We start from the raw sequence: 576,716 nt of genomic DNA on the forward strand, positions 1-576,716 counted from the left end.
GTCAGAGAGAAAACTGAAACACCCCCTAGATATACTGGGGCGCCACCTGCCATCCGTCAGTATTTCCTCTGACTCCAGCAGATTGAGAGACATAACCTGCAGTCCTGTCTAGATCCTGACAAAATTTCTCAGGTGTCATTTATTAATTTTCTTAAGTTTTACTGTCTAGATCAATTTGTTATTCTACCTCGTTTAAAAAAAAAAAAAAAAGTTAGAAAGGCTTTAGTGAGAAGGCGTCTATTTTTGATTTATTTTCATTCCCTGTTTCTGCGCAGCGTGTTCTTTGGTGCATGAAGGCAGGCTGTGAGAGCCTTGGCTCTCTTTTCTTTTCCCGGGTTTGTGTCCCTTTGGTCGGGGGGAAAGTTACCGGTGGTCCGGTCACCCTCCCCCATTGCTATCTGATGGTTCCCAGGTCTTGTGCCTGACGAGGGCTACTTTCTTTTCTTCAAAAAAAAAAAAAAAAAAAAAGATAAGTAAGAATTTTAATTTTAAATCTTATACAAGACCCGTAAGTCCTGTTGGGGACAGGCTGGGATCTAGTCTAGCCCTAGCCTGCCGCGCGGACCAGGGACTCCGAAGGGGGTGAAGTTTCTTCACCCGGCGTTTTTTTTTCTACTCACAGTATTTTGGCGCGCACCGGCTGTTTTTCTGTCAGCTACTTACCTTCCTGTCACCGGATGCCTCGATCTTCGGCCTGCGCGGCCTGCGGCAAGGCGGGGGCGCGACTCTCCAGGGAGGGTCTCTGCTCCCATTGCAGCCCAGGGGGCGAGGGACCCTCCCGGGGGCCGAGCGCAACCCGCAGTCCCGTTTCGCGATCCTCTTCGGAGCGTGTGGGGAGCCTGGCTGCCGCGCGTTCTTCAGCCCCGCCCCCCACTGTTAGGGAGCCGGCGGCCATTTTGAACACGCGGCAGCCTGTTGATTCAGCTTCAGAGGAAGAGGATTTCTCTGCTATCTCTCTTCCTGCTGTCAGCCCGCGCAGCGGATCGGAGGGGGAGGCCCCTCGGCCCCCTCCCCCTCGGGGTCAGCCCCCGGGGGGTTCAAAAAGGAAAGTGCCTTTTTCATCGAAGTTTGTTTTGCTGATGCACCAAGCTTTTTTAGACGCAGAGGCAGGTTGGGAGCCGGATGAACCCCCTCCCCCTAAGGTCCCCAGGGTCTCGCCGGAGCGGGGCCGTTCGGGACCTCGGGGCAAGACGGGGGATTCGGGGGCACCCAGACTTTATTCCCTGGCGGAAAAAGGGGATTCCGGAGATCAGGACCCCCCCCTAGGATCTCCGGATGGCGCAGGATCTCCGGACGACACAGGGACAGAGGTCACTGATGGTCTGGGAACGCTTGAAGGCGATGACCCCGAGATCCTGCGTCTGTTTGGAAAGGATGAACTTAATTTTTTGATCCTTCATGTTTTGAAGGAGTTGGAGATCCCTGCCCCGCAGCAGGACACTGACACTTCTACAGGGGACATAGCTATGGCAGGTCTGCGGGCTCCCCCGCAGACTTTTCCCTTACATGCCAAGGTTTTACAACTCATATCCAAAGAATGGGAGGTGCCAGAAGCCTCTTTGAGAGTCAGCAGGGCAATGAATAAGTTGTATCCCCTGCCGGCAGCTTCTTTGGATATCCTTAAGGTCCCTTCCGTGGATTCTGCGGTGACTGCCGTAGTCAAGCATACTACCATACCCGTTACAGGGGGGATAGCTTTGAAAGATCTCCAAGATCGTAAGTTGGAGGTGCTACTGAAGCGCATGTTTGAGATAGCGGCCTTGGGAGTCTGGCGGCGGCCTGTAGCAGTATGGTTCAGCGGGCTACCCTCCGCTGGGTACAACAGTTGCTTACCACGCAGGAGCTCCCGCCAGCTGAGGCTGAGCAGGCTAACTGTGTGGAGGCGGCAGTTGCTTACACAGCTGATGCCTTGTATGATTTGTTGAGAACCTCGGCCCGCACGATGTCATCGGCGGTTGCGGCGAGGCGGTTGCTCTGGCTTAGACGGTGGTCGGCGGATGCCTCGTCTAAGTCACACCTTGCCTCTTTTCCCTTCAAGGGAAAGTTGCTGTTTGGAGATGAATTAGATCAGCTCATTAAGGACTTGGGGGACAACAAGGTATATAAGTTGCCGGAGGATAAGCCCCGCTCCTTTCGTTCCTTTGGGAATGTACGGTCCCGTTTCCAAGGTCAGCGCCGGTTTCGTATGGGACGGGGAGCTTCTTTCCCACAGAAACAGCAGGGCCCTAGGTCCCAGCCATGGTCTCCGTCCTTTCGAGGTAGGCGTCCGCAGCGTCCGGGATTCTCGCAGAACTCTTCCACCAACAAGCCTTCGCAATGAAGGTACGCAGGCCCGTTCCTCCCTCCCTCGCATCGGAGGCCGGTTGTCCCGGTTTTGGGAGGAATGGGTCAAGATCACGTCGGATCAGTGGGTCCTAGACGTCGTTCGTTACGGTTACGAGTTGGAGTTTGCTCGGCCCCTCCGGGATCTTTTTATGGTATCTCCCTGCAAGCCTCAGGAGAAGAGGCAGGTCATCGCTCACACCGTGCAAAGGTTGCGGTCGTTGGGAGCGATTCTGCTGGTTCCTCCAGAGGAGACCCGAACAGGGCGGTATTCCATTTACTTTGTGGTCCCAAAGAAGGAGGGTACGTTTCGCCCAATTTTGGATTTAAAAAGGGTGAACAAGGTCTTGCGGGTTCCCCGGTTTCGGATGGAGACGCTGAGGTCTGTCATTGCGGCCGTCCACAAGGGAGAATTTTTGGCTTCTTTGGATCTGGCCGAGGCGTATCTCCATATCGGGATCAGGGAACGTCACCACAGGTACCTCCGTTTCGAGGTTTTGGGGGAACACTACCAGTTTTGCGCCCTTCCGTTCGGGCTCGCCACGGCCCCGAAAGTGTTTACCAAGGTTCTGGTGGTGGTTGCAGCTCATCTGCGGCGCCAAGGAGTTCTGGTGCATCCCTATTTGGACGATTGGCTCATCCGGGCGAAGTCGGAGGCGGAGTGCCAACGAGCGGTCCAGTCGGTGGTTCAACAACTTCAGTCTTTAGGTTGGGTAGTCAACTTCGCGAAGAGCCAGTTGAACCCGAGTCAGCAACTGGAGTTTTTGGGGGCGCGTTTCGATACCTTGGAGGGCAAGGTATTCCTCACTCAGCAGCGACTAGAAAACCTTAAAGGTCCAGGACCGGACCTTGCTAGCTCTCCCGTTGCCTACGGCCTGGGATTATTTACAAGTCATTGGTCATATGGTGTCTACTCTGGAAATGGTGCCGTGGGCTTTTGCGCATATGCGTCCTTTACAGCGTGCTCTGCTATCACGATGGGACCAGAAATCGGAGGATTACGGCGTCCAATTGCCGCTGTTGGAGCCGGCTCGTTCCAGTCTAGATTGGTGGTTAGTACCAGACAATTTGTTGCAGGGGGTCGACCTAGAGCCGCCCCTATGGATCGTGGTGACGACGGATGCCAGTCTGACGGGCTGGGGAGCAGTCTGTCAGTCTCGAGCGCTACAAGGTCTGTGGACTCCGCTTCAGACCTCTTGGTCCATCAACCGTCTGGAGACCAGAGCAGTACGTCTGGCCTTGCGCCGCCTGCTTCCGTTGGTGCAGGGACGGGAGGTGCGAGTTCTATCAGACAACGCAACCACAGTCGCGTACATCAACCGTCAAGGCGGCACGAGAAGTCGGCCGGTCGCGATCGAAGCGGCGCTGTTAATGTCCTGGGCGGAACGTCATCTGTCCCGCATAGCGGCCACCCACATAGCGGGCGTCGCCAACGTACAAGCGGACTATCTAAGTCGTCAATACCTGGATCCCGGAGAGTGGGAGCTCTCGGCCGAGGCCATGGCTCTCATCATTCGGCGATGGGGAATACCGCATCTGGATCTGATGGCGACTCGACAGAATGCACAGGCAGCGCGATTCTTCAGTCGGAGGCGCGACCACGGCTCGGAGGGAGTGGATGCTCTAGTGTTTCCTTGGCCTCGGCGCATCCTCCTCTATGTGTTTCCTCCGTGGCCTCTCATCGGGAAGGTGCTAAGACGCATAGAATCTCATCGCGGTCCGGTGATTCTGGTGGCACCGGAGTGGCCAAGAAGACCGTGGTTCGCGGACCTCGTCAATCTCGCGCAGGACTGTCCCCTGCGGTTCGGTCACCTTCAGAACCTGCTTCGGCAGGGACCCGTCTTTTTCGATCAAGCGGACCACTTCTGTCTAGCGGCTTGACTTATGAGAGGCGGCGGTTAAGGAGAAAAGGATACTCAGAATCTGTCATTTCCACCCTCTTGCGGGCGCGCAGGCCCTCCACGACGCTCGCCTACGCCAGAGTTTGGAAGGTGTTTGACGTCTGGTGCGCTGCTTCTCAGATTCAGCCACGCCGAGCCTCAGTGGGAGATATTCTTCAATTTTTGCAAGCGGGCTTGACGAAGGGGTTGGCGTATAGCTCTCTGAGGGTTCAAGTGTCGGCTCTGGGGTGTTTGAGGGGTTCCGTGGACGGGTCCTCTCTTGCACTTCACCCGGACATAGCTCGTTTTTTGCGGGGCGTTCGGAACTTGCGTCCCCCGTTCAGGGCTCCTTGTCCTTCCTGGAATTTGAATTTGGTGCTCAAGGGGCTTGTCAAGGCCCCCTTTGAACCTGTCAAGCAGGCCTCGCTGAAGGATCTCACGCTCAAAACCGTGTTCCTCGTGGCTATTGCGTCTGCGCGGCGAGTATCGGAGTTACAGGCTCTGTCTTGCAGGGAGCCGTTCTTCCGTATCTCGGAGGCTGGTGTGTCTCTGCGTACGGTTCCTTCCTTTTTGCCGAAGGTGGTGTCTGACTTTCATGTCAACCAGACGGTGGAGTTGCCATCTTTTTCTCCGGCGGACCTGAAGTCTTCGCATGGGCACGATCTCAAGCGTTTGGATGTTCGGCGCGTTCTCCTACGGTATTTGGAGGTCACTAATGCGTTTCGAAGGTCGGATAACTTGTTTGTTCTATGGCAGGGGCTCAGAAAGGGCCTACAGGCCTCTAAGACAACTATTGCTCGTTGGCTTAAGAGTGCCATCGCTTCCACGTACATTGGCTGTGGTAAGCCTGTCCCTGATGGGCTCAAGGCGCATTCTCTACGGGCTCAAGCGGCTTCCTGGGCAGAAAGTCGCTTCGTTTCTAGCCAGGAGATTTGCCGTGCAGCCACTTGGAAGTCTTTGCATACCTTCGCTCGTCATTATCGGCTTGATGTTTGGGGACCATCTGCCGATGTTTTTGGCGGCTGTGTCATCCGAGCGGGACTCTCTGGGTCCCACCCTACTTGAGGCGGCTTGGGTACATCCCAGCAGTCTGGACTGATCCTGGTACGTACAGGGAAAGGAAAATTATGTTCTTACCTGATAATTTTCGTTCCTGTAGTACCTAGGATCAGTCCAGACACCCGCCCGTTCTTATCTGTTCAGAGAGTCCGCTTCCTTGGCCAGTTCTGTTTCCATATTTCAGTATGGTAGGTGTCTACTCCTTTTTCTCTTCGGGGTTTGGGGGTGCTTCTGTTGTTGCCAGTTATGTTCATGTTTGCCAGTTTTTTGGCAGCGGTGTGTTTAACTTTTTGATCTAGACAGTTGCCATGGTTTATTAGTGGCTAAGTTGGCGGAGGATTGTTTTCTTCTGCTTTGTTATACTTTATACTGACGGATGGCAGGTGGCGCCCCAGTATATCTAGGGGGTGTTTCAGTTTTCTCTCTGACTCCATCTGCTGGATGGGAGGCATAACCCAGCAGTCTGGACTGATCCTAGGTACTACAGGAACGAAAATTATCAGGTAAGAACATAATTTTCCTTTATTTTACAGCAAAGAGAAACCGGAGGAGCAGGTTGTAAACTCAGTCCTGGAATTAGAAGACCTGGGATGGATTCTCCGGTTGTAGTCCGCAGAGCGGGGTAACCCGGGGAATCCTTGCTTCTTAATAATCTTGTGTGTGGTAGCTCCGGTAGTGATCCGTCATGCAGGGTAGGCCGGAGACAGATGTGAGTAACTGATACAAGACAGCATAAATCCGGTAGTGGTCCGCAAGGCGGGGTAACCCGGAAAGTACTTGCTTCAGATATAGCTTGTGAGTTGTAGCTCTGGTAGTGGTCCGCAGCGTGGGGTAAGCCAGAGGTAGGTGTTGGCAATTGGCACAAGACAGCGTGGATCTGGTAGTGGTCCGCAGAGTGGGGTAACCCGAGGATCCCACACAGCAGGATAGATGAGGTAACAAAGAGTAGGTCTTGTACTCACAATGCAGTAGAGAATATATAGCAGCAGAGATCCGATACAGGAGAACTCAGCTGAAGAAGGTGAGCCAGGCAGAAGAGGCTCTCTGAGGAGTGGATAGCCTTGAGTGCAGCAAGGCCCCCAAGGAACGGGTACCTGAGTCACTCAGCCAGGAACACCGGTACAGCGATGCGAAGCGTCCCAGAGAAAGGAAAAGCAAGATGGAATCCTTGCTAACTTGTAGGTAGGAAAGTCTGGTTGGCTTAAATACACGTAGGCAGTGACGTCATGCGGAGGGGACAGCCCCGAGGTTCCCGCCATGACGTGCACAAGAAAGAGGCAGGCGCGCGTGTGCCCTAGGTTACTCTGGGTTCAAGATGGCAACTGGGATCGCCGTCGGCGTGCAGAGGCAGAGACGGCCATCTTAGCCAGAATCGAGGCTACTGGGCAAAATGAGGTGAGCAGCAAAGGTCGCAGCCATCTGCGACCGGGCGCAACAGAACACAATCTCCTTAATTTAAAAAATTGCCCTACCAGCAGGTTTTCCTTGAATCGTGTGGGATGGAAGCTATTAAACACAAATTATTTCTCTCTTTCGGTTTTCTGAAAATAGAAGTGACATTTATCTTCATGCTTCCTAATAAGTATATCCAAAAATGATTTATGTTATTTATTAAAGTTTTTAAATACCACACTCTTCCAGAAATGTTGATCGGGGCAATTTACATTACATTCACAGGGTCGGATTTTAAAAAGGTTACGCGCGTAACCGGCCTAACGCACACCAGGCCTATTTTCAAAAGGCCCGGCGACGCACATAAAGCTGCGGGGCGTGGGTGGGATCAGGCTCCCAGCACATATTTGCTGCTGTGCCGGGGATCGCACGCCGGCAGTTGACCGGCGCGAGTCTGCCCAGAGGCATGCGCAAAAGGTAAAATAAAGGTCAGGGGGAGTTAGAGTAGGGCTGGAGGGGAAGGGTTGGGAAGGTGAGGCTAGGGGGAGGGAACGGGAAGGCAGCGTGGCTCGGCGCACGCAAGGTGCACAATTGTGCACCCCCTTGCGCACACTGACCCAGGATTTTATAACATGCACACGCACTGGGTAGCGCGCGCACATATACGCCCACACACAACCTTTTAAAATCTACCCCACCGTATTACATAAAATCAGCTTAAAACAATAAGGGGCGGATTTTAAAAGGCGCGCGAATAGCCTACTTTTGTTTGCGCTCCAGGCGCAAACAAAAGTACGCTGGATTTTAGTAGATACGCGCGGAGCCGCGCGTATCTGCTAAAAACCTGGATCGGCGCGCGCAAGGCTATCGATTTTGTATAGCCGGCGCGCGCCGAGCCGCGCAGCCTACCCCCGTTCCCTCCAAGGCCGCTCCGAAATCGGAGCGGCCTTGGAGGGAATCCTCTAACGCCCTCCCCTCACCTTCCCCTCCCTTCCTCTACCTAACCCACCCCCCCCCCCGGCCCTGTCTTCCCCCCCCCCTTACCTTTCTCCGGGGATTTACGCCTCCCGGAGGGAGAAGTAAATCCCCGCGCGCGAGCGGGCCTCCTGCGCGCCGGGCCGCGACCTGGGGGCGGGTACGGAGGGCGTGGCCACGCCCCCGGACCGCCCCGGGCCGTAGCCACGCCCCCGTACCCGCCCCCAAAACGCTGCCGACACGCCCCCGAAACGCCACGACGACCGGGCCCGCCCCCCGACATGCCCCCGACACGCCCCCCACGGAGAACCCCGGGACTTACGCGAGTCCCGGGGCTCTGCGCGCGCCGGGAGGCCTATGTAAAATAGGCTTCCCGGCACGCAGGGCCCTGCTCGCGTAAATCCGCCCGGTTTTGGGCGGATTTACACGAGCAGGGCTCTGAAAATCCGCCCCTTAATGTCTAAAATGTATTTTATTTTAGAGAATTTAATAAAAACCCTTTTCTCTACAGTTAGTGGCTTTAAGCATTCTTATTTCAATGAACCACACTACTATGCAGCAAAAGATGGATTCTAAATTCACAAAATGGACGCTTGACCTGTATTTCAGTAGAAATGCAGATATTATTAACTTTGGCCAGAATTGCAATACGTGACTGAGTTATCTGATCTGGTCCCTCTAAAGGAATAAAAGCTTTTCTTCATAAACAGAACTGATCTAAGACAATACAGGGCAGGTGCGTGGGTGTAAGAACAGACGTAGACCTGCAATAGAGCTCAGTTATGCCTGGAGATGAGACCCTCAAATACTGAAAAGACGGTCTTATCAGACAGGTCAGCTCACCGGTCAAATCTCTCATGCGGCCGGACAGATGACCCTCTAAGAAGGGGGGGACCCAGCTGGCGGTCCAGCATTTCAAAGTGAAAAAGAGGCTGTATTTCATGTTCCTGTTTTACTATGCGTGAGCTCCTGACTATGCATGTGAGAGGGACTCAGGGAGTCGGTGATGAGGAAGATAAATTAAAACCATCAGAAGATGACACTTGAGCCATTGCTCCCTACCCTTCCTTGCGACCAAGCAGATGAAATTCAGTATCCTGGAAGGCACTGTATGTAAGAATCTCCTGCCTGCTACCTAGCAGCCTGAGTCAAACTTGTCTTTTTCCTCTCCAGGGAGTAGACCTGTCCTCTCCAAAAGCCAGACAGTGAACGAGATACCAACGAGGTCTTCCTGTGCCAGAATCTGCTTTCAGGAAAGCCAGTTCCTCTCACAGCTCTGTGACAGAGACCAGCTTTAGTGGTGAGACCAAGGGTACTCTTAAGTATTATGGGTATTTAGTTAAATTTCTTATTAATAGTTTAAGACCAGGCTGTCCTGATGTGTACTTCTCTGACTTCACCTATAACATCATATAAACAACTTATGCCTCTTAGGTGAGAAACGTATTATAACACTAACACAGCATCTACTTATAATGATTAAAGCTTTAATCATTATAAGTAGATGCATAAGTTGTTTATATGATTCGAAGTAATAAATCTGAAATGTCTGAGAATAAAAGGTCTGAACCTGAGCTTCTCGGATTGTATATAATGGTAAGTAAGTGGTAATCTATAGTAGCATTGTCACTCCCCACAGAAAGAGAGGGGGGGGGAAACTAAGTGGGCAGTACCCCACAGACGACAGTATGCCCTTATAATTCCTTACAGGAGGCCTCGGCTGACATCTCCAGCACTTTCACTTCCACACATCCCAGGATCGCAGCTCCATCCGTCCTCACAGAAACAGAGGAGTCGATGGGGGTCAGATGGGTATCAGTCACTCCAGGGTAGGCTTTAACTTGGCCCTTTTTGTTTTCCCATCTAGGAAAACCAAGAGAAGGTAAGAAAACTGCTCCTTGTGGTCATGTGCGATTCATTCATGGTTCCATCTTGGCTTCTGCCCGGATGTTGATGTTTCATTGAGTGAAAGAGGTAGTTGAGCTTTGAATGAAACATGCAGCCTCCTAGCAATATTACAGCAATTCCTGTAAATGCCACAGACAAAGCATCTTCTTGACCATGGGCCAAGTGCACCATAAAGCTACAGTTTTTATTGCTTTCTCACATTTGTTCTAAATTTATTTTAAAATTATTTATTTTTTGGAGACGTTATAGCTTATGACTTTTAGGTAGACATCTTATGGTCAGTGGTAGGCATTGCTGCAAATTCTAATATAGATTTGTATTTTTTTGTTTGTTTTGTTTTTTTAACTGAAATCATTCCATTGAAGTTTGGTTGCTCATTCTGTTGTGTGAATACTGAAGGGAATATTAAGTATCCCTAAATTCTGAATTATCCACAGAGGGTCTTTTCTTGTTGTTGCCTCACTCTGGGTTATCACACAGAGGGCTTGATTTAAAAACCTGTAGTAAATCAGGTCAAGAGAGAGCAGGCAGATGCTTAGAAGAAGGTTATATTCAGTACATCTATGGTCTTTTTTCAATGTCATATGGTAGCTGACTAGTTCGGTGCTTGTGAGTGATATGGAATTATTGTAGAGGTCTGGTTTCATGTCGTTCTTTGCCGATAATTACTTTCTCACCCTCACCATTAATACTGTACAATGAAAACAGATTCAACTCATTCTCTATTCTCCCTGCTTATGCTGTCATCTAGCAGTAAGTGGGGACCAGGCACGTTCCCTTTTCACTGAGCAGGAGGATATTTGGCAACTCCTAAAGTCAAGTGTCAGTGACACCAAAGGTTATGTGATGGGCACTGCTGACCTTATTTGCTGTCATTTTCTATGTTATATGCTAAATTTCTAAAAACTACATTTACAAATGTAGTGGAGCAGGAACGCGATTTAGTTTCCCTGCCGCAATTGCAGTCACAGACAAAGCTAGTAAATTCCTACTTCACTAATTATACATGTTTTTCTCACTCTGAAATTACATGCTAAGTCAAAAGATCAGCTGATTTGATGTTGGGGTTTTGTTTTTTTTTTCATTACTAGTACAGCAGAATTGTCCACAAAGTTATACGACCTAATGAAAAAAATGTTAAAATATTCCCCTTTTTATGCCACTAGATGGCTCCCTATACATTCCAATGCAAGATGTTTTAGCAGTCTTAAAAACAGGTAAAGTATCCTCCCACTGGCAATCCACAGGTAGGCAATTTTAGCAGTGCAGCTATTGTACTGTTAATAGAGAAGTGGCCCACTAGCTCCAAGAATAGAAAGAGATTCACCGCAGCCAGCATAGCACAGGGGTGCACCCAGTATATGGTATTGGTAGCCAGTTGCCAGTAGGCAAATCCACCACTAATGTGGCAGCCGCTGGTCAGACAAACATGGTCCCTGTCAAATGGGGTCTCACTGATCTGTAAGGGCCACCCAGCCAATTCCGAATCCATCTGATTGCTTTTTTATGCACAGAGCGCATCATGTCCAGAGAGCTGGATGAACACAACCCATACCTAAGGTGTTCTTTCCTATACTTTGTCAACAGCACCCAGTGACTGCACTAAAAACATACAAACACAATTAGAAAGTCCTCCCTAATGCTGCCTTTAAATCTGCTTTGCAATTTAATCCCATTACCTCTTCTCCTGACCCTAGTTGAGAGGGAGTACAATAATCTCATTTTTGCCATTGTAATACCCTTTTAGATACTAAAAACTATTTAATTTTTCCAGGCTAAAATAACTCAGCTCCATATCCTCACTGGTCATATTATCTAGGCTTCTAATCATTTTTATTCCAACTATTATATTGCAGACTCCGATGCAGTTTATAGTCTGTTTACTTCTGTTCTTTTTACGCAGCACAACAGCCTCATCCCTCATTCCCCATTTTGGTGCTGATGCAATACTGTACACAGTGGCTAGCACACAGCTTAATATGAAATTGGACGCACATTTTGGACACGCGTCCATAACCCCCAATCCATTATGGGATTAGCACGTCCAAAACGCCAGGTACTTTATAGCCAGTCTGGCAGGGATAGGGAAACTCCCTTCCGTAGATGATATGCCTGCAGCCACCACTGCAGTTGAGAGGAGACCTCCATCAGCTGATGGAGCCCAACCGAATAGTTCGGAGACTGCGGATTCCACCGAGACAGCAGGGGGCGCTGAAGAGGATGCATATTTACCCCCGCCCACGATACCACTAACAATCCTGTGTACTTTTCCCATTCTTTCTTGAATTCCAGTAACCATTTATAGCATGATTACCAACTCCCAACTTGGCATTGTCTGTGAAATTTATAAGTGTTCTTTCTAAGGCATAGTGCAAATATTGACTAGCACTGACCCAGGAACAACTTCTGCACCATCCCAGTGGATGTGTCCTGCCAAGCTGACATTGAGCATTAACTGTTTTTTCAGAAATAAGAGTCAACAAAGAAGTTGTAGGTGCTAACCTTCTTACTGGATAATACATCTTTGAGGACAGCTCTCAAAAGCTAGGTAGATCAATAAAAAGGTATCACCTACAACTTCTTTGTTGACCCTTATTTCCACATATGCATGTGGACAAACAAAGCAACCTGGCTACTTTGCTACTTTTTCAGATAATTTTTCTAACCCAGCTTGGTCAGTATTTAATTGAAAGTGCATGGAAATGAAGTCTAGCAGTGCCTTTTTTTTGACAAAGAATATTCCAGTATTGAGAAATCTGACAGTGAAAGCATCCTTCCAGAAACAATAAAATAAAGAAACATGAAGTTTTTATATTGAAGAGGAGAAATCATAAGAAGTATTCCTGAGTGCATTCATCTCTGCAGAGATCAAATATTCCTCTACATTGTCTTGGAATAAATGGATGTAAACTCTTCACTAGATTTGGAAGGTCAAACCACTTTATCCTGGTGATCATCTGAACAGTTTTCATCCATAAAACTGAGCGCTGGCTTAGTAAGCCTGGGCCAAGAATTGCTTTAACATATTAGCTCACACTTGGTTGATGCCTTGTTGAAACCCATGCAAACTTTTAGCCAAGTAAGTGCTGGACAATTTTCAGACAGCCATTATACACGGGCAAATTGATATTTACCTGGGTAATGGTAACATAATAAACGAGGACAGATAAGGACAAAAACGGCCCATCTATCACGATCCTAGCTGCTAGGCAGGCTCCCTGCCAGCAGAAGTCCTCATGGAGTCACCCTCTTTCCTGCTCTAGCCACCTTCTTAATGATCCCATGATGCAGCACAGCCAACCCTATTTAGCCCTGCCTCTACCACAACTCGGGGCCTCTTCGAGTCACCTTGGCTTTTTGCATTGGTCTTCCTTGCCTTGCTTTCCTTCTGCATGGCCCCTGTGGCCTTCTTGTTGCCATTGCCTTGTGGCCCCTTTTGGCCTTCTGCCTTGTTCTGTTGCTTTTGGCCTTCTGCCTTGCTTTGTGGCCTCCTTGGCCTTCTGTGTTGCTTTTGTGGCCTTTCTGGCCTCCTTGCCCTGCCCTGTGGCTTTTAAGCCTTCTTGTCCTGCTCAGCTTTGCCCTTGGCCTCCTGGCCTTCTAGTATTTCCTTGTCCTGCGTTGGCCTTCTGTATGTGAAGACACCTTGGTCTCCACTAGATGGCCCTAGCTCCCTACCTTTGCATTTAGTCAGCTAGAGGGGATATACCATTCCCTACAGCACCTCCCTTTGAGGTTGGTTGGGTGGAATAATCCTAATCTGGTAAGAGGGGGTGAATCTAGAGACAGTTGCAGCAGAGTAGATTTGATTTTGATGAAAGAAGAAGTGTTTTGTGTGCTCTCCAAGTTAGGCCCTCAGACTAGCACAGCAAGGGAGAGACACAGCCCTGCCAGCTCTTGGTACTGAAGACTGGAGGGAGAAGGAAAAGAGGCTTTTGTCCACTTTTGAATACTTTTAAGATTTTTGACTATCCAGACTTATACCTTCTGGGAAGCAGAAATCCCCTCTCCAGGAGTGCAGGAAGAATCTGTATACCTTTTTGTCCAGCCAAGAGGAAGTTACAGAGATCACAGAAAGATTCCAGTATTGTTTACCAGAGACTGAGTTTTACCCTCTTTTCGTTCGGAAGTACTTTTCTGCCCCCTTCCTTGCCCAGGTCTGGAAGTTAAGATCTGCTTCCAGAACAGACCTTTTCCCCGGAACAGTCCCCTGAAACAGAATTGGAGAGAAGAAAGACACCTGGAGAACCTAATCAGAGTTTCCACCCCGGGATGCAGGGCCACAGGCAGGCTGGAGATCGGGACATGCACCGTGGATCTCATGTACTGTGGGAGCAAGGGACTGTACACATTCATAGGACACCCGAGCCACGTTGGGACATCCTAATGGAAGATACAAAGATCTCAGCTCCCCATACTGAGGGACATTTACATGGGAAAAGAACTAAAATCTTGTGCTCTAAAGCCATTACTAAACCTGGATGTAATTGGAACTTAGGGCAATCAAGATGTAAATGTAACTTATTATAAATCATAGTAAAATATTATTTGAATATCCATCCAGTTAGTCTTGCCTGGTCTGTTCAGGTACCTGCCCCTGCTGTAGTAACACACATACACAAGGTTTCTAGTGCCTGGGCCCAGAAGGTTAGCCTTCCCCACTACAGACAAGAATCCACCCCTTGGAGACAGAATAGTTGGGGAAAGGACAGAGGAGTTAGCCCTGTTAAACAAATTATTTTATGGCCCTTTGGAACCAACCAGATTCTCCAAAAGAGGGTTACATGTATTTTCTTACCCTGCTTTGGCCTTTGGTATCCTCGTCTTGTGCAGTCCTGACCTTGTGTAGTCTTGTCCTGTCCAGTCCTCCCTGTGGCCCCATTTCCTAGTGAGCATTCTGTGTCTCCCTATCCTGCCCTTACCTCTAGTTCCAACCATGGCTCGTCTCCAGCTCGTGCCTGTCTTCAGTGCCCGCCTGTGTATCTGGTTCCCAGGGCCGGTGCAAGGGTATTGGGCGCCCTAGGCGACCCTTGCGCTGCCACCACCCCCCTCCCCGGTCACGCGCCCCCACCCCACCTGTTTCGGTGCCGACTGTGTGCGAGCAGCGGCCCTGAGAAGCACACAGTTTCTATTTCCCTTTGCTGCGAGCAGGATAGGCCCCGCTTGCGGCACCACATGGGCTGCTCTTTGGCTCCCCCTACGGCTCAGCGCCCTAGGCGACCGCTGAAGTTCGTCTAATGGACTTGCCAGCCCTCTGGTTCCAGCCCCTGCCTCCAGTTCCAGCTTTGTCTCTGGTTTCTGAGTCATCACCTGTTTCTACCTTGTCTCCAGCGCCTGTACTGCCTCTACATCCAGCTTGTCTCCAAGTCCAGCCAAAGTCCTGTCGGCCACCAGAACCCGCAGGCTCAACCCAAGGGGGAGGTGGCTGGTCAGGTAGAAGACCCTGTCCGTCTTTGCTGTGGAGTCTGGCCCTGCTCCTGCTGGGGAAATCTCCCGTCCATCTTATTCCCCACTCCATGACACCATCCAGTCTATCCAGCAAGATGTCTAGGGTTGTAACTTCTATTCCATACAGGTTACCCCCTGGTCTTTTGTTCCAGGGTTGTAAAGATCACTTTGTGCAGGTTATACCCTCATCTGCTTGTCCAGGGTTGTAATTGTCACTTTGTGCAGGTTACTCCTCTGGCCTCTTGCCTTCCCCCTGCACACACATCACAGCAAAGTGCATTTTAAAAATAATTAAATGAAAATCTCTCTGGGGGCAGCACAAGTAATTTATTGAACAATCATAGTAGTTTGAGGTATTCTAGGTAGACCAAAAGTGTATAGGCCAGAGAGGAGAAGGGGGAAGAAATGCCCTAGATCCACAGAGGTGGCAAGAATTTGTGTTAATGCACAATCAGGGCAATGCAATACGATGCACTAACTGCACAGCTTAACACACAATTGGCTGTGCGTGCATAACTCCCGATCCAATACAGGAATTAGTGCGTCCAAATCACTGGGTAGCTAATAGCGCTCATCACATGGAAATTCATGTAGATGAGGCTATTAGCTAATCCCTGCGATCCAATAAATTTTCCATGCAGCCAATGCGCCTTTGCAATGCAGCAAATTTGACACCAGCCAAGGCTGGCGCAAAGGTAGGCCACGCTCAAGGGCACCTTGAAAAAAAGAAAAATCCTGCTTTCTGAGATTCCTCCTAATAGTATTGTAGCGATACTAAGTAGGAGGAACCAAATAAAGTACCGGTAGTATTTATTAAAAAAAAAAAAAAAGAATTCTGGACATCCAATAAACACACAAGATATCGGAAGCAGGAGAAAACGACTGTGCGTAGACTGAGCATCCCAACCCGCTTGACAGCTACCTCTTCTGTGCGCCCAATGCTGAGGAGGCATGAGGGACGCACATTTGTCCCTAGCGCCTCCTTTTTAGCACGACCCCTCATTTAAATATCGGATTGCGTGCACAGGAGAGGTGGCTGGGCCCGACTCTCAGGGAGGGACCCAGGGGGCATTGCTGCAAAGACCTGTGGAGCCACTGGGAACGGAGGGCTCTGTTGTGCCCCGCCTCCTCTCCCCATGCTATCCAATCACGACACAGGAAAGGAGGCAAGCGGGCGGGGACACTGCATCTCTAGACTCTGTGACCAGGAAGCTGTGGGGAAGAGAAGGAGCCTCTTGCAAAAAGTGGATTTTCAGTGTTCAGTGCGTACTTCTGACCAGACACTGCACAGCACAGCTGAAAACCTGGCTGTCCGGTCCAAAACCAGGCAGTTGGCAACCCTAGGCAGCAGAAATCTGGAGGGCAGAATGCTAGCTGAAGATTTGCTGCCTTCCAGTTGTGCTGAATGAATCTCTCTCAGCAGAGAACAGTTCTCTGTTTCCTGATCCAGCCCCTCCCTTCCAGGCAGCTTTCAGGGAGTATGAGAGGCTGCAGCAACTACAGCAAAGGGGGGGTCATTTTAGGGAGACTAGAAGGAGCTGAACCAAGATCATTGGAGGGAGGGAAGATAGGCTGGGGGATGAGATTGGGATCGGCTGGGGAAGCCTATGTATACGAGATAAGAGGGGGAACAAGGGTAGGGGATAGTTTTTGTGTGTGAGAGAAGGGATTGGTCCGTGTGTCATATTAGGTATGATGTTAGAGGGGGGATGCAAGGAGGAACAGGACTGGAGAACGGTAGGACACCTCCCTCCTCTCCTCCCCACCCAATGCAATTCATATCCTCCCTCCCCTTAATCTTGGATTCTGTTCCCCAGATCCTGGAATCTTCATGACTTCACACCTTTCCCTTCTCCCCATATTCTGGAACCCACTCTCCAACCTTTACGTCTCCCTCCTCTCCTTCCTCAATCTAAGAACTTCCCTCTCTCTCCCCCCCCCCCCTTCCCCATATTAGATCCTAATCTTCTCCATCTCCCACCCTTCATCCTCTTTCCTTCTCACATTCCTCTCCCTTTCTCCCCACCCCATTCATGATCATCCTTCCTTCCTTTCCCCATCCCAGGGGTCTCCTCCCTATACCTGAGATCACTTTTGTTCGCCCAATAAAATTAAATTATGCTAATAATTTTATTGTAAAACTATTTTTAAAATACAATATAAAAGATGGAAATGTTTGCCAATTTGCTTTAGAATATTTTATATTTTTGCCAGAGAATCTATCCCTGAGCTGCCACAGGAAACTAAGGGACTGTGCCATACACCTCCCTGATGTCCAAACTCGGGATGAGGGTGGGAGGTGATAGGGGGCAACAGCACCAATTGTGCATAGGGCCACAAAAATCCTAAATACATCACTGACAGCACTTGTGAGAACAGGCATGTATGTGTGTGAGAGAGAGAGAGCATGTAAGAGTAAGAGCTTGTGTATGTGTGTGACAGAGCCAGTCAGAGAAATCATGTGAGTGAGAGCCTGTGTGAGTGAAGGAGGAAAGGAAGAAGACAGGGAGAGGAGAAAAGAGACTCTGTAAAAGGAATTAGGGAAAGATGGGGGAAAGTGGAAAAAAAAATACCGGGGCCAACCAAACCCTTTTTTCATGGTTTTTATCATTTCCAAGGGCACACCAACATTTTATAACTGAGGCTTCTTCCAAATGTATTCTGTCCCCTCCTAATCAAGGTATGTTTTTTTTCTGTAGGAGTGAAAGTAGTCCTTAGCCCAGAAGATGGTGTGGATTTCATTTAAAAGTATGAGTATCTCAGTGACTCTACAAATGTGATTCAGTGCTGTTGGCACAAACAGATGGACACTGCACTGGGTGTTCAAATAAAATTTACTGATTTTTGTAAAATTCAATCAGTGTCCAATAATAAATCCAAAGGTGCAAGTTTACAGCTGTCCTTATTAACATGGCTTTCTCTTGCTCTGGGTAATTGTCCTGCCTCTCGGGTTCCTGGGAAAGGAGCTTATCACTTCTTCCTTCCGTCTGTAATCTGTCCCAGTGGGCTAGGGAAATCCTGCTCAAGAGGAATCTCCTAAATCTAAAAAAAAAATCCTACCTGAGTCCAATTGCCAAATCTTGGTCACCCAGCCTGTGTCCGGGTCACTTGGGGTGGAGATCTGAATGGGGTCTCTCAGATTTTGCTCCTTCTTCCTGACCTGATGGTAGTGACTTCTCTGAAGGAAACGTCTGATGTACTCAGGAAACCAGCTATACCAGCCCAGCTTCCTTATGAGGAGGGATGGATCAAAAGCCTCCTAGCAACAAAAAGGGGGAAACCTTCACGTCCAAAGTCTCTCTCTGCTAGGATGATGCTGTCACTAGTCTTGCTCCTTCTAGGGAGTAGAAGGATATCTTCAGCCCTTGTCCTCTGGATCTGGGGGGATATCCATCACTACAATGGTTCAAGGTTTCACATCAGTCACCAAAAGGCCAAAATCTAAATACATTTGCTCTTCCAAAACTGAGGCAGACTCTCTCAGGCACTGATAAGAAATCTCTGAATGGAAAAACACTCACGGGCCGATTCCGTAAAGTCTGTGGGAGAGCGGGCAAACGCGCGCACCGGGAGAGCGGGCAAACGCCCGCTCTCCCGGTGCGCGCGATTCAGTATTTAAATTAGGTCCAGCGGTAGATCTGGGTAAAAGGAGGTGCTAGGACACTAGCGCGTCCCTAGCGCCTCCTTTTTGACAGGCGTGGCGGCTGTCAGCGGGTTTGACAGCCGACGCTCAATTTTGCCGGCGTCAGTTCTCGAGCCCGCTGACAGCCATGGGCTCGGAAACCGGACGCCGGCAAAATTGAGCGTCCGGTTTTCGGCCCGACAGCCGCGGGCCGAATTCAATTTTTTTTTTTTTTTTTTTTACTTTTTTTACTCTTTCGGACCTCCAACTTAATATCGCTATGATATTAAGTCGGAGGGTGCACAGAAAAGCAGTTTTTACTGCTTTTCTGTGCACTTTCCCGGTGCCAGAAGAAATTAGCACCGACCTTAGCGCTAATTTCTGAAAGTAAAATGTGCGGCTTGGCTGCACATTTTACTTTCTGTATCCCGTGCGCATACCTAATAAGGCCCTCAACATGCCTTTGCATGTTGAGGGCGCTATTAGGTGCCGCGGGTTGGACGCACACTTTCCTCCCCTTACTGAATAAAGGGTAAGGGGAAACGCGCGTCCAATAGCAGGCCTGTCAGGATAGTAGGCCCAACTCAGCAGAGAAAACTCACAACGGCTTCTCAGTTTCCGAGAGCCAACTCAAATTAATCACACTGCTGCTAGTCCTAGCCCCCTCCCAAATAGACTGTGACCACCAATCACAGCCAGCCTCAAGGGAAGGTGCTGCACAGGAATGATGTCTCCCTCTATAATATTAATTCCTATGGGCAGGGACCTAGGCCACCTAGTGGCCAACCAGGGGATTGCCACGCTTAAAATGATTTTGAATTTTTAGCATTTGAATTATGCCATCTTTGGGAATGTGCATTTCTTATTTTTTTTTATTATGCTCTTTCTTCAGAGTTCCACTGTTTAGAGTCTTGTTTTTCAGGATTTCCATTTAAGTTTTTTCTACGTGTTTGTTTCTGATTTGCAGTCCCTTATTTTGTATTAGGTAAGGGTTGGTCTGTATTCTGCATGTGTGACTGCAGCATTTCTGCTAGCATGTAGTTTCTGTGTGTAGGGATTTGTAGCATTCCAACTTGTTCTGTTTCCCCAGTAGATGGTGTATTAGTGTTCTAGGGTGTGACGGAATATTTGTATCGCTGCCTTTTCATAGATAAGGTTGCTGCTGTTTGAGTCCTGAGAGTTAGTGCTGTTATAGTATGGTATTGAAAAGTTCTAGGTGTCTCTTTTTTTGCAGGAGTTTGTATTACTTCACAAAAGGCCTGATTGGGTTTTAGAAGTGTAAATGCACTTTGCCCATATAAGTGGATTTTTGAAAATTACTACAAAATATGCCATTGAATTGTCCATAGTATATCTACATGTAAGTGCACTTTATGTGCATAAATGGCTTTTAAAAATTGCTACGACAGTGTTATATTTACACATGCGACTCCTTTTAAAATTACCTCCAAAATGTTTAGCAATGGAGGGATTTTGTTTTGCTGAAGTGACATATGATTTTACTATATTTTTTTCATATTGGGTTGTAATGTGAACTGTCCTAGTTCTGCTCTACACCTGTTCTTATGATTACTATGATTATTGCTATTTTATTGTAGTTATGTTCTCTGCCATTTGAGAAAGATGTTTCATAAATTTATACAATTATTTATTTTATTACATAATTGGATCTGATGATTCTGTTCTGTGTTGTGTACTTTTTACATGATATTGTTCTTTTTATTTATACTTCTTTTTATTTATAAACTACTATAAATATTAAATAAATTAATACAGCTTAATAAGACATGTTTAATGTGGGTAAGTGTTTGAAACAACTGAGTTAAACTATTTTAAGGGTCACTCAACGCTGCATGACGGTTGTTGCAGACGGCTTAGAAATCCATTTTCAGGTGCACTCTTCGGCATTATTTATCAATAAGAATACAAGTAGTAGGGCTCAGACCTGTATGCCTACTACCCACCCATGTTAACCTTGGGTCACTCCTCCCCCCCCCCCCACCCAAAAAAATAAAAAATAAAATCAGTGCTGGCTACGCCACTAATTTGAAGAGCAAGCAGAGAGCAGAACAAACAAAGAAAATGAAAAAATGTTAAAGGTAATCCTTTAGGGCAGGGGAAGAGGGGTGGAAAAGGTTTAGCAGGATATACAAAACTATAAAAATTAGGGGAGTGTGAAAGCAGAGGCCATGCAGCCTACCTCAGGCAGAGGTAAATTTATTTGGCTTGGTGGTAGTCATGAGGCAAACAAAGGCCAGCGAAGAGTTCGGCAGAGTCACTTGAAAATCCCCAGCCAAGGTATAGAGATGAGGGAGCCTCTGCAGAGATTAGGCCTTGTATTTGCAGAATTTAGCTTCATGTATGTTTGCTTTCCCATAGATATTAACCAAACTTTGAATACTGTGGGATATTTTGCCCCCTTTAGGCCCTATAGAAATTAGTAGAATTTGAGCAGTTTGTGAAAAGATGAATCATAAATATTGTTGTACATTGACTTTTGGCACCTGTAGCTGTCCCTGCAGCACTTGCAGAGAAGGAAGATTTTATACTCATAGGCACACATTTTGCCTATAAATCAGCCTGCTAGAATGTGTATGCGGTTAACAATTAAAGGGGCCGATGCAATAAAAAGGCACGCCCAGGCACCCTCCTGGGGGCGTCATACAATATTTACATTAGGGGTTGCCCTGCCAAGGAGGCACTAGAGTCGACTGCCCAGCCCTAGCGCCTCCTTGGCAGTGGGCACTCAGGAGAGGTCGGCTGTCCAAGGGTTAAGAAAACGGACTCTGAATTTAATCGGCAGCCGTTTTCCTAACTGGCGCACAGCCGTGGGTTCGGGAAAAACGGACGCTGGTTAACTGAGTGTCCGTTTCCTAACCTGACCGCCGGCACTCTTTGTTTTTTTTTGTTAAAATTTTTTTTTTTTTTTTTTTAAATCTTTTAAACTTTTCGTTCCTCCGACTAAATATCACCATGATATTAAGTCTGTGAAACTGCAAAGGTTAAAGTTTGCAAAGTAAAAAAAAAAAAAAAGTATAGCTGCAATACATATGGAGTTAAGCTCTGCTTTTCTGTACAACTTTTTGGGGTGCTCAGGAATTAATACTTGCTCTGGACAGGTGTTGATATCTGAGCGTAAAAATGTGCAGATTGGGCACTGTTTATTTTTGCATGTGGGGTGAATAACTAATAACCTCATTGACATGCATTTGCATGTGATGAGTGCTATTAGTTTTGCGGAGCGTTAGACGCGCATTATGCAGGCGCAAATCCCCTTACAGCATAAGGGGCTATGGATGCACGTCCAACCGCAGGTTAAACAGTGCGCTCGGCCCCAAAGTAAGTGTAGAAAGGGAGTACAAGAAGTAAGTGGGATATCGGACTAGACAAGACCCTTTCACCCCATGAGAAATTAGCATAGGAAAGAAAACACGCTGTCTTTGATCAGAACATAAATGCATAGCACAGGTAGCAAAAGGAAGCGAACTGAATGTGAAGAATAACCAGTGAAAGGATACAGAAAGAGGAAAGGGTTTACTAGGTTAAAATATTTTCTCTCATGCAATCAGCCAAAAGTTCTCAAGAACTGTACTACAGGGCTTTTCCCATGTATGTATGGGAAAAGTGCAGGGTGCATTTAGCCCTGCAATATGAATCCCGTGTCTCTGAATGTGATTTGTTTAGAATCCATTAGACTTATGCATGTCTGTTCCCATCCTCTGTGTGTTTTTGTAACAGCAAACACTTTAATATATTAAAGCAAGGAAATAAACCTTAACTAATGTAATGGCCAAGGAGGCAGGCAGCTCCAGATCATGTCCACCTCTTCTCTAAACCCTTCATTAAAGGTATGTGTAATTTTCAGAATACATGCTGTGGGATGCTGTAATCACTAACAGTTTGCTGGCACAGCCAAACAACATGAATCCTGATGAAGTGGGCATAAAAGATATCACCTGCAGCTTCTTTGCTGACCTTTTGTTTCTGCGTGATTAAGTGGATTAAGGCAACCAGGTTACTCCACTCAGTCTGTGAAACTGCAAAGGTTAAAGTATGAAAAGTAAAAAAAAAAAAAAAGTATAGCTGCAATACATATGGAATTAAGCTCTACATGCAGGGAGCTTAAACTGTGGCTGAAAAGAAAGCTTTACCCTATGCATGACAAGCAATACTGTTAATTTAAAATGTTTGTTTTTATTGTTTAAACAACTTCCCCAGCAATTTTACTGAAGCCCCGGGAACCACCGCCTTCCGAACAGTGCCATGAATTATCTGAAAAGCTTGGTGCCTCAGGAGTTCATGCAGTGCATTGGATGTCGTGTATGACAGAGCCAATATGGACAAAGCAGAACCATTAAGCACAGGGCATTTTGGGATTGTTACATGGCTGCTCCCAAACACCAGGGAGATGCTTAAAAATACAAAAAATAATGGCTTGGCAGCAAACAATTCAAACACTAAAGAGCTGAATTAGCCCCATCATTAAGGCTTCAGCTTAGCTACTTAAAAAGAAGAGCCCCCTGCCCCCCCCCCCCCCGCCTCTAATTCCTGAACAAGTGGCCGAGCCTTGAAGATTGGCACTCCTGCTCACAAGATTCAAACCTGTGCTAATTCAACCCCTTGGCGTGTTTGCTAGCATGGGTTCGATATCAAGTACATTTTCAAAGGCCCGCGCGTGCAAATACCGGCGGTTACGCACGCGGCCGGGCCTTGCGTGCACCGCGCTCATTTTCCAAAGGGCCCGGCCGTGCCGCGTTACCACTGATACGCACACGCGTGCCGGGCCTCTCAGAAGGGGCAGGGTGGTGGGCGGGCTGGGACAGTGCCATTCAATGCTGTCCCGGGGAAAAGCGCGCCAGCAGCCGGCGGAATCTACTGCTCCAGAGGAGCAGCAAGGTAAAAATAAAAATAAATTTAAGAGTTAGGTAGGGGGTAGGGGTCGGGGAGGAGAGAGGGAGAGGTAGGGCGGGTAGGGTTAGGCATAGGAAAGTTCCCTCCCAGTCCGCTCCTTAATTCGAGCGTGGACTGGGAGGGAACTGGGGGAAGGCTGATTACCTCACCATGCATGGGCTTTTAAAATCCCCCCCCCCTCCCTGCACAGATGTTAAAATCAGCTGCCCATGTACACGCGGATAGTGTATTTTATAACACGCCTGTGATGATGCGCGTGTGTTAGAAAATAGCCGTGCCCATAAGCGTGCGCTGACAGCCAAGCGTGGGTCTTAAAATCAACCCCAAAATGCGCACATATTCTTCAGTAAAAACCTGTTAAGTGATAAAAGGTATATTACAGCTTGCTGAGCATTCTTTGAAAATATTGAGCAGGTTACATAGCATACAGTTTTCTTAAAAACTACCCCCTAATGCAGCTGCTTCAAATCACTTTGGTTTGACTGTAGCTGTTTAGGTCATGGTGTGATGTCCAGCAACTGCTTTGCAAACTGCAGAGGCTGTGATGCATGATTTCTCAAAGAGGATCTGTTATACATTGTACTCTAATTACTAAGCCATTTTTAAAGGTCTGAAAACAAACAAACTTTGTATAAACCTTCCTGAAAACATTCTTAATGGTTTTGTAAATATTTTTATAGGATGGCTAGCAAATCCATATATTATGGTATGAATTATTTAAAACATACAATATCCCTTTTACAGCATGTACTGGTTTTATTGGCATTTATGTACAAGAGAAGCCACATAATTAGCATCTCATCACAGAATAAAACATACTACTGCAAAATACACATACAACTTGGCTTCCAGTCACAGAATTAATTAAACTGCGAGCATTGCACTAAAAATAAACCCTCCCTCTCCCTTGGGGCAGAAATACTGTGCTGCAGGCTGATTGTTTTTCTCTCATTCAATCAATTTCTCGCCAGTGGGAAAGAAAGCCAATCCAATACCTAGGGGACGAAATTCAAAATAAGGGAGCAGCCACTCGGACAGAAAGGGCTCTCTGACTCTGGGTACACTTGCTGGTACTATCAGGGCCGATGTAATAAGTTGCGGTTAACCTTCCACGTTTTTTGCGCACAGTATCACGCATGTTTTTCCGTGCTAATCTTACACGTGATTGTAATGCATTTAGGGGTCGTTTTTAAGAACCGTGTGCGCACATCCATGTGCACGTGGTTCCTGGCACACGCACATGGATGCGCCGATTTTATGACATGCACGTGTCGCCACGCAAATGTTATAAAATACAATGTCCACACGCACATGCACACCGGATTTTAACACTCACGCGCGTATGTGCGGGCAGCCCATGACTCGCGCATGGGGGGGAGGGGAATCTTCCAATTACATGCAGTGACGTGATCGACCTTTTTTCCCAAATTCCTTACCCCCCCCTCCCTAACCTTCCTCCCTTTCCCCTCTCCACCCGACCTCTAACCCCTACCTAGGTGCCCTTAATTTTTTTATTTCTATACTTACTGCTCCTCGAGAGCAGAAGTAAACTCCGTGGGCCAGTCGGCTGCCGGCGTACGCTTCCCCGGGACAGCAGCTAATGGCGCAGGCCCGCCCCTTTTGCAGGGCCTGGCGCTTTTGCGCGTAACGTTCTAAAATGTGCACGGCGTGCGCAAGGCCCGGCCACGTGCGTAACCCCCGGTTTTTATACGCGCGGCCCTTTAAAATCGGGCCTTTGGCGCGGAAAAAAAAAACGATTGGACAAAAGCGCACAAAAAACGCAGCTGGTTTAGCGCCAGTCCATGCAAATGGCATGCAAAGGAGGCAATTAACTATTCAATGGCAATGCAGAGAGCCGTGCTGGTAGGGAGAACATTTAGTGTGGGCTTTTATTATGCCATTTTTCTTAGCGCCTAGGTCAAGGCAGGAGTTAAGTTTAAGTGCGTTTCTGAGATACATAAGTTTTGCCAAGTGTGCAAGTGTGCATGTACCTCAGAATGTACTTCAGAGCAGTAAGCCATGCCAGCTGTATAGTTCTGATTGCATGTTTGCCTTTACCCACTCCAACGACATATGAGGGATGAACAGGCACTTTACCATGTGGAAGATGTACTCAAAAGAACCCCAAAAAGTGAAGTTACCTCGGGTGGAGTTGTATTTCTAAAACAACTTACCACATATACTTCATCTTTTGTTGCCTTTGATCACTTGCCCATATTCTAGGTTTGAAATGAACTCCGCAACAGTTCTATTAGCGCCTATAATGTAGGGCGAGTTTTTCAAGAGGCTGTTTGTATCAGGGCTCACGTGGGTATTGGCGCGTGTATTAAGTATTCCTTGGGTTTTTTGTGCGCATCTCGTTTTCATTCCATCCCCTTATTACATCCCGCGGAGGTGCCTGCTTTTGCCGCGCACTTCCGCTAAAAAAAAAAAAAGCACGAGCTGAAAAATAGCGCCGCTTTCACTGCGGGCCTTATTATATCGGCCCCATCTGGTGGCCAGAAAAGAAAGCTGCAGTCTGTCATTGCTGCTACAACTGCTGCCGAGGATTCACGCAATGCAGAGAAATATGTACCCTATCTTTGTTGCATATTCATTTTGCTATTGTTTCATATTTTTAATGATTTTTATTTATATACAGAAATGTATTTTTATATATTTTTTTTTTGTATTTTCTCTTCTCAGCAGTCTTTACCGCCCATTAACCTCTCTAGATGGCATTCAGAGAACCTTCAGTGGTCAGAGGCCTGCAGGGGGTGCCTTCTTCGAGATGCATCCTCAACACCTCTGATTGGCTGGCACTACTGTGAAGACAAAGAGGCAATCAACCACAAAATGCAGCATGCTAAAAATTAAAATAAATGCGTACCACCTGAAAACATATGAAAAGTAGGCTCTTATAGAAATTTTAGAAATCGATATTGAGCGGGGCAGTGAGCAGCAAATTACCCTGGTAACTTTAGCCAAGATATTCAGTGGGAAACTTAACTAGGTAAGTGCTACTGAATACTCCCGGCTGCTCTCCAGCATGACCAGATTTACCTGGCTAAACAGGCCCCGCCTCTGCAATACCTCCTCATTCCCTCTTTTTTTTTTTATCTGGCTAAGATTTTAGCAGGTAATGACATATACAGCTAAAGCTTATCTGCTGACAGAGGTGGGAAATTCAAAATCCTAGGTGTGTCCGGTTAACGGGGCCGGTGCTTGATTTGTTGCTGCCCTGTGCAAACAATTACTGTGCTGCCCCCACCGATTCATATACACGGGATCTCACACAGACACACACATCCAGGCACTCACAGACACACACACAAGCACATAGGCTCTCATACAGCCAAACACATGTATACAGACTGTCACACAGCCACATACACGCAAGCTTTCACATATACATAAGCTCTCATATAGACTCAGACACACACATACATGGCCTCCTGTTCTCTTTAGGCCTGGTGCGATGAGCTCCATCACGGCCCAGCAGGCTCTTCATTTCTTCGGGCCTGGTGGGATGAGCTCCACAATGGCCCAGCGGGCTCCTCTTCTCATCGGCGCCGGGGAGGGGAGTTGGTGCTGAAACAGAAAAAGTTCAGCCGCCGGCAGGTTGAACTTTGCGGCAGCTGGTGGTCTCTCTTCCTCTTCAGCCGCTGGCAGGTTTGGCTCTGCTGGCGGCCTTGCCTCTTCTGTTGCTGCCACTGCCCCCTCCCCCCACCAAGTGTGCCGCCCTGGGTGAATGCATGGTATGCACACCTGGTCACACCGGGCCTGCTGGTTAAGTCCCAAAGTTAGCCGGACAAACCCACTAAATATTGATCTGTTAGTGGAATAAATGGATATCCACCCATATTTTAATCATAGGCCCCAAAAAATTAAATTTGATTTAAAAAATTCCAGAAACAAGATGACAATCACAATAAAATACATAATAAATCCACAATAACAAAATGAAAAGTACTTACGACAACAACCCAGGGGGGCAAGATGGCAGCATGATCGGCTGACTGCTCGTACTGCCTGCAAAGAGAAAGGGAAAAATCAGAGTCTTCCCCTCAGACCCGGATATCCCTACAGCACAACGCATTACCTCGTTTGTACCTGGGAAGGATACAGTGAAGGGGGTAGAAGCCCCCACTGCGAAGATCGATGAGGGAGCATCGGTTTTGCTGGGGGAGATTACTCTCAGCCCCCTGGATCCTCGTGCTCCTCTTGTTGTTGCTTCTCCTGACTTCCTGCTGGCTGCTGAGTCACGGAGCAATGACACAGTCCTGCGACCTCGACGGGAGGGGGCCAGCAAAGAGGAGAATCTGCGACGCTGACACAGCCTCGTGAAGCCCTGGAGACAACAGGAGCTGTAGGACTGACCTCAGTGCCTTCCATGTCGACTCTGACCGGGCAGAGGGTGCTGGAGGCTTTGAACAGAGCCACGGATGGAGAAGGGGAAGATTTGCTAGCTGGAGTATCACCGGTGGGGAAAATGGGTGAGTTATAGCTTCGGCCCCATTTTCAAATGCCCCCAAAGTCAGCTATAGTTACATTGGAGGCAATTTTGGACCTAGTATCTGCACTGGGCAATTCTATGGGGGAATATAACAATAAACTGGACTATCTTGGAAAAAAAATGGAAACCCATGAAGTGCAGCTAAGTGAAATGAAACCATGGCTTGACACAGTGGAAACAGAATTACAGAGGTCCCAGGACTGTAATGTAAAGCTGATAAAAGATTTAAACAGTGTCTCACGCAGGTTGGAACATTTGGAAAATTATACGAGACATTTAAATCTACGGTTTCTAAATTTTCCAAAAATTGTGGGAGAATCTCCTAATATTACATTAAAGAAGTATTTCTTGGAGATTCTAAAATTTGAGGAAGGAAAAACTCCTTGTATAAACAAGCTTATTTCCTTCCTGTTTCTGTTAAAGATAGAGCTGCTACTCAAGATCGAGCAGAGATTTTGGACAACTTGACTCAATTCTTGGAGGATTCCACGGTTGAGTATTATGAACGTACAACTCTAATGGTATCTTTTGTAACTGAACAAGAAGTTAGTGAAGTCATGAATACTGAACAGGATCGGTGTTGGGACCGGTCCTGTTCAATATCTTTGTGAGCGACATTGCGGATGGGATAGAAGGTAAGGTTTGTCTTTTTGCGGATGACACTAAGATCTGCAACAGAGTGGACACACCGGAAGGAGTGGAGAGAATGAGACAGGATTTAAGGAAACTGGAAGAGTGGTCGAAGATATGGCAGCTGAGATTCAATGCCAAGAAGTGCAGAGTCATGCATATGAGGAGTGGAAATCCGAATGAACTGTATTCGATGGGGGGAGAAGGGCTGATGTGCACGGAGCAGGAGAGAGACCTTGGGGTGATAGTGTCTAATGATCTGAAGTCGGCGAAACAATGTGACAAGGCGATAGCTAAAGCCAGAAGAATGCTGGGCTGCATAGAGAGAGGAATATCGAATAAGAAAAGGGAAGTGATTATCCCCTTGTACAGGTCCTGGGTGAGGCCTCACCTGGAATACTGTGTTCAGTTCTGGAGACCATATTTCCAAAGAGACAGAGACAAGATGGAGGCGGTCCAGAGAAGGGCGACCAAAAAGGTGGAAGGTCTTCATTGAATGACTTATGAGGAGAGATTGAAGAATCTAAATATGTACACCCTGGAGGAAAGGAGGAGCAGAGGTGATATGATACAGACTTTCAGATACTTGAAAGGTTTTAATGATCCAGAGACAATGACAAACCTTTTCCATCGGAAAAAAATCAGCAGAACCAGGGGTCACGATTTGAAGCTCCAGGGAGGAAGACTCAGAACCAATGTCAGGAAGTATTTCTTCATGGAGAGGGTGGTGGATGCCTGGAATGCCCTTCCGGAGGAAGTGGTGAAAACCAGAAGTGTGAAAGACTTCAAAGGGGCGTGGGATAAACACTGTGGATCCATAAAGTCTACAGGACATAAATGAACGTGGGAAAAAAAAGATTTGCATTCACAAAAAGGCAGGGAGTAGCTTACTTTTTATGGCAGTTACTACCCCAAACCAAATAAGCCTGATACTTCACTTTCAATGCATATCCAGTAGGGATGTGCAGACCAAAAGTTTAAGTTCATAAGTCCATAAGTCGAAAGGGGGTCCCATTTGCGATCAATATGGACATATGGAGAATTCCATAAGTTGAGTCTATGTCCATATGTGCAAATAAAAATTTAAACCCCTCACCCGCCTTAATCCCCCCCCCCCCAAGACTTACCAAAACTCCCTGGTGGTCCAGCGGGGTCAGGACGCCATTCCTGAACTCCTTTGCAAGGAGCACGTGACGTCGGCGTCACGTCGGAGTGACGCGGCGTCACGTGATTCCCCTCGGGTTCGCTCCGGGACCCCTCGTTGGGCCCAAAAGGAACTTTTGGCCAGCTTGGGGGGGGCCTCCTGACCCCCTCAAGCTGGGTTAGGGTTAGGTTAGGGTCAGGAGGCCCCCCCAAGTTGGCCAAAAGTGCCGTTTGGGTCCAACGAGGGGTCCGGAAGCGGAACCGCGATGGACCACGTGACATCGGCGTCACGTCGGAGTGACGCGGACGTCACGTGATTCCCCACGCGTCCGCTCCCGGACCCTCACGGAACTTTTGGCCAGCTTGGGGAGTTTTGGTAAGTCTTGGGGGGGGGATTAAGGAGGGTGAGGGGTTTAAATTTTTATTTAGATCAACAATCGCGATTTCCAACGTATTCAACATAGCTATGTTGAATAAGTTGGAAATCCGATCGTTTACGCCTCATCATTTTTTTAAGTTAAAAAAAAAAAAAAAGTTGCGTTTTCCATTTAAGTTCAAAACGAATGCACACCCCTAATATCCAGCATAGCTCTCTGCTTCAACGGCAGGGGAGAAAGTCTGATACTTCATGCATATCCAGCATAACTCTCTGCTTCAACGGCAGGGGAGAAAGTCTGATACTTCACACATATCCAGCATAGCTCTCTGCTTCAATGGCAGGGGAGAAAGTCTGATACTTCACGCATATCCAGCATAGCTCTCTGCTTCAACGGCAGAGGAGAAAGTCTGATACTTCACGCATATCCAGCATAGCTCTCTGCTTCAATGGCAGGGGAGAAAGACTGATACTTCACTTTCAATGCATATCCAGCATAACTCTCTGCTTCAACAACAGGGGAGAAAGACTGATACTTCACTTTCAATGCATATCCAGCATAACTCTCTGCTTCCACGACAGGGGGAATGAAGAAAAGTGGATCTATATACAGACAACCAACAAGGATTGAATTACATAGTCTGGGTAAACAAATAAGCATGGGTGTAGCTTGCTTATTGCGGCGGTTACTACGCCTAACTAATTAAGCTAGATATTTCACTTAGATGCAGCTCCAACACTGCTCTCTACATTAATGGTGGGGGTGGAAGGGAAATAGAACCAAAAGGTTACTAAGAGCCAAGAGAAACAGATAAGCATGGAAAAAAAAAGTGTGAAACTTGCTGGGCAGACTGAATGGGCCGTTTGGTCTTCTTCTGCCGTCATTTCTATGTTTCTATGATATTTTAAGTCTATAGATGTTTCTTTTCTTGGTTCACAAATTCCTATATATCCTGACTTTGCACGAGTTACGCAAGACAGAAGGAGAAAATTCCTTGTTATGAGAGCTCAGATAGTTTCCATGGGATATTCCTTTACCTTGAGATACCCTTGTAAGTGCATTGTTAAATCCCCTAAAGAATGTTATGTATTTTTCTTCCCTGAGCAGTTGAAATCATTTATTAATGCAAGGAGGATTGTCATCAGCTCCCTTGATAATGCTAGGCCTGAGGATTCTTAATTGTAAGGATATCTTTCCTTCTTTCACGTTAAGCCTATTACAATTATATGCTATTGGTTATATTCTCCCTGAATTCACCCCCTTTTTTCTTGTTTCTTAATGGGAAAATGCTAGATTTTTGGTAATATATGTCAATTACTTTGTTTCTGCTTGGTAATTATTGCATTTTCATTTTCAAATAGTGAGGACTGTCTTGCTGTGTATTTGTTAAAATGATAAAAATAAAATAAAAAAACAACCCAATATGGCAAGTTAAATGGCTTTATCAAGATGATTAACCTAACACCAAATAAAAACAAAAAGCTACTTTAAAAACAAATATTCTAGCAAGAGGACAAAAGAATAGGAAAAAAATGATTAGCTGATAAGAACCACTTCTCATCAAAACAAACAATATTTGTGGCTCCTGATTGTTCAGGGGTACAAGTCTGATGCAAGCCATCCATGCTTGCTGCCACTCCCAATCCCGACTTGCAATCCTCCAGAACTTCTGATCTAATTCATTCAAACTTGCACCTTCATAGAACTGGCTGGCTCTTTGGTCACACACCAAAAACCCCCAAAACACTGATTAAAACATTTATAGCGTGAGGTTTTTGTCACTGGGTGGGGGGGTGGGAAGCAGAGATATTCTCTGCAAAGCACTCCAATGAACATGAACATGATCTTGGTGTCCATTTTTGAGCAAGATTACAAAGGAAACAGTGATCATGTGACCAAAGAGCCAGCCAGTTCTATGAAGTTTAATCTTGCCTTTCAAAATCTGACAGCAAAAGGTGCAAGTTTGGCCGGCCCCTGTCACATGGTAGGAGCACTGGATGGCCGGTACCCTGTCACATGGTAAGGGCAAAGGGCCATCAGCGCCATTTTGATTAGTGGCAGCCGACGGCCCGAGAGCGGGAGATCGCTCCCGGGACCCTCGCTGGACCACCAGGTACTTTAGGAAAGTTTTGGAGGGGTCAGGAGGGTGGGGGATTGTAAATAATTAAATCTAAAGGGTCAGGGTGGGTTTGGGGTTTTTTTTTTCCTGTGTGCCCTTTCTTCGCCCCCCACCAAACGATAAGAAAACCACACGAAATTTTCGTGGGTTTTCCTGTCATTTTCGAGGACCCCCGATACATGACGGATTTGAAAATATTGTACGATATTTTCATCTGTCAAAAAAACTACGCACATCCCTACTTCTTATAATTTACAGAGAGAAAGATTTGTAAGCCTGACACCCTTTAGGGGCAAACAGGCTCTTTCCAGAGGACCAAATACCTGTGAGCCTACTCTAAACCCCAAGTAGACAAGCACCAGTGATGGATCCTGCTGTGAGAGACAGTGAAGGCAGTGAAGATATCCAGTTTAAGATTTAAAGTATTTTTTGAACTTTGAGTTAAGTGGGGAGTTTTCTGGATCCCCCTTCCCCACTGGGATTTCAGAGCGGAGTGTGTGCCTGATCCCACTGACTTTTCCCTAAGAGAAGTCTCCAGGAAAAATAATAATCAAGGATGAAAGGAACAACTAAACTAAAAGAATGAAGAACCAGAATCAGGAGATCCCATCTGGATTTCCTCCCAAGGGTCCAGGACAGGCTGGGTGTCCAAGGAGATGAAGATGTCTAAAGGTAGGATTTTTGCAGTAAATCAGGGGATACCACCACTAGGATTCCTGCAGCACAGCCATGGGGAGAGTAATGTGCAGTTAAAATCACCATGGGCTCTACCCAGAGGTCTGAATTAAGGACACCCACCTACATAGGAAAAAAACTCCAATGTATCATCAGTCAGATGTAAAACTCACACTTCTGGATAATGGACTTTAATTTATTATTACTAATCAGTAAACTTTTAATTTAACACCCAGACCTGGTCCTGTCAGCTTATTATAGCCTCCCATCTCATGAGAAGCACCATTACAATCTATACACACTGGCGACCTTTTTTTTCATTGTCTGGGCCATAAGCGAGACCTTCCCCCCATAAAAAGAATCCCCCCCCCCAGGGATTGAGAGTCAGCATGGGATGTAACATGCTAGCTGGAGCAGCCCTAAAAGACACATATTATTTGTGTGCCCTGAGGAGCTACAATCCTCCAAAATCGGGGTTACATATATTACCATGGGGCTGTAAATAAGGAAGATGTAATGGACCATGGTCTTCTACAAGAGCCCACTAACCTTGTCGGCCAGTCATGGTTGAGGCTTGCTTTGCCATGGGGCTGCTTGGGGGTTTACCTGCAGCCACCATGGCTGCATAAGATAGCCTCAGATTTTCAACCAAGGTCAACGGAACTGAATCTGAGCAAGCCTCCGCTCTCCCTTAACAAGGGTCTTCCTTGGCTATATGTGTTTTTTCTTACTTGAGAATTTTTTTAAAATCTGCTGCAAGTAGGTGGGGGCTCTGGCTGCATCAGGGGCAACAACAGTGGTCCCAACCCTATCCAAGGTGCAAGCAATGCCAGCAGCAGAGGGGTTCTTCTCACATGGGACATAAGTGACGATAACAGGGGTGTCCTCTCACATGGGAGCAATGACAGCAGTGAAGGGCTTCCCAATCGTGACAGGAGAGGTCTTCATACCCAGGGCTCCAGCGCCAGGGGCTTTGCCAAGTTACCAGTGGTGATGACAACAGGAGGTGTCTTGCACCTTGGGCACCAACGGCGATGACAACAGTGGGTGTTTCCTCACCCAGCACACCAGCAGCAGTAGTCTTCTCACCTAGGACACTAGAGGCGATGACAGCAATATTGGTTTTCCCACATGGGGCATCAGCAGCAGGGATGGGTTTTCCCACCCAGGGCATTACTTGTGGCAGTCTTCCCAGCCACAGCATCCTCAGCAATGACAGAGGCCAGAGGTCTCTCCATTTGGGGCACCAACAGCAAGGGTCCCATCCAGGGCCCCAGTGACCATGCCAGCATCAGTGTTCCCACTCAGGATATCAGTTGCCATCATTGGTGCCATGGCAGGAGCAGGAGTCTCAGCTTTGGCACCAATGTTGACAACAGGTGTTGCACCCAGGGCTCCACTGGTCATGGAGGGGCTTGCCTGGGTTGGCTGTGACCTCCATAGCTTCTCCTGCGCAAAGCATGAGGAAAATATCTGAGGTGTCATGGAGGAAGCAGTCTCGCCTGGGGTAACAAGGGCAAGGCTGCCTTTTGTGTTTTTCTTGTGTGTGTTTGAACTTTTTCTGTGAATAGTGTAAGTGAGGGATTGTGAGAGAAGGGGGGTAAATGTAACTCGGAAGAACCTCCCAATAAAAACTCTTGACTCAGAATTAAGAATTCCCTATTCTAATTCAAAATAAAGAGGAAAAAAAATAACCTGACAATGTAATTGCAAAAGAAAATGGAACTTAGGGTGGAAAGTGGGGAATTAACTCCAGTTCACTCAATTAAGACTTTTAAGACCAATACGGAACTGAAGAAAAAAGGAACGAAAAAGGCTTTCCCTAATCCTAAATGAACTAAATCTAAATAAAAGGAACAATGTATCCTTTAATTTTTATTTTTTGATTGCATGCAGGTACTTTCGGAATTATCTTACATTTTCTGGCCGATGCAATAAAGTGCACTCAGCCTAGCTCAAGCTTTACCTGCAATTGGACATGCATTTTGGACCTGCTGGACTAGCACCCGAAGCAATAAGGAGATTAGCGCATCCAAACGTGCGTCCCAACAAACACATAGCCAATAGCGCTCATCACATGTAAATCCCATGTAGATGAGGCTATCAGTTTTTACCCCTGAAGCAGAAAATCGCTGGGCACTCAATGTTCACTTTTTAACGCAGCAAATTTAACTCAAACCCTGGAGCTAGTGTTAAATCAAACAAGAAGCCAAGGGCTCAGGAGAAATTTAAAAAAATAGTGTCCTGTGTGGTTCCTACCTTTATTCTTAAAACCTACTGCTTGTGGCTTTTAAGAATAAAGGTATAATGTAATGGCTTGATGAAAAAAAATTTTCTGAACACATAATATACATGCACAATGCACATGCTCCAGGCCAATTTTGCCACTTGCTATTGTGCATGCATATCGGTGTCCAAAAATCGATCTGAAACGATTAAACGGATGCTTATGTTGAGTGCCCATTACAATTGTGGGCACACAGCCACGTCTCCTGGGCGCCCGATGCATTTAAGTGCTAGGGATGCATAATTCTTCCCTAGTGCGTCCTTTTTAACACAGCCGCTCATTAAAATATAGCATCGGGCGCCCAGAAGTCGTGACTGTGCGCACGTTAGGTAAAAGGGTGCTCAATACAAGCACCTGTTTTAATGCGTGTCTTATTGCATCGGTCCCTAAGCGAGCAGAGTACAGTAGAGGTTAGGTAAGAAAGCGAAAATGAATGTCCTGGAGGGGAAAAGAGACAAAAGGTAATCGATACAATGTGGGAGGGGGTGCAGCATCATTCATCAAAATCCCTAACGCCCGTGATAACGCATGAGTTATTTTTCACATCGCATGATGTGTATGCAAATCTGGTCAAAGGGGAGGAGTTTGGGTGGGGTTTATGAAGATGAGGGATGTTTAACTTTGCGTGTGATAGCATAATGCATGTTTTAACACCAGAAATAACTACACCTTTCTTCCAGGACAGACAGAAAGAAAGAGAGAGAGAGAGAGGACACCTCTGGGGTGGCGCACATATTAGTCATCTATTTATACCACTATAGGAGAATCATCTAGTAACTCGAGGTGAGGTTTTGGTGGTGGTCTAGGGTTTGGGGGGCAGTTTTACATACACAGACAGATGTACGAACAGCACAGTACAATATCAGTGAAGATTTGATGTGATCTGGAATGAGGAAAGGTATACAAAGATGAGATTTCTACAATGTGCCCTAGTGCCCTAGCTGGATGCACTCTCGGTACCTTGTTCCATGTCTGACACGGTATTACTGTGCACCCTCCTTTCTTTCTGTTTTTCGTTCATCACAGCCACACCTCTGCCTAGTCTTCCCCCTGACTGCACATCTCCCTGCTGGTGCTGGACCATGGGTTGCAAACCTAGTTTATAGCACCAGCACTGTTCCCTCTTCAGCAGTGCATATGTGCACACGCACAGGGATCGTGAGCCGTCTGCATAGGGCAAAACGTAGCGCGCCCAAGAAATCCCAAAACTATTCGCTTTATACTGACTCATAGGGCACAAATTTGAACTTGGCTTGTAAAATGTTGCACAAGAAAATTTTTTTGCGCACGCAGTCTTTCAAAATTTGAGAGGACACAGGGTAAAACCTAATTAACTCTAAATGCCCCAAATAGTGTAGCCCAGCCTCAGCTATTCCATGCTACCTCATGCAGGACCTCCAACCTTTTCCCCAAGATGCCTGTCGTTATGGGTGCTTCTTCCAGCCTTCCATTATTATGTGCTTTATCATGAATGCCCCAGTGATTGCCCTAATGGGGCATTACTTTTTCCCTCCCATGCCATGAATAGCAACACTATGCTCCCCTGATCTTTTATGCATCTTTCAAAAAAAAAGCAATTAAGACTTGGTTTATAAAACCAGCCTTGCTTAATTTACCTGATGCATTGAATATGATTCCACTCAGCTTTTTTGTATTTATTTATTTTTTTGCTGTTACTGAAATTATTTAGGCTTGCACTTTTATAAATTGTTTTGCTTCCTGCTTATGCATGGATTTTATCATTGTCCTGCCTATGTATGGATTTTATCATTGTTCTTGTGTTATCTTGAAGTTATGTACTTTATTGTATTTTAATTACATATTTTATTTTAAATCACTTTGATTCCAAGTTATTGAAACTTCTCCCAGTTTTTCTGGGAGTGGCAACATAACCCAGTGGCTAAAACCATGATCAGGACAGACTGATCCCCCTTTTGGATGGTTATGAAAGCCACTATAGTCAAACAACTGAATTTTCTCCTAGACCTTTCAATAGCCCTACCATAAACTTTCTGCTTTACTGAGTGTTACTAGCACCAAGGAAAAAAACCCCCCAGACCTCATCACCGTGCTGGGATCCTCATAGCTCACCCCTCTGCCTCAGATACCAGTCACCTGCAATAAGACAACTGCACATGTGTCAGTGAATGACATTTTGCTATATGATGCAATTCCCCATGCCCCTAATGTAGACAACTAGTAGCCCCAGCTCTGAATATGATTGCCTGTACCCTTGTAGGTTGATCATGGTAGGTAAGCAGGAATAGTGCCTTAGATACATATGTATGCATATGCACATGATGTCCCCACCACACTCTTTGAACCTGCAATCGTACATTTACTTAGTACCAGTAGACAAGCTGAAATATATTGTGTCTACTATCGGTTCTTTCAACAATCTTGAAAGTCTTCCTTAAACAAGGAAGAAAGAATCCACATAATAAAGTTCACCAAACAGGAGAAGGGAGGGACCCCCATTGCAAAGCTACCTGAACTCCAGATTTCCATAATCTTTTCCTTCTTAACTCCACGCTCGGAATGTGTCCCCATTATTTGCCTGAATAATAATTAACCATCGGCCCCACTCCATTCTTCTGCCTACCCTAGGTAGAAGCTGAATATAATTGTGCCCTCAACAACACAGCCTAATCAAAAATGGATTGATCTCCCCCCCCCCAAAGCTCTACCATATCAACTGTTGCTTGGCATTAAACTTCACAAACAGACTGAGTTTTGCTACTGCATGAAAATTTGTTCTCAATCTTATCCTCTCCTCCCGTGTCTCCAACAGACATTAGCATACTGACAATGGACTGTTTGCCAGAATGTGGTCCTCTTGGCTCCAGCCTTCTTACCTCCCAAGTATCTGTTGATTGGTTTTTGTTTGAACCCTTTCCTTCATCACTACTCTGCAGACATCACTTGTCTGAACCCCACTCATTATTAACTCACAGGCCCATGCAATAAAGCCAAGGTGGAAAACGGGCCCTCAGTGTTGAGCGCCTGCTTCCCTAACGTGTGCCCAGCCACCCCTCCCGGGCGTGCAATAGAATATTTAAATGAGGGGTCACGCTGCCAAGGAGGCGCTAGGGACAAATCTGTGCCCCCTAGTGCCTCCTTGGCAGCGGGCGCCCAGAAGAGGTGGCTGTCAGGTAGCTGTCAGTGGGTTAGGAAAACAGACGCTCAATTTTACGAGTGTCCCTTTTTCTAACCTGTGCACAGCCAGAGGTTAGGAAAATGGACGCTTGTTAATTGAATATCCCTTTTCCTAATTTGACTATGGGCACACTTTAAAAAAATTTTTTTAACTTTTTTCCTCCAACTTAATATCGCCACAATATTAAGTCAGAGGATGTACAGAAAAGCAGTATTTTCTGCTTTTCTGTACAGTTTTTCGGGCTGCTCAGAAATTAGCACCTGCTAATGCCAGCTCTGGGCTGGCATTCATTTCTGAGCGTAAAAATGTGTGGGTTGCACACACTTTTTTTTTTGGATCTGGGGGGAATAGCTAATAGCCTCATCAACATGCATTTGCATGTGATAAGCGCTATTATTTTTGCGGGGGTTTGGACGTGCGTTTTGGATGCGCTAATCCCCTTATGGTATAAGGGGTCGTGGACATGCATCCAAAGCCCGCGTCCAACCACGGGTTAAACATTGCGCTTAGCTGAGCGCGCTGTATTGTATCGGCCTGTTGGCTTCCTCTTGTTCACAGATCCCTCATATGTCTGGCTCAAATTAGCTTAAATCTCATCTATACCTTTTTACCCTGCAGTTGGTTTGCAGAAACTAGTAAAGATGAGAATATAGTGCCCCACTGCGTTACTCTGGTCCCACTACTGCATGACAAAGAGCCATTTCCAGTCCTCTGTGCTAGCTCTTAATGTATTATGAGCCTCCCCAGCTTTTAACATTTGTACACATAACAAACCGGAGAATTGCTTATTCTCAAACCTTTTGTTTTCGTAAGTGCTGGCTTCCTGCCTGTCCAGCTTTTCTGAAAAGTAACTAGCACTATAAATGAAGGCATCCTTGAATGAATCTGTTAACTCACTGAAAGAATGTTTGCTATTATAAATTAAATCAATCTCCTCCAGAAAGTTTTAAAACTACACAAGTTTTCTTACGTTGCCCCTTAAGTTGTAATTTAACATCAAAACAACCTTCCCCACAAGGTTAGCAAAATGTAATTGGAAGTATTATTTTCTTGTACTGTATGCTCTAGTCATTTGTTCACCTTTTGAAAGATGTGACTTGTAGGCAAGCTTAGTGTAAAGTTCATTAAATATGTCTCATCCTAACCATACAGTTCTGCATGCAGCATATAATATTAGCTAGTTATATATCTGCCTATACACATATACATACAACCTCTCTCTCACCCCCTCCCTCCCCCTAACTAGAGACCCTGTAGTGCTTGGTGTTATCAGATTCTTCCAGCAACCCCTAACTGACCAATTTGCAGCTAGATGGGCCCTTTTATAGAAAAGTGCAGTTTGTCTGCCTTTGTATATCTACAACAGCTTCTTATACAATACACCATCATCATTACTAGCAACTTCAGATTATCTGCCTTACTGCTCGCTCCTGGCTTGTTGCCAAACCCCATTCCACATGCTGCCACCAGTCCAGTACTAATCCCTGTACACCTCTGTGCCTAAATCAAACAATTGATATAATTATCTTGTTTATAAAACTTAGCTGTTAATTTGAATATCACAGCGTTTTTCTTTTCAAAAGAGGACAGTCATTTTAGAGGTACCCCACTCTCAGACACCCACACCGTACTGTTTGCTGTTCTCTGTTCTTGCAGTCCTGCAAGGGGCATGAATTTTCGGTGTGTGTGTGTGCGCGTGTGCATGTGCAATCACACCCAAAAACATACTCGCTTCTCTGTTCCTGCAGTCCATGATCGCTGGGCCTGCAAGAATCTATGCCTTCTGTTAAGGGTAGTAACTGCCGTTCTGTTAAGGGTAGTTCTGTTAAGGGTAGTAACCCTTAAGGGTTCTGTTAAGGGTAGTAACCTCTGTTGCATGCAGGTCACCCTTTCATGTTCTCAGTTCCTAGTCCAGTAGTTCACTTGATCTCTGGGCCAATTGGGTGGGGGGGGGGGGGTGGGGGGTGGCTTTGCCCTACCTTATTTATATCCACGCCACTTGTTTGCCTGTATCTCTCTCAGGTCCCTCGCCATTCCTCCTCTGTCTGCATCTCTCTGGTCCCTCGCCGCTTCGCATCTAGATCTCGCTCCTGTCCCTGCTGCTCCTCCCTTGCCTGCTTCTCTGTCTGATCCCTCTCCGGCTCTGTGTCTGCCTGGTCTCTCTCTCTCAGGTCCCTCCACCTTCCTCTTCTATCTGCATCTCATTCTGTTCCCCCGCCATCCTGTGACACTCATTCTGAGCTCTCTCTCTCTCCCCCCTCTCCTTCCAGTCCCTCGCTGTCCTATCTGCTTCCTCTGTATTCCCATCCCAGACTTTACTGTTCCACAGGTGTCCAATGCCACGTGGTGAAAACCTTAACATCGGGTGGCAACAGAAAAAACACACTGCCCAGTCAGAACCATGCATCTCAACCTTCAAAAAAAGACTAAAGACCTGGATATTCATTCAAGCTTTCCCGGACGCCAACATGGTCAACTAATCTCCAACTACACCTTGTTTAACCATATCCTCTATCGTTTACCTGTGTGAATTAATAACCTGTCCTTTCTCTTCCTTCTCAGCCAAGTTCTTATTACCCTGTTATATGTAACTGCCTTTTCAGCACCATCGTTATAGTTATGTTTACTATGTTTACTATGTTTCCATGTTCTATGTGAACCAGCATGATGTGACTGCTGTCTCGAATGCCGGTATATAAAAATCGGAAATAAATAAATAAATAAATAAAATACTGCACTGATCCAGTTCCATAAATTCATACGCTGCACACACAACCGCCTTCTTCCGAGTCATTTCAGCTTGCTTGCTAATGAGGAGGACTGCACCCCAGGCCATCCAGTGTACCTGGTATCCAGCTGCTTCTCATCCACTGATCCATGGACCAATCTCCTCTGTCTCCTTTGTTCCTGGCCAGGTTGGCACACTGACCTTGGGATCCCCATGCTGGTCCTGTATTGGGACTGCCATACTCTTCATTCCTTATAAGCAATGCCCAGGTGTATTTATATTAAATGAAACAAACAGCATTCCCAACTGTAATTCAGACGTATAAATCCTCTATTCCCTCCCTTCCTCTCTCCTGCTGCTATTTGTCTGCCCAAGTCATGGCCTGTACCTTTGATTACCTTTTCTGTTCCTTCCCCACCTTACCTGTTGTGTCCAACCGGGCTTGCCGTGAAGTTGCCCTACCCCCCGGACTGTGTTATTCCTACCATTGCCCCTTCCCACAGCACCCCTCTTTCACATAAAACTAGAGAGGCCATGACGACTGACCCTACTCTGTAGAGCTTACAATTCAAGTGAAGACAAATGTACAGGGCAAAGGAGATTGGAAAAATTCATTTATTGACATCAGGAAGGCTGCAAGCGGGATGAGCAGGGGTTAACAGCTCATCAACGAGAGAAGCAAAAGGAGAAATTACCTTTTGCCAAGGTATGCGCGGGTCGAAGGGTTACAGGAGCTGACGGGGCCGGGTTGGCTGCCGCCGCTCCTCCTCCTCTATCCCCCGCCTCCTCTGGGTGTGTTAATTCTGCAAAAGCGAGAAAAAAGGGGGCCGCCGTCGGCGCCGCACATTCCGGGCATTCCTCTGCCGTGATGTCACGAGGCGCGCGAGGCGCTTTAAAGCCGAGCCTCTCCGCCGAGCCCGGGCCGAGTCCCGCCTCCCCGGCCAACTTCTCCAAACTTCCTGCCAGGCGCCTCTGCCTTTATTTCGTGCTGCTCCGTCGGACCTGGCGCGGAGCGGCCCGGCCCCGGCGCCCTGAAACGTAAACGTTGCACTCGGATCTTCCACAAGCCGGAGGGACGCTCCCTTCATTGGACTTTCTCCCCCACCCCATCCCCCTTTTTTTTTTTTTTTTTTTACGTTCTCTCTCCCCCCCCCCCCCCCCCGACCTGCCCATTCCGAATCCCTTTCGTCCCACCTTGTCAGGAAAACTTGAAGGAAGCCGCACGTGCGCGCCCCCCCCCCCCGATTTCGGCCACAGCCTTCGCCGGAGCGGTGGATGCCAACGTTTCGGAGCCAGCGGGGGCGGGCTCCCGTGCAGGTGAGAGATCGCGCCCCCCTCCCGGCTCGCTTCCTCCTTACCTAACGCCGCGCCGGGCTCGCAGCGGCTGGCAAGCCGCCCACTTGAGCGGTGCAGCCCGGCTCCCCTCGGGTACGGCGGCACCTTCTTTTGTCTTATCGGCAGGCGAGGCTGCACTGGGCCATCTGCTGCAAGGCGGCCGCCACGGGCGAGCTGTCCCCCCGGGGCTCCGGAGCCCGGCCCATTGTCATCGGCAGGATCGGCAGCATAATGGGCCTGATTTACTACGTTTCCCTCCTCCTCCTCCTTCCCCCTTCCATAGACGCGGCAGGGAGAGAGAGAGAGCGAGAGAGCGAGCGAGCGCGCAGCCTTGATACATCTGCTCTTCTTATCCTCCCGTGTCAGCGCCGGAGGAGAGCAGAGAGCGAATGCGTCCGCGCTGCGCGTTAAGGAGAGGTAATACCCAACCTATGCGGTGCACTCCAGGCTGCCAGTCGGTCGGGTTTTGCATTTCGGGAAAGTTGTTTGTGCTCTGTACTTGACTGAGTTGTGTGTGTATATTGGGGGCGTTAACGTGTCATTGTTTGTACAGTTAGGTTATTGGCATGTAAGGGATAGCATCGATGTTTATAGGGCAGTTGGATCACAAGTGTAAAGAATAGTTTGCTTGTGGCTGCCAAAATACTGTGGTATAAGCAGCACCTGCCATACGAGTATTATAGTTGCCCAGGCCCCGGGACACTGCAAATTAACGCAGCAGACTTTGATACTCCCCAGATCAAAGCGTCAGGTAACCTGAGAGGGTTTTGACGTTGGGGGAAATCAAAAGTAACTGACAAGCTTTCAGATAATTGGGGTTTAATGTTTATTTTAATTTCTTAAAATGAATGCATAGACAGCCACATTTGCCTACATTTGAGATTTAACTGAACCCACGATAAGAGTTTTTTAAAGGAAAAATCCACCAGAGCGCTCTTCCCCCCCCCCCCCCCCCCCCCCCCCCGGCATATGAGTGAGTTATACCTGCAAAATACACAATCTGGAGTGCCTTTTGCTAGAAGTGGCACACAGGTCGGCCGTAACTGGTTTCAGCTTTTTTCGGATCGGTGCCAGCTTGTGCAGTGGAAACCCTTGGCTGCAGGACCAGACCTGCTGCCATCTTCAGGGCACCCAACTCCTCGGCTTCTGCTCTTGCAAAATTCGGAAGCCTACAAGAAACGTATGCACCGGCGCAAATCTCTGTGTAAAAAAAACTAAACAAAACAAAAAAAGCAAAAATTCACCCCCCCACCCCCACCCCAAGGTGGTCCAACTGCCTATTTTGTAGCCTGAGAGAAAGAAGGGTCACAGTATCTGCAGATGTTTGACCCTTTTTTGTGGCTTAGGGATTTTGCAGACTAGAAGCCGTGGTGCTGAAGTGGAAGGACTTGACTTAAGGATCACCCTGACTTTTGTAGAGGTTCTGTTTTTACCTGCAGTGGTCTATGACCTATAATTGTACTGCTTGATTCCTTATTTTCAGTGGTACCTCATCTGAGCTTATTGACTTTGACATCATGTTGGGTCTCCTGTCCCATTTAAATTAACTTTTTGTTATCACAAATTGTAACAAAGGTCTCATTGCTGTTTTTAAGTTTGAAGCAAAAAACAAGGAGGGTTTGTTTTTTTTTTTTTGGTGGGGAGAACAGAAAAAATAAGGTAACAAATAGTTGTTTGGTTTTTTTTTTTTAATTTTAAATAACTAACTTTGGGAGTTAGGAACCAAAATTGTCTCCTTTCAAAATCTTGACTAATGCTGATTGCCTTAATTTAGGTGCCTATTTTCACTCAGTCCCTAAAAAATGGGAGGCACCAATGGTGGGTTCAGGGTAGGGGAAGTAAATTAGGCACCTGCTGCTGATTTCAGCATTGGCTTCCTGACTTTCAGGCCGATACAGTACAGTGCGCTCGCACTGTTAACCCGCATTTGGATGCGTGTTTTCGACACACTAGCTTTACCCCTTATTCAGTAAGGGGTAATAGCGTGTCGAAAACGCGCGTCCAACCCTCCCCCCTCGAAACTAATAATGCCCGCAACATGCAAATGCATGTTGATGGCCCTATTAGGTATTCCCGCGCGATTCACTAAGTAAAATGTGCAGCCAAGCCGCACGTTTTACTTTCAGAAATTAGCGCCTACCCAAAGGTAGGCATTAATTTCTGCTGGCGCTGGGAAAGTTTTTACCGCTTTTCTGTACATTCTCTGACTTAATGTCATGGTGATATTAAATCGGAGGTCCCAAAGTAAAAAATAATTAAAAAAAAAAATTTAAAATCGACCCACAGCTCGTGGTTTGAAAACTGGACGCTCAGTTTTGCCAGTGTCCAGTTTCTGAACCCGTGGCTATCAGCGGGTTTGAGAACCGACGCCGGCAAAATTGAGCGTCGGCTGTCAAACTCGCTGACAGCCGCCGCTCCTGTCAAAAAAAGAGGCGCTAGGGACGTGCTAGTGTCCCTAGCACCTCTTTTTACCGCGGGCCCTAATTTAAATACTGAATCGTGGGCGCTCTCCCGCGACATTTACTGAATTGGTCTGTTTGGTGACTAAATATAGGTGCCTCTGTTTTAGGTTCCTAAACTTAGGGAATTTTCTGCCTGAAGCTCAGCTTTCTCTGAATATATGCCTCTGTATGTGGTGATGTTAAGCGTGCTGTGATTTTGAGTTCACAGCAATATTAAGTTGGTTCAGTAGTAACATTATAGTAAATAGCAGCAATTAAAGACCCAAATTGTCCAGCCAGTCAGTCTGCCCAGCAAGCTGTTCGGATGGTAACCGCTGCTCTGTGCAGCTGCAACCCCCCCCAATCCTAGTGCCTTCTCTTAAGGTTAATAACTGCTGCTCTGTGCAGAAATGTTACCTGCTTTTCTTCATTTCTAACCTCTAGCCGTTAGGGATCCTCTGTGTTTATCCCATGACCTTTTGAATTCCATTACCACTCTTGACTTCACCACCTCTTCCAGGAGGGCACTGCATTGCATCCATCACCCTTTCCATGTAGAAATATTTCCTAACATTGTTCCAGAGTCTCCTCCCCCTTGGAGTTTCAAATCACGATCCCTTGTTCTACAGCTTCCTTTCCATCGGAAAAGCTTAGATTCTTGTGCATTATTTATTCTTTTAAGGTATTTTTAAAGTCTGTATCATATCTCCCTCTCTGTCCTCTCATCCAGGATATACAGTTAGGTCTTCCAGTCTCATCTGATAAGTCTTTTGGTGCAGACCCCACATCATTTTGTCTCTGGACCACTTCCATCCTGTCTTTATCCTATTTGAGATACAGTCGCCCAAACTGAACACAGAACTATTCGGACCTGGGTATTATCAGGGTATTATCACCTCCTTCTTTTTATTTATCTCTCTATCCTTGTTCGTTTTTATTTATCTCTCTATCTTTTTATTTATCTTTTTATTTATCTCTCTATCCTTGTTCCTAGCTCATTGTAATATCGTTGACTCTCTCTATCCTCGTTCATTGTAATTTCCTTTCTCAGTTAATTGTGAACCGACATGATGTGTCCTACGAATGCCGGTATATAAAAATGGTTAAATAAAAAATAAATAAATAATTTTTATTTATTTTTTTTTGCGGCTGGTTATGTTTCTCTATGCTGTCCAGCATCCTTCTAACTTTAGCCACTGGCTCATCACAATGCTTTGCTACCTTTTAGATCATCAGACCCTATCACCTGAAGTCTCTTTCCCAGTCCGTGCACATCAGTCTCTCACCCACCATCACAAACAGCACCTTTGGGTCATTGCACCCCAAATGCATGACTCTGCACTTCTTGGCACTGAATCCCAGCTGCCAAACCTTCCTCCACTCTTCGTACTTTCTTAGATCACTTATTTTCTCTACTCCTTTAGGGGTGTCCACTCTGTCACCTGCAAAAAGACAAATCTTTCCTTCTATCTTCTCTGTGATATTGGTAACAAAGATGTTAAACAGAACAGGTCCCAGAACCTACCCTTGAAGCTCTCCACTCATCTGTCTTCAGAATAGATTCCATTAATCTGTCATCTGGAAGTCAATTTCCTGCTTTGGGACCCACTCCTAGGCTTCTTATTTTATTATGTGCCTCCTATGCTTTGCTGAAGTCCAAGTAAATCACATTGAGCGTTCTTCCTTGATCTAATTCTCCAGTCGCCCAATCAGAAAAATCCATCTGGTTTGTTTGATAGTTTTACCAGAGGAAGGTGCTATGTTGCCTTGCATCTTGCAAACCCACTGGATTCTAGATAGGTCACTATCCTCTCCTTCAGTAGAGTCTCCATTCATTATTTCATAACTGGCCTGTAGTTTCCAACCTCCTCCCTGCTACTGCTATTGTGAAGCGAGACCCCAACTGCTCTTCATCAGTCCTGCGGCACCACTCCCGTTGCCAAGGATGTATTGAACAGGTCCATCAGCAGACCCGCCAGCACCGCTCTTAGCTCCCTTGTACATCGCAGGATACTTTCATCCGGCCCCATGGCCTTTGCCCACTTTCTGTTTTGCCACTTCACCCACTCTCCTCTGTAAGATGGTGTTGGTGTCTACCCCACGCACATCTGAGCTCTTGCCACTCGGAGGGCCTTCTCCATGGTATCTTTTGCAAACACCAAGCTGAAGTATTTGTTTAATATTTCTGCTATTTCTTAATCTTTCTCCATCCATTGCTCCTTGTCTCCTTTTCAGTTTCACAGTGCCACCGCTGGCCTTCCTCCTTTCTCTGATATAAATGGAGCCTGCCCTGAAGAGAGAACAGAGGTAAGTGCACTGCCTCAGGGGTCGCTTCTGGGACCACTTCTCAACATCTTTGTGAGCAATAGAGCACTCGCTGGATTTTACTTGGAGAAAACCTGCCTGAAAAGAAATGTCTTGCCACCATGCTTTGCTTCTTTGGCAATCCTTTCTTCCACTTGAGCTTTTGTTCTCTTGAGTCCGTTCCTCTGGAATTCCTTTTTTACTTTTTGAATGCTGATCTTTTTGCCTTTTTTTTTTTTTTTTTCAGCCATCTCTTCAGTGAACCATATCTGTTTCCTTTTTCTCTTTTATTTACTTTTGTTACATAACGATTTGTTGCCATTATTATAGCGCCTTTTTAATTTGGACCACTGTTCCACTTCACCCATCTATTGCCAGGCTTCTAGCTCCTCCTCCTCCTCAAGCTATGTCCCCATTTTTACCAAAATTGGAGTTTTGAAATCCAGGACTGTGGTCCTCATGTGCCTGCTCTATGCCTTGGCTGCTTCATCCCACCATCACTGGTGCTCAGGTAGACACCTGCTTGGACATTAGCGATTTTTATCTCCATGTGAGTATCAGGTCCAACATCGCTCCTCCATTTATGGGATCCATTACCCCTTTAAAGGGCATCCACAATCTGTCAACTTCTCAGCATCACCCTAGGTTTTATTTCTGTTTGTTAACCTTTTATTTCCGTGCATTCAAGTGGACTAACAAAGCATCCATGCTACTTTAGCACATACAAAGGACGTCACTGATTTTAAAGCTCCCTGAGGGCACCACAGTCAGACAGGAAGCCTCTTCAACTCTACCCAGTTTTACATTTTTGCATGGCCTGCTTTCACCTGGCTTGGTCCTTCCTGTAGGAAGGGTTTTCATGAGAATGGTGTAGAACTTGGGATTGAGGTGGTAAGAGTTGATAGGAGCTGGGGGAAAAACTTGTTTTGGGGATTTTTATAGTGGATCCACACACACTATATATACAATAATATTATAAATATTGTATCCCTACCATGATATGCAAACATTAAGACTCTTCAGTTCTCTGCTGGTATTTCACCCCGTGCAGTTCACTTTCCTTCTGTCCATTTAATACCTTTTCCTGTATGTTTCAGTATATAATGTAACAGACAGTATGGCCTGGGTGAATCCTTAGAGCAGTATAGGTTAGCGCACGGGGAAGGTTACCATTGAAATGCACCCCCTTTGAGGGTGCTGGAATGACTGTCCTCCCTGAAAGTTATCTAAGCAGCCCTCTCCAGAGAGTCGGGGGCAGTCCCTATTGGTTTGCTAGGAGGTAGTGAGGAGCTTTTTCTGTGTTGGATTTTTTAGGCCCAATAAGAGCAGCCAGGCACACCCTGCCTGGGGATCCTGATAAGGGTGGTGACGTATTCCTTTTCCAGTCCACTCTCTGACTGGTTGGGATTTTTCCTCTGGGTGGTTTTGGGTTGTTTGCCGTATTTTGGTACACTTTCTTGGTAGGCTCCTTGTAAGATCCTGGGTAGCTACTGGGCTCAGGGAACGGGGAATGCTGTGTCTGGGGCTGCCCGGGTTAGGGAAGACCCTGCACCTTCAGCGTAGATGGGAGGAGGGGTTGACCTGCTGCAAGGAGGACGTCCGGTGTTAGGTTTTGTTGAAAGGGAAAGAGCTCGAGATCCAGGAGGAAACTTGTTTGGTTGGTTGCCCCTTCCTTCCTGCATTGGAGCAGGGCGCACGCTGCCTGTTTCCAGGGGATCCCTCCCATCTGGGATCCAAGAGAAACTAGCAAAATAACAGAAGATCATCTAACAGTGAATAAGAGCAAAGTAAAGATGACAGAGGACACCTGTCTGGTGTCTTCACCCCCTCGGGAGAGAGAGGAGTTGACTATCTGTGCCAAGGACTGTATTGGCTATTTTTTTACCAGCTTGGAAAACCCCTTCCCCCCAGCTAAAGGATACCCTGCCCACCTGGGAACCCCTGGAGGGTGGAAGTTTCCTGGTATTGGTCTAGAGAGCCAAGCACAGACAGAAAAGACTGTAAGAAAACAGAAAGATATTTGTGGTGCAGAGGATTCTTTTATCATTGTCTCTTCACAAAACTTACTTGCCCATCAGTAAAGTCTCTTTTTTTTTTTTATTTGAACATTAACCCAATGACTCCAGCATTGTTGTTTTGGGCTCAGTACTGCACGCACATTAGAAAAAAAAAAACCACCACTCCCCAGGGGTAAACAGAGATGTGCATCCAAGTCACCCTTAGCACTTTGGGTCCTGGAAGATACACTCGCAAAATAGAAGAAGGATCCAGACCCTGGGGGAAAGAGACCGTGAGAGAGCTAGCCTGAGGTTCCAGCTGCAAAGAGCAATAAATACTTTTATGGCTGCACCAGAGCATAGCTCGCTTCCCAAATGTGGTGTACGGGGAAAAGAATGTAATCCTCCCTTGACAAAAATGGAAGGATCTGTCACAACAAAATCATTCCCCTGAATGGAGCGCTCCCCTGAAAATGAAAGGGTTAGGAGTCTTCAGAAAGCCACACAGATGGATGCATCCAACGTGAATGCTTTTATAGTTCTAAAGCTCGGCTGAGGTGAAATACAGAGACTGGGGAACTCCTAGCGACAGGGGTGGAACGCGAACTGTGAGACTGCCCTTTTATAAATGTAACAGTTCATGTGATGTGTTCGTTAACTTCTAGTTGGGACCTGCCCATGCCCACCTATACATTTCATGCGGTAGCATTACAAACCAAAGAATGAATGGTCAGCAGGTGGACTGACCAAGTGCATCTGTGACTTGCTTTCTGGACTTGTTCTCTTTCTCCTCCCGTCTGCAAAATGAGCTCGTGTTACATTGGCCGTCTGAAGGAAGCACAGCTTTTGAAAACTGGTCACAAGTGTATCGGTTTACTCTCATAAGAGACTGTCACCTGCAACTTGATTGTTGGTCTTTCTTTTGTAACCAAGTGGATGTGTGTTCAGTAAAACGTTAAAATGAAACCGGCTAGGTCAGCTCAATGGCAGTGCTGCATGCTGCTGTGCGGAGAGTCCCTGGTTTGATGTCCGAATCAGGAATTCCACACCCTGGAACAAGGGCGTTGTGAGCATCTGTAAGGGCAATACCGGGAGGCCAGCTCCTGACCAGACTGACAATGGAGGTAGTGGGGAGGATCTATAGAAATGGGAGGGAAAATCCCTGGATAGTTGGGAATGAATGTCTTTAGTGCCAGGATACCAGCACGGGGGGGGGGTGGGGGAAGCAATTACCAGGCCAAAAAAAGTAAACATAGAAACAGAATGGGAGAAAGGCCATTCGGCCTGTCTAGTCTGCCCATCCATACCACTCCCTCAGAGAGCCCATGAATTCAGATGTTGTCACTATTTCCTCCCCCTCCCTGGGGAGGTTGTTCCCTGCATCCACTATTCTCTCTGTGAAGAAATATTTCCTTAGATTACTCTTGACTCCTACTCTGTTTTATCACCCTCATCCCCTCCTTTCCTTTGAAAGAGGCTCGCCTCCTAAGCATAGAAACCTTGGAAATGTTTAAATGTCTTTATCATATCTCCCCGTCCCGCTTTCCTCTGAGGTATACATGTTTAGATTTTGTTTGTCCCCAAATGCGTTAGAATGATGATTTTAGCAGCCACCCTCCGGATCAGCACAATCCAGTTTATTTCCTTTTGAAGGTGTGGTTTCCAGAACTGCATGCACTGTTCCAAACAAGGTCTCGCTAGGGTCTCATACAGAGGCAATATCATTTTTTTTTGTGCTGATCATTCCTAAGGGTGATTATGATTACGTCTTGATTAGAGAAATGGTTATGTTTTGCTCTTACCTGTAACCTCTGGGCTGATAGTCCCCGGATAGGATCCCAGGAACCACACTTCAAACACACATGTCAGTCTTCCTATGATATCACTATCTGAAGGTCCAAGATTCCCCTGGAGGGGGGCAGAAGATTCATCTTCTAGGGGTTGTGCACTGCTTTATGTCAAATTCCACTTTACAGTTCATTGTAAATGGCACTGACGATTTCTTAGTTGTAATCAGCAGTAATAATCAAGCTGGAGACTGTTATGGTTTCCAGCATAACTTTTATTGTTGAATTTTGTAATTGATGGAAAAGTTCTTTACAGCTTTGGTTATTCTCAGAACACGATGTACAAATTCAATTCCAGGGTTTTCTTATTACATTTGTGACTCTTCTCTCTCTCTCCAAGTTCTTCTAATGCTCTTTGAATGCCATTTGTAAAATTTAGTTATTCTCCTGCCCAGTCAGGTGCTAGGGGCCACTCCCTCAGAATTGATGGAAATATCTCATTAGTCAATGTGGTGTATTTTATGGGAAAAAAATTATAATTTTCCTACCTCTCCTGTAGTTCTCTTCTAAACAGCCTTCCTGCTGGTGATATCTATTATCTCCTTGAGATGATAGTGAACCTTAAAAGTGATACAAAAATTCTCCATTCTTCCATTCATCCCTCTTGGAAGATACTGGCGGTCCTGTGATCTGCTCTCGATGAAAGATAAACCATCCTCTTGTAGAACAAAAAAAAATGGAAAATATCTTGAGTCCCTGGATCCTGGAAGTACTCAGCAAAAATCAAACAGGATGCTGCACCCTCAGTTAGGGAGACCAAGGAACTGAGGTGAGAAGGGTGGAAAACTTCCCTCACTGGCAAAGAAAAAGGTCTCAAAAACCTGGTACTCAGATAAGGAAAGGCACTCTGTATCCTTACGTTTTACCCCAGGTCTCAACCACAAGGGCTTCAGAGTCCTTTCTCAGCAAAATAATGAGAACAGGGAACATGAAGAACCATGCTGCTCCTGGAAGGGTCACCTTGGACTTCCACACCACAAAATGGTGGCTGGAGTTTTATATGCTGGGAATCCACCAATTGATGGCTCCCACATGGGGAAGTTATCCCTCTAATAATTATAAATTTATCACCTCCCCCTCCCCTTTTTTTTGATTTTAGAAGAAATGAAATACTGCTGGTAAAGAACGTTTAGGCTCTCTCCATTCCTGAGGATCAGCAGATAATAAAATCTTTCCATTTCAGGGTACTGCACAGTATGTGCTACAGTCCATAACTACATAGGGCAGCAACCATGTACTCAAAAAGTCATAAATGGCTCCTTCTGATATCAGACTGGAATTTTCTTCAGTTGTTTGGCACTGTTTGTGATTATAACCCTGTGGTTCCCAACCCTGTTCTTAGGGACCCCCCCCCCCCAACCAATGTCTCCTGCATATTCAGTGTGGATTATCTGAAAACCCAACAAGCAGGATTGGAAACCACTTGTAACTCTCTCTTTTTCGTGGATTTTACTGTATCTTGAGGGCACACAAAAATAATTTACTCTCTGGGACTAACTCTTCTGCTATGTCCACCCTCTGAGTCCCAAGGAGTGAGTATTTTCGGGGGGAGGGCTGAAGACTAATCTTCTAGGCTCAGTCAGGGATGTGGATTTCCTGTGTGTGTGTGCGCACAATGCAATGTCTCTAACCTTATGTGACGCTGCTTCGCAGGGATCAAACAGGACATAGTTTGGGTGCTCAGCTTAAACTTCACTGTGATACTTAAGAAATAAAATAATGTCCAAACTATACATCTGTGCTCTCACTGGGATATTTATAATGTGGACTCTTCTTCCTGTGTATGTGTCCTCAGCTCATGGACCTGGGCTAGTGCCTGCTTATACCTCAAAGAGCTGATAAGGAAATCCCAGATGGGCAAGGAATGTCTTATGTGTGAGGAGGACCCTCCTTACTATGGAAATAGAACCAGACTTGTGTGGACCTCAGGTACTTTCTCCAGCTTCTGTCCTCTGTCTCAAGATCTTGGAGGCCCATCACTGGGGATCTCCATCTCTGTCTCTTCTCTCTGTTCCTTCATACTGTGGACTCCTCCTGATGTGACCTCTCTAGAGAAAAGGTCAGTAATAAAAAAAAAACCAAAAAAAAAAAAAAACCCAAGCTAATATAATCCAACTTCACGGTGAGGAGGGTGGTACTTAACCTTCTCACAACCCAAAGAGGGACAAAACAATGTCACGGTCCAAAATTCACTTGAGCTGATGAATAACTGATGTACTTCCATTTCAGGGGAAATGGCACACAGGTCTTCTTGCCCCTGGCCACTGGATTTGGGGCTTGAGCTTCTCCAAAATGGGGCCAGGATAGCCCCCCAGCAAAGTCGGAAAAAATTGCCCCAATATATTAAACCAAAGTCTCTCCTTCCATTTCTAGAGGCAGACCCTGACCTGCAAGGGGTGCATCGCAGTGGGCTCCTAAAAAAATAAACCAACTCCCGAAATGGCTCCTTACTCTCCGGAAGCCAACTTAGAATGACCACACTCTAGGCCACTAGGCCCCCCACAAGTTCACTTGTGGGGGGCCTAGTGGTAAGGAGCGCTACCATTCACAGCCAGCCTCAAGGGGAGGTGCCTCACAGAAATGGTATCTCCCACTAAGCTGGAAAACCCAGGGCAGGGATCTAGGGCCATTTACTGGAGACCAGTGGGTCTCTACATATTAATCAGTTTTACCCAGTGTGTACAAGATTATTTGTTATAAAGGGAATAACTTTTTAAAAGAATGTTATGCTACCTTCATATACCTTAGAGCTATGGGCTGGGCACTGGAATTGAATCTTTTTCGTGGATGGAATGTTTTGTAACAGGAAGCTGTGGTATAAGGTTCAAAGGGGGTATGACTCAAGAGTAAAATCAAAGACTTTCAAGGAAATGGTGTTGGATGCATGAAGCAGCCTCCCAGTGTAAGTGGTGGAGGCAAAAACAGTAGTAGTATTTTAAGAGAACCTGGGAGAGGCATAGATAATCCTTATCAGGTAAAGGAATATAACTGGTTAAGTTCACTAACCTACCAAAATACAGTGGGACAAATATAGAGAAAATGTGTGTTTTATAGAAAATATAAAATCTATCACATTACAATTTCAAAATGTATGCAAATTTTATATAATACATACATTTTAACAAAATATTCATAAATATCTCTCTCTCTCTCTCTCTCTCTCTCTCTCTCTCTCTCTCTCTCTGTGTATAGATTAAAACATACAGTATTGTATTACAAGTAACAAACACAAAAAAATCCCCAATAAAATCCTTCATATATCACCGTTTGACACAACCTACCACCCTTGCAGAAAAAAATCCTACCAATAAAGAAAATCTTCTATTGCCCAAAATATTGGCATCAAATGGTATCACTGCTTGACTACCTTCCAACAACATTCCACTTTTACTGTCTTCGTTTGGAAAATTTCTTCCAATGAAATTTCAAATGCACCTAATGAGCAACTGGTATAGAACCAATGTGCAGTGAACCATAAAATCTTCAATTGCTTGCCATCCGATGTTAGGGTTTAGGAGCATACACACATGCTACCGACATGAGCTCATGTTTTGCCTCAATCCAGAGGCTGCAAAAGAGGAAATCTACTTATCTGTGGATCACCCCAGGAATCTTTTTTTAAAAACTGGCGTTACGTTTGTCACCTTCCAATCTTCAAGTTCTATAGCTGATTTTAATGATAGTTTACAGGTTACTGATAGTAGGCCTGCAATTTTATTTTTAAGTTCTTTTGGCACTCTGGGATGTATACCATCTGGTCCAGGCGATTTGATACTCTTTAGTTTGTCAGTTTTCCCTATTACATCTTCCAGGTTTACTGAGATTTCTTTCAGTTCCTCTGAATCATCATCTTTAAATATCACTTCAGGCATGGATATCTGCTTTACATCTTCCTCCGTAAAGACCAAAGCAAATGATTCAGTTAAACTCTGTTTTGTCTTCCTTTAATACCCCTTTTACCTCTCGATCATCTAATGGTCTAAGCAGGCTTTTTGCTTTGAATGTACTTGAAAGTTTTTTATTATGAGTTTTTGCTTCCACAGCAAACTTCTTTTCAAATTTTGCATCTAACTTGCCAGTGCTTATGCTGTTTCCTGTTTTTCTTCATTCAGAGCCCTTTTCCATGTTTTGGCTAGAATAGCCTCTCACCTCACCTTTTAACCATACTGGCAGTCATTTGGCCTTCTTTCCACCTTTTTTTACTGCATGGAATACATCTGGTCTGGGCTTCTAATATGGTATTTTTAAACAATGTCCATGCCTGATATAAACTCTTAAACGTTTACAGTTGCTCCTTTCAGTTTATTCCTAATTTTCCTCATTTTATCAAAGTCTCCGTTTTGAAAGTTAAATGGTATTATAGTAGATTTCCTTAGCATCCTTTTTCCAGTTATCAAGTCAAATTTGATCGAGTTACGATCACTATTGCCAAGTGACCCCAACATTATTACCTCTTGCACTGAATCATACAGTGTGTTCCACTAATGATTAGGTCTAAAATAACTCCACATTTTATCCTCCTTTAACAGCTGATTTTCTTTCCCTTATAATATCATATCCATATTTCAGAAACAAATACTGATGTAGCGTTGGGGTGATAAATGAAATCTCAGTGATCTTGTGACTTACTGTTTGCCTCGCTGCCTTCCACTGTGACATTTTAACAACTTTGCTTTTGCTGTCACCCATTGGAATTAAAGCAAGTGTACCATTCTTCATTTTAGCAGAGCTGACATTCTTCTAGACTAGCATTCAAAGCCTTTTTGGGAGCATTCTGTTCTTGTCTGGGCTAGTTCTGACAACAGCATTTAATAGCATAGTCAGATAATTATAGCACTTCCAGGGATCCTCAGACTACAGTTGGACAGCTGTTGGTGAGGAGAAAGCCTTTAGTGCTCCAGCACTATAATTTCACTCATCTTTCTTTCCATGTTGTGGTCATTTAGAATCGGGCAGGTGGGTATGTGGACCAGGGCTGAGATGCTTTCCTGCCTTGATACCAGGGACACACATTTCTGATGCCATCATTCAGCATATAAGTTATCAGAACTGTAGAGTCAGTTTTTTAAAAATAAATGTTGTTATAAGTCACTTCATATTCTGGAGTTTGAATATTGTCCTGCAAAAGTGCCTTTCTTCTCCTTTTTGGGCTTCCAGTACTGTTGTAACCTGCCTTAACCTGGTCTGCAGAACTATGAACTTTCATCATTTTTGCATCAATAAGCAGACTGAATTAGCCATTACATGTGGGTGATGTCACTGAACAGACTCGTCTCTCCAAGCTAGTAGGGCTCTTCTGAGCTTATGTAGGAATTCCTGCACGAGCATTGCCTTGTGAGCCTCCTCAGTCATTTTTTTGTCAGAGCACAGCAAAGATGTGCACTCAAGTCTCTCCTCAGTTTCTTTGTTTCAAGTTTTTCTACTTCAGTTTATTTTCCTTTTTAACGTTTTTCAGTTGCTCGCTACTTCTGCAGTGTCACAAGAGCACTTTTCAATGCTGCTACAGAAAATAAAAGAAAACTTGCCGCGTCAAAATGTGAAACAAGAAGAATGCATGGAGTGGTTTCAAAAAAACTATATTTGCAGAAAAGTGGTTTCCTTTATGGAACTATGCTGATACTTCAGACCAGACAGTGGAAGGGAGTGGTCAGTGGAGTGCCTCAGGGATCTGTATTGGGACCTGTGCTATTCAATATATTTATAAATGATCTGGAAAGGAATTCAACGAGTGAGTTAATCAAATTTGCAGATACAAAATTATTCAGGGTAGTTAAATCACAAGTGGATTGTGATAAATTGCAGGAAGACCTTCTGAGACTGGAAAATTGGGCATCCAAATGGCAGACGCAATTTAATGTGGATAAGTGCAAGGTGATACATATAGGGAAAAAATAACCCATTCTGTAGTTACACAATGTTAGGTTCCATATTAGGTGCTACCACCCAAGAAAGAGATCTAGGCATCATAGTGGATAACACATTGAAATCGTTGGTTCAGTGTGCTGCGGCAGTCAAAAAAGCAAACAGAATGTGGGAATTATTAGAAAGGGAATGTAGAATAAAACAGAAAGTGTCATAATGCCTCTATCGCTCCATGGTGAGACCACACCTTGAATACTGTGTACAATTCTGGTTGCTGCATCTCAAAAAATATATAATTGCGATGGAGAAGGTACAGAGAAGGGTGACCAAAATGATAAACAGCTCCCCTATGAAGAAAGACTAAAGAAGTTAGGACTGTTCAGCTTGGAGAAGAGACGCCTGAGGGGGGATATGATAGAAGTATTTCACATCTACCCGTTCTAGACCTCTCATGATTTTAATCGGTTATTTGCTCTTTCGGATATAGAAAGACTAGGAGGCACTCCATGAAGTTAGCAAGTAGCACATTTTAAAACTAATCATAAATTCTTTTTCACTCAACGCACAATTAAACTCTGGAATTTGTTGCCAGGGGATATGGTTAGTGCAGTTAGTGTAGCTGGGTTTAAAAACGGATTGGATAAGTTCTTGGAGGAGAAGTCCATTACCTGCTATTAATTAAGTTGACTTAGAAAATAGCCACTGCTATTACTAGCAACAGTAACATGGGATAGACTTTGTTTTTGGGTACTTGCCAGGTTCTTTTTATGGCCTGGATTGGCCACTGTTGGAGACAGGATGCTGGGCTTGATGGACCCTTAGTCTGACCCAGTGTGGTATGTTCTTATGTCTCTTAAAAGCCACAGTAGGACTCCCTTCATATTGCAGCATTATCTGCCTCACCAGGAAAAGGGTTGAGCAGAAGATCCTCAAAACTCCCCCATCGGAGCACCAAGCCAAACCTCGGGGTTGAGTAGTACAGACTGCCCTGCATTGATGATGAGCGTCTGCATACAGCAACGCACAATGCATTGGTATCTGCTGATGCATCCACACCGTCCGTGCTTCAGTACTGTCTGCATCTGTATTTGTTGCGTCTTCTTAATCAGTACATCGGCAACATTGATGCTGTCTATGCTATGCACATAAATCCTCGATGGACTTGAAGCATATATGCATTTATACTATTGGTGCACTCTATACATCTGCAACTTTGCTGCTCTCCGTGTTCCTTCATCATTGAAACATCTGTCTCAGCGCTGAAATTGGTACATTTGATGCAGCTGCGCCATCTGTGCATTTGCACCATTGGCACACTCAATAGCACTGCTTCATCAGCAGTGGCTTCCAATTTGAAAGTACTTCTCTGCATCAGAATATGCCGGATCCTCTCTCCTAATGCAGGTAGTCCAGATGGGATCTCCTCTATATAGCCCACATAAGCATCTCAAGAGATTCTTGTCCAAGACGTTCACAGGACCATCCCAATAGAAAGGAGCCCTGCCTCTGTTGGGAATCTCATTACATTGTTGGGACTCTGTATGCCCATACATATCTGGTTGGCCCTCTACATCCTCAGGCAAAGGGCCAAAGTCACTACAAGATGACAGGTTATTTTGAGAGGAGTCTCCTTTCTTTCTTCCTCTGACATCAGCAAGGTTCTTCTTACTAGCTGGGTTTTTGGGTTTTTTTTTCGGGGCCGTGGTTCTCTAATCTTAACTTCTTAGGAGACTCCTTTCCTTCCTTGAGAGGAGCTCTCATCACTATAGTAGACCTCTTCTGCCAGATTTCTGCATCAAGATAATTAGATTTTATTAGGAGGAGATTTTTTCAAAATGGTAGTGTTCTCGTTATTACCACCATGGGCCATCATAGCATAGACATCATATCAGTAACAAAAAAAAAAAAGAAACCCTTCTTTCTTCAAAATGTGTTAGGGGGACAAAGTCCTCCAGAACTCTCTGTGGAATGTTCATACGGCAACTCGTATGATCCATGGCAATGTTAAATGGCCTTCTCAGCATTACTATTTAATATTTACCTTCTACCTTTATTTCATCTCTTCTCTGGATTTGGCATGAACTTCAAAATTTATGCCGATGATATTCAGTTTTTTTTATTCCCTACAATTCATCTTGGAGCGATACCCTAGCTCTTCTAACACTATATATTAATGTTGCGAAAACTTGGCTATCGCACAATAAATTAGAATTACAATGGAAGAAATTGACCTCCTATTTCTCTCTACAATCAGTAATCCTGCCCATCCTCCACCAACCTCATTAACTATTGATGGTATTAGTATTCCTATTTCAAAGAAATCTCACAATCTAGGTGTAACTCTTATCAATTTATCCATGCAATCTCACATTTCCGAAGAAGTCAAAACCTCATTTTATAAACTACACCTACTTAAAAGATTGAAGCCATTACTGAACATGTGTGACTTTTAGAATGGTTTTACAGGCCTAATACTTACTAAACTTGATTGCTATAAGGCCCTGTACTTGGGCTTGCATGCCTACATAACCTGACCTTTATAATTCATTCAGAATTCAGCTTCCCATCTCTTAACTAATGTTAAATACTGGAGTCATATACCACCTACCCTAGCTTCACTACACTGGCTACCTGTTCATTTTTGTATTCAGTATACAGTACTGACAACCATATTTAAATTTATCCATGATGAATTTTCTATTTGGACTTGTACTTTATTACGACCCTATAAACCTGCAAGACAACTACACTCGCTTGATTAAAAACTTATTAAATGTCCCCCACAATGAAAATTGCCAGGCTTGACGTTACTAGAAAGAGGGCTTTTTCCATTGCTAGCCCTTTACTTTGGAATGCTCTGCCTGATTCTCTACATGTTTGCACAGATGAAACTGCATTTACATGCAGAATAAAAACAGTTTTATTTAAGAAGGCTTTTGATATTGAATTAATTTAGTACATATTTGACAGCCTATTCCATTCTTGTATTTCCTGATAGCACCTTTCTCCCAAACCTTAAGATGTTATCCTAGACTGAAATATTTTTTTGATTTCCTAGATAGTAATATTCATTTTTGCTGTACTATTCTGTATTATATTTAACTTTATTTTAATTTATTTGCTTTTTATGTATGTAATGATGTAAACCACTACAATCAATTCTGGAGAAGGCGGTATTTCAAAACTTTTAAAATAAATAAATATTCCCATTTCCGATGATATATTTGTTTCAGAGACTTAACGAGCAGCACCTAGACCCAGTTTCTATAGGGTCCCGAAGCATATATGTATCTTTCCATGAAAGATAGTTTCCCACTATTCCTTGAATGGTTGTAGAATAGTCACGATGGACTGTTTGTTACAGGATGTGTTACTGTTAACATTTCCTCTTTTTTTTTATTCTAGTGCATCACCATTGTTGGGTCTCCTATTTGGACCACCTCAGATTCCCCAGTTGTCTAAAGGAAGTAATTCCTTTGCCGATGGTGGTAGCGCATGTTCCTCTTGAACAGCATGGCAAGTGGTTCTACTTCCGCTATCCTTCTCCTTTTTTAAGGAGTTTTATCCTTATTTTCCAAAGGCTGTTCAGAGCATTGTTCCAGAAGTTGTCCTCATGCTGCCATGATATGTTGTTTCAAAGCGGGGGGGGGGGGTGCATGAATATTTAGAAACTGATGGAATTCTACCCTCTGATGTTTTGGTTGCTCAAAAGTCTTTGCTGATTTGTTAATGGTGCAAGGACACATTTAGACCACTAAAAAATGTGTTATGTGCACATGTCTAGACAAAAGGCTGGGGTCGATATCAGTTAAATTCGTTCAGCCCTTAGTCCCTAAATGTTGTTGCTTTGGGGAAGAAAGATATTATCTTCCTATCAGATCCACTCAGCGATTCTTCTTTTGAGCCATCTGATGGTAGCAGGGCTTATGGTCCTCTTATGCCCCTGAACCTGAGAGATCTTCATCAGTTCTTGTTGGATTAGGTCACATCATATCTATTACACTTTTATATTTGTTCCTTGCTGATTAACATGCCCCTTCATGAGTGGCTAGACCTAATGATCTGGGGATTGTTCCCTTCATACATTATCCCCCCATATCTGGTGTTCGTTCCTTCTGTTCAGGGACCCTGTTCTGTTATGGAACAGGTTTTTTCCAGATAAACCTCTTAGAATTGCAAACCTTTCTGGTTTGCGCTATAAGTACTCTCCCATCTCATGAAAAGGAGGGGATAATTGATGCAGAGAGTCATTTGATAATTTATGAAAACAAGAAAGGGGCCACAGAGTCCATGACCATCAGCCAAATATCTTCACAGAACGGATTTTCCTAGAGTCCCCGACTCAGCAGTAGATCACCTTAACAGAGTCTTCCAACCTAATAAATGGGCTGCCCTTATGTTGAAAAGCATCAAAAAGGCTAACTAGTTTATTCCATCCTACCGAATGAATACAAATCCTCTCCATCTCTTTGTAGCTAATGTGGGAGGTATACCTACTGTCTGTGTGTTTTCCACAACCTGCAGCTAAGAGTAAGAACTCTTTAACGTTCTTGGGTTTGAAAAGGTTTTTCTTCCTTATGGCATGACCCACTCAAGGTGTTGGTTTGCATATCATCCACTAATTAATCCCCCCGACTATTCTTCCATGGGTCAAACTCGCTCCTACCATAGGGGAAAGGTCATTATGCCTTATGAACTTTCCTTCATTTTAACCTGAAAGCAAGGGCTTTCAGTGCTGAACAACTCTCTTTTCCCTGTTCATGGGGTCCAGAACATCTTCCAATTTACTGCCCCTTGAACAAGAATATGGATTTAGATAGCAGATATTTTCATCCAGGTATCAGGCGGTTATTCTGTCTCCCTTCACTGTTTTACCAAAGATCTGCATCAGTACTTCCTCTTTCACCAGCAAGTCTCAATGCTTCATCAATGAGGCTGGCGCCTTATGGCCACCGTGGCTTGCTGCTTCCAAGTATGGGAAATGCTGCTCTTACTTCATTGTAGTGCATTTTGCTGGCACTCAAGTCCTCCCATTTCAAACCCCCCTATACTACACAACCTCATAGTTGAGCTAATATTGGCCTCTTGAAATATCTTACCTGAAAGGTGGTATTCCTGGTCGTTTTCTCTTCGATTACACCAGTAAAAAACTGCAGTCCTTTCATAATAGAAGGGTACTGCACATCTGTCTTGCATTTCTTTTTGAGTGATCTCTGTTTTCAACAGAGTATTTTCAACACGTGTATAGAGAGAGGAATATCGAGTAAGAAAAGGGAAGTGATTATCCCCTTGTACAGGTCCTTGGTGAGGCCTCACCTGGAGTACTGTGTTCAGTTCTGGAGACCGTATCTACAAAGAGACAGAGACAAGATGGAAGCGGTACAGAGAAGGGTGACCAGAAAGGTGGAGGGTCTTCATCGAATGACATACGAGGAGAGATTGAAGAATCTAAATATGTACACCCTGAAAGAAAGGAGGAGCAGGAGTGATATGATTCAGACTTTCAGATACTTGAAAGGTTTTAATGATCCAAAGACAACGACAAACCTTTTCCGTCAGAAAAATATCAGCAGAACCAGAGGTCACGAGCTGAGGCTCCAGGGAGGAAGACTAAGAACCAATGTCAGGAAGTATTTCTTCATGGAGAGTGGTGGATGCCTGGAATGCCCTTCCGGAGGAAGTGGTGAAGACCAGAACTGTGAAGGACTTCAAAGGGGTATGGGATAAACACTGTGGATCCATCAAGTCTAGAGGACGTGAATGAAGAGGGGGTGGCTCGCATACACTATGCCGAACAAGCAGCAGCCCTCAAGATAGAAGGGCTCAGAATAGAAGAACAACAGTAAGCCGCTGCTGCCACAGCCGCCACCGAAGGGCGCAGAAAGGCTGAGCTAGAGATTGCCTTAGACCTGTTGTAGCAAAAGGGAGAAGCAGCAGCCCTTGAAGCCCAAATTATAGGACTTGTTGTGGGGGGGGGGGGTGGAGTTGTCACAGCCACGAAAAGTAGCGGACGCAGGGTCCTCACCGGTGCATAAGGAGATTTGTCGCTGCATAGGAGGGAAGTTTTGGTGTCGGGGGAAGGGGAGGAGCGGAGCACCAAGGACTTTGCATAGGGGGAAAGCGTGGGGATGGATATATGCTAAGCATGGGGGGTGTCCCAATGAAGGCCTGGCATAAGCAATAACCTGGCCCGCAAGGCCAGGGGTGGGAGGAGGCGGCAGAACACTGCACGGAGCGGCAGTAGCCACAGAGGCATTCACGGAGCGGGACGCCAGTGGTCGGTGTTCCACCTTCACGGAGCAGAAGGCTGGAGTGGCATTCACGGAGCGGGATGCTAATGGTATATCACCTTCACGGAGCGGAAGGATGGAGGGCTGCCGTCTCCAAAAAAAAAAACAGAGGGGTGGGTAAGAGTATGTAAATTTACCGGTTAGGACATAGGCTATAGTTATTGCCAATTATTAGGCTTGTTTAATATTTGTTGATTGTTAATGTGGCTCACGAGAATGAGGGCTACTACCTGGAGATAATGCCCTTGTTCAATGTACATGCACACGGTTGGTGAGACTCCAGCGTTGCTCTGGGCTTCAACAACAAGAGGAAATGTGGAAGAAGAAAAAGAAAAAAAGGTTTTGCCTTCACAAAAAAGTGAGATGTAGCTTGCGTGTTACAGCGGTTACTTCCCCAAAACCAAAATAAGCCAATACTTTGCTTTCAATACATATCCAGCATAGCACTCTGCTTCAACGGCAGGAGAGAAAGTCTAACACTTCTTTCAACACATAGCTCTCTGATACAACGGCAGGGGAATGTAGAAAAGAGGATCTGTATATGGACAACAACAAACAAGGTCCGAATTGCATAGTCTGGGTGGACAGAGGCATGGGTGTAGCTTGCTTATTGCGGTGGTTACTACCCCTAATTAAGCTACATATTCACTTGGATGCAGTTCCAGCAATGCTCTCTGCATTAATGGTGGGGTGGAAGGGAAAAAGAACTAAAAGGTACTACAAGCCAAGGGGTAGATTTTATAAATGTACACGCGGGCGTACTTTTGTTCGTGCACCAGGCACGAACAAAAGTACGCTGGATTTTATAAGATACGTGCGTAGCCGCGTGTATCTTATAAAATCCGGGGTCGGCGCGCGCAAGGGGGTGCACATTTGTGCAACCTGCGTGCGCCGAGCCCAGCGAGTGCTGCCTGTTCCCTTCGAGGCCGCTCCAAATCGGAGCGGCCTCGGAGGGAACTTTCCTTCCATCTCCCTTCCCCTACCTAACCCCCCCCCCCACCTTTGTTGGCAGATTTACGCCTGCAGAAAGCAGGCGTAAATCTGCGTGTTCCAGCGGGCTGCTGGCGCGCCATCACCCGACCCGGGGGCTGGTCCGGAGGCCTCGACCATGCCCCCGGGCCAGCGCCACGCCCCCGAAACGCCGACACACCCCCTCCATGCAAGCCCCGGGACTTACGCGCGTCCTGGGGCTTGCGTGCGCCGCCGAGCCTATGCAAAATAGGCTCAGCGTGCGCAGGGGGGGGTTTGGGGTAGGTTTTCGGGGGGTACGCACGTATCACACGCACGTACCCCTTTGAAAATCTACCCCCAAGAGTAACAAGTATGTGAAAAAAAAAAAAGTACATAGCTTGCTGGGTAGACTGGATGGGCCGTTTGGTCTTCTTCTGCCGTCATTTCTATGTTTCTCTGTTTCTATAAGATGTTTTTCATTCGTTTCTCTGTGAAAGGAACATCCCATATCTCTGAAGTAGAGTTTTACCATGTTACCAGGTAGATCAGTTCTCTGTGTTCTTCAGTCCAGTCTGTTTGTGGGTAGCAGTGGCCATTCATTCCTTGGCCAATTGGCTGGCCGGCTGTATCGCACACTGTCATTCATTTGCTAGCCTTCCAATTACCAATTTTTTTTCTTCTTCAGACTTATTGAGTCAGAGCTACACCTTTTTTTTTTTTTTTTTGAGAGCTGTCTCCATAAGCAATCGTCAGTAAATCTGTGACTTAGTTGTACATTCCACCACTGTCTAGACAACCTCTCAAGCTGTGACAGTAAATTCAGACAGCTGTTTTGCATAGCCTGTTCAACCAGTAGTCTACTCTCCACAGTGCGGCCCAGGTTGCTTACTAAATGCTCTGCTGCAACCCACAGCTTGGGACTCCCCACATGTATTGGGTAATTCAGCCTGCTATGTGAGGAAAACACCATTTATGGTAAATAAACTTGCTTTTCATATACATGGGGGCTTCCCCTCATCTTTTATTCTCTCATCCCCTCTACCCCTCTCCAACTGGCCTGGCCATTGAAGTGACACTGTTCTGGCTTAGAGGCATGAACTGTGGTTCTCTCAGGAGTTCAGTGCAAGTGTGCTCTTAAGCCAGTATCAGTTGTTGTCACTCTTGGTTGTAAGGTTGCCAATGGTGAAAATTTAATATAAGCAATCAGGCAAGTCTCTCTCTGCCCCTCCAACCTTATCCCAAATCCTGAGCGTATATATACTTCACATGGTGGACGTTCATGTGAGAGGTTGTGTTTTACAGAGAGCTGCATTGGAAAAGGGAAGAGGGGGAATTCCCCATGGAAACTTTCACCTCTCAGGAAAAAGTTTCAAGATATTTCAACTGGTTAAAGTAGGGTTTTTTTTTTTTTTTTTTTATCATAAGCTAATGTGGAAATGTTCAGCCACAAGTATGCCCCATTGTTTTAGATTTCTGTATGCCCATTGTACACATTGCAGAGTTCATTTCAGTGTGCTACAGTTCTTACCATCCCAGTTGATTCCTAATTCCCTTTGTAAAAGATAGTTACAAGGTATGGGGCTTTTTGATGTCTTTTCTGGCAAGAGAATTGCTGTGGCAGGGGAGGACGTCATAATTGGGCAAACTTCAGGCCAAGCACACAATGAGATCTTCCTATTATTGGCTTTCATCAGTTAAAGGTTCTTTGGTTTGGAGTCTTACATTTTTTGGTATTAGCACAAGCAGGATTTCAAATCCCCAAATTCTTGTTTCTCCTGGAAATTAAAAAAAAAAAAAAATGCTTATTGACTGAAAACCCCAAATAACTTGCAGTTACCTGACAGATGAGGAAGACTGTAGCTTATTACCTAACAAGTTTTACACCTTGGAGTTTGGTTGGCTATGTTGTAAAGCTCCTTAACGTGAAATTATGAGGAATAAAAGGGGTTATTTTCTAAACATTTATCACGTGCGATAGGATTTAAATTAGCTGGAGGGAAGGGGGAGGAGTTGGGGAGGGGGAGGAATCGGCCACGGCACCGCTGCCAGCGATTAATGTGAGGAACATTATCGCTGGCAGTAGCGCGGCGAATAGCTACACTTTTACGGGGTTGCTATTTGGTGCGAAAGGCTGCAGCCGGTTGCTCTGCGGTGCGAACGGCTGCTGCCCTTCGCAGGCCCTCCCCCCTGTCCCCTTTTTCGCGGGATTCATCATTCCACGAGGAATGATGAATCCTGGCCAAAGCTTGGTAGGTAAGTAGAGCAGTTAAAAAATAATTAGCTTATCTTGTTATAGAAACACAATTATCATCATTGCTTGAACATTATGGGGGTAGTTTCAAACTGCCCTCAGTGTTGGCATTAAGACAGAATTCATGGGCTCCTTATACCCAGACTTGATACCAAATTTCGGAGAAAAAGTATGCACTCCCTGGGCCTAGCAATCTCAAGCCAAAGACATGCCATTGTGGATTAGGAAATTTAGTAATTATACCTCAAAGTCCCCTTTAAGGAATTGTTTACAGCAAGGATCCTCTTCAGCAGAGAAGCATTTGTTGTCTTTACAGACTTCCAGGTGTGCAAATTTGAATCATTCAATCTGGTTAGCCAACTCTGGTGTTAAGCAGCCCTTATTAGGACCGATACAAAATGATGCGCTCAGCCGAGCGCACCGTATAGCCCCCATTTAGCCGCATATTTGAGACACCCTATTTATTACCCCTTATACTATAAGGGGTAATAGCGCATGGAAAATGCATAGCCAACCCCCCAAAACTAATAGTGCTTATCACATGCAAATACATGTTGATGAGCCTATTAGTTAGCCACCCGAAATATAGAAAGTAAAATGTGTGGCCAAGCTGCACATTTTACTCTCAGACATTAAGTTCTAAGCAACCCTGAAAAGTGTACAGAAAAGCAGAAAATACTGCTTTTCTGTACACCCTCCGACTTAATATCCTAGCGATATTAATTAAGTCTGAGGCACCAAAAAAAATACAAAAAAAATGTTTTTTAATTCTTCCCGCCGGTCAGCGGGTTAGAAAAATGGAAGCTCAATTTTGACTGCTTCCATTTTTCTAACCCGTGGCTGTCAGCGGGTTCGAAAACAGACGTTGGTAAAATTGTCTGTCGGACCTGCTGACAGCCACCTCTACCACTAATAAGGAGGCGCCGGTATGCGCTATTGTCCCTAGCACCTCCTTATTAGCTCTGGGCCTCGTTTATTTATTTATTTATAACTTTTCTATACCGACATTCATATGCATATCACATCGGTTTACAGATCAATGGGGATAAACAAAAGCTGTGAAATAGATTTATACAGTTACAATTAACAAGGGGATAAAGGAACAAGGAGGGAGAATTAGAGGGAGTAAAGGGTCTAGCGGACCTAGGTAGAGTTAAGAAGATAGATTAACCAAATAAATAGCCCGAAGTGGGCTTAATGGGGGGGTGAGGGGAGGGAGGGAAATCATGGCTAGTTGTAGGCCTGTTTAAAAAGCCATGTCTTTAGTTTTTTCTTGAACGTTTTGATGCAGTGTTCTTGGCGTAGTTCGGGTGGCATAGAGTTCCATATCGATGGGCCAGCTATGGAGAGTGCCCTTTCTTTGGTGGAGATATGATGAGTGAGTTTATGCGGCGGGACAGACAGGGAGCCTAAGTGGGCGGATCTGGTCGGGCTCTCAACTCGGATAGCTGGTTCTCCCGCATCATTTAATGAATCGGCCTGTTTGTGCTTAAGCAGTCAGGTATTTAGCATGAAAAAATAAGCTTTTCTCTCTCTCTTTTTAGAACAAGGGAGGTGCTAGCTTAGGACCATGGCACAACATGGGCATAGAGATAAATCCGAACAGAAAAATCAAGCCAAATGTCACAGGTTGGGCCTTTGTGATAGGATCCAATTGTCCTTTAAGCCCTTAGTCTGCAAAATTTCTCAACCACATAATATGATAAATGACCCTCGGCATCTTTTTCCCTTTTGCATCAAATAAATAAATAAAATAAATATATTCTGGCCAGCTCTGGGGATCTACAAAGCTATCCTGTGCAAGTCTATTAGAATACCTCTGATTTCCATAGAATAGAGGCCTTTTTAAAGAGATTGCTTATATGTAAAGTGTGGGTTTAATGTACTCTGTTAACAGAGCACATCCCCAAAACTAGGGAGACTTACTTATAAGTTCCCTATTGACATATGCAATTGCAAGGAAGTAAGTTACAGCATCAGTTTATTGCTATGTAGGACTGATGATTTTGGAGAGTTATTATTGTGCAAGGCAGTGGCACCAACTTTTTTCCTCTTTGAAATCGCTCTGTTGCCACATCTGGCGGCTGGTAAAAAGACTTCACTGCTGGCAACTTGGAGCCCCCAGCCATCTTCAGACTTTAAGTAACCTCCACCAATTATCCATGCTTTCTATACACACTGACAAAAGGTGTGAGTTCACGAGGTTACAGACTGAGCTGTTTAACCACACCTCAGTGTTTGAAGTGTAGAATGTGCAAAGGATCATGTCTACATTGTATTTGCTTCTGCCCTAGGACTATACATATTTTTGAGAAGACGTTATAAAATCTTTGGAAGGATGTGTTGGCCAAAATTTGGACATTTCAGTCCATGGAGGCACCCCTTAAGCAAAGACAGAAAAGCAGCTTGGTAGCTATGACATTATTAGTAAGGCAGAATGCAAACTGACTAAATGAGGCATCAATTTGGAGTGCAGGAAGACTAAACTATTTGATTATTTTAGAGTTAATCACAAGTTTGGACAACAATAAAGGTATGTAACTCTTTTATTTTTGAGTGTGGGGGTGTTTATATAAAGTGTTACCTGAAAATTCTAAAATGCTTTTCAAATCATTCAGAGGAGTGAACTATCCTGCGTAGGTGTGTTGCGAGCATTGGGATGTAGTCACTTGCTTGAGAGAGTGAGCCCTTAGACCACGGCACAACCTCAGGGCAGGGCTCCAAGGTAGGCACCATGGGAGTTGAGCATATCCAGGTACAGGCTAGACTTAGAACGAAGCTCTCAGGCCTCCGCTGAACCTGCATGAACAGAGTGAGACCCAACAATGCAATGCTGGTCTCTGGAGTAGCCCTCCGGCCACTTGATAGCCCTTTCAGACCTGCCGCTTGAGAACAGCTTGAGCATCAGGTGAAGGCTGAGGACACAAGACGTGGAACATGGATGAAGACACCGGAGAATGAGGAACATGGACGAAAGTTCAGGTTAGAGAAGGGCCAATGGGCACTGCACCACAGCCTGACATCTGGTCACAGTCCACGCTGTCCCATTGCGTGCCCTACACAACCTGCCATGGGTTGGTTATGGGGCAGACTCTGGACCAAGAGTTGGACATGGATGAGAGTCAGGGCATCCCTTGGAACGAGGAGCAAGGCTTGGAATGAGCTGGACAAGCTCCACGAGACTGGAACTAGGAACTTGGAACTCTTAAACAAGGATGGACTCAGAAGACTTGACCTAGTGAAAACAGACTTGGAGATAGACCTTTTGCCAGGAAGTGCCCTGCACAAACAGCCATGGGCTGGTCATGGACCACGACGCTGACACACCTGAAGGAAAATGTGAGGGAGGAATTGGAAGGTGAAACTTGGGAATGAGGATTGGAACATCCGGAACTTGACAGAAGACTTGGATGAGGCGAAGAATCAGAAGACTTGGACGAGGAACCAACAAGAGACCATGAACTTGGAATATAGCACATAGAGGAGCTCCCATGAAGAACAAAAAAAAGAACCTTAAAGAAGCAAAGACTTGGAACAAAGAGATGACATGAACTCCAGGAGCAAGGCAACTCCACGCCTTGCAAAGACAAAGTTGAACTGGCAGGGAAGCCCTTTTATAGGGCTGAAGTCATCAAGGAGGGCTGCAGGGCTTTTCCCACCATGGGCCCTTTAAATCGCAGGCAGAGACCCGTGCTTAGTAAGATGCCATGAAGGAGCTGGGCATCAGCGGCATTGGAGCGGGGTTGGTGGCCTGGGCCGCGAAGAACAATGAGATAGTGTCATGGTTGGTGGCTTGGGGCCACAGAGATCAGAAGAGAGCAATGGCGGCTCGAGCCGTGAAGAGCAGGAAATAACTGTGCTTCGGTCCACGCCTGCAAGAAGCCGCAATGGGGGGGTTCTCCCAGGTGCTTTGGTAGGTCAGTGGAGCTGCTCGCGGGCCTGTCCCGTGAGCGAGCACAACAAGGTGTTTGCTTCTCAGAGATTCCAGGGGTGGAGGAGTTCAGTGCCTTGTAAAAGAGAACTCATCCCATGACTGACCAGTATTATGAGACATCTGTTTTTCAGCTGCATAGCAGTTTTTTTATTTTACATGCTTCTAAGCCACCTTGGAGTCTTCCTTCAAGTTTCTTGGTATAGTGTATGTAGGAAGCAAGCCTGTTTTTATAAAAAAAAAAAAAATAAAGTATGTGTTAGGATATTATTTGTGTGAATGTTCATTGTCTGGGTAAAGCCCTCCTGTCTTCCGCAGGCTAGACAAACCTCCACACTGCCAGACTTCAGTTTTTAAAGAGATGCTCTATTTTACATGGGCCGCAGTGGCTGGCAGACTCCCAAATATATAAAGAACCAAAACCCTACTGAACACTTAACAGGAGTAACTGACTTAAGCCTGTGAGCTCCTTCCAATAAACGTCCAAGAAAGTTGAGGCCCTTCCTAACCGAGGCCTGTGTTGCCTTCTGACCCTAGCATTTCCCATTTTCCTTCTTGGTCTGGGTATGCAGTCGGGCAGCCCCCTCGGAGGGTAATGACTCCCATCTCCTCTAGGCCCCTTTTTCAGGGTCAGGTCTGGCTTCCCCCAGGCTACCTCTGAGCTCTGCTTTTCAAGGTCTGTCCAAAGGTGAGGTTGGAGTTCAGTCCCTCCCTGCCCCTAAACTCCCAGGAACTTCCTCTCTCCTGCCTCCTGGCCTCTTCCCTTTTTTCTTTCTTCTGTTTGTAGAGTTTTGTTTTTTTTCCCTCTGGCTTTACCTTGGGATTAGCAGGAGGACGAGCTGTCTTTCCATCTTCCCTGGGATTCTTAAGGGAAGTATAAAATACCCCATCATAGTTCATTAAGATGAAGATTAGAAAGGTAAAGTGGCATGGGCAGCTGCCCTGGAAGAGTCTTGTCCTGTTACTGAGTGGTATCAAAGTAAATGCTAATCCCAATTAAATGAGAGAGGCAGAAAGTCAGAATCAAGATAGACACTGACATCATCCCTTTCTGTTTGGATGAGCTCGCACATTCATTATTCTTGCTGTATTTGTGCTTTGAATGGTATTGCACACATTTGAAATGCTGTGCGCAAGGGTGCACGAGATAATGGGAGGTGGGAAATCCTGGACAATAGAACCCAACAAAAGGAACACGAGATTTTTCTGGTTAGGTTCTGGTGGCAAGAGTTATCTAATTTTAGTAATGGAGACAAGAACAGTAATAGAAATGAAGAAAGTCTGGGCTGAGCACGGAGGATCCCTAGTTCTGAAGAAGTGAGAGATCGTCTGGGGTCAGAGCACAACATTACTGTACTCCTGAGGGAATTCCGCTCAAAGCAGAATTCCCTCATTTGCCTCACACAGTTAGGCAGGGGGACCAGAAAGCAGGAGCGCAGGCCAGAAGAGATAGTGCCAGTGCCAGTGTCAGCTGTAAATGAGAACTGAGCAGTGGCGGGCTGACCTACATGGGCCAGAAGAGTTGGGAGAGTCTGCGGTGGCCCACACAGGCCAGAAGAAATGATCCTGTGGCATCTGCCTTAGCCTACGTGGCTCAAACAGAGGAGGGAGCAGTGTGTGTGTGTGTGTGTGGGTCCAGTGGAGCTTGGGTGAGAGATAGACTGAGCTTGGGGGTCTTGCTAAAGAGGGGCTGGCAGACAGAGAGAAAGCCAGGGAATCTTAGTGGGATGAGAGGAGAGAACTAGAGGAAGGGGAGCTCTCTTATCTAACCCCCTCCTGTGTCAGACACAGAAACTGGAGGTCTTGCTAAGGGGAGGAGCAGCAGACAGAGGGTCTTGCTGGGGTGAGGGGAGAGAGAAGAAAGGGGTTCAAGCCTTGGGGGCTTCCTGGGCGGCAGCGGTGAAAGAAACAGAATGAGGGGGAGAGGTTGAACCTGATGGGGCAGAGAGAGAAATCTGGTGGGGTAGGGAGAAGGGATGGGAGAGGGGGTAGTAAGTGAACTGGGGGATTAACCCGAGGGGGAGGAAGATTAAGCATGGGGAAAGGTTCAAGCCATAAGGGGGTGTCAGCTGGAGAGGGGAGAGCATTCTGGAGGGGCCAGGCCCTATGATGGAAAAATCTGCATAAAAAGATTTAAAATCCTGCATCTTGGAGCAATTCCTTTCTGTGTGGCACTATAAATTAACTGTTACACAAAGATAGCGATTTTATTGTGTTATCTGAGGAAATAAAAAAAAAAAGTTTGTAGAATTTAAAAATATACAAGTATTTTTCAAAGGGCTACGCGTGTAAATTTTGGGGTTTATGCATGTGGCCGGGCCTTGTGTGCACTGCACACACTTTACAACAGGTCCGGCCATGCGCGTAAACTCCGGTACGTGCAGAAGTGCTGGCCGAGGGGAAAAGGGACAGGTCGGGGGTGTGGTCTGGGCAGGGAGGGGCCGGGGGTGGCCGGGACAGTGCCATTAGCTGCTGTCATGGGGAAGCGCGTGCCAACAGTCGGCTGGCGTGCACTGATTACTTCTGCTCCGGAGGAGCAGTAAGTATTAAAATAAAATAAAAAAAAATAAGGGATAGTTTGGGTAGGTTTAGGGGGCGGGGAGGAGAGGGGAAGAGGGAGGAAGGATAGAGTTAGGTGTAGGAAAGTTCCCTCCCAGTCCGCTCCTTAATTGGAGCGGACTGGGAGAGGCCCGATTGCGTCGCTACACGTTCTGTAAAAATTCCCTCCCTGTGCACACGAGTCGCGGGCCACCTGCGCGCGGATTTTAAAATCAGTCCCTTTGTGCCTAGAATTTGTACATTTTTTGCACAGAACTTTAAATGTTTTCGTGCAGAATTCCCCCAGGGTGATTTACTATAGGACTGCTTTAAATACAAATATCTCCTCAGGAATAAAATACAAATCAGAATTTACTGCAGGCATCGTAATGTCTCTGTTCAGATTGTCGGCTGAATTCTGTGCATGCATTTTGCTATAACCGCTGCTTCAGAGCTAGAGCCACTCGTGGAGCTCTTAGCTGCAGATCTCATGGGACTGAGCAGCATTGTAGTTGGGGGGGGTTGCAGATTAGGACGTGCATAATGGTACATTTTATTTTATAATTTATATACTTTAGTGTGACATCTGTCAGTAGAAATGGAAAAAAATTGGAATAACTTTATCCCTCACAGTGCCTTTATTTATTTTTGACCTGATAGTTTCTACTTTCTCCCACAGCTCATTGGAACCAGTGCTGGGATACTGGTGCCATGAAATGTCATTCAGAACTGCCTGGGGATTTTTCGCTTGTTTTACCGGACCCTCCCTATTACAGGTCCTAGTCGGGTCATTGCATCGGTGGTCTTTAATGCTGGGAGCCGTGCTGCTGGGCTCTAAATGTAGCCACTAGGTGTCACCCTTGAGGATGACCATGATGCCCACTCCTCCTCCTAGTTGATGAACTGCATGCAGAAAACCCCAGTTCAGAACCCGGGGACAAGCCGGCCCTGATGAATGCCTCCTAATTGAGCCTGAAGTCGTCAACCAAGATTTTTTTTAGCCCGTGATGTAAGGCTAACTCAAAATCAGCCCCATAGAACAGGGGTCAGGAACCTTTTTGGCTGAGAGCCATAAACGCCACATATTTTAAAATGTAATTCCATGAGAGCCATACAATATGTTTAAAACTAAATACAAGTAAATGTGTGCATTTTATGTAAGATCCCACTTTTAATGTACAATAAGTCTCTGAAAATATTACACCAGGCCTTAAGACACCAATACATCTCCTATTAGGAAAACGGACCAAGTCAGGCTGCTATAGAGTCCTACACAGAAACAACACGCAAGCAGAAAACCTCACCTGAATCACGTGCTGTCCCTCACCTAACATAGAATAAAGAGACCAAAACGCATAACAAGAAGCATGCAGAAAAAACTGAATTGGAAACTGCAACAAGCCAGAGTCTCTGTATGCAGTGTAACAAAGGAAAAAAGAAACATCACCCATCCTTATAAAACAAATCAAGAAATATAAAATCATCAGCAGTAAAACTGTACTAACAAAAAGAACATATTTCGAAACAGCTGATGAGAGGAATATCCAATAATTAAAACTCATATAAAACATTTCCAGATACCAACAAAATATTTCAAAATAGCAGACACAAAGATCCAGTAATGAAAAATAATAAGGATACAAAAATTTTTTTGCTCTGCATACCTGGGAACGTTTGATATCCAGGTGTCCTGAGATTGTTCTGAATTAGCAGGAGGTGGGGTGGTTTGCTTGGAACTTTCTCCTCTCTCTGTCACATACCAGCGCTCTCTCTCACACTGGCTCTCAATGACACACCTATACACACATGCTCTCAGTACTCACATATACACATGTTTTTTCTCACTCACTTATATAGGCTCTTAATTACACATTTACACACATGCTGTCTATCTTTTCACGCTTACACACACACACACAGGCTTTCAATCACATAAATACATGCTGTCTTTTTCTCTCACACACAGACTCTCATTCACATGCTTACAAACATGTCCTCTCTTTCTCTCATTTACACACAGGCTCTCAATCACATACTCACATGCTCCCTCACCTAAATCAGCTCTCAATCACACACAGACACACATGGTCTCTCTCTCTCATTTAAACACAGGCTCTCAATCACATACTCACATGCTCCATCACCTAAACCAGCTCTCAATCACACAGACACACATGATCTCTCTCTTACTTATACACACAGGCTCTTAATCATACATACACATGATTTCTCTCACACACAAAGGATCTCAATCATACACACATACTCTTTCACACAAACAGGTTTTCAATCACAAACTTACACATACAGGTTCCCAATGGTAAACTTACATTCATGCTCTCTCTCACAGGCAGGCTCTCTCAATCACAGACATACTCTCTTTCACATATACAGGCTCTCAATCATTCACATACATGCAATCTCACTCACACACACAGGATCTCAAACACACACGCTTGCTCGCTCATTCACTCTCTCTCTCCCCCACCCCCACCCCAGGAACTCGCGGCAGCAGCAGCCTCCTCCCAACACTAACCTCCTTCATTTTCAGCCCTCGCGGAGGCGGAGTCCCATCGGCCGCGGTTGAAACTCTTCATTTTCCTCCGAGCCGCGCTGCAGTCTTCTTCCCACAAGCGTGGCCTCTTCTTCTCGCGCAGGCACCCGATGCTCACCACTTCCTCTTCCGGGCCGCGGGAAGAAGAGAGCACGCCGGTGCCGCTCAGCACCGGCGTGCTCTCTTCCCGCGGCCCGGAAGAGGAAGTGGTGAGCATCGGGTGCCTGCGCGGGAAGACTCCCGCGCAGGCACCCGATGACTCCAGCGCTGGCACCCGGCTGACTCCAGTCGTGCCGCTGCCGGCGTGCTCTCTCCTCCTCCTCCCCCCCCGCGGTCCGGAAGAGGAAGTGGAGAGCATCGGGTGCCTGCGCGGGAAGAAGAGACCACACTAGCGTGGTCTCTTCTTCCGCGCAGGCACCCGATGCTCACCACTTCCTCTTCCGGGCCGCGGGGGGGGGGGGGAGGAGGAGAAGAGAGCACGCCGGTGCCGCTGACTCCAGCTGTCCCGCCCGGGCTGACAGCATTTTAAGCCCGGGCGGCGGAGGACCGGGGAGCAGCTGGGTTAGCGGGGAACCGCGAAGTGTGGCGACACTTGTCTGCGAGCCAGATGCAGCCCTCAAAAGAGCCATATCTGGCTCGCGAGCCATGGGTTCCCAACCCCTGCCATAGAAGTTAATTGGAGCCCATATATCTTGTATAATGGAGGCTGAAACCAGATTGGAAATCGGATCCTCAAAGGTGACCGTCTAATGCTCAGCTCACTGTTCCACTGACTAACGCCTCCCCACACCCCCCAACCCTTCCTTTCTTCCTGCAAAATCACTGCGGCCTGCAAACGAAAGTTGGAGAAGTGTACAGCTGCGACGTCGATCAATACTGGATACAGCTCCTGCGCTGCCTCTGCGCAAGGGGAAGATGGCTTTTGAAGCAGGGTATCTTGCCAAAGCTTCTGTTTAGCATGAAAGTTCTCCATACAAGACTAAACAAGCTGTAATCCTTCTGGTGCTGGTGGGTTTTTGTTTTGGCTTTTTTTTTTTTTTCCTCTTGCAAAGAAAAATATTGTCTGCATTCTTTCAGGCTCCTCCAAGAAGCTGTTATCTCAGGGCAGGCTAGGCACCTTTCAGATTAACACTTTCTGGCCTGCAGATGGTTTGCTCTTCAGGCTCTGTGCCTAGAATAAGGAATGTGCAGTTTACCAGGGGCAAGGCAGCTGCAAACAGCACCCTGAGAAAAAAAAGGTATTAGTGGACTTATTATCTGCGTTTAGGAGATTACTGAGTGTTTCTTCATTTATCTTTAATCTGATAACTACATTCTTAAAATAGTTCTAGGGAATACTTTTCCTGAAGAAGTGAGGAGGAAAAAAAAGAGAGAGAGAGACATACATATTTTTGTAGTATAATTGTTTTTTAAATTATAAAATGTATTGTCTAATTTTGTGCTCAGTTTCTTCAGGAAAAAAATATCCCCTAGCATTATTTTAAGAATGCTATCAGATAAAAGATTAATGAAGAAACAGTAATCTACTAAACACAGACGATAAAACTGATTATTCCCCTTTCAATCTAAAAGATATCCAAGTGAGTTACATCAAAATACATATTCAGTTATCATAAAATCAGCAAGACAAGCCCAACCCCAAAATGCATATACAATCCAAAAAAAAAAACCTACTAAAAATAACACACACCCCTCCCAATAATATAGGGCTGTAAAAATCCCAGGCCCCAGCTCACCCAGGCACCTCGCATTGCATAACACTCGCCAGGAGGTGCTGCCACCCGGACTGAGTCTTCGTGGAGCTGCTGGGCTGCGCAGAGATGTCATGGCTGCCACAGCCTAGGGGAACATCATACCATTGGGTTGCATTTCCAAGAAGAGACTGCAGAAAGGGGTGATGAGGCTGGAGGGAGGGGAGAGAATCTGAATGAAAATGAATTAAAAAAAAAAACAAACCAAAAAACTAAATTCTGCCCCTCCTGACTCTCCAAAAATGATAGAAGAAATAAAAAGAAATCACTGAAAAAAAATAAATTAAAAGGGGACTTTATTTTTTTTTTCCCTTGGGTCCTAAACCTTTTGGTAGCATCTTAAGTTTTCAAAATATTTTCCAGCCCTGCACATAGAGGCAGAAAATCCCAGGCACCTAAAATTCACTGTCAACCCAGGTCCAAGAAACTCTCTGGGACTGCATATGTTCAGAGGACAGGCTAAAGGTAGGGAAATGGAGGGAGAAAACGGGACAGGAAGGAAGGGGAGAATTATAAGCCCCCCCAAAAAAAGAAGTTAGAGGTGTGTGCATGTGCACACACACGCATGGATACAGCCAACTGGAAACCCACAAATTATCTCGGTTGTGGAATTTTGGGGGAAAACTTTCACCAGACTCTCTGTATTCTGGGGAAAGGGGTCCATTGGCTTCATGCTCTGTGCTCCTGGGGAGGACATCGCCTGATCACACGTTCACATTCTCCGTGCACCCTGGCCCCACATGAGCTGAGTGCTCCCCGAGTCTGGGGAGGGTATCTCTGGCAGGTTCAGGGATAGGAAGAGGGAAATGCTGTACAAAATATATCTGTAAAGGATGCTCCGATCCCTTACTGAGAAGTTCACCCTTTTTGACCAGCACTAAGGGATCTGCAGTGTTTTTGTTTTTAGACCATCCCTGAAGGTTCTTTCTCTCAGGGTTCTGGGATTGGTAAGCTCTGCCTTGTAAATGGGGGGGGGGGGGGTGAGCATGTGCGGTGAGAAGTGAGTGGAACTGAGGCACAGTTTTGGTGAGAAGTCCTTTTCTAGGCCCCCCCTGGCTTATTCAGTAGGGGAAAGGGACAGTAGGCGTGAAGAGAGACTTTGTTTTTGGACCCGTGTCCTATCAGGAGGGAAGCTCCCTGCCTGAAGGGATCCAGGAATAGGGCACTGCTCTGCCTTATTACCACCTGAATTGGGGTTTGCAGTTGCCCTCAAGAGGAGAGAAGGTTTTTAGGGGAGTTGTATTTTGGGATTGTTTGGACTTTGTCATCTGGGGTGCAAGGAGTTTTGATAACCATCAGAGATACTGAGGCCTGGCCTCTTTGCCAGGAGCCCACTTTCAGTCACCATAGGGATATCTGCTCAGAGAAAAGCAAATTGAGAACAGGCACTGTAGATTTTTGTGTTTACTTTTTTTTTTTTTTTTTTTAAGATTCATGGGCATTGATTTTTGAAATGGACTTTCAAGTTTATTTTCGGTTGCAGTAAACATTTTACTTTGAACACCAATAAAATTCTCCTGCCTGTTCTTCCAAAGGAAAACCACCACAAGCTGAGTCAACGGACAGTGAGTACGGGACCAGATTAAGAGTGGGCCCCCACACCTCGTGTGCCTAGGATGGCACACCTGGAGTTGTGCCATCCTTCCTGCCAGAATGGACAACTGCACCCCCTGGTGGTCTGTGAAGAGAATCAGAGGTCCGGGGAACTGTGTGCCCGTGCATTCTGGGTGGGCCCTGAAGCTGGGGCTTACATCTTTTCAACATGTTAAGTATATTGTTGACTTACTTAGATTCTGCCCTTTGTTCTTTTTTTTATTATGTGGGTTTTTTGGTTTTTGTAATTTTTGATTTGCTACTACCTGGTCACCAAAAGTGCTTTTGGAGCTCTGTGACTCACTGCCTTCGGTTCTTTGCGTTTCTTGTTGCAAGCGTTGTTAAATGAAAATGTCATCACTGTGGCGAGTTCATACACATCTGTGCTTTCTGCTTTGGCTCCAATCGTGAAGCCTTTTGCGAGAAAACAAGATTGTAAGTTCCACAGGTCTGTCTATTTGCAGTGCTGCACTATAGAAATAAGTGATAGTAGCAGTAGCATTATGGCTTATTCTTCTTACTTGGGCAATGGTCGTTACACTGTTATGTCCCCAGTGGGGTCAAGTGGCAGGGTATTAAACCTGCCCTGCCCCCACCCAATACCCAATGTTTTTTTAATCTCAGCCAAAAGGGCAAGAAGGGACTGTTATCTCCTAGCGGAAACCCTGTATTGACTACACCAGGATCTTGGCCAAAAATTGACACCAAGATGAGTACAGATCCTTGGTAATGAATTGCCGGAAAGAGCTGAGGAGAGGAGAGGCAGGGAAGGTGCGACCCTCTTCCTTTGACATTGCAGGGAGCTTGGTAATGCATCCTTTGTCAGTTTGCAAATGCCTGGTCTTTCTTTCTCCAAGGCCTTATTTAAGATCTTAAGTACGGCAATAGTTCTTTTTACTTCTCTTGCTTTAAATTTGAGCATTTGGCAACTTTGACAGCTGCATTCCTGGCAGTTTTTGAGGATTGCATTAGAAAAACTGTTTTTTGTTTTGTTTTTAAATTGAATTCTACAACCGGTGGTTAGGACTGTGGAGTCTTTTATCAATGTAGTCGTTTTGAATTGAAATCTATGCCTGTGAGGCTTGGAGTTCAGCTAGGAGGAGATATTTAGCCTTGCCTCGGATCTGGCCTCTTCACAGATTCTTCAGGTTGTGTTATTGTTTGGGATAGTTGTGAGTGGATCCTTGGGCCAATGGCAGATGACCATGCCCCCGGGGGAAGATCCCGAGAGGGACCACCGGTCAGGCTCAGAGATAGGAAACAGACACACACTAGTTCTTTTATTAAACAGTATATTGAACCACCAGAGGTGGCAGTAGTGAGCTGGAAGCGCCCGGCTGGGCTGTAGTCCCTCAGATTCTGGAACAGCGATCCCAGGATGACAGAGCTGTAGAGAAACTGAGTATAGTGAGCAGGCAGGGTACGCAGAGTTCAGGAACAGAACCTTGATGGTAACACTGACACAATAGTCTCTTGAAGCAGCCCAGGAGCTGGAATGGATTAGGCCCTCGAGGAGCGAGTACCTGGTTCCAGGGAAAGCTCTGAGAGAAGGATGGTAACTCACTGGTTTTGTAGGCAGCGATGACTTCCTGGCAGAAGTGGTATTCAGTAGTAAGTCCGGGAACGTGGGTCCTCGAGGAGCGAGTACCGGTTCCAGACTGCAACCTGAAAGGCAAAAGAGAAACGAGGCCCCCAAGGAGCGGGTACCCCTAGTAAGTCCGAGGAGGCAGAGTAGCTAGGAGCGTACGAAACCTTTCCTTGCTAACTCGATTAGTTAGCGAATTCAGAGACCTTCAATATCCGGTGCGGATGACGTCCTCTCAGAGGGACACCCCTGAGGTTCGCGCCACTGCTGGTACTTGAGTCGGGGCCGCGCGTGTGCCCTTAGGCTTCTGGGAACATGGCAGAGTGCAGCATCTTGCCGGTCCGGGGACGCCGCAGGAGGGCGGCAAGATGACGCCGCGGCAGCCAAACATCCAACAAGCAAAGAGAGAGTCGCCACAGAGGTAAGGTGGGCGGGGAGGAGATGTTGGGCAGCGACGGTCGCAAAAGCTTGCGTTACATTGCCGCATTGTACAAAACTTCAGTAGCAGGGCGCATTGCTGTGAGACTTGGTTTTATGTGTGTGCGCACGGGGAAGAGGGATGTTTCTTCAGCTACTCCTTCTTGGTGTCATACGACTTTCCCACGTTTGTAAACAGAACAAGATCTTTCCTCAAGATCTGCTATCAGGTCTGGTGTCCAGGTTATGCACATTGAATCTTCATCAGGCATGTTTGCCTACTTTTCTGTACATATTATGTACTTTCTCCCAGTAATTTGCAGATTTTGGTTATTCTAAAGATCAGAGCTGTTTGGTAGATCTTGGCGAGGGCCTCCCGGTTTCCTGTGATCGTATGGCACAAAATGATCTTGCTGGAAGGGGGGTGAAAAGCGAAAATAGAGAGAGACCAAGGAGAGCCATTACAGGCCTGGGAAACTTTATAGGTGAGAGAGAGAGGGAAAGGAGGAGGAGTAACCAGAGGCTTGAAGTCTAGTCCTTAGAGGGCCCTCGGCTATACAAGGAAAAAATAGAGGAAATCTTTGAGGGCAATAAGAGCTGTGAAGGCGTAAAGACTCTAGAAATGACCTTTTGAACTTAGAGGTTCCACTGTAAATAGAACTTGGAAGCTTAGAAACGTTAGATGATTAAATACATGGTTGGTAGAGAGAAGAACATATGAATAAGACTATGAAAGAGAGGACCAAGCATAGATTTAATAATGCAGGAGGCTTCCAGGACTTAGCAGTACTGGAGTATTCAGTTGGGGCACTTTCATGGTTAAAGCTTTTCTGGAGGTCGGAAGCTGCAGTCAACATATTGTTTATACAGAGTTGTTGATTATTATTCATTTTCTTTTTTATCTTTGAAAAAAAATGTGTATGCAAATGAAAGGGAAAAAAAGACAGTAGAAATCTGGATATTTTGTGATACTGTTTTAGAGGTTGTCTGGTTATTTTAGCTCTGTTGTGAAGGGTGATTTTTATAAATGAACTCTTCAGCCTTCTATTTCAGAAACGTTTGGGTCGGTTGTGCTTTCTCTTCACTGCTGAAATGACAGATCTAGCTCACCTCTTAGCACACCCTCATGGAAATAGTCACATTGTTCACCTCCATAAGACTCAGTAGGTTGGAGGGTAAGGACCCATGTGGCTGATATTTATGCTCTTGGCTGGCAGCTATCTAGATGGAGCAAAGCCTGGCTTACTGGATGCCTACGATTTCCAGAAATATGATTACATGTTTTTAAGTTTGGGTTTTTTTTCAGTAACTGTCCAGAGATGACTGGAAGGCAAAACGGTTAACCAATTAGGGTCCCTTTGAATGAGTCGCCATCTGGGTTTTACCAGTGCGGGTGACAGCAATTCCTTTAAGTAAGTAAATGCATCTTACGGGACCGAGCAGAATAAATGGACGGTTTCTGAACAGAGATGCTGACATAATTCAAATCGAGCACTACCTATGCAAATGAGTAAACCTTCTCCTCCAAAGGTAGATGTCTTCCCCATTTAAAGACCTCTCTTTAATGCAAAGAAACCCCCCTAACATCCCACAGCATTTTGAATTTTCTCAGGTGGCAGCGTTCCTGTGTGCTTTACAGGAAGTCCTTGACTGAAGCCATTCCAAGCTACGAATCAGAGATACAACATTTCTAAATTGACACCCATTGTCCAACTTGCGACATTTCTTTGGATTTTAAGATGCCTGAGCTTCTCCCAGCAGGCACACACTGGAGTGCTGATGACCATAAGGACCGGTGAGGTGACATCAGTAGGAAGAGTACCACAGTATCCGGGCAGTGTCCTTGTAGGCATGCCTTGGCTTTTTCCTCTTCAGACAAAAAAAAAAGTAATGCTTTAAAATGTCTGCATTTTCTAAGTACTATGCATTACTAAATTTGGGGTTAGTTTGGTGAAAATAGGAGTTAGCACCAAGCCCCCATTTGTAACATTGTTCTTATGGGACAATCGGTTTCAACTTACAGTATTTCAGCTTAAGACATGGTTTTCAGGAGCCAAAATGTGTCTTAAATCTGAGGATGTCTTGATTTCCGCTGGGCTTTTTCCCATCCTCTGTCTATGAAGAAAACAATAAATCCCGGTTCTTAGTACAAGTTGCGAGAGCATAGTGCTTAATATGTGCCAGGTTACATGGGATCGCAAAGTGACCATCCATTACATAGTGCGGGACCAGGTCAGCGCATTGCTTTGACAGAGCGGCCTCTGTTTCTTTAGCTTGCACCTTTTTTGTTGCTAGCTTACCGCGAGCTACAGGCGGCTATAGCAGGCTTTCCTTCCCTCTCTCTACGAGTGGGATTTCAACCCTGGCTTTCTTTGTGCTTAGCCAAGTGGTTACAGAAGCAGGCTGCTCCCAGATTTGTCTGTAAAAGTTTAACTCTGCTCCTCTGGTTCTTCCTGCAGACAAGGAAATGTGATTTTTTTGTTGTGGCTTTAAAAAAAAAAATCCAATCCAGATCAAATAATGAAATGAACATCCTTTTAGAAAATACAGGAAGCTCGGAAGTACTTTTTTTTTTTTTTTTTTTTCTTTTCTGAAGAAAAACAATCGAGAGCCCTCGGGCTAATGCAGTGGAGGAAATACCTTGCTTCGGCTATCAGGTAGTTTGTCAAAACTCAATTTAAAGAACTGATGACTTCTGCCCTTTCCTGTCCTGTAACCACTCTAGTGTAAAGCTTGCTGGAGTAAATAATTCTGTGTGGGCGAGGAAGGGCATCAGACTTGCTAGATGTTGCCTGCAGAGTATTTGAAAGGAGCTCTGCTAACGAGATTCCTCAAAGTATCAGCTTGACTGCCTCCATTGTTTCCTCTTTACTTTTTACTTCTAGGTCTCCTTTTTTTTTTTTTTATGTTCATATTTCATATATTTTTTTTTTCTTTAGTGTGAAAGGTATATGTGCATTATGGCCACGACCCTAGTTTACATGGAGGGCGTGTGTGTGTGTGCTTTTTAGTATAGCTATACTCCCAGTTCGTTTGCTATCTATTTTATTTAAATAATTTCTAGGCTGCCTTTCCAGGCTGTCCAAAGCAGTGTACAGTAGTACATAAAACTACAGATTTCAAAAAATAACCATCAAATAAAGTAATATAGACAATACATAATTAAAACAATACAGAACATGGCAACACAGAAAAAATACATAAAACAAACATCAACGTGGAACTGCAGGGATCTTAATTTTGTTGTTTTTGCCATGACACCAAGTCAAGCCTTAATTTTCTTGCAAAAATGCAAATAATTTGACTCCACTCTAGCATCTCCTGAAAGCCTCTTCCACAAGGTAGGGTGTGTTTAAAAACAAAACAAGCAGGTACACTGGAGTATCAGTATTTCATAGCCGCTTTGTTATGCTATTTTTATTGATCCTCCAGTAAACTGTATGGTGGGGACTGTGGCTGAGTGGAAGGGGGTGAGCATTGTGACTTCAGCAGGGCGGGTGCAGTCTTGAGGAGCTGGGAGACTGCAAGGACCAACATATTCACTGCTCTGTACGCACAAAATATAAATGGGTAAAAACGCATATCAGATTTTTCTGAACATGAAGGGGCTCATTTTCATTTCCCATTTCACTATTAGTTTATCTATTACAGCAGAAGGTGCTCATAGACAGCCAGACTCAGAAACCCAATCAAAAACCCTAGGCGCTTTCATCTGTAATGAAGTGTCTAAAGCCATTCTCCTTCCTTAGATGCGTTCTCCAGCTATCCATTGTACGCATGCTCAAGCTGTGTCTGTGCAGCGCCTCTGCTGGGTTCTGGGAAGGGTCAACCTAGGAGTGCCCCGGATTTACTTAAGCTAAATCACCAGCAGATTGTGGTGAATTGCACGAGGACTTTGTGCGACTGGAAGACTGGGCATCCAAATGGCAGATGAAATTTTAATGTGGACAAGTGCAAAGTGATGCACATAGGGGAAAAATAACTTGCTGTAGTTACACAATGTTGGGTTCTATCTTAGGAGTTACCACCCAGGAAAGAGATCTAGGCATCATAGTGGATAATACATTGAAATCATCAGCTCAGAGTGCTGAGGCGATCAAAAAAGAAAACAGAATGTTAGGAATTATTAGGAAGGGAATGGAAAATAAAATGGAGGATGTCATAATGCCTCTGTATCGCTCCCTGGTGAGACCGCACCTTGAATACTGTGTGCAGTTCTGGTCACCGCATCTCAAAAAGGATATAGCTGCACTGGAGAAGAGGCATATAATGGCTGCCCTATGAGGAAAGGCTAAAGAAGTCAGGGCTGTTCAGTTTGGAGAAGAGACGACTGAGGAGGGATATGATAGAAGTCTACAAAAACATGAAAGGGCTTGAACAAGTTAATGTAAATCGATTATTTACTCTCTTAGATAATAGAAGGACCAGGGGGCACGCCATGAAGTTAGCAAGTAGCTCATTTAAAACAAATTGAAGAAAATTCTTTTTCACTCAGCGCATAGGAATTCATTGCCAGAGGATGTGGTTACAGCAAATAGTGTAACTGGGTTTAAAAAAAGGTTTGGATATGTTCCTAGAGGAAAAATCCATAAACTGCTGTTATGGTAATTAATAAGTAGTAGCCTCTCAGATTATGAATCTGTCTTGGATGTGATGGCAGAAACATTTTAAATACCAATATTGCCTTCACAGTGAAATAAGATTTGGAATGAAAAAGAAGGATCTGACAGTTTAATTAATCAATGTCAGCAATTTTCTGGTTATAAATACATATACCAGTGGCAGAACATGAGAATTGCCATACTGGGTCAGACCGAGAGTCCATAAAGTCCAATATCCTGTTAACAAGAGGGGCCAGTCCAGGCCATAAGTACCCGACAGGATCCCAGATTCCATGATTGCAGGACTGTGTTCGGCGCCCCCTCCCCCCCCCCCCCAATTTTCAGAATTACTGGTATTTTAGTGTTCATTTTATAGGTGTTGGTAGTAATCCAGGATATCTGGATTTGGATCTTGATTGCAGTTAGCGGATTTCTTTTTTTGGCCCATCCTCAATTAAAAAGCAAGACCTGACCAACAGCTTCTGTGGTGATCCATTTTATTTACATTGTGCACATTTTGTTGACACTGCAGCTAATTGCTGGCTTAATGTTATTGTGATCTTTGCACCTACCTGGCTGAATGTTTACAATTGTATGTTGCTGGTTTTGTTAGACAGTTGGACACCTCCGGTTTTCTTTCAGTACTTTTGACTCGCTTTGATATCACAATGTTGGAGAACTGATTTTTGTACTTGGAGGCATCTTAAAGTAGATCTAGTTAACCTTTTCCTATAGGTGAAACCGCTATGAGTTGGCAGTCAGACTCAGAGTATTGACCCAAAGAGAGGAAATAGTGACTGACAGGAAGATATTTCTTGAAACCAAATCTTCTTTCCTTGGGAGGGCTAATGTTTTTTTTCATAATGGGCCAAAGCTGTCTGTCAATAGAATGATTATTACTACTTATATAACTTTATTCTCCATTGACAAGCAGGAATGAATTATAGCCGTTATGTGTGGATGATGTCATCTGAAGATGCCAACGGATCCATCTTTCAGAGCTCAGTGAAAGAGCTCTGTTTGGGTTTAAATGAGCATGTGTGGGAGTTTCTGCATGTACTGCCTCGTAAGCCCTTCAATCTCTCTTCGTCTGTGCTACCTCATGGACGTGTCCCAGTCTCTTTCAAAGTTTTCAACTTTCGGCCTTGAGCTTTGTTGCTGCTAAACCCAAGGCTGATCAGGGCACCATCCATGTCCTCTGTATAGAACTCACTTTGGGGTAGATTTTATAAGGTTGCGGGCGCATGCGTCCGTATGCGCGCGCTATCTGGCACGCACACATGGACGCCCGATTTTATAACATGCGTGCGCAGATGTGCGCATGTTATAAAATTTAGGGGGTCGGCACACGAAAGGCGGTGCACAATTGTGCAACTTGCGCGCCAAAATCGGAGCGGCCTGGGAGGGAACTTCCCAACCCCCTAACTTACCCTCCTGCCCCCTAGCCCTCACCTAGACTCTCCGACCTTTGTTTTTACCTGTTGCGCCTGCCTGGAAGCAGGCGCAGGTTGCATGTACTGGCAGTCTGCCAGCACGTGATCCCCCAGCACAGCAGCAAATGGCCGCTGTGCCGGGAGCCTCTGCCCCCCTCCCCACCCCTTTTTTGAAGCTCCGGGACATACATGCGTCCCGGGGCTTTACGCGTGTTGCCGGGCCTTTCTAAAATAGGCTGACGTGTGTAACCCTACCTACGTGCATAGGCTTTTAAAAATATACCACTTTCTGAAGCACAGTCATCCCACTCTACGTGGTATGCCAAGGTGCCATTAGTTTTATCAGAGTAGAGTGTTTGGTTTTTTTTTTTGGGGGGGGGGGTTAAGGAGACACAGCCAGCGCTATCTATAGACCAAAGCACCATTCAAAGGGAAGTGTTGATGCAACCAACATGGAGATGGGGTTTTCAGGAGGATGTCTCTCCTCCAACTTTAGTGCAGAGGATTCCCCAGCCCTTGGGAGCCTAACTGCCGGAGCTAGTGAAGAATTACTTTGCCTCCATAAGCCCTGGGGACCAAGAGCGAAATTGGAACCTCTCCTGTCCAAGATGGAGAACTTTTTCCCACATGGTAGGGGACACCCAAGATCCCAAGGGGATCATCACTTCCTTTCTCTTACTAGATATTCCTCTATGCAGCCCAGCATTCTGGCTTTAGCTATTTCCTTGTCACATTGTTTTGCCGACTTCAGATCATTAGTCACTATCACCCCAAGGTCTCTCTCCTGCTCCATCACATCAGCTCTTCAACCCCATCAAATACAGTTCATTCGGATTTCCTCTCCCCATATGCATGACTCTGCACTTCTTGGCATTGAATCTCAGCTGCCATATCTTCGACCACTCTTCCAGCTTCCTTAAATCCCGTCTCATTCTCTCCACTCCTTCCAGCATGTCCACTCTATTGCAGATCTTAATATCATCTGCAAAAAGACAGCCCTTACCTTCTATCCCTTCCGCAATGTCGCTCACAAAGATATTGAACAGGACTGGTTCCAACACCAATCCTTGCTGCACTCCGCTTAACACCGCTCTCTCTTCAGAGTAAGTTCCATTTACCATCACACATTGTCTTCTGTCTGTCAACCAGTTTGCAATCCAGGCCACCACCTCCGCACTCACTCCTAAGCTTCTCATTTTTTACTCACAAGCCTCCTGTGTGGGACCGTATCAAAAGCTTTGCTGAAATCCAAGTAGATGACATCGAGCGCTCTTCTTCGATCTAATTCCCTAGTCACCCAAACAAAAAAAAGTCAATCAGATTTCTAACAGGACCTTCCCTGGTGAATCCATGCTGCCTCTGGTCCAGCAATTCTTCCGACTGTAGATGGTTCACTATTCTTTATTTCAGCAGCGACTCCATTACTTTTCCTACCACTGAGGTGAGGCTAACCAGCCTGTAGTTTCCAGCCTCCTCTCTGCTCCCACTCTTGTGAAGCGGGACCACCACCTCTCTTCTCCAATCACTCAGCACCATGCCCGTTTCTAGGGATCTATTGAACAAGTCACGCAGCGGACCCACCAGCACATCCCTAGGCTCCCTCAGTATCCTGGGATAAACCTCATCAGGCCCCATGGCTTTGTCACAGTTTAGTTTTCCTAGCTCTTCTCATACATTCTCTTCTGTAAATGGAGTTACATCTACTCCAGTTTCTTATTAACTAGCGACGGTCCTTCTCCAGGGTCCTCTTTAGTGAACACCGAACTGAAGTATTTGTTTAATATTTCTGCCATTTCTTCATCTCTTTCCACAAACTGATCCTTTTCATCTTTCAATTTCACTATACCACTTTGGACTTTTCTCCTTTCTCTGATCTTTCTGAAAGATGTTTTGTCACCTCGCTTTACCTCTTTGGCAATCCTTTCTTCTGCTTGACTTTTTGCCTTCTTGATTGCTTTCTTTGTCTCCCTCAGTTCCACCAGATATTCTTCCTTGTGCTCCTCCCTTTAGTATCCTTTATATTTCTTGAACACTGTTCTTTTAGCTTTTATTTTGTCAGCTTACTCCTTTGAGGACCAGATAGGTTTCATTTTTCTTTTGCTTTTCTTTTCTAACATATAGATTAGTTGCCTTGGTAATTGCTCCTTTTAGTTTGGTCCACTGTTGTTCCACATCTCTCTCGTTCGCCCAGTCTTTTAGTTCTTCCTCCAGGTACTTCCCCATTTCATCAAAGTCCGTGTTTTACCGTCAGTAAAAAATTTTAATTTGGACACTCAACCTGAGTCTCCCGTATATTATTGGCACCAAAAGCGCACCTAATAGTGAAGAGGCATTAAACCTCATCCAGGCAAAAAAAAAAAGAGCACAAAGGCACCCCGGTCGCTCCAGACCCTGAAATGTCCCAACAGGCCCTGGAGAAAGAGCCAGACCCGGAAAGAGACAAATTCTTTTATAGCCCCCTTTGGTGTTAGGACAGCACCCGGAGATGGGGGGGGGGTTACATAAAACATTTTTTTCATAGCTTTCAGGGATCCAGTGTGGATGCAGCCCTGAGACCGCATTGTTAAGTCTGACTGATTTAGTATCCAAAGGCAAGCTGATGAGGGAGGTGAGACTTAGCAGCAGCTTTCCATACATTAGACAATGGGTGGGGCAGTTCAATAGTGGACATCCTTCTTGAAGGGTAAGTCGCACCGTGTATATTCCTAGTTAATGCGTGTCAGCTTTGTTTTTAATTATGTGTGTTTGCTTTGTACCCTGCCGCAAATGCTGTCAAATGTGTGTGGGCTTTACATTTTTAAAACAATGAAAACTTTGGAATGGAAAGTTTTGAGGCTGTACAGATAAGTTGTGGGATAAGTTGTATTATTCCACCTGTTGTTTAAAATATGTATGGCTCCTTAAGCAAAGTTAATTGATCCAATGCGACTTTGAATGCCACATTTTTGCCAATCTATTATAAATAAAAATGTTAAATAGCTTGGACAAAATCGCTAATCTCAGAAACCACTGGAACGATTGCTTTCAAATTTGGACACAACCTTCATTTCGCATACAGGAAGGTTGTTCTTACTTACATTACAGATATGTCACACCTGTGACAGGTAAAATAGGTTTAAAAATTGTTTCGAGAAAACAGCGACATCTGCTGGATGTAAGCGCCATCTGTTGCACCTTACACTAACACACGCTACACTAATCATTTCGCCAGTCCAGGTCCACGTTTCACTTCCATTTTAACACATTCGCGCACTTTTTTCGCCGGAAGATAACTATTTCCTTTACAGGTAAAATACACCCACCACCCTCCTCACACCCCCACACACATGCCAAATTGATTTACTTCCCACAGCCTCCCAACACACACAAAACCACCCTCCTCACACCCCCCACACACATGCCAAATTTATTTACTTCCCAGGCCCTCACAACACACACAAAACCTAACAGAAGTCCGGGAGGCTCCAGCAGGGGGCCAGGACCAGTCCGGGACACATCTCCTGCACTATGGCCGTTGGCTACCAGCAATCAACATGGCGCCGATGGCCCTTTCCCTTACTATGCCACTCGGGGACACCAATGGTGGCAGTAGCCCATGTGACATAGTAAGGGCGAGGGCCCATCTGTGCCATTTTCAGGACTGGCAGCCAGCGGACCTTTGCCCTTACTATGTCAGAGGACCTACCGCTGCCATTGCTCCACCCCACTGACATAGTAAGGGCAAAGGGCCGTTGGAACCCGTTTCAGTGCTCGCAGCCGACGGACCAACACCAATACATCGCTCCGACTGACATTTTTATCAGGTCTCGGGGAGGGTGGGGGGTGGTAATGAATTTATTGCGAACATCTTGGGGAGGGGTCATGAAGGGGGGGCAGGTTTCATTCATTCAGCAACTCTGGGGGGGCAGGGGGGCTTCTGTTTTTTGCAGGGCTGGGGGGAGGGGCAGGAGAGTGTGGGGTTGTTAGTTTAAGAGAACTTTTCTCATAGGGTTGTTTTTTGGGGGAAGGGGGAGGTTCACACACAAATGCATACACTAAACTTGCACGATCTCGGGAACGCACCAAAATAGCCCTCCCCAGACCACAAAACAAATTTGGAAGTGCAAATTTGGTTAGGCACTCCCCTATTTGGCTACATAACGCGCACAGACGCCCAGGGACAGACCACATGTAGCACTAACAATTTTAATTTCCCAGGTCTTGGGAGGGGGCAGGAGGGTGGGGGGTTATTATTTGATTTAAAGGGTTGGGAGGGGGGTTCCCACAGAAATAGAAAAACAAAGGTTTTCTTTTTTTTTTTGTAATTTATACTTTATTAATTTCCAAATCACACTCAAGTGATAACATATTTTCAAACGAAAAAATAAAGCAATACAGGTATACTAACATAACAAATTCAGGAATCATTAATTACATAACAAAACAATTTTAGTACCTATATCCAATAAGGAGAGTGGTCAACCATAACCTTACTTCATAATATTTTAGAAGAAAAGGAGGATTATTCATTTATTCTGTACCCACTTCTGTTGTTAAAGCTTGGTTAATCTTTTCTAATTCTTTATCCCTCAAAAAATTCTCCATATGGGAAGGAGTGGTGAAGATAAACTTATTCCCTTGGTAATTCACAAAACATTGGCAGGGGAACCTTAAGTAAAAAGTTGCCCCTAATTCCAATGTTTTGTCTTTCAATTTAAGAAATTGCCTTCTACGACCCTGCGTGGTCTTAGATACATCAGGGAAAATGTAAACCTTCTGTCCACAAAATAAAATTGCACGATTTTTTAAGGCTTTCTCAAATATAGACTCTTTATCCCTCTCTTGAACAAATGACACAAACAAAGTTGTACGCTTATTGATTATATCCAGGGAGTCCTCCAGAAATGTTGATATCCCTGGGGAATGCAAATCATTCATTCCACCTGGTTCACCAATCATTCTTAAGGGGAAATAATAAATTTTTGAAATAAGAGGAATTTCATCCTCCTTGTATGCTAATATTTCTTTGAGATATTTAATAAACATCTCCTGTGGTGACATTAATCTCGTATACGGAAAGTTAACAAATCGCAAATTCTTAATTCGGAAAACATTTTCTAAATTTTCTACGTCATTATGTAAGATCACATATTTTGAATACTCTGAACATCTGATGTTAATTTATTCACTCTAGTTTCTATATCCATCATTTTCCTCCCCTGTTCTGCTATTGTTGTTTTATTAGCATTCACCATCAATGAGAGGGAGGAGTTCATCTGGGTAACATTAGTATCCAGTTTAACTAGCATCTTCCACAAATCCCCCATTGTCACTTTGGATGCATCCAAACCTGCTGATTGGATGCTCCCATGAGATGGAGTTGACATTCCCATCTCACCTTCCAGATGTAAAGAAGACAAAGATTGTAGAGGTTTGGCACCTACCCCCTCTGGTATTGCCTCCCCTCTACTGACGTCTGCAGACTCATTTCCAGTGGTATTATCCATGGTTGCTGCTCCTGGGGGCTGCGTTGGTGTGGGTCTCATGCCAGGACTTAACGAGACTTCAAAAACGTCTCTGTTACTGTCCTCTTGTGGCGTATTAAGCCTATTCAAATGGGCGTCCATTGGTCCGGTTTTAGGAGTGATCGGAGATGAAGTATAGGCCTTAGCCTTCCTTTTGCGCCCCATATATTCCAATAAAACAACAAATAGTTTCCAGGCAGACAGGCAGCAAAGGCGTTCAAAGCCGGTCTAAGCTGCGCGCGCCCCTTTGGTGCGCGCGGCTTAGGCGACGCGCCGGCGGCGACTCCGTGCCGCAGTCTCGCGGGGTTTTGAAGCCCCGGGTCAGGCAGTGATGTCACATGGCCCAGCTGGTAGATTTCACAATTACCGCACGCCTGTAGAGCTCGGCTGTCCTCCTCTCCTTCTCCTGCCGCTCCAATGTGCGCTCAATTTCGCGGGGTTTTGAAGCCCCGGGTCAGGCAGTGATGTCACACGGCCCAGCTGCTAGATTTCACAATTACCGCACGCCTGTAGAGCTCGGCTGTCCTCCTCTCCTTCTCACTCCTGCCGCTCCCGACAAAGGTTTTCTTATCTGAAGTGTAGGCAGTAGGTGGGGGGAGGTGAGTGTCAGGGGAGGGAGAATGAGGGGAGAGGTGAGTGTCAGGGGAGGGAATTGGAGTGGGGACAGGGGAGGGCTTGGATGAGTGACTAAGGTACATGAGCAAGGGGAAGGGGGAGGGAGGGTAAAGAACCTGACTCTGCCACTGCAACGCGTGGCCGGGTACCGCCAGTGATATATAAAATCTTGCATGTACTGGCATGGATCCGGCCAGGGTCCATGTGCAGAGAGGGACTTTGTCTTCAAGTAGTGGTCGATTTGGCTTGAACAAAAGTGCTTAAAAATTTATCCTAATGAAACAGAGCCCTTTGTGGGTGAGCCATAAAGCGAGGCCTCCCATAGTGAATCCTGAGATTTCAGGTGTGAAAATTTCACCTGAGGAGACTGTAGCTAGCTTAGAGGTAAAACTCTTATGATAAGCTGTCAATGAGATATCAGATTTCTTCTGTGGCACAGAAGTCTTTTTATGGACTTAGATTGGTTAGACAATTTCAATATATGTCTCCTAATATTCTGGCTTTGGTGGTTCATGCTCATGTCACTACTAGGATAGCTCCTGAAATAAAGAGCTACAATATTCTATTAGGGGTAAGCCTGAGGTGCTTAGTTATTTTGGAACATGGTAGGTGGAGCATGAAAATAATATGATCTTATTGCCCAGGTTGTGTGAGAATTACATTGGCTGTCGGGGGTGGCTAGAATTCAGTTTAAGCTGCTGATGTTAGTTTATAAATGTGTGCACCAGGGTCTCCCTGAGTGCAGAGCAAATCTGCTTTCAAAGTGTGCATCTGGGCAGGACTTAAGATCCACACAACACTGTTACTAGAAATACTAATCCTAAAGGGATTTTAAATTGCCGATCACACAACAGCAGCTTTTAGTTACTTTTTCCCAAAGTTATGAAAAGTTGCCGATGGAGATTAAAAGAGAGGATTTTTGCCTCTGGAAATATTACAGAATGTCAGAGTACATATCTTTTTCTGAGTCTCTTGCTTTATTTTGTTATTGGGAGACTTTGTTTAATTGTACAGCTGTTGCAATGTGCTTGTTCTTAGAGAATTTTCTAGTTATGGGCTTTTTCTGGTATGTCTTCTTTTAAAGTGCTGTTACTTTTTCAATTTTAACATTTTGCTTGCAATGCAAGAGAGGCTACTTTGCAATGACCGTGGTTTGGATTTATGAAGATGGAGATAGTTCCTAAGAGATGGTGAAGGTACAGAGAAGGGCAACCAAAATGATAAAGGGGATGGAACAGCTCCCCTATGAGGAAAGGCTGAAGAGGTTAGGACTTTTCAGCTTGGAGAAGAGACGACTGAGGGGGGATATGATAGAGGTGTTTAAAATCATGAGAGGTCTAGAACGGGTAGATGTGAATCGGTTATTTACTCTTTCGGATAGTAGAAAGACTAGGGGGCACTCCATGAAGTTAGCATGGGGCACATTTAAAACTAATCGGAGAAAGTTCTTTTATACTCAATGCACAATTAAGCTCTGGAATTTGTTACCAGAGGATGTGGTTAGTGCAGTTAGTGTAGCTGGGTTCAAAAAAGGTTTGGATAAGTTCTTGAAGGAGAAGTCCATTAACGGCTATTAATCAAGTTTACTTAGGGAATAGCCACTGCTATTAATTGCATCAGTAGCATGGGATCTTCTTGGTATTTGGGTAATTGCCAGGTTCTTGTGGCCTGGTTTGGCCTCTGTTGGAAACAGGATGCTGGGCTTGATGGACCCTTGGTCTGACCCAGCATGGCAATTTCTTATGTTCTTAAAATAAAAACTTTAAGCACTTGTTTCATCTCAAGAGCATCAGAAGAGGAATCTTAAAATCCAGTCCCTTCCAAGTATGTGCTGTCTTCTTCCCTTAAGAGAGTTTGAAGACATTTCCTACAGTGTATTTTTCCCATGTTGTCCTGCTAGTGCTACTTTTCATTTCTTTAGTGCTAGCAGGCATATGCAGCGCTGTACAGAAATACATAAGAGAGAGGCCCTTCTCTCTGGAGCTTACAATCTCGTCCGGTCACAGGCAAAACAAATAGGTACATTTCCTGAAACCTCTTACCACCTTGAACATGATTAAAATCAATAAAACTAGGATTTTTCCAGATGTTAGTGCCACATATTGGCGGGGATGTGGGGAAGTTGATACATACCTACATAAGTGTTGGCACTGTCAGGCCGTGAGATACTTCTGGTCAGGGGTTGCACAGGAAACAGCAGATATCTTAAGCTTTCCTATACATCTTAAGCCTCTGTTAGATCTCCTTGGAAGCTGGGAGGGATCTATGATCTCGGTGAAAACCAGGACTTTTATTGGGCAAGTGCTGATAGCTGTGTGTTTTACAATTGCTACATTTTGTTGTAAGTCTAATCCAGGTAAGCATTATTGGTGTAATCAGGTGTGTACTGTCTGACCTTGAGAAGCTGTGCCTTGACCTTAGAGGGGAGAACTTTTAAACGTAAGACTTGGGGCATCTATCATACTGAATTTGTATTGTTCCCTGTTGTAAGTCTGTAATGTTTGCCATTGTTGATTGCTGTTTGTACACTGGAAAAAGCAAAATAAAAAGTTTTAAAAAAAAACCCCAACAATGCTTTTAATCGGTGAGACCCAGGACTCAAGAGTTTAAGATGTAAAAGCAGATGCAGGAGTATGGCCAAGGAAGGGGGCAAGATGCACCAATTTAGGGAGATTCCAGGCAAATGGTGCAGCAAGGTGGAAGGCGTGGAGTTGGGGTTTGACAGTGGAAAAAGGCACAGATTAGAGCATCTTGTCTGATTTTAAATAAAGGTCATGAGGAGAGGTATGGAGGATCTGCAGAGTAAAGACACTTGTAGATGCGAAGAAGCACGCTGCATGCAAAAGTGGATGGTGAGCCAATGTAGTAACTTGAAAAGAGGGGGCTACATCGTCATAATGGCACTGGAGGAAGATACAGCATACAGATGAATTTTGGATAGATTGTAGCGGAGAGAGAGAATTCAGTGGGAGACCGAGAAGCAGGTTGCAGTCATCTAAGCAAGAAGTGATGAGAGCCAATAAGGGTTTTTGTAATGAATTCAGATAGGAAAGGATGGATTTTGATGGTAATGGAGAGAAAGAAACCACACATTTCAGTAGTGTTTTGAATTGTGCAGAGAAGGGGGAGAGAGTTGTTGAATAAGCCCTAGTGTTGCAGAGTAAGGAGACTGGGAGGAGGACTGTTTAAGCCAGGTGGATTGAAAAAAAAATGGGTTTGGGAGGAAAGATAAGTTTTCTCTTGGACATCTTAACCTTAAGGTAGTAGTGAGAAATCCAGGCAGAGATGTTGGACTGAGAGGCTGAGATTCCAGTCTGAGCTCTGGGTGAAATTTCTAGTGCAGAGATGGATCTGGCAGCCATCAGCATAAAGATGATGCTGAAAATCATGGTGGGACGTGCAAAGAACTCAGCAGAGGTATAATTCTGATTTATAAATGCACAGTAGAGATTTTGAAGCTGAGCATATTTTTCAGTGTCTAGCGGGAGAGGATGATTATTGTAGAAAATAGTTATTAGCTAAGATTCTGCAGAAGAAAAGCATCTGTCATTTTTTTTTTTTATATAAAGGACCTGATTCATAAAGGTCTTTTCTATAGACATAGAATAGGAGAGAAGCCTTAATGAAACAGATCCTGTGTGCAAGAGTGGCATATTTTAATTCTGTTATGCTAAAAGGTCTCTCTAATTATATTATTTATTAGATCCAGGGCTTCATAGATTGAGCATACAGATAAGATGCAAGAAGTAGTCGTCCCAAGCATTACAAAAAAATTGATAGCTTTCCATATTTCCTCCAAATATAATTCTATCTATCCTACTGAGAGAGCCTGAATTCACATTATTCGGGGAGCCCATAAATCAGCAGAGCTGATTGTTTGTAGGGAAAAAATCCCCCAGAACATGGGCGTCTGTAGGGACCCACTGGTTCCTTACCAGGAGCCATGTGTCTCCCAAGGAGGACACGCTGGAACTGAGGAAATGGTAGTGGGATGATAACCATTTCCTCCACATTCCTTATGGAATGAGCTCTGATGGTGAATTCCAGGATTTGTAGGTACTAGAGCAGGACTTCCCAAGCTGTAGCACTTGAAAATACTCATGAACCCAGGAGATGACCAAAACACATTAGAAGTGTGGTTTTCCTCTCACATTTACTTGACTCTGTCTCCCCTGCCTCCATCTGATCCCTTCTTTCAAGCTCCACCCTCTCCAGTTGATCCTTTTTTTTCTCAATCTCAGACCTCTCTTAACTCCTCCCCTCTAGTGAAACCCCTCTCTCAACCTCTACCCTCCTGCCCAAATCCCGTTCCCTTCCTTCAGCTGGAAGTCATGGCCCCTACTCCTGTTTCAGCAGCAACCGAAGATTCCTGTTACCATGGAATCCTACGCCAAGGGCGGGCCCACTGCAGGCTCTGTCAATGTGCGAGCCTCTCTGAAGATCCTGCCCTGATTTTGTTTTTCCCTTCATTTTCTGTTGCTGCTGCCAGAAAGAGTTCCCAGGGAGTTGAGAGGAGAGGCGCACAGGCATTGGGCAGGAGCTGCAATCCCAAGCTCAATGGGTCTGAGAGTCTCCATTTTCTGGAGGATCAGGAGTGGAGAAGTAGGTTAAGATGTCCATTTCCATATTTTTGTGTTTTGGGAGCTGGTGCATATTTGACACATGAATTATCTAGAAACTACACTGAGTGCAGCTGGAGAATTTCTTACACAGACTAACCCAGCTCTTGTACCAGGTGTCATCCTGGTGCCATAATCTTTGGGAGATTGTACCCATCCAGAACTTCCATCGAGGCATAAAAGGGAAACGGAGCAAGGAGAGAGTTTAGCTTCACCTTTAGGATTATCGTAGGGGAGCCCTCGGGCCACTTACACAGAGAAATCACCTCTGTTAGAACCGGAAAGGGCCTTTCAGGAGTTTAAGGTGACTGCTGCACTGTAACTCAAAATAGGATTAATCTTCCTTGTGTGCTGCTGGTTTTCTGACCCCAGAAGCGGGGATGGACCCAGACAAGGTAGGCCGGAGTAAGGCCGGAACAGGATATCTTTTGCCTGTACAGGCACCTTCCTCTCGTATTGAGCCCTCATGTGCTGGTAGGCGGCAGAACTTGGGCAGCAGGAGACACATGGAGACGAGGACAAACACACCTGGGAACTGGAAGGCGCCCACAAGAGCAGGGCTGAACCACTGCAGCAACCAAGGAGAAAAGGTGCCCACTGAAGAGGGGCAAGGACACTCAGAAAAACAAGGTACTCGACACAAATTAGGAACAGCTAAGACAAAACAAGAAGATAAGAACAAACTAGGACAAAAACAGGAACACTGAGTATGAAAGCCGGAGAGAGAACTAACAAAGGCCACAAATAGGGCTGAGAACCAGAGTCAGAAGGCACAAGTATCAAAACGAAATGCAAGACCAAGACTAGGACCCAGCTCTGGCAGGTAATGACTGTTATATTCCAGCCTATCTTGAGTCCAAACTGGAACAGTATGGCCACCAGAAGGCCACAGACCCAGGAGGACCAATTAGAGTATCTCAGGAACAGACCATGGTACTGGAAGAACTAGGGAGACAGTCCACAAGGTTGAGTGAGGACCTCTGCTGGTGGGAGGCAATAACTGCCCACCAGGTCTTCATTATTAGACTCTTTACTTCACGTCTTTTATTTTAAGTAAATGGATTCTTTTGTTAGAACATCAAAACACTGTATGAGAATGACTGACTGATTCAAGACTGGGATCAAGCTACGAGTGTAAGGGCCTAGGAGAGATTTCCTTCCCACCACCATCCCTACCCCTACCTCAGTTCTAAATGAACTCTGTCTGGCTGAGGTGCACTATGGTCAGACCCCAGGAGCTCTGTCGTGATCCTCTCATCAGTATTAGGAGATGGGAGGGGGGTACTGATATAGAAGAACATGTAATTATTAGTTCTGGTTATGGGCTTTAAAAGGATAGGGGTAGATTTTCAAAGGGTTGTGTGCGTAAGATATGCGCACAACCCCCGAAAACCTACCCCTGCCTCCCCCTGCGCACGCCGAAGTCCCGGGGCTTGAAAAAATGGGAGTTCTGGGGGCAGGGCCGTGGGCAGGGCGCCGGCCCAGGGGCATTCTGGGGGCGGGACCGAGGCTTCCAGAACAGCCACCAGGATGGAGAGCTGGTGTACACTAGTTACGCCTGCCCGGAGGCAGGCGTAACTTCTTCAACAAAGGTTGGGGGGAGGGGGGGTTTAGTTAGGGCTGGGGGGGGGCGGGTAAGGGAGGGGAAGGTGCGGGGGGTGGAGGGAACGGAGGAAGGCTGCTCGGCGCGCATGTTGCACAATTGTGCACCCCCTTGTGCGCGCCAACCCTGGATTTTATAACATGTGCGCTGCGGCACGTGCATGTTATAAAATTGGGCATAGATTTGTTCGCGCCGGGTTGCGCGAACAAATCTACGCCCGCGCGCATGTTATAAAATCTGGCCCTTAGAGTCTAAGACACTGAGACTTTTCTCCCATTATGTGTCTATGGGAAAAGACCTTGAGGAGTAAGACCTGTAGGGAGGAGTATAAAACCAGTACCATGGAGACTGCAGTCTAGTGAATTTCAAAGCAAAGATTATAAAGACAATTGAAAGGCTAAAATTGTATCCATTTGAAAAAATTCTTCAGACAATATCCCACAATAGGAAGCATTCAGAGTTACAATTAGAAATTACATAATTGCATATACCTCAGGGTAAAAGAAACAGAGTTTTAAAAGTTTTTAAGAAATTCCACAGGAAATTAGGAATCTAAAGGCTGGGTTGGCCAAACAAACTAATATGGAGAATGAAAAGAATCTGAGAGGCAAGAGAAAAATTAGACACGATAGATACAACATACACTGATCACTTTTTTTGACCAGGCCAATAAATTGTCTTCATGAATGGGGGGACAAAAGGGGGAAAACGATGGCCTGATGAATTAAACAAGAAGACCCCAATAGATGTATCTCATAAATTGAAAGGGTGGGGATTAGACCTCTGAACCAGGTTTTTAATGTGACTGGTTTTCCCGAGTATTATAAAGAATTGTATGGTGAGTGAGACCGAACCATTACAAGCAGATATCAAAAGGTACTTAATGAATAGTCTAAGTTTCACAAATTCTAAAGAAACATTAGAAACAGATCTTTCAGGATTGTAAATAGTTGTAGCTGCACAATTTCTTAACCCTCTAAATTTCAGTTATTATACAGTGAGGGATTTTGGATTTGGAGTAAGATGCTTCAGATGGGTTAGATTAGAATATCATCATACGGTTAAACTTTGCTATAAGAATAAAATGAATATGGAAATAGCTGCCCCATCCTGAAAGGAAAGAGGGACATGGTAGAGGCACGTACTATCCCTTAGGTTATCTGCCGTACCGTTGGAACCATTGGCTGATGAGAAACCAGTATGCTGGATATGCCATATGTGGAGGGACCTTACTTTTCAATTTTTTATGTAATGTTTCCTGGAAATGTAACAGGGTTTAGTACAAGAAGAACAAAAATGGTGGTATTTACCTGGAAAAATGGCAAGTTAGTTTCTTCCATTGATTTCTCCATTTTTCTTCTTCTTGTAATAAACATTTATATTTCTCTTGGAAAAATAAAATGAAAATTGAAAACAGAGGTCCCTACATATGCAGAAGATATACTGTGTTATAGATATCTGGATGCAATCTGCTCAGAAAAGCCTCTCTCAGCAATCATGCAATCTGGTGAAAATTAACTGGGCCAAGTTCATTCTGCTTTTCACTGGACAGGAGATAGGCCTGTGAGTAAATCTAGCAGCCTATTAGGCTTGTGCCTAAGATGGTAAAATTTTGAGGGGTAACAGTGCCTCTGCGGACCTGAAATCCTGCCGGGGTCTTGAAGCTCTCCTCTGCTGTGCTATGTCCCCAGGGCCCCTGGAGTTCTGCTCCTGCCATGTATTCTCCTACTGCAGAGAGCACAGGCAGAGGTTAAATCAGGCTAATCTCATAGGCTCTACAGTTGCCCCGGCCCATCCAGGCTTCTGGGGGGGTGTGTGTGTGTGTGGGGGGGCCACAGGGCATGTAAGCATAGGCTTACTTAAGTCTTCATGGGCACACTTAACTTTAGTTGGAGGATACATGGCTGGCGTAGAACTCCTGAGGTCTAGAGGGAGTGGCGGCAGGAGACGGACGTTTTGGAGGCCCGGATGGAGGGGACAGCACCGGCAAGGGTGCCAGCAGTGCCTAAGGATGGCGTTTGGAGAAAACCATCACTGACAGGATATTAGCAAATCTCAATAGATTTACTGTTCAGCTCAGAACCTCGAACTTCAGATACTTACTTGGAAGTTAGAATAGCAAAAAAAAAATGGAAGAAACCTTTAAGTTTTGCTCTCACAAAATGTAAGAAAGTGCTCTGAAAGCACTGGGCAAGATTTTGCCATTAACCTTAGTGGGAGAATAAGTTTACTTGAATCGAAATAGTGGTGCTGCCCTGGAAGCTCTCTATTTATCAAGGGGTGCCAGGATTTTTACATAATAAATACTTTTCACAGCCGGATTCTACATTTAGAAACATTTTTTTTCTGGAAGGCTAAATCCAATAGGATAAACTTGTGGACCCTTATAGAAAATCTTTTGATGGTTTACAGCTCCAGATATGTAGTCATATTATCCACCAAGCCATTTACAATACATATTAAAAAGGTTTAACGAAAGATCAGACTCCAGAATCTCTTTCAGAAGAAGAAGAATTGGCAGGAAGGGTAGCACTTGCTGAAGTCTTACATACAGATCTCAGTGAAACCAAGACACAAAACCTAATAATTTATAACTCTTGTGAGATCTACACCAGTGCTTGGAAAGGAAATATACTACAAGCAGATGGGAATACTCTGCCCTTTTTTAGGAGGTCTTTCAAATTCCCAGTCAATTACAAAATATATTCTGACTTAAGATGATGGGAGAATTTAAGAATGGGTTTATCAATGTGGACTATAGGACAAAGGGCCGGCCAGGTGACTCGGTGGCAAATTGTGCTTCCACAGAGTATGGCATTGATGGGAAGAGGAGGAGAGTGTGCTGGGTAATATTTAATGTCTTTTGAAGTCCTTTTATCACAGTGGGGCTCTGGTTGCCAGTGAAGGGGGTGGGCTAGAGATATCAGTTTGGGTGCCCAGAGCACATGAAAGGAGCACTCGAGGGGTCTCGCAGAATAATCGCTCAGTTCCTCGATAACACCTCCTGGGGAGGGGGAGTTTGTCAGGATCCATACGCCGCTTTAAGTTTTTTCTTTGACAAGGTGTTGCCTGCGGCCAGAGTAAACCTATCTGGAATAGAATACAATAACCTTGTTGTCTGTGCGAAACGTTTTAGGCCTGCAGGCACTGGGAACCCTGGACTGGTGGCCAAGTTTATAACTTTACTTTCTAATAATAATAATAATAATGGGAGGGGGAAGGGAAAAAAAAAAAAAAGCTTTATCGAGTCTTTTGCACACAACCATCTGCTGGACAAAGATAAGAACTAAATGGCTGCGTTTGTGCGTCAGATTTATTATCGGAGTCCATTTCCTGTGCTTTAATGAGACCTGGCGCGCCTGGCCTTCTGCCTCCCCTTCCTTTGAACGACCGAGTTGTATCGGGAGGGGCAACTCCTAACCCCTGCTTTCAAGCCTCCCCTCCCCCCTGCTACCCCCAAGTTGGGGCTGTCTGGGGGACTGCCCTGTATGGTGGGTTTTTTTTCCCTTTGCTCCTGCCTTTGTTCTGTACTGATGCCAACCAGGCCTTTTTCCAAGCACCTGCAACTTAACAGTGGGGATCCTGGAAACCGTGGGTTTGGTTTTTTTTTTCTGGCAGATGGAATTTAAGATCAGCAACCCAGTTATACTTTAACCTGACATTGCTTTTCTTGGATATGCAGTAAAATAAATATTTATGCTCTTTTGTATAAGCCTGGGCTTTGAGGATGCACACCCTGCGGCTGTGGGCTGCAGTTGAGGGACTTGTAGCCTCTGTATAAAGACTTTTTCAGAATGCACATTGGTCCTGTAACACTGGCCTGGACTAGGATAATAATACTTTTATAGGAACTGAAGTGGCAGCATCTGGCCTTTTTTCATATTAAGCTTACCAGATGAATTTCTTCAACTAATATGCATTCTCAGTTTTTATTTTAAAGTAAAATATTCTCCCAATTACTGTAGGTAGCTTTTAGGTGACATGATTATAAAAATGTTTGGATTTTTTGGCTGCTTTTATGAACAGTGCCCAAGGTGCCTTAAAGTGAATTTATGTGTATTATCTAGTTTTTAGCAAGTCACATACAGTGCTGTTGCACTCTTGTATTCTCTGTAGCAAAGAGTTTCATATATGCAGGGCCTCCAGACTCGGAGGAGGAATCGCAAATCAATGTCTAAGGTAGGGGGGGGCTCAGAGTGAGGAGGGCAAATGGGTTTTCAGGACAGTAAAGAGTGGGATCATCTGAGACGAGGACTAGGCTAATTTGCATAGTGTGGGTTCCCTGAATAAAGGGACCTGTCTGTGGCCCTTGAGAACCCACTGATCTAAGCTGCAGCCCTTGAATACCAGGGGCCCCCAAGAAAGGTTTCTTCTGCTCTGGGCCCATGGGCAAGTCTTTCGAAAATAGGCCCCCCCCAAGCGCACCGTGTGAGCCTGCCGTGCCTTATCTTCATGTTCCAAGAGGAGGGACGGAGGTTTTGCCAAATCTTGTTTGATCCTGGAGTAAGTGGTCACGTGTCGTCCCCCCCCCACACACTCATTGTGCTTGGCCGCTGCTCTCCTGCTTTTGTGTCCCTTGTGGGAAAAGGTACAGGTGAGAATGGAATAAGCCTAGGTCAGGGCTGCAAAAAAAATTCCCAGGAGCCCAGGTTACCTGGGTGCCTAGTGTATTGCACCTGTGGCCTAAAATTTAGAAAACCAAATACAAAGAGAGTAGCAAAATTAATATTAAAAAAAAAAAATAAATAAACAAAAAAAAAAAGCAAAATAAGAAATAAAAAGCTAAGCCAAATAAACAAAATAGCAAAAATAAAAAAAAGCAATGCACGAAAATGTTTCCTGCTCTTGGGTAGGTAATAAAGGGAGGGAAATCGACTGCTAGCCCTACAGATCACGCGCTCCTCGGGCTGTCCCAGAGTTTCTCTTTCAGCGCTGTGGTCACAAGTAAAATCCTGAGCCTCCTCAGCGAGCCAGGCTCCATCCTGTTTCAGCGTGGAGGCCAGTTGCTGCCCAAAAACGGTGCTCCAAGAGAGGGTTGCTTTTGGCAACTCTCTGCCCCCCCCCCCCCCCCCGGCACGGGTGCTCCCAGACTGGCATTGCACTTCCCTTCTAGCTTGCCACCCAGAACACTTTTGCTTCTTACCACCCCTTGTGACGGCCCTAGTGGCTTAGCTGGTGCATCACATCCCAATGGGTTCCCTCTGTACTCTGCACCAGCACCCGGATGGAGCAAGCTGGAGTTACTTACATTTGAACAGAGGGTGAGAGATTTGCAGCTTCCAAGACCTCCTCACAGGATCTTACCAATATCGCAAGCCTTTTGAGTTTCAAGCATATCCCAGATCCATTTTCAACTAGTTACTATTTACCAGATGATTTTGCTTTGTAGGAAGAGACTCCTGTTTTCTCTTTTAAAAAAAAATTAATAATTCTTAAACAGTTAACGCAGAATGCACTTCCAATTCCACACTGAAAAAAGCAGAATACCTTTATGCTTCTCTCCAGCTACAGGGAAAAAAAAAAGTAAGTTAAGGAAGTGGAAAAACACAGTTGGATGTTCTAAATTTAGGAAACCATGGTTACATTCCATATTTTTCTCTGTTTTTTAACTTGGCAATATAAGTATCATACATTTAATAGTATCAAACAGTCTTGTCTTTAATGGCTCTTTAACGATGAAGCATCTGCTGTGACTGTCACTTCAGAAACAGACCGAGTCCTGAAAAATTCTAAGAGCCATAGGGACTTCTGAAACTCAGGTTTACCCAAGCAGCTCCGCCGAGGAGATACAATCGATGGAGGAAACTGCTCCCATTGGCATGCCACTGGGCCCACGGTGAGCCAGGGAGCCGCATGCCCTGCAGCTCTAACCTGTCGGAGGGACGTGGTCCAGCTCCAGATGTGAAGTTTAGGAAACCGTGCTCTGAATAAGAGCAAAGCAGATAGCTGTCTTTGCACTGATAGTTATTGCAATGACACAAAGTATAAATCTGTGATTATGTATAAAAAAAAAATAAACCCCTTTTACTGACAGGAACAGTTAAATACATGAAAACTTACAGGACTGTTCTGGACTCTGGGCCATAGTTTGCCCCCCCTCTGCCCTATGGGTAATCCCTCCCTATTTTACTTATGCCATATGTGAGTGGGATCTTGTTGGAAAAGATGTTAACCCCACTCCTGATGTGGGCATTTTTTTTTTTCTTGTACGAACCTGTACGGATGATTTTATGAAGTTATTAACCACTACTAAAACAACTGTTTCTGGGACTTCATTCCAAAAATGAATGCATGCCCCCCTTTTTTTTGTTTTTGTTTGTGGTCTGCCTACCTTGAACGTTACCTTCATTGTCCGTGGCCTGCCAGATCTCTGGCCCAACATCATCAGCAATGGTCCAGCGTCGCCCACGTCATTTTGGGCCTTTGGTGACGTCGGGCTTGAGGGTTTGGCGGGCCCAGGAACACAAAGTTCGCGTTGGACAGGTTTACTTAAGAATAGGCAGCGGCTGCTTTGACTGTCTTACAGCTCCCTCAAGCCAAGGTCTTGGATCGCAGATTTAAAACTCCATTCATAATACGCCCAGGACCTGCATGCAATCCGCTCTGAAGGGCCTGGAAAGTGGAATCTAAATCAAATAAATAAATAAATAAATCTGGGCATTTCCTGCAGGATGGGATTTATTAAATCATCCAAGAAAGGCGTAAAAAAATAAAGAATTTCCTGTCTGTCAGGAAGAAGCTTGGCAGGCATTGTGATGCTGATGTTCACACTGCTGGAACACTCTTCCAAGTTACATGGACCCTCTAAGTAGCTGGATATGGCTAAAACTATTAATAAATCTGGACCTTTGTGATATAACCTGGTGCATATTGGTGATGATTGCCCCCTGACTGTGTCACTGTTGGTGCTGCTTTCTCATTATATAACTGTTTTTATGGCTAATACTCTGACACAGTGTCTGCTTTATCCCATTTTTCCAGTAAAACACTCCTCCTTTCTCCCATGCTTGAGTAGCCCCAATGGGGACCCTTCCCCTCACCCCCTAGTGCAGACAAAAAGGCAGTAATCTGGCCCCAGTTAACAAAAGCTTGCCCACTCCTGCCACAGGAGGTTGTGGAGGAAGGCCGATCTGGAGAATTGCTAAAGCTTGGCTGATGTCCTATTGCTAGGGCATGAAAGCGAGCACACTCCCTCAGCAGTACAAAGGGAGCTGCTTTCTCACCACAAGCAGCAGTGCGCATGGCCGTGACCAAAGGGGAGCGTATCCCAGCTGCTATACAGCCTGTACAGGAAGGAGCTTGCAGTGGAGGGATCACAGTACAACAGGAGAAGCAACAGAAGGAAGGCACCTTTCCCTGCAGGACACAGCTGTGTGTGAGTGGTTGAGAACATGGGGCTTGGCACCAAGCAGAAGAGGACCCCCCGACCTTGGGAGGACCATGAGGTAAGATCCCAGGCTCCTGAGAGACTGCAACGAAAGGTGTGCAAGGGCAGCACTAAGTCAGTCTGTGGTGGTAAGAAGCAGTGTGTGATATGGGCCTCAGGAACAACAAGAATATTTAGGGATCTGGGCAGCAGTAATGTGTGGTCAAAAAAAGGCAGCCCTGCATAGAGAGGGCTCCGGTTAGTCAGGAATACGAGGTGGACTACATGATACAGTGGGCCAGAAGACAGTGTAGCTGTCATGATTCAGCTGGGTGGACAAGGGAATTCCCCCAGTAGGGGCAGTTCTGGCAGGGCAGGGGCTTCCTCCTGACCAGCCACCCTCCCCCTCGAGTTGGGCCTGCAGGTTCTGGTGGCCAGCAGGACTTCTTGGGCTGGTCTTCTGGAAGAAAATCACTGAGTAAGGAAGAGGATACAAACTAGAACAAGGAATTCACCGGTTAGACAGGGAAGTCAAGTAGAAAGAAGGCAGGGCAAGACCGGAGTAGAGTGCAAGGCAAGGAACACACTAGGAAGCCAGGCTACTGCAGAGGTCTGGAGGAGACAGAAGACAAGGGCAGGAGAAGGATACCAGACTAGGCAAGCCTGGACCGGGCAAGGGCTAAGGAGGGACAAGACAGGAACAGGGTACAATACTTGGGCAGGAACAAGGTAAATAAGAACTCTGCAATGCAATATATGAGCAGACTAGAGAGGCCAAAGGAAGGCCTGCACAAACAAGGGGAAAACAGAGAACCTAGAGCCATGGGAAGCCAACAGGGAACAGGAGGGCCACTGGGAGGCTACATGGGACATGACCAGGACAGGAAAGGCACACAAGAACGGCAACAAGGAAAGGTATGCACAGATACAGGCAAGGGACCAGTGGCAAGAGAAGGGCCATGTCATCACGGAAGGACCACAGGGAAGCTCACGGGAAACAGGGGACAGCTAGAAACAAGGGAACATACAAGCAAAGACAAGACAGGACAATACAAGAAGGCCTGAACAGGCCACACTAGAACACAGACAGGGCAAGAAAGCTGCTAAGACCACAAGATAAGGCAAGATAAGAAGGCCACTAGGGCCACATGGTAACAAGGCAAGGAAAGAAGGCTGCTAAGGCCACAAAGTAGCAAGGCAGGAAGGCCACACTGAAACAAGGCAAGGAGACCATAGGAAACAAGGTAAGGAGCAAGATTGGCTAAAGCAAGGAGCCAAGGTGACTCAATGATGAGGCATTGAGGTTATTGTGAGAGATGTTCTTATAAGGTGGTCTTTGCTGAATAATACAGTTTTCAAGAAGGTGGCTAGAGTGGGTTGAGTGTGACTCAGTGAGTACCCCTGCTAGTGGGGGAAACTGTTTAGCAGCCAGAATTGTTACAGTAGCTCAGACTAGACTGGGGCAACAACACTGTTGAGTGGATATCAGTAGAAGGAAATACCTTGGGCCTTTTACAGGGAGAAGTGTTGTCCAGTGAGAGAGAACGGGAATAAGGGAGTTGTGTGAAAATCCCACAAGAAGTCTCAGTGCAGTGGTGAGAAGATGTTAGTCTAGGAGGTATTCCTTGGTCTAATGCGGAAAGACCCTAGGATTCACCAAAGCCCAGGAGTAGTGCATTCCTCCAGCCAACAGAGGACCAAGATCTGACTGAGAAGCAGGGTACTGCATCTCACCAACTGATAAGAAGTCCAGATCCTATGAAGAGTACACACTCTACTACTTAGGAGCAACACGTATAGCATGTCTGAGGCACCAGATCACAGAACATTTGGACCCCTGAGACTGGGGAACCTGAGCTCAGGGTACTTTGGGTAGGCTCTTCGGAGAGACCATCTGAGTGAGACAATCTCTGGAGTTACTGGAATAGAAGAAACAAAGACTCTTTCATTGCCATGATATTACACATTTAACTATCAGTCTTTATGCATAGCAGCTTTGGTGAGTCAACAACTATTCACATTATTAGTTCTAGGTACATTTTTTTTTAATGTTAATCCTTTATAGTTTCTTTGTATTGGCAGCAAGTGGACCTAGTTCATTAGTATCCATGATACCATGTTAAAGGCACCACCCACTCACACCTGTAACTCCATGGGGAAGTCCGGTACAGTATCCTTGCACAGTGACATGCTCCTCTGATGTAAAAAAAAATGTTTTGCATTTTGGTTGACTGACTCAACAGAGAGTGGAGTCTCCTGTTAGGTAATCAGTTCGCTCCACCTAAACTAGTTTAATACGTGGACTGTCTTCAAGAAACTTGTTTGTAAACATTCCAGAGCAGGCGAGCATGATAAGAAATCTGCCCAAACGCAGCTATTTGATTTTGAAAATAGATATAACCTATTTGGTTGGTTTTTTTTGTATTTGGTCTCCTAAAGCAGAACAGGATTGCTTGAGTCCTGAGAAGTAGGAGAGCTGCAAGCAACACATTTAGGGGTAGATTTTAGAAATCTGCGCCCGTGCGTACTTTTGTTCGCGCACCAAGCGCAAACAAGAGTACATGGGTTTTTAATAGATACGCACGTAGCCGCGCGTATCCATTAAAATCCGGGGTCAGCGCATGCAAGGCTGCCCAAAATCGGCAGCCTGCGCGTGCCGAGCCGCGCAGCCTGCCTCTGTTCCCTCCACCTCCCCCACCTTCCCCTCCCTTCCCCTACCTAACCCACCCCCCCCAGCCTTATCTAAACCCCCCCACCTCTTGTTGTACAAGTCACGCCTACCCAAAGCAGGCGTAACTTGCGTGCGCTGGGCCGGCCGCCGGCGCGCGATTCCCAGGCCCGGGAGCCATTTCGGAGGCCTCGACCACGCCCCCGGGCCGGAACCATGCCCACAGCCCCGCCCCCAAATGCTGCACCGCTGCAACACGCCCCCCAGGAAAGCCCTGGGACTCACACACGTCCCGGGGCTTGCACGCGCCGCCAAGCCTACTCAACATAGGCTCAGCGCATGCAGGGGGTACTTCGGCCAGGTTTTCGGGGGGGTACGCATGTACCCCTTTGAAAATCTGGCCCTTAGTCTTCAAGTATAATGCTGACAAGGTCCACTCGGAAATCCGAGATGGCAGATTACTTCGCCGAAGTCGGAGAACTTTAAAATACTACATTCTTTGGCTTTTTGAAAAATAAGGTTTAAAGTGAAGTAATTTTTTTCCTGGAAATCGTGAGGCCATTTCCAGATGCTTTTCTTTTGGAGAGGTAAGCGGTAGAACAGTAAAGACTTGGAACACCACTAAGAAGGGAACACAAACTTCTTGATATGTAATAGGCTCTTAATTATGTAGACAGAATTTTTAGATTGAACGTTTTCTCCTTAGATGGGTGGTCATGTACGCTGCTACTGGGCAAGCTTTACAACATAGCTAACTTTCGAGTTATCTGCCGTGAAATACTTCTTCTATGAAGCACATTGTGTTTTGTTTTTTTTTTAAGACTGGGCCATAGAGTAATGTGGTAGAATCTGTTGATTTTTGTCCCTTTTCTCCTTAACCTCCCCCGGCTTGGTAATTGATTTGAATTTAGGTTGCATACTAAATTGGGCTAAATAACATAGTACATACGTGGCTTGCAAAACCTTGATTGAGCAATGAAGGAGAAGAGAGAGAAACTGCCCGTGATGCTTGCTTCTAGGAATTTGACAGCCATTTTGTTTTCTGGCAGCCAGACTACCACATGGATATTGTGGGCCAAGAATTGCATATGTCCTTGAATGTTCTTGTCATGAAGAAATGCATGTGATGTCCATTTTCTTGTTGCCAAAGGAGTGTGCTTTTTCCTGTGTTCGCAGGCTCACCTCTCACCATCTCTCTCTCTCTTGTTGATTAGAGGCACGCTGCTGACTTTCTGCCCCTTCTCCAGACCTACCATCAGCATGGTGCCTTAGTGTGGGCAACCACTGTGCGTTCTGCTTTTGCCATGTGTGCATAGAATGTAGCAGGAATTATTTATCTAATATTCCACTTGTTCGGGCACTTCAAAGTGAGCTACATTTACGTGCTGTGGATATTTCTCTGTCCCTAGGGGGTGCACAATCTAAGTTTTTGTACCCGAGGCAGTGGAGGGTTAAGTGGCTTGCCCCAGGTCACAAGGAGCAGCAGCAGGATGTTCTGCATTCAAATGAATCTTTAAATTGAATTTGTCCAATAGATCAGGGCTTCCCAAGCCTCTCCTGGTGGCCCCACAAACGGTTGGGTTTCCAGGCTAGCCACAGTGAATATGCATATGGATAACGCTACAGCAGATCTGAATTCTAGTAATGCTGTGAGCTGCCTTTGAGCATCATTTGGAAAGGCAGGCTAAAAGTTAAAACTTTTTAAAAATTACATGAATTTCCAGTGTAAGATAAGCATACTCATTGTGGATAGCCTGAAAATCTGACTAACTGGGGTCTCCAGGACAGGTTTGGGAAGCCCCTGTAGTAGATGATTCTCTACTTTTTTTTTTTTTTTATGTCTTGAATTCAGTTGGTGTTATAGCTACAAGCACAGAAATGACAGCTTCACACATCTATTCTGCTTTTCATCCAATTAATAGATAAGTTCTGCACCCACCATATTTTTGTTAATGATGCTGTTGTGTATTTTCAGTGTTCTGTATGCTCATGCTTCATTTGTGTGTTATGCTGCCACCTGCTGAGTGTGGAGAATAACTACCTCAACACTGTAATATTTTTTTTACAGTGAAGTGTGTAAGCTTTGCTCTGATTGGGCAGGACACAGTGGGTTCTGGGAGATTTGCTTCCGTGTGGGTGAGGACCCTCCATTTTCTATTAGCAGCTTCTCGGAAAATCTTACAGCCACAGTCTGATCTGACTTTCCAGAACTGCCTTTCAAGAACCTATAGAAGATATTGCCTTTTTTACACTAATTCAGCCAAAGGTTAGAGACTCTGTGACAAGTCTGATTTTAATTTCCTCATTCTGTTGGTTCTGTGTTTCCAGTTCTTCATACGTGTTTTGGAAGTTAAGCATCGAGCCTGTCTTTGTACATCAAACTGAGTCCAAATTTAGCTATCTGTATGACCACACAGACTGATGTGCAGTGAGGACAGAATATGATGCAGTCCTTTTCTACAAAAAGCAGATTTCAGAAACCTCTATTTACTTAGCTATTGGTGAGAGGATCAACAGAGTCCCAATGGTTCTCTGCTCATGGGATTTCTCAAGGTAATTACAACACAGACTTCCTCAACCCTCATCTTCTTGAAACTTCAGTATGCCCTGGCTACAGTGGCTTTGCATGTGTTCTATAAATTCTCTCTTACACTAGTTTCTAAATCCAAAAAAGAAGTCCCTTCAGCATGTATTACTTTTATAATTCAGTTTCTCCAAAGTAAGCAGAGTAATACTAAGTGATCTTGCTTCTATTATGTTTAAAAATATTGACTGAGCTTTTCTAGGATGAATTTATATTGCGCTTAAGGGAATAATTAATGTAAAGTTAAACAGCCAGGGTAGTCTGGGAAATTTAGATTTACTCTTCAGTTTCCTTTGGAAAGAGATGCTTGAATTTCAGACTCGTTCCTAATCCACTTGGTCAAGCTGTATGTGGCTTCTAAGGTGCTTAGATATGTGCTCTATCAGACCAATGGCGCTGATTTGGGTCTTTGGAGACGTCCTTGGTTCATGCTGGGAGATGAATCGGACTATAGCGGAGAGCATATCTAGCACTGGATCACTGCTCCTGATCACTCTCACAGGCAGCACAGCACTTAAAAGCACAACAACAACAAAAAAAAAAGACTGATACTCATCAGTTTAATTTACAACTGCTTTCTTTCTACATTAACTTAGCTCTTCCCCCAGGACTGCATGAAAGGAAATGCAGTTCTCTTGGGTGACATCATTAACCTCTGGATCCTGAGAGAAGGAAGCACTCACAGGAGGAGGAATTTTCTGAGAGAGGGAATGGAATAATTAATATCGAGCTTGGTGCAATGGATTATATCTTTTTACCACTTACTGCATTTTGATTTTTGTTCCTCGGAAGGGTAAAAATACACAGTTGTCAGCTACTGATTTTGTGGGGGGGTTTTTTAATGTAATAAATAATTTTTCTTATTACTTCATCCTCATCATCAACATCATTTTTACTTATCGTCATTCTTTTCCATCATAAGAGTCTAAAGTGTGTTCCACCATCTTTCTAACGAATGCTCGAGGTTGAAGACCAAACACACAACATAAAATACATACAAATACATATAAAATGCAAATGTAGCTCTGCCTTAAAAAGAGCTCCCAATGGCAGTGGTACCCTGTGCCTTTGAGCTCCGAGTTTGGTGCCTTGTAAGTATAGGTAACCCTAGCCAGAGACCTGCAGTACACAGCATAGCAAAGGGGGACAGAGGTCTACAGGCAATGCCAGAGTACAGCTTCCTGTGCGTATTCCTGATAAGATTATAAATTTCCAGCCTAAGCGTCGAGCTCGGAGAGGTTCTGGGCCTATGGGGAAGGCTGTGTAGAAGTTCATCCCTACAAGGGAATCCGAGCACCTGTCTCAACCGAGGGAGTGAGTAAGTGTTTAACTTTTGGTTAGAGAAGGGAGATTTTTCTGGAAATTCCAGAACCAGAATTAGAGCAGGAATAAGCTCCTGGGAGTAGGAACTGCAGCCCAGCCGGTTGGTGAAGCTTTAATACTTGCTGTGAGGCTAGGTCAAGGTAGCTTCTTGGATTTTCAACCGAGATGTCTAAGAAAAGGAGTTTGCAGCAGCTTAATTTTGTACAACGTAAAGATCTAGCTGTTATCTTGGCTGACTTGCAATATTCCAATTTTGTCATTCACCTTTAATCAATAAAGAAACCACCAGTTGTGCGCCAAGTCCAAGCATCAGTGCAGATCGTGTGTGGGTGTGGGTGTGGACAAATTCAGTTTTAGCTAGAAGCAAATCAGTTGCAACGTGCTGTGTTTGAGCATAAATGGGGCAGAGTTGAACTGGCGAACACCCTGTGTGTACTTTTTTTACCCATGAGGTTTGCACCCACAATCAAAGCAAAACTAAAATGCATGGTTTGCTTTCATTATTGCCCTGGGGAAAAGGACCCACGGAGATTTTGCACTTGCTTTTTCTATGGGTACTCTGTTTCTTAGAAATAACACACGCAGATTTGAAAATGTCATCAAACCTATTCTTTCCCTCCCCAAACCTATTCACCCCCGGAAACACCTCCAGATGATGTGGATAAAATTTAAGAAAATCATGTGTAATTCTGCCCACATTCAGGATGGGCAATTCTAACATGTTTTAGCCACAGAAATGATGAAGATTATTGTTTAATTCAAATGGTTCACATACTGAGGTGAACATTGTTATACGGAGCCTTTGACAAGTCCCCATGTCCTAGGATTCATCTGGAGAAAGCACTGTGTCCTCGGGGGCAGTACGGCACGTGTCCCCTACTGGAGATGCTTTTAGCTGTAGCATCTTGGCTTCCAGGAGCCAGGCCTTGTGGAAGAGGGGCCTGCTAGGACAGATTATGAAAAGTCAATATAATATGCACACAGACAATGGACCCTAAAGTTCGTGGCTCTAGCTGCGCGATGGGTACTTCCCATGCATCAAATATGTCTCTGAGGGTGTTCGTTAGGGGGTTTTTGTTTATTAATCCAGGTTTCTCATGTGGAGTACTTTATTTGAAATGAAAGCAAAAAGGTACGATATAAATGCAGAATATAAATTAAAATCAGGAATATCTGCAAGGGCAGTCCCTCTAATTGACTTCTCTAAGGTGTATCAGCACTACACTGCTGCCGCTCTTCAGGCTAAGGTACATTGGAAGCTGATTTATTGTTGGTTTCTGGTGGTGATTTTGCTGAAAGATAGGGATTTTTTTTTCATAGAACATAAGAACATAAGAAAATGCCATGCTGGGTCAGACCAAGGGTCCATCAAGCCCAGCATCCTGTTTCCAACAGTGGCCAATCCAGGCCATAAGAACCTGGCAAGTACCCTAGGTTAATGCTATGAGGCTAATATAAAAAATACAAAAAAATAGAATGGATAACTTATCCAGCTAAATTATCCTGGATATACTGTAGGGATGTGTTTATTTTTGCTATATCTTTTCATGTTGTTTTTAATAAGAAATGACAGAAAACAAAAAACAGGAAATCTCAGGAAGGAGTTCTTATGTTTTTAGTACTCACCAATTCAAAATAGCATGCATTATTTTGAGTTAAGATGCACTAAATTGAATTAATGCACACTACAACCATACTTAAATTATAAATGAAAATTTTTAGAAATAAATAACACATGAAAATTAAACAAAATGAAAAGTTTTGTGATGCACACCCCTAAATAGTCAGCCAGTTAAGTGTTTGGGATATTTAAAACTCGCTAAAATGCTTTGAATATTGGTCTCTCTCAGATTTCAGTTTATTGAATGTTGGACGATTGTTGTATAAAGCTCACAAAGTAAAATAAATAAATAAATAAATAAATAAAATAAAATAAAATGTCCACACAACCAGCGAAAGTTAAAATGTTTAAGACTGAGGGGGTTATTTTGTAAGCCTATCGCATGCATGCGTTAGGTTGCTGGGGGCGGAGTCGGGGCTGGAAGGGGAGGAGGGGCAGCGAGGAGGCGGACGCGGTGGTAAACTTCACTGGCGGCGATAAGGTAAGACCCGTTATCGCCGCCAGTAGCACGCCCAATAGCGCCACCTTTCACGGTGGCGCTATTGGGTGTGAAAGCCGGCAGCGATAACACCGCGGTGGTGCGATCGCTGCCGGCTTTCGCAGGCCCGACCACCTCCCGTTACCGGGGGATTCACTAAGCTGTGCGTCACAGGAAAATCCAGGCCTGAGTTTGTGAACTTTCTATTTAATCAGAATATATTGAGAGCAGTCAGGACTAAATTGTAAATAGGCGTACTGTATGCTTATCCCACATCCTTTTGAATTCGCTTCTCATTCTTGTCTTTACCAGCAGGGCATTCCATGCATCCACCATCAAAAGTATTTCCTGACACGTCTGCGACTTCATATTATGACCCCCCCTAGTTCTACAGCTTCCATTCCAATGGAAAAGGTTTGATTCATGCTTGTATCCTATCTCGCCTCTCTTCCAGGGTCCTTCAGTCTTGCCTCACATGACTTTAAATGCAGGCCCAGGACCATTTTGGTGGCCCTTCTCTGTCCTATCTCTATCCTTTTTGAGATATGGCCTCCAGAACTGAACACAGTACTCCAGGTGACGCCTCATCATCACCAGTGATTAAGCAGTGGCAATCTCGCCTCCTCTGTCCCTCTGACTATGCCACCCAATCTTCTTCTTTTGGAGATCCTTTGTACTTCTTGAATGCTGCTCTTTTTACCTTTTATTTTATCAGCCATCTCTTTGGCGAAACAGTCCTCTTTCCTTTTCCTCTGACTTTTATTTACTTTTCTTGCATAAAGATTTTGTTGCCTTTATTAGAACTCCTTTCAGTTGGGTTCACCGAGGTAATGGCATTTGGGGCTGTAGTGGAACTCTTGATGTGAAAATACATGAGGAAGTTAATACTACAGTCGCAAATAATTTTTTTTTTTTAAAGTTGTTTTCTTAGCCTGTAGTTCAATATGACTCACATGTTGCATACCGGTGCTTGGTAAAAAAAAAAGTCATTTTAAAGATGCATTATGTAATGGGAGATTGCCTATTGCCTACTGTGAAATTGGCATTTAATGATCTCTTTGAATTACAGATGAAATAAAATGTCTGAACGTTTCCTGTGGGCCTATCTTAAATCAACCATGATGGCAGCTTACCTTTAAAATGTGGAAGTATGACAGATGGGTTTCTTCTGGGAGTCGAGTTAGCTAGGATTAATTAAAATGTCCTTTAAGAGGGCTTGAGCTTTCTTCATGCCATTTTTTTCCCCTCACTCTGCAGGGTCTGTCATTTTTGCTTTCTGCCATCAGAACTGTGAAGGGGGAAGTTAAGGCTCATTGATCACATACTATTTTTGGAGGACAGCCTAATGTGTGTTACAATATGAATACTAAGATTCCCTTCCGCATACTGTTTGCTCTCTTAATTGTGTGATAGACTTTCTGTGCTGAGCTGTTAGCATAAAAAAAAAGAAAAGTTGCATGCTTCCTTTATTCCATCCATGCCCTTTCAGAAGAGTGAACTGAGGTGTTAATAACAGTGCAATATAGTCTTAGGTAGCCAAGAACTTCAAAACACCTTGCTCCACCTTTTTACTCTCTAAGAGAAATGTTACATTCTTTGATTCCTGGTGCTGGCACAAACACAAATCCTGCAGCTATCATAGAGGAACTTCAGTTGCTTTTGTTGTACAGGAAAAGATTTGCTGTTGAAGTTTAGGGCACAATATTCGAAGGCCCTTTCCCCATAGGTAAACACATTTTTCTGGAGGGAGAAAAGCCCTTTCAATCTTGACCCATTCCCTCTGCGGGGAAGTGAGGTGGCCCTGGCAGAAGAATAGAAAGAGGTTTCATCTTGAAATTCCCAAGTCTGCTTCCTCCTTCCCCCCGCATAAACCCCCAAAGTATACAGTGGGAACAGCCTTCCCATGGCGCAACTCAAGCTCCACAGGGCTGGAGGTAATGCAGTCAGCTGTTTTAATGATCCAGTGTTGACTCTGTGGTTGTCTTGTCTAGAAAACCCGAACATGAGGCTATTGATGAACCAGTTCTAACAATTAGTACTGGGGATGTTGTACACTGTGATCAACCTTTGAATATCCAATACCGCATTCTGTTCAGTACTAGGCAGTAATTATATCTTTTACACTCTTTCCTAACTGTAGGAAAATTGGTTTTCAAAAGATGTTTCATATCTTAGTGGTAGTATTTAAAATAGTATTATGCTTATAATAGACGTATCCAATCCTAGCCTAGAGACTTTTTTTTTGTTTGTTTGTTTTTTACAGAGATGCTCTGGTTCTGCAGTCTCTAACCTGTCCTTTATAGGTCATTCAGGAGTAGATTAGCACAAGAAAGAGAAGTATCATATTCAGTTCTTAACGGGTCCCCTCAAAAAGCATACCCCAAAAGAATTGCGTTCCTTTTCACACTCCTGTCCAATATTGCTAGTATATTATTATTATGAATATTTATTATTTTGACATTTTTGCATTATGCTTTATTGTCTAACTCTGCCCTACCTTTAGTGAGAGTGGAGTTTGGCATGGTTTTTTTTGTCTGTATATGCTATTAATTGTCTTTTTAAAAATTATGCTCCTATATATTGTATTGATAATGCTATATTTAATTTTAGCAACTTGCTATAAACCACTTTGGTCACATTTGTGCAAATAAGGCAGTCTATCAATGTAAAATGAAATACATATTATTTTGTAGGTGTCTAGAAATATAACCGATATTTAGTGTCAGCCCCTTTGATGGATTTCCTTGCTCAGCTGAGCTGGATCTTTCCATGTATTGCAATATGTCTGGATAGATAATCCCCTTTTTTTTTTAATTACAGCTTTTCCATTAAGATTATTCGGCAAGACAAATTCAGGTGAAAACTATAATCCTTACTGCAATTCCATAAAGCACTTGTAAACTAAATCTGATCCTGTTACTGAGGAACAGACATTTGAAAAACAAAAAAAAATCCCCAAAACCCAGAGGAATGAAAAGAGGAAGAAAAGTGCTCTATGCCAATACCTCTGTGAGTGCGCAAGGAGCAATGTATAGTCAGGTGTCTGTGTGTCAGAAGAAATCAATTAACAAACAAAATTATGTAACTTGGCACAAAGTTTCATCTCCTTCCAAACCAATAGCGACTGTGCAATGGGCCTATTTCCTTCCAGGCAAAAGCCTTCTGCATGGCTCATCATTAGAACATCGCACTTTGATGGCGTTCATCCAGATGTAATAACTTCATTAGAATTCAGTGTCATAGCTATAAATTATTTTTTTTTTAAACAAAACCAACTCCATACATAGAAATTATGCTGTCAGAGTAGATGTGCTCTTTGGGTTTGGATTCATCCTCCCAAATGTTTTGCATCTGTTTTTCCAAATTCAGTAGCATTGCACTTGCTGAGAGGAAAAGCAGTGTGAGGGTTGAGATGATTTCTGAAGTTGTGTCTGGGTTATATTTTACACATCTGTGCCACAGCTGTTTTTAGAATATTTTTTTGGAAAAAAGTCAAGAAGAACATCATTAGCCTTTCTGTAACTACTTGGAGGGCATTCTTTATTCTGCATTGTTTATATTTTCATTACATTCAAAGGACTGCTTTCATTGATGAGATAGGTTGATTATCCGGCTAGGTGGGAGGGCATACCCGGCTGTACAATAAATCTTAGGCCCAGAGGGATTCCAGCAGTTCTCTTGGAAATAGGAATCTCAGACAGCTGCGGCGAGCATCCACGTTGTGCCTTTTTGTAAGCAGCTTGGGGCAATCCCTCAGGTTTGATGAGGCAGGGTATAAATGTAAAAAAAAAAAAAATCACAAAAAAAATTCAAGATGTAGGAACTTTATTAACAATAATAGTTCATTTTCAGGAAGATGACCATTGGATCACCACTCGACTCTGCACTACAGAAGCAAACCCTGAAACCACGTATGGCTGTGTAGCCCGATATTTTGTAATGAGATATATTGTATACCCTCAGGAAGCATTTATACTTAGAATTTCCACGTCATTGGCTCAACATTTATATATGTGCTTAGAGAGCAGTAGATGCTTGACAAAATTGAGACTATTCAGTAAGACTTAACAGTATTTTAACAACATTTCATGCTTTGGACCTTTATTGCAGAATTTACTTTTCATGTTCTGAGTTTTTGCAGTTATTTTTAATTTGGTTAATGCATTTTACACGCACACACGTGTACATGTGTACACACACACACACACACCTTTTTTGAAGGGGGCACTTGCCGATCCTGGGTACCCGCAGTTGTTTTTTTCCTCCAGCTGTTTGATTTGCCTTGTGGTCTCTCAAAAAAAAACCCCATGCATCCTGCATGTGAGTACCAGCGCTGTTTATTTTTCCAGAGAGAAAGCGCTGTGTGTGTATGTATGTATGTATGTATATATATGCAAAATCATATTGGTCCAATTATAAGACAATCTTTAATAGAAGATGATCACCTTTACATTCGGGCTGATACAGTAACATCTGGCTACTGATGCCTCAGCGGCAGTTTTACTGCTTTTGCCCCAGCAGGATGTGCTCCACTGGGCTGCCTCATCAGCAGCCTTTAGCCTTTGGCCCAGCAGGATGGGCTTCTGCCAGGCCATTTCAGCAGCAGTTTCTGGCTGGGCCTCAATTATAAGATGAGGTAGATTTTTTTTTTTTTTTCCCATGAACAGTGTAAATCCCCCCCCCCTCCCGAAAAACCCCCTCATCATATAGAAGGCAATTTTCAAAAGCTGTTATTTATTTATTTTATTTATCAATCTTAATATTCTGCAGCGTCCAACAGTATATCCACTGATCAGTGGGGATTGCAAACGAATTGTCCTAAATGGTAAAACAGTTTGGTCACTACAAGACAGGTACTTGGGCAAAAGCGGCTATTGAAAACTGTATGCGGGTAGGAGGTGTGAAACGGTGTGAATCCTTCTACCTGCGTTTTCAGAGAGGTATTCCTGGGGGAGGGATTTTCAAAACTTGCGTTGCTTGGAGTGGAAAAAGTAAACCTGCAGGAAAATTGTGTGTGTGGGGGGGGGAAGAACTCGCTGGGTACTTTTTTTTTTTTTGTTTTGTTTTTTCCCCTTGGGTAGCTTTGAAATGGAAAGTGTGCTTGTACCCTCTCTATGATAAAAAGTACCTGCCCGTAGATGTTTGCACCTGCTGGCACAGTTTGAAAAATTGACCCCCATGATCTCGCCAATATAATTGAAATTTTCAATAGGCTTTTAAAAATTGAGTGTCTTTTTTTTTTTTTTTGAGTGAGGTATTCACCGGTCTGTATTGATAGATCTCCCTGATTCCATCAGGCTACCGAAACATTTCCACTGCAGATGCAATCACTGCACACAAGCTGACAAGTCTTAAGATGGGGCAGTAGTAAGGGGAGACGCTGGCAGGGTGGGGAAGTTCTAGGTCAGGGGCCGGCAACCTCTGGTATGCGTGTCACTCGCTGGCATGCTAGAGGGTTTATGGTGGCAGCATTTAAGAAGCGCACATGGGCACTTTTAAGTTATTTTAATTGCAATGAAAAATTTCTAAAAATAATGGGGGATATTTTCAAACCCCAGCGCGCATAAATCCCGGGGTTTATGCGCCTGGCTGGGCCTTGCGCGCGCCGGGCCAATTTTCAAATGGCCCAGCCAGGCGCATAAACCCCGGGACACTTGTAAGTCCCGGGGCTTGAAAATGGGGCGGTCCGGGGGGGGGGGGGGGGGGCGGGGGGGGGCTAAGGCGCCCGGCACAGCAGCCATTTGATGCCGTGTCGGGGGATCGCTCGCCGGCAGGGTTCTGGCGCGTGCAACTTGGCAGGAGCAAAAGGTAAAACAGAAAAATTTGGACTAGTTAGGATAGGGATAGGGGGAGAGCAGGATAGGGGAAGGAGAAGGGAGGTTAGGCTATGGGGTTGGGACGTTCCCTCCCAGTCCGCTCCTTAATCGGAGCGGACTGGGAGGGAACTGGGGAAGGCCCTGATGTGTCGCCGTGCGTATTTGCTAAACTCTACCCCCCCCCCTTGCAGGCGCCGACCCGGCATTTTATAACATGTGCACGCCAGCGCGCTCATGTTATAAAATCGCGCGTCCATGTGTGCGCGCTGGGTAGCACGCGCCTGCGTATGGATGCGTGCACGTACGTTTTGAAAATCTACCCTAATATGCATATGGATGACCAATGATTATACAACAGATACAGTCTTCTCAAGATGTTAACTCTTATTAATGAGTACACACGACTTCTTTATATGATGGTCATATTAATTTGTATTATATTCACTGTTTATCTCAACATTGTAATAAGGAAGATTGTTTCCAGGTATTTGTACTCTACCTAGCTTGATAGCAGCTAGGTAGAGTGCATCAAGCTAGGTCGAGAGTACATTGTACAAATCTCAACTTTGTGTACCGTTCATCACTCCAAATCACATCAAACCTTTACTGATGGTAACTGTGCCATTCATACCTCTGACTGTGCATGTAAAAGTGCCCCCCAAAACCTAGTACACCACCAAAACCTCACCCCGAGTTCAGAATGCCCCCTCTTACAGTGGTATAAAAAGTTGACTAAATTGTGTGCCTCCCCAGAAGCACTCTCTCTCCCTCTCTTCCTCTCTCCTTGCCCAAAACAGGATTTGCAATATTTATCGCAAACCCCAGTTGCAATAATGCCAGGAAAAAAGGTGTAGTTATTTCCAGCCTTAAATCCCGCAAAAGCATGCATTACGCTATCACACGCAACGTTAAAGACCCCTAATTTTCATTAACTCCTCCCACTTGACTCCATGTTTCAAATTTGCATATGCATCTCCCGATCCATTATTTATCGCATGCTTTACGACGTCATCGCAGGCGTTAGGGCCCTAACACGATTTGAAAAATGACACCACCCCCCCCCCCCCTTAGTTGCCTTTACCGTACTATAGAATCATGAGCACCAGCAATTTAAAATCTACATTAGGATGGGTGGGGTGGAGGGGCATGCTGCTAAATACAGCCATAAATTGCTTTGAATTATTTTTAGCTTGCCTTACAGTTACAATGTTACTCTGCGGTATAATGGAGATAATTTAAATCAGGATTGTTACTAGAATGGTTACCATGGCAATTCCGATGATAAAAGCTCCAGGGCCAGACCTTGAATGCGGTAAGGTGCCAAACGGTGGGTGTGGGCAGCCAGCTACAAATGCAGAGTGTTACCATTTTTAGCTAAATAATACATCCTGCAATTCTGTGCCAGAGCCCAAAATGTAGGAAGAATGATGGTTCTGTCCAAGGCAGAACGTCTACCTGGAAAACAGCTTCAAAGATTTCTAGTCAAACAAAGGGCCTACTCTGGTAGCCTGCCGAAGCCGCTGGCAAGACTTTTTTGGACTTGCGCTGGCATACTAGGCAGCTTGTAACTAGCATTCGCAAGTTGCACATCGTGCTGCAGGTCAGTGCGAAATCTTGCTTGCAAACCCTTCTTCTCTTCCTAGGGATGGGGTTGTAGAGTAGAGTAACCTGCATTGTGTGAATTAATTGAGCCTGCTTGGCACCAATTAAGAGCAGCAGTGCCGAAGTTGGCTACGAAGCTCTTCAGTTGCGGGGAAGTAAAACCCACTGACGGTATGGTAGGTTATGCTTTCTTCCCTTTCACCCCCCCCCCCCCCCCCCCCAGGCACATCTTTGTTAGCCGCCAGCCACACAGCCGGCGGTTATTAGATACCTAGGATTAGCCACTTTTTAATAGCTCTTTCTAGAGCCGAACTGCACTTCGCCGCTTGTCCAACAAGTGCTTTATTTATCTCTTGCGCGCTCGCTCGTACCCACCTCTGGCATCCAGCTAGATTCTTTCAGAGTGCTGTATTTTCATGACTCATAATATTTGGCAATCGGAATTCAGGCTCGTTTATTGGTATCTGTTGAAGCTGGCAAAGGGAAAAAAAAAAAAAAAGATTTGGAACGTAGTCAACCGGTCCCGTGTTCTGGTGCATGTCGAGTCGGGCTTTTGAAATTGGAGCGACTTGGCGCCGCTTATTTCCTGTTCGCATTACTCCATTTCTCGTGTGTGTGTGTGTGGTTTCAAGCTGCAACTTCTCAATCCGTCCGAACATCCTTTGGTAACTGTGCTTCTTGTTTGCAGTTAGCAGGAGTCGCCATGAGGCTGCGCCAAGCGTGGACAGCGGTTTCCACACACCTGGAGGAGTGTAGCTGCTGCTGGGGGTGCTAACACCAGAAGACCGTTTTGAGGACGACTGAGGTGTCCCCCGCCAAGGGCAGCCCCCCCCTCCCCCAGCCTGCCAGCCATGCCTTTCAAGTTGAAACTGGGGCGGACGAGGCGCTACAACGTCCTAAGCAAGAACTGTTTTGTGACGCAGATCCACCTGCTGAACACGAACGTGACGGAGTGCACGCTGACCGTGGAAAGCACGGGACAGGAATGCCTAGAGGCTGTGGCCCAGAGACTGGAGCTGCGAGAGGTAAGGAGGATCCGCAATGTGCTGCATTCTTCACCGTTCAATTTATGTTTTGTTTTTTTTTTTGTCTAAGAAACAAATTGAATAAAATATTGTGCTTTCGGGGGTCACGATTAAGAACTTTGTGCCTAGTTTGGTTGTTCTGGTGCTCGCCATTCAAAATCATAAAGAAACAGTGAAGGGAGGACTGTGGTTAAACGTGAAACCCCTGGAAGGGCAGTGATGAAGGTGCTTCAGAAGTGAAACGTAGGTTCTACCTGCTTAAATTTCGATGGCTTTTTGAGAAAAGTGTCTGATTCCAAAATGGAATAGAGTAGGACTGGAGGTTAGAGGGCAGCGGGGTGCGTGGTGCCTGGCAGGAAGCCCTGCAATTAACTCCAAAATAACTATTAATTTACAAGTCCTTTCATGTCTTCCGACGGTGCAGAACTCCACGGCTCTGTGTGTTACCTCCCTAGCTGCTGAGTTTGAGCTTGCTGGGTGAGAGAATGAGAGAGGTTATTGTTTATTACTGTAGAGTAGCCTTCGCCTTTCCAATGTCTGCTCAAAAGCAAGTCACAGCAAATAAAAGAAAACAAAAACTAAGAAACTTGAATCTCGCACTGGAGTAAGGAAACTTCGGAGGGGGGGGGGGGGGAGAGGGAGGGAGCGGAGAAAGCGACCCGTGTGTCTTTCCTTGGAAGGATGTGGCTTTGGAAGGTGAGGGAGATGGTTAATTACCAGGTTCGTTACGGTGTATGGAGCAAAGTTGAGTTGTTTCTGCTAAAACACAAAAGTCAATGAAGCTGCTGACCAAGAGCGGAACAGTTACTGCTGAAGCAAAGCTGGGACGCTGCTTGGCCCACCTCTCTGACACCCAGCTGCCCCCCTGGCCAGCCCTTACCTGCTCCTCCTCCTCCTCCCCTCCATTTGACTTCAGTCTGGAGTTTTGGGCTGTGGTGAAAGCAGACCTTGCTAGGCTAAGTGAAGAGGAGCAAGGCGGGCATGAAATGAAAAGAATACAAAGGCTCCCCCCTTCTGCAACAAAATCGCCAGCAGGCCCCCGATTCAAATCGTGCCCCTGACTCTAAGGCTGCTCTTCTAATTTTGTTACAAACTGCTTTGAGTGAATTCCATATTCAGAAAGGTGGGAAACAAATGTAAGCCTTTGAACTAAGGATCTGTGTGATTCCTGGGATCAGTCCTCCACTCCCCTTCTTTCCTTCTCACCTCAGCGCTCCCTCTCCTCTTCTCCTCTCTTACCATCCCATCCTCTTTCCCTTTCTTCACCCTTCTCATCGCTTCCCTCTGCTCTCTGCTGTTTTCCCACTGAGAAAATGCAAAAAATATTCGATCCCTTCTGATTTGCTACAAGCCTGAGCACATTTGAATCAGCAAAGTGGCCATGTGTGGAGAGCCTGGCTTAAGGGGGGTGGTCAGATTCAATGCTCTAAGGAAGAATGACGTTTTGTTTTCCTTTACTATTTCTTTCCCTTCTTTCATGTTTCCTTCACATGTTTACTCTGACTTCTCTCAGGCCTAATGATTTCATTAATATGCCAATGGCACGAGCTGACTCCACCACTTCCTACATGTAATCATGATTTTAGAAAGAGAGCAGCCCAGCCAGGCTTTTATCTCTAAGCAAGAATGAACACTGTCTGTGACAGGAACAGGGGAAATTACTTATCTCAGTTAGCTGTGGAATGCTGAGCATGTGCCAGGCTTTGCGCCCATAGCCCTGGGAGGCGCAGGCTGTGATCTGCCACTGAGCTACAGAGGCTCCTGGTATTTTTATCCTCTGTACTAGGGAGCACTAGGCACGCCTCTGCGGCAGTCCAGTTGCACCAGCACTGGGTGTGCCCCCAAACTCAGACCAACCTGTAAGCCACTCCCAGTAGGTGCATAGTTGTTGGACCTTCTGTCCTGTGGAAGCTCTGTTCATTTGGCTTCTGAGCCTGGTCTTGTTCCCATGCTCCTGTCCAGCACCTGGTCTTCCCCCATCATGCCTTGGGCCTAGCCTCTCCGGGTTTGCACCTTTTCATCCGGGGTGGTCCCTGATAGCCGAGCCCTGATAGTCCTGTCAGTTTGGACCTGCTCAAGCCTGAAGCTAGGCTGAAGGGAAACTCCATAACTGGGATTTCCAGCGGTATGGAAGACTTCATGCTTGCAATCAACCTCACAGACTGGGCTCTCGCCTCACAGCAGCAAAAACTGCTCTGATGAAGCCCATTCCAGGCAGGGCCAAAGCCTTGTCTCCAGGCTGCACCCACAGCTTCAGCCTATGCACCGGTGATCACGGCCGTCCCGGCAGCTCCAGCTCTTACACAAGCAAACCTGGTTCTAACTTCTCCAGTGCATCCGTTCCAGGCCGAGTCATCTACTCCTAGGATGACTCCAGCTTTCCAAGAGACTCTTGCATGTGGCTCCCAGATCGCTTTGATGGTATTCAAGGGATGTTCACTAAGGTCAAAGAGCAATGCTGTTTCTTGCTCCAGAAATTTCAAGAGGACTACCCTAGCAATGAGGCTAAAGTGGTCTTGCTGGTTTTCCTGCTATCAGGGAAGACTATAAGCTTGGGCTTGCCCCTTGATAGAGAGAAACAGCCCTCTCCTTGAAGACTACACAGGATTTGAGGGGGATTTCCAACAGTATGGAAGACCCATAAAACCAGCTTTTGACTCTGCCTTGCCTGAATTTGTGCCCGTTGGAGGTGCTATTCCATTTGTCTCTAGTTCTCTAACCAGCTTCTTTCTTTCCTTTGTACCTAAAGGAGGCACTCACCTGTACCTGATAAAGGGCCAGTTCCTGTCCATGCATTGATGAAATCAGTAGAAAAAATCAATGACTAGTCTACAACAACCATTGATTATTCATATACGTCTCCTCTGTATATAAAGGTCACTTAAAATCTTTATCTCTTAATTTTTATTAATCTCAAAAACATAAACAAAATAATGTTTTTTAGAGGGGAGTCCTCAGTACTGGTAAGACATCTGATTAACCAGAATCTTAATACCCAGTCATTGCAGTCATAGGTCTTACCACCGATTCTTTTTTCTTTAAAATGCCTTCATTCCCGATTCATATTCATTTCTCTTCTTTATATCACATTTGATTTAATCTTACCACTCTCCGTATACCCTTGATTTCTTTTTTGATTAATTCTTTGGTACACATCTCAATCCGATGAAATAACATGAGATTTTAAAACAACCGGAGACTCGAGTAACTTGCCAGCGACCGTAGTTCAGCTGTAATGCCCAACATATACCAGTAATTTGCTTTGAAGCAGAGACATACATGTCTTCATCGCATACTAAATGTTGATCTTCAACCCGACATATAAATCAGTTATGCACTTATCTTTTCTTTTCATTTGCGCCTTAATGGTGTTTCTGTGCTTCTGTACACCAAGTGCTTTTTCAAGACGCTGAATTTCCTTAGCCGCCAATGTTGTCAACGTTTCGCAAACGCTGCATCAGGGCAGATTAATTATGTCGGCAACCTTCCATCTCTGTTAGTAGGTTTAAAGGTTAGTTGGTTTAAAGGTACTAACATGGCCGCCTTTTTTAAACTCCAAACCAAACTCACTTTAATTGTAGCCAATCAGTTCTTACATATTGACGTATCTGCAAGGTGACGTACCTACCTGGAGAAATACCTTACTGCTTTTGTTTTAATGAATTAAACTGTTCCATTCTATTTTACTGTTAAGTCCTTTTGGTTCTTCAGATGCGAGTTTAAAACAAAAGCAGTAAGGTATTTCTCCAGGTAGATACGTCACCATAAAGGGGCAAAACAAATTTACCGGCCATGCCTACTTTAAAAATAGCAAGACTAGATCTCGCAAGAAAGTGCGTATTTTCAATAGCGTGTTCCACAAAATAGGACCTGCTATATGATTCATTTCAGCTACTTGCAGACACCTGTTCCAAAAAGCTCTATAGCTGCTGCTGAAAGATGCACAGGTTCCTTGAAGTCTCTCGTCTTCACGAGTAAAGACCTTATACCTTGACTTGAATGCAGAACTGATTTTTGTAGGAATGAATGGTGAACTGAACTCTTTTCAGTGTTGTCTAATGAGTAATGCTTATGTTTATTGATCTTTTTATTTGAATGTGTCATTGTGATGCTTCATAATATAAATATGAAAGCAACACTGGGAACCGCCCAGATCAATCTCCTTGTAAGATGCAATATATAAAACGTCTAAATAAATAAAAAGGTCCTAGCGGTGGCAGGAGTTCTCCAAGGCACCGAGGAGGGAACAAAGCAGCAGCAAGATTGTCAAGAACACTTCAAGGCTTTAAACGAGGGTGCCAATAACAGTGGCATGAACCCCCAAAAGCACAAAAGGGGCAAAGTGGCACCAAGAGAGGCATGAACATCCTAAGGCACCACTAAGAGGGAACAAATTAGCAAATGTATAGAAAAAAGCCTCAGACACTAACTAGAGAGGCAGCACAGCACAAATGGAAGCATGAACACCCCAAGGTTGCACCATGAGAGATGCAAATCAGCCACCCAAAGTGGCAAGAACACCCCAAGGTGTAGAGTTTGTGGTACAGCAGTAAGGCAGAGTGGCAGGAAGACCCCCTAAAGTATAGTATAAGGAATATAGCAGCAAGGAAGATTGGGAGCAGGACCCCCCAAGGGGTAGATTCTGGAGTATGGCAGCAAGACTGAATGTTTGCAAGATCCCCAAGTGTAGCATAAATGATATAACAGCAAGGAATACCTATAACGCTCTGCATCATATCTCCCCAAGATTTCTTCTTACAATGTACCCAGTTATGTTCTGTTTTTTTGTAAACAGTTGTAATACCAGTTAACAGTTATGAAAATTGCTCTCCCACCTAAATTGCTTGTTATAATACAATCAATTTTTGCTCTGTTTTATGTAATAAGTTTGTTCTGTAAACCGTTGTGAAGGCTTGCTCCAAACAATGGTATATAAAAACCGACAAATAAATAAATAAATAAATAAAAGTGGCTGCAAGACCACTAAGGAGTAGCATAATGGGTATAGCAGAAGGCAGAGTGGCAGGTAGTAGCCAGGAAAGAGCTGAGGTGGGAGAAGAGGGCAAGTAGGCAGCTGCTGCTGAATGGTAGCAAGACTCTCTCAACAGGGGTGGTTCTATCATGAGGCAGGGTGAGGCAGCAGCCTCAGATGGCAGAAGTTTGGAGCAGCTTAAAGTGCCCCTCCAAAATGCCTGTCCAACAGCTGCTGCCTCACCCTGCTCCAAAGTCAAACATCGGGTTGGGCAGGGATAAACCAAACCCCTGCTCAGTCCACTCAGTGGCAACCCCGGGCAGCAGGAATCATGTTTCTCCTGACATCTCCTGCTGCTGTGAGACTGGTGACCCAAGAGACGAGGAGGACGTGGTGGCTGAAAAAAAGGTCTAAGCCCTATGGGCATGTGTGGGTGACTACGTGTGTGTAGGGGGAATGGTGAGTGGGTGACTGCCTGCCTGGGTAGATGGGTGACTGCTTGCGTGTGTGTTGGAGGGGGTGAGAGGGTGGATGTGGGAGACCTTGTATGTGTGTGTGCTGGTGGGAGGATGCGAGCTGTGTGTGGGTGTGTATGTGTAACTGCTTCGGTGTGGGTGGGTAAATAAATGGGTGCCTTCTTGGGGTCTGTCTGTGTGAGAATGGGTGCCTGCGTATGTGAGAGAATGAATGTATGCATGCCTGGAGGGTGGAGGGGGGGGGGGGGAGCAGTGTGAGAATGAATGGGAGATTGCCTGGGAGGTGTGTGTGTTTGTGTGTATAAGGGTGCCAGTGAGTGTGTGTGTGTGTGTGTGTGTGTGTGTGTGTATGTGTGAGAGAGAGAATCCGGGGGAGTAAGAGCTTGTGTGTAGTGGGGAGAGAGAGGGTCTTACAGCCTGAGAGTGTGTCAGTGAGAGAGGTTGTGGGTGTGTTTAAGAATATGTGTGAGGGGGTAGGGTGGGGATTGGAGCGCCATCTCATCCCTCACCTCAGGCAGCAGATTGCCTTGAACTGCCCCTGACTCTCAATGGGTATTATCAAGAACAGGGTAGATTCACCTTGATTGGTCCTCCATCTTATCTACTTGCCCTCTTCTCCCAACTTGGTTCTGCCTGGCTACTGCCTCACTCAGGAATTTCTTACTAGTCTCACTGTGGTCTCATTTGTTGCATTTTACCCATTCGTTTCAAATGATTGCACATCTCTAATTCTTAGTAATCCAAATTGGCCACGGTCAGAGACAGGATGCTGGGCTCGATGGACCTTTGGTCTGACCTAACATGACACATCTTATATGGTGCCTCTTTCTTGCTGATTTAGCTAAAAGGAACTCGCATTCCATAATGTGGAAGGAGAGCAGAAATGATCTAAAAGGATCCTTTAATATAATTTCTGGGGGGAAAGATATACAAGGATTAGTTGGATTACATGGCCAGATAGCTAAAAGATTACAGTCTGGTTTAGAATTGACCAAGTTGGAATCATTGTTGCTATACCTAAAATGTTGTGGTTTTTAGTGTAAATGATCAGTGCAGGGGGGCAGTCAACCATTCACCTGGCATTGCTCACTGAATGCTCCAGCAACTTTTTGCAATGCAGTTAGTGCCTCTTGCCAAAAAAATGGTAATAGACTGTTCAATTCTAGTCCGCAGTGGGGACTCGCCTTCTCTATTGTGATACTTGGTACCAGAAAAGTAAGGGATGGGTTTTTTTTTTTTTTTCCTTCTTCTATAGAATTCTTAGAGGACAATAATAATGGTGGCAGGTTCTGTTTTATAGTCCTTGATTAGGGATATCTTGTTTGTTTCCTGTGCTGTTGGGAGGTGGGAGTGTAGTTCTGACTAAGTCTTTTGTTTACTATCATGGGAGGGGGCTGCAGGATTTGTCATGGCTGAGCAAAGTCTCAAATATTTGTGGTTTCTGCTGTTTTTACATCCGTAGACCTGCTGACCACAAGAAATAATGCAGGCCTTAAGTCATCAGGTCATTTCAGGGCTAATTGTAAACTGTAGTAAAAAAAAAAAAAAAAAAGCCATTGGTTTTATGGCTTGTGGGAGGGACAACTTAGCCTTTTTATATTTATTTATTTAACATTTGTCGCCCCCTCATTCCGATGTTCAAGGCAGGGAACATACAAACTGTCATAATTAGCACTCAACTTTTGTACTTTTTGCCTGCTACTTCAGTTCTACGTGCAATGCAATATGGTAAGATCCCTAGTTAATTAGTGTTGTGCTGGAAAGGGATGGAATTAAAACCCCACGCATTCTAGTGAGGCAAAAAGACATACTTAGCACGTGCAATTTTGCTGTGCTGTTGAGAACACTGGTAGGAGTTTTACTATAATTCAGAGACTCCGGATACAGCAGGCTGGGTCTAGACCTGTGCACTCGCATTCAGTGTTACTAAGGCCAGGGAGAAACGAAACCCAGAGGATCAATTTAATAGCAAGAGCATGAGGCGGCTTTTAAAACAGGATTTGGAAGTTAGTGAGTGGGATATAAAGAGAAGACGCCAGAAAGAGACATGCACATAATAATAATAATAAAAACTTTGGACTGCCATTAAGAAGGATGCAAGTTAACAAAAACAAGCAAATTAGTCAAGAAATGTATTAAGTTAGTCCAATAAGAAGGTCTGCTAAAACTCTTTTTCATGTCAGAATTCAGATGAGCAAAAGGTGACATTGCCAGAGAATGCAAAGTAGTGTGGCTGCTATGAGTGAAACATAAAAGGCATTCCAAAGATGGAGGTTCATGAGTGATCAGAGGGTGACGGACAGTATCATTTTATGGCTCATAATCCAACGGAGCGCACTGTTAACCTGCCATTGGACGCGTGTTTTCCCTTACCCCTTATTCAGTAAGGGGCGGAAAACGCACATCTAACCCGCCGAACCTAATAGCGCCCTCAACATGCAAATGCATGTTGAGGGCGCTATTAGGTATTCCCGCGCAATTCAGTAAGTAAAATGTGCAGCCAAGCCGCACTAATTTCTTCGGGCACCTGGAAAGTGCACAGAAAAGCAGTAAAAACTGCTTTTCTGTGCACCCTCCGACTTAATATCATGGCGATATTAAGTTGGAGGTCCCGAAGGGTAAAAAAAGTAAAAAGAAAAAAAAAATTTGAAGTCGGCCGGCAGCTGTCGGGTCAAAAACCGGACGCTCAATTTTGCCGGCATCCGGTTTCCGAGCCCGTGGCTGTCAGCGGGCTCGAGAACCGACGCCGGCAAAATTGAGCGTCGGCTGTCAAACCCACTGACAGCCGCCGCTCCGGGCCAAAAGAAGGTGCTAGGGACGCGCTAGTGTCCCTAGCGCCTACTTTTGCCCATTTTTTTACAGCGCCGGGCCTCATTTAAACACTGCATCGCGCGCACAGGCGAGTGGCCTTTACTGAATCGGCCCGAATGTGATAGAAAACCTAGGTCTTTATTGAGACTTTATTTTTTAAACTTCAAAAGGACGGTAATGAGAGGGACAGATTGCTGACATGGCGGCTGGATTAAAACAACCTGCATTTATTTCAGGGGAGTGGTCCTACTCCTGCAACACAGAACCCTTGACATTGGCCCAAAATATATTCCTGTGCCCCTGAATGGAACTTTTTGTGAAGAAACATCGTAATGTAATTCTGGTGCGTTTGCTCCAACCGCAGCGTGCGTGGCTATACGCGGGTAAGGTCGATTTGTCCTAGGGCCTTTCCTCCTCTTGCAGGGAGAAGGAAAGAAGCAGAAAAGGAGGGTCTGAAGGGGCATCTCCATGTTCTCTGTTCCAGTGCTGAAATGCTTCCCAAGCGTACATCCACTGCTAAGTGTAGTGCTTCACATCGTATTAAAATCTTTGGTGTATTTACTAGCTCATGCCTTTTCTTTGTAGCTGAAGGCGAGTTACACCTAAGTTCAGAATAAAACAATGACTTCTGAGTTGTTTACATGGTTTAAGATTCCACAGCACTAAAGGTTTTAGCACCATCCAACACTCGGGTTGGTGGTGAGTGTCCCGGACTTGGTCAGCAAAGTTAAAATGCCTCTTTCAGACGTGAGGCACGGGCAGCCTTGAAAATGAGGTGGCGGTGGTGCTTGCAAGGCATTACCAGGATAAAATGGGAAACTCGTGCACCCTGAGTATTGCACCAGTGGCCTCCAGTAAACCACAAGTCTTAATGCCCCCAAGTCATGCTTGTTTTTGCAGTGCATGAGTCATTAATTTTCAACTCCTATCCCTGACATCCAGTCAGGATATCTTACCCATTACATCCTTTTCTTCTCGCCTTCTTCAAGAAAGTTATTTGTTAAATCCTGGTTCTAATTCGCAGGTCAAGTACCGGTCAGTGTTGTTGGAAAGCCACATTTTCCTTTAACCAGTGGGCCTACAACACTTTTTTTGTTAATTTTCCCAGGCATATATAGAGTGTAAACTGATTACAAAATGATCTTCATATGTGAATAATCAATAGCCGCAAAAGCATAGTCTGAACAATTGCATGCCTCGCTCGTTGCTGGGCTTGTAGTAGTCTCTTGTGCCTCTTCCTGCACATGATTGTATTGTAAGGAAAATGAAGAGCCGACCATGATAAAATGCAATATTAATATCTACATAGGGGGCTGATGTACTAAAGTACCCAGAATTTCACGGGGAAGCTACAGTTTTCCCACACAAAGTTTCTACCAGGATTTCTGCAATAAAGTCCAGCAGAAACTTACGTGCAAGAAACTTCCTATGGATAACTTTGCAAAAAAAAAAAATACCCCGCCTCACTTTAACACAGTCACGTTTTAGAGAAAACTGGCCCATATTTTAGTGCTGCGTTGCAGCAGCTCATGAACTGTTTTTTTTGTATAAAACCTCACAAGAGTAAACTTATGCGCGTAACTTTACCACATGCGGTCTGTGTTGCGCAGTAAACGAGGAAGATTGTGCGCCGAAGCCCATCTAACACACACAAGTTTGCCTTTTCTTTGGGTGACTCGGTCTTGGTGAAATTTGGCACCTTTAGTACATGGACCTGCATGTGCACGTCTGTGTCTTTTTTTTTTTTTTCTCCTCATGTCCTAATAAAACACTTCAATTTCTAGAGCAAACTGCATAGGTTGCCATAACCTAGTAATCTAGTTTAAATCCGTAACGCCATGAGCACTTTTACGTGTGGGGAATGGGCGTGCGAAAAGGTTGCCTTCCAGGCCGCGAGCAAAAGATCAGATGCGTCTGGCGACGTGCGTAAAAGGGGGCGCTGTGCTGTTTATGATCTGCGAGAGGCCCATATGGTGCAAACTACGCACTTCAAGTGAAGGTTCCTGAAATACGCTTTTCACTTCCTGTGTGCGAGGAGTGGGTGGTTTTATCTTTAGCTGGAGAACAGGCAGCCTACACATTTTTTCAAGAAACGTTATCTGAAAAACTGATGTGCAGAAATGACATTGTAATTACTGGATGCCAGCACAGAGAGTAAAAAACATGTTGCATGGCTTTATTCCAGCTAGAAATAACTTCCTCCTCGTTTCTTCCCTCCCCCACCCAACTGCTGCCACAGCTCACATTTAGTTTCCCCCCCCCCCCCACCTCCTACACCTGATTTTTCCCATCCCTCATCTCCTGCCCCCTTGATTACTGCCGCCATCGATCTTTGCTGGTTTTCCACCATCACCTCCTCCTCTCCTGCTACTCTCCCCTGACCCCCAACTAACTACCACTGATCCTGCATCTCTCTTCCACCACCTCCTCCTCCCTGTCGGCTCCTGCCAGTGATGCTCTTCTCCAGTCTCTCGGGCGCCTCTCCCTAGATGCCCTGCCAACTGCTGCTGCTCCCCCTACGCTCCTTCTTCAGACTTCCTTCTGACTATTCCCATTCCTCCCATCGCTCCTGTTTCTGTACTTCAGTCCCTTTCACCCTCCTCTGCGGCTTTTCTGTTTCTTCTCTCCCATCCCCTACTGCTGATCTCTGGACAAGCCCCCCCAGCATCCTCCTCCAGCTCTCAGCCCACCTCCACCAACAGGGCCCTGCAGGGGGAATGGCTGTGAGCAGAGGGTGGAAATGAGGTATTGGAAGAGGGAAGGAGACCAGCTAAGATGCCGCCTTCTGTCCCTGGGGCCAGCTCTGCCTCCCTCCAGCGCCCACCCATGTGAGTTGATGCCACTTCCGGTTTCTGGCCCTGCGAGTCAGTGCTGCCTCGGTTCATCTGGCCCACGTGGGCCGAAGCCACTTCTTCCTTCCAACTGCATGGGTCAACCTCTTCTCCTTACTTCTCTCATCTATGAGCAGAGAATTCTGCAAATTACATAGCAACATGGAACATGACAGCAGGAAAAGACACGCATGGCCCATCTAATCTGCCCAACAAGGTTTTTTTTTTTTTTTTTTTTAAGAGTTGTAACCGCTGCTCTGTGGAGGTTATACCCATGCCTTCTGTCTAGGGATGTAGTTGCCACCCCATGTATGTTACCTCAGTACTTTATTACCATCCTAGAATCCTTTGTTTTTATCCCATGCCTCTTTGAATTCCAGTACCACCTCCAAATTAGCAGCATTATATCCACATTATTTGCAAACTGATGCAGGTGCATAATTCTCTGGACTGTAATTTGCGCAGTTCTGCCTATTGTTGGCTTTCCCAGTTGGCTTATAAGGTTGATTGGCTAACTTGAGGTCATCTGAGGTATTGTATTCCTAGGCTCGCTCTTGCTGGACAGTTTCCAGTTCATGTCCTGGCTAATGGTGTTTTTTACAATTTAATTAAAATATTTCCAGTCTGCTTTCCTGAGTAAATCATTCAAAGCACTTTACAAATAATATAAAGTGCAAATTATTAATACCCTACTATATATACATAACATAAAATAATGCCAAAATGAAGCCAGCCGATCCTCACCAGCTGCCCACAGCCCACTTACCTCCACTGGACCTAGCCCCCATGCAAAGAACTGTCTTCACCTTCTTGGGAATGTTTCCTGGCTAATCTCCATTAGAAATTTGTTCTGTAAAGTTTTGCATCCCAAATGCATGATTTTGCTCATTTTTCAAACACTCTGGAACATTCATTAGAAGCTCTGGAAAGGAATGAAAATACTTTGTTACAAAATTTAATATCTGCAAACAAGCATATTTTTTCCCTCCTTAGCAATGTCACTCATAAGGATATTGAGAAGAATTAGTCTCGGCATTGAGTTCTGGGGCACATTTACCACCACTCTGCTTCTTGCTGCTGAATCGGTTCTTCATCCAATTTACAACTTTCTGACCTATTCGTATATTGTCCAGCTTGCTCACCAGTCTTCTAAGCAGAACAATGTCTATTGGCTGATGATACTAAGATCTGCAACAAACTGGACACACCTGAAGGAGTTAGATAATGAAAAGTGATTTCAAGAAAGCTTGAATGGTCGAAGATTTGGCAGCTGGGATTCTGTGCCAAGAAGTGCAGTCTCATGCATCTGGGATGCAGTAATCCAAAAGAGCTGTATATAATGGGGGGTGAAAGACTGTACACAGACCAAAAGAGAGAGATCTTGGTGATGGTATCTGAAGATTTGGAGGTGGCAAAGCAATGTGACAAGCTGATTGCTAAAGCCAGAAGATTGCTGGGCTGCATAGAGAGTACAGAACAAAGGGATCCTGTACAGAGTGTTGCGGTCCCAGTCGCGGCAGCCGCAACTAGGCCCTTACCTCCTTGGTCCCGGCCCGTCTCCGAGGGTCTGCGGCCTGTTTTGCGGCATCCCCGCGGCGGGGACACCGCCGAGAAGCCCTGCCTGGACGCCTTCTCCCTAGGCGCACACGCAATCCGCGCTTATGAAGGCCGTTTTCCCGCCACTGGAAGCTCCGCCCTATCCATGACGTCAGATGCCGCGGCCTATGTAAGGCCACCGCGGAGCCCAGGACTTTGCCTTGCAACGGGGTTCCTTGCGGTTCTCTGTTGCTCCGTGCCCCGGAGTGTGTTATTGCTTTAGCGACTCCGTTCCTGCCTGAGACTTGTTTCACTCCATGCCCAAGTCTTGCTTCTGTCTGGCTTGCTTGCAGTAACCTGTTCTGCTTCAGTTCCAGCTTGGTTCCAGTAGCCAGTCCTGCTTCAGCTCCTGTCTGGTTCCAGTAGCCAGTCCTGCTTCAGCTCCTGTCTGGTTCCAGTAGCCAGTCCTGCTTCAGCTCCTGTCTGGTTCCAGTAGCCAGTCCTGCTTCAGCTCCTGTCTGGTTCCAGTAGCCAGTCCTGCTTCAGCTCCTGTCTGGTTCCAGTAGCCAGTCCTGCTTCAGCTCCTGTCTGGTTCCCGTAGCCAGTCCTGCTTCAGCTCCTGTCTGGTTCCCGTAGCCAGTCCTGCTTCAGCTCCTGTCTGGTTCCAGTAGCCAGTCCTGCTTCAGCTCCTGTCTGGTTCCAGTAGCCCGTCCTGCTTCAGCTCCTGTCTGGTTCCCGTAGCCCGTCCTGCTTCAGCTCCTGTCTGGTTCCCGTAGCCCGTCCTGCTTCAGCTCCTGTCTGGTTCCCGTAGCCAGTCCTGCTTCAGCTCCTGTCTGGTTCCAGTAGCCAGTCCTGCTTCAGCTCCTGCTTCAGCTCCTGTCTGGTTCCAGTAGCCAGTCCTGCTTCAGCTCCTGTCTGGTTCCAGTAGCCAGTCCTGCTTCAGCTCCTGTCTGGTTCCAGTAGCCAGTCCTGCTTCAGCTCCTGCTTCAGCTCCTGTCTGGTTCCAGTAGCCAGTCCTGCTTCAGCTCCTGTCTGGTTCCAGTAGGCAGTCCTGCTTCAGCTCCTGTCTGGTTCCAGTAGCCAGTCCTGCTTCAGCTCCTGTCTGGTTCCAGTAGCCAGTCCTGCTTCAGCTCCTGTCTGGTTCCCGTAGCCAGTCCTGCTTCAGCTCCTGTCTGGTTCCAGTAGCCAGTCCTGCTTCAGCTCCTGCTTCAGCTCCTGTCTGGTTCCAGTAGCCAGTTCTGCTTCAGCTCCTGTCTGGCTCCAGTAGCCAGTCTTGCTTCAGTTCCTGTCTGGTTCCAGTAGCCAGTTCTGCTTCAGTTCCTGCTTGCTTCAGTCCTAGCCTGCTTCAGTTCCTGCCTGTCTCCTGATCACTGCCTGCCTGCTCCAGCTCCAGCTTCCGTGATCCCCTAAGTCCCAGCGGCCGGGCTCCTACGGGCTCCTCCCGAGGGAGTACTGGCTTCCAGGGTGAATCACCTAAGTCCCAGCGGTTGGGCTCTTACGGGCTCCTCCCGGGGGAGCACTGGCTTCCAGGGTGAAGCTCACGTCCAGCTCCTGCCTGGTATCTGCCTCCCGACCTGTCACTCACCAGAGACTATAGTACACCTCTCCCCAGTCTCTCACAGGTCGGCCCAAGGGTCCACTAAACAGTTCACTCACAACTCAGAGGGCAGAAGTGTACAGTGCATGGTGGCTTGTAAGAGGGTATGGCTCAAACTGCACTGAAGAAAAAAATGTTTCAGGTAGAGAGGAAACTGACAGTGGTCTTGGTTGCAAGAACAGCCAGAAAGTTGTAGGTTTGAACAAGCTAAAGAGGTTAATAAGGGATTTAATAATCAAGTTAATGCTGGTCATGAAGGTTGTTTTTTGGTTTTTTTTTGCCTTTGAAAAGGAAAGGGGGTAAACCACTGGTGCAGCAAGGCTGTGCTGAGCAGGGTGTGGTCCTGGAGGAGCTTTCAGAGTGGGCTGTGAGTGCTATAAATGAGAACAGGATGGGGCTCTCTTACAGCAAGCAAACTACTCTGCAGTTTGAAGTGTGCAGCCATGAGAAAACCTGGAGTGGAGCAGTCAAGTTATAGCAGCAACAGGTGAAACAAAAACAGCCATGTATTTTTGTGTAGTGGGAGTTCCCCTCTGACCCAGTTCCCAAGAGCTGGGTCAGAGGGAGGACCTGAGGCTCGAGGTTTGGTAACTGGAAAGGCCAGCCAGGGTAATGGAGCAAGGGAACCCACTCCCAAGAGTCCAGGCCAGACAGAGTGAATACCTGGTGGGCAAGGAGTGCCACCAGTTCCTGGAGGAACTGGATGAGTTTCTGGTAGATATATCCCGTGAGGTGACTGAGTTGTGGCAATAGTCTGAGATTAGCACTAGAGGATGTCCTGATGAAGACCCTATAGGGTGCCCAAACACTACCGGGAGAGTAGAAACAACTCCCGTGAGAAGCCTGGAGAGAGAGAGAGGGCATGAAAAGGCCAGTGAGAGTAGAGATGAAGTGCCAAGCGAGAGGCGCTGTGAAGAACCCAGTGAGTGAGGCTGCAGAGGAAAACCCAGTGGAAGGAACCACAGAGAGCCCAGAGGGTGGTGCTATGGAGACCCCAGTGAGTGAGTCTGCAGAGGAGCCAGCGATCGGCACAGATGAGTGGCTAGAGAGCGCTGAGGGGATACCAGAGGAATCACAGCCAGTCCAAGAAGTCCTGCTAGGGTGGACTTTGAACCAGGAGCCAGCAAGAAAGTTGGTTAAAGGACTGGGGGTGCAGGTAGTACATTGGGTAGTGGTTATAGGGCGGTCTAGGGTAACCCTGGGAGGTGAGCACAACTCTAGAGCCCTGACCCCAAGCCTAACTAGTAGGAGGCCAGATAAGAAGGGCTGGGGAGGTGAGGCACTCCCCTGGTGAAAATGGTTGGACTACCTGGACCAAGCTGAGGGGGGGTTTGTGAGGCAATGGCCCTATGTTCCCCCTTAAACTGCTGCAGAACCAGGCTAGGTGCTGGACCCCTTTAATTCCCCTTGTGAGAGAGCTCTATGAGCAGGGCCCAACAGCTGAGCTGGGACCCAGGTGGGGATTAGTCAGACCAGGCCTGGGTCTCCAGGAGGAAGACAGCTCCTGTTGAGTAATGCTGTGAGTATTGAGGGAAGCAGTACTGAATTGTGAGTAAATGAAGTACACTTGTCTGAAAGGAAAGACAGTCTACTGTTTGTGAGGCTGAATAAAGATATAGTTTTTTAAAAGAGACTGGAGTCAGACTGAATTTGTCTCCAGGCTTGGGGGATCACCACTCAGTCCCACAAATACCTTAAAATTCGGGCATGGTTATATGCCCGCAGCATTGCATTTGCCATTGGCGGAGAATTTCAGGTCAAACGTTTGTCAGCATGGCAGCTTCATATTTAATTTTCCACTGAATGGGGAACCAGTGAAGATTGGCAAGAGCAGGAGAAATGTGGTCGGTTCGATCATGGCCAGTAATTAGCCATGCTGCAGGATTTTGATTACAGAATCTGATCTATATAGACCCGACCATTTATAATGACTTTTGATGTTGTAGGATTGCTCATGGTTTCCCTTTTTGTGCTCTTATATAAGGCTTTTCTAACAGTCCTTTTGTTCACTTAGGGCTAAGTCTTTGGTTTTGCACTACTAGAAATGTTGAAGTCAGAATTAATGGCTATGGTGTATCATAAAATAAACTTTTGAACATGACTTGAAAGGAAGCTTGTTCAATGCATTTCCATAGGGGATACAAAAACTTTGGATCCTGTAACCTCATGCTTGCTGTCTAACTTTACTGTTGGACAGGTAAGGGGACTACTTGTCCACTGGCACAGTTCATGCACTTCAGACTTTCAACCCCCTAGCACCACCATAGATCTAATTTGGATTTCTGCACCTCAAATGCATGACTCTGCACTTCATGGCATTGAATTCCAGCTGCCAGACCTTCGACCACTGCTTGAGCTTTATTAGATCATTTCTCATTCTCTCTACTCCTTCAGGTGTGTTTACTCTGTTACAGGTCTTAGTGTCACCTGCAAAAAGACACATTTTTCCTTCTAACTACTCTGCTCTGTTGCTTGCAAAGATATTAAACATAATCCTTGAGGCACTCCATTTATCACTCCTCAGAGTAGGTTCCATTTACCACTTCTTCCTGTCTCTCAGTCAACCTATTCCATCAACTTGGGATCAACTCCCAGGCTTTTCATTTTATTCATGATCATCCTGTGTGGGACAGTATCAAAAGCTTTGCTGAATTCCAGATAAATGATATCAAGTGCTCGTCCTTGATCGATTGCCCTAGTACCTGATTAGAAAAAACAAACAATCTGATTTGTTTGACATGATCTTCCTCTGGTAAAAACCATGTCTTGGATCCTGCAACCCACTGAATTATAGATAGTTCACCATCCTTTCTTACAGCAGCGTCTCCATTCATTTTCTCACCATCGAGGTAAGGCTGACTGACCGGCCTATAGTTTCTTACTTTTCTGCTACCACTTTTGTAAAGCGGGACTACAATTTCCCTTCTGCAATCGTGTGGCACCACTCCCATTTCCAAGGATCTATTAAGTCTTTCATTGGACCCACCAGCACCTACCTGAGCTCCCTTATTATCCTGGGACATATCACTTCCAGTTCCATGGCCTTGTGCACGTTCAGTTTTGCTAGTCTTCTGTGTAAGTGGTTGTGTCTACTCCACTCCCATATGTACTCTTTTCCAACCAGAAACTGTCCTCCTCCAAGGACATCTGAAATATTTTAATATTTCTGCTTTTTCCTCATCTTTCTCCACACAATGGCACTTGTCTCCTTTCAGTCTTAAAGTTCTACCTCTGGCCTTCCTCCTTTATCTGATGTATCTGAAAAGTATTTTGGTACCTCATTTTACCTCTTTGGTGATCCTTTCTTCCACTTGAGCTTTTGCTGTCCTGATTTCTTTCCTCGTCTCAATCAGCTTTACCAGATATTCTTCCCTGTGTTCCTCTTTGAATTCCTCTGTACTTTTTGAATGCTGATGTTTTTTTTTTTTTTTTCTTCAATCTAAATCCAAAGGGAAGCCAAAGCAATGTTCCAAACAATAAAACTAAAAGACCAAAAGGAACAGCTTAAAAAAAAAAATCATCCAAATCACAGTGCCTGTATTTTATATATTTTAAGTGTGCTGGTATCATATAGTCGCTTGATTGCCATTAGTCGGGCATATTCATTAGGTGTAATCATCTACTAGCCCATCAGATAAGGTAGTATAACTCCTACCAGCGTGCAACTTTTATCATTTTGTGTACATTTTTCTTACGTTTAGGCAAATAAAATCTATTAGAAAATAAAAATGAAGGACGTTTTTGTTCTTCAGAGTACTAATGACAAGAACATAAAGCATAGGGATATTAAAAAAATCTCTTCCTTCAATCATTGTTTCTGTAACTTAATTCAGTCCAGAGTGCTTTGTTCTTCATTGTGAACACTTGCTGGTTTCCAAGATCGCCCAACATTGCAATGTAGGCAATACTTTGTGCCGAAACATCAGGGGCTGCTTAGTGATTGAGATCGCAAACCTTCCTCACAACATGAAAATGGTGAGCATTAACCTTTTTTTTTTTTTTTGAGCCATCTCTTTGCAGAATCATATCGGTTTCCTTCTCCTCTTACTTTTATTTACCTTTCTTACAGATCCTTTTAATTTGGCCCACTTATATTCCACTTTGCCCATTTTCACCCAGTCTTCGCTCCTCCTCAAGGTATTTCCTCATTTTAACAAAGTCTGCATTTTTGAGACTCAGGTTTTTGATCTTTGTGTGACTTCTCTCCGCCTTCGCTGCTATTTCAGATCATAACGTTTGATCACTGGCGCTCAGGTGGGCACCTACCCGGGCATTGGAGAGATTATTTCCATTTGTGAGCACCGGGTCTAGTATCGCTCCTCTCCTCATGGGTTCCATCACCATTTGTCTAAGCAGAGCACCTTGAAGTGCATCCACAATCTCTCTACTTACAGATCCTGCAGCAGGGATGCTCCGGCACGCATCCAGCAGATTAAAATCTCCAGCAAGCCACATGGCTCCCTTCTCACCTTTTGGTGCATGCGTGCATGCGACATTTTCCTCTTATATATTTAATTTATATTCTGCTTTTTTTTTTTTTCATGCACTTCAAAGTATTTCCATATCATCGGAGGGCTTACAATCTAAGGACTTCATTTACTAAGCATTTTTCCCAGAGACACAGAATGGGAGAAAAGCCTTAGTAAATCGTGCCCTAAGTTTGTACCTGAGGTAATGGAGGGTAAAGTGACTTAAATCCCACCGCTGCTCATAAAGAGCAGCGGTGGGATTTAAACCTTGGCTTCCTTGGTTTGCAGCCCGCTGCTCTAATCACGAGGCTACTCCTCCCCTCGAAGGAGTCCCAGTGGTGACTGAAAAACCAGCACAGGACGTCATTAATCCAGAAGCCCACATCACTGCAGTGCTGTATTAGTGACATGTCCGTGTAAATGTAAAAATGCTTTGGAAAGTTCTCGCTTTGGAGATTTGGTAGGTTTTCTCCCCCACTGAGTCACTATTTCATATTTCTTCTGTTTGCATCTTCCATTTTCTGAGATTCTTGGTTCGCTTGCACAAAGAATGTGGAACAGCCTAGCAGGGGAGGTGGTGGAGGTAAAACCACTTATCGGAATTCAGGAAAACACGGGAGAAGCACGGAGAATCCTCTGCTTTGAGGAAATGAGGTCAAAACTGCAGCTCAAGTTGACTTGATGCTATTTAGGTGGTTGTGGGAAATGGAAGTAGAGGGGGGCCTTCAGGTCACTGTCTGCTGTCCTATGTGTTTGTATGTAACTAACAACATGGCAACTTTATTTCTCTGTCTAGACGCATTACTTTGGCCTTTGGTTTCGCAACAAGGCCCATCAGGCACGATGGGTGGACCTGGAAAAGCCCCTGAAGAAGCAGCTGGACAAGTTTGCCATTGAGCCCCTGCTCTTCTTTGGTGTCATGTACTACGTGCCTTGTGTGTCCCTACTTGAGCAGGAGGTCACCAGGTAGGTTGCCTTCTGCAGTACGCATTGCTTTATTGTGTAAAGGAGTGAGGGGTTCATGACCAACAAGACTGGCATTTTTGCGATTTTTTTTTTTTTTTTTTTTTTTTTTTTTTTTTGCCAGGCTACTGTCATGTTTGTGGAAAGCAGTAACCTACCGATACAACTGATTTGCAGCTATATTTTTTCTTTCATTTAATATTGGACTTTGTGTCAGCTGAACTGTTTGATAGAGGGAAGAATTTTGCTTACTAACGCTATCATCTGTACATGTTCTGTGCCATTTCAATCCAGCCCTGTTGAAATAGCAGCACGTTGCCTGTTTTGCTTGTTCGTGATGCTTCTTTAAACTGTAAATAAAGCGTCCCTACCATAGAGAGAAGAGCTAGGTACTAGTCTCTTATTCCTGTGTCTTCCAGTTCCTCTCCCCCCTTCTCTGCCACGTATCTCCTATTCTCTCCACTATGCCAATCTTGCCTTCTTGTGGCCATCCTCTTACTCTTTCCCATTCCTCCTTAAATTCTCTTTTCCCACCTCTAACTATTCCCCCACCCCCCTACTATCTTTATCTTTATCTTTCTCCTCTGCAACATCCTGGGCAAATCATCTTCCCCCGGGATGATCCTCTCCTCTGGCTAGCAGGAGGAGGAGAGCGACAGTGCCTCATGTCACATTTACATCTCCCTGCTGCCCAGGACATAACTTGTGGTTTCAACCATATGGCATACCATAGTGTTGCATGGTTCAAAATACTAGCTGGATCCAGGCCTGGTGCAAGGGTATTAGGCACCCTAGGTGAACCTTGCAGCCTTGCACCCATACCACGCCCTTCCTACATACAATAAAAAAAAAATATTATGCATTTATAAAATATTTTACCTGGAAAAGGACATTCAAAGTACAGTCTTCTGAGATAAAAATATCACAGCAATATGTATATTACATTTATGTACACTACTGTGGTAAAATTAGAAAACCCAGCAAAAAGGACACTTGGAACCCATATGGTATTAGACTTATTGTAATGCATGTTGGATGTGGGCTCGGCCCTCAAAGCCTTGAGTAAACTGAATTAAAAATGACTAAACCTCCTGTACCAAAACTGCACTAACTGCCAGCACTCTAACAATAACAACCATACCTATGAAAAGGCAACACTGCAAATATTATACCAGGCTCTAAAACACTAATACACCTCCTATTAGGAAAACTGAACAAGCCAAGCTGTTATAGATCCCTGCACAGAAACCAGATGCTTGCAGAATACCTCACTGCTGTCATACATGCAGAACACACAGAGCCTCACCAAATAAACAATAAAGTGACTGTAAAGCATAAATAGAAACGTGCAGACAAAAACTGAACTGGAAACTGCAAAAAGCCAGACTCAGGATGTAATTTTATTTATTCATTTATTTAAAACAATTTCTATTCCTCCTATAACGGATCCCCATACTAAGCAGATTACAACAAAATAATATACAGTAAAAACAATAATTAACCTAAAAAATTCATAATGCAAATAAAAATAAAATTGCTACTACAATATAGTTGCTTGCAAAATAAAAATGCTTTATTGCTTGTGAAATTTTTAAAACATCATCAATATTTCTCAGTGCTTCCTGTAGAGCATTCTACAATGATGGACCAATGGCAGCAAAAGCTCATTTTCAAGTTTCCATTAGACGTGCCTGCCTAATAGAGGTTTCTTACAAATACGGTTTTCCTTGACCGCAAATTTCTGGTAGGTTTATATCTTTTAAGCAGTGATGCCAGGTAAGATGGACCTTCAACCTTTAGGACTTTAAAACAAGCATCAATGTTTTAAATTCAACTCGCCTATTAATGGGTAGCCAATGGAGATGAATAAGCAATAGAGACATGATCCCATCTATGGCTCCCCGAAATTAAATGAGTGGCTGAATTCTGTAACATCTATAGAGGACAGATAATAGAAACATCACTGTAAGCACAAAAGATCGCATAATCATCTGAAAATCATTTTTTTCTAAGACGTATTGCAGATCCTGCAGAAACTAGAAGCACCACAGCCAAAACCCACCCTCAGAATATGATGGATTTGTGGATGAAATGATAGTTGAGAATCAAATAGGACTCCCAGATTCCAAACTACAGGTTTAAAGCATGTTTACTTTCCCAAAATGGTAACAGAACTGATATGTTTTTGAAAATAATCTGAGCCCCTTGGCAAACAATGATTTCAGGTTTTTTTTCAATATTTAGCTTTAGATTTTCATACATCCAATTATTTTTTTTTTTTTTTTTTTTAATTCTTTATTTCTCAATTTTCATGTCATAATACATTACGACAGATATACAGTGAATTTTTTCAGTCCTTATTTCAACATTTGACAATACTGTTTAGATTTCCAAAGAAATAATTTTTAACTGAAAAATATACACCATAATCGTACAGCAAATGTTGCAAAACCACTCTTTTGTATAACTTATTTTAGTGATAATTTAAAGAAATTTAAACCTGGGATCAATGGAAATCATTATTTAGGAGATTAAATAGGATAAACTAATTTCTATTACATATAGTACAGTTATTGCAGTTTCATTACAAAATGCCTGATACTTCAGGGTATTATTGGGGAAGAGGCAGTTGGCTCTCTTGCCCCTACAAATTGGGTTAGATGTTCTAATTGGGAGAAGATAAAAGTTTCATTTCCCCGCTTAATTATACATCGACAAGGGTATCTGAGCATATAGGAAAACCCTAGTGCAGTTACCCTTGATCTTAATGCCAGAAATTCTTTTCTTTTAATACGTGTAGAGGGAGCCAGGTCTGGGAAAATTTTTACATCTTGACCACAATAATTAACAGGAAATTTCTGAAAGTAAACCTTCATTAAATTACTCACATCAGCTGTAGTAATTAAAGAAACAATCAATGTACTTCGTTCTATTACCTGTAAGGTAGAGTTTTCTAAAAAACTTGTTAAATTGCTAGGTATTGATACAACAGGATCTGAGGTTCTTTTCTTTACAAAAAAGCAAGAATTAATTGATGGAATACTATTTTCTGTAAATCCCAGAACCTCAGTGAATAATCTTTTCAAGGACGTAAATGGGATTTCTCCCGCTATTTTAGGAAAATTTACAATCCTTACATTTAATTGTCTCATATTATTTTCAAGGATTTCCAAACGCTTTAAACATGCAATCTGGTCCTTTACAACTAAATTATTAACAGACTGCACAGTTCTTATATTATTTTCAACTTCATCTACTCTTGTTGACATTTCAGTAACTTGTCTTTGTGTACCATATAATTGTTGTTGTAAATTAGAGGATACCGAATCTATTTTCCCCTCCAACCTATTTACAGTGGCATTCAAACCACTTACCAGGTCCCAAATAGCCCCTAATGTGACCGATTCTGGCCTAGTTGTTAAAGAAAGTCTATCCACAGGGTTCTCAGTTTGGGGGAAGTTCAGATGTAAACCTGTAGACAATATAGCTGTTTCTTCTCCTCCAATGGAGGCAGGCTCAGTGGGATTCATCACTGAGCTTTGTCCCGGAACAACTTCCTCAGATGTTACATTTTGCACCACTTTATCAGTGGGCGAAATTACTGCACCTCCTTCTGGATCGCTTTGAGGTGGAGGCGGTCTGTAATCAGGACTGAGGGAAATCTCATCCTGGGGAGTCTCCTGTTCTCCTTTCGAGGAGCTCCCAAAGGACTCACCGGAACCCTCTCTTCCTAACTGCTGCATAAAACGGTCTATCTCAAGTTGAAGTAATGAAGGTAAAGGTTCTGAGGGGAAAACCCTCACTTTGCCTTTTCGTTTAGCTGGCATAATAATACTTAAAGAAATTTATACCAGAATTCTAACTGAGAAAATACACGTTTTCTGTACCTTTATTTTCCTTGATCCCAGTCGTTGGAGTCCGTCTGCAGGGCTTCCTCTGTTAGTCCGTCCAATCCGGACTAAGCCGGACCAAGCCGTGCGCACCCCTTAGGTGCGCACGGCTTTGGTGGCGCCGGCGGCTGCGGGGCGCCGCACTCGCGCCGATTTTAAGGCGCGTCTGGCTCCTCCCCCTCGGGTCGGTCCTCACAGCTGGTAGGTGTTTCCTGGCCTGACAGAGGCCCTGCACGGCACGGCAAGCTCCCGGCAACCAGCCTCTCTCGCGCCGGTTTTAAAGCGCGTCTGGCTCCTCCCCCTCGGGTCGGTCCTCACAGCTGGTAGGTGTTTCCTGGCCTGACAGAGGCCCTGCACGGCACGGCAAGCTCCCGGCAACCAGCCTCTCTCGCGCCGGTTTTAAAGCGCGTCTGGCTCCTCCCCCTCGGGTCGGTCCTCACAGCTGGTAGGTGTTTCCTGGCCTGACAGAGGCCCTGCACGGCACGGCAAGCTCCCGGCAACCAGCCTCTCTCGCGCCGGTTTTAAAGCGCGTCTGGCTCCTCCCCCTCGGGTCGGTCCTCACAGCTGGTAGGTGTTTCCTGGCCTGACAGAGGCCCTGCACGGCACGGCAAGCTCCCGGCAACCAGCCTTTCTCGCGCCGGTTTTAAAGCGCGTCTGGCTCCTCCCCCTCGGGTCGGTCCTCACAGCTGGTAGGTGTTTCCTGGCCTGACAGAGGCCCTGCACGGCAAGCTCCCGGCAACCAGCCTCTCTCGCGCCGGTTTTAAAGCGCGTCTGGCTCCTCCCCCTCGGGTCGGTCCTCACAGCTGGTAGGTGTTTCCTGGCCTGACAGAGGCCCTGCACGGCACGGCAAGCTCCCTACATCCAATTATTAATTTCAGGTATCTCAGCAATCGACATCAAAGTTGCTTGTGAGGAGACATCAACAGAGAAATATAGTTGTATGTCATCTGCATACTTTCTGAACATAATTGAATGTTGGTCTAATATACAATGAACGCATATATGCAGGACCCCGGATGGGCCAGTGAACGAAATGGAAGAGGACTCCCCAATCATGGCTGCTTGTTCTCTTTTGCAGAGAGAGGATTCAAACCATTTATATACTATCCCCCCACCCACTCTAACACCCTTTAAACGGTCTAATAAGATGACATGGGAAACAGTATCGAAGGTCGATGATATATCAAGGAATACGCCAATAACAGCCCTACCCCGATCAAATTCACATAATACATTGTTCATGATGGAAACATAAAAGCTTTCAGTGCTGTGTTTCTGTCTGAGCCCACTTTGAAACTGAGATTTGTTTTCTTTAAAAAAAAAAAATCCACAAAATGACAAACTAATTTCTCCAATATTTTCCCTAAGGTACTTAAATTAGAAACTGGTCGAAAGCAGGAGGGAGATTCTCTATTCAAATCAGCTCGTTTTAGGGACTGGACGAATAATAGCTCTCTATAGTATGGTGGGAACATCTTCTTCCAGAAACGAATATACAAGAAAACCAAAGTATCTGGAAAATCATCCCTAAGTGAATGCAGTACAGGAGGAGGACAGGGATCCAAAGAGCAAAATGAGTTCTTAAGCTGCAACAGATAATTTTTCTACTTCTGATTTACCCACATCTTGAAATGATTCCCATAATATGAGGACCTGAGCCAATGAAACAGAACTAGCTACTAACTCGTTATTCAGGGGGAAAAAACATAAAACATCGAGCAATGAAACCAAGAAATGCCATGCGGAGTCAGACCAAGGTCCGTCAAGCCCAGCGTCCTGCTCCAACAGTGGCAAGGCAAGGTTGCAAGTACCTGGCGGATAACATGACGTAGATCTGTTTCCTGTTACCCGCTCCCAGGGTGACCACTGGCAATAGATTCTACAGCGTGATAATGCGCTGAGTGGAAAAGTGTTTTCTACAATTTGTTTCAAATCTGCTGGTTGTTAGTTTCAAGAGTGTCCCCTCGTTTTAGTATTATTTGAAATCATGCTAATAAAAAAAAAAAGAAATATTTCATAACAGCTGACAAATATAATTTATTTATTTATTTATTTGGATATACTTGTGCCTTGTTGATAGTTCAAGGCAAATTATATTCAAGGTCTCTGCAGATATTTTCCTGTTCCTAAAGGGCTTGCAGTTTTAAGGGCCAAATTTTACTAAGCATTCCTCCTCCACCCACAATGAGAGAGAAGCCTTAGTAAATCAGGTCCTAAGTTTGTATCTGAGGAAGCAGAGGGTGAAATGACTTGCCCACAGTCACAAGGAGCATCAGCAGGATTCGAACTCTGCCTTTCCTGGTTCTCAGCCTGCTGCTCTAAACATTAGGCTACTCCTCCATTCTTATAATAGCTAAAAATTCATATACAATTTTTTTTTTAATTTTGCAAATACTAATCAAATATTTAAAAACAGCAGACACATCAAATAACACCCAATAATTACAACTAATAAATTATTTTACTTAAAAAAAAAAAAATCCCTCACTCTCCATTCCTGGGAACTTTTTGATTTTCAGCTGCCATGAGATTATTATGGATTAACGGCTGGGGAGAGGGGTTGTGGGTGTAACAGATTTTCTCCTCTCTGTCATACACACTTTCTAATGCACAAAATGCTCATTTGTACATGTGCTTTCTGTCTCACTCGTACACACCTTTACTTGCATACACATGCTCACTCACATACTCCCTCACTAACATTCTCTCACTCCCTCTCCTACACATACTCCCTCACTAACATTCTCTCACTCCCACTCCCGCACATACATGCTCACTCACGTACTCCCTCACTAACATTCTCTCACTCCCACTCCTACACATACTCCCTCACTAACATTCTCTCACTCCCTCTCCTACACATACTCCCTCACTAACATTCTCTCACTCCCACTCCCGCACATACATGCTCACTCACATACTCCCTCACTAACATTCTCTCACTCCCTCTCCTACACATACTCCCTCACTAACATTCTCTCACTCCCACTCCCGCACATACATGCTCACTCACATACTCCCTCACTAACATTCTCTCACTCCCACTCCCGCACATACATGCTCACTCACATACTCCCTCACTAACATTCTCTCACTCCCACTCCCGCACATACATGCTCACTCACATACTCCCTCACTAACATTCTCTCACTCCCACTCCTACACATACTCCCTCACTAACATTCTCTCACTCCCACTCCTGCACATACATGCTCACTCACATACTCCCTCACTAACATTCTCTCACTCCCGCACATACATGCTCACTCACATACTCCCTCACTAACATTCTCTCACTCCCACTCCTACACATACTCCCTCACTAACATTCTCTCACTCCCTCTCCCGCACATACATGCTCACTCACATACTCCCTCACTAACATTCTCTCACTCCCACTCCCGCACATACATGATCACATGTGAGAATATGTGAGTGAGGGAGTATGCGAGTGAGCATGTATGTGCGGGAGTGGGAGTGAGAGAATGTTAGTGAGGGAGTTTGTGAGTGAGCATGTATGTGCGGGAGTGAGAGAATGTTAGTGAGGGAGCACATACATGCTCACTCACATACTCTCTCACTAACATTCTCTCACTCCCTCTCCTACACATACTCCCTCACTAACATTCTCTCACTCCCACTCCCGCACATACATGCTCACTTACATACTCCCTCACTAACATTCTCTCACTCCCACTCCTACACATACTCCCTCACTAACATTCTCTCACTCCCTCTCCTACACATACTCCCTCACTAACATTCTCTCACTCCCACTCCCGCACATACATGCTCACTCACATACTCCCTCACTAACATTCTCTCACTCCCACTCCCGCACATACATGCTCACTCACATACTCCCTCACTAACATTCTCTCACTCCCACTCCTACACATACTCCCTCACTAACATTCTCTCACTCCCTCTCCCGCACATACATGCTCACTCACATACTCCCTCACTAACATTCTCTCACTCCCACTCCTACACATATTCTCTCACTCCCACTCCCTCACATACATGCTCACTCACATACTCCCTCACTAACATTCTCTCACTCCCTCTCCTGCACATACATGCTCACTCACATACTCCCTCACTAACATTCTCTCACTCCCACTTCTGCACATACATGCTCACTCACATACTCCCTCACTAACATTCTCACACTCCCACTCCTACACATACATGCTCACTAACATGCTCTCTAACATAACTCTCAAAAAAGATATAATTGCGATGGAGAAGGTACAGAGAAGGGCAACCAAAATGATTAGGGAAATGGAACAACTCCCCTATGAGGAAAGACTAAAGAAGTTAGGACTTTTCAGCTTGGAGAAGAGACGACAGAGGGGGGATATGATAGAGGTGTTTAAAATCATGAGAGGTCTAGAACGGGTAGATGTGAATCGGTTATTTACTCTTTCGGATAATAGACTAGGGGGCACTCCATGAAGTTAGCATGTGGCACATTTAAAACTAATCGGAGAAAGTTCTTTTTTACTCAACGCACAATTAAACTCTGGAATTTGTTGCCAGAGGATGTGGTTAGTGCAGTTAGTATAGCTGTGTTTAAAAAAGGATTGGATAAGTTCTTGGAGAAGTCCATTACCTGCTATTAAGTTCACTTAGGGGCAGATTTTAAAAACTTGCGCGAGCGCGTACTTTTGTTCGCACAGCAGGCGCAAACAAAAGTACGCTGGATTTTATAAGATATGTGCGTAGCCGCGCGTATGTTATAAAATCCGGGGTCGGCGCGTGCAAGGGGGTGCACATTTGTGCAACCTGCGCGCGCCGAGCCCAGCGCGCGCTGCCTGTTCCCTCCGAGGCTGCTCCGATTTCAGAGTGGCCTCGGAGGGAACTTTCTTTCGCCCACCCCCCCAGCCCTATCTAACCCCCCCCTTATCTTTGCGCACGTCGGCCGGGTGCCCCGCTCCGTGGTCCGGTCCTGGGGGCTGTTCCGGAGGCCGCGGCCACGCCCCTGGGCCGAAACCACGCCCACGTCGTCGCCTCTGAAATGCCGCGCCCCGCCTCCCAAACGCCGCGTCATCCCGACACGCCCCCAACAGGAAGCCCCGGGACTTACGCGCGTCCCAGGGCTTTACGCGCGCCGGCGGCCTATGCAAAATAGGCGTGCCGGCGCTCGCGGGCCTTTGAAAATCCGCCCCTTAGAGAATAGCCACTGCCATTAGCAATGGTAACATGGAATAGACTTAGTTTTTGGGTACTTGCCAGGTTCTTATGGCCTGGATTGGCCTCTGTTGGAAACAGGATGCTGGGCTTGATGGACCCTTGGTCTGACCCAGTATGGCATGTTCTTATGTTCTTATGTTAATTAGTGGATTGAGAGAAAAAAAAAAAAAAGCAGCAGAGCCCCCTATACTAACAGCTCAGCACAGAAAGTCTATCACACAATTAAGAGAGCAAACGGTATGCGGAACGGAATCTTAGTATTCATATTGTAACACATTAGGCAGTTTAATTCATTGCCGCACATTATTTTGCTGTGATTTACCTAAATGTGTGTGCCCTTAACTCCTCCCTTCTTGCATGCTTGCGCCGAATATTAGAAATGAACCATCTTTTATAAGGCAATCCAAAAAAAAGAAAAAACAATATAATCTAATATTTATATGCCAAATTAGACAGAATCTGATGATCCTAGATATTTCTAGCTGGAGCAATATAAAGAAAACATTTTCATAGTAAAATAGATGTATATTAAATGCTATGTTCTAATTACCCAAGACCAATCAGGGCTCAATTATCTTGGCAACTTCGAATCCAGGAATTTTCTAAGTTCTGTAGGTTCCAGGAACACACACCTATTATTCAAATGTTTAACAACACATTTACAGGGAAAGTAAACTACCATGTGGGCAACCAGCTGTTTACATCTGGGCCCATCTGCCCAGATGTAAACCTTTCCTTCTTAACTGGGTATTCCTAGTGATGTCTGGATACATCCACATTCTCTCAGTAAGGTAAAGCTTTTCTCGATTTCTCAAGAAGAGCTTTAAAATATGATCTCTATCCTCAGCTTTCTGGAATCTCACACATAAGATTCCTCTAGGCTCTACTTGCTCTCCCATTGACTCTTCTAGGAAATTAGTAAGATTTCCTAGCTGTAAAGATTGATTAGAATCATTGACATTCCCCCTTTTTTTTGTTACAATATAGAAGATTTTTTCTATTAAAGGTATTTTTTGAGAAGGAATTAATACATTTTCTCCTAAATTGTTCCAAATGAGATGTAAGTCTAACAAAGGGAAAATTTAAAATTCTAATATTATTATATCTCATGCTGTTCTCTAATATTTCAATTCTTCTCATATTTGCTGTTTCTCCTTTTATTAACCCTGTTTGGACGTCTTGCATTTGATTCAAGTGCTTTTCTAGATTCTCAAATTTCTCTGAGTGTTTAACCTTACTGTCCATTGTACTATCTTGGACTTGCATTTCAGACATTTTTATCTCTAAATTTTTCATAGAAACTTTCAAATCCATCAATAAACCCCATATATTTTCTAAGGTGATTTTATGAGTCTCATTCACTTCAGAACTCTTTTTCTTAGGATTCTTCTTCCCAGATTTCGGGTAGTCTTCACTCCTGGATGCAGAGGATGCTACCCCCCTTCAGCGCCCTTAGGTGTTGATGTTGAGGGGTCCGAGGGCTGATAATTCTCTCCGTTGTTTTCCTCCTCCACTTCCAACGGGTGGGCCCCCATACTTCCTCTTCTTACTATCTCCACATCTTTCCCATTCCCCGCCCCGATGTTAGGCATCAAATCTACACTTTCAGTGGAGATTTGAACCTCTGAAAATGAGTCAAATGTGGGATTGGGCGCATCTGGAGTCAAGGGTGCACCGGGGCTCAATGAGATCTGATGCTGTTCCTGGGATAACATAACCTGCTCCTGGTTTGCATCCAATTCGGAACCTCCTCCCGGTGTATTGGCATTTAAAGTCCTGAGAAAGTTATCGATTAATAATTGAGAGGGGGCAGGACTAGGAACAGTCGGGGCCTCCGGACGTAGTCTGCCCTTTCTCTTAGTATGCGGCATTGTTTAGAGGAAGTAGTTTTTACATTTCTCAGCGCATCTAATATTCAGTTCTAGGACCATCAATGAAGAGAAGTAATACGTTAAGCACTTGGTAAAACTTACTATTTCAGCGGATAAGATATTGTTCCCATTTAACTTCTGTGGATTCCAAACAAAGCCTGCGCGCCGCAGGGAGGGTTGGTTTTAACACTGCCAGCCCCTCCCCTCAGTGACGTCAGTGGCCGGTCTCAGCTGCAGCTCCAAGGAGCAGTCCTCCTTCGGGGAAACAGCGGCAATGCAAACAGGGGAAAACCAGTCCAAATAAGCAGGGCCAGGAACTCCTTACCCCACCAAGGTCATTCTCCTCTCCTTCTCTCCTACAATATTTTTTAATCTGACAGATTCTCCTAATAGTCCTGGAGCCTTTTGCCAAGATGATTACGGACAACCCTGTCCGGTAGTATGGCCTACCCTGAAGTTACAGAATGCCCACCATTGACTTTTATACAAACCTCTGGGGCAGCATAAAGTCTGCATATCCATGTCAAGAAGTTGATCCTATATTTATTTCCTCTCGAACTTTAAACAGAAATTGCCAGTGGACCCTATTGAATGCCTGCTCTGCATCGATGGTAAGTAGAAGCAAGGGCAATTGCTCTTTTTTTGGCCCAAGAAATTACATTTTAGAATTCTGCTAAGTCATCTGCAGTCAACTCCTCAGAATAAATCCTGATTGATCTTTATGTATCAGAATATGTGATACACTACTCAACTCTCTGCAAGGATCTTAGCTAGAATTTTAAAATCTAAGTTAAGCAGTGCAGTGGGCCTATAGGACTTGCTCAATGTGGCACCCTTACCACCCTTAGCTTTAATAGTGGCCCCTATCATATTAGAGACAGGTGGAAGCTCACTGTCTGATAAGACATGTACACACTGATGGCCTACCAAGGACCAAACTAAGGCCTGGATTCACCATTCTATCGCAGAATGGTGAATCCAGCGAAAACGGGCGGGCCTGCGAAAGCCGGCAGCCATCGCACCACCGCAGTGTTATCGCTGACGGCTTTCGCACCTAATAGTGTCACCGTGAAAGATGGTGTTATTGGGCGCGCTACTGGCGACGATAACGTGGCCTACCTTATCGCCACCAGCGAAGACATCGCGGAGTCCATCCCAACTCCTCCCCTCACCACCCCAACTCTGCCCCTAGCAAGCTATCGCACACAATAAGCTTTGCAAAATGACCCCCTAAATTTCTTAATACAGTTTGGAGAAGCCATCCAACCCTTGGGGCTTTTCCTGTTTTCAGATTTCTAACAGCCTGAATAACCTCAGATTCCATCACTTCCTTATTTAATCATACCTGGAAGTCTTGAGGAACAAATGGAAGATCTACATCAGCCAAATATATTTTGGCCTCCTTGCTAATAGTTGCATCAAACTTAGTTCTTCGTAAAATTGTGTGAATCTAGAAGTCTTGGGGGCAGCCTGCACAAAGCAGCAGTTGCTACTACCCTAAAACTAAACTTAAAAAAAAAATTTGTTGGGCAGACTGGATGGAGCATTTTGGTCTTTATCTGCCTTCATTCACTATGTTACACCCTAACTTTGATTTTAACAATGTAATTCCAGGAAAGTTTATTCTTCAGCCTTATAACTAACAGTCTGCTGTCTTTATTGCCAAATTCAGAATACTCTTGCTGAGTCAGCTCCATCTGGTAGGATATACCCTCATTCAACAAACATAATGTATTTCTAGATACTTCCCATTTTTTGAGAATAGCAGTATCAAGTGTCACGCTATGTAGTTGTTCTAACTTGTTTATTAAAGCTTCTAACTCTAATCTGTTTTTCTCTTTCATATTTTTCTTCTGCTCCAAACTAGATATCAACTTGCGCAGCCTCAAGGGTATAGATAGCTGGGCCCACTTTGTGTGGCACACACCTTGCACATTCCAATTCTTCTTCTTCTTCGCCGTCCTGGGCCTCCTGTTTTGAATTCTTCCAGCCTCTGTCTTATTCACAGGCTGAACGAGACATGGAGAGCATGCATTGAGCACTGGATGTGATTTATTCTGAGTGTTAGGAGCAGACTAGTGGGGAAGTTTTGGGAGCTATGTGCAACGGTCTAGGTAACTAACAGAGCTGGCTACCCGCTCCACACAAGACTTCTTTCTTCCCCTACACTTGTATGTAGAGGGAGCTGGTCCACAGTGACAGGTTCATGTCTGTGTCTGCCCTCTTTTTCCTTTTGTTTATAAACGTGGAAGAGATGGGTGTGGCTTTCGGGCTTCCATAGCTCCTTTTAGCCATACGAGTCCTCTCCATGCTTGCTTGATTGGCCTTGCTGGCCCACTGAGGCAGTGTTTTTCTTTTATTTACATCAATAAAGCAATTTAGGTTTATTATATTTTAGACTTGGTAGATCTTTTACTACATTTACATAATTTTTCAGATTATTCAGCTGTCAGGTAAGCAAGCAAAATCATTAGAAGCCTATTTGTCATTCACAGTGACTTTTTCCAAACGTTGTGCGCGTAAAATAGCAGGTACTCTCATATATGCTATTTTCAAAACTGCGACTTACATGCGTAAATTAGGGTCCAGGTGTAAGAACGTTTATGCAGATAAGTTGCTATTTTAAAATCGGCCAGATTGATTCACGTACCTCTGCTCACTATCAGGTGTAAGTGATTATAATAAAACATTGTCAAAGTGAAAAACTGCCTGGGTGCCATGGGGGGACTTCATGAGCTGCGGATGGACTGGGCGAACGGGTAGACGAATTGGTAATTCTGGTTACTTCATTGCCGCGTGCACGTTGTAAAGTCCCCTGAGTTATGCATGTAAAAGCCCGACTTACGGGGGAGGGGTGGGGTAGTAAAAGTGCCAAATGAATGCAATTAAAATCTACACACCTATCCTTTTTAAAACTGGAAGTACAAATACGTGGGTATATGAATTGTGCACACTTATTAAGCTAATTTCCAACTTATTTGGCTTAGGCGCCTTCCTTGCTACATGGACAGATTTTAACTTATTCGGATAAGCAACGGCACTTAATCCGGCTATATTCCGATTTATCTGGCTAAGTAGCAGCAGCACACTTTCATAGCCCGATCAGTTTGAAAACTGCTACTTGCCTGTCTACAAAGTGCTTATCGGACTTCTCCGGCTGTGGTGTTGCCACTTAGCTGGATAAATCAGCATTTATCTGAAAAGTCCAAACTCGTGCTGCTCGTGACTTTCGGGCACACATCTACTCGTATTTTATAGCCTGTGTGTGGATCCTTTCCGCACAGATTATAAAGTACTGTAGCGACTTTGCATGTACCCCTATACATGTGTGTGTATACATGCAGGTGTGAGCAGTTCTGAAAGTTTATCCTCGCTGATATTATTTTTAGCCTGTAGGCACTATAGAGTGTTAATTTGTTTTTGGATTTTTTTTTTGTTTGTTTTTTAAAGCTCCTCCAGTTTAGCTACTAACCCTCCACTCCCCGCATCATCATCATCATCACCACCACCACATTCTATCTCCCTTTATCCCTCTCCTCCACCCCCAGGCATCATTACCTTCCCTCTCCCTCCATTCCTCTCCCCCCCCCCCCCCGCCAGGCATCATCTCTTTTCCGTCCCTGCCCCCACTTCCCTGACTGGCATCACCTTCCTTTCCCTTTCTCCCCACACCCCTGAGGCAAATTCTTCCTCAACCCCCATCCTGAATCCTGCAGAAATCTAAGCCGTGCTTATTTGCTGCTGCTCTTTCCTCCTCTGTCCAGCTTCCTTCTGCAGCTTAAAATTGCCCAGCGCCAGCAGGGTCTGGCAAGACTTCGGGGGGCCTGTGCAGTTTCCAGTGCAGGAGAGAGCCAGCAGTGGTGGAAGCGGGAGCAGCAGCAGATAAGCCTGCTCTCTTGACAGCCCACTCCCCACCGCTGGCGTGAGGACATCTTGCAGCCCAGGAGGAAAAGAAAAAATGAAGACTACAGCCGCGGCGGCGGCGGCACACACCTAGTGGGCTGCAGCACAGCGGTGGGGAAACGCTGCTCTAGGATATAGATATTTAGGCCCTTCAGTCTCATCTCATTATTTATCTTGATATACTGCTTGTCAGAAACCACATCCAAGCGGCTTACAATAAAAGCCACATATAACATTAAAACAATGAACAAAATCAACCCAAGATGGTTTTTGATGGATCCGTATAAGTAAGATGGCCTTTGAGGACTGGAATGCCCATCCAGGGGGAAGTGGTGGGGAGACAAAAATGGTAAAGGAAAGAGAGACCAAGGAATACGACCAGAAAAGAAAGCAAAAGTTCAGGAACGGGAAGTTGGATATTTTGAGCACTCTTGGCTAGTGCAGCGCCTCTTGAAATTGATTTTCTCCATCCTCAAGGCACACCTAATCTTAGTCTGGTTTGTTGCCTGTAAAATAATTGACCGAAGCATGCAAACATTCCTGCCTACTCGTTTCCTGCAGTGTTGTGGGAGCTTGTTGAATCCTGCACACAGCTCTGTTTTTGTCTATTACAAGGAGACCCTTCGCTGTATATGGTGCTTTCAGATTTAAAAAAAAAAAAAAGTCAACAGGGGCGATTCAGGGCAGGTTCTAGATGAAGCTTTCTGATTGCTTAATGGCTTATGTTTTAGGAGATGTTGTCAACCAGCATTTGAATGACTATAAAACAAAATCCTTTGCCAACACTGTGACAGTAACAAGCCTTTATTTTTATTATTTTTTTTAATGAGACTAAAGCATTTCGTAAACACTATATGTGGTCTGTTTGGAACGTTCCAAGCCCAACCCTAGAAATGATGAGCCAGATTCATCTTGGTGGTGCCTGTTTTCCAAGCCCGGTGTCTTGCAGACCATGACACTGCTTTGCTTTTACATGGAGCAGAAACAAAGATATTATGTACGCTGCATTTGAAAAACAAAACGAGGTTTCTGAAGAATGAGCATTTAGCTCAGCAGACCATAGGAAACTGGTTCTGCACATGTGGCCCTTTCATGTGCATGCAGTAATTTTACTATACATTTAAAAGAAGTAGATTCTGGAGATTCAGAGCCTTCCTCCTTGGTTACTTATTTAGAAGAATGCCTTACTAAGTGAGGTCAGAATGTTTCATGCTTAAAGGAAATCCTTCTCCAATTGCTTTATACTGTAGTATTTATTGGTTTGCTTAGACAATTGTTTTGCACTGTTAAAATCTTACAGTGGACTAATGAAATAGCCCTAGATAATACATTGAAAAGACGCTTTCACTCATTGTGAAAAAACATCGCCTGAACCTTGTTTATGCTGTAGGATACCTCAGGGAATGTTTGATGTAAACCGCTGCATTTCATGAGTTGAGAGAGGACCACACGGAAGTCCCAAGCCACTGGAGGTTTATTGACTGGAGGTTTGGAATGTCAATCCTTTCATGAATTTTGATACCAGTGGGTAGAGAGAGAGAGATTGGAGCCCCTTCCACCTGCTGGTGATATGCCGCAATAGCATGGAGATGAAATTTGACTGAAGAGATGCTAAGTCCTGACGATGAGAGGCAGAACTGATAATGAAGTAAGTCCCTTGGGCCACAGGAGAAGGGATCCAGCTGGATTGAGAACTCCTTCCAATAGGTTGAAGGATTCCAGACTGAAATCAGAACATTCTCCATGTCCTTCAGAAAGCATAAGATGACTGCTACATGTTCAACATCCACGCCATTAGGCCCAGCAATGGCGAGTTTGAATAGAGCCTGGTGTCCTCCTGAGTGATGAGTATTCGAGATTTTCCCAGCTGAACCAGAGACTGAATTGACAGACGGACAAGATATGGATACCACACTTGCTGTCCTCAGTCTGGTGCTATGAGGATTATTCTCATTTTGTCCTTTAGGAACTTGTAGATAGTCCGGGAGATTTGAGGAGTCGGGTACTTATAAAGTAGACCATTGCTCCAGTTTAGCAGAAAAGTATTGGGAGCTGATCTGTAGTTACTCGGATATATGGAGCAGAACTTTTCAAACTTCCTGTTGACTTCTGAGCTGAACAGCTCAATCACTGGCTTTCCCCTGTGACCGAACAAGTCATCTCTACTTCTTGATTCAAGGACCATTCGTGCAGTTTCATCACTATGTTAAGGCAGCCTGCCAATGTGTTCAGGATTCCCTTTAGGTCACCTGGAGATTGGCATTTTGATATCCTTCCCATAAACAGATTCAGATGGCCTCCTGGCAGAGAGCATAAGGACCTGTACCTACATATTTGTTTATAAAGAACATGATCACTTGGTTGTCCATCTGTATAAATATTCTCTTTCCCAACAGGAGGTGAGAGCATAGCAAATGGCTTACAGCTCCAAGTGGTTGATTGCAGATAACTTCCCACTGGGGGACCACAAAATTTGGCAAGGTATTTTATCCAGCAGCATAAAGAAAGTAGGTGAAAACTCAGGATTTTAAAAAATGTTTTGTGTAGCATCCCAAATGGCCAGTTCTCGGGTTCGTTGCTACTAACAGCTCACAAGCTTCACCAGAGCCCAGATTCAGTTTGTCATTACAGCCCAGATTTTCCTGGAAGGCCCTCAAGCTGCCTCCAGGAAGGTCACTATTTATTTATTTCAACATATTTGTATACTGCTTGCTCCGGGGAGATCCTCCTTATGAACCATTTGAGTTGGTGAACTAGAAGTTTCCCACCTGGAAAGTGTTTCTCGTGGCTTTGCTTTGATACAAAGAGTAAATGAACTATAAGCTGTATTTTCATATTCACCATACCTTCAGTTTTTCATAATAGGGTGGGGTTCTACAAACGCACCTCAAGTTCCTTCCAAAAGTGGTATCTGCGTTCCACTTTAATCAAGCTATTGTGCTACCTACATAGTTTCCAAGACCACTTGCGTAGATAGGAGAATGGGCTCTTCGCTTCTTGGACCGTAAGAGAGCCCTGCCGTATTACCTAAAGAAAACTCAGCCTCACTGTGACGCCCCTTAACTGTTTGTGTCCTTCAATCCAAAGAGACTGGGAAGAGCAATGACCAAACAAATTCTAATTGGCTAGTGGATTGTATAGCACAGCATTTCCCGATCTTCTGTATGTCAGGCACTGGCTCGCTAACTTCCTTAAATTATGTGGACCAGTTGCAGTGCTGATGAAGGAGGCAGGGCACTACGATTTATCCCCCGGAAAATTACAGTGGGAGAAGAGGCTATTCTCCCTCCCTCCCTCCCTCTCCCATCCAGTCTTTGTTCTCATGGGTCGGTCCTGCAGCTGGGCTGTCATTTTTAAGAGTGTAACAAGCCAGGTTAAGAAAGCTGCTTGCTAAAAAAAAAAAAAAAAAAAAAAAAAGAAAATAGTTGTATTAATAATAATAATAATAATAATAAAAGCCTTCTTGCTGTTTGTCCCCCACTCTGGATTAAGCTTGGAAAAGAAGAAAATACCCTGCATCTTCCTCCCAGCCGGCCACTAGTTGATCACTGAAAAAAAAAAATTCCCCACTGCTTTCTCTGTCCCATCCAGTCAGCCATCAGTTGGTCATTAAACTATGATAAAATCATCCCTCGCTCTCCCCTCCCCTTTCCAGCTAGTACCACTACTACAGTTAATACCCCCACCCTGTGGGTTTTCTTTTTTCTATTTGGGGCTGATCCCGAGACCCAGCCTCTGGGAGAGGAGCCAGTGCAGCTGAATGTTAATGAGCTGGCATGAGACTGAGTCAGTACGGTCTCTGCTCTTAGGCCTTTCCCCTTTCTGGCTTCTTTGTGGGAAGCAGGGCCTGGGAGCAGAGTAGACCCTGGCAGTCTTATGCCGGCTCATTAACAGTCAGCCGAAACTCAAGACTGGCCTCAGCTGGAAAAGAGAAGGTCTTCCGGGCAAGGGTTCAATGTTAGGAAAAAGTCTCTGCTGGCTGTGGTGCATGTTGTGCTTCCTTCTCATCCTCCTGCAGTCTCTGTCGCTTCACAGACCGGCAGAAATGCTGCCAAGGACCAGTGCCAGTCCGTGGAGCAGGGGTTGAGAAACACTGGCATAGTGCACTGTTAAGTGCTGGCTGGCTTACAGATTACTCTGTCAAGGCTTATCAAGTGAGAGTCATGGCGACTTCAGTAGCTCATCTCAGAGCCATAAGAACATAAGTCATGCATACTGGGTCAGACCAAGGGTCCATCAAGCCCAGCATCCTGTGTCCAAGAGTGGCCAATCCAAGTCACAAGTAACTGGCAAGTACCCAAACATTAGGTAAATCACAAGCTACTATTGCTTATTAATTACCATAACAGTAGTTTATGGCTTTTTCCTCTAGGATTTTACCCAAACCTTTTTTTAAACCCAGTTACCCTAACTGCTGTAATCACATCCTCTGGCAATGAATTCCAGAGCTTAACTGTGCGCTGAATGAAAAAGAATTTTCTTTGATTTGTTTTAAATGAGCTACTTGCTAACTTCATGGACTGCCCCCTATTCCTTCTATTATCTGAGAGAGTAAATAATCAATTTACATTAACTTGTTCAAGTCCTTTCATGATTTTGTAGACTTCTATCATATCCCCCCTCAGTTGTCTCTTCTCCAAGCTGAACAGCCCTAACATCTTTAGCCTTTCCTCATAGGGCAGCCGTTCCATGCCCCTTATTTTAGTCGCCCTTCTCTGCACTTTCTCCAGTGCAGCTATATCCTTTTTGAGATGTGGTGACCAGAACTGCACATGGTATTCAAGGTGTGGTCTCACCATGGGAGCGATTCAGAGGCATTATTACATCCTCTGTTTTATTTTCCATTCCTTTCCTAATAATTCCTAACATTCTGTTTGCTTTTTTGACTGCTGCAGCACACTGAGCTGACAATTTCAATGTATTATCCACTATGATGCCTAGATCTCTTTCCTGGGTGGTAACTCCTAAGATAGAACCTAACATTGTGTAACTACAGCATGGATTATTTTTCCCTACATGCATCACCTTGCACTTGTCCACATTAAATTTCATCTGTCATTTGGAAGCCCAATCTTCCAGTCTTGCAAGGTCCTCCTGCAATTCATCACAGTCCGCCTGAGGTTTAACCACTCTGCATAATTTTGTGTCATTCACACATTTGATCACCTCACTCATCGTACCCCTTTCCAGATCATTTATAAATATATTAAAAAGCATCGGTCCAAATCCAGAGCTACTTCTATTGAAGATATTTGCAAAGCTATCTGGTCGTCTGTCCACACCTTCATGTCTCACTACTCGCTGGGCAATATGTCCCGAGGAGATAGAACTGCTTGTCCAATATTACCACACACCCTGTTCACCTAATAGTCTACTCTCTACTTGGTGGGGCCAGGCTGTCTTTTAAAAAATTGCTTTGCACTATAACCCTCAGCTTGGAACTCCCTACAGGCTAATTCATGCTTATTTGTCGACAGAGAAAGCAAGTTTGCTGTAATTAGGGTTTTCTGTAGACAGCAGGATGAATTAGCCATACATAGTAACCGCCCACCCTCTGAAGAGTCAGCTAACTACCTTGCTATAGCTTAAGCTCTGGAAGAGACTGAGGGGTGCACAAGTCAGCGGGTCTGCACGGGATATCCTGTGCATGCACAGTACAGTATTTACTGAGCTCTGAGAGCTGGGTCCCTGTTGGGTCTGTTTGACATCACCGACAGTTACATTTGATTCATCCTCCTGTCTATGGAGAATCCTGTTTACAGGTAAGCAAACTTGCTTGCTTTGTTATGCAATCATTTTCCGTGCAGGAATGGTGGAAGGTCAGTTTTATCTTCACATTTTATATAACAATCAAAAACATGTTATGCCTATTATCAAGAGCTTCTGAATATAACAACTAGACCTTGGTCACCAGTTGCAACCAAAAAAAATCCCAATTTAATTGTGCAAAAGATATTCAAGGGTTTTTTTTTTTTTGTTATCATTAAACCCTTTCTCCCATGCTCCAGCCCTGCCCAGCCTGCTGTTACTGTGATTAGTCCTTAGCCAAGGGCCATAGGAAGGGGCTCCCCCTGGAGGCCTAGCACATATACGCCAGAACTGAATTTTTGGGGGGCCCAAGGTTAACATGGATGGGTAGTAGGCATACAGGTCTGAACCCTACTAGTTGTACTCTTAACGATAATTAAATAATGCTTTAAAACGCACCCTACAATGGATTTCTAAACAGTCTTCAGTAGCTGTCATGCATCATAAGTGACATTTTAAAATATTTTAATTCTGTTATTTCAAGCGCTTAACATTAAAAATGCCTTATTATTCTGGATTAAATTTGTTACATTTATTGCAGTTTATAAATACACAATATCATGTAAAAAGTAAACAAAGAACATTTAACAGAAACACATCCAATCATGTCATAAAACAAAGTATTCTTTTATGAATCCTCATTGCAAAAATGCAGATATCATAACTGTATAATAAAACAGCAATAATCATGATACTTATAAGAACTTAAGTTTTGCAATGGGTGTAGAACAGAACTAGGACATGCAAAAAATGTATATTCAAATTCTGGTATCTTCTCAGTGACAGTAAAGCAAACTCCTTCCACTGCCAAACACTTTGAAGTAAGACAAACCCCTACAAAATATGACACCTTGACATACCATGCCACAACAGTAATAATTCTCAGGAGTCAAACAGCAACAACCTTATCTATGAAAAGTCAGCAAGGCAAACATTACACCAGGCCCTAGAACACTAATACATCACCTACTGGGCAATCAGAACAAGCTGGACTGCTACAAATCCCTACAGAAAAACTACACGTTAGTCAAAATACTGCTCCTCTGTCACACATGCACATCTCGGACATACCTTACCTAATACGGAATAAGGGACTACAAAGTAGAAACGGAAACATGCAGACAAAACTGAAATGGAAAGCCAGAGAACCAGACACTGAACTCTGGAATACTGAAGAAAAAGCAAAATACAAATACGTAAGAAATTCATATTCCCAAAGATGGCATATTCCAATCTCTGAAAGGCAAAATAGTTTTTTAATTTTTTGTTTGATCTTATTTTTCTAATCATTTGGTCCCAGTCTTTTTTCCCCTTGTATTTTGTTTCTTACTCCTTTTTCATTGGCTCTTTTATTCTTTTTATTTTCTCTCTTCTTTCTTTCTCCTTCATACACACACAGGCTGTCTCTTACATGCACTCTCACACACAAGCTTTCTCTCACACAGGATCCCATTCTTGCATGCTCTCTCTCACATACACACATGCTCCTACTCTCATATGCTTTCTCTCACATGCTCCCATTCCTACAAACAGACCCACATAAGGTCTCACTCTCTTACATGCTATCTCACATGCAGGCTCCCATTCCCCCCACAGCCAAACATAGGCTCTTGCTTTTACATGCTCTCTCACACATGCAGGCTCCCACTTCCATATATTCGTGCACACAAGGCTCTCACATGCAGGCTGCCACTCTTTTGCACACACAAGCTCTCACTCTCACATGCTGACTCTCACACGCAGGTTTACAATTCTCCTTCCCAACAGACACACACAGGCTCTCACTTTTTATATACTCTCTCACACACAGCTTCATAATCCCACACAAACACACAAGCCCTCACATCCACATGCATGCTCTCTCTCACACTCACACACACACCAACCAGGTAGGCTGCTATTCACATCCCCCCACCAGCAGGTGCCAGTTTTCACACACTCACCCGGGCAGGCTTCCATTCGCACCCTCACACCCAGGCAGGCTTCCATTTGCACGCAGACGCACACACAAACACAAAACAAGGGCAGTTTCCTTGTTGGAAGCAGAAGGGAGAGCCTGTTCTGCTTCTGCACCTCGTGTGCTTGCCCCACAATATTCAAAACTCGCAGGGCTATCACTTTCTCTATGCTGATCTTGTAATGCACAAGATCAGCATAGAGCATCTACTACCCGCACGTATTTTGAATGCCACAGAGCCATCACACTTGGAGTGGGAGAACAGGCTCCTTTTTGGTGAAGTTATTTTTTTTCTGCCACTGCTGGTGGGATGGGGGTCCACTAGCAGCCTCCTGGGCCTTTTCTCAGCCGCCTTTAGGATGACTGGCAGCCTTCCAGGCCACCTCATCTTCTCAGCTACCAATGGGATGGGATCCATTGGTGGCCTCCTGGGCCTCTTCATCTACTTTCACCACTCCCCTGGTTGTGCACTCCAGGTGTATCAACGCCCTGTGACAGGGCTTCTCTTCTTGGGCCACCGGGCTGATTGAGTGGGTCTGAACACAGCCACGTCTGTGCTATAGGTACCCCCTGGGTCTAGCCATTAGGTACTGTTGTTTTGTGATGGCTGAATTTTCCCTCAGGGGCTTGTAAGCACTGGTAACATAGTATCCCAGCCTCTGGCTGGCCTGAGGAGGAAAAGTTAGGTTTAGTAATCAAAATGTAGGTCTCCCATATTATAGTGCTCAGCAGTGGCCCTGAGCCATCAGACCAGCCTGTATATCTCATTCCTAAGGCAAAACTAGTATTTTGGAATTATTTGATCTCTTCTGTTTCTAAAGATATGTAAAAGTTATTGAGGGGGGGGGGGGGTGCTTGAGAATCTTTGTTAGACATCTAATAGGAAATAAAAAAATAAAGTCCCAATTAGGTTTTAAAAGGGGAGCTTCAAAAAACTGTGTTTCTAATTCAGGAGTGTCTTATATAATCTTATGTTATGTTTTTGTTTAACTCTTTGATGTAAACTGGTTTTATGTTTTTATGATTGTTATTTTGTAAGCCAGTTAATTTTAGATAAGTGGTATATACATATTTTAAATAAAATAATTAAAGTTATCAAAGATAATTTGAATTTTTAAATTATCTGTCAAAAAGTCTTACCAAACCCCCCCCCCCCCCCCCAGATATTAGAAAAATGATTTGTTGGAATGTACAGAAACAACAAATCACAATACAGTATAGGTGGAAATGTCAAATCACCAAAATCATAAGCATCAAAAAAATGGTTTGGCAGTAATTCACAGTCCACAACACTTATAAGCTGTTCAAAATTACACTTTTAACAACTTCATGAAAGTCTCATTCCAAAGCAAACAACTGATCTTTCACGGTCGTCGTCCCCGACACGGACCATGTTTCGTAAACTGCGTCAGGACGGGCCAAATCTGAAAGTAAGGAAATGCTAATTAATATGGGCCAACAGTAGTGAGAAGAACTATGAAATGCTTAAAACAGTTGTACATAGTAAATAGAGAGTCCTCTCCTCAGTAGACCGTAGTACATCGCCTTTTGGATTAAATTCTGAATTAGATTGGTCGGTTTTCTTTTGAAACTGCCTGCAGTGTTTTATGCTCCCTCTGTATTCCCCTTCCCTGTTTACTCTGGGTTTCCGCTGATGTCACCAGGACATGTGATTTTTTTTGTTTTGGCATGCTTTTTTGTAAACTATTACTTAACTTTCGTCTGCTGGTCGCCTCGTTCTGAAGCTATTCTTGTAAGCTACGTACTAATGTCGATTGAGGTGAGGGCTCTTTAATTTACTATGGACAACTGTTTTAAGCATTTTATAATTATTGTCGCCAGTGTTGGTCCATGTTAATTACCATTTCCTGACTTGCAGGCTTGGTCCCGCCTCACGCAGACTACGAAGCACGGTCCATGTTTGGGGGGGGGGGGGCGCTGTGAAATCAGTTGTTTGCGTTGGAAAGAGACTTTCGTGAAGTTATTTAAAAGTTGTAATTTCAAACAGCTTATAACTGTTGCGGACTGTGAATTACTGCCAAACCATTTTGTTGACGCTTATAGACAGAAACAAAACGGGAAAACCCTACTGGTACTGAGTCGGTATAACACAGTATTTAAACATCGCTCAGCAGCACACCAGCCATGGCAGCCCCCTTACACCAGAAGCTGCCCACCTGCAGCTTAATGCTTGTGAAGTTAACCACCTTTTTTTTTTGTTTTGTTTTTCCAGACCAACATAGGCCTAGATTAATCTAAAAAAGGGGACCACATCTAAAGAAAGGGACCACATTACACCTACACTTATCGAACTTCATTGGCTCCCAATACCATCACGAATACTTTACAAAGCTCTCTCTCCCTCATCCATAAAAGTCTGACAAATGCAAACCTCAACTGGATCAACCCCCCTCTCCTCCCACTAGACCTACCCGCCCTGCCCTCCAAGGAACCCTCCCGTACACCATCAATCAAATCAATCAAACTCTCCTCTACTATGAGCAGATCATTTTCCCTTGCCGGCCCTACCCTATGGAATTCCCTACCCCCTGAACTACGCACTGAGACCTCTATGCCTATATTAAAAAAAAAACTAAAAACATGGTTGTTCCGTCAAGCCTACCACCTTTCGCCTCCCTCCCCACGAAAAATACTTAACAGGCAACCCAGTAGTTGACCTGTTATGCATCTGACTCTCCCCCCCTCAACTGAACTCCTTCCACCCGAAACCCTTTCTACCCCCTTTCTTTCACTAAGATTGCCTTAAGAACGCTGTCTTTTATTAACCCATTTCTCTTTGTATCTTGTACTATAGTTGCTGTATACACTGTTGCTCTTCAGCATTATATATAGTTTTTGTTACTGTAGCTCCCTAAGATATCCATATATAGTCCCGGTTCCTAACACATTTATATCACTCATATTTATTTTGTTACTTGTCTTTCGACTGTTCTTTGTAAGGGCCATGCCCAAAAGTTATTAGTTGTATGTAAACCGATACGATGTGCAAACGGCTATCGGTATAGAAGAGACTCTAAATAAATAAATAAAATAAATTAATCATTCCGCTATCAATATAGCAGAATGATGAGCCGCGAAGAAAAAAGGGGCCAAGGGGGGGGGGGGGGCGATAGTGTGCACCCGGCCACGATCTTTGCCCACCGTAGTTGAGGCGCGGTGCCCGCCATTGCCCTCCTAGCGCCACCGTAAAAGGTGGTGTACTTTCTGCTGCCTCTGCCGGTGAAAATGCCTAAAACATCGCCTGCAGCAGTACCGGAAAAAGATTTTTTTTTCCTAACCCCTCCCCTTTCCCTCATTTAAATGTTAACGCCGTGATGCGGTCGCTGTTGCGTGCGTTAGGGCCTTATCGCACGCAATAGGTCCCTAACGCACGTGATAAGGCCGCATCGCGTTTTAAAGAATGACCCCCCCCCCCCCAAAGTTAGTTACAAAACATTTTATTTCTCAGCTGCTGCGTGAATTGAAATTTCCACAGCAGAGAAACCCATTTTAAAACTCTGGCTGAAAGGCTAAGTATAAATCTAAATTAAAAAAATTATATATTTATTAGAGAAAAAGAGGGGTTCTGTGAGTCAAATATGGGAATGGAAATGCTGTTACATGCTCAGGTAATACTCACTGTGATCATTATTATTATGTATTTTTCACCATTTGATGAGTACATGTTAAATTGTCTTTGCGATGTGATATTGATTGTTAATTGTGGGTGTTAATATACTGTGCATTTTTATTGGATGAGTGGTGTGATTGTGAGTGTGTGGATGAGGTAGATAGTATTTATTGTCTAGATAGGTATTTTAATGTTTTTGGTCTCACTAAAAATGTTTGCACAATTTATTGTTTGATGTACTGTAATATATGTTCTCTAATGTGGTTGTCATGTTACATGCTCAGGGGCATCCAGCGCAGCACACATTAACTTAATACAAAGGACAATTTCACAGTCCTGGGTGCAGATTTTGCAAGCTGTTGTGTTTGCTGCAGGCCACGTTGCAACGGCCCAGATCCCATCCCACAGCATCCGACTGCAGACTGAGCAGCTCCATCAGTTCAGCAGGTTCCCTGTCAAAGGGAATCTGAAGGCATTAGTTTATCACTTGAAGTAATTAAGATGTTCATTTTTTTTTCCCCTTTGATTCATTAGTAACAATGGAGGAGTCCTGCTCTGGACTCCTCCATTGTTACTAATGGGATTCAAAAAAGTGCAAAATCCAGAAGTGTAGAATGCGGATCTGTGTCAATAATTTGATCTAAAAATATTATCTTGAGCATTTAAGGATTTGAGTAGGGGGCAGACGTACCAGGTCTTTACTGAAAGAGTGAGGCATTCCCGCTCTCCACACATCTTAGGGGGGGTCACACAAGGGGGTAAGTGTGTGCAGTCAGTAAATCTCTGTGCTTAGAATTATGGCAAAGTCTTCATATTACATTGGCTTCTGATTCATTTATTATAATTTTATTACTTCTGTTTCATTTTCTATTGATTTGTGTATTGTTTCCATTATGTTCTATAATTGTAAGGTGCCTCAGTCAGCTAGGGCGTCATATAAAAACTGAAATTATCATTCCTGTTCTTACTGTTTGTGATTTTCTTCCCTGGCTGAGCAGCAGCAAGGAGATCTTTTTTGGGGGCTAGATCAGCCTTCCCAACTAACTTAGGGCTAGATTTATCAAAATGTTATAAATTTCGCACGGACAATGTCCGCAATAAGGAAAAGGGGCATGGCCAGGGTTCTTATTTTGGGCTGCTGAGAGAGACTCTCATAGTAGTCAACTATGTCTACCACTCTAGGAGGGTCATCTAGTAACTTGAGATGAGGTTTTGGTGGGATGGTGGGGCCAGTTGGACATGCACAGTCAGACGTACGACCAGCACAGTACACATCAGCGAAGATTGGACGGGATGTGGAACGAGGGAAGATATGGCCTCAAAACCCTAGTCCACAACCGAAACCTCACCTCTAGTTACTAGATGACCCTCCTATAGTGGTATAAGTAGATGACAGTTATGCGTGCCACCCCAGAGGCGCTCTGTCTGTCTGTCACTCTCTCCTCCATTGCACCTGCCTGAAATTTGCAATCTTTATCGCGAATTCCGTTTTGGGCATAACGCACAGCTTAATGCCAGGAAAAAAGGTGTAGTTATTTCTGGTGTTAAAACCATGCGTTACGCTATCACACGCTGCATTAATGCCCCTCATTTTCATACACCCCACCCAAACTCCTCCCCTTTTGAAAATACATTTTGAAAATTTGCATTCGCATCTCGCGATGCGATCAATAACGCATGCATTATGACGTTATTGCTGGCATTAGGGCTCTAACGCCCATGATAACGCACTTTGATGAATGACCCTGTTTAATTTCTGAGGTTGAGTAGTTTCACCTAGTATTTATGTTTCTGGAAATGTAAAACAAGAAAAGTAAGGCAACCCTCAGGACTGGATTTAGACATAGACAACATAGCATGTGCCTAGAGTAGAGGTGGGCAAAGTTGCTTAAAGGAGTAAGCTCACATATACCGATGGGCACAAAAAGGCAGATACCCCATACCCAGCCCGACAGAGCAAAACAGACACCAGGACAAACACAGACAGTTACCCCATACCCAGACAGACACAGAGAGATAGAAAGGCAACAGCCAGATAGGCAGAGGCATATATACCACACCTAGTGCCTGATTCGCTAAGGGTTTTTTCCATAGACACAACATGGGAGAAAAGCCTTAATGGATCTGGCCCTTAGACAGAAAAAGAAAGTAGCACAGACACACCACTGACAGACATTCATCCCACACAGAGACCTAGACCGCACATGTTCTGCACCAAACCCAGACATTTTTCTTTGCTTTTTAACTGTTTCCACTAGTTTTTTCAATGTGTTTTTCTCTTTTTTTTTTTTGTATTTGTTTGCTCTTCTTTTTTTCTCCTGTTTTGATTTACTTGTTTTTTTTATTTTTTTTTTTACACTTTTTGCCTTTATTCTTCCTTCCCTCACCTCCTTCCTCTAACCCCCTCCCCATCCATTTCCTCAGTATCTCTAGCCCTTTTTGTCCATTCCCCACTTCCTTTTTCCTGATGGGCAACAGTTGTGATCTCTCTCTCTCTCTCCCTGGGTAGGGGCTCAGCGGCAGCAGCAGGAACTCCCCCCCCCCCCCCCCCCCCCGGGACGGTAGCCCATCCTGGTCTGGTGGAACACACAGTGGCTGCTCCCGGGTGTAGTTCTGCCACAGCAGAGTCACCAAAAAAAGGACATGTCTAAGCTGTGGCATGCTTATATTGTCACCAAGTTCTGGCAGCTTCCTCCATCCTGAGCTTGCTGTGCCTTCACAGTGTAGCCATTATTTTTCTTCCTTGATTGGGCAGCCAGTGGGCCCCTCCTCAGGATTGTTCAAGCATGCTCCCCCCCCTCCCCCCACCAGGGAAGCCTGACCCCCAGTTTGGTCACCCCTGGCCTAGAGCACCAAATGCTGAAGGTACTCAAAAATTGGGACTCCCCTTGCTGCTCTCAGAATTCCAGGGATGAACCCTCCCCTCCCCTCCCCCTCCCCCCCCCCCCTCCAGTCCTTTGCCTGTGGGTGCCATAATCTTAAGTCTGGGCCATGGAAGCCCATATCTCTCTACAGCGCTGAAATTTGCAATAAGCAGGAGAGCAATTGGCAGAAGGACCAAATGGCCCATCCAGTCTGCCCAGCAAGCTGAACGTGATGGCAACTGCCGCTCCGTGCAGATCATCCCCAAGCAAGCCCTCTGTCAAGGGTAGCAGCTGCCGCTCTGTGCAGGTTTCCCCAAGCCTTATGTTAAAGGTAGCAATGTGTACACTCAAAACCAAGCAATTGTTAAACCCATAACATAATTACTGCTAGCAACATTTTTACGGGGTGAGCAGCCTTCCTGATAATTCAGGCAATGCTGCTTGCATGTGCTTTGCTTTTGTCTTGGCTGTAGAAGCAGTCCTATGCTACATAATGCTTTTTCCAGCAAAAGTGAATAAAAAAAAAAGCTATTTGAAAAGAAATGATCTAGATTAGATAGTTTAGAATACCCTGTTGTGGAAGGGCACGGCATTTCATCTCTTTTCTTCACTTTCTTTGCTTTGGGTTAGGTTATCGATTGAGGGCTTTTGAAGCTGTCATGTGGTTGATGACATGGTCCATGACAAATCAAAGACCAGATGTAAGAAGGTGTGTGAGTTGCAGCGATCTGTTGCTGGGCATATGCTGTGATACTATTTTTTAATATTTTTTTTTTAAAAATAAGAATTTTAGCGTTTCTTGTTTTTTTTTTTTTAACATTTGTTTTCAATACTTGAGCTTCCCCTTATCTGCTGCTTAAGACTTAGCAAGTCAGAATTAAGGACAATTACTATTTTCTGCGTAAATAGTACATGGAAAATAAAGGAATATTGTTAAACACTTCCAGTCTCATGTTTGAAGTGTGAGATGCACACACTCTTAACTTTCACTCCACGCATGTAATAAAAACTTAGGCGCATACACAATGCTGGAGGAGGATTCATAGGAGTGACTGGCAGTGCTCCTTCTAGTATCCACAAAACAGCAAGAGCTTGAGTAACAGCAGGAGATATTTCTTCACAGGAAAGGGTGGTGTATGTAGGGGGACAGCATTTTCCAAGGGAGGCGGTAGAGGCCAGAACTAACATAATTTACCAAAGCCTAGTTACAAAGAAGTGAAGGGAAAGCCAGAGTTTAACAAGGAGGATTATGGGAGTAGCTGATGGGGAAGGCCCATCCTGCTTATTGACCAAATGCATAACCCCAGGGCTCCATTGCGGGTCTGCTGCTGAAGTGCGTTCATCCCCCTCCCTTCATCTTTTGAAAGAGCACAGGTTGCAGGAACACCATGAGAAGGCTTGCAGCTATTGCTCTTATATTCTTTCCTCTTCCATAATTCCGTCTCGGATAACTGCATCCAGTGCTGCCAGCTTCCACTTTCATCTCATTAATGCATGCCTTCATGGAGTCGTAGGTAACGGAAGTGACAATCATATTTCTGTTTAGACCTGAATTCAGCTATGTTCAACATAGCAAAACAAACCTCCGTAAGAGAATGCTGGCCCAAACGTGGTTGCAAAGAGCAGCGTGCAATACGTTGAGTCCAGTTAGTCATCAAATATGATGGAAGGGCCAGGGCTTCACATGAAAAGGAAGCTCTGTTAGAGTGGAGATGACAAAGGGGCACTGCAGTGAAAATATCAAGCAGAAACGGGTCTTTCAACAGTATGCCGGTGACATGGAAAACACAACAGCTTTCAATACCCAGACGCAGCCAACTGTAATGGAGAACTCATCGATAAAAGGCAGTAGACTGTGTGCTAGATGTTGCCTGGCACTTTCTATTCTTGTTTCTGAACAACCTTTGATGGCTTGTGATGAAATACTGCTCTTCAGCCCACAGCTTTAGGCAATCTCATCTCCGTCGGTCATTATTCTTTCCCTTGGGTGGGATCAATTTCTACAGAAAGGCTCAGTTTTTACTCTACATTTTGTGTAGATAATGTATACTCGTGTTTTTCTTTTCTTACTGTTTTTTTCAAGTAGAAGTGGCAGAGATATTGTAGCTTTTAGTAGGCAGCTTTCCAAACGGCATCAAATATCTACAGCATTTTTTTTTTTTTTTGTTGTGCTGCCAAAGTACAAACGTAAAAACCCCTTCATTTATATGTCAGCACAATCAGGAGTACTCTGAGGGAGTTTAAAAGAAGCATTTGTGTTGAGGCCCTTCTGCTGCTGAAAACCTCAAAAGAATTTGGCAGAAATGCCAGTGTAGGAAGATGGAAGATTCTCATGCTTGGATGTTTACTGATTGGGGGATTTTTTTATTTGTGGCAGCTGGCATAGATAGTGTTCAGCAGTTTTTGAAGATTTTACAAGGAATAATTCTTAAGCGGGAGGCGATATGCTCTTCTGATTAGGTCGTTTAAGTCAGGAGAACTCCTGGGATAGAAGGTCAAATCCATCTACTTGACTGTGTGTAACTTTAGGTACATTCTTTCACCTCTCTGTGCCTTGGTTTACCAAACTAAAGTTATGGGCGCATGGATAGTGTGGGTATATGTGTACTGTTTTACAGAAGTAGAGATGAGAACCGTAAGGCCCATCTAGCCTGCCTGCTTTACTTCTGGGTGTGTTCCATAGAAAATACTTGAACTCTGGCTTGCTCTTAATTTTTTCACATCTAGGAATCCTCTGTGGTTATCCCATGTTTTCTTGAATTCTGTTACTATTTTTGCCTCTACTACCTCCCCTGGAAGGCTTTTACAGACGTACAACTCCCTTTCTATAAAGAAATATTTTCTAGTGTTATTCCTGAGTCTACTCTCTTGGAGCTTCTTATCATGGCCTCTTGTTCTAAATCAGGGATAACCAACTCCAGGCCTCTAGGGGTGCGCAAATGGGGGATCAGCCACCCCCAGGGGGGACATGAACAATCTTGAAGGGGGGGCCCACTGGCTGACTGATCAGGGAAGGAAAAAATGGCTGTGCTGTCCAGGCTTGGCGCCGCAGAGGCACTGCAAGTCAGGAGGGAGAAAGTATAGTCTTGTAATTGTAAGAATGGTAAAGCTTAGCTGTGTGGAAGTGATGGGGGTAACTTCAGTGGATACAAGGCCCATGGTGGATGGGGCATGTGATGGCATAGGAGGGTTTGTGCATAGGTGCCCAAGTGTGATGTCATAGGGCTTTTGGTGCTGAACCTGCACAATTTTGTTAGCTCTTTTCTGAACTGCCTGTCCTCTGCTCTTTCAGGGGTAGGGTCTCCAGAACTGAACACAGACTCTAGGTGAGGTCTCGCCAATGACCTGTAGAGTGGCATTATCCTTTCCCTATGCATGCTAGTGTTGCCCAGGTTCTACATTCTGGTCTGTATGCCTCTAATAGCAGTATCTGTTAATACTTTTCAGAAAATTTCTTTCTTAACCTTCTACTATTAGTTTTATTGGAAGGATAGTTGTGCAGAACAGAATGGCACAGTTTGTCTGAGTAAGTATATGGAGATATGACTTCTAAGTAGAGTATGTCTTGTATAGATAGAAGTTTGAGTTTTAAGTCTGTGTGCGATTCCAGGAAGGTGAAGACCAGAGGGATAGGATCCATCTTGGATTCTTGATATATCTATAGAAACCTGCTAGTTATTCCAGCTCAACAGGGCCCTCCTTTACAGTGGATGTTGGTGTGCAAAATGGCAGTTGCCTAATGGTACATGGGAGGAGGCACGGATGCTAACCCTATTTGGGAGATCCTTTATCCTTCTCCGGAATTTTCTTCCTCTGAAGAATGTGGTGTACCAGTGTCAGTACTGATGAGATTAGTCTAAGGAATGGCTAATGCACATGGTTTATTCAGAAAAGAGATACTGATACTAATTCACTGCTAACGGAAAAACAGTGAGGGAGAACGCAGGTTGTTACTGCTGTTATCTCTGCTATGGAATCCTGTGTTTCATCCTTTTTATATATATTTTTTTATTGACTGCTTGAACCCAAAAGAATAAAAGTTCTGATGAGTTTAAACAAAAGGCTATTATGTGAGACTTTGATTACTGAATCCAGGGTTGTGGGTTCGATGATGCTGGTCAGCCAATGAATGGCAAAAGAAGACTTATGAATGGGGCAGTCTGGTTACAGATGGAAGAAGTTGATTTTTAAGTTTCCCTATCCAATAAGATATTTTAATTCCCTTAAACCTCTGAGCCAGGGCAAATCCACCATCATACCTGACCATTGCTTTTTGAACCCACAGAGCTGATGCTAGGACCACAACCCCAGCATCATGACCCTTTTATCATATTTGCCCATGGCAGGGTTTACACTACCATTCTCTGGCTCTGGTTGCTGCCCTGTCAAATTGTTTCACTATCTTGAGGTAGATCCCATTATTTCACCCTCCTTGGATTTGTGCACCTCAAATGCCTTACCCTGCACTTTTCTTGCATTGAAACTTAGCTTTCAAGCATTCCTCAAGTGAAAAAAAAGTGCAAAAAGCAAATAGAATGTTCGGAATGATGATCCAAAAAGAAATGGAGAATAACATGGGAAATATATTTCCTCTGTACTGAGCCATGGTGCAACTGCAGCTTGAGTAATCTTTGCCTTTCTGGTCTCCTCCCATCTCAGAAAAGACATAACAGGACTAGAAAAGGTGCAAAGGAGGGAAATAAAAGGGATGGAATGACTTCCCTATGATGAGAGGCTACACATGTTATGGCTGTTCAGCTTGGAAAAGAAACGACTAGGAAGGGACACAGTAGCAGTTTATGCAATTATGAGTGGGGTGGAACGGGTGAGTAAAGCACGGTTGTTTACCCTTTCAAATAATACTAAAACAAGGGGGCACCATGAATAACCAGGGGCTTTTAAAATACATCCTAGAGAGTATTCTTTCATTCAGCCGGAGGATGTGATCAAGGCGACCAGGGTAGTGGGATTTAAAAGAAGTTTGAACAAATTCCTGGAAGAAAAATCCATAAAGCATTATTAGCCAGACAGACTAAGGAAATCCATTGCTCTCCCTGGGAGTGAGGAAATAGATCTACGATGAGGGATCCTCCAGGGACTTGGAGACAGGATGGTCATTTTTTATGTTCTTCTTATTCTCTCAGGTTTCCAGTCTGTTGCACCTTTATTGAGTAAACCAGCAAGCAGGAAGGTTTCTCCAGGTAAAGGAGAGCAGTGGCAGTAACAGGACGGGTTGGATTAGAGAGCAGAATAGCTTTTCCCTGCTCTGCTTTGCCTCTTCAGGACTCGCCCCTCCACTTCTCTTCTCTGCACCCTGCCTAGGACGAGAGGAAGTGGAGCAGGATGCAGAGGGTTGTTCTGCCCAGCGTAGCCGAGTGGCCCCTCTCTCTCTCTCTCCCAAAACGATTTTTGCCGCCCTAGGCACAGACCTAGTGTGCCTATTGGCAAATCCAGGGCCGAGTGCACTGGTGCATTGCTGAGCATCGCATTCAGAATTTAGAAAGTCAAAAGAGGGAGATTTGGTAACAGTAGGAGGTTGTCTTAATCCCACGAGAATACTTTGGGGGAAGAAACTTTTTAAAGAGGGGGGAAAAAGGAGGAAAAGCAGCAAAATGGCTTTCAAGACCACACATGACTCCGATGACTGCAAGAGCTCTTTCTCAGGCAGGGGAAGTGAACTGCTCTGCAGGTGCTCCACAAGACCATACAGCTCTGCTCAGCAGGACACATGACTCTAGCTATACATATTGATGACTGTCTTGAGTTTACTTGTCTAGGGATCTGCTCAATGAATTTTCTCTCGGGGGGGGGGGGGAAACAAGGTGCTGGCTGATCCTGCAGGAAAATATCTGTGGTTTGATTCACCGCACGTAAAAAAAATTAAAAAAAATAGAAACTGATTATGTTTTTAGGTTTGTTTTCTCTAGAATTCTTGAGCTTCTGAATTAAAATGATTTATTTGCAATATTTCTCTGCTAAAGCGGGTCTGTTGGCATTTTGATAGGAGACAGCAAAGCCCATGAAAAAGTATACATATTTCTAACTTTTCTGCTGTACTAGAAGCTGATTCTAAGTGAGATTTATATTTTGCCTTCTCCCATTTATTTTAGGGCCATTTGCTACTGCCACTTCAAAGAGACCCCACTGTGGCAACTCTGGCCAAACAGCCCTCCCTTGCTTTGCAGTCTCTGATGGTGAAATCCCCGCTGTCCAAGCTCCTGGGGGGGGGGGGTACACTGCCCTTGCCCTATGATGCTGCCCGTGGGCGCCAAAATCTTAAATCCAGCCCTGAGTTTTTTGGTAATATATTCCTAGACTTCACGCAGCAATGCCACCCCTAGCAGGACCAGCTTTAATGCCAGTGGTGCATTGTGTAAACACTACAGCACCCTCCATGACCTTGAGGGGGAAGGATTGTCCTCCAGAGTGCTGTAGTTGGCAGCGTCACTTTAGAATGGCAGCGCACACTGAGTTGTAGTGGCAGTGCCCCTTTAAAGCAGCCGCAGTTCCTCTGAAACAGGTTGCGTGCCCCTAAAATCTGGACTTGAAAGTCAAAAACATAGTAACATGGTAATGACGGAAGAAGAGGACCAAATGGTTCATCCAGGCTGTCCAGCAAGCTTCTTATGGTAGTACTAGCTGCACCAAGTAAGTTACCCCCATGTTTCTCTTAAAAGTAGCAACTGCTGCTCCGTGCAGTTATTCCAAGCTATTTTTATTGGGTGATGAGCCTTCTCGGAAATTCATACAGTGCTCACGTGTTTTGCCTATGGACTTGGCCTTAGAAGCAGTCCTGTGCTTTTTAACCTATGTCTGCATATCAGTACCCCACATGCTAAACGTCAGGGCCCATGTTGGTAGTCGTCTGATTCCGATTCCCCTTCCACATACACAGCCCCAACCCCACCCCACCACCGTCAAAGTGGAGAGTGATGTTACAGTTGCATCAAAAGCATCAAGGATTATTGGTTAAGGGTAGTAATCTCTTGTCTTCTGTTAAGGGTAGTAATTTGCTGCTCCATGCAGGTTAGCCCCATGCTTATCAGTTTCCCAGATCGTAAAAGTCGGGGCCCTCTTCAATTGTCTGACTCCAACTCTTTTTTTCCCCTGCCGTTAAAGTGGAGAGTAATGTTGTAGTTGCATCAAAAGTATCAAGGCTTATTGGTTAAGGGTAGCTACTGCTGATCCAGCAAGTTACCCCCATGCACCCATTCCTTCATTTCCATCCTCTACCCTTTAGCGTTCCAGTGTTTATCCCATGTCACTTTGAATTCTTTGACTGTTTTCGTTTTCACCACCTCCTCCGGAAGGGCATTCCAGGCATCTACCATGCTTTCTATGAATAAATATTTTCTGGTGTTGGTTCTGAGTCATCCCCCTAGAATTTTTCATTCCATGACCCCTAGTTCTGATTTCTTCCCAATGGAAAAGGTTCAAAGTTTGTGCATTATTTGAAGATCTGTATCATATCTCCCCTGTACCTCCTCTCTTCAAGGGTGTACATATTTAGATCCTTCAGCTTCTCCTCATAAATCTTTTGATACTGACCCCACACCATTTTGATCCCCCTTCTCTGGACTTTTTGAGATACAGGTTCCAGAACTGAACACAGTACTCCAGATGCAGCCTCACCAAGGACCTGTACAAGGGCATTATCATCTCCTTTTTCATATTGGTTATCCTCTCTGTGCAGCCCAGCATTCTTCTGTCTTTAGCTATCATCTTGTCACCTTGCTTTGCTGCCTTCAGATCCCCAGATGCTATCACCCCAAGATCCCTCTCTTGTTCCGTGCACATCAGTCTTTCACCCCCAATCAATTACATTTCTTTTGGAATTCTGCATCCCAGATGCATGACTCTGCACTTTATGGCATTGAATCCCAGCTGCCAAATCTTCAACCACTCTTCCAGCTTTCTTAAATCACTTTTCATTCTCTCTACTCCTTCAGACATCACCACTCTGTTGCAGAGCTTAATATCATCCACAAATAGACAAACTTTATCTTCTATCCCTTCCACCATGTCACACACAAAGATACTAACAGAGCCTGTCCCAATACCGATCCTTGTGGCACTCCACTTAACACAGTTTTCTCTTCAGAGTAGGTTCCATTTACCATTACCTACTGTCTCCTGTCAGTCAACCAGTTTTTAATCCACTCCACCACCTTGGCACCAATGCCCAAGCTTCTCATTTTATTCACAAGCCTCCTATGGGGGACTGTATCAAATACTTTGCTGAAATCCAAGTATATCACATCAAGTGCTCTTGCTCGATCCAATTTTCTAGTCACCCAATCAAAAAGGTCAATCAGATTTGTGTGTCAGGACTTCCCCTTGGTGAATCCATACTACCTTGGATCCAGCAACTTACTGGATTGTAGATAATTCACTATTCATTCTTTCAGCAGAGTCTCCATTAATTTTCTCACCACTGAGGTGAGACTAACTGGCCTGTAGTTTCCAGCCTCCTCTCTGCTCCCACTCTTGTGAAGCGAGACCGCAATTGTTCTTCTCCAATCTCGTGGCACCACTCCCGTTTCCAGGGATCTATTGAACGGGTCTTTCAGTGGACCCGCCAGCACATCTCTGAGCCACTGAAGAATCCTGGAATCTACCTCATCCGGCCCCATGGTCTTGTCCATTTTCAGTTTTCCTAGCTCTTCCTATACCTTCTCTTCTGAAAAAGGAGTTGTGTCTACTGCATTCGCATCTACAATCTTGTCAACAAGCAACAATCCTTCTCCAGTGTTTTCTTTAATGAACACAGAACTGAAGTATTTGTTTAATATTTCTGCCATTTTTTCATCTGTCTCTACACCTTGCTCCTTATCACCTTTCAATTTCACTATATCAATCCGAGCCTTCCTTCTTTCTCTGATGTAACTAAAAATGTTTTGGCGCCTCCCTTTACCTCTTTGGCATTCCTTTCTTCCACTTGACCTTTTGCTTTCCTGATTTCTTTCTTGGTTTCCCTCTGTTTCACCAGGTATTCTTCCCTGTGTTCCTCTTTTTGAGATCCTTTATACTTCCTGTATGCTGTTCTGCCTTTATTTTTTTAGCCACCTTCTTGAGAACTAAATTGGTTTCTTTTTCCTTGTACACTTGTTTACTTTTCTAACATATAGATTGGTTGCCTATGTAATAGCTCCTTTTAATTTGGCCCACTGTTCCACCTCGCCCATTTTCTCCCAGTCTTCTAGTTCTTCCTCCAGGTACATTCTCATTTTGTCAAAGTCCATATTTTTGAAATTCAAAAACTCCGGTCTTCGTGTGACTTCTCTATACCTTATTTGCGATATCAAATCATACCGTCTGATGCTCCAGTGGGCACCTGTCTGGACCTTATCCCCATTAGTGAGCACTAGGTCGAGTACAACACCCTCCCTCAGGGGTTCCATTACTATTTGTTTGAAGGGCAACCACTATCTCTCTACTTATTGCGGATTCTCAGCAGGGATACTCCAATCCACAACCGGCAGATTAAAATATCCAACAATCAACACTTCTTCTTTCTTTCCCACTTATTATCCATAGATAGAAGCTCTTACTATCTTCCTTTTGAAAAAGGAAATGTGATATAAAGACTAGCCAAAAAAAATTCTCTCTACAGCTATGTAAAAGAAACAATGTAGCACAGAGCGCTATTAATAAATATCAGCTGGAGAGTTTTTTGGTTTACAAGCAAGTTCACTGTGAAAGGATAGAGATGGGATAGCCCAGGTTAATAAACTCAGATGCAAGAGAAAAGGGTTAAACAGCAACAGAAAAAAAAACCCCCCACTTTCTAAAAGTTGACTCGAAGAGAGAAAAATATATTAAAACCTATGCAAGAGAAAAGGTTTGGAGAAAAGGATTTGCCAGCAAAACATAAAAACTTCTAAAGTGTACACTAAGGAGCCAATGCAATAAAGTGCGCTCAGCCTAGAACACAGTTTAGTGAGTGATTGGATGTGTGTTTTGGACATGCTAGGCTAACCCCCGATGCAATAAGGGGATTAGCGCGTCCAAACTCACGCAAAGTTAATAGCGCTCAGCACATGTAAATGCCATGTAGATCAGCACATATAAATGCCATGTAGATAAATAAGCCTATTAGCTATTACCTCCACCCCCCATGCAGAAAATCACCGCTTGGCTAATGCATCTTTGATAACGTGGCAAATTTAACTCCAGTCCCAGAGCTACTGTTGTCATATTGTGAGGCAAGGGCCCATTAGCAGAGCGGTGATTTTCTGCTTCCGCCTATTGGTTGCCTACCTCATTGGTAAAACCCAAAACCAGATTGGCCCAGTACTGTGTGAAGTACATTGGCTTCCTGCTGTAAAAATGTTCAATGTTTACATTTTGCAAGGCTGCACGGCTGCTCTTTGTCATTGTAGGGGATTTCACATGCCAGCTTTTCTTTGGCGTCATAGTGGATAATACATTGAAATTGATGGCTCAGTGTGCTGCAGCAATTAAAAAAACAAACAAACAATGTTAGGAATTATTAAGAAGGGAATGGTTAATAAAACGGAAAATGTCATAATGCCTCTATATCGCTCCATGGTGAGACCACACCTTGAATACTGTGTATAATTCTGGTCGCCACATCTCAAAAAAGATATAGTTGCACTGGAGAAGGTACAGAGAAGGATTACCAAAATGATAAGGGGAATGGAACAGCTCCCCTATGAGGAAAGGCTGAAGAAGTTAGGGCTGTTCAGCTTGGAGAAGAGATGGCTGAGGGGGGATATGAAAGAGGTCTTTAAAATCATGAGAGGTCTAGAATGGGTAAATGTGAATTGGTTATTTACTCTTTAGGAAAACAGAAGAACTAGGGGGCACTCCATGAACTTAGTGTTGAGAATCTGTTAAGAATCTGCTAGTGAGTAGCAGTTTGATGTAAATCTGTTAAGAAAGCTGGGAGTTAGATGGGAGGAGCAATCTGAATGAATGGCTCCGAAGAAGGAGGAGTCAGCTATCTTGTAGTGTCTCAGATTCTGGTATATTCTGCTATGCTGGGAATTAGCAATCTGTTAGGGTTCTCCGTGAGGAGTCAGCAATCTGTAATGAATCTGAGATAGTAGTGGTGAATCCCTGGGCTGGTGGCAGATGACCACGTCCTCGGGAGGATATCCCGAGAGGGACCACCGGCTAGGCTTGAGTATGGAGACAGACACATATTAGTTCTTTTATTAGACAGGTTTTTGGAAACCACCAGAGGTGGCAGTAGTGAGCTGATATGCCCGGCAGGGCTGTAGTCCCTCAGGCACTGGAACCGCGATCCAGGATGGCTGAGCTGTTGAGAAACTGTAGAAAGTGAGTAGGTAGAGTAGACAAGGTTCATGAACAGGACTAGATGACAAAACTCACGTAAGGTCTCAAGTAAGCTCAGGAGCTGGAAAGGATTAGGCCCTTGAGGAGCGAGTACCTGGTTCCAGGGAAAGCTCTGAGAGAGCGATGGTAAATCACAATTGTTGGTAGCAGTGATAGCTTCCAGGCAGTAGAGAATCTTCAGAGTGTCCAGGAACATGGGCCCTCGAGGAGCGAGTACCGGTTCCTATCTGTAATCTGAAAGTAAAGAAAAGAGCGAGGCCCCCGAGGAGCGGGTACCTCTGGTAAGTCCGAGGAGGCAGAGTAGTTTGAGAGAAAAGCCGAAGCAATTCCCTTGCTAACTCAGTTAGATAGTGAATTAGAGACCTTTAAATATTGGAAGCGGATGACGTCATCTCAGAGGGACGGCCCCAAGGTTCGCGCCCTTGCTGGTACTTCAATCAGAGTGCGCGCGCCCTAGGTCATCAGGCAACATGGCGGATCTGTAACGTCGAGCCGGTCCGGGGACGCCGGAGGGAGACAGCATGGAGACGCCGCGGCAGCCAACCGTCCATCAGACCCAGAGGGAGTCACCACAGAGGTAAAGAGGGCGGAGTGAGGGTGTCGAGCAGCGATGGATGCAACACTTAGCAAATAGCACATTTAAAACAAACCTGAGATCTTTTTTCACTCAATACAGAATTAAGCTCTGGAATTTGTTGCCAGAGGATGTGGTTAGTGCAGTTATTGTAGCTGGGTTTAAAAAAGGTTTGGATAAGTTCCTGGAAGAGAAGTCCATTAACTGCTATTAATCAAGTTGACTTAAGGAATGGCCACTGCTATTACTGGCATTAGTAGCATAGAATCTACTTAATGTTTGGGTACTTGCCTGGTATTTGTAATCTGGATTGGCCACTTTTGGAAACAGGATGCTGGACAATATGGCTACGAGAAGTTGTTTTCCTAACCCGCACACCGCCGTCTCCTGGGCACCCGATGTAGAGTGCTAGAGATGCACAATTGATCCTCAGCGCATCCTTTTTAGCACAGCAGCTCGTTATAATACTGCATCAGGCACCCAGGAGAAGTGTTTGTGCGTGCATTAGGAAAACGGACGCTCAATATGACATCTGTTTTACTGCGCATCATATTTTATCGGTCTCTAAGATAGAGAGGAAGTAACATAAATATATTGAAACAAATCACTTAGCTGATTGCAGTGTTTTATGCTTTTGAATCAAGCTGTATGCTGAAAGTGTGCTTCAATCAGGTTAGGATCAGTTTTACTTTTTTTTTCTCTCTTCTGTTATTTTTGGTACACTGGCTCCTCCCCTTTAGAAAGGAGGACATGTAAATCTAATCTTTGAGCCCCACAGCAGATTCACTAAGCTAAGTTCCTCTTAGAATAAAGAGCAGCCCTTATGTATTTCTTATTGGGAAATAACAAGTTCTACATCCAAGCAAAGGAAAAAGTAAAATAATTCCAATAGGTCAAGGAATCAGCAATACAGACAGATTTAACAATCAGGCTACAAGCAACAGCTTTTAAAAAGTAAAAAAAAAACAAAACCCCAACCAAGGCAATAACTTATTCCAAACAGTGTAGCACAGAAAGCTATTAACTAGCAGCTGGAGAGTTTTGGTCTACAAGCAAAAAATCTCGTGCATCAACAATTATTACGCATGAGCTATATCTTCATTTTGTATACATTGCAAATATATCTTGTGTGTTCACTGCTGGCATTCTGAAAAGCAAATCTTTTGGGTGAACAGGGATCAGAAATCTGTTGGGTGAACAGGGATCAGAAAGTTTCCAATGTGTTTCTCAATTCAGAATGTTAATTAGCTCCAGCACATCAGGGCTAGCAATGACTGTTTTTTTGACCTATCGTAGCTTTGTCACTTAAACCAGGTGTGTTGGGCTCCCTACCTCAAGGGGCACAAATTGGTCTTCTTTTCAGGATATTCTCTATTAATATTTGTGTTTGTAGTTTAAGGTAAATTGATATATTTTGATGACTCTTTTGCTCATTGAGTACCTAGGATTTAAACGCCCCCCCCCCCCCCCCTGTGTCAAATTGATTGCTAAAAGTGGCTTTCTGGGAGAAACTGACGCACTTTCAGTGTCCTGTGATCTTTTCCCACACCTAAAACCATATAAAAAGTCATTCTCCTTTTCTTACCATATTGGAATCGCCAGTTGATCTTTTGGCATGCCGTGTCCTAAAACCTTAAGCTCTTTGAACAAACTGCTTATCACAGCCAGAAATGCACACTCAATAGATTGGCGTTATGAACAGTTGATGCCTATGCTATGGTGGTGTTTGACAAACTGGTGGGTCCTCTATGTTCAGTATGGTTCAATATTTGTTAGAGATCGTCCTGTAGTTGATGAACTTTTGAAAACCTGTCACGAAGAGGTTTTGGTGAGTTAGATTTTCAGGGTTCAGATTTGTCTTGCATTTGCTGGAATTCGCCTGCCAGTGTGTCGTATCATGGTGCTCAAACCTGATTGTCCAGGATCTTGTCTGGCTACCAGAAGAACAGGCCACATGTGGTTGATTCACTCATGCTCTGTTCATAAGCCAAGAGTTAATTCCCATCTGGGAGTCATCTGCCGTGCTGTGCACATGTGCTTTTCTCTGGCAGGCATCACTGGAATATAATCTTTCTTTGGAAATTACATAAAATTAGGTGGCACATGTAGTAATCACATTATGTTTCTTATTTACATAGCACCATCCGTGTACAGTATTGAGCACAGTGGTGAGATTCTTGGTAATCGTCATATTATTTTATAGGGAACTTTTTAAAAACTTTTCCATGGTAGTTAATTCCCTCCTTTTTCTTCCAGCTGAGTGGGAACTGGTGCTGGGATCCTGGCAGGATGAGCCTTGTTTGCGACTCCACCAAGATATTTTTTCCCTATTTTAATAGACACTCCTTCCCACAGGTCCTAGTCTGGTCACTGCTGCAATGGTCCTGAGGTCGGGCGACATGCACCACAGGACTCCTGGCTAATGGTCTTTAAATCCAGCCACTAGATGTTGCCCTTTACCGATGACTACAGCTTCCTTTGGGGGCTGTGAGCGATGCCTCAGTTGTATTCCCAGCCTTCACTCCAGGGAACCTGGGTTGCTGAAGACTTGATGCAGGAATCATACTTTCCACTGAGCTACTGGACCACCCCAGGAAGCCTTTAACTGCCGAACATAATTTGATTCTTAGGAAGGAATTGTTCCTATGTCGTGCTAGTTTTTTGACTAGCAGTATAATTGTTTCAGCCACAGCTGCTGCTCTTCCTTGGTGTTTATCTTTACAAAAGTAACATGGTCGGTTAGATTCTCAAAGGGTTACTGTCAGTTAGGGGTGTGCATTCGTTTTGAACTTATATGTAAAACGCTACTTTTTTTTTTTTTTTAACTTAAAAAAGTGATGAGGCGAAAACGATCGGATTTCCAACTTATTCAACATAGCTATGTTGAATACGTTGGAAATCGCGATCGTTGATCCTAAATAAAAATTTAAACCCCTCACCCTCCTTAATCCCCCCCAAGACTTACCAAAACTCCCTGGTGGTCCAGCGGGGAGTCAGGAAGCCATTCCTCTATTCCTTTGCGAGGAGCACGTGACGTCCGTGTCACGTCGGAGTGACGCGGCCGTCACGTGGTCCACCGCGGTTCTGCTCCCGGACCCCTCGTTGGACACAAACGGAACTTTTGGCCAGCTTAGGGGGGTCAGGTAAGTCTTGGGGGGGGATTAAGGAGGGTGAGGGGTTTAAATTTTTATTTAGGGAACCGGTGCACGTATGGACATACTCAACTTATGGAATTCTCCATATGTCCATATTGACCGAAATTGACCCCCCTTTTCGACTTATGGACTTATGAACATAAACTTTTTGTCTGCACATCCCTACTGTCAGTGAACAGCGGAAATAATTCAACTTTTTTTTTCGCCTAGATACATCCAGAATCAGACAAAGAAATGTGATTGTCTCTCATACAGAGAGGGTGGGGGAAGGAGGGTTTCCTCCCATCAAATAGGTAGCTTTAGGCTTTCACGTAAAACAGTGCAACATTTTAATGGGTTTTGATTGATATATATATTATATATACATACATCGGGGGGAAAAAAAAGAATGGATGAAAGGTTAAAATCTCATGAGACAGTAATTGAAAAAGGTGGGAAAAAAATCGAAGAATCCCTTCTTTAAAATCAAGAGAGACCTTGACCTTCCTTGTTGGGCTCCTGCCCTCTTACCCTTCCAGACACTGCTTCTGTTGTCATCATCCAGGCAAAGGCATAGGGTAGTTAAGCTGCCAGTTGCAGACCATCCTATCTGTTCTTGCCAAATCCAATTGGAGATTTCACCTCGTGGCAGCAGCGTTTAACCATAAGGTTTGCAGGCAAATGGTCGCCGGCAACCTCTGCCAGGAATTTTTGGTTTTGAGGTCAATTTTAAAAGCATTGCTCACGCAAAATCACCCATATATATGTGTGCTGTGCGCGAGCAATGCAGATTTTGTGGGGAGCGTTGTCTCTGACGTCATCAGACGGCGTCTGCAGTATAAATTCAAGCAGCACACCCGGGAGAGTTAGGGAGCGTTGTGGAGCAGAGAGACTCCCCTGGCTCGTGAGAACGGCTGGAAAGAACTGTGCCTGAATGCTGAGAACCAGAGAGAGAGAGAACTGGGCGAGACCCTGAGACCCGGAAAGGAGGGTGTCTCTGACATCATCAGACGGCATCTGCAGAATCCATTGTCTCTGATGTCATCAGACGGCGTCTCTGACATCATCAGACGGCGTCTGCAGTATCCATTGTCTCTGTCGTCATCAGACGGTGTCTGCAGTATAAATTCAAGCAGCACACCCGGGAGAGTTAGGGAGTGTTGTGGAGCAGAGAGACGCCCCTGGCTCATGAGAACGGCTGGAAAGAACTGTGCCTGAATGCTGAGAACCAGAGAGAGAGAGAACTGGGCGAGACCCTGAGACCCGGAAAGGAGGGTGTCTCTGACATTATCAGACGGCGTCTGCTGCATAAATTCAAGCAGCAGATGGCGCCCCGCCATCATCGGCCACGCAGCTTTGTCCGGAGAAGGCCGGAGAAGTTGACCCTCCTTTTTGTCTCAGTCTTTTTGTGACAACAATTGGTGAATCTTCCGTTTAGCTCCCCCAGGAATATGGGGAGAAAAAGGAAAGTAAAAAACTTCCCAATTTCATCGATAACACCTAGGGGACCAATGGATGATCATGTCGTTAGACAGATCAAGTCACCAAGTGAGGACATTTTTGGGGAGCAGTTTTCTGGCTCTCTTAGTCCTGGTGAAGGACCTTCACTTCCTCCACAACCATCGACATCAATTCCCGAAGGTTTTTTTGCAACTAGAGCCTGGCAGTCCACCTGAGAGGAGAGACTGCTTGGACTCTGAAGAAAATCAGATAAGTAAACATTTGGAAATTTCAGATGTAGGACTTACTGTAGGAGAATTAAGTAGGCCATAACAATGGCCAACTGAACCTCCGGATAGTAAACCTTGAAAGACATTTGGAAATTGATGATTACTGTTAATAATAATGTCTCACAAATGAATGTCTTTGTCTGGTAGAGTAAACTTAAATAAGTTACAAATAGAAATGCAAAAAAAGTAAATATTTAGTTTGAGAGAAGATATGGGAAAACTGACATCTAAAATTAAATTGTTTGAAATACTGGGGCAGCCCAGATTAAGGATAGCTTTTTTATCCATAAAGAATTAGAGAATCTCGAGAACATGATGAGATGTAAAAACTTACAGTTGATCAATTTCCCACAAACTAGACTTTTGTCCCCTAGTGAAATGCTTAAAAAATACTTTAAGGAAATAGTGCAGTACGAAGAGAAAGAAATACCCATTTTTTTCCAAAATCTTCTACTTTTCTAAGAAGGTTGAAGAAGTGGAAGAGGAAAATCCGGATATATCAAGTATTGGAGTTTCTACATTCCTCGAAGAGTCAATTGATATCATAAATAAAAGGGCAACCTTATTTGTATCTATGTTATTGGAGTCCGATAAAGACAGAGGGCCGGATTTTAAAAGGGTTACGTGCAAAAGGTACGCACAGAGTTACACCTGCCTCCGGCCGGCGTAACTTTAGCAACAAAGGTAGGGGGAAGGGTTAGATAGGGCTGGGGGGGGGGTTAGGGAGGGGAAGGTGCGGGGGAGTAGAAGAAAAGTTTCCTCCGAGGCCGCTCCGATTTCGGAGCGGTCTCGGAGGGAACGGGCAGCGCGCGCAGGGCTCGGCGCGCGCAAGTTGCACAAATGTGCACCCCCTTGCGTGCGCCGACCCCGGATTTTATAAGATACGCGCGAACAAAAGTACGCGCGCGTAGATTTATAAAATCTACCCCATTGTGTTTAGGGATTTCCTTAATCACAGAGATATAAATTTCTGAGGTCAAAGGATTCTAATGTTTCCAGATGTGTCTCGAGCCACTCAGGCTAAAAGGAGACACTTCCTCTCTCTAAAAGTTAAAGTACTTGCCTTAGGGGCAACCTTTTATTTAAAAAACCCTCAGTTTGTTTGGTTACATTTAGTGGGAAGAAATATAGTTTCTTGGACCCGTTACAATTAGAGACTTTTATGTTGGATAAAGAAATAATTGGAGGAAGTAATATAGAAGGTTAAGAGAATCCTAATTGTCTCTCTCCACCCTTAGTTTAATATTATGGGTTAATAAATGTATAATCAGCTCCCCCATTATGGGTTTTATAATAGAGATGTGCTTGATTATAGATAAGGATTTGTTGTTTAAAAAATTATTTGTTCACATCTGTATAACATCTTGATAATTTTAAGTTTCTAAATGAAAATTTAATACATTGTAAAAAAAAAAAAAAGCCATGATTTACGTGCATATATACACCTTTGCGTGTGCCAGAAATAAGGGGGTGGGGCTAACACTTAACTAGCGTAATTCCACATTTTAAAACCGGAGGCCGCAGCAACTTTACTACTGCTCCTGATGAGGCGCAAAGTCTTCAGATCTCGCATTTTAAGGTTCACAGGATAGGGAGAGGGGTCCAGATCAACTGGGGGGGGGGGGGGGGGTTATGCAGGATGAACAACCAGAGAGGTCTGGAAGACCTCGATACTGACTGGGCAAACTAGTGGACTACATGGAAAAACTGGGAATATCCCTCATGCGAGCATGTTTTAAAACTGCAGAAAAAAATCCCCAACAAACCTAAGTTTTGGCAAAGCTTAAAAAAAAAAAAAAGAGAGAAAACAAAAAAAAGTACACTTTTTCAAAACATTTTAATTGCATAAATAGACTTTTCTGAAAATTGAGTTAGTCAGATAAATGCCGACCTTTGAATATGGGTGCCACTTATGCAGTTAAATTTTAGCCAGACAAGTTATTATCCGGCACTAAACACATGGGCTTTCTGGAGCAGAGTTGAGATAGCTGAATAAATTAACTCTGTTTGAAGTAATCTGAATAAGTTGTTCGGCTGTGGCTAGACGTGGGCTCCATGAGGTACAAAGTTGGCCAGTTTTCTTATCCCTTTAATCGAGTTTCAATCGACGGTACAAAATGTCGCAATATTACTTGGGTATTCGCAATAAGTTTTAGAGGAATATTAAAAACATTTCTGTCCTGTGGATTTCTGTATGCCTTCCATTTCTTATTTGTGGAATTGTGGTTTTCCCATTTTGTGGCTGATAGCTGAAGAAAATGCTGCTGCCATTTCTCTTTTCCCATTTCTAGATTTGCTGAAATGTACAAAATGTTCTTCCCAGGTATGTGAACTCAAGCCCATCTATCTGTTCAGTGGGTCTAAAGGAAAGAGGATAATATTTCCACCAGCCGTTTGTTTTTGTTTTTTTTTATAATATACATTGGTGTGCTGCATAGAATACTTCTGCTATTTTGGATTAACCCTGATTAAATTATAGGTTATTCTGAAGGAACACATTGTGCTTGTAAACTGGTCTTGAGCTCCCTATAATTTGGGATAATAAATGCAAGAGCCCAAGGCCAGAAAATAAGATTCAGGCTCCGGCATGTCATCCTCTTTCGTAAAAGCATGCTACTACTCGCCTTTTCTACTACATAGTTGAGATGTTTCATATCATCCATTTACAAACATTATCCTTTTTTTTTTTTTTTTTATGTGGGGGAGTGAGTTTTCTGTTGGCGCCGTGTATGAACAAACTTTGAGATTCCAAAGTTGGAGGCCATTACAGGCTTGTTGTGTTTACTCTGAATAGTTTACAGACAGACGGATATTGAAAGGTTGAATCTTGCGAAAAATATGTGTTTAGGAGGGCTTGTCTTCTGTGCAGGCCTCGGCAAGGCCCAAGCACACGTGAAAGCTTGTGGTTTAAGGTGACTGAAGGAAAACAAAACACTTACAGAAAGAGAGGTTTTCATCAGATAGCTTTGTTTGAGGATCCTCGTAGTTTTTTCATTAGTTTTCTTTCTGTGCTGTGGTGTTCCTTTGTATCTCTAAATTTAGATTTCTCGGGATGATCTTCTGCTTTGATAAATTACAAGAGATAAACGAGCAAGATGTAACATTTTCATTTACTTTTATAAACGTGGACTAATCAGAATTTGTCAGAGTAAGTTAAGCAAATGGGACATTAATCTTCTCATATCTATAGGGCGGGAATTGCACTTTTTATTGGCTGGGGTCTTTCAGAGCTAGGCTTCTTTATATTGTTTTGAGGTGGGCTGGAAAATAGTAACATAGCTTCAAACAAGGTGACCCATCTTGCGGCTTTCGTGTAAACTCTCCCCATGTACTATCTGCCTGCTTTGGTGGGGGAAGGCAATGGGGCATCAAGGGTTATGACTTAAATAGAGTATTAAGCATTATTTTAGTGTGCATGCTTCAACACTCTACCAGAGCAGGATAGACATTTCCAGGTACTGCCGTACCTCGCACCCGAGACATGAATTCAAGAAAGCATGGGATAAGCACAGGGGATTATAAAGCTGAGTAGCTGGTATGGCTGACAGAATAGATAGACTCTCTGGTCTTTTGCTTTCACGTTTCTGAGTTGAATCACATGGCTGGATGAATTTCCTCCTGTAATCCACTCCTTGTTGCAAAGGATGGGTACCAGGAAGTGCATGTCCTAGGCTAGTAGAGGTATTCTAAGGGTAGGGCTCACTGTCTGAAGTCTCTGAAGAGCATTAAACTAAACTGTCTGCTAGCCAGCCAAAACATATGCTTTTTTTTTTTTCTCCTATATAAAAATGGAGGTATAGCCTGTAGTGTGGGAGAGAGATGTTTTTGAATCCCTGTCCATTGGGTCCAGTTGGGCATGGGAACGCCCCGGGGCGGATTGCAGTAAAATATCAGCCCGGGGTACTTTTTCAAAACCAGCCCCTTGTGCATTTTCCTTGCAGCGTGCATGTCAACAGTTCCCAAAAACATGCCAAACTGACCCTTCATAGGTACTTGTGACTTGGAGCCTGGCAGAAATGAGCCAAAAAAATCTACAACATTAATTTCATATTTTTCCTAAATACCTAAGAGTACAACAAATCCTAGGCCAGGGGTGAGTAAACAGAGCTGTGGGTCCTCTTCTATCCATACAATCGGTTGCCATCCACCCTCAAGTCTGGTTATATGTTTTATAATTATATCTTGGATTCCTGGTGTGGTATTAAAGTCTCTTGCCAACCAATCAGCTCTTGAACCAGTTGCTAAATAATATGACAACCACACTGCCGGCCAGAATCAGACACACAGTCTCTCAGATGCTCACTTTGTGACTGAGAGAGGGGGTGTGTGTGCTTGTCTCTCTGATACAAAGATGCTCACACATACATACTTGCTCTCAGTGTATAGGTGTGTCATAGAGAAAGTGTGCGTATGGGCATCTTTCTCTGTCAGGGAGAAAGTCTCTCACACTCTCTCTCTCACACTCTCACACTCTCTCTCGGCTTTAGAGAGAACTGAAGTAGAAAAGAAAGAAAATGTGTGTTCTCAGTCTAACTCTGGGGGAGTGACAGTGGATACCGTTTCTGATTTTTGTCAGTTGAGCGATAATTTTATAGAAGGAGTAAATTTTAGTTCCTTTGTTACTATCTCTTTAGTAGAAACCAAATTTGTAGTTTGCCGTGTGAAGAAATCAGTGTTTTGATCTTTGTCCATCTTATCTTATCAAATTTCTGCCAGATCAGATTTTGGAGGGGCTAAAAATATTGGTTAATGCCTCTATGGTAGAGGGGCTAGTCCCCAATTTATTTAAAAAAAAAAAAAGGCAGGTTTAGAACCTAGACTGTGTTCTAATTATAAACCAGTCGCTAATTTTCCATTTGTAGCTAAAGTTTTAGAAAGGATAGTGACTAGTCAGTTATCTGATTTTATGAAAAGTACAGGGAAATTGGATTCAGCTCAAGTTGGTTTCCGCAGAAGTGGCAGCACAGAGACCATCATGGTTGACTTGGTTGACTCTGTTCTCCCACACTTAAAGGAACAGATGTGTTGCTGGTATTCTTGGATCTGTCCAGTGCATTTGATTTGGTGGACTATGGAATTTTAATTGCACGCTGTCAATCTTTGAGATAGGGGGTTTCAGTTTTAAAATGGATCAGCAGTTCTATAGCAGCTAGGAAGTCAAGTGGTGTTCTTTCATGGTCACTGTTCTTTGCCATATTTGGTACAGTGGGGACTCAGGAGTGCCCCATGGCTCCTCTTTATCACCCCTCTTGTTTAATATCTACCTGTCCCCTTTGGGTGCTCTCAAACACTCCTTTAGTTTCATTCTATGTATTTACATGGACATTGTACAAATTGTTGTTCCATTGAATAAGGGCCCTCAACAGATCCTTTCTTCACTCAGTGAATGTTTGAAAGCTGTGAGTAGATGGTTGGGTGATAATTTTCTAGCAGTGAATGTTGTTAGACAGAGGTATTTCATGTAGGTACCGCTCAGGATTCGTTTCAAGTAGAATTTGAAGGACAGTTAATTACTGCTGGCACTGATGTTAAATCACTTGGGGTCATGCTGAACTCGGAGTGGTCCATGGAAAGCCAAATTAATTCAGATTTGTGTTCCACATACAGCAGATTAAGAATGGTGCGACAACTGAAAAATTTCTTAACTTTAAAAGCATTGAAGGCGGTGGTTTATGCACTGGTTATAGCGGTTCTAGATTACTGCAACCTTGTATACTGGGGGCTTCCTGGTTATTTAATTCAGAAGCTCCAAGTGGTTCCAAATATGGCGGCTAGGCTCGCCCTGGGTCGATCTAGACGAGAATCAGCAGCTCCATTGCTGGCAAAATTACATTGGTTACATGTCAAGTTGAGGTGTAAATTTAAAATCTTGGTCCTCGCATTTAAATTCCTTTGAGGACAAGGAGCCCCTCATTTGTGGAACAGGATGGGTTGGAAATGCCCACTGAGAGTTACTCGCTCCCAGTATGGCTCACGGCTGCAGCTCCCCTTGGTAAAACGTTTCCGCTATGTAAAATGTCAAAATCTGTCTTTTTCCATGTCGCTTCCTAAATCATGGAACAGTCGTCCATTGGCAGTTAGAAAAGAAATGGATCTGCGTAAAGTGTAAACTTGGTTAATGATGACAGAGATTCCGAATTAATTCTTGGGAAAGCCATCTCGGCTTAAGGGGCTGGTAATGCTGGCATAGAATCTCAGAATCGGATAGATATGGAGCACAAACTTAAATATAGAATTTCTGGAACGGGCTGGAGGTGGGTACCTTTTTAGGATGGCTATTAATATGTTAATTATTTGTTAAAAATCCAATTTATTTTATGTTTTTGTATGATTCTGCTGCTATACGTGTACATCGCTTTGGAAATTTTATTGAAAAATTGGGAAGCAATTAATACATTTTATAAATTTTATGAATAAAATCAATGTATGTGGTATGGAAGGAGGGGGTGAGGTGGGATGTGTGTGTATGTATGGCTGGGAGCACTTTTCCCCTTACACTCTCAACTTGGTTCCGATTCACATCGTGCATTTTTTTTCGTGTGGCTCGATCGGGTTTTTTTTTATCGGCTGCTCCCGAGCCGATAAACAAAAAACCCACCCCGTCCTAGGTTGCCCCTTTCTTACTCATGCAAAGTTACTTGTGGACCCTGATTTATGTGTGTAAGTTGCAGTTTTGAAATTAGCATATATTTGCATATCTGCTATTTTTATGTGCACAAGTACTCATTTTTACGCCCGCAACATTTGAAAATTCACCCCTAAGTTGGTACCTGGGACAATGGAATTTGCTAAAGATGACAAGGAGTTTTGGTGGGAGAATGGGATTTGAACCCAAGATTCCCTGGTTCTTCTCACACTGTGCTAACCACTCCTTCATGCCCTTTAAATAAAATGTTGAAAATGTCTGGCTCATTTTGACAGAGAGCTACTATTACATATTTCAACCTTAAAGGACACGAGCCAGAAATGTAATCTGTAGTTTTATCCCTATGAACTGAATAGCCAAGATGTCATTTTATGATGTGCACCTATGTGGATACTGAAGAGACCATTTGGAAATCTAAGAATTGTAGTATGTTTGTCCAAATGGGCAGATAAAGGGAGAGCTATTCCATTTCTGCTCTTTTTTGTGTGGGGCCATGATGTGTAAGAGCCATCAGCACCCAATGAAATAATCAGATAGCAGGTTTAAAACAAAATAAGAACATAAGTTGCCATACTGGATCAGACCGAGGGTCCTTCAAACCCAGTATCCTGTTTCCAACAGTGGTCAATCCAGGTCACAAGTAAGATCCCATGCTGTTATCGCGCAATAAGTAGTGGCTATTTCTGAAATCTACTTGGTTAATAACAGTTTATTGTCTTCTCCAGGAATTTGTCCAAACTGTTTTTAAACCCAGCTATGCTAACTGCCTTAACCACATCCTCTGGTAATGAATTTCAGAGCTTAATTGAGTGTTGAGTGAAAGAATTTTCTCCGATTTGTTTTGAATTTGCTGCCTAATAACTTCATGAATTGCCCCCTAGTCTTTGTATTTTTTTGAAAGACTAAATAATGCCCGCTATTAAAAAAAAAAAGAAAAAATAAAGATAATTTCACCCAAGTCACCCCCCCACCCACCCCAAACACACTGACTCACACCAGGGGAATTCAAAGTATGCATATCCCAAAATGCCAGGGCCCCTTTCCTAAAATATAAAAGGATTGGTGAATTCTAAATATGCATTTGCATTACATGCATTGGTTGGCTAGAGCTTAATGCTATAAAATTACATCACTTGTTTGTTTACACTTGTTACCCCCACAACAAACACTACCTTGCAATCATAGCAACACAAACCAGTACCAGTAACGAAGGAGGCAGCCAATGGAATGCAGAACCAGACCTCTAGCTAACAAATTCCTCCCAAATTGACACTTTTTAACTGATTGGTAACATTTTCTGTTAGTGCACATTACTAACTCCGAAATTAGGGAAACCCGAAATACAGACCCCCGAACCATTTTAAAATGAAATTGAACAGATAACGAAATGAAAATGACACGAAAACAAAATCAATGCACATCCCAAATCATAGTGCGACCACATTTATTTATTTAGACATTTTATATACTATCGTTCCACATATAGATCACAATAGTTTACAAACTGACATTCATAGTTATGACTCAACAAACAAACAATGACGGTTACTGAGGTAGTATTCCTCTACATGTATTAATTCCATCCTATCTTGTGAATTTTCTATTACATATACATCTCTCTCTGGATTTATTTTCATGTTTCGATTATTAACTTTTGTCATTCTTGTCTTTGTGGTTCTCTATTTTCAGGTGTATTAGGTTAATTCATATGCGTTTTTGAATAGCCTTGTTTTTAGTTCGCATTTAAATCTTTCTCTCAGGTAAAATGTGTAACGTCTCAGGCAGAGAATTCTATAACTTTGGACCCGCTACTGAGAACACCCGATCTCTTATTTGTGACAGATGTGTGCTCTTTATTGACGTAATTGTCAATAGTCCTTTATTTTGGGTTCTTAATGTTCGCTGAGGTGTGTAAGGTTGTAGTGTCACTCCTAACAAGCTAGAGTTATTGCAATAAATGATGTTAAATTATCATTAGTACTTTATAATGAATTCTGGATTGTACTGGTAACCAATGCAGTGAGATCATCTTGAGTATTGTGTGCAGTTCTGGTCACCACATCTCAAAGAAAATGTAGGAGAATTAGAAAAGGTGCAGAGAAGGGTAACAAAATGATAAAGGGAATGGAACAATTCCCCTATGAAGAAAGGCTAAAGAGGTTAGGACTCTTCAGCTTGGAGAAGAGACGGTTGAGGGGGAATATGATAGAGGTCTATAAAATAATGAGTGGAATGGAACGAGTAAACATTAATCAGTTGTTTCTTCTTTTGAAAAGTACAAAGACCAGGGGACACACAATGAAGTTATTAGGTTTAAATGTATTGCCTACTAAGAGAAAATATTTTTTTACTCAATGCATAATTAAGCTCTGGAATTTGTTGCCAGAGGATGTGGTGAAAGCTATTAGTGTATTTGCTTTTAAAAAAGGTTTGGACAAGTTCCTGGAGGAATAGTCCATTAACCATTATTAAGGGAGAGTTGCAGAAATCCACTGCTTATTCGTGGGATAAGCAGCTTGAAATCAGTCTGCTCCTTGGGATCCTGCCAGGTACTTGTGACCTGGATTGGCCACTGTAGAAACAGGATGCTGGGCTTGATGGACCTTTGGTCTGACCCAGTATGGCAAGTCTTATGTTCTTATGACGCTATGGGGCAGATTTTGGAATCGGCACACGCGGGGTACATTTGTGAGCGCTACCCGGCGCGCACAAATGTACACCTGATTTTAGAACATGTGCTCGCTGCCGTGCGCATGTTATAAAATCCGGGGTCGGTGCGCACAAGGGGGTGCACACTTGTGCACCTTGCGCGCGCCGTTCCCTGCGAGGCTGCTCTGAAATCCTGAAATCCTTCCGCTCCCCTCCCACCTTGTTTTCCATAGTTACGCCTGCATAGCTTCGACACAGCCGCTGTGCCAGAGGCCTTGGTCCCGCCCCCGGACCGGCGCCACTCCCATGACTCTGTCCCCTTCCCGCCCCTTTTACAAAGCCCCGGGACATGCGCGCGCTGCCGAGCCTATGCAAAATAGGCTCGGCGCGCACAGGGCCAGGTTTTCGGGGTTACACGCGTAAGTTATGCACGTAACCCTTTGAAACTCTACCCCTAAGATATTACTATACAGAGTGAGAGAGATCGGGATTGCTGGGACACTCTGGAAATCGTTTAGGTCTTATCTTATGAATGGGAAAGAGCAAGCAGCCATAGATGGGGAAATGTCTAACTGGTTCTCAATGTGCCCAGATGTTCCACGGGGTTCTGCATTGTCAGCACTCCTGTTTAATCTTTATTTAACACCAATGTGTAGGTTGCCGGCAACACTTTGTACTGGCTATAGAATTTACATAGACAATGTGCAGTTTTATATTCCCTTGGCTAAATCATGGTCGGAGGCTTCCAGCTTGATCATATCATGTATTAAATCCATTAAGCAGTGGCTTAACCACAGTAAACTTTCTTTAAATGTGGCTAAAACCAGAATTGTTGTAATTCATCGTAGTACCTTGATGGATATCCCACAATCCATTTAGATTGGAACTGAAACAATCCAGACCTCCTTGCAGGCCCGCAGCCTTGGGGTTATTGTTGATTCAAGGCTGTCCTGTATCCCCCAGATTAGATCTGTGGTCCAAGCTAACTTTTATAAATTATGACAACTATCGGACTTTTAAGTGGCTCCTATTGCCTGGTAACTTCCGCTTAGTGGCGCGGATGTTTTTATTTGCAGTATTAGATTACTGTAATTCACTGTACCTGGGAATCCCCCTATCTGCAATAAAGCCTTTGCAGGTGCTGCAGAGTGCAGTAGAAAGATGAATTACTGGCCATAAAAAAAAAAAAAAAAGAAAGTGCCTGAATTTCACCAGTGCAATCAAGAATGAAATATAAAGCAGCAGCATTAACACGTAAACTGCTTTCAATCAACTCATTACCCTGGATCAATGCTATGCTGACAGTTTACCATCCTACTAGGACCTTGCTGCATTCCTCACAGAGAGGACTTTTGGGTGTCCCGTCTGTAGAGTTGGCCAGGCTCTCTGTAACCAGAGATCGTGCTTTCTCGATCATGGCTCCTATACTTTGGAATACCCTTCCCCAGGGCCTCACAATGATCAATTGTTCAAAAAAATCTAAAGCACTTTTTAAAACCTTTATTTCTAGCAAGCAGTTTGCTAATTTTAGAATTTTACCATTTTTGGGATTTTGACTCTAACTTTTTATTTTGCTAGTTAAGACATAACTTAACAAGCATAACTTATTACCTATTGTGTATGTCTTACTGAAAGCCGCTGTGGGCCTCGGTATAGGTGACAAATAAATAAATAAACATTTATGTATTTATTTTTTATTTTTATATACCGGAGTTCCTGTATAAGATACAAATCACTTCGGTTTACATTTAACAGAAAAACTCTATGGGCTTTACATGGGCGCCCTAGGCCTTACATAGAACATGAAACAATGAGCTAATACATTAAGCATATAATAAAATAAATAAAATGCATATAATCAATAAATGCATATCGTAAAAAACATAACAAATATCCATTTATTCCACTCATGACTTTTTAGATCTCGGTTATATCCCCCCTCAGACATCTCTTCTCCAAGCTAAACAGACCCGGTTTCCGAGTCAACACAGAGCTAAACAGTGGAAATCATTGCCACACACAGGGCTACATTTTTAAAAAATATGCGTGTGTCCATATGTGCATGCTACCTGGCGCACGCGAGCAAGGGTGGTTACAAATAAGCTAATTCGCACAGTGACGAGATCGGAGCTCCCCCAGTTCCCTCCCAGTCTGCTCCAATTTAGAAGCGGACTGGGAGGGAATTTTCCTACCCCCTACCTAATCTCCACACCCTCTAAAACCCCCCCCTTTTTTTTTTTTTACCTTTTATTTTGCAAGTTACTTCAGGGCCCGAACTGAAGTAACTTGTGCGCGCCGGGACAGGGAGGAATGGCGCTGTCCCGGGCTGCCCCGCTCCATGCCCCAGCACTTTCTCACGTCCGGGATTTTACGCGCGCCGGGGTTTTAAAATCTGGCCAGCAGTGTTTTGGAAGCAGATTGTGTAAGTAGGTTCTAAAAAAAAAAAAGATTTGATAAAGTAGTGCTTCTCAAGTCAGTCCTCGGGGCCCACGTAACCAGTGAGGTTTTCAGGATCTCCACAATGAATGCACGTGAGAGAGATCTGCACAGAGTGGAAGCAGTGCATGCAAATCTGTCTCATGCATATTCATCGTGGATGCCTGAAAAACCTGACTGGATTGAGAAGCACTGCTGATAGAGGTATGGAAGATGCCCGTTTCACTGTTTGCTAGCCAACAATGCAAAAAGATCACTTTTTTAAAGAGTAATCTTGCTAAAAATGAGCTAAAAGTGCTAAACTAATGTGTCCGAAGAGTCTTCGCTTAGCAGAGTGATTTTGACGTGTAGAAGTATTTGATGGCTCTTATGACAATTACACAGATTTTTTTTCTTTATAAATCATGTTTTCTGCGTATAAAATTTGATTTTTGCGCACAATACCTTTCCGTGAAGAAAAATTATTTTGTACACATGAAATTTTTCTGTGCAGAAAACGGTTTATATACAAAAATCATATTTTCATGTATTTATTACCTACTTTTTTAAAATGTGAAATTCAACTAAAGCAAGGTACAATAAGTGCACACTAAACTTTTATTTTGTAAATATTTTCAGGTTTAGAGTGCTTTTTAAAACTCCCAATACATTAGCATACCATTAGCTTACTGCATCAAGTTAAATCTGTTTTTTAGCATGTGCTGAAGTTCAGCGCACTTTTTTTTTTTTTTTTTTACTCATATTTTATTGCATTGTGCTGAGCAAGAATTCTTCAGGTCTTGGAGAAAGAGGATTATCTTTGTGGGGAGTGAGAGAGAACACTGCCTTGCAGAGAGAAGATCCCCAGAGCTACAACCATAATGCAGGAGTGCTCAAACCGCCCTCGGGGCCCCCACCCAGCCAGTTGGGCTTTCAGACTATCCCTAATGAATATGCATGCAAATATTTGCATACATTGAGGCAGTGCATGCAAATAAATCTCATGCATATTCATTAGCAGATATTCAAAACCTGACTGGCTGGGGGGGGGGGGGGGAGGACTCCCAAGGGCTGATTTGAGCACCCCTGCTTTAAGGGAAGCATCATAGGTGCTCCTGAAATGTATTAGCAGGAGTTCCAGTTTCTGTGGGGAAGTTTACTGGAGCCATTGGGGACGTGCTCAGGGAGCAATGTTCCCTCTAATTTTTGAAAGGCTGGGTGTGCAAAAAATTTCTGCTGAGCAACTTTTTTATAAGCCAAGTTCAAATTTGTGCATTATGAGCCAGTATAAGGCAAATATGGGTATTTTTTGGGCGTGCTGTGCTTTGCTGTGAGCGCACAGCTTAGAGGGAACAGTGCCAGGGAGGGTCCCTTGTGAAGTCTGGATTTATCAGTGACTATATCGGAAGAGTTTCTTCTGCAGCTTTATTTCTCTACTGAAGTGCAGTATCCAGCAGTGTAATTTTATATCTGCAATCAAGTTTTCAGTGCAAGGATTTCATTTTGAGCAGCCACCTTGTGTCTGTGTGTTTTCTTTTCACTGGACTAGTGCAGAAGATGTCCATGAAACCTTGAAGGCCTTGAAAGATTTTTTACTTCTCTTCCCCCACTTCCTATTGGGAGAAGAACCTAGAAGCATGGGTCAGAATGTGCCCGGTCAGTCCCGGAGCCCTGTTAGCCGGGTTGGGGGCTACAAGCCTATTTATGCAAGAGAGAGTCCTTCCCCATTGTGTGCAGCACAGTAGCAGCATCTGCAAGATAGGGAGGGAGCAGCCGTCCTGGGGAGCTTACACATAGCTAGTATCTTAGTGACCAGCCCGTTGGCATGTCATTGGCCCATGGCCAGCTGGGGAATTCTTGTGTGAGTGGTTGGTTTTTTTTTTGTTGTTTTTTCCAGGGGCATTGGGTTTTGCTTGCACAATTCCTAATCTTGAATTTTACAGCAAGCAAGAATGTATTAGTCAACGCTTATCTGCGCAGGGATTTATGATCTCCCCCCGCCGCCGCTGGGACACTTGAAAGATCGGCATTTTTTTTTTTTTTTTAGCTTACCCTCGTCCTCATATTTTCTTCTCTTATCCCAGCACCGTCCTTCATGCCCCCGCTCCTCCCCACTAAAATGTAGAAAGTGATTAGCGTGGCATGAGATGCTTCAGATTCCTGCCACTGTCTCCCCCAGGGCGAGCTATGTTACTGATGATTAAAATGCTGCCGCTCCGTTTCATTTCCCCTGTATGGCTCGTGGCATTGTAAATCGGCCCATAGGTTTTAGTAGGGATGCATACAGTAGCTACGTTACCAGAGCCCCGGGTCGCATTCCTCTGCTCCCCCTGTTCCCCAGCTTTTAAAGCAAGGAAAAAAACAAAAAAAGAGAGAGAGAGAAAAGGAAGAGAGTTCCAGCTTCAGCAATTTATCAACTTTACACTCTTCTTTTGTGTTTGGTGACTTACACTGCTACAGAAACTGGCAAGGGGAAAAGAAAGTACTGTTCAGTGGATAATGTGTGTGTGGGGGTGGGGGGGGGATATCATGAGACTTCCTTGTCTCACGCAGACCCTTTGTATTAAGGACATAACTTTGAGGCACTGGTCCCAGAACACCCCCCCCACCCCTCGCCAGTCACTCATTTTTGTTACTTGTGTTGCTCAAAATGCACATGCCCTTTGAGGAAAGGAAGGAGATGGCGGTTTATTGGGATATCTCAGAAGCTGGTGAGATGGTGAATTTGAGACTTGCTGATGTTTAATTAAAGCAGGAGCTCAGATGTGCAGGTTGAAGCTGCAGAACCTGGCCCAGGATGCTTTGGAGCCACTGCCGAGTCTCTCTTGCTTCAGTTTGGGAGAAAGAGTGGAATATTATCTATCTGTTTTGTAAATAAATAAGTACATTTGAATAGTTTGTATATTTTTTCGCTGTTGTTTACTTGTTGTAAGCATGTGCGAGCCCTTGAACCGTGACCCTAAAACGTGAATGATTTTATGAAAAAGGCTAAAATAAACATGAGGGGAATGACAAAAGATTGCAAGAAATAGTCCAATAGTAAGGGGATAACAAGACTATCAAGATTAAACAAACCAAACAAAAAAAAAAAATCGTATCTTACTGATCCTCATACCGTCCCATTCAGGAAATTCTTTTTTGGGTCCACAATAAATGTGTGGTCAACAGAAATTTATAGAGAAGAGAAAAAGGTCCATGTGGTGCTATTCCTACAATTACATTCCTGACGCCTGGACCAGTGATGGGCTATTGGTTTTATCAAGAGCCTCTCACCAGCTCTGCCCCCCCCCCCCCCCCCCCAACGACTAGACACTCCTTGTTAAACTATTTGATAAAACCAAAGAGGCTCCTGACAGCAATTTCAGGTTCATCATTGGTCTGAATCATTTTGCTGTATGAAGCTTTCCTCTGAATGGGGCCGATGCAATAAAGTCGCGTAGAAAGCGGGAGCTGAACAGTCAGCGCCCGCTCTCTTAACACGCCCCCAAGGGAGGCGCCATGCAATATTAAAATTAGGGGGTCACGTTAGTAAGGAGGCGCGACCCTAGCACATCCTTGCTAACGCGAACCCAATTGGTTTTCATGATCGCTGTCCGCCGGTAAGGAAAACCGACACTGATAAACTCAGCGTCGGTTTTCGTGACTGATTTCACAACGATATTAAGTAGGAGGCAGTACAGAAAAGCAGTTTTTTTTATGTCTTTCTGTACTTTTTTGGATGCGCACAGTTATTCACGCCTGCTCCAGGCAGGTGTTAATAGACGACAGTTAAATGTGTGTCCGAGACGCACTTTTTCTTTTTTTTTTTTGCATCGGGAGTGAATGCCTAATAGCCTCATTCACGTGCATTTGCATGTGATGATTGCTATTAGATTCGCTCCGCGTTGGACGCACGCTGAATATGCGCTAATCCCCTTATTGCATTATGGAATTGATTGGCGCCTATTCTACCCGCGACTGACTGCAGGTTAACAGTGCGCTCGGCTCAGCACGCCGTATTGCATCCGCCCCAATGTATCTGAGGATTTCTCTCAAACAATGCCATTGCACTTTTCTAAGGACAATTCCGAATTCATTCTGTCTCCAGAGCTAATTAGGAATAGTGCAGCATCAAATATATCAGACATTTGCTGGAAAATACTCTATAAATTAGGGCCAGCAGGTCTTCATCTTGGCTTTTCGGAGTAATGTGAACACTAAGTGCAAGTTTGTCAACCATAGGTTTTTGAAAAATGGGATTTAAAATATTCCCTTCCAGCAGTGGCCCGGAGGCTCTGTGGGACTGGGCCTGAGTTCCCAAGTGGGGTCATCTGTCCCCAGGTTGACTGGGACTGGGGTTGCTGTGGAGGTTCACAGCCGCTGGGGGACGCAAGTCCCCGTCAAAATGCAATGGTGACTCTTAGTGGCTGGATTCAGTGCCTGTGATTGCAGGGTTTCGGAAGGAGCCCTGGTGCACGTCTCCGGGCCTGGGACTGCCACTGGAATGATTGGGCCAAGTGAGTTAGGAGGGATGGAAAATACAGGAAAAAGATAATCCCTGTTTATTTGCGAATGAAGGCTCGTGGCACTGGATCTCTGTCCTGGCTCCACTTGAACCGAAACTCCAAAACATCAGAAGGAAACTTCTGGCACCCCTTTCTAGTCCCCCCCCACACACACGTACACACAAACATAAAAAGTTCACTTTCGTTAATGAATCATTTCAATCCAGTTGACCTAGTCAGTGAGGTTCAAACACTTCCAAAGGCTGGAGAACATATTCTGCTTAGATAGGTAGATGTCTACTGGCAGAGACCTGCAAAACATTTTGCACCTATATGCCTTCCCCCCCCAAAGATTTTAACATAATCAGAATATCGGGGGAGGATTAGGGTGGTGGGCGAGGGAGGTATCGCATGCTCTCTTTTAGTCTTGCTGCTTTTTGCATCCCTAACCCATACTTCTGCTCCCTCTGCCGAGTCCTCCTCCTCTCCCTTGTCCCCCAGACTTGGTACGTTCTCAGATACCCGCCCACCGCTGGTGCACGTCCTTCCTCACAACTAGTAATGTTGTCAGGACATCAAGCCTCCCCCACTGCCACTGCAGTGCAGTCTCCCTATGCCTACTGCTCGCACACCTGATGCAGCCTGACTGCTGGTGTTGGCACTGCTGCCACTGCCAAGGCTCACCTCCCTCAGTGATTCAGCCTCCCTCGGTATCACTCACTCACCCCGCCACACACACACAGTGCTGGTGCTGCTGCCCCAGAAAAACGTGAGCCTAGAAGTTGCCCTGGGCAGAAATGGGGGAGGGCCATTTCTCTTCAGTGATGCGGCTGCGGGGGAAGCAGGTACCCCTCTGATGATGCCTCAGAAGTAAGGGGGGGGGGGATGGGATAGGTTACTCTCACTAATGATTCAATTGGCTAGTCCTCTGTGCAGGAACTGTAGCCTAATTAGAGGAGGACCAGCCAGCCTCGGAAATAAGCTCCCATACAGTGAACGGGGAGGACACATGTGCACTAGCATGATGCTGGCACGGCATTCTGTCTTTCCCTCCTTCTGCCACTGATCTGGCCTAGTGCAGTGCCATAGACCTGCAGCCCAAATGTAGTCCAAGCATGAACTTTCATGCACGTGCTTATACTGGACAAACAAAAACTACCTATTATTGTAATAGAAAATACTGACACCTTTTGGCCTCTGCTGGTATTGAAGCATTTCTTGGACAGACCAAAAGCGAGTATTTATTATGATAGATCTGCAAAGCTACATTTCATCCACGGGTGGATTATTTTCGATTCTCTCTGTATTAGTGCAGCATTTTGGATACACAGTCAGTGATAGAGCTGTTTTTCAACTCACAAATCCTGAGCGCTCTTCTGCGGTGTGATGTCCTACATTAGCTACAGAAATAAACTGGCAGTGCCCATGAAAAGTCCAATCTTTGTTTCTTTGTGTGCAGCAATAAATATTTCTAGTTCCTAAGTCGTACTGCTGTTTTTATTTGATCCGCATGGCGTGTGTTTCTAGGACAAGGTTGCAGGCACTATGGAGAGCACATAATGAGACTTTGCTATGAGCTATTATATACCAAGAATTAAAAGATAGTATATGGAATGTCAGTCCAAATGTTTGACGGTATTTCTTTGTGTGACACAAGTCCAAAATATTTCTGTCCAAACTACCTGTACATGTAATCAATTCCCTTCAGCATGTGTACATCTCAAATAACCAAGTGATGAATCAAACTTCAAGTGAGATTTTCTTTGGAATATTTGACTTTATTCACCCTCTTCTTAGTAAACGGCTCTTTTTTTCCTTCTAGTTTTTAGCTAACCACGTTCATGAAATATCCACGCTGTCAATCCCATTATCTATGCTCTTATTCTCATCAAATGTCTTGAATCGGCCCATCTATAGAACAGCTTACTCTCATACTTGCAGCAAGCATACTGGTTCTGTAATGAGTCGTCTTAAAGTCTTCTCCTCCACTCATTTTTAGCTGTCACCTGTGATGAGGCAACAGCCCGGAGACTGGGAGAAAGTCGGCGTGCTGAAGAGTACTCTCTCCCAGCCCCCTCAGTGGTAATATCACTTTAAGAAAGGGAAAAACAAGAAACGAGAGGCCATTGGGAAATGTGGTCTCAAGAAATCCAAACCAGTGACCAGTCAGGAGGAGGGAGCTTAACCATAGGGGAATGTGACAGTAACTAGGGAAGGCAGGTGAGGTTAATTAAGGATTTACTTAATGAGAACAGGATCTCTCTTAAAGGTGAGAGAGACTGGAAACGGCCAGAGAAGCAAGTGTCACCTGGAGTGGGACCTTTGAAGGCTGAGTGTAGCGGGGGTGCTGGGTAGCGGTCCCATTTCCGGAGAGATAGTGTACCCTTGGGCCATGACGTGACTGGAGAGGAGCTCTGGGGAAGCACTGGGGCAGGCAAAACTTGTCCCACAGATAAGGAGCCCTGGCCTCTGCTGAACCTGAACGTATCAGAGAGACCCAGCAACGCAATTTTGGTCTCTGAAGTAGCCCTCTGGCCACTCATTAGCCCTTTCGGACCTGCCGTATGGAACGGCAGATGCGACAGGATGGACAGAGGCTGAGGGCAGAAACAAACAGACGCAGATGAAGACTCAGGGTACTTGACGGACTCAGACGTAGACACAGGTTGCTTGAAGATTCAGGATATGAAGGGTGCTGAGTGAGTGCTGCCTCACAGCATGCCCTACACAGCCACTCAAGGCAGGCCTCAGACCACGCAGATGGCGAAGCAGATTCTAGGCGAAGCAATGAACTTCAAATCCGAACATGGCGAAGATTCGGGTGAAACCTGCACAGAGACATGCCCTCCACCGCCAGTCAAGGCAAGGCACGGGCCACGCTGGAACGGAGCAGGGTCAGGCAGAATCTTAGGCATGGACAGAAGCAGACACGAGGAACTCCGGAGACCAGGTCAGGATAAGGATTCAGAACAGAACCTCAGGATCCAAGGCTCGGAGCAAGGAACTCGGAGCGGATTGCTCGGAGAAAGGAGCTCGGAGTGACGACTCGGAGCAAAAGAACTCTGAGCTAGGAACCTGAAGCTTGAAATGAGAAGAGCATCTGGTTAAGGACATCAGGAACATTAGGGCATCATGACGAAGACACAGGATCGGATGAGAGACCATGACGAAGACACAAGATCCCACGAAGAACAGAGGGCCTAGGAAGAGCTGAGATGACAAGAAGTCCAGGAGCAGACTAACTTCTTGCAAAGGCAACGAAGAAGTGAAGAGAGGCCCTGCTTATAGGGCTGAAGAAAAACTCCCACGATGAGATCATCAGGAGGGGCCGTGGGATTACTCCCACCATGGGCTCTTTAAATCCTGAGAGGAGGCGCGGCCTCTCGCCTAAGGAGGTAGGAGGCAGGACCCTGGAGAGCGGCATCGATGCCGCAGAGTGGAGCAGGAACGGCAGGGGCCGCAACCAGGCCTAGTGTCGCAGGTGGCTCCTGCCGCATGGAGACGTCGGTGACCCCCAGCCGCGAAGCGGGGAAGAGCAGGGACGGCTGCGTGGTGCTCAGCGGCCTCCCGGCCACATGGAAGTACAGCAGCAAGGGCGGCCTCCGCATAGAGAGGCGGGGACGGCAGGCCTGCCACGGAATACGGCAGCGAGCAACGGTGGCCTCCAGACCACATGAAGGCAGGACAGTGATATCGGGGAGCTGGCTGGCAAAAGGTGAGAGGCTGCTTGTGGGCTTGTCCCACAAGCAGAATCATAACACTGAGATCTACCACACCAGGGAGTGATACCCCAGTGATGGAACTGGAGGGTCTGTAGCTTGAGGCCAAGAGACAGACAGGAGACAGCAAAGAGGGGTGTTTGATATAGCATGGAGTTTATGCCAGCTTGTGTTTTAAATGCCTGCTGTTACTCTATATTGATCAAAATAATACAGTATGCACCACAATCTTTGAGTAAGTAATGTAAAATGTAATATAGAAAGGTTATTACTCAAATATGCACAGCTTTAAATATTTTAAGAATTCCCCTAGAATTCTTAAAATATTCTAAGAGAGAATACTAAAAGTGTTCCTTCCATCCTCTCTCCCTACTTCCCTGGCCAGACCCATTTTACTCTGCCCTCTCAGGCCCCAACTCCTTTTCTCTGCACTCTCTCTCCAGGCTCAACCACTTTCACTATCTCCACCCCTAAGTCCTCCACTCCCAGAGTTTGATCCCTTTCTCATACAGCCCCTCACATAGGTTTCCTCTATCCCCCCCCCCTCACACAGGCTCCCGTTTTCTCTCACCCCCACACACACAGGCTCCCTCTGTCACTCTTGCAGACACACACATACCCTCACATAGGCTCCTTCTCTCTCTCTTACACACACACCTTTTCCTTTTCTCTCTAGTACACACTCATGCTCTCTTTCTGTCACACAAACACACACCCTGATTCCCACACATACAATTCCTCTCTCACACACATCCTCACTCAGGCAAACAGGTTTCCAATCTCTTATTTACATATACTCCCTCATACAGGCTTCCTCTCTTTCACACACACAAACACACGCATCACAACACATACAGACTTCCCCTCTCTCTGTCACATAGGCTCACAGTCTCATTTTCTGCAGGCAGGATGAACTTGGCTTGCAGCTATCCCTGGCCTCTCTTCTCTTCTCCCTGTGGGCCTCATCCTCAGCTTTAAATGTGATAGACTCCACTTGCAGCCTGCTGTGCCTCGCTAATCCTCTGCCACAAGTGAGATGGGCTCCATTCACGGCCTGCCATTCCTCGCCAATCTTCGGCCACAAGCAGAATGAGCTCTGACCTGGTGTAATCTTTGTAGTGCTGCCTTTTTTATAGGTAGGCTTGTTTCTGTTCGAGTGCTGTTATGTTTACTATATTGTAACTATCAATCAATTTACTTGTGGCTTTCTGAGGGCCAAGCCCTTACCCAACACATGTTTATAGTAGCCCTAATACCGGATGGGTTCCTAGTCACTTTTTTGCTTTTTTTCTTTTTGCAAGATTTTCTGATTGGCACCACAGCAGTGCATGTAAATATAATATACATTTTGTTGTAAGTGATATTTCTACCTCCAGAAGGCTTCTTTGAATATTCTTTATCACGTTATAAATGCATAATTTTTAATTTTGTGTGTGAGGAGCAGTACAAGGCTGTAAGGTTTGCCTAGAGTGCCTAATACTCTTGCATTGCCCTGGGTTGCCCTGTGGCATCTGGGGGGCAATATTTGCTCTGTAGGTATCAAGCATTCTTTCCAGGTGCTCTTCAGTACTGGACAACACCCCTTACAATTTTCTTTTGGTTTGTTCGAATGGTTTCAAAAGATAAAATGACCTGGTGTTATTTTTTAGAAGAGTTTTATGAATGCATATATATCTTATTTATTGTTATGCTGTATTTTTAAAATTCATCGTTTATCTCATTCTTTTCTGCAAAGAAGTTCAAAGCATGTAACAAAGTTTGGGTTTGCAGTAGGTATATAGTACATCAACAAATGATATTCAAACAAGTACAGATACAATAGATGTAGAGGATATATGAGTACAATTGTAGAGCATAGGGCTGTGAATCGGGCTTTGGACGATTGAAAATCGTCGATATTTTCAAAATTGTCAGAAATCGGGGGCTCCCCCAAAACGATAGGAAAACCCCACGATATTGTTCGTGGGGGTTCTCTTATCGTTTTGGGGGAGGGCGGGAAAAATGGCACACAAAAATAACCCCTAAACCCACCCCGACCCTTTAAAACTAATCCCCACCCTCCCGACCCCCCCAAAAAACTTTTTACAGGTACCTGGTGGTCCAGTGGGGGTCCCGGGAGTGACCTCCCGGGCTGTCGGCTGCCACTAATCAAAATGGCGCCAATGGCCCTTTGCCCTTACCATGTGACAGGGTATCCGTGCCATTGGCCGACCCCTGTCACATGGTAAGAGCACTGGATGGCCCACACCATTTTTAAAGATGGCGCCGGCCATCCAGTGCTCCCTCCATGTGACAGGGGCCGGCCAATGACACGGATACCCTGTCACATGGTAAGGGCAAAGGCCATTTTTATTAGTGGCAGCCGACGGCCCGAGAGCTGGAGATCGCTCCCGGGACCCCCACTGGACCACCAGGTACCTGTAAAATGTTTTTGGGGGGGTCGGGAGGGTGGGGGAAGCTAAGGGATTAGTTTTAAAGGGTCAGGGTGGGTTTTTTGTTTATCGGCTTGGGTGCAGCCGATAAAACCGCGATCGGACCGGACGAAAAAAAACCCACGATGTGAATCAGAACCGGAATCTGAACCGATTCCGGTTCCGATTCACATCTCTAGTAGAGCATGTTGTGGTGGCCCAGATCTCAAGAATTTAAAGTTCTGGCTGTGGGCCAAAGATTGCCACAAATAGCCACATTTTCGGCTTCTTCTTAAAGGTAAGGAGGTCTGGCGCAAGTCCAATGTCCAGAGAAAGGAATTTCAAGTGGTAGGTATTGATCCTGAGAGGGTTCTCTTCTGAGTGTTGGTAAACTGTATTTCCTTAGAGGCAAGTATCAGCAGGCAAGCCTGGGGCAATGAGTGCAGCGGGTAAGAGGGTGTGCACAGGGAGAGCCAGCTACTGAGATAGGATGATACCAAACCCTTGAGTGCCTTGAAAGCCAGGAACAGAACTTTAAATAAAGCACAGTAGTGTTTTGGCAGCCAGTGTAGGGAATTTAGAAGTGGGGTGATTGTTTGAATTTATGGTGGTTTAACATAGATCGCGCTGCTGACTTTTGCATGACTATAGTTTTGTTTTTTTTTCGCAGCCCAATGTAGAGGGAGTTGCAGTAGTCCAGACAGGAGATTACACAGCACTGAACTACTGTAGTAAAAGCAGGGCCATCAAAGAAAAAAGCCCAGTTGGTGTAGCTGGAAGAATGCCAGCTTGGTTACAGTTATTAGTATTTGGGCTTTGGTAGTGAGTTGGAAGTCTAATAAGATCTCAGACTGCAGAATTGGTGGTTGAAGAGTAGGGTTGTTCCTTCTAAAATCACTCTTGAATGGATATGGCTTTAGTCCTTTTTCCAAGCCACAAAACTTCTCTTTTTGAGGGTTTAGTTTGTTGTAGTGTAGTCAATCTGTGTTAAGGCAACTGTTTAGGTTGGTGATTGTACGGTCAGGGACTATGTGTACAGCTGGATGTCAACTGCAGAGGAGTGGTAGAGAATCTGGTAGCTTCATTAGTTCTCCAAGTGGGATCATGTTGATCTTGAAAAGAGTTGGAGATAGGATAGATCCTTGTGGCACATCACATGGTAGGACATGTTTCCTAAACTCTTCTTTGAGGTACACATCAGTAAATCCCCCACTTTGAAACAGCCACAAAGGATACATGTACGCGCTTATGCTGACTCGTGCTCAGAGACATAGTCATTTTATAACATACACTCGTATTTATGCATATGATTTAAAATCGGCTGAATGCAAATATATGTGTGCGCAATTTTATATTGACATGCGCATGTGCATTCAAATGCCGATTCTACTGCGTAAGTGGGGGAATTTTATTAGATATATGCTGACACAATTACCAGCTTCCCCAGTCCATTCCTTGTTTGCCCAGATAAAGGATAGGATTTCCTAATCCTCCTAGTTAATATGCCTCCCTTTTACCCTTTTAGCCACAACCCATAAAACCCCACTAAATAGCCTTGGGGTTTTTGTTTCATTATTTATTTATTTAGAACTTTAAAAAAATTTTTATTAAGTAAAGTTACGCGGTTCATTGTTCCTCATGCACTTGTGTGATGAGGAACAATGAACTGGAAATTTTGACAATACACCCATCTAAAGACTCAGATGATTATTCTATTTCTGTTATCATGAATCAAGGGAGATATGGTGACCTCCATAGCATTGGGCACCTGCGGAGAACTCATTGGCCATCTTGCCTAGTTCCTATTCAGTGCTTCTATATGGTCTCCCCCCTCCAATCTGGTGGATGTTTCAGAAATGATGATCAATGCTCAGGCTTTTAGAAGAAAATTACATATTATTCATGATTTAATTACCGAAAACAAACCTGATTTCTTTTGCATTACAGAATCCTGGCTTTTAAATTCCAATTTAGTTTTTATTAATCAAATTAGGTCCCTGGATCTCTAGTTGTTTCCCAACCAAGGAAGAGAGGGGGAGGTGGGGATCTGTTGATCATTTACAAGGACCATTGGAAGATGGCCATTGAGGATTTGAATGGTGATTCGCCTTATGAAATGCTAGCTCTTCACTGGAACAGATTTAGTTTATGCCTGGCATTTTGCCCTCCTTCCCTCGTGCAACAAGATTTCTCCCCCTTTTTTGAACAGTTGATTTCCTCCAAGGCTAACCTGAATAATATGATTATTCTTGGAGATTTCAAATTACATAATGATCTTGATCCTATTCCAGCACACTGTTCTCTGTTTCTTGATATCCTATCTTTTCTAGGATGGGAACAACTTATCTAAGAACTAACTCATGAGCGTGATCATATCCTCTACCTTGTATTTCTTAATCAAGCCTATATCAACAGATGTAGGAGCTCTGCCACAATTGTCAGTCCCATGGTCCAACCATTCCCTTATTAGTTTTCACGGCCCACTTTCCAAAGCAGCTCATATATTTGATAGTTCTTCATAAGACCCTGTTCTTTGCAGGGGCTATCTTGATAGCCAGGAATTTTCAGATCTGATAGGAGGAAAAATCAGCTCTTTTCATTCAGGTGATATTGATTCTGAAGTTTCCAGTTTAGAATCTATATTATCTAACACAATTGATAAAATTGCTCCTCTTCGGATGACATGTAAGTCCCATCAAAATTTCTTCCTTGGTTGACTCCTGCAGTTAAGACACACACAGTTACTTCAGAGAAGTGAGCATAAGTGATGTAAACTACAAAATGACGACTCATTAGCTCTCTACAAGTCATTAATGAAATCTTATCATTCCCTGATAAATGAGACCAAACAAGAATATTTCTCTAAAGACATTAGAGAAATTGGATACAACCCCAAAGAACTGTTTAGAATTGCAAAGAAAATGACAACCGATCCAAACAGCTTAACTATGAAATCTACTCCTGCAGCAATCAATATTGATTGCGAGACCTTTAAGCATCATTTTAAATCTAAGGTTTCAAAGATCACTGCCGGTTTTGCAGCAGTTCCTGCCTGCTATTTAAATGAGAACATTGATCAAACTTCCACTTGAAACGAGTTTGATAATACCTCTATTACTGAGATTACTCAAAACATTTCAAAATTTTATTCTTCATACTGCTCATTGCAGCTAATAACATCTTTGCACCAGTTCTGCATGACTTGGTCAATGATTCTTTATCTCAAGGTAAACTTCCATCTGTATTGAAGAGAGCCACTGTGTAAGACCTCCTTTAAAATGTGTGGCAGTAATTAGTCTAATCCTAACAATTACCAACCGATTTCCTCATTGCCGTTTTTGGCAAAACTGATTGAAACCATGGTCTTGACGCAACTTGCAGATTTCATAGAAGATAAACAGGCTTTAGAAAATCTCACAGTACTGAATTGTTAATATTATCTTTGCTAGATACTTTGTGGAGATGCCTTGATGCAGACAACAGCTATCTTTTAGTTTCCCTAGACATCTCTGCAGCTTTTGACACAGTTGACCATTCCATCTTCCTGTACCGTTTGAGAGTATGCAGTTTTGCCGGTTGTGTTTTGCACTGGTTCATCTCTTTTCTTTCTCAATATACTCAGTGCGTCAATCATTGTTCAAACTGGTCTGATATCATTACATGGGTTCCACAAGGCTCAACTTCATCAGCAATGCTTTTCAACCTTTACCTGCTTCACTATGTAAAATTCTCGCCAGCCTTTGCGATGGATATAAACTCTATGCTGACGATATTCAGTTCTTTATTCGTGTCCATCCATCTTGGTCAGAAATAGTTGAGCTTTTACACATTTGTCCGTCAACCATCCAGAAATGCTTCTTTTACAATAAACTGGTGCTAAATATTTCAAAAACTCAATTTTCACTAATTCAGAGACCTCATTCTAAAGTTCAACATACAAACATTACATTAGAGAATATGGGCTTTCCTTTGAGCCCCAATATAAAAAATCTAGGTATACTTCTTGAATCCTCTTTAACATTTCATCCGTAAGTCAAAGTGGTTACTAAATCGGGTTTCTATAAGCTACAAATACTATGGGCCAGATTTAAAAAACAGCGCAAGGGCGTAGATTTGTTCACGCAAACCGTCGCAAACAAATCTACGCCCAATTTTATAATGTGTGCGGAGCCGCGCGCATTTTATTAAATCCGAGGTCTGCGCGCACAAGGGGGTGCACACTTGTGCACCTTGCGTGCGCTGAGCCCTAGGGGAGCCCCGTTGGCTTTCCCCGGTCCCTCCGAGGCCGCTCCGAAATTGCAAAATAGGCTCAGCGCGCACAGGGGCAGATTTTCTCAGGTTACACGTGTATGTTACGCATGTAGCCTTTGAAAATCTGCCCTTATGTGGCCTAAAACGTCTGTTGGACTAGCCAGACTTCTGGACGATTGTGTAGGCTTGTATTCTGCCCCTTGTTGATTACTGCAATTCCATCTACTTAGGTCTCCCTGCAAAGATGCTAAAACCATTGAAGTTACTCTTGAATGCAGCGGCTCATTTAATATCTGGTAACAAATGCAACGACCATATTACACCAGTTGTTTTTTGTTTTTTTAATCAATTTTTAGCAAAATAATTACAAGAATCTCTTGTTACAACAGAAAGAAGAAAACCATACTCATATTATAACATCATATACTATTGCCTTCATAATCTTCCATCTTCTTACTAGCAGTCCACAATAATAATACTGATCTGGGACTAAACTAAATACAGAAGAAAAAATATATTTATATAATTAACTGTTGTATAGCAGTAAATACAGCAGTTATACTTGTATTCTAAGGCTACCCTAATCTTATGTAGGATAATTTTCAGAATTAGTTATCGCACAAGAGTTTTATCACTTAAAAAGAACGATTAAAAAAAACATACCACACTCCTTTAAATTTTACTCAACACTTGCAGGGATATTTCAATGAGAATGTTCCCCCTATCTGGATGACTTTCATTCTCAATAACAAAAATTGCTGCCTCCTTTTTTACGTTTGTTTAGAAACATCCGGATACATTCTAATCTTTAATCTTAAAAATTCTTCAAGGCGATATTTAAAGAATAATCTTAATACCCAATCTCTATCCAATTCTAGAGCAAATGAAGTTATTAACGTTGCTGCCTGTGTCATTTCAGTATCAGACATCTCCAAAATTTGAGATATGTCTAGATTTGAAGTTAATGTATCCATAACTTGCCTACCCCTCTTGAGGTAATGAGAAGCCAAGAAGGCCTTCCCAATCATTTGAGGGCTAGAGGACGACGAAGGTGTGAGGAGACCAGTGAAGTCCAACACAGGGAGGGAAATAGATCTGAACTTGTGTTCTGCTGTTTAAATGCTATGAGAAGTAAGCAGAGTCCTCTTTGGGCTCAGAGTGTATACCGATAAAGATTGGTTTGGAATCTCAGAACCAAGTGTGACTTGTACTTGACAGCGGGCTTCTAGCTTGAGGCTGTACTGGCCCGCTGGGAGAAGAATGAAGAGCTCAGGGTCCACCCGAGCCAGTGGTGCAGAAAAGTAGGGGGAGATTGCTGGGGTCTGACCTGGGGACGGCCTGGGAAGGTGAGCCGAATGGAGCGTGCTGGTGTCTGATCTGAGGAAATGCTGGAGTCCAGCCCGCGTGAGAGAGAGAGTACTGGGGCTGCACTTGGAGGGTCGGGGGAAGAATAGGAGCGAGAGAGAGAGTGTGTGTGAGTTCAAGGGGGGGGGGGGGGGGGGGGGTAAAGGCGGGAAGAGAGGAAGTTCATGCGGCTCTCCCCTTTCCCCGCTGATGCGCACTAATCTCCGGGTGACCAGAACTGAAAAGTTTAGATAATGCTGATTTCCTAATCCCAAAGCATTTTATAGCGGTGTTTAATAATTTAAATGCTATGTCACATTCAGGGCCGTCACAGGGCTAAACGTCCCCCCTGGCAGTCGTGTGGGGAAGTCCTATCCAAAGCCGTGGGTGGCTGGCGGGGGGGGGGGGGGGGAGTTCCCCTTCCATGTTGCGAGCAGGAGCTCAGAAGCTTGGTTCCAAGTCTAGCAGCACTGCATGCCGGTGGCACCCAGGGCAGCCCCTGGCTACCTTTATAATAATGAGTGACTTCCAGACTGGAGATCAGTGGGGGCAGGAGGAAGGGAGAAAAGAGGACGGAGGGTAGTGGAAAGGTTGCCCAGTTATGGTTGGTGGGGGGGAAAGCAGCGGCCCTAGTCGTGGTCTCAGAGAATTATGGGTAACTTTCCGTTGGAGCTTGCTGCACAGTTCTAAGCCGTCTCTTAAGGGACAGGGTGAAAGCCATTTTCTGAGAGAGACATGCAGTCTAGTATGGCCCATGGGAACCTAGCAGCTTACTGAGCCGTTTTTTTTTTTGCCACGCAAGGGACAAATTCATGCAGACTTTTCAAGCTGGACGGGAGTAGCTCGGCTCCGTGATGTGAAACCGGGGATAAAGGCTGATGGCTGCCGTTGCTCAAAGAACACAAGAGCGCTGCGATACTGCCTTCCCGGGAAAAGACTGTGGAAGAAAGGGGCTGTAAACGACCACACTCCTTTACCTTTCTGAGGACTGTATGTCCACTCTGAGAGACCCCCACCAGCTCCTTCCATACCACGGTCTAGCAGGGGGGTGCATCGGGGAAGTGGGAGGAATGTTTCCCCTTGCAGCCCTCTGCCTCTTCCCTGGCGCTGCGGAGCTCGGTAATTACAGATTTCGTTCAGACTTGTTATCAGCACCGAGCCCCTCTTTGGAATTAAATGCATCCCGGTGAGCCTGCAGAAGCCTTCATTACAACCTTTCTACACGTAAACCTTGTGATGCCCACAGTTCCAGTGGAGGGAAGAGCTTGCTGATTTGAGATGAAAGGATGAAAACCAGTTCGCCCTTTCATACAATGTGCCCCACTGTTCAAGAGCTGTGTGTGTGCGAGATGGGGGAGGGGTACGTGTTTGTCTTTTCCCTTTAAGGTAAAAGAGGTTAAATGTTCTCAAGATGCAGCCCAACAAGTTAGAAAGTTATCCACTGATAGGCAGTCTTTAGCCATACGATTGGCAAACAACTGAAGCATAGTTAGAACCCTAGGGGCCTGATTTGGCAGAGTAGGAGACAATAAATTGGGCCCTCCAGAACCGGTGTCAGAAGGGCGGTGACGCAGTTAAGAGCAGTGCCACCTACCTACATTAGAAATCAAGGGCTGCACCTTTGTCTGAAGTGGGTCCAGTGCAAGCAGCTACTGTGAGGAAAACTTCCAGAGAAGCCGCCGGGGTTAGCCTGTAGCAGCACCTTACAGTTTACCCACTCTCTAGTCCTCTGTTCCTACCAGATATACTCACACCATCCCCAACCCTCATTTGCGTTCTTCTGCTTCTTATCCCCTCACCAGCCGAAGCTCCTTCCTTGTTGCTTACCCTCTCCCATGTCTCCATTCCCTTTCTTCTGCCATCTCAGGTCCTCTCTCCCTTTTCATCCTCTGGTCACTAATAACCTCTCCAGCTCCCTGCATCCCCATGCCCTTCCTCTCTCTCTCTGTCCCCTTCCTCCACAGATTTGGTCTGCCCCATCCCTGATCCCATGTAATTCTCTCTTCCCTCCACCTGCTCTTCCTCTCTGTTCCACCAGTCCGAGTACTCTCCATTCCTTCCTTCTTCTGTTTGTGGTCCTCTGTTTCCCTTTCCCTCCTTCACTATTCTGGGTCCTATTGCTCTGTCCTGGATCTTCTCTCCCACTTCAAGTTCCCATCCCAATCTTCTCCCCCCACCCCATGTACAGTTTCTCCCTATCCTCCCAACACTATCCCATAGTAATGCTTATGTCTATCTCCCCCCCCCCCCACCCCATGTAAGTCTCCCTCCCTCTGTTACCACCTGCTCCATTCCTCTGATTCCAGATATTTTGGTTCCCCTCCCCCATGACTGGCAGGAGTGGCGCTTAATAGTGCATAAGCTTCTTCTGCCACATGGGGCCAGTCTAATGGCTTAAGCGTCAAGATTCCATTATCCCACGTTTCATACCATGAGACGGAACAGCACGGCAGAGGATACTGATGAGCTATTAAATGCCTCTCCTCCTGCCAACTATAGCCTGCCAGGTGAGGAATATCCCACCCACCAAGCTTTAGGGAGGCTTAGTTTCCTAAAACCTTGTGTTATATTTATTTATTTGTTTATTTGTTTATTTATTTATTTAGAATTTTTATATAACCGACATTCCTATAAAGAATATAGATCACACCGGTTTACAATGGAACAGAACTTTCGCTGGGAGGCGATACATTAAACAATGAACATTAGCGAATTGTAACATTCAAAAACATTTGGAAACAAGGAACCATAACAAATCATAACAAAACGAGAGCAGAATACAAAACTGTGGATAAATAAAAATAAAATAAATAAAATGAAATAAATATAAAAATACTTGATTTAAAACTAGGATGGGTCCTGGGGGGGCTGTGAAGAGAGAGTTCAGTAAGTCCATTAACTGTTGGCCTTGGGCCTTGGTCCATGTTCTAGGACCTGCGTCAAAGAGAATTTGGGTTTTCAGGGAAAGTTTGACTGAAAAGCCAAGTTTTTAAGTCTTTCTTGAAGGTTTGGAGACAATGTTCTTGACGGATCACTGTTGCTGCTTGGCTTAACGAACGGCAAGCCCATGGACAATCCTGGCAGTGTCCATGATGTCCCATGTCTTACTGCATCCCAGGCAACCACACAGCTTGCCCTACTCAAAGGCCAGTCCTGTGTATAACACAGATCACCTGTCCACCCTAGTGACAGTCCTTGGCCAGGGCTCATAGAGCAGGGCTCACTCTAGAACATGGACTGTTGAATCTGACAACTGGTTGTCACCGTTGTACGATGGTTGGGATTTCCTGCACCCAGGGGCTGTGAGTAGCCTCTGCAGCATCCCCAGCCCAGGAAGCAGAGTCATGGCCCAGGAATTAAACCCAGATCTGCATGGTAAGCATGCTGCACTGCCTCTGGACCACCAGGCTGGCCCTCAGTAATGCATTTTTTTAATATAATGGGACTGTATGTTAAAAGAAATTGGCCTGGCGCTTCTTTTCTTTTCCTGTAGCAAGGCTGCCCTTGTACTTGTGGACAGTTGCCAATAAGAGATATTTATGCTTTAGAGTAATTTCACTCAAGGCCATCACTGGGTGGAGGGCATAAGCGCTACCTGCCTGGGCCCCACACTGCCATGGTAGCCTCGTCCCCTAAAACTATAATTTCAGTGTTCCAGAGTCCCACAGTAGTTGATTCTCCTTGGGCCCCGCACCCTCCTCAGGACAGCCCAGATGTCACATTATTTTATTTATTTATTTACAGTACTTATATTCTGCCTGAATCAACACAGATGAACTAAGCAGATTACATAAAATACTTAAATCACTAAATCATACATAAAACGGCAAAAGAAAAAGGAAAACCATTCCAAGTTAATGCGAAGTATTTGTTTAATATATATCTATAAAACTTGAGTTCTCCCTTGGCTTTTCTAGAACATAATGAGTTCTCTATTCAAAAGCCATTTAGAAGAATAACTCACAAATCCGTCAATATGGTAAGTTTTGCCATATTCAGCCACTTATCCAGCTAAATTATAGCTAAATTATAGCTGGATAGGTCATTATCCGGCTGTAATTTAGCCCAATAAAAGGTATTCTGGGGTGTGCCAGATTTATCCAGCTAACTTAATTGAATTTCAGATTTATCCGGCTAACTTAATTGGATATCTTTAGGCCTGCCTCAGAGCAGGCCTAAAGTTATCTGGCCTTATGTGACTGGATAACTTGCCTCTTAACTGGGTATCTTCAAAAGACATCCGGTTGGCAGCCATCCTTTTTTAAAAAATAAACAACAATGGGCTTTCTAGCACGATTCCCCCTTTCCACTACCACCATAAAAGTCTGACACCCTCCACCCCCACTAACCAGGAACCCTCAATCTCTTGAAATGTAAAAATAAATCATAGGTACCAGTGGGCCTGTCCCTCCCCAACTCCCCACTAAATATACCACTGAATACTGCCTCCTTGGCCCTTTCAAATAATTCCCCTCCATAGCCCTTCCACCCACCCACTACCTGAACTGGGTCCCCCTTTGTTATCCCGGGATCACAGTACACTGGAAACGTAAGCTGTCATGCTGAACTTTTGCTTCTAGCGTTATTGCTAGAGCAATGCTGGAAGTGCCTGGGATTGCATTGTTCTACGATCCCAGGATAAAAAAAGCAGACCCGATTCAGGTCCTGGGAGGGTGGTGATGTGGGGGGGGGGAATTGTTTGGGGAACCGAAGGAGGCAATATTTGGTGGCATATTTATCAGGGAAGGAGGGCAGAGGGCCCCGACGGACGGCTCTTATAACTGATTTTTTTTTTTAATTTCAGGAGGCTGGGAAGGCGGGGGCGTGTTCTGGCCAGCAGGAGTCAGACTTTTGTGGTGGTAGGGGTAAAAATCGGGTCAGTCTGCTAACCGGCCTACTAAGTATGACCCCCCAGTGTTTATCTATTTTCTGTCGTACAGCCACCTTACATCAGCAGTCTTCATCAGACAAAATGTTTCAAGTTGCACTAGATCATGAGGACCTTAAATGCCTGAGATGCAGAAGGAAACATCTACAGAGCGATGACAGTACAAAGAAACGTAAACAAGGATGAGAGGATAGCAGAAGCTCTGTAAAATCCATTTCATTCTGTCCAAGAAACAAAGCACTGGGGGGGGGGTGGTCAGGCAAGAAAGAAACAAATTCACCGAGTTAGCCGGCATGCTCAGTCCATATCCACCTCCTTAGAGGAGGAGTAATATAATAACAGTTTGTGCCTGCCGTTTCATGCCCTCTTCTTGTTCTAACGTGTTTGGTCCAGATGCAGGACGTCCTAATGAGGGGATGAGGTAGATAATAGTGCTTGATTGGTTTCTCACTTCCCTCTGTAGCACAGCATACAATGGCTCTTTGTGCCAAGCCTTTGGTGAATGCCTATAGACATTTTATTAATGTCTACATTTATTTTTCTCCCAAAGAGGACAACATCATACAAGTACACAGGGCACTTGAGTAGGCATTTTATTTAAGTTTTTTTTCTCTCAAGTATTTTTTTTTTTAAGATTTAGCTTACATCTTTTTCATTGGTAACTCAAGGTGAGTTCGGCAGATATATTTCCCTGTCCTTAGAGGGCTTGCAATCTGAACTTTACCTGAAGCGAGGGAAGGCGAGGTGACTTGCCCAAGGTCGCAAAGAGCGTTAATAGGATTTGAACCCTAGCTTCCTGGATTGCAGCCCGCTTGCTCTAACCACCAGGCTGCGCCTCCAATGCTGTCCATTGTTTTAATATACCACCATCATTTTATTTCTTACTTAATAAATAATTTGCATTTTTGGCTTTATAAGCTTGCTTTATATTTCTATCAGGTGTGCTTTTTGTATGTTTAGCTGAAATCTGTCATTTCTATCAATGCTCTCATTATATTGTTTAATTGTGTAAATTTTTCATTTCAGTGGCATTGCATTTGTATAATTTAAGTTACATTGTACCATACCTCGAGCGCTTCCATGGGAAGGCGCGTTATAAACAAGAATTGAACTGGAAAATGTAAGCTGGTATCCAGAAGCAGCACCTTCCACTTTTGCAGGGGCACGAGCAGCAGCAATAGAACCGCTGGTCTTGCCCTGCCGTCGCTTGTACCCATCCAAAAGTGCAAATATCTTTATATGTACATTTTTTTTTTTACTTCAGTCCTAATCCAGGACATTATGCATCGTAATACAGTACTTAAAGCATTATATAGCAATAGTGTTAATTAGAATAGAATAATTACTAGTCAAGATCTGGGAAGGGAGTGGAAAGAAATACGAGGATGTGATCATTGGGGAATGAACAGATGCTGGTGCTCCGTTTGAACTGGATAGTATTTACATTTTTTTTTAATGTGATCTTTACTTTCATGGTGGCGCTCTCCTGCACCGAAGTTAACTACTGGGAAATGAGGTGGAGGAGCCATTATGCCGCCTGTCTGCCGTTTTTACAGGTACAAAATGGTGGCTTTGATGGCTCACTCAGAGCAGATGCCGAGGACCCACCATAGTGTATAACATGTGTGCTGCCTTCATTAGGTCCAGACCAGTAGGAACGCTCTGCACTTAGAATGTGGGTGTTTGTTATATTAAAAATGTCCAAATGTACTGTGGTAATCACTGGGTATCTGTTCTCATTCTGCAGGTATCAGTATTACCTCCAAGTGAAGAAGGATGTTCTTGAGTGCAGATTACGCTTCTCAGTAGATCAAAGAATCAAGCTAGCTGGTTTAGCTATGCAAGGTAAAACTCATGTTATGTGCCACTTTTTTCGTGATGTCAAAGCAGCAGCCCATGAGAGCAGGACTTGTTTTGCTCCAGAAATGGTTTAGCAAGGAGCTGTAAAATGGCGGATACGCTGAGTCTATGTAGCATGATATATATATATATATATATATTTTTTTTTTTTTAATACAAATGATTTTTAAAAAATGCAACCTCTAATTTAATTTTTATCCAGTCACTTTGTTGCCTCTAACCAGTTGACGCTGGTAGCCAAAAACCTGTTTGTTATTTTTTTGGAGCTAAGGGGTTGCGTTTCATAAAGTGAACTCTAAATGATAATGGTAAGAAACCGAATGTGAAAAACATATAATATAGTGATTTTTTTTTCTGCTTTTTTAAAATGTGCATCCACTTTGTTCCTATCCTCTGCTCTAGGTGTGGTGGGTAGTAGATTAGCTACAGAGACCCTGTTGGCTCCTGCGGGCACAGCTTGCTCTACAGGGAAGGAGGAAAGTAAATTAAGCGTGCTTAATAATCTTATTAGTTAGTCTGAAGTCCCTTCAAACCAAAGATATTAGGTAGCGAGCACATTAGTGTGCACGCTGCTCCTTTTACATTCCTCAGAAAAATTAGATGCAATTAATGAATGAAAAGGATTCTAGGAATTAGCTCTCATCTTTTTTTTTTTTTTAATGTAAATTTATTTGGCCCATCTGAATTTAAAAGAGTAACTTTTCTTGGTTTGTTTGCCTCTCATTCTGACACCAGTTGAAAGCTGCTCCAGAATGAGTAACTCTTTGACTGCCTTTTAAGAAAATCTATATTGGGCCGATGCAGTAAAGTGCGCTCAGGCTGAGCGCACTGCTAGCCCCCGTTTGGCCGCGCGTTTTTGACGTGCTATTTTTACCCCTTATACAGTAAGGGGTAATAGCGCGTGGAAAATGTGCGGCCAACCCCCCCCCCCCCCCCCCCGAAACTAATAGTGCCCGCAACATGCAAATGCATGTTGATGGGCCTATTAGTCATTCCCGTGCGATACAGAAAGTAAAATGTGCAGCCAAGCTGCACATTTTACTCTCAGAAATTAACACCTGCCCAAATGGGCCAAACATTAAAAGTTGCGGGAGAGCCAGCGAGCGCACAGGCCAGTGTCCTGGGCACGCGATTCAGTATCGGCCCGTATGCAAATGAGGGCCCATGGTAAAAGGAGGCGCTAGGGACACTAGTGCGTCCCTTGCGCCTCCTTTTTGACAGAAACGGCAGCTGTCAGCGGGTTTGACAACCGACACTCGATTTTACCGGTGTCGGTTCTCGAACCCACTGACAGCCACAGGTTCAGAAAACAGACGCTGGCAAAATTGAGAGTCCGTCTTCCAACCCGCGGGCTACGGGCAGATTTTAACATTTTTTTATTTTTTATTTAAATTTTTGGGGCCTCTGACTTAATATCGCTATGATACGCTGTGAGGTGGTGCAGCTACGGTTTATTGCAAGGGTTTTCTTAGTCTTGCAGTGATGCTGGTGCCAAGCCTGTTGGAGAATTAAATCCCAGGAGTGCAGAATCTGGGAGCCATGTTGGTCTTGGCTCCTTTGTGGATTGCGATAGCTTCGCCAATACCCACCCTCATCTGCTGTGTTGCATCCTGTGTCCTTTATGTTCCCTTTTATGGCTGCTCCTTTGCCCTCCTCATCCTTTGTCACTACAACTGTTCCCTTTCTGCCCCCTTCGTTCTCATTCTTTTTTCTTTTTTTTTAAAGCTGCAGTACTAGCAAAATTAATTTTTATATAAAAACAAAAAATTAAATTGGTGAAAGACCCCGCTGTCCATATTCAAAAAGTTTGTCCGGCTAAGTTTGGGACTTAAGCCGAACAAAGCAGGGGATTTGAAAATCCCATCATGCCGACAGGTTCCAATTTATCCAGACAAGTTTCATCTGGATAAACTGGGGACAGCTCTGGGGCAGAGTTAATTTAAGTGGCTAAGTCTGGTCATGCTAGAGAGCAGCACTAAGGTTAGCCGGATAAGTTCATTCAGCTAGCTAGGACTTCATCTGGCTCTATTCAGCGGAGCGCTGAATTGGCAGCACTCTGCTGAACATTTGACAATTTATTCGGCTAACTTTAGCTGGATCCCTTGTCCGCTTTCCATGCTGCTGAATTTTGGCCTCCCTGTTTTCATGTGCTTCATATTTGGTTGCTCTGGAGAGATTGGCATGGAGCACCTTACCATTACCTTACCATTCTAAGATGGAAAGCGTGCATGTAAAAGATACCCCCCCCCCCCCCCCCCCCCGGGAATGCTTCTGACAAGTATGCATGAAAGTGTGTGCCACCTTGCTTCTGCACGTAATTTTATGCCTATAGCCCCCCCCCCCCCCCCCGTAAAAAACCACGTTCTGAAAATTACCTCCAAAATGTAGAAATAAACCCTATTGGGGTTGGAAAGGAAGCCCAAAGCGTAGTGCAGTTTAGAAACCTTTGGGCTGATACGTGCTGGCTGTGTTGAAAGTCTGTTTCTTCTCCCTGGGAGGAGGAGGGGGGAGGGGGGACGGCAGCCCTCATGTCCTAATCCTCTCACCCTGATGAACACGGATGATTGTCGCTCTGAAACACAAGCTTCTTTAATTGCAGGCTGTTTTGAATCCGTGAAATCATCTGCTGAAGCCTTGAGACTGCCAACAAATAAAAACAAACCGGAGAACGCACTCTGTGGCAAGCACTAAAAGGATTTTGATCGACTCTTTGGTTTCAGACTTTTAGAAAGAGAACAATGCTATGGCCAAAAAGAGAACACTTGTAGCCTGGTGCTACTCTTTACACAAAAGAGCCATTGAAATTCTGTTCGTGGTTGGCTCAGCAGTGCCTTGCTGGGCCAATACAACCCGGAGTGGTGGGCTACTGAATTCTAGGCATTTCTTGCTTTGCACTTTAATCATTTTTCTGTGTAGCAAGATATACTCTTTCATGGGGAAAAAAAAATTAGTTATTGCTAGAGTAAACAGCTAGTTTCCCTCAAACGTGCATGGTTGTTCACACCTCACTTACAATGGTCACACCTCATCCCTCCCCTCCCTCTCTACTCTCCTTCCTCACCCTGACCGCTCTCCCAGCTGAGAAGATTAGAGCTGCAGGTTGGGGAAGGCTGGTGGCAGCATGGGATGGTTTAAGAATTCTTGCTTCACTGTGCCCACCTTTGCCCCCGTGGATATAGAGGAGAGTAGAGACAACCTGGGAGAGTAGGATAAGCCAATTGAAGGAGGGTGGGAGAGAAGGATCCAGAGGGGGAAAAAAAAAGAGATAATAGGAAGGAAAGAAGGCAAGAGAGAGGAATCATCTGGAAAGGGAGCGCTGAAGATACTGAAATTGTTAATCTTCAGCCTAATGCAGGAGACTGAAGCTATGTGAGAGAGCTTGGGCAGTCTTTCATTATTTTGTGGCAACAGGCAGGCCGGGCTGCAGGAATGCATCCCAGTCTGCTGCCCTGGGCAGAAAGGTAGACAGCGGAGGTTGGACTGCGAACAGTGATGGCCATGAGGAACAGGCAGATGCTGTCTGGCTGCTGACAGATAAAGGGGGCAAGCAGGGACAGTATCAGCCGAAAGACTTTCAAGGCAGTCTGGCGGCTTCCTCAACCTGCTGTCTAGTTGGCGTTCTTCCAAGATTAGCTCTGCCTTCATTTCTTTGCGTGTTATCTTTTTCTTTTGGCCTCAGGTTATTTTTGTGTCGGCTCCTTTCAGTTCTGTGATGGGTGGTGCTGGAGAGCCACGTTGATTGATTTCTAAGCCTTAAGTTGGATATCTCCGAGTGCAAGAAAAAAAGGGGAGCAATATTCAAAAGATTTTAGGCAAGCAAAAGGCGTGTCTGCTCCCGCAGAGCACTTTTTGAAAATTTCACAACCCCCTTTGAAATGTGGGTCAAAGTATGCAGGCTCTTCCACAACGCCCATACTCTACCTGTTTGAAAAAGGGGGGCAGAGTCTGGGTTGGGGGGTAGTGAAGGTACTGCCTAAGGTGCTAAAGACCTGCACTAGAGAGGAGCCTATGGCCCGCTTGCCCTAGGGCTGGGCTCCAGTACTGCTCCAAAGGGGATTTACCATGAAATCCTGCTTCTCCCACACCCCCTCCAATCTCCAGAGGTCCCTTCTCCACCCCTGATCTCTGAGGGACGATCCCTCCCCCCCCCCCCCCCCCCCCCCCCCAGTTTTGCAGCCCTGCTGTTACGCTCTCCATCCACGGCAATCCTGCGGTGTGGCCCTCATACATTGCGCAGCCCGCAAGGCCCAGTTCTGCTTTCATGGCAGCGGTAGGCCGCCTGCTCCGACCGTGGACCTCCATCAGTGCCTCTGTCTCTGCATCTCGTCCCGGGCCCTCCAGCTGGGACGCCCTCGCCAGCACCTCGGGCCTTGCATCGCGTCCCGGGCCCTACAGCCGGGACGCCTCCGTCAGCCGAGCCAGCAGCGCGGCGCCTCCCTCTAGGCATGCACGTGCGCCACGCTGAGATCTTTAAAGGGCCCGCGGCGGAAACCAGGCCGCGGACCCCAGATGTTGATGTCATGTCCTGCTCAGTATAAATTCCATGGTTTTCTCTGAAGACTTTGCCTTTGCAACAGGTCTCCTTGGTTTACCTGTCCTTGGTTCCAAGTGCTCGTTTCCTAGTCGTGTCTTCATTCCTGTTCCAGTGTCTCCGGTTCCCAGTTCCTGTGTTCGTGTGTCTCCTCGCATTGACTGACTTCTGATTCGCTTTGACTACGCTGCCTTCTCCAAGCCTGACCTCTGCCTGCCTGACCACGTTGCCTCTCTCCAAGCCTGACCTCTGCCTGCCTGACTACGCTGCCTTCTCCAAGCCTGACCTCTGCCTGCCTGACCACGTTGCCTCTCTCCAAGCCTGACCTTCACCTGTCTGACCATGTTGCCTCTCTCCAAGCCTGACCTTCACCTGCCTGACTGCGTTTGCCTTCTCCGTGCCTTGACCATTGCTACGCCTGACTACGCTTGCCCTCTCTGTACCTTGACCATTGCTAGGCCTGACCACGCCTGCCTTCTCCATGCCCAGACCAATGCTACGTATGACCTTGCTATAGACTCTGATACATTCCGAGTTCCACGTTGCCTGCTACAGCTTCCTTTGATTGCCAGCCTCAGATCAAGTTCTTCAGTGACTCTTTGGACTCTATCCTTGGGACGTGGACTCCTAGGGCTTTGGCCTCTCTCTGCTCAAGCACCCTCAGTCTGTTCCAGTTCCTCGGTGCTTGGGTTTCCGTTTCGCAACCCATCCTGGATAGAGCTACACTATCTGCTGGCTGCTGTCTCTGGGCTGAACTATCTACTAGCATTGTTCTATCTCGAGGTCTCCCTAAGTCCTGCCAGCCCCAGCACCCAAAGGCTCAACCCGAAGGGAACGTGGGCTGGTATAGGTGAAGCTTCAGTGGCCTCTAGCTTCAGCCCACTCCACCTGCTGACGGTGGGGACATGTGGGCCCTTGCCTACGGGTTGCGCCAACTCTGCCTCAGCCCAAGAATCCACCTCCAACGCAACACCTGCCTGTGGGTGCCTAAATCTTAAATCTGTCCTTGGATGATGAGTTGTAGTGGTGCGGCTTCCCTTTTTGTCATGACTTTGTTAAATAAGCAGGATCGCTTGGTTCTTAAACCAAATGTGTACAAAGATCTCATGAATATTTGTTGTGGATTTCCTAACAGCCAGACTTGTCCGGGTACACACTGAGTTTCAGAAGTACAGGAGGTAATTTCCAAAGGAGTCCAGCATGTAAAAGTGGCCTATATTGTAGCAATTTTCAAAAGCCCATTTACACATGCAAAATCTTTTTGTAAATTCACTCCAGCATGTCCTTATGGAAAACCAATGAAGATGATGAGGAAAATGGACTTGGATAGGGAGCAATATCTTAACAGCAACGATGCTTCCATAGCTGGCAGCCGGCATATATCCTTAGCAGTGTGGACTGGAGTTACCAAGTAGAGGGATGGTCCCATTCTTTATCTGTCCTCATTCATAAGTCCTCAGATCTGTTTTACCTTCTTTACAGATGTGTATAATGTGAAACATCTGTAAAGAAGGTAACGTGTGCACAGTTATACTATGGTCAGGCGTTCCTCCTCCCCCCTTTATTTTCTAATTGTATTTTTCTGAAGCCATGTCGGCTTTTCGTACTTCAGATGTAGCAGGGCTGTGCTAATAACGTGCTTCCGGCAGCACTTGGCTTGGCAGCGGCCATGTTTACTTTGATGTGTACTGGGGAGTGACTAAGTAGGGAGAATTTTCAAGAACTGTAATCACTTAATTTGCCTAAAATGCAGAATAGAAGGGACATGTCATCCAGTCCTTTTGCTTTAACTGACTGAATATTAAAAAAAAATAAAAATTGGACGGCAGTGTTTCTTCACAGTACTGTGTGCTCTTTAGATAACTGAAAAAATATCCCCATGATTGAGGAGTAAGGTATGAGCAAAAAAAAAAAAAATCCAAGTCAAAACAAAAACCGCGCCTGGGGGTTTTCTTTGAAATTTGCCTTGTGCGAAACTAACGTGCAGACTTTCCAGCTGGGCGGGCTTCGGAGGATTTCCCTCAGACCCCGGAGAATCTCGGTCTGAAGTCTTTTAGCGGGAAGTGCGGATACGAGTGTTTTAAACTATTACTTCCGGCTTCCAAACACATGTAACATTATGAAACAGCACCATACAACCACTGGTGGGGGCCGATGCAAAAAGAAGCGCCTTGAAAGCAGGCACTCGTACCGGGCGCCCGCCTTCCTAATGCGCACGCAGCCACAGCTTCTGGGCGCCTGATGCAGTATTTACATGAGAGGCTGCGTATAAAAAAGGACCCGCGAGGGGAGAATTGCGCATCCCTGGCGCTCAAACGCATCGGGTGCCCACAGCTCCAACAGGCGCTCAGTACGAGCGTCCGTTTTTATTCCGCTGCTTCTGGCCGATTTTGCCGAAGTTGCTGAAGACGCCCAAAACGAAGCGCCCCTTGCTATGGGCATCTAAACCGTGCGTCCAGAAGAATTTTATTTATTTTATTTTTTTTAAATCAAGCCAATACACATTTATTTTTCAACACCACAAGCAGTAAATTTAAGTGTCACAATGTTACTAAGTAGGAGGAGACACAAAGGACCATATTTATTTTATTTCTTATGAGCCCTTGACTTGCGAATTGACTTTTTTCTCTATCTCCGGGGCTGGAGTTAAATTTGCCGTATTAAAAAAAAAAAAAAAAAGCGTGTGTTAGGCGCCCAGTGATTTTTCTGCCTCTGGGGGGTAACAGCTAATAGCCTCATTACCTGGAATTTACGTGTGATGGGCGCGTGTTTAAGACGCACTAATTTTCTTATCGCATGGGGCGCTAGTCTAGCGCATCCGACCGCAGGTAAACCTGTGCGCGCTACACTGGGCGCACTCTATTGCATGGGCCCCATTGAAGGGAACATGCTGCCATAGTCAGCCTTCGGGTTGGCGGTGTTAAAAGCACACCAGCTTTATAAAGCGTACTCTAAACTGCCAGTGAAAGCCATCTGATGGCATTTTGCAAAGTAGAAAACTGAGTGAGGAGGGGGGTGAAGATGTGCAGGGTGTCTTACTAACGTGAATTATAGTGGGGAATTCCAGCTTCCAAAGGTATGAGAAACTGAAGCTGCTGTTAGAACAGGTTTTTTTTTTTTTAAAGGCAGAAAACAAAACATCCCTCAGGCAAGGCATCCTTTAGAAGAAAACTGCAGCAGCGTTTTATAAACAAACAGGTGTGGGTTTGTTCAAAGGCTTGTTCTGTGTAGCCTTTAGGGAATACTTTCATGAATGTGACCTGCATTGGTTGTATTGTGATAGATGTACATGCATAAAAGAAATAAAAAGCTTGCTGGCACATACTGACTGGGCTAGATCTAAGGTTTTGGAACAGATGGAGACTGCCTTCAGAAATAATATTTACATCATAAAATGCCGAGTGCTAGCATTTTCACTTAAAGCAGCAGGACCTACCTTTAAATCTGGGACACGCAACTTAGTCACCCGCCAAGAAGAATTTCAAGAGCCATATTGGGGTAGATTTTATAAATTTGCGCTCACGCATCTTTTGTTCGCACGATTTCAATAGATACGCGCGTAGCCGCGCATATCTATTAAAATCCGGGGCTGGCGCGCGCAAGGCTGCCCAAAATCGGCAGCCTGCGTGCGCCGAGCTGCACAGCCTGCCTCCGTTCCCTCCGAGGCCGCTCCGAAATCAGAGCGGCCTCGGAGGGAACTTTCCTTCCACCCCCCTGAACCTACCCCTCCCTTCCCCTACCTAACTAAGCCCCCTACCTTTGTTGAACAAGTTACGCCTGCTCGAGGCAGGCGTAACTTTGCGTGCGCCGGGCCGGCTGCCGCGCGCCATATTCCGGTCCGGGGGCTGGTCCAGAGGCTGCGGCCTGGGCCTTTGCGCACGCCGGAAGCCTATGCAAGATAGGCTCAGCGCGTGCAGGGGGGGTTTGGGGTAAGATTTTTGGGGGTTACGTGCGTAACTTACCCGCGTAACCCTCTGAAAATCTACCCCATTATGCGTAAAGGGGTGCGGTCAGCCCAGCTGTGAAACCTGTGAGCAGTAGCATGCATCATCGAGGGTCCAACTTTCGCCAATGTCCATTTGCACACCTTAAACGCAGAGGGCATTGCTGGGTACTTAAAAGGCTAAAAGGCATGGGCCCTTGATACTTGATGCCATGCGATCTCCCCTTGAGATCTGTATAATTATATGCAACAATAATCGACCTCCCAACCCCTCACCCCAGGAACGGTCCCGTAAGAATGCAGGACCCTGCTGTTACTGAGACTCTGCTGGCCTTAAGGGGGCAGCTTCAGAAACCGGCAGCAGCCAAACTGGAAGAGCTAAGGGGGAAACGCAATGCTGGTTGATTCTTGCCCGATCAGCGATTGTGCTGTCAAGTTTCTTATGAAGGGGCTTGCACCAGTTCTGTTCTTATTTTAACCCGCCACCATCTCTCTCCATATAACAAAACATACATTGAACATAGAATATAGAACACTGAAAATTACATTCCAGTCATGGGATTCTAGCCAAATTCTGAAAACATTTACTTAATTATCTAAATATATTGTACAGGAGCTTTTGAAACCACAGAGGTCCCTTCCTCTGCTGTCATGTCAGAGACATTATTAACATCTGAAGAAGGGACCTATGTAGTCTCAATAACTTATGATGATCACTGACTGCATTACATCTTTCAGTCACAATAATGAAAATAAGATGTTTTGTTTTCTTCCTTTGTCATCTGGGTGGGATTTCTTTTGATCTCTGTCTGTCTTTCCTGATGTCCTTATCTGTCTTCTCCTAAGTCCTTTTCCAGGCTCTCCTTTCCATTTTACATTTTTCTTTCTCTCCTATCTTCATCATTTCCTTCCTCTCCATCTGTTTTCCCTTATTTCTTCTCTGCTGTAAATTTCTTCCTTACATCAGCATTTCACTCTGTCTTCTCCTACCTGGATCTTATCCCTCATTCTCTCTCACTTCTATCCTTCATCTCTTACCCTCTAGTTCTCCCTCTTCCAACACTTCCCCAACTATCTCCTCTTTGCTTCTCTCACCCTCCATCAGTATCCTGTTTTCTGTCTTCTTTCTCAACCATTTCATTTTACTCACCTCCTCTCACATTCTCCCATATCCTCCAGTTTCTATCCTTCATCCCATCTGTCATCCTCACTCTAACTCCCTTACCCTCAGTTATCTCCCTCATATCTCTTCCCATTACTCTCTGACTGTCTCGCCCAGTCATCCCTTCTTCTCCCAAATTCTCTCTGTCATACATGTTCCCCCATCACTCCTTACAGTTCTTATTCCTCCCATCATCCCTCTTTTTAAACCCTTCCTCCTCTCAGTCTCTGAATCTGGCTCTTTCTCACCTCCCCAGCCCCAGTCCCACTTCTGGATATTTCTCACCTTCCTCCACCTCCATGCTCAAGATTGCCTCTTTCCATCTCCCCAGTTGAATTCCCAAGTCCTGGGATCACAGTGAGGGAAGAGGAGTAGCCTAGTGGTTAGAGCAGTGGGCTACGAACCAGATGGCCAGGGTTCAAGTCCTGCTGTCGCTCCTTGTGACCTTGGGCAAGTCACTTTACCCTCCATTGCCTCAGGTACAAACTTAGATTGTAAGTTCTCTGGGGATAGGGAAATACCTACAGTACTTGAATGTAAACCAATGTGATATCTCAGATCAAATGTCAGTATATAAAAATAAATAAAAATCACAGGCTGTGGCTGTGTCTGCATCTGGTCCAGTTTGTCCCTTTCAGCTAAAACAAGAGGACAGGGTGGGAGGGATTGAGACTAGGACACAGCAGAACGGAAAACAAACTGCTCTGCTCCTAATTTCTCCTCACATACTCCCTGAAGTATCTGCTCAGTGTTGCCCACTCCCCTGCAGAGAAGAAAACTTATTGCTCTGCTTTCTTTTCCCGCTCCTCTCTTCATGTTCCCCGCAGAGACATCAACAGAGCACCTGTCTGAAACTGGTGGCACTAGCAGATAGATTTGAGGCATGAGCCCTGTGTGCCCACGGCTAGCAACACCTCTGCATTCAGAGCCCCTGATTTGCGCTGTGGTTCAGTACGTTCTGGCTAATCCTGTGCAGAGAGCTAGTTGTCTCGCCAGAAGTGACCTGGGCATGCTCCAGTGAGCAAGGGAAGAGTTGCAGACTCTGGTGAAAGAGTGAGGAAAGGTCCCAGCATAAAAGAGTGGCCCAATGTCCCTTAGCCAGCGACCTGATGTTCATGGGGAGGTAAGAGAACCCCACCTGTGTGGACTCGCCAACTAGGAGGAGCATTACGATTCAGCTCCTAAGAGTAGGGCCCTCCCAGGAAAGAAGAAAAGGATTTCCTTGCTATTACTGGCATTGGTAGCATGGAATAGACTTGGTTTTTGGGTACTTGCCAGGTTCTTATGGCCTGGATTGGCCACTGTTGGAGACAGGATGCTGGGCTTGATGGACCCTTGGTCTGACCCAGTATGGCCTGTTCTTATGTTCTTAAGGAGGTAGGGTCCAACCTGCCATCCAGTAGTGTCCCCATGATTTTCCTTGAAGTAGTGTTGGTGCAGACAGGAGTTTCCTTGTTAAAACTTTATTTTGCAGCTTCATCGCTCCTGCCCAGAAGTTTTAGAATCAAACTCATTACACCTGTGAAGCTCAAGTTGTGCGGGTAAATTCATGCACAATAAAGCAGGCAATTTGGAACCACACCTGCTGTGTAGTGCACTATTATTTGGAGTCGCGCCTCTCCCCCCTCCCCCCGAGATCCACTTCTACAACTTGCAGGCTAAAGTCTGGAAAAAAAAAAAACCCCGAGCCATATGAGGCTACTCCCAAGTAAAGGGGCTACACGTTGATAATTCAATTAAAAAAAACCAAAACAAACCTACCACAAATAAAAGTAAATCTTTCATTCACTCACCTCCTGCTTAGATCAATAAGAGTTACTGGGCAATGCTGGCTCTGAGGTCTTGGCAAGCTGCCAATAGGAAATGTAAATCCCGACAGGGAAAGGACGTTTGCAGGGGAATGTGATTGTTGGGGAGAACGGGGGTAGAGGAGAAGCGTCCTCTTAATTAAAAAAAATAAAAAAGTAACTTGGAAGCTGGCCTGGGCTGGGGAGGGAAACTAAATTCCCAGAAATAGAGGAAGGCTCATATATATTGCCACCCAGCTGCGTTCTGACGTTCTCTGCCTCCTGGCCTCGGGGGTTTTTTTTTCAGCGCGAGCTCAGGTTGGTTCTCTGCTGTGCCGGCATTGATTGGGTGGTGGTGGTGGCGGCAGTAGAGAGCCACACTGAGGGATCTTAAAAGAGTCAAATGCGACTTCGGAGCCTTGTTTTGTGCATCGGTGGGCAGAGGAATAAAAGGAGTGGATGGATGGAAGGAAGCGACCCCTGAGGTTTTTTTTTTCTTTCTGATTTTACTTTAATTTCTGGAGGGAGAAGAGATAACCAGTCCCGCCTCCTTGAGCGTAAGTAAATCGGCATGTGCTGTGCTGTGCTGTGCTGATGATTTCTCAGAAACCTATCCTGGCGTGATCCTGATATATTCAACGTGTCAGCAAAGTGTGACCGTCTGAGGAGTGACCTGAAGGCGACGGATGTGTTATATATATATATAATTTCAATATTTTTGGAGAGAGAAAGCATATCTAAGAGTAGGACCGAGAGACGGAAGGCAACAGGAAAAAGACAAAGTATTTTTGTATTTGATTATTGCTGTTACTTAAATGTGTGTGTAAAAATGGTTTCCCAATAAATAACTTTCAGACGCCCAGGGGTCTTAAACGCTTTTGGATGGAAGGGGAAGACGACTTGGGGCCGATTGGCTCCTTTAAGACTAGGCCCTGGGGGCACTGGGATGAACGTTAGTGTCCTGATGCCCCCGGGGGAAGTTAGTTGCTGCGAACTAAACATTAAATAACATGGCTTGCAATTTTTCTGGCAAACCGTGTTGTTTGATTTGCATTGTTTCAGGTATTTCTCCTAGGACAGCAGGATGTTAGTCCTCACATATGGGTGACATCATCAGATGGAGCCTCGCATGGAAAACGCCTCTCCCCACAATCTCAAGGTGAGCGTCTTCTGCTCCCTGATTCCGGGGAAGGACCGTCCGGCCTGCGACAGGTTCTCCCTTCACTGGGGACAAGGGCTCATGTATGTGTACCTCCCTATTCCGCTTCTCTCGAGGACTCTGATGAAGCTGCAAGAGGAAGGGGGGCCATGATCCTGTTGGCACCCTCCTGACCAAGACAGGTGTGGTTCCTTCTGTGCCAAGACCTGTCCATGAGCGCACCGGTTCCGCTGGGGATGGCTCCCGACCTTCTATCGCAGAACCAGGGTACCCTGCACCACCCGAACCTCCGGGCCCTAGCCCTCATGGTGTGGATGTTGAGCACATGATCCTCCAGCTCTTGCAGCTCTTGGACGGGGTCTCCAGGTTGTTGATTGAATCCCGGAAACCTTCCACTCTGAGGTCTTACAGCTCAAAGTGGAAGTGTTTCTCCACCTGGTGTGGGGGCCATGGATTGGACCCTTTCTCCTGCCTGCTCCCCTGCCTACTAGATTATCTGTGGCACCTGTCCAAGTCTGGCCTCCAGACCAGCTCAGTCCGAGTACACCTCAGCGCCTACCACCAGGCGGTTGCTGGGGTGCCCATTTCAGTCCAGCTGCTGATCGGGCATTTCATGTGGGGCCTGGTTCAACTGAAGCCCCCGCTTCATCCACCGGCAACTCCATGGGATCTCAACGTTGTTCTGGCGAGGCTCTTGCGACACCCATTTGAGCCTATCAAATCCTGTGAAAGTTATGTTCCTGGTGGTGATCACTTCCACTCGCAGGGTCAGGCTATGGCGGCGTCAGTGGCCCATCTGCGTGCGGTCCCTGTCACCGAAATCTCCACACACATTCACGGCTCACTATTGTCTCGACGGGGATAGTCGCCAGCACAGCGCTTTTGGCCACTCTGTTCTCCGCAATCTATTCCAGTCTTGAACCCAACGTTTTCATCGTGCTCTCTGTGGGGCCAGACTGTCCCTGTTGCTCCCACAGTGACGCAGTTGTGTTGTGCCCGTTGGCGCCTGGTTTGGCTACTGTGGGTGCTTCTGATCACAGGGGGCAGTCTGGAGCTCTGTAATCACCCACATGCGAGGACTACCATCCTGCTTGTCCTAGGAGAAAGCACTGTTGCTTACCTGTAACAGGTGTTCTCCTAGGACAGCAGGATGTTAGTCCTCAGGAATCCTGCCAGCCTCCCCACGATGTTGGGTCCACATTCGGTTTATTGTGTATTTTTTTGCTCGTATTTTGCTATTTTAAGAGACTGAAGGGGGACCTTGCGTGGACGCGCGGATAGCAGCAGGCTGGGCATGCTCAATTTGCCAGTCAAAGTTTCTAGAAACAAAAGTTTTCTGTGCCGGGCTCCATCTGATGATGTCACTCACATGTGAGGACCAAGATCCTGCTGTCCTAGGAGAACACCTGTTATAGGTAAGCAACTGCGCTTTGTGAGCTGATTAGCATGCATTTACATGCTAATCAGCTCATTTAAATGTGTGGTGCCGGAGCCAGAATACATGGTAAATGGGCCAACACTGCTTAGTGAACGAGCCCCTTAGATTGTAAACCCTCTGGGAACAGGGAAATACCTACAGTATCTGAATGTAATCTGCTTTGAAGTCTTAAAAGAATATAAATGAAAAATTAAACTAACATATTTATACTTTTTAATATTGATATTTGCTGCCAATTACACCAGCATACCAATCTTTAGAAGTCATCTGCTTCACACAATTGTGTGAAATTTGAAAATAAATTCAAATATGAGAATTAAATCAGCTGATTGCCTACTGTTTTCATGATATTTAAATTTTTACATTTTAAGTCTGTCAATTGTGTAGATAGTACATTTTTAATCATAAATTGTAAACTTAGGTCTTTTTTTGAATATGGTTGCATAATATTACAGCTGTCCTGTTTATGTAGCATTTTAAAAATTAAATAGCATTTACTCTGAAACAAAAAGGCCAAAACCTATAATATACATATGTGTATATATTATATATATATATGTGTGTGTGTGTGTGTGTGTGTATATATATATATATATATATATATATATATATATATATATATATATATATATATACTATATATATGTGTGTGTGTGTATGTATATATACACACGTGCCACACACACACACATACGTACCACACACACACACACACATACGTACCACACACACACACAAGTATAGTTTAGTTCTTATTCAGTGGTTACTTACTCAGCTCTTCTTGGCTTGTTGCTTATATTCATTAAATAGAACATCTCTTGTTACTAGCAATAGTGTACAAGCATTGGTGGGCTCCATTTGACCTGATACCATTTTTCTATTGCTGCAATGCCCTGGTGAAGTTGCTCGCAATGCTTGTTACTCATTGCTCTGTAGTGTGGTGGACATTGTATAATTTCTAGAGCTGATTCAGGGCAATTTGTTCAAACTGAGTTATGATTGCATCATCCATAACTTCTAGGAATAACATAATGCAATTCATATCATGTATGATGTAATACGAGTTTCAGATTGCATCATTCATTGTTGTGCCCAAAAAGCAAGTACAGTCGTAGATATGTTCATAAATTCAGTCAAAGCTGTATATTAGTCCTTTAAGGTTTAATCTGAAATCCTTTCCCTTCTTAACTCACTTACTCTTCAGAATTCCCATGTCAAAGGTTGTATACACTGAGCCACTAGCATATCTTGAAAACTAAAGCCAATCAATAATTTTAAGCTTTATATTCGGTTTGGTGACCCAGATTTATTAAAGTTTGATTGCATTTATTTTGGAAGCATTTTGGCTGTAGACCAGTGTTGTTGATTATTTGGATATTGCAATGTACCTTGAACACTGGAGTGGATAAGGCATGTCATAAGCATGTGAAGGTAATTTTAGAAGAATTTTATACCTTTCAAAGTAACTGCCATGACGCAAATTTCATTAAATCAGGAATTTAGAAAGGGAAAAACCTCCCCCCCACTGATGTAAGACATGACACAAGTCTACTTAAACCATTCATGGACACTGTTAGGCTTTTGCAAAATGTGGTAAGAATGACAGATGGTCTTGTAACAGTTGGGTTATAGTAACTTTGTGCACAAGTTGTTTTGTTGCCCTTGACTAGCTCTCTGAATTAAGGTTGATTATTAAGTTTTCCTTGTAAGGATTTCAAAACCATTTACCTTAAGCAAGGCTAACTGTTGAACTATTACCTTTTTGTTTTTCAGCTGATTTGGGGGACTATAATCATGAAAGTCAGGATTTCATCCGCGAATATGTATTACTTCCAGTGGTGAGTTATTTTATTTTTTGCCCCCGACCCCCCACTTCATTTCTGGGTGCAATATGAGTTTGTTCAATTTCTCAGTAATCTGATAAAAATGGAACGGTTTCTGGTGCCAGAAGCACGGTCTGCACTCAACAGCGCCTCAGACATTCGGCATGCATGCTGTCAGCTAGACTGTCTCTCTTGTACGTCTGCTCAGTAATGGGGGTTTGTGGTTATTTGACCGGACGCAAGCCATGAGAGGAATACTTATGGAATATGCACTTCGAACGCACATTACCCCGTTTCTAAAAGACCTTTATCGGCTGCCTGCGGAAAGGCGTATAAAATGATTGCCATGATGATGATGAAAAATAATGAGATTGCTCCTTGGATTGGCGCTGTCCTGTGGACGAATGTTCCTGATTGTGCATTGCGCTCAGCTGAGAGAAAGTTTCGGGCGCCACAATCATAGAGATTTGTTCATTTAGTGGCCTTGCGTGATCGCGCATTTTCAGAGGTTGGATGCGCTTTTTGGAACAACTTTGTGCGATGGCTGATCCAGTAATGTTCAAAAAAAGCCTAGAAACTTTCTTATTTAAGACTGCATTTGCCAAAAGTTAGATTTCCATTTCCCTGGCATCTGCTTTCAGGGGAGATATGTGTTCATATACCTGTGGAATTTTATGCAACCATGTCTCTTATGTTTGCATGTCCACTGAGTAGTTTTTATGTCATGTTTTAAACACTTTTATTATTTTATGCTAACTTTAAGTGTTTTTATGATTATGTATGTAAGAGTGTGATCCACCTTGGTCCTGTGGAACATGCTGAATATACATTTTGGTAAATAAACATGTGAAAGGGAGGAGAAAATGAGTCATTTAGATAAATGGCCAATATAATAGCTTCAAGGGGTGACCTGGAGCACAGGTTCTCAACCCAGTCCTCAGGACACGCTCAGCCAGTCAGGCTTTCAGTTTATCAATCATAAATATGCATGAGATAGATCCGCATCCAGTGGAGGTGGTGCATGTTCATGATTGGAGATAGCCTGAAAACCTGACCCTGCTGAGTGTATCCCGAGGACTGGGCTAAGAACATAAGAAATTGCCATGCTGGGTAGGGGCAAGGGTTCATCAAGCCCAGCATCCTGTTTCCAACAGAGGCCAAACCAGGTCACAAGAACCTGGCAATTACCCAAACACCAAGAACATCCCATGCTACTGATGCAATTAATATCAGTGGGTATTAACTAAGTAAACTTGATTAATAGCAGTTAATGGACTTCTCCACCAAGAACTTATCCAAACCTTTTTTAAACCCAGCTACACTAACTGCACTAATCACATCCTCTGGCAACAAATTCAAGATCTTAATTGTGCGTTGAGTGAAAAAGAATTTTCTCCAATTAGTCTTAAATGTGCTACTTGCTAACTTCATGGAATGCCCCCTAGTCTTTCTCCAAAAGTGTGAATAACTGATTCACATCTACTAGTTCAAGACCTCTCATGATCTTAAAGACCTCTATCATATCCCCCCTTAGCTGACTCTTCTCCAAGCTGAACAGCCCTAACCACTGACCCAGAGCAGTGACAGCACCAAATAGCAAATGAACCAATACTGTCATGGTCTCTGAAAAAAGACTGAATTTCCACCAGGGCCGGAGAGAGCAGGAATTAGGCCCATGCCAGCTAAGAAAAGCAGGCCCCTATGTAAGGTTCTGATGTGATACTTAATAAGAGAAATCATTTTCTAAATTTCCCAAATAATTTGTATTTATTTAAGAAGGCTTTACGAACTTTTTTGTTAGCAAATTCTTCAATTACAATTGAAATTTTTATTTATACATGTTAGAAATAGTTATATTTAGCTTTTTATTTTTTTAAATTTTGCCCAACAAAAGTAGGCCCCCTTGAACATTGTAGGCCCTAGCCAAATGGCCATGCTGGCACCCCCTCTCTCCTGGAGTGATCTCCACAGTTCATGAAACATTGCTCCCAACTCAGTCTAAATTTTGCACAGAAGTTTATAAGTATTTATTTTTAAATGTATTTATAATGTCCTTGGACTGTAAGTGCTTTTTCTGTGAAGACAATGAAGTTACCAGAATTTTAGTAATGGCACGCTACAGCTGTTCTATGCTAGACAGAAGACAGGAAGCATGCACCGTGCTTTCGGAAATGGATAAGAGTTAGTGCTCTAACTCCTTTTATCTCCGTGTTCTCGATTCCCCGTGTCTTTGCCCCTGCAAGGCCTCCGTTTTCCTGTCTTGTTTCCATTTGCGAACATCATGTGCTGGCTCTAGTATTGTCCTTGTTTTCTTTGCGGCATTAAGCTGACCTCGTCTGCAGGTCCTGCCCTGTAGTAACACGTAGCAGAGAGGAGGAGGGTGCAGTATTGAAAGTGTCGCTCTTTCATTTTCTCTTGTGGTTTTTTATTCTACCTTTTCTCTTCTTCATTGCTTTTTGCTTCACTCCCTGCCTGCTAGGTTAAAAGAATAACCCGGATCCAAAGCTGCCGTCCAGTTCGTCATGCCACCCAGCTCGTTCAGAGCTGAACCAAGGAATGTCCCTAAACTCCATCGTGACTTCACAGATATTGCTGGAGACTCGGGTGTGCACGTGTTGGGTTTTCGAGCACTCCCAATAACAGAGTTCCCGTACAATGATTAGTGCAATTAATGGCCGTGCTAGTGGAGGGGACTCCTGAAATTCCCTACTAGAACGCATGTCCTATTTACGTTTGTATGGTATGTTCCATTTTTAAGAGCTCCTCCTTGAATGTGTGTGCTGTACTGGACTGCGTCTGTGAGGGGATATATAGACCCCCTAAGTGTTCTAGAGAATTCAGAAGCAGGGCCAGGAGTGAGAGCAGCTGCAGGCTCAGGTGCAGGAGTCTGTCAGCTTCCTCCAAAGGAAGTGATAATTCCCTTGTACAGGTCCTTGGTGAGGCCTCACCGGGAGTACTGTGTTCAGTTCTGGAGACCATATCTCAAAACGGACAGAGACAGGATGGAGGCGGTCCAGAGAAGGGCAACCAAAATGGTGGGGGGTCTCTATCAAATGACTTACGAGGAGAGGGTGAAGGACCTAAATATGTATACCCTGGAGGAGAGGAGGTGCAGGGGGGATATGATACAGGCCTTTAGATACCCGAAAGGTTTTAATGGTGCACAATTGACAAACCTTTTCTGTTGAAAAGAAATCAGTAGAACTAGGGGTCACGTAATGAAACTCCAGGGAGGACGACTCAGAACCAACGTCAGGAAATATTTCTTCACGGAGAGGGTGGTGGATGCCTGAAATGCCCTTCTGGAGGAAGACAAAAAACAGTGAAAGATTTCAAAGGGGCACGGGATAAAGATTGTGAATCCCTAAAGGCTAGAGGATGGGAATGAAGAAAAGAGTGCATGGGGGTAACTTGCTAATGTGGCGGTTATTACCCTTAACCAATAAACCTTCATACCGTTGATGCAACTCCATTATTGCTCTCAGCCTTTATGTCAGGGGTAGAAGAGGAAAAGGGGAATTAGATTCAGACTGCAGCCAACAAGGACATTGAATTTTACGGTCTGGGGAAACAAATAAGCATGGGGGTAACTTGCTGATATGGCTGTTACTACCTTTTAACCAATAAGCCTGATAATTTGGATGCAACTCCAACATTGCTTTCTGCTTCAATGGCAAGAGGTAACGGGGAATTGGACTCAGACAGCAACCAACAAGGGTCCTGACTTTGATGGTCTAGGAAACTGATAAGCATGGGGGTGACATGTATGGCATGGCAGATGCTACCATAATCTTGCTGGGCAGACTGGATGAACCATTTAGTCCTTTTCTGTTGTCACTTCACTTTGCTTTCCACTTCTAAAAGGTGTAGGAGCTCTCAGAAAACCCTGCCACAATGCAGTAAGGAAAGCCTGACCAACTGCGGACATGAGAATGAAGACTACAGATTTGTCACCATGTAAATGCAGTGTTTGAGAAATAAAGTCTTTGCTGTAACAGAATGATTTGGAGCGCCTCTCCGAGTATGGAGAATACTTTTGCAGGTCCAAGTTACTGCACCCTACTGGCCTTGAAGTGAAGCTTCCACCCTGCTGGGGGGGAAAACCCCCACACCCAGTGCCCCCGGTATAGTGAAGGCAGAAGTGGGGGAAGTTACACTGGAGATCTGAAGAGTACGTGATTGTACTATGCTATATCATCGCAAAGCATTTGGGAGAGAAAAACTAAACAGAAGGAGACTAATGGTTTAACCATTTTTAAACAATTTGGAAACACTATAAATGGCTCTTTTTGGTGTTCAACTAACTTGCACATCAAACCTTGTCTATGATGTGGTGGTGATTTCACACACAACCATACGCCACAGGATTCAAAGCAGGCAGGCTTAAATGCCTATCCTGAAGCAACTGGTGACAGATTACAGGATAGGCAGATGGATTGTTGAATATAAAGTATCGAATAGTTTTAAAAGGTATAAAATTACACAGTTCACATTCCACCATGTGCAAGAAGAAGTTCAGGATACTGGCAACCCGTGGGTATTTCAGAGGGATGGGTGGAGAGGGAGAATGCAAAACCATTGAACAGTGCTAGAAGCGCTTCATGCTGTTAGGTGGTTGGTGGCCGCTCTCCACTCTGATACATGGTGGAGGAGTGAATAAACGATTATTCCCATGTCCTATTTTTGCCTCTTTATATCTGTACACCCCAGACAGCATGGCTGGGCGATACAGAATCCCTTGGGGTTGGCAGAAGTTGCCACAGTGGTAGCAGACTTTTCTCACCAGGGATTGTATGTGTTGCCTCCACGGTGCAGCTAACCCAGCCTCTCTCTTTTATGCTGTGGCCTAAGCCATGGGAGCAGCCTAATGACTGCATTTGTACATCCTTTTTGGACTGTTCATGTATTTTATCAGCCTTTGTGTGTGGATCCTGCATTCTTCACTATTGCTACTGCAATAAAAATGAACCATTGTGCGCGCCAGTGTGCGGAATCAGCTTGGTGGGGTTGACCACCATCTGAACTGTTGTGCTCAGCACGGTCAAATGTGAGCAGCAGTCACTTGAGCACTAGAGGTTCGGGACAGTGGCGAGAACACTTAAGATCTGCTGTTCCTTCAGTGTTGACAGAGACAACGTTTGAGCGGCGAGAGCAGCTTTCAGGTGTGCGGCTGCACACGGACACATGCGCTGTCGGGATTTTTTTCCTCAGCACGGTACTACTTCTGCTTTCTTCTGCAATGGAAGCATACACGTTACCAAGGCCCCACACTGTAGAATCGAGCAGTCCAGTCCAACGCAATGCACACAGACTGAAGGCTTCAGCACTTCTTTCTTGCTTGGGTTCACTTTGTGGTTGTGCAGTGGAATTTTCTTTGGTTGCTTTGAAATTCACCATCCAGAATTATTCTGTTTACCTTTGCATAAGTTTGTCCAAACCCATGCCTGCTATGTGTGGGTTTGTAGGTTAACAGAATGTGCTTTGATTTTTATAAATGCCAGTGAAGCGTGCACTTAGACAGCACCAGCAAATATTTTTTGTTTCGCTTGAATTCACTTCAGGGAGGGCACTGTTGAACTCCCTTTTATGAGTAAGGTCACCCCTTAAAATGTGAGCAACTTGTAATTTCTCTTTGTAGCTTTTGATAAATCTGAATATCTGGGAAGTCAAGCAGCAGACCGGAAATAATTATAAATAGCAGATAAGACAGTGAGGCAGATATTCAAAGCAAGGCTGAGCTCCTAAATTCAGGCCCCTGTTAGGTTCCTTAGAGGTGAATTTTAAAAGCACGATATGCGTATTAATGAGGGTATGTGCGAAGACGTCGGCCTTGCGCGCACTGACCGGATTTAAAAAGCCGCCGAGATATGTGCATATCTCCTGCAACGTGCACATCGCTAATGTTTTCAAAAAGGGGTGTGGTCTGGGCAAGGCATAAGCTTTTTGGGGCATGAACTTAAGATGTGCATGTAAATACTGATGCAATCTGGCCCCCTACTTCTGCTATGGATGCTGTGAGGGTTAACATTTAAAGAAAACTAGCCAGATCTGAGGGGTTTTAAGGATATGGGGTAACTAGGGAGAGTGAAGGCTATCAAAACAGGGGGTTGGAGGAGCTGTCTTTTAACTGAGTGAACTGGGGACAAACTGGTAAAACCCGGACTGGTGTCGGTATGTACCCTTTTTAAAATTCCCCAATTTTCACAGTAGAAGCTCACTTAAACATTGGTGCACATGGCCAGGCTATTTTATAATACGCGCCCGTATGTTATAAAATGATCACATACCTTGGCAAGGGCTGATGTATGTGCGCATTCGCGCTGGTTTGAAAGTAACTGTCCCCGTTAGGGACCTGTTTTCAGCCGAACTTAGGAGCTCTTCAGCTAAAGGTTCACAAGAATTTAGGGAGCTAAAATATTAGGAAAAATACTTTTAGGCAAATTGGGGGAGGGCAACCTTCAGACAGGCTGATTTTATGTGGAGAAAGCGCAGTTTTCCCACCAAAATGGCTTGGAAAATTGCCCTCCTGATGTATCACCGGCTGAAGAGAGCGAGGCATGAGACTGGAAGCTGGGGGGAGGGTGGGGGAGCCACACAGTAGTGAACTGAAGCTCCTTGTTTTCCAGATATGGCTTTAAGGCCTAAAATATTAGGGGTAGATTTTCAGAGCCCTGCTCGCCTAAATCCGCCCAAAACCGGGCGGATTTACGCGAGCAGGGCCCTGCGCGCCGGTGAGCCTATTTTACATAGGCTCACCGGCGCGCGCACAACCCCGGGACTCGCGTAAGTCCCGGGGTTTTCGGAGTGGGCGTGTCGGGAGGCGTGTCGGGGGCGGGGCCGGATTGCGCGGCGTTTCGGGGGCGTGCCGGCAGCGTTTTGGGGGCGGGTACGGGGGTGTGGCTACGCCCCGGGGCGGTCCGGGGGCGTGGCCTCGCCCTCCGTACCCGCCCCCAGGTCGCGGCCCGGCGCGCAGGGGTCCCGCTCGCGCGCGGGGATTTACGCCTCCCTCTGGGAGGCGTAAATCCCCCGACAAAGGTAGGATCGGGGTTTAGACAGGGCCGGGCGGGTGGGTTAGGTAGGGGAAGGGAGGGGAAGGTGAGGGGAGGGCAAAGGAAAGTTCCCTTCTAGGCCGCTCCGATTTCGGAGCGGCCTAGAAGGGAACGGGGGTAGGCTGCGCGGCTCGGCGCGCGCAGGCTATACGAAATCGATAGCCTTGCGCGCGCCGATCCAGGATTTTAGCCGATACGCGCGACTATGCGCGTATCTACTAAAATCCAGCGTACTTTTGTTTGCGCCTGGAGCGCAAACAAAAGTAGGCTGTTCGCGCTCGTTTGAAAATCTACCCCTTAGGCTCCTAGATTTAGGCCTACTATTGATTTTCCTAGATTTAGATTCCTAAATTAGGTATCTAGTTCTGACAATCAAAGCTAACCTCTAAACTTTGTCTCCCCACCCTAACTCTGCCCCTGTAGTTACCCCATTTTTAGGCTCCTAAACTTAGGGACTCATCCATAGAAAATTTTCCAAAAGGCCAATTTAAGAGCCTAACTCCAAAGGCTGGAAGCCTAAACCCTTTGAAAATTGGCCCCAATATGGCCAGTTTCTTGTGTGTGCCTGCTCCAGCTATGCATCCTTTTTCAGTTTCCCTTCTTGTCTGCATTGGCCAGGAATCAGTTGGAACAGGTGAAAAATTGCCAGCATCATCCATTCATTCATTCGTCCTTGTAAGCCACGTGAAACGAATGGCAGGTTTTATCCGAGTGACAATGATGTCCTCCATGCCGTGAAGCAGCAGTTTTCAAAGTGACAGTTTGACCTCAAAGCCCGCGGGTATTTTTTTTTTTGTTCCCGCACAGATCTTGCACCAAATTTCAAAATGGAAGGTAGATGCGCATTTCCCCTCTGCACCTGGCTTCACGCGCGGGTAGATTTCCCATGGAAAGTAACACGTGTAGATTGGAAAATAAAAATCTGTGCTTGCTATCTTCCTATCCCGTGGGTCCCTGAATGGACTTTTAGGCAAATTGGGTGAGGGAAGCCTTCAGACAGGCCGGTTTAATGTGGATAAAGCGCAATTTTCCCACCAAGATGGCTTTGAAAATTGCCCTACTGAAGAGAGCAAGGCGTGACCCTGGAAGCTGGGGGGGAGGGGGGCGGGAGGGGGGCAGAAAGCCACACAGTAATGAACTGAAGCTCCTTGTTTTCCAGATATGGCTTTAAGGCCTGAGTTACTAAGCTTTCGCCCCCCCCCCCTCCCCCCATAGGCTCAGAACAGGTGAAAGAGCCTCCGCAGCTCAGGGATGTGCTCTTTCCCACGGGCACCTGCGAGGTTTATCTCGGCTCCAGCATGTGGTCTGTTTCTCGTGTGCCCTCTCCTCCGCAGAGGGGTTCCCTTTCCGTAGTGTAAGGGCTCTTGTTTCTGTATTTCCAGGACTGGACTCAGGACGAAGCGCTTCCGGAGGAGCTGACTCAGAAAGTAATGCTGGAGCACAAAAACCACAGGTAAATGACAACCCCTGGCCTTTTTTTTTTTCCTTCTACGTTTGCACAAAACAAAATGCGTTGACTTGCTCTCTTTCCGTCCCTTGGATGTGGAGCAGGAAACCTGTCGCATGCCTTGGGGATTCTGACACTTTTTACTGGCTCAACCAAGGAAGGTTTCTGGTTTTGATTTTCTCTGGAAGCAGATCAGCTTGTATGTGAGCTTTCGGGGCCTCAGTCTGCCCTCTCGAGTCCCCCAGAGTTCATGCTCAGGAGGACCTGTTTATATTTCTTTAGCCAAAGATATCACCAGCCCACTCCCCTCCCCCACCCCCAACCATCTAATCTTTTCCTGGTATTTCTGTAGCCACAAGCATTGCGGACCAGTTTTGGTTTTTTTATGAAAAACTGTTTTGTTTTGTTTTTCTGAAGATCTGATCATTTTGCTCCCCTCCCCCATGTGTGTTGCATTTGCCAGTATAGTGTTGACCACTTTCCCTGTTCCTTTTTTTTGTTTTTTCTTTGGCTGCCAGATCCAATCAGTTCCCGATACAGTCTTTGGGACCCCCCCCCCTCCCCCACAACCAGTCTGGTTTTCAGGCTGTCTCTAATGCGTGAGGTACATTTCCATGCAGCAACCTGGTTCCCAAACCCCAGTGTATGTAACTGTAATCTCATGAGTTACCCACTGCGAACTATGGAGCGTGCGGATTATACATTAAATAAATAAATTTTCACGAAGGACATCCTGAAAACCAGACTGGCTGAACGGGTCCTGAGGACTGGTTTGAGATGAGAACCCTCAGTCTTATCGCTTCCCACTGTTTTTCTCTCGGGGCAGCCCCAGGCCTGCGCCCCTCTCTCAGTAAAGAAGCATTCCCTCTGCGCCTCTCGCCTGCCGTGAGCTTCTTTCTCTAACTCTGGGCACGCGCTGCCGTTGACACCGTAAAGTACGGACCTAAGAAGAAAGTACTGAAGCTGCTGCTCGGGTGCCTTGCCGTATCTCTCGGTCAGAGGCAGTGCTGGCATGTCGCTGTCGCCCGTCGCATTTCTCACTGAGGCGCAGGGAACGCCTCGGCTGCCGGCGGCGGCGACTCCGGACCCTCCCAACATTCCACGAGCCCTTGGGTCTCTAACCCAGGCTGCTGAGCGCTTTCTCTTTTGTGTTTTTGTGTCCTAGGGGAATGCCAGCAGCAGACGCAGAGCTCCTGTACATCAAAGAAGTGGAGCAGCTGGAAGGCTATGGGCAGGAAAGCTTCCCTGTGAAGGTAGAGTGCTCTGCTAACCTTTTGGTTCCCGGAATTATGTCAAAAGAAACCTAAAATGTGCATCACTCTACTTCAGGGTAAATCACTTTTTTTTCTTATTCCCTCCCTTACCTTCTCCTCTCCCCCTTCTACCTTTCTCTCCCCCTTTAATTCCACCCTTTCCTTTTCCTTCTGTCTCACCTTTGTACTTTTCCTTTTCCTCCCCCCTCCTCATGTTTCTCTTTCCCTTCACCTTCTCCATCTCTCGCTCAACCTCCTCCTGCCTTCCTTTTTCTCTCGCCTTCCTTCCCAAGGTATTAGAAGGCAGACGGTGCTCCTTGAAAGCACACAACTAAATTTAGAGAGTTTCAGCATCTGCACTCCCCTGCTGTGCTCAATGAGAAGAGCCCAGGAACTTCAGCCGATCAGTGAGCCGCTCAGACTCAGGAGACTGAGCCATGCGGCCTAGGTTTATGGGTTCTTCTAAGCAGCTGCGCCCTCCTCCTAGCTCAAAGGGCCGTTCCAGTCCCAGCACTGCAAGTTCTCTAACTGTCCCTTGGTCAAACGACTCAGCAGCATTCGTGCTAAAGAGCCACCCTTGACCCTCCATGAACTGTCCCTGTACTATTTCAAATGCATAAGCTTAGGGTTTTTCTTGCTGGTACAGGTGCTGCCCCTCCTCAGTAAATTCAGATGCATTCTTACTTATGCCTTGTCCCAGGTGCTGATGTTAGACTTTACCAGGCTGCAGCTTACCCGTCTGCTGTCTTTCCTTTGCTTAAAGTTGCAAGATCGTATCTTCTTTTCTCCAGTTCTCTCGCGCTTTTCATGTTTCTAGAGATTCTTTGTAAACGATACAGCATGATTTTAAACTTTATTTTCCAGTTCCCTTGAAAATCTAGGAAGAATGGTTTACGTTCTGCTGTGAAGTGGAAATAGGTACTTCTGCTCAGGGAATGTGGAAAAAGAAGCTTGCTTGCATTAGGGGGTGTTGCGTGACAACACTGAGCAGACGTTTTGTCATCACGTGACTCCACTCATAAGAGGCACGCTGAGCTGGTTCTGAAGTCTCGCATTCATGAATGTTCAGTCCCCAAATATCACTTAGGGAAACCAGTGCTGGGAGCTCTTTCACAAAACCTGGACTAGCTCAGCCCGTACTATATGGAGGCTGGCTGCTGACTGTATGCCACAGGGAAAGGGCGGTTGCTCCAAAATGCTGTGGTCGAGATTCTCCACCAGCTCTGCTTGTCTGGATATAGCTGCTTTGAATGTTCATGGGATATATTTCCACACGCTTTGGTTTAGGAACCATACCTTGGTTAGTTAACCTAAAACCGTACCTGGTGAACAGTCTCAAATACTGGTATAGAGGATTGCATAGTGCACAGTTAATAATGTTACTGTGGGGATAATGATGTGAACTTCAGGGGCTTGCATGGCTGTTCATATCAGCACACCATCTCGGGAAGATGCTTGCAAAGTCCCTGCAATTAGATTGCATAAGTGTGTTGCAAAGAGGAAAAGTAACTTGTGCTAGCTTTAGCAAGGTCTGCTAACCTCATGCCCGGTACCTTGTCCTGAAAGTACATAGTAATACAGCATTGCAGTAAAAGAAAGCTTTTCCATTTTCAGTCAGTTCCTGTCAATAAACAAACTGCTCATGCTGTTTTGTTCAGGACAATCATGGAAGCGATATGATTCTCATTATTTTCTTCATGGGAATTTTTGTGAAAAATCGGATGGGAAGGCCAACAGTAAGATACAGGTATGGTAAAATAAAGTCAATGTTTGGTAGGATACTTTTTGCCAATCCATCTCTGTGAACTAATGGAATTTGTAATCTATAGTGGATAAGATTTATTAGTTGTGTCTTTAATATGAATCTGTATAGCACTGCGTATGTCTAATAGCACTTTAAAAATAAGTAGTCTTGTCCTCTTCCTTAAGTTACTTCAGCCTCTGGGGAGGAAAGCTTCTGCTGTCATCTCCTCCCTGACTCCTTTCAAGGACTCCTGTTTCAAGATACTTCGCCCTCTGTGGGAGAGAGCCTGCTCCATCTTCTATCCTAGAACACCTTCTGACTCACTAAAACCAGTTCATGCTCAGATGTCCTCTGCTATAACACTATAAGTCTCCTATTTCCTCTATCTGCACACCTAAACAGGGTGCTCATTAAAAATGGACTATATGAGGGGGTAACTCTGGTCCTCGAGTGCCACGCACCAGGTTTGGTATTCAGGAGATCAATAATGAATATGCATGAGAGATATTTGTTTGCAGTGTGTGCAGCTATATCTCATGCATATTCATTGTGCATCTCTGCAAGCCGGTCCTATTTCTGTCACTTTAGGACCAGTGTTGCCCACCCCTGGAATGTACCAAGTCAATCCTTATTCCAACCAGGACATTGTAATAAAGACATCTGTATTAGTGGGGAATCTAAGGGATTCTTACACTCGCTTTTAATGGAACCTTTGGATCACTTTGGGTCTCTTCTTTAAATGTATAAGTACAGTATTAGCTTTTGTAGGGAACTTAATCTATTACAAAAAACAAACAAACAGCCTTAGATGTCATAAATATGGAGGTGAGGGGTCAAAAGAGTTAGATATAGCTGTACAGGGGGTACTAGAGAGCTTGCTGTCTCTGAAAGTAAATTTGCTGTCGCTTCCAAGTACTTATCCCAGGAGCACTGCCATGGCCATAAGTAAATTGCATGGATCCTCCTCCACCACAGAAAACGACTGGTGGCAATGAAAACTGAAACCGAAAGCTACCTCACATGGTCATTGAAAAGCCGCAGTCCTTGCAGATACTTAGGACAGTCGTGGTGCAACTAAAGAAATTAGACATGGAGGTAGCTTCCCTTCCAGCGCACTTCCCTGTATTTCAAGAATGGATGAACTGGAGGAAAGGACTTCCTTGTGACACTGCTACAAGACAAAGTCAAATCATTGTTAAACTCAAAAGGGGACTTTGAAAATCCAAATAGGATGTTAGGTTCCATATTAGGTGCTACCACCCAAGAAAGAGATCTAGGCATCATAGTGGATAACACATTGAAATCGTCGGCTCAGTGTGCTGCGGCAGTCAAAAAAGCAAACAATGTTGGGAATTATTAGAAAGGGAATGGTGAATAAAACGGAAAATGTCATAATGCCTCTGAATCGCTCCATGGTGAGAACGCACTTTGAATTCTGTGTACAATTCTGGTCGCTGCATCTCAAAAAAGATATAGTTGCGATGGAGAAGGTACAGAGAAGGGCGACCAAAATGATAAAGGGGATGGAACAGCTCCCCTATAAGGAAAGGCTGAAGAGGTTGGGGCTGTTCAGCTTGGAGAAGAGATGGCTGAGGGGGGATATGATAGAGGTCTTTAAGATCATGATAGGTCTTGAACGGGTAGATGTGAATTGGTTATTTACTCTTTCAGATAATAGAAAGACTAGGGGGCACTCCATGAAGTTAGCATGTGGCACATTTAAAACTAATTTGAGAAAGTTCTTTTTCACTCAACGCACAATTAAACTCTGGAATTTGTTGCCAGAAGATGTGGTTAGTGCAGTTAGGATAGCTTTGTTTAAAAAAAGATTGGATAAGTTCTTGGAGGAGAAGTCCATTACCTGCTATTAATTAAGTTGACTTAGAAAATTGCCACTGCTGTTATTAGCAACAGTAACATGGAATAGACTTAGTTTTGCGTACTTGCCAGGTTCTTATGGCCCAGATTGGCCACTGTTGGAAACAGGATGCTGGGTTTGATGGACCCTTGGTCTGACCCAGTATGGCATGTTCTTGTGTTCTTAGGAGTCAGAGAAACAATTAGAGAAATTGGGGATTGTAGAGGGAATGGAAGATAATGATTTAATGAAAGTCATGGAGATATTTCTGCCAAAGCTACTTGAAATTCAGTTTATGAAGGACTTTGAGATTGAAAGAACGTATAGAATGTCTTCCCATAACACCAGCAGTGAAAAGTGCTGTAGTCTAGTGATGATTTCTGTCTTGATCCTGTCAACTGTTGGTAATGCTCTACTGTGATTGTCCTGGATCTAAATAAAGGCAAAGCACAGAAAAGGAAGAGGTTTCTAGTGATGCGAGAGCAGCTAAGAAGTATGAATGCAAGGTTCTGGTTGTTCTAACCAGCAAGAATGAAGGCCTCCGTGAATAAGGAAACGGAGCATACCAGCATGAGGCAGATGTTTATAGGTTCTGTTTTCCGGAGGGAAACTATGTGCCAATTTCAGATTTGTACTGTTATAATCACAAGCAAGAGACTGTATATGGGTTTGGGTTTAATTAAGCTTCTTAATTACAACTGCAGAAAATCTTTGAGCACCTGAGAGATGTAGTGAGAATTACTATGAGCTAGTTGATGTGATGTTTGCATAGTTTGAGAGCCTTCGGTCTAAAGGCTAATTTATTATTAGAGACTATGAAGTCTAAAGAATTTACAGCAACCAAAATATGGAGTCTCATACAGGGCAATTTTCAGAAAAATAACCGAGTCCCTAATTTAGCCATCCAAAGTGTGGCCATCTAAATTAAACAGATTTTCAGCTGAATCAAGATGGCTAGATTTTTGGCTTAAAATCATATTAAATTTGTGGCTAAAACTTAGCTCCCTAAAATTAGGACTCTTAGCCTCTGGCTACATAAACTTAGCCGCCTAAGTCCTCTCCTTTCTGCCCAGATACAAAGTTAACCATGGGGCCGACAGCCTTTCTGACCTCTTTCCCTAATACTCCAGAAGCCTCCATCCAAACCCCCTTCCACGCAAACCCCGCCCCCCCTCCCAAAAGTCCCCAAGTCAAACTGGGAGGAGGACACACATTCACCTCCTCCTAACTCAGAATTGATCGTTGCTCTGACAACCATTGCTCAGCTCTTACCCAAATAGAAGTCAATGCAGGGATCAGCACTGCGAGTTAGCTGGAATTACATTTTCAAATCTACATGCATGATTTTGTAAGGAAAATGCAGGTGCAAATCTCTGCGGTTAGCTTTTTTTCCCCATGGCAGTGGCCAAAGGGAATGTATGCTCGTATTTCCCCTTTGAAAACTGGTGCGAAGCCCTCGGATAAAAGAATCCCGCGAGTTTTGCATCAATGCAGGCAAAATGGAAAATTGCCCCTTAATAGAGTGGGCTGATCGGTAAAGAAAGCGTGCCTGCTTCTTTTCCCTGCTCATCTCAGTGGGCAGGAATGCGCCTTCCTTAGTAGCAATGCCAAAAGAACGGGAGCAGGCCTGGGTGCTTGCTCTGTTGAGTGTCAGGCCTTGCAGTATGTTTGACAATTGGCAGGCTGGGAAGGCTATACCAGGCTGTAAACCTCATCGTAGAAAGACAAAAGCTAAGGAGGTAGTTTTCAAAGGAAAATGTAACTATAATCATATCAATTCTCAAAAGCCGTTTACCTGCGTAAAGAGCACTTTACACATGTTTAGCCTATGGACAGTTCAATGGCGTATATTGCAGGAATTTTCTAAAGAGCACTTACATGTGTAAAACCTAATTTTAAGTGTGTAAATCCTTTTGAAAATTACCCCCTTAGAACTTAAAAACCTTTTTGTCAAATATTCCCTGGGACATTTGCTTGCCCAAAATGTGTTGAAGTATTATTGATTTTGATTTCTGGATTTATTATTTATTATTTTTCTGAAAACTACCACAAAATATTTCTAGATGCTTGAAATTATTATTATTATTATTTTTTTTTTTTGCTGTAGTATTACTGTAAAACAAAAGGCCAGACAGCCTGTAATAACCTAGACCCAGAAAGTATAACCAGCAATATGTTAGGATCCCGCTTCACACTTGACACCAGTGAAACATCTGCTGGCTTTTTTTTTTTTAACTGGATCTAGTTGTCAGCATTTGTTTTCTGCTCAAGCCAAAAGGGAAGAGTAGAAAGAAAGGGAAAAAACACAGTTATCTCCTCAGCTCCAGCAACCACAACATGTTCCGTCAATTGGAGTGTGAGAGCTTCCGGCCTTTCCTGTGCTAAGAAGATGATATCAAATGAGCCCAGCAGTCTTGCATTCATTTGATATCAGAGCAGCGGTTCTTGAACTTTTTTTTCTGTCAGGACACACCTGTCAGATGATGCTTACATACGTGACACATTGAACACATGGCCATCACGGGGCTAAAGGTAAATACACACTCTGCATCCACAGGGACTGCCCGATCCCCAACAATGGGTGCAGAGTAGAGCTAGGACATTCCCCATACCACTCGCCATACAAAAAGGATAACACTGGGGAACACAATTTTCATTGAGTTAGATCTGACGCTTATTTTTGACTAAATCTGAATCAAAAAATGACCCCAGTTTTTCTCTATCACGTCAACTTTTTAAGGTACAGGATACCCTCCCTTTGTCCCAAAAATCATACAAAATGTACATACAAAGGAAATAAAAGAAACAATTACATGAATATACTGTTTATTTAGAGTTATTTTATTCATGCAAAGGCTATATATTGTTACTGTAAGTCAAATTGTGTACAAGTAGTAAAGTTCTGCTACCAAACATACATATTAAGGTAAAAATTTACGCTTATAGCTTTTCTGGCAGTGTTCAATCTGTGGACAATCTCGCCTGATGCTCCAACAATAGTCAGCCATCATATATATATCCCATCTACCCTGATACCGTGCCTCCATGACCTTCAAATCTTGGTGGAATCATTCACCTTGCTCATCACTGACTGCACCAAGGGTTTTCGGGAAGTCAGCAAGATGGCTATGCAGAAAATGCACCTTGATGCTCATGTTGCAATGAAGCATTTTGAAGCTCTCCAAGAGTTTCTGGGCAATTTCGGTGTAATTCTGTGCTCATGTATTTCCAAGAAAGTCCTTGACAAGGTTTTTGAATGACAACCAAGCATTCTTTTGGAGTTCTGACATTGTCCCGATGAAATGTTCACCTTTAATGAGCTGTCGAATCTGTGGACCGTCAAACACACCGGCCTTTATCTTTTCAAACAGCCTATTACCATAAAACACGCCCCTTTTCCTATTGCATGCGATATTTAGTGCATTTTAATAAATCTAGGCCTAAGATAGGCTGTAGAGAAAAACTTGATGTGATAGAAGAAAACTAACTGCAGTTTTGAAATCAGCATGCCTATTTAAGTCTAAAACAGCTGAAAAATCAAACTCTACAGGAATTATGTTAAAAATTGTTCCCCAGTGTAATCCGATCCTGGTGTCATCTCAGTAACAGCAACCCAAACTCGTTCTACTACCAGACACATTGTAAAATGCAAAACCTGAAAAGAAAAACAAAACACTCGGCACTTGTAGCAAACCTGCCGTACAATGGCCAGCACTAACTCCGAGGACTCAAAAGCAATAGCCCTACCTATGAGTGTACCACCAATGTATGTCCCACTGATACAAATGCCTACAAGCCAGTAAATACCTCACCTCAGTCACACACATAAAACCGACCTTCACCAAACCCAGAAAAAAAGATCACAAATTACAAATGTGGAGACAAAAACTGGAATGGAAACCCCCAAAAGCCCCAACTGTTTCTAGTTGCATGCAGTGCAAAACTGGAGCACTAGAAACAGAAATACATTTCCTCCTACACTAAGCAAAGTACAAAGAGAGAAGAAATGCACATTCCCAAAACTGAAATATTATGGCTCTTGCACCCCTTGTCACTCTCCCTCCATGCCCCATCATCCCTCACTTCTCCCAATGACTCCCTTTCAATCATCCCCTCACATTCACATTCCTGCCCAGCATTTCTGACACCACTCCTGCATCTTCTTCCCTGTGCTTCCTCTTTCCCAACTCTCCCTGCTCAGATACCCCTGACCTCCTCTTTCCCATCCTTTCCTGCTCAGCAGCCCTCACACTCCCACTCTCATTCACGTCTCCGTGCCCAGCATCTCCAATTTCCTTTCCCACACCCCCAACAGATGAAGAGAGCATCAGCAGCAGTCCAGGCCCGGGGGGGGGGGAGAGATAAAGTTGGTGTCCCATTGGCCCAGAAGATCAGGAGTTTGTGAGGTCTCGCTTTGTTCTGGGTGAAGGAAGAAACAGCCTCGCACTAGGCCAGAAAGAGGAGAAGAAAGCAAGAGTGGCCTCTTATCAGGCCAGATAAAAGAAGAAGTCAACCGACTCCCATCCAGGCTGATGAGAAGAGAGCAGCCTGCTGCTGGCCCTGCGACGCACCACCTAGGACCTTGTGACACACTGGCGTGTCCCGACGTACCTCAGAACCACTGCTCTAGGGTATACATTAGGGATGTGAATAGTTTTTCTGATGGATGAAAATATTGTACGATATTTTCAAATCCGTCAAGTATCGGGGGGGGTCCCCCCGAAAGCGATAGGAAAACCACACAAAAATTTTGTGTGGTTTTCTTATCGTTTTGGGGAGGGGGAAGAAAGGGCACACAGAAAAAAAAAACCCCCAAACCCACCCGACCCTTTAAATCTAATTATTTAGAATCTCCCACCCTCCCGACCCCCCCCCCCAAAAAAAAAACACTTTCCTAAAGTACCTGGTGGTCCAGCAGGGGTCCCGGGAGTGAATAGCGCCGGCCGTCCATTGCTCCTACCATGTGACAGAAGCTGGCCAATGGCATCGATAGCCCTTGTCACATGGTAAGGGCAAAGGGCCATCGGCGCCATTTTGTTTACTGGCAGCCGACGGCCCGAGAGCGGGAGATCACTTCCGGGACCCCCGCTGGACCACCAGGTACTTTACAAAAGTTTAGGGGGGGTCGGGAGGATGGGGGATTCTAAATAATTAGATTTAAAGGGTCGGGGTGGGTTTTTTTTTTTTTTCAGCTCGGTACAGCCAAAAAAAAAAGCATTCAGAACCGCGGGAAACGAAGATTTTCCACGGTTCTACGAACCCGATACCGGAACCGATTCTGGAACCGATTCACATCTCTAGTATACATGTTTAGATCCAAGTCTGCCCCCTTTTGTCTGACAAGATCTAACTCTGGTAAAGTCATGCTACCTTCGATCTTATAATCTATTGGATTCCAGAAACTGCACTATCCTCTGTTTTAACAGCAATTCCTTTAATTTACTCACCACAGAGGTCACACTAACTGGCCTGTGGTTCCCAGCCCCTGTCTTACTTCCAGTTTTGTGAAGAGAACCACATTTACCTCTTTCCAGTCCTTCAGAATTACTTCTGAATCTAAAGAAACCTTGATATGGTCACTTAGCGAAGCTGCCAGAGCTTTTCTAAGCTCCCATAAAACCCTTGCAAAACTGCATTTGTTTAGAACTAGCTAAACTAGCTTCTGAAATTGTTCAAGGGTTACCTTCCTTCCAATCTTATTTGTGTCTGTTTTCTGTGGTCCTACTGCTGGCCCTCAGTAAATACTAAAAGGAAATATTTAAGAGATTTCACTTTTTCCTCATTATAGCCTCTGCATATTCCTTTGAGTATCCCGGTGCCATTTTTCCACTTCCTCCTATCACACCTAAAAACAAAACAAAAAAACACAGCCTTGCTCCCCTTGTTTCACTGCATTAGCTATTTTTTTCTTCTGTTTACATCTTCATTCTCCTATCTACTTTTCTAACATCTTTTAACTTTTCCTGATATTGCCTGCCTTCTTTCCTCTTTCTGCAATCTTTTGTAGTTTATGAATGTAACCTTTTTCCCTTTTTCAGCTTCTTCTTTAGAAAACCATAGCAGCCTCTTTTTCCTCTTTTCTTTCTTAACAAAGCTTAGTTACCCTACCAATATTTCATCTTAGTTTTGCCCACTGCTCTTCTACTTCTCCCTAGATGTTCCCATCTAGCTAATGGCTCCTTGAGGTACTTCCTGCTTTTAACAGTTAGTTTCATAGTGTCCAGTCAGATGAATCCAGAACAAGTGGGTTCTGCACCTCTACCAGCAGATGGAGACGGAGCAAACTGATGTCACAGTATATACACCCCTGCAGTGACATCAGCCTGCCAGTATTCTCTGTCTCCAGCAGATGGTAGACGTGCATCTCCCTACTGAGGATTGCTTTGATTTGAAAAAAAAGGAGAAATAAGGAAAATAAATTTGCCACGCTCTTCTGTGGTGATAACAAATGATCCCTCCCCTGGTTGAGAATTCCTGAGGTGATTTCTGTGGTCCCTCAGATGAGTACCTTGGTCTGGTAGCTGGTTTTTCAACTGGCATAGACTTAGCTGTTTATACAGCTGAAAGCAGCGGGTCCAGGAAGCTGAGCGCGACGGCGCCCTTTCCCCCTACAGAGGGAGACCGTCTCTGTACTTAACCAGGTAGGGCTGAGCTCAGGTAAGTTTAAAAAAAAAAAATGCAGAGGAGTGTGTTTTGGTGTAGGGCTTCCTCCTTTCCCCAGTCTCCATGTCGTTCTGATGTTCGACCTGCTCTGTGAGAGGTCGAGGAATGTGGGCAGCTTGGCGGGTTGAGCAGCCTCTGTAGGCTAGGCCCCGCTCTGAGGCTTTTTCACTGCATGCCACAAGGTAGGCCTCAACAATGTTTCAAGCGCTTTCTATAAGCTGCCCTCTACAGATTTGTTGGTTCGGTGTGTGTGACTAGTTGTGCATCCAAGCGTTGCTGCACGTTTACCTGTGCGCACAAGTTGAGTGTTGCTGTATGCTTAAATTTTTTGCGGCATCTATCCTAGTGACGCCCAGTTATTGGACACCTAATTTTTTGGACCCCTTTAAAAAAAAAAATCATCAGCTGGACGCATGCCTTCGGTCACCACTCAGTGCACTGTTGGCCTAATGGAGCCTATGCCTAAGAACTCACCGGTTCCTCATTTGCCAGCGGCTAAGAAGCAGACGCCACGCTCCTTTAACATGAGAGTTCATGCTACAGGATCCAAGTGTTTTCGACCCTACAGAGGAGCAACTTTTCAAAGGACTTGACCCTTCGGTAGGTCTCAGATCTTTTGTCCCAGACAAGCCAGAAGGGGTACAGGCTTGGATAATGGATCCTCCCGAGCCTCCCAATGAAGGTTTGCCAATCCACCCCACGGGAACAGAAGATAGGGGGACGCCTCTCCCTCTTCTGTCAGAGGTGGGTCGAAATCACATCAGATCCATGGGTCCTGGAGGTGATACGAGAAGGAACGATTGCCTGAGTGATACAGGCCCAGTGTCTCGCCCAAGGCCGAACCCTTAGGTGCTGCTCCTCTGCAGGCAGGAGTCCTCCCTGCGGCAGGGTGCTGCGGATTTCAGGCTGCACTAAATACTCCCATTGTGGGTGCTTGGAGATCCCAAGACTATATTGTTTCAGGAAGGTCATCTTAATACTTGGGAACAAGTACTCTTGTCACTTTTTTAGTTTGAAGACTGCACAGTTCTGCAGTTCTTGGCCTAATCCAGGGCTTCCCAGACTTATAGCCAATGTGTGACCCATTTTAGCCCTTGAAAAGTTATGACCCCACAAGACGACAGAAACAATGTAGCAGGGATATAGTTCCTCTCCCCACACTGCAGCTGATCCCCTCTCTGTGTTTACTCTCTGTCGTTGATTCTTTCAACCTTCACCCCTTCAGTTGATCCCCTCTTATATTCCCCCACAACTCTCACCATGAATTAATTTAATACAGGAACTTTATGGTTTTTAGATTTTTCTTCCTTTTGATTTTATTGATATTGCCAGTGCTATGATTGTTGCTCCATTTTATATATTTTTATGTTAATTTGTGTAGTTTGTCGGCACAGTTTTCATGTTTTTTTAAATGTTTGATATCAAATGCAAGCAGACTGTTTTATGTTAATTTGTTTTAAGTGCTTTTATGATATTTTATGCACATGGATTTTTATTCTGTTTTACAACCTGGATAATATGTTTGACAGGCGGAATATAACATTTTAATAAATGAAATGATTCTCTAACCCCCAAGTCCTTCTTTTAATCCCAACTAATTCTATCATTCTCATTGCCCATTCCCTCAGTCTCCTCCCCATCTCTTCTCTCTCATCTCCCAGCTCCCTCCACCCCTTCTCTTATATCTCCCTCAGTTGATCTATCTCACCTCCTGCTCTTCTCTTATATCCCCCAGTTCACCTTCTGTCATTCCCTTCATCCTCCACAGAAAATCCTTCTCCAGCTGATTCAATCCTCAAACCCATCCTGCATCTGATTCCTCCCTTCAAACAGCTCCTCCTCCAAACATCTCCCTGGCCAAGGTCAGCAGCAGCTTTTTCCTTTGGCTCAGGGCCAAAGTTGGATGACAGTAACTGGTGGGAAGAGAGTGCGGGCTGATGATAGGGGCAACATTTTTCACTTGACTAGGTTCAGTGGTGGATGAGGAGAAAGGAGAAATGGCCATCTCCACCAGCCTGTGTGCGTACTCTGCTCTCCTCTCACTCTGTGGCTGGTCCCATGCCAGACTGTGATCTGCAAGCTGCAGCAGCATCAATAATTAGTTAATGAGGAACCTGTGAGCCACTGCAAGCTCACAGGCCCTGCAGAGGCCCTGATCCCTCCTCACGCAGGACTTCCTGTTACCACAGACATTCATGCAAAAGTGGGGCCCTGTAGGGCCTGTGGATTCATGCTGGCTGGCTCACAGGCCCCCACGCTGCCTTACACTGCTAATATTGCTAGCACCTGAAAAGTGTCGCCATCCCAGTTGGAGGTTTTGTGACCTCCATTTGGGATCCTGACCCACAGTTTGGGAAGCTCTGGCCTAATAAGAGTGCAACTCCATTCCCATTGAACTTTGTAGACTGAAGCCTTTTAAGTCTGATACCACTGGTGTCCCTGATGACCCTTAACATGATGGGTTACCTAGCAGGAGAAATCTTTCATTACGTGACCCTTCTGCAGGCTGGGTTTTGTGTAAAATAGCCAGCAATCATTGCTCATGTAAAACCCAGAGCTGCTAGCAGAGGGAGCATTCGTGTGACATGTGTACCGTGTTCATTTTTCCAGAACGCACTTTCTAACAGCACGTCTCTTCTGCAGGTGGGCCGACATCGGGAACATAACTCATAACAAGTCTTCAATTGCCGTGGAGTTACTGAAAAGGGAAGAAACTGTGCTCTTTCACACCGTAAGCAGCATCACTTAAATCTTTCTGACGCGCGTTTCTAACGCTCCAGATGGAGCCCTGAGTGTCGTCATGCAGCCAAAAATCACTTTGCGGCAAACGCGAGCCGTGGCCTGCCTGATCCGAGTTGTGGTATAATTACCCAGCTCTCTCGGCTCAGTCTTCTCTGAGTCATCAGTCACTCAGCTCTGCTTCTGTATAGTGAAAGTGGATTGTGATGCCGAGCCTGTGTTCTCGCTGCTGACAGTCAATGATGTCGTGAGCAGGAGGAAGGCAGCCCTGGTGAGCAGTAACCTAGAGAGGGTTAAAAGGGATTTTGTGTACAGAGAGCTAAACAATGTTATCCAGCAAGTCTGAGAGCAGCCACATACCTCAGGCTGGCAAAGTGACTTTAGTACAAACAATCTTAGGGCGCTCAAAAGTTATTGCCTGGTGGATGTGCTTTCAGATTGTCCAGCGTTTAGTTTGCTCTTATCCTGTTCTTTTCAAGGAGCTTTTAACAGGAAAACACTGTGTACTTTTGGCATGCTCGTGCTGTGCTGCTTGTGGTTTGCCTATTGTTTAAAATTAGAGCTGGGCCATAAAATGTTGACCCTTAGGTTATGATCCAAAACCACACGCCTTGTCCAGTATTTCCTGACAGGTTCAGTTAAGTGGTGCTCATAATCCAGGTATTTCTCATTTTGGTCGGGTTGAATGGTGCCCATATAGTCTGGATGTTTTCCATCAGGTGGGGGTTAAATGAACAATGAAACGACCTGATAAATCCAGGGTATGAGGTCCTTGGCACAGTGTGGGAACTCATTGCAGCAGTTCATTCCTTCTACCCTGTATCACCATTGGGCTTTAAAACAATGCACGCCACTTCTCAATTAAAAGGGGCTTCCGGCCCCTTTTTTTCCCTTATGTGAAAAGCAGTGTGATCGCTACTTAAGATGTTAAAAAAAAAAAAAAAATTTAAATCCTGCAGTTTTGCAAGAGGTGCAAGATTTTCTGCAGTGTTAACTGCAAGTCTGTAACAATGCATCATTTTTGTGGGGTTTTTTCCCCTTTTTTTTTTAAGGTGCTTTAGATCTGTGAAAGTCTGCTTTAGTGTGGATTTTCCCCCCTGCTGCTCTGGTTTATCGGCTGCAAAACCGAAGGGAGATTCCATTCTTTGGGGAGGGTTTGGCCTGGTGGTTTCCTCCTGCTCCTTCGGCCTTCCGTTCAGTTGGAACCAGCCTGTGTTGGGCTAGAGAGCCATGAGCCTTCACTTGAAACTACCTGGGAATTTTTTCCCTGTTTTATAGCTCAGTACAGTCCAGCCCAGTCATTGCAGTGAACTTTCTCAGCTGGGGGTGGGGCATCAAAAGAGACGCAGCAGACGCAGACCTTAGCTTCGGCCACTAGCTGTCATTGTTGCACAATGAGTGAGACGCAACCTCCTCCCCCTCTCATCTTGCCTACCCAAGGGCGGCGAATGCCAACTCCACGGCATCCGCAGCCCTGTCTGAACCAGCGAGCAGAGAATCCCCCACCATGGAATAGAGAGATTTGGTTTTTTTGGCCCAGCAGTTTTTTTTCCCCTTTCTTTGGCAGATTTGAGTCTGGTTTGAGTTTTTTTGTGGGACATGCAAGTTTGTTTTTTTTCCAGATTCACTGATAAAAATGTTTGGTATTTTCCCCCACAGCTCTGGGGAAGATATGAGGCAATGACTCCAGGACTACACAAACACTTTTGTCCGCCTCACTTTGTGTGCTCTCTCTCCAGTTCCTCTGCTTTCTGTATGCTGGCATCTCCTGGTAGAATTGCACAATAGCCACCTCCCTCCCTCCCTGCCCACTGCCCTCCCCCATCTGTCTTGTCTTCATTACCCCACTCTTGCCCCCCCCCCCCCCCCCATCACTCCAGCTTTCTTGTCTGCGCACAGCTACCGCTGCTCTAATTTGATCCGTATCGCAACTGTTGCTCCAACCTTCCCTGCGCCAAATCTGATCAGGAGGACTGGGAGGGGGACAGAGCAGCAGCAGAGAAGGTTTGAGGGGGAGAGGAAAGTGTGATGGCACAGGGTGGGTAGGTGGGAAGAGGAGAAACAAGGTACTAAGACAGCTGAAGGGGGATATGATAGAGGTCTAGAATGGGTAAATGTGAATCGATTATTTACACTTTCAGATAATAGAAAGACTTCATGAAGTTAGCAAGTAGCACATTTAAAACTAATCAGAGAAAATTCTTTATCACTCAATGCACAATTAAGCTCTGGAATTTGTTGCCAGAGGATATGGTTAGTGCAGTTACGTCCGAATTTTAAAAGCTTGGCATGCGTAAAAACTGGCGGATACATGCGTGGCGGGGCCCTGTGCACACTAAGCGCATTTTCGAAAGGGCTCGGCCATGCGTGTATTCCCCGGTACGCGCAGAAGTGCCGGGCCAACAAAAAGGGGCGGGCTCGAGGTGGGACGGAGGCCACCCGGGACAGTGGCCATTAGGCCCTGTCCCGGGGACACGCGTGCCGGCAGCTGGCCTGCGCACTTAACTTAACTTCTGCTCCAAAGGAGCAGGTAAGTTAAAAAAAACAAACAAAAAAAAAATAGGGTGCATATATAGAGGAGAGGGGAAAAGGTAGGAAGGTTAGGTAGGGGTATAGGGAAGTTCCCTCCCAGTTCACTCCTTAATTGGAGCGGACTGGGAAGGAACTGGCAAAGGCCTACCTGCGTCGCCACGTGTTGCTTTTTAAAATTCCCCCGCACACGTGCGTCCTGACCTGCCTGCACCTGCGCGCAGGAACCCTTTTTATAACGTGCGCACCAACACGTACCTGTTATAAAATAGCCGCATCCATGTGTGCATGCCGGGAACCGCGCACACATGGACGCATGCGTGGACATTTTAAAATCAAGTCCTTAGTGTAGCTGGGTTTAAAAAAGGTTTGGATAAGTTCTTGGAGGAGAAGTCCATTAACTGCTTTTAAGCTGACTTAGGGAATTGCCACTGCTACTACTGGCAACAGTAGCATGGGATCTATTGGTGTTTGGGGTACTTGCCAGGTTCTTGTAACTTGGATTGCCCACTGTTGGAAACAGGACGCTGGGTTTGATGGACCCTTGGTCTGACCTAATATGGCAATTTCTTTTATGTTTTTATGTTCTTAAGAACGGGAGGGAACTTATCCTGTGAAAGAGGTTTTGTCTGACCAATTCGACAAATCCAAACATTTAATTTTTCTCTTGGTATCAGAGTGCCATACTCTGCTGGGGATCCTAACAGTGTGAACGAAACCGGTTTCCTGTCCGGTTTCGATGACGTGTTCTAATCCAGCGGCATGAGCTGGTGGGGACTGGCACGTGTTGCATGGTTTGCTTTCTGCCCGTGGCTTAAGACCAGCATGTGGCAGCAGGTGTGAACTGACTCGTCTACTTGGGCTTCCCCAACCTGTCCCAGGGAACCCAGAGCCAGGTGATAAGTTTGCTTAGTATATGCAAATTTATCTCATGCATATTCATTGTGGGTATCCTGAAAACCCGACTGGTTGTGGGGTCCCCAGGTCAGGTTTGGGAAGCCATGGCCCAGGAGAACGCGAAACAGCTGCCATCTTGAATTCTTTTGGAATATTTGTGGTGCTGAAAGCAGGCCTTGCAGTGGAAATGTCAATTAATGATGCATTTTGGTTCAGTACATTTATTATGAAATTTTTTCTCTGTTTCACTTTTACAGGATGATATGGAAAATGCCAAGTATATTTCAAGGTTATTCGCTGCCAGACATAAGTTTTACAAAGAGCATAAGATCTGCACTGAGTGAGTAGCTGCTTTCTTAATTGCCTGTTAAAATGGTACGCCCCTGTCTGTCTTGCATGGACTTTCGTTCATGTGACTTCTGTCTCATCCCTGCTACTCCTGGCCAGGAATGAGATCTCTTTCTCAGCTAGCAGAGTTTGGTTTGTAACTGATTTGTTTCCTTGCTGGATATCCAACAGCAGGGAGAATAGGAACCAGAACACATCTGTATCATTTATTAAAGGAGAACGGTTTTTTGGGGGCGGAAGGTAGGGGAAAGGTGGGCAGGCTTTAATCACTTGCTTTGTAAAATGCAATATCAAGATAACATCCTAATCAACACTTTGAACATTTTGCTTCTGATTTATGACAAGAAGAAAAATCCAGAATATCTTGCAACTGTGTGTTTTTGTTGGTTGAGAGCTTATTTTTTCATAGGCAAGTGACATCACGAGCTGCAGACAGTTAAAATTGTCCTATTATTAATAGATGAGATTGAAAGTGTTATGTCACTGATTTTCTGACATCTGTGTCAATTGTTGTATGATAATCTTCCAAAAAAAGAAATATAATCAGTATATTTGTTAGTCCTGGGGAATTTGCACAGAATTTCCTCCCCTGCGCAGAGTTGCCAAATTCTGTGCAGAAAATGGCAGAGGAGACCCCAGCAGATCGCGAACAGAGTGCACCGTTCGTGGTGAAGATGAAGGCCCTTGGCGTGCTGGTCGTGATGAAGATGAAGGCCCCTGGCGTGCCATTCATGGCGAAGATGAAGGCCCCCCACACGCATTTCGCAGTGAAGAAGAAGGCACCACATGCCGCAAACGGAGTGCATGCACCATTCGCGGCGAACATGGAGGCCCTCGCATGCCTCAGGACGCACTCCACTTGCGGCAAAGATGAAGGCCTAGTGAGCATGAATGTATGTAGAGAGGTGGGGGTGTGGGAGAGGGGAGAGAGAGGTGGTTGTGAGGGAGGGAGGGGGAAGGTGAGAGCAGGGGGAGGGGAGGGGATGAGAGAGAGCAGGGGGGAGAGCAGGGGGAGGGGATGAGAGAGAGAGCAGGGGGAGGGGGTGAGAGAGATAGCAGGGGGAGAGACAGAGAGCAGGAGGGTGAGCAGGAGGGTGTGAGAGAGAGAAGGAGTGTGAAAGAGACCAGGGAGGGTAAGCAGGGGGGTGTGAGAGAGAGCAGGGGGGTGTTTGAGTGTGGGTTTCAGAGAGAGGGAGCCTATATGAGGAGATTGTGAAGGAGTGTGTATGTGTGTGAGAGATTGGTTGCTGGTGTGAATGAAAAAGGGATCCTGTGTATGTGAGGGTGCTAGCCTGTGTGAAGGGATTGTATATGTGTGTGAGACAGAGCCTGTGTGAAGGAGTTCGTGAGAGAGAGACATAGGTAGCCTGTGTGAGGATGTATGCGTGAGAGAGAAGGGGAGCTTGTGAGAGTGTGCATGCAAGAGAGAGGGCCCTGTATGAGGGGGTGTGTATGTGCACTAGAGAGAGGGAGCCTGTGTGAGGGGCAGTACTGAGAACGGGGTCAAACTCTGGGAGTGGAGATAGAGTGGAATGGGTTGAACCTAGAGATGGAGGGAGAGATACTGGCAGGTGGAGGAGTTGGGGCCTGTGAGGGCAAAGTGACCAGGGGAGTAGGGAGAGAATTTGTAGGGAAATTCTGCTCAAAACATTTAAAATTCTGCATCTTTGTAATAACTTTTTTCTGTATTAATTTAAATGTAATTACTTAAAGACTGTCACGTAAATTATGTTATTTTGACCATATGAAGTTTGCAGAATTTTAAGTTTTTGTGCGCAGAATTTTAAATTCCTAGCTTGTAGCAGATGGACTCAGGACCAATGGGTATAGTGTGCTCCTGATAACAGTTGGAGACGGAGTCAGATTTCAATCTGAAGTCAGCACTAATACATATACCCGTGCAGGAAGCTCTGCTCTTCAGTATTTCTCCGTCTCCATAGCAGTTCGGGACTCTATACACGCTTGCACAGCGTTAAGAGTATTCAAACCAAAGAAATCCAAACGAAGAAATCCTACCTCTACAGATGAGCCCCGCTCTCCTGCGGTGATGCTTACGGGTCCCTCCCCCAGTTGAGAATTCCTGAGGTGATTTCTGAGATTCCCTCAGAGGTAGGCCTCTGCCCAGAAGCCAGTTCCCGCGTGGACTTAGCCCCCGGCAACAGGAGCAGCTGAGAGGCAGCGGGTGCAACACCAAGCACGGCGGTGAAAGTACTTTTCCCTCTCCCCCTGCAGCCGGAGACCGACTGGAACGAGACCGGGAAACGCTGAGACAAGGTAAGGTAGAAAACTTTCTAAAAGTCTCCGGTCTCCGAGGCTCGGATAGCCGCACAGATCGCCAACCGGCGTCAGTGCCATCGGGCTGATCAGCTCTGTCCGGGCTAGACCCCGATCCGATATGAGGGTCCTCCCCATGTAGAGACCCTCCAAGGTGATCGCCATATTGTTCGCGTGATCGCCGACACCATTTCCCCTTGATCGCCACCCTGTCCGCCTAATTGAACCAAGCGCACAGAGGCGAGCCAGGTGCACAAATCACTTGTGCGCACTTCGGCGCGCGCATAGGTGCCGTGCGCACAGCGACACACACAAGGGGGCCGGTCGCATAAGTTAAATCTGTGCGTATAGTGGCGCGTGCATCCCGACCTACACGCACATCTTCGGCACACCCAGAGCGCATAACTAAGCCTCCCAGTGCACGCATTGAATGCACACTGGGGGTTTCTGCGATCCTACGCACAAGACATGGCACCACCAGACAAGAAGGTCAAGGCTCAGGCCCTCTGCCCAGCATGCCACATAAGAGCTGCGCAGCACGAAGAGGCCACGGCTCTGTGTCTACAGTGCGAGGAGGCGTCAGGGCCCTCCCCAGCCAGTACTGGAATACGGATCTACCAACAGTACACCGGACCTCTCTACCCCCAGCACGAGCCTCCTTCAAATGGGGCTCCCGGGGACGCAGCGCCTCTCAATTTAGACCCAGCATCTTTCTCCTGGGTAGAATTCTTCAAAGGCCTACATACCTTTGTCCACATGCAACCAGCGCCTCTGATGACACAACCACAGCCTCCCCCAGAGGACCCTAACATCCCATGACCCTCTAAACCCAGACCCTCTCCCACCCAAAAGCCCCAACATTGGGGATACAGACACCTCAGACGAGGATCAAGACTCCCTGGAGAAAGGGGAAATCCCTCCAGGAACGGAACCTTACCGAACTATGAGGCCGTTCTTTCCCAAAGACGAACTATCAGACCTCTTGGCTCACAGCTTGAAAGAGCTCACTATCCCAGGCGCAAGTGCCACAGGGGAACCGAAGATGAACCCCCTTCCTAGAGGGACTCTGTCAGGCCTCATACCATTTCCCTTTGCTACAAGCCATTCAACAGCTGATTGACCTGGAATGGGAGGCCCCGGAGGCCACTTTCAAAGGGGGATGGGCCCTGGAAGCCCTATACCCATTGGACCCCTCTGCCAAAGATCTCCTGGCATTCCCCAAAGTGGATGCCATGGTCTATGCAGTCTCAAAGCGCACTACCATCCCAGTCGAGGGAGGAGCAGCACTCAAGGATGCCCAGCACAGATGTCTGGAATCCATCCTTAAACAGTCATTCGACGAATCAGCTATATCACTGCAGATCGCGGCCTGCTGTGCCGTGGTGACATGCGCTTGCTTATCAATGACCAGGAACACCGCCACACCTGTCGAAGCACTAGAACCAGCAGTATCATTCCTCACGGATGCGACTTCCAACCTTGTGCGCACCTCAGCCAGAGGCGTTTCATCCGTTGTGGCAGCCAGAAGGCAATTCCTGTTCCGAAGCTGGTCAGCCGACGCGACGTCCAAGACGAGACTCACGAGAATGCCTTTTAAGGGATCCCTCCTGTTCAGAAGCGAACTGGAGAAGTTAGCCAACAAATGGGGCGAATCACCAGTACCGCGGCTACCGGAGGACAAGAACAAGAGAAGCCAGCGCCCCTCCCCCCGAATATCTAAGGGCAGGGGATCACAGCACTTCAAACTGTACAAAAGTACATATCAAGCATCTTGCCCCACAGGCAGGGGCCAGTCCTTTCGGAACAAACACACAAAAAGGGAGCCAGCTCTGGTCCAGGCACCAGCCGCACCCCGCAATGAAAATCAGCAGACCCATCCACAGGAAGAAGCCATAGGGGGCAGGCTTGCTCTATTCTACCAAAGATGGGTCGAGATAACTTTGGACAAGTGGGTCCTAATCATCATTCGAGAGGGATATTATCTGGATTTCCACAACATCCCTCCGGACAAATTTGTGAAATCTCCTTGCCACGACCCTTCCAAGAGGACGGCAGTGGAAACCACGCTGACCAAATTGCTCGCCTTAAAAGCCCTAACGCTGGTGCCCACGCAACAACAAAATACTGGGCACTATTCCATCTATTTTATCATTCCCAAGAAAGAGGGTACGTTCCGGCCCATCCTAGACCTCAAGTCCGTTAACCGCCACCTGAGGGTACCCCACTTCCACATGGAAACCCTACGCTCGGTCATAAGGGTGATTTTTCTGGGAGAATTTCCTGACATCCATGGATCTGTCAGAAGCCTACCTGCACATCCCGGTCCATCACGAGCATCAGCACTTTCTTCACTTCACGATCCTGGACCACCACTACCAGTTCCGGGCGTTACCCTTCGGGCTAGCCACAGCACCTCGAACTTTCACCAAAATCATGGTTGTAGTGGCGGCAACACTGAGGAAAGAAGGTATCCTCGTACACCCTTATCTGGATGATTGGCTGATCAGGACAAAATCCCCAGAGGAAAGTCATCAGGCGACCACCAGAGTCAAAACTCTACTGGAGAACCTTGTGTGGGTGGTCAATGCAAACAAGAGCTGTCTGCAGCCCTCCCAATCTCTAGAATACCTAAGAGTCTGGTTTGACACCAGACAAGACAAGGTCATTCTGACTCCTACAAGGAGAACAAAAACTGGTGAACAAATTGTGAAACCTGTTAAGCAGTCTTCGCCCCAAAGTATGGGACTACCTCCAAGTCCTCTGTTTCATGGCATCCACCCTGGAAGTGGTTCCATGGGCAAGAGCTCACATGCGACCCCTACAGCGTTCCCTACTGTCACGATGGAATCCGATGTCTCAGAGCTACTCCGTTCGCCTCCAGCTCCCGGAGGAAGTTCGGACCCAGTTACAATGGTGGCTACAAGAAGACCATCTGAGCAAGAGAGTAAGGCAATCCCCACCGACGTGGATCCTGCTCATCACGGATGCGAGCCTACGAGGGTGGGAAGCAGACTGCCAGGAACTGTGACTGCCCAGGGGCAATGGGACAAGGAAGATTTGGAATGGAACATCAACCGACTGGAAGCACGGGCAGTCAGACTAGCCTGCCTATGGTTCAGTCACAGACTCCGGGACAAATCGGTCAGAGTCATGTCGGACAACGCCACAACAGTTGCCTACATCAATCCCCAGGGAGGAACCAGAAGCCAACAGGTGTCCCTGGAAATAGACCCCCTAATGGCGTGGGTGGAATCAAACCTACAAGAGATCTCAGCCGCCCACATCATGGGAAAAGACAACATCACTGCGGATTACCTCAGCAGAGAAAGTCTAGACCCAGGGGAATGGAGGCTGTCGACCACAGCTTTCCAGTTGATAGTAAACCGCTGGGGAACACCAGCCATGGATCTCCTGGCAACCCGGTCCAACGCCCAAGTTCCCAACTTCTTTAGTAGCAGGCCATCCTGCTATACGCCTTCCCTCTGTGGCCACTACTGGGTGGGATCATCCGCAAGATAGAACACCACAGGGAGCTAGTACTTCTGGTGGCCCTGGTCTGGCCAAGAAGGCCGTAGTATGCAGACATGCGAAGACTACTGACAGGGAGCCCTCTCCCTCTACCTCCACACAGGGATCTGCTCCAGCAAGGCCCGAGCACGAAGACCCAACTCGATTCTCTCTTACGGTCTGGCCATTCAGAGGACACGCTTGAAGAAGAGTCTATACTCGGGGGCAGTGATTGACACCCTGCTCCGAGCATGCAAGTTTTCCACATCTCTAACATACATACGAATATGGAGAATATTCGAAGCCTGGTGTGAAGACCGCGACATCCTTCTGCGGACAGTCAAAATTCCCACAATTCTGGAATTCCTGCAGAACAGCTTACAGAGGGGGTTGTCTCTCAACTCCATCAAGGTGCAGGTGGCCGCATTGGCCTGCTAAAGAGCCAAGGTGGAGGGCGGCAGCCTAGCCTCTCACCCGGACGTCTCCCACTTCCTGAAAGGAGTCAAACCGATCCGACCACCACTAAAGTGGCCGGTGCCTCTATGGAATCTCAATCTAGTCCTAGACTTCCTAGCAGGAGCCTCCTTCAGACCCACCCGTGGTCTGTCCCTCCGACTCCTAACATTGAAGACTGCATTCCTGGTGGCAGTCTGTTCGGCCCGTCGCATCTCCGTGCTTCAAGCATTGTCCTGTCAAGAACCATTCCTCAGGTTCACACCGGGATCCATACAGCTACGCACGGTCCCCTCTTTCCTCCCAAAAGTGGTTTCTCACTTCCATCTAAACCAAACTATCTCGCTGCCATCGCCAGATGAGCATAAGGATTCGGAAGAATCTCGCCGCCTTCGCCATCTTAACATCGGCAGACTCCTAGTCCGATACCTAGAGAGGTCGGAATCCGTATGAAATACAGACCACCTATTCATCCTTCACAGCGGGAAGAAACAAGGGGAAGCGGCCTCGCAGGCAACCATAGCCCGCTGGATCAAAGAAGTTATCAAGGCAGCCTACGTAGAGACAGGCAAGCCTCCACCTCTACAAGTCAAGGCCCGTTCCACTAGAGCCCAGGCAGTGTCCTGGGTGGAAATCAAGATGCTGTCACCCGCCGAGATCTGTCGGGCGGCGACATGGTCCTCCATTCACACCTTCTCTAGGTTCTACCGCCTGGATGTTCAGGCTCGGGAGGACACATCATTCGCAAGGGCAATACTAAGTGGGCCACGGGCAGCCTCCCACCCGGTTCAGGAGTAGCTTTTGTACAACCCATTGGTCCTGAGTCCATCTGCTACATGCTAGGAAATGGAGAAATTACTTACCTGATAATTTTGTTTTCCTTAGTGTAGACAGATGGACTCAGTATCCCGCCCATGGCTGCCGCCAAACACAGAATCCTCGGGTGACAATCCCCAAGAGCAAGACAAACATGGTTAAGCCACGCTTCCCTCTAATTAGGACACCCATACCTGCCGGGTGTCGACATTTCTCAGTTGAGTGCATTGAGTGTCTCCAGCTATAACCATATCAACCAGTTCAAGTTAATCATGTTAACCAAGTTATTCAAGTTAATCAAAGTTAACCAAGTTAATCAAGTTATTCAGACACACATATATCCACAATTGCTTTTTGAAGAGAATACTGAAGAGCAGAGTTTCCTGCAGGGGTATATGTACTAGTGCTGACGTCATTTTGAAATCTGATTCCGTCTCCAGCTGCCATCAGGAGCACACTATACCCATTGGTCCTGAGTCCATCTGTCTACACTAAGGAAAACGAAATTATCAGGTAAGTAATTTCTCCAATAATAAAGGTGAGAGTGGGCAACCCTGTTGAGTACCTCTAAACAGTTCAAAGCTTTCAGAAGGGGCCCTGTTGACTATGATGGACGCCCTCAGTTTATTATAGAGCAGTTGTAATATAGCCCAAAAATGACCCCCAATGCCTACAGCCTTAAGCACCTCCCACAAAAATTGCCGTTTGACATGATCAAAAGCCTTCTTGGCATCGAAACTGAGAAGGAGAAATGGAAAATGCCTCCATGTACTAAATTCAATGGGGGCCCACAACCTTTCGTATTTTAAACACTGAATGCCTCCCTGAGAATCCCCAATAAGGCCCGGCAGGCACCTTGCTAGCCTGTCTGCTGTAATTTTTCAAATAACTTGATTTCAAAATTTAGCAGAGAGATGCGGCAATAAGAACCAAGTAGTAGCAGGTCACAGCCTGGATTGGGTAAGACCACTATGTGGGCCAGGTTTGGTGACAGGGAAAATGCCCTTGGGTTATAAGGTCCTCAAACATGTCCCTCATAGTCGGCACTATGCTATCGCCCATCATTTTAAATAAATTACCCAGAGTATCCATCCGGTCCAGGTAACTTCAAAAGAGGCACCTGTAAAATTGCCTGTTAAATCTCTGCCAATTGAACCGGGATGTTTTGTTTATCTCTCTGGGGGGGCCGTCAGCTGAGGCATGTGGACCCATTGTAAGTAAGCAGCAATGTCCCCTTTTGGCACAGGAGAGTAACTATAGAGTCTATGGTAGAATGAGCAGAAGATATCACTAATATCTTTGATCAAATTCTTGATCTCACTCGATTCCATCTTCAGAGCCCTGATATACTGCTTCCCCACCCAATGCTTTGTTAAATTAACCATCAACCTGCTTGGCTTTTGACCATACTGGTAGAATCTTGCCCTATAATACAACAACTATTTTTGTCCTCGCTGATGTAAAAGGGAGTTGAGTGCTGTTTGAACTTAAAAAAAACAGATTTTATCAGTTGGCGTGGCCTGGGATTCGTATGCCTGTTTTGCCTTGCATAATTGCTTTTCCAAAGGCAAGACCCATTTTGACGTATTTCTCCTCTGGGTGGCCACATAAGAAATGATTTCCCCAGAAAAGCATGGGAGTAGCTTTATGGGTCTCATTTTGCTTGGTATCGTCCTTCAATTTCTTGTGGAGGAATTCTTTAAATCTGGTGTCAGTACAGAGATATCTACGAAACCTCCACAGAAAGGGTATGTAAGTTGGACGAAAACTCTCCAGGTCTAACCAGACCATAGCATGATCAGAAACCAGTAAAGACCCGATATCAGCTCATGTGACTTTTGAAAAGATGGAGCCAGCAGTGACGAGACGAGAGTGGGATCCATGTGCCCTCAAAACATGTTTATTTTCCGATCCCCAGGGTGTAAGGTTCACTGCACATGCACTAAATCATGTAAACCGTTGTGATGGCGAAACTGAACGACAGTATATAAAACTCGACAAATAAATAAAAATAAATCCAGTGTGTTACATAAATAGGACACCCCTTTTGTAGAGCCCCCTGTGTGCCCTGTCCAGAGGAGCTATCAAGACAGGGTCATAAATGCAGTTAAGATCCCCTCCCCAGCAGAATAGGCCCCTGGGCCTTGTCTGCTAGTAAAGTAATCAAGGATGCAACAAAGGAGTGTTGATAGGTATTCGGACCATAAACAATACACAAGGTCACCAAGTGACCAAATATGATGCCTATGACAAATATCTGCCCATCGGGTCTGAAATTGAGTAGTGTAATAAAAAGCAACCCGTTTCCCAATCAATATCGCTACTTCAGATTTTTGTAGAGGGAGCTAGGGAGGAGTATACTTCACCTACCTATCCTTGCCGAAGCTTCCTGTGTTTCATCTCATCTGAGTGAGTTTCTTGTAACATTTCTATTTGAGCATGTTGCCTGTGCAAGGTTTGCAAAACTTTTATAGTGTTTATATACCGACCCCAGACCCGAGATATTCCACGTTGTCACCCTCAGTAAAAACCTCAGGAAACTACTCATCCCCCGAAACATGAGCACGGGGCACAGAGCCATTATCCAGAAAAATAGACCTGGGCCTCCCAGCCTAAACCCAAGTCCTGAATGCCTGTCCAGTGATGCAGTAAATAAACACAAAATTTCTCCAGTGATAGAAAAACCACAAACCCCTCTCCAAACCAGATCAGATGTCCCCCTCCTCCCTCATCAACCCTCCTACACTCTAAATGTAACCCCTCCTTATGTGCCCCACAGTACCATACTGAAACTCCATACCCACCCCCCAAAAAGGGGGATTAGAGGTCCGTGCACCGTGTAGACCCTCATCTCCCTATACCACAGGCCTATAGAGTTTCAAGAATGCTAAGGCTCTTTCCTTAGGCAGTGTCCTGCCTTAGAAACATCTTAGTAGCCCTCCGGACTTGCCCACATAAATGATCGTTAGCCATGTCTCTGTCCCGCTTTGCCTAATTTGTGTTTTTGGCACACTAAAACTTGGTAATACCATTTCTGATCTGAACAGTCCAGCTCTGTTCAAAACACAGCAAGCACTGCGTGCATGTTTGTCCTTTTCCCCACCTCCTGTGCGGTGTTCGTGTCACTTGTGTTTTGTCAGCACTTGCCTGGGAAGGATTATCCTCAGAAAAGTGCCTTAATGGCTTCTTAGTTGTAATCACCTCCTTCGTCCCCTTCTGTGAGTTGCAGGCAGGCAGGCAGTGGCTGGTCCTTGACACACCATGGGGGGGAGCAAGGGAAGGTAGTAGGATGTTTAAAAAAAAAAAAGGAAGAAAAGTTTAGGGAGGGCCATTTTCAAATTTCTAAAGCCTTTTTGAAAGGTAAAACGGTGCTTTACCTGCGGAAATGGCTTTTACACCCAATATGTGGGTAAACTTGCATGCGTGTGCCCCTGTATGTGTGACTTATCGAAGGTGGGGTTTGGGGGGGGAAGGGTTTACATTTCTGCGCACTCTTTTATTATTCGCAAAAGTGTGCAGAGATGTTTTCCAGAAACATTTCTGTAAGCAAATTAGCAGGTGGAATTGGGGGCAGGGGATAATTTTTCAAAGCGAGCCTGAGCACAGAAGTTCGCTTTGAACACTGGTGTGACTGATACAGGCTGTTTCCGAAACTATCCCCAACTGTGCACAGAAGCGTAAAGCCCGCGCTTACTTTTTACCCCCAGACTTTACGTCCGTTTTCAAAGTGGGAAAGCTTTCCCCTTTAAAAGTTGGGTTGGGAAAAGTTAGCCGCCCATGGATGCTTTCCCCAGCAAAGTTATGTGCACGAGTGCTAATCTCGCTCCAACTCTGCCCTGCCAGGAACACCGCTCTGCATGGTAAAAGTGCACTTGCACTGGCACGCCGCACGCTCTTCCACGCACAGAGAGGGCAGGCGAATTTTCAAAGAGTCAGGCTCTAGTCGTGAGCCACTTTTACCTGCGGCAGTGCCTCCAAAAATTGTCCTGAGTATGCCTGGACAAGGTGAGCGTCTTTAAACGCTTAGTTTTCTCCGTCTGCCTGTAAGAATGCAGCACGGTGGCCCTTTAAATTGAGTCATGTCGTGTTTAATAACTAGTTACCTTCCACCTCGAGCATGGCCAAGGCATGGCCCCTGCTCTTGAGTATTCATTGCTTTCTAAAAGGGAAGACAGACAGATGGAATTCTAAAATAGCATGGGGGCGTGGCTAATCTAACAGAGGTGTGATTGACAGCAGCCTGAATCCAGCACTGCTCATGAACTCATGCCGGCTTCATTTTTCTAACCTGTGGTTTTCCTTCTTTCATTTCACTTTAGGCAGCGGCTGGAATAGTTTTTTGGGCTTGCACACGGGGCCCATTTGCAAGCCGTACCAAAAGAAGTTTTTAATTGGGGGGGGGGGGGGGGGGGGGGTTGTTTGAAAGAGTAAAACAAAAGCATCCAAGCTAGTGGCAATTCTCAGCTAGCGTGGACAGCGCACGGGAGAGACTTTTAGTTTGGGTAAGGCCTTGGGCTTGGGGTGTATTTTATCCCTGCAGTGCCCAGCGATGGCAGGGTACATGGACTCGAGAAGAAAAGCTTGGGGCAGCATCATGGAGTCTTTGCACATAGACGCCTGGATGTGCCCATCTGTTCTGCTGAGCACAGCCATCTGCTGCAGAATTAGATGGCGAGGTAATTGAAAGGAAGCTTGGAAGATGCAGGGATAATTCTGTGTTAATTAAGCACAGAGAAGAAAGAGGGAGGGTGGGGGGGGGGGGGGGGGGGGGAACTCCTGCTCCAGTTTGCTATTTTTAGAATCTAATTTAAGAGAGAAAACAAAATGGGAAGCGATAACTCTTGTGCCTGTCCCGGGACGTCAGACATATCAGAAAGAGATGCTTTAGCAAAGGATGATGTTCTGTTAAACTCCAGGCCTGGCTCAGTTTGTATTTTTTTTTTTGTCATTTTGTTTTCAGTCGGGCCTATATAGTAAAATGTGCGGGAGAGCCGGCGCTCCAAGGCGAGCGCCTGCTCTCCCAACGCGCATCCAGGCCACTCTCCCGGGCGCGCGATTTATTTATTTTATTTATTTATTTATTGGGTTTTATATACCGACAACCGTTTGCACATCGTGTCGGTTTACAGATAACTTAAAACTTTTTGGCAGTGTCATTACATAGAACAGTAAACGATGCAAACAAGAGAAAAAAAAACCATGAACAAATGGAAACTGGATAACTATTTACAGGGAACGACGGTTCCTCAACCGGGGGCGGAAGAGGGAAAAGTCGACAGGAGCACATTGTAAAGATAATACAAGAAGCACATTGTGAGGATAATACATCGAGAAAGGTGTAAATAGCTCATGAGGTCATCAGTATTTAGTATTCAAATGAGGGCCCGCAGTAATAAGGAGGTGCTAGGGACACTAGCGCGTCCCTAGCGCCTCCTTATTGGCAGAAGCGGTGGCTGTCAGCGGGTTTGACAACCGACGCTCAATTTTACTGGTGTCGGTTGTCGAACCCGCTGATAGCCACGGGTTCGGAAAATGGATGCCGACAAAATTGAGCGTCCGTCTTCCAGCCTGCAGGCTGATTTTTTTTTTTTTTTGAAGATTTTTTTATTTTTTTTATTTTTGGGGCCTCTGACTTAATATCGCTATGATATAATAGGCTCATCAACATGCATTTGCATGTTGCGGGCGCTATTAGTTTCGGGGGGGAGGGGGGTTGGCTGCGCGTTTTCCACGCGCTATTACTCCTTACTGTATAAGGGGTAAAAATAGCACGTCAAAAACGCGCGGCCAAACGGGGGCTAATGGTGAGCTCGGTCGAGCGCACCATACTGCATCGGCCCGATTGTCTTTGGAGGATCAGGATCAAAGAGTTTTTCACTTTCCTAACTTTGAAAGTGCTCCTAACACAATCAAAGTCAAAAACGTCTTGTCCATAGGAAACGCATGCCCTACTAATGCTTAGAGCAGGGGCCGGCAACTCCAGGCCTGAAGTGCCACGAACAGGTCTGGTTTTCAGGACATGCACAGTGAATATGCATGAGGTCTATTTGCATGCACTGCCTCCAGTGCATGCAAATCCATCTCAAGCTCACTGAGCCGAGGACTTCAATATATAGTGTACAGTGAGTCAAAGATCCTTTTCCAGGATGGCAACTCCTAATGTGGACCCCAGGGTTGAACCGAATACCCGTAGAGGGTAATTTGATTGCCTTACGATGACTATTGCTAAGCAGCCCCCATCACCATTGCCCCTTTCACCCAGTCTTGCATTAGTTTTGCTCTGTTGGGGTGTATAATTTAAAGGTTATTTTATTATGGATGTTATATAACAAACAGATTTTAATTGGCTTATGTTAAGTTAGGCTAACTAACTGCTGTTGTACCTGTTAGTCTACAAAAACTGATTGTGAACCGCTTTGAGGACCATTACTGGGAAAACCGCAGAATATCAAATATTTGTAAATAAATAAGTATATTTAAGTATATCTTATTATGTTATTTTGTAATGTTTTGTTTTGTAAATATTGTACCTCATGTTGGGTATTAGAGCGGGAAGGTGAGTAATAAGTTCCCACAGTAAATGGTTTTACAGCCTCTGAGGAGGTGGGGGACATTCGTCAAATTTTTTTCTCCAGAGCAAAAAATGTTGGCATAACTGGGATATTTATTTATTTATTTTATTTAACACTTTTCTATACCGACCTTCATGGTGGAGACCATATCAGGTCGGTTCACATCGAATAGGGGAACTGAACCAAGAACAGTAACCAAAAACAAAAGGTTGAACATGAAAAAGCAAAGTTACATTTAACAGGGAAATTAAACTTGGAGGCATAGACTGCTGGAAGGAAGGAAAGGCTAGAGATAGCGGAGAAATTATTAGAATAAACAGAGCAGTCAGGAGGCTCTTATTCTGGGCTTAGGGGTAAAATGGAAATCCATTGCTCCTAAAGGAAGTTCTGTCGACTATTGTGTGTCATGGGTATCTGAGAAGGCTTGGCGGAAAAGCCAGGTCTTAAGTTTTTTCTTGAATGTTGGTAGGCAGGGCTCCATTCTGAGGTCAGCTGGGATGTCGTTCCAGATAGTTGGGCCTGCTGTTGAAAAGGATCGGTCTTTAGTTGAGATGAGGCGTGTGGCTTTTGTAGGTGGGGTCTGTAGGGTTCCTTTATATATTTCTCTAGTCGGTCTGTTGGTGAGGTGGAGATTGAGGGGGAATTCGAGGTCCAGATGCAAGTGATTGTAGATGACTTTGTGGATTAAAGTGAGTGATTTGTGGAGGATTCTGTACTTCACTGGGAGCCAGTGTAGGTTACGTAGGATGGGAGATATGTGTTCTCCCCGGTTGGTGTTAGTCAAGATTCTTGCGGCAGCGTTCTGTATCAACTGTAGCGGCTTGGTGGTAGAGCTGGGGAGTCCCAAGAGGAGTGCACTGCAGTAGTCGATTTTAGCAAATATCAAGGCTTGCAGGACTGTTCTGAAGTCGTGGAAAAAAAAGTAGGGGTTTGAGTCTTTTTAGGACTTGAAGCCTGTAGAAACAATCTTTGGTTGTGGTGTTGATCATTTTCTTGAGGTTTAAGCGGTTGTCTAGTAACACCCCGAGATCTCGTACGTGGGTATGCATGAGCTGGGTGTTAAGGATGGTCTGTGGGAGTGGGTTGTCTTGGTTAGAGGAGATGAGGAGGAGTTCGGTCTTGGATGCGTTAAGGACCAAGTTGAGGCTGTTAAGAAGGGTGGTGATCCGATTTAGGCAGTTGTTCCAGAGTGAGAGTGATTTTGCGATGGATTCTGTTATCGGAATCAAAATCTGCACGTCATCTGCATACAGAAAATGAATAAGGTTAAGGTCTGTTAGAAGCTGACAGAGTGGGAGGAGGTATATATTAAAGAGAGTGGGTGATAACGATGATCCTTGGGGTACTCCGAGTGAGGACCTTGTTGAAGGAGATTCTTTATTATTTATTTTAACTTTGTAACTTCTGTTACTAAGGAAAGACGTGAACCAACTGAGGGCTGAACCTGATATACCTATTTCTGCTAGGAGAGTCAGAAGGATGGTGTGGTTGACGGTGTCGAAGGCTGCCGAGATGTCCAATAGAACTAGGAGGAAGGAATGGCCCTTGTCTAATCCCAGAATGATATGGTCTGTTAAGGAAATGAAGAGTGTTTCTGTATTGCGAGATTTGCGGAATCCTTATTGGGAGGGGAATAGGATGTTGTGATCCTCTAGATATTCTGATAGCTGAGTGTTAACCAGTTTCTCTGTAAGTTTGGCTAAGAACGGTAGATTTGAGATGGGGCGGAAGTTAGCAGGTTCTTTGGGGTCTAAGTTATGCTTCTTGAGGAGGGGTTTAAGGGAAGCGGATTTTAAGCTATCTGGGTATCTCCCTTGAGCTAATGAGCAGTTTATAATATTAGCTAGAGGTCCTGCAATCATGTTTGGAATCAGTAGCAGGAGTTTGGATGGTATATTGTCTGCTGGATGGCTAGATGGTTTCTGTTTCTTAAGGAGAGATTCAATCTCCCCGGGAGATGTCAGATCGAAGTTGTCGAGCTTGATTCCAGTATGGGAGTGAGTGGTGGAGAATGTAGAGTATGTGGTGGTGTTGGTTGGTAGGAGAGCCAGGGTATTTGTGATCTTCTGTTGAAAGAAAGAAGCAAGTTCATTGGCCTTGGATTGTGCTATATCATCAGGTTTCGTTGGTGGGGATGACTTTGTGATTTGTGACACATAAGAGAAAAGTGCCTTGGCGTCATATTGGAGGTTGTGGATTTTACTTGCATAGTATTCTCTTTTTGACTTTAGGATTGAGGTCCTATAATGGTGTAGGGTTCCTTTGTAAGATGAGTGTGACAGAGTTGGGGGCTTTGCGCCATCTATTTTCTTTGTGGCGAAGGATTTGTTTCATCCGTATTAGCTCCGTGGAGAACCATGGTTGTTTTCCTTTCTTTTCAAGGTTTATTGTTTTGGAGACTGCAGGGCATATCTTGTTAGCTACTTGTTATGCATCCCCCCCCCCCCCCCCCCCCCCGTGCAGAGGCTGTTTTTGCACTGGGACAAAATAGGAGGAGAAAAGGTTTTCTTTTTGTTTTTGACCGGGCAATGTAATCCTGCTGCTTTGGGCTTCCAGCCCAGTCAGCCACGCGTCTTCATTCACAACTGCTCGGAGGTTTTCACGCCTTCTCCATACCCCCTCCCAGCTCGGTCCAGCCATCCCAGGGACAGTCTTTGGCCTGGGGCCACATTCCCTCTGGCTAATGTGGACCCTAAGGCTGGCCACTAGATGTCGCAGTGGAGCTGCTGCAGTATCCCCAGCTCCATTTGGCCGGGGGGGGGGGGGCGCGGAGTAGAAGGACCTAGAAACATAGAAGATGTTGGCGGAGAAGTAGTCTTTGGTCCACCCGGTCTGCCCATTTGTCTTACCTGGTCTGTGTGGTGTTCGTGCTCCCTCTGCCTCAAAGGTCCCTCCGTGCCTACCCCAGGCAAGCTCGGATTCTGCCACTGTGTTGGCTTCTAGCACAAGCTACCCCCATCAGTGAAAAAGTATTTTCTTGGTGGGGAATGAAACCCAGAGCCCTCCACATGGCAGTGTGGAGCACTGAGCCACTGGGCTAACTTGAGGAAAAGATTCTGATAAATCTGGTAGTCTGCGTTTGAACTGCTTGCTGTGTTGATTTATGTATTTTTCTCGTGTCCGTCTGATAGAACGTAACGTGCTGCAGTCAAGTTGGAGTCTGGCAAGGGAGGGCCAGCATTCCTCCTTTACGTTCTCCGCATCCTTCCACCTTGCTAATTCTTAACCTTTCTTGTTCCCGTGCCTGTGTGTGGGGCGTGGAATGTGCTTCCTCTCCGGTGAGCAGAGTATGACCAGGCTGGAGAGGGCAGCACTGCTGCTCCTCAGAGCACGATCTCTGCATATTTCCCATGTTGTGCTTTTGTCTTTTATGTTTGCAGTGAGCTTTGCATGGTATGGGGCTGATTTATCAAGGCATGTTCAGCCAGTCTTTACCTATCTCATGATAAATTAGGGGCTAGGGCAGGAAATTCTCACTAAGGAATTATTACATACAGAAAATTTCATGATAGCCGAGTTGTATAGGGGAGCACTGTTGCATGAGGGTGCATCGTTTTTTGTTTCACGTCATATCTGGGGGGGGGGGGGGGGGGGGGGGGTTGTGGTGTTTCGTTTGCTTGGGTGCTGTGGTTTTAATGTGCGTTTTGGTTTACGATGGCATGCAATAAAATGCTTTAGCACATGTTAAAAGGTTTTAGTGTGCAAGTATTGGTAGGGTGCGCTAAACCTTCACAGCATGATTACTAAAAAGCTCTCCCCACCCCCTGGATTTTCTTCCTCAACGTCCTCTTTCAGCCCTACTCCAGCTTACCTGCAATGATAGGGGTATAGGGGTCCAAAGAGGGGCAGACACTACTGCCCTGCCGGTGTGGTATTTTAAAATGACAGCAGCTAACTCGAGGCCGATGCCACTTTGAATTGTGGGCTGTACTTCAAAATGGCGCCAACCTCAGGTCGGCCGGTGCTATTTTTAAATGCTGCCCGGCCGGGGCAGGAACAAAATTTCAAATAGGAATTGCTTCTCCCCCCTCTTTGGTCCTCTTATCATTGCAGGTTATCTGGGGAGGGGAAGAGTGGAAGAAAGCCCTGGGGGGGTACCTTTTATGTAATCGGGCAGTGCAGGATTTTATTTCTAAGCTAGATGGGTGGAGGAAGAGGGGGGTCCTCATAGCAAAATGAAAAATGAACTACAATTTTTTTCTTTGCTTCATTAAAAAAAAATAAAAATGGCACGAAACCACAATAGGAAATGTCACTGACATTTCCAGCGACGTTTCCAACGACTGCAGATCCCTACCGATGAACGGCATCGCCTCTTCCTGTTATCTAAATGACATTCTAGCTCAACTTCACATGCTTTCGTTTCTTCCCATTGTTACCTGGTTTCTGCCCTTCATCCCGCCTTGAGTATACAAAGTACACTGAAGTCGTACCGCAGTGTTACTGGGTTTTCAGCACCACCCATCACCCTCCAACCCACTGCACATACACAGAGCTTGTAATCTCCGATCAGATTCTGTTCAGGGTCAGAGGGCAGCAGGAGATGACCAGAGGTATAATAGCCATCACTTACAAAACATTTTGGTTGGTCAAATTAAACCTTCAAAAATGGCCTTTGTAGTTGGTGCTTTGCTACTGCTTGCACAGAGTGCATAAGAGGAAAATCTCAATTTACTGTCACTGCTCTGTTGTTTTTTTTTGTTCCAGTTTCTAATTAATAAGTCACATTGGGGCGAGGTTCCCTCTAAATTTGTGGTCCAAGATAAAGCGGATTTCTTTGCATGTGACTGAGCTGTGATTATTTCTTAATTCCTCCTGCAGGCAATCAAGTCCCCCACCTATCCGACGCCGGCCCACCTGGAGCATGTCCTCTTTGGTAAGCGTCCTCCGAGAACTGTAATCATCCCGTTCGTAGCGTTGTACGAAGAGCAGGAGCTGCTTCTGGTTTTCTCCAAACCTGCAGCAAACCGCGGTACAAAATAGAAGCTGACGTGCCCTGTCTGCTGCCTGGAGAAGTGCTGCGCTATTTTGTAATTTGACTCGCAGGGAGGGGGGGAAGCAAACACTGGTGAACTGCATGAGCTTTATTACATTTACACTTAATTTAATTCTCTTTACTGAGGCACCACATTGTGAAAGACGCTTAGTAATGGCAATGGTCGGAATAAAAGAATAGATAATGTTAGCAAATGACAGAATTGTAGAGCGTCTCATAACTGGAAGTGTTTCCAGTTCTGGTTTTATTTACCCCCCATTGCACCTCTGGACTTGTATTTCTGGCTCTTTATGACAAAAGCAGGGCTAGGAGTCAATTAGTTACTGCTGGGTTCATTTGCTTATTTTTGTCTCCCTGTTAAGAATTTTGACATTTGCGGATGTTTGTGGTGTTGGCTGCAGAGCACCCAAGGCTGGCTTAGGCAGGGTATAGAACATAAGAAAGAATGAAATAGATAGACAAATGCTATGGAGTAAAACCAGGCCTGGGCTCGGCCTTGTCCAGACGACAGAGAGCCAGCTGATGACCCTGCCCAGAGCTGCAAAGAAACGCCAGCTGTCTGCCGAACAGGGCAGGGATGTGGCCATTAGGACTGGGTGACTACAGTCGGCTTGACTTCACGGCAGTGGTTTGCAGGGATCACTACTCTCCCCTTTAGCAAAAGAAAGAACCCTCTGAAAGAAGTCATGTACAGTTTTGTTTGTTCCTGTATCCCATGAGAGACATCTGTACAATAGATCGGTATCGTCCTCTGCACAGCTGTCACATTGCATGGTTTCTGGCTGCGGTTTCTTACCCACAGGGATGGTCGTTTTTCTGTCTTCTAATGGATGTGACTGGTTCAATCTTCAGAAATATTAATGGTCTGTCACCTGCATGGGCGCTGAGAACGTTGTTATGCAGACCTCCCCTACAGAAGTGGACCAGAGATTCAGTGCTGGTTCTCCTGCGTAACTGCTCTTGGCATTTCCAAAGGGCCATTAAGTTGGCCATCATAAATTAGCCTAGTTTATGTGCAGAACACCTTCTGACTATATACCCAGAGGTAGAGGGCCCTGGTCCCCAAGCTGCATCTGTCTAGGTTGGGGGGAAAACTGCATTCTTTTTCAGGCTCAGATACCATTTATTGGGCCAGCAGAAGAATTATCCAAAGATAATGATGTGCATGAGGTTTTGGGGCTACACAGGTGCCCTCTTCAGATTCTTGTGGCCTCAAAGGTTCATGTTCCTCCATTACTAATCATGGGGCTTTGGTTACAAAGGGTTTGCCTACTGCAGTAATTCTTTTGTGCCATTTGGTAGCAGAAACCAAAAACACGAGTGTCACGTTGTGGCTATTCAGACTTGCTTTTATGTGATCTCTTCCAGCCACGGCAACAGCCATTTATACTTCAGCCGTACGGAGAGCATTACCCAGAGACACACACATCACAAGGTACTGCTGGCTTATTTATTTTTTGTTGCTAATTGGACTGCTGGCGTGTCCGGTGGGCAGACAGAAGGTGGATCTTGTATAGCTTTGTCTGGTTGGTGGTGCCGAGGGATGTCGTCACTGTCCTGTGACTTGTGACTTTAAAAAATTGCGACAAGTACCACAGAACTGCAGGGTTTTATTTTTGCAGGCTCTGAACTTTTGCCACAGTTTGATTAGCTCTTGGCGCCTCTTCTTGGAGAGAGCTGGAGCCATGATCTAGGCTTTAGTCTTGCTTGAGTGTCTCTCAGCAATTTTATCCTGCAGCACCTCTCCTCCCCTCCCACCCACCAGCTGCTTCACCATGTGCAAGGCAGATAGACTCCTTTTACGCTATGGCCTCCAAGAGGGGGCAGAAAATTGTGCAGTCTCTAAACTTTTCCTGCTTTCAGGAGGCAGGTCATCTCCTTGCCTCTCTGTATCAGTCTAAAAACGAGAAGCCCAGGCCTTTCTCTCACGCAAGCGGTGGCAAAAGACCAAAGCTTTGAGAAAGATAACTCCGTGACATAGAATTAAGCATTAAAATATCTTCCTCCATGCTTTCTCTTTTCTATGTTTTCTCATGATCGCCCTTTTCTCAGTTCTGTGGGGGGGGGGGGGGGGGGGGGGTTTATTCTTGATGAAATATCTGATTGCTTATCCATGGGAAGAAAGCCAGAAAAAAATGTACTGAAACAGAATTATTTTTTTTAGATTGCTTTCCACTTTTGCTGAGTTTTATGTTCTTTGTCTTTGCAATATGCAGACAGCATTTTCCATGGAAACGAGGAAGCATTCTATTATAGATCTCAAACCAGCTTGGACAGATGTCAGGTGGACTTCAGTTACAGGAATGGTACAATGCCAAATGGCAGTGTATGCAGTGCCAACAGCATGAACTCTCTTAACTGTTCTCAAAACCTCATCCAGCCTTCCCCACTGTCTTCCAGTGTCAGCATCCCAGGAAGTGACATCATGAGGGCTGACTACATCCCCAGCTATAGGCATAGTGCAATCATTGTGCCCTCCTATAGACCAACTCCAGATTATGAAACTGTGATGAGGAAGATGAACAGAGGCGTTATTCATATGGACAGCCAAAGTCAGTCTTTGAGGAACCTCAACATTGGAAACGCGCATGCCTACAGCCAACCTGAGAACTTGGTCTACAGCCAGCCTGAGATTCAGGAAAGGCATCCGTACGCAAATCCTTATGGACACCAAGGTGCTTATAACCAACCCGTAGCCTCACCTGACCAAATGAACCCCAGTATTGCTGCGCAAACCAAGACAGCAGCCAATGCTATATCCCATACGGTGAGCACACCAGAACTGGCCAACATGCAGCTACAGAGCAGCCAAAGCTACAATACTGCTCATATGTTAAGAAATTACTTTTCTAGGCCTCCACCTCCGTACCCACGTCCTCGTCCTGCCACCAGTACGCCTGATCTAGCAAGCCACCGCCACAGGTATGTCAGCGGTAGTAGCCCTGATCTGGTGACTCGGAAAGTCCAGTTGTCGGTTAAGACGTTTCAGGAAGACAGTTCGCCTGTGGTCCATCAGTCCCTTCAGGAGGTCAGCGAGCCTCTCATGGCAGCCAAGCACCATCCCTCCCTGAACAAGCGGCACAGTTTTGAGGTCATCAGCAGCATGGTGCGCGGGATAGAAGCCATGGCTCTGAAGACTTTAAATGCACCTCTGCCACGCCGGAATACATTGCGGGAGCAGGTGCAGCCGGAGGAACGCGTGCAGGAAGGCCACGAGATTCAGCAGCTCCCTCAGTTCCGGCACCAGAAAACCTTTTCGGACGCTACCATGCTGATCCATAGCAGTGAGAGCGAAGAGGAAGAAGCAGGCTCGGAGCCTGTCTCGCAGCTGATCCACGGCACCCTGGAGTACAGCGCCCGGCTTCAAGCGGCCCTGGCCAGGATACCTAGGAAGCCTCCTCCAGAATACCCTGGGCCACGGAAGAGCGTGAGCAATGGGGCGCTAAGGCAGGACCGGGCCAAGATCTCTCGGGCTCTTGCCAGGGCTCAGGCCATGAGCCCGGGACCTTCCCAGATCCTCAGCGTCCCTCGATCTGAGCAAGGGGCAATCAACGGGTCTTCACTTGGGCCGTCTATCTCTGAACCCGACCTCACCAGCGTAAAGGAAAGGGTCAAAAAAGAACCGGTGAAGGAGAGGCCTGTGTCCGAAATGTTTTCGCTGGAGGACAGCATCGTAGAAAGAGAAATTACGATGCGAGTAAGTATCTGCTCCACAACACTTTAACACTTTTTTGTTGTTGTTTTTTTTAACTCAGGTAACCAAATTGTAATGCCTGATATTCGTTTATGGTCAGGAAACTTCCCAAGGAAACAGCAAGAAGCAAAGAAAGGTGGGGAAGGCGTAGGTTGCTCACAGCGGTCCTTTCTGTTTCTTGATCGATGCCTGGGGCAGGTTTTGACAGAAGCAGGGATGGGACCGACCACTTTCACAACAGGGCAGTGCCCGAGGGCAGGCAGCGTTCTCCCTTAGCCTCAGATGGGTGGCGAGGGGGCCAATGATCCTTATTGCCTGGGAAGGGGGGAGGGCCCAGATCCCCTTTAGTCTGCCCCTAAACAAAAGGATTAAGAACTAAACAAATAACTATGAGCCTGATATTAAAAAAAAAAAAAAAAAAAGGCCGATCTCTTAAATTTGGGACTTGGGTACCTATTTCAGCTAAACCTAGGAGCCTAAATGAAGGACTTCTATTCATTCAGGCTCCTAAATGTACGTGCCTAGGTTTTATTTAATTCTGGTCCAGGAGTGCACTAGCACGGGCCCCGTAGTCCCCCGCGGTAAGTCTGGCTAGTCACGGGGCTTGCAGACCCGCAGCGTCCCTTTAACAGCTTGTTTTGCTTGAAGTATTCATCGCTGTGTTTGCACTGACAGCTCCGCCGCGGCCCCAGCGTCAAACAGACTCATTGTGCAGATGCGCTGAGACTTCTGTTTTTTTTGCAAGGGCCTGGCTGGTGGCAGACACCGCTACGGTGTGGGACTTGTTTCTCTGGGAAATGGAGCTCTTTGCCCGTGTAGGAGCAGCAGGCTCCCCGGAGGGGGGCGGGCAGACTGGGGAAGAATTGAGGTTGTGTTTGAAATTCTGCTTTGTTTAATGGTGATCGTCTGCATTCCTTGGCCTGGCAGAGTTTTGCAGATTCAGGAGATTAAAAATACATTCCAGCATTTTACTGGTATTATAAATAATCGTGCGGAGATGAAAACGTGCCTTTTCTTGCCAAAAGAATCTGGAGAAGCAGAGGATGGCAGCCCTGGAGGCGCAGAAGGGGCCGTTGATGTTGGCAGCCCTGAATGGGCTCTCAGTTGCTAGAGTTCCAGTGCCCGAGGATAGCCAGGATGACACATCCAAGGTGCCAATGGATGAAAGGGTAAGAACAGTGCTTATTAAATGACTTTTCCCCCCTTCCTCTCCCCACCCCCACCAGCAGCAGACATGCAATTCTTTGAGATCTCACAAACGGGACTGCTTTGCAGCTGTTGTTTGTTCCTAAGCCTACTAGAAATAATATATATATATATATCTATTTTTGTGCTTGTGTACATAAGCTTTGGGATGTAACAGAACCACACAATGTTTTAATGCACAACCACATGCGTTGGTAGCAGGCAGGCCAGGAAGATTCAAGGTTTATGGCAAATGCAAAAGATAACGGTTTGATTAGTCCCCATGCAGACCGAAACGTGACGCCAGCTCTTCTGCCTCTTAACGTTTTATTAGCCTCCGAGATGGGAAAATCTGTTCTTTTGGAACCTTGCTGCCACTTTGTGTTGAGGCAGAAGTGCCCAGCAAAGTTTGCACTGAAACCTTTGCTCCAGTGGTGCCGGGGAAGGCTGACGGGAACAGGACACCCCAGGCTTCCTCCCCGTGCTCCCCCCCCCCCTTCCCCCTCCGTGGTGCACCCCAGGCAGAACGAGAGCAGAGCAGAGTTCTGCTAGCCCTGGAGAAAAGGTTTACCCTTGTATAAGACCACAAAAAAAAAAAAAAAAGAAAGAGGTCGTGGTGCACGAGCTGTCAAGACCACATTTGAGGGAGAGAACTGTAATTAGTAAGAGGTGATCCCAGTGTGATACCTAAAGCTGATGTAACGCTAGCCATTCCAATCAAGGGCAGAGATCGGTCGCGTATTGTACACGGAGAGGAATCATTTTCAAAACCCATTGGCTGGGATGGAACAGGAAATGGGTTTTTAGAAAACTGTACAGGGATGTAGGGGTGTAGGGCCTCTGCGAACGTTTGCCCATCGTAGAGAGTGGCAAGGCTAGGGGAAGGGTTGGGAGAAGGGGGTTTGCATTTACGCACACACTTCAGAATTAACAAAAGCACGCGGTTCATTTTTTTTTTCTTGGAAAAGCCCCCCCCCCCCCCCCCCCCCCCCCGGATCAGCCGCTGTGCATGCGTGTGGCTTGTTTTCCTGGGTGGGATCAGTGTCAAAGTGAAAGCATTTGCAGACGTTTGCTTCGAAAGTCCGTGGGTGAGAAGTATTTGCGGGCTTTGCACCAATGCTGCCAGCCTTAAAGTTGCCCCCTAAGCAGGCAATTTTAAAAAGCCATTTCCGCCCGTAAAAAATGTGCAATTTTCAAACTGCCCACAGGAGTCCGAAGTCTGCAGGTGCTTTTTACCCATAAATGTTGCACTCATTTTCAAAAAGGAAGGCTTTTCCTTTCAAAATCGCCAAAGGAAAAGTCCCTGCACAACTTTACACCTCCCTTCTGTGCAGATTTTTTTTTTTTTTTTTAGTAAAAGAAGTCTCATTCTTTTGAAAATTTAAAAGTATTTCTGTCCCCCTCTCCCGGAAACATCTGCCCTCAACGTGGGTAAAATAACTCGTGAAGTGGCACCGGTGTACAGTATGGGCAGTTTTCTAAGCCCGCGTCCGCAGGTAAAGCACAGTTTTGTTTTGTTTTTTAACCTATGGAAATGGCTTTGAAAATTGCCCGCTAAATTCTGTGTCAATAACCAGAAGAGGTTTGGAATTAAGAAACATTTCAGTGCAGAGATTAACAGAGCCTCCTTTTTGAGATGTGTGCCTGCATATCCATGGGTGCATGTGAATCTGCAAAATAAAAAAATACCCCTGCCTGCTCCACATCCCCGGGTCCCTCCTGGAGCATCCTGAAAACTGGGTGTGGGCAGGACACACAAACACAAAAAGTACTGAAGAAACACCTCCACAGGGCGATCGCCTAGGCCACCTCTCCTTCTCAGACTGCATAAGGCGCCTCAGGAGGACCCGAATCCCAAATCATCCCACCCTCTTAGGAGCCGGCCCTTAGTTGATTGCTTCATTGTTCTCTCATCGGGCATTATTTTGCTTTTTTTTTTTTCCAAGGTGGTTCCAGCAGAGGTAAATTCAGGTTAGAGTTACTTTGATGAAAATCCCTGAGGTTGCCAGTGGGCGACATTGTCTCCTTTAAATGCATTTGTGCCAGCTCCCTTTGGTGGCTTCCAGCTGCGATCGTGAAAGACGCTCACGCCGCTCTGTGCTCACCGTTGCAGTGCAGGCTCTTGCGGGAGAGGCTGGAGGAGGGCATGGTGTTCACGGAGTATGAGCAGATCCCGAAGAAGAAGGGCGATGGCAATTTCACCACCGCTGCCTTGCCGGAGAACACAGAGCGCAATCGCATCAGGGAAGTCGTCCCTTACGAGGAGAACCGACTGGAGCTGGTTCCAACCAAAGAAAATAACACAGGCTACATCAACGCTTCTCACGTCAAGGTAATGGTTTCCATTCCGGGTTCCCCTCCTCGCCGTCATGTGCTGCCGGGGCCCTGTGGACACGCACAGCTTCTGCCTTTTGCCTCTGGTGGGTCCAAGGTGCTTCCAACAGGCCAGCCTTGCATGCAGTCCCAGCTAAGCAAGCAGGGCGAGGGGAAAACTCGGCCGATAGTTCAGCTTTGCTCACACGCAGACCTTTCCATGCTCATTTGGGTCCCTGGAAAGCATCCTGAAGGTGCATTTGCCCTCTGCTTCATTGCAGGAGTTTTTCTGCAGAATATTCCAGCAGGACTCCTAGTCACCGATAACATGCATCTTGCTCTTAGAATGGTTCTGTTGTAAGTTCTTCTTGAAAGTCTTTAATTTAGTCAAGTCGGGTTAGGCAGAAATGTCCTCCCCCCACACACACACACTCCTCTCTGCCTTGGGTACAATATGTTAACCTACAACACACACCGAAAAGAAAAAAATTCATTTTATTGGAAGATTAAATTTTCCATAAATTGCAGTTTGACTTGTGCAAGAGCAGGATTCTCAAACCAGTTCTAAAGGATCACCTGCCCAGTCTGGTTTCAGGATATCCACAGTGAATATGCATGAGCTGTATTTGCATGCATTGCCGCTGTTGTATGCAAATGTATCTCATGCATATTCATTGTGGATGTCCTGGAAAACCAGACTGAGCGGATGATCCTCAAGGATCAGTGCGAAACACTGGTGCTAGAGAATGCAGGGTTCTCTCTTTGGCAGTGCTGCAACCCTCTTCTCCAGTTAATTGAAGAGTCCTGTTAAGAAAAGATGCAACCTCCCCTACCCCTCTTGAAACTGTGACAGTATTCTGCATTCTCTGGCTGTCTTGAGGGCTGCCATAGTAGTGCTATGTATCGCTGGAAATGTGAAGTGCCTGAACAGCTTTCTTCGGCTGCAGTTCCTTTCTCTCACCACTTGGGGGCAGGGAACAGAGGGCATGACAATGTGCTCACAGCACTGTTTCCTTATAGGCTCAAAGGGGGACTTGAGTAACACTCACAAGGTTAGAGAAAAAATTATTTGCAGCTTCCGAGGGTGTGTAGTGTCATAGTTTATGAGTAAGCTTTCACAGGGCATAGACTTTTGGAGTCAGCTGAGCTGAAGTGCTTCCTTTGAGCTCCTCTGAGCACTAGTGAGCGGAGCGCACTGTTAAACCGCGATTGGATGCGCGTTTTCGACGCACTATTACCCCTTACTGAATAAGGGGTAAAGCTAGCGTGTCGAAAACGCGCGTCCAACCCCCCCAAACCTAATAGCGCCCGCAAACACTGTAAATGTACACCACGGGCAAATGCATGTTGCGGGCGCTATTAGGTATTCCCGCGCGATTCAGCCAAGCCGCACATTTTACTTTCAGAAATTAGCGCCTACCCAAAGGTAGGTGTTAATTTCTCCGGGCACCGGGAAAGTGCACAGAAAATCAGTAAAAACTGCTTTTCTGTGCACCCTCCGACTTAATATCATGGCGATATTAAGTCGGAGGTCCTGAAAGTTAAAAAAAAATAAATTTGAAATCGTCCCGCAGCTCGCGGGTTGAAAACCGGACGCTCAGTTTTGCTGGCGTCTGGTTTCCAAACCCGTGGCTGTCAGCAAGTTTGAGAACAGACGCCGGCAAAATTGAGTGTCGGCTGTCAAACCCGCTGACAGCCGCCGCTCCTGTCCAAAAAGAGGCGCTAGGGGCGCGCTAGTGTCCCTAGCGCCTCTTTTTGCCGCGGGCCCTCATTTGAATACAGAATTGTGCGCACAGGAGAGTGGCCTGTGCGCGCGCCGGGAGAGCGGGCATTCGCCTGCTGTCCCGCGACTTTTACTGTATCGGCCCGATTGTGATGCATTGTCAACGATGGGCATTTTGCACATTGGGTCCCACTGATACACAGCGGCTCTGACATCACTAGTGGTGTCGTGCACATTGCACAAACCCATTTATTATCAGGCTTTGTGTAATTTGTGATTCTGTTTTAAACATGGCTTGCCCGTAGGGGAGTAGGGCAGTCATAAGTAAGCATTTTAAAGTGCAATGTTTTTAATTGATGCACTATGAACATAGCACCTTGCCCATGTGCACACATTAAATACTGCGCAGGGCACAGTGGGTATTGTTTTCTGCAAATATTTAACTCTGTTCATTGTTAAGTGAGTCTGGTGATGGATCAGTGGGTCAGGTGGTGAACATCTGTAATTTCTCACTTCGGGGACTGCCAGAATTAAATTGGCTTTGAAAACAACCGAGGGCTGGAATTACATTTCGGTGTAGGTCCTGGTGGGGCGGCTGCCATCCTTCTCACATGATCCAGGGTTTCTAGCGTGAAAGATGGCAGGATTCGCATTTTCCATGCAGCTGTAGGTCTTTCTTCTTCTTTCCATCATGAGCCATGCACGCTGGGTGGTGCAGTCAGGCCGAGATGAGAGTTTCCTCCGCCAGACTCCAGAGCTCGCATTTCATCCTGTCAGTTGGTACTGAATGTACTGCACGTGTAGCGGTGCCTAACCAGGATGCTTCCAGCATCTGCCACGCTTGTAGACGGCTCTGGCTCGTCATGGTGCCTTTTTGCATTTGTGTTCCCAGTCTCTGCAGGAGATGCTGAGCAGATCTTCTCTGCTTTGTGAATTGTAAAATGTTCTGAGTCTTTGGATTACATGCAGGATGCAGTTTTTCGCTATGTAATTGGGTTCTTTTTTTTGTGGGGGGGCTAGAGTGGCCCAGTAATCGAGCAGTTCTTTCTAGACGTTAATGCGTTTCCCTTTCCTATACAGAGATGTGACAGTAGGCACAGTCTAGACTTTTTATACTCAAAAGTCCAAATTTCACAGTTCACTATCCAACCCAGTGGCTTTAGACACCAGGCATTGCAATCAGACACCTACAGATATTACAGGCTAACCTAGCTTTCACCTGTGAAACCCAATGTTACCTTCCTAATCTGCCCAGTTACCTAGTTTTCTTATCAGCTGGGGGCCTGCTGGTGAGGAACCCCCCAGGGTGGCAGAGCCACCCTCTGGGCCCCACCTGTACGCTGATCTGGCCCTGCTCCTCTCCAGCTGTTTCGAGCACTTTGGCGTGTTTTTAAAATCCAGCTGCAATGATCCAAACAACCTTCAGCTGGCTTCTTCACTTGGCATTTCTGAAGTCTACAGACAGCAGCGTGATCTATCCCAGCAGGACCTCAGTTTGCCTCTGGGCTTCAGGAAGCTTGCTAACTTTCCCGCCAGAGGCCCAGATCTTCAGGAGAGGCACACTTCATTCCCTGGGGGACGGGGGCTGCTTACGTGCCCACATACAGATCAATTGACGAGACATTGACTATTGTCACTCAGGAGATTGCATGCTAACATCCATCTCCCATTATCCTGTCCCAAGAGACTGACGGAAACACTTTGGTGAATCCCACCAGAAAGATGGTTGTGTCTTTCCACACTCCTTTCAACTGCTTTTGTATATTACACAGGGCTACGTGGATCCTGCTGAAACTTAAAGAATGTATTTTGCAAAGGAATTATTTTTCCCTCCAGGCAGTGTATGTAGCACTATGCAGGCATAAAAGAAACAATTCAGTGGCGCTGACTTGCTTTGATTGATAGTTGTTGTACTGAGGGGGGTTAAATGAACCTAATTAGATACTTGGGGGGGCCAAAGAAATCTGTACAGACGTTGTCCTGTCTCAGGACAGAACGTGTTTAATAAACATCCTCAGTGCACGGCACTAGAATTTGGTGCTGCATTCCTTGCTGCGTCCTCCTTGATGAATAGTTATGGGCCTTTTGCAAAAGGTGCCGAAAGGTTGGTATCTGGACCAGCCGCCGGCAGGTAGAGACAGGGCCAGAGCTAGCTGTTTTGCTCTCCCCCCCCCCCACACACACACACACACACTTCATTCAGTCTCTGTCTCAAGCCTGCCAAAAAAAACAAAAAACCCAGCTCCTTTCTCCTACCCTCTGGGTCTTCACCCACTCCCCCAGAACCCATTTCTGGTGCAAGAGTGTTAGATGCCCTAGGGCAGTGATGGCAAACTCCAGTCCTCGAGTGCCACAAACAGGCCGGGTTTTCAGGATATCCACAATGAGTATGCATGAGAGAGATTTGCAGTGCATGCAAATCTTTCTAATGCATATTCATTGTGGATATCCTGAAAACCAGGCCTGTTTGTGGCCCTCGAGGACTGGAGTTTGCCATCACTGCCCTAGGCAAATCTTATACCCTTGCACCCTGCCTCCTGCTCTCTCCATGCACACCCAGTTAAAAATTATGCATTTATAATAGATTTTACATAAAAAAGAATATTCAAAGTACAGTCTTCTGAGGTAGAAACAAAATCACAAGTATTTTCATTCACTTCTTTGGTGCCAATCAGAAAACCCTACAGAAAAAGACACTTGGAACCCATATGGCAATAGGGCTACTGAAATGTGTGTTCAGTGTGGGCTTGACCCTCAAAAATCCATGAGTAAATTACAATTACACTATACTTGTTATGACCGTCAGTTGCAGACAGCTGCAACCGCTCTTACATCATGTGCTGCCGCCCTCTCTTCCTTGGGTGAACTCGCGGCTGTGGCTAGCCGCTTCCCATGCATATTGCCCGGTTCCGGGACTCCACATGGCGGCAGGACGTCGCCGACTGCCGTGTCTCCTCCAGGCCTTCCTAGGCGCGCGCTACTCGGCCCTCCTTTAAGGACGCCAGGGCGGGAACCTCAGGGGCGTCTCCTCCTGATGACATCACTAGCCCTGGACTCTTAAGCACCACCTGGGCCTGGCTCTAATCGACTTGGCAATGAGTTCCATCATTGCTGATTTCTGCTGATCCCGCCTTGGACCGTGGTTCCTGTATCCTGCACTTCCTGGCGTGAGACACTTGGGTACCCGCTCCTCGGGGGCTCACTCCTGTCTCTGGCTATCCGCTCCCCAGAAGACCCTGCGACTTGGAAGCCTTGCCTGCCGGCTTCCCCGCTCCTCGGGGTCGCTCTTGGAAATACACTGCCTCTTGGAGACTCTGCATTGGTGTACCCCGCTCTGCGGGTCATTGCCTTTCTACTTCAGTGACTGTGCCATGCTCCCCCACTCCTCGGGGCAGCGCCTTGAGTACTTCAGCGACTGTACCTTGATCCCCCGCTCCTCGGGGCAACACCTTGTGTACTTCAGTGACTGTGACGCGCTCCCCCGCTCCTCGGGGCAGCGCCTTGTGTTCTTCAGTGACTGTGACGCGCTCCTCGGGGCAGCGCCTTGTGTTCTTCAGTGACTTACCTTGCTCCCCCGCTCCTCGGGGCAGCGCCTTGTGTTCTTCAGTGACTGTGACGCGCTCCTCGGGGCAGTGCCTTGTGTTCTTCAGTGACTGTACCTTGCTCCCCCGCTCCTCGGGGCAGCGCCTTGTGTTCTTCAGCGACTGTGACGCGCTCCCCCAATCATCGGGGTAGTGCCTTGCTTCACTTCAGAGACTGTGCTCCCACTTCCCCGCTCCACGGGGTAGTGTCGACGTGCATTGCCAGAGACCCCTTGGGCTTCCCGCTCCTGGGATAAGTCTACGTCATTTCTTCCGTGATGACTCACCCCGCCCCTGGGGTTGTCCCCTCAGCACTCCTCCATACCCTGCCTTGCATTCCCCGCTCCTCAGGGCCTGCTCTGCACATCACCACAGTGAGTTCCTACTCTGGCACTTGCATCCACACTCCAGTCTCTCTCTCTTTTCCCGTACTCTTTGGGCTGTGTCATCTGCTGCTACAGACCTCGCCTCCCGACGGTGAGGCCTAGTGAGGCTCCTTCCCGTGGGCGGTACCAATTCTCACCTCGGGCCAAGGGTCCACTAACTCACAGATCCTAACAATAATAAACCTACCACACTAAAATAGCAATAACTGCCAGCACTTAAAAAAGTAACTCTACCTAAGAAAAGGCAACACTGTAAATGTACACCAGGCCCTAAAACAACAATAGCAGTTAGTATAGTTAGTGCAGTTAGTATAGCTGTGTTTAAAAAAGGATTGGATAAGTTCTTGGAGGAGAAGTCCATTACCTGCTATTAATTAAGTTGACTTAGAGAATAGCAACTGCTATTACTAGCAACAGTAGCATGGAATAGACTTAGTTTTTGGGTACTTGCCAGGTTCTTATGGCCTGGATTGGCCACTGTTGGAAACAGGATGCTGGGCTTGATGGACCCTTGGTCTGACCCAGTATGGCATGTTCTTATGTTCTTAATAGACCTCTTAAGAAAACAGAAGAAACTAAGTTGCTATAGATTCCTACACACTAGCAGAATACCTTCCCTTAGTTACACATGCAGAACACAGGCTGACTCTCACCAAATACAGAATAAAAAGACCATAAAGTATAAATAGAAATGTGCAGGCAAAAACTGAATAGGAAAACCACAAGAAGTCAGATTCTATGCAGTGCAACAATGGAAACCAGAAACCACCATCAAGCCTCAGACATTAAACATAAAATCAAGAAATATAATAAATACATTAATCACAATAGTATAAACATACTAATAAAAATAATATTTCAAAACTGCTGGTGAATGGAAGATCCAATAATTAGAAACTCATAAACAATTTGTTTTAAATTTCTCAAACACCAATAAAATATTTCAAAATAGCAGACACATCAAACAGCATCCAAAAATTAAAACTAATATGGATAAAATAATTCACGCTCTCCATACCTGCAAACCTTTGATTTCCAATCACTATGAGTGTGTCATGGATTAGTGAGAGAGGAATGCATAAACATTCTCTTCTCTTTCTCACAGATATGTATCTATACATAGACATACATACATATGCTCTCTCCCTCTTACATGCACATGCTCCCTCTTTCTCACACACATTCCCAAACAGACACATGTTTACATATGCTCCTGCCTACATATACCATGTTCACACACATGTTCCTTCTTACATACACATACTTACACACAAGATCCTCTCTTTCTCACATATACATGCTCAGAGACACACACACACACACACACACAAAGAAAACACCCTATAAGAACATGGAAATTGCCATACTGGGTCAGATCAAGGGTCCATCAAGCCCAGCATCCGGTTTCCAACAGTGGCCAATCCAGGCTACAAGTACCTGGCAAGTACCTAAACACTAAGTAGATCCTATGATTCTGAAGGCAATAATAGCAGTGGCTATTCCATAAGTCAACTTGATTAATAGCAGTTAATGGACTTCTCCTCCAAGAACTTATCCAAAACCTTTTTAAAGCCAGCTACACTAATGCACTAATCACATTCTCTGGCAAAAAATTCCAGAGCTTAATTGTGCATTGAGTGAAAAAGAATTTTCTCCAATTAGTTTTAAATGTGCTACTCTCTAACTTCATGGAGTTCCCCCTAGTCCTTTTATTATCCGAAAGAGTAAATAACCAATTCACATCTACCCAATCTAGACCTCTCATGATTTTAAAGACCTCTATCATATCCCCAAGCTGAACAGCCCTAACTTCTTTAGCCTTTCCTCATAGGGGAGCTGCTCCATCCCCTTTATCATTTTGGTTGCCCTTCTCTGTACCTTCTCTAATACAACTATACCTTTTTTGAGATGTGGCGACCAGAATTATACACAGTAGTCAAGGTGCGGTCTCATCATGGAGCGATACAGAGGCATTAGGACATTTTCCGTTTTATTAACCATTCCCTTCCTAATAATTCCTAACATTCTGTTTGCTTTTTTAACTGCTGCAGCACACTGAGCCGATGATTTCAATGTATTATCCACTATGAATCCTAGATCTTTATCCTGGGTGGTAACTCCTAATATGGAACCCTAACATCGTATAACTACAGCATGGGTATTTTTCCCTATATTTTAAATTGTAATTCCTGGAGAGATAAATCCGGCAAGCTCTTCTGCATATTGTTGAAACAGGAGAGTAAGTAAGACGAGGATATATCTGTCGACCCCATCTCTGTCCAGTACTGCGCTAGGTAGGTGATATGTCAAGGTGATCGGTATGTCTTACCTATCCCGCACCATCCTTTGATTGAATTTTGCTTTAAGGCGACATCAAAGAAACGCTGGTAAATCATAATCAGTTACCAACAATGAGAAATCTTTCACTATCAATGTGTCCTCAGAGTAGAAATGAAATATGAACGGAAGTCCTTTTTGTAACCAGTCGTCAAAAATAGCATAATGTTCACGACCTGGAAGGAAATCCCAATTACCCAGCAATGGCATTAAGAGAGAGACGAGCCCAGTCATGCCTCCTTGCGCCCGAATCCATCGCCAAGCCTGTCTACATGAATGGACCAAACTGCGCGAAATTTGCAAAGTACGATAGGTATTATTACTGGCCTGCAAAAGATATAGTGGAGACCACGGGGAGACCATGCTATTGACTAATCCATCTTCACAATTAGTGCCAGCAACCTGGTTCCACTCTGGTTAAGATGGAGCCTATCCTTTTGGAAAAGTCTCCCCCCTTCCCCAAAAGGTTCCCCAGTTCCTTATAAAACTGAATCCCTCTTCCCTGCACCATCATTTCATCCACGCATTGAGACTCTGAAGCTTTGCCTGCCTCTGGGGGCCTACACATGGAACAGGGAGCATTCAGAGAATGCCCACCCTGGAGGTTCTGGATTTCAGCTTTCTACCTAAAATCCTAAATTTGGCTTCCAGAACCTCTCTCCCACACTTTCCTACATTGTTGGTGCCTACATGTACCATGATAGCTGGCTCCTCCCCAGCACTGTCTATAATCCTATCTAGATGACGCGTGAGGTCTGCCACCTTCGCACTAGGCAGGCAAGGTACCAGGTGGTCCTCACGTCCACCTGCCACCTAGCTATCTACATTTCTAATAATCTAATCACCAACTATGATGGCTGACCTAATCCTTTCCTCCTGTGCAGTAGCCCTGGGAGACTTGTTCTCAGTGTGAGAGGACCTGGAGAGCAGGTCCTTGCTACAGGATCACTTCCTGCTATACCAGGGTGATGTTCTCCTACCAGGAGACCTTTCTGATCCAAGGCAGCACCGGGACTTGGTTGCTATGTCCCTGAAGGTCTCATCAGTGTACCTGTCTGTCTGCCTCAGCTCCTTCAGGTCTGCCACTCTAGCCTCCAGAGATTGGACTCATTCTCTGAGAGCCAGGAGCTCTTTTCACCAGGTGCACACATACAATTTCTCACCAGCAGGTAAAAAATTATACTTGTGACACTCAATGCAAAAGACTGAAAAGCACCCCTCTTGCTGCGGGACTGCTGCCTTCAGCTTAATTTTGTTGAGTTCCTAGATAAGTTTAGGTTACTAAGGGAGTTGGAATTAAGAGTACTTTAAATTTACAGGTGTATTTACTAATTAATCTGCTAGTGTCCTATAAGGGGATGATTTAGATTAGAGCCTGATTGATTTTTAATGAGAGTGTCTCTTGCCTAAAAATCAAGGCTTGAGCTAGGGGTGGGTGGGAAAGGCAGACACTAGAATTAACTCCCTCTGGCTTGCTTATTATCTCAGACACACACAATCTTCAAACTTTCCTAATAGAAACAAGAATTTACTGCTCAAAAAATCTTACTACTATTTAGACCTTATTCCATCATCCCTAGAGCTTGCATCTGTCTCAGTGCTCCGTCTCACACACACATATACGCTCCCTCTTTCACACACATGTTCAGACACACACACACACATGCCTCCTCTCACACACACTGTTTCTGCTCACACACACACACACACACACACACACACACACACACACTCACGCTTAGGCACATACACACACGTTTACACCAAGGCCTCTCCCAGCAGCCTCGGCCCTCCACTTCTGCTGCAGAGCAGGCTGGGAACTGACTCAAGGCTTTTTTTTCCTTCGTGTCACCTAGCGATTTGGGAACCACATGGTCCTGCAAGCTGCAGTTCTTCATCTTTGCCACGTGGCCCTGAAACACTCTCATGTTTGTCACGTGGCGGGTTGGCCCCATGGCGGCTCCTCTTTTTCACTGCATGGCCTTGCAGCTACTCATCTTCATCACATGGCAGTTTGGGAACTGTTGCGCGGCCCTGCAGTTCCCTCCTCTTCATTGTGGGCCCTGTGGATCCTCTTTTTCTTCTCTTTGCGGCAGCTGCAGCAGCTCACTCTACTCAGTGGAGGCCCTCAGACCACTGCCCCCTCCATGCCGCTGCCCTGGCAAGTCCACAGCTTGCACAGTGGGTTACTCCGGCCCTGGGTAGAGACAATTTCTGCACCAGAGCACCACATCATTCTGATGCGTTCCATTCTTGAGGGTCCTCTGCCTCCCACAGATAAGCCTTCAGGCCTGCTAGGTGCTAACATTTTACCGCTGATTAATGCTGGTAGCTTGTTAAGATTAGCATAAAAAGAGAACCGAGTGGTTTGGTGGATGTTATTTAGCAGCAAATAGGTCTTTGCTGTTTGCCGCACCTACACTGCAGGACAAAGCATAACCCATCTAGGCAGAGGTACCAGCTCTAGGCCTGAGATGGGGGAGCTGTTGCTGGTGAAGTAGCTCACAGATCACGGATGTCTCTTACACTTAGCGGCCAGACAAAGAATGAGAACCCCTGATCCATTACCTCTGTGCTCGGTGTATATGCGAGAGAGCCTGGAGGCAGTGCATAGCGACTGCCTTAGCAAGGAAGGTTATCGTAGAGGCAAAGGATAAACAGTGGAAAGCGCCATGTGGAGCAGATTTTAAAATCTGAAAGATTTCTTGGCTTGACCTTTTTTTTTCCCCTGCCTGGCGTTGTGGCTGAGATCCCAGTAGCTTGCTTTCAGCTGATTTTAATTATGTCATAATCAAAGGAATTATTACAACATAGACGTCTTATTACTGTGTCGGATGTCCTCTTATTCGCATGGTGGGAATGTATTTTTGAACTTTGTTTCTCAGTGCTTAAATTTGAATTCCAATGCTGGGTATAGTGAGTGCTGTGTTGCCCTGGTTAGGGGTACGTACATGTTTTCACGCCCACTGATTAAATGGGGCTTTAAATGGAATCTGACTCCTGCAAATGTCCTTAGCAGCCTCATTCATACAGGAATGGATATATTTAACAAGAGTACACTCTTCCAAGCCTTACTGAAGTTTTTATAAGAGTCTATGCTTATGGGTATTTTGTTGCTGTGCCTCGTACAGTGAGATGAGGAGAGGGGGACAGGCAGAAAGATTGGGGCCTGCAGAGATCGTTACTTCTTCCTCCTTTTTGTCATGAAAGTTTTGCCTGTTATTGAAAGCTTCATATATACAAGGAGGAGTCAATAAATAAGTGAATTTAAGCTGTTATGACGCTTATTAACTAAACTCGCTGCATGGCCTTCTCTCTCTGTCTATACACACACACATATATTTAGAGCGAGATATATATATATAGAGAGAGAGAGATTGAGAGAGAGAGATTGAGAGATTTTTGCTGAGGTCCGTATTCAGTAGAACGTTTAGCAGACAAGTTATCTAGGCGAGCATTTGCAGAAGCACCGGGCCCAGATTGCTGTTGGATGCTGCTGTGGTCTGGGCTGAAGAAATGCTACACATTAAGGTACAGGGGCGTGGAAGGGAAAAGGATGGGGTGGGTGCTGGGGAGAGGCATCTGCAGAGTGTTACTTTTTTGGGAAAAATGGGAACCGGGAGCAGGGGGTGGGGGAAGGGTGAAATTGCTAAGACTTGTGGTACTAATAGTTATTAAACTTAGACATGGGGCAGGGGCCGGCAGGTTTGGACCCGGAGGCCCTTTCAGAGTTTGGATGGGAGAGCAGCAGGGGATAGCGCACACCCCTACCTACCCTTTGCCTTCCACCCCCTCTATACCTTAATATGCAGCATTTCTTCAGCCTGGACCATGGTAGCGTCACCCCGCAATCCAGGCCCGGTGCTTCTGTCGATGCCAGCCTAGATAACCTGTCCACTAAACTTAGCCGGATAGCTTGTCCACAATTTTTCTTTAAACCAGGGTAGCCGGTTAAGTTTAAAGTTATTCAGCCACACAAGACAGGCTAACTCAGTCACTTATAATTGAAAATCATCTCAGTTAGATGGATAACTTTATCCACGGCCCAGAAACCTCCCCCCCCCCCCCCCAGAATGCCCCTTTTTAATCCAGCTAAATTATAACTGAATAACTGGCTGAATACGCCAAAACTTGCCTTTTAGACGGATGACTTTGTTATCCGTCTAAATGCCTTTCGAACATGTACCCCATTATTTTTAGCCTGCCGTTCTAAATAATGCTGAACATGGTTTTACAGCATTGTTAGTATTTGGGTACAATATGTTATTGCCCAAAGTGCTTACATCTAAGTGGGTGCTTGAGTCAACGGGAGGCCAAGTGACTTGCCCAAGTGAGATTTAATTCCTGGTTTCCTTCCCTATCCATTGCCTGCTAAGCATTAGGCCATGCCTCCTCTGCAGTTACTGTGTCTAAATCATATCTTACATTCAAAGTCTGGTAGAGGAGAGCTAAATGAGGCCTACAAAGAATTTGGGATTGGCTTTGGATGCAAACTACCTGTGGCTTAGATAGGGATATGACGATGGAATTGAGCTTCCTGTATTCTTTGCTTTTGTGTAAATGGCTTGACGGTATGGTTGATGTAGCTTCAGTTCTCTACACTGTTCTACATCCTTTCTCATTTTTTCCCCGAATTGGCTGGTGCAAAATACCACCAAGTAATTTTCTATATAGGCACGTGCGATGTGTTCTTATGACAAAACCTCCTGAGCAAAGCATTCTCCTGATTTCTAAGGGAGATGAGACCGCTGCCAGCAACGAGAAACGTGATAAGCTCCTCCCGACGAATAGGCTCAGTCTTTTAAAGATGATCATGCTCACAGTGTTGGAGGGAGTGACCAGAGTCAGGGATACAGAGCCACTTGGCTCTGGAGGGAATCGAGAACCGCAGCCGAATACTTTTGCAGTGATTAACTTGGGGTGAAAAGGGAGGGACTTATAAATGGAGGGGAAACCCAGGTGTATTTAAGAATTAAAAGCCATCATGTCGTAATCCAAGCAGCTGGTTCCAACTGACCTGGAAGCTGAAAGGAGCAAGTGGATTCTGCCAGACCCTGGAAAAAATGTTCACCGGGTCCAGGCTCTTAATTTTGCTTTGCGCACGATGCGTTCCAGAAAACTCCAACTGTGAGTTAAGCCTTTTGGTTCCACCAAGAGTTAGGGTTTCTCACAATGAGGTACCCTCTTCTAGGGTTGCCAAAAGAGAGCTGTTCTCAGCCATGCTATCATGGATGTGGAGCTTGCTCTTCACTTCCCGTCACGGTTTGCACAGACAGCTGTAGCGTGATAGACTGGCATGGAGCCATTCTCCCTGGGGAAAGGATGCGTGCACTAACAGAGCTGTTTCTGCTCCTTAGGTGATTGTCGGTGGAGAAGAATGGCATTATATAGCCACTCAAGGACCTTTGCCACATACCTGCCATGACTTCTGGCAGATGGTGTGGGAACAGGGGGTGAACGTGATAGCCATGGTCACGGCTGAAGAGGTATGTAAAATGGCAGAAAATGATTCATTTGCAGGGTAAGGAGAAATAAATCTGCCATTGAAAAGGCTGCCATTGCCACAGGTAATGTTTTCTTTTGTGGCTCTTTTACATCGTGTTACGGAAAACATCCAAGGGGAGATAGGTTTTGTTTTGTGTTTTTTTTTATTCCAGTAATCGGCTGTAAACTGAAATGTGAAAAAAAACAACCCATAATACCCCACAAGCATCAGTTCTTTTTAGAGCTTGTATTTGCCAAAATAAGCACGCGTGTTTCTATTTAAGTTTGACAAATGTGCGTCTGTTTTTTTGGTTGAATTAGTTAATGCCACCAGCCCCACCGTACAAGCCTTCTTATCAGCACCAGGAGTTGCTGTCCTTATAGAATTGCCTTTAATAAAAACTCCTTGCCCAATAAAGCTGTAAGTAATTTCCCCGATAATCTAAGGCCCGAGGACTGTGTTCTTGAATCTGCTGATGCACTTGCACCTGAGCAGCTCGGCCTTGCAAAGTGAGGGAGAGCCCCACACACCTGCTTTGCTTTTCCTGTCGTTTCCATTGTCATCTGTGCCTTCAGATTTTTGTTGCCAAAGGACGAGCTGGCGTCAGAACATTTATGGCCCCTCTAATTTCCCAATCCAATAGCTTTCCTTGGTTATGCAGGTGTCTGAAGAGGGATTTCTGCATCCGGTAGTCATTTTACTTATAATGAATGTTGATATGCTTTGACCTTGGGGTATATGCTCCAGTTATATGATACTGACGTTGCCTCTAAATGTCTTTAAGAACAAACAGGCCGATACGGTACAGTGCGCTCCGGCGGAGCGCACTGTCAACCCGCGTTTGGACGCACGTTTTCGACGCGCTAGCTTTACCCCTTATTCAGTAAGGGGGGGGGGGTTGGACGTGCGTCGAAAACGCACGTCCAACCCCCCCCCCCCCGAAACTAATAGCGCCCGCAACATGCAAATGCATGTTGATGGCCCTATTAGTCATTCCTGCGCGAAACAGAAAGTAAAATGTGCAGCGAAGCCGCACATTTTACTTTCAGAAATTAGCGCCTACCCAAAGGTAGGCATTAATGTCTTCCGGCACCGGGAAAGTGCACAGAAAAGCAGTAAAAACTGCTATTCTGTGCACCCTCCGACTTAATATCATGGTGATATTAAGTCGGAGGTCCCAAAAGTTAAAAATAATCAAAAATTTAAAAAAAAAAAATTTAAAATCGGCTCGCGGGTTGAAAACCGGATGCCAATTTTTCCGGCGTCCGGTTTCCGAACCCGTGGCTGTCAGCGGGTTTGAGAACAGACACCGGCAAAATTGAGCATCGGCTGTCAAACTCGCTGACAGCCGCCGCTCCTGTCCAAAAAGAGGCGCTAGGGACGCACTAGTGTCCCTAGCGCTTCTTTTTACCGCGGGCCCTAATTTGAATAATTTTTTTTTTCTGAATCGCGCGCACAGGAGAGTGGCCTGTGCACGCGCCGGGAGAGCGGGCGCTCACCCGCTCTCCCGCGATTTTTACTGTATCGGCCTGTATGATGGCAGTCAGATCAAGTACAACAGTCTGCCTTTTGGGTAGATATTGAATCCCCCAGAAGCCAATGAAAACGAAGGACTCCCATCCAGATATCCCACTGTGTTTGTAATAAAAGTAGTTTTGTCTATTCGGGGATAATTTTGACATCAACATGGCTCGACTTTGTTTTTTTCCCTTCAGGAGGGAGGAAGAGTGAAGAGCCACCGGTACTGGCCCAAACTGGGCTCCAAACACAGCTCAGCAACGTACGGGAAGTTCAAGGTGACCACCAAGTTCCGCAGGGATTCCCCTCACTACGCTACAACGGGTTTAAAAGTCAAGCACCTTTTGTCGGGGCAGGAGAGGACTGTTTGGCACCTGCAATACACAGACTGGCCAGACCACGGCTGCCCAGAAGACGTTCAAGGCTTTTTGTGTAAGAGTTTCCTAAATGTTTTCCTCATGTGAACGAAGGCAAACAGATCAGAATCCTAACAGTTTAACCCACCGTGGATGCGTGTAATCCACGATTGCACCTTGCATTAGGATGGTCCAGAAAGCCAGAAGAGTTTCTCGTAATTCTATAAAGAAGGTCAACGTGTGGTCTGACATGGGACCGTCATTGGGGTTCTACAGTACCTCTTTGGACCATCCTTCTGGGAGGTGTCTGCTCCTTGGGCAACGGTTCTTTTTATGAATACTGTGTTGCAGAAGAGAGATGTTTTTGCATGATGGGGGATAAAATTTCTTAGAGGGCAAACAGCATTTTACCTGCAGGAATGAGCTTTGCAAAATTGCCCAGCCCATGAAACAACACAAGTGCTCTTGCCTGCATAGTATGGAGGTGTTCTAGGGGATGAGGTGAGGTCAGGGAAGGCAACAGCCTGTGTAGTTTTTTGCCCAGAAGAAGTACCCACAGGAAAAGCAGACGACAAATCTCCGTGGTACTTTTTCCCTTTGGAAATCGAACCAAAGCTATGTGCGTTGTTTTTGCTTTGACTATTGATGCAAACCCCACAAGTAAAAACTGCCTGAGGTGTTTGCATTAATACGGGCAATTTAAATGATCAGCCCCTTAGCAGGGCAATGACAAAGTTTTAGGAAGACAATTTTCATAGCCATTTTCATAGGCAGAAAGCATTTTACATATCTTAAGAGTCAGCTGACTGAAGATTGCTCTCTCTTGGTTCTCCCACAATGCGTTGACTTTTGGCTGCAGTAAGAGGAGGTGTTTGTGGGGGTAGGGGGGGATATAACATGCATCGAAGGCATTTTCAAATCTCCACCTGTTGCAGGTACAAATGTCCATGGGGAAGTTCTGAGGGTGATCTTAGAACGCCCTGCATAGCGGTAAAATATGCATGTTTATGGTACACACAGCCTTTACCCATGATTTTCAGGGGGAACATAAGGACAAAAGTGTGTTTTGAACATCCTCAAGTTATGTAACCCAGGCCGTGCACCACTAACCTCCCGTAAAATGTTACCATCTCTTCCGGAAGGTGTGACTTACTTGGTTTAGGCTTGCACACAGGCAGGGATGATTTTGTTTCAGCCCGCGTAGGGCTGGCGTGTGCGTGCAGAATATACACCCAGATTTCAAGGAGGACTTAACGCACTTAAAGGCGCTTTGGAAATTAGCAGGCATACGTGGAACTCTCCGTGGAATACCCGCACACTTTTCCGCTTGCTTGGAAACAGGCGTGAATGTGAATGCGTTTACCCACCGCCCCCCCGGAATTTTTCTTTCAAGGTCATGTAAAAGCACAATGTGAAATTGTTTCTATGTGTACTTTCACGCACACATCCTCCAGAGCAATTGACAAAAAGCCCATTTATCCACAAAAAAAACCCCATGTTTTCCGTGCATGCATTCTTTTTGAAAATTAGGCCCTTGCTTTTTAAAATAAGCATGCACGTAAATACGCCTCTTAGGGGTTTGGGTGTAAGAACGCAGGAAACAGGGTTATGCACAGAATTAGCCCCAGCTAATGCTGTAACTGGTGTTTACACCCACCACACGCAGAGTTTAGCCCGAATTTTCACAGTGGACTTACGCACATAAATCCACTCTGAAAAGTAGTGCATACGCACAGAACGCAGGACAGCGTATATGCACACATTTACAGCTTCTCATTAGCGAGAGAAAATGTGTGCGAGGAGAGATACTTGCATACTTTTGAAAACTGAAAGTATGCACACAGTTGGTTTCTCCTCCCCCCAGCTTGCCCCTTTATAGTGCACAAAATGTGTGGAATCACTTTCGTGTACTTTTACGCTCCCTCCCCCCCCCCCCCCCCGGGCAATTTTCCAAAGCCCGTTTCTGTGCACAAAGAGCCCGTTCACCACCTGTCACCATTGTGCGATGGCCGAGACTCCCTCTGCCTTGAGGTTGTGAGCGCTGCCTCTGCAGCACCCCAGTCCTGCTCACTCTACACATCTGACAAGCTGACCAAATACTTCACTTGAATCAGGCCCTCAGAGTATGTTAGTTTTATGCACGTCAGTGATTTTGAAAATCGGGCCATGAGCGTGAAAATTCCCCCCTTGAAACTTTTTTTTTTTTATTTTGCATCATAGCCTACTTGGAGGAGATCCAGTCAGTGCGTCGGCACACCAACAGCATGCTGGACAGCAGCAAGAGCTGCAACCCACCGATTGTAGTCCACTGCAGCGCTGGGGTGGGAAGGACGGGCGTGGTCATCCTGACGGAGGTGATGATTGGCTGTTTGGAACACAATGAAGTAAGTGCATTAGACAGCTAATTTATCAAAAAAACAAACAACCCCCCCAAAACTCTGCATCTATTTGCACACACCCATACCCTACATATAATGATTTTATAAGGGGGTGCAGGTACAATGGACTGGCTGAAAATATTCCTTCATGAAATGCTGCTAACACTACAGTACATGCCACTTCTATAGTGTGTTCCTTCTTTGTCCTTCTAAGAGGTCTTTCCCTGAGCATGTTTAGGTCAGAGGAGTAAAACAGAATGTATATGGATGACCTTCAGTTGTTCTCGCATTATTTTGCCCTTGCTTGGCCAACCCGCACAGGACGGACTCTTCACAAGCATGCCCAGTGACTGCTGATTCACAAAGGGGAGCGATGCAGGTGGTTTCCCTTTTGAAAATGTATGTAGAGTGTGTGTGCTAAAATCGCCTGCATGGTTTCGGGCTGCTTGAAATTGCTCTCTAAATGGCAAGCCTTATCTATACATATTGAAAGGAGATCCCAGCTTTATTTGTTTTTCTGTTCTTCCTTCTGCAGTTTTTGTAATCACTGGTTTACTTCTACTGATTTTTATTTATGTAAATATTTATAGCCCACCTATCCACAATACCAGGCTACTTACAATAAAACATACATACAGTAATCATTAAAACAAATCAACACCATACATAAACCTACAATAAACATAAAAACAAAGCAATACAGTAAAAACTAAAATAAAAAACATTAAAAAATAGAACATCATTCATTGCATTCTAAGATTTCCTCACAGTTAGAAGGTTGTAAGAATCTTCTACATTTATCACATGCATGGATATAGTAAAATGTACCATTCCCTTCTGTTTGGACAATGTTAAATCAAAGAGTAACTTTGAGTCTCCATTGTTCTTAAGTTGCACTGTCAGTCTGGCCCCCAGGTGTCGCGGCCATGCAATTACTGGGATTCCCTCGCTCCTGGAGACTCTGAGCACTGCCTCCACATCATTCTCAGACTTAGCCAACCCCAGGAACAGAGGCCCGGCATAGGAATCAAGTCCAAGCCTCCCACACGGAAGTGCACAGCACTGCCACCAAGTTATCAGGCTGGCCTCCTGTACCTTATCCTTTCTTTCTTTCTTTCTTTTTTTTTTTTTTAATTAGTAGCAGCTATTGCATCCCGTTTGAGCACCATTCGTTTCAGATAAGAGGACCCACTGCTGTAGAGATTTCTAGGAAAGATGTGGGTTGGCTTTGCTTCTCTGCGTATCATGGCTTGGCACTCCTTATGTGCTTTCCTCAGCCATTGGGGCACAGCTTTGACTTATTCTTCTGTACAAGCCCTGTTGTGCAGTCACCTGGAAAGTAGCACTGCCGTTGTAGAGAGAACTGGATCCTCTCTTCTCAATAGCTGCAAGCAAGGAAATGCCACCACAGCCAGTACTGTCTTACCAAATCCAACTCCTGTGAACTCACATCACTTCATTTGTAGATTGCGGGGAAAATACAGCTCCACTTCTGCAGCTGCAACCATGTGTTAGACTTGGCTGTTTGGGTTACACTGCCGGTCTGTTCTTTCACATGCCTGGACTGAGCTCGGATTTATCATTTGCTCATGTAAGGGTTATTGGATTTTTTTTTGTCTTGTAATCAAACTCCTGTAATTCAGGATAACCACAATGGATTCCCACTGCAGAAGTGACACATGCAGGCTAAAGCCAGAAAGGATAAACATTTGTTCTCCACCCGTTTTTCTTGGTTAAGTTGCTAGTGGACTTACCCTAAAGTCCTTTTACAGCTTGTGTTTATGGTACAAAACTTGGCAATGTGAAACCTTCCTTCTTTAAAGCAGCAGCAGCATCTTCCACTCAAGGCTTCTCGGAATATCATCTTTCCTGCTTCCTGGCTCTGTTCATTCTTCTTTTGGCCTTTTTTCCCTTTCCTTATTCCTGTCTTTCCTTTTCTTCTGTCCTAATATGCACTTCTTCTTATATTGTTTATATTTCTTTTTTTTTAGGTAAAGGATGGTGTTTTCTTAGTGTAGACCAAAAGAATCCCCTTGAAAAACATAAAAAAGAAAGTTATTTGCCATTGAGCCTTTCAAATATGTAATCAATTGAAGTGGTACCTCATATGGTGGGAGATTTGAGTCCTGCTGAATTCTAATGATTGGTACTCAAACAGTGCCTGCATGGAACATTTTTATTTCTATTTTTTCTTACCATATAAAAATTGTACTTCCCTGTCGTAGCTGAATCATCTGACCTGACGCGGTTCTGTTTCGTGTGAGTACAGCCTCGGAGGCCCATTCCACGTAAAACATTCTTCTTTTTACCTCAGCTGTTTGGTCCCAGCTTCTGTTTGTAAGTGATGCACAACAAAGTCCGTTAGCAAGTGAATGGCGACAGCCAATGGATTCAAAATGCATCATCGTCCGACCACAGCCAAGGTATTTGAGAATACATCATCACCTGACAAATATATCCTAAAGCCTTGTGGAATGATTACACCTCATGCCAGATTGTTTTAAAGCTCCCTCACGACACAATAAAAATTAGTTTATGAACCCAGAATGACCAGGGAGATTTTTCTCCTGCTGCCATCTAAAATGATCAATTTTGAATAAATCAGTCTGGCCTTGGAAGTAGGACCATTGGGATATATTTTGTGAGGCGATGACATTTTTTTTTAATCCATTGGCTTTCGTCATTCACTTACTAACGGACTTTGTTGTGCGTCACTTACGGAAAGAAGCTGGGACGCAGCAGAACTGAGGGGCTGAGTTAAAAGAGAAGAATGTTGTACATGGAATGAGGCAGTAGTCGCAAAAAACACAGAGCTGTGTCAGGTCAGACGATTTGGCTACAACAGGGAAGTGCATAGGTACAATTTTTATATGCTAAGAAAAAAAATAAGTAAAAATATTCCATGCGGACCAGTGATTAGAGCGAAGGAATTCTTCAGTAGGACTGAAATCTCCTGTCATCTGAGTTACCCATTCAGTTCTTTGACCACAACTTTTAAAGGCTCAAAAGAGGAAACATTTTTCTGAAATTTCTCCCTGGTTTTCTTTTGCCTCATTCCGTTAGTATGGCCAAGTCCTCTGATTACTATCATTCTCTTTATTGCCCAACAGCTTTCTGCTGCTCAGTTTGGGGTGTCCCAGATCCAGAAGGCACCTTCACTAATATTTTCCTGGCCACTAGGGGGCTTTCCCCTCTTATGTCCCAGCTGCCCCTCTCCCCAACCCCCCCCCCCCCCCCCCAGTCTGGCTGTTCTACTGATGGTCCTCAGCCAAAAGACATGAACCGTGGCTTCCTCTGGAGTTTGACATAAGTGACCCCTGTGCTGGCTGGTTAGAGTCACTGTGGCCCTCTCCTGGGGCTGCAGACCTTCTGTTGTTGAAAACTTTCCATCCTTGAATTCCCTACTCAGCTCTTTGTGTTGGGCCTACATGGAGTTCTGAAGTGGGTCTGAGCGAAACAGATAACTGTAATAACATTTGGCCTGATTTGTCCTTAAACATTTGATAAAACAGAGGCATTTGCTTTAGAATTGCAGCTCTACTCACGAAGGCTTCCAGTCTGCAAAGATTGTTTTCAGTACCCACTTACATATGCAAGATCCCTGGGTATCAAATCGATTTTGTGCATTCTGTTTGGAAGTCACGAGCATTATGTGGGTCCCGTTTTTTGCTATGCATAAAACCCAGGCACTGTACATTTGATGATATTGTGTTAAGTATCTTGCTGTTCTGTTCCCTTCTGATTACAGAAAGTGGATGTTCCAATGATGCTGCGATACCTCAGGGACCAGAGGATGTTTATGATCCAGACAATTGCTCAGTACACATTTGTTTATCAAGTGCTCATCCAGTTCCTCCAGAGCTCCAGACTTATTTAATCTTCCCTGGTGTGAGAAGCCACGTGCCATGAATCCAGGACCACAGAGGCACGCATCCTCTGCATCTCACCATGCCGGCTTGGGCAGAAATCACGGCTCCCATGTTCCAGAGTTGGCTTCCAGCCTCCGAGGCCGCATTTGTTCTTCGCCGAGCAGTCCCTGGAATTGTTTTGTACGAGTTAATTTATTTTTTTTATGGTAAACCCCTTGCTGTATCCCCCTGGAGTGTGGCGGCTCCTGACTTTTTCCTGGAGTCACATTTGATGCCTTGAGGCCCTTGTGAGGCAGGCCATCCTCAGCAGGAGTGACTTCTTGGCTGATGTCTGGGGTTTTGTTCAGTGCATTGCAGCTATTGAAACTGATAACGTCTTCAGTCCATGGATTTTCCATTGGTTTTCAGAAGAGATTTGTGCTTCGGCTGTTAAAGCAAGACCTGCTGAAATCACACAGCCTGAACAGTTAGACCTGTAGCGGCCAAATAAAAAATTAACCAGAGCTGTATATGAGAGAAGAAGTGAGGACCAAGACTGAGTACTTAGAGACCAAGATTCTCCCTTTCATTTAAGGGGAACACGGTGTTTTTTTCTTAAATTATATTTTTGACTACTTCCCCATCCTGTTCAGTTTTAAAATTCTCTTCTTATTTTGAACATAATGTTAACTGCTTTGCCAAATCTTGGTTCACGCCCGAAAAGGAGCAAAACTGTTACATGCCAGTCGTGTTTCCGTTTCTTTGAGTCTATGCAGCAAAAAATACTGTGTGGGGGATATCGGGGTCTGTGTGCGAAGGGTTTTCTCCCATTTTTATGTATATGAGGAAACGTTCTTGGTACCCAGGGCACCGTGCTGTCCCGAGCTCAGGCCAGTTTCCTCTGTTATGACTGGGCATGTTTGGATTTACAGCAGCCAGTGGGAAAGGCTGGTTTGCAGAGATGTCTTTGGCTCCCAAGTGTCCCTGACAAGAGAGAGAGAGAGAGAGAGTGTCCCGGCTACAAGCACACCTTATCTGTGTCCCCCTGTCACTGTGTCTCTGGATCCAGATTCTCTAGCCTTTGATCTTCTCCAGCACATGCATCTCTGACCTTACCTCTGACTTACTACTGTTATTATTATTTTATTATTATTATTATTATTATTATTAACTATTTCCGTATACCCTTAAAGGACAGGAGGTTTGTTGTGATAGTCTGTTTTATATGTTAATGATGTAAATGGGCTGAAGAATCTCATTCATTTTGTGCACTCCTCGTCACAGGCCTGCAACCAAGCACTTGTCCTCAAGACGTTGAAGGGAAGCTCATTAATGGGATCTTGAATCTGGATTGGAGTAATCCAGTCGCTAGAAATCGAGGGAGGAGAACTGGATGAGGCTTGGGGGGGGGCCCCCGAATAGCAAAGGTCCTTGATGAGATCTGTGTTTATCATCGGACCCCCAAGGCCTTCGCAAAGATATCCGTGTCCCAGGCAATGGTTCTGTTAAGATCTTGCCAGGGGCCCACAGTAAGGTTTAGTGGCCTGAATGTGGATTGAGATTGCTCAGCCTGTTTCTAATTGAGTCTGGTTGGGAAGCCAGGTTGCTGCCGTATTCTTCTTCATTTTTTTTATTTTTAATTTAACACCTTCCATGGTATTTCTGGCTAGAAAGTGGCTGTGCCTGGTTTTTAATGGCCTCTGCATGAATAGCGGTTTAACGAGCAGGCTCAGGATAGAAACCTGCTGTATCTGCAAATTACTGTTGTCTGGCATAACAGGAGCACTTTAAATTGAATTGAATCTGTGGGGGCTTTATTGTTGGGTTTTTTTGTTTTTTTTTTAATGGTATTCAAAGCCGCAGCATTCAGAATTAGAGATGTGCTGGTCTGGAATAAACCAGAAACTTTCAGGAAAAAAAAGAAGCTCTTTTTTTTTTTTTTGTTTTTAAATGAAGATCAGAGTGTAAAAATGTGGAAACTTTGGGAAAATTTCCAGAAATGTTAAATTTATACTCCAGTCGGCTAGTCATTAAAAGTCTTATGATCACTAAACGGCAACAGAGAAGAAATTCTGAATCAAAGATAATTATTTTTCCCCTGAAAATTTGGGCACAGCATGGCCCAGGAATCTCGTGGTGGTTCCTCCAGTGCCGTGGCTGTACCCTAGAATTTCAAGATTTTCATTGTCACAGGAGCAAACCAAGGCAGTCTGGTTGCATTGATATTTGATTGCTGCTGCTGTCGGCTTTTGGGGGGTCATAAGAGGATAGTGGTGGGGGTTTTGAAGAGAGGAAATGTATTTTCTGCGCAGCGAATAACCACAGGCTCGGTGGAAGAGGAAGTGATTATCAAGCCAACCACTGGAAAGGTTTTCCATCCCCCAGAATGCACCAGATGTCCAAATACTGATTCAGAATTTTTCCAGTATGTATGGAGAGAGCGAGCTGAGCTGCTGGGAAAAAAAAAAAGTCCACATTTTGGGACTGTGGCTTGGAAGGAAGCATCCTAAAGCTTTTCCTTATTCCCCTGGCATGACAGACAGGGGTTTCTTCACGAGTCTTAAATCTCAACAGTGCTAGAAGTTAGTCCTGCATTTCTAGCTCCTATTACAGCGTTCTGCAGAGTGCATCGGGAAGGCATCGGAAAACCAGACCTGGGCTCGTGTCTCAGGTTGCTGTGAGGGGAAGCAGGGGGGTAATTCAAATGCTGACACTGAAATAATTTGCGGGCGCTAACGGATGGTTAGTTAAATCAGCGATAAGCATGTTAAGTAATTTTAGTAGTGCTTAAAGAAGTTCTTCCTGGTGGGCAAAGGGTAAATCTGGAAGTAGGGGTGTTACAGGCTCCCCCCTTTTTTTTCTGGTTTTAAGAATTGTCGGGGATAGGCCAGGTTTGGGTGAGAAGCTAATCCAGACCCACTGCTGTCTTTTGAGATCTTGGAGAGTTGGAGAATTCAGCAAGTTAAGAGACCTTCAGATGGGTTTTGTAGAGCCTTCACAACGTCTAAATGCATTTAGCATAGGTGATGGTGTTTTCTGCCTTGCCCTGGTCTCTCTTTTTATGACTAGGTAGCATTACACAAGCTTAGGAAAAGTAGTTTTGTGGGGTTTTTTTTTTACTTACATAATGCAATCCTGTTCAGGAGCTGTGCCCCTGGCTGCCATTTAACAGCCTTAAGTGCCCTATCGAAAAGTGGCCACACAACAAAAACTGCCCATTACATATTTTCTTTCTTTCTTTTCTTTTTAAACATCAGAATATATTCAAAGCCAATTTAAATATTTTAATGTCGGGAGGAGAAAGACCTCAGAGCTGAACTTAAAGGTATTGCAACTTAAAAGGCGCTCTTTTCTATTCGTAAGTCAAAAAAACCCCAACCCTTCAGTTTTCATATTCCTGTTGTGTTATCGTTGAAGCTCCAGTTTTCCTGTATAACTGGAAAGCAGCTACACCTCCATGCAGGCCCCCAATACAGCACGGCAGGGGTTAGTGGCCGCCAGTGATGATGATAAAAGCAAATTCTTAGCACGCAGGAGCCCTGAAACGCAGAAGCAAATAACATGTTTTCAACAAGTCGTCTGTCTCTTCCCCTCCTCGGGAAATACTGTGCTAAACCAGAGCGGGAACGAGTCGGCACTGAAGGGCCGCGTTGACCCCAGAGCTCAGTTTGGGGTTCCTCCCTCTATGCACCACCCTCCGTGAATTCCAGGGCGACTTTGCGGGTCCCTAACTGTGGATTTAGGCCTCTTATTACGGAGGCCGTCTCCATCCAAGGCAGGAACTTGGAAAAAATAGTCTAGGGCTGAGATGAATATTCCAGACAAATAAGTGACTGAATCACTTATCAACCGGAAAGAAAAAAAAAATCCTATCAAAGGTAGTTTTATGTACACGTAGGCTTTTTTTTTTTCTTTTTAAAGAAGTTGTTACTTTATATTTTAATAGTTCAAAGAAGACACATTTTGAAGATATAACTTGTGACCTGGATTGGCCACTGTTGGAAACAGGATACTGGGCTTGATGGACACTTGGTCCGACCGAGTATGGCGCTTCTTACGTTCATATGTTTGTTTTAATGACGTGCCAAACTTCATGTGATCAGTATGTCAGGAAAATGATTTAAGTTCTGAGCGTGACCTCGTTTTTACAAGTATTTTTTTTTGTAGTTCTTGCTTTTTTTTTTAGTTCTTCTCATACTGATGTTTGCTGCTGCTGCGGTTTTAAAAGAAATAACCATCCATTTGATTCATATGCAGTGGGCGTGGAGCACATCCTTAGCAGTTCATTTGGCAAAGGACAGAAGCCTTGCCTTGGCGTCCTCGACGCCCTCCCTGCCAACCTGTACTGTGTGCTTTCAGAAGACTCATCATGAAGAGCAAAGAACATTGTGAGAAATACAACTAAAACTAGCTGTTGTCAGAGCACCTACAGACAGAGAAATTCTATGTTGCAAAACATGATATTCAAGAGGTTTTATTGAATTTTTATTTATTTTTTACATTTTTTAAAAATTCCTTTTATTGTTTTGCTTTTCTGTTCAAATGCAGTTGTTGTTCTGAACTATTAATTAATAATCAGTGAATTATTGGAGCTGTTGGCTACTTAGCAGTAGAAGTTATGGCCTGACTTTCTGGTTTTCCTGTAACCCTAGTTGGCATCCATGATGAGAGGATAAATGGAATATAGTTCTCTATTCTGCTGGTAGAATAACTTGGTTTGTGTGGTAGAGTGTGGTTGGTTTTTTTTAATCTGCCTCCTGCCTCTCATCGGTGGGTGCTGATTGCTCTGTGGAGGCAGCAGCAGGGAACGGCACTTACCACACAGGACCACCACCCGCTGGCTGCCTCAAAGGGGAACTGTGCACCATGTCACTCAGCCAAAGGAATGCCACTGCATTGGCTAGGCTGCTAAAGGTGGCACTGAGGACTTAACGCACATGAAAGCCCACGATAGATCAACGTCTGGCCCTCTCTGTCATGAATGTCTGAAAGTGGAGTTTGAACTGTAGAAGCTCAGGAGTCAGAGGAGACTAGCCAGAGTCTCCATTAAAAAAAAAAAAAAAAAAAAAGCCCCCTCCCCCTGAGCTTGAACTATCATACTGTGAGGGCCTGATTCAAGTGAAGGTTTTGGACAGCCTGTCAGATGTGTAGCGTGAGCAGGACCGGGATGCTGCAGAGGCAGCGCTCACAACCTCAAGGCGGAGGGAGTCTCGGCCATCGCGCAATGGTGACAGGTGGTAAACGGGCTCCCTGTGCACGTGCGCCGGGAACCAGAGGTCACGGCGGGCTGTCATCTCTGGTTGAGGACCGTGGCAGCACTGGCTGAGCCAGACAGGGTGGAGATTAAAAAATAAATAAATAAAAAATGGAACGCACATGGGGTGGTAGCAGGAGGAAACGGCTAGGCCAAAATGACGAAATAAAAAAAAGGCACGCAAGGTGATTACATGGTAGAAGAGCCTGGTTTGGGCTTCTCCAGTATGTAATTTTGCCATCCTTTGTGCTGTAATCTTCTGTCTGAATAACTAGAGTTTGATGCAAGCACTATCATGCCATTTATTTTTTTTTAATGAGCTATGCCCCCATCTAATTTTATACTCATATTTTAATTTGGGAACTAATACAAATGTCACCACTGGATCTGTTTCCACACCTCCCACCCTCCAAAAAAAAAAAAAAGGCAGAACAAATGATAAAGTCATTAATTACTGTAAGTGTGAGAACCCAAAACTGCCTGCCTGCTCCTCCGTGTCAATAAGTGGTTACATTTGTACAGTGTATCACCCTGGTAAAAATAGAGTCATCTTAAACTGAACCTTGCCCTCCAAAACGAGCTTTTTAGACTCCAGTTATCGCCAGAGTTTTGCGTCTTAAGGTCATTGTGTAAATTAAGTGGAGGGGGTTTAACCTGAACGCCAAACTTGGGCCCCCCTCTTGAGCAAGTGGAATAAAATAGCTGACCTACGCTGAAGTATAAATGCTGTCTAAATAGCTGATATGTACTACTGAACCAAAAAGGCCATTGATAATACAAGGGAGGGAAATGGCCGGAGACAAAGCAGGCTCTGCAGTGATGCTGACGCATTGGGTAGCCTGTTCAGCCAGGAGATCCTTATTTGGCTTGCTACCTACATTACCATGACAGCAGGTGATAATCTTTGTTGACTTGCTGGACAGTTCAGTCTAGTAATTTCATTTTTCATCACTGCTTAATGGAACGGCGCTGATTTGTAATAGCCAGCAATGAAAGATTTGTAACTTATCTATTTGATATTCCACTTTTTTTTACCTGTACTGTGCTGTCTGTTTCCTCCCTAGTCTTAAAAGCAAATATATGGAAAAATGTTTTACCTATTAGATATTTCACTGCTAGGTTTTAGTGATTGTTCCATATGTAAAGTATTCATATTTTTGGATGACAGCGCATCCTTCATGAATTGAAGGTGTCTAAAGGCTCTCACCATGCACTACTAAGCAGAGTTCCTTGTTGGCGTGATCATATGACTACACGGGGCCCTCTTCAGTTGCGTTAAACACAAGAACTTCACCTTTACCCCTTGACATGGAAGGGAAGGTCACAATTAGAATACAGAGGGAAGAACAATTCATGTCTTCCAGGTCTAGCCTAAGTTGCAGTGTTCCCCTATAAACCAAAGGCTTTCTCAGTAAAGTAGGCTGGTCATAGTCTTTATTATAGCAGATTAATTCTACTGTAACAATTTTCTTATACGAGAAAAAAATGTTGGTGATTTAAGTCTTATTTATGAGTTTAGATATAAAACACTGGCATATCGGACACTAAGGGCCTCATTTTCCAATATCGCATTGGTATCGCATGCGAAACCAAAAAGGGGTGTACCTTATGCTAATGAGGTTGCACTATTAGCCCAATTTGGGCTACATTGCGGTTCATGATGTCTCCTAACAGGCCTGTTTCAGTATGCTGCAGGCTGTGTGAGAGAGAGAGAGAGAGAGCACCTTGCTATGGTGCCTCCTCCCTAGACAGGTATTTGTATCCCTATGGGAGGCCCACCTAGTAACTCGAAGTGAGGGTTAAGTATTAGTGTAGGGGGTTAGGGGCCACTTTCACATTCAACATGAGACGTACGAACAGAACAGTGGTCTCTTGTGAAGATTTGCTGACCTTCGGAGTGATTTGCGGAATTATCACACGCGGTAACTCCTTGGAAAATGAGGCCCTAAGTGGTGAATTTTCAAAGAATAATGCACATAAGTAGCCTGTACTTGCAAAATTGCTATTTTATAAACATCGAAAGTACATGCGTAATTTAGGCTTTGCACACACGTATGTAAGTGAAAAAGGGGGCGGGGTCTGGGGCATTCTGGGCAGGACCAACAGCTGCACACGTAAGTTGCTATTTTATGAGAGACTTACGCATCTGCATTTGGCAACCTGCGTAACTGAGATCAAACTTGTTTATCGTATACTATTGGCCGGGTGGGAGATCTGGGCAAACTGGGGGAAACTGAGGCTGAAAAGCCTGGAAAAGGACTGGGCGCATTGGTAGAGGAACCAGAAAGCTGCTAATTTTAATTATGTGCACGAGTATTAAAAATATGCTGACTTCTGTGCAGAAATCAGGTTTTACACAAGCAAGTCCTACTTTTTTTCATGCATAAAATATACATACTTATATATATTTTTAAATTGGTAGGAAAAGTACACAGTTCAATGTATTGAGATACTTTCAGTGCATTGCATGTATTCACACGTAAGCATACATACACATGTATGCCACAGGGTAGACACATGCATATATTACAATCCACATGGGTAATAAAATACTGTCGTAGATCTCTGCACGGCCATATGTGTGCGTATTTGCGGCCACACGGAGTTGTTTGAAAGTCACCCTCTGAGCGATAATCTTTTGCGTGAGGCACCACATTGTCACTGTCATCCCCCAAGGCCGCTGGGGGGAAGAGTTAATAGGGGGTGAGAACAACTCCCCTCCTTCCCTGTGTCAGGTGGGAGTGAGAGCATGGAAGGGCATCCAGTCTACACTGGCCTACCCATTCGCAGCTTGGCAAACAACAGCCTAAGAGATGGCACCCCTCATGCATGGTGGGGATAAGCAAAAGAAATAGCATTAGCCGTTTATAATGACTGACAAGGCACGGAAACCCGAGGTTCACCAGTGACGTCAGGAGTGAAACTTGTCCTTGGGTGGCAGTTTTAAAGGGCTGCCGCTGTATGTCGAATAGAAACTGAACAGGCTTATGGAGGCAGACGAAACTGGAGATTTCTGTTCAATTCTTACAGAGGGACAGTTTTTGTAAATTTTGAAAAGAAAGAAGTAGGGGGAAACCACAGAGGATTTTAGGGGAAAGGGGGTAAAACCAAAGATCAAGTAGGGTCTGCAGCAGGTAGGAAAAAATGGGTAAATGAGATGTTCGTTATGTTTTGTTTTGGTTTTCTGCCATTGTATTCTGTTTCTCTGAAAAGAGTATTTGAAACAGCAATAATGCAGATTCTCTCTCTCTGTGATGTGTTACAACAACCATACTAAGGTAAACTGGTTTCACGTTAAGACATTTTGTTCTGCTCTGTGTTAATATTTTGATGTGGTCCTTGCCGATTGTTTCATTTTTTTCTAGCTTACAGACTAGCTTCGTTAAAAAAAAAAAAAAAAAAAGGGGGTGATTCGCGCACAATACAGATTATATTCTCCTCGCTCGCACTGTATTGCACACAGGTTGTGAACAACCGAGAAACAAAACCAGGTCTCCTTATTTACTTGGTTTCTAGCTATGAGTGCCAGACCTATTTTTATATTTGCGCAAGCCTTTTTTTTTTTTATAAACTATGCATGCTATTTTATATTCTGATATATAAATATTCCTATCAGTCAATAAGCTTGTGCTTGCCAGTTTTGTATATAAGACTGTGACTACTTTTTGACAGTATTTTTTGCACTGTATTTCCCTTCCTTCTGTAGGTTGTTTGTTTTTTTTTCTCAATAAAGTTTTGTGTAGCACAAGTTGGGTTGCAAAGCTATGTAGAAGGCTTAAGACACTGGGCTTCATGCACCTTTTCACAAAGCCATTTTCCCATTGTTTTCTATGGAAAGAAGGCTGCATAAGATGCATATAAACCGCTTGTAATACGGAGTGCCTCACCCTCCCGCTGCCTTCTTTGTAAATACTTTCGTTTCATACATGCTCTTCGTTTTGGGGAGGGAGGGGGGGTTTGTAAAAAAAATTAAAAAAAAAAAGCAAAAAAAAAAGATAATGTTTATTCTTACTCAAATTATGCAAAATAAAGTCTTTTAAAAAAAATGATTTTCTTCTCTAGTGTATTTGGTAAGAGAAATACTGTAGTCAATATAAGTCTTAACCTGGCTGTAAAATAGTTCTGGGGTGGACCAGCGCGAGCTGAGCACATTTTCGAATGGGGCCCGGCCGCCCGCATAAACCCCAGTACGCGCAGAAGTGCCAGGCTATCAAAAAGGGGTGGGGTTGGGCAATCCAGGCCATAAGAACCTGGCAAGTACCCAAAAACTAAGTCTATCCCATGTTACTGCTGCTAATAATAGCAGTGGCTGTTTTCTAAGTCAACTTAATTAATAGCAGATAATGGACTTCTCCTCCAAGAACTTATCCAATCCTTTTTTAAACCCAGCTACACTAACTGCACTAACCACATCCTCTGGCAACAAATTCCAGAGTTTAATTGTGCGTTGAGTAAAGAAGAACTTTCTCCGATTAGTTTTAAATGTGCCCCATGCTAACTTCAAAGACTGCCCCCTAGTCTTTCTATTATCTGAAAGAGTAAATAACCGAGACACATCTACCCTTTCTAGACCTCTCATGATTTTAAAGACCTCTCATATCCCCCCTCAGCCGTCTCTTCTCCAAGCTGAAATGTCCTAACCTCTTTAGTCTTTCCTCATAGGGGAGCTGTTCCATTCCCCTTATCATTTTGGTCACCCTTCTCTGTACCTTCTCCATCGCAATTATCTTTTTTGAGATGCAGCGACCAGAATTGTACAAAGTATTCAAGGTGCGGTCTCACCATGGAGCGATACAGAGGCATTACGACATTTTCTGTTTTATTCACCATTCCCTTTCTAATAATTCCCAACATTCTGTTTGCTTTTTTGACTGCCGTAGCACACTGACCAGACAATTTCAATGTGTTATCCACTATGACACCTAGATCTCTTTCTTGGGTGGAAGCTCCTAATATGGAACCTAAAATTGTATAACTATAGCATGGGTTATTTTTCCCTATATGCATCACCTTGCACTTATCCACATTAAATTTCATCTGCCATTTGGATGCCCAATTTTCCAGTCTCAGAAGGTCTTCCTGCAATTTATCACAATCTGCTTGTGATTTAACTACTCTGAACAATTTTGTATCAACTGCAAATTTGATTACCTCACTCACCGTATTTCTTTCCAGATCATTTATAAATATAATGAAAAGTACGGGTCCTAATACCTATCCCTGAGGCACTCCACTGCCCACTCCCCTCAACTGAGAAAATTGTCCATTTAATCCTACTCTTTGTTTCCTGTCTTTTAGCCAGTTGGTAATCCATGAAAGGACATCACCAACTATCCCATGACTTTTTACTTTTCCTAGAAGCCTCTCATGAGGAACTTTGTCAAACGCCTTCTGAAAATCCAGATATACTGCATCTACCAGTTCACCTTTATCTACATGTTTATTAACTCCTTCAAAAAAGTGAAGTAGATTTGTGAGGCAAGACCTGCCTTGGGTAAAGCCATGCTTTGTTCCATTAAACCATGTCTTTCCATATGTTCTGTGATTTTGATATTTAGTCACAGCAATCCACAGGAAAATGTGCAGAGGAATTTAAATGTCCACACTTCTTAATGCAAAGATTTTTAGATTTTATTTCGGCAACTCCACAGTATAATGCAAAGGTTTGTATATAGGCAGGTCCCCCGACACGGACCCTTGTTTCGCCACCAGGCTGTGTCGGGAGGGACGGGAAAACAGAAACTTTATTATTCTAAAAAATATAAAAGACAACAATTGGAAAAACATGTAAGAACAGTGGACAAAAGACATACGGAGCTTGGCAGTGATAACGTATCAAGACATGGTAATACTAAAAAGTCAAACAATGTTCAGAAGACATATCTGACAGACACAGGGCAAACAGAGGAGAAATAGAACAGAGAATGATTCACCTAAGTTATATATCAGATAACCAAATTTAAACTATAAAAACATAGTAGCTCTTCAGGTGTCATACTATATAAAGAGTTAAAGAATGCACACAATGTGTAAATATGGCTGACTCGAGTATGAACAGGCGAGGTGATAAGACTGAAATGGCTTCTGTAATATTATTAAACCTCAATAATCACTACGAGACAGAAAGTCCCTTAAATAAAGTTAATAAAACTAGAGTACAATACACCAAGTTTGACAACATACCTGAAGTTACTTTCAACAAAAATGTCACTGGGAGAGCAACGCAAACAATACACCGGCAGCCATTTAACTTCAATATTTTGGCGCGAAAAGTTCAGTAACCAATCAGAGAAGAGGTCTCAAGACTGGACGTAATAGAAAACTAGCCAAAGTGATATAGCATGTGGAGAGGACCTGAAGGGCAATTTCACAAAAACACCATAGGCATTTTAATGATCTATATAGTTTATCACTAAACGGAAAGAGATAAGAGCAGAACCAAAGAGACAGAAACAGGAGTCATGTCAATACAGTTGGACCAAGGGGTTTATGTTATGTCAGATGAAATACCGCCATTCAATTTCTTTGTTCAGGCCATATGGTATGAGACTGTGCAAGTTGTAAATCCATCTTTGTTCACGGCGTATTATTATTTCTGACAGATTGCCGCCCCGACGTGGGGGGGGGGGGGGTATCACATCAATAATACAGAAGCGGAGGTCAGAAATGTTATGTGATTTTTCGGTCCAGTGAGCTACTAGAGGAGCGTTTTCACGTAAATTTGCAATGCTGGATTTATGCTCAATGATTCTCTTTCTAATGGGTCTAATGGTTTTCCCAACATAGATAAGATGACATGGGCAAATGATGATGTACACTACACCTGATGTTGAGCAAGTAGAATTAAATTTCAAAGTGTAAGTTTTTTTAGATTGAGGGTCTGTGAAAGAGTTGGTGGATAATGAAAGAGGGCAAACCGAACAGGTTTCACAGGGATGGTGGCCATTGTAGGATGGAGGTGAGCAATCCAAGGGGCGTAATTCTGAGTGGACCAAACAATCACATAGATTTCTACCTCTTTGACAGGTAAAGCAAATCGGAACTTGAAATATATTGTGTAAAGACAAAGTGGACCAATGTTTACGAATAATGGAAACGATAGTTCTCGTGTGCACTGAATAAGGAAGGATATAATTAATTACTCCATCGGAAGATCTTAATTGAGGCGTGAACAACAAGTCACGATTAACAAAGAGAGCTCGTTTGAAAGCTTTCTTCAAAATCGAATGTGGATAACCCCTGGCTTTAAAACGAATCATCATATCTTGGGCTTTTGAAATATATTCAGATTTAGTGGAACAAAGGCGTCTCAATCTTAGGAATTGTCCAAACGGTATGTTGTTCTTTAAAAATTGAGGGTGATGGCTATCAAAGGCTAAAAGCGTGTTGCGATCAGTTGATTTCCTGAAAATTGTGGTTGTAAAAACTTGTGAGTTATGGGAAATATTAATATCCAGAAAAGATATGTGGGAAGAGTGAATATCAAAATTAAATTGCAAATGGGGATTACAGTTGCTAAGCCAATCTAAGAACATAAAGAATTGGATGTCGGTACCTAACCAAATCAAAAAGACGTCGTCAATGTATCGTACCCACAACTGTAATCCCCATTTGCAATTTAATTTTGATATTCACTCTTCCCACATATCTTTTCTGGATATTAATATTTCCCATAACTCACAAGTTTTTACAACCACAATTTTCAGGAAATCAACTGATCGCAACACGCTTTTAGCCTTTGATAGCCATCACCCTCAATTTTTAAAGAACAACATACCGTTTAGACAATTCCTAAGATTGAGACGCCTTTGTTCCACTAAATCTGAATATATTTCAAAAGCCCAAGATATGATGATTCGTTTTAAAGCCAGGGGTTATCCACATTCGAATTTGAAGAAAGCTTTCAAACGAGCTCTCTTTGTTAATCGTGACTTGTTGTTCACGCCTCAATTAAGATCTTCCGATGGAGTAATTAATTATATCCTTCCTTATTCAGTGCACACGAGAACTATCGTTTCCATTATTCGTAAACATTGGTCCACTTTGTCTTTACACAATATATTTCAAGTTCCGATTCGCTTTACCTATCACAGAGGTAGAAATCTATGTGATTGTTTGGTCCACTCAGAATTACGCCCCTTGGATTGCTCACCTCCATCCTACAATGGCCACCATCCCTGTGAAACCTGTTCGGTTTGCCCTCTTTCATTATCCACCAACTCTTTCACAGACCCTCAATCTAAAAAAACTTACACTTTGAAATTTAATTCTACTTGCTCCACATCAGGTGTAGTGTACATCATCATTTGCCCATGTCATCTTATCTATGTTGGGAAAACCATTAGACCCATTAGAAAGAGAATCATTGAGCATAAATCCAGCATTGCAAATTTACGTGAAAACGCTCCTCTAGTAGCTCACTGGACCGAAAAATCACATAACATTTCTGACCTCCGCTTCTGTATTATTGATGCGATACCCCCCCCCCCCTCCCACGTCGGGGCGGCAATCTGTCAGAAATAATAATACGCCATGAACAAAGATGGATTTACAACTTGCACAGTCTCATACCATATGCCCTGAACAAAGAAATTGAATGGCGGTATTTCATCTGACATAACATAAACCCCTTGGTCCAAATGTATTGACATGACTCCTGTTTCTGTCTCTTTGGTTCTGCTCTTATCTCTTTCCATTTAGTGATAAACTATATAGATCATTAAAATGCCTATGGTGTTTTTGTGAAATTTTGTGAAGTTCCCCTTCAGGTCCTCTCCACATGCTATATCACTTTGGCTAGTTTTCTATTACGTCCAGTCTTGAGACCTCTTCTCTGATTGGTTACTGAACTTTTCGCGACAAAATCTTGAAGTTAAATGGCTGCCGGTGTATTGTTCGCGTTGCTCTCCCAGTGACATTTTTGTTGAAAGTAACTTCAGGTATGTTGTCAAACTTGGTGTATTGTACTCTAATTTTATTAACTTTATTTAAGGGACTTTCTGTCTCGTAGTGATTATTGAGGTTTAATAATATTACAGAAGCCATTTCAGTCTTATCACCTCGCCTGTTCATACTCGAGTCAGCCATATTTACACATTGTGTGCATTCTTTAACTCTTTATATAGTATGACACCTGAAGAGCTACTATGTTTTTATAGTTTAAATTTGGTTATCTGATATATAACTTAGGTGAATCATTCTCTGTTCTATTTCTGCTCTGTTTGCCCTGTGTCTGTCAGATATGTCTTCTGAACATTGTTTGACTTTTTAGTATTACCATGTCTTGATACTTTATCACTGCCAAGCTCCGTATGTCTTTTGTCCACTGTTCTTACATATTTTTCCAATTGTTGTCTTTTATATTTTTTAGAATAATAAAGTTTCTGTTTTCCCGTCCCTCCCGACGCAGCCTGGTGGCGAAACACGGGTCCGTGTCGGAGGACCTGCCTATATACAAACCTTTGCATTATACTGTGGAGTTGCCGAAATAAAATCTAAAAATCTTTGCATTAAGAAGTGTGGACATTTAAATTCCTCTGCACATTTTCCTGTGGATTGCTGTGATTTAATACGTGCAGTACGCTCCTGCTTTGCTTTCTGGATTTTGATATTTAGAACATTTTCCACTATTTTTCCTGGCACTGAAGTCAGGCTAACTGGTCTGTAGTTTTCCCGATCACCCCTGGAGTCCTTTTTAAGTATTGGGGTTACATTAGCCACCCTCCAGTCTTCAGGTACAATGGATGATTTTAATGATAAGTTACAAATTTTTACTAATAGGTTTGAAATTTCATTTTTTAGTTCCTTCAGAACTCTGGGGTGTATACCATCCGGTCCAGGTGATTTACTACTCTTCAGTTTGTCAATCAGGCCTACCACATCTTCTAGGTTCACCGTGATTTGGTTCAGTCCATCTGAATCATCACCTATGAAAATCTTCTCTGGAATGGGTATCTCCCCAACATCCTCTTCAGTAAACACTAAAGCAAAAAAAAATCATTTAATCTTTCCGTGATGGCCTTATCTTCTCTAATTGCCCCTTTGACTCCTCGATCATCTAACGGTTCAACTGACTCCCTCACAGGCTTTCTGCTTCGGATATATTTAAAAAAGTTTTTACTGTGAGTTTTTGCCTCTATGGCCAACTTTTTTTCAAATTCTCTCTTCGCCTGTCTTATCAATGTCTTACATTTAACTTGCCAATGCTTATGCATTATCCTATTTTCTTCTGTTGGATCCTTCTTCCAATTTTTGAATGAAGATCTTTTGGCTAAAATAGCTTCTTTCACCTCTCCTTTTAACCATGCCAGTGATCATTTTGCCTTCTTTCCACCTTTCTTAATGTGTGAAATACATGTGGACTGTGCTTCTAGGATGGTATTTTCTTTTTTTTTTTTTTTAACAATGAGCTCACCTCTTGTACACTTTTTACCCTTGTAGCTGCTCCTTTCAGTTTTTTTCTTAACTATTTTTCTCATTTTATCAAAATTTCCCTTTTGAAAATTTAGCACGAGAGCCGTGAATTTGCTTACTGTCCCCCTTCCAGTCATTAATTCAAATTTGATCATATTATGATCACTATTGTCAAGCGGCCCCACCACTGTTAACATTCTCACCAAATCCTGTGCTCCACTGAGAATTATATCTAAAATGGATCCCTCTCTCGTCGGTTCCTGAACCAATTGCTCCATAAAGCTGTCATTTATTTCATCCAGGAACTTTATCTCTCTAGCATGTCCCAATGATACATTTACCCAGTCAATATTGGGGTAATTGATATCTGTCAACACCAAAAGTGGAAAAAAATGAAGCTTAGAAGTAAAGGCTAAAGAAGGCGTCAGCAAGCCTGACGTTGTATGTTCACATAGAGACACCAACCGGTCTTTTCAATCATTCGCCTTCTTTTAGATTTATTAACTTTCAACAACTTTTTGTTCAAAAATTTTTTCTTTTTCTTAAAATATCCTCCGTTAGTCATAGACTCTTTAAAGCGGATGTATTTAATTTCAATACCTCCCATTATTACTGCACTCCCAATTTGGTTAGCTTCCCTAATTTCTCTTAGCATTTCATTGTCCATCTCACCATCTTGACCAGGTGGACAAGTGTATACTCCTATCACTATAGTCTTCCCCAACACACAAAGGATTTCTACCCATAGAGATTCGATTGTGCATTTAGGGGCAGATTTTATAAAACTACGCATGCGCGTACTTTTGTTCGCACACCAGGCGCAAACAAAAGTTCCCCGGATTTCAATAGATACGTACGTAGCCACACATCTGTTAAAATCCGGGGTCGGCGCGTGCAAGGCCGCCCACAATCGGCAGCCTGCGTGCGCCGAGCCGCTCAGTTTGCCTCCGTTCCCTCCGAGGCCGCTCTGAGATCGGAGCGGCCTCGGAGGGAAATTTCCTTCCACTCCCCCCCCCCCCCCCACCGGCCCTATCTAATCCCCCTCTTCCTTTGTTGCACAAGTTATGCCTGCCCGGCTGCCGGCGTGCCATAGTCCGGTTCGGGGGCGGGTCCTGAGGCCATGGCCACGCCCCTGGAATGTCCCCGATGACATACCAGCCGCGACATGCCCCCGACACACTCCACAACACAACTCCGATGATGAGCTGGCCGCAACACACACCCCCGACGCGCGTCCCGGGGCTTTGCGCGCGCCGGCAGCCTATGCAAGATAGGCTCGGTGCGCGCAGGGGGGGGTTGGAGTAGGTTTTCGGGGGTTATGCATGTAACCTACCCATGTAACCCTTTGAAAATCTACCCCTTAGTCTCATGCAGGATGTTTATCTTGTTGGACTCTATGCAATCCCGGACATAAAGTGCCACACCTCCTCCCTGGTGCTCCTCTCTGTCATTGCTATATAATTTGTACCCCGGTATAGCACTGTCCCATTGGTTATCCTCTTTCCACCATGCCTCTGAGATGCCAGTTAAGTCTATGTCATCATTCACTGCTATACATTCTAATTCTCCCATCTTACTTCTTAGACTTCTGGCATTAGCATACAAACATTTCAAAGTTTGTTTTTTGTTTGTATTTTCATTCTGCTTTTTAATTGATAGGGAAGTTAGAATTTTTTAGCTCAGCTGAGTTTTTAGTTACAGGCACTTGGACTGCTTTTCTTATTATTGGAACCTCACTGTCGGGATCCCCTAATTCTAATGCATCATTAGTATCCTTTGAAGATACCTCCCTCCGAACCATGCGCTGCTGAGCGACTGTCGGCTTTCCCCTTAGTTCTAGTTTAAAAGCTGCTCTATTTCCTTTTTAAAAGTTAGCGCCAGCAGCCTGGTTCCACACTGGTTAAGGTGGATCCCATCCCTTCAGAAGAGACTCCCCTTTTCCCAAAAGGTTCCCCAGTTCCTAACAAAACTGAATCCCTCTTCTTTGAACCATCGTCTCATCCACGCATTGAGACTCCGGAGCTCTGCCTGCCTCTGGTGACCTGCGCGTGGAACAGGGAGCATTTCAGAGAATGCTACCCTGGAGGTTCTGGATTTAAGCTTTCTACCTAAGAGTCTAAATTTGGCTTCCAAAACCTCCCTCCCAAATTTTCCTATGTCATTGGTGCCCACATGTACCACGACAGTCGGCTCCTCCCCAGCTCTGTCTAAAATCCTATCTAGGTGACGCATGAGATCCGCCACCTTTGCACCAGGTAGGCATGTTACCAGGCGATCCTCATGCCCACCAGCCACCCAGCTATCTACATTCCTAACAATCAAATCACCAACTATGACAGCCGACCTAACCCTTCCTTCCTGGGCAGTAGGCCTTGGGGAGGTATCCTCGGTGTGAAAGGACAATGCATCACTTGGAGAGCAGGTCCTTGCTACAGGATCCTTTCCTGCTGCATCAGGTTGATGCTGTCCAATCATGAGACCTTCTTCCTCCAAGGCAGCACCAGGGCTGAAGTTGGGAGTTGGCTACTATGTCCCTGAAGGTCTCATCTATATACCTCTCTGTCTGCCTCAGCTCCTCCAGGTCTGCCACTCTAGCCTCCAGACTCGTTCTCTGAGAGCCAGGAGCTCTTTGCATCGCATGCACATGTACAATTTCTCACCGGTGGGTAAAAAATCATACATGTGACACTTGATGCAAAAGACTGGGAAGCCCCCCTCTTGGTGCTGGACTGCTGCATTCATCTCAGATTTGTTCAGTTCCTACTTAAGTTTTAGGTTGCTATGGGAGTAGGAAGGTGTCTAATTAATATCCTTTAAATGTATTAGTGAATTCACCATGGGGTAGATTTTATAAATTTGCGCACACGCGTACTTTTGTTCATGCACCAGGCGCGAACAAGAGTACGTGGGATTTCAATAGATACGCGCGTAGCTGCGCATATCCATTAAAATCCGGGGTCGGTGTACGCAAGGCTGCCCAAAATCAGCAGCCTGCGCATGCCGAGCCGCGCAGCCTGCCTCCGTTCCCTCTGAGGCCGCTCCGAAATCGGAGCGGCCTCAGAGGGAACTTTCCTTCGGCCTCCCCCCACTTTCCCCTCCCTAACCCACCCCCCCGCCGGCCCAGGAAGGTTCTGCAAAACCCCAGCAAGCGGCAGTATGGGCCCAGAAAGCCTCAGTTTGGAGGTTTTTAAAAATGTATTTTGGTTCGGCTAATAAACCAAACTGAAATAAATATTAAAACAAAAAAAGAACACCTCCTTCCCCCCCCCCCCCCCCCCAGCTTCCACCCCCAAAAAAAAATGGAAATGAAAATTTGGTCTCCACATCCATACTATTTAAACCCATCTCATCTCTCCATGAAGACCCAGGCTCGGTTTATTTCTCACTCGCTGTGACCGATGTGTCTGAAATATACAGACCCTCCACAGAGAGGTGGCTCACAAACCAGGCCTCAGGGCCCACTCCCGCAGTCTGGGTTATAGTATACCCACAGTGAATATGCGCCAGATAAACTTACTCGCACTGCCCCCACCCCGGTCTAAATCTCTCTCATGCTATTCAATATGGATATCCTGAAAACCAGGCTGCTTGGTTGGTTGGGAGCCATTGCCACTTAGCATGCACACATTAGTTTGTTTTTTTTCCCTTCATTAATTTAAAAGGGTGGGTTTTTTAAAATTAATATCCAAAACATCAGTACGTGTACAAATAAGGTTAAACAACCCAATTTAACCATCTAAAATTCACTCAATTTGTTTTGAATAATCAATGCTGACTCCCCATTCCCAAGATAAAATAATACTATTTGTTTATTTTATATTCTGCCTTTCAGGCACTTCAAAGCAGATTGCATTCAGGTACTGTCGGTATTTCCCCTGTCCCCAGAAGGCTTACAATCTATTAGATGAATTTTCAAAGGAGTTATGCACGTAAATGTAACCTATCCTAGCAGTTTTCAAAAGCCATTTACCCTCATAAATGCACTTATGCAAGCAAATCCTGTGGGCGAATCAATGGCTTATAGTGTAGCGGTTTTCAAAAGCCCACTTAGACAGGTACAGTGCATTTACTCGAGTAAAACCCAGTTTTACGCATGTAAATGCCTTTTAAAATCAGGCCCTAAGTTTGTACCTGAGGCAAATGAGGGTAAAGTGACGACCAAAGACACAAGGAGCTACAGTGGGATTTGAACCCTGGCTTCCCTGGTTATACAATTCCACTGCTCCAATCATTAGGCTACTCCTCCACTAATGAAAAAGAACCATAAAAGAAAAGAAAACACATGCAGGTAGAGAAAAAAAGGAAAATATGCTGTCAGGTAACCGAGAAGTTCTTTTCTCAAGTTTAGTGTGTGACCTTTACAGACTCTCTCTCTCTCCCATTATATAATCTTTAGATTTTTAGATTCTTCAGTTTTGCAGAAATGTAAACCTGGTTTCCATAGCAGGCAATCTGCCTGTCCATATTGCTGTTAACGTCTCCATTAGACAGTCCCGGCACACAAACCATTCACTTATATCCCAGGGGAAATATATATATATATATTTTTTCATATTGGCTGATTTCCACAGCCTGCTGAATCTGCGGCCAAAGGCTGTGATTAATCTGTTCCCTGGAAAATATATTCCTGTAGCCAGTGGGCCCGTGAAGGAAGACTTATGGATACCATGGCACTGATTTGATTAATTTTCCTCTGAATCCTTCTCCAAAATACTATCCTAGGGCATTTCTACCAACCACAGATCATGGTTCCTGCCCTACCACATTCCCTCCAGTAGTCACAGTTGGCTCCTGCATACATTTTCAAGGGTCTGGATGGGGTTACATTTTCAGTTAAAAAGGGGTGCTGGAAGCAGCGTTTTAGGTTTTTGTTTCCTGTGCCTCTTACTTATGCTTGGGGGTCAGACGTTAGCTTTGAGATGAAAGCCTTTAATCAATAATCAGACACGTTGGAGAAGGTAAGCAGAAGGCTCTCTACTCCTGGCACTTCTGGGGTGAAAAGGCGTAGGCCTCCTTCTAAAGAGAAGGTCTGCTTACTCCAAATCCAAATTTTAAGGCTTTCAAGTGATTCTAGGAATAGGGCCGAGAATGCGAAAGAATTGTTTGATTGTAAGGATGCTCGGGTTGTAGAGTCAACCGCCTTGGTGAGATTAAAATAGATCCCAATACTTAAACAGAGAAAAAAAAAAGATTTAAAAAACATGTAAGAGCTCCACAACTCCAGTTTTTTCGGTGCTGTGCCTGTATCCTAACCTTGTTCTGCATCTTGTTGTGCACCTAGCCATGGAGTTAGGCTCGGAGATACAAAACAGAACAAGAAGGTGGGCTGCACTCTACAGGGGCAAATGTCAAAGCAGACCTCCTATCAAACAATAATTCACAGCACCCCTGTGCCTGGAAAGTGATCATGGGGCTAGGTAAGGCAAAAGGAAAGGTCTCCCTAGCTTTATGTATCAGTGGAATTGAAAGCAGCTCGGTCTGCTCTCCTAGTCCTAAGGTTTACCTAAGCTTGGGCGGCTATGTGCAAAGCTAGAATTAAGGAGCTGCACCTAAAACTAGCCTGCAGTTGGCATCACTGTTTGATTTGTTTCATGTTCACATGTTACACCATGTGGCCAATATTTATAGGCAATCAGGACCAGGAGTGTTTCTCATAAACCAAATCAATCAACTAAACAATCCCCAGAGTACAACTGCTGCAACACAGCGATTCCCATATGACTACACTGAGCAATAAACGTTCAATCACTTACAAGTCTAATGAAGAATGGTCTGTTATTCTGATGAAGCAATAAATGTTATCTGGTCGACCGCAGACCTGAATAAATCCTGCTTGGTTGGCATCTATAACTCTGGGCAGAATCTTGCCAAAGTAACATAAAGGAGTGAGATTTCTCTGTTTGGCAGTCTGGGATTTTTTCCAAGCTTTGGGAATGCAGATATAGTGAAAAAAAAAAATCAAATTGCAAAAGGTAGATACCCACATCATTTTGTTGATAGCCCAGTTTTTCTTTCAGAGGTGTAATTAAATGGCCTTTTATTTTCTCTTTGCTGTAATATTTTTGCATTCTTAACATAATTAGCAAGCAAGGACCAAAGGAAGTGACCTATCCTCAAAGGAAGGGCAAAGTGCCCTTAGGCAAAGATGGATTTACCATTCTCCCAATCACCAAGAGGTTGATAACTTTTCCATTTTACAGTAGCAGTGTTATCTTGGGAAGCAGATATCTGATTAGAAGCTGCTGAGGATGCAAGTCCTTGAGAATTAGGTCTGTCTTTCTTCTGCTGTGATAGTTCCAAATCGCTGAATATTTTGAATCTTAAACTCAGCCTTGATATATGAAACATTGATCACTGTGCTGTTTAAAACTACCTTATAAGGGGCTTCCCAAAAAATTCAGAAAAATTAATTTAAAAAAAGAAACCCCTATAAAAACCCCTATTCAAATCAGCTGACTGCAAATTATACTGATGTCTTTACTCACTCAATCAATCACTCAATCAAAGAAAGCAGATATAACATTCAAGGCATGAGTTGGGTAGTCCTTGGCTGATGGCCCAACTCATGGCTTTCATAAAATCAATCAATTAAAAGACTTATTCAACAGTCACAAAAAAAAATAGTCTCCAGCAAGAAGGTGATCACTAAACTATATTTAAGAATTTATTTTATAAAAAAAAGTTTGTCTTTCAACTGTAGGTGTCTCATATACTTATTATTCAAAGCATGAAGCGTCACCTCATGATACTCCCTACTGGGTTAGTGCCCTGCCAACCAGTAACATTGGGGACACAATGATTTTATGAGCATTGCATAGAAGGATTAAACCTAACCTCCAGTTTAAAAAAACAATTGCAGGCAGAGTCATTACAGATGCTCCATTAATGCTTTCTGCTTCACCCTACCCACAAACACTTATTCCACCCAGATAATGTGCCTTTTATGCACTTTTTGGAATCCTCAGAACTGAAGAGATATATTCCTGCTTCAGGGTAGTGCAGGTGGCCCCTTGCTGCAGCTTCCATTTTTTGAAGGGGTTAATAAACATGTGGATAAAGGTGAACCGGTAGATTAGTGTATTTGGATTTTCAGAAGGTGTTTGACAAAGTCCCTCATGAGAGGCTTCTAAGAAAACTAAAAAGTCATGGGATAGGTGGTGATGTCCTTTCGTGGATTACAAACTGGCTAAAAGACAGGAAACAGAGAGTAGGATTAAATGGACAATTTTCTCAGTGGAAGGGAGTGGACAGTGGAGTGCCTCAGGGATCTGTATTGGGACCCTTACTTTTCAATATATTTATAAATGATCTGGAAAGAAATACGAGTGAGGTAATCATATTCGCAGATGATACAAAATTATTCAGAGTAGTTAAACCAGAAGTGGACTGAGATAAATTTCAGGATGACCTTGGGAGACTGGAAGATTGGGCCTCCAAATGGCAAATGAAATTTAATGTGGAAAAGTGCAAGATTTTGCATATAGGGAAAAGTAACCCATGCTATAAGAACATAAGAAAATGCCATACTGGGTCAGACCAAGGGTCCATCAAGCCCAGCATCCTTTTCCAACAGTGTCCAATCCAGGCCATAAGAACCTGGCAAGTACCCAAAAACTAAGTCTATTCCATGTCTATAGTTACACAATGTTAGGTTCCATATTAGGAGCTACCACCCAGGAAAAAGATCTAGGCGTCATAGTAGATAACTGAAATCATCAGCTCAGTGTGCTGCGGCAGTAAAAAAAAAGCAAACAGAATGTTAGGAATTATTAGGAAGGGAATGGTGAATAACACGGAACGTATCATAATGCCTCTATCACTCCATGGTGAGACCATGCCTTGAGTACTGTGTACAATTCTGCTCGCCACATTTCAAAAAAGATAGAATTGCACTGGGGAAGGTACAGAGAAGGGCGACCAAAATGATAAACAGGATGGAACAGCTCCCCCATGAGGAAAGACTAAAGAAGTTAGGGCTGTTCAGCTTGGAGGAGAGACGATCGAGGGGGGGATATGATAGAGGTCTATAATGGGTAAATGTGAATTGGTTATTTACTCTTTTGGATAATAGGACTAGATGCAAGTAGCACATTTAAAACAAATTGGAGAAAATCCTTTCACTCAAAGCACAATTAAGCTTTGGAATTTGTTGCCAGAGGATATGGTTGGGCAGTTAGTGTAGCTTGGTTTAAAAAAGGTTTGGAATAAGTTCTTGGAGAAGTCCATTAACTGCTATTAATCAAGTTGACTTAGGGAATAGTTTCTGCTATTATTGGCATTAGTAGCATGGGATCTACTTAATGTTTGGAAGCTTGCCAGGTACTTAGAGCCTGGATTGGCCACTGTTGGAAATGGGATGCTGGGTTTGCTGGACCCTTGGTCTGACCCAGTAAGGCAATTTCTTATGTTCTCAACTAGAACATTTTTTACACTTGGATATTTCCCTTAAAAAAAAAAGGGGGGGGGGTAGAAAAAAAAGGAAACACCTAGAACAACCTGTGCTGTTTTACTTTATCACACTAAACGAGAAGGAAATCTGCAACTATCTGTAAATATGAGGGAAATCTGTATTTCCCTGTATGTACCCGGATCAGTCCAGACTCCTGGGTTTTGCCTCCCCTCCAGCAGATGGAGACAGAGAAGTTTTGACAGACTCTGCCCTATATCCTGAGGTGCCACCTACAGTCCGTCAGTATTTCTCTGTCTCCAGCAGATGGTGGAGGTGCAAAACCTGCAGTCTGTTCTGATTACCTAGTGTAAAAAAAAAAAAGTGGCAGATAGTTAGAAAGTTAGGCTTTGTTTCTTTAAATTCTAATTAGGTTTAAAAAAAAAAAAAAAAGTCAGAGCCAAGGAAGATTCTGTCAGCCTCCGAGGGGGTTGCTAGGTCCTGAGGGGGACCATCCCCCCTGCTGTTGGAGGCAGCTGCCGGTTAAGGATCGAGGCCCTATTACCAAGTTGGTGCAGCTCTGGAAGTAATACCGGGGAGCCCGGCTAACTCACCCCAGAAATACCAGGACCCAGGGATGTCTGCCAGGCAAGTTCCTTTAAAAAAAAAACCCCAAAAAACAACAACAACAACAAAAAAAACTGATGAAATAAGACACATTTTTTTGTTGTCTTGGCGCACCAACTCTCCCTTCCCTCCCTGCTGCGGCCGTTAGATTTGCCATCCTTTTCACCACGTTTGTTTAAATTTTTTCAGCTTCGCACGATCCCCCAGAGCTCGGCATGCTGCGTGTGTGGCTCGGTGCATGCGCGCCTGGCTCAGGACGGCCTTTGTTCGTGTTGTCTCCCTGGAGGGGAGGGAACCTCTGTTTCGCCCTGGGATGGTCGGCACAGTACCCGCAAGGCCGCTTGGGGGGGTTTCTGCACTGTGAGCATCTTCAGCTAATCCGTTCCCGCTGAGTGTGGGAACGGAAGCCATTTTGGATTCTTTCAGGGTGCCACGAGAGCCACGGTGGGGGAGGGGATTTTACCACCTTCCCTATTCCCATAACAAATGGTCTCCAGTGGGGGGGGGGGGGGGGGGGCGAACTGGCCGGCCCAGCCTCTCCAGCGATAGAGGATATCCCTGAGGGGGCTTCAGACTCCTCCTCTTCCTCTTTTTTCCTCCAAATTTGTCTTGCTTCTTCATTAGGCCTTTAAGGCCAGGAAGTCTGGAAAGAAGCTGACTGGGGAGAAATTTGCCTTGCTAGATCCACGCAAGACTACCCGGTAGTGGTTCAAGTCCAAAGGGGGCTCTGGTCCTTCAAAGGTTAAGTGCCAGTTAAGTTCCGGGGTGCCTCATATGGATTCGGATTCTTCGGCACAGGAAGACCAGGACCTGCAGTCCAAGTCCCCAATGGGGGTGGATGGATTGCAGATCAGCAGCAGGACTCAGGCCGCGGGACCCAGATTGTTGAAGGGGACGACCCGAAGGTGATCCGCCTCTTTAGGAAGGACGAACTGGGTGCACTTATTCACGCGACTCTGGGGGAGTTAGGTCTCGAAGTGCCGCCAGAAGAATCAAGGCTGGGGGCTATGAATCCAGTGTTGTTGGGCCTGAGGGGTCCCACCACTTCTTTCCCGTTTCATTTTTCAGTAACGGACTTACTGTTCAGGGAATGGGACACCCCAGACCTGGGATTGAAGGTGAATAAGGCTATGGATAAGCTATATCCTTTGCCAGAGGAAACTTTAGAACTTCTCCGGGTTCCCAAGGTGGATGCGGCGGTGTCAGTGGTCACCAAAAAGACCACCATCCCGGTTACTGGTGCAACGGCCCTTAAAGACCTGCAGGATAGAAAGTTTGAACTTCAGCTCAGGAAGATATTTGAAGTTTCGGCACTGGGAGTGCGAGCTGCCATGTGCAGCAGTTTTTCCTTATGTGCAGGCCTTCGCTGGGTGCGGCAGCTACGGGCCAACCAGGTCTTTCAGAGGGGGAGGCGCTCCAGGCCGGTCATTTGGAAGCGGCGATCACTTATAGTGCGGACGCACTTTATGATCTGTTGCGGACTTTAGCCAGGTCCATGGTGTCAACCATCTCTGCGTGCAGACTTCTGTGGTTGCAGAACTGGTCTGCGGACATTTCTTCAAAAGCTCAGCTCGGCTCGTTGCCTTTTAAAGGCAAGTTGCTTTTTGGAAAGGGCTTGGAGGACATGATTCAATCCCTGGGCGAGAATAAGGTGCATAGATTGCCAGAGGATCAGCCTAAGTCGAGGGGCTCCTTTGCTACTTGGTCTCGCTTGTGTGGGAATCAGAGGTTTCGACTGTCCCGGTCATCTGGTCCCTCCTTTCGGCAAAGTTGAAGCAGGCAGCAGTCATGGTCCTAGTCCTTTCGAGGCCGCCATTTCGGTAGGCCCGGTAACCCCCAGTCGGCTCCTGGAGTTAAGTGCTCACAATGAAATGCGGCTGGTCCATTCCTCGGTCCCGGTCGTGGGGGGCAGACTATTGCTCTTTTACGAGGAGTGGACCAAGTTAACATTGGACCAGTGGGTCCTTACTGTGATAAGACAAGGTTATGCCTTAGAATTTGTACATCGCCCTTGGGACAGGTTTCTGGTATCCCCATGCACGTACGAAGAGAAATAAAAGGCGGTAAATGAGACTTTACAGCACTTTCTCGAGCTGGGCGCCATTATGCCAGTCCCATCTGTGGAGGAGCGAAGAGGCCGCTAATCCATTTACTTCGTGGTTCCCAAGAAGGAGGGAACCTTCCGATCCATTCTAGATTTAAAAAGGGTCAACAGATGCCTTCAGGTGCCTTGTTTCCACATGGAGACTCTGCGATCAGTCATTGCCTCAGTGCAAAAGGGAGCGTTTCTGGCGTCGCTGGATCTGACGGAGGCATATTTACCTATTGGCATCTGGGATGCCCATCAAAAGTTCATAAGGTTCATCATCTTGGGACATCATTATCAGTTTCAAGCTCTGCCTTTCGGACATGCCACCGCGCCCAGGACATTCGACAAGGTAATGGTTGTGATAGCAGAACAACTTCGCAGGGAAAGATTGTTGGTGCATTTATACCTCGACGTCTGGCTGATCTGAGCCATATCAGAAGTGCTTTGCCAGTCGGCGATCCACAGGGTACTGCAACTATTGAGGTCGCTCGGTTGGGTGGTCAACCTTGCCAAGAGTCGCCTGGTTCCCTCTCAATCCTTGGAATTTCTGGGAGTGCTGTTCGACACGCTGAAAGGGAGAGTTTTTCTTACCACGGACTGCATTTGCAAGCTGCAGGGTCAGATTTGAGACCTATTGTTCAAATGCCCTCCCAGAGTACGGGATTACTTGAGGGTCCTGGGACTGATGACTTCCACCCTGGAGTTGGTGCCTTGGGCCTTTACTCATATGCATCCTTTACAATCAGCATTGTTTTCCCGGTGGAATCCAGTCTCCAAGCAATTTCATCTGCCCCTTCCTCTTCTGGAGTCGGCAAGGTCCAGTCTCGATTGGTGGCTCCTCTCAGACAACTTAACCCGCGGAGTTTCCTTGGTAGTGCCTGAGAGGACAGTGGTGACTACAGATGCCAGCCTGTCCGGCTGGTGAGCGGTTTGTCTGGGGAAATCCATACAGGGGCAATGGTCCAAGCTTTCCTTCCATTCCTCCAGGGGAAGTCAGTCAGGGTGCTGTCCGACAATGCAACCACGGTGGCGTACATCAGTCACCAAGGAGGGACCAACATAGCCGGCATCGACAACGTTCAGGCAGACTTTCTCAGTCAGTACCGTCTTGATCCCAGGGAGTGGGAGTTGGCCGATGAGGCTTTTCAGCTCATATGCAACACATGGGGCACACCCAGTATGGATCTGATGGCGACGTTCAAGAATGCCAAGGCCCCACGCTTCGTCAGTCGCCACAGGGAGACAGGAGCAGAAGGCGTGGATGCTCTGGTGCTTCCCAGGCCAACCAACGTATTGCTGTACATGTTCCTGCCTTGGCCTCTGATTGGAAAAGTACTCCAGCGAATAGAACTCCACCCGACGGAGGTGATTCTCGTAGCTCCAGAGTGGCCAAGACATCTATGGTTTGCGGATCTGCTCAATCTAGCCATGGCGGAACCCCTGCATCTTCGGGATTTCCTGGTTCTTCTTCATCAAGGACCCATCTGTTTGGAAGAGGTGGATTGCTTTTGTCTAGTGGCATGGCTTTTGAGAGGCTACCCTTTTAAGGTCACGCAAGCCATCTACTTCCCTGGCTTATGTTCGGGTGTGGAAAGTCTTTGAAGCTTGCTGCGTAGAATGTGAGGTGGTTCCCACTTGAGCATTGGTGTCTGACATTCTGTGCTTCCTACAGGCTGGACTATCCATGGGTTTATCGTGTAACTCTCTCAAAGTGCAAGTAGCAGCTCTCGGTTGTTTGCGTGGTACAATTCAAGGAGTAGCGTTAGCAAAGTATCCAGATGTGGCTCGTTTCCTTTGGGGAGCGAAGCACTTGCAGCCCCCGATCCGATACCCTTGTCCTGCTTGGAGTCTAAACTTAGTTCTAACAGCTCTGTGTGGTCTGTCCTTTGAGCCTCTAAAAAGGTTGGCATTGAAAGATCTCACTTTAAAGGTGATATTTCTGGTAGCTATTTCATCAGCTTGCAGAGTGTCAGAACTTCAGGCGTTATCTTGCAGGGAGCCTTTCTTGGGAATTTCTGATTCGGGACTCTCCTTACGGCGGTTCTGTCTTTTCTTCCAAAGGTAGTTTTTTCCTTTCACTTAAATCAGTCAGTGGAGCTTCCGTCTTTTCTGGATTTGGACCAGTCGGATCCCCTTTCTAGAGACTTATGGAAATTGGATGTGCGCAGGGCTTTACTGCGTTATCTGGAGGTTACAAACGCGTTTCATATGTCCGACCATCTTTTTGTGCTATGGAGTGGTTCAAAGAGAGGTAATATGGTCTCTAAAACTATGATAGCCCACTCGCTGAAAGAGGCCATAAGTTCAGCATATTTGCTGCATGGTAAATCTCTACCAGTGGGACTGCGTGGACATTCTACCCGTTCGCAGGCCACGTCATGGGCGGAATGCCAACAAGTTTCTCCACAAGAGATTTGCAGAACAGCTACATGGAAGTCTTTACACACCTTCGTGAGGCATTATAGACTGGATGTCCAGGCCCCGAATTCAGGGGGATTTGGAGAAGGAGTGCTCCGAGCGGGCCTGTCCGGGTCCCATCCCAGGTAAGAGAGCTCTGGTACATCCCAGAGTCTGGACTGATTCGGGTACGTACAGGGAAAGGAAAATTGGTTCTTACCTGATAATTTTCGTTCCTGTAGTACCAAAGATCAGTCCAGAGTCCCACCCACTTTGCACATAGAGGTAACGGAGAGTCCGCTCGTTCAGCATTTGTTTATTTTGGGTCTGCAGATCAAATTTGTTCACAGTGTTCAATGGGTTCTGTTCCCATTTGGGATTAGTGAGTCAGTTCAAGACAGGTGTTAGTTGTATATAGTTAATTTGGTTTTGGGCCATTCTGCTTTGATACTGAGTAATACTGACGGACTGTAGGTAGCACCTCAGTATATAGGGCAGAGTCTGTTAAAACATCTCTGTGTCTCCGCTGGAGGGGAGGCAAAACCCAGGAGTCTGGACTGATCTGTGGTATTACAGGAACGAAAATTATCAGGTAAGAACCAATTTTCCTATATATTATAAAATTCATTATAAATATACATGACAACCTTTGCCCATGCAAAGGATGCTTTTAAAGAACAGTTCCACTTTTATCAAAGTAAAACAGCACTTACCTAAAAAATTACTTGGATCTGTTCTTAACATCTAATCTAAATAATCCAATCTGCAGTTTATACACTGCCTTTCTGGTTCATCAAAGTACAATGCAGATTACAACAAAGAACTAAAATATAACAATTATCAAACTATAAATATACATGATCAGGAACATGAGGATTATTGCATCAAAATCAAATACATAATAAATACCTGAACACATACATCCTAAATATACATAATCAAATATAAAGTTTAAAAACAATCTCTCTCTCTATATCTATAAACCCAACCACCACAAGAACTGGTCAATTCCTCTCTTGCCAAAGGGCTGAACAGTCACTATTATGGTCATTAAATATAACAATATAAAGTAAATGTAATACCATATCAACACAGATTAAATGCCAAAAATTAGAGAGCCCATTGCAGTATACCACCCACCTGTGCAGGCCAATTTTCAAAGCCACCTGCAAACAGCTCTTGCTCAGTCCGGATAAAAATAGGTGTAAGGTTCCATAGCATGCATACTCTCAGCTGGGTTGAGAAAAGATGTTCCCAGGGGTTCATTTAGGGCTAAATTAGAAAACAACATGCAAAGATTGGGATTTTCAAATCTATGCATCATTTCCCAGCAAAAAACTGCCCACAGGAAAAAAAAAGCAAATACGAAGTCCACAGCTGCATGCAGCTTCCCTTCAAATATCTGGTATAAGGTAGCTGCTGAAAATTGCTCCCATGGTGTCCATAATACCAAGGTTAACTGGAGTTCAAAGCTAATCATTTACTCCCTCTCTTAATGTTCAGATCCTTAGAATGTCACATGCTCATCCTGTCACACCCCAGGATGAGCACACGACAATATACAAGCATGCTCTTTCATATACAGTATGTGCACCATTCATGTTCTCCAGCACCATGTGTACCATTCATGTTCTCCAGCACACTGGCAAATTGCAAGGAACACTGGCCCTCTAGAGAATGTATGTGAAAACATACTCACTACTTCCACGCCCTACTTAACACCAACATTTGTTCATAACACCATAAGTAGCAGTATTAAAATCTCAACCTAGTGTCGCTCCAATTACACATACACACATGACAGTTTACTCCCTTCCACCTTACAAGACATTTTAATCCTTTAATTAAACCTTACCACTCTCATCTTTCAAATCACAAATGGCGTAACACATGAGCCAGACAGCTCAAACCCAGCCAGATAGGTGTGAGGTATGTCAACGTTGTCCTTGCATAGCTGCTGAGGAGTGCGTCTGTTTTTGCAGCTTTGACACACTGACATGTTCTTTGATATTTTCTTTTCCTGTGTTCCTGAGGGATAAGTATTGACGTCCAAGTGTGGGGGCAGATCATGTAAGCCATTCCCCACTGCCCCTATATTTCCAGTGCCACTTGTGCTGCTTCTTGCATGTAAGACAAGGGGGTCCTTTCCCCATCAGAGCAGGCAGCGTTGCACCTTTAGGAGCAGGGTAACTTAAGGCATTGAGAAGGCAGAGAATATAGACACATAATGTATACAGAGCTGTGCTCATAAGTTTACATACTCCTGGCAGAATTTGCAAGATGCGTAACATTTTAAGAAGTGATCAGACAAAACACAGGCCTATTATTTTTTAATGTGTTTCAAGTTAATTATTTTATGCCTCACAGAATAGCACAATTATTAAATAACTGTAGCAATAAAGGAAATAATAAAATGATCCTATTCAAAAGTTTGCATACCCTTAATTCTTAATATTGTGTATGGTCTCCTTTTGCATCCATGATGGCTTGCAGTCTTTTTGTGATAGTTGTGAGTGAGGCCCTCTATTTGCCCATTCCTCTTGGCAAAAAGCCTCCAGATCCTGTAAATTCTTGGGTTGTCTAGCAGGAACTGCATGTTTGAGGTCTCCCCAAAGTGGCTCAATGATGTTTAGATCTGGAGATTGTAGTGTCCACTCCAGAACCTTCCCTTTCTTCTGCGGCAGCCACTGAAGGGTCGACTTGGCCTTATATTCCCGATCATTGTCATGTTGGAAAGTCCAAGTGCGCCCCCGTGCGCAGCTTCTTCCTGGCTGATGAATGCAAATTCTCTTCCAGTATTTTCTGATAAGATGCTGCATTCATCCTGCCATCAATTTTGACTAAATCCCCAGTGTTGCTGTAGCTCACAGCCCCCCAAAACAACAGCAGAGATCCACCTCCATGCTTCATGGTAGGGATGGTGTGCTTCTTTTCATAGTGTTCATTGTTGTGACCATAAAGTGCAATTTTGACCTCATCACTCCAAATTCTTTTGTTCCAGAAGTTTTGAGGCTTCTCTAGGTGCTGTTTGGTGCATTGTAAGTGGGCAGATTGGTGTTTGGTGCATTGGAAGTGGGCAGATTGGTGCAACAATGGCCTTTTTTTCCTGGAAACTCTACCATGTGGCCCTTTTTTTTTTTTCAAGTATCTTTTTATTGTGCATGCTGAAACACCCACACCACTTTGTTTCAGAGAAGCCTGGATTTCAGCAGAAGTTATTTGTTGCTTTTTCTTTGCATCCTGACAAATTTTCCTGGCAGTGGTGTCTGAAATCTTTCTTGGTCTGGCTGAGTATTAACCAAACCCATAATTTTCCACTTCTTGATCAGAATTTGAACAGTATTGTTTGGCATTTTCAAATCTTTGGATATCTTTTTATATACTTTTCCTGATTTATAAAGTTGAACTACTTTTGCTCACAGATTCTTTGACAATTCTTTTGCTTTCCCCATGCTTCAATTATCACCAAACTCAGTGCAACCCTGGATGAAATGCACAAGAAATTCTCAAGAGCTAAGAAACTCATTGATTATTTATACACAAACACTAAGCACAATCAAAAAGACACAGATGTGGCAACCTATTTGATCTAGGCTTTAAATAAAAATGTGGGTACCTAAAATAGTATATTTGTCAGAGAACCCTAAAAAATAGGCGGGTAGATTTTCAAAGGGATACGCGCGTCCCCCCCGAAAACTTACCCCAAACCCCCCCTGCGCACGCCGAGCCTATTTTGCATAGGCTCGGCGGCGAGCGTAAGTCCTGGGGCTTGCATGGAGGGGCGTGTCGGGGGCGCACCTGGAGTGACGTGGCATTTTGGGGGCGTGTCACAACGTTTCGGGGGCGGCGCCGCAGGTGTGGTTTCGGCCTGGGGGCGTGGCTGCGGCCTCCGGAGCAGCCCCCGGGACCGGAACTCGGAGCGGGGCAGCCGGCCGGTGCGCGCAAAGTTAGGGGGGGTTTAGATAGGGCCGGAGGGGGGGGGGGGGTGAGGGAACAGAGGCAGGCTGCGCGGCTCGCGTGTATCTATTAAAATCCCGCATACTTTTGTTCGCGCCTGGTTTGATTTGAGAGATGCTTAATATTGCAGGTTTTATTACTCAATGACAAAGAATATCAAAACTATTCAAACACTCACATATATTAATCAATTGTCCTAGTCAATCATTCCTCATTCACACCACTTCTAAACTCTCTTTGGTGCTATGCATTTAGAGCATGTATAAATATCAACATAAAACATGGACACAGAAATAATAGTGGAACCTATATGAAGTGATAGAAGATATGCACAGGACTCTACACAACATTCCTGTGAAACAATTACAAAGTATATTTTCTTGTGTTTCAACTGTATCCCCTTTTTAATGAAGATGTCTTTCATGTGACTCATTTGCAATTCATAAAGTATCCTTCTTGAAGTTCAACATATTGAAAGGGTTTTATTGTTTCATTACAAGCACTCTGTATATATTTTGGCAATGTTTTATGTTGATATTTTATACATGCTATAAAGAGAGCTTAGAAGTGGTGTGAATGAGGAATGATTGACTAGGACAATTGTTTTTGAATAGTTTTGATATTCTTTGCCATTGTGCAATAAAGCTTGCAATATTAAGCATCTCTCAAATCATTTAAAACATTAGTGGTGTTACTTACCCTATTTTAGAGTTCTCTGACAGATATATCCACGTGCTAACCAGGCCCAGCCCTGCTTAGCTTCCAAGATGAGACAAGATCAGCTCAGATATATGTAGTTTTCTTTTTCTTACACGTGCACATTTTCAGTTCCTTCAGACTATGATGCTGAGTAGCTTCCTGAGAGCAGAGGTCATTTTCTGGCGGTAGGTTACAGGTTTTCAGTGTGTATTTTAATTCTTCTGTTTCTTCCACTGTTTCCAATGCAGCATGTTTTAAAGAGGTCGTTGAGGGGACAGAACGTCTCAGCGGGCATTTCTGGTTTGCCCTTCGCTGCAGCCGACGTCAAATTGCAAGCTTCCTCTGCTCTATTCCACATGTTTCTTACACCTGGAGAGTGGCTCTACATATTGCAAAAAGGAAAAACAAAGCTCATATGCAGCGTAACACGGTTGATAATACTGAAGAGTGAAGGTCAGCAAAAAAAAAAAAAAAAAAAAGTACATGTTTCTATTTAGCATTTCAAGCCAAACACTCCTTCTGCCACTGTTTTTGAATGCAGAATACCAACATTTTCATCTGACTCCATGAATAACTTTTTTTTGTCAGAAATTTTTCTGAGTTGGAAGCTGGCAGAAGCCAGACCAAGAAAGAATGTTTATGTATCTTCTGTCCCTTGGGAACAGACCTGGATTTATATACAGCCTTATGCAATTCTGCTGAGATAGGTGGATCAGCAGACTATAAATTTGTTTAAATAAATAAATGCAATGAGACCTGCTTCCCACCGCCCGTCTTTTCCTCGCTCCTGGCCTCAGCCTTATTGGATTCACGCTCCCCCTCCTCTGGGCTGGACCTATGGTCCTTTTCCCAGTCCCCCAGACAGGGCTCCCACGTTTCTCTCATTAGAAGGCAGCGAATGCCAGGACAAGGAAACTGGAGGTCTGCACAGGGTAACAAAGACACTGAAGGTCTGGGGTAGCAGGGGAATGAGGAGAAATCTGAGGGTACGGAGGGGTCCAGGTGGGGGCGGGCTGCAGCAGAAGTGGAAATCCAGGTGAATGATAATCCAGATGAGAGGCCGATGCAGAGATATATCAGCCATGGCCCCAGCTGCCCTGAGACACACAGGGGGTAATAGGTTTCTCACTGCATCAGGAAAGAAAAGTTTCTCCAAGGCTATTCCAGGAAGTCCTCTCTCTCATAAACGTAAATGTGCGAACTTTCTCTAGCTTCTTGGCTGCAGGAATCCATCATTCCTGCACGAGTCCTGCATTCAGTTTCTTGTCCACTTCATACCTGGTATTTTCAGTTCGGCTTTTTTGTACAGAAACACAGGCCTACACCTATGAGCATGTTTTCGGAGAGGCGATCTAAACCAGAACCAGCTCTGGTCTCGGTTATACATTTCTTACAATAGGCAGACCAGCACAGCACAACATTTTTTTTTTTTATCATAGCACTGTTCCTTTATTGTCAGATCTTTTAATCACACTGTTTCCCTAAATGATCAGTTTAAAATGACAATTGATCATCTGTACTGCAGAACATCACTGTTCATGTAAATTAAAAAGTGCTATGCCAGCAATTATTTCCCCCCCAGCATAGCACTTTTTTTCTTTGCTGTATTTGACGTGGTATAAGTTATTCTAATAGTCCAGGCTGCCCCCCCCCCCAAGCAGGAACATAAACTGTAGGAGTAAGAGAAGTTACCCCATTTCTTCGTTTCTAATCCCTAGCCAGGAGCTAGAAATGAAGCACAGCGTGGCAGTTACTACCCTTAGCAAAAGGTTTGGGGGGGAGGGGGGGTAAGCTGCATGGAGCGGCAGGTGCTATTCTAAAAAAAAAAAAACTCCCAAAAAACAAAAAACCTTGCTGGACAGACCAGATAGACCATTCTGGCCTTTGTCTGCCATAATTTACTGTGTTACTATGCGTTAAGAGTTGTCAATTCATTGTGGCAGGAGACAAAGCGTATCAACAGACACATCTAATGTTATAAAATAGCCAAGCATAACCAAGGAGGCACCTAAGACCTCTTTTCTAGTATTCTCTCTCCCTCTTAGCTAAGATCAAGTGTAAGGTCTGAGCCACGAACTGAGAACTGTTCCTTCTTGGATTTTTGGCTGAAACTGTAGAAGTTGTACAACATAGGATGCTAACAACCTGCCACCCGACCCCACTGGGGGATACAATGACATTACAATTAGGGCTGGAGCAGGAAGCCTAAATATCCTGTTAAAAAAAAAAAAAAAAAATCACTCTCTTGCTTCTCTTCCAATTTCAAACTTTTTTTTTTTTTCTTTAAAGATAACAGACCACTACCGACGAGAAGCTCACCACACACACACACACACACACACAATCTGGTGACATTTCAGGCTCTACTAACAGCTACATTGGGAAACAAATGCATTCCACTCTATTTAAATGTAAAAGTGGTGATCTTCAGGCATACTTAAGGCTGAACCATCACAATGGAGCAATGGGCAGATGGTAATATCGCACTTTGCACTGCATACTGTAAAACAGTTATAGCCACAGCGATGCTATCCACCTGTGCGACCGTGGAAAGCAGAAAAGCTTTGTGCAGCAAGGTGCCATGCAAGATAAAACTAAGACAGCTTGCAACCAGCAAAGAGTAATTGAAATATCTGTCTGTCTTCAGGGAAGGTGCTCACTTGCCTACGTAGCTCACACAACAAAAGAGAGAAACTGCAGTTAAGGAATGAAGGAACCAGAAGTGGGCCATGCAGGCTGCATGATGGATTTTTTTCCCCCTTTTTTAATTATTTGACGGAGCTCTGGGTTTTATGCTACAGTAAAATGCGCAGGAAAAGCTTTGGTCAATTTTCTACAGTTAATTTCAATCAAAGGCATAGGAAAGCATTGCATTTTCTTTAAAACAAACACACACCGAAAAATGATCAACATGAGAACCATCTACCCAGAAATTTCAAAGTAAACCTTGCAATGTGCAACAGGCAGGGACCTTTGTTTTCAGTTTGTATTTGATTTTTTTTTCCCCACCAGGAATTTATCAGTGTTTATTACAATGAACAAAAATGGAAGAAAATCCTTGGAAAGAAATGACTTCTCTTTTTTTTTGCACAAATTTTCTCTTTTTTGTTTGTTGTAATAAACACTAAGAGGTTCTCAGGAAAAAAATCTAAAAACTGAACATGAAAGTCCCTAGCATTAGGCATAAACCTGGTGCACCACATAATTTTTCTTTCCAATTATATAACAGATGTACTTCCATATTTTCAAGTTTGAAGCATTCTCCTAAGCTTGACATACATTTTAAATGTTTTCAATGCAAGACTTTTCAATGAAAGAATTACAGATGCTAAATGTTCAGTTTTCTGCTATTTCCTTCTTAATCTCGGCGACGTAGTGATGATCCTTCCCATGTGCTACTTCCATGATGGCAAGAGCCTGGAAAAAGGAAGACAGAGGTTTGTAAGTCAAAACTCAGGAGTGACACAAACTCAACAGGAGACGTTTAGGAAAACATACAGGAGAAACAGCAGCACATCTTCATTCAAACCAGTTCTCATACAATTAAATGTAAGTGGACCACACCAAAATCACTGCTGACAAGACAACAGTACAATCCCTGCTATGCACAGGGAGGGGAATTTTCAAAGGCATTTCTCTTGTAAATATACTCTCTTGTAAATATACTGTACTTTTGTTCACAACTATTATAATTTTTGTTTACTTTGTCTCTTGCAATACCTTTGCTCTTGTAATTTATTTATTTATTTTATTTATTTAAGACATTTCTATACCGTTTTATCAGCGATATTACTGTTCAAAGCGGTTTACAATAACATAAAATAGGAGAGCAATTAAATAATAATAAATAGATAAACCAAAATCAAACATCAAAAATCAAAACATAAAACAAGGAATACAATAAGTGTATACCTCGCAACTTTGTTATAGTTACTGTTCCATGTAAAGGCTATGCCTACTATGTTTTGAGTTTAAATGTACACCGATATGATGTGCAAACGGTTGTAGGTATATAAAATCGTTAAATAAATAAATAAAAATACATTTCTGCAGGTGAAACACAGATTTGGGTTTATACAAAATTGTCTGCCCAACACACGGGTAAAAAAACCCAAAAACCATACATGTGCTTTTCACTGCAGTTTGAAGAGGTGCTCCTGGGGGCAGGGTCTGCACACTTCTATTTTCAAACATATGTACGTAATCCCTCCCACTCCCCCCCCCCCCGAAAACAATCTGTGCACAAATGATCAGGTGTGATAATTTTCAGAGGGAAAGCACACGTGCACATTCCCTTTGAAACCTGATGTCTATGGGTGCTTTTTACTCACACACTGTACTTTACACTAATGGGGGAAATTACAAAATGACCCCCATAAAAACTAAAGGGGAAAAAAACCCTGGTAAAGACATGTAGAAAGATACAAGGCGGGGATGGCACAATTGTTTAATAGCAATCCAATGTGGAAGGTCCCCTGGTTTTTGAGGGGGGGGGAGGGGGAGAATAGAAAATATGGCGGGAAAAAAATCCCAAGGAAAATGAAAACTCCTGGTGCCAGATCGCAGCCTTGGGTCTGACTGAGCGGGAGGCTCAAAGGAGCAGGATTAAAAAAAACAAAACCCCAAAACAAAGGATACAAGAAGTTTTGAAAATAAATCTCTGTACAACCAGGAAGGAAAATCCACTTTTCGCCGTAACTTGATGGTGGACTTTGAAGAAAGTTCGGAAGAGAAATGCAGCTTCCTAGGAAACCTCGCAAACCTTGAGGAAGCAACACGGGTGCGCCCGCTACGCCCCTGCATTTTTGTTATAATGCGCTGTTGGCGGTTGGGCCGACAGAACAAGAGGTAGGGGCACCTTAAGCCCCTAAGGAAACGAGACTCACAAACGCTGCTCCCAGTGGCGTCAGGCGTGGTGGGCTGGGGGACCGGTCCAATACTTTTCCTAATTCGTTTCGGGGAGCACGGGCCTGCCGGCCCAATGTTTAAATCCACTCAGGGAGGAGGGAGGGGGAGGGAAGTCATGTATGGCAGGCCAGGCGGGGGTTTTATTTTTCTGTTGTCGGCACATATGAGGCAATATTCTTTGAATAAAGGAAGTTTGTAAAGTTGTCTGGCTGCCTTCAGTGGGACAATTTTAAACCGAATCGGCGATATTCAAAAAAGACAGCCAGTTAGATTTAAAGTTATCTAGCTGAAGGTAGCTGGAGAAACTTTAAACGGGGGTTGTTCAGCAGGATGTTTATCCCGCTGAAGATCCTCTCTGGGGACAGGGAAGTATCTACCATACCTGCACGTATCTCGCCTCGAGCTACCAATGAAAAGGCATGAGCTAAATCAAAACCAGGATAACTTATCCAGCTAACGTTCGCCAGATAACTTAGATGCTGTAGGATTCTTTGAATATCGAGCTGCAAATATTTAAACCATGATCTTAAACAGAAAGCCCTTGGAAAAATATTATCATACGAACAGCGTGGATATGCCCATTACCTGCGGAATTACTTACCAGGGGCATTACTGTTACATCTCTAGCTAACAATTTTCAGTTCAGAAAATGGTCGCCATGTTCACCTACTGAAAATAAATACTGGGAGAGGTGACGTGACTGAAATACATTACCTTTTTCAGAGCCTTTATTCCCATACTCCTTTTCTCCAGTCCCATATACAGCCTGCCCAATTTTAACCACATAGAAGCAACATTCAGAGAGTACGAAGGGTAATGTTTGCTGTAAAACAAAGGATCGGTGATTATTTTCACTCATCAGCTGCTCTCTAGTTTCAGTCTGCACATGCAGAATTGCTGAAGGAACAAAATATCATTTGACGAAACCTGTACTTTCTGCAAACATTTTCAAGATGGCAGCATTTATGGATTTAAATCTTTTTCCGTGTGGTGTGCAGAGTGTACACACTGTACTGTACCAGACAGACCCATAAGCCTGCAAAATATCCTGAGGTTTTCATAGGGCGCATTGAGCTCCAGCTTGATGGACGCTATAACAGGGTACTTCTCCCTCTCCACTCCCAAGCCCAGAAATGGTCAAAATGCAATTCTAAAAATTTATCGTGAATAGTGTTACAGCCATTTTGGTCATATTGCATAACTTAACGCCAGGAAAAAAGGTGTAGTTATTTCTGGCAATGCATTATGCTATCACACGGTGTGATACTGCCCCTCTTTCATAATCCCACCCCTTCCCAAAATTTGCATTTGCGCCGCGTGATACCATTCAGTGGTGTGGTTGTGCCACCGAATATCTTGGTCAAATAAGTTCATCCAGCTAACTTGCTCAGCTGGTTATTGGCTGAATATTGACCTTCAGGGTCTTCTTCTGGCATTTGAGAAATGTCAAACTTTGGACTGGCTTGCAATTTCCTCGTGTAGAGAAGATGAGCATGGTCCTAAAGTGATTTATAGAGCACCAAATCTTTCTTGTGAGGTTGTAACCATATGGAGCTCTTGTAGGATCTTTAAAGAATTCTTTATTGGGAACATAAGTGGAGTTTCACAGGCGATTCATCTGAAAATCAGCTAATGGATGCTAACTTTTTCTTCTAAACCTGCCTAGTCCTGGGCAGGAAACAGAGATACAGAGAGACCCAGCTGCAGCTCTAAGCACTGCCAATTGAAAAAAAAGAGGCAGACTGTGAAGCAGCATAGGCAGAGTCACAGAGATGATATACAGTGTTCATCCCTAGCCTGGCTGGCTGTGTCTATGCTCCTGGTCAGCACAGGCCTGAGAAAGGGTAAAAATGCGTGGAAAGGATCAAGTTAAAACTGAAACACTAAACAAACCCTTTTGTGCAATATTCACAGAAAAAGATGCTGAGGGACCACAGGAACAAACAGAAGGGAGCTGCATCTAATTGGGGGTGGGGCGTGGTGGTGGTGATGTGGAGCCTGGAGGAATTGAGAACGGTGGCAGAGAGGGGGAGGTGGGGCTGCCCGGGAACATTTCTGACTAGAGGGCATCAGTAAGAAGGCGACCGAATTATGGGACATGTATGAAAGATGCACTAATGGTCAGCAGCTCAGCTGAAGCCACTAATGCAAATCCAAGTTTCAAATGTGGGCTATTTCAACTTTTTTTTTTTGTATGAGAACCCTTGTCTCCAATATATGCATATACACTGTTCTAAATGTACCCCTCCAAGAGATTCAGATACGTTTGAGAAGCCTGGAGGTGAATACATGGTTAGAAACTGTTTGAGTAAAAGATAACAGAGGGATTGATGGCAATAAGAAGCGCTTGGCAGTGTGCACAGTTTAACTCACAGTTGTGTGCACATTTTTTGTGTGCAAAATTTACTGCTGATGCAGCAAGAAGTTTTACACACAACATGCGTACTGGCTAATGCTCTCTTGTACAAATCCCACACTAATGATGGCAGCAACTACTACCCCTCCAATCAGAGAGGTGCACTGGCTTAACCTTGCGCTTTTTTTTTAGCGCTAGAAACTTAACTCCTAGTCCAATGTGGAGTAAAGTTGCGAGGGCCAATGTTAGTCTAGGGGCAGAAGCTGAAGTTCTGGTGCCAGGACCTATAGTCAGGGATTTTATGCATAGAAAACATGCTTTGTGCACATACACCATGATTTCTGCACAGAAAATGTGGTCTGTGTGCATAAACCATGCTTTTATATACACTAAGCATTTTCTTTATGCACATTTTCTGCTTTTTAGGCAATTTTTTTAAACTTCCAATGTATTAGCATACCATTAGTTTACTACATTGGAAGTTTAAAAAAAAAATAAAAAATCAGCGGATACGTTAAGAAATTGTTCGCCGAGGAGAAAACAGTGATCAGTAGGAGGTGCCACAGTCCTTAAACCAGTTCTTTACAAAGTTTTCGTAAGTGACACTGCAGGATTAGAAGGGAAGGCATGTCTTGTGCAGCCAACACTAAAATCAACAAGAGAACAGATACTTCAGGGAGAGTGGAAAAGAGATCTAAGAAAATGTGAGGACTGATCTAGAGTTTGGCAGCTAAGATTTAATGCAAAAAATACAAAGCAAAACAAAGTCTCATGCATTTTGGGCACACAAACCAAGGGGAAAAATAAATGAAATGGATGGGGAAAATATTCTGGCAAGCACTGAACGGAAGAGAGATCTGGGAGTAACCATAGTTGATGACCTCACAATGACTTCAAGCCAGCAGGAGGCTGGAGTGCATACGAGATGTACACCAAGCGGAAAATGGTGGCAAGCTCTCATCTAAAAAGTGTCCTGTTTTGGAGGGCTAAACTTCAGGAAAAACAGACCAAGAGCTGAAGCAATCCAGAGGAGAAGCACCAGACTAGTACAGATTGGAGGAGTAGAATTAAGAGTAACAGGAAAGTATTTCTTCACAAAAAGAGTGGTAAATGCAGGGAGCAGCCACCCACTGGATGCAGAGCGGGCAAAAGTGGCATGAAAGGCAGCAATCAGGCATAGAAGATGGAGGAAAGCAGAATATCAAGCACAGTCTGTATTATTGCAGCAGATAGACTGGGTGACCCTGGTAATCTGTATGCCATCATTTTCTGTATTTCTAGATCGCTAAAAAGGAGCCTCTGCTTGCACACCCGACTGGACGGAATGAAAGGATGTAAGATGTTTTCCTGCAGGTGAAGCATAGGTAGAAATCTTTGGAGGGATGACGATTTCCAAATTTATTTGAAGCTAGGTCTCCAGAACGTGTGCTAAAGGGAAGGCCTTCTGCCCATAAAATAACCCTTCTGTGGCACTTTGTTTCCAGATGTGCCAAGGCTCTTGGAACATTCATCCCCTCTGAATGCAGAAAGCTGGAGGCAGTCTCCTGTACAGCTCCCCCTACTGTCCAACTCGAGCAATGGTGCTCAGGAAAGACTCAGCTGCCTGCTAAATCAAAGCAGCTCTAGGGGAGGGAACAAGCTCTCAATTCAAAATCCAGTCTTCAAGTTGTAATTTTTACAATGCTTTCATTTAAAAAATAAATATATATATATATATATATACACACACACACACACACAGAAAACTTGCATAAGCAGGGAAAACATAACTTAAGAAACGAGTATGACCTTTGAAATAAACGGGCCATGTTGATTTTTCTTTAAAAGGCAACTTCTCATCTTTTTTTTTTTTTTCTAAAAGTACATTTCAAACAACTAAACCCCTTACAAGATTTCAAAATTCAGTTTCAGCTTTAAAGCAGTAATAAAACTGCATTGCCAAACTCCAGTTCCCCAGGAAGGAATACAGTGTCTGTCACATGGTCTGACTTTGACCAACATCATGATAAGGCAGGGAGCCAACTTTACTGCGCCACCTCGAGCTCCTGGGTGCTTTCAGATTTTTCCATTCTCTAATTTTGTCTCTCAATCTTCTTTTGAAAGATACTCCCATCTCACTTCTGCTTCCTTCCAAACATGCAGGTGGCATACCTTCTCCATAACATTTCCCCAGGTAAGACATGGCCCGTCATGAAATTGCCCTCCTGCCCTGGACCGAGTGGAGGCGTTCCTGGAAGGGCGCAGGCTGGGAAGGAGTTTGAACTTAGGTGCACTCTCTTGCTTTTTCTAAAGGTTTGTGTATAAACTTTCCTGAAACATTTCTGTGTATAAATTAGCAGCTGTAATTGTGCAGGAAGATTTGGTGGGATAATTTTCAACACGATCACATGCACTTTGAAAACTGGTATAACTTATGTAATTGCTTTCTTATTATTAAAAATATTACTTGCGCAGTCCACTGTTCGAGGTGAGTTACAATAAAATATATACAATATACACGTTTACATCACAGCAAAATAGCCACAAACAATGATTATGTAACTGTTACAAAATTATCCCATGTTTTGATAGAGTTGGGTCTTGTTTAGTGAGATGCCATGCAATAGCTGAAGAAAGTAACTACTGGTACTTTAAAAATGACCTATGTATTCAAATCTATAGAAATAACCCTTTTGAAGATGCCACATAATTGTTAAAGATCAAAAATACATTCTCTACCCCATGATGTACCACACATTTGAGGCCAAACTGCATCACAACACAATAGTTCAAAACATATGCAGTTATTATATGTAATTATCTGGTTTTCCTTTTTTCCTTCTTACTCCAAGTTCAATTTCCCCTGTTACATGTAACTGCTTTTTCCGCACAATTGTTCAAGCTTAAGCTTATTTTGCACTCCTGTTTCATGTGAACCAGCATGATGGGACTATTGTCTTGAATGTTGGTATATAAAAAACTTAAATAATAATAATAATAATAATAATATGCACAGGGTGATGCAGAAACGGACTGAGGCCCTACTCAGCAGCAGAAGCCAAGTTAACCTTACAAGCAGTATTACATAATAATGAAGGCATTCTCATTTTCTTTCACAGCTACCAACAAAACTAGCACATGCAACTGAATTACCTGTAAGGCTTGATAATTTTTTGTCCATAGCGCAAAGCGCCTTCCCAGTCTTGCACGTAGAGACAGACTCCCATGGCCTGGTACATCATGTGCAGCATGTAGACATTATTGTCCTCGAACACTGCTCCCATCTTATCCAGGCTGAGCTCACAGATCTCCAGAAGTTCACTAGGGGGTGCTAAAAAGTCAAGGAACACGTGGCTCTGATGCCCTGTTGGCTTGAAGAGGAACTCCTGCACTCAGTGGTTCTCCTGAGCAGTACTAATCATTGAGCTGCGAGAGGAGGGAGAAGCGGGAGCACCGAGACGGGCTTCCTTCTGCTCCTGCAGCTCCTCCAAGTTCTGCCAGCATTGTGCCAACTCAGTTTCAAGTCGGGCAGCTGGGGAGGCAGGAGAGGAAGCAATGGAGGAGAGAGAGAAAGGAGAAAATAATGGAAGGAGGCAGATAGAGTGCGCAAAGGAGAGGAAAGGGGAAGGGGAAAAGAGCAACGGAGAAGCAAGAGAGAAGGGGAAGGGCTGATGAATAGCAATAGACAGCACTGTTGCATACAGAAGAAGCTTTGCCTGTGGCCATGGATATGGCTATAGAAGAAAGGAAGGGAATGAACCATCTGGCTGGCCTGCATGGGAAGAAAAGGAAGCAGATGGCATAGCACGCCCTACACAGGGGGTGGCCGAAGAAATAAGTCCTTTGCTGACCTAGAGTTTTGGTAGGAGGGGAAGACAGTACTATAAACACATTTTGGAGGGAGATAAGGAAGAAATAATGGAGGATACAGAAAGGATGAAAGAGGCCATGTGTACAAAGGATTTTTACAATATAGAACAGACACTTTTTACTGAGGTTTCAAATAAGTTAAGCTTAAGTTTTAATATTTTATTTTCAAGCAATAAGTTGTGAGGGTGTGATGGTGGGAGACAAGAAAGAAGGCACACAGATCGATACCTTGTCTTGGGTATAACCCTGTGTGCCATACCAACTTGGTCCCCTATACATCTAATTTGCCTCTTACATACTTCTGTCTAGAGGCTCCACTGAATGGCAGAATATCCTTTCTGAGATAAGAAAGCTTACAATCCACCCTGAATTTTAAGCAGCCTCATGGTTAGAGCAGTGGGCTCAGAACTAGGGAAGCCAGAGTTCAAATCCTTCTGCTCCCACCAATGATCCTTGTGACCTTAGGCAAGTCACTTTTCCTGTTTGTACCCCAGATCAGTCCAGACTAGTGGGTTTTGTATCCCTACCAGCAGTTGGAGGCAGAGAACAAAAACTTTTGAGGTACTGCTACATATCCAACAGTGCCACCTGCAGTTCCTCAGTTTTTCTCTGTCTCCAGCAGGTGGTAGAGATGCAGTCTGAGTGAGATATATATATATATATATATATATAAAAAAAAAAAGTTTGGAAGATAGATTGGGAAGCGAAGAAGATTCTGCTCCCCGAAGTGTTAGGCACATTTGTGGCCATCCCTTAGATGGAGCCGGGCAAGCGGGGGTCTGCACCTACCCACGGAGGCTGATAACCAGGAGACCTGGTTCCCTCATCCCTGTGGAAGGCTTCTCCCTGGATTGCAGGCTCCAACAGGAAAGCATTTCTGTGTCATTTGTTGTTGGATTTTATTGCTTGTTTAATAAAGTAAAAAAAAAAAAAAGCCAAGCTGCTGAGGCTGGGCTCAATCGCAAACAGGTCAGTTAAGCTTTTGAGCTGGGATCATTTGGGGAGAGGTTTGTAAAAGCACCCAACACTACTGGGGGCCCTTGGGGTTTGTCGGGGGCAAAGTGTACAGCAGCTGCAGGCTATTTTTGGCAGTCCTTCCCCATGCGGCAATCAGCTATTCACCACATGGCAGCCACATGGTAGGCCTCATGGTGCTTTCCTTGCAGCATGCCAAAGCCTATCTGGCCTGTGTCTTGCATTGGATGTGTCTAGAATTTAATGTCCTCTGCAGTGAATGTGCCTCGGGAGGTGAAGGAACCTAGGGATACTCCTCCTCCTCTTTCCCTTGTGGAGCTTCCTCTGGGGGAGGATATCTTGGGGTGGGGGGGGGGGGGGAAGAGAATCCAGATGAGTCTGATCCCATGGAAAAGCAAAAGTTTTGTCCAAATTTTGTTCTGTTGATGCACAAGGTATTCTTGACCAGGCGTGGAGAGGTGGAAAAGTGGTCCAGGGGAAGAAAGCTGCAGGATCCCATAAAAATGGCCAAGGTAGTCCCAGCAGGAGGATCAGGAGGACTTCTGCGTCACTTGGGACTGGCTCGGACCTCAGGACCTCAGGATCAAGGGACCCGGCGGAGGCCAGGGAATATTCTGATCATGAGGATCCGTTTGAGGCTGGTGTTGATCTGGGAGATGATCTGGGGGATGACCAGGGCAATGGCCTTGGAGTGGCCGGTCCGGCCGATCAGCTGGAAGCACTGGATGGAGTGAAAGATCCGAACAACGTATCAGTAACCGAGGGGAATGACCAGAGGAGGAATTGAGGCCTCTCACCCCTCAAGTTTTGGATGAGCTGGGTATAAAGATTACTCAGGAAGATTCAGACGCAGTGGATATGGATCCAGTGTTGGATGACCTGGGGAGTCCGCCAAAGGCTTTTCAGTTGCCCAGGAAGCTGGTGGGTCAGATACTCCGGAGGCTGGCTTGAAGGTTAGCAGAATAATGGCAAAGTTGTATCCAATGACTGAGAACACTTTGGAGCGCCTAAGGCTGCCTAAGCTGGATGTGGCAGTGTCGGCAATCACAAAGACCACCACTATCCCAGTAGTAGGTTTGCTGCATTGAAGGATGTACAGGACTGCAAGCTGGAATCCAGTTGAAGAAGATGTTTGAGGTGTCAGCCTTGAGCCTCCAGGCAGCGATTTGTGGTAGTCTGAGGCAGTGGGCCTGTTTGCGCTGGGTGGAGAAGACACAGGAGAAGGTCGCTTCGTCACAGCATTCTAAGCAAGTGGCTCGGCTGGAAGCTGGGGTGGCCTATGTGGCAGATGCACTTTATATGATCTGGTCCGCAGAGCGGCTAGGAATATGGTCTCTGTGGTGGCAGTTAGAAGGCTGCTATGATTGCGTAACTGGTCGGTGGAAGTGTGGTCTAAGTCCCAGCTGTATAATCTCCCTTTTAAGGGGAAGTTAATATTTGGTGACGACCTGGAGCAATCGTTGAAGACCCTGGGGGAATCCAAGTGGAATAGTTTGCCGGAGGATAATAAGGCTGCCAGGAAGACCTTTCTGCTGTGGGCCTGTTTTCGGGATTGGAGGTGTTTTAGGATGGGCAAGATGACCTCAAATGCAGGGCAAAAGTAGGCCGCTGGTTGACAGCAGTCCTTTCGGGGTTCTCGCAGGACCTCCAGGAAAGGGGCCGGTCAGGGGGCTGATGGCGGTGTTAAAACTTTGCAATGAAGTCAGGCCATTCCACTCTTTGGTTGAAGCTGTAGGAGGAAGATTGTCCCTATTTTACGAGGAGTGGACCAGGATCACTTTGGACCAGTGGATTCTAGAACTGATAAGAGGTTAAGCTTTAGAATTTTCGTGTCCGATACTGGATGTCTTCGTGCTGTCCCTTTGCATATCTCGAGCCAAGCGACAGGCAGTACAGAACACTTTGCTGCGCTTACAAAGCCTGGAAACTATTGTACTGGTACCACCTTCGGAAAGGGGAAAAGGAAGGTACTCTATTTATTTTGTGGTTCCCAATAAAGAAGGTACATTCCATACCATTCTGGTCCTTCAAAAGGTCAACATGGCGCTGTGGGTCCTGCGGTTCCAGATGGAGATGCTGTGGATGGTAATCGCTGCGGTTCGGAAAGGACAATTTCTAGTGGCCCTATATCTAATGGAGGCCTAGCTGCATATCCCCATTCGGCCAGTGCACCAGATGTTTTTGAAGTTCATGGTGCTGGGGCAGCATTTTCAGTTTCGGGCCCTTCCCTTCAGGTTGGTCATGGATCTACATACGTTCACAAAGGTGATGGTGGCAGCGGCTCTAAGGAGGGAAGGGATTCTGGTTCTCCCTTATCTGGGCGATTGGCTAGTGCGAGCAAAGTCCGAAAGGGAATGTTGCCAGACGATGCATTGAGTGATAGAGTTGTTACAGTTACTCGAATGGGGGGATAAACTTGGACAAGTGTCATCTGGTGCCAGCCCAGTAATTGGACTATCTGGGAGCACATTCCATACCCGAGTGGGCAGAGTCTTCCTCACCCCTGAGAGAGTTGTGAAGATTCAGGATCAGATAGGGCATTTGTTGAGAATGCCAATTCCCAAGGCCTGGGTTTATTTGCAAGTACTGGATTCTATGGCGATTGTGCTGGATTTCATTTATGGATGTTTGTTCATCTTCGACCCTCCAGTGGTCTCTAATGTCCCATTGGAGTCTGTTGTCAGAGGAGTCTCAGTGACCTTTACTGCTGCAGGAGGAATCCAGATCTAGTCTCTCATAGTGGCTTTTTCTCCACAATCTGGAAAAGGGAGTGGATTTGGAGACTACGGATTGGGTAGTAGTGAGCACAGATGCCAGCCTCAGTTGTTGGAGGGTGTTCTGTCTCGGATGGAATTCTCAAGGTTGGAGGACACCCACGGAAGCAGCCTGATCTATCATTCATTTGGAAACGAGGGTGGTTCCCAGGATGCTGGTAATTTTTCGTCCTAAGGTCTGAAAGCGTATGGTCAGAGTATTCTCGGACAATGCAACGATGGTGGCATATATCAATCAGCAGAGCAGCTCGAAGAGTCACACCATGGAGCTTTTTGTCTGGGCAGAGCGGCATTTGGAGGACTTAGCAGCTTCACATGTGGCTAGAATGGACAATGTGCAAGCGGACTCTCTCAGCAGGCAACAGTTGGACCCGGGGGAACGGGAGTGGTCAATGGAGGTCTTTGACCAGATTTGGGTTCGCTGAGGTAGCCCCCAGCTGGATCTGATAGCGTCGCAAAGCAATGCCAAAGCGGCATGGTTTTTCAGTCGCAGAAGAGAGGTTGGAGCCAAAGGGACTAGATGCTCTCATTCTTCCGTGGCTAGCAGGGCTCCTGCTGTACGTCTTTCCTCCATGGATGTTAATAGGTACATATGGAGTTGTATCAAGAGACATCCGGGTTGGGTGTTTCTCGTGGCACCAGAGTGGCTGCGGCGTCCATGGTTCGCAGATCTGATTCTTTTGGCAGTAGACGGGCCTCTCAGACCGGCTCATCTTCTGGGTGTTGTTAAGGCAAGGTCCTATCTTCTCGGAACAGGCGGATCACTTTTGTCTCGCGGCTTGGCTTTTGAGAAGCAATGGTTTTGGTTAAAGGGTTACTCAGAGCGGATTATTACCACCTTGCTTTGGGCTAGGAGGCCGTCCACAGCTAAGGCTTATGTCTGGGTGTGGAGGGTCTTTGAGACTTGCTGTTTGGAAGATGGCCTATATCCATTTGTGGTAGGGATACCACATATTTTGGCCTTTAAACAATAGGGATTGACCAAGGGCTTAGCCTACAATTCCCTTCAGGTACAGGTAGTGGCCCTGGGGTATCTCAGGGGTAAACTACAAGGGAGTTCTTGACATTGCATCTAGATATGGTGTGATTTTTGAAGGGGGTCAAGCATTTGCGGTTGCCAGTTCACACAGTGTGTTTGGTGTGGAGTTTGACCTTACTTCTGCGAGTGCTTTGCGGTCTTCTGTTCAAGCCATTGCAGAAGTTGTCTCTTCTAAAGGACCTCACCCTGAAGGTGGTTTTTCTGGTGCTGATTTGTTCAGCCAGAAGGATTTCAGAGCTTCAGGCTTTGTCCTTTAGGGAGCCATTTTTGAGAATTAAGGATGATGGTATGACTTTGTGCACGGTAACATCGTTCCTACCCAAGATTGTTTCATCTTTTCACCTTAATCAGATGGTAGAGTTTCCTATATTTCCGAATTGGTCTTCAGAAATGCCAGAAACAAGGGAAACATTTGTTGGATGTTCGTTGGATGCTGTTGCGGTATCTTAAGGTCACCAACAGTTTCCGGTGGTTGGATCATATGTTTGTATTGTTTGGTGAGTCAAAGAAGAGATATAAGGCTGCGAAGGGTTCTATTGCTTGTTGGTTGAAGGAAGCTATTATTCTTGCTTATTTTTGCAAGGGCAGAAAGATTCCAGAGGGGCTGCAAGCACATTCTACAAGGGTGCAGGCAGCTTCTTGGACTGAGTGTCAGTTGGTGTCGCCACAAGAGATTTGCCGAGCAGCTGTGTGATCTTTGCTGCACACTTTCTCTTGGCATAACCGATTGGATGTTCAGGCGCCAGGAGAGCAAGTTTTGACAAGAGTATAGTGAGAGCAGGTCTTTCGCATGCCCACCCAATGTAGGGGTGCTTTGGTACATCCCACTTGTCTGGGCTAATTTGGGATATGAACAGGAAAGGAAAATTGGTTCTTACCTGCTAATTTTGGTTCCTGAAGTACCACAGATCAGTCCAGAGGCCCTGCCCCTGATTTACAAAAGACCGATTTAACTTGTGCTGATAGTATCTGGAGCATTCAGTTAGCTTACAGTTATAGCCTAAAAAGAGTTTCCAGGTTTGGTTGTTCCTTGGGGTTAATGTAAGAGTTCCAGTTCAGGTAGCTCCAAACCTTGGTTTGATATTTGCCCTGGGAAAGCAGGGGATAGTTCAGCAGTGCTCACTCTTAAGTTTGGCATGGGTACATGTGGCATTCTCGGATATGTAGCAGTCTCTCAACGTTTTGTTCTCTGCCTCCATCTGCTGGTAGGGATATAAAACCCACTTGTCTGGACTGATCTGTGGTACTTCAGGAATGAAAACTAGCAGGTAAGAACTAATTTTTCTTTCCCTCCATTGATCCAGGTACCAACTTAGATTATATGTCCTTCTCTGGGGCAGGGACCTGCCTACTGTAGGATTAATGAATTATAACTCAGCATGAATCTGGAAAGGCAAGTAAATGCAAATTCTCTTTTTAATGTTGTTTAATTACTTGATGAAATGAAAAATATAGCCAATAAAGCATTTAATAAGCAGATTAAATATTTACCTACACATAAGTGTTTTGATTTTAAATACAGACACCTTCCTCAGGAATTATGTAATGCTTTTGTGGCTACTGTTTTCTTTTTGTTAACCGATAGGGATTAACCCACCACTTTCAAATAGCCCTCCTATTACAGTTATGTTTTTGGCTGTGGGTCATGTTTTGTTTTTCATGTTTAATTATGAAATCCATACAAACAGGCATACAAGACAAAGAGAAAGGATATTTTTGTAGTGTTTGGCTCTCCTGAATTCCTCAATCACATTCCGAGCATACTTGATCATGTCTCTGACAGTTTCTGGTTTGGGAGGCTCATTCAGCTTTCGCAGCTCCAGTTTAGCTTCATCCTGGTAAAGACAGAACAGTTACAGAGGATTTCTCCTAAATCTTAAACATAAGTTCATGTAAAGTACAAAGCTTCAAGAATAATACAGAGTAGGGCCGAACAATTCAATGTCCATCTAGTATCTCAGAATCTGGGTGTTTTGCCCCGATCAAAGGGTAAGCCTCTGGCTGTAATATTTTTTTATGCCTGACAAAATGCATCTATCCCAAGCTCTAGTGGTTTGAAGCTGTTAATGCTAATTTGGACTGTCCAGCTCTTCTTCTTCAGAATGCAGACATCCTAGGATAAAGAAGAGGGGAACAAAACAAAGCATAGGTTTCCATCTGTGGAAGGTGGCCCGGCACATGGTAGCCAGAACCTGGAAATCTCCCAGAACACCATCAACTGAGTCTTGAATTTGTACAATTTAGAACAAGTTGTGCCAATGAGAAACTGACATTCCATGCCAGGTACAGGAACCCTGAGTGCTGTAGTAAACCATGCAGCCTTGCAGCCTGCAACCCGTTGGATTATTTTTAAACTGCACCAGCTACAGAAGGTTAGGGGGCCTGCTAAGCTTTTCAAACTGTGGTTCAGGCTTTAGTGTCCCTGTATTTGATTACTGTAATAGGGCTTGGTAAATTTGCTGGAGAAAAGTATATATCCATTGCAGGGATTGCAGAATATGGCAACAAGGTTGATTTTTTTTTTTTGATCTGTAGAGTAAGTGCAAGGCCTTTGCCGATGCAGTTGCATTGGTTACCGAATAAGGAATGAAATTCAGTTTAAGATTATGGTGCAGATGTTTAAAGTAACCAAGGGAATTGGCGCTGAATATTTACGGAACTTGGTTAGGAATTATGTTCCTAACCAGAGTTTACTTTCGGCACAGAGAGTGTTTCAAGTTCCATAGTTTAGGTCTGCACAGCGTTCCTTTCTGTGGTCAGTCTACAAATGTGGAATTTGGCCATGCTGGATATCAAACTACAGACTATTTATCAGGTGTTTAGAAAAAAGGTGAAGGCATGGTTGGTACCTCGTCTCTGAGTATTAAGTAACTGGGGTCTTGGGTGGTGCAGGTGGGTCATGTTTTTCATGTTATATTCTTATTGCATTTTTATTTTATTTCTATGTAGTACTTTACGTTTTGTGACATTTTGTACACTACTCCAGACAGGCTTTTCCTGAGTATGCGTGATATAAGAATCTGGAAATAAAATAAATTGTAGGTATTCTTTCCAGCAGCAGAGTTTCCATTAATGGGAAATTCAGCTGAAGGAAAGGATGGCAAACTATTTAAAATCCAACAGGTTGCAGGATCTGAGGCAGCATGGTTTTACCAGAAAAAGGTTGTTTTTGACTGGGTGACTGCAGACTTGGATTTACTTGGATTTCAGCAAAGCTTTTGACATGGTCTTACATAGGATGCTCATGAATAAAAGGAGAAGTCTGGGAGTGAGTCCCAAGGTGTTGGAATGGAATACAGATTGGTTGACTGATGACAGCAAGCAGTAGTAAATGGAACCTACTCTGAGGAGAGAAGAGTGATAAATTGAGTGTCTCAAGGATTGGTCCTGGGACTGGTTCTATTCAATTACTTTGCGAGCAATATTGTGGAGGAGGTAAGAAGGAAAAGCTTGTCTTTTTGCAGATGATATTCAGATCTGCAACAGAGTGGACATACCTGACAGAATAGAGAGAATCAGAAGCAATCTAAGAAAGCCTGAGGAATGGTTGAAGGTTTGGAAGCTAGGATTCAATGAAAGATGGGTAATCATGCACTTGGGGTACAGTAATCCAAGGGAATTGTACGTGATGGAGGGCGAGAGCCTGATGTGCAAAGACCAGGAAAACGACCTAGGGGTGATAGTGTCCAACGATCTGAAGTTAGCAAAGCAATGTGACAAGGCAGTGGCCAAGGCCAGAGAGATGCAGGGTTGCATAGAGAGAGGCGTAAATAGCAGGGAAAAAAAAAAAAGAAGAGGTGATAATGTCCCTGTACAGGCCTCACCTGGAGTATTATGTTCAGTTCTGGAGACCGTATCTCAAAAAAGATAGAGACAGGATGGAAGCGGTCCAGAGAAAGGCCACCAAAATGGTGTGGGGTCTGCATGGAAAGACTTATGAGATGAGACTGCAGGGCCTAAATATTTGTACTCTGGAGGACAGGAAAGGCAAGGGAGTTATGATAGACTTTTAAATACCTGAAAGGTATTAATAATGTACAGGAAATCAAACCCAATGGAAAAGAAGCTGTAGAACTAAGGGCATGATATGAATCTCCAAGGACGTAGACTCAGGGAACTACATCAGAAAGAATTTCTTCATGGAAAGGATTGTGGATACATGCAATGCCCTCCCATAAGAAGTGGTAAAGACAGGAACGGAAATGGAGTTCAAAAGGGTATTAGATAAACAGAGAGGACCCCTAGAGGCTAGAGGAAGGAAATGAAGAAACGGGGTAAACTGTGGTAATTTTAGCTTTAACATTTTTCTTTTTGCAATTAAAGATTTTTAGTGAACCAATAATCAATACATTCACTTTTACTGATCTCAACATGTACCAAACTGCAAAAACAAAACACATGTACATAAACATCTTTATATCCTACATGAACAGGAGACAGAAAATAAGATTCAATCTCCCAGAGGTTCTTTGAAGAGTACCTATCCCATATCCTCTGTAATGGTAACTACTCCTAAAGTCTCATTCAAACAATAAGCTGTGCTTATCAACTTTTCAAATATTTTCACTCTCTGTACCCTCCCACCCCTCCCATTTTGCCCAGATCTTTCCATCTCCCAAAATCTGAAACTACCAGCGACTGCCTAACTATCCCTGCTAAGCTCTAGCCATGGGTTGAAATGCAAATTGAAATTTAGATCATCCATTATCCAGGGGCAGTATAGGGATCTTTGTCCAAGATCATTTCACATAAGGGTCCCATGTCTTTTCAAATTTCTGTAATATTTCTGTAAGTTTGGCTAAATAGTATACGCTCTCTAAATGGGCACACACACTTGTTGCTTAGAAGGAAGAGTGGGCTTTCTCTAGCATTAGGCCAATTCACATCGGGCCGCAATCCCAACTTGACTCACCAAAGCCATCAAATGCCGCTCAAGGCTCTGTATAGGGATATTCAATAAAAGGACAGTAGGATCTCTAGGTATAATGGTACCCATCATTTGCAAATTTAATTCTAATATTCTATCCAATACAGAATCTCCTCCAGGCAGTTCCACTGGATATAAAAGAATGACCCCTTATATCCATATTTCTGCCAGCAAGTATAAGCAACCTTTGGATAATACTTATGCAGCTTCTCAGGTGTTATCGATATATTATATAACTGTTTTTGACTATTGTGGTTGCAATAGAGCTCTTCCTCGTATATAGAAAACAAAAAGTCCCAAATCAACTCATCCAATGATTGTCCCAAATCTCTTTCCCAAGGGACCTGATGCTTAGGTGTGGTCTGCAGTTCTGCATTCAATAGGAGCATACATTTTTCAGATGGAGTTTGTCACCCTATCCGCACTCTCACAATATCCTTCAAACAGTAATTTATCCTTCAATAGATCCCTCATAATCCCCTTCTGTTTAACAAAGTGCATAAGCTGAAGGTATATGTAGTAATCCTCTTCCACGAGCCAAAATGTCTGTTGTAATGTAGACATCACACTTTTTCCAGTCTGGAGCAGCCCTGTTCTCTCCATCTCAAAAAGACTCTCATGGACTTTCCCAATAGAAAATCCCTATTATAATGAAAGGAAGAGTGAAAGCAATAATCCCTATCCCCCAATAGAGAGCCCTTCCACTTATTCCACTATTCAATAGTAAATAATGGAATGGTCGGGAGGCCTTCTCCCAAAATTCTAGCCCTTCTACATAGCCATACCAACGTTTCCAGTGGTGTGCCCTTCATCAAGATGTTCTCAAGTTGAACCCATTGTTTAATGTCCTTTCTTTTTGCCAATCTATTACCACATTTAATTGGGCTGACACATAATACCTCTGCAGATTTGATATTCCCAGTCCCCTCTCCATTTTGGTTGATACATAACTCCTCTTCCAACCCTAGGGAGCTTTCTTTTCCATATAAAACCAAACGCTTTTTCTGCCAGGAGTGCAAGGACAAGTCTGGTATATAGGTATGGGAAATAACAGAACTGTCCCAGCCATGAGACATTCCCCCATCCCATCTATTTAGAGCTTGATATATTCCCATCTCCAAAGTCATATATTTCAAAGTGAAAAGATGATCCAGTTGTGCCACAATTCATAATACCTAAGTATGTCACTCCCTCCCTTACCTCTCTGAATGCAAATAAGCCTGAAGTTCTTCCTAAATTGGTCACAAAATTCCGGATCACTCAAGAAACTTATTTAATTTCCAAAACCACTTCCCTAGGTAGCCCCTAGTCAGACTCGGTGTCTGACCTATTTCTGTATCAGAGGCTTGAGCAATCATAGCATTTATCCACCAGGAAATAATCCTGGAGTATACAAAATGGGCTTTAAAGTAAAAGGTGTAATTATGCAGCATGGGGTTGCACAAGCTTCAAATGTAAGCCAATCACCAATCCGTCATCAGAGCTTTCAGTCTGAGTCAGTGTTGATGCAATGTACCTCTCCCTCCCCCAGAGTTATGTGAAGAAGGTTATCTAGTTAAAGTCCCTATCAATAACAATACATCCCTCTGCCCAATCTAGCAAACATTAGAATTAAAATCTAGAAAGGGTCCTTGTGCTAAATTTGGCATGTAAATGTTTACAAAGTTAAAAACTTCCTTTTTTAATCGTATCTTGACAATGATATAACGTCATTCCTGATCATGGATGACAGACTTAACATCTACTGTAAGATGTTTTGCAAACAATCTCCACCCCACAGTATTTATTCTTTATATTAGAACTGCTGAGGGAAATTGAGAGCAGCTATCTTTCAAATCTTTTCTGCAAATGTGTTTCTTTGCAAAAGTAAACATCTGTTTGCAACTGAACTGCTTCTTTAAGAGTCAATTTCTTTTTGTGTGGCTTATTTAACCCCTTAACATTCAGGGATACAACTTTTAATCGATCCATCATGACCACACAGATATTATATCCTTTGGGGTTAATCAGCATCTTGCTAAAATTACCCAAGTGCCCCCTGTGTGTTTCCTTTTACCATAGAGCATGCCCCTTCCCCCACCCTCTCTCATTTTAACCTCAACCTCCTCCATGAGGAATGTCATCGTTTCCAAACCCCTCCATTGACCAGTCCCAGACCCACTCACTCTCTTTTGCAAAATTTAAAGTACAAATCTTCCATTTAAGCTGTAGTGTTCCCATCGTAACAAACCTTAAGCGTTATTTAAGCCTTGATATAAACAAGCAACAACCGATTACACTTCTGTCCCCTGGTGTTCCCTTCCTCCAGAATTTGCCTAGTTCTCTTCAGGTAGTAGCATCTTTTGAAGAGGAGCTGCCCGAATGACGACAATCTCCTGCCTCCATTATGGACCCACTGCCACTTGGTGGCCCCTCTTTTATCGCTGCAAGGGATGGAGCTCGACTCTAGCCTGACTGCTTACATAACAGTCCCGCATCCTCTTCCACCGCTTTAACTCGTGAGGCTCTCTCATTAATTGAAAAACTCCGTCCAAATGGGAACAGCCACCTGTATTTTACATTCTCCTTGCGCAATGCCTGCAGTATCTTTCGAAATGCTGACCTCTTCTTAATTGTAATTGGTGATATATTCTGAAAGATTTCAAGCCAGTGACTTTTCCACAAGATCTGATCCATTTTTCTACGTTGGTTAAGCACCTACTCTTTAATAGGAAATTAGTGAAAACAAACCACTATGTCTCTGGGCAAATTGCCTCCAGGTTAGTCAAAAGATCATTGTGGCCTTTCCAACTTTATCTTGGATAAGTCTGCCGATTCCTTGTCTAGGCCCAATACAGAAGTGCACACACTTGTTACCACCTGGGAACAGTCAGCAAATTCCGCTCCCTCTGGCACTCCCCGGATTCACAAATTTCCTCACCGAGACCTATTCGCGAGGTCGTCAAGGTGCTCATTAAAATCTACATTAGCTGCAATTAGGTCAGTAATTGCCATTAGTCTCTGCGCAAGCGCCATATTATAATCTAGTCTTACTTTCGCTTTTCAGCCCATGTGCCCACATCAGTAAAATCTCTTCTCAATTTGGCCACTGTATCCACGATTTCTTTTTTTAATTGCGCCCATATCATCTCGCAAATCTGTGAACCAAGTTTGAAAGTCCGTTCTTGTAGATACTTTGGTGCCATGTATAGATCATGCATCCGCTTGATCGCTGTGGCCTACCTCCACCTCGCCTCTCTCGTTTGGGCACTCCTCAATCAGCGCCACACCAGAAGCATACAGAAAGAGTCGGATGGCCTCTATAAGGCGAGGATGGCCTCTATAAGGCGAGGATGGCCTCTATAAGGCGAGGATTATATGCGATGAAGTTAGGAGCTCTGATTTCAGGCGTGATGTCACTTTCTCCACTGAGCTGTAACATTTTTGCATGGGATTAACTTGCACAGAGCAGCAGTTACAATCCTAAACATTTTGCTGAGCAAACTAGAGGGACCATATGGGTCTTTATCTGCCATCATTTACCATATTGCTATATTTATGAAGGAAAGCATGGCACAAGCTTGGGAAACTTCCTCACCTTGATTCTTTCCATGTGCTTAAAGCTTTTTCTGAACTGCGTTTAGTTGGTGTCTAAGGCCCTGGAGATATTTACTTTCCCGTTAAGCGTGCTTCCACTAATGTTATGCCAGGGAACGACTATTGGATTCACTAATCACCAAAAGGTTGCTTACTGTTCTAATAAGCTGTAGGACTGGATGAACTGTTGCCTATTATTTTCAGGTTTTTTTTGTTTTATTTCTCTGTTCTCTTTACTGACTATCAGTTTTGTGTTACTATTAACAATTAGATTGCAGCATTTTTTAATTTCACACCTCTTTTCTTCGAGGGACAGTGAATGGTGCTTCCCTATAAGGTGATGCAGTTAGAATATTTCAATTAAAAGAAACCCCAAACACATACAGTAATGCACAGGAGCATTATCAAGAAAAGAAAGCTCTTTTCCTCATTTGATTTCAATATTTTACGTTAATTGCAAGACAGTATTTACTTAGAATAGTCAGTACGTGTTACATTAATATCTGAGATAACAGGAAGTTTCTCTCCTATTTGTCAGCTGAGAACCGGGAGCACAGAATAGCTCAGCTTTGTTAAATCATTGGCTACTTCTAGAATCCTCTGAAGGACTGACTCTAGCAGGAGTGTTGCCTTCTAGTGACTATTGAGTAAAAAATACATTAAAAAGCAAATTTTATATTATTTTAGCCCTTTTTCTTCCACCAAACATTCACAGGCGTTTCCTTCCTTCCGACCTTGAGGTCACTCCTTCTAGACAATAAGTTAATTTTGCTTAAGTTTCAGTGGCAGGCTATATAGCCAGCATTTCCTATTCATTAGGGAGACATGTCCTGCTAAAATGTTTGAGCTACTATTTATGATGGAAGTACTGGCAATAGCATAGTAACCTTTTTGTGTCCATATTGAACATTAGTACTGATATTTTCCATTTTTCTTTGGCAGTGGGCACAAGATCTCCAAGAATGTTCATTGCTACATGCTGTACCTATCGCTGCTATACTAGTTTTGCAGGTAAGGCAGTGCAGAGCCCTGTAGGAAGCTTTTACGGTATGCAGTGACCAGTGCCACTGCAATGGAGTGACCAACTCAGATGATCAGTTTCTGAATGATTCAATCAGTCAATACAAGAATGGCGATAGTCCACCTATATTTCAGGGAAGCATCATCCTGGGGTTTCTTATCTATTTGTACAGTGTAGTCAATGAATGTATAAAAAATGTGATTTTACCCAACAAACAGTGACATGTGTATACAAAAAAACCAACCGGCTAAAGCAGCGACCTTCATAGTTCCAGCTTTCATCCTTCACATACAAAAAGGTCCACTGTGCACAGCCAAGCCATATGGTATCACCATATATGCTCGGACTTAAAAGAGAGGGACAAATCTCAAAATACAAACTGGATCCTGCAAGCAAAAAGCTAACCCTAAAATCAGCTCCAGGAAAACTGCATCTTCATTTAAAATACCCGGAGCAATCCTACTGCAGTACAAAAAGGAAAACCATAGAGTGGATACCCTGGTAGTAACAAACAATCCAAAGCTAAAAAAAAACTGAGAATAAAAATCAGAAAAGATTTATAGCTACTGTTCCTGGAGGATAAATCACTGAAAGAAGTCATTCTCTGCTCCTCCAGTACTTGCCTTTCAGCAACAAATTAATCTGAAGCAAAAACTAGAAGAAACAAATGTCAGACTCTTGGGGGGGGGGGGGGGGGGAGGAAGTATGGCAAAATATCATGGTTGAAGCTATACCAGCACATATCGCAGGATCCCAGTCACCTTCTTGGGAAAATCATTCAACATAAGAGAATCCTATCCATGTTCCTTTAGGCCTGAATTTTCAAGCCAATTCTGCCCATAACACCATGTTTTACGCAGGAAAACGGCCATTGGAAAAATAACCAGGAGTTCAGTGAGCACAGAAGTACGTGTGTAACACCGGTGAGGCATCATGGCAACGGAGCTGGAACTTGCACACATAGAAAGCATGTGCGGAACTCACCCTGCACAAGTTATGCCCTCCAAAAAGCAGGCGTTAACTCCCAACAAGAAATCTGAGGTCTAATCAGGCCGGACTATTCTGTATTTCTACAGCACGGTCAATTCATCTCGCATTGTATAAGAATAGGGTTTTTTCCATCCTCGTTCCCCCAACTACTAGCCGATATTCAATTTGAGCCTACTTTAATGGGCTGTTTGTACCGACGGTTACATAGTTATTGAAGTATGGGAGATTAGGACTGGCTATGGGCTATCCTAATGGATTACTGACAGGAGTGTGAGTGGTTATGAGATGCGTCTGATTTCAATCTTTACTATTTAACTGGTATTATTCTTTTGTGTATTTTGTCTGATGCTTTATTTAATTGGTAATTTTGTTTATATTCATATTTTGGTAAAAGGGTGTAAGCTGCTTGGATCAATCTTTTTTGACAGGTAAGTGGTACAGAAATATTTAAGTAAATAAATACTGAGGCAAAAATCATTCTTTGCTTTTACCTGCTTAATTCGGTTTTGAACTGATGAAAGGCATACAACGCCCAAAAGCTAGTCAAGCAACGGATAAGTTAGTCCAATACAAAGTATCACCTGATATTTTTATGTTGATCTTTATTTCCAACCAAAAAAAAAAATCACAGAAGACAAGACCTAGAAGTCATAAAGCAGCCAGCCACCTGCAGGCGAGCTGGATGTTTTAGGGCCCCCAGAACTGATGGACTTGCTGCTTGTACACATTTGGGTCTGATGTGGCTTGGCGACATCCCCTTCCATAGTTATGTTGTTATCCTGACCCCCTCCTTTTGTAGTGTTGCTCTCTTACCTTCCCCTTTGTGCTGCACTCCCTGCAGTCACAGGTAAAGAAATAGGCGTCCTTCAGTCTATCGTTTCTGTCTTCCGTAGGATACAACAGATCAATGTAGCTGGTAAAAATCTGAAAAAAAAAAGTAGACACTATTTTAAGAAAGCAGCTTTATAAAAAAGAATTCTATTCCCATAGAAAACGTATTCTAGTGTATTTCCTGTTGTTTCTCGCTCTGTTCTGGCAAAGACAGGTAATTCTGAAATGTTATGCTTGCAGCTACAATCCTAAATTGTTGCTTTTTATTTTTTTTTCCTAGGACACCCAAAATGACCGTACAGAGTACAGCTGCTGCCCGTTCGCATCCTGAATTGCCCCAGTCGTGGTTCATGAAAAGATTCCTGCTGGCCAGTTATCAATGTCACTAAAAAGAGCACAACTGGCACCCTCGGCAGAGAGGACTACTTCAAATTACCTTTTTCTTCACCAGTGAGGAGCCTTCAAAAGAATGATCACAACGCCCAGAAAGGGTAGTGCCGGGAAGCTCAAGCTGACATGGCTAAATGTTGCACCTACTTCCAAAATTCAGATAACGTCAGCTTCCAATGCTATTAATCTAGCCTCTTTCACAAGCGCGAAATATATTCAGAGTCTGCTTCACCTCATCTTTCCTCTCTTAAAAGTGAATTTTCAAAAGCTGTGCATTGTAAAATAGCATTTACCCGAGTGTATGCTATTTTAGAAACCTCAACATGCGCACAAAAATCAGGGCCTGTGAGTAAATTTGCATTTGTAAAAAAAAAGGGTGGGCCAGGGCCCAACATTTGTGCAAGTAAGTTACTATTTTATAAGCAATTTGCGCATATATATTTGGCAGCTTACTTGCGTATATTGACTCCTGCTCAATATCTGAAGCGATTGTAAACGTCTTTAAGGAAAATTGGTTCTTACCTGCTAGTTTTTGCTCCTGTAGTACCACAGCTCAGTCCAGACTCCTGGGATGTATCAAAGCTCCCCTGACTGGGATGGGAGAGTCCCACTCAAAGTACACTTTCACCGAAATTGCCAATGTCCGAGGCCTGGACGTCCAATTGGTAGTGTCTGGCAAAGGTATGTAAAGACTTCCAAGTAGCTGTCGTGCAAATCTCTTGCGGTGCAACCAGTTGACATCAGGAGGCCGCCTGGGAATGGGTAGAATGAACCCTTAACCCCTCTAGATTAGGACGACTGCGACAGATATATGTGGAAACGATGGCCTCCTTCAACCAACTCACAATTATGGCCTTTGATGCTTTTTGACACTTTTTTTGCACCACTCCATAGCACAAAAAGGTGATTCAACAATCTGAAACTGTTAGTAACCTCTAGACCCAGCAACAAAGCCCTTCTGATGTCCTGCAGACATCTTAACTCTTTTGCATGAGATGCACCAATCTCCAGATTTGTGAATGCTGGAAGCTCCACTGACTGACTTAAATGCAACGCTGAAACTACTTTCAGCAGAAAATATGGTACTGTCCTCAAACAGACCCCATAATTCGAAATCCGTAAAAAAGGTTCCTAAAAAGACAGGGCTTTAAGTTCAGACATCCTTCTGGCTGAACAAATTGCCACCAAGAAAACCACCTTCAAAGTCAGATCTTTTATGTTGGCCCTCGTAAGAGGCTCAAACGGTGCCTCACACATGCGCTTGAGGACCAATTAAGGCTCCAAGAAGGGTACACCTTACAAATAAGGGGGCACAAACACTTCTCCCCTTGAAGAAAAGAACCACATCCTGATGCGCAGCCAGAGCTGTTCCATGAACCTTGCCCTGCAAGCAGCCCAGGGCAGACACCTGTACTCTCAGGGAACTAAAAGACAAATCTTTCGACAGGCCCCTATGCACCACCGACACTCACCGAGGGACCACCCCCCTTGCTCCGAACACCAAGTGTCGAAGATTCTCCAAAACTGGATATACGCCAAGGAAGTAGAAGTCTTTCAGCCTGCAACAGAGTAGAAATAACATCTTCAGGATTTCCCTTCTTCCTTAATTGCCGTCTTTCAAAAGCTAAGTCGCTAGACAAAAGTGATCCACTTGATCTGAAAATATGGGACCCTGCCGCAGTAGATTTGGTAGATGTCCTAGTCTCAAGGGGCCGTCCACTGCTAGATTGACCAAATCTGCAAACCAAGGCTGTAGTGAAGCCACAAGAATCACCTGGCCTGGATGGACCTCAATTCTCTTTACAACCTTGGCCAGCAAAGACCACAGTAGAAACACGTAGATCATAATGTTGCGCAGCCAAGGAAGAACCAGGGCATTACCCTTTCTGCTCTGTGCTCTCTTCTGTGACTGAAGAAGGGCGGTGCCTTGCAATTCCTCAGAGTTGCCATCAGATCCTTATGAGGAATGCCCCATCTGCAAGAAATGAGGGTCATTACTTCCTTTGAAAGCTCCCATTCTCCCGGGTCCAAACGTTGTGGTCTGAGAAAATCCACTTGCACATTGTCGGACCCTGCTATCAAGGTCAGATGCTGCTGTGCCCAGCATATCAGCATCTCCGTTTCTACATCAACCGCTTGACTCTTGGTACCTTGGTATCTTCTTGGCTGTTGATGTAGGCCACCGTTGTCGCAATGTCTGACAGGACTCTTGACTGCCTAGTTGCATAAAAGAGGAAGAAAGTCCTGCAGAGCCAGCCGCACCGCTCTTGTCTCTAGGCGATTGATGGACCAGGCCACCTCCTCCGACCATTGGCCTTGCACTGACTGTGACTAACACACAGTTCCCCAACTGGAGAGACTGGCGTCGGTAGTCACTACCATCCACTGTAGCACATCGAGGTCTATCCTGCGGCATAGATGGTCTCTGGCAAGCCACCACGAAAGACTAGATCTGGAGGACTCTGTAAGCAGTAGTGGAAGATGAAACTGCTCTGAAATCAGATTCCACTGGGATAGCAACGCTTTCTGTAGAGGTCTCATATGAGCAAATGCCCACGGGACCAACTCCGAGGTAGATGCCATGGAACAGAGGACCTGCAAGTAATCCCAGACCCTGGGCACCCATGCCTCTCACAGGTCCAAACTTGAGCCTGCAGCTTGTCAATCCGCTCCTCTGTGAGAAAGACCTTCCCTACTTGGGTATTTAGGCATGTGCACAAGAACTCCAGAACCTGCGAAGGAGAAAGTTGGCTCTTGGACAGATTCACAATCCAGCCCAACGATCTCAGGTGGTGCAACACCACTTCTATCACCTGCCTGCAGAGGTCCTCCAGCTTCGCCTAGATGAGCCAGTCGTCCAGATACGGGTGAACCAGCACGCCCTCCTTTCTGAGGGCTGGCGCAACCACTACCATCACCTTGGTGAAGGTCCTTGGGGGCTGATGCTAGTCTGAATGGAAGTGCACAAAATTGAAAATGCCTCCCCAGAATCAGAAACCGGTGGTACCTCTGATGCTCCAGGTGAATCCCTATGTGCAGATATGCTTTTGTCAAATCCAAGGAAGCCAAAATCTCCCTGCTTTGTATTGCTGCTATGACGGACCGCAAAGTCTCCATCCGGAAATGGGAAACCTTGAGAGCTGTGTTCACCTTCTTCAAATCCAGAATTGGACGAAAGGTTCCGTCCTTTTTTGGCACCACAAAATAAATGGAATAACAACCCATCCCCTGCTCATCCAGGGGGAAAGGAACAATGGCTCTCAGCATTCACAGTCACTGTAAGGTCTGCTGAACAATCAGCTTCTTTTCCGCCAAGGCACAAAGATACTATGAACAGGTCTCTGAGTGGTCGAGCAAATTCTAAAGCATAGCCTTGTCCTATCATGCTTAGAACCCATTGGTCTGACGCGATTTTGACCTTGTAAAACTGAATCATACCCATATGATAGGGACGGAGTAGTGGGCCAGCCTCGATTCATTGGGTACGCTTAGCTCTGCCAGAGCTCTGGCTGGTGCCCTCTCTATTCGCTCTGTGGCCTTGAAAGGACTGGCTCCAGGACTGCAACCTCCCCGATGCCTGCCTTTGACCAGCAGCCGGAGCTCTGCTCTGCCGAAAATGCCTCTGGCCACAAAACTGGGAGCGCATTTGAAAAGATCCCTTGGGCTTGTCCTCCTGCAGCTTGTCTACCTTATTGTCACTCAAAAATTTTATCAGTTGGTCCAGCTCTTTGCCAAAGAGAAGTTTGCCTTTAAATGGCAAGGCCCCAAGCTGAGTTTTGAGGAAACGTCCGCCGACCAATTCCGCAACCAAAGAAGCCTCCTGGCCAAGACTGCAGACGTGTGGTTGAGGTCATACAAGGCATCTGCGCCATAAGCGACTACCACCTCTGGATGTTTCGCCTGCTTAGACTCTGAGGGTGACAGATGTATTGCTCTAACTACTGCACCCACTGCAGTGAAGCCCGAAGCAGAAAGCTACTGCACACAGCCGCTTGTATGCCCAGCACCGATATCTCAAATATCTTCTTGAGATGCACCTCAAGCTTCCAGTCTTGCATATCTTTCAGAGCTGCGGCCCCAGCCACAGGAATGGTCGTCCTCTTCATGACTGCCAAGATGGAAGCATCCAATTTCAGATCCCTCAAGAGCTTCAGAGTGTCCTCTGGCAATGGATACAGCTTATCCATAGCCCTGCTCGCCTTCAGGCCAGTCTCCGGTGTCTCCCACTCTCTGACCATCAACTGTTTGATCGACTTGTGAAATGGAAAGATCTTGGCCGGACCCCGCAAGCTGCCATGACCAGGTCTACTTCCTCCTGGTCAGACTCCTCATGAGGTGCAGATACACCTAACTCCGCCAGGACATGCGGAATCAGGGGTCCCAGTTCTGCCATTTGAAAAAGGCGAAGCACCTTGGGATCATCACCTTCCAACGTCGGGACCTTTCCCGGTTCCTTAGTCGAATCCTGTGTCTCACAATTAGGATCAATGTCTGGAGAACCATCCCCAAGTGGTAATCCCTGATCAGACCCTTCAGAAGAAGCATCCTCAGTGATACCCAACACTGATGTACCATGGATTCGCCAAATCCTTGTGGCCCACACGGCCCCTGAAGACTTGGAACTCTTCTTGGGTGGAGGTCCCGCTGCCCTCCACCCAAGAAGAGTGGGCCAAAAAAGCCTGATGCATCAAAAGCACAAACTCAGGGGAAAAAGGAGTGGGACTCTCAAGACTTCTCCTCCAGAGGAGCTGTCTTCGCCCCCAACTGTCCCCCCGTGAGCCCCCGGGCCTCCTTGGGGCTTATTTGGCTGGAGAAAGCACAGGCAGGAGATCCCCTCCCTCTGCTGCAACCTTCGGCCTTAGCAGTGAATGAATCCAAAATGGCCGCTGTTCCCACGCTCAGCAGGAATGCAACTTCGGCCTCCCACAGCGCAGCTTTTTGCCCCCAAGACCGGTGCTGCTTGGAAGATGCCATTGCAGCCCCTCCCCTCCAGGGAGGCATCGGCAACAGCTGCCCACATGAGAAAGGTATATGGAGCTGTCTCCACACGCGAAGCATTAGGCTTCCGTCGGCATGACCAGGCAACTCATTGACTGTGCAGCAAACACCCGAAATGGGAAAACCTGTCCCGGGAGAGCCACAAAGAAAATATCAGTCCCCCGAGCAGACTCCCTGCACTACCAGCACCAAGAAGAACAGAAGTAAAGTGCACACAACACTGCCCCTGTAAAATCTTTTTCTTCTTCTTTTTTTTTTTTACACTTTAAATAAGATAAAGGCACAGAGACAAGAACAAGAATAGCCTTATCTGAAGCATGGGACAGGCTTTTCCCAGTTCTCGTGGAGGTGAGGGAACTGGATCACCACTTTCACCTCCGGCGTTGTTCAGAGAGCAAATTAGGGTCTCCAACTCCTGCTTGTCTACCTCTAGAACCAGAAGGGATGGTCCCACCAGGACCTGCCAACCTCTTGGGAGAGAATCTCTCTTGTAATCTACTTTTCCTTTATTTTTCTTTTAGGTTCAGAACTGCAGGGTTTGCACCTCCTCCATCTGCTGGAGACAGAGAAATACTGAGGCTCTGCAGGTGGCACACCGGGTTAAGAGGCGGTGACTGCAAAGTTTTTCTCTGTCTCCATCTACTGGAAGAGAGGCAAAACCCAGGAGTCTGGGCTGATCTCGATACGTACAGGGAAAGTGAACTACTGACTGGGTAGGGGTTCTGGGTGAAATAGGACGACTTGAGGATAAAGAGCCAGGAGAGTGTCAATGACGTGCAGATAGACTGGGCAAACTGGTAATTTTATTGCCATGTGCATGTTAGAAAATCTCCCAACGTACGTGTGTAAAAGCAGACTTAATGGGGGGGAAATGCATCTAAAATATGCAGCTATTGCTGTACTTATCTGGATAAATTCTGAGTTATTTGGCTAAGAAGTGGCACTTATCTGGATAAAAGCCACTATTTAACCATAAATCTTAAAATATTACTTATCTGGCTAAGTCAGTCTATCTGATTTAGCCGATAAGTAACATTTTTGAGACTTATCCGGCTAAACAGCAGTTTTGCTGCAACTTAGCCAGAAAAATCAATACTTATTCGAATTAATGCTGCTACTTAGCCAGATACCTCAGAATTTATCTGGAAAAGTGCAAAAATGTATTTGCACATTTTTTATAATGTGCGCGCATGTACTTGGGTATATTTATGCATATTTTTTTTTTTAACATATATGCGCAGGTTATGAAATAAAGGAGCAATTTTGTTCACACTCATATATATGTGTATATGGTTTGCTTGCGCAGATGTTAGCATTATTAGCATTATTCTTCAGTTTGGCCTGTCCATTCCCAAGTATCTTAGACTTCTATTTATCCTTAGCACTAAGCAAGCCTCTTCTTGATTCAGGCCATTCTCCTTACTAGCATCTTTTCACTGAAATAAGTTACCTGATATCCAAGATGCTCCTAAGCCAAACTCTCTATTGGGCCAGATTAAAACCCGTTTAGATTAGTTTATCCGGGGGGAAAGGAGGTGAACCGACTGCGAGCGGACCCCGAGACGAGTGCCTTTGAGCGGTGAGAGAAAAAGAACTTTGAACTCCTCGTCGAGGGAGAAGGGAGGCGCGGCCGGAGAGCACGCCCCCTTGGTGACGTCATTTTCAGGAGCCCCGGGACAGCATAAAAGAAGGGCCCTGCGGCGAGTGAGTCGGGGAAAGGAGGTGAACAGACTGCGAGCTGACCCCGAGACGAGTGCCTTTGAGCGGTGAGAGAAAAAGAACTTTGAACTCCTCGTCGAGGGAGAAGGGAGGCGCGGCCGGAGAGCACGCCCCCTTGGTGACGTCATTTTCAGGAGCCCCGGGACAGCATAAAAGAAGGGCCCTGCGGCGAGTGAGTCGGGGAAAGGAGGTGAACCGACTGCGAGCTGACCCCGAGACGAGTGCCTTTGAGCGGTGAGAGAAAAAGAACTTTGAACTCCTCGTCGAGGGAGAAGGGAGGCGCGGCCGGAGAGCACGCCCCCTTGGTGACGTCATTTTCAGGAGCCCCGGGACAGCATAAAAGAAGGGCCCTGCGGCGAGTGAGTCGGGGAAAGGAGGTGAACCGACTGCGAGCTGACCCAGAGACGAGTGCCTTTGAGCGGTGAGAGAAAAAGAACTTTGAACTCCTCGTCGAGGGAGCAGGGAGGCGCGGCCGGAGAGCACGCCCCCTTGGTGACGTCATTTTCAGGAGCCCCGGGACAGCATAAAAGAAGGGCCCTGCGGCGAGTGAGTCGGGGAAAGGAGGTGAACCGACTGCGAGCTGACCCCGAGACGAGTGCCTTTGAGCGGTGAGAGAAAAAGAACTTTGAACTCCTCGTCGAGGGAGAAGGGAGGCGCGGCCGGAGAGCACGCCCCCTTGGTGACGTCATTTTCAGGAGCCCCGGGACAGCATAAAAGAAGGGCCCTGCGGCGAGTGAGTCGGGGAAAGGAGGTGAACCGACTGCGAGCTGACCCCGAGACGAGTGCCTTTGAGCGGTGAGAGAAAAAGAACTTTGAACTCCTCGTCGAGGGAGAAGGGAGGCGCGGCCGGAGAGCACGCCCCCTTGGTGACGTCATTTTCAGGAGCCCCGGGACAGCATAAAAGAAGGGCCCTGAGGCGCGCAGCCGCCGGCGCGCAGCTGAAGCCGCGCGCCAAAGGGGCGCGCCCCTGGTAAAAAATTTTCTTTCTACCCTATCCTTTAATATATAGTTTTCTTTTAACTTGCTGGTAGTATGGGTAGAAAACGTAAATCAAAGACCTGGACCTCTTCTCCTGTAACATCTGGTCAAAAGAAAACTGGACCCATGGACGACCATATTATACATATGGGTGAGTCCTTGGTTAGGGACGATATAGAAGGGGACTCCCAGCTAGGGGTCTCCTTAAGTCCCAGGTCCAGGCAACCTCCCTTACAACCCTTAGGAGAAAGTATTGATTTGATAAATAACCCCCTAATAGCGACCCAAACTTCTATTGGGTGTACATTAGGAGGGAATAGATTGTTGGTAAATGATACGGAAGAAATTAGAACTTCAGTTAGTAATAACAATGTTGCCCCATGTGTGGGAGTCCCATGTCCAATGGTACTGCCAGATATAACTGAAGAGGGTGATGAATGCAATGTAGAACCAGAAAGTGTTACACTTTTGGATGTATGGAGGTTATCGGCAAAAATCGATAAAAAATTATCTAAATCTGTTTCACAAGTGCATGAGTTCTCCCTTCAGGTACGATCCAAATTTGAGGATTTGGAAAGTAGGGCTACTAAAGCCGAACAAGCGCTTGCAGTATTAAACCCACAAGTAAATGTGATATATAATACCAATACTACTTTCATTAAAGACAATTTGGCAATGCACAATCAAATAGAAAGTTTGGAGAACGAACTTAGATCATTTAATTTGAGGTTATTGAACTTCCCTAAAACTCGATTGTTATCAGCTGTCGAATTGTTTAATAAATATGTTGTGGAGATATTGTCCTTTGAGAGTAATAAGGTCCCAGTATTATCTAGATTGTATTATTTACCTAATAGAAGAGTGCTCCAAGTTCCAGAGGGGGGTACAGATATATTAGGTAACCCAGGAGTCTCCACATTTTTGGAGGACTCCATGGATAACGTACATACAAGAGCCACTTTGTTGGTTTCTTTTTCTTTAAAAAAGGATAGAGACTTATTTTTTTCAAAATATTTTCAAGTAAAAGATTTCATATTTTGCGGGCAGAAAATCCAGATTTTTCCGGATGTTTCGCGTGCTACCCAAGCACGTAGAAAACAATTTTTGAATTTAAAAAAAAGGAAAATTAGTTTCTTACCTGATAATTTTCGTTCCTGTAGTACCACGGATCAGTCCAGGACACCTGGGTTGTGACTCCGCACCAGTAGATGGAGACAGACTAAAACTTGTGGGCGGAGCCATATATGCCCCTGTGCCAGTCACAGCCCCTCAGTCTTACGGAATGTCAAAGTAGAACACAACCAGAGAAGTAAACAAAACTAGATACCGCTAACTAACGGGGAAGAAACACCCCCTCTGGAACCGGACTCTCCAACCGAGAGAGCGAACAAGCGAAACAGAACAAATCAAAAAACACAGAGCGGACTCTCCATTACTTCAGCGCAGCACTGCGGGCGGGATCCTGGACTGATCCGTGGTACTACAGGAACGAAAATTATCAGGTAAGAAACTAATTTTCCTTTCCCTGTACGTACCAGGATCAGTCCAGGACACCTGGGATGTACCAGAGCAACCTACTGAGGGTGGGAAGCAGAGAGTCCCGCTCGGAGAACCCTCTCTCCAAAACCCCCGGAATCGGTAGCCCGAACATCCAGCCGGTAATGCCGGATAAAAGTATGCAACGACTTCCAGGTGGCCGCCCTACAAATCTCTTGAGGCGACACCTGAGAAGCTTCCGCCCAAGACGCTGCTTGAGATCAAGTCGAGTGAGCCCGCAGCCCCACAGGAAGAGGTTTTCCCCGCACCAAGTACGCCGAACCAATGGCCTGCTTGAGCCAACGAGCGATCGTTGTGCGGGACGCTGCAGCTCCTTTCTTTGGTCCAGAGAACAGGACAAACAGATGATCTGTGACCCGAAACGGATTAGTAACCTCCAGATATCGGAGAAGGGATCTCCGCACGTCAAGCTTCCGTAACTCCCTCTCTTCTGTAACAGAGGAGTCTCCGCACGCAAAAGCGGGCAACTCCACCGATTGATTCACGTGAAACGACGAGACCACTTTCGGAAGAAAGGAAGGAACCGTCCGTAAGGAAACCCCCGACTCGGAGATACGCAAGAAAGGTTCCCTACAGGACAGGGCCTGTAACTCGGAAACACGCCGTGCCGAGGCAATCGCCACCAAGAATGCCGTTTTTAAAGTGAGATCCTTAAGAGTTGCGCGTTTCAAGGGCTCAAACGGCGCCGTGCATAGAGCGGAGAGAACCCAATTGAGGTTCCAAGCCGGACAAAGAAGACGTAACGGGGGGCGAAGGTGCTTAGCACCCCGAAGGAAACGAGCAATATCCGGGTGAAGCGCCAGAGACTTACCTCGCAAACACCCAAGCGCCGCCACTTGGACCCGTAGGGAACTGCACGCCAGACCTTTGGCCAGACCCGCCTGGAGGAAGGCCAGAACATCAGAGACGGAAGCCGAAGTGGGGTCCACCCCGCGCTGCACGCACCAGTCCTCAAAGACCACCCAGACACGGACGTAAGCCAAGGACGTCGACTGCTTCCTGGAACGCAGTAGCGTGGCCACCACCGCATCTGAATAACCTTTTCTCTTCAGTCGATTCCTCTCAAAAGCCATGCCGCGAGACAGAAGTGATCCGCATCCTCCAAACAGACGGGGCCCTGATGGAGTAGGGCCGCCATTCCCTGGAACCGAAGGGGTGCCGCTACTGCCAGTTGTACGAGGTCTGCGAACCACGGCCGGCGAGGCCACTCCGGTGCCACCAAGATCACGTTGGCCGGGTGCAACTCTATGCGCCGTAGAATCTTGCCGATCATCGGCCACGGGGGAAACACGTAGAGCAGCACATCCGTCGGCCAGGGAAGCACCAACGCATCGACGCCTTCTGCCCCCCGCTCTCGACGTCGACTGTAAAATCGCGGGGCCTTCGCGTTGTGCCACGTGGCCATCAGATCCATGTGGGGCACCCCCCACGTTTCGCAAATGAGAAGAAACGCTTCGTCCCCCAGCTCTCACTCTCCGGGATCCAGACGATGACGGCTGAGATAGTCCGCCTGCATGTTGTCGACTCCCGCAATGTGAGACGCTGCGAGGTTGCTGAGATGTAGCTCCGACCAGGCCATCAAGCGCTGAGCTTCTTCTGCCACCTGGGGGCTCCGTGTCCCCCCCTGCCGGTTGATGTATGCCACGGTGGTCGCATTGTCCGACAACACTCGGACTGCCTTTCCCCACAGCAACGGTAGAAAAGCCTGCAGGGCCAGACGGACCGCCCTGGTCTCTAGGCGATTGATAGACCACTGGGCTTGCGATACTGACCATAGGCCTTGAACTGAGCTCCCTAGGCAGACCGCTCCCCAACCGGAGAGGCTGGCATCCGTGGTCACCACTGTCCAACTGGGCACCAGGAGAGAGACTCCGGCGGAAAGATGACTGGGGTCCAGCCACCACCGCAGGCTGGACCTCGCGTGTCCCGCTAGAGGAAGCGGTAAATGGAAGTCCTCCGAGACCGGCTTCCAGCGGGAAAGCAAGGATGACTGTAAGGGTCGCAGATGAGCGAACGCCCAGGGAACCAGCGCCAGCGTGGAAGCCATAGACCCTAGGACCGTAAGGTAGTCGCAGACCCGCGGCTGGCGAAGAGACAACAAGCGGTGCACCTGAGTTTGCAGTTTGCCCCTCCGTTCGAGCGACAGAAACACCTTGCCCTGCTTCGTGTCGAAAAGAGCTCCCAGATATTCCAAGGACTGCGTGGGTGTCAGATGACTCTTGCTGAAGTTGACCACCCATCCCAGGGACTGCAACAGATGGAGGACCCTGTCCACCGCCATCCGACACTGATCCTCGGACTTCGCCCGAATCAACCAATCGTCCAGGTAGGGATGGACCAGGAGACCTTCTCGGCGCAGTTGCGCCGCCACCACGACCATCACCTTCGTGAATGTACGAGGGGCCGTTGCGAGCCCAAACGGGAGCGCCCGAAACTGGTAATGCCGGCCCAGAATGCAGAATCTGAGGAAGCGTTGGAACGACGGCTGAATGCCTATGTGAAGATACGCCTCCGTGAGGTCCAGGGAGGCCAGGAACTCGCCTGGCCGGACTGCGGCGATGACCGACCGAATCGTCTCCATTTTGAAGCGAGGAACGCGAAGGCATCGGTTCACCCCTTTGAGATCCAGAATTGGTCGGGACGTGCCGTCCTTCTTTGGTACGATGAAGTAAATGGAGTAACGGCCTTTGCCGTGCTGGCTGACCGGAACGGGGGAGATAGCTCCCAAGTCCTCTAGGCGGCGGATGGTGTCTAGCACCGCCGCCTTCTTCTCGGGAGCCTTGCAGGGTGACACAAGGAACTTGTCCACTGGAGTGTGAGCAAAATCTAACGCGTAGCCGTGTCTTATCACGGTGAGGACCCACTGGTCCGACGTTATTCCGGCCCATCTCTCGTAGAACGACAGCAACCGCGCCCCGACGTTGGGAACGGCGTGCTGAGGCTGCGGCGGGAGAAGGGCCGACCCCCTTTCATTGTGAAGATTTGGGCGCCATGATGGCCAGGGCACCCCCTGGTCTACCATAGCGCCTCCCACGAAAGGACTGCTGGTGAAAAGACTGCTGCTGCTGCCGCCACTGTGGGGTACGGGAGGAGGAAGACCTGTACGATTGCCCCGACGACCTTTGAGGGCGCGACTTCCTGGGCCCACGAAAGCGGGACCTGGATGCAAAGGAAGACAGCGACCTGGATCTATCTTCAGGCAACCTGAAAGCCCTATTTTCCCCCAGGGAAGCCATTAAATCATCTAATTCCTTGCTAAACAGTAACTTACCCTTGAATGGCAGCGCCCCGAGGTGAGCCTTAGAAGAGCCATCCGCCGCCCAGTTGCGGAGCCACAGGAGGCGGCGCGCCGAGACAGCCGCCACCAGGGATCTAGACGAAGTGCGCAGCAGATCGTGGAGTGCATCTGCGCCATATGCTATTGCCGCCTCCAACTTATCCGCTTGCGCTGCCTCGTCCGCCGAAAGATCCGCATTGGCTTGGAGGACCTGAGCCCAGCGCAAGCTAGCTCCCAAAGCGAAATTCGTACACATGGCGGCCCGTATTCCTAGCGCTGAAACCTCAAAAATCTTCTTGAGCTGTACTTCTAGCTTCCTGTCCTGAAGGTCCCGAAGGGCTGTCGCTCCCGTAACTGGAATAGTAGATCTCTTCGTTACCGCCGAAACCGCTGAATCCACCTTGGGGAGCTTGAGAAGGTCCAGCGCATCCTCCGGGAGCGGGTAAAGCTTGTCCATGGCCTTGCTAACCTTCAAACCTAACTCCGGAGTGTCCCATTCCCGGAACATGATGTCCGTTGAAGAAAAATGGAACGGAAAAGCAACTGCCGGACCCGTGAGGTCTAACAGGACCGGATCCATGTTCGCTTCTTGACGAACCACCGCCGGAGGGGGGTCTATTCCCAGTTCCTGGAGAATGGCTGGAATTAGAGGTGGCAATTCTTCCCTACGGAATAGCCGGACCACCTTGGGATCGTCGCCCTCCGCTGCCTGTGACGCCTTTCCTGCTGCAGCTGGAGCGGATCCGTCCCCTGCCACGTCATCGGCCCCTTTTTGTGGCTCTTCAGAGGCATCAGTGTCCGCCCCCGTGGAGGAATCCGGGTCCGCCTCCTGTGGGACGCCACGCGGAGGACGTTTCCCCCTGGAAGCACTCGGGGGCCCACTGTTGGACTTCTTCGGCGGTGGAGCCCTGCAGGACTCCCTCCGGCCGCGCTTGCCCTTACTTTTCCTACATTTCAGGACTTTGCGCAGCAAAAGCGCAAAGTCCTCTGAAAACGAGCTGGAATCCGAATCAGCCTCATCTGGGCTCCCCGGGGACCCCGGGTCCCCCGAGGGACTCCCCCCCCGCCGGGTCCCGCTGAGGAGACAGCGCAGGAGGCAAGGCCGCAGGCCCTGCCGCTTCCCGCGCCATTTCGCGGCCCGTGGCTAAAATGGCCGCCACTCCCGCGCTAAGCGGGAACAAATCCTGGGGCTTCTCTAACGCTCCCCCCCCCCGCTCGGCGGTGGTCGCGCGCGCCGCACACGAGTCCCCCGAGACGCCCCGGACGACCCTTCATCGCCCGGGATGCAGGAAGCGCATAGACCGTCGCGAGAGAGACGCGCGCGCGCCGAGCCACAGGCTCGGCAAGCGGAGCCACGAGGCATGCCAGTGAAACGGCGCGAAGAGGGCCGCAACAGAAATCAAAATGAAGAAAAGGAAAAAAAAATTTCGCGCGAACGGCCTCCCCCCTGTCAGCGGCGCCCCCCCCCCCGAGAGCGGCGACGCAAGGAGCAGCCTCCCCCCTGTCAGCGGCGCCCCCCCCGAGAGCGGCGACGCAAGGAACAGAGAGCCGAATAAAAACAGACAAAACTTTTTTTTTTTTTTTTTTTTTTTACAAAAACAAGGCCTGTCGCTGTCCGCGGTCCTGGAGCCCTAGTCCAGCAGGGGTGAGTGAACCGGGCTCCCCGGTGTCACCCCTGACACTGCTAATTAGCAAAGCTGGGTCCTCGACCCTAGCAGTGGCCTCAACCGGGGGGGGGGGGGTAGTCCCCTCAGGACCTCTCAACCCCCCTGGGAGGCAGGGCAGACGGACGTCAGTGACAATTTGGCAAAAATTCCAATTAAAGAACCAAAAGCCTAACCTGGCCTAACCCAAAAGAAAAGAAAACCAACCCTGACGGAGTACCAGAATCAGGGCAGGGAGGAGCTGTGACCGGACCTGCACCATCTACTGGAGACAGAGTAAGACTGAGGGGCTGTGACTGGCACAGGGGCATATATGGCTCCGCCCACAAGTTTTAGTCTGTCTCCATCTACTGGTGCGGAGTCACAACCCAGGTGTCCTGGACTGATCCTGGTACGTACAGGGAACAAGCTCTTGATCTGGGAGCTAGTTATTTCTTGAAATTTCCCTGCAAATGTTATATTACTTACCAGAATAATAAGTTTATTTTTACTGACCCCACTCACTTGGATCGCTTCTTAAAGGACAAATCACCAAGTGAAGTTTTGAATGTTTAAGGAGTTAAGGTTGCAAAAAGGAAAAAAGTGCAGCAGGTAGGATCTCCTCCCGTACCCCTTGATGTGGACTTGACTATGATTCTATAATGAAGAGTATAAATGTGACCTGTTTAAAGGTTAAAAATGTTTCTTGTATGCCTTGATTATTGCATTTTGTAAATAAATGTTATAATTAATAAAACATAAATAAAAAAAAAAAAGATTAGTTTATCCGGATGCTGGAGGTCCTTTGCGCTGTTCTCTCATTTATTATGTATTGTATTTTGTTAACATTAAAACCCACATTGTGCCTGTAATGCCCTCTAGGCAGGGTGCCATAAAAAACTGAAAATAAATAAATGTTTTGGAAAATTATAAAGGTCCATATTTAGTGGTGCGGTGAGAGGTTAGTTTCTCGAGTACTTGAAGCAAGATATTCAGTAGGAAGCAAGTCCTACTGGATATACACCTCTTTAGGTTTAATAATATCCAGCTTATGTTTACCCAGATCATTTTTGACTACACTTATTTGGTTAAACGTTTTTGGGTAGCGCTGAATATCGACAGCCCTCTGCTAAATTTAACCCTCCCTCCTGGAACCTCTTTTTTTATCCAGGTTAATTCTGAGCTGCATAATGGACTTACTTGGCTAAACCTTATCCACTGCCAGGGGTCAGGAGATTCAAACGCGCTGAATAATGATCTCTGTAGGTTCTGTACCAGTAAAGCACATGTCCAAACACCACAAAGATGCTCTCACATTTTAAAACAGTGTGATTCCGGTTTTTGTACCTGAGTGTCAAAAACCAAAAGCTAGTCAGGAAATGTATTAAGCTTGCCCAATAAAAAGGCATCATTTTATATTTTTTGTTTGGTAACCTTGTATTACCATATTTAAAATATGAATTGTGGAGAGTCTTGTCAGTAGTTACTATAGAGAACCAGCAGATGGAGACAGAGGCCATGCATTAGGACAATGCAGCAACTGTTAAAAACATTCAGCGTACGGACAGAGTCCAAGGCTTACCATGCTTTTCTAAGAGGAGGAACTGTTAAGTGTTTCAGGCTTATTCAGAAGCAGAGTTTGAGGAGACATTTATTTGACCTTCTGCAGCCTGAGCCACATAATGCTTTTATGTTATATAAGAAAGAAAAATAAAACTTTATCACTACTAAAGTTTGCAGAGAAGTGGTGTTGTGGATGCTTAAGAATGGCATAAAAGCATTATGTGGCTAGGGCTGCAGAAGGTTAACTCAATAGCATTCATTTTGGCACAGGTTCACTGGATGTACCATAAGTATTTAATAGAGGAATCTCTTGTTTAAAAACATGTGGATGAAATCTAAACAAGCCTGCGCCAAGTGAGGCTTCACAAAACATCTCTTAAGCATCTAAATATACAAACCCTATAGATGAGGAGGGATATGAAAGATTTTCAAATACCTCATATAAATCAGGCACAAGACACCAAACTTTTCCAGAGCAAAGAATTATTGAGAACAAGAAACATAGAAATGAAATGAAACATAGAAATGACGGCAGAAGAAGACCAAACGGTCCATCCAGTCTGCCCAGCAAGCTTTGCACTTTTTATTTATTTTTTTTTTCTCATACTTCTGTTAGTCTTGGCTCTTAGTAACATTTTGGTTCTATTTCCCTTCCACCCCCACCATTAATGTAGAGAGCAGTGTTGGAACTGCATCTAAGTGAATATCTAGCTTAATTAGTTAGGGGTAGTAACCGCCACAATAAGCAAGCTACACCCATGCTTATTTGTTTACCCAGACTATGTAATTCAGTCCTTGTTGGTTGTTGTCAGTATATAGATCCACTTTTCTTCATTCCCCCTGCCGTTGAAGCAGAGAGCTGTGCTGGATATGCGTGACGTATCGGTCTTTCTCCAAACAAGAGGTCACAATATGAGGTGTCAAGGGCGTAAATTCAGCAGCAACATCAGAAAAGACTTCTTCACAGAAAGGGTAGTGGGTGGATGGAATAACCTCCCAGTGGAAGGGGAGGAGACAAAAATAGTAATGGAATTCCTTAGTTCCAAAAAAATTGCGTGGAAAGCCAGAGATCAACTGGGTCTATGGCCTTGTAACTGGAGCAAATTTGGGAAGACTAGACAGACCTGATGGTCCTTTTTTGCTGTCCTTAGCTTCTAAAACTTGCTGAGTAAGCCCAAATAAGTCACACAAGGAAATGTTTTAAAGGGTCAATACATTCAAATGGCTGCATATTACTGCAGTCTTCTGCTCGCACTTGCACGCTGTCTATAATAATAAATAATTACACCTCTTCAGACTACCATTGGTCATAAAGACTACTGTTGTTTTAAAATTCCCTGCCCAATGTGTCCTTATACATGTTATCCTGTTTTTTTATTATAAGAAGCAAAGTGAACAGCAGAATGCAGTGAGGTGGAAACTGAAAAAGTGAAATCAGACAAGCCTTGCTTCCCTTGTGGCTTGCCGTTGCTTGATGAAAATGTTGTAACTAGGCGTTTATGCCAGTGTAGACAGAAGGCCAAATACTGTTAGGCCAGCATGGCTTAAAAGCAGAAGAGTAATAGCCAGACCAGCCGTGATGGGATTGCTGGAGTGACACATCACGTACAGCAATCACTGAAGACAATGAATGTTTGTGCTAACTTACGCAAGATGCCAAATTAAACAGGCGGCCCAGCACAGCACTCGTGTATTGTGACTTACAAGATGACAAGTGCAGGCAAGTCCAACTGATAATTCTGTCATCCTATTACATGGGCCTCACTATTCTCAGGCTAGAACTTTGTAATACTTTGAGAGAGCCATTTTATGGCAAAATTGGACTGCCCATGTTTGTGCAGTCAACTCAGCTGGCCAATGATCTGACTATGGCTTCACTGCATGAGCCAATCCCACTTCCACCAGTCCTGCTGTAACCTCGAGTACATCACCCAACCTCTCTGTGCTCAAACTTAGAATAGGAGCTCCCTGGTGCAGAGAGATCAAATCTTGATATCACTTTGCTAAAAACAAAGAATCAAATGCAGGCAGACACCAAAGCAGCGCACTCACCTCTTCTCCCGCACTGATCACCTGAACAGCTCGGACTTCCGCCAGCGTGCCCTTGTATGTGACTATCACGTTCGGACAGCAACTGTGGTTCATCAGCGCGACACTAGCAATAGAAGATTGAATATTTTATTCTTCCTTTTAGTATCAATCGCTGAAGCGCGGTCGGTAGGCTCGTAACTTCACATTCAAAGCGTGCTTAAAATAAAGGTACAACTTAGCAACACAAAAATCATAGGGTCAGATGTACTAAAGAGTTTTCCACATTTTGGAGACTATTTCCAGACAGCCCACTTAAGAGCAAAGTGAAGGCTCCTTTGCAAAGGGAAAATGCATAATTACTGTCCTATTGAAAAATGTCACAGTTTTGAAGTAACTGTGGACTTCTGTTTCTGCTCTTTTGAGCAGGGGAAAATTTCTCTGAGGAAAAAAAAAAAAACAGGTGACGGGGGACGAGGGGGGAGGGGGACTCAATCTATGCACTTTAACTTCCGATCTGCCTCCCCTAAACATGGCTAAAAGTACCCACATTGTGAAACTGCGCAGGGTTTCAGCCAAGTTTTTTTTTGGGGGGAGGGAGGAGGGCTATTTTTAGCCAGCCAATTTACCCAGGAAAATGGCTTTGACGATTGTCTTTGTCTCTATGGGACAAACGATTAGTACATCTGGTCCACAGAATCTTAATCCAGAGGGGTTCTAACGAACAGTACATCTCAAAGTCTGAAGGCCATGTTAACGAATGCAGCAGACAAAAAAAAAAAAATCAACTTTCTCGCACTTTGTTGTTTTTAATATAGTTATCTTTGATTCTCCTCCCCACGTCACCATTCCATCTCCACCTCTGAAAAAACCCATCAGCAGAGCCAGGGGGGCCACAGTACCCTGCACGCCCGCTCACGAGTGTGAAGGGGCAAACCCAGCCTAGAGAGGCTCAAGCTGCGTGCATCAGACACACGGGAATGAATCCCGCTCTTAGGTTCCTACCTCGGTGCAGGAGAATCCATTTCCGTCCCCTTTCTCGACCCACAGGGAGCGTAATTATTTTCAGAAAGTTATCTCTATGGGTCGAACCACACTTTTGCCATGGAAATGACCTTTCACAAACCCGCCCATCCGGTATGCCGGTAATAGCGTGCAGAGGGTCTGCATGCACGTACTTTTAATCGACGGCGAGCAGAGGCCTTGCAGGGGCTGGGGAGGAGCTTGCACGTCCATGCGTGCTTTTGCATTTTGAAAAAGGTATGTTGTGTTATACTTATACACAGCCTTCCCTTGAAACAGGTTCAACCCAAACCATGCGCACCTATTATAGCAGGGTTAAATGTGAATGGGTGGGCTTGATGGGATCGTTTTCAAAAGGGAAAGTACGCACATCCTTGCCCTTTGCAAGCTGGTGTAATGTCCACAGGCATCTTGACTTTGAATCTATGCGAGCACTTGCAAAATTACCCCCTAAATGTTTCCACTCCAGTTCGTTTAACTTCTGGCGTCAAACCGTCCAAAAGATTTCTGCTACACTGCTCATAGGCTTTTTCATAGCTTTATCATCTCTTCTGGGTACCCCTTTTTGGACCAATGTAAAAACTGTCTGCTGATATCGTAGACGAGCTTTCCTGATCACACAGGTCCCCTTCAGCTGCCACCATGACCCTGTCACATTCCTCACTTTCAGCTGAAATTGGGATGTCACACTCCCTCCCCACAATACGTTTACCCTTCCAGTTATGATACTTTTCTTACCCTGAGGGCACCTACATAGACATTACAAGCACTTCTCTACTGGCCTGACTGATCCTGAAAATGTGTTTGTGTTACATTTTCATCATCAGACCTAATGATGCCTATAGAATTTAAGCTACAGCTTCTAGGTACAGATGGATAATGATAGCAACTACTGTACTGTAACACATTCTCCGGTCTTACCATCCTGCTTACATTACAGTAAAATTCATTGTCTAGTCAAGGACAATAATCTACAATTTCAGAGCACATGGTCCTCACAGTGGAGCTGAGTGATCTCATACAGCTTTTTGCAATAATATGTATTTGACTCTTAAAATATCTTTCTAATGATTTTTAGAGCTTGTAAAATGTTCTAGATTAGTCATACTGGACCCTGAAGTGCTCCATTTATCCACAGAAGAGACAACATGGGCAGCGACAGTGCCGGCTTCCCCATATTGCTCTGGTAAAATACCTCAACCCCGCTTTGCAGGGATCATCAATAAGAGCGTGAAGATAATTCATTCTCTAGACCTATTCCTTCCTTGCCTCTCTGCAGAGACTGAGAACAAGCAGGGCGAACCATGATGGTGGTTTTAGTGAGGAGGACACCTGTCCAGAGGGAACTGGTTAGATATCGCCCTCTCACTTCATATGTCACTGAATGACTTTCAGGCTCAACCAACCTGATCCCGATCTGAAGACATGGCTTAGAGGTAAAAGATTCTATATCCTTGCACACATCTGCCTAGGGTGTGACATTACATCCCTCCAATGCACAGATTTCAAACAGCAGCAGCTCAATGGAATTATTCATATGCATCTCAGATGTCATCCAGAGAAAGCTCCTGAACACATGTGGGAAAGGACTCGCGTGACACCAGACTGAAGGCCACTCAGTTTAAAAATCAGCAAATGCTGAAAGCAAGAACAAGAAGTTCCAACCGGAACTAAAGGAACCTCCTTTTTCTAGAACTGTGCACATGTCCCAGAATCTGCCAGAGCACTCATGTCTTCATTGTGTCCTGAAAATTTGATATGGATAGAACGCCAAACCAAAATGTTATTAGGAACACATGTAGGATGTAGTTTTCTAAATGCCCACACTGGTGCAAAGTCCAGGGACTTTGCCCAAATTTTCAAAGCAAAAGTATGCACTTATTTTTCATTTTGAAAATTCTCAGGAGTTTAAAAGCTGCCCGGATGCACGCACATCTCCTACTGCGTGCACAAATGTTTTCTAAAAAGGAGCGGGCCATGGTCGTTCCTGGATCTCTCAATGAAACCAGCACGTAAATTACTTATGCGCCACAAGCACGCACCAGGGACCCCTGCCACATAACTTTACTTCTGCTATGGATGGCGTGCAAGTCATAAAACAGAAAATGTTACACAGATCAACGGGATTTTAAGGGTCAGGATTAACAGGGGGAAAAGGGAGATTATCCCTTTTCCCTAGGAAGCCCTGAAATTTGGAACTCCCTCCCAACAGAACTGAGAACACAACAAAACCTAAAAACCTTCAAAAAAAGAACTAAAAACATGGTTGTTCACTAAAGCCTACCGAAACTCCGAATGACACTACCCATAAATGACTATTACAAATTATACATAATGATACCCGAATGACTCTTAGAATATTTACTAGCATAAAATTGTCAAATTACTCTGCTGCATGCCTTTATGTTTTGTGGAAAGCGATCTTTTGTAAACCGTTGTGATGGCGATACCGAACGACAGTATATAAAACGCGATAAAAACAAATAAATAAATAAATAAATAAATAAACTAAGAGGGTTTGAAAGTCCTATCCTTTGCCTGGGCGAACTGGGAACAAACTGCTGACACTGGCAATGGTGTGGATGTGTGCCCCTTTTAAATTTGCCCCACTTACATGGAAGCAGGATATGCACGCACAAGCGCACACTCACTTAAAATTACGCGCACGTGTGTGCGCGCTAAGCCTATTTTCTAACATGCGCGCACACACGCGCCTATGATACAGAATGGGTCCCTGGGCACGAGCCAGCACACAGGGAAGACAATTTTAACAAAGCTCTTTCCTCGGGTAATTTTCAGCAAGCCGGCAGTTTACCCTTTGAAATGTATGGCAGGCTGGTGCCAGCAGCGATTTTTACTCTGCAGGTGCAAAGTATATGGGGTAAAATGACAGAAAGCAGGCATAGGGATTTCGTTTCTCTGGCCCGTCCGTGGCTGATCACCCCCTTTTCCCCATCTGGAAAAGTACTCACACTGTCAACAGTAGATGTACTTTTCCTTGCAGAGAGCTTGGGGCATTTTCAAAGGGCCCCTTCTCTGCAGATGCACGTCCATTTAGCCGTGGAGAATCCCTGTGAAAATTGTTGCCACAGTGATCTCATAAGGCTTTTCCTTCAGAAAGCAGGTTAACAACTTGCAAAAGAGGTGGAATCGTGTATGAATCGTGATGAATGGCACAAGATCATATGTGAATTGTGATGAATGGCACAAGATCATGTGTGAATTGTGATGAATGGCACAAGATCATGTGTGAATTGTGATGAATGGCACAAGATCAAGGCAATATTGCTTGGTGAATATATGGACTGAACTCCATGTCTCAGCCTTGCAAATCTCTTCCAGTAGGCTAATCTTAGATTGACAACCAAAGTTGCTACTGCCCAAACAGCTTGAGCTATGACGTGGTCTTGGTAAGGTCAATCCTGCAAGGGTGTAACAATGAGAAATGAAATGTGCTAGTTAATTAGGGATGGTGGGCTTTTCTACAAAAATTCCAGGTCTGTGTGTTTCAAAAGAAACAGAAAGCCTTTAAAAGGGCTTTAATTTGCTCCAAACAGAAGGTTGCAGTTCTCTTGCAATCCAGAGTCTAAAGTGCAGCATCTTCCTCGTGAATGTGAGGGCAAGGCAAAAATACTGGAAGGACAATCAACTGTTTAAGATGGGGTTTTAAAATTTCTCTTTCCATCTGTCTGCCGGGACTTTTCCATTTTCCATGAGGTATACAGAAATTAGGATTATCCAACGAGAGACTGTCCAGTTTTACACAAGGTGGCTTCCCAATACAAAAGACCCTATTTGTCAGGTAGAACAAGACTACCTGGCTATTTGAACTAACATGATTATGCTGACCATGGGGTTTCTGAAGACCTTCAGAATATTCAGACATCTCTTTTCTTGGAGAGCCCATAGGCTTTGGAAAACTCTTTTAAATGAGCTCCTCAGTCCAAGTTGGATACACCCATAGTACAACTTGATAGTTTGGGATAAGGAAGGGAAGACCTTTGGTTAGATTCAAACGGGAGAGTCAGCAGGTCAACAAGACCTATGATTTACATATATAGGCCTGTAATCTCAAGGTGGCTTGTGACCACTGAGACTCCAACATGTATTAGGCTTACTACACTGGAATAGTTTGACATTGGAGCACCTTGCAGTATTCCTGCCATTAAGTCTAGCAGTGGACCATTGCTATCTGTTGACTCTAAATCATCTCCCCTGATGAAGCATTTAGCAGAGTTCCAATAAATTTCAGTCAAAGTGATAAGTGAGATAGGACTTGGCAAAACTGATTATAAGCCCTTGTGATCCCAGCACTTGGATAAGCAATGACCTCTTTTGTCCCTGGTTCAGACTCTCTCAATCAGCGGTCTGGGTAGGGACACACATGGCCTTCCAAATTAAGTGAAGAACAGGCCAAAAGGGACCTGGCTCTTGCTGACGTGTAAACCTGTCTGGAATTGAGATAGGGATGGTCAGTGACAGGACTTGCACTGAAATGATAAACCAAGGCCTTCATGAAGTCTGCATCAATGCCAGAGTAGAAAGCTATACCAGCCATGATTCATATATGTCCAGTATCCAGACTGAAGCCTTGAGAGGTATGGGAGGGTTGCAATATCTACTACTCTGAGGCTCACAAAATGCTCAGAGAAAGCTACCAACTATTGCCATGTGAAACATTGAGACTATCTTTAAGACAGCTTAACTAGAGTGAAGGCCCTCGAAGTTGGGAGCTTCACAAGTGGAACTCTGGGACAGTTCCAGCCAGACATGAAAATATGGGCGAGCTAGGTATGACCGATTCAGAGCATGGAAGATATCTACTATGTCTGAACACTCCAAGATATAAGTAAAAGGAAAAACATCAAGACAACAAGATGTCTGTCTGAGGCTCAACGTAATGAGAGCAGAATAAATCCTTTCTGGGCCCTAGCCAGGCACTGAAGCAATTAAGGACTGTTCTGGCAGGATCTGAAAAATGGAACTCAGCACAACTTTTGGGTCTTTACCTTGACTCCAGGGCCAGTTTCCAAACTGGATTCATATGGAACAGTGAGGTGGGGGTCTGAAGCCTCTCCTTGAGCCATACAAGGCAACATTCCCAAACAGATATGTAACTTTGGGAACAAAGCTACTAACTGGTTTCTGGATATCTTCAGGAGAAAAATAATCAAGGGTGAAAGGAAGAAATATTTTTCAGGAAGACACTCTCGGTGGGCCATAGGCCTAGTTCAACATAGTTCAGCAAAGTAGGCGGCTTGCTGTGATCAACTCAGAGTGGTCAATGTGGCAACAAAAATAAAACTTCAAAAAGGGCTGAAATGTCTAATCAGAGATACAAAAGGTCTTTTCCCTTAGACACAGAATGGGAAAAGAGACTTTCTGAATTGACTCCTAAGAGGCAAAAACAAAATAAACAATGAAAAATCTGTGAAAACAGCATGACTTTGAGAATACACTCCTAATGATAGGTAAAAATCACTAAAATGAAACGAAGCAGCCCTTGGTCAGATGTAGTGCGGGTCCCTCCCATGCATGATCAAAAGCTCTGCAGAGAAGTCACGCAATGCAGGTCACGTGCTCCATGTATGTACATACACTGCAGCTGCTTGCTATTGAAGAAATCCTTTCCCCTAATTTAGAGCAGGTCTATTATTGGTTTAAAGAAGCTAAAGGTCTAGTTTGTAAATGCCTATATTAGTACAAGAGATCTTCTACCGCACAGCAGAATGACAAAGATCAAGAAAATGTTAAACTACAATGCACTTCAGAGATGCTGAGGGAGGGGATCTGGAGAAAGAGATATGACAGCCGTCTCTCCACTTTCAATGGTAAACAGTGGAATAGTCAAAGACTATTCTAACAAGGACATAGTAAATGATGGCAGATAAAGACAAAATGGTGAATCCAGTCTGCCCAGAAAGGTGTTCAGGGTTATAACTGCTGCTCCATGCAGAAAGGTTACCACGTGCTACCCCCAGTGCTTCATTTCTATCCCTAGGGGCACCCTCTGTGTTTATCCCAAACCCTTTTGAAGTCCATCACTATTTTGCCTGCACCACCATCTCTGGGAGGGCATCTACCATCCCTTTTGAGAAAAAATATTTGTGACTGTGACCCCAAGTCTACTCCCCTGGAGTTTCATGTATTGACGCCTAGTTCTACAGCTTCCTTTCCATTGGAAAAGGTTTGTATCTTGTGTATTTTTAATACTTTAAAAATATTTAAAAATCTATCATATGCCCCTTCTTAGCTCAAGTCTCCTCTCATAAGTCTTCTGGGGTAGACCCTGCACCATTTTGGTTACATTCTCTGGACCACTTCTATCCTCTCCCTATCTTTTTTGAGATACAGTCTCCAGAACTAAACAGAGTACTCCAGGTGAGGCCTCACCAATGACAAGCACAGGGGGCATTATCACCTTTTTGCTCCTAGTGATGCTTCTCTCTATGTAGCCCAGTACCCCTCTAGCCCTTATCAAACTGCTTCACTATCTTCATATCATCAGTCACTATTATCCTGAGGTCTCTTACCCCCATCTCATACAGCTCATTTGGATTTCTCCACCCCAAATGCTTGACTCTGCACTTTTTGGCATTGAATCTTAATTGCCAAACCTTCAAGCACTCTTCAAGCTTCCTTAGATCACTTCTCAATCTGTCTACTCCCACAGGATGTCCACTCTGTTGCAGGTCTGAAAAAAAATGTTTCCTTCTAACCCCTCCACAATATCGCTCACAAAGATATTGAACAGAAGCAGCCCCAGGACTGATTCACCTTTCTTTCCTCAGGCAGACTTCCAATTACCATTACACTCTGTTGTCTAACAGTCAAACCAATGTCTAATCTAGTCCACTGCCCTGGGATCCACTCCCAAGCTGCTCATTTTATTCATGAGCCTCTTGTGTGGGACTGTATCAAAAGTTTTATTAAAATCCAAGTAAACCACATCTAGTGCATGCTCTCAATATAATTCTCTAGTCACTCAATCAAAGAAACAAAAATAAAATTGATCTGATCTGTTTCGACATGACTTTTCTCTAGAAAAACCATGCTGCCTCAGATCTTGCAAGCCACTGGACAGTAGATAGTTTACTACCCTGTCCTTCTGGCTAACTGGTCTGTAGCTACAAGCCTCCTCACTGTTACCACTTCATTATAAATCTCTTATAAACAACCAACCTAACTCGTTGATGCTAATTCAAGCTATTGAACTCTCTTCGATTTTAGCAAATTGATTACTTTCAAGTAATTTTAGTGATCTTGGTTTTTGTACTAGGTTTATTTAATTAGAATTATGCAACCTCTAGCCATATTCTCCTTTCTACTAGAAAATGAAATGTTTCTCCCACCAGTCCACTGAGAAATCCAGCAGGCTCTGTCTAATATGAGATTCCATGGAGCTTACAAATGAGACAAGTTTTACAAAAATAAATTCCTGTATTTTTAGAAAAACTGTTTTCATTTTTGTAAAAGTGACAGCCCATATGGTCATGGATTCTAAGACAACTGCTCTTTACTCTTTTTGATGAGCTTACCTTCACCCAGGAGATATAAAGTGGGATGAGAGCAATGATTCGATATTGGAGCTTCCCACTATATCCTTTAAAAGAGATACTGCCAGGGTATTGTTAAATAAGAATTTGAAAATCTCTGAAACGCTTTTCACAGCCACTTCTTTAGTTATGCTTCTCAAAACTATTTTGAGGGACATTTTGAAGGTAATAAGGAATATGTCACAAAGATCCACAGGAATGCTTTGAGCTAGCTAATTTTTGAAAAAAAAAGACAAGAGCAAAAAAAGACAAGGCAAACAAAAAGAGTCCTTTTGTAACCAAAATAAAGGTCTGCCCTTCCAAACATAATACAGTCTACTGTCTTTCCTTTAACCTTTATAATGAGACTTTTAAAGTTTCTAGGCCACAGTGTGCCACACACAAAAGGGCTGACACTGCTTTACAGCGAGATGTAGCAGCAAATTTATCTTTGATGTTATACCACAGTAGTAAACAAGTACATTCAAATACTCAAATTCCCAGATCTACTGAACCAGGAAGTACCACTTTAAATCTGAAAATCAAACATTCCTGACATGCCTGTCAGCTGTGAACTCCTGAAGGCCCCACTTGACCAGAGCAGCTCACTGGAACTTCCAGCTGATGTAGCAATTTAAGGTAATAAAATGAATTAAAATGTTTTTGTTCTATTTTCTTCTACTATAAAGCATACTGTACATCCTTTAGAAAGATGTTTTTAAAACAGCAGAACTCACTAGAGTCCTCAAAAGATAAATTAGCCTGCTCCTCTGTATCCTCTTTTGGTCTCATTCCTTTCTTTTTCTAACCCAATATGTTTTGTTTCACACTTTGACATGTTATATATTTTTTGGAATAAACAGGGTACATCTTTATTATGGTAAAGGAAAATTGGTTCTTACCTGCTAATTTTCGTTCCCTTAATACCAGAGATCAATCCAGACAAGTGGGTTTTGCCTCCCTACCAGCAGATGGAGGCAGAGAACAAAACTTTGAGGCACTGCTACATAACCAAGTGCGCCACCTGCAGTCCCCTCACTATTGACCGGTACACCCAAGCCAAGATTAATCTTAATACCCCTCGCACGGGCAAATAGATCCAAACGGCTGGAAATCCCCAAAACTGCAGACTTTACTCTTTTTTTTTTTTAAAGGTAAAAACTTGAGTTATCAACTTGGTAGAAAATTCAGTCTTTCGGCATTGACAGAGTGGGTCTCTGAACTGATCTGTGGTATAACAGGAACGAAAATTAGCAGGTAAGAACCAATTTTCCTTTCCTGAACACACCCAGATCAGTCCAGACAAGTAGATGTACCCAAGCACCCCTAAACTAGGTGGGAACCTGAAAGACCCATACGCAGAACATTATCACCGAAGGACGCCTTGTCTTGCACCCTTACATCCAAGCGGTAATGTCTGGTGAAAGTATGAATTGAGGACCACACTACAGCCCTACAAAATCTCCTGGGGTGACAGCAGCTGACACTCAGCCAGGACTCTGCCTGCGCCCTTGTGGAACGTAGTCTCAAACCCACAGGAATCTGGCGACCTTTACAGATGTATGCTGAACAAATCGCCTCCTTAAGCTAATGAGAAATGGTAGCCCTTAGAGGCTTTGTCCCCATTCTTCACTCTGCCATACAAGACAAAAAAATGATCTGACTGGCAAAAAACATTCGTAACCTTTAAATTACGTAACAGAATCTGCCGTACATCCAATAGATGTAACTCTCTGTCCTGTGGGTAATCTCTCGACCACTCCGGAACCTCCATTCGCTCCACTGTTTGATTAACATGAAAAGACTACACCACTTTTGGCAAAAAGGAAGGCACTGTGTGCAACAAAACCCTGTCACTGTAAATCCGCAAAAATGGATCCCTACAACACAGGGCCTGCAGCTCTGAAATCTGCCTAGCAGAACAAATGGCCACCAGAAACACCGCCTTCAGCGTCAAATTCTTCAGGGTCGCTCTCCTCAAAGACTCAAACGGGGCTCCACAAAGGTCTCGAAGAACTAAGTTTAGACTCCAATCCAGGCAAATCTTTTGAACCAGAGGGTGCAAATGCTTAACCCCCTTCAGAAACCCGACTACATCCGGATGAGCGGCAAGCATCCGAACACGACACTTGCCCCTGAGTGAACCCAACTCAGAGACCTGCACGCAAAGCAAGTTGTAAGCTAAACCCTTGGACAATCCCTGCTGCAGGAACTCCAATATATGGGGAACATCCACCGACAGGGGGTCCAACTGTCGCTGAAGACACTAAGTTTCAAAAGCTCTCCAGACCCTAGCATATGCTAGGGACGTGGCAGGCCTCCTAGCCTGCAGAAATGTGGAAATGACCTGCTTAGAATATCCCTTCAGACACAGTCTCCACTTCTCAAAAGCCAGGCCGTGAGACAGAAGTGATCCTCACAAACCGAGAATATGGGTCCCTGATGCAACAACCCTGGTAGATGAGCTAGTCTGAAGGGTCCCTCTACCGCGAGTTGCACCAGATCTGCGACCCACGGCTGACACAGCCACTCTGGCGCCACCTGCACCACACTTCTGGGATGCGTTTCTGTGCGCCTCAGGACCAGACCAACAAAAGGCCACAGAGGGAACATGTACAGCAGAATTCCTGTCGGCCAAGGGCACACCAGAGCATCGAGGCCCACCGAACCAACCTCCTTTCGTCAACTGAAAAATCTCTCTGTCTTTGAGTTGATTTGTGTCGCCATAAGATCCAGCTGAGGAATGCCCCTCCTGGCACAGATGTGATTCCAAGCCTTGTGGGACAGCTCCCATTCCCCTGGATTCAGCTGTTGTCTGCTGAGGAAATCCGTCTGCACACTGGCTACTCCTGCTACACGCGCCACCACTAGGCCTTCGAGATGGTGCTCTGCCCATACAAACAATTGCCAAGCTTCCAGCACCATTGCATGACTCTTTGTACCACCCTGCTGACTGATGTATGACACCGTTGTCACGTTGTCTGAGAACACACAAACCATCCAACCCCTGACCAGGGGCAGGAAAACTTTCAGGGTCCGGACTGCCCTTGTCTTGAGGCGATTGATGGACCAGGACTTCTCCCCTGGTAGCCAAAGACCTTGGGCCGACCCACCCAGACACAGTGCTCCCCCAACCCGAGAGTCTAGCGTCCGTGGAAACCACCACCCAAGTCCGGAGGCTCCAAACTGTCCCTTCTCCAAACAGTCCCTTTTCCAAACTGCGATGAGATAGCCACCACATGACACTGGACCTGGATTCTCACAGAAGGGGCAAAGGAAGATGGTACTCCTCTGACAATGGACTCCACGTGGACAATAGCATGCGTTGCAGAGGTCTCGTGCACAAATCCCCAGGGAACCAAATCCAACACAGAAGTCATAGACCCTAGAACTTGCAAATAGTCCCAACACTGTCGGAACCGCCAGCCAAAGAAGGGGCGTCTCCTGTAACTTGATCACTCAGTCCACAGCCAGAAGACCCTGCCCTTCTGAGTGTTTATTTATTTATTTATTTATTTAAATTCTTTTACTATACCGATACTCAAGACGAGGTATTATCGTACTGGTTTACAGTAGAACAGGGGAAACCAATTAACAACTAAGTAGAAGGTAAAGTTACATTAAACAGGGAATGAAAACATGGAGATGGAAGACAGGAAAGATTTTAAACGATAACAACTGGAGAGTGATAAAATAATCAACGAAAAACAATAGAGTAGCGAGACATAAACAGCGATTTATCCTAGGCGATTATTAACATAATATATCCTGTGGGAGGAGGAGACATGGGGAGGTGAGCAGGGGGGGTGGTGTCAGGGCAGGGACTGGAAACGGGGAGGGGGGGAGGGATTAGGGAAGAGGTCGAAGGGTGAGAGTCAATGTTGGTTGATAGAGGTTCCTTCAACGGTAAGCTTGTGTGAACAGCCAGGTTTTCAGTTTCTTTCTGAAGGAGAGATGGCATTGTTCCTGGCGTATATCTGGGGGAGTGTTGAAGCAGGCCCACAGATATACCAAAGATTGGGTCGGCTCCAAGTGACACTTTGTCACATTTATAACCCAACACAGTGACTGTAAGGTGTTCATCACTCTCTGAAGGGATCTCTCACATTCCTTCTTCGACTTCACTCGAATGACCCAAATCATCCAGGGACGAAAGTACCAAAATACCTGCCTTGTGAAGGGCCACTGCCACCACAACAATCACTTGGTGAATATGCATGGTACCATCGCCAGACCAAAAGTAAGGGCTTGGGACTGAAAATGCTGACCCAACACCATAAAACAAAAAAACTTCTGATGTTTCTTCCAAATAGGAATGTGCAGGTACACCTCCGTCAGGTCCAGGGATGTCAGGAATTCTCCTTTGCAAACTGCCGCCACTACAGTGCGCAGTGTCTTCATTAGAAAACGCGGAACCCGAAGGGCCAGTTCACCTCCTGTAAATTGAGAATGTGACGAAACGTGCCTTCCTTCTTGGGAACCACAAAAGTAAATCGAATACCTTCCCTGCCCTTGTTCTACAAGCAGGATGAGGATTATGGCCTTTAGGGCAAGCAACCTCTGCAGCTTCCCCCACACCATCTCTCACTTCTTGTGAGAGACAACGTGAGATTCCACAAAGGCCTCCCTTATTGGGCACACAAATTCTAGAGTGTAGCCCTCTCTCACCACCTCCGGAACCCAATGGTCCGAGGTAATCTTTACGCACTCCTCACAGAAGCTGGACAATCTGCCTCCTACGGCTTCTACGCAGGAGTGGGGAACTCTGGCTTCATTGTGCTGACTTTCCACCTCTGGTGCCCTGACTGGCCCCATCTCTGGCCGACCTGCAAGCTCCACAAAAGGACTGCTGGCATCCACCGCCCTAGTTCACAGAGGCACCGGAAGAGGACTTGCCGGACTGAAACCTGTGCGAATCCCAAAACTGGGAATGAGCTGGAAAACCTCTTACTGGGACTCTTGTCCTCCAGCAATCTGTTCCCCTTTGACTCCTCCAGCACCTTCATCAACTGATCCAAATCCTCCCTGAATAGGAGGATTTGGATCAAACTGGGTCTTGGTTGACAAATCCACCGACCAACTGCATAACCACAGAAGTCTTCGGGCTGCCACTACTGAAATCATGCTCTTAGCTGAAGTATGCACCAAATCATACAGTGGGCCGCCTGCAAGGGACCACCGTCTCTTGACGCTGCACAGTCCTGAGCCTTCTGCACCCAACACAGACAGGCCCCTCTGCAAACTGGCACAAACGGCTGCTCGAAGACAACGAGGAGACCTCAAACATCCGTTTTAGCTGAATCTCCAGTTTGCAGTCCTGCACATCCTTCAACGCAGCCGCCCCCACCATGGGGATTGTAGTCTTCTTGGTAAAGGATGATATTGCCGCATTCACTTTTGGTACCTTCATGAGGTCCAAAGTCTCCTCCATCAAGGAGTAAAGCTTAGTCATCGCTCTTCCCACCTTCGGACCCGCATCTAGGACGTCCCACTCCAGGTTCTCCAACTTCTGGATCTTCTTCAATAAAGAAAAAGCGCTTGTTGGACCGCTCAGCTCATCCAGGACAGAGTTAAACTCCCTTGTTGTCCAACTCCTCCTGAAGGGAAGGTCCATAGAAACAAACCGAAAACCGATCCAATATTACAAATAGCGACCACACGAAGAAAAAGATCGGTAAACACCAAGGAATTTATTAATATTTCGTAGTAAAAATCCCGACTCAGGCCGAGTTGAATTGAAGCAGCTCAATTGAGCAAAACTTGCCCTGAGTCGGGCTTTTTAACTACGAAATATTAATAAATTCCTTGGTGTTTACCGATCTTCTTCTTCGTGTGGTCCAAACTCCTCCTGAGCCACCTTCCTATCCAATTCCTCCAGAACCTGGAGAATAAGAGGCCGCAGATCCTCTCACTTGAACAAATGCACCACCCTTGGGTCATCCCCTTCGTGGACCGGAAACTCATCCGGGTCAGGGTCATCCTTGGTGCCATCAGGGTCCACATCAGGGATCAGCGCTGCGCTGATCGAGAAGGTCCTCCTGCGGCTGATCTGAATCATCACCATTCCTGGGAGACCCATCCGCATCCGCTCGAAGTAACCCCAGGCACCACAGGGTATCTCCAGACCCCTCTGAGGACACCCTGGACTTCTTACCAGCGGGGCACAGCAGCTGCTCCATAGCTTGCTTACTCACCGTGCCCTTCCTTGCCTGGAAAGCTTTATGCATGAGAAGCAAGAACTCTGGGGAAAAGTCCCACAGATCATCCTCCCCCGATTCCAGGGGGCTGTCATAAGAATCCCACTCCCCATTAGGGACTCCCTGCCCTACCGGGAAAAGGGGAGGAGGAGAATCATCACCTCTCGCAGTCAAGATCTCCTGGTCACCATACCCGCGGGGTCGGCCGCCGCTCAAGGAACCCACAATCCCCCTAAAATGGGCCCAGCCGAATGGAGGCCTTGTTTCCCTCCAAGGTCCCCCGCCGAGGAACCCTACTGTCCCAACTTGCATTCCACACAGAGGGACCGGGTGTCCAGCCACGCCGAAGACAGGCCACAAGTGCTGCATGCTACCATTTTGGCTCACCACTTGGTTTTACTGCGCACAACTCAGCTAGGCTGCACATGTGGCGCTGGCGCAGCCCGGTACACAAATCAAAGTCCTCGCGACTCCCGCCGCACTGAAACAAACGCCTGCCGGCGCTCTAACAGGACTGCGGTTGCCTCACCAGTCAATTGCCGCTGGTCCTTTGAGTCACGAAGGAAAGCACGGGCACATCTGCGGACCCCCAAACCTGTGCCCGCACTGGCCACCACACTGACCCAGGTCCCTGGACTGTCGGCATGCCAATGAAAAATGTGCCTTATTTATTTATTTTAAAATGTTTCTATACCGCCTTTACAAACAAGGTTTAGTTAAAACGGTGTACAAAAATATAAATCAAATAATAAATTTTTTTTAAATTACAAAAAACTATAATAAAAAATAAAAACACAATAAATAAAAATCCATAAATTATTAAATTTCAACAATCAGACATAACATAATCAAAGTAAGTGCCATGTAATTGAAAAGGTGGAGAGGGCAGAATGGTGGAATGGATGTAAAAAATTGTTTGATAGGAGTCATTTTGAAAGCAATTTGAAAAAGATATGTTTTTAAAGATTTTTTGAAATGAATTGAATTGGATAGGGATCTTAATGAATCCGGTAATGCATTCCAGAGGATAGGCCCTGCTACTAAAAAGGCCCTTTTTCTTGTGATGTCTAGACATGCTTGTCGAGGTGAATGTATATCAAGAAAGTTTTTTTGTTAGAGATAAGTGTTTAGTGGGCTTGTAAATATGGGAGGAGGAACAGAGTCTAGTAGAAGAAGAATTATGAATGAGTGAGTGGATGATAGTAAGAATTTTGTACTGTATTCTGAATTTTATTGGTAACCAATGATATGTCTGAAGTACTGGGGTAATGTGATTTCTAATTGAGATGCCCGATAGGATACATGCTGCTGCATTCTGGACTAATTGTAGTGGATGGATCGTATTATCTGGAAGACCTATATATATACAAAGAATTACAGTAGTCGAGACCTGAAAAAATAAGAGATTGAAGAATGGTGTGAAAGTCACGAAAGAATAGTAGTGGACGAAGATGCTTCAAAAGTTGTAATTTGTAAAAAGAGTTTCTTCTTACCAATGAAATGTGTTGCTTCATGGATAAATCTGTGTTAATAGTTACGCCTAAATTTTTTGCATATTTAGAAATAGGAATAGAAGTACCATTAAACAGGAAATGAGAGGGGGGACCTATAGATGATTCTGAAATGGAAGTGAGATGAACAATTTCTGTTTTTGCTGGATTTAATTTTAACCGGTTGTGTGAAAGCCATGTATTAATAGTTGTTAGATATAAAGACACTAAAGATAGAGTATGTGCCCAGGAAGTGTTATATGGAACCATAAACTGTAGGTCATCTGAGTAGATTTTGAACTGTAAATTTAAGGAGGAGAGAATACGGCAGAGAGGTAACAAATAAGAACATGCCATACTGGGTCAGACTAAGGGTCCATCAAGCCCAGTATCTTGTTTCCAACAGTGGCCAATCCAGGCCATAAGAACCTGGCAAGTACCCAAAAACTAAGTCTATTCCATGTTACTGTTGCTAGTAATAGCAGTGGTTATTATCTAAGTCTACTTAATTAATAGCAGGTAATGGACTTCTCCTCCAAGAACTTATCCAATCCTTTTTTAAACACAGCTATACTAACTGCACTAACCACATCCTCTGGCAACAAATTCTCTGATTAGTTTTAAATGTGCCACATGCTAACTTAATGGAATGCCCCCTAATCTTTCTATTATCCAAAAGAGTAAATAACCGATTCACATCTACCCGTTCTAGACCTCTCATGATTTTAAACACCTCTATCATATCCCCCCTCAGCCGTCTCTTCTCCAAGCTGAAAAGGACTAACCTCTTTAGTCTTTCCTCATAGGGGAGCTGTTCCATTCCCTTTATCATTTTGGTAGCCCTTCTCTGTACCTTCTCCATCACAATTATATCTTTTTTGAGATGCGGCGACCAGAATTGTACACAATATTCAAGGTGCGGTCTCACCATGGAGCGATACAGAGGCATTATGACATTTTCCGTTTTATTCACCATTCCCTTTCTAATAATTCCCAACATTCTGTTTGCTTTTTTGACTGCCGCAGCACACTGAACTGATGATTTCAATGTGTTATCCACTATGACGCCTAGATCTCTTTCTTGGGTAGTAGCACCTAATATGGAACCTAACATTGTGTAACTATAGCATGGGTTATTTTTCCCTATATGCATCACCTTGCACTTGTCCACATTAAATTTCATCTGCCATTTAGATGCTCAATTTTCCAGCCTCACAAGGTCTTCCTGCAATTTATCACAATCTGCTTGTGATTTAACTACTCTGAACAATTTTGTATCATCTGCAAATTTGATTACCTCACTCGTCGTATGTTGAAAAGAATGGGAGATAAAGAAGAACCCTGAGGAACACCTGAAGCAATTGTATAGGAATCAGAAGAATGATTATCTATATTGACTTGTTGAATACGATCTGAAAGAAATGAAGCAAACCACTGTAAAACTGTGCTTGAGATGCCTATGGATTTAAGTATGGAAATGAGGATCTGATGATCGACAGTGTCAAGGGCCACGGAAATATCTAAAAAGATAATGATATAGTCTGTGTAAGAGTCGAAATATAGTATCAAAGAAAGTTAACAGAAGGGTTTCAGTAGAGTATCCTTTACGGAACCCTTGTTGATTTGCATGTAGGATATCATGTTTAGATAGATAGTCGGAGAGTTGAACTACTGACTCGATGAGTTTTGCTAAAGATGTTAAAGTAGCAATGGGTCTGAGATTACTAAGATCAGATGGATCCTTTGATTTATTCTTTATGATAGGTAGAATGGAAGTTTTTTTTTTTTTAAGGCAGTGTGGAAAATGTCCTGTTTCTAGAGATTGATTAACTAATAAGCTGAGAAAATTGCTAGCATGGGGACCTAATGCTATAAAGAAGGCTCCAGAACATGGATTGTCTGGTGAATTAGAGGGGTTTTGTTTCCTTATGATAGTTTGAATGGTATTTTCGGAAACTGGAGTAAATTCAGACCAAGTGTAATTAGACTCAATGTTATTATAAGAAGGTAACGGTAATTTTGCAAACTCATTGGATATATCTGTGACTTTAGTCTTAAAGTAGTTGGCAATTTTATTGCAGGATACAGAATCATGGGTAATGGAGTGCACATTTTGAGTTGTTGTTAGAGATTTTACAATATTAAATAGTGTATTAGGGTTACCATTTGCCTTACAAATTTTATTAGCGTAGTAGGATTGACTGACATGGACTGACAGCACTCGCCTTCTGGTCCCACCACTGTCGGGCCCAAGACAGCCTTCCCTACTGTTAATGTACTCCTTTTCTTTTTCTCTTTCTTTTTTTAAACAAAACTTAATTGACTGAAATACTTTCCTGACAGGACCAGTGGCACCAAAGAAGGGAGCCGCAAAGGGTCGAGGGAGTTAGTCCCCTGGCTATTGGACCCTCTGGCACAATGAGAACAAAGCCCAGCCAGGGGTATCCAAACCCCCCAGTCACCCAGCTCCACCTGAGGTATGGCCCATGAAGATGCCTAACACCTCAGGGAGCTTCTGCCTTCCTCTTCTGACCTTTTTATTTTATTTATTTATTTTAACTAGACTGCAGGTTTGCACCTCTATTATCTGCTGGAGTCAGAGAAATACTGAGGGGAGTGCAGGTGGCACTCTCGGTTATGTAGCAGTGCCTCAAAGTTTCATTCTCTGACTCCATCTGCTGGTAGGGATGCAAAACCCAGTTGTCTGGACTGATCTGGGTATGTTCAGAAAAGGAAAACTGGTTCTTACCTGCTAATTTTCATTCCTGTAGTACCACAGAGAAATACTGAGGCATTCACGGGCATCAAGTCCAGAATGGGTCGAAAAGTCCTTTCCTTCTTCGGGACAACGAAGTAAATGGAATATCGACCCTTTCAGATCTGGTCCTGAGGCACTGGGACCACGGCCCCCAGGTGCTGCACCACCCGACACTTTTGCAACGAGCCGCAGGGGGAGACAAGAAACAGGTTGCACACTGGATGAGCAAATTCTAACGCGTAACCATCGCTTATTACACTGAGAACCTACTGATCCTGGGTGATCTTGGCCCACTCCTTGTAAAAGCGAGTCAGATGACCCCCTATAAAAGGGACAAAGGAGTGGGCCAGCCTCACCTCATTGTGCAGACTTAGACCCCGAGGGTCCTCTGCTGGTGGGGGCTCTGAATAGCCTACGACCTCTATGAAAGGACTGCCCCCAGGCCTGAACTCGCAAAGAGAACTGTCTCTGCGCCCCACGAACTCCCCTCGCTTGATGCGATCTCCTATTGTCCCGAAAATGCAGACGAGATGAGAAGGCGAGTTTGCCTTTAGGCTTGTCCTTGGGCAATTTGTGGACCTTATTGTCACCTAATTGCTTCACAAGCTGTTCCAGATCCTCCCCAAATAAGAGATGGCCTTTAAAAGGTAAAGAAGCCAATTGGGACTTAGACAAAATATCCGCTGACTAGTTGCGGAGCCACAAGAGGTGCCTTGCGGACACCGCAGCCCCCATAATACGGAAGGACATCTGCACCAAATCATACAAGGCATCCGCCACAAAAGCTACTGCAGCTTCCAACCTATCAGCCTGACTCCCTGGGGAACTCCCAGATGCCTGACCATCCTGAAGACGCTGCACCCAGTGCAAACAAGCTATATGCATAAAGCTGGAACAAATGGCAGCCTGGGGACTCAAAGCTGACACCTCAAAAATCAGTTTACGGTGGACCTTCAGCTTGCGGTCATGAACATTCTTCAGTGCCGCTGCTCCTGTTATCGGAAAGGTCGTCCTTTTCATGACCGCTGAGATGGCCGCATCCACCTTGGGAAGTGCAAAAAACTTTATGCCTTGCCCTGTTCTGGCAAGGCATAAAGTTTCACCATCACCCTGCCAACCCATAAGCTGGCATCAGGAGCACCCCCCATTCCTGATCCACCATTTTCTTTATGGACATATGATACGGAAAACCCTAAGGGCTTCTCATGCCCTCCAGCACCAGATCCGCCCCATCTTTGCTAGAGTTCTCCTGCAGGGGCTGGAGACCTAGCTCCTCCAAAACCTGGGGAATGAGAGGAACCAGTTCTTCCCTACGGAACAAGCGGAGGATTTTGGGATCATCTCTCTCCGCCATCGGGTCAGGATCATCTCCCTGGACCATGTCCGCAGACCTTATGTCTGCCCCTGGGACCCCCGAGAGCGTCGCCCCCAGGACCGAATCAGCATCTTGCGTGGTCGGACCAGCCGTACACTGAACTCTGGTGCTCAAGACACCACGCCACATGCTCAACCCAAAGGAGACAGCTCCCAGCTCTGGAGTCAACGCTGGAGAGACTGGGCCCCTCCTGTTGCAGAGCAAAGCCCCCCAGCTGTGCTAAATAGGCCTTATGGAGGAGCAGGATAAACTCAGGCGAGAAGGGACGAGGAGCCACGGGGAGAGCTTGCGGTTGTAATAAGTCCCCACCTGCAGGTGGAGGATCATATCCCCAGGGAGACCTCCGAGTCTCCCTGTCCCCCAACAGGACCCGGGTGGACCGGGGAAAGCCGAGGCACGTCCAACAGGGATTCCAACACGGCCACCATTCCCGTGGATATGTGCACTAAGGGCTGCATGCGGTCTGTGCCTGCTGAACTTGTGGCTGCTGCGCTGGCCCCAAATCTCCTCCATTTAGCAGGCACCAGGAGATCAGAGGGCCCTCTCCCGAGACGAAGGCCATATAAAGTCCACGGTGATTTAGCCGCGTGACAGGCCGACCCCCTCCCCATCGGAAAGTGGGAGAATCACTAGCCCCGTGCCGGAAAAACACCCCAAGAAAATATAACTAGCCAGGAGGTGGGGGAGGGAAGAGAGACCCATCCTTACCGCTGCTGCCTGCTCCGACAACCTGTTTCCTTTCACTTTTTTTTTTTTTTTTAAATTAAACTTTAAGTGGCCTCACTACCATCCCTGCTCCCAGCACTGAAGAGAGCTGTCCAGCTCAATTCAGCAAACTAACAAGACGATTCAGTAAAATGCACGGGAGAGCCGGTGCTACGAGGCAAGTGCCCGCTCTCCCAACGCGCACCCAGGCCACTCTCCTAGGCGCGCGATTCAGTATGCAAATGAGGGCCCACGCTAATAAGGAGGTGCTAGGGACACTAGCGCGTCCCTAGTGCCTTATTGGCGGAAGCAGCGGCTGTCAGCGGGTTTGACAGCCGACACTTAATTTTACTGGCGTCGGTTGTTGAACCCACTGACAGCCATAGGTTTGGAAAATGGATGCCGGCAAAATTGAGCATCCGTTTTCCAATCCGCGGACAGAATTTTTTATTTTTATTTGTTTTTATTTTTGGGGCCTCCAATAGGGTCAGGAGGGTGGGGGGTTGTAGTTATTTAGTTGTTTTTTTTTATATTCGCTCCATAAGACGCACAGACATTTTCTCCCCACTTTTGGGGAAAAAAAAGTGCGCCTTATGGAGCGAAAAATACTGTATTGAGCAAATTGTGCGCCTTATGGAGCGAATATAAAAAAAAAACCCAAAAAATCCATCTAAAAAACTAACTATAACCCCCCACCCTCCTGACCCCCCAAGATCTGCCAAAAGTCCCTGGTGGTCCCACGGGGGTCTGGGAGCAATCTCCTGCACTTGGGCAGTTGGCTGCCAGTAATCAAAATGGCGCCCACGGCCCTATGCCCTTACTATGACACAGGGGCTACCGGTGCCATTGGTCGGCCCCTGTGACATAGTACGGGCAAAGGGTAGATCTTGCATACCGTCGTCCGGTATGCAAGATCTATCATAAATTTATGACTATGAACATTTCCAACTAGACTCGTCTATAAACACACAAAAAAAAAAAAAGCAAAACAAAAAAAAAACATTGATCCCCTCCCAGATTCGATCCCCTCTAACCTGTCGTTTTTGCACTGACTTACATTGTTCTTTTTCAATTGTAATAAGAAAGTATTGATGTCTTGTTTTTCCAGTTTTGAGTTCAGATACTGTTAAATGTAATGTTGTTTTTTGATGTAAACCGGAGTGAAGGCAGCTAGCTATACTCCGGTATAAAAAAACAGTTGAATAAATAAAATAAATAAATAAATAGCAAATGCATGTTGATGAGCCTAACAGTGCACTCGGCCTGAGCGCACCATACTGAATCTGCCTGTAAGCAAGGGAGAGGGAAAGGCCAAAGCAAAAAAACAGTAAAGTGATCCAAGGAAAAGCCACCGCAGTGGCCTCGTGAGGGGAGGGATCTGAACCACTAGATTTGCACCCCACGGCTAACACGGGACAAGGCTTACAAAAGGGTCACTGACCCCAGCCCATGCGCCTCAACCAATCAGGGTAGGGATCCCTCACTGGGAACCCCGACCCCTGGGAGGAAGGCCCAAAGGAATAAAAAGTTAGAAAAAAACTACGGGGCAGACTAAGAAACTGCAGGTTTTTTCATCAGCCACCATCTGCTGGAGACAGAGAAATACTTAAGGACTGCAGGTGGCATCAGTGTATATGAAGCAGTGTCAGTTTTACTTTTTCTGTCTCCATCTGCTGGCACGGATGAATAAAAAGTTAGAAAAAAACTACGGGGCAGACTAAGAAACTGCAGGTTTTTTCATCAGCCACCATCTGCTGGAGACAGAGAAATACTTAAGGACTGCAGGTGGCATCAGTGTATATGAAGCAGTGTCAGTTTTACTTTTTCTGTCTCCATCTGCTGGCACGGATGAATAAATCCAGGAGTCTGGACTGATCCGGGTACGTACAGGGAACATCCTATTTGAAACCCCTTTTTTTTTAGTTTGCTCTGCTCTGCGGTGCACCTTGGGTAAGGCATCATTCTAGAAACAGAAAACAAATAGATAAGCACCTCCTTCCCTGCGGTCACTGTTCAGTTGTCTGTGCTGTAGTCATTTTTGATATATATATCAATGTGATGCTTGAATGAGGTCTTGATGAGGATCAGCAGAGCCGTGGTCCACGTTATTTACATTTTTAACAGTAGAAATGGCTATCAGTAAAGCTTTTTCACTTCTCAGAGTTTTGGAACTCCAAATAAAAAGGGGCAAATACGAAGGCTGAAAAGATGATGCCGTTCCAACGTGACTCTTAGATGCCTGGGTTGCGGGTAATGTGGGTCATAGATTAGCAAAAGGTATCATCGGGCTAAGAGAGTTTTATTAAGTAGCACTGTGACAATTGTTTTAGCTGGCTATTTTGATGATGGGATCTGAATGGAGAGCACTACTTAAGTAAATGGCCTAAAAGCTTAGTTACTTTGATAATCAAAGGCATGCTTATCTTCTAAGCTCACAGAACTGAAAGGCTAAATATAGATGTTCCAATTTTCTTGCCACAATAAAATGTTATTGACCTTTCCCTTCACGAGGCATTTTGGTCCAGTTGATTCAAATCATTGGTGAGGATGAAATGATACCAGCAGCAGTATGGAATTAGCACCCAACAGTATTCACTCTGAAAAGCAGCAATTAAGTGAAATTAGAAGATAATTTTTGCATGATTCTGAGCATGGGGCACATCAAGAGAATATTTATTACTCCTCCTTCTCACCTCTCTTTACAGGCCTCTTCTTGCAACAGTTCCTCAACTTGTTCACCAAAGGATTAGGCAATTATTACCACCACAAAGCATGCACCAAATTTGCAAAATAAACTTGAATTATTGTGTTTTCTCATGGTGACAGCTCTATAATAAGATATTTGTAAACCACAGCTTCCCAAACCTGTCCTAGGGACCCCATAGCCAGCTGGGTTTTCATAATATCCATAATGAATATGCAGGACATAGATTTGCATATCATGGGGACTCGATATATGCAAATTTAGCTTATACATATTCATTGTGGATATCCTGAAAACCCGAATGACTGTGAGGTTCCTAGGACAGGTTTGGGAAGCCCTGCTATTATAAACCCTTAGGTAGCATTTACAAAAAGGTTTGCTTACAATGAATGCAGGACTTTAAAAAAGAAAAAAAGTATATTATCTTAATTTTTCAAGTGAAATAAATTGAAATACATTAAGAACAAATATATTTACTACAAATAAAACTGGTTTCAAAAGTTATTACATATTAGTTTCTTCTTAAACTATTTTTCTGTCAATTTCTTTTTTTTTTTTTAAATTAGAGATTCTAAATAAAAATAAGTGCAAAATGGACTAAAAACAAGCTTTCCTTTGCTTCAGCAGCTAACAACTTTTGTGAAATGTAAGGACTTTAAGACCATTTATGTTAATCTCAGTCTAATCCAGCACCTCTTGCTTTCCTCTGCATCCTAAGCACTATGCTAACATCTATCTACAGCAGTCAGCCCTCTATGGTGGAATGTTCTGCCCCGTAGAAAACCTCAGAGGTATCCACACCTACAACATACAAACTCCTGTGATAAATATTGATTTTATGCCATACATTTCCCCTTCTTTGGGATTTTGTATAGGAACCTTTTGCTTGCCACATCTCCTTTCCTGCACAGAGGGAGCTGAGACAGTGCTGGGTTCATGAAAATGAATGCATCCCTTACTCAGATCACTAACTACTACAATTAATCATTTTTATACTGCTACAAGATATATGCAGTAGAGATGTGCTTCGGGTAAAAATTTTGTGTCGGGCTTCGTTTTGGGCCCCCCCCCCGCGGGAATTTCGTTTTTCCCATGGTTCAGGGTTTTTTTTTTTCTGGGGGCCCCGATTTTCGGGTTAGTGCACACTATCGGGAGTTAGCCCACGCTAATGGGAGTTAGTGTGCACTCACTCAAAAATGAAATTTTTCCAAAATTTTGGAAAATAAAAAAATCAATCGTTTTTCGGTTCTCCTGAACCATTCCGAATTAGGCAATTTCACTGACATTGCCTAATTCAGGAAAAACGATTGCACATCCCCTTATGCAGTGCTGTACAGACTCAAGAGTGTGTCCCTGCTCTATAGCGCTTATGATCTAGTCAAGACAAAGACAAGATGCAAAAGAGGAACTTTATAGACAAAATAGTTAAAATCCAGAAAGCTTAATCAGCGAGGACCAAGATTTGTTTTAAAAACAGCCTCAAAAAGAGGGGTATTTAGGTGGGGTTAGAATATGGTAAGAAAGGGAGCATGAAGGGAGCCGCTCAAGCGGCTATGCCAAGCATTCAAGAAGCAAAGCAACGAGTTGGAAGTTGGAGATGGAAGAGAGTGTTACAATAAAAGCATCTTCACTGATGAATAGTTAGGGAAGAGGGGTGTAGGGGAGATAAGAGAAGAAAGGTAGTGAGGAGCTGCGGAGTTAAGCACTTGTAGGTGAGTATGTGGAAGTAGATGGGAATCCCATGAAATGACTTGAGAAGAGGATTATATGGTCATAATGACACCGGAGGAAGATAATTTACACAGATGTAAAAACAAAGAGCTTCCATGTCAGTGCAATTAACATTTTTGTGGACTTGCCATATTATGGTTTTTTGACTTTTTTTTTTTAAACTAATATTTCAGAAACCAGGGCTGACAAGTTCTGGTTGATCTAAAATTCAAGGCCTGTTTTCCAATGGAAGATTTGCCAGTGGGTATTAGGCTGAGAAGTAGGAATCACAGTGGCTGCTGTTGGCTGGGCCAGAGAGAAGAAGACAGGGTGACATCTGCTGGCGGGGGCCGAAGCGGGGAGAGGAACCTGTGGCGACTGCCACCAGCAGGGGTCCTGTTGCTGAGCTGTGGAGAAGGAGCATGCTGCAAGGGAGAATGTCTGGAAGGAGGAGAAAAAGCTGAAAGGGTGCAGAGGGAAGAGTGTCTGGAAGCAAGGGAAAGAGGGAGGAAGGATGCCTGAAAGAAGGAGAATGCCTGAGTGGAAAAAGGACAACAAAGGAAAATGAAAAATAAAGGAAAAGAAGCAAAAAAACAAAAACAAAACAAAAACAAAGGATGGGTCTGGTAGTTCAGTCAGTGGCAGTGCTGTGCACTGAACCTAGGTCCTGTTGTGTGGCAATTACTGATTCAAGTCTTCCGGCTCCCGGGGTCGTTGGGATGGAGGATGTTGCAAAGACAGTGTCCACAGATCTTGTAGGGAGGGAATCATGATCATTGTGGAATAGCAACCTCTAGTGGCCAGATTTAGAGCCCATGATGGCGGGATTCTAGAAGCAGCCCTGATGTATGGCTGCCAGCCATGGATCTGACACAGTAAAGACTGAACTACAGTTAGTTGGAAAGGGACATAACACGAGGGAATAATGAGAGTTTATGGCACAAGATCCAACTGGGCAGAAACCCAAAAGGAGAGGAGGAAACTGTCAGGTGAAAAAAATACAAATAAAAAAAACCAACAACCTAAAAACAGACAAAAACAGAAAGAAAAACAGTTAAAACAGTAAAAACAAAAACAAAAAAACAAAAGTTAATTTTTGGTTAGTGCCCAAGTTTTCAAAATATTTTTCCACCCCTGCCAAAAACTACTCTATCGATGCAATGCAGTTTAATTTACACAAAAGGTGAATTTTCAAGCAGTTCCAAGTGTAACAATTAGCACATATGTGCATAAGAAACTTGTACTCACGTCATCAATATTCTTGACTTTTATAAAGTACATGCATACTATATGCTTCATGTGCACAGATACGAATGTAAAAAAGGGGCGGTCTGGGGCATTTGCTGGCATAAGTTGTTATTTTAAAAGATATGCGCATACATTTGGCAACTTACTTTTGTAATTTTATACCTGCTAATTATGCGGTGTAACTGATATTAGAACATAAGATATGTCATACTGGATCAAACTAAGGTCCATCAAGCCCAGTATCCTATTTTCAACAGTGGCCAATCCAAGTCACATGTATCTGACAGGTATCCAAATATTAGATAAATCACAAGCTACTATTGCTTATTAATTAATAGCAGTTTATTAATTTTTCCTCTATTAACTTATCCAAACCTTTTTTAAACCCAATTACACTAACTGCTGTAACCACATCTTCTGGCAATGAATTCCAGACCTTAACTATGCAGTAAGTGAAAAAGAATTTTCTTCAATTTTTTTAAATGAGCTACTTGCTAATTTCATGGAGTACCCCTTATTTGTCATTCCCTTCCTAATAATTCCTAACATTCTGTTTGCTTTTTTGATCGCCTCAGCACACTGAGCCAATGATTTCAATGTATTATCCACTATGACGCCTAAATCTCTCTCCTGGGTGGTAACTCCTAAGATAGAACCTAACATCCTGTACTACAGTAAGGGGTATTTTTCCCTATATGCATCACTTTGCACTTGTCCATGTTAAATTTCATCTGCCATTTGGATGCCCAATCTTCCAGTCTCACAAGGTCTTCCTGCAATTCATCACAATCTGCTTGAGATTTAACTACTCTGCATAATTTTGTATCTTCCGCAAATTTGATCACCTCACTCGTCATATTCCTTTCCAGATTATTTATAAATATATTAAAAAGCACCGGTCCAACTACAGATCCCTGAGGCACTCCACTGTTTTACCTTTTTCCACCGTGAAAACTGACCATTTAATCCTCTTTCCTGCCTTTTAACTAGCTTGCAATCCACAAAAGGACATTGCCTCCTATCCCATGACTTTTTTTTTTTTAGGAGTTGTTTATTGTGTATTCCTGGCTGGGTGGGAGGTCTGGGTAAACTGAGGACAGTTCAGGCTGAAGAGCAAGGAGGGTCTCCATGATCTGCAGAAAGATCTGGCGAATTGGTGGAGTAATTGGTAAACTGGTTAATTTGAATTATGCACACTTGTTTTAAAATGTAACTACTTGCGCACGTAAATTGAGTTTTTACGAGTAAGTCCTTTATTTTTGCGTGTAAAATATACACACATATTCTTAAAATAGGTAGAAAAAAAGTACACACTTTCCACGCACTGCATGCATTCACCCTTATGTTCCGGGATGAAGATACATGTGTTTTATGATACTTGTGTCTTATATAATACTATCATAGATCTACACACGGCCATCTATATGCATATATGCTGCTGCACACAGTTATTTGAATGTTACCCTCATACTTTTTAGAATAAAAACAGGTTATGTGCACATCTCTCAGCTCTGCCTCCCGGAACACCTCTCCCCAGTACTTTATGCACATTAATGGCTTTGAAAATGAACCCCACCAAGGGAACAACCCAATAATTAACCTTCAGAAAGACAGATATCTAAAGGAAGTTAACCAAATGCAGACATCCAAAAACATGGGCAGTATGGCCTTGCAATAGGACCCAACCATCTAAATTTCAGTATGTTTGAGGTTGACATTTGATGGCACTTAGCAGGATACGTTTGGATTTATCCGGCTAAGTGGTGCTATTTGAATATTCGGCCATGTTTAGTGGTAGCTGGCTAAGTAGGGGGACGGGACGGGCATTCTGCGGTGTGGCTATTTATCCAGCTAACTTGTAGATAGTCAGGGATATTTAGTGGCACGGCTGTGATCCCAGCCGGATAGTGGCTGAATATCTACCTCTTGGACACCCAAGTCACCCTTACCTTACTGCCCTGGATATTTAGATGGCTGACTAGACATCCCTCATAGCAATGCAGCAGTCTGATTTTCCAATGGAGTGGTAAACATCAAATATGGATTGAAAATCTGCCTTTGTTTTATATGCACAGTTATACACTTTCATTTCTACTTAGCCTTGTCTTTGAAGAACTAGCTCTATACAATAAACAGGCATGTTAATTCCACCCGGAAATGGAATATGTACACAAGGAAAACATTTTAAAATGGATGCATCTTAAAATCTGCAAGCACAGAAAACTAGTTCAGTTCAATCCAAGTTGCTCATCTGCTACATGCACTTAAGTATTTTGAAACAAACTGATATTTTTATAGTAAAAAAAACAAAAAACAAAAAAAAAACTCCACATACTCAGGAAATACTGCAGATCCTAAGTGGGAGAGCTCTTCATCTTCAATTGTAAAGCCATTACAATTAACCTAGAGGGAAACATAGAGATTATCTCTGATCATCAATGTCATCATCCTTCTGCTATTTTAATACTGCGAATTACTTTATTATTTCCTTCTGGATAAGACAGATCTTCATGCCTTTCATAATTACACAGGCATATAACGCAAGGCTTTTTTTTTTTTTCAGGGGGATAAACACTAGTACTTAGTCCCAGCACCTTTTCTCCTCCACCTGCTCGATTTGCTCTGTGGTCCCTCAAAAAAAATAAATAAAAAAATAAAAAACCAACAACATACTTCTTGCATGTCAGTACTGGCACCTTCCCCCAAGAGTGTGCGTGCTACAGTAATGGAAGCAGATGAGACATGCATTAGGAAGACGGTCTATGGACTGCCTTTATTAAACTATAATGCTTGGGCCAGATTAATAATGCTTATCTTAAATAAATATAAAAGGGCTAATGGCCACCCCCTCTTATCTCTTAGTGGTTTTTAAATTGTCCCTAAACTAGTTACGTATACCGGTCAAGTCCTGCTGCCAGCTGCAGAAATCCTGAGGAGTTCACCCATAACATTTTTCTTCAGAGCAGTGGTTTCCTTTTTATGGTAATGTTCAAGCAGAGCAAAAGCAACTGGCGTGCCACAGCTAGCACAGCTGTAGCCCTTGCACAGGGAGTGTCTTGAGAATAGAATGAGCTGTCAAGTACCGTGAAGCAAGGAATGTCATCTGTGCACATGACTCCACTTAAGAGCTGTCATCTCTCTTACTCCTGGCTGTTCAGAAGCTGGGAATGTATATTAGCACTGAATCTTCATTACCACTCAGACTGGCTCTCAAGCTAAACTCAAGAGGCTCGCAACTAAATATCACTGACCTACTACAGGGTTCATCCTTAAGATATCAAGCACATGAATCCCAATACACATGGCTTCTTTATTCTGTAGACCTTTCCTTATTTGCCTGAATAAGAGAAGAATTCCAATCACCTTAGCAGCCACCCAACTTCATCTAAAAAAAGGCATTTTTAACTTAGCCAGCTCCAAAAAGTTGATCCTGTGGAAGCATTTCCACATAGACTAATGTTAAAATACAGCCCTCTACTTTTAGCAAAATGTATTTTCTCCTTGACCGGGGGACTGATACACATAAAAGAAATCCTTGTTCCCTCCCTGGCTTCGCTCCAACCCCTGCAGTGTCTGTCAAGGAGCAGCAGGCCTGTAGTAGCTTCATGTACTTATTTTAGAGAAGCACGGCACAAATCGTAGAGAAAGTAGTGTCTTCATTTAAGGCTTCCGAGGGTGCATAATGCCATTTAAGAACGAGAAAATACAGAACAGAGAAATGACGAAATCTGTAATGTTCATTCTCTGCAGTGTTTTCCTGAATCTGCGCTAATGGGTCAATGTGACCTTGTTGCATTATGCCCCATCAATGAAAAGCCCAGGAAAATGCCTTCTTTTGGAGAAAACATTTAAGCTTTCCATACAGACAATGAAGGCAAGTCACAAACAGACCAATTCAAAGTCCCATGGTAGGCACGCTTGTTGGCTAGCTTTATCAGTGTATCACTATTCTGAGTAGAGGGCAAGTACTAGTTGAGGGAGTTTAAATGGACCTCACAGTGTAAAACTTTATGAAACAAATTTGATAAATCTGTTATGTTTTCATCTTCTGAAACATGAAAGAACCAGTAGCACTGGGAGGCAGAGTGTAAGCAGCCATGGTGGAACACATATAACACACCAGAAGCCCGAGTCATGCACTTTCCACTCACAAGCCCTACTACTTCCTGGTGAACTAAAGTTTTTCTTCCCTTTTTATTTCCATCAAGAAACTACTTCAGCAATAAATGCGTTGGTTTACTGTTGTGTTTCTCCATGATGGGGTTCTGTGCATGTACATGGAAAGCCAGGTTGCTTACCTGTAACAGGGTTCTCTGTAGACAGCAGGATACATCGGCCACAGTAGCGTGTGATATAAGACGACGCAAAGATGGACCACCCGTCTTGGAGCTCAGAAAAACCAAGGTGGTTTTCCTAAGCATGTAAGATGGATTCCGCTCAAGTCCCCTCAGTTTAATACAAAACGAAGGTAAAGTTAAGGCCTACAGAGAAGGTGGGAAGGTATGTGTGGCTGATTTATCCTGTCTACAGAGACAACCCCCCCCCCCATTACAGGTAAGCAAACTTGCTTTCTCCCTTAACAAGCCGGATGGAAATCTGCCCCATTAGTTGGCATTCCCAAGCTGAGGGTTCTGATAAAAACAAGCCAAGGGGGGAGCTTATTAATATTCGCCTGTTCTTACCGTGATGTCAGTGTCTTTAATTGCTTTTATTCTGTGCAACCTGAACAGTTTCAGTGGTATGGTGAGAGAGTTCAATCAGTTTTTTTTTTTTTTTTTTAAAACTGCCAGGCCAAACCCACTGTCCTTTCTTGAAACATCATCCAGGCAACAGTTGGAAGTGAATGTATGACCAGATGACCAAGTTGCAGCCCTACAAATGTCTTATATGGTGGGCTACTAAGTTGCCATTGCTCCGAGTTGATACGCCTTAACCTTCTGTTAGGTCCAGGCCTGCTTATGTGTAGCAAAGTCGGATGCAGCCTTCTATCCAATTAGAACGCGTTCTTTGAACGCTGCCAAACCCAGCTTGCTTGGATCAAAGGAACCAAGGAGCTGGATAGATTTTCTGTGCGACTGATTTCTCTCCGTATAGTACCCCAACATGTTTTTACAGTCCAAAGGGCTTGCTCTCCCTCATGCTCATGGGACTTAAAAAAACAAATGCTTGTTATTTGTAAACTTGTTATTTGTAAACCGGGTTGATGTGATGCCTATCATGAAGCTCGGTATAACAAAAACAATAAATAAATAAATAAATAAATAAATAAATGCTGGCAAAACCAGTCTTTGATTAAGGTTAAAAAAAGCATATTACTTTTGGAAGGAATTTGGGAAGAGTCCTCAACATCATTCTGTTATGGAAGAATTCCATGTCTGAAAGATAAGTTACCCTGCATGCTGAGGTCACAACTAGCAAGAAAATGACTTTCCATGTGTAGGGGAACCTATGGTATTTCCCTTACTAAGAGGAATGTACTAACTAGCATGGGGAGCTTCAAAGAGAGTATTAGTGAAAAGAAGTTTGGGTTTTACTCCCCTATGTTGGACCTGCAGTTGGTGCGGTCTTGCTGTTTATCATCCTCAAGCACCATAAATCCTCGTGGATTTTAGTTTGGATTTTGGTTAGACAGGGGATCTCTGCCTCTGGTCTTTTACTTTTCCTACTTATTGAAGGAAAGAGGCTGGATCTTTTTTCCCCTTGAGGGTCTGCCTGCTAGTTTGGCCCAGTATGGAGTCATTTTGCTCTAGTAAATCCCAATTTTGGAGACTTTTTTTCCCCCCCCCCGAGAGCACTTTGGCACCCCTGTGTAAGGATTAGATCAAGCATTAGGGAAGATTCTGGTGGACTTCTCTTTCTCTCTCTCTCCAGAGGATAAAACTGTCCGGTAACCAGATACAGCAGCGTTTCAACTTTAAGTGAGACTATCTCCTCATTTCTGAGGCCAGGACGTTTGTCCACCCTTCCTGTGTCTATTTTCATTTTCCCCTTCTGAGTAACTATTTAATTGATAGGTTGCTGCTGTAGACTCAAGTGTGGTTTTGCTTAAGAAGAAAGTACCCACAGATGCTGAGAGGGAGCGAGAGAGAGCGCTAAAGGAATTAAGAAGCCTCCAGGAGAGGTATGAGAATTGGGACTTACATTCTGATAAATTATTGGGACTTTTTTCTGACCTCTCCACTGTGGGAAGAGCCTGGGGTAAAGCTGGGAGCAGATGAAAGATTGGCACTAACTGCAATCACAGTTAACTGTAAAGGGAAAGGAGCTTAAGAATTAAGAGACTGGCTTCTAAAAGGAATTCAGAGACTTTGCTAGATGAGTGAGGTCACAAGTTTATTCATCTTTCTGTTATTTATTGACTTTTTTTAAATGCTGAACCGAATGCTGCAAATATTCTTCAGTCAATTAATCAGCTCTCAGTAAAGAAGTTGAAAACCACATTCCTCTCAGTGTGATTTTTGGATGAAAACGACTGTGATCATTCTCAGTGCTATTTACAGAGACCGACAAAAGGTTGGTACTGTGTTGAATGCAAAATGGCCTTGAGGTTAGGCCTCCCCCAACAGGGAACCCTGGAACTCAGATGAAAATGTTATCTGTGGAGAGTCTCGGAGAGTTTGACTGCAGAAAGGGTCTTCTCTGTCTTCCTAGGTGCCCTTGGGTGCAATTAAAGGATCTGTCCTGGCCAGGGGTTACACATGTAAAATATTTTAAAGGTGTTATTTCCATAAGTTGTGTTAGAATTAGAAATATGCATGTCTCAACCGAAAAAGGCCATTTTCAATTTGCTCCAAACAGAACAAACCAAAAATGATCTGGATCAAAAATACCTGAAAAATTTCAAATATTTTCAGATCCTTGTGCTTCCCTCATACTCCCGGTTCAGCTGAGACTAGCTGGTGCCTCCCGGACCCTCTCTGACCCCCACCCCCACCAAAAAAAAAAAAAAAAAGCTGCTGGGAGGCAGTCCCCAGTCTCACATATCCCTTCCGTGGGAGTCCTGATCAGAAATACTTACTTGCTTCTGCCCTGCTGGCACTATAGTGACGTCAGAACGGTACCAGTCTCAGCACTATTTTGTAATAAGTTTGTGCCCCAAGACTGGCACCATTTTTATGTCACTATGGTGCCAGTCTTAGGCTGGCTGGCAGGGCAGGAATGAGTGAGCATTGATCCTGCCCCTCTAGGACCCACCAGAGGGGGGGGAAGTGGAAGCCGGGGTGGTACCTAGCCCCAGCACATTTTTTGAGAGATTTGGGGGGGGGGGGGGGGAGGCCCTGTTTTGGGTCATTTTTTTTGTTTTGCTTTTAAAATGTTTCTTTCATAGGCATGGTATGGTGCAGGAGAAAGTGAAGATTTTTCTCTGTGCTTTTCCTTTTCCTGGTTATTCTCACAGGCTACTTCTCGTTCAGCGATTCTAGGCCTTTTGTTCCTTTTTCTGTGCCCTGAGCTACTTCCTGCTGGCTTGGCACTTAGCCTGAGCAAGTGAAGTTCTTCTTCCCCTTTCAGATGAAGGGGATCCTTGGCGTTTGGACTTGTCTTGAGTCATGGCACTTCGTTTTAGGCATCTCAACCCCTTCGTAAGAGGGAGAGATCTTAGGTTTCGTTTTGTCTACCCTTTTAGAAATGGAGGGATGCATGAAATTCTTGTAGCATCGGTCCTTCCCATCCTCCTAGCCTGGGGGAGGAGGTGGGGGGGAATCTACTTGCATAAGCTGTGCAATTTGAATGTCATGACCTAAGCATCGTATGCCTCTCTCATGGAAATCCATGACTGCCATTTGAAGGAATAAAAGTAGCTACTAAAACTAAATTTTAAAAAAATGTACTTGGAGGGGTTTTATATAAACAAAAGGAAAACTGAGGTCACAGAAGACAAAATGATAAAAAGAAGAAAACCTTTACATGAGACCGCTGGTACGTGTCTGGCTAGAACAGCGGACTTCTAGGGTTTTCTGAGCTTTGAGAGCGCTGGCCCATCTTGGTGCTGCTGTTGCAGATCACCCACTAGGGTGGCCGATTTTCATCCTCCTTTTTGATGAAGAAATTACTTACTACTGAAGTTACTAGTCCAAGAGCAAAAAATATGTTCTTTGGTGGAACTAGTTATCTTGGGAACAGTATGACCCCCACTCTCGTCCCAATGTCAGCAGGAGCAGCACCGTGTCTGGAACAATGTGAACTCACCACGCTCTTACGAGAATGTGGGGAAGGAGCATTAACATGGGATTATAAAATGGACTGGCCAATAACTAGGTAGATTGCCTTGAATCTTGTTGCCAATATGGTGGTTTAAAACAGAACCAATGAAAACATCTTTTTTAAATTTTTTTTTTTTTTAAATAGCTTTAGTAACTGCAACAGAGGCAATTATCATCAGTAAAGTACTCTTGCCTTATCATTAAATGCCCTCACCTTCAGCCTAGGATAGCTATCAATGCAGGCAGTGACCTCATGATAATTCTCATTTCCACAGGCACAATTGCTTAATTAGTTATTGCTAAAGTAATGAAGGTGGCAGCTTCTCAAGGTGGGATTAGTTATTGCAGGAGTCATGTAAATTTTCTAGCTTATCTCCTGTTGTGAGCGCAAACAGCAAGATCTGATTCCACCATCCCAAAGAGAAAGGATCTGTTATAACTGTATCCAAAATCTCCCAATACTGTGCGACAAAAAATATTCCCACTTATCTCGGGATTGGCAATACTGATTCTGAGCCTGTGATTAGCATCCATCGAGAAGACAGACAAAATTCTATAAGCGCAGAATTAAAGAAAATAAAATTCAACAAAAAAAAGCTATAGACCAAACACCGACCTCAACTGAATTTATTCAGATCTGCTTACCTGTGCAAAGAGAACTTCAAGAGCAGCATTGTCCGAGTATTGTAAGTGCTTAGAATAAAAGTGATGAAGGGCAGCAATGTCATTCTGGATCAGCTCTTTCTTTTCATTGTCTAGCTTATCTAGGTCTGCGGACAAATAAATGCATGGAGTTGAATTTCAATAAACCTGACACACACGAAAAAATAAACCAAACTAACCAAATCCTCACACATCAGATAGCTTCCGTGTTCAAGACAATTTTATTTTCTTAAGAATTTACAAGCAAAAGCAGACTAAACAAGGAGAAACATTCTAGCATAGCCAGGGGTAGAAAAAAATTTTGCATTCTAAGGAGCTAGGTTGTAAACTTACAACAAGAAATGTTTACAACCAGCTTGGGGGGGGTAACCAGCATGAAGAGGCAGTTGCTACCCTAAAACAACTCGGTGGCAGACTAGACCCTTCATGTGCCATTATTTCTTACACTATGTATGAACACAGAGACAAATGTAAGGCAACATAAAATCTCCATTTCAGTTCTCCAAACCTGCCTCTTATACGTGTATTATGGTTCTACATTAAGCACTTATCTGAATCGGATTACAGCCCAAAGCCAAGACTCGGAGGAAGTTTGGTATCCAATTCAAGCGCGTTTACATTTAGCGTCCTACTGTAGAGAGAACATGTGTCCAGATGGTGTTTCAGTCTGGGGTGAACACTGGAGAAATTTGGGAAAGTGCTAATTAAAAGGCGAATTTTTAAAAGACCCTACGTGCGCCAAAGCCGTTGGAAATGCCCAGAAGATGGGCCAGCGCTTGCTGTGCAGGTTTTATAAAGCACGCGGGTTCGCACGTATTTCCCGCTACGTGCACAAAACATTTTGTTTTGCAAAAAAGGGGGTGGGGAGCGGACACTCCTAGATTTCTCAATGAGATCTGTGCGCAAGTATTTACCACGCACCAGGGTCCCCCAGCGCGTAACTTTACTTCTGCTGTGCATGCGTGCAAGTCCTGAAACAATAAAATCTAAAGTTAGCCCCAACCCTTAAAACGCCGCTAAGTGGACATAAGGTAGGCTAATTAACAAGGGGGGGGGGGGGGGGGGGCGGGTTTAGGAAGTCCTATCCTTTACCTGGGTGACCAGCGAACGAACTGGGGAAACTGGTAATTGAGTCGGCGCGCGTAACTCCTAAAATCCCCCCCCCCCCCACTTATGCCCATCCATATAAAATCGTGCGCCGACGTACTCGCGTTCAGCCTGTTGTACACTACGTGCGCATATACTCGCGTGGGTTAAAAAAACGGCCGTGTCCGTTGGCACGAGCTGGCGTACGCACGTACACGCGCGGCTGTTTAAGAGTTACTGTCTTAGACTGCATTTCTGGATTGATATTGTATATGGTGAATCTATTAACATCACGAACTAGGAGTTATTTTATGGATGTGAGTGAGGGCTGTACATATGAAAGATGGTCAGGTTGTACAAATGGGGAATGCATGTCTTTTTAATTGGGATTTAAAATTAGTATGTGTTATGTTTGGCACATTATGAGTGCTAAAAATTGTATCCGGGTATTAAATATTTTTGTATGTCATGTTAGGCATTTTCTTGCTGTACAGATATTATAGTAAATTCTTTTTTTTATGATTGATGTTATAAAATTATACACCAACGTACAGGTAAACACGAATTCCAAATAGCAATACTATAAATAAGAAAGAGACTTTAAATATATTTTGGTCCCATAGATATATTCAAAGTCTCTTTCTCATTTATAGTATTGCTATTTGGAATTCGTGTTTACCTGTACTTTGGAATAATTCGATTTGCTTGATTGGGCTTTCTTTTCATAAAATTATATACTGCATACTTGGATCTATAATTGATATTAAAGTATCAAACAATATTTATATTCTTTTTGAATTGTTTTGTATTATATATGGTATTCCCCATGTGATGTTATCTATATTAAGCATAACAGTATGCAGGCTGAAGGGGGGAAATATATGGTGGTGGGGGGAGGGGGGGAGTGTACGTGCTTCCTCCTTTTGGATCCTCCTTTTGCACTCTCTTCACCTTCTCCCAGCCCTCTCAAGCCCACAGCAGAGCGGACCTGCTCACACACGCACAGACCCTCCTCTACTGTGCAGCTCAACTGACTGTACCCAGAGGATCGTGGTACGCTGGGAACTTCTGCCACTGCGTGCCTCGCAGACGCATGGCCATTAGAGAGATTCCACACTTGCAGGCAGTGGGTGCTCTCTTGCCAGTTTGGGAGGTTAGGAGAAGGGAGGATTATATTTTTGGCCTGCCTAACAACCATATTTTGTAACCCCCTGAGCATAACCCATCATATGAAGATCATCAACAGAGACTTGAGAGTGTTGGTGAGGAAAGAAGAACCAGATGGAGGAGGGGAAGGGAGCTCAGAGCAGAGTAGGAATTAACAGGCTTGTCCATGGGACATATTTTTCTGTCCCATCCCATCCCATGGCAATTTATGCCTGTCCCATCTCATCCCATCCCATGGGATTCCCATTACAATATTAATATGGAATACAGTTCAAATAAAATTATTAAATTTATGAAAGTTTACGTTTAGTGTCTACTAAATAGGACTACATGTACAAAGAGACATGCAAAACGACAAAATTTATTAACTTTATTAACTTTAACACTCAAAAGTATAATCTAAGTATGACAATTCAGTCTGGCAGTGTTACCGCTCGTTAAATTGAGAAAACCTAGACAGAGCCTTTAAAAAATCTAGGAAAACCTGAATTATTCTTTAGACTCGAAATCCTTCTCATAGCACCATGCAGTTACATAGATGATGAATGAATTCTATTTTGTTGCACTTACGCAACTGCAAATTTCAGCCTAAATTTATTTTACAATATCAAGTATCGACTACCATGGGAAATACAAATGTGTGCCGTCCCATCCCGTCCCATGGGATTCCCATGGGAATAACATTCCTATGGACAACACTGGGAATTAAATTATGACTACACGTGCAGATGGAGGGCTATCATGTTAATGTTATACCTGAGGAGTTCCATCCCGCATCACTGCAAACAATGAAGCTCATGTACTAAAATTTCCCTCTCGAGCGCTATTTAGGATTTTTTGCATGCTATTTTTCTACCCATACATGAGTCCAGTAAAAAAAAAAAAAAAAAAAAAGGTGTGTGTGTTTTCTATGCAAAATACCTCATTGTACTTATTTTGCAAAAAACGCCATGCAAAACACATTTCACAAATACTTTTACTATGCACTAATGTTTAATGAGATGCTTTGCATGATTTTGCATCACAACTCTTAATTTGAATAAAATTCCTCACATGAAAAAAGATGTTAAAAATTTTACTCTTTGTAAAGTCAAAAAAGTTTCACAAAGTTGGCTTTGTGCACGGCAACGGAAAACAGTGCATGCTATTTGATTTTTTTTTTTTTGCATGCTGTATTGACTTTATAAAATTTAATTCACAATAATACATCGGCCTCCTAGTGACTAATTTAAGGAAGCTTAAAATCAATGGACTGACTTCATTTAAAGCAGAACTAACTAGATAGGGGTGGCCAACTCTGGTCGTCGAGAGCCACAAAACAAGCCAGGTTTTAAGGATATCCACAACGAATATGCATGAGTTAGAGCTGCATGTACTGCCTCTACTGTATGCAAATCTATCTCATGCATATTTATTGTGCACTTAAGTTTGCTTTGAAAATTCAGGCAGAAGTCTGAGAGTACAATTTACCTGAAGAATCTACCTTGCACAGGCTACTGAAAATTATCTTCTTTATGTATCAGGCTGCTGCCTGAGTTGGCACAAGCCGCACCCAAATGTGCTTCGATTCATTATCAGAGCAGTGGATAAATAGGAGGAGTTTTCAAAAATTTGCAACACTAATCCCTTCAAGAAGGAAACAAAATCTGGAGCAAAAATATAGTCTTACTGATTTTCCTATAAATGAATTATCTAAAAACATGTCTCCTCTTATTGCTGTTTTCACCACACTATACAATTACATCATGGCTAACAGTCTATGAAGCTGTTGATCAAACAGCATTATTTTACCAAGGCTTCAATGGTAGCTCATCCTGTGGTCAAGGAGATGGTTAACCTCCCTGGAAAGAACCTTAACTTCCTCTTTCTTTAACTGACCACAGAAGGTCCCCACAATCAGAGATCAGATTACAGATACTAAACTGCATTCCAGAAAGTTCTGCAATATGTCCTCTAGCTGCTGTCAGCATGATGTTACTAGTTTGTCCCTGCTTTGAGGCATTCTAGTTTTCACTGCATGGCTTAATTCTGAAGCACTGTAATCCTGAAATTGTACTTGCCATGCCTGAAAAACATTAAGATGCCTTCTTCTTACAATTTAATCAAAATCATTACCGTAATAATGGTAGCATTCATAATTATTGTACAATATTAACTCACCTTCTCTTTACCAAGCTGCCACTTACATGACTTAACCAAAAATTCTGGAAATTCGTCTCCTATCGAACCAATTTTAGACAGGGATAATGCAGATTCTGCTGGCATGAGCCAACCATTTCTTTATCTCTGGAAGAGAAAGCGCTCCAGGCATGCAGAGCTGGTTTAAAATACTCACGGGACTCAAATTCCTTAACGGCTAGCAGTTTCTCGGAGGGCGTTCTCTCCGGATGCGTTTTCTAGGATTGACAAAGGAGAGAGACGTTTTTGAAGGCGGCAAGCGAGTTGCCATTTTTCTAAAATTAATCTATGAAAGCTTTTGCCACCTATCGGCAACATAGGCAAGGCCTGGATTTAGGCTCCAGCCATGCAGGCAGCTGCCTCTGGCACCAGAAAAAAAAAACCTTACAGCTGCCAAGAGTGTCACCACAGCTATCTAGATGCCTAAATCCAAATCTGCTGCCAGGTCGCTGTTTCTCTCTTCCTGTGTGGCACGGGCTCTCTGGCCGCAGCAAGGAAGATGAAGAGCTATCAGCACCGCGGGGCCTTGAACAGCCCTCTTGCAATGACAGATCCCGCGGTGCCCCGCCTACTCAAGTGGGTTTCTCTGGTAACAGGAAGCCCACGCAGGAGAAGAGGGCGGGGCATCGCGGGGTCCCTCAGTGCCAGAGGGCTGGCTGGGTGCTCAGGATTCTAGTTAGGTGACGCCCAGCGTTTGATGAGAATGCCCTTTTGGCCACCTCCAGCACACACCATTCGCCAATGCTCAGTGTCTGAAGAACACACTTTACCACACCTGACAACTCTAACCCTGATTAATTCAAGCAGTACAAGGCACGTCTCCCTAGCTGGCTGTGTATGCCCAGTAATCCAAAGAGCTTTGATTCAATTGGACAAATTTAGCATAAACAGCATGCCGCGTTCTCTCTGTAGCAAAGTAATGGCCTGACCTGGATTTGCAGATTTGCATACACAGACTACCATAATAATATTTTAAAATCTTATTTGCTTTGTTCTATGTACGCAGGAAATAAACTGCTCAGAGCAAGCAGGCAGGGCAAGCTTCACTTTGAGGACAGCGAATACACTTACTGCTGATAGAATGCAAAAGTAGTGCTCAGCTGTTGGCCTGAGGCCACTGCTTTGTAATCTTGGCCATTAAATACGGGTTTGCAGGTGGCCCAGCAGCTGAGGTTCAGGAGACTGTGTTTTGCATATTTAGCTTTCATATTGTATCTAGAGTCTTTTCTCCTACAAACTGCAGATTACAAATTCACCCATGATTTTTACTTATAATTAAATAGCTAATTTTGTTTCTGAATCACTAGGCTGTGCTTTAGATGCAAAAAACTAGGCTACATTTCAAGAGGCCATTTAAAAATTCTCCGTCTACACACACTACTGTCTTTGGCTATGTACACAAGCGGAGGAGAGAAATTATGTATCAGAATTAGTATTCCAGAAATGCACTCAGAACTTTTCATGGTTCTATAGGCTTTCTTCATCAATATTTGGGGCTAACTCAAGAATTCCACTAAAGACTTGCCAGAGATGGCTCAAGCTATACTAGTTACTGCAGAGCCTCCCTCTGGCCCATTTTCCTCATTTGATTGTCCTTCCCCCAGGTTAGCCTTGTCGTCCTCTCCTGGCTTCCTCCCTCCCATTAGCCTTCCCCCTTCTGCACAATGGCATTTCCTCTTTACTGTGGCCTGGAGAAAGAGGTCTGCCCTGGGCTGCAGATGCTCGGGCTGCTTTGAGGGGGGGGTTAATCGGGCAAGAGGCAGACAGACAGTTTCTCCTTTTCGGCATGGTCCAGCGGTGGGGACAGCTCTGGGCCGCAGCAGCAGCCTGTCCCACTCACAAAGCCTTTATGCTTTTTGCAATTAGTGAGCTTGCGAGTGGGAGCCTTCAGCATTCTTCAGGACACAAATCAAAGAAAACCATTTCTAAAATCTTTCCACTATGCCCTTGCTCTCTGGAACAGTTACAGTAAAAGAGCTGAATGCCACTGAAATGCCAACACTACCATTTGGGCTTAATTCACCCTTACTCAAGCCTTAAAAAAAAAAAAATTTACATTCAAAAGACATCGGCTACTTTGGAAGAATAAAAATATTCCTATACTATGTTTGAAAAAACTGGCAGGAATTCCATGTATGTCAGAAAAGCTGAATAAATCCCTTTTATTTTGTATTTTAAGCTAATCCCCACTCTCCAGAGCACATTACAATGTACACAAGTCTCATTAACCTGTTTTGGATATTTGGTCATTTTATGGATGTCAACGATATCTGAAATAATCAGAAGACATGCATATACCATGCTTATACATAACATCAGTTTGAAGTGCAGGCAAGAAGTTAAACATAAAATGTCCAAAATTCAATCCTTACTCAACCGTAGAACCTTATTTAAACACTTATTTATTTTATTTCTTTCAAAGAACTTCTATGTCGCTAATTCATAGTTATAGGCAACCCTGCTCCACAAGAAAGAATATGGAAAAACAAAAAGCAGCACTGAATAGACGCATGCTGCTCCTTAATCTGGACGATAATTTCTCTGATCTTCTCTCTGAATAGACTGTCGCCCGAACACGGGACATCAGCCAACTTTTCATGAATATCCTCATGCAGGTTGCTGGCTCTCAAACCAGCCTATCCAGCACGTTCCAACTGCTGTTGCAGATGATCCTGCCGCAGTATTGAATGATTCGTACACTTATCGAAAGAGATGGCACTCTCACTCTTCTGCTTCTACTAGGGCCTGCCGATAGCCTTCATACTCCCTGTTGAGACTCCATCAGAGACTTCAGTTTATTGATGCAGTCGTATAAGTAATGCATCATGGATAGCTGGGTTGGCTGCAATGCGGGCATTGAGCATCAAGCTCTGGAAAACCATCTTACCAAAATTGTCCAACAGACTTGGGTCCTTACCCGAGGGCAGGAACTGTTAGAAAAAACTGTGTCTTTTTAGTCCACTTCAACGATCACTGACTGGTGCAATAGTTGAACTACCCTAAACACTGGAGATTGCTGGACTCTTATATTTAAGGTCCAGCTTCCAGAATTCTTGGGGGCAAAAGACTGATTGCCTTACCAAACTTGTCCAGGAATTTAGAGTACAAGAGGTCTTCTAGTGAAGATGAATACTCTGGCAAGTTAGTTAAAGGGTTTGAAGGGATCCTTGTACACCCTTCTTCTGAACCCAGAGATGAAGGGACACTAGCCTCGACTCAGAGGAAGATGATGGCGATTGGAGCAGAGTCTTCGGTCATCTCTTGAGGGAAATTCTCCTCGGGCACACTCCAGATGGTGGTGTCCTATGCTCCTTCCTCATACTGGCAAGATTCCTCCACAGAGCAGGATGGTAGACTCGACTGATGAGGGCTAGTTCCTGCCACTGGGGGAGCTCCGAGGCATGGAAGCAAGGGGGACCCCCGTCATGTGGGAACAAATCCGTCGTTTTGGACAGGAGAGGTTGAATGGTGCCCTCCTTTTCACTGGCAGCCAACAACGTAAAGAAAGCCTTCACCAATTCAGCCATTGGTCTATAGATGTTATGTCCTTTTATCTGGAGCTGGGGAACAGACATCCTTTTCTGAAATCAAAATAGTGCAATTCTCCTGAGAAGCATGTATTGGCCTCCAGGAAAAGACTCCCTCCTGGATTAACTGTACATTGATAGCCAGAGACCAGAGGCACAATGGAGCACATCGGGTGTGGAGTCTCTGGAAGAAGCCCACAAGTAGAAGGAAGAGGAGCTCCAGAAGAACTGGGATCTGGACCGAGGTGGCAAGTCAGAGACAAGGGCACCAATATGGAGGGAAGTAACAGTAAGGCATCTCCTTCTGGTATCCCCAATATCCGTTCTTGCATTGAGTGTGTTGATGGTGCTAGGGACTGGTGCATTGACGGCTCTACAGGGTGATGTGTCAATGGCACCAAGGCAATGCAATGCATCAACAAGGCATGCTTTGGTGCTGATTTTTACTTTGTCAATGCTGACTGCATCACCATCTCCAATGCATAATGTTTTTTTCCTTCGGCAATGATGAGCTCCGCAAAGAGAAGGAATCAGCACACCGGGAACACAAAGGAGCTTGTGGTCTACTGTGCTTGATGCTTCTGTGTCTTGCTTGACCCCTGAACAACAATAGATCCAGACTTGACTAACACTAGTAAAGCACATTGATCAGTCAGTGGTCCAGGAAGGGAAATACAAGAACCCCTAGTTTTATAAATAAGCCACGATGACAGCTAGGCAGTAAGTGAAAACCTGCAGAACAGATGCATGGCAATAAGTGGTACTGGAAGTACAGTGCTTCTATCACAAATCTGGAGATATACCTCCTGTGAATTGAGGTCTGTGTGGATGTAGACCTTAAGTGTGCTCCGCAAAATCTTATGAAAAATACATCTGTAAAACGTATATCTCAGAGTGGTGAAGACGCAGAGATGCAAGGCAAAGGAAAGCCACAGTATAAGACATCTCTTATGCATTGTATCACATTTTTGCTAAAGGAATGTCTGAAGAAGGCTAGTGCTGCAGACTGTAGAAAAGGTATTTAGAAATACTGAAATGTACCAAGGCCAGTGCCTGCATCCCATCTTAATTCTAGGCTCATTTTACACATTGACAGTGCATATATATATATACATATATTTATTTTTTTTTAAATCATTTATATTCCATGACATCTAACATATTCAAACGCAGATTACAATAAAGCATTCACAAAGTATAAAACACAAATATTACACTGATTAGATTTATAAACTACGCAAAACTCTTTAAAAGTATGTTAAAGATCAAAATTATGTTAAGGGTCAGTAGTGAGTTTGTTTGTGGCTTCTGGGCACAATTTACAAGAAATCACATGACTTACAAGAATCCAATCTCATTAGCATATATAAGATAAAATTATAATACCGACCAATTAAGAAAATATGTTAACTAAGTAGCTAACTCACTGGTGTACAAATTTGAAGTGGAGACCTATTTAACCTATTTTATCATTAACGTTCTTTGAACCTATTCTTGAATTGCCTTTGCTGGTAACTACACTCTCCTGGGATACCCCATTTCCTTACATAAAGATTTTTCTCTTTCAGCTGCCGGGGTTAAACATTTATTTTCAGATCACAACAGACCTCCTTGAGAGACAGCAAGCATAGCCAGTTCCCTCTGTTTAAGCATAAAAGAAGAACAGCACCAGACTACTGGTGATTCACCTTATCTTCGGACAGTTGGAGCTTTGTGGCAGCATCAGTGAATCTTCTGAAAAGCTCTGGTCCCAAGACTAAATTTGTTTTGGGCTGTGGGCTCCAGGAGAAGAATAAAAAGCACGTGTGTGGGTTATTAATTCATGATGAGCCAATCCACGCACGGTTGGGTTGTATGTGAGTTTCTATGATGGTTTCACTTTCTACATGCTCCCCCCCCCCCCCCCCCAATTTTTTTTTTTTTGTTACAGCTGAAACATGTTTTAGACCACCCCAAATAAACTCATTTTACTATAGTTGCTATACAGCAAAAGCCGAACGTCTCAAGACATTTACTATCCATACCCAAAAAAATGAGAGCAATGAATTGAGACCCTGGTGACCTGATTTAAGTTGCTCAGGCTTCTATTCTGCAAAATCCTTGAGCAGTGCAGATGTTCAAATGTATGGAGATATTTGACCAGCTGAATTATTCTGCATCTATTTTGTCCCCACTATCTGCAAGGAATTGTAGTTTCAATTCTAAGAAAAACAGTCTGAGCATGCAATGGGAGAAAAACTAGGCCTGGATCAGCATATCCCAAAAACATGGGAGCCACTTAATTACCCATTCTCAGAATTGACATATACATGCATATTTTTAGCTTGCAAGGAAGCGAGAGATGATAAATAAAAGTTAAGAGGGTCCAAAATACATTTTAGTTGGCTTTGTTTTTAAAGAACAGAATGGTGCTTGGGATTAAGTCATGCTTTCTCTCACCTGTTTGGCCAGAATCCTTGCAGTTAGTCTCACAGTCTCGGAGGGATTCCAATTTTGTCCAAAAGTACACATGGCAGAACATTCTAGCTTGTGCATTGGCCAATCTCCTTTCTAGAAGGATGGAAAAACACAGCCAATAAACTGAAGATAAAAGGAAGCAGTTAATCCCACTAGAACTTTGGGGTCATAGAAAATATGTTTCCTTCTCAAACAGAAGATGACACACTGGGATGCTGAACAAGGGCACTGGGTAAAAACACAAAAAGAGAAAAAAAAAAATCCTACATTCTCTTATCCCAGGCAAGGAAAGGTCAAACCTTTCAATTCTGAATGGCTAGCAACAACAATGCCTAATCGCTGCAGACATTCACGTTGAGTAAATAGGCTACATTTTCCAAAGCAAAAGAAAACATTTCCATTTATATATATTTGCAAACATTTTTCTTTCAAGTAGTATCTTTCTCTACCCTAAACCTCCAGCACTAACAAAAAAAAACAAAACAAAAAAAAAAACTACACTTGCTTACTCTTTGCATATGGCAAATTTAATTTAATAAGGCCTCCAAAATATCCATGACTATAAGCCACTTATTTCCACAACACAGACTTTTCTACTGTTTGTGCAATCATCCTTTCTCTGACTAAAACCACAATTCTCCAGGGATTCTTACAAAACAGACTGCTGAAAACCTGGGTGATTTAATATGGAAGTTAGACCACCAAATAAGCTGCCCGTGTTTAGTGTGCGAGTTGTGCACAGCAGCAGAGTGAGCGCTTTCCTTCACTCTCAAATTCGAACAAGGGTACTTTTACCCATGCATGTCGGGACGCACTTCTGTGGGCACTGCCTTAAAAAAAGTGCCCACCCTAACAGCAGACGCACCTTCGCATGGGGCAATAATCAAAACAAAACTCCCTGTGCAGTTTTACTTTAATCATGTTGGCAAACCCAGCGGGCAAATATTACCTGTGGGCAGTTTGTTCCAGTTAAGTACCTAGGCCAGTCCAGACTCCTGGGTTTTGCACCGCTGCCAGCAGATGGAGACAGATAAAGTTTTATTGAAACAGATATATAACCAAGGGTGCCACCTGCAGTCCCCTCAGTATTTTTCTGTCTCCAGCAGATGCAGATAGTGCAAAACCTCCAGTCAAAAACTAAATAAAGAAATAAAGAATAGAAGGAGAGAAGAGATAGTGGATTTCAAGTGGAGCCTCCCGGGGAGTTGTTTAAGGTCCTGGTGGGGCTATCCTGCCGGGTCGAGGCGGTTGACCCATTCTTAGCTCGCTCCAAGTACCGTGGGGCTGACATCTGGTGCTCCAGATCCCTCAGCTCGCACGAGGCAGTGGTGTGACCAGCTGGTGCTCCTGTCCTTTCCTCACGGACGCAGGGAAGTATTTGTTTTGTTTTTTTCTTCCCTTGTTCATCTTGTCTGGCTTAAGTTTTGAAAAGAAAAAAAAAAGAAGGAAGGTTCTTTCCCAGCCAGGGAGCGCAGCGTAAGTCGGGGCCAGCACTTGGTTTTTTTCTTGTGCTGCTGAATCTTGGTTCCAGCCTCCAGCATCAGAGCGTGATCGGGGACTATACCGGGCCTGCAAGGGGGGGGTTGTGCTTTCAGAGGGCAGAGCGCGTCGGCAGGGCCCTCCTCCTCCTCCTCAAGATTCCTCTTGCTTCTTCGTCGCTTCAGCTGCGCCCGGGACGTCTGTCCCCAGCATGAAGGGGGCGGCGGACATTTTTAACTTTGTCACGCGGTCGGCTGTGGCTTCAAGGGGGTAGGAGCCTATGCCGCCATGCCCGTCCCTGGCTCCTGACAGGGGTCAGGAGGATTTGGAGAAGGAGGATTTCCCTCTAGATGCTGGGCCCCCAGGAGTTGGTTTCTCCCAGGAACAGGATTCAGATGACTCCCAAGTGTTTTCTTCTGAATTTGCTCTGCTGATGCACAAAGCATCCGCAGGACATGGATCTTCATGGGCTTGTTCCCTGGTCTAAAGCCCGGGAAAAGGAGAGTCTTCCTAAGAGATAGCCGAGGGGGTTCGGTGGCTCTCGGGTTCCAGTGATCTGCAGGGCGACTCGGATGATTTGGAGGCTCCAGAGGAGGTCCCTGGGAAAGACATACTACAGGATGCGCCAGATTTGGTTGAGGACCTCTTCAGAAATCATGCTCTTGAAACAGAGTTCCCCTCAAGTATTGACCAAATATTAAGCAAAAGAGATAAAACTGTCTATTTTTACTGATCAGAAATTTAAAGAAGGCTTTGTGGAAGTAATTTTGTCACATTGCACATAAATTAGCCGGCAAGTACTTGCCAGGTACTTGTAGCCTGGATTGGCCACTGTTGGATACAGGACCCTGGGCTTGAAGGACCCTTGGTCTGACCCAGTATGGCATCTTCTTATGTTCTTATGGCAAACATGCACATTCGTTCTGCCCATTTTCAAAGTGGACTTAGGCGCATAAGATCCGCTTTGAAAATGATCCTAGCAAAGTTACGCACACACACAGTTACACCTGCTAGTTGACGTGCATACTTTTCCTAAGAGAATTTACATGCATACTCTTTAAAATAAAAAATAGACACAAGTCCTAACCCCACCCACACTCCAGCCCTTGAAATGCCTCTCCCCTATGCGCATATGCTGTGCATCTCATTACATGCGTATCAGTCACCCAGTTTTCTAAAGGGCCATTTCTGATGGTAAAGCACTACTTTACTCACAAAAGTCCCTTTGAAGATTATCCTCCCTATGCTTCCCACTTTTACAAATGGTGGAAAGGTTTATGCAAAAGAGAGATCCATGTCTGTCGGCACAGTAACTCTCCAAAAAAAAAAAGGGACAAAACTCACACAATTTGGCATGCGGGAAGAACATGGGAATAGCTCACATGAGTTTGAAAACTAGAAAACATCGGGTCGGTATTTTCAGAGAACCGAGCCTTTCAAAATAAATCCCCATTGCGTATTCATGAGGGAATTCCCTGCCTAGGGAGCTTCGGTGCATTGATGATTATTTAATGTCTCACAAACTCTGTAAAGCTTGGCTGTTTACATCTTCTTGAATCTCAAGTTAGATTCTTTCTGGAGATTATCAGCTGATTGCAGAGGGTGATAGAGCGGTTTGTGATTTTAATTTTAAGATGGTATGTTGCAAATGATTACGTTCTTTTATATTTTATGTTGCATGTAATGTCACCACCCAGGCCATTGCTCCAGGCTCTCCCAATTATTCTACTCTGCAGATGACTTGCTTCTTTGGGCTTGTCATTCCACAACAAATACCCAAAATTAACGGTGGAAGGAGAGCAGATGAGCCATGAATAAGGTTTAGGTCCATAGAATCCTAGTTCCCACAGATGTTTTGCATAAATGCCTTCCAACCAGGGGGATTCAACACCAAGTCTAAGGTATTTGCACGGTGGATTCTAACAGAAACCTAATTTTTTAATGAACTGTTTAATACGTCTCCAAGCAATAGGAGAAACATGGGTATCGATATTTACAGGGAGAGGTGGAATGGCCTGAAAACTTCATGGCTTGCAATGCTGATGCTGCTGACATACCACACTAGTTCAGTGCTAAATACAAACAAACATTATAAATACACAGTAAGCAGGAGATTTGTTTCCTCAAAACCTAGGCTTTGTTGCCTAACATACAAGACTTCATTGACTGGTATAATGTAACTTAGTCTAGGTGCAGTTAACAATATTGCTCTGGTTCTATGAATAGTTTTTGCTGGCAAAACCTGAAAAGATATAAGGGTTTTGGTCTGCCAGCTTCCTCCTTCTACGTTGGGCTTCCAGCTCTATAGCAATGAACCACTACTGGGACTATGGTGCAAGGAGTCTTCAAACATCTTGGTCAGAGGCTACAAAAGACCGTGGATCATTCTGGAGTTTAAAGCACGTCACTATTGAATAATGGCAGGAACTCTATCCCATAAGAACATAAAGAGATGCCATGATGAGACAGACCAATGATCCATTAATCCCAGCATACTATCTCTGACAGCGGCCAGTCCGGGTCACTTGGAAAAACCCAGAAGATCCAAATAGGAAAGTCCAAAGATAAGTTATCAGTTCACAGTCCGCTGGATCAGCGTTTCTCAACCCAGTCCTCGGGACACATCCAGCTAGTCACGTTTTCAGGACACCCACAATGAATATGCATGAGACAGATTTGAATGCACTGTATGCAGATCTCTCTCATGCACATTCATTATGGAGATCCTGAAAACCTGACTGGTTAGATGTGTCCCGAAGACTGGGCTGAGAAGCACTGCCCTAGAGGAAAGGTGAAACAGGAGAGCTATGAAACAGACATTTAAATACCGCCACAGTACTAATGCATAGGAAATGGCCTCATTCAATAGAACAAGGCTTTGGAAGAAGGGGGGGGGGGGTGAAAGAGTGTAGGCTCCAAAGTAATCTAAGGAGATATTTCTTTACAGAAAGGGTAGTGGATGCATGGAACAGCTTCCCTGTGGAGGGGGTGGAGATGGACACTATTTGAATTGGAGAAAACATGGGACAAACACAGGGGATTTCTGAGGGTGTGGTAGGACTGTAGAGCTGAGCAGCTGGTGTGGATGGGCAGACAGGTAGGCCATATAGATGTTTTCTGCCATCATGTTTCTATGTTTATACTACCCATACCTATCATTTTTTTGTAACACAAAATCTCTTACTGAGCACAGTTTTGCTGCATCCCAGGGAGGGATGGGTTAAGCTAAGAAACACAACTTTGCCTCATGGCTGGAGAAAATCCACATACCTAATATTGTGCTTAACTATTTTGAAAAGGCCTTGACATGACAGATGCACAGTAAAAATATATCTGTTTTGTTCCTGCGGCATGAAAAAAAATCTGTTTTTACATATTAACATCTTGCCATTATATTTTCGGAAGATCCTGTCTTTCTGTTATTGCATTTCACGTCGCCCGCATTCCACAACAACAAAATGAAAATTACGAGTGGCAAACTGGCCTCATACTTTAATCCTTTTATTGATCCCTGGGGTTCCAGCACTGAACATGAGAGGCATTTCCCGGACTTCCACATATCACTCCTGTGCCAGGGACAGCGGAAAGAGGCTCAGGACCACAACAGGAAGGACAAACAGCTGGCAGAACACCTACCTGACATTCTGCGTTACAGTAAAATGCCTGTTTACATCTTCCGCATTTTGACAGCCCTTCTTTCCTTTAATAAAAAAAAATGAAAGTTTATATTTATCATTACCGACTTTCACAAAAAGAACAGCTTTTCTATCTTCTAGGGATATTAATAAAAGAAGAAAAGATTTTAAAATATCTGTCATTTGAGGTTATAAGATCAAGTGAAAACAAAGCAGAGGATACACTCATAGACATAACTAAAGCTTACAGAAACAAAACAAAACAAAAGATACACAGGGAGGGTGATTTTATAGCAGTGCTGTTAGTGTAAAGTCTGTGTATATCTTTTCTCCATATTTTGAAAGCAAACCTATATACATTTTTGCTTTGAAAATTTCCACGTCTGTGCACAAACTCGCGCCTGCTCTATCGAGGGCAGGTTCACTTTCCAACGTACCTCTCCCAGACACCTGCCCTCATGCCTGCCAAGGTATGCACCTGCTGGTCGCACAATGTTTTTTAAAGTGCCACTTCTGCACAAAACAAATGGTGTTATAGGCGCAGAAGTTTCTCTTAAAATTAACCCCTCCCCCCAAAAGAGGCAATTTTCAAAACTGCGTGGGCAGGTGAAAATTCTGCAGGCACTTTTACTTGTGGATTTTGCACCAATTTTCAGACAAAGTGCACATGTACTTTTCTTTTAAAAATTGCTCATGGAAAAAAGTACCCTTAAAGATTTGCCCCTGCTTTTTCTGAACAAAAAAAAAATATGCATAGTTTTGAAAATCCAAACCTAAGCACACTTATCTCCGCTGACTTAATACCGCCACAAAAATGCAGGTAAAAGTACGTGCAGTGTGGAATAAAGCATACAGGCTGGGCTATTTTCAAAAGATCTTTTACCTGGTAAAGGGCTTTTGAAAATTGCCCTCAAAAACACCATGCTCTTATCATACTTCCTTGGTTACGACTGTCCCCCTCCCCAAAATATTTACGTCAGCTGTTGCATGGCAGATTTATAGCAGAATCTTATCTACCAGTTATCAAAGCCCTGTTCTGCACAGCCAAAATGAATTTGTGCTGGCAGCATTGTGCAGGGGAACTGGCTTTGGGTTTCAAGGTCACTGGGCCAGCGGGGCTCAGGCAACCCATGGAGGTGATGTGCCTGAACTCTGCAAGGTGATCCCCGATAGCTCACATGCAAGACTGAAGGTGGCACTAGGGTGGGATGAAGGTGGCACTAGGGTGGGATGAAGGAAAGGCTATCCAATTCTATCATCTGACTAAAATGTACTGATAAGGACCTAAATGGCCCATTCAATCTGCTCAGGATGATTTTCAAAGCTATTGATGTGCAGAAAATCTATTTGGTTTTTTTTGCATGGAAATGACTGTTACAAATTAGCGTGAACCTTGTTTTGCACAAAAGTATGCAAACTGCAGAATGGTATTCTGGGATGCAGAGATATTTATTTTTACATATAAAATTTATATTCTGCATACCTTTTGATTTTAAAAAGCATTTACACACTTGAAATTTGGTTTCACACGTGTAAATGCACTTTAATTGCTACAATATATGCCGTTGAATTGTCCATATGATTCCCAACCTTTTCAGTGTTGCGGCACCCTCTGCACAGGGTTCATTTCATCGTGGCACACCACCACCTTCACAATCATCATCATCATCTCTTTCCTGTCATCCCACCTCTGGTATAATCACCTTCCCTCTACCTCTTGCTATCATCATGCTCCCTTTACCCCTCCCGGCACCATCAACTACTCTTCTCTTCCTTCAACACCCATCATCATCACCACCACCACCTTCTTCTCCCTTCCTTTTTCCCCCACCCCCCTGGCATCATCACCTTACTTTTCTTCTCCCTCCACACCCCCCTGGCATCATCATCATCATATTTTCCTTTCCCCTGACATCATCACTTTCTCTTCCTTTCTCTCTCCCCCACACTCTGGCATCATCACCGTCCCTCTCCCTCCAGCCTTCTGGCATCATTTATGTTTATTTATTTATTTAGACATTTTATATACCCTTGCTCCATGTACAGATCACAACGGTTTACAAAGTGACTTTCATAGTTATAACTCAACAAGCAGTGCTTGGTTACAAGGGAGGGTATTCAGAGGAATTATCTACTACGTACTAATAGTTGATCTATTACCTAAGGAAAATTAAAATGGAATGAAAGTTTCATATCTTAGATAGAGGGTTGTTTGAGAATCTTATGTTCATTTGGTTTATTCTATATAATTCAATTATGTTTTGTCCTTCTTGTCTTTATTGCTCTGTATATTCTGTTGGTTTTAAGTTACTTTATAGGCGTTTCTGAATAGCCATGTTTTTAGCTCACATTTAAAATCTTTTTTCTTTCTGGTAAAATGCGTAGCGTTTCAGGCAGAGTATTCCAGAGCTTTGGCCCCGCGATGGAAAACACGTGATCTCTTTTTTGTGTCAGATGTGTGCTCCGTATTGTGGGAATAGTTAATAGTCCTTTATTTTGAGATCTTAGTGTTCGCAGTGGGTTATATGGTTGCAGTGTCACTCCTAACAAGCCGGTGTTATAGGAATGAATGATGTTGAATATTACTATTAATACTTTATAGTATATTCTGGCTGCAGTGACATGAGTGAGGGAGTGATGTGATCATATTTCCTAAATCCCAGTAAGAGTCTTGCAGATGCATTTTGCAACAGCTGTAGTGGTTTTAAGTGACATGCAGGAATACCAAGTAGTAAGGAGTTACATAAGAACATAAGAACATAAGAAAATGCCATACTGGGTCAGACCAAGGGTCCATCAAGCCCAGCATCCTGTTTCCAACAGTGGCCAATCCAGGCCATAAGAACCTGGCAAGTACCCAAAAACTAAGTCTATTCCATGTAACCATTGCTAATGGCAGTGGCTATTCTCTAAGTGAACTTAATAGCAGGTAATGGACTTCTCCTCCAAGAACTTATCCAATCCTTTTTTAAACACAGCTATACTAACTGCACGAACCACATTCTCTGGCAACAAATTCCAGAGTTTAATTGTGCGTTGAGTAAAAAAGAACTTTCTCCGATTAGTTTTAAATGTGCCCCATGCTAACTTCATGGAGTGTCCCCTAGTCTTTCTACTATCCGAAAGAGTAAATAACCGATTCACATCTACCCGTTCTAGACCTCTCATGATTTTAAACACCTCTATCATATCCCTCCTCAGTCGTCTCTTCTCCAAGCTGAAAAGTCCTAACCTCTTTAGTCTTTCCTCATAGGGGAGTTGTTCCATTCCCCTTATCATTTTGGTAGCCCTTCTCTGTACCTTCTCCATCGCAATTATATCTTTTTTGAGATGCGGCGACCAGAACTGTACACAGTATTCAAGGTGCGGTCTCACCATGGAGCGATACAGAGGCATTATGACATTTTCCGTTTTATTCATCATTCCTTTTCTAATAATTCCCAACATTCTGTTTGCTTTTTTGACTGCCGCAGCACACTGAACCGACGATTTCAATGTGTTATCCACTATGACACCTAGATCTCTTTCTTGGGTTGTAGCACCTAATATGGAACCCAACATCGTGTAATTATAGCATGGGTTATTTTTCCCTATATGCATCACCTTGCACTTATCCACATTAAATTTCATCTGCCATTTGGATGCCCAATTTTCCAGTCTCACAAGGTCTTCCTGCAATTTATCACAATCTGCTTGTGATTTAACTACTCTGAACAATTTTGTGTCATCTGCAAATTTGATTATCTCACTCGTCGTATTTCTTTCCAGATCATTTATAAATATATTGAAAAGTAAGGGTCCCAATACAGATCCCTGAGGCACTCCACTGTCCACTCCCTTCCACTGAGAAAATTGCCCATTTAATCCTACTCTCTGTTTCCTGTCTTTTAGCCAGTTTGCAATCCACGAAAGGACATCGCCACCTATCCCATGACTTTTTACTTTTCCTAGAAGCCTCTCATGAGGAACTTTGTCAAACGCCTTCTGAAAATCCAAGTATACTATATCTACCGGTTCACCTTTATCCACATGTTTATTAACTCCTTCAAAAAAGTGAAGCAGATTTGTGAGGCAAGACTTGCCCTGGGTAAAGCCATGCTGACTTTGTTCCATTAAACCATGTCTTTCTATATGTTCTGTGATTTTGATGTTTAGAACACTTTCCACTATTTTTCCTGGCACTGAAGTCAGGCTAACCGGTCTGTAGTTTCCCGGATCGCCCCTGGAGCCCTTTTTAAATATTGGGGTTACATTTGCTATCCTCCAGTCTTCAGGTACAGTGGATGATTTTAATGATAAGTTACAGTAGTCTAGGTTTGAAAAGATTAGAGTTTGCAATACATGTACAGAAGTCCTCAAAAGTTTATAGTGGTTTCAGTTGGTGTAGTATACGCAACTTGGCATAACCAGACTTGATTAATTTACGGATGTGCATTTTCATCTAGCTGTATACCCAAATCCCAAACATGGTTTGAGGGATTAATTTGAAAACTGCCCAGGTTAAGTACAGGTGGTTTAACTATCGATGAGTTTCTACCCAGCCAGATGATTTCAGTCTTTTTAGTGTTTAATGTTAGATTAAGTTGCATAGATTCTTGTATTGCTAACATACAGGCCGATACAGTAAAGCGGGGCCGCGGTTACCCTGCTTCTATCCCGCTTCTAACTCACAATTTGGCCGCGTTAGTCCAACCCACGATTCACTATCCCTTTTAACTCATCCTTACCGCTTCTTTAAATCAACCGGTAACCCTTTCCGCCCGCAGCATGTATATGAGATGTAAACGCTCCGATTAGCTATTCCCTCCCATACAGTAATGTGCGCCCCGATTATCTCCTTTTTAACCTGTAGTTTTGCCGCGCGTTTAACCTGCTAACTTACCGCCTACCCTTACCCCTGCGTTAGTGTGGAGCGTCAGGTCAGAGAGACGAAATTTCATGGGCAAACGACCCCCTCACCCCCCAGGACCCTTACCCTGGCATTAGTGTGGTGTGACAGCAATAGGCAGGCTCCGGTCAAAATCCCCCCCTCCCGAAGCAAGGCGCAGGGCGAAAATAGGCTTGACATGTCATTAAAACAAAAGTAAAGAAAGTGTAATAAAAGTAAACTTACTGCATGTGAATTTTCTTTGAACAGTCCTCTCTCCCCTCCTCCCGAGGTGCGCACTGCGGCTCACCTGCCTCCCGGGGGCAGCCGGCTGCGAAAGCGGCTTCCAGCAGCCCCCGCCGGCGAAGGTGGATGAATGGACGTGCATTCATCCAGGTGGAGGGAGCCGGCGGGTGTGCATTCATCCAGGCGGAGGGAGCCGGCGGCGAAAGCGGCTTCTAGCAGCCCCCGCCGGCGGTGAATGAATGCACGCCTGTGTACGCCTGTGCGTGCAATTTGGGCGCTCAAGCCGTGACGTCACGACGTTTGACTTCACGGCGTGTGACGTCGGCGTTCGCTAATGCACTGCCTTGAGCGCCCAAATTGCACACACAGGCGTACATTCATTCACCTTCGCCAGCAGGGGCAGGGGAGCCAAAGTGGCTTCTAGCAGCCCCCGCCGGCGGTGAATGAATGCACGCCTGTGTACGCCTGTGTGTGCAATTTTGGCGCTCAAGGCGTGACGTCACGACGTTTGACGTCACGGTGTGTGATGTCGGCGTTCGCTAATGCACTGCCTTGAGCGCCAAAATTGCACACACAGGTGAGCATTCATTCACCTTCGCCGGCGGGGGCAGGGGAGCCAAATCGGCTTCCAGCAGCCCCCGCTGGCGAAGGTGAATGAATGCAATTTGGGCGCTCAAGGCAGTACATTAGCGAATGCCGACATCACACGCCGTGACGCCAAACGTCGTGACGTCACGCCTTGAGCGCCAAAATTGCACGCACAGGCGCACATTCATTCACCTTCGCCAGCGGGGGCTGCTGGAAGCCACTTTCACCGCCGGCTGCCCCCGGGAGGCAGGGGAGCCGCGGTGCGTACCTCGGGAGGAGGAGAGAGAGAGAGGACTGTTCAAAGAAAATTCACATGCAGTAAGTTTACTTTTATTACACTTTCTTTACTTTTGTTTTAATTTTCGCCCTGCGCCTTGCTTCGGGAGGGGGGGAGAAAGGACTCGCAATCCCCCCTGGTACCTGTCATTTGAAATGACGTTTGAAATGACAGGTACCAGCGCACCCAGGATACTGTATAGGCACTGTATAGCGCTCTATACAGTAAAATGGATTGCGCGGGCCTGAAGCTTCACAGATGCTTCTTGGACGCGGCTTGCATTTGCAAGCTATTTAAATACAGTATCGAGCGGTAGGTGATCCGAACTGTGCGTGCAGCAAACGCGGTTGCGCCCGGCCCTAACGCACCTCTTCCTACCGCTCCTTACTGTATCGGCCTGATATAGGTAGACAGTATCAAAGCTGTATTTTCAAATGATCTGGATATGGGGATGTAAAACTGTATGTCGTAGGCATACAAGAAAGTTATTCCTAGATTTGTCAGTAATTTACACAGAGGGAGCATGTATAATGTTAAACAGTGTTGCTGAGAGGGCTGATCCCTGGGGAACACCTGTATCACAGTGGGAAAGTATCAGATACTGTATATGGTTGCCCAGTTTGACTTGGAAAGCTCTGTTAGATAGAAACGAAGAGAACCATCTGAAGACCCTGCCGTCAAACCCAATGTTTCTCATCTGATGGCATAATAGGTTATGGTCCACAGTGTCAAAGGCAGCCATTAAGTCAATTAGCACAAGACAATACGATTCATCAGCATCAAAACCACATAAAACTGAGTCCACTAAAGACAGGAGCAATGTTTCAGTTGAGTGTTGTTTCCAAATTGATTTGGGGAGAGAATATTTTGATCTTCCAGGTGATTTACAAGCTGGGATAGTACTGCTTTCTCAAGAACTTTTGCGAGAAATGACAAGTTGGAATTGGTTCAGTTATACAAAAAATAGAGGGATTTAAATCTTCTCGCAGATCAGCAATTAGAGGGTTTTGGTTTTTTTTGATAGAGATTGAACATTCAATAGAAGCATAGAGGTAGATCTTTAAAAAGTAGGCCGGATTTTATAAGATACGCGTGTAGCCATGCGTATCTTATAAAATCCAGGGTCGGCGCGCAAGGCTGCGCAAAATCGGCAGCCTGGCGTGACGAGCCACGCAGCCTGCCTCCGTTCCCTCCGAGGCCGCTCCGAAATCGGAGCGGCCTTGGAGGGAACTTTCCTTCCACGTCCCCCCACCTTCCCCTCCCTTCCCCTACCTAACCCACCCCCCGGCCCTACCTAAATCCCCCCCCCTACCTTTGTTGGGCAAGTTACGCCTGCTTGAAGCAGGCGTAACTTGCTGGCAGTGCCGGGGGACTCGGGACCGCCCTCCCGGCCCGCCCCCGAACTGTCGCCACGCCCCTGGACCCGCCCCTGACCCCCGGACATGCCCCCGGACACACCCCCTCCCGCCCCTTTTACGAAGCCCCGGGACTTACGCGCGTCCCGAGGATTTACGCGCGCAGGGCTTTTAAAATCTAGCCCATAGTAAACAAGAGGCAGGAAGAGAATGAAGGAGAGCAGTTACTTATCGTTGGGAAGACCAGGTTTGTGATCCTGCTTTGTTTCATTCTGTGGGCACTCTGTAAGTCTCCATGTAGGCCTCATCCTAGAAGAGTCTCAATTGAGTAAACTTAATCCATGATAATGGGTGTTATGTCGAGGATGCAGTGTTAAAGGGCACTATGGATCTGCACGAAGGGGCAAGCTCCTTTGTTGCTTTCCTTCATACGCTCGTACCGCGGCGCAAGCACCTTCGGCATTGCCACCACGGTGCTGAGCATGATGGAGGTGGGCGGGCAGTGGGAGGAGGTGCCGACACGGCGCCCAAAACTATGTCCTCTTCTCATCACCACCTTCCTTCTCTCCCCACCATATGGCATCACCTCTACCTCCTCTTCCCTCACCCTTCTGGCATCACCACCTTCTCTTTCCATTCCCTAACATCACCTTGTTTCCTTCCCTCTTCCTCCACCCACTGGCATATTTCTTTTTTCTCCCTTCACTCCCAGGCATCATCACTACCTTCTCTTCACCACTCTGGCACCATCATCTTAAATCTTCCCTCTCCTCTAGCATTTTCAGCTTCTTCCCTTCCCTTCCCTCTCCTTCTACCCCCTCTGGCATATCATCACTTTTCTTGTCCAGCCACCTAGCCCCAATCTAGCCCTTATCATCATCTTCCCTTTTTCGTAACCCCTGTCATCATTACCTTCCCCCTTCCCCATACCCAATGGAACATTCATCCTTCCCTCCCTTGATACCCCTTGTCATATTTATAGCTGCCCTATAAATCCTCCCGGATTGTATAAATCCTCCCGGATTGTATAACTGAACCCAAAAGATCAAGCACAAGTCTGAGCAGTTCTTATCTGCTGCCGCTGCTTCCTCCTCTGCCGGCTTGCCTTGGCCATAGTAAAAGCATGAGGCCAACATGTCTTGCCAGAGAGAGCTAGCAGAGTGGGAAGTAGCATCAGCTGGCAGGAGGACATCCTGCAGACTAGGAAGAGAGAAAAGCAGAAGACTGGTTCTTCTCACGGCACACCAGTTGGGAAACACTGGGTTATACACACATACATGCATAAAGGTTTATAAAAATTACTATGATAGCATGCTACATTTACATGTGTAACTCCTTTTAAAATGACCTCCTTCATGTGAGTTACCCGCGCAAGCTATGCCTTGCTTGGGGAAAGTGTAACTTTGTGCAACATAATGTGTGTGCATACTTGGTCAATTACCTGAGGATTTTCAAAGCAAACTTATGCACTTAAATTTGCTTTGAAAATACCAGATAAAGTCTGCTCATAGAATACACATGCAGACTTTATTTCTACATTGGGAGGTAAAAAATTTCCCTACCTAACGCTCCTTCCAAAGTTGTAGCAGGGGAAACTGCAGGGCCTGAGGATGGGAGGTCGGTATTAGATCCTCTTCCAATCCCCTCTCCTTGTGTTGGGATGTGCTCTGTACGCAGGAAGGCAACTAAGGGGGTTGGCTCCCTATACTGAGCTTACCCTCCAGGGGGCCCAGAGTTCAGCCATCCATGCCACACCTAAGAAACCATCTATAACGACTTTCGACACTCTGTAGGGTTTGAAACTACATTAACTGCCAAGATTGACAACAGCTTGTCATCCTTTGTGGAAGTACGTACATGGTCAAGTTAATTCATATTCTCATTTAATTGAAGATTTTGGAGTTAGAGTAACAGCTTGTGAAGAGCAATATAAAGTATTAGAAAAGATGGCTATGACGTTGATTAAAGATAATGAAGTTTTACATCATACGTTGGAGAATATGGACAATTATTTAAAGAGGATTAATTTACATTTCCTTAATTTTCCAAAATCTCCTTTTAATATCTCCACTTGATATGTTAAAACATTTTCACTTAGAAATATTAAGTGTTTCCTTTGGAGTCTATATCCCCTGTATATGATGTATTCTATTTACCTATTCATAATAATGTAGAGTCAAGATCGAATATAAATTCTTCCATTACTCCCGATCTAATTAATTTTCTGCAAAGAATCACTATCAGAAGCTTCGTCCAGAGCAACTTTGTTATTTTCACATTGGACCCAGATAAGAATCTGATTCTAAAAATGTTCTTTCGTGTGAAAAAACCTTTTTCTTTAAGTCAAAAATTGCTTTGTTTCCTGATGTTGGTCCTTTTTATTGAGGAAATAAAGGGTGATTGCTTTGAGTGCTACTTTCTTTTTAAAATTTCCTTCTATATGTTGGATTAAGTTAGGCAGAGTTAAGTTTCTTTTTCTGATCCTGAACAACTGGAAGATTTCTTTCAAAATAGGGTTTGTGTCAATCAAGCTCTTCCATAGGAGTTGTTGTTAGAGCATTAAGTTGTGTTAAAGGTATATCCTTGATGTGTTAATTTTATTTTCTTATTATTGTCCCCCTATATTGAGGTCTAGATATGGTGAGATTTTTTTTTCTTCTTGATTAATATATACTGTAGCTATTCACTATTTTGGTCATGTCAAGTATTCTTGATTTGTAGTTTGGTAAACCTAAAAGTTTTGGGGCAGTTTTCAAAAGGATTTATGTGCATAAAAGAAGAATTTGGCATTTTCAAAAGGCCATTTACATGTGTAAAATCCATTTTTAAGCATGTAAACCCTTTTGGAAATTACCCCCCAAAGTAATTTAAATTACCCTCCCTGAGGCTCCTTTGAAAATTCCTGGGCTGTGCTGATACATACATTAACGCATATACTTTCAAAAGTAGGTGCATACGTCTTTCTCTGCCACCCGCCACCCCCCCCAGACTGCCTAACGCGAGTGCTTCACACAGGCATAACCTAGAATACTTATGTATGATTTTCCCTGCACAACTTCCCAGCTGATTTTCAAAAGGCAATTTACACACAATGATTTTGAAATTTACCCCCATAAGTTCCTATATACAACTGAATGCCAATATCCCCTTCTCTTGTGGTCTTTTACCTGAACTCTCAACCCTTTTCCTACCGCTGTCCTCCAGGAAAAAACGAGCTCAAAATCTGCCACGGTAAATCAGCTTCGATCACCTCTGCTGGAAGGGGCATTGCAGGTCTTCTTCCCATCTTCAACTTTGGATTTTTAAAAGGCCAATAATGACTCCAAACATCCGACCCTTCCCTCATCCTCACCTTGGCTATGTGTTGTTAGCAAGTTTTCTAATAATCTCACAGCAACCAAAGGTAGCGAAGCAAGTGTAAAAAAAATAAATAATAAAACCACATCTTCCCCGTGCTCAACGTTTGGGTTTAAGCCATGGTTCCTCCATGCAGGTCCGTATCCTGCAACTATGTTCATGTTCCATACAAAAACAGTTATCCTGATTAGTTGTATTTTGTGCTCATCGACACAGATAAATAAAGGCCGTACTAAACAGTTTCAGGGACACAGTATTTATTCTGCCTCAACAAGATTAATCCAAGCAGTTATGGCTTGGTGTTTTAAAAGCAGAGTGCCTCTAGCTGAAATAAAATTTAATGTACCATGAAAAGGAAATTAATAAAGTGCACATGAACAAAAGCCTTTTTTCCCCCAAACATCAAAATTCTTTAAAAAAAAAACTTAACTTGCACATCAGATGTAATTCTCCAAAAAAAAAAAAAAAAAAAAATCCACTTCAATTTCAGTGACACAAGAGTTACTTTCACTTCTTTCAAAGTATGAACGGCCCAAAAAATGGTGCTTGTTCTTAAATACAAAATCCCGAAACAATCAGGGGGCCTTCTAATTAAAAAAGAATGTTCAAAAGCATGACTGAAGCCCATCAGAAGCAAATCAGAGAACAGATTCAAAAAGCACTGGGCAAATGATATTTTCAAAATGGAAATATTACAAAACCAGCCCAACTACTTAAAAAAAAAAGATAAATGCCAGTCTCAGACAGAGGTGCTTTATGAATCACGATGATTCACAAAAGCATGCTCATCTAAACAATGAGCTATGCCATCTTATAACTCTTAGGTTTTACCAGTTGAAAGAAGGAGAAATAAACACCTATTTTCAGTACTCTCCGAATACACTGAATTGCGTAAAATATACACACCTACATTTGCAATTTATAAACACCTAGGATCATAAACCCTAAGCAAAATGATGTGCACAAACTTTTCTTGTCATTAGTAATTGACAATATGATGGCGATATAATTTTGCTATATGTAAAATGACTACACTTCCCCCATACTCTCTCCTCTCCCCTGGAAGAAAGATACCTGTCTGAAGCTGGTACAGCTCTAATGTCTTTAATTCTGTCAGTGCATGAGTGTACCTGCTGGTAAGAAGTTGTTCTTAAGACTTTGCTGGGTTAAATGGATTCTTGGGAGATAAGATAGAAACATGGCATACAAGAAGAGTCTGCATCGTATGGTGGAGGGTGAAGAGCGGTGGTGCTCGCTCGTGTTGCAGCCCGCAGCAGAGGCTGTGAGCTGTCATGCTGGTTTGCTGCAGTGCTTAAAAAAAAAATAAAGGCACTTGGGAACTCCCCACCCCCACTCTTAAATAAAGAATATTCAGCCCCTTTCAGAAACCAGATGCAGGACTTCATATTGACGCAAGAGGTGCAGTGACAGTGCCTGCGCTCAGGAGCAGAATAAAGGTAGCAGAAAGCAGCAGTGCCTCCAAGCTGACAGTCAAAAAGGGAGGGTGCCTCGTATCAGCAGCAGCAAAGGAGAAGAATCTCTGCAAGGTTTTAGGCAGCTGTCTCGTCCTTTAATGTTTTTCTGAGAAAGCTTGATGAGAAATGATTTGGACGCAGGCCGGCCCCGGCGCGCCCTCTTCATCTCCTGGTTCCCCATTTATTGCTTTCAAATTTGCACCCACATAGTAGTAATTGGGATGGAAATCAAAAGTAAAGGGTACCATACAAACGGAAAACAAAACAAAAAAAACCCAAACTTCACCCACAATTTAACACCAAACCTAAACATTTCTTAAAAACGGGAGAGGAAAAGACTGCGGAATGTCCACGGTGGAAAACGTCCACCTCGTACAGCTCAGCACAATCCTCGGTCTGAAATAACTCTCAAATATTAATAGGTTTTATACATTTATAAACGTCCACCTGCTTAGACCACTTCTCAAATATGGTCACAGTTAGCAACTTCTGACGGGGCCCATGTTTCACCAAAAGGGCTACATCAGGAAGCCGGGAAAACTAAATCGGAAGAAAGCCAATAACATATGCCACAATTCAAATAATAATAATATATAAAATGTTTAGCTTTTACCCAGGGAAGAGGGTGGTGGATGCCAGCACTAGCCTATCTAACCAAAACAGTGGCAGAACTCAAGCATGCCCGAGTCGGACAGCGGTAGAGGCAAGGGAGCCTGCTGGCTCTATGGTGAATCAGTAGGGAGAGGCATCCGAGCTGACGGGATGGGCCAAGATCGAAAATGTGTTACGATTTTTTCCTGACCTGTCGTAAAATGCTTTAAAAAACCCAAATCAGAACTGTCCCCTTATGGTCAGATATTTAACTGCTTAGATTAAAGCAGCTTCTCAAATGAGAGCATTCTGCGACAGATCTGTTTGTACAGAGATAGAAGGAGAAAACGGAAGCCAGTGGAAAGCATGACATTCTAGATAGCCTGGTTTCCATTTCTACGCAATATCGTCAACGGATATAAATCGAGACATATCTATAATCGAGACATATTCAAGGCTTTCACTAGGTAACCAGCTTTGAAATGCATTCTGTAATATTAAAAAAAAAAAAAAAAAGCACAGTCAAAATCATTCTGAACAAGATACCCCTGTATAATTACACCGAACTTCCGCTGCTTGAGGTGAATGCTAATCAGACAGGGCAGCGCTAATAACAGGCTGAGGCACAAGGAAAGATAAGGACAACAACTGCATAGCAAACATGTCATAGAAACAACAGCGACTGAATGCACGTCGTTGTCATATAATACAAACTGGTAATTGAGGACCTGCCGACATCCCGGCGTACCCACCAGCCAGATGCACAATTTCCTTAAGGGGAAATGTCCACGTTTCCCTCTGTGTACGATGTCCAAAAAAAGTCAGAAGTCCTCCCCAGCTTCTCGCAAAATTTGATTCAGCAGAATCAAATCGTTGCCAAAACATACGAGGGAGGAAAATATCCATCGCGTTGCCATAGACGCAGGTCATGACCCACGACTGCCCACGATTTAATGCCATCCTACTGAATCTCCGCACACCCTACAATTCTAGATCTCAAGTTTCATTATAATCCATACTGTGGCTTTCCAGATATGATGATCTGAATTTCTACCCATGCATTTCTAACTGGGAACTTTGCACCCCCCCAAGTCACTTGCCAACTTTGAAAGTACAGAAACGGCAAAGCCAGTGGGAGGTGTGGGCGACTGCATGACCCAGTAGTTTCCAACATTTATTATGCCGCAGCACACCCGTTATGGGGTTCACTCTGTCGCAGCTTCCATCCCTCCAGTCATCGCTCCCTGGCATCATCACTTTCCCTCCCCTCCCTACAACCCCTGGTAGCGCCACATCCCATCCCTTCCTCCCCTGCGCCCTGGCACCACCAGCTCTGGCATCACCACCATCCCTTCCCTTCCCTCCCACTCTCTGGTGTCACCACCTTCCCTTCCGTCCCTCCCCCACCATCCCTTCCCTTCCCTTCTCTGGCGTCACCACCTTCCCTTCCGTCCCTCCCCCACCTCCTGGCACCACCACCATCATCCCTTCCCTTCTATCCCATGACATTACCACCTTCCCTTCCCTCTTTCCCACCCCCTGGAATTAAATACTTCTCTTCCTTTCCTGGCATCATATTCCCTTCCTTTTCTCTCCTACCCCCGGAAGCACCAATTCCCTTCCCCCCCCCCCCCCCCCCATGTCCCTGCTATCTGACATCATTTCCCTCCCACCCTCGGCATCATAACCTCTCTTTCCCTTCCAGCCCTTGGCATCACCACTGTCTCATCCCAACCTACTTTCCAACCCATGGCATGACCAATTTCCTTCCCTCCCTCCCCTACACCTCTGGCATCGCCACCTTCTCTTCCCTCCTTCCACTTCTTGGCATTACGATTTTCCTTTTCTCCCCCCTCTAGCATCACCGCTATCCGTTCCCTTTTCTCTGCCCCAACCTGCTCTTCCTCCTTTTACCCCGTATCACCATCTTCCTTTCTCCCTACCCCCTGCCCGACATCACCCTTTCCATCTCCCCCCCAGCAATACCACCATCCCTTCCCATCACCATCTTCCCCTGCCTTCCTCAGCGTCATCTCCATTAGGCATGCTGCTACCTCCTCCTCTTCTGCCAGCTTTCTGCTGAAGTGGGAACGGCGCAGGCTCCCGCAGTCTCAGGACATCATTTGACCCTGCACGGTTCCGACTTCACAAGGAAACTGGTGGAGGTGTCGGCAGCAGCAGCAGGAAAGGAGTGCTGCTCACCGACTCCTCCTGCTGGCCTAATGCCATAGTGCAGGGGACATGGAAGAAAGACTTTGCTGCCTGCGGTGGCAGCAGCTGTGACCAGCTCTAGCCTTCTCTCCACGGGTGGGGGGAAACGACAAACTTTTATGGCACAGCTGAGATTCCATCTTGGCACACACCCCGACTGAGAACCTGTGCTATAACCTGATGCTCAGACTCAGGGGGAGGAAGCGTACCAGATTATGGAGGGAGCTCTAGCCTGTGGCACCTGGCAAAGGATTACTGCTGCAAAGGTTGGGTTGTATAGAAAGGAGCACTAACAACGTGTGTGTGGGAGCGGGAGAATCCCTGGTTAGTTATAAATGAAGCTAATGGGGCTGTGGGCCTAGTAGTGGTCGGTTCCAATTGAGCTGGAGTCCTCCATTCTCTTATCATCCAGGGGTGGGAGTAAAGTATAGGCAAGCAATGCATTTTGTTTCCAAAGAGTTCAGCAAAAAGGTTTACGGGCAACATAAAAACAGACTGCTCTTTAAACCTTATCAGCCCAGTACTAAAAGAATCTCTTAACTAAAGCAGGCAATAAGGGCCGGTCCAGTGCCTCCGGGACAGTACTGCACGCTGCCATGTGGAGGATCTGGGCTTGATATCTGGGTCAGATTTCTTCTCTCCGGCCCGGGCTGAGGCAACATTCACCACCCGCCAACAGAGAACGAACTTCATTCATCACAAAACGACACCCAGCGTCTGGGTTTAGGGCCCATCGCTGCATATCTCCGGCAGGTGCCCTGGTGCGTGAACCCCGGCCGAGGACTGATGATGCAATGACTGGGTGAGCTGAGAGGGGGTGGGGGTGGGGAGGAAAATCCGGGGGTAGACCCAAACAGAAGCTCGTTGTGCCAGTTCCTGAGCACGTTGTGTTCTCTTTGAAAATTAGCAGCTGCAAAGCACCCGCTCTTAAAACTGACGGTATTTTGCGCCTCCTATTTGTGCAATCAAGCAGAGGAAAATAGCACACACGCATTTGAAAATCACATGCACGCATACTGAATAGCACCCCCCTCCCCCCCATGGGAATGCCTCTTTAACTCAGCTAAAAGTATTCGTGCTCTGGAAGCCTGCACGTGCTTTTGGCTGGACAGAAGAGGGCCATTTGCAACCAACCAAATTAGCCGAGAAAATAATGGCTCCGAAAGTTTTCTTCTTAAAAACTAAGCGCCAGATCCGTTAAGGCTTTTCTATGGGAAAACCCCTTACTGAATCAGGTACCAAGATAACAGGCAGAGGTAACAGCATCTTACGTAAAGAGTTTGTAATGAGGATGAACTCTGGGTCAAGGTATTTGTATTGCTATGGTAAAGAGAGAAAGCTGAATTACAAAATGAGAGCACTGGTGCATACCTCTCTTTTTCACCTTCTTTCATATCTTGTACCATGATAATGTAGAAATACACAATACAGCTAAGAACCCTACTGAAAAATTCCCATCTCTGGACCAGAAGTAACAAAGGGTTTTCTCCACCATGTGTCTATGGGATAAAAGCTTGTAAGCACGTCTGAAGTGAGAAGATGCAACTTCTTTTGCATCCCGTAAGGAATCACCATCATCACTTGTTAAACTAGCTTGGCAACCTCACACTATACGGTGGGACTGGAAATTGCCACTAGATATTGTATTGTTACCTACCTGTTATGTTTGTTCTCAATAAAAACACACACACACACACAATTATTTCCACACCTGGCACCTGCTGTGGACATAGGAACCAGGACCAAGGAGGGACGAGCAGCTGCCACCCATACCAGAAAGAGCAGCAGTGGCCACAGGGCTGGGACAAGTAGCCACCGCTGGGAAAGGAGTGAGCATCAGAGACACCGAGACAGGAGGGAGCCCAGACAGTGAAAAAAAAAAAAAGAATTTCATAAAAGAGAAGCAATAAAGATTCCTCCTAGACCCCCTCCCTTCTCCCAGCACCTAAGAATTTTGGCCGGCACTCAGGTTTTCTCCAAAACTTTCCATTCCCACTTCTGAAAATCATTAAATTCCAGGTTTCTTTTTCCATTGATATTTAAAAAGTTCATAAGGAAATGTTTTAATAATCTACATCTAAAATGCCCAGCCTTTTCTGATGCAAACATCCGGTGATTAAACAGAGGTGTTGCTAGGTTCCTAACAGATCCGGGGCATGGGCCCATAGGCCCTTCTCTTCCCCGCCCCACCCCCCCTGCCCCCAAGATTTTGATAACTCAATCATGATCGGCAGCTTCCCTCACACCCAGAACAATCCTACACAAAGACATGATTGGACATCATAGACACGATCTCTGTTCTGTGCTCCCCCGCAACCAAAATGATAAGGGGAATGGAGCAGCTCCCCTATGAGGAAAGGCTAAAGAGGTTAGGACTTTTCAGCTTGGAGAAGAGACGGCTGAGGGGGGATATGATAGAGGTGTTTAAAACCCAGTATGGCATGTTCTTATGTTCTTATGCTGTGTCAGTCAAAAAAGCAAACAGGAATTATTAGGAAAGGAATGGTGAATAAACGGAAAATGTCATAATGCCTCTGTACCGCTCCATGGTGAGAGACCGCACCTTGATAACTGTGTATAATTATGATCACCATATCTAAAAATAAATATAGTTTCACTGGAGAAGGTACAGAGAAGGGCAATCAAATGATAAAGGGGATGGAACAGCTCCCCTATGAGGAAAGGCTGAAGAGGTTAGGACTTTTCAGCTTGGAGAAGAGACGACTGAGGGGGGATATGATAGAGGTGTTTAAAATCATGAGAGGTCTTGAACGGGTTAATGTGAAACAGTTATTTACTCTTTCGGATAATAGACAAACTAGGGGGCACTCCATGAAGTTAGCATGTGGCACATTTGAAACTAAATCGGAGGAAGTTCTTTTTCACTCAATGCACAATTAAACTCTGGAATTTGTTGCCAGAGGATGTGGTTAGTGCAGTTAGTATAGCTGGGTTTAAAAAAGGATTGGATAAGTTCTTGGAGGAGAAGTCCATTACCTGCTATTAATTATGTTGACTTAGATAATAACCACTGCTATTGCTAGCAATGGTAACATGGAATAGACTTAGTTTTTGGGTAATTGCCAGGTTCTTATGGCCTGGATTGGCCACTGTTGGAAACAGGATGCTGGGCTTGATGGACCCTTGGTCTGACCCAATATGGCATGTTCGTATGTTCATATGCAGCTACCATCACTGAGTGACAGGGGAACCACCCGGTTAGTTTGATCTTGGCGGGGTCCAATAGCTCTCTTCACACCCATCTAATATCAAAATTCTACCCAAGCAGAGACAGGGCCCCAGCTCATAAATCAGGAGGTACCACTACAAATATTTTGCACCACTGTCTCAAGGTGCTGGGCGCCAGTGGTGTCTCTAAACAGAAGGATCTTCTAAACAAAGAAACCCCTGGCCAATTTCAAGTGGCTAGTAAAATTACCCCTAAAATTATTCCAGAGCATCAATCAATACAAATTCTGTACAGGAGTGAATTCTGGGAGCTATATGAGACAGGCCAGAATCTCATTATAAACCTGCACCTCAAGCTCTGTAAGACCCTATGTTCATAGAAACTACCCCAAAGGGTGCAGAGCAGAACAAGGACATTTCCCCTTACCACTCACTACAGAAATATAATCTTCAAATTCAGGCATTACCTCATTAACAGCAACACAAACTCTCTCCACTACCAGAATCTTGTGAATTAATTCAAATCCTAGCAAAAAGAAAATGTACTCGGAACATAGAGTAAACCTGCCACACCATAACACACACAAACTGCCAAACTCAAATAGTAATAACTAGAGATGTGAATCTTGTGCCGATCGTCTTAACGATCGGGTTCGGCTAGAGGGGGGGAAAAAATCTGATCGTGGGTGATGTGAGTCGGAATTGGTTCCGATTCACATCGTTATTTTTTTTTTTTTAGTGAGGCCCGACCCTTTAAAATTAACCCCTTACCTTCCTCCACCCTCCCGAACCCCCCCCAAAGCTTTTTACGAGTACCTGGTGGTCCAGTGGAGGCGCAGGGACCGATCTCCCGCTCTCGGTCCATCGGCGCCATTTTGGCTGCCACTCAAAATGGCGCCAATGGCCCGATAAAAAAAAACCCCACCCGACCCTTTAAAAATGACCCCTTAGCTTCCCCCACCCTCCTGAGCCCCCAAAACATTTTAAATTTCCCTGGTGGTCTAGTGGTGGTCCCGGGAGTGATCTCCCGTTCTCTGGCCGTCGGCTGCCACTCAAAGATGGCGCCGATGGCCATTTGCCCTTACCATGTGACAGGGTATCCGTGCCATTGGCTGGCTCCTGTCACATGGTAGGAGCACTGGATGGCTGGCGCCATCTTTAAAGATGGCGGCGGCCATCTTTCCTCCACTTATATTTCACCTATTGCAGACCAGCTGTGCTAGGCAGAATACATTAAAACATACAAAATAAAATATCAGTACAATAAAACAACCATGAAATACATATGCACTCAGAATCCACAAAATACGTACTGCACAGAATTTACTCTTGACACGTCACTCTAAACACGACCCCGATACCTTCTGATACAGAAATACTTCAAGCTGCTTTTGGAAATGGATCAAAGATCCACTGGTAGGATGTTCCAAAACGTGGGACTTATTAACAGAAAAGGCTGAATACCGAGTCTCATGTAAATATGCCTGACTTACAGGAAGTACTACAAGGCACTGATCAGCAGAACGCAGACTCCGCGAAGGAGGAGCATTCGCTCATTCATTTATAAATTTTAAATTTAATTCTTTGTAATACTGGTAACCAATGTAAACACAGAAGCAAAGGAATCACATGCTCCCAAGGTAATCCCCCTAAAATAAAGTCTGGCGGCCGAATTCTGTAACATCCGTAAAGCTTTAAGACGAGACTTAGGAAGTCTCCCACATAAAGCGAATTAAAATAATCTAACAATTTCCTATGAAAGCTTGAACAACTGACCTCCTGTCATCCAATAACCTATCCTTCTCTTCCCTGAGAAGGGAATATAGATCCCTCATAGTCTTGATCACCTAAAGGCTGGAATCGAGCAGCTCACACTGAGGAGATTCCCATGTCCAACAATCAGATTTAGCAGGAAGCATTCGGTGGGGGGTGCAGGGGATGGCATACAAGCAGCCAGGGATATTGTCTTCTATTTCGCCTCAGAGCTGAAGATGGTCATGCCCCAGAATTAAGGGTCATCAGCTCCCATCACTCAAACAGCCTTCCCCCTCTGAGGCATTATCCCTCCTTCTGAGGGGGGCATAGCTATCTCTCCTTCCTTTTGTTCTGTTGATTCTCTAGGATTGTCCCAACCAGAGGAGGGTTCTAGCACCCCACACACTGCAAAGGCCAACCTGAGACTCTTCCATGAATAACAGAAACAGAAAAATGTCAAGGCATAAACAGAAAGGTCATAGTCTTATCTAGTCTGCTCATCTATACCAACTAATTCAGCTTCACAATCCCTACCACTCCCTCAGAGATCCCCTGTGTTTCTCCAATGCTTTCTTGAATTCAGATACTATTTTGTCACCACCACCTCTACTGGGAGGTGAATATTTTCTAAGATTACTTCTGAGCCTACCCCCCTTTCATCCTCATCTAATGACCCCTCATCCTACACAGCCTCCTTTCCATTAAAACCTTGAAGGTAAGAAAAAGAATCTATCGTATATCCCCATCTCACCTATTCATCTAAGGTGTACATGTTTAGATCTTTAAATGTACCCCATATGTTTTATGAAGAACACTGACCATTTTAGTAACTAATTTGATCCTACCTCCGTTGCCGCTGCTGCCACCGCTGCTGTGCCCAGAGGGAGTGAAGGCCTGTGCGATCGGCGCCCAGACCCATCGGGGGTAAGGCCTTCTTGTCTCCCCTACCCCGGCGAGCCCAGCCACCGATTGCGCCTCCAATCTGCTGCGCCGCCCATCCATGCGGCTCTGAGACCCTCCCACCATCTAGGGGACAACCAATCGGGAGCGGAGAGGGAGAGGAGATGGAGATGGAGATTTAAATTTAACAACCCGCAGGCGCCGCGCACCAAAGGAGCACAACAAAGGGGCTGGCCCCTTTGTGCGCCCCTTCGTGCAGCCACTGAGTCCAGGAAGAAGAAAAGGAGAAAAAAAAAATCATCTCCCGATCTCGACCTTCAGTCCCCCTCCATCTGCCGAGGATCGATCAATTACAAACGGGATATGAACCCGCTCTCTCTTTGATCAGGGACCCTCTCAGAGGTAACCCTCAAATTCAAATCTCACTTTGGAGCTCTGGATTAATCTAAACCTCAGTCCACAGCGCATTAATCAACCTTCAATCTTCCACCACTTGGACTGCACTCAACCTCCAGCATCCTCCACTCGGACTGCACTCAACCTCCAGCATCCACCTCTCGGACCCTTCAGTCCCTCTCAACTTCTTGTACCCTTAACCCGATTCCCCTTCCACTCCCTCACCCAAGCAAAGATGGTGACATTCACCACCCCTCATCTCCAAAACAGACATAGTCACCTTATAAACATCCCCCTATTGAAAAACAACAAAAACTTACTCTGTCTCACCTTCCTTCTCATCAATGCTCAGTCCTTGTCTAAGAAACACATGTTAATTTCTGACATACTACAAGAAAACAACCCTGACTTCTTTGCCATAACTGAATCCTGGCTAAAAAACACCGATCAAGTAATTCTGAACCACCTTACCTACAATGACTACGATACCTTTTCAATCCCCCGTAATTACAAAAGAGGAGGAGGCCTGCTACTTATCATAAAAAAACACTTTTCAATGAAAATAATCCCACATAACCTCCCAAAACAATTTGAAGTTACTCTCTTCGACTCCCAACATCTGCAAATCTGCCTTGTATACTGCCCACCTAAACTGCTAGACAGCAACATCTCTCCGCTCATTGAATTTCTTATTTCAAACATCAACTAAAAAAACCTTCTATCATCCTTGGAGACTTCAACCTCCATACAGATGCCAACCCCTGTTCTCCAAACTGCGAAACCCTACTTGACATGCTGTCAAGTTTAAACTTCATCCTTCAAGTGAACAACCCCACTCATAAGGCAGGTCACACACTTGACCTGATTTTCACCAATAATTTCTTTACGATCACTTCCATTTCTCTCAACCCAGTTCCATGGTCTGACCACCATCTCCTACTTTGCAAGTCTCAAATGAACTACAACAACCCAACAAATAATAATTCTACAAAAAAAATCTTTCAAATTCCGTCCTCCTTTTCAAACTAATCTTCTCCTTCAAGAGCTGGGACATCAACTAGCGAATCTAGATTTATCAAACATAAACAACGCTATCCAATCCTGGTCTTTAATCACTGAAACAACCGCTAACATCATTAACCCGGAGAAGTTCAAACGTTTAAAGAACAAAAAAGAAATTCAAAACCCCTGGTTTTAACACCACCCTAAAAAACATGAAATCAGCCCTCAGGAAAACAAAGAAAGAATGGCAAAAAAAATAAGCTGCCTGCTACTCTACAAAAATACCGTACACAACTAGCGATCTACAAAAAATCAATCCAAAGCACAAAACGGAACTACTACGGCTACAAAATTATAAATTCCTCTAACAAACCCAAATCCTTGTTCAACTTTGTAAATAACCTCATTTCCGATATCTCCATATCCAACGCTACTATCACCAAAAAAAAACCTAAGCCAAGATTTAGCCATCTTCTTTAAGGACAAAATCTCCAAAATAACAGATACCTTCAACACCACTTCAATCTTCAATTTTCAAACATCAACAAATAACATCCCTCCTTGGCTCGATTTCAGACCTATCTCCATCATGGAAACAGAAAAAATGCTGAAAAAAATCAACCCTGCACGCCACGAACTAGACACCATTCCCACCCGAGTACTTATTTATTTAACATTTTTCTATACCGAACTTCATGACAAGCTTCATATCAGGCCGGTTTACATCGAACTTAGGGGTTAACTGAACAAAACCATATAACAGGAAGGCCGAAGCGCAGTTACAAATAACAGGGAGAAAGAACTTGGGGACTAGAGTAGCCAGGAAATAAAGGACAGAAAAAACTGGAGCATAAGAACTTATGAATATATAGTGTCTGGATCGGTCATTTAGTCTATTGGGCTAAACGAAAGAACTGTTGTAATGTTTGGCTTATGGGAAGGCTTGGATGAAAGCTCCAACAATTTCAGCAATCATCAACAAATCGCTCGAGGAAGGAGAGCTGCCTCCCAAGTTAAAAATCGCCACCATCACTCCTTTATTAAAGAAAAAAAACCTCAACCCAGACGACCTAAACAATTACCACCCAATCTCCAACCTACCTTTCTTCGCCAAAATGATAGAGAGAAAGCGGCTTTGAAACAACTCAACGAACATCTAGACGATAACAAAATTCTTCACCCCTCCCAATTCGGCTTCAGAAAAAACCACAGCACTGAATCCCTCCTACTTAACCTTTCCAATACCACCCTAAGAGGATTTGACATCAAAAAAGGATACCTTCTGATTCTTTTAGACCTCTCTGCAGCCTTTGACACAGTGGATCACAAAATTCTTATCTCCTGTCTAGAATCCATTGGACTAGCTGGCAAAACTCTTAGTTGGTTTACATCCTCTCTCAATAACAGACACTTCAAAGTTTCTCACAACAATAGTTCATCGAACCCCATCCCCCTCAAAACAGGTGTGCCACAAGGATCAGCACTTTCACCCATTTTATTCAACATCTACCTTACCCCTCTATGCCATCTCTTATCAAGACTTGACATAACGTATTACATGTATGCCGATGACATACAAATCCTCATTCCAATTTCCTCCTCGATAGAAGATGCTATGTCAAAAGCAGCCTCACACCTGGAGGCAATCAAGAACATGCTAATTCATCTTAAATTATGTTTAAATACGAGCAAAACCGAATGTATACTAATTGCCAAAAAAAATCCTGGACATAAAACAACTCCACCCTTCCACATTGACAAGACCCTCATCTATCTTAAAGAGAGCGTTAAAGACCTGGGATTTTGGTTAGACATTGACCTAAACTTCAAAAAACACATCTCCACAAAAATAAAAGAAGGCTTTCACAAACTTCAAATATTAAAACACCTAAAACCACTGCTTCACCCCCATGATTTAAAAACCGTCCTGCAAGCCCTCATATTTTCCGGCTTGGATTACTGCAACTCCCTACTGATCGGCCTTCCAAAATCTTCTTTGAGACCCTTGCAGCTTCTTCAGAATGCTGCAGCCAGAGTACTAACAGGTAAAAGAAAAGCGGATCACATCACACCTGTTCTCAACCAATTACAGTGGCTCCCTATTGATAAAAGAGTAGAATTCAAAGTTCTCTCTATATTCCACAAAGCAATATACAAAGCCGACTACACTGCCTTTGATGACATCATTCACATACATTGCTCTCAACGAACAACAAGAACTTCTAATAAAATTCAACTAGTGATTCCCTCACTTCCACAGTCCAAATTATCCTCCACCAGAAACAGAGCCTTCTCCATTATTGGCCCAAAGCTATGGAATTCGCTACCTCACTTCCTCTCCAATCAAGAAAAAATCCTTCAAAAAAAGACCTAAAATCCTGGCTACTCAGCCAATCTTTTAAGGACAGCACTCAATGACTTTTTAAGGACAGCACTCAATGACATTTAAGTACAATTAAAGTTCAATAACATAGCCTGCTATCTTTCAATATCCCCCTAAGTCAATCTCCCCTATTTCATGATACAGTTGCCCCTTTCTACGATGTTCCCAGATATCTCTGTTCATCTATTCAGGGTTTCTACCCTGTGTTATCTTGTTCCGTTCATTCTCCTAGCTATGTCATTTCTCATTATTGTTAATTTTTTAAATTTCAAACATCGTTCAATGTAACATGTTGTTTCGTATGTAAACTGGAGTGAAGGCAACCCTGCTATACCTCGGTATATAAAAAAATGCTAAATAAAAAATAAAATAAATAAAAATGGACTAATTCCAGCCGGTTTATATCCTTTTGAAGGTGCGGTTTCCAGAATTGGATACGTATTCCAAATGAGCTCTCACCAGCGACCTATACTGGGGCAATATCACCTATCTTTATGCTGACCATTCCTCTCCCCATACAGTCAAGCATTTTTCTGGCTTTTGCCGTCACTTTAAACACCTTAAGATCATTAAATACAATCACCCCAAGATCTCACACTTCTTTCATGCTTACAGTTTACCTTGGGTTATTGCAACCAAAATGCATAACTCTTGTCTGGGAAGCACTCAAGGAGGAATACAACAATGCTGCCCAAGCAGAACCAGCCTATAATTTTATTTTTAAACAGGCTGCAGTCATTTCAGCACCACAAGCCTATTTTGGTCTTAAAAGCCCTTCTGGAAAGCTCTATTGTACTTTTGTTCGTGCAACTGGCGCAAAACACAAAACGAAATCGGAGCGGCCTCGGAGGGAACTTTCCTTCCGCGTCCCTCCATCTTCCCCTCCCTTCCCCTATCTAACCCACCCCCCAAGCCCTACCTAAATCCCCCCCTACCTTTGTTGTACAAGTTACGCCTGCTCGAGGCAGGCGTAACTTGCGCGCGCTGCCTCGCCATCCCCCGGCACAGGTCACAGTGCCGGGGGACTCGGGACCGCCCTCCCGGCCTGCCCCCGAACCGTCACCACGCCCCTGGACTCACCTCGGACCGCCCCCCTGCCCCCGGACACGCCCCTCCCACGAAGCCCTGGGACTTACGTGCGCTGGCGACCTATGCAAAATAGGCGCGCGAGTGCCCTGCGTGCGTAAATCCAGTGGGAGTTACGTGCGCAGGGCTTTTAAAATCTACCCCTATTTGCATAGAGGGGAAGAGAGTCAGTTCTATGGGCTGCTCCACTAGCAGAAAGGAAGGGAAAGAGAACTTCCACATGTCTTGAGGTTGCCTGCTGCAATGATAACAGAGTCTGCTGTGCATGAGAGTAAATCTGTAGCCCCTATGGAACTTCTCCGTTCAACTGTTAGAGGAAAGAGAAGGTAAGGAGCCTGGCATGTCTGACTTATTTATATAAAATTACCTACTTTTTGGCTAAATGCAGCAGTAAAATGGCTGCTAATCCTACCAAAACAGTCACACTAAGCAGGCCCTGTTCAATTTGCACTATAGTCTGCCTTCCACAGAGGGCCCTTTGCAAGCCAGGCAGAACGCACTGGCCAAAGTGTTGAGCTGCTGTGACTGCCTCACCTCTCTTTTTATTCCCATAGATAAACCACAAGCCATTGGAGGGAAGGAGAGAAAAGAGTGATCATATCCAACCTCCTGACCAGGTCGAAAGCTGGCAAAGCACTGTCAGAGACCGGGAGGCAGTCTAGGAAGAGGCTTTGCTTCTAGCCTTATATTTTAGGCTCCCACTTTTCCAGGTAAATTAGCCAAAGACTGCTGCCCTAGAAGCCCGCTCTACCTGGGGAAAACAGCCTGAAGATTGTCATCCTAGGAGCCCTGTCAGTAGCTCCTGCTGCCAGACCCACCAAGGAACAAAGTCAGTGGAGACCACCTAAGAACATAAGAACATGCCATACTGGGTCAGACCAAGGGTCCATCAAGCCCAGCAACCTGTTTCCAACAGAGGCCAATCCAGGCCATAAGAACCTGGCAAGTACCCAAAAACTAAGTCTATTCCATGTAACCATTGCTAATGGCAGTGGCTATTCTCTAAGTGAACTTAATAGCAGGTAATGGACTTCTCCTCCAAGAACTTATCCAATCCTTTTATAAACACAGCTACACTAACTGCACTAACCACATCCTCTGGCAACAAATTCCAGAGTTTAATTGTGCGTTGAGTAAAAAAGAACTTTCTCCGATTAGTTTTAAATTAGTTTTAAATGTGCCCCATGCTAACTTCATGGAGTGCCCCCTAGTCTTTCTATTATCCGAAAGAGTAAATAACTGATTCACATGAACCCGTTCAAGACCTCTCTTGATTTTAAACATCTCTATCATATCCCCCCTCAGCCGTCTCTTCTCCAAGCTGAAAAGTCCTAACCTCTTTAGTCGAGAGGATGAACCATTGGTATTGCATTGTCAGGAATACAAACACACCTTTGCTGATTTACTTTTCTGTGCTATAGATCATATAATACCGCATTGGCGAGGGGGAGATCGACATCATCTTCTATTGCAGGTGGAACAACGCTGGATATATAGACTCAACACTGTGCATCCGTTCGGGTTAAACAATGAATTAGAATTACATACCTTTTTAGGATGATTACACTCTTTCAATGATCTCTCATTGCGTAATTCATGACATTTCAATCACACTTGATTTAGGTCACTGACGTCAGAGTTTGGGTGAATTTAAAGAGACGCGAACCTCGGTTTCAGTTCCTCCAATTCCCCTTTTGACAAGATGGCTGAGACGTGCGGTCCATTTTGAATGGTAGCCTTGCTTCTACTAAGATAAGTACTATTTTTACCTTCTTTTGATACGTGAAATAATTATTATATGGTTATTTTAGGTAACTGACTCTTGCTAAAACATCTTTTGATGTGCCCCTGATGAAGCTGACTAAGCGAAACACCGGCCTGTGTAGGGCGATAAGAATGAGTTGTTTGTTAAGAGTCCGTTTCATTTTGAATTTCTTGGATGGAGGACTATTTTAATTAAAAAGAAAAAGTTCTATATAAAAATATTTTTTGCAATATTAAAGAATTAAAAAATGATGAAGGTGGATGATTGAGTAGACCGGTTAGTGTCTGTCATAAAGACATATAACGTCAGGCTTGCTGACACCTTCTTAGGCTAATATTTACAATATTTCAATTTCCACAATTCTTGTTACTAGATTATTTTTGTGGTTATCCATTGACTCTCTTTTTGTTTGTGGTAATTGAAGTCTCCCATTATTACTGCACTACCAATTTGGTTAGCTTCCTTAATTTCTCTTAGCATTTCACTGTCCATCTCACCATCTTGACCAGGTGGACGGTAGTATACTCCTATCACTACAGGAGTATATCACCTGGCACATCAACCAATGGAGCAGGAACTTAGACATCAATGGAGTCGGCTCCCAAGAGGGAAAGGTCAATCAGTCCAATAGGACTGTCACCAGAGCATCCCCAGGACTTGTCCTATACTCCACCTGAGACTAAAGACTTCCCGAGCTGCAGCACCAGTCCACACGTCTGTACAATCTACTGGTGACAGAGAAGTACTGAAGAGCTGAAGGCAGCACCAGACCTTTATAGAGGTAGTTAAGTCATCTCTGAGCTTTTTTTTTTTCCTGTCTCCACTTGTCTGGACTGGTCTGGCATGAATGAAGAGTGAAATTAGATCTTTATCCATATGCTGGGATTATTAGTGTGAACCAAGTAGGAATGCACATAACTACTACTGCTCAGCTAACTCCTTCCACCCCCTGCTGCTATCACTGCAGGGCAACAAAGCTTCCAGCTCCAGTGGCCTTTGCTTTGCTTCCTTTTGAACAAGTGCATGCAGGCACACCTATATAGGGATTAAACTTCACCAATGAGAAGTCTGGGGAAAAATTTCACAGTTCTGCATGAGGAATCTGAGAAACCGAGATGAATAGACATGAACTGTGATTGTGCTTGCTGCTAGTTGCAAATTAACATAAGAACATAAGATTTGCCATATTGAGTCAGAACAAATGTTCATTAAACCCACTATGCTGTTTCCAACAGCAGCAGGTCACAAGTACCTGGCAGGATCTCAAAAAGTCAATAGATTCCATGCTGCTTATCCCAGGGAGAAGCAGTGGAGTTCCCCACGTCCACCTTAATAATGGTTTATGGCCATTTCCTCCAGTAACTTGTTCAAATCTTTTTGAACCTAGCTTTCACCACAACTTCTGGCAATGAATTCCAGGGCTTAATTATGCATTGAGTGAAAAAATATTTTCTATTTGTTTTAAATGTACTACTTAGTAACTTCATTGCATGTCTCCTGGTCTTTGTACTTTGTACTCTTGATATTTAGTAAAAGGTAAGAAATATTCTGTATTAATGACAGAACAACCTGAGGCTTTGTAGGGAATGACTGGGATCCTAGAGACAGAAACCTGTAGGGATTTGGGGGACACCTCGGTGAAGAGGCTGGGAGACCCAGTCCGTGACATGCCTAGGAGGGGCATCTGTATCCAGGAGGGGGGTGGGGGTATGTTTTGAAAGCCAGCTAGATATTTTTCTGAAAAGCTGTATATCAAGTTTAATAAATATAAACATATCAGGCTGGAGCACTGCTGTAAGTGGATCACTACTTTATGTAGCAGTCGATATCAAACACACGGAGACAGTATCTCTAAGACTGTAAGGATTTGCAGTAGTGACACCTGTCAATCTGTAGAACTGTTCAGAAACATAACCACAAGTAGCAGGCTCTATTTGCATGTTATAGCCAGTGCAAACTGTGTGCACAGAATAAAGTTCGTTGGATATTTGCTGGTGGTATTCTATGTTACCAAACCCACTGCCTCATGGGCAGGTGGAAAGAGCCTACCCCCAAAGCCTCTGCTCCTATCGCCACCTACTCGCTTCTGTTCCCTGAACCAGATCACCCCATGCCAGCCAAACAGCCATAGACAGGGCTTTGGAAGTGACAGAAAGAAACGAGTGCGACTTTAGGACCCGAAGGCAGAATCTGGCTTGCTACTCCTTGTCCCTTCCTAATAGCACCTGCTGGGCCAGCTCCGCACAGAAGAGAGAGAGAGAAAAGAGGGTTAAACCTCCAGGGAGAAACACACACTGCTCTCTTCTCCATCAATATAGCATGGAAGGGCACGTGCTGCTCTCGTGCCAGCCGCTGCAAGGGACCTAATAGTGGGAGGGCTCACATGCTGCGCTCTCCTGGCCCAAGGACCGCACACATACCTGGCGAAGCAGAAGTCGCAGTGGTTGCCACGCTCGATGACTGTCAGCACGGAAGTATAGGCCGGACAGGAGAAAAGCAACTCCCCTAGCGTGAAGCGCCGCAGGGCTCGCATCCCCCGGCCCTTACCGGGGCTGTCGAACCTCTCGATGCCCTCCGCCGCTTCAGATTTCATGACCAGCTCGGCCTGTTGCCTAGTGGTCTCTCTGCTCACTCAATATCTAGGCCTTGGTAAGGGGGGAGGGGGGCTGCTGCCTCCCTACTGCAGCTGCTGGCAGGGGCTCTCTGGCTGATGCTGCAGACTTCACTTTCTTTGGTTTTTCCGATGCTTTTTAGCTTGCCAGGAAATCGGAGTGTATTGGGGGGGGGGGCGGTTCACTCCCTCGTTTTCTTATTAATAGAGCAGTATCGCCCTATGCTAGAAAAAAAAGAACTAAATAAACGGTGAGGGACAGCTAGCACCCACACAGCAGTGTTGTTAATTTAACAACTGCGTGGCTAGATTTGGCAGCTTTTTGAACCCAATGGAAATTTTAGAACTGTGAATATCGCAGGGAGCTAGCTGAGCTATTTGTAAACAATTAAGCTAGCGACTTCCTCACTGCTGTAAAATTTTCATCGGGCTCCCTACTTACTGAGCATGTGTGGAAGCAGGAAGGTATGGGCGTGCACGTTTTAGCTAGGTTCCCTCCCTCTTTTGCTTCCTCCTGAAGATGCATCGTTCCCAACAACCAATCATACATGGGAAGCGCGCGGAGTTTAACCGGGCAGTGGGAGTCACAGCCAATAGGAGTGCTCTGTGGATAGTGAACTGTAAAGCAAGCTTAGTCACCGGTTGAAGGCGGAGCGGGGGGTGAGGTGGGGGATAAGTCAAGGGAAACTCAAATTCCGATAACTTTATTGGCATGACAATTTAACATGGGTTGCCGCAGTAATATGTAGAATGATTAAAATTAAAAGGGAAAGAACATTACAAAATAATAACATTAAAGTTACAGGTTATGGACAGTACAATAAGTGCCGGTTCAAGTTGTTCCTGGTCAGATAAAGATTACATTTCTCGCCTGGTGGCAACGTGCCACATTTTTTGCTGCATTATCTGCAGTCTACTGTTTCCTTCAGGATTATATAGTTTTACCTATACATTCTTTTGTGGGAAGTCCGATATTCTCAGCTTTGGGAAATGTGCATCTCTGATATTTTGTTTTTTTCACAGCACAAGTTTAAATACTGTTCTATTGTCATTTTTCCTGTGTTGCACTGCACAGTCTGGCTTCTTGGGGTTTTCAGTTCATTTCTATGTAAGGTACATTTCTATTTCTAGTCTGTGATCAGTTCTGTATTTGGTGAGGGGGCTGTCTATTTTTATTTTCTGCATTTGTGACCAAGATGTATTCTGCTAGCATGTATTTTCGGTGTAATTCGGCTTTCCGTTCTGTTCTCCTCTCCTCCAATAGCAGGTATATTGAAATTCCAGGGCAGGGGTGAATTTTTTTTTTTTTTTAGACAGGGCCATATTTCTGGTTCTCAGCAGCTCCAGTGGCTGGGGAAAGGTCCTTCTCAGAGCTTCAGTCAGGCTGTTACCCCAATAAAGCATAGCACACCTTATACTCCCAGGCTATGTAATAAAAATAATAACTAAGGCTTTGCAATACTTGTTATACTCAGCAGAACTGTTGCACTTTTTTTAATTTTATTATGTAGCATGAGACTATAATAGAAAAAAAATTCTGAGGTTGCAATCTCCCAAGCCAGACCCCAGCATCCCCCTCCCTCCCTTTCTTTCCAATGGTGTTACTATCCCTCCCTCCCTCAGCAGGTCAGTCCCCAGTCAAAAATGCATTCTCCCTAGGATTAATATGCTGGGTCTGCCTGCCTATCTGCCTCCCTTCCCTCCCCCAAGCAGCATTATCCTACTTTCAAGGTCAAGACTGGGGTGCAGGGGAGGGGTAAGAAATTCAGCAACAGGAGCAGGTTTCAGAGTACAGCTGCCACTTCACCAGCCATAACTGCCAACCCTTGTTTTGCCCTGTACCCTTCCTGCCTACTTGGAGCCCAAGAATGGAGGTTCCCAAGGAGATGGGGCCCAACCACAGTTTGAGCTGTCATTGTGCACTGCATCCAGCACTCTTCCTGCTGCTGCTGTGGTGCCCGAAGTGCTCGGAATTGCAGAGCACTGTAGGGAAGAAAGGGCACTGGAACACTGTGAAAAGCAGCATGCTGCTGCTTGCCGAATGCAGAATAGTCACTCGACCCCTGAAAATATGGAGGACTCCTGTTCCTGAGCAGTTATGGCCATGGGAGAGGGAGATGAAAAGGTCCAGTCCAAATGACATCATTTCCGGGCTGCTGACGATCTGGTCTACCTAGCTCATGTCATCACGGAAGGTCCAAAATGTTGGCCTTGATGATGTGTTGACATTTCAGGCAGGCAGGTCAGAGAATTGGCGGGCTAATAATTATTGAACTTTGAACAGAGGCAGTTGGGCCAGCAAAAGTTTTGATAGGCTGCTTTTGGCCAATGGGCTGTGATTTTCTCACCTCTGTTCTAGGGCACATTGCAGTATTTACACTGTTGCCCTTTCATAGGCTGGATTGTAGTTGTTTGAGTTCCAGGTGTTAGTGCTGGTTTGGTATGGAAGGTTTTCTACACGGGTGCTGAGTGTGTTTTTTTTTTCAGGGTTTTGTATTACTTCACAAAGTGTATGGTGATGGAGGGGGTTTGTGTTGCTGCTATTGAGATGACACCAGAACTTGAATATTCCCTTTTGCAGGGTGAGTATTAAGGGGAAGCAGCCTAAATCATCCCATTATTAGGGATGTTTCTGTAGATATGGAGTGCCTGTTTGCAGACCTGGAGGTGTAGGATTTCTGTTAGGGGTCTCTTCCCTTCTGAGTATATGGTGTTAGTGGTAGGCCCCTGACTTCGCTTCCATATAAGAGGATTGATTGCCTGGAAAAGAGACAAGTGAGAGGGGACATAATAGAAGTTTATAACATCAGGAATGGGGTGGAACAGTTAAATAAAAGATTATTTACCTTTTCAATAAGGGGATACTCCATGAAACTAATAACCAGGCGATTCAAATAAATCATAGAAAGTACTTTTACGTGCTATCAAGCTATGGAATCTGTTGCCAGAGGATGTAATAAAAGTGACTAGTATAGCAGAGTTTAAAAGAGTTTTGGACAAGTTGCTGGAGGAAAAGCCCATAACACATTATTAGCCAGGTAGACTAAAGATAGCTATTACTATCCCTGGGAGTGAGTAACAGGAATTACATCTACTTTATGGCACCTGAATTGCCCACTATCAGAGACAGGATGCTGGGCTTGATGGACCTTGGTCTGACCCTGTATGGCCATTCTTATGTTCTTATGAATGATGCTATCATATTATTTTAACAGTAGGTTTACTGGGTGGGGGGTTGTATTTGTCTAGAGATTTCTTTGTGGCGTATAAGGCTGTTGGTGCTTTTTCTTATTGTGTCTTTATAGCCAGTGTTAAAACCCCAGATACATTCAGTCCCAGGTCAAGGTTTAATGAGTTTAGGGCAACATCTCACAACTGTTCGTGGCTGAAGTCTCATTTTCGATTTCCCTCCTGAACTGCAGGATGTCCTCCTGCCAGCAGGTGGCGACAGAGAGCAGTGCTTGGCAGCTGCTCCTGCTCCCCCATCCCTACTGGTTTTCCTCTGCAGTAGAAACTGCAGGGAGCCCTGTGGTTTTGTGTGACCTGCTGACCCATGCAGTTCAGGTTGCAGAGGGAAGCTGGCTAAAGAAGAAGAAGCAGGACTTGGTAAGCCTGCTCCCATCCTTCTGTTGTACTAGTATGGGGGGTGGAAAGGGACAGCTGAATGTGCCACTAGGTGTGGGGGAAGAGGGAAGGAGATGATGCCAGGAGATGGGGTACAGGGAAATTGATGCAGTGGGTTGGAGGAGAGGGATGGAGGGAGAAGGAAGGTGATGATGCCAGGGAGTGAGGATGAGGGAATGTAATAATACCAGGGGGGTGGAGGAAAGAGGTGATGCCAGGGGGTGGGGGAGATGGAAGATTTTGATGATGTAGGAGGGGGGGAGAGGAATGGAGATAGAGGGAAGGTAATGATGCCAGGGGCTGAAGAAGAGGGAAGATGATGCCAGGGGATGTAGAGAGAGGGAAGTTGATGATGCCAGGGGTTGAGGGAGGCAAAGGGAAGGAGATGATGCCAGGGAACGGAGGGAGAGGGGTGGAAGTAGTGGGAAGGTGATGATGATGATGATGGCAAGTGGTGAGGGAGAGAGATTGAGGCAGAGAGAAGGTGATGATGTAGGGGGTGAGGAGGAGGTGGAGGGAAGGTGATGATGATGATGATGGGGAAGAAGGGAGAGGGAAGATGATGATGCCAGGGGGTGGGGGAGAGGTAGAGGGTTAGAGAAAGTGATTATGATGCTGGGGGGGTGGGGATAGAGGGAAGGGAGAAGGTGATGATGCCAGGGGGGGCAGAGGAAGAAAGAAAGGAAGAGAAGCTGATGGTGCCAAAGGGTGGGGGGAAAGGGAAGGTGATGATGATGATGCCAATAGGATAGGGAGAGGGAAGAGAAGAAAAAATGAGGAGGGGGAAATGGGTGGTGTGCCACAGCAAAGTGAACTCTGCCACGTGTGCCATGAAACAAAAAAGGGTGGGAACCATTGGTTTAGGGTGTGCTCAGCTTGTTTATTCAGGAAGAATTAGAATTTGTATTGGAGATTTATTTGGCCTTTTCTGGAAACTCCTTTTTTTTTTTTTTTTTTTGTTTTCAGAGTTTACTTGTAGGGCCCATGATTTGCAGGAGGTCTCTAGCAGGTTTAGGTTCCCCTGGGCTTGCCTCGACTGCAGTGGAGGAGGGAGGGTGAGTCATTGTATCTGCAAAGACAAGCAGCAGCCTGGCCGAGCCTGCAGTGAGTGCATGAGGAGAGGGGCCAGCATTTGACATTTTCAGCAGTTTTCTGCAGTACCTGTGTGGTGTGAGACCGCAGGAAAGAGTGAACAGTAAGGGGCAGATTTTCAAAGGGTTACACGCGTAACTTACGTGCATAACCCCGAAAACCTGCTCCTGTGCGCGCCGAGCCTATTTTGCATAGGCTCGGCGGTGCGCGCAAGCCCCGGGACGCGCGTATGTCCCGGGGTTTTGAAAAGGGGGCGGGGTCGTGGGCGTGGTGCCAGTCCGGGGGCGGGACCGAGGCCTCCGGCACAGGCGGCTGTGCCGGGGGTTGGTGCACTGGCAGCCGGCCGGTGCGCGCAAGATACGCATTGCCAGAGGCAGGCGTAAATAATTGAAACAAGGTGGGGGGGGGATTTAGGTAGGGCTGGGGGATGGGTTAGATAGGGGAAGGGAGGGGAAGGTGGGGGGGAGCAGAAGAAAAGTTCCCTCTGAAATCGGAGTGGCCTTAGAGGGAACGGGGAAAGCCATCGGGGCTCCCCTAGAGCTTGGCACGCGCAAGGTGCACAAGTGTGCACCCCCTTGTGCGCGCCGACCTCGGATTTTATAACATGGTCGCGGCAGCGCGCGCATGTTATAAAATCGGGTGTACATTTGTGCGCGTCGGGTAGCGCGCACAAATGTACCCCGCACGCACAGATTTTAAAGTCTGCCCCTAAGAGTAAGATAACTAGTGGTTTTGTGGTGAAGCTACAGCACTGCCTGCTGCTTTTACTATTAAGTTAATCTGCTGGAGCTGCTCAGCGGTAGCTGGATTAGAGCCTGGTAATCTGATTGTTCAGGATAGCGGTTGTGCGTGTGCTGCACTGGTAAGGCTCCTTCTGAAGTGGAAGGAGAAAATGTGAGAGAGCTGCTACAAGCTGGGGAAGGGATGGTAGCAAGTGCAAGAGTTTTACATGATGATGCCAGCGCTCTAAGGAAAGAGGGATCCACTTGCTTAGTGAGCACATGGGCTGCAGCGGATGCATGTGTGTCAGAGAGAGAGAGAGAGAGAGATAACTCTGTGTGTGAGTCTGAGGGAGAGTGTGAGACATCCCTGCCAATTATCATAATTCAAAGGTTCTGAGCTATGCTGGCATCTCCACACAGCAACAAGGCTCAAGCTACTTTTTACCCACTTTTCACGGTGGACCTAGTGATTTTCTCGAAGCTGGAGTTGGCAACAGGTCCATGACACATATGATTTGCCAGGTACACTAAAGAAAGCTATTGCTAATGCAAGGGAGTAGGTAAAAGGAATTAGATCTACTTTATGGGATCTTTCGGGTAATCGCGACGTGGCTAGGCCGCCGTTGGAGGCAGGATGCTGGGCTCGATGGACCTTGGTCTGACCCAGTATGGCAGTTCCTATGTTCTTAACATTGCCGAAGAACTACCGCAGGATTCCACCCGGTCCTAGAGCCCCCACCCATCCAACAACAACTCCGCAGATTCTCTACACCCCCGTGCTGTAGCATAAGCTGGGAGCTACGCCTTGACAGTGTACTTTATATGGATAGAGAGTGTCCTGGGCTGGGTCTCATTGTGGTTTAATCTGTTTCCTTTAAGATTCATTCTTTTAACGTTGATGGGATGTTATTTTAAGACGGCTGGGCAGGTGTATATTTCTACGGAGCAGCTATTATCAACCAGACCGAGTCAGCATCCCTAAGGCCAAGGGGACATGCGGTAGTGACACCAAAGAGCCTAGTGCTTTGCAGAGCTATTGAGAACCATGACCGTGAGTTGCAGCCTGTGTGTTATATATAGCCCGAGTAAACGGTGAGTGCAGAATGAAGTTTACTGGACCCTTCCTGCTTGTATTCTTTTGTTACGGGCAATCGCCGAACTCCCTGTCTCCCCAGTGGCAGAAAGGAGAGCCCACCCTCCGAAGCCTCTACTCCTCTCGCCACCTGCCCACTTCCGTCTCCTGAGCCGGATCTCCCGACCAAACAGCCCTAGGCAGGGTTTTGGAAGTGACAGCTGGCGAGAAGCGGATGCGACTTTAGGACCTGACGGCAGAATCAGGTTTTTCTCCCCTTGTTCCCCCCCCCCCCCCCCCACAATTGCACCAGCCAGGCAGAGATGGGTAAGAGGAGGGCGAGGCCGGCTGCGGGAAGGAGAGAAGGAGAAAAGCGGGAGAGGGTGCGCGTTGCTGTCTTGTGAATTTCCAGAGAGAAAAAGAGGGGCGCGTCAGTGGCTCTCTACTCCCTCGCTGCCCCAGCACAGAAGGGCGCAGGCCGCTCTCTCGCCAACGGTTGAGAGGGGCCTGGTAGCGGGAGGGCTCACACTCCACGTTTCCCTGGCCCAACGGCTGCACACCTACCTGGCAAAACAGGAGTCGCAGTGGTTGCCGCGCTCTTTGACGGTCAGCACGCAAGTGTAGGCCGGGCAGGAAAAAAGCAGCTCCCCTGGCGCGAAGCTCCTCAGGGCCCTCAACCCGCGGCCTTTCCCCGGGCTCTCGAACCTCTCGATGTTCTCTGGCACTTCGGATTTCATGGCCGGCCCAGCCCGCTCGCCCGATATCTTGCCACAGCTTCTGCTCTCTGTTTGCCCCTGGCTCACACGGTATCTAGGCCTGGGGTGGGGGGGAGGAATGCCCACAAACCTCCCCGATGGTGGCAGCTCAGAGGGGATCTGGGGCCTGGCACCGCAAACTTTGCTTCCTTTCCTTTCCACGCTACTCTTCAGCTTGCCGGGGAGTAGTGTGTGCTGGATGTGGTGGTGGTGGAGGGTCTCGTTCTCTCTCTTTTTTTTTGCTATTAATGGAGCAGCGTCACCCTAAGCTAGAAAGAGAAAGAATAGAACTACATACATGGTAAGGGACAGCTGGCACCCGCAGAGCTAGTACAGGATTCCCCCTGGTCCTAGAGCCACCTGTCAACAACTCTGCAGGATTTCTGCATGCCCGTGCTGTAGCATAAGGGGAGTTAAACCTTCACAGTGCACTTTATGTGGACAGAAAATATTAACTTGCATGAGTGTTCTGTGCTGTATTCTGCTATGGTGGAATCTGTTTTCTTTTAAGTTTTATTCTTAGGAGGCTTAGAGGATGTTATTTTAAGACTGCTGGGCAAGCTTATTTTTCTATGCAGCAGCTCTTATCGGCCAGACCGAGCCAGCATCCCTAGGGCTGTGGTGAGGTGCAGTAATGACACTGAACTGTTCTGCAAAAGCTGCTGGGAACCAAAACCGTGAGCAGCAGGCTCTACCTGTGGGTTATAATCTGCGTGAGCCACGTGTGCAAAATAAAAGTTTGTTGGACCCTTCCTTCCTGCCTGCATTCCTTGTGGCAGGCAGGCACCAAATTCACAGCCTGGGGGGCAGGAAGGAGAGCTTCCACCCTCAAAGTTTATCAATAATCCTCCTCCACCTCTTATTGAGATTGCCGGAAGCCCTGCTCCTGCCTCCACCTACCCTGACCCAGGTCACCCCACACAGGTCAAATAGCCACAGACAGGGCTTTGGAAGTGACAGTTGGAGGGAAGCGGGTTTTGGCTTTAGGATCTGATGAGGGCATCCAGACCAACTGCACCACAACCAGGCACAGATAGGTAAGAGGGAGGTAAGGGGAAGAGAGGCATATTTTGCTCTTGTGTCAGCGTGCATGCAGCCTGCCTGGCTGAGCCTTGAGTGAGTGCATAACGAGAGAGGCCTGAGAATCTGCGCATGTGGGGTCTGGGACTAGCATTGCCTTTTTCAGCACAATTCTGCAGTATCTGTATGGAGCAAGACCACAGGAAACAGTAAGATAGTTTGTGATGTGGTGGTTAAATTACAGCACTGTCTGTTTCATTTGCTATTAACAAATCTGCTGGAAGTCCTCGCCAGTGGCTGGACTGGAGTCTGTAGTATGATTGGTCAGGGCAGCAGTTATGCATGTGCTATCCTGGTGAGGTTTCTGTGTGAGGGGTAACAGGTCAAACTCTGGACAGAGCTAGTGAGTGTCGTGGTGCGGGATGGGGAGTGCGGGGGAGAGCGTGAGAGTGCTGATGGGGAAGGGCTGCCATCGTCATGTCAAATTCTTGCACTTATTGCCAGCCCTCTGGAGTGGGCTGAGGAGTCAACGTGATAAGATGTGAGTTAAAAATGGGCTCTGTACTTCAGTGCACCTTTCTTTGTACTAATGCAGTAACTAAAGACTTGACTGCTGATGAAGTAAACTAATAGCATGTAAATTATTGTGGTGCTAAGAAAGTGTGCCAACATAAAAACGGGCACACAATGCGGCAGTAATATGTGCAAAAGTTTTCTGCATCAGGCGCTGAGTGTATACATCATCTTTTGTGTACAAAGCTAAATGCAGGTGTTCTATGTGCATTAAGCCTGATTTTATGCGCAAAGATTATTATTTTGTGGATAGAAAAGCGAAATCGCATACAAAACCAAGATAATTTTAATTTGCCTATAACCGTGTGCTTTGGGCGTTTGAAATGTTTTATGCATACAAATTATGATACCCTGTATGTACCCAGATCAGTCCAGACTCCTGTGCTTTGCCTGCCTACCAGCAGATGGAGACAGAGAAAGTTTCACTGACACTGTACATAACCCAGTGTGCCACCTGCAGTCCCTCAGTATTTCTCTGTCTCCAGCAGATGGCAGATGTGTAAAACCTGCAGTCTGGAGAGAAAGAAAAAAAAAGATTAAAAGACAACTTTTCTGGATCCTCCCAGGGCGTTGTGAGGTCCTGGTGGGGCCATCCCCCCTTGGTTTGAGGTGGACGAGCAGGGAGTTGGTGATCCTTCTGATAGTTTGGTCTGGAGATCCGTGGGGTGGACATCTGGTGGTCCAGATCCCTCATCCCCCATGAGACAGCGGTGGTATCTGCTGGCAGTTCTGCACTGCAAGCCCAGTGAAGCAGGGAAGTATCCCTTTTATACGGTTTGTCCTGGGCTGGGTCGCTAAAGTTCAGCAAAAGGAGATGGACATAGTCAGTGGTCTGGCTCTTTACCAATCTGCCATGCGGCTTGCACTCCTGGAATCTGAACCTCTGCACCAAAGGAAAGTATTGATTTCTATGTATCTTTATTTGTTCTCACAAAGTAAAAAAAAAAAAGAGAGAGAACAAGGAACTAGTTAGAGGAATCTGTGCAGCAATGGGATTCCAGTGGGGGGGGAAGCTACCTTAGCAGCTGGGGAAGCTACCTTAACAGCTCAGGGAGCTCAGTGATGAGGTTTTTCAGTAGATTTTTTGCCTGCAGAGGAGACCGGGTGTTGGCTCCATGGTGCTGAGGGACTGCTGAGGTGCTGGTGGTGCCGCAGGTGCGGGGAGGAACAGTATGTGCATGTGGCAAAAGTAGCATGGCATTCGAGGGTCTGCGTCGAGCATGACCACACTGGTAGAGCAAGCCTTGCAGGTGACAGGATCTAGCGCTGCTGTTTTCCCCGTCAGTGCAGAAATGGCAGCCATTTTCGATTCCCTAGCAGCGTTGGCAAGAGAGGGAGGGGAATCCCCTCCTCAACTATTGTCGGCGGTTCCCTGTCCCACAAAGGTGCAGACAGGCACTTGCAGTGAGGAGGAGTCTCTGGTCTGGTAGAAGACTTCTGCCGGTTTTAATTTGCTTATGCGCAAAGCATGTTTAGCAGGATGCTGGCTCTGGGCCCCAGTCCCCATGGATTCTCAGCCAGTCAAGAGGCCTAAGCTGTTGAGAAGCTCTTCAGGCTGATGATTTTTGGTGCCAAATGCAATGAAGGTGCAGGCAGGCTTTGCTTAGCCATGTGGTAGTGCATGGCAGCGGTTCTTTTCCCGTGTGCATAGGCGTCTGCACGCATTCTCGCCACGTGGCGGATGCATGTGCAGGGACCTGTATGCATAAGGCCGCGACCTAGATTTAAGCACGTACATATGCGACATAGACGAACACATATTTGCGCAGTTACTTGAGCATATATTTGCATCGGTACATGTGCGTATAAGGCCGTGACTTAAACTGGAGCACGTATTTACGTAGGTACTTGTGCGCCTACAACCATGACCTATAAGAGTGCATATTTGCGCATGTACTTGTGCGCATACAACCGCGACCGAGTCTTCAGCACGTATTGGTGCGCGTCCTGGGAAGGTATGCTTGTACGCCCGGGTGACATTGGTGCGCGTACAGGAGGCCACATAGAGCCGAAGTTCAGGAGAGCTAGGTGCCAGGGACGAACAGGTCCAAGCGCCTTGCTATGAGGCTTGCCATCTGATAGCAGTTCAGTCCTCATTCTCTCTCTGTTTGTGTCAGTGCTGTTTAGAAGCTCAAAATGATTTAACTACTACAGCTTTTGTCCATGTTGGGACATCCCTTTGGCCTATGGTGTCTCTGGAGGGGAGTGGAGTGGGAGGCGAGGCAATGGTCAGTTATCCTCCTCCCTTGTTCCCAAGGGCAGAAGCTTCCCTGAGAGAGAGTTAGGTGTGAGAGAGCAAGTTTGGGCCTATGGGCTCCAGTATAATCCATCTTCCTTCTCCTGGGTGGAATGTTTCTAGAGCCTGCAGACCTTTTTGCAGGGGCCCCCAGCAAATATGAAGTAACCTACTATGTAGGTATTGCATGCTTGGACCTCCAATTTGTCAGTCACAAGGGGCAAATGTTGCAGGGAGGCTGTCCCTGGTAATGTTCAAAGAGGTGGTGGATCATGAGACATCAGAGTATTCTGATGGGGAATTGGTTTTCTCACTTCTAGAAGAGGGAGGAATTGCATATTATTTGAGAGCTGCTTCGGACTCTGCTAGATTTTTTCTTTTTTCACAGAGATGTCTTGCTGAGTTTGTTGGCTCTGACCCTGAACAGGCTTAGTGTGGCCAGAGGTCAATTTTAAGTTAAACATCCTGTTTCTTTTCCCCCTCGTATCCAATTCAAGAGATATTGGATTTAAAGAAGGTAAACTCTGAGGTCCGTCATTGCGGCAGTATGCAAGGGAGACTTCTTGGCATCTCTCAACTTGGTAGAGGCATATCTGCATATAGCCATCAGGCCAGAGCACCAGAGATTCCGGAGATTCATGGTCTTAAGGGAACATTTTTTGTTTTGAACCCTTCCCTTTGGCTGGCGATGGCTCTATGTACTTTCAACAAGATGATGAAGGTGGGGGCAACCGCATTGCAAAAGGAGGGAGTGTTGGTGTAGCCATATCTGGATGACTGGCTCATTTGTGCAAAATCAGATAACCTTGGTCGACAATCAGTACAAAAGGTACCGATGCGCTTGAAGTCTCTAGGATGGGTGGTGAACCTAGCAATTAATGAGCCATTTAGTCCTCTTACAAACTATAGAGTATCTGGGAGCTCAGTTCAACACATTGGCAGAGAGAATGATTCTCATCAGGAGAGATTGCTGAACTTGCAGAGTCAGATTAGGCTTCTGCTAGATCTTTTGGTGCCCAGGGTCTGGGACTATTTAAAGGACCTGGGTTCTATGGCATCAACAATGGAATTAATGCATTGGGCATTCACACATATGTGGCCTCTGCAGATAGCTCTTCTCTCCCGCTGGAATCCGTTATTGGATGAGTTTCATCTTCCTCTTCCATTAGAGAGGGAAGCCAGGGACAGTCTTTTGTGGTGGCTTACTCGCACCAATCTCTAGCGTGGTGTGGAATTGAAGATTCCGAATTGGAATTCCAGATGGAGGGCAGCATGGCAAGATCAGTTGGCGCAGGGCCAGTGACCGAAACAGGAGACCTCATGGCCTATGAATTGATTTGAGACGAGAGTGGTGCATTTCTCATTGCTTGCCTGTCTACCAAGGTTACACGGCTATCCAGTACGGATCCTATCAGACAATGTGATGATGGTGGACTACATGAACCATCAAGGCGGAATCAAGAATCAGGCAGTGGTTCAAAAGGCCCGGGAGTTGATACTCTGCAGAGCAGCACTTGGAGCAGCTGGCCGTGTTTCACATCACCAGAGTGAACAATATTCAGATGGATTTTATCAGTTGGATAAAGTTAGACCTCAAGGAGTGGGAGCTGTTTGAGGTAGTGATGTGTCTCATTCACGGAAGATGGGGGGTATCCTGACCAAAGAGAGCACCGAGGCGTTACGGTTTTATAGCCACTGAAAAGAACAAAGGAATCAGACCACTGGTGCTACCATTGACTCAAGGAATTCTTCTTTGTCTTCCCTCCCGTGGCCTCTGGTGGACATGGGATTACGACGGATAGAGAAATATTCGGGCAACGTGATCCTGGTAGCTCCAGAGAGGCCACATAGGCCATGTTTCCCAGATATGATCAACATGACCATAGGTGGGCCCCTGAGGTTCGGACATCCGTCAACTGTTTTCCACCAGGCCCAATATTTTTGAGTAAGGTGGCTCACTTCTGGCTTATGGCTTCACTTCTGAGAGGAGACGACTGAGATGGAGGGGATATTCTGAAGTGGTTATTTCCACCTTATTGCAGGTTAGTTGACCTTCTTCATCCTTGACATATTTGCAAATTTGGAGGATCTTCGAGTCCTGTTCTGCTGTTGATGGAGTGCAGCCTCAGTCTGTTCAGGCTATGGTGTTGCATATTTTGGCTTTTATACAGAAAGGTTCTGGTCAAAGGACTGGCCTTTAACTCTCTGAGAGTCCAGGTAGTTACACTGAGTTCTCTCCAGGGTAAGGTGTAAGGGTATCCTCTCTCTGCATATCCAGATGTTATACGGTTCTTCAGGGAGCTAAGAACTTGCATCCTCAGGTGTGGAACATTTGTCCATCTTGGAATCTGAATCTAGTCCTTAGAGGATTGTGTGAAGCTTGGTTTGAACCACTAAAGAGAGCTACAGTTAAGGACTTGACTGTTAAAGTGGTTTTCTTGGTGGCTGTTTTTTCAACCAGGAGAATTTTGGAGCTCCAGGCGCTGTCATGTCGAGATCCCTTCCTACAGATGTCTGATTCAGGGGTATCTTTATACATGTGCCTTTCTGCTTGAGGTAGTACCTAAAGGTCACTTATTATTTCTGTAGATCGCATAACCTCTTTGTAAATTGTATCATCTCTTTATATTGTGAAATGGTCCAAAGAAGGGAAATAAGTCATCTAAGGCTACAATTGTGCGGTGGCTGAAGGAAGCAATCAAGTCGACTTACATTTCTAAAGTGTGCCCGCTGCCAGGGGATTTAGTGGCGCACTTGATGCGTTCTCAGATGACTTCCTGGGCTGAGTCATAACAGGTATCTCCACATAAAATTTGCTGGGTGGCTACTGGGAAGTTGGTGCACACATTTGCTAGGCATTATCGCTTGGATGTGGTGGATCTGGCTTACATGTGCTTTAGTGATAGTGTTCTATGAGTGGAACTCTCCAGGTCCCACCTGAGTTAAGGAGAACTTAGGTACATCCCAGGAGTCTGGACTGATTTGAGTCTGTATAGGGAAAAGAAAATTGGTTCTTACCTGCTAATTTTTGTTCCTATAGTACCACAGATCAGTCCAGAGACTCACCAATTTACTGGGGGGGGGGGGAGAGTCTGCTGCATGTACTGTTGCTTTGGATATAGTGAGAGTTGTTGGAGGTTTTTCAGTGCTGATCGCTTATGTTAAATTTGGGAAACAAGTTTTCCATTGTCTTTTTGGGCAACTTCACCTTCTTCAGGCTCGTTGGAGGGAGCGAGTTTGCTTAGAAGTATGCTTAGAAATGTAAGGTTGTTGCTGTCATCTTGGGTTGGGTACAGGTCAGTACTGAGGGACTGCAGGTGGCACACTGGGTTATGTACAGTGTCAGCAAAACCTTGTCTCCATCTGCTGGTAGGGAGGCAAAACCCAGGAGTCTGGACTGATCTGTGGTACTATAGGAACGAAAATTAGCAGGTAAGAACCAATTTTCCTTTAATGCCAGGTGAACATGCTTTATGTGTGTAGTAAAATCTTTGTAATGTGAACTAAGTGCTCTAAAAGTTTGAGGACTCTGTTGTAAACCTTGTGCAAGTAGATCCTTGGCCTTCCTATTTCTGTTTTTATTTGAGAATTGCGTCTGCTGCTTTCTTCTTTGCACAAGTAACATGGGGGTTTGGGGTTGGGAGGCCTGAATCCAAGGTTGTCTTGAGCAGGCAGGACTGGAAATCTTGGATCTGGTCCTGAGCGTGTTGTTACTGGGCCTGCCTAAAACTCCTCATTCTGTATACGTTCTTGGGCAGCCGAGACCAACATGGCCCCACTAATTCCAAAAATTCACAAACGTAGCCCATCAGCGCCCTCAACCTAGTAATGTAAACCCACCTATGCAACAAATCTGACCCATTTTTGCTGGGTCATTTTGTAACAATATTTGGTTGACTGCTTTGGAAATGTGACCCTGCTCTCAGAAATTAGCTCTGAATGGCAAGTGACCTTAATCTCCATGTATACCTAACTTTTAGCTTACTGACCAGTAATGGCCAGCAAACTTTGGTGGTTCTTTTTAGTCATGTGCTTGTCTCATCTCCATATCGGTGCTTCTTAATTTATTTATGAATGATCTGGAAAGGGGTGCAATGAGTGAGGTGATCGAATTTGCGGATGACACAAAATTATGCAGCGTAGTTAAAATCTCAAGCGGATTGTGATGAATTGCAGGAGGATCTTGCGAGTCTGGAAGATTGGGCTTCCAAATGGCAGATGAAATTTAATGTGGACAAGTGCAAGATGCTGCATATAGGGAAAAATAACCCTTGGTGTAGTTACACGACGTTAGATTCCATATTAGGAGCTACCACCCAGGAAAAAGATCTAGGCATCATAGTGGATAATACTTTGCAATTGTCTTCTCAGTGTGCTGCAGCAGTCAAAAAAGCAAACAGAATGTTAGGAAGTATTAGGAAGGGAATAGAAAATAAAATGGTGGATGTCATCATGCCTCCATGGTGAGACTGCACCTTGAATACTGTGTGCAGTTCTGTTCACCGCATCTCAAAAAGGATATAGCTGCACTGGAGAAAGTGCAGAGAAGGGCAACCGAAATGATAAGGGGTATGGAATGGCTGCCCTATGAGGAAAGGCTAAAGACATTAGGGCTGTTCAGTTTAGAGAAGAGAGGGGATATGATAGAAGTCTACAAAATCATGAAAGGACTTGAACAAGTTAATAGAAGGACCAGGGGGCACTCCATGAAGTTAGCAAGTAGCTCATTTAAAACAAATCGAAGAAAATTATTTTTCACTCAGTGTATAGTTAAGCTTTGGAATTCATTGCCAGAGGATGTGGTTACAGCAGTTAGTGTAACAGGGTTTAAAAAAGGTTTGGATAAGTTCCTAGATGATAAATCCATAAACTGCTATGACGGTAATTAATAAGCAATAGTAGCTTGTGATCTATCTAATGTTTGGGTACTTGCCAGGTACTTGTGACTTGGATTGGCCATTGTTGGAAACAGGATAATGGGCTTGATGGACCCTTGGTCTGATCCAGTATGGCATATCTTATGTTCTTATGTTCTATGATGTCGTATAGAATCACTGTACCAAAACAATACACATCATACCACATATGTCAACAATATAACCATTGTTATTTTAACAAACTGCAGGGGGGGAGGGAGGAGGGGAGAACTATGGAAAGAAAAAAAGAGGGCAAAAATAAAGAACCCCCAGGGAGCTGTGCAGAAGTATTTAAGGGTGAGAGGGCTAACATGGTGGCAGTTGGCAGAGGTGGTGCAAGGGTATTAGATGCCCTAGGTGAACCTTACAGCCTGGATGTTACATTTGCTGACTCACTCACCCAACGCTGCCAAGCCAGTCCAGCACTGCTGCTCTGCATGGCCAGGAACGCTACTGTCTTCACTGTCGGGGCCATCCTCTAGGTGCGTGTGCGCAGCGAGCACCAACCTGTGAAGGCCCCGCAGTGGGAACCGACTTCCCCCGTGCCCCCTGATGACATCACAAGGCCAAGTATTTAAACTCCTGCCATGCAACACAGAATTGCCTCAGTAATCGGTTGTCTGCCAATGCACTGGTGAGTTGCTGCTCCTTTGTGCCTTCAGCCTTGTCCTCAGCCTTTCCTTCTTCCTCCCCTTCAGCCTTGTCTTCACTTCTTCAGCTTGCCCAACCTTCTCCTCACCTCTGCATCCTTGCCTTTGCCTTTCCAGCCTTGCCTTCGGCCCTCCAGCCTTACCCAGTTATCATTCCTGCCCTTGGACGGATTACCGGTATTGACCTTAGCCTGGACTCTCATTACTCTTGCTTGCCACCTGCTTTCGACCTCAGCCTGACACTGGATCCACTCTTCTTTCTGTGCCCCAGAGACTGCCACCTAAGACCTGCCAGCCCCTGGAACCCAAGGGCTCAACCCAAGGGGAAAAGGGGTTGGTACAGGTGAATGTCCAGTCCAGTCTCTGCACCGTCTGCTCCACCAGCTGGTGAGAACTTACAGACGTCGGTATTGGACCAACAGAGCTAAAAATAACGGAGCAGGCTTCGGGAGGCGGAGCAGCGTTGGCAAGCACGTAACTGGTCACTGTCCCCGGTCTCACTCATTTAATTTGGCTTTTACTCTCATTGCCAAGATCCTTTCATCTCATATTTAATTCCAGCTAGCTGCTCCCCTGCCAGCAGCTTCAGAAGCGCTACTGCCATCTTTTTCCTTGTCAGGGTAGTGAGCTTTGCCACTCTAGACAAAACAAACACAAAACATCTCAGCTCTGCTGCCCATTGCTGATAGTTTCACTTCTGCCTACTGGGCCTCTCGAGCCAGCTCTTTCCCTCCGTCTCAGAGCAGTGGGACTGAGTGCACAAGGGTGCAGAGAAGTGGAGCAGTTCATGCATGGCAGTAGAGAGTGAAAACGCATGCATGCCTGTTGCCATCTGTCTAAAAACTACATCTGGTGGAAGTACTAGGCAGCTCCCCCAAATCTGTGGTGCATTAGGTAGAAGCCTAGTGCTTTGGCCCTGGCAGTTGGGCAAGCAGAGCAAGGTCATGAGCAACTGCCTGTCACCGTGGAGCCCTGCAGCCCATCTCACAGCCAAGGAGTTCCATGACCTCTGGATTCAAACCAATCAACTGATTTCGCAGGCTGCCACTCAAGCCAAGAAATACGCAGATATCAAATGCTAACCAGCACCACAGCTCAAAGAGAGCGATCTATTATGGCTACATCTCCAAGTTCCTTTACTTCACTTGGCACAACGATTCATTGGACCATACCCCATCCAATGGCGAGTGGGCCCTGTCACATTCCAGCTGAAATGTCCCAATACATTAAGAATCCATAACGTATTTCACGTCTCCTTACTGAAACCACTGAACCTTTCCTGGCCCTTCAGGAAGCCTCCCACACCTAAGGATGGGATGGTGGAAGAATACACACAGTTTGAGGTAGAAGAAATCTTGGATTCATGTAGACCATGTAACAGATTACCTAATTGCTTGCTAGCACTCTGGCTCAGAGGAGAATTCTTTGGAGCGTGCCACCAACCTTGAAGCACCACTTCTAGTAAAACAGTTCCAGAGAGAATTTCCCTCCAAACCTAAGCCATGGACCCTAAGGAGGGGGCTTAGGAGGGGGGTACTGTATTGTTTGCAGGCTTGTGGGCTGCTCCTGTGAGCCGGATAACTCACCCAACACCGCCAAGCCAGTCCAGCACCACTACTCCATGTAGGCAAGAACGCCTCTGCACCATGAGGCTGGGAATGTCACCACCTTTGCCAGTAGGGCCTTCCTCTAGGTGTATGTGGTGCACAGCAACCCATGAAGGCCCAGTGGTAGGAACAAACTTTCCCGGTGCCCTCCGATGACATCACATGACTGGATATTTAAACCCTGGACATGCAACATAGAATTTCCTCAGTAACGGGTCAACTGCCTATGCAGTGGTGAGTTGCTGCTCCTTTGTGCCTTCAGCCTTGACTTCAGCCTTGTCTTCACCTCTTGAGCTTGCCCAGCATTGCCTTCACATCTCCAGCCTTGCCTTTGCCTTTCCAGCCTTGTCTTCACCCCTCCAGCTTTACCCAGCTATCAATGCTACCTTTGTATGGATTTCCGGTATTGACCTTAGCCTGGACTCTCATGACTCCTGCTTGCTGCCTGCCTTCAACCTCAGCCTCACACCACATCTAATCTTCTGCCTGTGTCCCAGAGACTGCCACCTAAGACCCGCCTGCCCCTGGAACCCAAGGGCTCAACCCAAGGGGAAAGGTGTTGGTAGAGGTGAGGGTCCAGTCCAGTCTCTGCACCGTCTGCTCTGCCAATTGGCAGTGAAAACCTACTGACATTGGTATTGGATCCACAGAGCTAGAAGAAAGAAGCAGAGCAGCGTTGGCAAGCACAAAACTGGCCATTGTCCCCAGGTCTCACTTATTTAATTTGGCTTTTACTCTCATTACCAAGACCCTTGCATCTCATATTTAATTCCAACTAGCTGCTCCCTGCTCTCTCCCAGCTGCCCGCAGCTTCAGCAGCACTGCTGCCAACTTTTTCTTTGCTGGGGCGGTGAGCATTGCCGCTCTAGAAAAATAAACACAAAGCATCTCAGCTCAGCTCTGCTGCCCACTGCTGACAGCTTCACTTCTACCCACTGGACCTCTCAAACCAGTTCCCTCCCTCTGACAGTGGGACCCAGTGCATGAGGGTGCAGAGAAGTGGAGCAGTGCGTGCAGGGAGTAGAGAGTGAAAACGCTTGCATGCCTGTTGCCGTATGTCTAAAAACTACATCTGGTGCAGTAGGCAGCCGCCCAGTGCTTCCATTGGCCCTGGCAGTTGGGCAAGCAGAGCAAGGTCCTGAGCAACTGACATCTTTGCCAGGATCTCGGGGAGCTGCTCCTGCCCAGTGATTAACTGCTCCAAGTTAGCCCCTCCCTCTCAGTTGCCTTTGGATGCTGACCAGCATCTGATTCAGGTGCTCCAGGGCTGCCAACACAGATTCAGAGCTGTGTCCATTTGGAGGAGCCACAGCCTCCATTGCTGCAGGTATAACCTGATCAGATGGCGGGAACTGCTCCAAAGAAAGAAGCACATAAGGATCCTTGTTCTCATGTCCCAGGAACAAAAAAGAGGACAGTCCAAAAAGGTGAGGATCACCACAATGGAGGTACACTAAATGGGGGAGAAAGGTTGGGTGAGGAATAGCCACTGGCTCTATGGTAGTCCTTGGCCAGCAGTGGCCAATAATGGCAGTCTTCCCTGGTTGGTCAATGTGCACAGGTGGTGATGGTGGTCTCTGGCTCATGGTGGCTGCTGGTGGTGGTGGAGGTGGGCCTGGAGAAGCTTCATCCTTGGAGGTGGAGGAGGAGCGGATGGTATCTGAAAAGAGAAAGATGAAAGCCACTGTGAGCAATAGTTAGGGGAAACCTGTGATATCTTCCCCCAAAGTATGGGATTGATCTAGCAGAAGCTATGTGGCAAGGGGTTAATGAAGAAGCACTAGGGTTACGTGCTGTGAGTGTTGGTTCCAACGCATAAGCATAAGGTGTAAGATCACAAGACTTCTAAAAGGCTGAGTGAGCAGCATGGACAAAGCTCAGCCAAAGTGGAGGCTGCCTCAGAATCTTTAGTGGTTGCGGTGATTATAAATTCACTTTGATCTGACCTTCTAGGAGTGGTGATAACTTGGTTTAATGCTTACACAACCCACAATAAGCAGTAAGTTTCATCAATGCGTATTTAAAACTCACTGATTATGCTTCAGTTGCTCTTCTTGCATCAAACCCCCATGATGCCAGGCCTTTGGCCAAGGTGTGAGCATAATACCTATGCATTGAATGCCTCCCACAAAGGTGGGAAGCACAGAAGAGCAGTAATGGCTAGTGCATCGAAGCTGCACCTAGACAAAAATAATGATACCTGTCAGCTAAGACTATTGTGTACATACCAGAATCATGCTGCTCAGCCTGCAATTGGCCGAGATACTCACTCTCATGAAAGCGCAGGTGGTGTGTTTTTCTCAATTCTTCAATCTTAAAAGACTGAAACACAGGAAAAAAAACCATCAGAGAAGGAACACATTCCCATCTATTCTGCCCAGTTTTCTTCTGGCTGGATAGCCAGGACCCTCTGTTGATCTATGCCTTTCCTTCCCTTCTTCACAACATTAGAACCTCTTGTCCTTCTGCCTTGCTTGAAGTCTTTTCCCAGTGCTGTCTCTAGCTCTTCCTGTTGGAGCTCATTCCATACACCCCCGAGTCTAACTCCCGGAAGGCTCTTACCTCTCAGGAATAGGAGTCCTGGGCGTTGAAGTGCCAGCCAGACCCTATCCCTGTCCTGGTTTCTTCTAGATCCCCAAACAGGGAAGAAGCAGCCCTCCTTGTCCACAATTAGGTGGGCCAGGAGGTGAACATCACCAGGACTATGCAGTCCTAAGCAGGGATTTTTTCTGGAAGACCCCAAGCATAGTTGGAAGGTGATGATGTAGGTACAGAAGATATGTGCACAAATACTTAGGGGGTGCTATGCGTACCTGTGGTACATCCTATATGCTGCGTGCAATGACAGGACCTTGTGTAGAATTCATGAGACTACATGTGTTTCTAAATTGGTTTCGCGAGTTGCCTGCATCAAGGTGTTGTGGAGCGCTAGGAGAGCGATCCCACTCCTGGGAGATGTGTGTGCCCTTGGGCCGCGGCTCGATGCCAGAGGGGTCTGGAGAGGTGCTGCGGGAGGCGTGGCATGCCCGAGCATGGGCTGGACGGGAGCAGGGCTGGAGTGAAGACTGGCTGACAGGCCCTCCTCTGGACCAGCGCGCTTCGGAAGACCCAACAATGCAATGTTGGTCTTGTGAACAGTCCTCCGACCGTTCCCAGCCCTTTCGGACCTGCCGCAGGGTACGGCACGAAGCGGCAGGCCAGATGGAGGCCAGGACAGTGAAGACTGGAACATGGATTCAGACGAGACTCAGGAACGACGTAGACTCAGGCGTTGACGTGGACTCAGGAATGAGGTGCTGGATGCAAAGACGTGGACTCAGGACGAGGTGCTGGATGCATAGATGTGGAGACAGGAACGAGGTATGATGCATACAGGAGACTCAAGGGCGAGGTACGAGACTGGCAACATGAAGCGCCCTACACAGCCCTCCCGTGGGGCTGGTCACGGACCACGACAGGGGTTGCCGCAGGATACCAGGCTTTCAGAAGATTCAGGAACAAGGTAAGGCATTCTCACGGACTTAGAAACGAGGTGCATGGCTTGCATCACGAAGCGCCCTACACAGCCCCGCCCCGTGGGGCTGGTCACGGACCACGACATGGCTTGCCGCGAGGCACCAGGACATTTTCAAGATACAGGAACGAAGTGCTAGCTTTCAGAAGATTCAGGAACAAGGTAAGGCTTTCTCACGGACTTAGAAACGAGGTGCATGGCTTGCATCACGAAGCGCCCTACTCAGCCCCGCCCCGTGGGACTGGTCACGGACCACGACATGGCTTGCCGCGAGGCACCAGGACATTAACCAAAGCAGGAACAAGGTGCTAGCTTACAGGAGATTCAAGAACGAGGTACTTAGCTTTCAGGTGAATACAGGAACAAGGTTTGCATCATCAGGCTGGAAACATCAGGAGAGGAACATCAGGACTGGAACATAGATACTCAGGGCTGGAACATGGACATCAGGAACATCAGGACTGGATCAAGAGACAGACCTTGGGACTGGAACGACAGGCAGACATCAGGACTGGACGAGGAGCTCCAACAGAGAACATGAAACAGAGGACCTTGCAGAAGTGCTGGAACACGGACGACTTCCTGGAGCGAAGGATCTCAGGAGTGACCAACTCCTTGCGAAGGCAAAGACACAGTGAAAGCTGAGCCCTTTAGTAGAGCTGAGGTGGACAACGCCCAGGGAGGGGTCAGCAGGGGGCCACACCTGGCTGGCCCTTGAAGAGAAGCAGAGAGGAGCGCGCTCGCGCCCTAGGAGGCTGGAGAGAAGAGCTGGAAGCTGGTGGCGTCCTCAGCCACGTGGAGGGCCCAAGGAAGCCGCGGAGCAGCCCTGGACTGGAGCTGGGTGAAGGCAGTTCAGTGGAGCAGCTCCCAGCTGCATGGACAGAAACAGAGAAGGTAAGGCTAGCTGCAGGCACCGGCAGAGAGAAGTGCTGGCTGCAGAGGACACGGGGGAAGGGCTGACTGCAGGAACGGCTCCATGCCGTGAAGACATCCCCAGGAGCAGAGGTAAGAGTGCAGGCACTGGCAGGGACGGCTTCCCAGCCAGGCAAGGACCCGGGCTTGAAGCAGGCACTGGGAGAGATGGTCTCGCTGCTGGCTAAAGGTCCCGGGATCGCAGCAGCACGTCGGGGAAAGGCAGGAACAGTAGCAGAGAAGCAGACCGCATAGCAAGAGCTGCGGGGACAGCCCCAGCTGATTCAGGGAGGAAGCAAGCAGAGTCAGCAGCCCGGCTGGCTGTGGCTGTGAGAGGTAAGAGTCTGCCCACGCTTCTTGCGGGCAGGAGCATAACACAAGGTTTTTTTATTTTTTTTTGGGGGGGGGGGGAGGTTGTTTGATCTACATCGGTAAGCAGACCTTTTGTGCGTGCAAGTTCTGCGCCCATCATTTCACATTACGTGGGGAGCTGTTGTTAGAAAGCCACCCTAGGGCCTGAAGTCCAATTTCTCACAGGTAACCTGGAGTTCTTGTAGTGGTCACTGAGGGCCGACTATTCCCCCAGGAGAGCCAGCAGAGCAGTTTAATCATCAGGCAAATGCCCACGGGTACTTTGTAACCACGTCCGATTTCAAATGGAAAATATGCTCATGTCGGTGGATAGTTTGCAGTTAAAAAAAAGTGCCCTGGACTCTTTTCCCCCAATAATGGTTAATTTGGAATAGTCAAAACTCACATCCCCTGCCCTTGCCTGGTGTATTTGTGTCACCTCATGAAAGATCAAGTTTGATAAGATTTCCCCTTTGGGAACCTATGTCCTTTGGGCTCCCATAATCTGCTCGTGTCAAGGTATTGCAATATGGGTCTAATGTACTGATCTGCAGTAACGCATGTGCGCGCCGCATACTTTCACACGTTTCTGCACACACAGATCGGATGCAGTGAGAATGAGCTGTCCATGGTAGCGGCTCATGCAAAAACAGCACACTGCTACTCCAGGAAAGTTAGCTGTGCCTCAAGAGGTGCAGCTTGCTTTCCACCAGGAGTATCATCCAAGTATGGGCCTGATTCACTAAGGCTTTTCTCCCATTTTATGTCTACAGGAAAAATGCTTAGTAAATGAGGCCCTATGGTGCCTGGGCGCTCCTGGCTGCCATGTTAAAAGGGGGTCAAAAAATCCCTGGTGGTCCCTCTCCCACCCACCTGGCACGTTCATATTTAAAATTGTTCCTTGCAATAAAGCTCTGACCCCCCCCCCCCAGCTCCCTCCCTCCCAGTGACCACCCCTGCTCTCAGCCTCCATACCCTGCTTCCATTAAAAATATTTCAAACCCCCCCCCCCCCCCACTGCCGGACCTGCCCAGCTTACCCTCCCATGCAGAGGAAAGGAGAGACTTGGGGGTCAGCCAGGAGCAAGTGAGGATTTCCCCTGCCCCCTTTGCATCCCTGGACTTTTGGGTTGAGCTGGGAGGGTCTGGGGGATAGAGGGCAACCCCAAGGGGTGTTTTGAAATCCTTATAATGGGGGCAGGGTTTGGAGGCCGGGAATAGGACTATTAAGCGGGGATGGGGACTGGGTTTAAGTGTGGGGGGGAAAGATTTTGAATATGTGTCTGGGTGGGGGGGGGGGGGCTAAGAACTTTACTCCCCAAACCAAAAGGCCACATGGGATTTTTGGCAGGGAGGTTGGGGGGTGGGGGGTGGGGACTTACTACAGAGGCTTGCGGGCCGCCATTGCACCTTGCTGCGGCTGGGAACCTGCACCTTTTCTGCCCATAGCAATGTGAGTGGAAGAAACTCTGTGGGGATTTTATTAAACTGCAGTAGGGAGTCTGGTGATGATAAAACAGAGCCAGAGCGCACTGTTTGACTGTGGCTTTGTTTCGTCCTGATTCCATCGCTTTGCCCGATGAAATTAAGATGAACTCTGCAGTTACCTGCCTCCAGTTTTGTGGAATTGGTACTAAATCCGCTCGCTTCCAGTTCTTTGGGGACCCCCCCCCCCCTCCCCGCTCCGTTCTCTCTAACGACAAACCCTTCATAGCCGTGAGGAGTGCGCCAGCGTTTCCTTCAGCTGTTTTGTCAGGGTCCCTTTGCCTTGTTTGCTCTCATCTTTGTAAGTACTTCCTCCCCTATAAATGGGTTTCTGATCGTTTCATAACCATTTAAGCCTCTGTAACCCGCCTCAGGCCCAGCGCCTTCCCTTTCTTCTGCTGGTACCCGAGCAAAAGAAATTGCTTAAGATTTCTGCCTCCTGGTGCCTCCCCCCTTGCTAACCTCACTTTCTCCTTTTGCCTTTATTTCCTCATTGGTTTTATGTCTCTCTCATATATCTAATGAAGGTTTTATTGCATCCTTTTTATTGACTGCGCAGTTTTCCCCCTGCGTAGGCCATTGCTCATCCAGCCGCTTCCCCTACCTCCCTTTGTTTTTTTGTTTTTTTTCCCTAATAATTCTGCCTGCATGCTGTGTGGCTTTTGTACTTGTAAATGCTCGTCTTTTTCGCTCTTACCATTTCTGCTGCCTCCTTAGAGAATCAGCTTGGTCCGCTTCCTCTTCCCTTTACCGACTTGGGAGCCTTCCATAAGATGTTGGCTAGCTTAGGAGGTATTTAGCTCTTTATATGGAGATTTATTCCTGTGCATAATAATTGTTTTTTTTCACATCGCTGAATTTTATAGAAGAGGCCTAAATAGTGGCCTGAATGATCCCTACTAATGAAGCAACATCCCGGAAATGATAGGCACATTTTATAAAGCCTTCCTGCCTTGCATACCTCTCCCCAAGGCTAACAAGTTGTTCCCTAGGGAAAAGAAAAAACAAAGGACTTGGACTAGGAAAATCAACCTTTTATCTTGTAACTTTGTCTTGGGATAGAGAAGCTTCTCGTGTAATTTGAAACAATTTTCCATTTTGCACATGGCAGGATTTGCTGCAGGCTAGGATAAAGGCTTAACAGACTGTTAACAATGTGTAAATGCTCACCCGTGCATGCCAAAAAATACAATATCTCAAAAGCATACTCCACAGGCTTGGTAATCCTTGGATTCCATGTTGTGCTTGAGTGACTTTGCAGCATACAGAAAATGCAGTGTCAAATCCAAATATGTTCAGAGTTGTTTGGATTATTGATAATCATTTAACTAACAAAAGAAAAATGTAACGTTATTTAATTTCCAGAAAGGTGTTTTAGAATGAACTTTATTTTCTTTGCTGCTAAAGTAAAGTAAATATCTGTGATTGCTAATTAAGGATGAATTTAATTGCAAGTCAAGACAATAATTATTTACATTACAGTCCATTTTACTGGAAAAATCTGCTATAGAGGTTTTATGAATAAGATCAGCATAATGTTTAAAAGCAACAGTAGATATCCTGTATGGATGTACAAGTGGAAGTATCTAATCAGCATATTCGTGCAGCTATCCACTTAGAGGGCAATATTCAGCCCCTGTGAAGCTCTAAACTTATCTGGCTAACATAGCTGGGATATTCAGCAGTGTGGCAGTGTTCCTGAATATACTCAGCTATCTTAAAGTTAGCTGGATAAGTTTATCCAGTCCTTTGGCCTGACCAGAGTTAGCTGGATAAGTTATCTGGCTGATTCTGAATATTGGAATTAGCTGGAAAACTTATCCGGCTATCCGGCTAACTCAACTCTTCCCTGTTACGCCCATTCCCCACCCCTGACTTATATGGCTAAGTGGTGCTTGCTGACCATAACTAGATATACAGCAACACCACTTAGCTGGGTAAATTGGACTTATCCAGCTAAGTACCATTTTAAATATTGGGCCTTTAATATCTAGTAAATTCTGAAAAAAAAAGTTGAGTACTGTGTTCACTAGCCATGGTCTTGAAGATCACGTTGTGCTGTGAGCGACGCAAGATGTAGTTTGCTTTGCTCCGATTCCACACCACCGCCTCAGCATTTAAAACTGGCTACAACTCGGCTTAGAGGGGGCTAGTGTTGGCGGAATTACCTTGCAGTGCGCTTATCTTGGGTGAGTCGGCCAGAGTGGCAAAAAAGGATAAGGACAAAGAACGTTCTAAACTAAGTCAAGGAAAAATGGTGGAGGCCCGACACTTTCCAGAGAAAGATGCCCTGCATGAATCAGCGATCAGTGAAATTAAAGTTGTCCTGGTTGAAGTGTTCGAACCAGAGTTTTAAAAAAAATGTGGAGAAACTGGAGGAGGTTACCAAACAAATGATGGTGAATGAATTGCGGTTTTCAGCTGTGAAGTAGCGGATCTCTGAAAATCAAGATGCCCTCCAGGCTCTACAGGGGACATCGCTGAATTAAAATCAGTGACACAGTGGCATGATGAGCAGTTAGAAGATCTAGAAAATAGATCCCGCTGCAATAATCTTCACTTTGTTGGCTTTTTGGAGTCGATTGGGGACAAGGACTTGGCGCCCTTTTTGGAGTCATGGATACCTACGGAGCTTGGTCTACTGGAATCGTGGGGCCCATTGGGAATTGAAAGAGCACATCGCCTGGGAGCCAAGAGAGAACGGGCAGACTGGCCGCATGTAGTCATCGTGAAAATATTGGATTTTGCCTATAAAGCTGCAATTCTTCAAGCTTTACGCTCCGGGAAAATACTACAGTAGGGTAATCATAAAGTTTTGGTTTTCCAGGATTATTCCATTAAGTTAGCTGCGCAGTGGAAAGAATTTGCTTCAGCGTGCTCTACTCTACATGGATTGGGAGTGCAATTTGCTTTGTTATACCCAGCGAAGTTGCGGTCATTCTCCCGGAGGTGGTCAAGTGGATTCATACAGCAGGAGAGGCGACGAAGTTGATGGATGAACTGAAGAAGGAAGAATTTTAGACCTACTTGAACTCAGTTCCTGGATGGTAATTTCTTTGTGCATAATTGTTATTCAGATTGGGCATGAATCGGGCATACTGCTTTTAGGTCCTGAGTTGGTGGTTCACTTGTTTATTGCTCACATCCTGACCCTGGAATGTTTTTTCTTTTTATACCGCATTTTTATATGTACTATATGATGTCCTTTTCATTGTATCTATACTTAGCACTATGTCCTGATGGGGGGCTTTTGGTGAGGAGGTAGGATCTTTTGTACTAGACATGATCTTGACCTATGTGGGATTTTATTGCAAGGGGTAAGGGGGGAGGGTTCTGGGATATTGGGGGGAGGGGTTGTATGGGACAGATCGGGTTGGCTAGTTCACAGTAGGTGGTCAGTGCTGTTCATCATATTGGTTTATTTTTTACTGACCCTATGCTAGGTGATTCCGTGGAAGTCTCTGCTGGGAGGACTTCTGTGGTGGTTTAAGCTTTTACCTGCTACGCACTTCCTGGTTGGCTGTAATGACTAAAACTGGTATCTTGGAATGTTTATGGGATTAATTCCCCGGTCAAGATTCTCTCTGCGCTCAACAAAATATCTACAGACATTGCTTTTCTGCAAGAAACCCATTTAAGTGATGTAAGGCACAAAAAAACTACAGAAAGGCTGGGTGGGAGATGTGCGATTTGCTTTTGCTTCTTCTAAGAAAGCTGGGGTGGCAATCTTAATAAGGAAAAGTCTGCCTTTGGTGATTAAGCAGGAGATTCGGGATCCAGAAGGGCATTATATCATTTTGATTGCAGAGCTTCATCAACAACCTATAGCTCTCTGTAATCTTTATGTTCCGAATCATTACAATCATTCTTTTTTTTTAAATATCAATAAATTCTTGTTGCCTAACTTCGAGCATTGGTTATTTGGGGGATTTTAATTTCATACATGATCCAGATTTAGACAAATCGCACCCTGTTCAAGGTGATATATGGCATGCTTCATGGGAGATCTCACTTTTAAATGCTAATCTCCATGTAGTCGATACCTGGAGAGTTTAAAATCCCTGCGGGAAAGACTTTACCCATCTTCCTAGAGCACATGCTACCTTCTCTCGTATCAATTATTATTTTGACCTCGGTCATATGTTTCTCTCGTGCAGGGATTGGTGAAATTAAGGTCTCTGATCATGCCCCTATCTGGCTTACTTTTTGGCTCCCAGGAGATAAGAGGGAAGGGAAATTTTGGAAATTCCTGTACTTCTTGGCTCACTATTTCATGACTTTTTAAAAACCAAATGGGGAGATTTTCTTACTAATAACAAGGAACATTTACATGAGCCCGTTTTGTTGTAATATGCTACAAAAGCAGTTTTACAGGGGGGACATTGCTTTTCTTATTAAACATAGGAAAGTTTTAGATAGGCAAATTTTGGATTTGGATTTGGAATGTCGATTAAGGAAGCAAAAACTGCTTTTTTCCAAAGTAAATGGCTAAAAATAAGGATGAATATTTAGCTATCTAAGTTGCACTGAATTCGGCCTTACACCAGAGGGGCGTAAAGAGTGTTCGGTATTACCAGTTTAAACTATACCAATACAGCAATAAAGTGGGCAAGTTGGTGGCAAATCTGATTAAAACCACTTCGGGGGTCCCATTTTATCCCTACTTTAAAGAATACTCGGGGGTCCCATTTTATCCCTACTTTAAAGAATACTCGGGGACAAGGGATTCACTGGAATGCTGGGATTTTGAACATTTTCGAAGAATTTTAGGGCCGATTATATTCCTTGGAGGGTTTTGACAAATCGCGATGCATGGAGTTTTTGGGTAAGTTATATTTTGGACCCTTTCAGGATTCTCAACTTGCTTTCCTGAACAAGCCCATTTCAGTGGAGGAGATACGGGTAGGGATACATAAAGCGACTTGGTTAAAAACACCTGGTCCAGAGCGCCGAATTTTATAAAAATTTACAGGAACAAATATCTCCCCTGTTAACTAAGGTTTTTGAGACTTTAATTCCTAAAGGTAAATGACCCATGAATGAGAATCGAGCTGCAATAACAGTTATCCCTAAACCTGAGAAAGATCTGATACTGGCCTCCTCTTATGGGCCAATCTCTTTGATCAATTTTGATCAAAAGCTTCGAGCTAAGATCATGGCAGAGAAGTTGGCATTGCATTTGTCAAATTATATTGAACAGAGTCAGATTGGGTTTTGTTTGGGAGAGATATGCCTTGGCAAATATTCGGACCCTTACTGTGGCTATAATCTCTTGTAAAAAAAAAAAACTATACTCCTTTCATGATGATTGGTTTTGATGCTGAAAAAGCATTTGATAGGGTGGAATGGCCTTATCTCTTCTGTGTTATGGAGAGTATGGGTTTACATGGCTTCTTTACTAAAGTTGTTAGATTACTGTAATATAACCCACAAGCAGTGATCTTGGTGAATGGGATGTGTTCTGGGGCAATTAATATAGGTAGGGGTACTAGGCAGGGTTGCCCCTTGCCTTTGTTATTGTTTTTGTTAGCTCTAGAGCCACTTTTGCAAACACTGGGGTAGATTTTAAAAGAAGCGCGATCAGCCTACTTTTGCTTGCGCATCAGACTCAAGCAAAAGTACGCTGGATTTTAGTAGATACGCGCGGAGCCGCGCGTATCCACTAAAATCCTGGATCGGCGTGCGCAAGGCTATCGATTTTGTATAGCCTGCGCGCGCCGAGCCGCGCTGCCTCCCCCCGTTCCCTCCAAGGCCGCTCCGAAATCGGAGCGGCCTCGGAGGGAACTTTCCTTTGCCCTCCCCTCACCTTACCCTCCCTTCCCCTACCTAACCCACCCACCCGGCCCTGTCTACACCCCCCCCTTACCTTTGTCGGGGGATTTACGCCTCCCGGAGGGAGACGTAAATCCCCGCGCGCCAGCGGACCTGCTGCGCGCCGGGCCGCGACCTGGGGGCGGGTACGGAGGGCGCGGCCACGCCCCCGGGCCGTAGCCACGCCCCGTACCCGCCCCCAAAACGCTGCCGACACGCCCCCGCAACGCCGCGCGCTCAGGCCCCGCCCCCGACACGCCCCCCTCCGAGAACCCCGGGACGTACGCGAGTCCCGGGGCTCTGCGCGCGCCGGGAGGCCTATGTAAAATAGGCTTCCCGGCGCGCAGGGCCCTGCTCGCGTAAATCCGCCCGGTTTTGGGCGGATTTACGCGAGCAGGGCTCTGAAAATCCGCCCCACTTTGTTTAGATGAGATGGTGCTTGTGATCTGTCTAGGATCTCAAACTTTTAAATATGCTGCTTTTGTGGACGACTTATTGGTCTTTTTGACAGATCCATACTCCTCACAAACAAACACTTTACAGATTATATCTTGCCTTGGGGAATTTTGTTATTGTTTGTAAGGTTTTGGGTGGACCCTTGGACACTGTGGCAGCTGACCACGCCCACGGGGGGAAGTTCCGTGAGGGGCCACAGGTCAGGCTCAGCTTTGGGACACACAACACAGAGTTATATCTTTTATTAGACAGAGTTGAGAAGCCACCAGAGGGGCAGTAGTGAGTAGAGATGAAGCCCGGCTGGGCTAGGGTTCCTCAGGATACTGGAACAGCGATTCCCTCTATGGCTGTGCTGTAGTAGAGAAAACTGAGATAGTGAGTACAGTGGAGCATACACAGAGTTCTGGTATGGAGCCTCGTTGGTAAAGTTACTCACACAGCGGTTTCTCCCGGAAGGTGACACAGAAGCTGGAATAGAGGCAGGCCCTCGAGGAGCGAGTACCTGGTTCCAGGGAATAGCTCTGAGGAAATAAAGTTATTAACTCACTGATGATGTAGGCAGCGGTTTCTTCCAAGTAGAAGAGATAAGTTCAGGCAGTGAGTCAGGAAACATGGGCCCTCAAGGAGCGAGTACCGGTTCCTGATAGCAACCTGAAAGAAATGAGAGAGGCCCCCGAGGAGCGGTACCCCGTTAGGATAAAGTCCAAAAGTTGGAGAGACATGTTGGAAGCACAGTTTTTGCTCGTCCTTGTTTTGATTCTTGGTTCGGCGCTGGATCCTCCTGACTAAATTTGTTATCCTGGGCATTCTGCTACCAAGCACTTTGATTGTACATTTCAATATCTTTGCCCTCTTCTGGCCGAGCTATGGCTGTGGTTGTTTATTTATTATTGTGTTTTTTGCTAATGCCATGCACGCTCTTTTTCTGGCACATGTACTTCTTGCAGTTTCGATCTGGAGCATGACTATTTTATATTTTCTCCATGACTGGACATAAAAACATTAATTGTTAATTTACTGCTAGTTAAATCAAACTGTTAAATGTAACTGTTAAATGTAACCAAATACGTTCTCTGTTATTCAATGTTATTGTTCACATGTTACCATATTGTAATAAGTTAAATGTAACCAAATACGTTCTCTGTTATACAATGTTATTGTTCACATGTTACCATATTGTAATAAGTTGTTATATCTGTAAACCGGAATGAAGGCTTATAGCTAAATTTCGGTATAAAAAAGCGAATAAATAAAATAAATAAATATTTCTTTGTACTCTTTTCTTTGGCTTACTTCTTCTTAGATCTACTGCTTGCTATGGTTTAAATAAATGCCTTTCCCACATGCTCTGTTTTACTATAGTTTGGCAGGGGCAGCGGGCTAAGGTGCGCTTCACACAGCATGGCTGTGCCAGTCTAGGCTGGGAGATCTGGTTTACTCTGCACGGGGTTGAGTATTGTTCTGTTGTCTATATTTGGTATTTGGAAGTGCATTATCTTTTTTATTTATGTGTCATTCTGATGGATATCTTTGGGGAGGAATGTTTTGATTTTCAGTGGGGTGAGAGAGGGGGAAGATGTGGACTCTTGGTTTGGGGAGGTTTGTCTTCTCGGCTTCCTTTTCACGTAGGGCGGGTTTTTTTGGGTATAGGTAGTTGTATTATATAATTGGATCTATTTGAAGGATTGGGGTATCTGGGATGTTCTGGGTCCTCCCCTTGGGTCCTGATGGTTGTCCCATCAGAGAGGTTCTGGGCCGTTTACCTTGCAGACTCTTTTAGTGCTGCAAAGGGAGTTGGGTTCAACTGACCTACTACTTAGGGTTAGTTGGGGGTGGGGGCTTGTCTCGGGTTTCCCAGGTATTTTTTGGGTTAGTTGTGAGATATTTTATGGGTTTTAAAAAAAGGCATAACACTTCCAGGTTTACGCTGCAGCATGTTTCCCCTTTTGCATTTGTTGGTGACTTATGTATACTAGCTCGGATTTCTTGTTTCATAATAGGGGCCCTGACTATTGGTCAGTTATTTCCCACTCATAAACGTGCTTCTCCTGCTGCACTTTGCTTTTTGATGGTTGTTTCTCATGGTTGATGTTATTAACTATATTTCTTTAAATGTTCGAGGGATCTCATTACGTACCAAATGTAAACGCATTTTGCAGTTTGCTCGCAAGAATAAAGTGCATATTTTGTTCTTGCAGGAGACTCATCTCACACCCAAAGAGCATGAGAAGCTGAAAACAGGATGGGTGAGGCAATTATATTACTCTTCTTATAACTCCAGTTGCAGAGAAGCCTGTGTTTTAATAGACAAAAATTTGCCCTTGATAGTTAATAGATCTTACTCTGATGTTGAGGGACGATATGTTACACCAGACTGCTCATTATACTCTGAATAGTTTACTCTAGTTAATCTTTATGTTGGGAATCCTGGCCGTGGGCTGCCGCAGCCAGGTCCCCCTTCCCTTACCAGCAGACGCCGGCATCAGCTGCTGCCTTCCCCGCTCCGTTGCAGGCCGCCCTAGGGCCTTGCCATGGCGTCCTCCCCATGAGGGAGACGCTGCCAATCTCTTTGGGGACTCCGTCCCCTTAGGCATGTGCGTGCCCAAGCCCGACTCTTACAGGGGCCGTGGCAGGAAACCTCAGCCCAGCCCCAAATCGGACGTCATCAGCTAGGGCCTAATTAAGGCCACACCAGACACCCTTTCCTTGCCTTGGCAACAGGTCAACTCTTTCTGAGTAGCTAGTTGCTTGTTCCTGCTTGCTCCAGCCTTCGTTCCTGTGTTCCTGCTTGTACCAATCTCCCTTCCTGTGTTCATGCTTGTTCCAGTACCCGTTCCTGAATTCATGCTTCTGTGGTTCCGCTCCCTTTCCTGCTCCTGCCTTCACTTGTCTCCTCGGATCTGACTTTGGCCTGGTATCTGGATTCTCCTGTCTTCTGCCTGTCCTGACCTTTGGCATGTTCTCTGGCTTCCGCTTGTCTTCTGCCTGCCCCGACTTCTGGCCTGGTATATCGTGTTGCACCACTGCTACCCGCTTCGACTTCTGGACCATCTTCTTTCCTCTGGACCTCCACCAGCCTCGACTTGGACTGCCTTCTGGACTACCCTCTGCCAGCAGACCTCCGCCTAAGTCCTGCTGGCCCCGGCACCCAAGGGCTGAACCGGCGGAGAACGAGGGCTGGTAAAGGTGAAGCTTCTGACAGGTCTCCTGGTCCTGCACCGCGTCCCGGCTACGAGAGCCACTAGAGGGCCTTCCCTCGGTGGATCCACCAGCTCTCAAGCTGACTCAAGGGTCCATGTTTCCAACACTTTATGGACCTAATTCTGATCAGCCTGTGTGTTTTTTTTTTTTGTCACCTCACAAATAAAATTGCCTCTTTTGCTTTGCAAAATTATTTGTTGGCAGAGACTGGAATATTTGCCGAGACCCGGTCTTGATAAAACCTCTTCTAGTAAGTCTGGGCCCAGTAGTGGTTAATATCATTCTGAATTTATTCATATGTTAAGTTGGTTGATGTTTGGAGAAATATACATCCAGGAGAAAGAGACTATACTTACTACTCTCCTAGGCATTCTATGTTTAGCAGAGTTGATTATTGTATATGCTCCCCAATGCTTTCTGTAATATATCTAGTAGCATTATTCTTACTTGTACACTCTCGGACCATCACCCTATTCAGCTTGGTTTCGTTTTGACCCAAGCTAAATCCGAATTATCCCAAACAACTGAAAAGCAGGTTGTTAAAACAAACAAAAAACACACTTTGAAATGTCTATATGCCAATGCCAGAAGTCTAAGAAGTAAGATGGGAGAGTTAGAGTGTATAGCAGCAAATGATGAGATTGACATAATTGGCATCACAGCAACTTGGTGGAAGGAGGATAACCAATGGAACAGTGCTATATCAGGGTACAAATTATATCGCAATGATAGGGAGGATCAACTTGGCGGGGGTGTGGCACTTTATGTCCGGGAGGGTATAGAGTCCAACAGGCTAAAGATCATACAAGAGACTAAATGCTCAGTAGAATCTATATGGGTAGAAATCCCATATGTGTTGGGTAAGAGTATAGTGATAGGAGTATACTACCGTCCACCTGGACAAAATGGTCAGACAGATGATGAAATGCTAAGAGAAATCAGGGAAGCAAACCAATTTGGCAGTGCAATAATAATGGGAGATTTCAATTACCCCAATATTGACTGGGTAAATGTAACATCAGGACTTGCTAGAGATATAAAGTTCCTGGATGTAATAAATGATTGTTTCATGGAGCAATTTGTTCAGGAACCAACAAGAGAGGGAACTATTTTAGATTTAATTCTTAGTGGAACACAGGATTTGGTGAGCGAGGTAACGGTGGTGGGGCCACTTGGCAACAGTGATCATAACATGATCAAATTTAAACTAATAACTGGAAGGGGGACAATAAGTAAATCTGCAGCTCTAACACTAAACTTTCAAAATGGAAACTTTGATAAAATGAGGAAAATAGTCAGAAAAAAACTGAAAGGTGCAGCTGCAAAGGTTAAAAGTGTTCAACAGGCTTGGACATTGTTTAAAAATACAATCCTAGAGGCACAGTACATATGTATTCCATGCATTAAGAAAGGTGGAAGGAAGGCAAAACGATTACTGTCATGGTTAAAAGGTGAGGTGAAAGAGGCTATTTTAGCCAAAAAATCATCCTTCAAAAATTGGAAGAAGGATCCATCTGACGAAAATAGGATATAACATAAGCATTGTCAATTTAAGTGTAAAATATTGATAAAACAGGCGAAGAGAGAATTTGAAATGAAGTTGGCCATAGAGGCAAAAACTCATAATAAAAACTTTTTAAAATATATCCAAAGCAAGAAACCTGTGAGGGAGTTGGTTGGATCATTAGATGACCGAGGGGTTAAAGGGGCTCTTAGGGAAGATACGGCCATTGCATAAAGACTAAATGAATTCTTTGCTTCCGTGTTTACTAATAAGGATGTTGGGGAGATACCAGTTCCGGAGATGGTTTTCAGGGGTGATGAGTCAGACGAACTGAACAAAATCACTGTGAACCTGGAAGATGTAGTAGGCCAGATTGACAAACTAAAGAGTAGCAAGTCACCTGGACCGGATGGTATGCATCCTAGGGTACTAAATGAACTAAAAAATGAAATTTCTGACATATTAGTTAAAATTTGTAACCTATCATTAAAATCATCCATTGTACCCGAAGACTGGAGGGTGGCCAATGTAACCCCAATATTTAAAAAAGGCTCCAGGGGCGATCCGGGTAACTATAGACCAGTGAGCCTGACTTCAGTGCCAGGAAAAATAGTGGAAACTATCCTCAAGATCAAAATTGTAGAGCATATAGAAAGACATGATTTAATGGAACACAGTCAACACGGATTTACCCAAGGGAAGTCTTGCCTAACAAACCTGCTTCATTTTTTTTAAGGGGTTAATAAACATGTGGATAAAGGTGAACCGGTAGATGTAGTGTATTTGGATTTTCAGAAGGTGTTTGACAAAGTCCCTCCTGAGAGGCTTCTACAAAAACTAAAAAGTCATGGGATAGGAGGCGATGTCCTTTCGTGGATTACAAACTGGTTAAAAGACAGGAAACAGAGAGTAGGACTAAATGGTCAATTTTCTCAGTGGAAAAGGGTAAATGGTGGAGTGCCTCAGGGATCTGTACTTGGACCAGTGCTTTTCAATATATATATAAATGATCTGGAAAGGAATACGACGAGTGACGTTATCAAATTTCCGGATGATACAAAATTATTCAGAGTAGTTAAATCACAAGCAGACTGTGATACATTACAGGAGGACCTTGCAAGACCCGAAGATTGGGCATCCAAATGCAGATGAAATTTAATGTGGACAAGTGCAAGGTGTTGCATATAGGGAAAAATAACCCTTACTGTAGTTACACGATGTTAGGTTCCATATTAGGAGCTACCACCCAAGAAAGAGATCTAGGCGTCATAGTAGATAATACATTGAAATCGTCGGCTCAGTGTGCTGCAGCAGTCAAAAAAGCAAATAGAATGTTAGGAATTATTAGGAAGGGAATGGTTAATAAAATGGAAAATGTCATAATGCCTCTATATTGCTCCATGGTGAGACCACACCTTGAATACTGTGTACAATTCTGGTCGCCGTATCTCAAAAAAGATATAGTTGCAATGGAGAAGGTACAGAGAAGGGCAACCAAAACGATAAAGGGGATGGAACAGCTCCCCTATGAGGAAAGGCTGAAGAGGTTAGGGCTTTTCAGCTTGGAGAAGAGACGGCTGAGGGGGGATATAATAGAGGTCTTTAAGATCATGAGAGGTCTTGAACGAGTAGATGTGACTCGGTTATTTACACTTTCGAATAATAGAAGGACTAGGGGGCATTCCATGAAGTTAGCAAGTAGCACATTTAAGACTAATCGGAGAAAATTCTTTTTCACTCAACGCACAATAAAGCTCTGGAATTTGTTGCCAGAGGATGTGGTTAGTGCAGTTAGTGTAGCTGGGTTCAAAAAAGGTTTGGATAAGTTCTTGGAAGAGAAGTCCATTAACTGCTATTAATCAAGTTTACTTAGGGAATAGCCACTGCTATTAATTGCATCAGTAGCATGGGATCTTCTTGGTGTTTGGGTAATTGCCAGGTTCTTGTGGCCTGGTTTGGCCTCTTTTGGAAACAGGATGCTGGGCTTGATGGACCCTTGGTCTGACCCAGCATGGCAATTTCTTATGTTCTTAAGTGGTCCTATGTGGCGTTTAAACACTTCCCTCTTAGATGATAAGCATTTTCCTGTACTTCTAAAACAAGCCATCTCTGAATTCAATGAGTTTAACCCGGCTAAGGAGTTTACCCCTAGCCTTCGCTGGTCCGCCTTTAAGGCATTCTTGAGAGGCAAAATCATAAGTTATGTGAGTCACTTGCATAATATCCGCAAACAAAAGGTGGAGTCGTTGCTAGCCACCTTAGGCAGTTAGAGGGGCAACATAAGTACTGCTCCAGGGGAACTTATAAAAGATTGGAGAAAGTTCGGGGAGAGCTTAAAACATTTGAAATTGGAAAGATAGCATGTTCTTTGAAATTCTCTAAGCTGCAATTTTATAAGCATGGGGATAAACCCAGTTCGCTGCTTGCTAGATCCATTAGGAGGCGGGTTTGTAAATCTCATGTTGCTTTTACACGCAAGCGATCTGGTGAGCTTACGACCAAGTCTTTGGATCTAGAGCAACAGTTTGTTCAGTTTTTTTTCCAATCTCTATGCTAACCCTGGTTCCTCTCGATTAGAAGACATCTGTGGTTTTTTTCAGAACCTTGCGTTGCCTCAGTTACAGGTTGAGCAGCAGGAGAGACTTGGCACCCCCATTACTGCCAAGGAAATTCAGTTGACTGTTAAAGCCCTTCCGGGCAGTAAATGTTCGGGCCCAGATGGGTTCCACATAGAACTTTATAAGACTTTTTTACTGATATTCTCCTTTTTCTGCTTCCTTTATTTAATTAGGCAGGGGAGCTTGATCTCCTTTATCTTTAAGAAGGGGAGGGACACTACGTGTTGTGGCTCGTACCGACCCATTTCACTTCTGAACGCTGATATTAAGATACTACGTTTAGAAGCTGTACTCCCTACCCTGGTACATGGTGATCAAACTGGGTTTCTAAAGGAGAGAGTCTCCACAACTAACACTAGATGGCTTTTCAATATACCTCATCTGGCCAAGAAAGGGGACAAGCCGGCATAGATACTCTCTTTAGCACGGGAAAGGCCTTTGATAGGCTAGATTGATCTTTTTTATTTCAGAATATGGCTAATGCTGCTATACCTGATAGATATATAGGGTGGATCGAGCTATGTATAAGAGATCCAGGGCACGGTTATTGGTCAATGGTTCACTAACTTCTGCATTCTCTATAGAGTGGGGCAAATATCAAGGCTGCCTGCTGTCGCCCTTTCTTTTTGATCTTGCAATTGACCCTTTGGTTGCAGCTATTCGATAAATGTGGACATCCAAGGTATTATGTAGGGTGGCAGAGAGCATAAAATCTTGCTTTATGCAGATGATGTTTTGTTCTATTTGTCTGCCCCCTTAACCTCTGGGCCAGCTTTATTACATCTCCTTGCTCAATATGGGGCCCAATTGGACTATAAAGTTAATTTTAATAAATCTGAAATGTACCCTGTTGTTCCCAGAATGCCCATCCCAGACTGCTTCTCTAACTTTCAAGTGATTAAGGAAGGATTTATCTACTTGGGAATTTACTTCTCTAAAAACGTCAAAGATCTTTTCTCTAAGAAATATGCTGGGCTCTTTGGTGAAATAAAGGTGCAGCTCCAGTCGTGGGCTGATCTTCCTATCTCTTGGATGGGTAGAATTAATCTTCTAAAGATGAACATTCTGCCAAAACGTTTGCACCTTTTTCAGTATGTTCCCTGAGATATTCCTCAACAGACATTCTCTGACCTACATAGCTTAATGGGGAAATTCATATGGAATTATATGCCAGCCAGAATTAAACTGAGGAGTTTATGGTTGCCCAAACAGCAAGGGGGTATAGGTTTACCTAACCTATGTATTTATTACCGGGCATCCAGATTACGTTGCCTGCAGGTGTGGATCTATGGCCCAAATAACTCTTGGCTGTCTATGGAATGCAAGCAGTTGATATTATTACTCTGGCCATGCTTCCTTTTTTGCCCTCGAATCTATCACAATATCGCAAAGTTTGTAGGCAAAGTCCAATCTTGGCACATACATTGCGGGTTTGGAGGCAGGTTAAAAGATTTCTGGGATTAGCTACAGAAGAGCTGTCTCCTGTTTCTCCCATATATGGCAATTCTATTTTATTCGACTGTACCTTCTCTCCAGTTTTTAAAGGATGGTGACGGCAGAGGTTGATAACTCTAGCTCAACTATGGGATGTGGACTCGGGATGTATCCTTTTCAGTACTTAGTGGAGGATTTTGACATCTGTCCTGAGTCACGAGCTCAGTATTTACAGTTGCGTCAGGCGCTGAGTAGCTGATTTGATGTTGAGAGCCCCTTGTGGCCTTTAACAGGCATGGAGAGGTTTATTAGTGACCCACAAGCTCGCGTGTGGGGCGCTGCCTTAATCTATCGGGGTACTCTGACTGATAAATTTGGGTCAGCCACTCCCCAATCCTTGATGGGTGCTTGGAACACGGATCTAGGTCTGACTCTGGAGAAAGTGCAGAGAAGAGCCACCAAAATGATAAGGGGCATGGAACGGCTGCCTTATGAGGAAAGGCTAAAGAAGTTAGAGCTGTTCAGTTTGGAGAAGAGACGACTGAGGGGGGATATGAGAAAAGTCTACAAAATTATGAAAAACTTGAACAAGTTAATGTAAATCAGTTATTTACTCTCTCAGATAGTAGAAGGACTAGGGGGCACGCCATAAAGTTAGCAAGTAGTTCATTTAAAACAAATCAGACAATTCTTTTTCACTCAGTGCATAGTTAATCTCTGGAATTCATTGCCTGAGGATGTGGTTACAGCAGTTAGTATAACTGGGTTTAAAGAAGGTTTGGATAAGTTCCTAGAGAAAACATCTGTAAACTGCTATTACTGTAATTAATAAGCAATAGTAACTTGTGTTTTATCTAATGTTTGGATAGTTGCCAGGGACTTGTGACTTGGATTGGCCACTGTTGGAAACAGGATACTGGGCTTGATGGACCCTTGGTCTGATCCAGTACGGCATATTTTATGTTCTTATAGAGATTGGAAATCTATCTAGGCCTTGGCCCATCAAAGTACAGTATGTGCCAAGCGAGCTGCACTAATGATTCGATAATTGCACAGAATTTACAGAACATCTGCTATTTTGCAACAATTTTTCCAGGCTCCAGTGAAGCTTGCTGGAGAGATTGTGGCAAAAGAGGAACGTATATTCACATGTGGTGGTAGTGTCAAACTACTCAATACTCTTGGTCCTTAGTTGCACAGCAAATTGCTAATATTCTTGGTTACCCAATTTTTCTGAGTCCCAGACTGGGCTTGCTAGATTATTGGGTGGGCTCCTTGGTGCCAGTTAAGTCTCGAGATTGGTGGGACAACTGTTACTGGCCGCCAGATTTACCATTGCTACCTTCTGGAAAATGAACCCCACTTTGGATTACTGGAGTCATCAGGTGTGGGAAATTGTTGATATTGAAAATTTGCATCAGATGGACTTGGGACCCTTACCATGAATACTGTAAACTTCACTTGATTGTTTGTGTGAAAATGTGTACTGGATTATTCTACTGCTGCTGTTGCGGAGGCTTGGAGAGCGATCCCACTTCCTGAGAGAGGTGTGTCCTTGGGCCGCGGCTCAACCTCAGAGGATTCCGAAGATGGCCGCGGGAGGCGTGGCATGCCCGAGCATGGGTAGGACGGAAGCAAGACTGGAGTGATGACCAGGCGACAGGCCCTCCTCCGGACCTGCACGCTTCGGAAGACCCAACAACGCAATGTTGGTCTTGTGAACAGTCCTCCGACCGTTCCCAGCCCTTTCGGACCTGCCGCAGGGTACGGCACGAAGCGGCAGGCTGGACAGAGGCCAGGGCAGCGAAGACTGGAACATAGATTCAGACGAGACTCAGGAACAGGGTACTGGAAGTGCAGACGTAGACTCAGAAGCAGTGTACTGGGAGTGCAGACGTAGACACAGAAGCAAGGTACTGGGGGTGCAGACGTAGACTCAGAAGCAAGGTACTGGACGTGCTGACGTAGACTCAGAAGCAAGGTACTGAAGGTGCAGAGGTAGATTCAGAAGCGAGGTACTGAAGATGCAGGGGTAGGTTCAGAGGTGAGGTACTGAAGGTGCAGATGTAGACTCAGGAACAAGGACCGAAGGAAGACATGAGCACAGTCCCTCAGGGCACCCTGCTCAGACCACTCCTGGGACTGAGTCAAGGGCCACCCTGTCCCACGTGTCCCCAACACTGCCTTGGAGGGCAGGTCACGGACCACGCTGAGAATGGGAGAATGCAGGAGAGATCCAGGTGAAGCGAACTCCGATGCTGGGATACTGACATCCGAAGCCCCGTCGGCTGGCAGGAAGGGAAGCTCCAAAGCACAGGGACGAATCCCACCTGTTGGCCACTCCAGGGCCCAACAGGCCAGAAGGCTCAGGAGCCAGACAAGACGAAGGGCAGAACATATGGGACTGGATCAGGAACTGGATCTGGCATCGACACCAAGGAGACAGGGAAGAAGCTGGTTGCTGCACACCGGCAGCCAAGGCAGGTAACAGGGTCAGGAACAAGGACTTCTCAGAGACTTAGGAACGAGGTACATGGCTTGCATCACAGATGGCCCTAATCAGCCCGCCCTGAGGGCTGGTCCCGGACCACGGCGTGGCTTGCCGCGAGGTACCAGGACATTGAAGAACACAGGATCACGGTGCTAGCTTTCAAGAGGTTCAAGGGCAAGGTACTTAGCTTTCAGGTGAGTTTCAGGAACAAGGTGCAAGGCTTGTAATATCTGGACTGGATCATGGATACCGGATAGGAATCAGACCTCAAGGCAGGAACAGGAACAAGCGAACATCAGGACTGGAACAACTGAAGACATCAGGACTGGAACAACTGGAAACATCAGGACTGGAACAACTGGAAACATGGAACACTGGACCTTGCAGAAGGCTGAAATACAAGTCAGCTCCTGGAACGAGGGTCTCAGGAGTGACCAACTCCTTGCGAAGGCAAAGACAGACTGAACGTTGAATCCCTTTGTAGAGCCGAGGTGGACAATGCCCAGGGAGGAGCCAGCAGGGGCCACACCTGGCTGGCCCTTGAAGAACAGACGAGAGGCGCGCGCTCGCGCCCTAGGAAGCTGGAGAGATGAGTGCTGGAAGCTGGTGGCGTCCTCCGCCACGTGGAGGACCCATGGAAGCAGGCAAGCAGCGAAGCAGCCCTGCCCTGGAGCTGGAGAAGTGGCAGGAAGGAGAGCAGGAAGAGAGCTGGAGAAGGTAAGGCTGGCTGCAGGGGAAGTAGGGAGCTGTAGCAGGATCCAGGCACCGCTCCACGCTGCAAGGCTGAAGCAGGAAGGCAGAAGCGAGGTAAGCTGGCTGCAGAGAGAACAGAGAGACTGCAGGCAGAGTAGAGAGCAGTAGCAGGCTGCAGGCACCGGCAGGGACGGCTTCCCTGCTGGGCAAGGACCCGGGCTGAAGCAGGCACTGGCAAGGACGGTCTCCCTGCTGGCTGAAAGGTCCCGGGATCGCAGCAGTATGTCGGGGGAAGGCAGAAGCAGGAGCCGAGGAGCCGGCCGCATGGCAACAGCTGCTGGGACAGCCCCAGCTGATTCAGGGAGAAGAGAAGCAGCAGCGTCAGCAGCCCGACTGGCTGTGAGAAGGTAAGAGCCTGCCCACGCTCCTCGCGGGCAGGATCGCAACATGCTGCATTGTATACATTTGTACATTTTATTGTATGCCTGTATATTCCTTTAAATAAACAGTTAAAATAAATTTAGAGGCCTAAAACGTAGGACCCTAAATTGAGGCCTGCTATTTATTTACCTAGATTTAGCACCCTAAATTAAGTGCCTAGTTCTGAAAATCACTGCTAAGCTTCTAACTTTGTTGCCTCACCCTAACTTCACCCCTGTAGCCATCCACTTTTTAAGCTCCTAAATTTAGGGGCCTAATGAAACTAGAAGCCTTAATTTAGGAATTCAGCCCTTGTAAATTTTCAAAAGGATCAATTTAGGAGCCTAACTCCAAAAGTTAGGAGTCTAAACCCTTTAAACATTGGCCCCTTAGTGTTTTACCTGTGAAGCTCAGCACAAATATTCATGACAAATTCATATCTCCAGCTATGACTATGAACTCTGATTGGAGAGGTTCAGCTCTGTGCCTGGAGAATGCTGAGGTTTTATTGCTTTGTAGAAGACTGCCAGAAAGGTTCATGATCCTGGTTTCAAGCCTCGAAGCTTGAAACCAGCTGTAAAGAATGAGCATGAGAAAGAAGGTTAGCAGGGTCAAGTTTGGAGTTTAGCAGAGATTAACCCCTAGGGAGGTCGACGATGACAGGAAGGAAGAAAAGGAAACAAACCATGCCACTCCTGGATAGGGTGCAACTCATTAGAACAACTTGTCCTAGTGGCCTTGCTTTCTCTTCCAAGTGAAGCATCACAGCCAGAAATTTCACTTCCAAGGTCTTGTGCTGTTCTTAACAGGTGCAAGTGTATGTGTAGCAAAACTAGTGATGATGTTGCTCTGGCCTTTCAACCCCAAGAGGATGAAATGCGCAGTTCACTTATCCAGGTGCTTGTAAAAACAAAAAATTAGGTGCATTTATTACTGGGCTCACAAAGCAATTTCCCTGTTGTTTTAATCATTCCTTTTATCATAGATGGGGTTTTTTCCCCCCCCCTCCATTTTAGTACTTTAGCTTCCTATGTAGCCCAGCCATTACAGCTAGGGACCGCAGGCTGTGGCTTTCTTTGGAACCTGGCATGTGTGCCCTGAATCTGGACAGTAGGCGTTATCTGCCACTCCCTCCCTCTTGAGGGCTGTGAATATGCATCCACAGTGATGGTGGGGTGGTGGTGGTTGTTTTTTTTTTTTAAAACTGATGTTCCTCTATTTTTTTAAAAATGGATCCCTCCAAAATTTATAGGAAAAATGATTGATAACTTTCACAAATCATAACATCTAAAATGGTACAGAATGTAATGGTACAGAATGGTAAAAGAAGACCGAAATTGACACTGTTTTTAAATGGCATCTCTCTGCTATCCTGTTGCTACCATATATACTTTGAAGCACTAGGAAAAAATGCAAGCTCTTCATTCAGACTCGGCATTAACCTTACATCATTTCATTTTATGCCTGCAAGTATAAGGGGGTCATGTTCAGACTCCCCAGGCTGCTTGCAGCTCCACAGTTCTTTGCACCCGCGGTCCTGCAGTGCAGCTCCACAGGTGCAAGGTCCGCTGGCTGACCTTTTCAATACTTCTTTAGAGTCTGGAGTAGTCCTGGCGGACTAGAAATGGGCAGATGTGGTTCCTATTCATAAAAGTGGAAATAAAGAGGAGACTGGAAACTACAGATGAGCAAACTAATGGAAATGCTGCTAAAACAGAGGATAGTACAAATTTTGGAATCCAATAGATAGCAAGATCCGAGATAGCATGGTATTACTAGAGGTAATTCCTGGTCGTATCTCAGATCAGTCCAGACAAGTGGTTTTTGCATCCCTACCAGCAGATGGAGTCAGAGAACAAAAGCTTTTCTGAAACTGCTACATAAGCAAGAGTGCCAACTGTAGTCTCTCAGTATTTCTCTGACTCCAGCAGATAGCAGAGGTGAAAATCCTGCAGTCTGGAGAATTAGATTAAAAAAAAAAAAAGGCAGAGCAGGATTCTTGTGCGGGCTTCTTGAGGTGTTAGGCAGCTTTGTGGGCCATCCCTCAGGTGGAGCAGGGCGAGCAGGAGATTGGTATCCCTGTTTAGCTCAGCCTGAAGTCATTGAGGGGACTGAAAGCCAGTGTCTCTGGCTCCCTCCTTCCCCTTGGACTGCTCCCACTGGCCCTCAGGCATCTAAATCGCCATCAGGAAGTATTCTCTTTCCTTTTTCTGGGGGATATTTTAGCAGGTCTGTCTTCTTAAAAAAAAAAAAGAGGCAGTGCGGGTGCAGACGCTGACCGGCTGGTTGTGAGACAGCCGGAGGAGGAGAAGGAGCGTGAGCTGTCAAGGCCCACGGGCACCTGGGTCGGAGGAGGCTTCAGTGCGGCCTGTTGGCAGGCAGCATACCATCGAGCGTGAGGTACATCTGGCTCAGAAGAGCGCAAAGTGCACGCATAATGGTGATGGCCGCGGGATGTGACAAGTGCTGCATGACCAATGGGGAGAAGAGTACCCCCCTAAGTGTAAGCGCATGATGTGGCAGGTGAATGCATGATGGCGGCAGCCATGGGATGCAGCAAGGGCTGCAAGGCCTGTGGCGAGAGGTGTACACACCTAAAGCGTGCCTCAGGAGGAGAAGCTTGTGGGGCAGCTGCTGAGACAGCGTGGGATAAAACTGTCACCCGATCGGCTGCAGCAGGCACGAGAGCTTGGCTGACAAATGCGGAACAGTGGCCATTTTGTCATCGCATGGTAATCAACAAGTAGACGAATTATAATGCTAAATTAATTAGACACATGGGCAGACTAGAAAGGCCATACGGTCTTTTTCTGCGGTCATGTTTCTATGTTACAAATGGAAAATCCCCTTTGAAAATCTGCCAGCGAGTATAAAAGCAGGCCCACATTCCATGTGCCGATTTAAAAATGAAATTGCCGTGCAAACTTCCCTCCCCTGACTAAACCCCACCCCTCTTCTCCACGGATAAAAGAACGCACTGTCCTGAAACAGTGTGCATAACTAAATTCCCGCAGGAGGGCGAAGGGGAAGTGAAATTTTCAAGAGCAATTTTTACAGGGGCAAATGTTTATAAAAACATTTGAACATTGCCCTTCTAATAGTAAAAATAAGTAGCTTTTCACATGGAGTTTAGTTGGTAACATTCCTTCATGCGCATTAATATGCCTTTAAGTGGACAAAGGTGAAAAAAGAACTATGATGAACCAGTTGAGAAACAGATGAAGTTTGTATTTATACCATTAAAAGTCAGATTGATTGAAATCTATTGAACCACAGCAGGTAATCTAACAGGAAGCCATTCCATAGAAGGATATTGTTGACCTACAGTAGCATGGATGTGCTGGTGTCTCTGATTAGATGCCAGGGGGAAACATTAACAACTGTTGTAGCAGTGGTGTCCCAGATGTTCACATCCCTATGCTGATGCTGCAGTTGGTGCTGATTTTCTTCTCCCCCTTTTGCTTTGGTCCCTGTGCTATAGTGAGTCAGTATTCTGGCAGAGGGTTTGGCGTAGTTTATACATTCTATTTAGCTCTGAATTATTTTCCAGATATTGACTTTAAAAAAAAAAAATCATCTTCAGAAATGTCTTTTTGGGGCCATGCAGTTCACATACCATTTCTTTTTCAGCTGACATCTCTGAAAATAGTGTCAGTCAGACTAGCATTAGGGCCATCATTACGGGTCAGGTTATCTTCCATAGCCAGGAATTTATCGCAGGAAGCTGATGCTTCTGTCTTGGAACTGATCATTTTATTAGGAAGTAACACCTAATACACACGGTTTTAGCCGAGGTGAAAAAACAAGAACCCAGCTTCAGCACCACTAGTGATTTGTTTTTGTAAATAAAAATCCAGCTACAACCATAAATCACCCCAGAGTCCTACCCTGCAGCCCCCCCCCCCTCCCTCAGCTCTTGTTCAGGATCACAAATTAAAGGGAAGAATGACAAGGAAGATGTCATGTCTGATGTGCCAGAATGCTCACTGCTGATCAGGACATGACTTTATTAAATATAACTCACTGTCTGTGAAAATTAGATCTAAAAACGTATTTTTCTGTAAACTGAAAAAGGCATGCCCATTGCCCACCAAGGAAGGATTGCTGTTTTTTGGTTTCTATAGTTCTGTAGATGCTTGCATAATTATTTGGTTGGCAAGTAACAGTGTTTTTAAGCCTTTGCAATATTCCTATTATATGTTTTTCATAGCAGGGCCAGCTAAAAATTACATACACCTGATATTTTATGGAGGAATTTGAGCCCTGCTGGCCTGGACAAATGAATAAAAGGACACCATCATTTGTTGATTAAATGCAGGAGTGTTGCTGGCCATAAACACATAGAGCGCCTACCTCATTCTCAGAGCAGCTTTTCTGTTTACTGCTGCGTCACCTGCCCTCCATGCAACCTGCAGGGAGCAGAATGGGAGGGGCTGTACAAGGGAGCAGAGCAATTGTTTTCTGTTCTAGTATGTGCCCTCTAATTTCATCCCCTCCCACCCTCTCCTCTTGTTTCAAAAGGCAGCACATGGGCGAGAACAGGAGGGGAGGAGCTGAGGTAGACACAGCCATAACTTGTGAGTCCAAAATTAGAGTCAGCTGAGGGCAGAGTGGAAGAGGAGGAATGAGGATCCTAGCACATAATCAGGGAGCTGTAAGTGATTGATGAGGAGAGAGAGAGGAGATCCATGCTGAAAGGGAGTATGGTGAAGAGGGGGTATATGATGGTGGAAAAAAGGAGGGGTGGTTTGACAGGGAATAAATGTTGGGGGAAGTGAGGAGGGAGTGAATGCTTGAGGGGTGGTGTGAGGCTTAATGTTGAGGGAGTTGAAGTGAGTTGAATGTTGAGGGAGTTGAAGAAGGGTTGATACAAAAGGGGATTAATGTTGGGGAGGAAAGGAGAAGGTTGAATGCTGGAGGGAGCAGGAGAAGGGGAGGTGAATGTGTTTTCTTCCCCCTTCTTTCCGAAGTTAACAATGCAAATTTGGGCTGTCTGAAGTAGTAAGAGAAAGAGAGCCAAGAAATGGGTGTGCATGACAACCATGTGGGAGGATAAGCAGTGGATTTCCCCAAGTCCACCTTAATACTGGCTTATGGACTTTTCTTCCAGGAATTTGTCTAAACCTTTTTTAAAACCAGCTACACTAACAGCTTTCACCATATCCTCTGGCAACAAATTCCAGATTTTAATTATGCATTGAGAAAAAAAAACATTTTTTCTATTTGTCATAAATGTATCATCTAGTAACTTCATTTAATGTCTTCTAGTCTTTGTGCTTTTTGAAAGAGTAAACAACCAATTTGCGTTTACCCGGTCCATTCCACTCATCATTTTATAGACTTCTATCATATCTCCCCTCAGCTCTCTTCTCCAGATTGAAGAGCCATAACCTCTTTAGCCTTTCCTCATAGGGAATTGTTTCATCTCCTTTATCAGTTTAGTCGCCCTTCTCTGTACCTTTTCTAATTCTGCTATATCTTTTTTGAGATACAATGACCAGAACTGCACACAGTACTCAAGGTGTGGTTGCACCATGGAGTGATACAGAGGCATTATGATATTCTCCATTCCTTTCCTAATAATTCCTAGCATTCTATTTGTTTTCTTGGTTGCCACCACACACTGAGCAGAGGATTTCAACTTATTATCCACAATAATGTCTAGATCCTTTTCCTGGGTGGTGACTCCCAATATGAAACCTTGCAATGTGTAGCTATAATTTGGGTTGCTCTTCCATACATGAATCAATTTGCATGTGACCACATTAAATGTCGTCTGCCATTTGGATGCTCAGTCTCCCAGTCTTGCAAGGTCTTCTTGCAATTTCTCACAATCCTATTGAGCGTTAACAACTTTTAATTTTGTACATCAACAAATGTGATCACCTCACTCATTGTTCCCATCTCTAGGTCATTTATGAATATGTTAAAAAACAGTGGTCCTTGTACAAATTCCTGGGGCACTCCACTATCCACCTTTCTCCACTGAGAAAACTGACCATTTTACCCTACTCTCTGTTTTCTATCTTTTAACCAGTTCTCAATCCATAATAGAACATTGCCTCCTATCCCATGACTTTTAAATTTCCTTAAGAGTTTCTCATAAGGTACTTTGTCAAATGCTTTCTGAAAATCCAGATGTACTATAACAACTGGCTCATCTTTATACACTTGTTTATTCATGCCTTCAAAAAAATGTAGCAAATTGGTGAGGCAAGACTTCCCTTGGCTAAATCCATGTTGACTTTGTTCCATTAAACTATGCCTGTCTATATGTTCAGTCATTTTGTTCTTTAGAATACTTTCAACCATTTTTCCTGGCACTGATGTCAGGCTCATTGGTCTTTAGTTTTATGGGTTCACCCTGGAACCCTTTTTAAAAATCGTTGTTACATTCGCCAACCTCAAATTGTCAGGTACCATAGCTGATTTTATGATAGTTTACAGATTATTAACAGTAGGCCTGCAATTTCGTTTTTTAGTTCTTTCAGCATTCTGGGATATATACCATCTGGTCCAGGTTGTTTGCTATTCTTTAGTTAGTCAGTTTGCCCTAGTACAGTTTCCAGGTTCACTGAGATTTGTTTCATTTTTTAGCACCACCGATCATCTAATGTACCTGACATTTTTTTATGAGTTTATGCTTTCACAGCAAGCTTCTTTTCAAATTCTGTCTTTGCCTTCTTTATCAATGCTTTGTATCTAATGTGCCAGTGCTTATGCTGTTTCCTGTTTTCTTCATGTGGATCCTTTATCTATTTATTGAATGATATTCTTTTGTCTAGAAGAGCCTCTCTCACCTCACATTTTAACCATGCTGGCAGTTGTTTGACCTTCCTTCTACCTTTTTAAATGCGTAGAATACATCTAGTCTGAGCTTCCAAGATGGTATTTTTAAACAACATCCATGCCTGATGTAAACTCTTGACTTTTGCAGCTGCTCCTTTCAGTTTTTTCTTAACCTTTTTTCTCATTTTCTCATAAACTTTCTTTTGAAAGATAAATGCTATTGTAATAGATTTCCCTTGTAATAGATTTCCTTAGTGTCCTCCCTCCAGTTATCAAGTCAAATGTGATCATGTTATGATCTCTACTGTCAAGTGGCGCTAACACCATTATCTCTTTCACCACCTCTTGTTCAACTGAAGATTAGATCTAAAATAACTCCCTGCCTTGTCGGTTCTTGTATCAGATGCCCCATGAAGCAGTCATTTATTTCATCTAGAAACTTTACCTCCATAGCATGTTCTGATATGACATTTACCCAATCAATACTGGGGTAATTTAAATCACCCATTATTACTGTGTTGCTATTTTTGTTAACTTCCCTAATTTCTTATGGGCCAATACAGTACAGTGCGCTCCGACGGTGTTAACCCACCATTGGACACGCGTTTTCGACAAGCTAGTGTTACCCCTTATTCAGTAAGGGGCCGAAAACGCGCGTCCAACCCCCCAAACCTAATAGCACCCGCAACATGCAAATGCATGTTGATGGCCCTATTAGGTATTCCCGTGCGATTCAGAAAACAAAATGTGCAGCCAAGCCGCACATTTTGCTTTCAGAAATTAGCGCCTACCCAAAGGTAGGCGCTAATTTCTTCGGGCACCGGGAAAGTGCACAGAAAAGCAGTAAAAACTGCTTTTCTGTGCACCCTCCGTCTTAATATCATGGTGATATTAAGTCGGAGGTCCCGAAAGTTTCGGAAAGTAAAAAAAAAACCAAAAAAAAAAATTTGAAGTTGGCCCGCGGCTGTCGGGTCGAAAACCGGATGCTCAATTTTGCCGGCGTCTGGTTTCCGAGCCCGTGGCTGTCAACGGGCTCAAGAACCGATGCCGGCAAAATTGAGCGTCGGCTGTCAAACCCACTGACAGCTGCCGCTCCGGTCCAAAAGGAGGCGCTTGGGACGCGCTAGTGTCCCTAGCGCCTCCTTTTGCCTGTTTTTACCGCCGGGCCTCATTTGAATAGAGAATCACGTGCACAGGAGAGTGGCCTGTGCGCACACCGGGAGAACGGGCGTTCGCCCGCTCTCCCACGGACTTTACTGTATCGGCCCGTTAGTGTCTAGACAGATGAATCCAGAGCCAGTGGGTTATACAGCTGTACCAGCAGATGGAGATGGAACAAAGCTGACATCATAGTATATATACCCCTGCAATGACTTCAGTCTACCAATATTCTCCGTCTCCAGCAGATGGTGGATGTGCATCTCCCTACTGGGGATTGCTTCAAGTTTTAGAAGGAGACAGAAGGAAATTTAATTCAGCCTGCTCTCCTGTGGTGATACCAAATGATCCCTCCCCCAGTTGAGAATTCCTGAGATGATTTCTGTGGTCCCTCAAATGAGTGCCTTGGTCCGGTAGCTGTTTTTTCAGAAGGCATGAACTTAGCTGTTGAAACAGCTGAAAGACAGAGGGTGCAGGAAACCGAGCACAGCGGTGATGGTAATTGCCCTCTGCCCCTGCTGCCGGGCACCGACTCTGTACCTAGCCGGGACTGACTAAGCTCAGGTAAAGCTTAAAAAAAAAGAGAGAGAGATCAGAGAAGGAGGGTTTTTTTGTAGGGCTTCCTCCTTCCTCCGGTCTCCCTGCTCGGCACTCTGGTCAGATGTTCATTCCCACTTCCGAAGGAGTTTAAGGGATGTGGGCAGCCTGGTGGGTTGAGCAGCCCTTTTGGGCTAGGCCCTGCTCTTAAGGGCTGATGCAATTATGTGCACTGAATGCAGGCCCTGACTTTTCAGCCCTCGCTTTTTTAACGCACACATGGCGCCCGCAAGGGAGGTGCCATGCAATATGGAAATTAGGGGATCGCGCCAGGAAGGAGGCGCTAGGGTCGCTTGCGCGACCTTAGCGCCTCCTTCCTAACACAACCCGCCATGGCTGCCGGTTATGAAGACCGACGCCGGTAATCTCGGCATCGGTTTTCATAACCTGCCTGTCTGCCAGTAATAAAAACGGCCGCCGAGTTTATCGGTTGCCATTTTCATTATTGGCAGACGGCCGGTTATGAAAAACGATGCCGAGTTTACCGGCGTCGGTCTTCATAACTCGGCGGTCTGCCGAGTTATTATTATTTTTTTTTTAACTTTAAAAAAGTACAGAAAAGCAGTTTTTTCTGCTTTTCTGCACTTCTTTTCAATGCACTCAGCTATTAACGCCTGCTCCAGGCAGGCGTTAATATCTGAGCGATAAATGTGCATATGATGTGCATGTGATGAGCGCTATCTCATTCACTCCACGTGGGACACTCGTTAAATAGGCGCTAATCTCCCTATTGCATTAGGGGGTGGATTAGCACCTATTTATCCCGCATCCGACTGCAGGTTAAACAGTGCACTCGGCTGAGCGCACTGTATTGCATTGAACCCCCTTAGGCTTTTCTCTATGCACCACATGGTAGGCTGCCCTCTTCAGGACCATTGATTCATGTGAGTGCATCCAGTTGTGCACCCAGGTTTTGGATGCTTAGTTGGATGCCTGTTTGGGCGTCCAGTTGTTAGGGGCATCTAATTTAAGCGTGTGCTTTCCTGTGCGCATAATCTGGGTGGCATTGAGAGTGCTCAATTTTTGGGCGCTCATCGAGGCACAGGGTTGTATGCTTAAATTTTGGACGCCTACGTTTTGGATGCCTATTTTTTAAAGTGTGAATTCAGGTGGATGCACACTTTTCAGTCACCTGTGAAGTGTAGTGACAGACTGATGGCGTTTATAGCTAAGCAACCTAAGCAACTTACCCACTGTGCTGCTTGTCAAATTTGGGCATCTCAGCCTGGCACGCCCTCTAACTTGTGCCAGCGCTTCTTGGAGGTTCAGGGAGAATTGCCTTTGTCTGATTTTTACTAAGCCCAGTTCTTTCTAGCCTGATGAGGGCCTGGATAAAGACGTGTCAGAAGGGGCACCTGACCTTGGGAACTCCCTTAACTGGCTCGTCAGCGGGGGAAGGTAGTTCAGTGGGCACAGCACAGGTGCCTCCTGGTTTTGGCATGGATCCCTCTGCCTTTTCTTGGGTGGAATGTTTTCAAGGATTGCAATCCTTTCTTCAGGCGCAGTACTCAGCCCCAACCAATCCTGTGAGCTCAGAGTTGCAGGTGGTGACCTTCTGCACACCTGGTGTTGCGGTTAAGCGTCGATGTACACCTAGATCAGCAGCCGGTCTTTCCGATAGGGATCCAGATGGCACGGATAATGAAGCCGATCCTTATTCCCTGGAGGATGGGGAAATTCCTCCAGGATTGGAATTGTATAGGACTAAGTTGAGTTACCGGCTCTGATTTTCCAGACCCGTGAATATGCTGGGTGTCCCTGGGGCTGAATCCATGTCTGAGCCAAAGAAAAATCCCATTTTGATTTCTTTGCGTAAAGCCTCTTGTTTTTTTCCTGTTATGGAGGCCATTCAAGAATTGATTGATCTTGAGAGGGTCGCCCCACAGGCTAATTTCAAAGGGGGACAAGTCTTGGAAGGTCTGTACCCCTGGATCCAGTGGTGAGAGAGTGGTTGAATTTTCCGAAAGTGGATACACTTGGGCGTGCTGTCTCCAAGCGGATGACTGTCCTCATGGAGGGAGAAGTGGTCTTGAAGGATGCGCACAAGCATTTGAAGCAGTGGCAATGACTTTGCAGATAGCTTCTTGTTGTTCCCTGGTGGCTTGCTCCTATTTACTTTTCTCTCAGGGGAATCTAGTGGGAATCTGGTGTGAATTCCAGGGCAGTAATGGAGCTAGCAGCCGCCTTTATGGCAGATGTGGACTGTGATTTGGTCCGCACTTCAGCCAGAGGGGTGCCTTCAGTAATAGTGGCCAGGTGTCAGTTATGGCTGAGAAATTGGTCAGCTGATACAACCTCCAAGGCTAGTCTTACAAAGTTGCCCTTCAAAGGCTCGATCTTGTTTGGGAGTGAGTTGGAGAAAATGGCCAATAAGTGGGGTGAGTCCCCAGTTCCTCGGTTGCCAGAGGATAAGAAGTAGACATCACACTCCTTTAGCATGAGATGTTGTGCTAGAGGATCCAAGTGTTTTCAACCCTACAGAGGAGCAGCCTTTCAGAGGACTTGACCTTTCGGTAGGTCTCAGTTCTTTTGTCCCAGACAGCCCAGATAGGGTGACTGCTCGGGTAGTGGAGCCCCTGAACTTCCCAATGAAGGTGTGCTGATCCATCCCCGAGAACAGGAGATAGGCGGTCTCCTATTATCAGAGGTGGGTTGACTTCACATCAGACCAGTGGGTCTTGGTGATGATACAAGATGGATATGCACTGGAGTTTTGCACTGTTCCTCGGGATGTGTTCATGTTGTCCCCACAGAAGAGGCAGGCAGTGGAGTGTACACTGTCAAGGCTCCTCAATCTGAGGGCTGTGGTTCTAGTGCCCACATCTCAAGAAAATATGGGCCGATATTCCATTTATTTAGTTGTGCCAAAGAATGAGGGCTCTTTTCGTTCCATCCTGGATCTCAGAGGAGGATCATTTGCAGGTGACTTATTTTCGTATGGAAACCTTGTGCTCAGTGATAATGGCCGGGGGAGTTTCTGATCTCCTTGGATCTGTCCGAAGCATACCTGCATATTCCCATCCGGCCAGAGCACCATTTTCTGTGATTCTCGGTTTTGGGTCATCATTATCAGTTTCGAGTGTTGCCTTTTGGTCTGGCCACTGTGCCCAGAACTTTATCCAAGGTTATGGTGGTGGTGGCAGCAGAGTTGAGAAAGGATGGGACTCTGGTACACCCATGCTTGGACAACTGGCTGATTCGGGACAGATCTCTGGAAGAGAGCCTCCTGGTGTTGCACAAGGTGATCCTCTTGTTGCAGGAGCCAGGGCTAGGAATGCTGCAGAAACAGTATCCACATCCCCCAGGAAGGAAGCATGAGAGATTTTTCTTCTTTCAGGTCAGAATGTGTTATGTATAGCAGGGCACCCCCAGAAGACACTTGCTGAGAAGCAGAAATGACTCAGCACTCTTCAGTGGCAGCACGCAAGCTTTATTTGCTTGGGAAACTGGGATAGAAAAAAGCCCAAAACATTATGGGGTAGATTTTAAAAAAGAGCACGCGGGCATATATGTGCACACGCTTCCCGGCGCGCACACATGTATGCCCGATTTTATAACATGCGCGCGCAGGCTGCTGTCCTCCCACATTCCCTCCCAGGCCGCTTCGAAATCGGAGCGGCCTCGGAGGGAACTTTCCTACCCCCCCCCCCCACCCCACCTTCCCTTCCCCAACCTCCCCCACCCTTTCCCCCCTACCTTTGATGTTTTGGGGGTTTTTTTTATCTCCAAACTTACTTCAGCCCTGGGGCTGAAGTAAGTTGCGCATGCTGGCCAACTGCCAGAACGCGATCCCTGGCCCAGTGAGCGTAACCCTTTTAAAATCCGGCCCTATATACACACAGTTATCTCCTACACACAGGGACTGTGCTTCTGTACACAGGGACGTTGACCAGCACAATAAGCAGGGAGGAAGATGGAGACTCCGATGCACTAGTACAGGTTACATCCTATCAAGGTAATCCTTACTGTCCCACCCTTTCCCAGACAGGGTCAGCTGACACAGCCAGGGAAGGTTAGCCCCTGGCTGTCTGGTCTGGAGGATGACCTTTTGCTGTCGGTCTTCCAGCAGAGAGCATCCTCAGTATCAGTCAATAGTGACTACTATGAGTGGAATTCAGGGTGCAGGCATAGCAACTTCTGAAGGGAGCAATTGTCTGTGGCTCCTTGGAAAGTACCGCTACAGGGATGGCTGAGCTTTAGAGAAAGAAGGGTAGGGACTTATTGGAGAAATATCCCTGACAACTATAGCCCATGGCACCTCTGCTTTGGGGAAACAGTCAGCAGGATTGGGACAAGTTCTAATTGGGCTGGAAACCTGGGTGTGAATGAAAATTAGAGCCCTCCCCCCCCCCCTAAACAAAAATTCAATAAAGCATGCTTATTCTAATGAAATACAGAGCTCGAATAATACTACTAAATATATTTCTCAAAGTTTTGATTAAAATGTAAGAGTTTATTTTATTTAATTAAAATTAATTAAAATTAATATGCTTCCTTCATTTCATTTAACCACATTTACAGACTGAGAAATACAATATTTTATTGTTGGATCTGAAACGTTTGCCTACAGTAAATGAGCCTGCCGCATCTCAGACAGCGAAAACTAGTGCAAAAGTATGCCCATTGTTTCTCTACAGAATTCAATTGTAAAAAAAAACAAAAAACCATACTTGGACATTTCAGGTTGAAGATAATGACATCAAAGTCTCGAAAAGACAACATGTGAGTTCTGCCTGACTTAGAAAAGATGAAAAGGTCAGAACAGCACTAAACTGTTGCAAGGTCAGCAGGACAGCCAACATGAGAAAACCAACAGGCAACAGAAGGGCCTCCGCAGCATCTGAAGAACAGAAGATCCGCCGGGAAGCATTTTGCAAGAGAAATGAAATGCTCCTTCCTGTGAGGGAGGAAGGGAGGTACAGAGTGCTTGAGAAATAGAAAAAAAAATGCAATTAATGCTAGACATGAATAAAGATCAGGTGAGAGAGGATATCACCTTTTGGCCTCTGGAATCATATTTCTGCTGCCTCTTGAAATTATGTTTTCCTGAAACAAAGGAACAAATGTTATGGAAAAGTGGGTGCCAGGTATTTTAGGAAAATGAGACACAGCGAAGCGGATAAAAGAGACAAAGACAATGGCAATCACGCAATAAACTGAAAGCCAGCTGAGAGCTGAGACAAAAGGTGAAAAATCTGGGCCAACAAGATGACTGAAGTATGGGAAGGAAGGAGGGAAAGGTGATTCACAGTAACACATGAAAGACATTGACTTAAATATTTATCAGTGCCGCAGCACATTCTGTTGGGTGGCCTTGGTGATAAGTTAGCGATTTCCCACCCTTAAGGTGACAAACAGGAAAGTGGCTTGAAAGATGGTGCTTATCGTAAGTGCAATGATAGGCCGTGAAGCCACTAACACAGACCGAAATAGTTTATCTTGCTCTCATCTGTCAGTGGAAAAATACATCCGCTGTCTTCATGGCAGTACACAAGTATAAAACATAGAATTTTAGTCTACAAAGAAACAATGGAAAATAAGGTGAATGGGATGGAATCCTTTGTTGTTTGGCCTTCCTTATTTATATGGTGGGTGGTGGTTTGTGTTTTGTTTTGTTTTTTCTATAGATTTAGCTTCTTTCCCTCCAATAGTCTTGATTCTAAAGATACTTACGGGCGGATTTTAAAAGCCCTGCTCGCCGGCGCGCCTATTTTGCATAGGCCGCCGGCGCGTGCAGAGCCCCGGGACGCGTGTAGGTCCCGGGGTTTTTTGAAGGGGGCGTGTCAGGGGCATGTCAGGGGCGGGACCGGATGACGCAGTGTTTCGGGGGTGGGACGCGGCATTTTGGGGGCGGGACCGGGGGCGTGGCGCCGGCCCGGGGGCGTGGTCCAGGCCTCCGGACCAGCCCCCGAGTTGGAAGACGGCGCGCCAGCAGTCTGCTGGCACGCGTAGATTTACGTCTGCTTCTCGCAGGCGTAAATCTAGGGACAAAGGTAAGGGGGGGGTTTAGATAGCGTACAAAAGTACGCTGGAATTTATAAGATACGCGCATAGCCGCGCGTATCCTCTAAAATCCTGGATCGGCGCGCGCAAGGCTGCCGATTTTGGGCAGCCGGCTCGGCACGCGCAGACTGCCCAAAATCGGCAGCCTTGCGCGCGACGATCCAGGATTTTAGAGGATACGCGCGGCTATGCGCATATCTTATAAATTCCAGCGTACCTTTGTTTGCGCCTGCTGCGCAAACAAAAGTACGCGATCGCGCTTTTTAAAAAAATCTACCCCTTAATCGGAACTCTTGGAACAAACGTTCAGATAGGCTGTGGTATCAATTTCATGCATATTCATTGTGGCTATCCTAAAAACCCGACTGGCTGAGGATCTCTCAGGAGAGGTTTTGGAACCACTGCTGCATGCTATATACCAGGTGTGGCCAACTCCGGTCCTGAAGAACTACAAACGAGCCTAGTTTTCAGGATAGACACAATGAATATGCATGGGACAGATTTGCATGCAGTATCTCATGCGTATTCATTATGGCTATCCTGAAAACCAGGCCTGTTTCTGGCTCTTGAGGACCAGAATTGGCCACCTCTGCTATATACGGTAATTCATTGTTTATGGCTACCTCGTATTGGTGGATTCTGTAAATCAGGTAAGGCTTGTAGACAGATTGAATTTCTTACTTATTCACCAGTTAAGTTAACTGGTCCTTGTTTTAATTAACCTCCACTTGTTATCTTCTCAACTAATCCATTGGCTATTTCTTATGCAGATTCTTAGGAGGCCTCATCCCTTAAAGCTATACTCAAGTCAGTTTAGCCTTTCCTCAGTTTATCTCACCTTGTAAGCACCTACTTTAATTCTTCTCAGCCACAGTCTTACATTAGGCTCAAAACCTCTTATCCTTTTTTGTTGTGTGTATTGTCTCTGCATCTTGACCAGATTGTAAATTCCAAGAAGTAGGGACTGTCAATTATATGTCTCCATATATTGCTGTATACATCTGGTATGCACTATACAAATCATAGTGATAATAATCATAGCATACAAGATGCTGTATTAAAATACATGTTATTGTTTTTTTCTAATTTTGTATTTTTCTCCAATTTTCTTCCTCTTGTATACTGTCCTCTCCAGGCGACTGGCACCCGGTAACTACAGGAACCTTTACTGACCTGGTGCTGCAGCAAAACTCTCTTCTAAGGCTGAACCTCCTTAGTGCTGCTCATGCACCAGCAGGGGTGGATCCAGTGCAGGAACTGTCGCCCTCCCTCCCTGCCAAGACCTGAATACATAACGTCTACGTGCATTGGAGCTCTGCTATCAGCTCTCTCCTACCTACCCTCACTCTCAGACAGGGGACTCAAAGCTGCAGTGCTACAGCCAAGCCATAGGACTGGCCCTCTAGTTCTGTTTCATATTTTACCAACTAAACTGGACTTACAGCGTCTATAATTTGCATGTAAGATTTCATGAACTCGCTGATTTAAGATGTAAAAGGCTATTCCGACTACGTAAATCAGGGAGCCGCAGATGTGAAGACCTTCGTCAGAACCCTGTGTAGGTTTCACAAGAATAAATGTAAACCATTAGCATAGCATAAACTCCTTGGGCCCGACGAATGAAGGTTTGGGTTAAACTGCTGAAACTCGGTGCACAAGTTAAAAAAATGTTTTAACTCCTGATGCAGTAAGCTGATGGTTTGCTAATGCATCAGGAGTTTAAAAAGTGCACTGACTGGAAAATGTGCGCACAAACCTGAGTTAAAATATGTGCTCAGCAGAGGCTGAGCGCACATTTTAACTCGAGAAGAGCAGGGGCTTCTCGCAGATGTGATGTGTGCCTTTTGCATATAAAAGACTTATGCACACAAAACATGATTTGTGTGTATAGAATATGATTTATGCACAGAAAACATGCTTTCAGCGCAGAATGCATTTTTTTGTGCATAAACATATTTATGCCCAGAAAATATGCTTTGCATACACAAAGCAAGTTTTCTGCACATAAATCCCAATTACAGGTGTCGGTGCCAGAACTCGGGCTTCTTGCCCATAGACTGACATTAGTGCTGGAAACTTTATTCCACCTCTGACCAGGAGTAAAATTTCCAGGGTTAAGAACACCTGAGTTAAGCCACTGGGGTGGGTGGATAAGAGATAGTTAATGCCTTCATTTGCTTAGGATTTCCATGAGAGGGCCTAAACAAAACGCAGTTTCACACGCACGTGTTTTGAGTTCAAAACTTCTTACTGCATTGGGAGTAACATTTGTGCACAACAAACGTGTGCACAACTGTGGATAAGATTATGAGCTCTGCAGAATGCACCTTACTGCAGCGACCCCCTTAAGAGTAGACTCAAAGAAGTAATTTTAAAAACAGGAATTTGGCAGTAATAAACAATAACCAAAAATAAAGAGAAGGCAAATGCACCACACCCATCAAAATAATACAATCCACAATAGCAAAAGAGGCAAGTTTTGCTGCCCAAGGTAAAAATACACAGAACAAAACATTTTCTAAGGGAAATAAGCGCAAAAAAGATATTCTTTTCTATACATATGCAGATTAAAAAAAACAAAATCTACAGAAATTTTGCACCAGTTTCTTGTTCTTTTAGTGATATCAGACAGTCGATTCCACCTAGGGAACCTGTTCATGCACTTATAATCATTGTCTCCATCAAAACTGTTTTAGATAACGTATTTTTAAGGTCAAATGTGCTGAGAAACGTAATATGTGAAGTCAATAGGATGCACAATACTTTCCTTGCTAAAGCAAAGTCTGAAAAGTGCATTCACAAGCATGAAAAATATCCTCCTGTCGACATGATACAGTCCTGCTCATCCCAGCTCCCAGCACAGGGCGGTCATTAAGTCCCACGGGCCCAACCAGCGGATCAATCCCTGGGGGAACATGGCTCCACCATCTTGATAGAAGGATTTTTTTTCTTGCATGTGACCTCCAGCAAGAACATAATCGTGAATCATTCAGACTTTGTTTCAGCAAGGGATGTCTCCTATAGACTTTGCATATGACGTTTTTCAGCATATTTGGTAGTAGTGTTTGGCATGAAAAAAAAACCATATAAAATGTATTTTTGATGGGGTAAATGATTGTAAGTGCATGTATAGGTTTCGTGTGAGGAGCTCACTTTTTGATGTCCCTGTGAGAACAAAATCTTCTTTTTAAGTATTTTTTTATAATAACATTTTTGTCCTATACCACTATAAAAAAGAAACTCTTTCAACCATCCTTAGTAATAAATGATGCACATGATTTAGTCCAATACTGTGTGAAAATTAAAGGATACCTTTGTGTAAGATCAAAAGAGAATGCTATAGAGAGAAGAAATGGGCAAGGTTATATTTTAAGCAATCTGCTTAAAATATAACTACAGTACATACTAAACTATTCATTAAATTGTATTGACGAGCTTCATATCATGGTGATGATCTATTCAAGAATTTTATAAACTAAAACATTTGCTACTCTGGTATCCTTCAAATGACAGGACAGTTAGTACAGAGTCAAAGAAAAGATCAACGTTAGCCTCAGTGTTCAGAAGTCACCTGGCTGTTCTTGTTTTTGCAGTTCTTCGGAATAAGAAAACTCAGCCATAAACAAGAAATCTAAGTGTTCATTACCGAACTGCACAGAGATGAAAGACCTTGGGGCAGTCTGTTTCATAAAGATGTTAAATATCCCTGACTAATATGCTGGAAGTGAAGCAAAGACCAAGTCATTGAAACTGGATCTGTTTTTCTTCCAGACTCAGCATACTGTACCCTCTCCCAAAATCAATGTCTAGAGAATAAATTGCATTGTAAGGAGTGGACTGAAAGCAGCACAGCTATGAACAGCCTGTACCTTGGCTCTCTTCATCTCCTAAAATTCTCCTCTCCTGGGGGTCCCTCTAAAGCTGTTTGTGCTGCATCCACAATTCCAGTGACTGGGCCTTCAAACCACCAAACCCATCGACATTTTATAATAACCAAAATGAACACGTTATGCTACCTCTTAAACCAGGTGTATGTAAATATATCTTATAAGTATTCATGGTAGATATTCCAAAAATCAGACCTGGTCGGAAGCCTTGAAAGCTAGAGCTAGCTAGCTGGGCTAACTGGTGATGCTGGAGTGTCACAACATCAGCCCTATATGAGTTTGCACAACTTAAAATGTAATCTAGATTTGCTAATGTTCCTGCAAGCACCTTCAAAGTAATATGTCCAAGGTACATGTTTTAGAAGCTAAAAAATGGATTCTAAGTTTTTAATGCTTGTTGGTATCCCTGATTGAAATGTTGGTTATTCCATTTTTCAGTGCTTTGGTTTTTTGTAAATTAGGGCTGATTGATAAGAACATAAGAACATGCCATACTGGATCAGACCAAGGGTCCATCAAGCCCAGCATTCTGTTTCCAACAGTGGCCAATCCAGGCCATAAGAACCTGGCAAGTACCCAAAAACTAAGTCTATCCCATGCTACTGTTGCTAGTAATAGCAGTGGCTATTCTCTAAGTCAACTTAATTAATAGTAGGTAATGGACTTCTCCTCCAAGAACTTATCCAAACCTTTTTTGAACCCAGCTACACTAACTGCACTAACCACATTCCCTGGCAACAAATTCCAGAGTTTAATTGTGCGTTGATTGAAAAAGAACTTTCTCCAATTAGTTTTAAATGTGCCACATGGTAACTTCAAGGAGTGCCCCCTAGTCTTTCTATTATCTGAAAGAGTAAATAACTGATTCACATTAACCCGATCTAGACCTCTCATGATTTTAAACACCTCTATCATATCCCCCCTCAGTCGTCTCTTCTCCAAGCTGAAAAGTCCTAACCTCTTTAGTATTTCCTCATAGGGGAGCTGTTCCATTCCCTTTAACATTTTGGTCGCCCTTCTCTGTACCTTCCCCATCGCAACTATATCTTTTTTGAGAGGCGGCAACCAGAATTGTGCACAGTATTCAAGGTGTGGTCTCACAATGGAGCGATACAGAGGCAGTATGATATTTTCCGTTTTATTCACCATTCCCTTTCTTTCTTTCTTTTTTTTTTTTTTTTTGCAAAATCATTTTTTATTGTGAAGATGTACAGTGTCACAGTTACATAAGGATATAACAAGATGAACAGTGTCACAGTTACATAAGAATATAACAATAAATAACAATACCAACACGGTAACCAGTAATACAGAGGGTGTGCAAATCTTCATTTATACATCATTCCCCACCTCTAGATACAACTAGAAATCCCCAAGCGAGTCAAACTCACAGGGAACCCAAGCACTCCATTCACACCACGTAATACCCACCCATACACCATTCTCGCCATCCAACAAACACGACCTCTGCCCCCCCCCCCCCCCCCCCCCCCCATTCCCAACCCTGCCCAAAAGTCCCAGGGCTGAGAGCCAAGAAAATGATCATGGATGAAAACAAAAAACATCATAGTCCACTCAAGTTGTAGGTGCAGAAGAAACATTGGAATACCAATGTACACGGTAACCTGCTGTAATCAGATGACCTTGAAAGGCGGGCGAGAGAAGAGAATAATAGTGCGCCCAACAATCAGCATATTTCTTGTCTGTATTCTTAGGCGAGTTGGTATAGTCCATCCGCTCCAGGAGCATCATGTCCATCATTCAATGATGCCAGGCCGTAATGGATGGCTTGATTAAGGGATCAGTCCTGTCAGCCAGTATCGTACAACATGCTAACAAAATCGCAATCCTGCTGAAACGATCCTGGGCCCCAGTGCATTTTACAGACATCGCCTGTGGTCCAGCCGGGAGGAGCGCTGCTGACATTTTAAGAGGTAGCTGAATACATTTAGCAATACAGTCCATGACCTGGGCCCAAAAAACCTGTAGGGATGAACAAAATATCAGCCGATGGAGCATAGTACCTTCTACCTGTGAACATTTAATGCATAGCGGAGAGGGAAGGCGGCCCATATGAAAGCGACGCACATCATCACAGATGATGTGGTGTATAATCCTAAAGTGTAAATCACCCTTTCTAATAATTCCCAACATACTGTTTGCTTTTTTGACTGCCGCAGCACACTGAACCGACAATTTCAATGTGTTATCCACTATGACGCCTAGATCTCTTTCTTGGGTGGTAGCTCCTAAAATGGAACCTAACATTGTGTAACTATGGCATGGGTTATTTTTCCTTATATGCATCACCTTGCACTTATCCACATTAAATTTCATCTGCTATTTGGATGCCCAGTTTTCCAGTCTCAGAAGGTCTTCCTGCAATTTATCACAATCTGCTTGTGATTTAACTACTCTGAACAATTTTGTATCATCTGCAAATTTGATTACCTCACTCGTCATATTTCTTTCCAGATCATCTATAAATATATTGAAAAGTACTGGAAAACTGGGCATCCAAATAGCAGATGAAATTTAATGTGGATAAGTGCAAGGTGATGCATATAAGGAAAAATAACCCATGCCATAGGAGCTACCACCCAAGAAAGAGATCTAGGCGTCATAGTGGATAACACATTGAAATTGTCGGTTCAGTGTGCTGCGGCAGTCAAAAAAGCAAACAGTATGTTGGGAATTATTAGAAAGGGTGATTTACACTTTAGGATTATACACCACATCATCTGTGATGATGTGCGTCGCTTTCATATGGGCCGCCTTCCCTCTCCGCTATGTACCTTCTACCTGTGAACATTTCCAGTCTCAGAAGGTCTTCCTGCAATTTATCACAATCTGCTTGTGATTTAACTACTCTGAACAATTTTGTATCATCTGCAAATTTGATTACCTCACTCGTCATATTTCTTTCCAGATCATCTATAAATATATTGAAAAGTACAGGTCCCAATACAGATCCCTGAGGCACTCCACTGTCCACTCCCTTCCACTGAGAAAACTGTCCATTTAATCCTACTCTCTGTTTCCTGACTTTTAGCCAGTTTGTAATCCATGAAAGGACATTGCCACCTATCCCATGACTTTTTACTTTTCCTATAAGCCTCTCATGAGGAACTTTGTCAAACGCTTTCTGAAAATCCAAATATACTACATCTACCAGTTCACCTTTATTAACTCCTTCAAAAAAGTGAAGCAGATTTGTGAGGCAAGACTTGCCTTGGGTACAGCCATGCTGACTTTGTTCCATTAAACCATGTCTTTCTATTTGTTCTGTGATTTTGATATTTAGAACACTTTCCACTATTTTTCCTGGCATTGAAGTCAGGCTAACTGGTCTGTAGTTTCCCAGATCACCCCTGGAACCCTTTTTAAATATTGGGGTTACATTAGCCACCCTCCAGTCTTCAGGTACATGGATGCTTTTAGTGACAGGTTACACATTTTTACTAATAGGTCTGAAATTTCGTTTTTTAGTTCCTTCAGACCCCTGGGGTGTATACCATCTGGTCCAGGTGATTTACTACTCTTCAGTTTGTCAATCAGGCCTACCACATCTTCTAGGTTCACCGTGATTTGGTTCAGTCCTTCTTTTTCACTCAACACACAATAAAGCTCTGGAATTTGTTGCCAGAGGATGTGGTTAGTGCAGTTAGTGTAGATCCCTGAGGCACTCCACTGTCCACTCCCTTCCACTGAGAAAATTGTCCATTTAATCCTACTCTCTGTTTCCTGACTTTTAGCCAGTTTGTAATCCATGAAAGGACATTGCCACCTATCCCATGACTTTTTACTTTTCCTATAAGCCCACATGTACCACGACAGCCAGCTCCTCCCCAGCACTGTCTAAAATCCTATCTAGGTGATGCGTGAGGTCTGCCACCTTCGCACCAGGTAGGCATGTTACCAGGCGATCCTCAAGCCCACCAGACACCCGGCTGTCTACATTCCTAATAATCGAATCTCCAGCTATGACGGCCGACCTAACCCTTCCCTCCTGGGCAGTAGGCCTTGGGGAGGTATCCTCGGTGCGAAAGGAGAATGCATCACCTGGAGAGCAGGTCCTTGCTACAGGATCCTTTCCTGCTGCACCTAGTTGATGGCTCCCATCATGAGACCTTCTTACTCCAAGGCAGCACCAGGGCTGCCAGTCTGAAGTTGGGACTTGGCTACTATGTCCCTGAAGGTCTCATCTATATACCTCTCTGTCTGCCTCTACTGATAGTCTGAATAGGATATTGCTTAATATTTAACAGGAATTGCAGCCCACAGCCAGAATTGTGAATCTTTTCTTTACATTTCCTACTCCAGCTTATCAGGCACACTATTAAGCTCTCCTAGTTATCCTTCCCAAATCCTACTAACCTATCTTACGCTCAATAGTTTTACTGCTTAATCTATACTATTAGTCTACTATAGATGTCTCATCAAACCGTACAATTCTTCTGAGCAAGCCTGAAGGGCATCAAGGCTGAACCATAGTACAAACTGAAAAGGGGATTTGTTCTTCAGTAAAACTAATTTGTTAAACTACCCAAGGGTTAACCAAAAGTTTGAGATCACTGAAAAGATCCTAATCATAAAAGTAAAGAATGATGAGAACAGTTCTAGCTTTACATACAATTAATTCACATGATTGGGTGCGCCTTCCCTTCAAATCTTCTGGGCCACAGTAAACTTTGATTTTCACGGGGTCCACACAGACCTAACATTAAACCTCAAGACAAAGGGGAAATACAGGTATAAATGCCAAAGATTGCATTCCAAATCCAAGATCTGGAGAAAAATAGAGATATACTGGGGATTTGTTTTATAGGTTGGGATTATCCAAGAAAATTCTAAACATCTAAGAAAAGACCAGAATTAACACCACCTATTTGTACTTTCCATCTGTATAAGAATCTTCCAGAAAGAAACTGACAATTTTGCGATAAGTCCCCTAGGAGTGGAGGAAAACCATCCCTCAGCTCTTTTTTTTTGTGTGTTATGTGTATGAGCGCCAAAGGGATGGTCCAAGCAGAGCTTCACTTTAGAACTCTTTTGCCCTAGTCTCTCAGTCACTGGGGTTCATACTACAATACTGGAAAACTGTTAAGCTGTGTGAAGGAGTATACAGGAGAAAACTCCAGAACACCTTAAAGGACCTGGCTCCAGAGATCTGGCCCAGTCCATTTTAAGCCCTATAGCAGCAGAGAATCCTGGTCTGAGGCAATTCCCTAGGGAAAGGAAATAACTAACCAGGCCTGAGATGGGAGAGGAGGCCCCAGGAATAAGAAGGAAGCCTAGATAAGACCAATACTGTTGAACTGTAAACTACATTGTTGTTTTTCCTTGATTAAGAGCTGCTAAGTTAAGCAGAGCAGTTTTTCTGTTATTTATGAATAAAAGTTTATGTAAAATAAGCCAGCATCTAGCCTGGGTCTATTCTCTGGCCAGCCACAGACTGCTCACTGTGCCAGTTTAGGGGTTTCTGCACTAAGCCCTGTACAAGCAGAGAACCACGCCAAAAAAAAAAAAAAAAGGAAAAGAATGGAGATTTTTTTTCTCTTGGGATCTGGCTTCCGCTGTGGCCAGAGATTATTTTTATAACAGGCTAAGGAGGGTAGATCTGCCTGGAGAGAAGGACTTAGATAGTGAGTCAGAGCCGAACAAGTAGGATTTTTTGGTGTTTTTGTTCCTCCCTAAGTGAAAGTTTTGTGGTGTAGATACTTCTGAAAAGGGAGGAGCCCTTCAAGAAAGCTTTTGTGCTACTGGAGCTAGTTAACTAACATGGAGCAATTACTAGAGGCCCTCGCAGAAGGGCCACAGCAGCTCTAAAAAAAGGGTTCAAACCCTACATGAATAGTATGGCCAGCAGCTGTAAGTGTTGAAACAGCAGCAGGGGGGTTGACACAGATGGCCCAAGTAATGCAAGCCACCACAACACAGACAACCCCAGTACCTCCAGTGTTTAAGATGAAGGTCGGCAAAGACCTGGATTTATTCTTTAAAATTTTTGAAAGAACCATCCTTATGACTGGCTGGCCAGAATGCCACTTAGACATGTATCTGGCAAATATATTCATCAGAAAAAGCCAAGTGGCCTTTCAAGCTGCCAGTCCCCAATGGAAGAGCCCATTATTCCGATGTCAAAACTACGATCCTGGAAAGAGCAGGTTGCACAATGTAAGGAGTACCATACAACCTACGGAAACTCCATGCAGCCTTTTTCACCAGCTAAAAGTTGCCAGATGAAAGTGCAAAGACAGTCTTTGAAGTGGCCAGTCAGGACCTCCTGGATCAATTGGCTAGACCAGCCAATGTGGAATTGGGTGTATTGGTACCTAGGGCTCACCCTAGAGAAAAAAGTTGGAAGTGGCAGATGCTTTCTTTCAGGCTCAATTGATGCTAGAAATGGTGCAGAAACTGGAAAAAACCCCACACAGGCTCCCTGTCATGGCAATGAGATTGCAGGACCTCAGCAATGATCCCTGGAGCAGGACAGGTCTGCTTCCATATTCAGGTCACAGGCATCAGGTTCCTCAGCTTGTTTCAACTGTGGAAGGAGAAGTTATTTGGCTAGGGATTGCAAAGAAGCGAGGCCATTGACATCAACCTGGTAACCCAGGGAGCACCAGAGGCTAAAATATACACTGACAAGGGAGGATAATCACAGAGTTGGAGGAGAAAAGGAGTCTCTGAAGTACCTGCTCACCCAAGTAACAAGGGTCTGGACGCTTTCTCCTTTTGCTCACTTTGTGCCAGGAATAAACATTAGGAGGAGTGTTACTCCTATGATATATAAGAGAATGAAGAACTTTTTATAGGAAGTGGTAAAGTTAAAGCAGAGCAGGCCCTGCAGGCATGTTCACCAACTGTAAAGAAGATCCATTTTCAGAGACCTCACCTTGAGGGCACTCAGAATTAGATGGAGAGAGCTACAAGACACGCAAAACCCATTGGCAGTGCCGCCAAAGGAAGGTAGAGTATTCAAGAAACCCAAAAGACAAAGTAGAGGAATTTAGTATGACACAGGCGGAACAGTGGGCACACTACGAACCCTTGAATAGTTCCCCAGAAAGGGTGGGGAAGGGAAAACCTAGAAGGGTTAGCCAGCCCTAACAGGGGGCCCCCAGCAACAGCTGGGATGTGGCATACCTCGGGGGAAGGTGCATGTGGCCATCACCGATCCCACCGACCCGATCCCACCGGGTCAGTGGGATCGGGTCGGTGGGCCTCATCTAACAGCGGTGGACCTCATCTAACAGCGGCTGAGCAAAAGAGGACACTCTCCCCTTGTCCGCAGGCTTGCTGTGTTAGAATTTGTGAGAGTAGCATGAATCCCATGCGATGCACGAGATCAGCATGGAGGAAGTGCTAGCCCTTCCAATTTTTAATATCGCAGGGCCAGCACAGAGGAGGCAGAAACAGAGATGAGTGATTGGCTCCTTCCCAACAGCCATGTGGTGGTGACGATGGCAGCGGCAGTAGAGGAGAGGGAGGCTCCTTGGGTGCCTACAGTGTGTGTGTATGTTTATGAATGGGAGCTTGTGTGTGAAATGTATTGGTACCTGCTGGGGGTCTGACTATGTGTGAGAGAGAATGGGTGCCTACCTGGGTGTGTGTGTGAGAATGAATGGGTACCTGCCTGGGGGGGAGGGGGGTCTGTCTGTATGTGTGTGAGAGAATGGGTGCCTGCCTGGGAGTCTGTCTGTGTATATTTTATTTTATTTATTTATTTAACATTTTTATATACCGATAGCTGTTTACACATCGTACCGGTTTACATGGAACAATATGGAAAGCCACAAAAGGGCATATCCTTTACATAAAACATATAACAGTGATTAACAAAATAAATAGTGATAAACAGAATAAACAGAGATAAACAAAATAAAATAAAATATCGAATGCTATCTTTGGTTCAGCAATTAAACCATGAAGATAATAAATATATATACAGCTTATATAAGTAAGATTAGCATATTTACATTGCAATAATTAGCAAGAGGTTCAAGGGGGAGAGATTTAATTTGACAGGTGATTAAAGAGTAAGGAAAAAGATCTGGAGAAAAGAAGAAAAACTAATGGGTGAGCAGCTGAAACAAGTAGGGAAGGGGCACATGGGAAGGTGAGGGTGAACGGAGGTAAGTCTATTGAAAATAGCTGAGGCGTTGAGGAATTTAGGTGAAGGCCTGCTGAAACAGCCATGTTTTTAATTTTTTTTTAAACTTGGGTGTAAAGGTTTCAGTGCAGAGCTCATGCGGCATAGAGTTCCAGAGGGTAGGGCCGGCCAGAGTTAATGCTCTTTTAGTAGTAGAGGTAAGTTTGATGAATTTCAGGGAGGGTAGGTGCAATGTTCCTTGAAGGATAGTCCGAATGGGTCTCGTTGAAACGTGAAGAAGGAAGGGGGGATTGAGCCAGTACGTGTTTTCATTTACAATGGATTTGTGAATGAGGGAGAGAACTTTGTATTGTATTCTTGAAATGATTGGTAGCCAATGTAGCTCTTTCAGAATGGGTGTGATGTGGTCCCTCTTTTTGGAGTTTGTAAGGATGCGGGCGGAGGCATTCTGCAGGAGAAGAGGTTTGATAATCGAGGAGGGGAGGCCAAGTAACAGAGCGTTACAGTAGTCTAATTTGGATAAAATAATAGCCTGGAGTACCGTTCGGAAGTCGGAGCCATGTAGTAGGGGTCTAAGTTTTTTAATTGTGTGCAGTTTAAAATAGCAGTCCTTGAGAATTGAGTTTATGAATGGTTTTAGAGAAAGGTGATTATCGATGATGGTTCCGAGGTTACGATTATGAGATGAGAAGATAATAGAGGCGTAGAAGGAGGAATGTTAGGGGAGGAATGGATAGTGGAGATGATGATTAGTTCTGTTTTCTGGGGGTTTAGAGTGAGGTGCATGTCAGTTAGGAGTTGATTGATGGAAGACAAACATGAGTCCCAGGTTTGGAGAGCTTTCTGAAGTGAGTCAGTGAAGGGGATGAGAATTTGAACATCATCTGCGTAGATGAAGTGGTCAAATCCCAAATTTGTGAGGAGGTTGGCTAGAGGGAGCATGTATATATTAAACAATGTAGAGAATAGCGAGGAGCCTTGGGGAACGCCTCGGTCTAGGTTGATAGGGTCTGACTCGTGGTTGCCAAAGGACACCGTATAGTGTCGGTTTTGCAGATAAGATTGTAGCCAAGCGAGGGCAGTTCCGGTGATCCCAATATTAACAAGAAGATTTGTTAGAATGTTATGATTGACAATGTCGAACGCTGCAGAAATGTCAAGCATAGCTAGGAGATAGGATTTGCACTGTCAATCCCTTTGAGAAGGGTGTCAGTTAGAGAAAGAAGCAGGGTTTCCGTGCTTAAGTGTTTTCGAAAACCGAATTGTGAGGGGGAGAGAATTTTATGCTGGTCAAGATAATTGGTGAGGCGCACATTTTCTAGTACTTTGGAAAGAAAAGGCAGATTTGAGATGGGCCTGAAATTGGAGAGGATGGAGGGGGTCTAGGTTAGGTTTTTTAAGGATAGGTTTAACAATTGTTTGTTTCAGAATGGTAGGAACATTGCCTTGTTCAAGAGAGCAATTGAGGATGTTAGAGAGAGGTTTAGATATTACATTTGTGATGGCAAGGAGTAGTTTGGAAGGTATGGTTTCAGCTGGGTGAGATGAGGGTTTCATTTGTGTGTGAGAATGAATGGGTGTCTTTCTGGAGTCTGTGTGGGTGAGAGCTTGTGTGTATATGAGGGAATCTGGGGGAGTAAGAGCTTTTGTGGGGGAGGGGGAGAGAGAGTCTTAGAGCTTGTGTATGAGACTGTGTGGGTGTGTATGAGAGCATGTATGTATGTATGTGTATGAGACAGTGTATGTGTGAGAGAGAATGAACATGCAAGTGTATATGAGAGAGAGGGGTAAAATCTGCGTGCCCCTCTAGCTCCCTAATCCTTGACAATCTCAGGGTGACTGGAAATCAAGAGTTCCCAGGTATGGACAGCAGGGCCTTTTATTTTTAATCCTTATTAGTTTTAATTATTGGGTGTTATTTGATATGTGTGCTGTTTTAAAATATTTTACTGGTGCTTGGAAAATTTTTAAAAAATGTATGACTTTAATTAATGGAAGTTATTCCATTTGTCAGTAGTTTTAAAATATTATTTTATTAGTATGGTTTTACTATTATAATTGATGCTTTATGTTTCTTGGTTTTGTTTTATGAGGAATAGTGTTTCTGTTTTTCCATTGTTATACTCAGGGGTAGATTTTCAAAGGGTTGCGCGCTAACAAATATACGCTCGCGCGCATGTTATAAAATCTGGCCCTCAGAGTCTTGCTTCTTGGGGTTTCCATTTCAGTTTTTGTCTGCATATTGCTGGCTCTAATTTGCAGGGGAGAAGAAAAACTGATACTACACGCATATCCAGCATAGCTCCCTGCTTCAACGGCAGGGGAGAAGAAAAACAACCAATAAGGGCTGAATAACACAGTCTGGGTAAAACAAATAAGCATGGGTGTAGCTTGCTTATTGCGGCGGTTACTTCCCCTACTACCCATAACTAATCAAGCTAGATATTTCACTTGGTTGCAGCTCCATCACTGCTCTCTACATTAATGGTGGGGGTGGAAGGGAAATAGAACCAAAGAGCTAAGAGAAACAGATAAGTATGAGAAAAAAAATGTGAAGCTTGCTGGGCAGACTGGATGGGCCGTTTGGTCTTCTTCTGCCGTCATTTCTATGTTTCTATATGTTTCTATGTTTCTATTTGATGAGGATCTGTCTCTGCTCTGTGCGTGTGGCCAAGGTGAGAGATTCTGCTAGCGTGTAGTGTCTATGTAGGGATGTATAGCAATCGGGGTTGTTTCGTTTCCCCGGTAGGTGGTGTATTGGTATTCTAGGACCCAGTGTAATATTTACAGTGCTGCTTTTTCACAGGTAAGGCTATTGTTGTTTGAGTTCTTCGTGTTACTACTGTTATGTTATGATAGGTTTACTGTTTAGATTTAGAGTTTCTTTTTTGCAGGATTTTGTGTTAAATATGTCTGGCAGTGGAAAGAGTTTGTGAGGCTTTACTGTGAAGTGCCTGTCTGGATGTAGTGTGGTATCTGCCTCTCTTTGGGGGCCGATGTAATAAGGTGCGCTGAAGCTGTGGGTTTGTACGCTCCATTTTCCCATGCAAAGCCCTATACAGGGATGTAATAAGGGTGTTATGTACAGGAAAAAAAGCGCATACGAACCTGCTTACAGACCTGCGTGGTTTTCTGCGCGAATGCATGCTAATGGCATGCAAAGGAGGCGATTACCTAATCATAGGCAATGCAGGGAACCACACTAATGCTACTGCAGGTTTTTTAATGTGGGTGTTTTACCGCCACGGTCAAGGCATGAGTTAAATGTCAGCGCCGACTTGGCGGGGGGGGGGGGGGGGCATTTTATTCCATTGCTTACATTGGTGTGGTGTGGTTGTGTGTTCGTGCAGCTCTGGTGTTATTATTATTATGGAGATTTCTGGTTGTGTCCAGCTGATCCCGATGCTGTGGTATATCCTGCAGGTTCGCCAAAGGGTGAAAGCAGCAGAAGATTTGGCAGGTGGCAGAGGTCATGGCAGGAGAGAGAGAGGATAGGGTGTTAGGAGAAACCTGCTTTGCTAAGCACCTGTCTGGGCACCCTGAATCGCTCCCGGCTCAGCGCCTATCTCAGTACTTGAGCGGCCAAATTCGTGGCCAGAAGAGCACCTATCTCGATGCCTAGGCGGCAAGATTCGTGATTAGTTAGGCGCATTTCTGGGCACCCGAGCATCTAGATTCACAACCAGCTGAGCATCTATCTCGCTTTAATGCCAGTGTGAATTAGTATCCATGAAAATATTTGCCATTTTTTTCTGCAGCACAGGTTTATTTGAAATATTAAAAATACATTCCAGGGTCACACTTTCATTGAATAAGGAGACCCATTCGCTCGCTCGCTTGCTTTTATGCGCGGATTATCGGCACGGCTTTTCAGTACGGATGTGGCTGCTTATTGCATAGGACCTTACCACACTTAGGTACGTGCATTTCTTCATGACTGCGTGGACTTCTGCGTGCAAATCATTTGCATAATTTATTTTTTTACATCCCATGGAGGCGACAGCTTTAGCTGTGTGCAGTGATCGAAACCCGCGCTCATAATGAGAGCCTATTTTGCCGCGGGTCTTATTAAATCAGCCCCTTTGTGTTTGTGTGCATCTGATTGCTCCTTTCAGCAACCTGAAGAGGATCAAAACTGGAATTTTGAGCTTCTGGCTGGCAGTGTGATTGGTTGGTGAAGACTTTGACAGATAGATAGATAGATAGATAGATAGATAGATAGATATACACATGATGTAACCCAACTTTGGTGCATGAGGGGCCAAAAAATTGTATGGATTGAAGGGGTGGCCATGGCTCAAAAGGTTTGCTCACCCCTGACTTAAAGGACAAGTTCCAGAGTTCTGACCTGGTATACCTTCAGCCCTTAGCAGCAGAGAATCCTGGTCCAGGGCCATTTCCCTAGTGTACAGGAGAGGGAATAACTAGCCAGACTTGGGAGGGGAGGGGAGGCCCCAGGGACGAGAAGGAAGCCTAGGTAAGGCCAATACTGCTGAACTGTAAACTACATTGTGGTTTTTCTTGTTTAAGACATGCTAAGGTAAGCAGAGCCTTTTTGCTGTTGTTTATTAATAAAAGTTTATGAAAGACAAACCAGAGACTAGCCTGGATTTATTCTCTGGCCAGCCACAGACCACTCATGGTACCACAAGCTGTTTGCAAATACACCCATGGCCAAAGAAATGTAACTTTAATTATTATTCCCAGTGAAGACAGGTTCCAGATCTCTGTTACCATGGTTAGGAGATCATTTTCCTTGGCGAACTGCTCACCTCAGGTGAGTAACAGGAGAGCTACATTTCCCTGTACCATTTAACCCTGGCACAGTGGTGGTGAACCACCAAATAACCTTGCTAGTCAGCAGCCATATGGTACATGCAGGTAGGTCGCTGGCCCTTCTGCAGGCAGATGTTGATAAAATGACAAAAATATCAATAAAATTTAAAAGAGAGGTGTTCACAGGACTTTAAATGTGAGAAGTTGTAAGAAGTCTCTAGAGCATTTTAAAACTACATTAGCAAGACTTGCAGTAAGCAGTTCTAATTCACTGGAGAAACAGCACATATTTGACTCTCTGCCCCAAAGATTCAAGCGTGAGAGCAAGAAGGGTAAATAGGAGGGATGGCTTGAGGAATCACACTTTCATAGCCTTTTAATCTAACCACTAAGTTACACTGTCATTCTTGTTTAGAGCCCTTAGAATACATCATGTTCAAAAATATAGCTAAAAGAAGGTTTGAATAGAGAACGAAAGCACAGGAGCATCAGGATTTGTCAATTTATGGATAAAATACGACTGATGTGAAGCAGGTGTTAAATTTGGTGCACGTCATGAGAAACTCATTTGGATCTCAGGTGGATTAGCTTGGGATCCAGAAAAGGAAATGCTAGTGGTCCTGATGAAAGAGAATCAGCTTAGCTATTCTCAGTGAGTACCACATCACCCTCCCTTGCTCCGAAAAAAAAAAATTACATAATTGATAATTGAAGACTAATGTATTGATAGTGGGTGGAAAAGAGGTATCATTGCAACACACTGACACATTTGCTAGTCTCTCTCTCTTAATTAAGGTCCCTGTTAGGCAACATTTTACTTTGACTCTTTTTTTCTAATCATGATTCTTCGGAAACTGACATTAATATATATCTGCTTGGTCTAGGTTATGGTAAGGCAGAAAATAAAAGGAAAGAGATTTCCTACAAGAATTCTTTTGAATCTGAGCAATCTCAGACTGGGCCTATGTACCAGTTTTGTCATCATGCAGGGCAGATATGCTTGACTTGTTTGAGGGGGCCTGCAAGTCATCTCCTTGGAAGGAAGTGAGGCCTCCTGCATTCTCCTTGCTTGGCACAGATCAAACACTGAGTTCCATGTTTCCTCCATCAATCAAATCACTGCGATAGGAGGACCAGTTGTTCTCCAGTGTGAAAGATCCTAATCTTTGAGGAGCTCAGATCGCGCAGTTCTTGTTGCTGATTCAGTTGCTTTGACCTTAGAGAGAAGGATAGAAACTCTACTGGATCAGCTGAGTATTGTTGATTCGGTGCTTCAAGCTCTGGGGCCTGGGGGAGCCAACGTTTTGGTGGTATCCAAAACCACTGGAAAACTGAGGAGCTGCAGGAGATTCTGGCAAGATGGTAGAATGTGCTAAGGTGGAGGTGGAATTGGAAGTATTTTTGAAAGCCATACGGAAGCTGAAGTGTGGTAACATCTAATGTGCACACAATTAGAAACTCAGTATTTTCAACTGGAACAGTAATTGGAAAGGTTTTAGAAAATACAACTGAACTGAAAATATATTTACCAGTGCTTAGTAGCACGTCAGTTTCAATCTCAAGGTATTACAAGTGCTTAGCAGCACTCCCGTCAATAATAATTATAGTGGAAAGTAAAACACTGTGAGAATTCTTAAAACTTAGAAATCTGAGAGCAATCACTTTAAAAACATATCTGAACAGAACCTAAAGAATCTCTACTAAGAGGACTGTCCCATTTGTGATAGGTGGAATCAAAGCAGTAGTCTAGTTGGGTTTTAGTTCCCCCTGCCCCCCCAGGGGGGTGAGACTGAAATGGTGGAGTCTCGGACTATAAAATTCAGTGCCACCATTTTAGGGTGTGGATTTTGAGTTGGCCTTTTCAGGAGGCAGGATTTCACTATATCTGCTCTTAGTTTTTTTTATTTTCCAGGGGAAAGGACATTGGGCTTCCAGGGATGAAGCCTGGTTATGGAATAGACTAGAGGAAGGTGTTTCTTTTCCCCTTTTTGAAGAATGTCAATTTTTTGCCGTTTTGAGTTGGATGAAGGAAGTTTTTCTGCCCTTCCTTCTTCCCGTTTGGGATTTCCTGTTTTCAAGTCTTTAATTTTTACAACCTGCCTGAGTTCCCCGAGATTCAGGAACTCAGAATAGTGCCATCCTAAGGAGCTGGGAGTTTCTCACAGAGAGAGATCCCAGTGGACTATTGGAAGTCCTGCAGGGGTCTGAATCTCCATTCATTTCTGAGGATAAGGAGAAATGAGTGCAGAGGAGACCAGTGGCACTTATCCAGTGTTAACCATGATCATATCATCAGGATATTGAAGCAAGGAGTGTGGAGTTATCCTCCAGGAAAGTAAGGTGAGAGGGTGAGAAAACTTTGCACTGAGCAAATGGACTATTCATTTATATATTTATTAAAATATTTGTATTCCTCCAATTATATCATAGTTATGCTAAGTGGATCACAACATTCACATACTAAAGGTAGGAGATATGGGACTTTAATACATTCTAAATTGGGACATATCATCCTAGCCACCAAATTCTGGAAGAAAGCTTCAAAACTACCCCATTAATTGGGCAAGATCGGGAATAAAAAAAAAATCAATTGACTTCATTAACAACATAAATTAATTAGAAGAATTAAAACTGTAAATGGACTGTAAAGGACTAGAATTTGTAACTGAATATTTTCATCAGTTTCTATCTTTAATCAGTAAAAGTTAAGTTGGAAATCAAATCAGCTTCCAGCAAGATTATTACTGCTGTTTACCAGAGTCTGTAATGCTGAATTAATTATTGAACAACACTCAAGGCCTAAGAAGTGATCTCCCTGTGACCGGAATCTTGGACTTCAGAGGGGCCGAATAACAAGAGATGAAAGTTAACAGCTAAAGCCCATGAACTGAGATGTGGTCTATGGAGTCTTGTGAAGGGAACTAGCCCATGGTTTACATATCTATAATGTCTTGGGCACTGAATATTTCAGTCTTGCAAACTTATCAGTGATATTGGTAAAGTTGATCAGCTTTAAAATGTTCTCAGTCGACAGGAAAATCAAAGCTTAAAAGAGGGTAACTTTCAAACTGTGTGCATAGGTGTAAAGTTCTGTGGGTACATTTTACCCACAGACTTTACATACATTTTCCAAAGGAAAACTTTCCCTCTGAGAACTGGGTCAGAAAAAGTGTGTGCACAGACCTGCACTTGCTGTTTGTGCGAGTACTTTTCCCAGCAAAATTACGTGTATATGCGTCTAACTGTGTGCCTATGCGTGCAAGTATTAACCTTCCCCCAACTCCATGCCAAGGAATGCCTCTCTGTACATACAACATTGTGTGTGTGCACTGGCAGTATGCTTGTACTTGTACATGCAGAGAGGGCAGACAATTTTCAAAGACTCCGTTTCAGCGTGTAAAGCACTGTGGAAATGCCCTTTAAAATTGCTACTAACCTAAAGTGCTTGTATTTGTAGAATGTAACTCTGATGAAATGTGTTTCAGGTTTGAGACGTAATATTCTCTCTTGTCCATTGACTGACAATCTGTGCTTTATGCCTATAATCTGCCTTCAGGTTATTGAATAAAATGAATAAAATAACATTAGATAAGTGCAAAGGGCTACATCTACACTTGGACAGACTGAGACTTATGTTTCTTTTGTATAACTGGTGGGCCCTAGGCAACTGCCCCTTTTGCCCGCTGGATAAAGGGGCCCTGTGCTTGCATAATATTCAGAAATAGTGTGTGCTATTTGCAAAAACCCCCCCCCCCCCCAAATAACTAAAATAGTCTCTAACGAAACAGGATTCGGACAAGAACCTCTCCCACACAAAATGAAATGAAGCAAAATTTGTTGGCTTTTATGCCCCTACTCATGGGTCATAGAGGCTGGAAGTTCTAAATAGACCATGTTACAGTAATCCAAACCTGTTTGTACTAGTGACTGGATAAAAGTTCTATAATCCTGCAGAGCTAGAAAAGTCTTCATACGTCTAATCACTTTTAACTTAGAAAAGGCCACTTGGGCCATTGGCATAACTTGAATTTTCATGGAAAGCCTTTGATTAAAAAAAAAGAAAACCATCCAAATTCTGGACTTCCTGGTGAATTGGATGATCAACCTACAGACAACCATCCAAGTGGAATACTCAAAGGAAAGCAGTTTACCCACAAAGCTTCCATTTGTCACACAGTGTTAATGTATTTCTTCCCATCTGATTCTGCAAAGCAGAAACACAGTCAGCAACAAAGGTTGAAGCCAGGGAGTCTTTATGGTTTAAAGGAAGGAAAATCTAGATCTCATTAGCATAAATTCTGTTCCCTATCCCTAAAGTGGGTTGCATAAAATAAAGAACTCTGAGGAACTCCCATAGAGGTGGATTTCCAGGAAGAACATCAGGTCTCCAGTTGATCTGAGAGAAAAGGCTAAAACCGTTGCATAACCTGGGGAACCAACTGTAGGACTGTAATACCACATGACGCAGTGCTTAAATGTGTCAAATGCTGATGAAATATCCAAACAAATCACCAAAACAGCACTCCCCCCATCAAGTTTTAACCAAGGGGAGTCCACCAGAGAAATCAAAAAGGTCTCGGTGCTGTGTTCCCTCCCTGTGAAAACTTGTTTGAAACTTACCAAGGTTCTGAACATCCTCCCAAAAACTGTGGAGCTGTGCAAGCACAAACTGTTCAATAAGATTCCCCGGAAAGAGAAGATTTGAAATAGGGCGATAGTTGCATGGATCAGCAGGGCCTAAGGACTTTTTAATGCTAGGATGAACACAACAGCTCTTTTAACCCTTGAAGGCAGAAAGCCATCATTAAGTGACAGATTAATCATGGTGCTAAAAGTCTTGCCCAAAGTGGGTTTTGATGCCTTTATCAGACTAGCAAGACAGGGGTCCGAAACACAGCTTAAACCCTTCATAGCTGTGTAACCCCTCTTTCTCAAAGGGTCTCCTTCTCAGACTTGGGGTTAACTTCTCCGAGGTGAAGAAAAGTCTCTCCTGGGCCGTGGACTGTGAGCAGGCTGACCTGCAAGGCCAAACTGGGCTGGACACACTTTCCACTCACTCCAATAAAATCGAATGTTCACTCCAGAATATGTGCTCCAAAACCAAAAAAGGGATTTTATTACAACACTTCTTCACCACCAATAAAAACAGTAGTACGGTAGAAAAAAATTAAACTTCTTTAAACACTGTCCTTCAGAGATCCCAAAAAAAATCACAGTTCACTTTTTGGCCTACCGAGGCCCCACTCAACTTCTTAGCACTCTGCTTCAAGTACTCACAATTGTCCTGATCAGCTCAAGGAAGATTCAGCCCTTCTTTCTCTTAGAAAAGCAATCCTCCAACCCCCATAGTAAGTTCCAGCTAGGCACAGTTTGTCTCCTGGTCCCCTGAATCCCCACCGCTGTTAGAAAAACTCTTCTTCTCAAATCTCCTTTCTCAGTTCTCACAGCTTTTCTTCTCCCTCAGACTTTCTGAGATACTGGGAGAGTATCCTCACCTGACTTCTGCTTTTCCCACCCTGTAACCTCTGGAGGGGGTAACAGTTATATCTTCCCTGTCACTCTGTGACTCTGGAGTAGCCCCAGTCCTAAAGTGAACAGGGGATATATACTCCTACTTTAAACCATTCACAAAGGTGCTGTACCTGTCACACCCTCAGCCTTCAAAATAAACCTTTTTCACTGGAACTTTCCCCATAACCACAATGCACAACCCTTACAAGACTTCCCTTGGGGTAAATCACAATTTTAATGTAGCCAGTCCCCTGTTTGTGCTGTGAACCTCATCCAAGGGTGCTATGGGTTAGCAGAATTCAAGTCTGTTGGGTGGAATCTGATCTTCCTGGGTGCCTAGAATGGTCACTAGCTCTTGAGTAACCAAGTTCACACTCCAGCTGGATGATGTCCACCAAATGTGCAAGGATCCAGAAAAGTAGCAAGGACGTACAAATTAGCAAAAGGGTTATGTAGCAATCAACCCAATGTCTATACATACAACAAAGGAGCACTAGAAAAAATAACCAAACAGAGTCCTGGGTGATGTTCAAAATAAACATTTACTTTGACTTAAAAATGAGTATCCATGCAAGAATTGAAAAAAATCAAGAATAGCATAAAAAACATTAAAATGATGAAAACCATAGTTTCCTTGTCTATTCTGGATCTCCTTACTACCTCCTTTCTTCTGCACCACCATTAGGGTTGCCAACCAGCTCCAGATTTTCAGGACAGGTTGATCCAGTTCTAGTTTTACCCCATGGCATGCTGGGACTTATTCTGCTTTACCTATTGCATTCCCTCAGAAAATCAAGGCTATAAGTACCTGCATGCAGGGGAGTAAAACCAGGACTGGATCAACCTCTCCTGAAAATCTGGAGCCAGTTGGCAATCCTGACCACCATCCATGTTAAGAAACCTCTCCCCTTGAAGGTTAGGTTATCTGGAGTAGAGTCACAGCGTGCACCAGTCAAAAGATGGACAAATATCCCCAAGCTCCAAAATCTTAACAAAGTTCAACAAGTCTAAAAAACTCTTGAACTGTAATCCAACTTTCCAAACCTTGCAGGTCTCTTGAGTTCTCTGGTCAAGAGTCCCAAATCCTTCTTACCTTTGCTTTTCTAGTCACACAGGCAAAAAGATCTTTGATTCCAGTCTTCAGTATCCCGAGGGAACTTTCGTTCCTCCAGACTGAATCAATCTTCTTCCAAAAATGTATTTTCTCTCTATTCCAAAAATCTCAATTATTGATCAAGACCCCTAAGGATGAGGAACAGATCTAACAGCTAAGCTCCTTCTCCTTCTCCAGTCGCCATTCCACTCACTTGAAATCCATGGACGATCTCTAACTTCTTTCCTTCTCATCAGCTCCTAACCCACCTCTGTCCAACCCACTGAAAAACTGAGCTTGCTCCAGGGGATTTTATACCCCACTAAAGACTTTCCCCGAAAAAGAAGGGAGTTATAGCAAGGGGACGAAACACACCCTCTGTCCATTAAACCTTTCACATCTCTGCGGCACACAGTCGCCCTAGTGACATAAGGTTAGATACCTGAAATCGGAAGAAATTTTTCCCAATTGTCATCAATAGCTACCAGACCAGGAACCGAAGCACCAAGTGATTTAACTTTGAAATAAAAAAAAAAAATCAGCTGCAAATCATTATTAAATTAGAGTTCACAGAACTAAATCCTTCCATTAGACCTTTAACAACAATAAACTATTCTCATGGATGATTCATAGAAATCTGAATCCTTTTTAAAATAAATGATTTTAAGCTACATTCATAGCATCCCTATTCTTTATAAAGATAATAGATAAAAATCTTTGTCAGAGATTTTGTTTTCTTCCATTTCTGCTCATCTCTTCATAAGGACCACTTCAAAGAAGCAATCTCAGAAGAAAACCAAGAAATTGCTCTCTTCTTTATCATAGGGACATTCCTAAAAAAAAAAAAAGCAACATTATCTAAGAGTATTGCCAATGCACTGGTCAAAGACTCAACCAGAAAGAATACACTATTATTCTTCACAGTGTATTTCACATCTTGCCAACAAGATTTGAATTTAGACACATAGAGTGTCAATTAGGTCTCCTACTGAAAATTAACCCCGTATGCTTTTTATGGCATTTTGCTACCTAGTTCTAATTTGCTAATGTTAGGTATCAGTATTGCTTTTTTAGGGTAACAGCCCAGAAATTGTGGCACACTGCATTTCTAATCCCTAGGTCAGATTGGTATAGCCAGTCTTATTTATTTCTATATTTATAGACCGGGAAGTCAGGCATAGAAGCACCACAATTTGTACACATACAAGAGCAAATTTTCAAAGGGTTTCAAATAGCATATAAGAAGGGCCTTATGGCATCAGGGTTAAAGGAATAAGCAGCTGGGAGAGCTGTGGTGCAGGCATAGATTCTCCAATTCTCCCAAGCTGATGTCATCCTAGTACAACGAGTACTGGCATAAGACCTGCATCTATTCTCATCATACATCATACATCATACATCATTCGCATCATACTCTATGGATAAGAACAGGATCCTCAGGGATCTGTATTGGGACCCTTACTTTTCAATATATTTATAAATGATCTGGAAAGAAATTCGATGAGTGAGATAATCAAATTTGCAGATGACACAAAATTATTCAGAGTAGTTAAATCACAAGCAGATTGTGATAAATTGCAGGAAGACCTTGTGAGACTGGAAAATTGGGCATCCAAATGGCAGATGAAATTTAATGTGGATAAGTGCAAGGTGATGCATATAGGGAAAAATAACCCATGCTATAATTACACAATGTTGGGTTCCATATTAGGTGCTACAACCCAAGAAAGAGATCTAGGTGTCATAGTGGATAACACATTGAAATCGTTGGTACAGTGTGCTGCGGCAGTCAAAAAAGCAAACAGAATGTTGGGAATTATTAGAAAGGGAATGGTGAATAAAACGGAAAATGTCATAATGCCTCTGTATCGCTCCATGGTGAGACCGCACCTTGAATACTGTGTACAGGAAAGACTAAAGAGGTTAGGACTTTTCAGCTTGGAGAAGAGACGACTGAGGGGGGATATGATAGAGGTGTTTAAAATCATGAGAGGTCTAAACGGGTAGATGTGAATCGGTTATTTACTCTTTCGGATAGTAGAAAGACTAGGGGGCACTCCATGAAGTTAGCATGGGGCACATTTAAAACTAATCGGAGAAAGTTCTTTTTTACTCAACGCACAATTAGACTCTGGAATTTGTTGCCGGAGGATGTGGTTAGTGCAGTTAATATAGCTGTGTTTAAAAAAGGATTGGATAAGTTCTTGGAGGAGAAGTCCATTACCTGCTATTAAGTTCACTTAGAGAATAGCCACTGCCATTAGCAATGGTTACATGGAATAGACTTAGTTTTTGGGTACTTGCCAGGTTCTTATGGCCTGGATTGGCCACTGTTGGAAACAGGATGCTGGGCTTGGTAAAAAAAAAAAAAAAAAAAGTGTTTCTGATTAAGAAGCAGAAGGTGGTTTTATTAGAAGCCTCTTTCACTCTTAGATTTCCTTGCAAATGTGAAATTAAGTTAGAGGGTAAGAAATATTTATTTTATGACCCAGATCAGTTGAATTTGTTTTTGAAAGTTCCAGCAATGTGACTGTCTTGTAGTCTATCGTTTGGCTATTTTTATATTTAATATTATTTTTTGTTTCCTAGATAGGCCTCCTCCCTTCCGGGTCTAATTAACATGAGAAGGAGATTTGTCTTTTTTTTTCTTTTCTGTTTTTTTTAATAAAATATCTTTGTTTATTTTATCTCCTGTAACATGGTGTTTCCTTCAAGAATTTGCTGGTTTTGTAACTTGTAAATCTATAAATAATTTTTAAAAATAACATATACGTGCCTAAGTAAGAACATAAGAACATGCCAGACTGGGTCAGACCAGGGTCCATCAAGCCCAGCATCCTGTTTCCAACAGTGGCCAATCCAGGCCATAAGAACCTGGCAAGTACCCAAAAACTAAGTCTATTCCATGCTACTGTTGCTAGTAATAGCAGTGGCTATTTTCTAAGTCAACTTAATTAATAGCAGGTAATGGACTTCTCCTCCAAGAACTTATCCAATTCTTTTTTAAACCCAGCTACACTAACTGCACTAACCACATCCCCCGGCAACAAATTACAGAGTTTAAATGTGCATTGAGTGAAAAAGAACTTTTTCCGAATAGTTTTAATGTGCCACATGCTAACTTCATGGAGTGCCCCTAGTCCTTCTATTATCCGAAAGAGTAACTGATTCACATTTACCCATTCTAGACCTTTCATGATTTTAAACACCTCTATGATATCCCCCCTCAGCCGTCTCTTCTCCAAGCTGAACAGTCCTAACCTCTTTAGTCTTTCCTCAAAGGGGAGTTGTTCCATCCTCTTTATCATTTTGGTTGCCCTTCTCTGTATCTTCTCCATCGCAACTATATCTTTTTTGAGATGCGGCGACCAGAATTGTACACCATGGAGCGATACAGAGGCATTATGACATTTTCTATTTTATTCACCATTCCCTTTCTAATAATTCCCAACATTCTGTTTGCTTTTTTGACTGCCGCAGCACACTGAACCAATGATTCCAATGTGTTATCCACTATGACGCCTAGATCTCTTTCTTGGGTGGTAGCCCTAATATGGAACCTAACATTGTGTAATTATAGAATGGGTTATTTTTCCCTATATGCATCACCTTGCACTTATCCACATTAAATTTCATCTGCCATTTGGATGGCCAATTTTCCAGTTTCACAAGGTCTTCCTGCAATTTATCATAATCCACTTGTGACTTAACTACTCTGAATAATTTTGTGTCATCTGCAAATTTGATCACCTTACTCGTTGTTCCCCTTTCCAGATCATTTATAAATATATTAAAAAGCACTGGTCCAAATATGGATCCCGGAGGCACTCCACTATTTACCTCTCTCCACTGTGAAATTTGACCATTTAATTCTACTCTGTCTCTGTTTCCTGCTTTTAACCTGTTTGCAATCCGCAAAAGTACTTTGCCTCCTATCCCATAAGTTTTTAATTTTCTTAGAAACTTTCATGGGGGACTTTGTCAAATGCCTTCTGAAAATCCAAATATAATACATCTACTAACCCAACTTTATCCACATGTTTATTAACCCCTTCAAAAAAATGTAGCAGATTTGTGAGGCAAGTCTTCCCTTGGGTAAATCCATCTTGCTCTGTCTCATTAAACCCTGTCTATCTATATTTTCCTGGTACTGAAGTCAGGCTCACCGGTTTATAGTTTCCTGGATCACCCCTGGAGCCCTTTTTAAATATCAGGGTTACAGTGGCCACCTTCCAATCTTTAGGTAGAATGGACGTTTAATGATAGGTTACAAATAATAGATCTGAAATTTCATTTTTGAGTTCTTTTAGAACCCCGGTGTGTGTATACCATCTGGTCCGGGCTATTTGCTACTCTTCAGTTTGTCAATCTGGCCTACTACATCTTCCAGGTTTACTGTGATTTGGTTCAGTTCTCCTGAATCATCACCCATGAAAACCATCTCTAGAACAGGTATCTCCCCAATATCTTCATTTGTAAACACTGAAGCAAAGAATTAATTTACTCTTTCAGCAATGGCCTTATCTTTCGTAAGTGCCCCTTTAGCCCCTTGATCATCTAACGATCGAACTGACTCCCTTGCAGGCTTCTTGCTTCAGATATATTTTAAAAAGTGTTTATTATGAGTTTTTACCTCTATGGCCAGCTTCTTTTCAAATTCTCTTTTAGCCTGTCTTATCAATGTTTTACATTTAACTTGCAAATGCTTATGCTTTTTCCCATTTTCTTCAGATGAATCCTTCTTCCAATTTTTGAAAGAAGGTTTTTTTTTGGTTAAAATAGCCTCTTTCACTTCGCCTTTTAACAAGCTGTCAGTCGTTTGGCCTTCCTTCCACCTTTCTTAATGAGTGGAATGTATCTGGACTGCGTTTCTAAGATGGTATATTTTCAAACAATTTCCACGCCTGTTGTACACGCTTAATCTTTAAAAATAATGGAACTTTAGGAAGAGCTCAAATGTGTGTTAGTATCTCTCCTTTGTGGCCTCCTCCAATCTCTCTCCCTCTCTTCTGGGCTCTACTCCATACCTCTCACAACATCTCTTCCAGCAGTAAGCCACTAGGCATCCTGGTTGCTGATCCCTTTAAATAGAATTCATGCTAAAAATTTAACAGCTGTTATGAAGCAGGTATTAAATTGAAGGCCTTAGCAGTATATGCTAAATATCACATGGAAAAGAGTATACCACAATAACATATAACCAGTAATTCCTCATTTCCATCTGATTGTTGCGTCTGTCGGTGCTCGACGGCTTCGCCCCATTTGCCTCACCTTATTCATGGCTCCTCCCGCTCACTTAGGGAAGATGGCTACCACCGCGTCTACAAGTCGACCTGTCCAGTGTCCCCGGAACGGCTATGGTGCAGGCTCCAGCCATTGCTCCTCCCAGGTATCTACTAGGGTGCACGCGCGCGCGCAACCCACATCTTTATGCTAAGCTTAGTGTGAACCTCAAAGGCGTTCCCTCATGCTGACGTCATACCATCCGGGTATATAATCTTTGCTATGTTGCTAGCTCACTAAGTTAGCAAGGACTTGATAAGGACTTGTTTCGGACTTGTTTCGCTCTTGTCGACGCTACTCTGTCACTTCCATGCTGCCGCTGGAAGCTCCTTACCTGCCCTTCGGGGTAACTGCTAACCTGGGTACCTGCTCCTCGGGGGCCCTCTGCTTTATTTCAGGTGCCTTACAGGGAACAGTTACTCGCTCCTCGAGGGCCTGTTCTCCCTGCCTCGGTGCCTGTACTTCTACTAATCCTGGTGGAATCGCACATCAACAGGTGACATCTAGTGAGTACTCTAACGCTCAAGTCTATCTCATCCACAGTACTATCCTCGATGGGAGACCTACTGCAGAAACCTCCTTTACCAACAAGGAGAGAAGGACTCCGTCGAGGTCCCTGAGGCTACATCTAGAAGACTGCCTCACTACTGCCACCTCTGGTGGTCCTCTATGAGCTGTGTAATAAAGAGTCCTGTGTTTTGTGTCTCATTGGGGTAGATTTTAAAAGAAGCGCGATCAGCCTACTTTTGCTTGCGCATCAGACTCAAGCAAAAGTACGCTGGATTTTAGTAGATACGCGCGGAGCCGCGCGTATCCACTAAAATCCTGGATCGGCGCGCGCAAGGCTATCGATTTTGTATAGCCTGCGCGCGCCGAGCCGCGCTGCCTCCCCCCGTTCCCTCCAAGGCCGCTCCGAAATCGGAGCGGCCTCGGAGGGAACTTTCCTTTGCCCTCCCCTCACCTTACCCTCCCTTCCCCTACCTAACCCCCCCACCCGGCCCTGTCTACACCCCCCCCCTTACCTTTGTCGGGGGATTTACGCCTCCCGGAGGGAGACGTAAATCCCCGCGCGCCAGCGGGCCTGCTGCGCGCCGGGCCGCGACCTGGGGGTGGGTACGGAGGGCGCGGCCACGCCCCCGGGCCGTAGCCACGCCCCGTACCCGCCCCCAAAACGCTGCCGACACGCCCCCGCAACGCCGCGCGCTCCGGCCCCGCCCCCCGACACGCCCCCCTCCGAGAACCCCGGGACGTACGCGAGTCCCGGGGCTCTGCGCGCGCCGGGAGGCCTATGTAAAATAGGCTTCCCGGCGCGCAGGGCCCTGCTCGCGTAAATCCGCCCGGTTTTGGGCGGATTTACGCGAGCAGGGCTCTGAAAATCCGCCCCTATGAGTCTAGCCTAGTGCTGTGGTTCCTTATGGGGCTCCTCCCCATGGGCATTGTCACCCTCTACAGCACCCAAGGATCCACCAAACACACTTAACCATAACACTGATGTTCCTTCATTTACATGTAAATACATGCTAATTTTAGCATGTATAAGCTAATGACTTTTCAGACCAGTTTAGCATGCATGCTAGGTCATTGGTTCACAGTATATTTTTTTTTTTTTGTGTACCCCAAGGGGGGAAATTCTTTAACAATATTCATAAAAAGGTTGGCAAAGAAGTGCATGAATTACACCAATTTTCAAAGTGCACTTATGTGCATAAGTTCACTTTGAAACCTTTCTCACCAAATCGACAGATACAAGGTACACTTGCTAATTTGACTGCATACATGTTTTATGAAAATTTACACACATACTTTTTTAAATCCAAAAGTATGCACACAACTGCAAATGCACTTCCCAACTCTGCACACAGGGATGCCTCCACTCAGCCTGAGTAAGCTAATTCACAAAAATTCCAAAAATCAATCAAAATCCTCACACACAAATCAATAACATGGTAAACTATTGGAATGACTGCATAACAGAAACTCTGGACACTATTGCCCCTCTACAAATGGTTAGCAACTTCAACAAGAAAACATCGTCATGGTATACCGAATCCCTCAAAACAATAAAACGCAAATTACGGAACCTGGAACGAAGATGGAGAAAGAACCCTCGACCGGAAAGAAAACAAGAATATTTTACATTGCTTCAAAAATACAAAAAAGAAATAATAAAAACCAAAAAATCCTATTACGCGACCCAACTGAAAAAAGCATACGGAAACCCAAAAATTTTATTCACTATAGTACGAGAATTAACAACTATATCAGAACCACCTGCTATGATAACAAATGATCTCTGTAATAAAATAGCACAATTCTTCACAAAGAAAATTGAGACAATATCTTCAGAATTTAAACACCTCCCACTGCCAAAATCACTCATCCCAATCTGTGCCTGTAACTTCTCAGAATTCACAAACATAAATGACGCCACAATCATAAATATACTTACCAAATCTAAACCATCAAAAAGCCCTTTTAACCCGTGTTCAGGATCCATACTCAAATCAAGTAAAGAACACATTGCTCCTTTCATATCTCAAATAGTAAATGCATCTTTATCCCAAGGAATCTTTCCCGACTCCCTGAAAAAAACATCAGTTACCCCTATACCAAAAAAGAAAAACCAAGATCCTTTAAACCTATCAAATTACCGTCCAATTGCCACATTAACATCCATCGCAAAAATAATTGAATCCATCGTACTTCATCAAATTTCATCGTATATCGAAGAAAATAACATTCTTCATCAAAACCAACACGGATTCAGGAAAGGACACAGTACTGAATCCCTTCTCATATCTGTTTTTGACACCATCATCAGAGGATTCGATGCAAACGTAAACTACATACTGGTAATGATAGATATATCCGCTGCCTTCGATACTTTAAATCATACTATACTCCTGTCTAACCTACAACAAATTGGAATCACAAATACAGCTTTACAATGGTTTACATCATTTCTACAAAACCGTCCACAGAGAATATCCTTAGGAAAATCAAAATCTGAATGGTACACAATTAATACGGGTGTCCCACAAGGCTCATCCTTATCTGCATTACTTTTTAATATCTATCTCCTACCCCTTTGTCGACTTCTAGATGGTTTAAACTTAAATTTCAAACTTTACGCAGACGATATCCAATTTATCTTACCTTTCACTGAAACATGGCCCAAAACACTTTCACTACTTCAAATCTATCTAGAAACAATAAAAACCTGGTTAGCTCACAATCGACTCAAATTGAACGCAGCGAAAACAGAATTAATTTACTTATCTACTATTCCCGATTCCACTCAATGCCCTCCAAAAACATTCACTTTTGATGGACAATCTATATCTATAAGTAACCATGCTAGAAACCTTGGCATAACAGTAGATTCGAAGTTATCTCTATCAAAACACATATCAGAAACAGTTAAAAAATCATTTTTCAAGATACACATGCTAAAAAAAAACTAAAGCCACTTCTGCTGCCATCAGACTTCCGAACCGTAACACAAGCTTTAATATTATCAAATCTGGATTATTGTAATGCACTATACATTGGACTCCCACTATCATCTTTACGCCCACTCCAACTCATTCAGAATGCTACTGCTAGACTGATCTTCAACCTTCCTAAAAGAGAACATATCTCCCCAGTACTTCAGCATTTACACTGGCTTCCCATTACTCACCGCATAAAATACAAAATCTTAACCACTATCCACAACCTACTTTATAACCCTAATTCAATATGGCTCTGCTCTATGTTACACATCTATAAACCAACAAGACAACTCCGTTCCACAGACAAATGTTTACTGGAAATTCCGTCAGTCAGATCTACTAGCTTAGCCCTAACAAGAAACAGAGCCTTCTCAGTTTTTGGTCCTTCCCTGTGGAACTCTATACCAGACAGTATCAGAATGACATCTAATCGAAATGAATTTAAAAAGATGGTTAAAACCTTTCTATTTAATGAAGCATACAATCTCAGTACCACCATTTAACTGTCTACTCTGAATTACCTATATCTGCTTGATACTCGTAAAGAAAGATTTATTTTGTTTTATTGTGCCTTATGTTTAAATTGCTTTTATTGTGTATGTAAATTGTAAACCGCCTAGACGGACACGTAAGTGACCCCATGTGCGGTATATAAAAAACTTTTAAATAAATAAATAAATAAATTCACGAACATGGCGTAAGTGCATAAGTTTACCTATGTAATTTGGCGGGCAGTTTTGTAAACAGGCATTTCTGTGAAAAAAAGACTGTTTTACCTACAGATGTCCCTTTGAAAATTCTCTTCCCTTGGCTTTAGGGTGCATACTAAGCTTTAGTGCATGGGCCCCTTTGAGTTTTATAACCATTTACAGAGGGTTTATTATTTTACAGAACTGAAGAACAAACCAAAGTAGGGTCTACACATATGAACCTATGTATAGTGGATGGCCTCTAAAAGGATGTGTATTCTATTCCAATTACATACCTAAAAGTATACCTACTTTATCTGTCTTTTGTCCTAAACCAGTAACTATGAAGAATACTCAGTCTGTACAACTATAATACATTGAGTGTAGTGCATAAAAAGCAATGAATAAGTATAATACAGACATACACACACAATCTCCAACATTGTGAAAATACTAGAAAAAGCAGTTCTTACCCAATTAGAAGATCATCTTGAAGACAAAAAGACACTTTATCCTAACCAATTTGGATTCTGGAAAAAACACTCTTCTTCAATCCTTAACTGATCCTATTTTACGGGGTATTGACTCAAACAAATCATACTGCCTAGTCCTGATTGATCTAACAGCTGCCTTCAACACTGTTGACCATGCCAACAGTTGACAAACATCGGGATTGATGGAAATGTGCTAAAATGGTTCACCTCTTTTCTCGCAGATAGATCATTCCAAGTAAAACTCGACAATAATTTGTCTGACACTTTCCAAAGCACAACAGGCATACTGCAAGGATCAGCACTATCAGCAACATTATTAAATATCTAAATGCTGTTTTACGTAATTTTCTACCTGCAGTTTGGATGTAAACCGATATGATGTACCCACTAATATTGGTATAGAAAAGCCTCTAAATAAATAAATAAATAAATGCTGCCCATATGCAAATTACTAACATACCTGGGATTAAACTTCTTCCTATATGTGGATGATCTACAATTCCATATCCCTCTAACAAAATCATTTGAAAAAAACATCACTAATTTCTGAATATATGATTAAAATAAAAGAAAATCTAACTCAATGGAAACTCTCAATGAACCCCCAAAAAACGGAAATAATTTGGTTGAGCCAAAACCCACCAAAATCTATACCCCCAGGGATAGATCTGGAAGTTGCCAAGTAACCCTAGCAACCCAAGCGAGAGATCTAGAAGTCCAAATGAAAATTTAACAATGAAAACTCACATAAGCAAACTGAATAGATCTGGTTTCCACACGCTGTGGATTCTGAGCTGATTGAAACCTCCACTTAGCACAATAGATTTCAGAACAGTGTTACATTTTCTCATATTCTCAATCCTGGATTACTGTAATTCCTTACTTCTAGGTCTTCTGACTAGTCACTTAAAACCTCTGCAACCACAGCAAAATGTGGCAGCTAGACTGTTGTCCAGAGCAAGGAAATTTGACCACATCACCCCAATACTGATGGCTCTGCATTGGCTTCCTGTACAGTCAAGAATACATTATAAATCTCTAACAATAATATTCAATAACATTAACCTGAACAACAGTGATGTACTGGGAATAACATTTATACCAACATGTATACCCTCACGGACTCTCAGATCACAGAACAAATGCCTCCTAGAAATCTTGAACTTAAAAAATTCTCAACTAGCACAAACTAGAGATAGAGTGATATTAATTGCTGGCCCAAAACTATGGAATTCCATGCCAGAAGATCTTCGAACATTAACGGACAAAAAGAAATTCAAGAGTGACTTAAAAACTCGGCTATTCAAAAATGCCTTCTACATGACAAAAACAGCCAGCTCCCCATGAATCTGATAACCAAAATAAGTCTTGAACAATAACCCATCCCCCCTTGCAAACCCTTATAATCTAGCTTTGTTTTCATGTTCTATGTCTAGCATTGTATTACTTCCGTTTAAAATGAATGTTTGTCCACCTTGTACCACTCATTATAATTATGAATGTTTTACCTGTAAACCATTATGAACTAGTGATTCTCACATGGAATGACGGTATATAAAACATTTAATTAAATAAAATAAATATGGAAGGTATTAAAAATCTGTAAATGAAATAAGTAAATAATTATCTATATCTATGTATAAACAGATAGATGTATTATTATTATTGTTATTAGCAACAGGTTTAATCCTACTGATTTGGCAATGGTTAGAACATTATTGTGTCCTCACTGTTAAACCCCGCCCCATTGTTGTACAAGTTCTCAGTCTCAGCCAAAAGGCCGAGAAGGGACTGTCCTCAGCTCTCAGGACAGACCCTGCAGCTGCATCTTAGCTAAAAGGCAGATAAGCAATGGTGCAGATTGCAAGAACAGGAAGGCACTATGTACACTGCCTCTAAGGTTGGATTGAAGGTAGCCCAGTCATCAGGAAGACAGGGTGTGGTGTGGTGAGAGCCAACAAAGAGGGCAATAAGCAGCTAACCAATGGACAATGTACAGAAATACAAGATTAGAACAGGCTCCAAATTAAAGCTTATACTGGGACCCAATGAATAGGGATATATGTGTTCCAGTAATATGCAGTATTGTGAAAGATTCATCAGCCATGTACAAGGTAAGAGCAATCATGAAAACCAATTGCAATATAAACTGTATTAGTACTTACTGACATCTACTGGCCACAGAATGCATTTAGAAGCCTTTAATGCTCAGACTTTCAGTGCATCCTTTCTTCTTGAGCAGGCCCCATTTTACCATGATTCGATGCAAATGCCTATTGCCATATAATTTGCTTCTTGTCACAGAATTCCCCCTCCACTTAATCATTCTCTTTGGCCTATTTGCCTCGTCCCATCCCCAACCTCGCCACTTCCTTTCCCTCGAAGGATAGCAGCTGGGATTCCTTGGTTAGGGACCCAGCAGCCGCAGGAACTCCTCTCGGACTGAGGCCTGAGTGTGGCAGGTCTTTCTAGGTTGGGGAGTACTGCAGTGGCTGCGGAGTAAGCAGCTCCTCACCTGCACCCACTACAGCAGAAGTAGCTCCTCTCCCTGGCCCACCGAAAGAGATGCATGGCTAAGCCGTGGCTTGCTTGCAATGATTTCACCGTGTTCTGGCAGCCACCTCCCTCCTGAGCTTGCAGCGCCTCCAATGGCCCTAAGACTTGACAGCATAGCCATTGTTTCTTCCCATATTGGGCAGCTAGTGTGCCCCCCTCTTCAGCATTGTTCAAGCTGCCACCCCGGGGGCCCGCCCCTCAGTTTGTTCACCCCTGCTTTATGTGGCTGCTCTCTCCACTGGTAGTGGTGAGGCAACTGGCTCCTCTCTCCTTTGCCAACAATGGGGCAGTTGATGGCCTCCTCTCTGATTCTATTATCCATTGGTTTTGATGGGGGCAGGTGGTGCCTCTGTGGTGGAGGCGGTGCCCCTACGGTGGTGCCCCTGTACTGCCCCCCTCTTTCTTCTACGATTTTTCTCTGCTTTGGTGGTAGGGAAGCAGGTGGTGCCACTGCAATCTCCTTCTTGTGTGGGGGGTAGAGTCAGATGGTCCTATTCAGTTCTGGCTTCTCTCTGCTTTGTTGGGCAGGCAAGGAAGAGGGGATTGCTTGTTCCCAACTCCTCACTGCTTCTGTGAGTAGGGAGGAGCCAGATAGCCCCACTTGTCCCTAACTTCCCTGTCCTTTGGTAAGGGAGCAGATGGCCCTGCTTGTTCCCAGCTCTTCTCTGCCTCAGCAGTTAGATGGGTGGGGAAGAGGTGGCAGACATCAAGCTGCTTCCTGCCAGTGCTTGCATTAGGACTGGAAAATTGGGCATCCAAATGGCAGATGAAATTTAATGTGGATAAGTGCAAGGTGATGCATATAGGGAAAAATAACCCATGCTATAATTACACAATGTTGAGTTCCATATTAGGTGCTACAACCCAAGAAAGAGATCTAGGTGTCATAGTGGATAACACATTGAAATCGTCGGTTCAGTGTGCTGTGGCAGTCAAAAAAGCAAACAGAATGTTGGGAATTATTAGAAAGGGAATGGTGAATAAAACGGAAAATGTCATAATGCCTCTGTATCGCTCCATGGTGAGACCGCACCTTGAATACTGTGTACAATTCTGGTCGCCGCATCTCAAAAAAGATATAATTAGCGATGGAGAAGGTACAGAGAAGGGCTACCAAAATGATAAGGGGAATGGAACAGCTCCTCTATGAGGAAAGACTAAAGAGGTTAGGACTTTTCAGCTTGGAGAAGAGACGGCTGAGGGGGGATATGATAGAGATGTTTAAAATTATGAGAGGTCTAGAACGGGTAGATGTGAATCGGTTATTTACTCTTTCAGATAATAGAAAGACTAGGGGGCACTTCCATGAAGTTAGCATGGGGTACATTTAAAACTAATCAGAGAAAGTTCTTTTTCACTCAACGCACAATTAAACTCTGGAATTTGTTGCCAGAGGATGTGGTTAGTGCAGTTAGTATAGCTGTGTTTAAAAAAGGATTGGATGAGTTCTTGGAGGAGAAGTCCATTACCTGCTATTAAGTTCACTTAGAGAATAGCCACTGCCATTAGCAATGGTAACATGGAATAGACTTAGTTTTTGGGTACTTGCCAGGTTCTTATGGCCTGGATTGGCCACTGTTGGAAACAGGATGCTGGGCTTGATGGACCCTTGGTCTGACCCAGTATGGCATTTTCTTATGTTCTTATGTGCAGCTGTCTCATGCCTCTATCATCCCCCTACCAGCCCCACTTCTCACACCTGAAGCATCCATACCCACCCCCTCCCCAAGCTGAGAAAAGCTGCTCTACAGCTTGTCTCTCCCCCCTCCTCTTTCACTCATCTCCCTCTAATCCTTGGTCTACCAGCCTTCCTTCCCATCCAACCTCTGTTTCCTCCATCCTTTCCATTGAATTTCGCAATACTTTCCTTCTAGTCTCTTCTTCCTTTTTTTCCCCAGTCTCTTGTTTCTTTCCTCTTTTCCCTTCTCCCCCCATCCCGCTCTCCTGTCTGAGCTCTTATCCCTCCTTTCCCTCATCCTTGCCTTCACACCTTTCTCCTAGAGTCCCACCACTTCTATTAATGCAACCCCCACTGTCCTCACCCCCCCCCCCCCCAGTGATGATGGCCCACGTCTCTGTGATCTGCATGGCACCGGAGAAGAGGAGGGAGAGGCAGGCCAGCTGCACACTACAATAGTGAAGGAAGGGATGGGGGAGAAATAATTGGCCCAGAACGGAGCTGAAAATAGAGAGAAGAACATTCAGAGGGGGTGGGGGGGAAGGTTTGAGGACAGAGGAGTGACGAAAGAGTTGGAAACATTATAGGGTAAAGAGATAGTCTAGAGGGCTGACAGGAGGCGAAAGCAGAGAGTTGGGAGCAGCATGTTTTCCTTTTATGCCTTTTTCAGAATTCACGAAATCACGGGACACAGAGCAGAGAGCAAGCTTTAATGTCAGGTTTATTTACATTGACAATGGATTTCCAGAGGGTCTCCCATTGCTCTAGCACTGACAAAGGCTCTTTATGCAACTGCAGAGCTATCCTACGGTCTCAGAAAATGCAGAGAGACGTGGGCAGTACCATCACCTTCTTACTGGCTTACTTGCCATATATTTCAGAGGGGACAGGCAGTGGCGACAGCAGAAGTGGTAAAAGCCATTGGAGGCAGGCGGCTTCCTGCCATTCTGTGTGGTGTACCTGTGGTTTTCTATGCAAGGTACGTCTGTGCCTCTGTTCCTTTCTGGGTGTTGGGTTTCTGTTTCTCCGTGGGATGTCTTTGTCTCTCTGTATCTGTCTGGAGTGGATATGAGGTATCTGGTTCTCTCTGTGTCTGGGTATTGGTTGTCGCCCTCACTGTGCTCGTGTGTGTGTGTGTGTGTGAGAGAGAGAGCTTACGCCTTTCAACAACTTGAAGAGAAACAAAATGGGAAGCTAAAAGCCACTGTTGGCAGTGTGGCTGCCTGGTGAATACCCGTCACATATGTGTGAGTGTGTGTGTGTGTGAGAGAGAGAGAGAGCTTACGCCTTTCAACAACTTGAAGAGAAACAAAATGAGGGAGCTATAAGCCACTGCTGGCAGTGTGGCTGCCTGGTGAATACCCGTCACATATGTGTGAGTGTGTGTGTGTGAGTGTGTGTGTGAGTGTGTGTGAGTGTGTGTGTGTGTGTGTGTAGTGACTCATCTTGGGGGAGGGGGGCCCCCTGCCGACTGCATGAATGGAAGGGGGACTGCATCTCAAAATGTTTGCTCACCCCCTGACATAGAGGAAAGTCACCGGCCCAACTGTTGCCAAAGGAGAGAGGAAGCAGAGAGAAGAAAAGTCTCCTGTGCCACCCATTTTCTCTCCAAAGGAGAAAGAAGCCCGAGAAAAGAGCGAGAGAAGTGCTCTACTTTTATTATAATGTTGCATTCTCCTCGGAGGATAAGGTTAGTCAGTTAGGATGGTTGAAATAATTTTTTGCAAGCAATGTGTGCGGGAAGGGGGAGAGGCACAGAGCTCATGGGAAGCTATGAGAGGGGGGGGGGCGGTGAGGGGGTGAGGAAGAATTCAGTGTGGTAAAGGTTATCAACAACTGCTATTCAGAGAGAGGGTGAAGCAAGAAGTCAGTGTGAAAAAGCAATAAGTTAAAAGGTCCAAAGCATAAAAGAGAATATTGAAATAAAAAATAAAGCCAAAATTAAAGAAATGAAATAATGCAGGCACACATAATAATGCTTGAGTAACTGTTTGATTGGTTAAAGGAAAATATTTAAAATATGATGTAAATGCAAATGGATGCTAATATTGCTTCTGAATGTCAAAAAGAATGCTCTAGAACTTGCCCTTGATGAACAGCCCACATGTCCTCAGATAGTAAAGCACACCTTTTGCTCCCTGTGAAGAAGCTGCTTGCCACTTTCCTACTACCAGAATGGCCCGACAGCTCTCACAAGATTAAACCAGGTCACAGTAGCATTGGACACGCAGGCCAGGCCATGCCATGGAAGGAGGAAAAAGCACCATCGTGTCAGGCCTGGAACACAGACACTCTCCAAGTTTAATATCCTTACTCTTTGTGCCCTACACCCCCATCAGTCCTTCTGGGAGAGGAATATGAGCTTAACCCACTCTAGGCAATTTCCAGCGCAGCTTATGGCAGAAGCTGTGCTGGAAGTGTAAACTACACAAAGCTTACCCTTCCTGCCTAAATTCTGGCAAGAATATTAGCACAAGTTCTCAGTTAAAATTCTCATGATTTTTTAATCCTTGGATGAACTTCTCTGCAGAAGTCCAGATGGGTGATGAAGCAGCTGCAGAAGCTTGGGGTCCTGCACAAGGATTCAGGATTAGCTTGCTTCCAGGAGATGAATGTCTAGAATCTCCCAATAAAAATAAAATCTGTTCTCTAGTGTAAATAAAATTGCAACAAATCTTCTGAAACTTCCCTGAACCAAATTAGTCTAAATAAAACAAAATATATTTAAGAAAATCACTTTAATTCTCTTGCTAAAAAAAACCAAAAAAAAACCCCAGAAGAAAATACTATGCTTGTTCGAGCTGCTATAACAGGAAAACAGCAAAGAGAAGGTACTTTTTATCACAGCCTGCAGACAAGCTGCAGATAAACCTTTCACCTCATGGCTACATCCCTGTATCTTTCCCTCTCTTTCTCTGTCTTTAAAGAAACACATCATTGCCTTTTATATCTGCTTCATTTTTTTGAAGGCGTGAATAAACATGTAGATAATGATAAGCCGGCCGATATATTGTATCTGGATTTTCAGAGTTTGTTTGACAAAGTACCTCATGAGAGACTCTTGAGGAAATTAAAGAGTCATGGGATAGGAGGCAATGTTCTGTTGTGGATGGACAACAGGTTAAAAGATAGAAAACAGAAAGTAGGGCTAAATGGTTAATTTTCTCAATGCCCCAGGGATCTGTAGTGGGACCACTGCTTTTTAACATATTTATAAATGGGAATAACAAGTGAGATGATAGAATGTATTGATGATACATAAATTATTCAAAGTTATTAAATCACAAGAGGATTGTGAGGAATTGCAGGAGGGCCTTGCAAATCTAGGTGAATGGGCATCCAAATGGCAGATGACATTTAATGCGGACAAGTGCAAAGCGATGCACATAGGGAAGAGCAACCCAAATTACAGCTACACAAAGCAAGATTTCACATTGAGAATCTCCACCCAGGAAAAGGATCTAGATGTCATTGTGCATAATATGATGACATCCTCTGCTCAGTGTGCAGTGGCAGCAGCCAAGAAAGCAAACAGAATGCTAGAAATTATTTGGAAAAAAATGGAGAATAAAACAGAGGGTGCCATAATGCCCCTGTATTGTTCCATGATGAGACTGCGCATTGAGTATTGTGTGCTATTCTTGTCATTGCATCTCAAAAGAGATCTAGTGGAATTAGACAAGGTACAGAGAAGGGTGACCAGCTTGGAGAAGAGACAGTTGAGAGGAGATATGATAGATGTCTATAAAATAATGAGTGAGTGGAATGGGTAAATGTAAACCTATTATTTACACTTTCAAAAAGTGCAAAGACTAAGAGACGCAATGAATTTCCTAGGCAATATATTTAGGACAGATAGAAGAAAATGTTTCTTTTTACCCAATGCATAATTAAGCTCTGGAATTCATTGCTGGAGGATGTGGTAAAAGATGTTAGTGTAGCTGGGTTTAAAAAAGGTTTGGACAAATTCTTGGAGGAAAAGTCCATAAACCATTATTAAGGTGGATTTAGGGAAATCCACTGCTTATCACTGGGATAACATGGCCTTTTGGGATTCTATCAGGTATTTATGACCTGGATAGGCCACTGTTGGAAACTGGATACTGGGCTTGATGTCACTTTGGTCTGACCCAACATAGCAAATCTTATTTCCTTATGTTCAAATTATAAAGGCTCATTAGTATTCAATTCTTTGCACTTCATTGGCTCCAGGCAGGTTATCGCCCACACCAGCTCTGATGTAAAATTTTACAATTGGTCCTTTTGAATATAAATAGTAATTTGTGGAAAGCAAATTATAATAAATTCTAACACCTTTCCCTGTCTAATAATGTCCAATGGTGTCAATGTAGTTTAGTGAATAATATAGCACTGGCCACCAGCCAAAAGGGCCTCCTTGGAACATCACAAGAAGTTGTTATTGACCCTTATTTTGATTTCAAAAAACATTTGGCATTTGCATTCACCCTAGCCAGATAGAGGAAAGAACAATTTAATAAGCTTATATTCATATTCCATGCAAATGGAAAATAAAAGACGAAAGTAAAAGAAGGCAGCATGGCCTGACTCTCCATGATTGTCCATGAGAGAATAAAGAAAATAAAAGTAACAGATTCCCTCCCACAGAAGATAATGGAAACTGTGTGGCAAAAAGAGAAACCTGGAAAGTTTCTTCTGCCCTAAGTAGGAATAAATATATTCAGGATAGTGGGCTCAGGAAATGATTACAAGCTGTGAAAGCATGGGATGGTGGACAACTAACCCATGCTAGCAGGGACTCTTTACCAATGGGTCCTCTCTGTGTCTATTGCATGAGCACAAGCCTCTGCCTCCATAACTCTATTGGCCAGTGCCCATCTCAGGCAGCACAGAACAGCCCTCTGCTTCCTTCTCTAGGACCTCTCCTCCCAGAAAGCATGCAAGGAACAGGAGGGGAGGAGTGAGCCTGGAGAAGACAGAACACATAGAACAACAAAAACCCCCCACTCTGCTCCCTAATACAGCCCCTCCCTTTCTGTCACTCAGAGACTAGATGTTGCATCCTTCAGACTCAGATGGCTTCGTTCCATATGCCTCACCTCAATATTCTCTTTCTCCACCAGCCTCGGGAAAATGGTGACCACCACATCAGCTGGCCGCACTCTCCGGCGTCCCCGGAATAGCTATGGCAAGGATTTCCGCCATGATTCACCTGAGGGCCTCCTAGGGTGCACGCGCACGCTCCACCCACATCTTTTTTCCAACATTGGTGCGAACCTCGGCGGTGTCCCCCTCGAGTGATGTCACAACATCTGGGTATTTAGGTTGCCCATTTGCTGACTGACTTTGAGTTAGCAAGGATTGGACTCGTCCGGTCTAAGCTACTCTGCCACTTCTCGCTGCTGCTGGAAGCTCTCCTTACCCTCCGGGGTTCTATTAACTTGGGTACCTGCTCCTCGGGAGCCCTATGCTTCTTTCCAGGTGCCTATCCAATATCTAGGTACTTGATCCTCGAGGGCCTGAGCTGTCTACCTTGGTGCCTGCTACCATTACGTCTACCTGCTGGGAACTCCACTATTACAGCTACAAGAGTGTGAGTAATCTAACATCTACCAGTCTGTCTCACCTACAGTCCTCATTGAAAATCTGCATCGGAGCTCCCTACACCACCATTGTGGGACGGGTCTCCTCAGCCAAGTACCCAAGAATGCTGCTGCAGGAATCTGCTCACTACTGCCACCTCTGGTGAACTCTATATGCTGTACAATAAAATCAATCTCTGTCGGGTCGATACAGTAAAGTCCGCAGGAGAGCGAGCAAACGCCCGCTCTCCCGGCGCGCGCCCAGGCCACTCTCCTGTGTGCACGATTCAGTATTCAAATTAGGGCAAGCGGTAAAAAGAGGCGCTAGGGACACTAGCGCATCCCTATTGCCTCTTTTTGGACAGGAGTGGTGGCTGTTAGCGGGTTTCACAGCCGATGCTCAATTTTGCTGGCGTCGGTTCTCAGACCCGCTGACAGCCACGGGTTCAGAAACCGGATGCCGGCAAAATTGAGCATCCGGTTTTGAACCCGCGAGCTGTGGGCCGACTTCCAATTTTTTTTTTTTAACTTTTTGTAACTTTCGGGACCTCCGGCTTAATATCGCTATGATATTAAGTCAGAGGGTGCACAGAAAAGCAGTTTTTACTGCTTTTCTGTGCACTTTCCCGGTACCCGGAGAAATTAGCACCTACCTTTGGGTAGGCGCTAATTTCTGAAAGTAAAATGTGAGGCTTGGCTGCACATTTTCCTTTCTGAATCGCGCGGGAATACTTAATAGGGCCATCAATATGATGGCCTTGGAAACCCTTATCTTGTTAGTGGCATCTTCCTGCAGGGAAAGAATAATGGTGCTCTTATGGTACCTTCATGAGTTCCAGAAAATGCCGAGTGAAATACTTAGCCCAGCTATTCCCAAGGTGAGCAAAACTGCAAAGTTCCCAGGTTTGCTGATGAGCCTGGCAAGAGGTGCATGCTGCTGGTGGGTGTCCGAGGACGCAGGAAGAAATAAAAGGAGTTCGGGAAATTGAGTCCAATCAAAAAGGGGGTGCTTCTTTGGAAACAAGGTTTGGGGGCCACTGGTCTAGCAGGTAAAGCATCAGACCTCTTTTCGGAGCACAGTATCATAAATCTTTTGTTTTCTTTGCCTTGTAATACAATTTATTTTCTTATAATTTTACTGTTTAATAAGAATACACCCCATTACTTGTCCTGTACCAAATATGAGAAAAGGCAATGTGCGCTAAACAATTTTCCATAATAGAAAATGGGTTACCCTCCAGTTCATGTAGAAGGTCCTGAGTGGGGTCTTCTCCATGAGGCTGGGAATGCTATGAAGGTAGGGAAGGAGGAAGGGGGAAGGGAGGAGAGGCAGTTGTGGACTATTGATTAGGTGGCTGCACCTAGTGGTCCAATTGAGGTCCACAATTGGAGGGTTCTGGATGCAGCCTTGGGGCATAGTTAGTGGCCCAGGACATGTCCAGACTAGGAATGTTTGGGTTGGGTATAAAATAAAAAACAGGAGAAAAAAATCCCCAGCTGGGTGTGAGTGAGGGGGTCATGGCGCCAGATCCCAGCCCTGCTTCCAATTGAGCTGGAGGGACAAAAGGGCAGGAGGAAACCGCCAAGTGGAAAAAAAAAAAAAAAAGAAGAAAATGTGTTATTCCTTAACATTTCCTGACGAAGGGAGCTTTAGCTCTTGAAATATCGAATACTGACGTTGTATATTGCAACTGATTGTAATGTAACTAGAAGGGGAAGAATAAAATGACATTTCCATTTTATTGTTTGTGTAACTTCATGTTTAATTTGTTTTAATCATAATCCGCCTTGGGGGTTTGCATAAGATTAAAGGCAGAAAATGAAAACCAAACAAACAA

General features: G+C 44.8%; 2 protein-coding genes and 2 long non-coding RNA genes across 9 annotated transcripts; 3 read left to right on the forward strand and 1 right to left on the reverse strand.

Annotated features, from left to right (window-relative positions):
- The first annotated feature begins 42,291 nt into the window (after positions 1 to 42,291).
- PTPN14 (protein tyrosine phosphatase non-receptor type 14) lies at positions 42,292 to 319,303 on the forward strand. Of its 3 annotated transcripts, none has more exons than XM_029593207.1 (19): positions 42,292 to 42,442; positions 123,294 to 123,630; positions 143,119 to 143,288; positions 223,720 to 223,817; positions 239,626 to 239,690; positions 248,107 to 248,177; positions 249,337 to 249,424; positions 251,083 to 251,171; positions 262,333 to 262,420; positions 266,112 to 266,194; positions 284,646 to 284,700; positions 286,189 to 286,255; positions 287,037 to 288,517; positions 289,540 to 289,683; positions 291,813 to 292,031; positions 305,397 to 305,525; positions 307,240 to 307,474; positions 309,619 to 309,782; positions 313,525 to 319,303. In XM_029593207.1, exons 2-19 carry the CDS (start codon positions 123,457 to 123,459, stop codon positions 313,651 to 313,653), a joined length of 3,549 nt encoding a protein of 1,182 aa, XP_029449067.1. In that variant the 5' UTR covers positions 42,292 to 42,442; positions 123,294 to 123,456; the 3' UTR covers positions 313,654 to 319,303. The 3 variants fall into 3 exon arrangements, with proteins under 3 accessions (XP_029449067.1, XP_029449068.1, XP_029449069.1); XM_029593208.1 differs by lacking the exon at positions 42,292 to 42,442 and adding an exon at positions 42,768 to 42,877; XM_029593209.1 differs by lacking the exons at positions 42,292 to 42,442; positions 123,294 to 123,630 and adding an exon at positions 173,036 to 173,114 and having other exon boundaries at positions 143,161 to 143,288.
- A 29,563-nt stretch (positions 319,304 to 348,866) lies between these two features.
- SMYD2 (SET and MYND domain containing 2) lies at positions 348,867 to 481,304 on the reverse strand. 2 transcript variants are annotated; one of them, XM_029593211.1, is made up of 12 exons: positions 481,112 to 481,304; positions 443,985 to 444,048; positions 438,852 to 438,962; positions 433,043 to 433,103; positions 428,437 to 428,561; positions 421,926 to 421,993; positions 392,870 to 392,972; positions 374,675 to 374,785; positions 365,062 to 365,182; positions 357,843 to 358,017; positions 353,069 to 353,177; positions 348,867 to 350,863 (listed from the first exon to the last, which is right to left on the reverse strand). In XM_029593211.1, the coding sequence occupies exons 1-12, from the start codon at positions 481,282 to 481,284 to the stop codon at positions 350,783 to 350,785; spliced, it is 1,302 nt and encodes a 433-aa protein (XP_029449071.1). In that variant the 5' UTR covers positions 481,285 to 481,304; the 3' UTR covers positions 348,867 to 350,782. The 2 variants fall into 2 exon arrangements, with proteins under 2 accessions (XP_029449071.1, XP_029449070.1); XM_029593210.1 differs by lacking the exon at positions 481,112 to 481,304 and adding an exon at positions 473,847 to 474,503.
- Positions 473,946 to 508,174, forward strand: LOC115086834. 3 transcript variants are annotated; one of them, XR_003855344.1, is made up of 4 exons: positions 473,946 to 474,075; positions 476,525 to 476,619; positions 507,031 to 507,078; positions 507,660 to 508,174. It is a non-coding gene; the product is annotated as an uncharacterized LOC115086834 (long non-coding RNA). The 3 variants fall into 3 exon arrangements; XR_003855345.1 differs by lacking the exon at positions 476,525 to 476,619; XR_003855346.1 differs by lacking the exons at positions 473,946 to 474,075; positions 476,525 to 476,619 and adding an exon at positions 481,604 to 482,339.
- Positions 508,175 to 521,807: 13,633 nt separating this feature from the next.
- Positions 521,808 to 534,862, forward strand: LOC115086835. Its single transcript, XR_003855347.1, has 2 exons — positions 521,808 to 521,847; positions 532,876 to 534,862. It is a non-coding gene; the product is annotated as an uncharacterized LOC115086835 (long non-coding RNA).
- The last annotated feature ends 41,854 nt before the right edge of the window (positions 534,863 to 576,716 follow it).

The sequence above is a fragment of the Rhinatrema bivittatum genome, chromosome 3 (assembly GCF_901001135.1).
Source record: "Rhinatrema bivittatum chromosome 3, aRhiBiv1.1, whole genome shotgun sequence".
Taxonomy (NCBI): Eukaryota; Metazoa; Chordata; class Amphibia; order Gymnophiona; family Rhinatrematidae; genus Rhinatrema; species Rhinatrema bivittatum.

Excerpts from the sequence above, each read along its gene's own strand:
- PTPN14 (XM_029593207.1), top strand. The coding sequence starts at position 123,457 with ATGCCTTTCAAGTTGAAACTGGGGCGGACGAGGCGCTACAACGTCCTA. Across the intron at positions 249,425-251,082 it reads AGGAAAGCTTCCCTGTGAAG|GACAATCATGGAAGCGATAT; the intron begins GTAGAGTGCTCT and ends TGTTTTGTTCAG. Across the intron at positions 266,195-284,645 it reads GAGCATAAGATCTGCACTGA|GCAATCAAGTCCCCCACCTA; the intron begins GTGAGTAGCTGC and ends TTCCTCCTGCAG.
- SMYD2 (XM_029593211.1), bottom strand. The coding sequence starts at position 481,284 with ATGAAATCCGAAGTGCCAGAGAACATCGAGAGGTTCGAGAGCCCGGGG. Across the intron at positions 444,049-481,111 it reads TGCGACTCCTGTTTTGCCAG|GAAAGAAGGGCTGTCAAAAT; the intron begins GTAGGTGTGCAG and ends TTTTTATTAAAG. Across the intron at positions 353,178-357,842 it reads AAAATTATCAAGCCTTACAG|CAAACATTACCCTTCGTACT; the intron begins GTAATTCAGTTG and ends TTTGTTTTACAG.